Raw genomic sequence first — 546,213 nt, forward strand, 5'->3', positions numbered from 1 at the left:
ACTACCCCCGCCACAGAGCTTTGAAGGTGAGCTCTTGTCTTCTCTACGAGAATGAATGATCCAAGAGAGAACGTGGTGCTGGTTCTAGCTGTGGTCTCTTCCTAGGAGTCCCGCTTCTCCTTGTGCTCTGTGTATATCTGAAACATCTGCCAGTTATTTCCAGCTGTGGAACCATATCCACATTTCTATGTCAATCTGCAGAACAGGCACCAAAAGCAAAATCAACAGAGGCAAGGGATGATGAAATGTATAGGAGGACCCAGTCAACGTTTCTACATTAGAAATGTAGTTGAGTGGTTCCCTTCCACATTGCTTTTTAAATGGCCACACAAGATAATTACCTTGTGCCCTATCTCAATTGTCCCATGAGTCCTAAGGTCTAGTGAATGAATGGATGAAGTGACTGTACCGGGAGGCCATCAGAATCCTGTCCCCCAACCAGACTCAGCTCCCCAATCTTGGAAACTGCTATCCTTCAGAGAAAACCAGAACATAACGGAAGGAAGAATTCTGTTTTAATGAATCTTGTTGGTCGCAACAGATATTTTGGAGATAGACATATAAATGTGGACACAGTTCCACAGCTGGAAATAACTGGTAGATGTTTCAGGCATATGTGTATGGATCTTGATGGGTGCATTTAAAAGACTTAGCAGTCGAGGAAATAGCCTCCTTGACAGTCCAGTTAGCATTTACTTCATTTCTCTTATGTTGGCTGCATTTTCTAACTTCAGAGAAGCCTGTAATTGAGACAAGGTTACAAACCCTGGAGACTGAGAAAAATCTTTTTCATTTTGGTATTAGGTGGTGGGCTGCTAGACTTGTACAAATTATTTAGAGATGGCCAGTGAAAATGGGGGAGAAATAATAGTCCGTGAACATGAACTTAAATGTGCCTGTCTAACCTGCACGACAACTCGAGGTCCAGCCAACATTACTTACAACCCTCACCGGTTTTGTGTATTGTTCTGAACTTTCAGAGAGTTTCTTGGGCAGGGCTGGATGAAACTGGGCAAGAACGAAAGGACTCCTTACATCATGAAAACCAGCCAGCACTTCAACGAGGTGAGTAAGGCCGGCGGGTGTGTTTCGGGAGAGTGGGTGCTGCGGTTTTAGGCAACTCTGGGAGAGTGAGTGTAGCTCATTGGAAGTGCGTTTGTCTAAGCATACACAAAACCCTGGATTTGATCCCCAGAAACAGAAATAAATCGCCTCTGTCACACTGTTTAAACAGAGCTGAATAAATAGTCAGGACAAGCTTAAATTTCCTCACATTCTCAGAGATGGGATAATTTCCAGTTGTGAGAGGCCCAGTTTTGATGGTTCCCAGGTCTGGTGAAAATTCATTCATTCGTGTGTAAGATGTTGTTGTTATTATTATTATTATCATTATCATTATCATTATCATTATCATTATCATTATTATTAATCGTGATCACTGCAAACTCATACACAGACAAGCTGAATGAGTAGTGTACTGACCCCTGGTGGTAGCAATGAGATCGCATCTGTGTAACTTCCCAAGTTAAGGCTGACCCTTGGAAGGGCTGCTTACAGCATAAGCTCAGAGATGCAGTGGTAGCCACTACCTATCTCTAGCCTTAAGATGAGGAGTCCATTTCATACCTAGTTCTTCATCGGTTCTGTTGAAGCAGGCTTCATCTTGTGCGAGAATAAGTTACAGCTGAGGCTGTGGCGTTGGGCTCTCCGGGCAAAGGGAAGCTTCCTGTCTAGTTTCAGGGCAGTATAGTATGCATATGAACAAAGGAACTGCGTTGCTCACTCCCTGGGCACTCCTCAGACTTGCTACGCATAGGGCCCTCCAACTGAAGATTCATCCCCAGGCTCCAGACCCAGACATCTCCCACACTAGGACAGCCTTGTGCTCTAGATCAGTAGTCCTGCTGAGCCTGGTTCCAGGGCTTCTTATGCAAGTGGTGGCATCGCCGTGCCTTCATCCAGATGTGGCATCTACAAGTTGCCTGTGTCTCCTTCCTGTCCCCTGCTCACCACTGTCTTAGCAGAAGAACAAAGACACAAAGGGAGACGTGACAGAGCAGAGGACCTGACAGCAGATGAGGGAACAGGGGCCTCTGGAGACAAGGATGACAGATCAGCAGGGTCCTTAGGTGCTCCATTGAACAGCTAAACAGCTCGACAGCTGGGGCTGTATCCTGAAGGTGACAGGAAACTACAGGGAGATTTTTGTCAGGGAGTGCCATAGTTAGATCGACATTCCAGAGCAGTCACCCTGTGACACTTCATGCACATGGTGTCAAGGTGGGAGGATGGCTTGACTGGCTGGTCAGTGAGCTCCCTCCTCCAGCAGGTGCAGGTGCGGGTGTGGGTGCAGGTGTGGGTGCAGGTGTGGGTGCAGGTGCGGGTGTGGGTGCAGGTGCGGGTGCAGGTGCGGGTGTGGGTGCGGGTGCAGGTGTGGGTGTGGGTGTGGGTGCAGGTGCAGGTGCGGGGGCAGGTGTGGGTGTGGGTGCGGGTGCAGGTGTGGGTGTGGGTGCGGGTGCAGGTGTGGGTGCGGGTGCAGGTGTGGGTGCGGGTGCAGGTGCGGGGGCAGGTGTGGGTGTGGGTGCGGGTGCAGGTGTGGGTGCGGGTGCAGGTGTGGGTGCAGGTGCAGGTGCAGGTGTGGGTGTGGGTGCGGGTGTGGATGCAGGTGTGGGTGCAGGTGCGGGTGCAGGTGTGAATGCAGGTGTGGGTGCAGGTGCGGGTGCGGGTGTGGGTGCAGGTGTGGGTGCAGGTGTGGGTGCGGGTGTGAATGCAGGTGTGGGTGCAGGTGCGGATGCGGGTGTGGGTGCAGGTGCGGGTGTGGGTGTGAATGCAGGTGTGGGTGCGGGTGTGGGTGCAGGTGTGAGTGCGGGTGTGAATGCAGGTGTGGGTGCAGGTGCGGGTGTGGGTGTGAATGCAGGTGTGGGTGCAGGTGTGGGTGCAGGTGTGGGTGCGGGTGTGGGTGTGGGTACAGGTGCGGGTGCATACTGTTAGGCCCAGCTGCTTGCAAGGATGCAAACTCAGGCTCCCAATTTTGCACAGCAAGTCCATTGAGCCAACTCCCCAGCCTCCAAAGAGACCTAGCTTGGCATTTTCATTTTCAGCTTGCTATTTACTTGATCATATATTTCCCTCTGCTCTTTATTCCTCAGAGCTGGACTCCGAGCACCGTAAGGCCGGCTTTCTGTTACTATGCTGTATGAGTCAGCTTTCTGTTACTGTAATGAAATACCTAAAATGATGAGTGTACAGAGAAAAGGTTTATTGGTAGAGAAAACCTCTCAGATCAGACTGGAAGCAAAAGAGTAGATCAGGAAGAGTAGATCCTAGTTGCCACGGTCCCCTTCACTACAAGGCTCCTTGCTAGAAGCACTGATACTGACCCTTCCCATAGTACACACCTGGGACCAGACCATTGACACATGGATGGTGGGGACAGACAGCATCCAAATGCTACCAGTCAGGAACATGGATTCCTTTGTCTTCTGTTCCTAGCACCTAAGAAAATGTGTCCTGGCCCACTTCCTGGATAATTATTGGAATATCATTCTTTATTATCTTTATTATTTATATAATTATATTATATAATTATATAGTTATATAATTATATATTTATACAATTACATAATTGTATGATTATAAAATTATACATTAATTATAAATTAATAATTTGTTATAAATTAGTTATATGTTGTTGATAACAATTATTAATAAATTATTGATTAAAAAATCACCTTCTTCTAACAAACTGGATTCTATGATGTTCTCCACATTAAAGCTGAACATGTGATTAACCCTAGTAGGTATTTTGATGACTTTCTACATAACACTCCCAAGACACTGAGTATCTTCAAAGGTATTTTCAGAGAGTTGGAGTACCCATCAGATTTAGTGTGTGGATACAAGCTCGCTCTCTCTCTCTCTCTCTCTCTCTCTCTCTCTCTCTCTCTCTCTCTGTCACACACACACACACACACACACACACACACACCTGTGCTGTACCCCCTTTGATAATGATTATATTCTGCCCCTTTTCCATGTTGCAGAAGTAGAACTGCTTCAGGTGGCACTGGTTACTAGAATTATAGCCCTTAGCTTTGGAGTCTGGTATTTTGCCAGTGAAATTTCACAAGAAGAAAGTATGCTTTCTTTTTCTGCACTAAGTGATTTTCTGGTTTGAGAGCTGACCTGTTCAGAATTCAGACTAATGGAGATTTTTCTTTTTCTGTGATGACTGAGGTTTCCTGTAATATGTCACCTAGACACAGTTGGGGCCGAAAGAATATGGTTCCTCAGAGAGTGGCACTGTGGTCTGTGAAGTGTCCTCTCTCAGTACTTGGCCCACTCAACCTTATTCCCTTCTTGACAAGTTGGATTCCCTTTGCTCTTGGGAAGAGCAGGTGTGGGTGGCTTGCTGTGATCATTATCACTGTAGAGTCCAGTCTCTCTGGAAGATGGTATCTAAAGAGGGACTGAGGGCTTTGTACCATGTGATACCAGCTTTCCTTGTGTGTTCACAGGCCACACGGCCATTTATCTGAATGTATTATTTTGGCTCTTAAGACAACCTGCCTGGTCTGTTTGATTGTCTTAGATGAGTAACCTGGTGGCTTCCCAGATAATGAATTACACCGACATCAGCTCCCGTGCCAATGCAATAGAGAAGTGGGTAGCAGTGGCGGACATTTGTCGATGTCTACACAACTACAATGGTGTGCTGGAGATCACCTCGGCCTTAAACAGAAGTGCCATCTACAGGCTGAAGAAAACCTGGGCCAAGGTGTCCAAGCAGGTGAGCATCAGTGTGTGATGACACACCTTGCTGTGACAGGAGGAGAGAGGGGGAGAGAGAGACTCCATGAATAGTGCTAATTAGGAAATCATTAGTGAAATGAGCAGTGCAGTTGCCAAGGGAAGGTGCCAATGGATAATTACCCTGCTCTCACGGCTTAATTAATTCCCCTCTGGTGTGTCTCCAAAACACTCATTAAAACATTTGGGGGGACAACCTCAAACAATGTGGCTGTCAGTCACAGCTTGTTTCCTGAACTCTTCCTGTGAAGTGAACCCAGAAGTGCCCAGTGAATTCTGCCTTCCCAAAACCCCTCCAAAGCCTTCATCCCAAGAGACCTGGATACTCAACCTTTCTTCTGTCATTCTGGGAACAGCTTTAAATTTCTGGCTTGGTGACTTAGGCCTGCAGACATATGACTGCTGCCTTTCTTCAATGACATTTAGCTTACCTCTGTTATTGACTCAGACTATTTTAGTAATCAAACCATACTGATCTCCTCCCCTCGGGCCTTTTCCTTGGGTACTGGTGAGGCTTAAAGAGGGCTTCTAGTTGGATATCTGGAAGACTTGATTTGGACTTCTAGAAGACTGTCTCCACCTCTGGCCCTAGTCCATCACAGGTTGGTCATCAGGTGCAGGCTGTTGTGAATTGCTTGTTCTGTGGTATGCACAGTCATGACTGTTCCACGGGAGTTGGGCTACACTTGTCTTGTCCACTCCCATTAGGTCTACTAATGTTCTGAGCCTAGGGGATATCTCACCTCTACCACAAGCTACTGTGCCCTTGATGTCCCTGCATAACCTGTGAACTCTCCATTATTGAATCTCCACAAAGGGTCTTAGAAGAACCTCTCAGGCTCCTCCATACTGCCTTAATGCCTGTCGGGAAGAGATCCGTGCCATGCACTCTTAGCCTGACCCTGGGCAGCACTTTGCCAGAGCCCTTGGTGTATCCACTAGAATTGGAGAGTGGTGCCCCACCGTGTTTGTGTCTCAGAGCTACCCCAAATGAACATAGCTGCATTCTGCTGCTGTTTCTTCAAGGCTTTGGTACTGCTGCCCCTTGAGGGCTTCAGGCTCTCAGATGAGCTCATTCTTTCTCCTATCTTCACTTCTCTCTCTGATCCCTTCTCTCTAGGGCAGGAGTTGTTTTAAAGTTCTCTAGGTTGCCATGAAACTAGACCCGCACAGGTTCCATCTACCTTATTCCTTTGTAAGAAGGCAGTGCTGAGAATCTCAACTTAGATCCTTGGGCATCTATGGCCAACAAAGCCTGGACCGACAAATGAAAGCCATACATTTAAAAATAGTGCTCATTTTCTCTCCTTCTCCCTCTCCCTCTCCCTTTCCCTCTCCCTAACTCTAAGATTCAAAGACAGTCATAAAAATGATGTAAAGACTCTTCTCATTATATAGATCTCTTCTCTCCACAGAAGCCTAACACATGAATGTACACACTATCCCAATCAGGAAATAAATGAACAATTGTTTTGTTAAACTGGTTGAAACTGATGCATTGTGCCAAGATCTCCTTCAACCTTTAAAGAAGTTCTGGGCCCTCTCTATAACTGACTTCGGTGGCAGCCTTCATTTTGAGAGGAAACATGCAATGTAATGATAACTATGGAAAACAGACGCTCAGCTCATGTCAAAAATACTGTCGCAAGTTTTTGTAGTAATGGCTGCAATGACACCAAACTTCAGTCAGTGTGAAGTTGTCACTGGCTGTGGTCATTGGATTGTTCCCTGAAGTGGTAGTGTCTGCAAGTGTCCACAGCCAAGTACCTTTCTCCAGTCACAGTCAGTACAGCTTGGTCACAGAGGTGCCTGCCTATGAAAAATTTGGCAGCACAGTCTTCCCCACGAGTCTGAGATCCATCTGTAAGATGCCCAGAAGGCCTGTGGAACTCTGTGATTTTGAGGAGATTGTGCTTCTGAAGCTTCACTGGACCACAACCAGTTCCAGATCAGGAAAGAGGCACTTCTGAGATCTCAGAAATTTGGATGGGGATGACCATGTCTTGGATTGTTCTAGAAACTTATCTACCCCAAGACAAGGTCACACAATATTCAGTGTAGGCATGGCAAGTACTTCTCATAGTTAACTGTGGAGGATCAGGTCCCACCAAGATGCCTGTGTGCATGGCCCACCAGCAGTAAGTCCTCACCCATGTCCCCAACAACACATTGACATTCTCTCGGTCTATGGAAGAAACTCTAACAGTCATATCAGGTCTTCATAAAGTATAGAAATAAAATTCCCTAGCAAACTGATGAGCATGATCACTAAAGAAAAAATTTAGAGTGGAAGATATTGTTTGGGTTACATCCAAGCAGGCAAATACGTTTTTTTCATGGTTTGGAGATTCATATTGAAAAGAGTCACTATGGCCTAGGCAAGTAGCTCAGAGGTAGAGTATTTGTCCAGCATATGCAAGGTCCTCAGTCAGATTCCCAGCATTTCAATAGAAGAATGAGATTGGCCCTGAAATCCCTCTTTGGAAAACTCCCCTTCAAGATACTCCTTCACCATGTACTTAAGTTCCTAAGTCTTCTTTGAATTACAGTATTTCCCTTGTTTACAGTTTTCCTCATTCTGTGCCAAAAGCATGGGTAGGGACTTCTGCATGTCCCTCTCCATCTTCCTTTAAGCATTCGATGGCATCAGCACCTGCCACTGAGGAAGGGAACCGACAGGGTGTCCTGCAACGGCTTGCTCTCATCAAATTACGGTGTTTAATTGACAAACTGAGTTTTTTCTTTCCTTTCTAGACAAAAGCTCTAATGGACAAACTTCAGAAGACTGTTTCATCTGAAGGAAGATTTAAAAACCTCAGAGAGACTCTCAAAAAGTATGTCTATCTTAATCAATCTGATTCACAATCCAAGAATATGATTGCATGATTTACATGGCATTCAAATAGTGGCCGGCTCCCTTGATTGCTGGGAAGAAGAATAGGAAGCACTTCCCATCGTTGTAGTGTTTGGAGATTTTTGCTTTTCACTTGGAATTCTGTGCATATAGCAAACATCTTATGGGAGCAACATGGTGTGTATGGACACTGTATGTCTAGTGAGCATATTACAGGTGTACCATAGTATGTAAGGATATCATGCATATAGTGAGACTCTTAGGGAAATACCATGGTGTGTATGGATACTGGACATATAGTGAGCATCTTATGATACTGTGAATATAGTAAGTATATTAGAAATCTATGAAGTGTATTCCAGATAGGAAAATATGACCATAAGTTAAGTCTCTCTTAATATAAATTTGTTAATTTATTATTTCTTAATCTAAACATAATAATCTACTGGGATGTCTTTTATCTAAATATTCCAAAAGCAGTTGATTACTATTATTTATTTTTAGTCTTTTATATGTATATTACTCTATGCTTGCATGTGCGCACACACACACACACACAGCGAGGGAGATAGTAAAGTAGTGTTCCTGTGGTTTAACACGTGAGCTTGGCTTCCTCTGGGAGAGCATTAATCTTGTGCCCCACTACTGAAGATGAGCAGCAATCGTAGATCCATTACTATTACATCAGAAGCAGCGACAACGGCCTGGCAAGCACTTGCTAAATGTTTATGCACTGCAAGTTAGGTCTCCACATGTCTTTCTTTGGCTTCACAACAAATTTCAGAGGCTAGCTTTTCTGTCTCTATTACAGGTGAGAAAAGTATAGAGCAACTCAGTCCTGCTCAGTACCGAGTAGGAGTCAAACTCTGTTCCCTCTACCCCAGAAGCCATATCCTTAACCTTGGGCCTCACTGGAAAAGCCAAGTAGACACACTTTGTCCAAATAAGTGTCTCCTTCATCGCTTCAGGGTGTAGCTATTATAGATATTAAGTCCACATCTTCTAAAATATTTCCATACTAGCTAAACAGGAAATCTGTTTCACTGTGGTGAACAGTTCTGTGGGGGACGGAATGGAGGGGGATTGAGCCACTCTTTCTTGTCTTGCAGCTGTAACCCTCCAGCTGTCCCTTACCTTGGGATGTACTTGACAGACCTGGCATTCATTGAAGAAGGGACACCAAACTTTACCGAAGAAGGCCTTGTCAATTTCTCCAAAATGCGAATGGTAAGTGGCCATTTTGAAACTGGCCTGTGCCAGTGACTTCTTAGCTTAGTGAGAAGAAGCTAGGTAATAAGGAGATGTTAGCTTCTACATCTTAAGGTAGAGGAGAGGGTGGAGAAAACTTTTGTTAGTCAGTTAAAGAGATTTTTTTTGGTAGTCACTTCTGCTTGCCCATCTGGGTCCAGCCTGTTGGGAATAAAGGTCCAGAGATGGTTCTATAACACCGACCCATATACAGATGCGTGAGTCTCTTTGCTAGACATCCATGTTCTGAACACCAAGCTAGGGGCTAGATGTCCATGAGAAGGAGCACCGAGAGCTTCTCCCTGGCCCCAGCTTGAGGCCATTCTGAGGCCACCCAGCATCAGCTGACCTGGCCATTATGAGTTCAAGAATATCTCCTTGTTTGCTTTTCCCTTGGTTCCTTGAAGGTAAAGACAGAGATCTGACAAGGCTCCTCCTACCCCACAGAGGACAGGACTAGGGGATATCATCCTGGGAGAAGATACTAGGAGGCAGAGTAGTACTTCTGAATTGTTTTTTTTTTATTTTTTTTTTGCTATCATTAGATATCACACATTATTCGAGAGATACGCCAGTTCCAGCAGACCGCTTACCGCATAGACCAGCAGCCAAAGGTAACACACTGAGTGCGAGTGAGAACTTTTTTTTTTTTGGTTTTTTTTTTTTTAAATATCAAAAGCTGCCTGGGATAAGGACCTAAGGAATGGTTCACAAGTCTGACAGAGAAAAGGGACCAACTCATCCACTTTCATATTTCTTGGGATCTAAACCTCTTCTTTATGTTGCTGGTACTTCCATCCCATCTCAACCTCTCTAGATCATAAAATTCATTTTACAAATAGACAGAGTTTTATAAAATAAAATAAAATAAAATGAAATAAAATAAAATAAAATAAAATAAAATAAAATAGAATAATAAAATAGTAGCTTGCTTCAGTTTCTATCCCGTCCTGCAGGACCTAGTTATTCGGGGGTCAAGGGAGACCAAGCCTGAAAGAGAAACGGGCGGGAAAAGAGAGTGAGACCAAGCAAAAAAGGGTGTCTTGTCAAGGCCTGTTTACTGAAAGGCTGAACGCCTGGTTATGAACACACCGGGAGAGGAAGTAAGGAGAGGAAGTAAGGAGAGGCTGAGGGGAATGCTAGAGGCACAGAAAGAGGGAAGGTCACCTGGGGCGGATGCTGACTGCAGCTTGAAACACCTAGCAGTTTTTCTGGAATGCTGGTTCTGCCTAGACAACCCCAGGTGCTCAGCCAAGATAAGGATCAGTTGATTCTCACAATCAGCCTTGTGTGAAGGAGAGGGTGGTTCTGCTGTTAACCAAAAGGTCAGTGGATTCTCAAGGTGAGAGCTGTTGAAAGTCTGGTTTCCCACAGTTTGGTCTCCCACAAGCTTCTTTCTTGAAACCGGCTCCTTGGCTCCTCTTAGTGATGGACTGACTATACAGTAGAAGGTGAAATAAACCTTGTCTTCTCAGAGTTGCTTTTGGTCATGGTGTTTCCATAGCAACAGAAATCAGCCCAGAACAGGGAATTTATGTATTTGTAGAACTATACTCATATGGGTTATGAACATTATACCTCAACAAGAAGAAATGTTTTCATGGAAATACCTCACTCCTTACATCTCCATTTCCAGTGCCGTTTCGTGTCCTTATTCCTGGTATCTGTCCCATGCACACATAAACAGCAGGAAGCAAGCTAACAGGATTTCACCCTGACTGTGTTGTTGTAACATGCAACTCTGTATGCATAGTGTACCATCGGGACAGCCACTGCTAGGCTGCACGCTCAAAGCTGTAAGCCATGAGAGTTCCATGTGCCTTCGTTACAAAGAAAGCAAAACCCAGTGTTTATCACTAAGGTTTAAAATTAATACTGTAAGTATGTATAACGCATATAAATGCACAGTAACACATCTGAGATTACAAATACTCTCAATAATACTGACTGGGACCAGAGGTTAGGAAAGGACTACTTTTATAATAATAATAATATATTCATTAATTTTTGTTTTACAGAAATGTCTCAGGAAAAATGTTGAGTTGTGTCAAATGAATTAAGAAAACTTATAGTTGGTCTTCTTGGCGGAGCATCAGCTAAGGTCTCTGTCTCTGTCTCTCTCTCTTTCTTTCAGGTCATACAATACCTGCTTGACAAAACCCTTGTCATAGATGAAGATACACTCTACGAGCTGTCACTCAAAATTGAACCTCGACTCTCGGCTTGAAGCTCTGGCCTCATCCCTGAGACCATTGGGATTCTGTGGAAAGCGGGTTGCACGTGGCACAGGGGGGACCCAGAGGGACAATGCCTGCCTCCTTTCACCGCCAAAGATGGAACCGAACTGTAAATCTGTCTCCGGCAAGAGTGAAACCCAGCTCCATGGACCAAAGAGAGATAATCTGAGCTCGGGTGGGAAGGTGAGGGAAGCTGATGGCACAGTTTGCATACAGGATGTAATACAGAGATGCTGAAAACAATTGTAATGAAGTGGAATGGAGGTAGACCTCCCCTGTCCCATGTTCTGTTAGGACTCAGGCACGAGGTCCCACAGAGAAGACCTGCAATGTTTCTTTGTCACTCTGCTAGCCTGGGCACACCTCCACCAATCCTCTAGGACTTAATCGCTTCTGTTTCAGTTCCTTTATGCCAAGCATCGTGGCCAGGCTGAAGCTTCCTTTCAAGGCCCAGGACAAAAGCAGCTTCAGTACACAGCATGTGCATGGTTCTTGGTGTGTTCTCCATGCCTGGGAGGAGTGGTGTGCTCTGAAAACAGCCGCTTCCAGCCTTTGGGCAACAGAACAGGGAATGAAAGATTAAAAACCAAGTGTATTTGTGGGTAGCATTTTCTTAATTACAAGTATCCAGTATCCCACACACTCGGATGGGGGCTTCATTGTGAGATTGGTGGCCCCAAGAAGCTGCCCCCTTGGAGAACCAAGAGTGGAGGTTTCAGTAAGATTGTCAGTCACCTGACCAAACTGTGGAATGTGCTGTGAAGAGAACTGACTTTTGCTGAGGGAAAATGTAGGCCTAAGAATCATCTTTGCTGGTTTCACTTGTTTCATTTCTCCCAAAGCACTCCAGAAACATTTTCTGACGTACACAAACCTGTTAGGGCTTATTATGAGCATTGGCTGTACTTTAAGGTTAGCATTTTGTGGGGGATTTCTTTAGAGAGCCCACAGTTGCATATGCTGTTGGCAGACAGTCCTTTCTCCTATCTCAGCCATCTTTGTTTAAAATGGTTTTGTGATCATTCTGCTTAAGAATACTGTAAGTGCATGGATTACAGTCCGGAGCACACCACAGTTCTTACAGCAGAAAATCAAATGTGTGTGTGTGTGTGGGGGGGGGGGTTGCCTTGCACCCCAAGCCTGGAAAAGTGGCCTCAGTCTCCTCACAATGGTCTGTTGTTAAAGGAATGAGGCTCACCTGGATCACCTCCCTCTCCTAGTCCCAGGGAGACCACAGCTTAAGAAGAAGGCAGTGGCAAAGGGGGTGTTACTGAGCCTATCGGACCTGGCATGTTCTCCTAGAGGCTTGATACCTGCTGATGCTTAAGACTGACCTGCCTGGCTATTTCACCTCCTGCCCTGCATTTTAATTTTGTGACAGAGCTAACCACTAGCTAGTGCTTTCCACTTGCTGGCTCCGGAGCTAGCATTGGTAATGTGCCAGAGAACTAGCGAAGGGACATTTCCTGCACAAAAATGGTCATCCTTGTATATAACTGCATAGAGAAATATAAACTGAGTAAAAGATATTTATATTATATGAATTCCACTCCAAAAGTCTTTTTGCTGGTTGATATTAGCCAACAGTGTAGCACTAAGTCCCACGGGGACACCTATGGAGGCTTTCTCCGGTTTGTTTATTTATTTCCTGAGTTGCTTGTTTGTTCTCCTTGGTTTCCAATAAGAGATTGTTGCATCGTGATGCATGATGAAAACATAGGATGCTGGTTCCTAACTGTGCATACCTGTGACTTGTTTCTCCGTGTTCAGAGGCCAAACAAGATCTTACAGAGAAAGAGTAAAGGTTAGCATTCTGACGAGGACCACAGCTTACCAATTCACGGAAAATACCACTAGGAAAGGAGTACCCGAATTGACTCCACCCCCACCCTTCTTCCACTCCGCCCCATCCCTGCTCTTCAGAGGGTGGCGCTGTGTGCACTTCGCTTGGGCGTTTGGGCTCCCATTTCTCCAATGTTGTGCTACAGAGGCCAGTGCAGCCATTCTTATGGGGAGCGGGGGGGGGGGGGGGAACAGATAAAATTGATTTATAATGCTCCTTGCCTGCTGAAATGCAGTTTTCCTGCGGCGTTTGTTCCAAGAATGTTGGAAGCGCCCCCAGTGGTCATTTGTGGGTACTGCCATTGCTCTACTCGGATTTCTTCAGCTTGTTAGAGCTAGAGACTCAGATCGCCTGTGGGTGAACCAAGGCAGGAATGCACAGTTAGAAACAAAACACCTCAACTCGGTCACGTTTAAAACTCACCAGAGCAGTTTGTGGTTTTTCTTGTGATTGTTGAAAGCCCCTGTCCTTTGAATCTTTCTGTGTATTTGTGAGATACAGTGCATGCACTCCAGTTTATATCTTCAGACATCCTACGTTAGGGGACGCCCCTGCGAGACAGCTTCTAAAGATGAGGTAGTGAACACGTGTACTGCAACATTAACAGGAATCAACCTGTTTTCACGCTTTCAAATGAACACATCATCTTGCTAGTCGGTGGCATGGCTGTGAAAACCTCGGGGATGCCCAAGACAGCGCCGCTCTTGCTACAGAAACAAGTCTCTTACTGAAACTTATCATCGTGTGGTGGCCTCAGGCTTGAAGTGCAATGCTGTCAGTTTCCCTTAGCAATTTAACAGGGAAATGTAAGGAGGGGATTCTAAACTGCTGTGGAAATATCAGAGTGTCCCTAACACAAGTTTCCTTTTTGTCTGTTTGTACATCTCAAAGCACTACATATAAACATGAAACTCATGGGTGCCGGATCTTCTGGAAGAGAAATCCCCACTGTGAGTCATTTAATGTGACAACGGGCCTTCCCCTTTCTTTCGTGTTAGGTGAGACGAAACGGTGGGTCAGCAGACATTGCATCTTACCTAAAGAGTAATTCAGCAGTCATTCCTAAATCTGTCAGCTTTCACATTCAAAAAAAGAGATTTTATTTAGCTTTTCTTTTCAACTTTAATGTTATCCCCCACAAAAATGTCTTTTGTTTTAAATATGTTTTTTTAATTTAAACTACAAGTATTGTCATTCTTACTGTGATTGAAATGGCATAAGAGATAATATATTATATAGTGTTTTTAGCCAGGCTAATGTCCACAGCTGGAGGAGATTCATGAATGGAATTCATTTCCATTTCTGCGAGAAATAAGATTGTAAGTCTAGTGACTTTTTTACGTGCACCACCACTACATGATTCCTGGAGATAAGTCTAGTTGGTGGAATATGACGGGTATCCTTTCAGGGGCCACTGGTATCTTAGAGCGGGACAGAATGGAAATAGAGAGGGGCCTTCTGTTGTAGGTGCAGACATGTGAGTGACCGAGCAGGGTTTCCATTTCCGCTGACGTTCCGTTTCAGGGCCTGGCATTAAGATGACTGTCCTTGATCTGATCTGCTCAAGGCAAACACTCATAATTCCTGTGCTGTCTACCTCACCGGGCTGTCCTGAGGACCAAAGGGGTCAGAATGTAAACTTTAAAGTGCTGTATAGTTGTGAGGTAACTGATTACCATTCTCAGCTCTCTTTTGCAGAGGAATTAAATGTGCTTATTATTTATATGTATGTATGTGCTTGTATGTGCGAACACATGTGATAGTCAGTGAAACATATTGTTTGCGTCTGGCTACTTTGCACTTCCGCTGTCATTTGTAACTCTAAGGAGGATTTGTGTTGTGGCTGAGCACTTGCCAAGCGAGGCGTAGGTTATGCCAACATGCAAATTAAACTTCGCCTTTCTGCAGTGCTCGACAGTCTCATGATTTCTTCATTTATATCCTTTCCCACTGTTGACAATGTCCCCTCACGTCAATTGACTCCTTTATACATACATTCTTTTGCGTCTACAGTTCAAGTACAAAAAACACCTAGAAGAACCCATTTTGCAGACTAATTTACTAAGCGGAGGATTGGAGGGTAGGGTCTGTCAAAAAGATTTAAGAGATCAGCTTGTCCCAGTCAGTTTCTGGTTCTTAAATCTGTCCCGGTCACATTCCCAGCCGATGTCTGACTGCTGCTTCCAGACATGGAGAAGCCACCCTGCCCCAGCAGCTCACGTCGTGTAAGGATAACCTCAAGGTTCCAAACAGGCTTCAGAGACATCCGGTTACTACCGGCTCTGACACTCAGGAACTTCCTGAGCCTCTCAGGTTGCATCTTCTTTAAAATTTTATTCATGAATATATAACCATACTGTTTACTGTTGCAGGATATTTGATGATACTGTGAACCCCAAGATTGTGTTATTTACTGGGAAAACTGTTTTAGCTGTGGTGTGGCTTGGCCTTAGCACTCACCTTTAGTCTAAGAGCTTTTTCCACTTGAATATTGTCAACAGGATGAATAAAGTCAAGCACAGGTCAAGAGCATGGAATGAACACTGGATCACTAAGAAAAAGCAGAGAGCGTCAGAGGGGCTCAGGAGAACAGATAGGAAGTAGGAAGGAGGGACATTCAGATTGAAGGAGGTTTTATGAGATGGAGAGAAAGGGGCATTTGTTCTGGGATGTTGGGTGAAGAGGAAGGTCAGTTGGGTGCTTTCTCTGCCTCTCTCTGAGTTAGCAGACTCACCCATTCCCACCTGCCCCACCCCCTAATTAAGATTCATGTCCATTTCTAGAATGACTATGGTATTTACATTGGCTAAAATATATGAAAATATATAGAATAAGTTCTCTTGGTATCTAGAGCTGAGTCAGGGCTCAGCTGTTGAGCACAGGAACACACTACAGAAAGAGGTCCCTTAGCTCTCCCAGTTGTACCATAGACCACGAAGGCTGAAGGGACACAAGGACACACAGGTTGCTCACATCTTCCTGCGTGGCCACCTCACAAGCCAATGTTCTTGTCTGCATGGCCCCATCTAGGACCTTTACCCACATGCCAGATAGAGCCAGGAACAGCAAAGGAAGGAAGTCAGAGCAGAATTCCCTTAAAGCAAGTGACACCGCAGCTGTACGCACTCCTCTCTTCTTTAGCCACACACCCACACTGACAGGAGCTTGAAGGAGCTGGCTTTGATGAGAACCCTATACCTATTAGAAGGAATTCAACAGGAACTGTGTGAGATGAGTTTTCAGAAGCTTGTAATGACTGCTGTACGTCACTTGTAGCGGCTTCTTATCCCTGTTACAGCTTCATCACAAGCTTAGGCAGAAACTGAAACTTATTTTCTCAACAAGTCCTCTGACCCAACTTCTGACCCAACTCACTAAAATATAAATGTAATCTGTAAACTGTAAGCTGTGGAGGTAGGGGTATAGAGGGATCCCTAGATGTTGATTATCAGACAATTAAGGGGAAATAAGTGGAAGAATTTGTTTTTTGTAACTGCTGTTCTTTAAAAACCTATGCCACCCTCCCCAAAGCCTTGTGGTGTTCTGGATGTGGTAGCCAGGCTGTGACAGGTCACTGGAACTGACTTTGAAACAAATATGTGTGTGCACAAGAGCTATTTTGAGAAGAACTAAGCTCCTACTTCCCCACTGCCCCATCCCAGATACAGAGTTCAGTCCTTCAGGTCCCACGGTCCCACAGCTTGATGCTTGTGGTTCCGGAGAAGGCCACTGGGGCCCACGAACTGCAATCCAAGATGGTAGAGCATGCCAACTGGGTCTCAGATTCTGGAGGATCATGAGGTCATTGTGGCTAGCTCCAATCGGATTGCTCTAATGAAACAACTGAAAAGTCTCTAAAATATCTGAGTATATCACACATCAAAAGGGAGTACATTGGTAAAAACAAAACAAACAAACAAACAAAAACCTTTCTGATCGGTGCAAGCCACGTCTTAGCAGACAGCAAGGGCACAAGTTAACTAGGCTGTAACAAGCACACAGTGGTTAAATCTTAAGCACACATCAGAGAAAATTAGATGAGGGACTGTATGCACACACCAACTCAAGGCTCTTCCCAGCTCCCAGGAGCCCCACTCCTGTCCTCTCCCAACCTGCATCACATGCAAAGACTGAGCAAATTACCTTTGCTGTGGGTCAAGTTTAAGGACACTTTGGCTAAGAAGGGACACTGACCTACTTAAGGGACCACGACTCTTGTCCCCTACCCCTCTATCCAACCACTCTCTGAGCCTGGCTCTACCCTAAGAATGGTGAGAAAGGAGGAGCTGGTGATGCTGATATGGCTGAGGAAGCTGGGTACGTGTTAGCCAGGAGGAGCCCAGGCAAGCTCCTTTGAAATGGCAGGGCTGCTGTCCAAACCCGGTGGTTTGTTGCTATTCATAGGTGCTTTTCCTTGGCAGATGTCCTAGGAAGCTATTTTTGCAGGGATATGATCTGCTACGCTGTGTGGTGGTCATGTAAGCTGGTGTGAATAGAAAGTGAGAGAGTCTAGTCTCTACTTCAGATATCCTGGTCTTGAACCTGACAGTGATCATCATTGATTATCCCTGAACCCTAGACCCAGACAACAAGTTGTAAGGCGGGTCTTCCTGATTTCTTCTGCTTCTCTCTCTAACCGCTGGAAATAGATCACCTGAGACGTCCTCTCAGCCTATCCTCTCCAAGAGAAGTGTTTTCCTGGCAGGTAGTTTCCCTTGCTGACCCTTGTACCCCAAGCTAGGACTGCCCCCAACCAGGTGAAATGCAAGGAGGAACTCCCTCTTAGAGCAAGAACTGTCTGCAGACCAGGCTGGCAAGCCAAGTCAAAGGTCTGCCTATTCAGGGAGAGGCAAATGTTTCGTAGAAATGGCAGGTTCTAGAAAGGACTCCTGGCCCTGCAGCAAAGAGTCAGAGGCTGGTCTTCAAGGACACAGCTAGGGGAGCCTGTGAGGGTGGAGGCCTTATGAGGATTGGTCGAGAAAGACTCTTCAGCCCCGCCCAGCAAAGTAGCCTTTTAAAGGCTGACCTCCACAGGCTTCTGTTACACTTCTTGGCTGTGTGCACGCAGCAGGATCTGGATACGCAGACTCCTCCAGCTTCAAGGTCAGTAGGATGCTCAATGTGCTTGATTTCTCTAAAGGACAGTACTAGAACCAACCATGGTGAGCCTTAGCGTATGGGACCCCCAACCGTGTGGAAAACACTTACTGGGAAACTGTGAGCCAGATAGAAATGGGAATGAGATGTGGCAAGAGGGCTGCCTTTGCCTGGAATCACGTTTATCCCTGGGTGTGAGCATCGGCAGCTCATCCAGAGAACCCAGAACCTTAGCTCGCAGTGTCTCTGCTTCATAGAGAATAAGGAAATTCTATGAAGAAAAAAAAATCTAAATGTGGGATTTTGACCCTAAATTTGGGACAAGTTTTAGACGTTACATTTCATTCCCTAATAATTTGCAGAGACCAATCCACTCATCTGGCAGTGTTTTTTCCCCAGTTGCATCAAAAGAGATGCCTAATGACTTGGCATGAATTAGCTAGAAAATTTATGTTTGAAGCTCTCCGAAAGAGCAAAATTGGTTACTAATGGGATGGGTTCCATTGAACTGATTAGTGCTACTGCCAGAGATTCACCCAGGAAAGGGTTGGTTTACTGGAAGTGAGCTACATAAAGCTCCACCTTTAGAAGGAAAATAAAACATAAGCTTTGCAGGGCTGAGTGGCAGCCCACTCCTGACTTACGTGCTTGGCTCTTAGGGGACGGTCATTGCCAGCCTGCCCTTGTGTGTGAAGTCCATGCCTTTAAAAGCTCTGCTTTGAATGCATGAAAAGTGCCACTTGCCCACCAAACCAAAGCACTCTTTACCCTCAGTGCTGTCCTCTGAACCTTCCAAAAGCGTGCTTGGTTCCATGACTGGCACAGTGCCATCTGGGCAGTCAGTACACTCAGGACAATGTGCTGTTTATAAACTGTACACCTCCTAGGAGGCTGCCTTCCCAGTGGACATCTCTCACTTCCTGTCCTATCTGCACCCTTCTATACTCCTTTCATGAAGAACATGACATCAGAGGTAGCAGGAACCAGGAGTCATTGTCGGCTCCTGAGGTCTTGCCTGTCACTCATACTGGAAGGCACCATTTCAAAGCCCCTGTGCATAGAGCCAGTCATGTCTGTGGGCTAAGCTATGCACAGCTTTGTGGTAAAATAACGGTGTCAGAGCATGGATGAGGGACCTGGGCAGTAGCTCTAAAAAAAAAAGTAGCAGAGGCCAAGCCAGGAAGCAGGAGTCGAGGTTTGGAATGAGGTATGGTGGTAGGGTCAGAGGTAGAGTGGGGCTGAGTGTGGGGCTGATTCAATCCAACCCCAGAGGCCCCGAGTTCCCACCTCTGTCATAGAGAAGAGGAAGATCCACTAGTCTTCCTTGAGGTCACATGTAGAATCTGTGTCTGGCATTCTGGGAGTTCTTGTCCGTTGAGCCAGGTCCCACACACAGAGCCAACTCTGAAGGTGACTGTTGGAGGTCATATGAACCCCTGCGTCATCAGAGATGACATCCCCCTCTGTTACAGCTGTTCAGAGGACAGCATGGCCTTTAGTTCCCCATTCTCTTGGAAATGTTTTCTCTTGAAAGATAATTCTGAAAGGACCCCAAGCCATCTTTACAAATGGGGTTAGTAAAAGCCTGTCTCTTAGGGAAGAACCCTATGTCTTTGGCTTATGACTTCCTGCTTGCTGAGTCAGACAGAGAAGGCCAGGGGTGCCCATTAAAGTTGATCTTGCATCCTGTCACATGAGGTAATTGGCCCTGTTTGCTGTCTTACAACTAAGAAGCCATAGCCATTTCTGCTTGCCTATAAGACTGGCGTCATGAATTTGCTCAGACAATCCTCTGGTTCTGGATAGCATCAAGTATATCCTCTGTTTGGGGTGATTCTGTTGGCAGCTGGCTTGTGGCTCCCCACGACTTCCGCCTTGCATCTATCTTCTAGCCTGGTGAAGCTGAGGCAGAGAGATGGAGCAGAAACAATTCTGATTCAGCAGAAAGGCACACACCGCCCCATCTCCAGGCACCCAGAGGGAACAGAAGCTTCAGCAGTGGGGTAGTTCATGCTGTTACAGAGCCAGTGAGAAAACCAGAATCTGGGACCCAGTCCACGAACTGGGGCAGAAAAATAAGAAGTCACAGCTCCTTAGCACTCCGTCTAAGTGTTCAACGCGGCTTTCCTTCCTTGCTTTGGGGAACAAGTGTAGACCTGAGAATGTGCCCAGTGCCTTGGGCTTGGTCAGGCTGTGTTCTTATACATTGCCCCCCACATAAAATTTTCCTGGCTTCAAGTTCTAAAATTCTACACAATTTTACCCAGATGCTATAAAAAGCATGCTTTTCAAAGCAAGAGCAATAAAGATGTTCCACATTAGGGAAACAGATACTCAGCCTCTCTCTGGTAAGAGCTATAGACGATCCCTCCCCTTCCCTCCCCTCCCCCTCATATATCTGGCCCTATATGGGGGGAAAGAGGATGGGAAGAGAGAGAACGCAAGTCCTTGCACCCTCTGAGAAGCGAGGCCAGTGTGGTGCCCCTAGCTAGGCTTGGCAGGCACACCAAGTGCCTAATATCAGAGTAGAGTGTGCACAGAAATGTCTGGAATCCTAGGCACTTCTGTGGAAGCCCAAAGGGGAGAGAGCAAGCTTCAAATGCTCTGGGAGTCAGGGAGGAGTCACGGGATCCAAGGTGACAATCCTGTGCCTTGGCATGGTGGTAGTAAAAGTGCTTCTGGGCTCTTGGGGTGCGGTGAGGCACACCTAAGCCCTGAACTTACGAGAGCAGTGCTCTTCTGATTACAAGCCAAGGCTGGACTGTAGGTGAGGTGCTGGGGTCACATGAACCTGGGTCAGAACAGGTGACAAATCTGGCTTCGGGTTGTAGCACTTGGACCTAGAAAAGGCCACTTGACTTCCATTCAGCCAAACAAAGCTTGCATGGCAGGATTCTTGCAAAGTCTAAAGATGCTTGTCAAACCTCTTGCACAATTGGGCTCAAGCAGGAGCTCAATATATTTTAGTGTGAGAAAAGAAAAGAAAAGAAAAGAAAAGAAAAGAAACAGAAAAGAAAAGGAAGGAGGGAGTTTGGCTCCAAGGGCAGGGCTGAGAAGGTATTTCTTGGTAGAAAATGAAGAATCTCAGCAGTAGGTCAAAGTTCAGAGAGACAAGGAAACCACACAGTGAGAAGCTATTGCAGACACTGCCAACACAGAGGTGTGGATGAGTGAGCCCATGTGGCCCAACTCCTTTTCTGAGTGTTACCTTGGTACTCAAGGGATGATCAGCAAATCCTAGTGTGTGGTGGGTATATTCTGGGACGCCATCTTGTCTTCAGAGAGATGAAGAAAATAAGACAATTAAGTGAAACACTTAAGATGATTTTTGAAAAAGAATAGGCTTTCAAAGGAGGCATCCAAGGCTGGTTAGAAAATATCGGGGATCATTGAGGGAGCAGCCTTGGGGAGGGAGCGGAGAAGATCAACCCTAAGATTTTAGGAAAAGGTCCCCATTTCTTTAGTGCCTGCTGCAGCCTGCTCCTTCCACTTTGCCACACCCATCTCAGAAATGGAGCTGGTGAGCCTCCCTGGGCAACCTCAGGTGCCTGGGCAGCTGCTGTGCCTGGGCAGCCGAGTCAAGGCACGCACAGGGCGGGATCGCTCTTGCAGACGTGCAAATAGATGCCTGGATATTTTCACACAAGCGCTTTCATGCTTCTCACTCTCCTATGTCATGATGTAGATGTGCTTAAGTGATGCTTTCTGGGTTCCACAGGAGAAAAACAAATGACTTGGATCCTCCAAATATCTAGCTGTGGACTAACCCTTCAGTGCTTCATGAATAATCTTCAATAATATTCTTGGTGCTCACACAAAGAAAATATATAACATATATAATATTTTATATATATATATATATATGAATGGTGTATTGCTGTTATAAAACTGTAACTATATGTACTCATTCCTTCGAGATTCTCTTTTTCTTTGTTATCTAGGAATGAGCCACAGAACATGAGTCTAGGAAAGCAGAGGCAACAGCTGCAGCATCTTCCATATTCTAAACACACAGCATACTTACTGTGACCCCTCTCTCTATGGGCTGGTTGCTCCTGTCTTCTTTGTCACTACAGAGTTGCCCTGAGATCCTTCTGCCTGTGTCCTCGTCCTGGAGGCCAGGATGCTCTGTGTTGCTGGCTGGTTCTCGCTTCCTCTTCCAGGTTGGCCACAGCACTTCGCAGAGCTATCGAGATGATTCTAAACCCAGCCAATCACACACCAAGGTCCCTCAGTCAGTGGCAGAGAGGGGTTGGTCCACGTAAGGGCAGCACTCACTCCCGACCTCTGGCCTTCTTCACACACCTCATCTAGACTTGGAAGGATCCTCTCAGTACCAGAGGAAGGCCACACCTGCCATCTGCCTTATAATCTACTCAGATGCCCAGGGGCAAACTGCATCAGCTGTGTATGCCCTGGCCTGCAGAAGGCTCCATGCCCTGCTCTGGGGTGCCCTACAGCAGGGAGCAGACCCGAACATCTGTGGTCTGAGGAAGCAGGAAAGCGCCAAGGTCTGGATGGCTGTCCACGGAGTACAAGTGCCTGGCCCATTGTCACACCCAGAACCAGGGAAACCTTTGTCCTCAGGATAGAAAGGAACCACATCCCAAGGCTTTATCTTCCTGAGCAGAACCAGGGAGGGGCTAGTGACCTGTGAAAAGCAGGGGATCAGATTAAAGGATCCTTATGGAGAACTAAATGTCTCCAGGAAGTCTGGGTCAGCAACTCACATCTGTTTTAAGTGAAGGACCTGTAGTGTAGACTCTCACCTAGAACAAAGCCCATTTTCTGATGCTGCAGTTTGTGTGTGTGTGTGTGTGTGTGTGTGTGTGTGTGTGTGTGTGTGTCTCAAACACTCTCTAGAAAGCATCTAGAAGTGGCCTTTCTGAGATAGCGCAAGGGGAGAGCGTCAGGGGCTAGCCCTTGCTTACTCCCAGGGGAGAGCGAGCGTCAGGGGCTAGCCCTTGCTTTGTCCCGAGTGACTCCCACACTGTTCTGAAGACTCGCTGTGGCTCACACCCTCACTCTTCGGCTTCAGCGTTTCTATTTATCACTAATATTTGAAAAAACTAAGATATGGAAAGTGTATGCTTTAAAGGTCTTTCTGAAAACAACAAGCAGTAACTGCTACAAAACTGTGCTCCACGGCCTCTGTGCACACGCCTCACCCTTGTCTGAGCGCTCTGTCTCTACAGATGGTGGCCCAGGAGGGCTGCCAGGCAGGAAGTTTGAACCGATGGAGTCAGTGGATAACTACCGTTCTTCCCAGGGGAGTCCCAAGGCCTTTCAAATGAGGGATGCTTATCCGCTCATCACCGGACCTCCCAAGAGCACATTCCCTCTGGAATACCTCACAGATCTCTTGCATTCGATCGGCTCACTGTGACCCCCCACACATCCACACCCCACACCCCACACCCCATACCCCACCCCCACACTCCCACACCCCCCACACTCCCACACCCCACACTCCCACAGTTCCACACCCCACACCCCACACCTCACACCCTACACCTCCACTCCCCACACCCCACATACCCCATACACCACACCCACACACTCCACACCCCACACTCCCACAACCCACAGCCCCACATGTCCACACCTCACACCCCCATACCCCACACCCCACACCCCACACCCCTGGCTCCCTTGCCAAATCTGCTCTCCAGCTAGAATCCCAGAATCCCAACTGTAGGGCGTGGCTCCATGTGGAGTGAAACACTCAAGTCAGAAAGCAGTCTACGTCCAAGATTCATTCACAACCTTCTCTCACTGGTCACAAAAGCCTTGGACACCTCAGAGATTCTTCCATTTCTCCCCAGGAAGCCTTCCCTCTGGTTCTGGTTTAGAGTTTCTTAACTGGATTTCTCTAGAACCCGTTTCTCTAGAACCCATGGCCTGGTTTATCTGTCTACAGATTTTTTTTTCTTTTCTCACAAATTTTACCATAGAAGTTCCAATTGACCACCCAAGCTTTAAAGGCCAAGATTTGTGGCAAGGGCTCATTCAATCCTCACAACTCCTACGAGGTAGAGAAGTCTAGATTTTTGGCCCTGTTTTAAGTATCTGGAAACTGGGCAATGTTTCTCACACCATCTATTAATCATTTTTAATCTATAGCAGATCCACTCATTTGTAAGATATAATTAAAGATAACTACTAGAAAAAGAAAATAAACACATATGAAATGTCAGCTGAAATTAAAAGCACTCTATCAGAGTGTTCTCAGCACTGTACAGGGTTTCTGTATTTCCATCGTAAATAACATACATAATGCATAGTGACAGTCCATAGATAGTCCAGTTCAGTGTCAACTCTCTGTAAATCCACTAGCATGCCTCCTCTACCCCCCATGCTACCGTTTTTCCTGCCGTGTGCAGAATCAGTCCTGAGTCTCGCTGTTCTTTCCTCCAGTTATGTCTGCAGTCTCCACCCTGCCTCCCACCCCTTCTGCTTGCTGCGTCTCCTGGACCCGCCTTTGTGCATTCTATTCCCTTTGTTTCCGAAGCCTTTCCCTTCTTCAGCAGGCAAAGTGACAAAGATTCTCAGCTCTTCCAGAAAGCCTTTCCTGTTCCATCAGCCGTTTTGGAGGCTTCTCACCTATTTATTTTTACTGTGTCCTTTGGATTATAACTTTCTGCTTAACAGTGGTCTGTCTTACCCAGAACTATAACAGAACTCTTGACATGACCTCAATATCTGACCCCAGGATTTATTCTGTAATATTTGTTGACTACATGGGTAGATCTCAATGAAATAACATGAAGGAGGGATGGAGGGGTGAGTAGATGAATGGATGGATGGATGGATGGATGGATGGATGGATGGATGGATGGGCAAACTGACAGGTGAACAGATGGACAAACAGATGGAAGGATGAATAAATGGACTGATGGGTGGATGGATGAGTGGATGGATAGAGGATGGATGAATGGATGCAACATATGGCTTAATTCTTGGGCCCCAGTGGAATCTTTGGGTACAAATTATTTATTGGGTAGTTTTTTATTGGCCATGTTCAGACTCAGTCCTTATCTCCCCAGTTTCTGGGCTCCCAAATTAAAGTGTTATTACAAATCATGAGTAAGGTGGAAACTTAAGGGTTCTTTGAAAAGTCAGTTCTGTGGAATGGTGTTTTGCTAGGGCAAACACATGAAGGAGTGTGTGTGAAGGAGGAGTTCCAGATGGAGTGACAGAGACAGAGCTTGGCTTGCTGACACAGCTAACTGTGCAACGCTTGTGTGTCTCAAGTCTTCACAAATCTTCACCTCCCTTAGAGAGGCACAGCTAAGAACTTCGCCTGGCATTCCTGTTGGTACCTTCTGCCTGACTCAAGCTGAAGCTGAGGCCTGGCTGTCTCTGTTAGGTCATGTCATCACTGCTGCTAACCTGACTCTACCCAACTAGAATGCGGGTGTGTCCATGAGGAGTTTGAGAGTGGATGGAGCTGCCACTGCCCGTTAACCCGTGAACTGAACTGCTGATTTCCAGATAACACAGATGGGGGTTTGCTCTAAAGAACCTTTCTAAACAGGTCCACTTCCCCCATATCCTTTCATTTCAATCATCTCTAGTGGGTGATAGGCTACAAGGGAGGTTAAAACTAAACCATGACTAAAAATAAAGTTTGAAATAATTAAATTTGCACAGGGGTTTTCCTTGGGGCCTTTGATGATAGTCTCCACAAATTCTAGACATAGCAGTCCCCATTCAATCAAACACTTCAGGTTCCAGGCAAATGTTCTTCTGTAGGCTCCTTGCAGAGCCAAATTTGCACTCAATGACTATAGTCCCTGGATGCTGCGACTCCTCTCTAAGATTCTTGACCTAGACACGAAACAAAGGATAGCTTCAACCTTTTGTTTGTTTCTATAGCATTAAACGGTAGTTTGCTGCTGCTGACAGCGATGGCCACCCCTCTACCTAGAAGAGGCATAGAAAGCAGTAAATTGAGCTGAAGCATCATGGTCTTCTGCTTCCTCTCATGACTGTGAGGGTTTCTACTCACAGCTTCTACTATATTTTATGCAGTGTATGGCATGATGTTTGTCTCTTGGAATACAAGGCAAGGAGTACTACGATGGTTAAGATTTGACAAAGTCTCTCACACAGCCCACTACCAGGCCAGGTCACATCAGAGCTCCCTGACACTTGCACCCCTTATCACATGACTCCAGGGAGAGGACACTTGCTTGGAGCATGAATGGCGAGGCAGAGTGCTGACAGTGTGGTCTCTGGTGCTTTGTCTTTCTCGCTTCCATTCTCTGACCTGAGAAATAGGTAGTAAGGGTGGGTATCTGATGGGGTTATAGAGACTATGAAATGGGATGGTACCCATCAAACCTTAGGACCATGTGCTTAGCATGTAGTATGGGAGATATGAGTGTTTGTTACTCCAATTTAAGAACTATGTAGAAACTGCCATGTCATAGATTATTAAATTTTCAAATGAGTACGTTTTTTAAAAAGTCATGTTCCCTGTCCTCACTGGCCTCCTTCCCTCTCCTTTTGTCTCCACAAACTGTATCACCATCAGTAAAATATGTCATTGACATTTTCTCTGCTTGACCTTGAACCCCCACAGTCTATTTCAGTCTGTGGCCAATACTTTCCTTTGGAGAGAGCATCAGGGGACATCCTCTGGCTCTGCTTCCCCTCAAGACTTCCCAGAGCCATGATGAGGTGCTGGTGGGCCTTTGGTCCCATTTTTATCCTCCCTTGTTACTCTGCTATGAAAACCAGGCTTGGGAAAAACCATTCAGTATTCCCAAGGGACCAGTGAGGACAGAAAGCAATTAGGCATCCAGCAGCTCTAGTCCTGGGGAAGCTGAGGGAGTCATCTTCATCCAAATACACTGTAATGTGAAGAAGAAGAAGAAGAAGAAGAAGAAGAAGAAGAAGAGAAGAAGAAGAAGAAGAAGAAGAAGAAGAAGGAGAGAAGAAGGAGAAGGAGGTGGAGGAGGAGGAGGAGGAGGAGGAGGAGGAGAGGAGGAGGAGGAGGAGGAGGAGAGGAGGAGGAGGAGAGGAGGAGGAGGAGGAGGGAGGAGGGAGGAGGAGGAGGAGGAGGAGGAGGAGAGGAGGAGGAGGAGGAGGAGGAGGAAAAAGAAGACAAGAAGGAGGAGAGGAGAAGGAGGAGAGGAGAAGGAGAAGGAGAAGGAGAAGAAGGAGGAGGAGGTGGAGGAGGAGGAGAAGGAGAAGGAAAAGAAGAAGAAGAAGAAGAAGAAGAAGGAGGAGGAGGAGGGAGGAGGAGGAGGAGGAGGAGGAGGAGGAGGAGGAGGAGGAGGAGGAGAAAAAGGAAGAGCAATGGGAAAAGAGAAACATCTTATGCTCTGTGTTATCCTGGAAAGCTCATTTTCTATGGAGTAGTCTCCTGTAGAATCACCACAGAAATTGCTGAGAATGTCTTTGGGTACCTAGGAAAACTGACAACCTATTGTGGCTGATAACTAAGAATCTAGACTAGCCATTCTAGTTGGTGAGCAGCTCCTAGACAAGGGAACCTTAGTGTGGAGACACCAAAAACCAAGTCTTGTTTGTTGTTATGGATAGGATTTCTGAATCTGTGGGAAGATGCAAATTAGTTTGGAAGCAGGGCCTGGTCATTCATGGTAACAGATTTAAAAATGAGAAATGCTCACAAAAAATAATAAAGAAAGAAGGAGAGAGGTGGGGGAAGCAAAGGGAAGGGAAGGGAAGGGAAGGGAGGGGAGGGGAGGCGAGCGAGGCGAGGCGAGGCGAGGCGAGGCGAGGAGAGGAGAGGAGAGGAGAGGAGAGGAGAGGAGAGGAGAGGAGAGGAGTGGAGAGGAGAGGAGAGGAGAGGAGAGGAGAGGAGAGAAGAGAAGAGAAGAGAAGAGAAGAGAAGAGAAGAGAAGAGAAGAGAAAAAAATTTCTCAAAGCAAAGGAGGTTGGCCAGATACAGCAGCACCCTTGGTGATGGATGTGGCAAAGGTCCTTTCTTCCTTACCACCGTGAGTGACACCCAAGCAGGAGTTGTTTGGGAGTCAGAAAGCCATACTAGTCAGCTATTAAAAACGATGAATTGATGAAACTCTTAGGCAAATGGATGGACCTAGAAAATATCGTCCTGACTGAGGTAACCCAATCACAAGAGAACACACGTGGTATGCACTCACTGATAAATTTAACCCAAAAGCTCTAAATACCCAAAATACAATTCACAGACCACATGAATCTCAAGAAGAAGGAAGACCAAAGTGTGGGTGCTTTGGTCCTTCTTAGAAAGGGGAGCAAAATACTCATGGGAGCAAAGATGGAGACAAAGTGCAGAGTAGAGACTGAAGGAAAGGCCATCCAGAGACTGCCCCACCTGGGGAGCTGAAGGGGTTTGCAACCTCATAGGAAGAACAAATATCAACCAACCAGACCTACAAGAGCTCCCAGGGACTAAGCCACCAACCGAGGAGTACACGTGGCTCTAGCTGCATGTGTAGCTGAGGATGGCCTTGTCAGGCGTCAGTGAGAGGAAAGGTCCTTGGTCCTTTGAAGGTTCACTAGATGTCCCCGTATAGGAGAATTGAGGGCAGGGAGGTGGGAGTGCATGGGTGGGTGGAGGAACACCCTCATAGAAGCAGGGGGAAGGGGGACAGGATAGGGGGTTTCCAGGAGGGGGGAACTGGATAAGGGGATAACACGTGAAATGTAAATAAATTTAAATAAACAAATGAAATTGGGCAGACTGCTGAATATAAGCACAGCCATGGGTCTCTAACTCACAAGATTACCTGATGTCTGCATCCCTAGATAGTTTCTCATTGTGCAAACATCAATGTTTGTCCATACAATACTTCCAAAAGACTAGATGCTAGAATCATGGCTCTCAGCCTGTGGGGTAATGGCCCTTTGGGGGTCAAAAGACATTTTCAGAGGTGACACCTAAGGCCATCAGAAATCACAGATATTTACATTACTATCCTTAACAGTAGCAGAATTGCAGTTATGAGGTAGCAATGAACGTGATTTTATGTTTGGGAGACACCACAACCTGAGGAGCTGTATTAAAGGGTCACAGTGTTAGGAAGGTTGAGAACCACTGGGATAGAAGTTGGTGACTGCATGGCTTCTTGATGTGATCAAAAGACCAGGACACATGGGATTAAGAGAATCTGCCACCTGATAGCATTGCAGGTTACTTTACATTCAAAATATTGATAAAATATGTCATAGCAAACAAAAGTAACATAACCACCTATTACCAAGGATTCCATCCTGTCGATCAGTGTGGATGCCATGCTTTATATCTGTGGGAGACCAAGTCTGTTTATAAAAGCATCACCAAAAATATGTGTATGATGTGTCACATGACGTTATGGCCTTGCGAGGAATTCCACAACTCTAGACCATTGGAGCAGTTTGGCTATGACCTTAGAGGTCTGCCATCATCCCCTGTCAACCAGTGCTGACCACAGCATCGTTATGTGGAGCATGACTGGAATTCTGTAAAGTAAGGAAGGGATGCTTACTGATCAGCTCTCCATGCTCAGGAATGGTTGCCAATAGATGGAACTTCTTGGGCTTGAAGAATAGACTCATCACCAGGACCACACAATGAGCAGAGATTCCCTAACGTTAGGGGAGACTCGTGAGAGCTGAGTTCACCAGCAAGATGAAAAAGACTGAAACCCAAACCAGCTTATGAGTGCTGTGGGGACTAAGAGAGCAAAACAAAAAGGCAAACAAACAAACAAACATTGGGATAGAAGGAAACATCATTTACGTGGGCTGAGATGCCATGTTGTCACCCGTGGGACAGGGAATAGAGACACGAAAGTCCGAATTGGAAGACCAGCGAGAAGCCCCCAGTGACAGTGCTTTGCTAAAACAGCTAGGTCTAATTTCCTGCAGGCCCAAGATTAAAAACCAACGTTAAGAAATAATATAAAAATGTTAAGATCACGAATGCTCTAGAGCCAATCTGAATGTCAGGCTGACAACTGTGTCCTTAGCAACAGTTTCCATGGCAGGCCCTGAGTGATGTGTGCATGAAGTGGATGTGAGTTTATGTGATTGTGAAAGCCATCGTGTTGCTGATATTTAGCTCTTTCTGTCAACCTTTTGTTTTGTTTCATGAATGGATCTGCGACCCTCAGGGAGAAGCAAGAACCTCTCTCAGTACCGATGTGGATCTCAGCATCTTCTCCTGCACAGAACGGGCTGCCAGGCTGTTTTACTAACAGAAATCAAAAACAAAGGGAGATGAAGTTACCCAGATGTAACATGCCGAGGGATTACATCATAAGCAATTGTCACATAAAGCGTACATCACCTGCTCTTCCCACCAAGCCCTGTGTTCCCTGGTGTGGGTTTCCATGACCTTGAGAGAAATCAACGCATCAGTCTTCCTGCATGCCTGCCCTGGCTGGAGCAGGTACAGAGGTTCTGATGGTTCTAAATGCTTCATTTAGAAAAGAGGGGTGCAATGCCACTTACCCCTCTTTCCCAGCCAGGTCTGTGCAGCATCAAGGCCTTGAACCCTTTGTTCTCTTTGCCTGAACGACTTTATTGAAAGTAGGCATCGTGCAAGATCCTTGAAGAATATCTTGTTTGTTTCCTCTCCAGCATCAGTCCACACATAAAAGTATTTCATTTGCTGTGCTTCTTAAGCATCGTTCCTAGAAAACTTGCAGTCCCTGAAGAACACAGCATTTATTCACTGTCTTGCCGCTGCTATCTACCAAGATCCCTGACACTGAGGGGTCCCTCAGTCAGGAGTTAGTCCCTGAATGAATCGCATGCTTTCTGCTGGGCTTGGAAACCAGAGCTAGGCCTTCAGGGGTCTCAAGACGTTCTGGAAGAAACCCAAGGGTAAAAAAATTGTCACACCTGTAGATATGAACACATTTCCTGTTAGCTTAGGGACAGCGTGCTCTACCTTTCTCTCGAACCCCTGTGGCTTAGAAGGCATTTGATTAGATTTTTCCCCTCTTTGGTGAATTTACAATAAATCTCAGAGTGACGACACTTGTCTCTCTGCTTAGAAAGCAGAATTGAGAATGTGAAAATACAGTGCTAGCATCGCCTGCTGTACATAGGGGCCAGGATGCCTTAACACATCTCCACACCCTGGAAGTTCATAAAACATCCTGGCAGCACTGGAGCCCTGCAGAGGGCAGAGGAGTATACGTGATAAGGTCGGTGTCTGGCCATGTCGGGTCTCTAGAACAACCACGAGAAATTATATATTTGTCACAACAATATTAGACATCTATGCCATCATTAAAAGGCAGAGAACTGCATATAGACATTAATGTAGAAGATAAGGTGTCTGATAAACTGATTTCTTAGGCCAATGTAGAAAAACAACTTCAAAAATGTTTAAAGTCTTTGATGCTTAGTAGAACTTTCCTTGGCAGCTGGAAGCTCATCAGTTCCCAAAATGCAATCGTGGAAGAAAGATGATGATGTCAGAAGCATAGATACACATAGAATTATGTGTATTGCCATCACCCCCAACATGACATTTAACCTCCTCTGGTTATGGCTTTCAGCCATAGTGGGATACACCAACAACTCCTTGAAGCAACCAGCCCACCTAACCTGGGGCATTTTGAGGCAAACACCCAGGAACACGCCCAAGGCTAAAAGAAGTCAGGCTTTCCTTATTTGGACATCTTGAATACCACAAAATGGGAAAGTACTGAGAAATGTCTTCCACTGTTGTCCACTCTGAGACAAATACCAAGAGACTGACTCTTGACTGGGGATACTGGAAGGCTGAGTGTCTCCCATGACTTCTGAGCAGCATATGTCCACCAGGAGTCTTCTGTGCATATTTAATACTGGCCTTCCTGGTTCGCTGAGAAACATGTAAGAGCAGGTTAAGATCTATACACATTGTCTTCTGTACCTGCGTTTCAGCCTGACCTTCTCTGGCAGGCTCTTTCTTGAGTATTTTTTAGCAGTTCCTTTGTTACTGATTTGTTCTTTATCTGCATTTTTTTCATGCTCATTTGAAATAAGTTCATTGCCTCTTTGTCAAATTATTTCCCTGCGTGCATTATTGCAAAATTAGCTGATATTTGTAATGTCCTTGTAAGTGAACTGTCTTCTTTCTGCTTCTGATATCTTTGTGTCTGGTTGGAAGCATTAGCTTAGGGATCAGATCCTTTGGTGTTTGACTGTATTATACTACGCTTCATTTACTTTGTCCATTCTGGATGATGCCTAGCTATTTCCGTTGAGATATCACTTCTGTTTCCTCTCTTGTCTCTTCCCATGACTTTACTCTAGTTGGAATCTAACTCTCCCATTGTAATTATCAATCATATTTCCTAGCCTATGTCTCAGATTTTCCATTTTTTCTGCTTCTCTATGCTACATTCTGTGTTATTTCCTGAGACTTGCCTTCCAGTTCATTTATTCTTTCTTTAGCTGTGTCATATCCAACAGTTTAATTTTATAATTTTATTCTCTTTCAATTTTTTTTTCTTTCTTATCCTTTGGCTTGTTTGTTTAGACAGGATGTCACCACATTGTCCTGGCCAGCCTAAAATTTACTATTCAGAGTAGGTTGGCCTCAAACACAAGGCAATTCTCCTGCCTCCTACTCCTAAGTTCTAAAGTGATACCTATGGACCAACATGCTTGGATAGCTTGGCCGTTCCTGATAGCCTCTTGTCGCTTGGTCATGAGTATGATTCTCATAATAAACTGTTAATAATGTAATAATTTATAAATAACTCTCTTATTTAAACATCTATCTAGAGTCAGTCTATGCTCTTGTCTGGCAATCCTACAATCTTCAGTCATAGAAGGCCTAAGTCTGTTGTTAATTTTTCCTCTTTTGTTTTTCCTCTTTTGTCTTCTTATTTATATCATTTTGTAGTCATTTATATCATGATTGGTAGTCTTTGGTTGGGTGTTTGTTGTTTAATCTTAATCTGCAAGAATCCAAAACCTAGGCTAACTATGATATTTTTAATGGAGATTTTGAGTCTGCTTCTGCTAGGAGCCAAGGGATGGATTTTTGTTAACTTTGAACAACTTGGTCCCCTTTCTGGAGTCTTAAACTCGATCAGAAGTTCTGGACATCTCCTCCAACCCCACACATACACATACTGCTGGCAACTCAACCTTTCAAATCAGAAGGACATTTGCTCTTAAGATAATCCAGATGTGTTTGCATGTTACTTTCAGCCCTGACACAAGTGTGTGTGGGTGTGTAAAGTGGAACAATGGTCCTCAAAGAATACCTCTTAGAACTCCAGAAATCCATCCTATTCAGAGTCTGGTGGTATAGTTGTAAAGTCCAAAACACACTCAGTTTGTCTAATATTTAGAAATATATTACTTTTGTTGACTTTTCGCTATAATTACTGGAGAAAATGGAATGAGCATTCACAAAATCTGAAGTAGATAAATAACACAAGCACATTGCTTTCTCACCTGGAGCACTCCGTGCTGGGTTCAGAACTGTCTTGTGATGCTATCTAATATGGCTTCTTTCCTTATAGACACTCAACCAAGAAGAAGGATGGCCAGTGCCTTCTCTAAGCTGCTAACTGGCCGAAATGCATCTCTGCTGTTTACGACACTGGGAACCAGTGCCCTGACCACTGGCTACCTGCTGAATAGGCAGAAGGTATCTGCTGATGCCCGGGAACAGCACAAACTCTTTCCCCCAAGGTGAGTCCTCCTGGCCTTAAAATGACACCGAATGTCAACCAGACACGTGATCTCTTCTGTTGCGAAAGGTCAGTGAGAATCCTTCTTTATCTGTTTGTTTCATTTAATCTCGTTTGTATGGTGTTTCACCTGAGAACATGTCTATGTACCATGTGTGTGCTGTGCCCACAGAGGCCAGAAGATTGTCCAGTCACCTGGAACTGAAGTCACAGACTTCAGACTGCCGTGTGAGTGCTGGGAATTGAACTTGGGTCCTTTGGAAGAGTAAACAGTGCTCTAAACTGCTGAGCTATCTCTCCAGTCTCTGAGAATCCTTTTTGCCTTTCTAAATGGCTAAGTTAAACTTAAAAATCTTGTTTTGAAACTCATTAGGCCTAGTTACCTATGACAAACACAAAGAAAGAAATTGACATTCCCGCTGGAAGCTTACCCTCCAGTTAAAAGGAATAACAGTGAAAGTGTGCACTCATTGAGCACTTGTATTATGACACTATCTGGTAACATGTATGTTAGGTCCTTTCACATGGGTCATGACTCATTTTAGCATCATTTAGTAATAAAACCAGGACTTAGAATTACTAAGTCCAAATTCACGTACTTAGTGTGGTGGCATGCAAACCCATGGCCCTGGGGATGAGACCCATGCTTTACCCACTGCATTACTGTGTTCAGGAAATGTGATCACAGCGTTGATTTTAAGTGTGAGCATTAAAGGACAGTGTACACAGCATGTGGGAAAGTGGCATGCAGAAGATAAGATCTGCAGCCCCAGAACCTCACTGTGTCCAAGTCACCAGTGCATCGAGTAGTTTGAACAGTGTGACGATGTCCTAGAAGTCCACGTAGATAGGGGTAGAAGAGAGTAAACAACCAAGATGTCCCTTCATTTCTGAGGAACTCAGAGTAAAATCTCTGAGGGAGACCACCTGTGTTTGAGTCTATGGTACTCCTCAGTTCATATTCTTCGAGCAGTGCATGGCCAGGGGAAGACAGCATGCATCGTGACAGCCTTCTGTGTGCTATTCCGATATTTATCAAATGTTTGTGTTCCTAGCTAGGCACTGTTCTGAAAACAGGCCAGGTCTCTGTTACCATAGCGTTCTCTCTGTAGCAGAGGACTAAGGGGTGAGCAACATTGTAAGTAGTCCACACTCCCCTCCTCCACCACAGACCCAAGAGACTCAACTATGGCTGTCATTGAATTTCATCAACACTACTGGGTAGAAGAGAAGCCTGCATATGTTTTCAATTCATTTTCCGTCTTCTTTTCCTTTTATCCCTTTATAGTTTCTGTAGCAAGCATCATGGGTTTGCTACAGAAACACACACACAACCTAACCTAAATAAACCCAGAAACAAACACATCAGTGTATTTCTGATGAATATACACCATTTGATTTTATTTTTCTGTACCAACACAGCCTTTTGACAAGCTTTGAGAGCTCTGTCATGCAGGACAATGGCACGGTAGCAGTGTGACGATGTCCTAGACCAACTATGTCCTGTGTTGTCGCTGGCACAGGTTTTTCTTAAGCCTGGCTTGCTCAAGCCAAAATTTGTAGATGTTTCTAATTTTCTCTATGTTCACTGGACCAAGAGAGCCTGGTTGAAGGTTTCAGCCTCTCTCCTCCCACAGTGCAGACTACCCTGACCTGCGAAAACATAACAACTGCATGGCCGAGTGCCTCACCCCAACCATCTATGCCAAACTCCGAAACAAGATGACACCCAGTGGTTATACCCTGGACCAGTGCATCCAAACTGGAGTGGACAACCCCGGCCACCCCTTCATTAAGACTGTGGGCATGGTGGCTGGAGACGAGGAGTCGTATGAGGTAAGACTGCCGCTGCTGGCTCCCGGGTTGGAAGCTACCTTGCATGTGGGTAAGTGTACATCATGGGTTCTTTATATTTCTTTGCAGTCAGCTTTTGCTTTCTCAGAAAGGGTTTCAATAAAAGGAACTCAACTCCCTTAGAACCAGCAGGAATCCTTTCTGAAATTATGAGATGTATAGCTTCCTAGGGACAATGCTTTCTTTGCTACCGTGCCATTGAACTGCATGACAGAGCTCTCAAAGCTTGCCAAAAGGCTGTTTTGGTACAGAAAAATAAAATCGAATGGTGTATATTCATCAGAAATACACTGAAGTGTTTGTTTCTGGGTTTATTTAGGTTGGGTTGTGTGTGTGTGGCTTGGAGACTTATCTTTCTATTACTGTGGCACAAGCTCCTGGGTTTACCAAGTTTCTTGGGTCCTTGATGCCAAGGAACAGTGTCTGGTAGTAGAACTCAGTTCCATCCCCATCCCAACAGAGCAGCCTCTTCATTGTAACAGAATCCTTTAGCCTGATTCACTCACCCTCTCTCTTTTCACTCTTCTGCCATAGAATTAAAGGCAGTTTCTCAGAAAAGCAGCTATCAAAGGACAAGAAGGAGCCATCCCAAATAAACAAAATGGCAATGTGTTAGCTTGTAACAGAGACTTAGACTAAAGCTGCCTCTTTGGTCCCAATGCCCTTCTTCCTACTTCCCTTAACATCTAAGACTATACAGTAGTCTGATATTATATATAACTTCTCTTGGCTTTACTTGAGCTAAAGACTAGTCATGCCTATGAGGTTCATTTTGGTTTGGGACTGGACATGTTCTCACTGGGTAGGTAAGAGACCCTTGCTTTGTATAGCTAGGCTTCCCCATAGACTTCATGTTTTGCTTTGAGTCTTACAATCTGACTTTCTCTTCTGATCACAAAATGTACTTAGCCCCTGAGCTGGTGGCTTCTTTTAGCTCACAATGAAGAAAGCCTTTGAGTTCTTAACCACCAGAGTTTCTCATCCAGTGGGCTTGGCAGAATCCTTAGGGAAGAGATTAAACCCAGAATCTGGCAGCCCAGCTCTGTCTCTGAATATCTGTTTGTTTGTTTGTTTGTTTGTTTGTTTGTTTGTTTGTTTGTTTGTTTTCTGGTGTACATTTGTTCTTTTCATTCTCGTCTAGTCTTCTAGCCTACTCATCTATGTGTGCTGTGCATGGTGGCATGGAGAAATGCACAGGAATCCCTCAAACCTGGCTCTCAGGCCCTCAGGAAAAAGGAGACAGGTGAAAGCAAACGTCCCTTGCTAACAGGCAAGCCAGTTACAGGATTTTCTTCCTTACAGGTGTTTGCTGACCTTTTTGATCCTGTCATTAAACTAAGGCACAATGGCTATGACCCTAGGGTGATGAAGCATCCTACCGACCTGGATGCGTCCAAGGTAGGCTCCAAGATCCATTTCCTTTCCCCATGATACAAGACTGCCTGAATCTACAGGCAGAAGAGGGAACCTAAGAGCTGCTCCCTTGGTGAGATGTACCTGGAAAGTCTAAGATGGCCAACTTCATCATATCCCCTAGAAGGATGGGGGAGCTTAAACTTTCTTACAGAATTGTACCCCAACCCAAACCATCTACTCCAGACCCCATCTTACTTAATTAAGGTTAAGCCCCAGAGCTGGAGTTCCATCAGTCCGTTAGCCATGCTCCCTGTGATGCAGCGTTGGAAGGTTCCCAGGCAGGCTGCAGGTCAGGGAACTGTGCTCTGTGGCTACCATGGTGACCCTCTACTCTGCTCCACCCGGCAGATCACTCACGGGCAGTTTGATGAGCGCTATGTCTTGTCCTCTCGGGTACGCACTGGCCGCAGCATCCGTGGGCTGAGCCTGCCTCCAGCCTGCTCCCGGGCTGAGAGAAGGGAGGTGGAGAATGTGGCCATTACTGCCCTGGAGGGCCTCAAGGGGGATCTGGCTGGCCGCTACTACAAGCTTTCTGAGATGACGGAGCAGGATCAGCAGCGTCTTATCGATGTGAGTAGGTGATAAATCACCCTGGGGTTAGCTGGAAAGAGGCTGGGCCCCCAGCTCTGACTAGGCCTCTACCCACTTAGAGTTAGTCCTTCAGGGCTGAAACTTGCCTGGGGGTTGTCAAGGGGGCACCCCCATTTCATCCCATCCTGGCTGGTCAAGTCACTCTAGGACTAGGCACATCTTTTCCCACTGAGGCCAGACAAGGCAGTCGAGATAGGGGAGCAGGATCCACAGGCAGGCAACAGAGTCAGGGGCAGCACCCCTTCCAGTTGTTAAGGAACCCGCATGAAGACCAAGCTGCACATCTGTTGCACACATGCGGGAGCACCTAGATCCAGTCCATGAAATATTGTCAAGTCATGGCTAAAGTCTGAAGAGGAAACTCCAGTAAGAGTGCTGGGCTTGGCACAGGAGGGCGGAGGTGACTAGGGGATCTGCCTCCTGATAGCTATGAATAAGTGAAATCAACCAGGTATGGTAATAAATCTCACTCATGCTTAAAGGATGAGCCCAGTACTTCACCCTAAGAAAATTCTAGAGGCTGAGAGGATCTAGACAGGAAATTAAGGTCCTTTCCGTGACTGGTTCAGAGCCAGCCAGAGCTACCTGCAGGCTCTCCTCCTTGCTACCTTGGAGCGCCTGTGGGCTTCTCACTGGCTCTAGGGTAGACAAAAACGCAGCCCCTTCGGGTTTTGTGAATCAAGGTCTCGGTGTGTAGCCTGTGCTGGCCTCGCACTCACAGGGCTGTGCTTGGCTCAGCCTCTCAAGTGCTGGACTCAGGGACCTTTTATTTCCTAATTATTACACATTTTAAAGGAGCCATTACTCCCAAAAGTAATGTTGACATAAACTCCGAGGAAAGAAGAAAAGAGATTTCGTTACCTCAGAAGATAGAAATCACTTGGAGCATTCCTTTTCCACGCCACACAGTGCAGCTGGCGGTTGGCACCCCTCAATCTCCCGACACGCTCTGCCGGCCACTGCAGAGCAAGCCTGCACCCGCCTGAAGCAGCCACCGTGGCTCCTTGTTTATGGGGAGCTCCCTCCCCGACAGTGGCTTTCTCCAGTCTCCAGTCTCCAGAGGCTCTCTTGTTAGAGATTCTATCGAGATGGACCCCTGGCTTCTACTTGGCGTCTTGTCTCAGTGTGAGCTCTGGGCACTGGTGGTTTTGTTCTTCAAAGCTCCCAAGGTGTTCCAGCACACAATGAATCTGACACACAGCTGAGAGGCCTCTTCATCGTAAGCTGACACTTGATCACATGGCCCATACCCTGTCTCCCGGGCTCACCTCTCTGCTTTGTCCCTTTTGGCCCACAGGACCACTTTCTGTTTGATAAGCCAGTGTCCCCTTTACTAACATGTGCTGGGATGGCCCGTGACTGGCCTGATGCCAGGGGAATCTGGTATGGTTTTTACATTTTCCCTGTGTGTCAAGGATCTCAAATCATCTGCTTCTTCTAACCTGAGGTTGCTGTGAACTGCAGTTGACAGCATGCCGGGCTTGAGGGCTTCAGTGAAATGGGGAAGCCAAGTATAATTGGAAACTGTGTGTGTGAGCATGTGTGAGCATGCGTATCTGTGTGTGTGTGAGCATGTGTGTGAGCATGTGTGTGCATGTGTATCTGTGTGTGTGAGCAAGTATGTGCATGTGTATGTGTGTGTATCTGTGTGTGTGAGCATGTGTGTGCATGTGTATGTGTATCTGTGTGTGTGTGTGAGCATGTGTGCACATGTGTATGTGTGTGTATCTGTGTGTGTGAGCGTGTGTGTATGTGTGTGTATCTGTGTGTGAGCGTGTGTGTGTGTGTATGTGTGTGTATGTGTGTGTGAGCATGTGTGTGCATGTGTATGTGTATCTGTGTGTGTGAGCATGTGTGTGTATGTGTGTGTATCTGTGTGTGAGTGTGTGTGTATGTGTGTGTTTCTGTGTGTGTGAGCATGTGTGAGCATGTGTATCTGTGTGTGTGAGCATGTGTGTGTATGTGTGTGTATCTGTGTGTGAGCATGTGTGTGCATGTGTATGTGTATCTGTGTGTGAGCATGTGTGTACATGTGTATGTGTGTGTATCTATGTGTGTGAGCATGTGTGTATGTGTGTGTATCTGTGTGTGAGCGTGTGTGTGTGTATGTGTGTGTTTCTGTGTGTGTGAGCATGTGTGTATGTGTGTGTATCTGTGTGTGAGCATGTGTGTGCATGTGTATGTGTATCTGTGTGTGTGAGCATGTGTGTGCATGTGTATGTGTGTGTATCTGTGTATGTGAGCGTGTGTGTGTATGTGTGTGTATCTGTATGTGTGAGCATGTGTGAGCATGTCTGTGTTTATGAGTGTTCATGTGTGTGAGTATGTGTATGTGTGTGTTTGTATGTGTGTGAGTATATGTGTGTGTAAGTGCATGTAAGTGTGTGTGTGAATGTGTGTGCATGTGTGTGTCTGTGTCTGTTTGTGTGTGCATATGTATGTGTATCTATGAGTGTGTGTGAGTGTGTCTGTGTGTATAAGTGTTCATGTGTGACCATGTGTATGTGTGTTTGCATGTGGAGAGAATGTGTGTGAGTATATGAATTTGTATGTGGGTATATGTGAGCATGTCTGTGAATGTGTGTGAACATATGTGTGGTGTGTGTCAATGTGTGTGTATGGTGTATGTGAGTGTGTGTGCATGTGTATATGTGTGTGTTGTGAGATTCTTTTTAAAGATGTATAAGAATGTGAGCTGGCTTGCATGAATTACGCATGGGGGCAGACTATTCAAAAAAAGATACTTCAGATTAGTTAGAGAATCTGTTTGTGAACTTAAGACAATTAAACACAAAATGAAAACTCAATATTGATAATTAAGACAAACAATAAAGGAGGAATGGTTGCCGGTGTATCCAAATCCTTTCTAACAGTCCTCGGCTTGCCTTGGCTCCTGTAGTAAGTTATCCCAACTCTGCCTAAGAGGATCTGAGGAGGAAGATTCTCAAGAGGACACAGCCAGAGTTTATGTAGCAAGCAGCCGTGAGCTCCTGGGTGCGGGCAGAGTTCCTCCAGCCTTGCCTCTCATGCTTTTCAAGAACCACAAGCTTTTGGCTGAGTTTCTTGGGCGTCAAAACACCCCTGCCCCGCCCTGGCATCAGGGCGAGGTGCTGTCGTAGTTGACCTGCTGTCCTCTTGTCTGAGGAACAGAGGGAAGGATTGTATTCGTGTGGGGGTAAAAACACTCTCAGCATCGTTAAAGGCGGGCTTAGTCTTATTCTGCATTCTGCAAGGTAGCAGTGTCCGCTCTCCAGACACTGCTCAGGCACAGTTCCGAGAGAAGGGCTTCCAGGGAATGGGGAGGGTGGAGGAAGCACTCAGGTGGTGCGACCTTCCACGTGTTCAGATAAATGCAGTTAAGTCGGCTCCGTTTCTGACTTCGTTAGGCATAATTATGACAAGACGTTTCTCATCTGGATAAACGAGGAAGACCACACCAGGGTGATCTCAATGGAAAAGGGAGGCAATATGAAACGCGTGTTTGAGCGATTCTGTCGTGGACTAAAGGAAGTAAGGTCCCACCAGGGGTTTCTAGATAGTCATCAAGTTTCCATATCTGTGCATGTATCTTAGATTTTTTATTATTTTATTTTACACGTATGAGTGTTTTGCCCGCAGTAATGTCTGTGTAGCACATGCATGCAGTACCCTTGAAGGCCAGAAGAGGGTGTCTTCGGATCTCCTGGAACTGTAGCAACAGATGGTTGTGAGCGACTACATGAGTGTTGGGATCCGAAAGAGATACTCTGGAAGAGCTGCCAACGCTCTTTGGGAAGGGCCATCTCTTTAGCTTTGGCATTTCCCATTTTTAAAAAGATACCTTGCTAACTTCCAAAGTAGGACTACTTCTTTCTCCTAAGAACCAAATCTTCAGAGTAGTGCTTCTAAAGCTTTTTCTCTTTTGGGGGTGGGGGTGAGGTAGTCTGTGGTTCACTGGCTATTTTCTCATTCTATTCTAAATATGATATAAAGATAGAAGGAGTGGGTGGGGTAAACGAAATGGGATGGATAGAATGAGGGGAGGGGTCTGGGCTGGGACACGGGCCTGGATGGTATACAACAGAACAGACTCCCATAGGCTTCTCTGCAGAGAATTCCAGTGCTCTCCTACAGCCTTTGCATAAGTAACAGTATCAACGGACATTTGTTGAGAACTTTAACTCGTCTAGGGACTATGTTAAACGCTTTATATGGCCAGCTGATTTAATGTATACTCTAATAGAAGTATATCTAATAGAAGTATATTGACCGAGCACAAGTCCCATAGATCCACCCCAGTGTCATTCATGTGCTGTACTGGTCTCTCTCTCTGGTGTTTGGGGGTGACCTGAAGGAGCAGATATTTGAGAAGTCTGTCGTGTGCTAATTGTTACTCCGTCTGTAGGTGGAACGATTAATCCAGGAGCGAGGCTGGGAGTTCATGTGGAATGAGCGTCTAGGATACATTTTGACTTGCCCCTCGAACCTCGGAACTGGATTGCGAGCCGGTGTCCACGTTAGGATCCCGAAGCTCAGCAAGGTAATGGCGTGCGGCCGGGAGCTTTCTGAGTCTCTTCAGGATCAGCTCCGATGGGACCTCTTTTCAGGAGAAAACATCAGTGTTCACTTCTTAACTCTGACCTTTGGCACCTGCAACAGAACAGTGATGGAAGGGGCGGAGTCTGGCTTGAAGTCATTTGCATTAATTAACATAAAAGGTCCCAGGCCAGGCCAGGGGGGTGGTGCTTCAAAAATAAGGCTTTTGAGTCTCCATCACTTAACAGATCAGGATAGGTGTGGGGCTGCCCTGCTCTGCCCCCTCCCCGAGTTCCTGTCACCTTGTTTTTACATCTGAGCATGCTTGAGGAGAGAATGGCCTGGAGGGAGGACTTAGGCAGCACATGTTGTTAGGCCACATTTGTGTGATTTGCTTTTGTTTTGGTTTTTTTGTTTGTTTTGGGTTTTTTTTTTTTTTTTCATTTCTTAACTTGTATTTTGTGCAGTTTGGGGAGAGCGTGTGGTACACAGTGGATGCCACTGGACAACTTGCAGGTTCTAAGGATTCGTGAACCTTAGGCCATGCTGCTGGGCAGCAAGTTCCCTTACTCACCGACGCTGCCACTAGGGGGCGTTGCTTGGAGGCCTGCTTAGGGCATTTTTTTCGGATCCAGTCACAATCTGTCCATGTTCTAGCCCTGAGAAAAGAAGAGAGCGTGTAGGCGTGTCCACAAGACTTAAGGTGTAAGAAGGGGATTGGGACACTTCACTTCTCCTCATCCCGGAGGCAAGGGCTTAGTTAGCAAATAGCTCCATCTTCAGCTCCTGGGCTGGGGAGAAGGATCATCATGATCATGTCATGGACAGCTTGTCATGTCTGCCACAGCGCACCAAGTAAGTCAGGGAGGCTTAAAGAATTCTAGAAAATTGGACAGCCTATCAAGAAGAAGGAATGCAGTTCTTGTTATTCAAAATTCCAGTGTTTTTTTTTAAGATTTATTTATGTATTATATGTAAGTGCACCGTAGCTGTCTTCAGACACCAGAAGAAGGCATCAGATCTCTTTACAGATAATTGTGAGCCACCATGTGGGTGCTGGGATTTGAACTCATGACCTTTGGAAGAGCAGTCGGTGCTCTTAAAGAACATGATTTGAAGTGATTTAGCTTCGAGGTTTTAATTATAACAATGAAATCGGTGAACGGGTGAAGAGCAAACAAACAGAAACTGGCATCCGTAGCAAACGAATGTGTGCATTTCTGTGAAGATAATCAACTCTCCTGGCTTCCATCTGACGGACTTGGGCAAGTTAATCCCCTCAGAGCTGTTTGCTCCTCTGAAGTTTAGGAGTTACTGCAGCTTCAGTTGCCCCTATGACTTAACCGCCAAATTCATATACCAATGGCATGTGTAACCTCGGGGGTAAGTAGGATTGCTGAGGTCTTCGCCTTGACCTCCATGATAGCATTACTGGTGTACAAGGAGAAAGATGCGAGCCAGCATGCTCTGTCTTGCCGTGTGTGACCCCTGCCACATCAAGATGCAACAAGATCATCCTCGCCAGATGCCAAACCGGTGCCAGCGCCACGTTCTTGGACTTTCCACCCTAACTGTGAGCCCGAAGTGCTTCTGTTACTTATAAGTGAGCCGGAGTCAGGGTCTTTTTTTTTTTTTTTCCTTTCAAGACAAGCAACAGATATGTAGCTTTAACTGGCCTGAAACTCCATATGTAGACCAGGCTGGCCTCAGTATCACAGAGATCTATTTGCCTCTGCCTCTGGAACGCTGAGATTAAGGGCATGCCCCACCACCCTCTGGATAAAATACTTTTTTTTTTACAACGTCAGAAAGTGGACTTTGATGGGGTGAAAGTAAGATCCACATCATTACATGTTGGGAGGCGTTAAACCCAGTGCCCAAGCACACTGTAATGTGCTATCAACTGTTACTGTTCCTTTTAGCATCTTTGCTTAATGACTTCAACAGTCTCCCTTCTCGTAGTGTAAGACCCCCAAAAACTGAGGGTGTCCCAGCACCCCACGCCTCAGAAGGCGACACCCAAATCACTCGCGAGAAACGATCTCGATGCAATAAAATGAGGATTTCTTTATTCTAGAATTCTGGGTTCCATAGCCGTACACCGCGCAGGGCTAGAGGACTGTGGACCCCAAGTGCCGAATTGCGACAGCTTTTATAAGTTTACAACAAAGCCCACGAATCACAAACCAATCATTTCTTAGCATGGAGAGAGCCCACGAAATGTGAGCCAATCGCAGCAGCTTTTATAAGTTTAGGACAAAGCCTGCGAATCACAAACCAATCATTTCTTAGCATGGAGAGCCCGCAAAATGCAAGCCAATCGATTTGTACCACTCCATGGTTTTTAGGCCAATCAGTTTGAGCCCACGCTCAGTGGACCAATTAGTTTCCTATTTTCTTGGATGTCTATAGCTGCGTGAACTCCTGCATAGGGGTAATGGCGTAAGTTTACCGAAGCAAGATAAGCTTAGTCCATTTCCAGTTACCTTATGGGGCTAGGATCACCTATTCAAGGCCTTTCTGCTAGCTCTAAACAAAGGGCGGGCTCTGGAATGTGACCTTTTACCTAGTTTCTAACAAAGCAAGGATAGCATTTTAAACTTCTGACTTCTTGGGGTCATTAGAGTTAGGCTGTATTATTTTCTATCCTTTCACTAGGATCCACGCTTTTCTAAGATCTTGGAGAACCTGAGGCTCCAGAAGCGTGGCACAGGTGGTGTGGACACTGCTGCAGTGGCCGATGTGTACGATATTTCCAACATTGATCGGATCGGCAGATCAGAGGTAAAGTCTCTCTCACCCCCCCCCCCCCCATATCGAGGTCACCTGACAGAGAGAGGGCGTGGAAAAGCAGCCTTGGCAAACACAATGTTCACATACTCCATTTTCCCCACTGAGTCCAACTTAGCTATTCATTCTTGTGTTTCTCTTGCATGGAAAATAATGCAAGAAAGACACACAGTCCCTTCTGAGCCCTTGTAGGGAGGTCAAGGAATCACAGCAGGACTGTCTTTACAGACCAGCCCCCCTCCCCCTGGGAGCTGTCTCCAGCAACAGGAGCTCCCTCTGCTAAAGGACAACAGTGTTTTATCCCCATGGACTCAAGTGTGCTGTCCCTCTGAGAGCGGAAACCTGTGAAAACCTCTCTTGACTCTGAATTTCCCTTGCCAAAGACCACATGCTATCATCTTCCTCTTGACGTCTTATATTCTTAACAGTTTCTAAGCCTTTTAGTGTAGCCTCAAAGGCCAAGGGACTTTCTGTGATACAAAGGAACAATAGGTTCATTGATACGTGGGCGCCACAAGTGAGATGAATCCCAAGAACACATAGGAACATGCAGCTGAGTACTAAGTACACATTGATAGTCAGCACAGGGAGTTACTTCAACCCAGGACGCAGCCTCTGGTCACAAGACTAAGTATGAAGTGTCATTGTATAAATTTGTTCTCTTAACTTGCAGAGTAACTGTCAAACAGAATTTAGTGTTTTATTGTCAATTTCTAGGGGATATTTATAAAAGCTAGTAAGATTTCAAAAATATTTTAAAAACTATTTATTTACTCTGGCAGTCCTCATTACCATTTTGTATTATAACAAATTCTACAACTCATGGAGACCTTAACACAACAATATAAATAACCTGACTGGGGATAGAGAGATACCTTTTCAAAAAAAAATTGTGTCAGTTTTTTAATAAGATTTTATTTATTTATTTTATGCATTTTGTGGTTTTCCTGGAAAAAAATATATATATATATGATCAACAAATACTCTTACCTGGTGAAACACTCTCCAGCACTGATAAGGTATATCTTAATGGAAGGCACTTACTTAGCAGGTAGGAGACCCTATATCTGATACCAGTGTTTAGAAATAAACAAACAAGAATTCAAAACAAAACAAGAAAAATACTTTGATATCCAAAAAATTAAAGGCATTCCATCATATGTGTAACATTTTCTGATTGGTATTTCAGACTACTTTATGTATAACTTGAATCATGACTATAGACAGAATATAATCCTATGAAAGGAATCAGGATATTATAAATATGAACATAGTGGAGCATATATCCTTATTACATGCTGGGGAATCCTCTGGGTATATGCCCAGGAGTGATATAGCAGGATCTTTCAGAAGTGACGTGCCCAGTTTTCTGAGGAACCGCCAGACTGATTTCCAGAGTGGTTGTACCAATTTGCAACCCCACCAGCAGTGAAGGAGTGTTCCTCTTTCTCCACATCCTCGCCAACACCTGCTGTCTCCTGAGTTTTTAATCTTAGCCATTCTGACTGGTGTAAGGTGAAATCTCAGGGTTGTTTTGATTTGCATTTCCCTGATGACTAGTGAAGTTGAGCATTTTTTAAGATGTTTCTCCACCATCCAAAGTTCTTCAGATGAGAATTCTTTGTTTAACTCTGTACCCCATTTTTAATAGGGTTATTTGGTTTTCTTAGGTCTAACTTCTTGAGTTCTTTGTATATATTGGATATTAGCCCTCTATCTGATGTAGGGTTGGTGAAGATATTTTCCCAATTTGTTGGATGCCGATTTGTCCTTTTGATGGTGTCCTTTGCTTTACAGAAACTTTGTAATTTTATGAGGTCCCATTAGTCAATTCTTGATATTAGAGCATAAGCTATTGGTGTTCTATTCAGGAACTTTTCCCCTGTGCCCAAGTCCTCAAGGGTCTTCCCCAGTTTCTTTTCTATTAGCTTCAGGAGAGCTACGTATCACCAAGGTCCTTCCTGAAAGGTTAAAACTAAAATGTAGCCCCACCTAAGTGAGTAAGGGCCCCACCTCACCACACCCTGTCTAACACCAGACTGATCTATTAGAGAAGGGACCTGGGCTCAACTAGCTGTAACTGGCCTTCCAGCCCACCCTTCCCTCAAGGCCCTAGTTTCCTTCAGTATGAAAGTGATTGAAAGGGAACTTAGCTCCCATCCAGCCTAAGGCCTGTTCCACCCACTATGTAAATAAGGGTATCTGTATCCTGTGCACTTACAGCGCTCCAAGAATTGAAAAGCTGGTCAGAACCTGTATCTAAAGAACTACGTGTTTAGTCTTATATACAACAGGCTGACAAAGGAAAGGTACGTGGAGTAATGATACTCTTGCAGTAGACCCAAATGCAGTTCCCAGTACCTACACTGTGGTACAACCTTCTGTAAGTCCCGTTCCAGAGAATATGACGTCCTTTGGCCTCTATGGGCACTCGAATAAATGCAGTACACATAAACTTTTATGCAGGACAACATATATACACATAATAAATAAAACAATAATAAATAAATCTCTAAAATCTGTGGTCTTTCTCCCTCTCTCTTACACACACACACACACACACACACACACACACTGTTTTTTAAGGAAAGGAAAATTACAGATGATGAAAACTAATGATTTTTAAGTATAAAATAGTTCTCACAGCAACCCCACCCTAAGGAAAGCTTGAGAGAAAAACCGATGCTATCCCTCCACTTCCACACCTGACCCCAGCCTCGGGATACATCCCCTCACATGAATGCTCCTGTTGTAGTAAAGTTCTGCTGAGTGGGACAGTTCACGCACACACCAACACTGTTCTGTCCAGCAGGGCTCTGCAGACAGCTTCCACTCCATCTAATCTTCCTCTTTTTCCTTTCTCCACCATGTCTCCTCCTCCTGGCCATCTCTCTTTCTCTCTCTCTCTCTCTCTCTCTCTCTCTCTCTCTCTCTCTCTCTCTCTCTCTCTCTCAAGGTCGAGCTTGTCCAGATTGTTATAGACGGAGTCAACTACCTGGTGGATTGTGAAAAGAAGCTGGAGAGAGGCCAAGACATCAAGGTGCCCCCTCCTCTGCCTCAGTTTGGCAGGAAGTAAATTTATCCCTCCAAGTTTATGGGTAATGTGTCTGCTGGTATGACAGACACAGGAAGTCTCTGCTCTGAGAGTTTTTGTAGACTTGAAAACATGTAAAATTGTATCTACTGCTATCTTTACAATAAAACTCTCCTTAATATCCTTGGGTTGTGTCTCTGATTTTTAATAATATTAAGAAGGCCCTATGCCAGTTATAGACAGCAAGATGCAAAAGTCACAGGGATACATCTGGATCAACCTTCAACTATCCAGATGTTAACTTTGATGAGTTCAACTATCCAGATGTTAACTAAGAGCCTTCTTGTACAAATGCCTTGTGAACATCACTGAAAGTGAACAGCAGATATAACAATTAATTTTCCAGATGTTCAGGCAAGGGGAGAGTTCTTCTTTTGAAAAGGGGAACTTCATAAAAGACGGAGGCTTTGCATCAGTTTGTACATGCTGCTGCAAGTAGACCCTGCCAGTGTAAGACCCCCCAAAACCGAGGGTGCCCCAGCACCCCACACCTCGGAAGGCGACACCCAAATCACTCGCAAGAAATGGTCTCAATGCAATAGCATGAGGATTTCTTTATTCCAGAATTCTGTGTTCCACAGCCATACACCGCGCAGGGGTAGAGGACTGAGGATCCTGTGCAACTGAAGTCAGGGGTATTTAAAGGGCAAAAATCACAAGACAAGGGTTGGAGGACACAATTCCCAAGGCAAGGGGTGGAGGACAAAACATGCACGGAATGGGGAAGTACAGAATGAGGAAGTAAGGAAGGTTAGAGATTATCTGGAGCAAACATCCTTGGGGCATTGTATAGTTAAACTTTGGAACTAGAACTGGGTGGGCTATCTTTCTCAAACTGAAAGCAGAAAACAAGTTACTCTGTGATGGGCTAGTTGCTTAGAGGTCTAAAAACATTGAGAAGGGGGTCTCAGTATAAACTCAAGCAAGCAGAAGCACAGTAAAGCTTTGTGATTACAAAAAGTACTGACAGGCTAACTAGGAGGGCACCACACAGCACAGCCTATGTCTGACACAAGCATTTAGCTGTACCCAGTGGTGCTGAGTTGGAGCAAGGGATCTGTCAGTCATAGACCATTCTGAACTGATTGCTCCAGAGTCTGCAGACTGGATTCCCAGACCAGACTTCTTGCTTAGAAATGGTGGGCGAGGATTCTATTGTCAGATGTGGCCTGACCTTTGTCTATTTATACACTAAAACTCTCAAAACAATTCAAAGTCTGACCTCTAAGATTCTGAAAATGATGTTAGTATGTTTAGGATGATTTGAAAGTCACACAACATATAACTCAAATCAATCCATAAGGCTTACTGGGTTGACTGTGACTGACAACCAGTCTGATCCTGTTTCCTCAGCTTCTGCATCCTTCTCTTGCTGCAATGCCTGCAACCTGAAGGGGGTTGGATAAGGTGGGAGCTGTCAATCACAAAACACGTTATGAGACATTACTCCACAAGAGACAAATGTTGGCTTGAAACACAAGACCAGGATCAAGTTTCAGTTTATATTAAGTCACAACTGTAGGCAAGACAATTAAAATACCTGCACTGTCATATGCTCTGTCTCTACTCACGCTCCTTGAGGACAAGTGCAGAAAGAGACAGTGGTCCTGGTGTTGGTAGGCACGACTCTGACTTTGGAGTGAGAAATTGTGATGTGGTGGAAATTCCGAAGGGCAAACCACACTGATGAAATTTGAGACATCATGCTCAGTGCCCTGGACAAGATGTGGCAAGCAGCTGGTTTGAACTGACAACTGGTTTGAATAATAATAATAATTATTATTATTATTATTATCATCATCATCATCATCATCATCATCATCATCTCCGAATACTCCCTTGTCATCATTAGGGTAATTCAGCAACAATGGTGGTCTTCTGAAAGGTTTTATGAGATAAATTATAAAGGAAGGTGTACTGGCTGGTTTTGTGTGTCAACTTGACACAGGCTGAAGTTATCACAGAGAAAGGAGTTTCAGTTGGGGAAGTGCCTCCACGAGATCCAGCTGTGGGGCATTTTCTCAATTAGTGTTCAAGGGGGAGGGCCCCTTGTGGGTGGTACCATCCCAGGGCTGGTGCTCTTGGGTTCTATAAGAGAGCAGGCTGAGCAAGCCAGGGGAAGCAAGCCAGTAAGAAACATCTCTCCATGGCCTCTGCATCAGCTCCTGCTTCCAACCCTGCTTGAGTTCCAGTCCTGACTTCCTTTAATGATGAACTGCAATGCAGAACTGTAAGCTGAATAAACCCTTTCCTCCCCAACTTGCTTCTTGGTCATGATGTTTGTGCAGGAATAGAAACCCTGACTAAGACAAATTGGGGAACCATTGTACTGGCTGGTTTTGTGTGTCAACTTGGCACAGGCTGGAGTTATCACAGAGAAAGGAGTTTCAGTTGGGGAAGTGACAGAAGGCAAAATCATATAGCTAAAGCTATATACGCACAAAGGATTAAAGAGATTAGATACATGTTACAGACCTTGGGCCTGTCACGGGATAACCAGGATTCTTTGGTCCAGGAAGACACAGATCCGGCGAAAATTACAAACTGACATTACTATTGAGGTGGTTTGAAATCTGAATGTATTTTTGGGTATCTCCCAAAGTCTAGTCAAGTTAACATCTCAAATTAAGCATCATATACATCTGTAAAAGGCTAGCTAGGCTTTCTCGGGCAATACAGGGTGTTTAACCAAAGTTCAAGACCCATGCGGCTAAACTACTTCTTGGTCTCAATGTCATGCTGGCCCAGGAGCTGAAGAAGGACAATTCTCGTGCCTAGCCTCCTGGTGAAAATAGTGACATTGTAGAGCTTGGGAAGCTGTCTGGCTCGAGCTGTCTTTGAAGAGTACTTCTGCCTGGTCTGTCGGTTGCATTCTTCTCTGTGCCATGCCTGGGGCTATCGTGGGCCCTTTGGGGCCCCTGGTGATTAGTTCCTTGTAGTCCCTAGCCTCAGCCTGGGGCTGCCCTATGCCCTGGGTGATTAGCTGGATCCGCTCCAGCCTCTAGCCCTTGCTTGCTGAATTAACTAACTCATTCCTCCTCTGAGTCTCTCTCTAAGTAGAGAGAATCTATTGCCTCTCTGAGTAAAAAGTATCCTCTCTCTCTCTCTCTCTCTCTCTCTCTCTCTCTCTCTCTCTCTCTCTCTCTCTCTCTCGCACACACACACACACACACACACACACACACACACAATTCAGTCTTCCTGAGTATTAAGTATAAACTGTATCATGAATCACACCGGGATAAGCTAAGAAAGGTTGTTTTTCTCAAGGGCTCCCAGCGTGAGGCCTGTAACACAAAAGGCCAGTTCCTCATAAACTTCCCTTGCTATTCAGGTGGGCCTGAGATTTTGTCTGCAAGCAAAATCAAGAGTTAGAGGCAGAACTAGATTAACTTGTGGGGGAAGGTAGTAGCTATGGGACTAGGTGTCAACTCAAATGTAAATTCTTTCTACCTTGCTCAATACTCATCTGTATGGCAGGGACCTCATAAGATTTTTCAGATGTAAATATCCTTAGTCTGGCCTATTGTTTGGAATCCACCTGCCCTGAAAGGAAATGGCTGAAAAGCAGAAAAGAACCTGTGACTAGAGTTTCTGGAATGCCTTTTCTACCGTAATAACATAAGTGGTTGGAGCAAAGCAAAGCAGAATTTTTTGCTATAAGACGGATTCTTACATATCTACATTTGCTTGGTTATACTGTGTCCCATCTTAAGGAAAGAGGAGAGTTTAGGAAATTGTCAAGTGAGAGTTTCACCTTCTAAATAAACAGAGAGGTCCGCTATTCCCAGGAAACATTTTTCTTTTGCCTGTCTGTAAAATATCATGTTTACAGACTTGACTGGGCCACCGAAGCAGATACACACACCAATGTTTCCTTTCTCAAAAAAAAAAAAAAGCTGAAAAGCAAACAGCACAGGAAGCTTGCGCTTGCTGAGGGAGGAAGGGAGGAGGGAGGAGGGAGGAAGGGAGCATGCGCTTGCAGAAGGAGGATGGGAACGTGCACTTGGGAAGGGAGGAAGGGAGGAGGGAGGAAGGGAGGAGGGAGGAAGGGAGCATGCGCTTGCTGAGGGAGGAAGGGAGTGTGCACTTGGGGAAGGAGGAAGGGAGGAAGGGAGGAGGGAGGAAGGAAGGAGGGAGGAAGGGAGCGTGCACTTGGGGAGGGAGGAAGGGAGGAGGGAGGAAGTGAGGAGGGAGGAAGGGAAGAGGGAAGAAGGGAGGAGGGAGGAAGGGAGGAGGGAGGAAGAGAGGAGGGAGGAAGGGAGCGTGTGCTTGCAGAAGGAGGAAGGGAGCGTGCATTTGGGGAGGGAGGAAGGGAGCATGCCTTTCATCTGTCATCCCTGCAGGCAGCACCAGCAAGAGCAGCACTGGCCACAACGCTCTCCTCTTGTATTGCTCCAGGTTGGATAGGACTCGTTTCCCTCTGGGTCACGCTGACATTTGCATTAAATGCTCATTTGCTTTCCGACCTTTGGAATTAATCTTGAAGTCCCCTGGATCGCACACCCTCTGGTACACGGCTGCTTGGCGGTGCGTAATGAGCAGCGAGTTCATGTACAGCTTTACTCCTGGAACAAAACTTCCATTACTGAGGAGTCACTAAAGCCAGGTGTACCATGCATCCCTGAACATTTGCTCTATAACCTCACTTTCTTTAAAACTTTTCCAACTTTTCTGATATATATTTCTGGCATCTTTAGACAATGTATTGATTACACAATCACACAAATACTTCATACGAGAATATCCACTCCCATTTAGAGATAGGATTCTGTTTACAAAATTTTGATAAGTTATACCTTTGGCACAAGGAAAAACTTGGCAGTGTCTGTTGTGGTGGATGCTATGAGAAATGCTGTGTGGAAAAGATGAGGTTTAAAGACTTGTTTTTTTTTGTGTTTGTTTAATTTGTTTTTATTTTTGGTTTTTGGTTTTTGAAGACAGAATTTCTCTGTACAGCCCTGACTGTCCTGGAACTCACACTGTAAACCAGGCTGGCCTTGAACTCAGAAATCCACCTGCCTCTTCCACCCAAGTGCTGGGATTAAAGGCATATGCCACCACTGCCTGGCTGGTTTAAGGATTTGTAATAATTCAATTCCTAACCAGAAGCCATGTCTTCCAGCTATGTACCATTACACAGCTGTTTTTTTATTTCCTTTAATTTTTCAAGACAAGGTTTCTCTGTGTAGCCCTGGCTGTCCTGGAACTCACTCTGTAGACCAGGCTGGCATCAAACTCAGAACACAACTGGTTTTTAATCACACCAAGATCCTATGATGTCAGTATCCACATAAAGGTTCAAAACCACCAGGCTTGAGACAGGTTTCCTCTGAGTAGCCCTGGCTGTCCTGGAACTCTGTAGACCAGGTAGGCCTCAAACTCAGAGATCTGCCTACCTCTGCTTCCAGAGTTCTGGGATCAAGGCATGTGCCACCACTCCCTGGCTTCCTGAGGATGTTTTAAAGTATGAAGTCCCCAGTGTCTGACCAGGAAGCAGCTAGCAGGCTTTCATGAAAAAGCACCCCTGTGCCCTTCTGTGGCGAAGGACATGCGATCCCTTCTGAGCTGCAGCACCCCGCCCTAAGCAGGCTGCTCTTCACACAGGTCAAATACCATAAAGCCGATTTCCTTGAGCTGATTTTATAACCAGCCACTTTGCTGAAGTTGTTTATCAGCTGTAGGAGTTCTCTGGTGGAGTTTTTTGGGTCACTTAAGTATACTATCATATCATCTGCAAATAGTGATAATTTGACTTCTTCCTTTCCAATTTGTATCCCTTTGACCTCCTTATGTTGTCTAATTGCTCTAGCTAGAACTTCAAGTACTATATTGAAAAGATATGGAGAGAGGGGACAGCCTTGTCTAGTCCCTGATTTTAGTGGGGTTGCTTCAAGTTTCTCTCCATTTAGTTTGATGTTGGTGACCGGTTTGCTATATATTGCTTTAACTATGTTTAGGTATAGGCCTTGAATTCCTGTTCTTTCTAAGACTTTTAGCATGAAGGAATGCTGAATTTTTGTCAAATGCTTTTTCAGCATCTAATGAAATGATCATGTGGTTTTGTTCTTTGAGTTTATGTAGTGGATTGCATTGATGGATTTCCTTATATTGAACCATCCCCGCATCCCTGAGATGAAGCCTACTTGATCATGGTGGATGATTGTTTTGATGTGTTCTTGGAGTCAGTTGGCAAGAATTTTATTTAGTATTTTTGCATCGATATTCATAAGGGAAATTGGCCTGATGTTCTCTTTCTTTGTTGGATCTTTGTGTGGTTTTGATATCAGTGTAATTGTGGCTTCATAGAAGGAGTTGGGTAGTGTTCCTTCTGTTTCTATTTGGTGGAATAGTTTGAAGAGTATTGGTGTTAGGTCTTCTTTGAAGGTCTGATAGAATTCTACACTAAAACCATCTGTTCCTGTGCTTTCTTTGGTTAGAAGAATTTCTATGACCCTTTTATTTCTTTAGGGGTTTGGGGACTGTTTAGATGATTTGTTTGATCCTGACTTAATTTTGGTGTTTGATATCTGTCTAGGAAATTATCCATTTCCTCCAGATTCTCCAGCTGTGTTGAGTATAGGCTTTCGTAGTAGGATCTGATGATTTTTTTGAATTTCCTCAGTTTCTGTTGTTATATCTCCCTTTTCATTTCTAATTTTGTTAATCTGGATACTGTCTTTGTGCCCTTTGGTTAGTCTGGCTAAGGGTTTATCTATCTTGTTGAGCAGGCTGAGAAAGAAGTTAGGGAAATGACACCCTTCACAATAGCCACAAACAATATAAAGTATCTTGGTGTGACTCTAACCAAATAAGTGAAAGATCTATACGACAAGAACTTCAGGTCTCTGTAGAAGAAAATAGAAGAAGACCTCAGAAAATGGAAAAATCTTCCATGCTCTTGGATTGACAGGATTAATATAGTTAAAATGGCCATCTTGCCAAAAGCAATCTACAGATTCAACGCAATCCCCATCAAAATCCCAACTCGGTTCTTCACAGATTTAGCAAAAGCAATTCTCAAATTCATGTGGAATAACAAAAAACCCAGGATAGCTAAAACTATTCTCAACAACAAAAGAAATTCTGGGGGAATCAATATCCCAGATCTCAAGCAATACTACAGAGCAATAGTGTTAAAAACTGCATGGTATTGGTACAGTGACCGACAAGTGGACCAATGGAATATAATTGAAGACCCAGAAATGAATCCACACACCTATGGCCACTTGATCTTTGACAAAGGAGCTGAAAACATTCAGTGGAAAATAAGATAGCCTTTTCAACAAATGGTGCTGCTTCAACTGGAGGTCAGCATGCGAATTGATCCATTCTTATCTCCTTGTACTAAGCTTAACTCCAAGTGGATCAAGGACCTCCACATAAAACTAGACACACTGAAACTAATAGAAAAGAAACTGGGGAAAACCCTTGAGGACATGGGCACAGGGGAAAAGTTCCTGAACAGAACAGCAATAGCTTATACTCTAAGATCAAGAATTGACAAATGGGACCTCATAAAATTACAAAGTTTCTGTAAGGCAAAGGCCACTGTCAAAAGACAAAATGGCAACCAACAAATTGGGAAAAGATCCTACCTTCCTACCTTCACCAACCCTACATCAGATAGAGGGCTAATATCCAATATATACAAAGAACTAAAGAAGTTAGACCCCAGGGAACCAAATAACCCTATTAAAAAATAGGGTACAGATCTAAACAAAGAAATTTCACCTGAAGAAATTCGGATGGCAGAGAAGCACCTTAAGAAATACTCAACATCCTTAGTCATTAGGGAAATGCAATCTCCCTCAAAACAACCCTGAGATTTCACCTCACACCAGTCAGAATGGCTAAGGTTAATAACTCAGGAGACAGCAGGTGTTGGCAAGGATGTGGAGAAAGAGGAACACTCCTCCACTTCTGGTGGGATTACAAGTTGGTACAACCACTATGGAAATCAGTCTGGCGGTTCCTCAGAAAACTGAGCATGACACTTCCAGAGGACCCTGCTATACCTCTCCTGGGCATATACCCAGAGGATTTCCCGGCATGCAATAAGGACACAAGCTCCATTATGTTCATAGCAGCCTTATTTATAATAGCCAGAAGCTGGAAAGAACCCAGATGTCCCTCAATGGAGGAATGGATACAGAAAATGAGGTATATTTACACAATGGAATACTACTCAGCAATTAAAAACAGTGAATTCATGAAATTTTTAGGCAAATGGTTTGATCTGGAAAATATCATCCTAAGTGAGGTAACCCAATCACAAAAGAATACACATGGAATGAAATCACTGATAAGTGGATATTAATTAGCCCAGAAGCTCTGAATACCAAATGCACAATTAGCATAACAAATGACTCCCATGAAGAAGTAAGGAGAGGACCCTGATCCTGGAAAGGCTTGATCCAGGACAGAGAAAAAGGAGGGAGGTGATTGGAGAATGGGTGGAGAGAAGAAGGCTTATGGGACATATGGGGAGGGGGGAACTGGGAAAGGGGAAATCATTTGGAATGTAAACAAAAACTATGGAAAATAAAAAAAAAAGAAAGGAAAAAAAATACCACAAAGCCTAAGTGTGTTTTGAAGGCAGCCACAAGAACTTAATTTGAGAGAGATAGCCAAAAGCTAAATGGAGCCTCTTTGAGTGTGAGAATGAGAGTTTATTCCATCCCGTATGATGAGGAGAAGGCAGCTGAGCCGCCATGAATCAGTGCTTCCCCAAATGCTGCCAAGGGCCCATGCTCGTACATATTAACAACGAAGAAGGTTGCGCTTCTGGTCGCTATAATGGCAGCAGTTGGCACAGGTCTCTGATTGGCACTGATCTCTTGGATCTGCAGGTAAGATTTTTGATACATGCCCAAAGACAATTTTTTTTAACTTAACCTTGTCTTTCTTTGTGAGGCCGAGAGAATTCCTGCCTTGTAGAATCTTTACTATGATAAATGCAGTAAAGCAGTAACTACAATTTCTGCTTTTTAAAATTTACAACCTATGGGAAGAAACATTTTACAATAGGACCCTCTATACACACACATGAATTTGTAAGTAAAGATTTTGTTGATAAGACTTACCCTAATATTTGAAATGTGCTCTGATGATTTTTCTAGACAATATAGTTTCATTCTTTTCTAATTGTGAAAATGTCTGAAAGGCCGCAGTGCCCAGTACTGAAGAATATACTTAGTATGCACACAAGACTCTGTGTTCAATACCCGGTGCCTCCCTCCAATAAAAATTCCAAATGTAATCTGCTATTGATTTGGAATGTATTAAAGAGATGGAAGTCTCGCCTGGAAAGCATAGACCTAATTACTTGGCCCAATAAACATTGCATTCAGTTTTTCTTTCTTCTCTTTAACTCTTTGAGGATTTCCTCCCACTGCTTTTTGTTCTCCATGCTTTGTGACAAAAACGCTATGGTTGGGCACAACATTACTCCTTTATGCGTGTGATATGTTATTTTCCCCCCCAGAGCTTACAAGAATTTTTAGCAATGGACCTCTAATGTGACTCCCTAGGCAGGGAGAACAGATGGGCCCAAGGAGATTAAGTCTGAGAGCAGAGTGCAGTGGAGAAAGGTGTCTCAACCTCTGCTTTAAAATTCCTCTCAGATCATGGGTCTGACTCTCTAGCTGTTCTTATGCATGGGAGGCCCTGAGGTGCTGGCAGAGAGCATCCCTGGGAGTCGGAGACCATGGATGTACAAGGCAGTGAAGCGCTGAGATGGTGGAGGTCAGGCCCGCTCAAAAGGGAAAGATTCTGGTGAGTATTTCGGGCTATCAATCATGCCCCAGCAAAGCCATGACCTAGAAGGAAGACTCATGAGTTGCAAACACCTAAACAGCCCTGTCAACCACGCTACACAAACTTTAGCGAGGAAATTTAACCTCAGAGTGAATACCCAAAGTGAGTAGACATTAGGAAATAATCAAACCCATGGCCAAAATCAATAAAATGGAAAAAACTCCAGAGAATGAATGAAACAAAGAGCTGGTTATTTGAGAAAATGAATATAACAGACAAACTCTACCTAAATTAACTAAAAGAGGAGAGAAAAGAACCAAATTAATAAGATTAGAGACAAAATGGGGGCATAACAACAGACACTGAGGAAACCCAGAAAGTCATAAAGACATACTTTAAAAACTTGTACTCCATCAGATTAAAAATCCTGAAATAAATGGATAAATTTCTGAATATATACTATTTATCAAATTCAAATCTAGATCAGATGAACAATTTAAACAAATCTATAATCCATAGTAAATTAGAAGCAGTTATTAAAAGTCTCTCAATCAAAACTAAAAACTCGGGATTAGATGGATTCAGTACAGAAGTCTACTGACTTTCAAAAAAGAATGGATTTCAATATTCCTCAAATTATTATGTAAAAATAATTTGAAGTCTTTAAGAAAATGTAACAGCCCTTTATGATAAGAGTCATAGAAAGATTAGGGATACAAGGTCATACCTCAACAGAACAAGGGGTATTTACACTAAGGCCACAGCAAGCATCAACCTAAATGGATAGACACTCAAAGTAGTTCCACTAAAATCAGGAACAAGTCAATGCTGTCCACTCTCTCCATACCTATTCAGTATAGTACTAAAAGCTTTAGCCAAAGCAATAAGACAACTGGAGGAGATCAAGGGCATACAAACAGGAAAAGAAAAAGTCAAAGTATCTTTATTTGAAAATTTATGACAGTTTACATAAGTGACCCTAAAAATTTTGCCAGGAAACTCCTACAACTGAAAATACTTTCTGCAAAGTAGTTGGATACAAAATTATCTCATAAAAATCAGTAGTCTTCTTGTATACAAATGACAGACAGACTAAGAAAGAAATCAAGGAGACAATGTCTCTCATAATAACCTCAAAAAAAAGTCAAGCATAAAATCTTGGAGTAACTCTACCCAAGCAAATGAAAACGCTTGTGTAATAAAAATTTTAAGACATTAAAGCAATAGATTGAAGAAGATATCAAAATATAGAAACATCTCCCACGCTCATGGATCAGTAGAATTAATACAATGAAAATGGCCAACCTACAAAAAGTAATCTATAGAGTCAATGCAATCTTCATCAAAAGTCCAATGCATTTCTTCACAGAAATTGAAAGGGCAACTTTCAGCTTGATATGAAAACACAAAAGGATCAGGATAGCTAAAAATATGCAAAATGAAAGAACTGCTGGAAGTATTATAATCCCTGATCTTAACTGTGCTATAGAACAATAGCAATAAAAACAATATTACATTGGCACAAAAATGGGCATGTTGACCAATGGAGCTGAATGAAGTCCCAGACATAAATTCTCATATCTATACATATTTGATTTTTTTAAATAAAGAAGTCAGGAATGTACACTGGAAAAGACCGCATCTGCAACAAATGGTGCAGGCCAAACTGGATGGCAGCATGTAGAAGAATCTAAATAGATTCATGCATATCACTCTGCACGAAACTCAATTTAAATGGAATAAGGATCTCTCACCATATGGCCAGATTCACTGAATCTAATAGAGGAGAAAATGAAGAATAACATTAAATGCGGGACTGGTGAGATGGCTCAGTGGTTAAGAGCACCGACTGCTCTTCTGAAGGTCCGAGTTCAAATCCCAGCAACCACATGGTGGCTCACAACTATCTGTAATGAGGTCTGACGCCCTCTTCTGGAGTGTCTGAAGATAGCTACAGTGTGCTTACATATAATAAATAAATAAATCTTTAAAAAAAACATTAAATGCATTGGCAAAGAAAAAGACTTTCTAAACAGGACACATGCAGGCACTTAGAACAACAATTAACAAATTGGACCTCATGAAACTGAATGACTTTTGTATGGTAGAGGATGCTCTCATTCAGATAAAGTGAAAGGCTACAGAATAGAAAAGATTTTTACCAACTACACATCTGATGGAGGTGTAATATCTAAACTATATAAAGAACTAATAAAATATACCTGGTCCCCAAGAGAACAATAACCATATTAAAATGGGGTGCAGATCTAAGTAGAGTTCTCCAATGATGAATCACAAATGTCTGAGAAGCACATAGGGACATGCCCAACATCCTTGGTCATCAGGAGAATAAAAACCTAAACTACTTTGAGTTCCATCTCACACCGGTCACAATGGCTACGATACATCAAACAAATGACAGCTCATCCTAGTGAGGATGAAGAGTTAGGGGAACACTCATCCACTGCTGGTGGAAATGTAAACATGGACAGCTCACATGGAAATCAGTGTGGCAGTCTCTCAGGAAGCTAGAAATAGATCTGCCTTAAGATCCAGCTGCACCACTTTTGGGCAAAGACCCAAAATATCCATCAAGCTACGAAGTTACTTGCTCAACCATGGCCATCGATGCTCTATTTACAATAGCCAGAAACTGGAAACAGACTAGATGTCCATCAGTGGATGAATGGATAAAATATGATATACTTGCACAATGGAACATTACTCAGCTGTTTAAAAACAAAACAAACAAACAAACAAACAAAAACCCAAAATCATGAAATTCACAAGCAAATGGATGGAGCTAGAAAAAAATCATGAAGTATTCTAGAACCCCAAAATACAAACATTGTATTTGTTCCCTTACATGTGTATGTTAGCTTCAGAATGGCTGTCCTAACTATATAGAAGTTCATTAAGATGCCGTGGTGCCCTGAAAGAAAATGGTCTTCATAGATCCGTAGGAAATGGCACAATTAGGAGGTATGCCCTTTTTATGCCCTTAGGAGGTAGGTGTGGCTTTGCAGGTGTCACTAGGTGTCAGACATAACCCTGTGACCATCAGTCACATAGGGCAATGCCTGCCCCAATCCCCTGGTACTCCACCCTCCCAGTTACCTGGCTACAGCCAGGTATGCCCCACCCCACAGTCACCTGGTAACAGCCAGGCAGCTTGGCCAGCTATAAAAGGGGTTGCTTGGCCCCTCCGCCTGCTCTTGCCCTCTTCTCTTCCCTTCTCTTCCTCTCTTTTTCTTGCCCTCTTGGGCCTTTCTTTCCCCATTCCCTTCCCCGCTCTCTCCACATGTTCCTGGCCAGTTTCTACGTCTCTGCCTTTTCTCTTTCCCTCTACCTTTCTGCAATAAAGCTTTAAAATCATGGGCTGTCTCCTTTCATCTAAAGTCACTGCTGGAGCAATGGAGCAGCCACCAGACTGGACCAAGGACTCACCTCCTGGCCAGCTCTCCTGCATAGGTACCCAGACCCACAACTAGAGTAAGATCTCAGAAACTCAAACCTAGGCTCAGGGGCTGACAGTCACTTCCTGCAGCATACAGAACCAGATGTAGAACTCCCAGCTCTCTTTCAGCACCATGTCTGCCTGCACACTGCTGTGCTTCCTGCCATGATGATGAACCTCTGAACTGTAATCCAGTCCCAAATAGATGTTTTCCTTTATTAAGAGTTGTCGTGGTCATGGTGTCTCTTCTCATTAATGGACACACTAAGGTAGATGCACACACTTAGGTCTGGTAATTTTGGTGTGTGATGGTTTATGTTTGCAAGTTCTACTTAATAAAATCTTGTTTAGTACTTTAAAAGTTAAGAACTTTCTAATAGGATTTAAGTTGCATAGAAAATAAGACAATTGACAAATGGGACTTCACAAAGTTAAAAGGCTTCATCTAAGGAAAGTACCAATTGAGTGAAGATGTAGCCTACAGCATGGAAGAATATCCTTGCGAGATGTACATCTGACAGAAGATTAATACCTAGATTATATAAGAATGAGTAAAACCACTAAGCCTTATGAAAATCAACATCATAATAATTATAACATAGGCCCTGGATCTGAGCATAGAGTTACCAGAAGAAATGCAATAGCTAATAAACAATTGTGAACTGTTCAACATGTGCAGCTGCTCGTTTCCTTTCTATTGCTTTCTGTGAAAAAAAAAAAAATTCACCCCGGGGCTCAAGTGCAAGGTGCACCAGGAAGGAGAACAAGTGAGAAAGACGCACCTGCTAGCTGAAATGCTCCACTCCCAGGCGCTTTAACATGCCCAGGATCATAGGATCACAGGAACTTGGTCACACCAGGATCCCAGGCTCCCAGAGGCAGCTTAACTCCCAGGAGCTCAGACACACCCAGCATCTCAGGATCACAGCATCAAATCACAGCATCCCAGAATCACAGGATCACAGCTTGACTCTGGAATTCTGACACAACCAAGATCACAGGAAGGACAGGTTCCAGTTAGATATAGTGAAGGCAGGTAGCACTATAGATAACCAGATGGCGGAAGGAAAATGTAAGAATATAAGCAACAGAAACCAAGGTTACTTGGCATCATCAGAACCAAATCCTTGCACCATAGCAAGTCCTGAATATACCATCACACCGGAAAAGCAAGAATCCGATTTAAGATCACTTCTCATGATGATGATAGAGGACTTTAAGAAGGAAATAAATAACTCCCTTAAAGAAATACAGGAGAGTGTAAATAAAGAATATACCTTTAAAAAAAAGAAAAAAAAAGATATACAGGAGAACACAGGTAAACAGGTAGAAGCTCTTAAAGAGGAAACACAAAAATCCCTTAAAGAATTACAGGAAAACACAAACAAGTGAAGGGAATGAACAAGACCATCCAGGATTTAAAAATGGAACTGAAAACAATAAAGAAATCATGAATTGAGACAACCCTGGAGCTAGAAAGCATAGGAAAGAGATCAGGAGTCATAGATGCAAGCATCATCAACAGAATACAACAGATAGAAGAGAGACTCTCAGGTGCAGAAGATGCCATAGAAAACATTGATACAACAGTCAAAGAAAATGCAAAAAGCAAAAAGCTCCTAACCCAAAACATCCAGGAAATCCAGGACATATGAAAAGACCAAACCTAAAGATAATAGGCAAAGAACAAAGATTCCCAACTTAAAGGGCCAGTAAATATCTTCAACAAAATTATAGAAGAAAACTTCCTTAACCTAAAGAAAGAGATGCCCATGAACATACAAGAAGCCTACAGAACTCCGAATAGGCTGGACCAGAAAATAAATTCCCCCTGTTACATAATAATCAAAACCCCAAATGCACTAAACAAAGAAAGAATATTAAAAGCAGTAAGGGAAAAGGGCCAAGTAACATATAAAGGCAGACCTATCAGAATTACACCAGACTTCTCACCAGTGACTATGAAAGCTAGAAGATCCTGGACAGATGTCATACAGACCCTAAGAGAACACAAATGCCAGCCCAGATTACTATACCCAGCAAAACTCTCAATTACCATAGATGGAGAAAACAAGATATTCCACAACAAAACCAAATTTACACAACATCTTTCTACAAATCCAGCTCTACAAAGGATAATAGATAGAAAACACCAACACAAGGAGGGAAACTAAACCCTAGAAAAAAACATGAAAGTAATCTTTCAACAAACCCACAGAAACATAATTCTACCTCTAACAAAAATAACAGGAAGTAACAATCACTTTTCCTTAATATCTCTTAATATGAAAATTAATATTACCAACATATCCTAATCAATTGAAATTCAAAAATATGAGGAATTAGAAATTTGTTGACTGTCACCCAGTGGTCTCTCTAATTTGGTAATTGGAGGAATATGTCCAATATTGTACAATCCATCTACATTTTCTGCTTGTTTGTACGTGACAGTCTCTTGCTGTGTATCACATAATGGTCTTGAAATCATACTTCTTTTATCTCAGACTCTCTATTAGTAGGATTGTTTATTTGATGTTTTTACACTATACTATGGTTTTCAAAACAGCTTACATATTTCAAAATTATTTATACAGCCCAAAGAAACTTAGACAATTAATTTGAAAGGTGACTTGTAAGAGAACAAAGAATGAGACTGAATGTTCTGCTTGACATTTATAATTATTACATCAATTTTGAAAAAGATGACCTTATAAATTATTCTTTTTCTGAGATGAATGCTTTTCAAAAGCATCACAGCCAATGAACCATAATCTTACCCACACCTCATGTCTGTCTGTGCTACCCTCCAAACAGAACTATTGTTCATTGAAACAGCTGATGAATGACTTCATGGATTCTTCATGTAGTCATGGATTCATGACTACATTCTTAAATGAATGTAACCTGTTTCCTGTGGGCTGAGAATGATGACAATCACAAGTCAAAAACTTTGACCATAGCAGGAAATCTGTATCCAAATAATTGTATAGCAGAACTGTCAACTCTTAGCTTAGCTACTATGGAGGTAAAATCATTTGGACATTGAAGTACAGCTTTATTACAATGAACTCCAATGTCTAAAAATTATTCTTATTTTGGGTTTGTGCCACAGTAAGAGCCAGGATTTTAAGTTCTACTAGAAACAAAACAAAAACAAACAAAAATACTTTATTTTTTATGTTCATTTAATAACATGTTTATCATCTTTTATGATTGGTATAAAATATACAATGTGTTGAATATAATAAAAATAAAAATAAAAGAAAAACAGACAGGTTTATCAATGGAATCGGATGGAAGACCCAGACATAAATTCACTCACCTGTGGACACTTGATTTTTTTTTTTTATAAAGAAGCCAGAAATATACAATGGAAAAAAAGAAACAAGTATCTCTGAAAAAAGCATCCTCAACAAATGGTGCTGGTCTAACTGGATACTGGCATGTAAAAGACTGCAAATAGATCCATATCTATATCCCTGCACAAAAGTCCAACTGGATCAAAGACCAATTGGATCAGCATAAAACCAGGCAAACTGAACCTGATATCAGAAGAGTGGGGAATAGTCTTGAATGCAGTGGCCCAGGAGACAACTTCCTGAACAGAACACTGACAGCACAGGCACTAAGATCGACAACTTAATAAAATAGGACCTCACGAAACTGAAAAGCTTCTGTAATGCAAAGGACACTGTCAATAGGACTGAAGGACAGCCTACAGAATGGGAAAAGATCCTCACCATATCTGACAGAAAGCTAATATCCAAAATATATAAAGAACTCAACACATATAAAGACTCAACAAAAAAGTCCAATTGGAAAATGAGGTACAGATCTAAAACAAGAATTCTCAACAGAGGAATCTCAAATGGCCAGGAAACACTTAAAAAAATGTTCAATATCCTTAGTCATCAGGGAAATGAAAATCAAAATAACTTTGAGATTCCATTTTACACCCATCAGATAACTAAGACAAGGCACAAGTGGAGCTCATGCTGGCAAGGATGTGGAGCCTCAAAAGAGAAACACTGCTAGTGGGAGTACAGACATGAATAGTTACACTGAATACAGGACACAAAGAAGTCAAGCTGAACTAAGCTGTAAGCTTTCTCTCTGTTGTTTGTCATTCATAGTGACAGTTCTCTGAAAGTTGCTGGGGGAGAAAAATCCATCAGTGGTCTTTGTTAAATGTAGACCCTCCGTGCTATGATGCCAATCTGCCAGGCACATGTTCGCTGGTCCAATAGTGAGCAGAATGTTTGGTGGTTAGCCAATTCCTTCTCAGTATGGTTGAAGGTCCAGTCCACCAAAATAAATCCATGTCTGATACTGTAAACCTGGCCAAAGCCCATATCTGAGGAGGTCACAGGCTATGGGGCTGTGGACTATGAAAGGCAACCTGGTCCTTGGTCAAACACAGGCTTAAAACCCCAGTGACCCTGCAAGGATGGTAGGCATTTTGCCATGCTCCTGGGCCCCTGGCTCCTGTTATGTAGCTACAACCCTCACAGACCCCCCCCATAGAGAGGTCTGTGGCAATCAGTCAAATGGGGGCAGCACCCCAAGCCCTCCCACATGCAGATAAGGGAACCCCAAGCTCTCAAACCAAGTCAATGGGAAGAACCTGTTGTCAGATCCTAACCCACCCCAAAACTGTATATAAGAATCCTATCCAGAAGGGAATAAAAAGTGTGGAAACTACTCAGTCTGAGATAAAGCCTTCTGTCATAAAAGCTGTAACACTGCTGCTTGGGAAGAGGTCCACTCTCCCGGAACGCCATCAGAAGCTCCCCCACACTCCTTGCTAGCTAGTTGGCCTCTCATTGGCTAGCCCAGCCCTTCTCAGTGCAGGGCGATGGGTGCAGCATCTTGGAGCAACTGAGGTGGCAAGGCAGAGATGGAGATGGAGGCAGCTGCAGCAGCAATTCCTCCTCCCTGCTCAAACTCTCTCCCCTTCGCCTGATCCCTCGCACCCAGTCAGGCCAGAGATCTCAGTGGAAAGATTCCAGTACACAGGCCCACATCTGGTGCCCAATGTGGGGCCCAAACAGTGACACAAGTGCACTGAACTGATTCTGCGGGAAGGTGAGCCCAACTCTGGAGACAAGCGACCTGTCCTTTCCTGCTGTGCTTTCAGTCAGCACCATCATGTGTATTTGAACAAGCTGAAGGGGCGACTGAAGCCTCCTGGCCAGAGACATTCTCTGATGTTGGATGAAGGTCCCTCTGGCCTCTGTCTCAATCCCGACAGCCAGAAATGGGCATTGGCAAAGGCTCTCTGTCTAACTTCTCCTTAAAACAAAGATGGAAACCTGGTAATGCAGCTGCCAGTTCTTAAATTTGAGGGAAGGCTTAGTGTTTTGGATCCCTATGGAATCCCCCAAAGCCAATACGCCAAGGGAACGTGCCCACTGGACAAAATGTTTCTCCTCTTCTGTCATGGGCAACTCACCATCACATAAAAAATTGCCCCAGGCCAGGAAAATATGTGCCCTATTAAAATCCCACAGAATAAAAATAGCCAAAAAAACAAGCCTCTTGGTTTGGGGAGGAAGTCCTTCAGATAGTGCCATGCATGGCCAATGATAATATTTATTACCCAGACTCATGGATCCAAGTAGCTTCTCTCATCAAAAAACAGAGATACCTGAGAAGGAAAAACACCCTCCCATGATTTTTTGCCAATCTTTGCTGCAATTTGGCAATGCATAGGACATCTAAAATCGGGCAGGCTGACAGCAACACAGCTCCTGAGTCCCCTCAGTCAGATGAACCCAAAGATCAAGGTCCTATAAACCACCCCATTTCAGATCTCACAGCCCTTACCCAACTAATAAGGGAAATAAAATCCATCCACCCATCCCTGCCTCCTTATGCCTTGGAGGAAACACTAAATAAAGCTTCTGATCCTCCTGCCCCTCCCTCTCCCACTCAAGGGCAAGGCGCCATTAAAAAACAAAGGAGCTTCCACCTGCCTCTCCCCTTACTCCACCCTGTCTTTGCCTGAACCCGGACTCCTGGCGGGGCCAAAGATCTCCGTGGAAAGCCTCCAGTACACAGGCCCACAACAGGCCCGAGGGGAGACTGTTGTAGTGATGTCCAGGACAGCTTAATCCTTGAACCCTGACTATCAGAAGCTAGGACATGAAGAAAGGGACGCACATACAGAAACGCTGTGGTCAGGCAAAGTGTGTGTGCGCTGATGGAGTGGAGCCTACTACCTCCCCAATCTGGAACCTTGCTGTGTTTATTACACAGAGCAGAGGGAGGAGGGGTTAGCCACTCTCAGAGGTCTCTATAGGTGAGAGTAGTCTCTGGCTATACACCGGAGTAGGAAGCTACAGTTGTTAGTTTTGTACACACTGCTCGTTGTCAGTCAACTCTTGTACTTGGACCAGAGAGTGAAGGCTTTTCCATGACAAGGACCAAGGCCTGAGAGCCTTGAGGAGTGAGCAAGCCATGGGACACAAGCCAGTAAGCAGTGATCCCCTATGGTGGTGCGTCTCAACCTTCCTAATGCCGAGACCCATGAGTGCACTTCCTCATGTTCTGGGGACCCTCAACAGCATAATTATTTTTGTTGCTACTTCATGATGGCTATTTTGCTTCTGTTATAAAATGTAATGTAAACAACTTTTTGGACATGAGAATTTTGCTAAAAGGATCAGGACCCACAGGTTGAGAAACCATGCTCTGTGCCCTCTGTTCCTGTTCAGCCTCTAGGTTTCTGCCTTCAGTTCTGCCCTAGCTTCCTTCGGTGATGGACTTAGAAACTGTAAGAGTAAACAAACTCTTTTCTCCCTTAGCTGCTTTTGATTACAGTGTTCTATCACAACATAGAAGCCTTAAGATAGCATTATGAATTGCCAAAAAAAAAAATTAAAGGGAGTTTAAATCTATGGTATTCTAAGGGCAAGATTTAAAAAGAGAGCTTTAAAATTAGTTTTATGAAACATAAATGAACCAAACTGATCTTATCAGTTTTTATTAGCTATGACAGACTCCTCACTCTGCCAAAATGCCTTTGCATTTGGGAAGTCAATATATGCCTCTCATCTGATGATTTGGGGGAAAGAAATGTTGAATCTTGGCATCACACACACACACACACACACACACACACATTCTTATTTGCACAAAACTCATCATAAAAGCAGTTTACGAAAATGGTCAAAGATGAGGAGCAGAGGCTCTTACAATACGGGCTGCTGCTGTCATAGACATGAGGGAGCAGAGGTAAAGCAACTCCACGGCCATGGCCTGAATTACCAGAACTCATCAGTGCTGACGAGGCACTAACTGCATTCAGGTGCACTTCAATCAGAGCTAGATTACACCATTTAGATTAACGAGGTGCAAGAAGACTTTAATGAATAAAGGGGGGTTGTTATTGAGGGGTTGAAATGCATTTTGTTCATCAGGCAACAAAGTAATTAGCAGTGCAATCACGCCTCTCGTTGGTAGACAGATGGAAAGTTTTCGTTCTTTAAGATGTTGGTGAAGCCACACACATTCAAACTGTCCTGGAGCATCTCTGCAATGTTCCCTGTCGGATTCATTTAGAGAAAGCTGACACCAACTTATATCTGCATTTTGCTAACCTTTTTATCTAAGAAACAAATAGAAACCGTATTTAGCTGTTCTCTCTATGATGCATATTGTCTCTACATTGCTGTGATGGTTTTCCTCTTGCAGTGCCCATCATGTTTCTAAGTGATATTTTTCATCATTAGTAGCCAAATATGTTTGCCAAAATTTTGAGGTAGAGACCCAAAGCACCCTCAGAAAATTCAGCAGTATTTTAGCTTGGGAAGGAAATGCTGTGTTTATCAGTTACTGGTATGTACTTTCACATTTTCCTGGAAAATAATAAAATTAATTAGGGGACAACCTCACAAAGGTGCATGGCCAGACTCCTGGGTTTACCTATTTTATATGTTTGATGCCGTATTGAAGATTTAATGTTAGTTAAGTCTTCCATCTCAATTTTCTTAAGTATTTCTGTCCATGTTAGTAGTATAATGAGTCTTACAATTCATAATTTAGGAAGTTCTAGAACATAAGTCACTCACTAAATAGCAGGTATTATAAGTATTAAAAATGTCCTAGCTGGGCAGTGGTAGCACATGCCTTGAAAGTAGAGGCAGGAAGATCAAGGCCAGCCTGGTCTACAAAATCTGCTTCAGAACAGGCAAGGCTACACAGAGAAACCCTGTCTCAAACAAACCAAGAAAAATGTCCTAATGTGTAACAGCATGTTCTACATTCACAGTGATGGATATTGTGATTAGAAAGAAAGGCATATTTGAATAAAACTTGATCATAAATTTAAGAACAGATTTTAAGTAGTAAATAAAATAAACATGTAAAAATGTGCTTCATGGCAATCATGACGTAAACAACAGACTCAACCAGCTGGGCAGTCCTGTGCACACACCAGCTGGGCAGTCGTGTGCACACTTGAACAGGCCTTCCCATTTACCCTCCCATTTCCTCTTCCCAGGCACATCAGCATCTGTGTCAGCCTTTGCCACTGGATCACGGGTTCCTCTGGGGATCACATGCACCTCTCCATCGCATCCCAGAATGAATCAAACACATCTTGGTACATTTTCCTGGCCTGTAAACATTTTGTAAAATATCCATGAGACTTCTTTTCCCATGTTCATTTATTTGTTATGCCAGAGTTTTTGGAAGGCTATGTCTATTCTACTCTACAATCCTCTTAAGTTATGTCAACCTACATCATAAATATCCCAAGGTTTAGATTAGGTGGGTTATTTATTAGTTCCCAAAACTGTACTAAACATTCTGGCTGTTTTGTGTTCACTTGGACTCCTTATAAGTATTAGCATAATCCCCCTCCCTCTCTCTTCCTCTCTTGCGCTCTCCCTCCCTCCCCCCCCCCTCTCTGTGTGTGTGTGTGTGTGTGTGTGCTCTCGTGTGTGTGCCCATGAGACAGGGTGGGAAGGGTATTTGCTGGGGAGGATAGTAACATTGGAGACTTACCTTTAAAATGGGATCTGTCTTGATACCTCCCTAATTCCTCCTCTAGCTGCTACAACATACTGTATTTAGGTTTTCTCAAGACCTTCCAAGAATAATCAGTGTATTAAAATCTATACAATCACTGTAATTCTTTCATTAGTTGTTATGTGGCATTTATAATCTTATTTGTGGTTTGTGAGTCTGCATAACTTACTTTTACAAGCTGCTGGCTGCTTAAAGTCAAGGACTCTGTCACTTCATCCCATCACCTAACAAGGTACTGGAAAACAGAAGATGTGTTTTCTCATGCCTTTTCTTGATGGAATCCTATCATTCTCTGGGAATGGATAGTTTGCACCCGTATCATCTCCTCAGACACAGGAGGAGGGTAAGTACTCACTTTAGATAATGCAAGAAGGCTTGCCAATCTCACCACTTCCTTGAAATGTGGTGTAAGCACTCCTTTGAAGCACTTGACATGCTAAGTTCTGTGAATTGTGATTAGGGACTTGAGTTTGAGAGACATCCTGAGAGACTGAGAGCAAGCTCAGTTAGACGGCCTCATCATTTATGCAATTAGCACTTCAATCCTAGTCTTTGTCATTCAAAGCAAAGGCTAGGAAGAAAGGCTTAAACTTTTTCTGGGAACAATACAAGTGCATATCATTCTTATTTATTGTTTAGCAACTGCAAACAACTCCCACTAGCGGCCTTGTCCTTCCAGACACTTCAGGTACCTTTTCCCCTACTTCAGAAATTGTGAAGTGATGCTTAAGAGTTTTGTTATTGTGGAAGGAAGCCAACAGTGTAGGAGAAAATAAAGACCATGTGGTGCATATCAGGTAATAAAATTCTGTTTCTAGCATTGTGTTCCAGAGTAGTCACTTCTCTGGGATGTATTAATTGGGAAGCAAGGAGATGAGCTTTTAAAAGTATATATGCCTATGTATGTGTTTTATTGCAAATTCCTGGGTTCTGTGTCCAAACCCCATGGTTAAAAACTTTTAAAAATGGTTCTAAATTTAACATATACTCATTGAACAGCATTTATAAAATGGTGTATGAAGAAACACAGAATTGGGTTAAACACAAGTCTCACTGCAAGGACTCTAAAACAGCCTTACAAGCATTGGCAGAATGTCTGAGGCAGAGCTGCCACAGCAGCTCCAGTCCCCATCCCACTTTTGCCTCAAACAATGGAGCTGATAGTTCATTTCCACCTTCTGCTTCTCTGTTCTCCTGTACATTTTAATGAAGTTCAATTAATATCCAGAGGGTGATGACCACCAAAGCAGGCATACTTTTTTTCATACAAAACCTTCTTCTCAGTTTTTCTTGTCTACTGTAAAAATCTAGCATGACAGCCTATCGGGTTACAATACTGCCATGCTTTGAATCTGAAACAACCCCGGTGGCTAGCAGTGCTATTTTGGAAGGTCATGTAATATTTGAGAGGTGGAACCCACTTCTGACGTTTATACCCAGCCCAGAGTTCTTCCCATTCTCCTGTCTCCCTCTGCTCTGACATGAACAACTGTTCCTGCCATGTACTCCTGATACTGTGAACTGAACTACTCTACAATGCTTTCCCTGGCATGATGGTCTGGAACAACAACAACAAAAAAATCCAAATTAATCTTTCCTCCTTTCAGTGACTAATACTAACATGCTTAAATTCTGATAAAAGTGAGAACTCTTCAACTTGACCAAGTCTGGCCCCAGGTTTCCTCTGTGTCACTACCCTGTCTGCGTTCAACATGAGTCTTGAGCAAAGCTGGCTGCCTCGAGAAAGCCGATGCAGCCAGTCAGGGCCTTGGAAACTCTTGGTCTTGTGGTACTTCCTGCTCCCTTTCAGCAGGCTGACCTGGCGCCTGTCACTCAGAAAGGATTTGGGCAGGAATGGATATTTAATGGATATTTAGTGGGGCAGGATCTACTTCCACATAGGATGGCAAAAGCAAAGTGGTCCACTCGCCTTCAGCTGAGTACAGCCACGAAACATGACACAGAGATCAGCTAGTGCACACATGCAAAAACTGTACCAGCCAAACCAGGGAAGCAGAATTCTAAGGACCGCTGAACCACCAGTCAACAATCACTATTGTCTGCTGTGCCCTGGCTGCGGTCACAGCTACCTGGGTTTAGCAGTAGGCACCTGGGTGGAGAGAGAACTGCAGAAACCTCCTCATCCACAGAGAATGGGACAGCCTAACATCAGGAGCCTCCCACTATTCCTCCCCACCTCCTTTCTGCTCACACTCACTCTTCATCTCCATCTCCGAGTGTCTCTGTCTCTCTAACTGGAGTATGTAAGGTGTAAAGAACTGGTTTGGAGGACTTTTTGGTGTGACAGCTGTATGTGAGCCATTCCTGCTCCTGTAAATAATCTTAATAAGCCCACTTGCGGGCTGGTACTCTGTACAGCTGCCTGCTCCCTTTATATCTGAGGTGAACAGTGTTCCTCACACATCTCCCGGGTAGCCATGTATACACTGGTTGTCCTCACCAGTCGTTCCTTACTTAATGCTTTGAGACAGGTTCTGTTGCTAAACTTGGAGCTCACAGCTGAGAAAGACTACTTGTCAGGCAAACTCCAGAAACCTACCTGTCTCTTGGGGTGACTCTTACCAAACATGCGAAAGATCTGTATGACAAGAACTTCAAGACTCTGAAGAAGGAAATGGAAGAAGACCTCAAAAAATGGGAAAACCTCCCATGCTCATGGATCGGTAGAATCAATATAGTTAAAATGGCCATTTTGCCTAAAGCACTATACAGATTCAATGCAATACCCATCAAAATCCCAACTCAATTCTTCACAGAGTTAGAAAGAGCAATTATCAAATTCATCTGGAACAACAAAAAACCCAGGATAGCTAAAACTATTCTCAGCAACAAAAGAAAATCTGGGGGAATCAGTATCCCTGACCTCAAGCAATACTACAGAGCAATAGTGTTAAAAACTGCATGGTATTGGTACAGTGACAGGCAGGAGGATCAATGGAACAGGATTGAAGATCTAGAAATGAACCCACACACCTATGGCCACTTGATCCTCGACAAAGAGGCTGAAAACATCCAATGGAAAAAAGATAGCCTTTTCAACAAATGGTGCTGGTTCAACTGGAGGTCAGCATGCAGAAGAATGCGAATTGATCCATCCTTGTCTCCTTGTACTAAGCTCAAATCCAAATGGATCAAGGACCTCCACATAAAGCCAGACACTCTGAAGCTAATAGAAAAGAAACTGGGGAAGACCCTTGAGGACATCGGTACAGGGAGAAAGTTTCTGAACAGAACACCAATAGCGTATGCTCTAAGAGCAAGAATTGACAAATGGGACCTCATAAGGTTACAGAGTTTCTGTAAGGCAAAGGACACCATCAAGAGGACAGATCGGCAACCAACAAATTGGGAAAAGATCTTCACCAATCCTACATCAGATAGAGGGCTAATATCCAATATATATAAAGCCACACAGACTTATTATATCAGTGAGTCGCTACGAAGATTCTAGACGTCAGCCTTGGACTTTCCCATCATTGCCTGCGTCACCCCCTTATAAGGTTTCAGGCTTCTTGGAGTAACTATTTGGTTGGACAACTACTGGGTTGTCTGGTTCCCCATCATGTGAAGTTTAAACCAATATATATATTTCTTTTGGTTCTATCCCTCTAGAGATCTGTATAATAAAGGTGACATCTATTGTCAGTCCCAACCCCTCTGGCAATGTTTTCCATTCTTCTAGTTCTCTGTGTATCAAACCATTTTAGATTTTATCATGGGCATGGTGGATGTTATTTTGTACATACTTCAAATCTGTTTTAGTTCTCAACGAACAAGCAAACAAGCAATTAATGTGCAATTGTATTGTCAATTTCATCTCATGGTTTGTGGGTAGCCATTCTAGTCTTGTTTCATTTTAAAGCTTCCAAGTTTGTCTTGTGCACGGTGTTTCAGGGCCAGTCTTTCACATACACAAACAGAGGACTTGTTTTCCTAGTTCCCCGTCTCTATATCTCCCCAGGTATGGCTGTTGGATTCTGCTTTCCTTGTCTTACAGACTGAGAGGTGGTGCCTCGGACTCTATTAAAGTGTATTCATATCATGCTATGCAGCCGACTCCCGATGCAAACACCCTTTCTGCAAACGTACTGAAGGGGGCATTCCATCATGTGCTTCTGTCTATAGATTCCGGCCCCCTTCACAACTACCTGCTTATTTTTCTGAACTCGTGGTAGCTTTTTCAGTGTCTGGGATTTATAGTTTCATCAGGATGAGAAAGGGTTTATAAAGTTCCTATCATCACATAAACTCTTTTGTTTGACACATAAGCACACACTTTCCATGCTAAAATTACATTAATATAATGAAAATAATATGCATCAGTGTTGTCTTAAACTGGGTAAAGTTTACAAAGGTATGTTAGAAGTATTTATGTACTTACAAACCTTTTATGTTACATACTTGCCATGCTACTTCTTATTATGTATCCTTTTAAAGACACTGTGGTGGCTACTCTTTGTTGTCAACTCCACTACATCTGGGATTAACTAAAACCTAAGTGACTGGGTACACTTGTGGGGAACATTTCTTAACTAAAGAGATCTTTTGAGGTGGGAGAATCCATCTTTAATCTGGGACGCACCTTCCTGCTGGCAGGCTATGTAAAGGACACAAAAGAGCTTACTTGAATTGCCTGTTTGCTCTTGCTGGCATCCTGCTGGTAGCTATTGCACTGGAGCCTGCTTCTTCAGGATTCCGGAGTATACTGAAGACCAGCCAAGACATACAGCCTGCGTTCTGAAATCTAATGGATTTCTGGATCTCCCATTGGTAGACAACTATTGTCGACCAGCTGTACTGTAGCCTGTATGCTAGTCTAATAAATCGTGTGTGTGTGTGTGTGTGTGTGTGTGTGTGTGTGTGTAAGTTCAAGGCCACTGTGGGCAGTATGGGCTGCATAGTGAATTCCATATATACAAAGTAATTCTAGAACACTCCTTTATCATATACATTATATATTCACTTTATCAGTTCTGTTCCTCTATTGAACACCAATGAATGCAGATGCTTTACAATATAAAACTGAAGCATGCCCCTTAATAATGAAACCCGTGGCTCCTCATTTACCATGTTTCTAACTTACACTTTCTCATGAAATGATATATTTGTAATATGTCAATAAGAGAAACAGAATAAAAATATAATCTCTTGAATTATAAGTAATACACCCCCTAAGTCTTACACTGGCATGGATAACTCAATAAAGCATATTTAAAGTGAGTTCAAGCCGGGCAGTGGTGGCCCACGCCTTTAATTCCAGCACTTGGGAGGCAGAGGCAGGCAGATTCCTGAGTTCGAGGCCAGCCTGGTCTACAGAGTGAGTTCCAGGACAGCTGGAGCTACACAGAGAGACCCTGTCTCGAAAAACAAAACAAACAAACAAACAAAAAAGAGTAAGTTCAAGTAGACACTGCCCTGCAGTCTTTCTGAAGAGTAGAGTGCACAACTACAGACTGAGACCTTGGTTCAGAGTTTCATTTTGTTTCTTACTGCCTGTGTGACCTTGACTTTAGCTCTCTGGGCTTATTTCCTTGTCAATCAATGAAGAAAGGAATAGCTATCTCCCAGGATACTGGGTAGAGACACTCAGTAAATAGTAGCTACTAGTAGGAACAGTAACGCTTCCTCATGCATCCAAAGGACTTAGTCTTCCAGTGCTTACTCACACAGAAGTGTTTCCTCACTTCCAGAAATCAGATCAAGGAAATTTAGCGTTAAAAGAACACATTTTTGTTGAATGCGCCATCTAGTGGTATACATTGTGTTCAAGGCTAGGCGTCCACAGAAAATAAAATCTCACACTGAATTTAGTGGGTTGGAGTCAACTGGTTGAGTTCACTAAGTTATAATGTAAGGGGCATTATCACACATTTTTCTTTGTCTTGTTTTTAGAGACAGGGTTTCTCTGTATAATTCTGCCTGTCCTTGTAGACCAGGCCTGCCTCTGCTTCGGGAGTGCTGGGATTAAAGGTGTGCACCACCACACTCAGCCTCATTATCCATCCTTTAAGCAGTTCATTTCCAACAGCTAGAGGATTGTTCTTTTGTATTTTAAAACTTTCTGAAATATTTGTGGCATTTACTATACCAAATCACAATATTTTTCTGACATTGATTTTCCTTTGAAGGAAAATGGGCCCATTTTAGCTCTTTATCCAGCTAACAGGGTAAGGAATGGGAATCAATTATGTGAGAGGCAATCAGGATACAGTAAAACTTACTATACAATCCACTGTTAAAAGCCTCAAAAAGCATGGCCTGGAAGAGGCTTAGATGATAAAATCTTGGAAGCCTTGTAACAGAACATAATTAAAGAAACCGGAGTACTATGCAAGCAGAACAGCATATGTAAATCCTGTTGCTAAACAAGTACAGCGGCCATTTAAGAAAATGGGAGAAGGCCCCTTCGTAGAGAGCTCAAATAGGACAGAAATCGTAACACACGCTCCTCCAGAGTTTGAATATCACCTTAAGAGTGAGAAAAGATGGAAGGGTTTTAAGCTGGAAGGCACTAATTTGATTTGGCGCTCTGATTTACATTTTCAAAAGTTCACTTGTGTAAAATCATCTGGGCAAAATTGCCCGGGTGAGCTGCAGAAATCTGAGGCCAACACAGTGAAAGTGAGACAAGGGACGGGACAGTAGAGACAAAAGGCGAGAAGAGCAGAGGGCCAGAGGAAGTGGGTCAAATATTTAAGAGGAAAAGTGGATACAGTCTGGTTAGTGCGCTGACACCTTTGTGGAGCCTCGGATCTCTCCCACAGTCAATGTCGCTACAATTTGGATTTTTAAAGTCCAGTTCAAAGGACAGTGTAAGAAGTCCTTACTCTTACACAGTGTAAGAGTCCTTTCGTCTATCTCACCCTCTAGACTGCACATTCTGGGACAGCACAGACTGAGCGCTCATCATCTTTGTGTCCCTGGAGTCCAGGGCAGCGCCCTGCAAACGCTACGCGACCCACAAACTTGCACAAATCACCTTTCGGAGTGTAAGATCCACAAACACCTCTCGCTACTCCGGCTTGGATTGCCGGAAGTGACGCGTGAGAAAAGGTGCACTTCCGGTCTCTATGGTTCCCGACTCCATCCGGGGCCGGGCTTCTCTGGTTCGCTGTCTCAGCTGCTCTGGAGGATTCAGACGGGGTAAGGAGCTACGCGGGGTTAAAGTGTGCACGTCTCTGTGCTACCTTGGCCGGCTGGAGCCGGACTCCTGCGGGAGATCGCTAGGACAGCCTGGGATCTGATCGGATCGCCCGGCTCCGTGGTAGGGAGCGGGCCTCGCAGGCCTACCTGGAAGCCCGCGGGACGCGCTGCTGGGGCGGGCATGGAGAAGCGATGCCGCGCGTGCGGAAGCACCGGGGCTGTCCAGCTGTCCCGTGTCACCGTCCTGACACCCCCATCCCGGGTGTGCGGGAGGAGGATCCGCCCTCTTGGTGACCGGGGACCTGTGCACTGTAAAGTGACATACAGCGTCACTCACCGGCCCTGAAGGCATGCTGCAGACTGCTGGCACCAAGGCTTTAAGTTACCTGGCACACAGGATGCTGCCCTGAAAGTGGCAACTCGGTTGTTAGAATAATCCTTTGACTGTCTGGTGTATTCATTCATTGAAGAAAAAGAAACTGTTCTCGGAATTGCTACGTAGCATGCAAAGTAAAATACGCAGTTTTATGTTGGAGCCAAATAATTCGTCTTAAAATACGCTCCTTTAAAACTAGGGTCACATCTATACTCTAAATGAAAACCTCTATTTGTGCAGATTTATTAAAGGTACACAAACAAGATTTCTTAGTATGAAGTTTATTTTACAGTTTGAATCACTAAAATGGGATAATTAAAAATGATTTAAAATCATTGGACAATGGCAGTCACCCTCATTAAATAAGAAAAGACTACCATGTGAGTGCAGACACTTCATAGACTGCCTTTATATATCTACAGGGGGAAGACAGACAGGACTTGTATGTTTACTAATATGCTGTGCATGTTGTTGCATTGAAATGTCAGACTAAGCAAACGGTTCCAGTGACAGCAGACTGGGGCTTAAAGGTATGAAAAGAAATGGCCAGGAAAGCCATAGGGCTTGAGAGGACCATTTACAGTATTTATATATGTTTTCTAATTTAAAAATCATTTGTTGGCAAAATTTTTTCTAGTTTAACTAAGCATATGTCATTGTCTTCAACTGAAATGGAGCCTCTCTGCTCAGTGCCGAAATTACTTTAGAGAAATGTCTACACAGCATACCGCGTGTCTGTGCCCCTACCTAAATGAAGAGTTTTAATGATTTAAAGTTTAAAACATGAGTATATTTGATAGTAATGACCTCTCTGTATAGCTTCAAGTTTTAATTAATTAGTTACTACTTGCTCTTATCTTACAGATTAGTAAAGTACCTCTGATCCAGCCATGACCAGGTGGGCTAGAGTGTCTACTTCAAACAGTAAGAGACCCTTGTCAGCAACATCATGGGAGGACATGAAGAAGGGCTCTGTGGAGAGAGCAGACCAAAACCTTCCAAATCGGAAGCACTGTCCAAGCGGCGGGCTGTCCCTTAGAAACGATGCACCTCAGGCAAAACACAAGAAGAACAAAAAGAAAAAAGACTACTTGAATGAAGATGTGAATGGATTCATGGAGTATCTGAAACAGAGCTCGCAGGTGCTTCACAATGGACAGCTGATAGCAGCCGACAGCCAGGAAGTAAGGGAAGAAATTGCAGAGGCCTTAAAGAAGGACCGTCGCCGGGAAGGAAGGCGGCTCAAGAGACAGGCGGCAAAGAAGAATGCAATGGTGCGCTACTGGCTGTATGTTATTTACTTCTTTGCGTAACTAGAAAGTGTTACTCATTGTTTCACACAGCACAGTGTTTTAACAGAGCCCAATTGCTGCAGTCCTAGTGACGCTTGTAAAGGATTGTGCTTTCTTAGTGCCCCCACACATACACACACACACACAGTATACTGGTCAGTTGTCATAACAACACTATACACATAATAGTATTCCCATATTACAGGCAGAAAACACAGTAGAAGCATGTCCAGGTTAAGTAACTTGATGAAAGCCACTTGGTCCATGCTAGAGGTACCAGTCAAACTGAATTCAAAACCTATGTTTGCCCTGCCACTGTCTTATGGGAATACCTTTTCAAATAGCTGTCAAAAAAAAAAAAAAAAAAAACCCTCTAGATATGGTTCCAATTATTTGGATGTTCTTTGGTTATTATGTAAAAAACATTTGTTCACAAGAAAGAGGCCAGGTCCCTGTAATTCTCTCTACATGAAAGCTAAGGAATCTTCAAGAAATGTGTTTCACAGTGATAGGATTTAGAAGCTAAGGCAGGAAACTTCCCAGGGTGGGAGAGGCCAGGCATTCACATTGGGTAATACAAATTTTTATTTTATGTTTGAGTGTTTGGCAGACATATCCAGTTTGTGTATCTGGTACCCAGGAGACCTAAAGAGAGCTTTAGTTCCCCTGGGATTTACGTTACAGACAGTTGTGAGCTCCCACTCCCTTTTGTGAGTGCTGGGAATTGAACCTGGGTCTTCTGGAATATCACCCAGTGCTCTTAATACCCAGACTGTTTATCCAGACCTAATTCCATGTTTTTATTGTGTATGGGTAGTTGTAATTTTTTGTAAATAGTTTTTGTAATTAGTAAATACTAATTAGTGTGTGAACAATTATTTAGTTGATGTTTAAAAGTTTAAAGTCTTTTCAATGTAAGAAAGTAGTTGCTTTTATTTATTTTTTTTAATGAAACACAAAAATATTAGTGATGATGCTTTTCTTAGCATCTGATATGTCTCGTTGTACTTCTGCTCATGGTTTAAATACCATTCTGTGCTTTTGACCAGTTTTCCACCTAAATGTGAAGTGGATTGTTAGAGTCATTAGGGTTGGGTTTTTTTGGTTGGAATGTTTTTTTGTTTGTTTTAAAATGGAGTCACGTTATATAGCTCTGACTGACCTGGAACTAACTATGTAGACCAGGGTAGCCTCAGACTTAAGGTGACCTCTTGCCCATGCCTCCCAGGTACTGGAGTTGCAGGCATGTGCCACCACACAGATCCAGAGTTCTCAGAAGAGACTTATTTTTGGAAGTCATGTAGTCTGGGTGACGCTCTGAATAACCAGATGTTCCTGTAGCCAATGAAGTCTCCAAGGCTCACTGTCATGAGCAAGCTTCTGCATCTTGTGCTGTGTTACTGGCACGTCCTGGAGTCAAGCATAAGACGGATTCCCTCTTCCCAGAGTTTACTTTGTTGATCTTTTAGCGTCTTAATATTTCCCCCATTTATAACTTCTCTCTTTATAACATGACAACCAGCAGTTACATAGTCTCCAGATTTCCTTTCAGCTTACCACTTTATTAGAGAGAGCAAGCAGTTCAGTGAGATGCGTTGCTCTTCTTCCTGTGAACTCTTACTGGATCAGGAGTCTTCAGGCCTCAGCCTTTGTCCTCACCAAATAGGCTGTGACTTCACTTCTCCTTCATCTAGTCCCACAGTCCCGCTGGACAAGGCGTGGGCCATCACTCCCAGGTACTCAGAAACTCCAGGAAACTCCCACTGTGTTTTGCTGGGCCTGAGGCAGAACCAGACAGTACTAAGTATGCTGGATTATCATGGCCTTACTGGTCTGAAGCAGTTGGCCTGCATAAACCCATTCATGTTATGTCAGAGTCCCCATTTTGAGGAGATTTTCTGTAAAAGTGTTTGTCCAGTGATGACTCGACCTTTTCTGTTCGATAGGGTTCTTCTTTCGTGCTGTTGTCTAACTGTCCTGTCTATGTGAGCACACAGCTAGTCTAGTGATTTCTTGACCTTCCTGTTGTTGCTATGACTGTACACTTGCTAGGCAGGTCAGTGGAGTGCTCCTCAGTGCTGCCCTGGACACCGTGGGTCTCAGATGCTTCTCACCCATACTTTAATGATGCTTTGGTGCCTCCCAGCGCTGGTCAACCTTGGCTCCTGGGCCGGCTCCACTCAGCTGCTGTAACACAGTGGCCTGCACTGCTTGACCTCCCCAGATAGCGCATGTCTTGTCATCTGACTCACAGTGGAGACACTGAACCCAGCTTCATCCAGCTATGAGATTTAGAAATACAAGTACTGATTAGCTGTCGTCTGACTTCTAGGAAGACCCCTCCCCAAACACACCTTTTGTTTTCTGGTGCAGGTGTCCTTAGTAAAAGATGTATGATACATACTTACTCAATCCATTTGAACTATTACCTCCTACAAAGCCATTTTGTGACTGATATTAATAGATCTCCTATGATAGAAATGGCACTTGACTTTTTGGGAATGTGGAAAGTGCTTTCTTCTACAGATACAAACTGATGCTTTAAAAAAAAAAACTTTAAAATGCAAAATAAAGACTTTTGATAAAATTTAGTAAAGGCAGGAGCATAGTCTAGCCATGTTGGAAACTCATATTTTGTTTTCCAGGTGTGTTTCCACTGTCGACAACCCGGCCACGGCATTGCTGACTGTCCGGCTGTACTGGAGAGCCAGGACATGGGCACCGGCATTTGTTACCGCTGTGGGTCCACAGAACACGAGATGACCAAGTGCAGAGCCAACGTAGACCCAGCGCTCGGTATGTTCTCTCTTAGCTTCTTGTTTGGTGCTGAGGGAAGGTGAGCTTTGGTCAAGAGATGTCTTTTCTGTTTACAGTGTTTTAAAGTAATGTGAATTATACAACTTGTTATATACACAGTAAAATAATGAGAAGGTTGAATCTTACAGGTGAATTTCCTTTTGCAAAGTGTTTTGTCTGCGGAGAAATGGGACACTTGTCCAGATCCTGCCCCGATAATACCAAAGGAGTCTATGCTGACGGTAAGTGCCGTTACCCTCACGTCTCAGACATATGCCCCATTGCTCAAAAGATCTGACATATTTTATATGTTTTTTTAATAAATTGTTGAAAAGATGAAACTTTGAACGCCTTTACCCAGTCCTATTCTGTGCTTGGCTATTCATGCACCATGTTTGATTTATTAATAAATCAGGAAAAGCTATGGCATTATTCTTAGACTCCTTGCTATGGCACTATTGGTGAGAAAATATCATCTGTGGGTGTTTAAGCTCAAAAGAGGCAGAGAATTTCAATCTCAAATTAGGAAAAGATTTGAAAATCCATGCAGTATGCTGATGTCATCGCTGGCCCGCCGTTGTGCTAGAGACGATGGTATGTGTTGTCCTGTTTTGTTGTGATATCTGTGTTGGGAATTTCTTCTTCCTCATGAGCTGGGCCTTCATGTAACTTTCTTGTGTCTGGCTCACCTAGTGTCTTAAGAGCCTGTAAGAAACACTGCTGTGTCTGGAGACCTGCGAAGGAGAGACCGAAGGAGAGACCTGGCGCCGCTGGCTCCTAGGCATCTCTGTGGCCCATCTTGAGGTCCTTTCCCCCAAGGGTCCAGTGAAGACAAGTAGCTCATGGAGTCAGTCTCAACACCTCTCTCCAGCTGCAGTCTTTGCCAAATTAGTGAAGTGGCCTTGCCTCAGATTGTCACCTGTAAGATGGAGATAAGGAAATTTGGACTTATGGATTCTAAGATCCACTTTTCACAGCTTTATATCTGAAATCAGAATGTTTCATGGTGGGTCCCACGTGATTGGCATCTTTGTTGCCTAGTGACGTAATGACAACACTTTACGATCGGTGGCATCTTACTTAGATCTTGCTCAGTTACATCCTGTGGGGACATTTTCTGATGAGGCACTTCACACAAGCATGGTTATGAGAGGCCTGATTATTATGCGACACACCCTTGCTAGAACAGCCACACGTTGTGGCTCACCGTCCTGGAATGTGGCTTCAATTAGACAGACCGGGGTTTTCCCAGGTTAGCAGGATAGGCAGACAGAAGGCACTGACACAGATTTGCCTGAGTGAGTGACAGCTTGTCTGACCTATCATGTTGACTAACTTTTTGGGGGCCACTGGATAGAAACTGTGGGTGCAAACATGTACCCGCATCCAAGTTTTGTCCCCAGGTGAAAGCCCCACCCCTTGGCTCTCTCCATGGGTCCCCTCCAGACTTCTGCGCCTTCTGCCATGTTCCTCTCCTCCACTTCTGTCTGTGAAGTCAGGGTTCAAGAAGCAGAGGCTGGTACCAATGAATGTTCTGAAATTCAGGAATGGCAAATGACTTACTAAAAGGAGTAGTGACACCCACCCTGCTTCCTGACTTCAGCTACCTTACAGTTAGCAGGGATGTGGGATCAATTGAGACATGAAATGGCCTGTCAATGTTGCAAGCCCTGTCAGGATGATATGGTACTCAGTGACTCTGTTCTTTTACTAGGTGGCGGCTGTAAACTCTGTGGCTCCGTGGAACATTTTAAGAAAGATTGCCCTGAAAATCAGAACTCAGGTGAGCTCCTAGGCCTCCACTCGTAAGGGGTGTTCTCCCTGCTCTCGCTGAGTTCCATCAGTGACAGCTCAGAGGCACTGGTGAGTGCACACAGCTGCTTCTGCACTGTGACAGGGCCCTCGCCACCTCTCGTGGGCAGTCAGCGCAGTCCTGAGTCCCTGAACGCAAGGTCTGTTCTCAGGGAAAGGGAGCTCGTAAGCTCTGTTCTGAAAGGCATCTCACAAGCCTTCCTGTTTGCTCAGAAATGAAATTAATTATATGAGGACTTATTTTCTTACTTAGCAAAACTATATTGATTCCTAAGATAAAACTCAAATGCAAAATTAATTTTCAGAATTCATAAGCCTGAGTGTCCTCTGGTACTTTGCTTTGCATGTTCCCAAATGGTTGTAAAACGCTGTTAAACTTATTAAAAACGTGTTATCAACACAGCATCTGCTGGTACTTTTTTCTAGTGAAATATTAGCCTTGATCATTAAGACCTTTGTAAGTGTTCACTGCGGCATGCAGCAGACTTCTGAGGAGGGAGGGATCATTATTCCCTTAGCTTGCCACTATTAGATATCAGAGAGAGAGAGAATCGTGTGTTAAAGCAAGAGAGGCTTGGGGAAGGGATGGGTCCCAGGCACGAGGACCTACGTTTGGCCCCCAGAATTGACTAAAGCACTGGGTGTGGTGGTGCATGCTTGTAGTCTGAGCGCCAGTGAGGAAGAGGAAGGTGGATTACTGGGCCTTGCTATGCAGTCAGCCTCACAGCTGAGCTCCAGGCCAGGGAGAGACGCTATCTCAAAATCAAGATAGGTGGTGTTTGTAGAATGAATGACACCTGGTTATATTCTGACCTCCCTGTGCACACACATGTGCATGTGCGCCCCTACACATGAGCTCACATACATACACACACCAAAAACAGAAGTAAGGAGAGGCAGCAGGACACCCCGGAGTGCCTCTTAGAGGAAAAACACGTTCCTTTTCCTTTTCTGTCGTCCGAGCTCACAGCTGAGTCCTCCGAGTTTTGACTCTCTGGCCCAGATGCTTAAATGTGAAAACCAGGAGTTCTTGTTTATAACCCTGTCTAGAAGATCATCTTTCTATGGGGTAGGCAGTGAGACTGAACTGATGAAGTGGGATTTGACTTCTCCCTCCCGGGAGGATTGCCACTTCCCAAATGGCAGAACTGACAAGCAGATGCTGCATAATTTTGCAGGTGGAATCTCGCGCATTTAAAACGGAAGCCTCCTAACGCTTGCTGTTCATGGGCTCTGGGAATCGCTAAGTCCTCGGTGATGAACTCACCCGGGGAAGGAGTGAGGGAGCTCTCTCATCAGGCTGTGCATTGCAAAGTAGCTGCTGCATTTCCCTAATTGGGATGAGAAATTGCCTGTGGTACTCGGAAATCAAGGGTTCTAATCAATTACAGAATTGCTCACTTTTCCTGCAGTGATGCGGTCGTCTCTCCTTGTGATTATTCATGTCAAACCTAGTTCCTTCGCTAAACCGATACCACTCTAAGTGGAAGCATTTGATTACTGTTGTTTTTATGTCTTGATTTTTTTTTTTTAAATCCCTCTACAGATCGGATCATCACAGTTGGTCGCTGGGCAAAGGGAATGAGCGCAGACCATGAAGACGTGCTGGATGTGCCCAAACCGCAGAAACCTAAAACCAAAGTGCCCAAAGTTGTTAATTTTTGATAAGAATTGGTACAGTTGTTAATTACCATCTCAAGGTCACTTTCCAAAGTAAGCCTTTAGAGATTAAAGCTGGGTGCTTGTGGAGGCGAGCCTGTGTCACAGACACCTCTCTGTCTGACCTCCACGGGGCAGGCTGCCTACAGTCTACCATGGAGTACAGGGTGGTTAATTATAGTGTGTGTGTGTGTGTGTGTCTGTGTGTGTGTGTGTCTGTGTGTGTGTGTGTGTCTGTGTGTGTGGTCTGTCTGTCTGTCTCTCTATGCCTGTGTGTCTGTCTGTATTTGAAACAAATTCTACATAGCCCAGGTATGTAGAACTATACAACCCTGCTTCGGCATCCAGAGTGCTGAGATCACAGGCAATGCGCCTAAGAGCATATTTTAGCAGATGGAACTTAGAAATAACTAAATGCCTCTATACCTGATTGTAGCAGTCATCACTATAAATGTAAATTATGAATCAAAATTAGCCCCTAAACAAAGCACATGCCTTTCAGCTTGTGAATAAATATTTTGTTATATGCTCTTAGTTCAGAGTATCAATTTATTGTAATAGAAATGTATTTATATGTTGCCACAACATCTGTAATTTTAATACTGAATAAAATTATATCAGCTGTTTGCCTTTGGTCTTTGTTGAACTGGTCATTGTTACTCTCACTCTAGAGCCCGTTTACAAACAATATTGTTTCCAAAACTAATAAAATAAGAGCCTTAATAGAGAGAAACAGGGATCTGTTTAGTTTTGATACAAAGAATTGGAAATTATTGATATTAAAATTAAAGAGTACTCCAGCATCACAGCTCTTTTTCGCCTTCGTTTTTTCAAGAGAGAAACTCTAGCCAGAAAGTCAGCGTGCATTTCTCAGAGAGAGTGACAGCCTGGCAGACTGTGTTCTCCCCCTCGCGCAGTGTTTGCCTGTGTAGACGAGTCAGGGTGTGATGGAAGGAAGCATCACCATAATAGAGTTAGAACACTAATCAGAGGCCCATTAGCTTCTTTGTCTGCTTTGATGAATACATGCATATTTAACATAGATTGCACAAGCCCTGCCACTGTCACTGTGTAGCAACATAACGGGATGACTGGTGGTTTCTGAGTTCCATCTCAAATTCTACCTGATTGAATCCGTTTGTAACCAAAGGAAGCAGCTGTGATTAGTTCCTGATGCCTCAGAAGCTAAATATTTACCAAATAAGAAAAGAAACACGGCCTCTGTTTCCATGTCTGCACGGCTTAACAGTTCTAGCCTTAATAGGAGCTGCTCTTGTATTTTCGGTGAGGGAAAAACATGATGACAAAGCATTGCTCAGCGTCCCGGAGCTTAGGGAACAAGTGCCACTTAATGTGGAGTGCTGGCCACACCGATGGCTGGGGACACCGTGGTGGATGTGGTCACTCATGCACACCTGCATCCTTGAGGGAGCTATGGGAAGCGACTACTCCCTGACCCGTCCTCACTGCAGCAATGATGGCGGCCTGTTTGCCTTCCCAAAGCAGTAAAAATAAATGACAGATGTTGAGGGCAGCGTTGGAAAAGTGCACAGGTTCAATGAAGCCCCATTTGTCGATTCTTGGTCTTAGAGCACAAGCCATTGGTGTTCCGATCAGGAAATTTTCCCCTGTGCCCTATAAGTTTCAGTGTATCTGGTTTTATGTGGAGGTCCTTGATCCACTTGGACTTGAGCTTTGTACAAGGAGATACAGAGGGATTGATTTGCATTTTTCTACATGCTGACCTCCAGTTGAACCAACACCATTTGTTAAAAATGCTATCTTTTTCCCACCAGATGGTTTTAGCTCCTTTGTCAAAGATCAAGTGACCATACTTGTGTGGGTTAATTTCTGGGTCTTCAATACTGTTCCATTGATCTTCCTGCCTCTCTCTGTACCAATACCATGCAGTTTTTATCATTATTGCTCTATAATACAGCTTGAGGTCAGGGATGGTGATTCCCCCAGAATGCAAAGCTTCTGTAAGGCACTGTCAACAGGACAAAACGGCAACCAACAGATTAGGAAAAGATCTTTAACAATCCTACATCTGATAGAGGGCTAATATCTAATATATGCAAAGACTTTAAAAAGTTAGACTCCAGCTGGGCATTAGTGGCACACACCTGTAATCCCAGTACTCTGGGAGGCAGATGCAGGCAGATTTCTGAGTTCGAGGTCAGCCTGGTCTACAGAGTGACTTCCAGGACAGCCAGGGCTATACAAAGAAACCCTGTCTCAAAAAAACCAAAAAAATCAAAAAAAAAAAAAAAAGTTAGACTTCAGAGAACCAAATAACACTATTTTAAAAATGGGTTACAGAGCTAAACAAAGAATTGTCAACTGAGGAAACTCAAATGGCTCTGAAGCACCTAAAGAGATGGTCAACATCCTTAGTCATCAGGAAAATGCAAATCAAAACAACCCTGAGATTTTACCTCACACATGTCAAAATGGATCAAAAACTCAGGGGACAGCAGGTGCTGGCGAGGATGTGGAGAAAGAGGAACATTCCTCCATTGCTGGTGGGGTTGCAAGCTGGAACAACCACTGTGGGAATCAATTTGGTGGTTCCTCAGGAATTTGGACATAGTATTACTGAAGGACCCAGCTATACCACTCGTGGGCATATATATACCCAGGCTCCAGCATGTAATAAGGACGCATGCTCCACTATGTTCATAGCAGCCCTATTTATAATAGCCAGAAGCTGGAAAGAACCCAGATGTCCCTCAACAGAGGAATGGATACAGAAAATCTGGTACATTTACACAATGGAATACTACTCAGCTATTAAAAACAATGAATTCATGAAATTCTTAGGCAAATGGATGGAACTAGAAAATATCATTCTGAGTGAGGTAACCAAATCACAAAAGAACACACATGGTATGCACTCACTGATGAATGGATATTAGTCCAAAAGCTCCAAATACCCAAGATACAATTCACAGACCACATGAAGCTCAAGAAGAAAGACCAAAGTGGAGGTGCTTTAGTTCTTCTGAGAAGGGGAACAAAATACTCACAGGAGCAAATCTGGAGATAAAGTATAGAGCAGAGACTAAAGGAAAGGCCCTCCAGAGACTGTCCCATCTGGGGATTCATCCCATATACAGTTACCAAACCCTGACATGATTGTGGATGCCAAGAAATGCTTGCTGAAAGGAGCCTGGCATAGCTATCTGCTGAGAGGCCCTGCCAGAGCCTTACAAATACAGAGGCAGATGCTTATGGCCAACCATTGAATTGAGCATGAGGTCCCCAATAGAGGAGTTAGAGAAAGGACCCCAGGAGTTGAAGGGGTTTGCAGCCCCATAGGAAGAAGAACAATATGAACCAACCAAACACCACCCCCTCCCTCCGCCCTCCCAACCCCTGAGCTCTCAGGGGCTAAGCCATCAACCAAGGAATACACATGGCTCCAGCTGCACATGTAGCAGAGGATGGCCTTGTCAGGCATCAATGGGAGGAGCAGTCCTTGATCCTATGAAGGCTCGATAGACGCCCCCGTGTAGAGGAATTGAGGGCAGAGAGGCAGGAGTGGGGTGGGTGGAGGAACACCCTCATAGAAGCAGGGGGAGGGAGGATGGGATGGGGGTTTCCAGGAAGGGGGGAAACTGGGAAAGGGGATAACATCTGAAATATAAATAAAGAAAATATCCAATAAAATAAAAAGAAAAGAAAAGTGCACAGATGCTGCAAGAGGTCCTGACAGGGATGGTCGGACACGGGAGCGATGCTCTTCAGATGGGGATGCTGAAGACGCTTGGCATTCACTTTGTGCACGCAGCAGGCAAGCTCTGCTTGTTCTCAGTCACCAGGACAATAGCCACGAACAAACCAGGCCACGTGCATCACCGTGAGCAGGCCTGAAGAGTGAAGGTGGCTTGGGGAGGTGTGGGAAAGGAATGTTCTATTACATTATCAGGGTGTTTGGGGCTGGGGAGATGGCTCGGTGGTCAGGAGCACTGCCTGCTCTTCCAGAGGTCCTGAGTTCAATTCCCAGCAGCCACGGGTGGCTCACAACCATGTGTAATGGGGTCTGATGGCCTCTTCTGGCATGCAGGTGTACATGTAGATAGAGCACTCATATACATAAAACAGAATCTCTAATAAAAAACATGTTGAACCCCATAAAACTTAGCTAGTATTTTCTGTCTGTCTCAGGCTTTGTCCGCCTGGTTTATCTTGCCCCTTTCTGTGCCAGGCTTCTGAGTACACCAGCTTGAACAGCCCTGGCTTCCTTGGACAGTTCCAACTGGCTGCGCCACTGGCACCTCGAACTCAAGTCGACCTGCAGTAGCCACTTACTCAGTGCCTTTCTCAGCCCGTTTTGTTCACCATGGCTATGCTCCAAGGCCCTAACCTTGACTCTCAGAGTCTCTGAACAACCCCACCAGTTTCCTAGCCACGCCCTCCCTTGTGCAGCTCTGCAGCTGGCTCAGCAGTGTCTTCAAGCAGCCTCCAGGAAACGGCCCCTTCCTGCTCCTAATGCTTTTCATTCCATTGGTCCATCTTTTCTCCATTAACTTAAATGCTACCAAGTACTTCCTTTGAACCCCTAACTCTAGCTTAGAGGCTATGGGAGAGCAGGACTTGTGTGGTTAGTCATTTCTGGATTCCCAAAGGTGTCCATCCACACAAAAGAAAACCATTCACATATGTCCAGTGGTTGAATTCAACAACTGAGTAAGGTGAAAGTAATAAACAGGCGATGCGGTTGCTAGGAGCTGCTTCACGTGGGATGATCCAGAGAAAACTTTTGGGAAGATATTTCCTGAAATCTGAATGACAAGAAAAAGAACCGCCATGAATACATGCAGAAAACCATCTCAGAAGAGGGAAGGCAGTCAGAGCCCGTGGAGAGAGAGAGAGAACAGGGTTGCCATATTTGAGAGTCAGAGAGATATGTGTATGGTTGAAACGTGAAAGGTGCCCTTCAGGGTGATTCCGACCACTCCATTGCAAACAGGATCATTGCTTCTATTCTCAGACTAGCACCTCTCCTTTTCCTTCTACAAGCCTGTAGTGTAAAGTAGGATCTGGTTACGGTTCCCTTTCCCTCTTAGCCTTGTCTAGGCTGAGTACCCTTTGATGTGCTTACTAGCTCTTTGTGTGACATCTGTGGACTAATAATGTCTGCTAAACAGATAACACAAGTACCATCCCATCCTAGGTCGTTTGTATTTTTCATGGAAGTGCCTGATCAGATTGAAGATTTGAGCATATTTTCTCTCACCTGTGAGATGCCTTTTTCCACTTTTGAGGATGTCCTTTGAAGCACAGCTTGTGTTTCTATTGATGTGGATGCTTTTCATTTTACATCTGATGAACCATGCACTGGAGGTCACGAGATCTTAATGTAGGCCTGTGTTTGGATGTTTTGTGTTTTCATGTTGCCAGCTCTCGGCAGGTCCAGGCTGAGAGGAGAGAAGCCAGTCTCTCCTGAGCTGAGTGGGATGGTGAATGCCTTGGCATGGATCTCCTGCAGTTGGAGAATAACCACCCTGAGCAGGGAGTCTGTCAACGCAGGAACTCCTTTAATTGTATTAGTTTTCTGTTTATAAAAGTCTGAGAGAGCCGGGTGGTGGTGGCGCACACCTGTAATCCCAGCACTCTGGGAGGCAGAGGCAGGTGGATTTCTGAGTTCGAGGCCAGCCTGGTCTACAGAGTGAGTTCCAGGACAGCCAGGGCTACACAGAGAAACCCTGTCTCGAAAAAACCAAATCCAAAAAAAAAAAAAAAAAAAGGAAAAAAGTCTGAGAGAGGAGGTGGAGTTTTTTGCTCCTTGAAATGATGTGGGGGAGGGGAAAGCTGACAGGTGACAGAGGGTATGAGGGCAGGCTTAAGCAGGTTATGCTAAGTCACTCCAGTACTGAAGTGACAGAGACGGGTCTCTAATTGAGCGAAGGCTCAGGCTCCCTCACTAGGCCTCAGCGTCTGGCCAAATAAGGCCCACCCTCAGAGCTTACACCTGAATGTATAATTCAGCTGAGATCATTTTCTTGAATGTAATTTGTGATAAATGTCTGTGATGGGTTGTATATGCTTGGCCCAGGGAGTGGCACTATTTGGAAGTGTGGCCTTGTTGGAGTAGGTGTGACACTGTGGGCATGGCCGTTAAGAGCCTCATCTGGAAGCCAGTATTCTGGTAGCAGCCTTCAGATGAAGATGTAGACTCCATGCCTGCCTGGATGTGGCCACGCTCCCACCCTGATGATAATGGACTGAACCTGTAAACCAGCCCCAATGAAATGTTGTCATTTTAAGAGTTGCCTTGGTCATTGTGTCTGTTCACAGCAGTAAAACCCTCACTCAGACAGAAATTGGGACCGGGACTGGGGTATTGCTATGATAGGCCTGACCATGTGTTTGGAAAAATATGGATTTGGGGACTTTGGATTTTGAAAGCCATGGACTGTTTTAATCCTAGTAGGAATATGGAAGACTTTGCTGCTGTGAGTGATTTGAATTGTGTAGACCTGGCCCAAGAGGTTTCAGAGGAGATCTTCAGTATGTGGCCTAGAGACTGGTTTTGTGGTATCTTGGTAAAGAATGTAGCTACTTTTTGCCCTAGTCTAAAGAGTCTGCCTCAGGCTAATTGCACTGACAAAGAAAGTCTCAAAGAAGCCCAGAAGAGACTTTGTTCTCTGGTTAAGTCTCATGAAGAAAATTTTGAATAAGCATAGTAAGCTTAGAAAGGAAAAATATAAAAAATATATGGTTGAAGTATTAAAGGGGCACCAGGAGCCGAATCCTAGGAGATAGCAGATTAAGGGCGTGGGGGTTTGGGGCAAGATCCCACCCAGCTAAATTTAGATCCAGGCTAGGTGGTACACACCTTTAATCCCAACAGAAAAAGCCAAGCAGATTTCTGAGTTCAAGGCCAGTCTGGGACAGAGCAAATTCTAAGTGGGAAAAAACCTTTGAATCAAGGCATGGTAGTACACACATTTAATCCCAGGAGACAGGCATGCAGATGTCTGAGTTCAAGGTCAATCTGCAGAGCAAGATCCAGGACAGCAGAGCTTAGGCAGTGAAGGAGCTGGAAACAGAAAGCCAGTGATAATGCAATAGAACCAAGGGGCTGTGTTCCAGCTCCTGCAAGCAGCAGAACTCTGCAGCTTTGACTATGGCGCTGGCTTCAGAGTGAAAAATAGAAGGGACTACCGGGACAATTGATGCTGCTTAGCTGGAGCTAAGAAATCAGCGGGTGATTAAGAGACCAACATCACTAAGGTGAAATCTTCTGGTAAGTGTTTCTGAGAACACAAAGAACCTGTGTTTCAGAGATAGCCAAAGTTGCACCTTGTGCTGCAGCTGTACTTGGTAATGTATAAGAGTCACCCAAGTGCTACTTACTGGTTTTGAAGGCATGAAGGGGTCATGAAGAGCAGCTGAGGCTTGGCACTGTGAGAGGCCATGGAAGACCACTGGTGAAGGTGCGGCCTCTGTTGTAGTTGATGGCCCAGGACTGAAGGGGTCATGCAAAGGATTTGAGGCTTGGAACCATGAAGAGAGCCTGTGAGAGGCTATTGGTGAAGCCTAGTTGCAGCGGAAGACTGTATTGTAGATGCCAGTACCATGCGATGATCACCAAGAACAGCAGCAGCAGTGGAGTGGATCAACCTGAGCTTAGAGTGAGTGCTACAGAGGGCAGAGCTGGAGAAGTGACGACAGCCCTTTGGAGGAGCCCAGAATCCAGGGCTGAAACAAAATTCCAGGCACTGAAACAAAAAACTGTGGATCCCAGACATTGAAACAAGAAGCTGAAACACTGAAGTTCCCTGGAGACCCCAAGATGTTAGAGATGCCAGAGCCTTGGGACAGCTGTGGAGGAAAGCAGCTAATGGAGTGGACCCAGCCCAGGAGAAAGATGTTTGTTGCAGTCAACAAAGATGAAAGAGGAATGGAGATCTGAAGACTGCTTTGACATCAGACATGGAGATGCAGAGTTTGGAGTTTGCCCAGCTAGTTTCCTGTCTTGCTCTGGGGACTAGAGTTACGTGATTGGCTGAATCTCAGAAGAGACTTTCAACTTTGGACTTTTAACATTGTTGAGACTGCTATAGACTATGGGCACTTTGGAAGTTAGACTAAATGTATTTTTTTTATTATGCTATGCCTTGGTATGGCCTCCATAAACTCATGTGTTCGAACAAAACTATGGGGGGGGGGTCGTGGAATGTGATAGTTTGAATATGCTTGGCCCAGGGAGTGGCATTATTTGGAGGTGTGGTTTTTTTAGAGTAGGTGTGGCACTGTAGGCATGGGCTTTAAGAGCCTCCTCTCAAGCCGGGCAGTGGTGGCGCATGCCTGTAATCCCAGCACTCTGGGAGGCAGAGGCTGGCGGATTTCTGAGTTTGAGGCCAGCCTGGTCTACAGAGTGAGTTCCAGGACAGCCAGGGCTATACAGAGAAATCCTGTCTCAAAAAAAACCAAATCCATAAAACAAAAAATCAAAACAAAACAAACAAACAAAAAAAGAGCCTCATCTCAGCTGCCTGGAAGCCAATATCCTGCAAGCAGCCTTTGGATGAAGATGTAGTTTCTTAGGTCCTCCTGTACCATGCCTACCTGGATGTGGCCATGTTTCCTCCTTGATGATAATGGACTGAACCTTGGAACTTATAAGCCAGCCAAAATTAAATGCCTTAAAGAGTTGCCTCGGTCATGGTGTCTGTTCACAGCAGTAAACCCTAATCAAGACAGTGTCTAGCCCTGTCCTTTTGCATGTGGATATCTTACACTGCTCTTGAGGATCTTTATTTATTATTTATTTCCTTACTTACTGTTTATCTCTGTGTATTGTATGCAAATGCACCTACCTGTGCATGCTCCTGTGGAGTACAAGAGATCACTGTCAGATGCCCTCCTCTCTGCTCTCCTACTGTTGCCATCATATATGTGTATGCGAGTGTGTGTGTGTTTAAGACAGGATTTTTCACTGCAGCTGGAACACGCTATTTCAGGAAGCCTGGCTGGCCACCTACCTAGATCTGCCTGATCCCCGGGGTCACAGGTTTCACTGCCATGCCTGACTTTTGTAGGGGAGGAGAGCTCTAAGCTCAGGTCCACATGCTTGAACAGTATGTTATATGCACATAATACAGCTGTATATGTATCATGGCTTCCAGTGTCTGGTTTTGTGTGATTCCTGAGTGTGTGGATAAGTGGTTTTCTGAGTATTTGTTTGTTTCTTGGGCTCTCTTCTTTTTGTTTGCTTGTTTTGTCCTATTCCAATGTTAGTTTTTATTCTATCATGTCATGTCTATATGATATATCATGTTGTATCATTTCATTTATTACAATTCTTTAGAGGTCTGTTTCCTTTATAATGAAAGCCAGAAAGGGGCTTGTTCTGGACAGAGGGAGGTCAGGAGAAACTGGGAGGAATAGAGGGAAGGGAAGCTAACCAGTATATTATGTAAGAAAGAATCTATGTTCAATAAGAGGAAAAAAGAATAAGGAGAATATTTAAAAGTATTATAGATGAAACACGTCACCTAAAAGCCCAGAGACAGCATGTGACATCGTGCTGTGGGAAGAAAAATCCTTTTCAGTTTAGACCTCTATGCTCATTGAAAATATATGTAAAGAAAAAGAACAAATGAAATGGAACACGTCACCGAAAACAAACTTCACTGTTGCCCTTTGAGTAGAAGTGAGATTTTATGAGGAACCAAATCGACGATGCAGACAGACAGATGAGAGCCCATCCTGGGAGTGGGCGTGAGAACCATGCGGTGGAAGAGGAGAGCCAAATCCTTCAGTTATCCTCTACCTCCACATGTGCACCATAGTGCACATACATGTACATGTGCATACACACACACACACAATACATACTTATGTACATACCTACATGGACTCAAAATTAATAAAAGAAACAATACTGGTACGCAAGTGCACAAATTGAATAACCTAAAGCCAAGGAATAACATAGACAACGGCATGTCTGTGCTTTACCCTAAAGGGTGTGTGTTAGCTACCATTCTCCGTGTGCTGAACCTAAGTAGATGCTGCCTCTGGAAGAAGGTTTATTGGGCTCGCCACCTGAGAAGAGATGGTCTGTCCTGCAAGGCATGGCGGTGGGGCGTGAGGCAGACTGCGCAGGAAGCAGAGAACACAGGAAGTGGGGCTGCGCTGAGGAACCTCAAGGCCCACTCCCAGCAATCGACTTCCTCCAGCTCTGCCCCATGCCAAGGCCCTCCGCTAGCTGTGCGCTAAGTGTTTAACCATGAGCCTAGAGATACATTTCCCATTCAAACCACATCAGAGTATAAACTTGGAAAGTGTTTCAATAAATGTGTGATAAAATTCTTTCATCACATTTTTTTATTATGAAGGGAAAGGATACAAATATACTTCAAATTTTAAGAGTTTAACAGTAATATGAGGAAGTTGGGGAAGGGTTATTTTAATTCACAATTTATTAAAAACTGTATGCACACAAATACTGGGATTATTGCAACGAACAAAGCATAAATCTTGGCTTTTGTAAAGCTTACATTTTAACTGAGGGTGACAGAAAAAATGGCTAAAAGTATATAAGTCAGACAGCAGGAAACAGGAATCAGAAAACCTACAAGTGGGGTGGGCATTCCTGGGGGGAGAAAAGGTACACTCTACATGTCCCTGATACACAGACCAGAGAGAAGCCTGGGTTAGTTTTCCCAATGGGTGACAGGAGATCAGTTCACTTATGAGGTAGAAGCAAGCCAATGGCTAATGAACAGCCAAGAGGTCTGAGAACGTAATTCAGGGGGGTTATTGCCCTATTTAATCTCCCAAATAAATGACACGGAGACCTCGTTAACAAGCTTTGAGTACTGTCGCTGGGCAGATAATTCATCTTTTCTACCCTCTGTGATGTGGCTGGAAAAGGGTGAGGGGTAAGCTAGTTGGAGAAGTTCAGATAGCTAATAGGAGTGAGTCATGTCTTCTGAGCTGTATCCATCGGTGTCTCTGTTTAATGCAACTGTCTGTAAGTCAGAGGTCTTGGCTGGGCAGGTTGGAAGGGCTGCACCCCTTAGCCCTCCGGTTGGGAGTCGCTGCTCTCAGCCGGCCTTAGATAAACCACTCTATCATTCATAGCTCTCTTTCTTTCCCCAAACCAGTCACCAACCCTGATATGTGTGTCTCAGGACCGTGGCAAAGGGGCCAAAGAACAAGGCCATTTGCAAAACGCCCTCCAAGCCTCTGACTGCATCATGTCTGCCAACATTCTGAGGAGGAGTTACATGGCTAAGCCTAGAGGCAGGTGATGAGAGAGCTCATTAAGTCCAGGGAGGCAGGGGTGTGTGTGTGTGTGTGTGTGTGTGTGTGTGTGTGTGAGAGAGAGAGAGAGAGAGAGAGAGAGAGAGAGAGAGAAAACAAACATTTCTGAAGAATAACCTAAAGTACTACACATCCATATAGATCCTTGGGAGACACTGACCATTCCTGTGATATGCAGAATTGCTCACCAAAAGGGACATGATGAGAGTCTGGACTGGGGACAGAGTGAAGGAAGGAAAACGAAGAGAGGCAGGAGGATGGGTGATATCCAGACAAGAGAAGACAGCACTTTGACTTGGTGTTGTACTGATAATGTTTATTTTATTTTAAAGATTTATTTATGTATTTATTTAATGTATATGAGTACACTGTAGCTGTCTTCAGACACACCAGAAGAGGGCATAGGATCCCATTATAGATGGTTGCAAGCTACCATGTAGTTGCTGGGAATTGAACTCAGGACCTGTGGAAGAGCAGTCAGTGCTCTTAACCACTGAGCCATCTCTCCAGCAGTTACATCTATTTAAAGTGTTCAGATCCTAATAATATTATTTAACAAAGAAGTGATTAGGTTTGCTAGACTTAGCTTGGACAGGCAGCAGACTTGAGTGCTCTAAGGACACTGACTTTGAGAGGACAGTGTCTTGCTAAAAGCTCAAGTATTTAACTAGCTGTTAGGGTCAGGACAAGTCAAGTCAAGATGCAGAAGTGGAGTTACTGGTGAACATTGAAAACCCAGAGACAGATGGACTGGTAGATGTTAGGGAGAGGAAAGGAGACCAAGGGAAGAGCCCTGCTGTCTGCTGCCATTACAAGGACTGAAGGAAGGGAAAGGTTGAAGAGGAGGCTTTGAGACTGGACTTTGGGAACAAGAACGTGGGAAGATGTGGGGAGACCGGGAAAGATAAGAGAAATTGTTCTGGGCTGACGTGGAGAGATTCGAACCCTGATGATCAGAAGGAAGCAGAGGCGGAAGGGGCATAGACAGGGCTGTGAGAAGACACCTGCGTGCAGGATTACACCTTCTGGGGAGGACAGTAGTTTCTAAAGTCCATGTTCTGGATCTGCAGGAGGCAGACACTCTCGAGTCAGGGTGCATTAGGAAATACACCAAGAGGGTCACACCTCACAGTTGGGAGAGTCCTACCGTGGTTGGAGTTTGTTGGAGAATAGGTTGAATGAGAGATACAGATAATTCCCAGGAAGTGAATTCAAGGATCGCCCAGAGAATCTAGGCCAGGCATGGAAAGGAGAGAACAGGGTCAGTGTTCATCCTAATTTTTTTAATGTTTATCTTATCTTATCTTATCTTTCTATCCATCCATCTATCTATCTATCTATCCATCCACATCCATCCATCCATGTATCCATCCATCCATCTATCCATCTATCCATCCATCCATCTATCCATCTATCCATCCATCTATCTATCTATCTATCTATCTATCTATCTATCTATCCATCCATCCATCCATCCATCCATCCATCCATCTATCTATCTATCTATCTATCTATCTATCTATCTATCTATCTATCTATCTACTTATTTTACATCCTGACCACATTTCTTAAAAGGCCACAAAACACAAACTGAAAGATGGCCTCCGTGCCAATGTGTGGTTGTATATGTACTTCGTCCTCACGGGTACAAAATGAGAAAGGAGTTTTCAATCTAATATTTCTCTGACTTGTGAGAAGGGAGCCGAGTTAGGACCAGGAACTGTAAAAGCCCTGAGAGTCTAAGTAAGTATATATATCAGGCACAGAGGCCCATCCTGCTAGAGGCTCTGAAAACAGGAGCAGCCACACATGTGTGTTACTCTTTGGTTCCGCAAGCCTAACAAAGATGACAAGGAAGTTGAAATGGGTGGGGCTTGCAAGATTCCGGATCAAGTATTTTCTGGGCACGTGGTAATCCATGTGGTCAGCAGCAAAGGAGCCAGCATCTTCCACCAACTTCTGCCAGAGTTAGCAGTTGACCTGACTTCATACAGTGCCTATCTTGACCTGCTACTCGGAACTAGGTTACAGATGTCTACAGCTTTCACACACCCACAAAGAGTGGGCAAGCACACTCAGACCCCAATTGAGCTGCCTGCCCCAATGGTTCCAGTTATTTTCAAATGAAAGAAATAATTTATGAGTAAACAATATTTTACTGCAATAACTTATCCCAAGCTGTAAAAACATACTCCTTTACATTTATTTCCTAAACACATCTTCAAAATTATCCCTTAAACTACTCCAATAAAAATGTATTAAGCTAGTTCTGGAAGAAATCATCTCTCCTCCCCACATTTCCTCTTTCCTCACCCTGCTCAGATTCCGTGGGCAATCCTGTACTCACGTCCTGGAAATCACCTATACCTCCATCTCACTCAGCTTCACCTACGAAGTCCCAACAGGACTCTCCTGACCCTTCACCTCTACTGTGAGTAGCCTGGAAACGTAAATTGAATAGTGTGAGGCTGTATTAAAAATGTATTCTAGTTTATTTTAATTTTATTAAAATCAGTTATTTCCCTCGGGCGGTTGATAACCAGGATACTCACGTACTGATCAATTTTCACATTTCTTCCTCTAGATCTCTTTCTATGACTGAGGTGAAAGGAAAAGTACTATAGAGGGCAGCTCAGCTGCATAAAGAGAGCCAGGCAGACTAAAGAGAAATGAGGCTGCTTTTTAATCCAAAACCTTTCAGTCTTATTAGAAGCACTGGAAAACATCTTTAACATCCTGTAAAAATACCACAACACTCAAAAGGGAAACCTACCATAATCCCCTCTCTCTTTTTAACCAGCCAGGTTGTGGGTTTCAGTAAAAAGAATCAAGAAAGGGCAGTGATATGGGACCATGAATTTGATATGTAATCATGAATGAATAAAAATGGATGTCGGGCTTGTTCAACTGCTAATATTTCTGTTAAAGCAATTATGACTAGTTAGTGACTTTATACAGTGCTTCTCCAATTAGGCAAACCAGAGCACATTGCTAATGAAATCTGCATTTAAATGACTTCCTTTTTATCTCTAAACCCCTATTTTAATGCAATATTTGAGAATTTTATATCTTATACAACAAAATATGAATATATTCACACCCTGTCTCCTCCACCCACTTCCTCCTGAACGCTCCCAACACCCTCCACTGTGGGCTTCATGTCTTTTTTAAAATTTAAATAACCCACTAAGTTCAGTTAATGCTGCCCATGTGCATGGGTGTGGGGCAGGGATCGTAAGCAACATGCCAAGGCCCTCCTCCCCCATAAACAAGAGTGAGGCTCCCCTCCCTAGGAGCTATCCCGCCAAGAGCTCTCTAGTAGGACCCTGAGAAAGGCTTCCCCATCCGAAGTACAACGTTTTCTGTCCCCATTGCCAGCAGGCTGACATCTACTGAGCCAGTCAACCACTTACTTTTGAATGTCCACATTTGCTTAAAGCCTGGGCACTGGAGGGGAGAGAAGTGTAGTCTGAGTCTCACTTGGTTCTCTGCTTTTCCTAGAATGAGCCAGAAGCATTGTCCTTGGGGGTTGTCCAGGACTGACCTTTTGGTGACTACAGGTCTCTGTCTCTGTCTGTCTCTGTCTGTTTTTCTGTTTTTCTGTCTGTCTGTCTGTCTGTCTGTCTGTCTCTCTCTGTGTGTGTGTCTTTGGTTTGTGCTCAAGTGTCTCTAGTGACCATAAAAATCAATCTTCCAAGCACCCAACTTTCCCAAATAGCAGGTCTTTCAACATTGTATATCATTTATTCATTTTATTTATGTATAATAAGTACATCCCAACTGCTTGCAGAAGCTGCAGAGCATAGAAGTGCCTAGCAGGAAAGATCTCAGTGGAATAAATGCAAACACATGGCCCACAAGGAGAGTTCACTGTAAGGTAAAGGGGTTCACTGCCAAATCTGAAGACATCTGTTCAACCCCTGGGATTCACGGGTGGAAGGAGAGAACTGGTTCCCACAAGTTGTTCTCTGATCTCCACACATGTTAGTGGCGATGCCCCTACCAATAAGATGATCACCCAGAAAACAAATAAATTACATGTCATAAAAAGGCTTTTAAGGCAGTACAAAGCCAAGGGCTATTGTAACATTGTTTTGGACACTAGGTTTAGTCTTGAAACAGACCAAAGACCATAGCGTGCTGCTGTCTTTTCCTATATCATGTTTTTACAGAGACAAGAAACGTTTCTTTAGTTTAGGATGTGCTGAATGATCTGAAGCAGCCAGGTAGGTTCTACATCTCTGCTCAGAAGCATAAAAATCCCTTAGGATGGTCAGAAAGAAGTGTTTGGTTGGAGGGTAAGTGAAATTGGTAAAATATCAGGACCTGCCTGTTCCCTAGGACTGGGACAAACTGAACAGACCATGAAGATGGGCACACCTCGTGCCTGGACCTCCCGTTCCAGTTGGTGCCAACCTTGTGCGACCAGCAGTACTTGAAAGGGGGCTGGTGGCTGAAGAACTGCTTTTACAAATTCATTTAGTTTTAAGGCATTTGTGAGGGTGACGATGAACATGTCAGTGAATGCAGGTGGGAATAGACTATGTCCGTGTCACTTAATGATCAAGTATACCAGTCACACTCCACCAACCACTCTCTGGAGATAGTCAATGGAAAATTCTAGAATTAAGTGAGTCATAAGCTTTTTCCTGCAGCATTTCGTGTAGCGTGTTGAAATTAGTCCCACCAGGAGAATGAATGATCATCCTCACATCCAACGGATCCATGGTTTCCCTGCCTGTCTGTTTGTCATTTAATGTCCCTGTCACACAACTGCAGTGCTCCTATTAAAGACAGAAGGCCAACCATAGCTGCTATTGCCTCAGTGTCTAAAAAATTCACCGCAGCTTAGCTCATCAGTACCCGGAGGCACTGCACCAACTCTATTCCCCTCTGGAAGAAGGGAGAAAGGTAAGACAGTAAGGCATTGTGAGAGGGAGCTAATATTCTCAACTTTTAGCATAAGTGCGTTGTTGTGATGGCTCGGTTTTATCAGAGGTCACTGCGAATCTCTAATTTATCAACTAAACTTCATCCAAAGTATTGGTAGAGAACAAACCCAGGACAAGTGACAACGTTCTGAGAGTTTGTACCCATCCTGGGTAAGGTGGATCCTGCAAACTGGAGTACATACTGTTTCTGTGTCTCAACGTGAGCTGGCTAAAGTTGCTCAAGTATTTCTCTTCAAAAGCTAAATTCAAAGCCTACACATATAGCATTTAGAAGCCTCATCATTTCAGAAGTCTGAAATAATAACATACAAAGTTGTAGTGTTATATAAGCCCCTTATTACTAAATCTTTTACCTTTTAGAATTAAAATATTTCCACAAGTCTTTTTAGTTCTAGAATGTTCTATGCTATGCATCTACTCTTATGATATATAAATAGTAATTTATAAAATTTGAATGTGACCTAAAGCTCACTTACAGGAAAACCTTAAGGCAGGTAAGTAAAATAAAGACTGTGACCAGCCCCAGACTGTTGGACTGGGCATGTGGGAGCAGAGGTAGTGATCTGGTGAGCGTGCAGCAGGATAGCCCTAACCTGTCTCCTGCTCTCAACTCTGATGGAGATCCCTTCCGTTTGTAAAAGTCACCCTTTGAAGAGGGCTAATCTGACATATTCTGTTTGGTCCTATGAGTTAAGACACATCATGGTGTAGAGTGATAAATGTTGCCATCTAGGAGATGAAGTACTAATGGAAAAGATGCGAAGAAGAGGAGCTCAGTTAATATTCTCTCTGGAATATCATACTTTGCAGGTGCTTGGCATGTACATGTATAGAAATAGATCCTAAATTGGCCATCTACCTGGAATATATGTAAAATGACAAGAGTAAAGTAGTCCCTATTAAAAAACTGATTGGATTCCATTATGTTTTAATGCTTCCTAATTTAAAGTTCTAAAACATGGAATACATCTTCTTAGAGAGACATGACAAAGGGTGTCTGCTGCCTGTGGAATAATATTAAACACTCACGAGCTTTCAACCCACCATTTCACATTTTATAAACTCATCATTGCAGAATATACATTGAGCGTATGTACTCCAGAGCCATCTGTAATAGTGTTGACTAATTTTGTGCCATTTTATAGATCATGTGATATCGTATCCAGGCAATTTCCAAGTCTCCGTACAGTGGGGACTTTAGAGATCTTGTAGTTTGTCTCTAAATCACCAGAATACACTTTGGTTTTTAATCTCTTCATAACTGCATTTTCTTTGGCTGGTATTAAATCATTGTATGGCCCCAACACTTTCCAAATAAAAGGGCTAAGGACACACTTAGAATTAAACTACAGATAACCGAGAGTTGACCATTTATAACACACTTTTAAGTCCATCATGAGTGGCATTCTCTATGAATTTTATACAAGAGGCTGCAGCTTCCTCAATGGATTTTGACCAGCCACCAATATTGCCAGCAAAGTAAGGGAGTATGCTGTCTGACATCTGGTTCAGGTATGCCACCTGCATCAAAGAGAAAACACAGCATGTTGAGTTTTTATTGACTCGGAGAACTTTCGAGCAAGAGACTGAAACTGTTGATGAATAAATCTGGAAGGAAGGAAGAGGGCTCTTTTAGAGAGGACACACATTATGAGACTGTGATGAATAGGAGATCTGGGGGAGATGAAGAGGTCTTCCCATAGCCATGAGAATGAATTAAGACATAAATATTTCATCAAACATACGGTGCATGAACTGCTGTCGACGGCCTGGATGAGAAACCCAGCACAGATGACCTGGCTTCTGATGTACTGTGGAGATGGTGGGGCAGACGGCAGCATAACTGACGTTAGTGCCACGGTGTAGGTGTTGCTGAAAAATAAGAGCGCACGTTCTAACCCTGTGGGAATGGTTGTCAGACAGGACAGTTCTACAGTTACTGGCATTTATTAATCTAGTTTTGTGGTCCTGAGGATGAATTTCAGGGCTTCCTCCATGCTAGGCAAGTTATCGGCACTAGCTACATCCCTAGTCCTTGGGACAATCTCATTGTCTCTGCAGGAGTGAGCTCAGAAAACCAGACTTGTCTGGATGAGTGGTCCACATCCAAAACCCTTCTCTACAGAGAAATTCAAACCTAGGGGGTGAGGTAACATCACAGGGCTGGAGTTGCTCAAGTTTTTCTGTGCCCTAATAGGTTGTGATGTCAGTTTCCTGTCATTTTTTTAATAAAAAAGAAAAGCAATATTCAAACAATAAAAGGATACAAAGGACTCAGAAATAAAAGTGTCCCTTCGGTCCACTCTAGCTCCATTCCTGTTCCCTGCCTTGCAAGCGACTGTTCTCACTTTCCTTCTGCTTTGCAGCTCTCTAGATTTTATTATTGGATACAAGCAGCAGTAGCAAACACACACATGTAGATTGTTATACAAATACAGGCACTTTGCAATTGCAGCCTACAACTTGATTTCCCATCGAATGACAAACATTTTGAGACATTTTTGTATTTCTGCTCCCAGGACTTCTTTACCCTTGTTGGAGGTCTCACACTGCTCTGTGTTGTGTATTTATCATCATTTATAAGACCAACATCAATAACTTTGTCCTATCCTTTGACATAATGGAAGATGCTATGGTCAGCACCAATGTACCCTAGTCCACACGTGTGGGGACATTATCTGGAGCACCACTCTTTGGATCCCATGCTCTGTGTAATCCACTGTACATGTGAAGGCCATATTCAAATTCTGGATCACAGTCCTGGCACACAGTAGGCCAGTTTAGATAACTAATGCAGCTGGGCCTTTGTGAATCTAAGTCAACTTCTGCTGTTGCCACTCCCCTTGCTGATTTTATTGGTAACAATGGGTAGGTCTTGCAGGTTTTTCAGATATTGACTTTAATATCTGAGCAGAAGGAAGCTGCTTTAGAATGCCCACGGGCCCTCTGCACACAGCTCACAATACATGAATGCATAGCAAAATGGTAACTAAAGATTCATACACTTAAAAATAAACAGATGCATGTGACTGAAGACTAGAACCATCCATGATGACTTTCTTGTCTTCATATCCTTTGGTTTCTAGTCTCCAACAGAGCCAGGATGTCACATGAGCCAAATATACTCACTCGTCTTTGAGGGGCTTTCTTCGTGACATAAGTACTACAAAGTCCTTGGGTTTGTCTCCGTTTACCACTGAGCAGGTGATGTAATATATCTGATCGTCCTCGCTCACCTGGTCTATGACTTCACAAGATCTGTGTGGACAGAAGAGTATTTAAACGCATGCTTTCTACCTGCCAGAGTAAGCTGTTTACTTATTGGCATGATCTCCTTCTTGACATCTGTATTCACCTTTTGTGCTGACCACCCCCCCACCACCACCACCAAATAGACACTGCTTGAAGGCTGACTTTGGAACCAACTGCTTGTTCAGGAGTAAATCTGCAATGTGATAGAAAGTTGCCAAGCTGTCCGATTCCAAGGTCACTTCCCTCAAAATTCCAGAGGAAAGTAATAATAATCTTTTCAAAAAAAATTATTTTCTTTCTAGGATCAAGTAAAACACCTTGAGGATAAGTGGGATCTAAAACCAGTCCAAGTGCTCAGGGAAAGAGAGAGTGTTTGCTGGGAAGAACAGCAACTTTGAAGCTAAACCACTCGCTTTGGAGTCTCAGACCACCATGTACTGGCCGTGTTATGTTATGTTAGACAAGTTCTATTATTGTCTCATCTCTATGATGTAGGCAGTACTATCTATGTAGTACTCTGTAGGCGGTCACTGTGAGAGTTAAGTGCAAACACTTCCTGCAGACCCTGAGTCTTAAGTAAATAGACAAGACAAGTTTGCTGAACTTCAATGAATTCACTGGCTTCCCCATTCATTCACATCTCGTTTAAATGGGATGGCAAGTGAAACAGAATTGTGAGAGTTTGAAAGAAGTTGTTGAAAAGCAAGATATCTTGTCTCTGAGATGCTGCAGTGCTCTGTATCCTGGAATGCTAGGCCTGAGTGTAGTCTGTCACGGCAGGGTATAGCATACAAGGCTCAGAGCTGCTAGTCACCCCTAGGACCTGTGGCAACACCAAAGCCTTTGGTTCTCAAGTCCTGTACATACAGTGACACAGTATTTTTATTAAAACCTATGCATATCCTTCAGTATGATCTAAATCATCTCTTTATCACATCTGTAATGTAAATGGTATGTCAATAGTTGCTATACTATTTGAAGAATGAAGTAAAAGAAATTTGCCCATGCTTGATGCTGATGCAATCCCCCAACACACACACACACACACACACACACACACACACACACACACCACTCTTTATCTAAAGTGTTTGCATATGCAGATGTAGGACCCATACATGGGTATAATCAACCACATTCCAGTAAAGTGGAATGGAAGAGAGAGTTCCAGAAATGACGAGACTGAAAGCTGTGGGAGAAAGGCAGGTGGATGGGAGGGGGCCACGACTGCTCACACGGGAACAGCAAGGATGGGAGGGGGCACGAGCGACCACACAGGGGAGCAGCAAGCATCATCTTCCTCCAGGACTCTGCTAACTCAGCAGCATCTCACTGAGACTTACAGCTTGGCGAGAAGAGAGTTCTGGGAAGACTTTGGATACGTCCTCAGGAGCAAGGAGGCCAGGGAGGGAAGCAAAAGAGAGTGTGCTACAGAGCCTGGCTGAGCTGGATCTCAGGAACATGAACAAAATCAAGTTTGAAGTCGTCAGTGATGCCCCAACAGATGTTGAGCACCTATGCTAACCCAATATAGATGAGAAACAGATGAGTGTAATAATTGGTTTTCTTTCAAGTCTCATGAAGCAGCTTAGGCAGAACAAGCTCTGAATTTCTGCAACAATGCACCATGCACTGAGCAGTGGAGGAAAAACTACAATTGAAGTTTCCCACAGTGCCAGACTTGATGAAGAAAAACATTTAAATTTGTTCTTACATGTAATGGGGATCCCACAAAGGCCGGTTTGTGAGGTCAGACAAGAGATGATAAGCCACGTGTGCTGGACTGCCAACACGCTTTTCAACCTTAACAGATATGGCATCCTGCTCTTCCAGGGTGTATATTTTTATCTAAAAGATAGGAAGAAAAATTAGAAGAGAAAAAATATAATTTTTTTACTTTAAAGACACACACACACACACACTTATGCACACACATGAATGGGCAGTCATGTGTGCTTGCCTGTACCATATAAGGCATCTATGTGGTCAACGACAATCTCACTTCAATATTAGATGCTAGTTCTGTGACATCCAAATAGTACATGGGCTAGTTAATTTGCATCATGGTTGGTTGTTGCTGTTGTTAATGAAAAATAAAGAACAAAAGCTTTTCTCTCTTGATTTCTGTGATATTTCCTGCCTCCACACACTAAAACCAGAGAACGGCCCCAGGATGCTACACAGGCCTGTGTCCCCTTTACCCTAAGACTGGATTGAAGTGCTTTCCCAGGATATTAGGTAAAGGAACCCAGGAAACAAACCAACTATCTCCAAGGCAAACTTAAATTCTCAAAAGGACCCATAAGACATACTTCTTTAGCACAAAGCATTATTTGCTTTCTGAATCTGTTAGATAAGCAGTAACCACTTGACATATATTACAACACTAATGCCATTTCTGTGATTCTGAGCTTCCTTCTCCTCCTCCTCTTCCTCCTCTTCCTCCTCTTCCTCATCCTCTTCCTTCCAATCATCAGAGCTATGTGTTCCACTAAAAGCACATTTTTATTCTGTTCATTTTCTCCATTTCTTTCAGGGTATTTTGAAGTTAGTGTTGAAAATTTCTCTCTTATAATCATTACCATGGCAACAGGCTGTGAGAAGACAAACAAACATGAGGTTAGGACTCCAACTGCAGGAATCAGGCAGATGGAAAGAAATCAAGCTGTGAAGAGCTGAGCTCTTTTGAATCATCTATCTGTATCTTAACATAATATCATCCTCGCTACTAGAATGAAGAAACGAGAAATCACAACTACAGTAGCTTAGGGAGCAAACAAGTGACTACCCGCTTGTGTAAACACATCCCTTCCAGGCCTTGCGTATCTTTAGTTACAGCCTGAAAAGAAGGACCTAGCCCAGCCTGTGAGCGCTTGCTGAACACAAAGAAGCCCAGGGAGGACTTCACCTGTCAGCCATCAGCACAGAGCCTAAAGGAGGCCTATTGGGGTGACTCCAGAGAGGAACTTGGAGGCCAGGTGTCTCCAGGCCTGGCTCTCCGGGCACAGCCAAGCCAGCGGAACTGGTCACATGGTGGCCTTGGGGCTGCCTGCTTTGGTGAATCAGGATGTGGGGAGGGATTGTGCTGTTGGGCTGAACAATTGCTTAGAGTTTTCATCGTGGCACACTCCTGCCGGCACTTCTGTGGTCGAGCCCTAACATCTTATACCTTGTAATATGACTTTATATGGCCTTTGCCAATATAATTCACCTAACTGAGGTTTATTGCCATACGGTAGGCCCACTGGAACTGATGTCTTTATAGAGAAGGGAAACTGGGCACAGACACCCACACAGGGAGAACGCCATGTGAAAATGAAGACAACAATGCATCGGCGAGCCCAGGAGCCCGCTGACTGGCACTGCTGTAGAGACAGGGTGAGAGATGAGGTACTAATCTCCTCAGAAGTGACCAGGGTACCTACAACTTGATCTCAGGGTACTGGCATTCACAAGGGAGCTGCTATAGGTTCCTGTTGTTTCAGTAACCCAGTGACCAGTTCTCTGTTGTGACTGCCTTAGGACATTAAACCAGCAATTTTCCAGCAAGCTGCTCTCTGGCTTGCAGACATATTTTATCCTTGATCCAAAAGGAGTAGCCACCTTCTGCCTTTATAGATGGAGCTCACTGATTAAGCCAGCAGCAAGGTCCATAGTGGATGAATGAATGACATCTATTCTTTCCCTGAGAAGGTAAAGGCAGCAGGAAGTCCTTCTCATTATCCTGCTGCCTGAACCAGTGTCACAGATGCAAAGGGGACAAAGAAAGGCACTGTTCCATTTTGGCTCTCTTTAAACTTGCTGAAGAAAAGCCACTGTGGTGGTTTGAAGGAGATGTTTCACATAAGACTCTGGATACTTGGTCTCCAGTTGGTGGCTGTTTGGGAGGGATTAGGAAGAATGGTCTTGTTGGAAAAGGTGTGTCACTGGAGTGGGCTTAAGGTTTCAACAGCCTATGCTGCTTCCAGGGAGTTCTTTCTGCCTCCTGCTTGAGGCAGCGATGTGAACTCTCTTGGGCCTATCACTCCCCATGTCTTTGCTCTGCCGTTGTGTACTCTAACTCTCCAGAACTTAAGTCCACTAAGATGTTTCCTTCTGGAAGCTGTCTTGACCGTGCTGTCTTATCACAGTAACCAATCCAGCCAGCTTTGCTTCATGGGAAGATTCTCCAAGAACAGCTATTCAAGATGATGGCTTCCCATTGCTCATGGGCATGGAAGTAGACTTCTTTCCTAACCAATTCCAGTGTTTGGGGTAACTGGACTGAAATGAAATGTAAGTAGCTCCAGACTCACTGATGTGAGTCTACCCAGAGCCCATTAGGAGATGGCTTTCGTCGTAACAATGCTCTGCTCCAATCCCTGGATGTCAGTTGGTATTACAACGAAAAGGAAATAAACATTTCAGACTGTTTGTTTGAAGTGATTTGTTGTTGTTGAGATTACATTGTAGACAGGGAAAGGAAACTACTTTTTATAGAGGCCTAGTCCATGGAGGCACCAGGGGATTGCTATGGTGGTAAGGGGCTGGGGCTGGCAGGGGGACTCTGGGCCTACTCTGTCCCCTCCTTCAGCTTCTTGGAGATAGATCCCCTCTGCCCTGCTTCCTATATCAGGATGTTTGCAGGGAGGGCATCCATGCCCTTCTTGTTCTTGTTATAGTTTCAGTTTATTCTGAGTCTTCAGATATTCCATACCTGGCAGGCCAGGCCCCTCACGGTAATTTCTCCCCCAAAGGACTCAACTCAAGCTTCTCGCAGCCTGGAAAGCCGTCTTCATCTTCATCATGACACTACCTCCAAGAGAAGTGCACACCTCTGAGCTCCTTTGCTGTTGCTGTGTTTCTGTCTTTCTGTACCTTAACTTGACCAAGTCAGAGCTCTCTTCTGTGGCCTAAACACTACAACATCCCACTGGTTTGTGAATGGCCTGCTGTTCTTCTGCCATTTCATGTGCATGTATACTTCTAGTTATTTCTACCCGTGTGTGTGTGTGTGTGTGTGTGTGTGTGTGTGTATGATATATATATATGTATATATATATATATATGTATGTATGTATATATAGATAGATAGATATAGATATAGATATAGATATAGATATAGATATAGATATAGATATAGATATAGATATAGATATAGATATAGATATAGATATAGATATAGATATAGATATAGATAGATAGAGAGAGAGAGATAGAGAGATAGAGATAGATAGATAGATAGATAGATAGATAGATAGATAGATAGATATACAATTATGGGTAGATGTATATACAATATATACAATTATACATGATTAAACCCTTTAGTACTGTCTGATTTTATTATAAATATCAGACTTCAAATCCAATTACATTGAAAATAAGAATTAAAAATAAGTGGCAGTAGTACTCACTAGTGATCCAGGTTCTTGGGAGGAAAATATAAGAAGACCTTGGGTTCAAGGCCAGCTACATTGTAAGAGAGCTGGGGTTGGGGTGGGTAAAACCTGTTGGGGTGCTCAGAAGCTAGCAAAAAAGCAAGAAACCGATTTCATATCAAGAAAACAATAGAAGATATTTAGGCACCTTTTCTGAGCAATAGTGAGAAACCAACACTTAATTATTAAATACATTTCTACATTGCTGAGCCCAGCAGACTTGGGAACCTATCTGAATCTGATGCCTAAAGAAGACCCCAGAGGATTCAATGGTGAGAAGAAGGAAACAACTAAAACAACTAAGAGGAAGCACTCAGAAGTAATCAAGGTCAGAACTAAAAATGACAAAAAAAAAAAAAAGAGCAGCCTTAGAATTTACTTATATTCCAAGGTGAGAGGCCTATAGGACGCATCCACACCGAAACACCGAGGCATGGCTGAAGTCGTGATGGGACAGCAGATACAAAGTTAGACTGTCCCAGGACACCTGGTTATCCTGGTTGTTTTAGGATGGTGTTTCACTGAGAGTGAACAGCAGTCCATAGTAAATGTGTCCCCAAAGCTGGCAATCCTGATCATCTTCCAAGTGTCAGGCACTACCATGGTCTGGGAAGATAGCGGTTGAGCAAAATGTCCCCTAGAGCTTAGAGTCTAGCACATGTAGACACTGGGATGCAAGAGTCTTCCAATATCCTAAATTTAAGACCCAAATTATACACACTTAGTTCAATTTGATAATATGCAAAAATTGTAGAAGTTCCTAAGAGAGATACAAAGAATCAAGACAAGGAAGGCTTTCTTCTTACAAGTCTTATTTATTGCCTTTTTGGGAAAAAGATCATTGAAAACCTAAATTTCAATGTAACATTTAAATATCAACTCATAGTAATTGTGGAAGAAACATCACAAGACAGAAAAGAACTCAAAGACGAATTAGTCTCAAAGAAGTCATGATGAAATGAGCTAGTGAAGTTCATTGAGTCAGAGGAGGATTTTGGAGAAGTATGTGTCATAGCTCACTGTGATGGTTTGTATATGCTTGGCCCAGGGTATGGTACCATTAGGAGGTATGGCCTTGTTGGAGTAGGTATGTCAGTGTAGGTGTGGCTTTAAGACCCTTATCCTAGTTACCTAGGAGTCAGTCTTCTCCTGTTTGCCTTCAGAATAAGATGGAGAACTCTCAGCTCCTCCTACACAATGCCTGCCTGGACCCTGCCATGTCCCCACCTTGACGACAATGAACTGAACCTCTGAACCTGTAATCTAGCCCTAATTAAATGCTGTCCTTATAAGATTTGCCTTGGTCATGGTGTCTGTTCACAGCAGTCAACCCTAACTAAGACACTTACCACGATCCTCAGGTTTGGGTGCATGGAGGAGTGGAGGAGGGAGTGAGAGGCAAGAAATGGGATGTGAGAACCCATGCAGGCCTGACAGGACACAGGAGTGTTGGGGGCAGGGGTAGAGCGCTATGTCATCCAGCAGGAGGGCTCATGGCTAGAAGGAAGTCCACTTTCAGAAACTGCTGTGCCTTGGGCAAAGCAGCTGCGACCCTTAGGAGCATGGGTCCCAAGCCAGCAGTGAACAGGAGCAGCACAAGGGTACTTGCCTTCTCCAAGGTGGTGGTAATCTCCCAACCGCGTTTGGATGCCAGATTTTTGAGAGCTTCCACATTGGTGTTACTTAGGGATTCCTAAAACACACACACACACAAAGGTAAAGCTATGTATTTAATCTATAGGTTTGGAATGAAGTATTTTCTGTTTCAATAATGACCAGTGTCGGAGGAGGTACATATTGAGGCAAAGTGAAAATGTTGAGCATAAGGTAAGCTATCTACTGCTAATATCTAGTTTCTGTCTCAAAGTGCACACAAGGTAACTATGCCCTCATCAAGTGTGTATGTGCCTCGGTCCTATCGTCCTATCGTGAGCCTAAACAGATGCCCTTCAGATCAACGTTTAGCAATGTGTATCATAAGTAAACCCCACATTAGATTTTATCACCTAAAATGTTTAAGTGACTAATCCTTTCTTTTTTTTTTTTTTTTTTTTTTCTTTCTCTGTGTAGTCCTGGCTGTCCTGGAACTCACTCTGTAGACCAGGCTGGCCTTGAACTCAGAAATCTGCCTGCCTCTGCCTCCCAAGTGCTGGGCTTAAAGGCATGTGCCACCACTACCCAGTGACTAATCCTTTTTTAATTTTCACTTTTCATTTTAGATATATGAATATTTTGCTTGTCTGCATGTCTAGGCACCGCATAGATACAGGGCTTGTGAAGCCCAGAAAAGAGCATTGGCTCTCTGGAAGCTGGAGATAGAAATGGATTCGAGCCTCGGTGTGAATTAAACCTGGGTCCTCCGGAAGAGCTACCAGTCCCCCTAACCACTGGGTCGTCACCCTAGCCCCAGCTCATCCTTCGTGCTCTGTGAAAGTTCAAGGTCACAAGCATGAAAGTTCAAGGTCACAAACATGCCACTCTTGCAAATCAAGGCAAGACACCACCGAGTCAAAACGTTGCATGCCAGCTCGCGGCAGAAGGTCCAGGGTTGGAATTCGGTAGCTGTCCACAGAGCTTAAACCTGACAGTAGAATTACTAGTAGCTGATGACTTGTTTGGCATGGTTTAGAAATGGAGGGTTACACAGTCCACCTTGTCATGTAGCCCATGCAGGTACAGTCTGGATCTGTTAAACAAGTAGCTTTCTGCTTTTGCGATGGTGGGGTGTTTACACGAAGCATTCCAAACCATAAAACTATTACCTTTTTGCTAATATCCCATTGTGCACTGAGTGGAACTTCTTTCTTGTGGGAAGTAACATATTTCCTGAAAAAAATTAAAATATTAAAAAACAATTTTCTTCTTATGCTTAATACATGACCCGTGATAATTTCTTGATTTGAAATCAGCCATTTAAAAACATTTTCTTTGGTGGGAGGATCAGGAAGAACCATTTCCAGGCTAGGCCAGTTTTAACTTTTAGGAAACATTAGGCCCTTTCCTTTCCCATTATGTGGGTGCAAGGACCACAGTTAGTGACTTTTTTTTTACAGGGCTTGTCAGATTGAGAAAAGCCATGAAGTCCTCATAATTCATGTCCCTTACCTGCCTAGGCGAATCCTCCTCCGTGCAATGGCTCCTTGGTAACGTCGAAAATCGTCCTTTAACAACAACAACAAAAAAATCAGTACAATTTCTAACATCAGTTTCTAACATTTTGGCACTATGACCCTTCAGCATCCTTCCCCAGAGCAAAGGGGGCTCTGTCTGTGACACTCCCTGGTGGTGTCTAAGCCCCGGGGTGACTTTATCAGGTCTTTTCATTTCCTTTTCAAAGCAGAGAGTATTTTAATTTCCGAAACTAAGATCACACAGGTTTCACTCTGGAGCTCTTAGAGGAGTTGAACATTAGCACTATGTTAGTTCCTGGAGGAGAAGACAGGTCTCCCATGAATGTGGTGCAGCATCCGGAACAGGGTGCCCACACACCAGACAGGGGGGCACAGAAAGCCATGTATCACGCAGCAGCTACATAGAGAGGTGCCTGGGCTTTCACCACCACAACCCATCACCAGAGAGATGTGGGAGAAAAGAAAAGGGAAGGGCTCACTGGATTTAGGTATAGGAAAAAGCAAGCCTCTTTCGAAAGCTGTGGAGACGGTTGGCAGTGGGGAGCTGCAGGAAACTCTGTGCCCACAGGTCTGATCACTGAAACTTCTACGGTGACAAGGTGACAACTGACCTTTGAAATGGGTTGGATTCTGGGAAAAGTGATGAGCTCCTCCTGGTCATCAACAGCATGGTAAATGAGAAAGGCGCTGTTGATGTGGCGGCCTCGGCCCTCGGCCCACTCCTGGCAGTCAAAGGCCTCAACACGCACGCCCACTTCCACGCTGCAACAGGGATGCAGGGCTGTGGGCAAGGAGGACTGGGGCGTGGCTGGCCTCCCCTTCCACCAAGCTGCGGGGCCCTGGTGCTTCTCCTCTAATGTCAGCAAATCCCTACAACTGCTAAGACCCACTGGGAGGGCACTGTAGGAGTGCCTGACTGAGCGAGTTCCCATGTTGTTTTCCCACTGGGATGTTATGTGTACACACACCCATCAACATATTTAGTTAATGGGGAAGGTGAATTATATTATGCTCAAAACATGTTTTCTTACTTCAAAACCACAGTTCTATGGTTTAAAAGAATGAAGAGCTGAAGTTTGGTAGAAAACAGAGATACTCCTCCCCCCCCTCTCTTATTTTACATCACAAAAGAAGAAAAACACTATGCGAGACCTTTTCACTATGTACTGCACATAATAAAAGTAAGTAGGATGCAGTCTGGACTCACTGTTGTAAACAGAGGCCCATGATGGATGCTGACAGGAAGAACTAAGTATGTTAGGATGGCAGATACCAGTTGGAGCCATCCTGGGCGAGCTGGATGTCCCAGCACCCCAGGTGACAAAACAACTTGTCCCAGCCTCCTGAGTGTAAAGAGAACACAGCAGAAGAGAAGACTAACGTGTGTATCCGCAGACAGAGTGAAGGTTAGCAATAATTTGAAGATGTTGCGACGTAGCTCTTACGTTCCCTCCCCACCTGAACTGAGAACATGGCTTGTGCACAACCCTGAAAGTGTGCACACTTTACCTGTTCTGAAACGTGTTGTTGACTATGGCATTGAAGACAAGGCGGTCGCCGACTGTGGACGGTCCCCGGAATTTAAACATATCCACAGACTTCAGAAAGGGATGCCCATGACACAGGCGGCTAAGGGAACAAGGAGAGGGGAGAGGCGATGACCGTCTTCCACAGTATTCTCATAGACAATTGATGTGTGGAAAGCCTTCCCTAGACAAGCAAGCAACCTGTTTTCTAAGTAAGCAACTCCTCTGACTCTGAGAGAACTCTGTGTGGAGAGGATCTGCTCATAACCTCAGATAGTTAACACAACAAATGGGGGATTTCATGAAGATGGCTCCTTGACTTTGTTCTTGGGCTCAGGGGAAGTCCCTCCCAAAGCAAATTAATGCCTTTTGTTGTCATGGAGTGTCACACTCATCCTGACACCTCCTAGGACACTGTGACTATGAATGGGGGTAAGGCGTGACCGATGACAGCCGGCAGCCAAAACTGACCACCCTTCTTCCTCAGCTTCCCTGTTCACTGAATTTATCCACAAATCAAAACCCAAATTTTTCCTTGATGAAAGAAATTGCCTGGCTTGGTGCACAAAGCGAGAAAGGCTACAGAATATGTACTTCACAGGTTTTGTGCAATTTTCAAAAGGAAATGCACTTCAAACCACATTCCTATACCCCCAGCCCCACATTGGGGCCAGTGCTGAAACCTTGCAGAAATGGTTGCCACTGTCTCCATCCATGCCATGATCTGCCCACCAAATGTGTTTCCATGATGGTTTGCGTGGGGCGGTAGGACAAGCTCAATGCTCTGGACAGAGGTGCCCATGGTGGTGGCTGTTCCTTCTTCTTCATCATAAACGGGATCTGTGAAGTGACCATAGAGACCGTGGGGTCAGCCACGGACCTTGTCTGGACTTCCCCTTCCCTGCAGCAAACACAGCTCTGACACTTTCAGAAAAATTGACCTTGTCCTTAAAACCCTACAACAAGGACGTGAGAGGGTTCTGTAGAGTGACCTACCCCTGAAAAGCATCCACTTCCGACATTCTGGGTTGAGCTAACAGACCAGGAAGGCCCTTTAAGAGACAGGTCTAGCAAACCCACCTGAATTTTGATTAAAGTAATGGTTTTATTTAAATCGGAGCCGTCTGCGGTGGAGAAGGACATGGGAGGGCACAGAGGGGAAGTCATTCTGCTGATGGCATGTCATTATTTTGTTGGTAACGATAGTTTTACGGTTGTGTGCTGATGCACAAACTCAAGCTGCAAGATTTAAACATGAACCATGTATTGTATGCCATTCAAACTTCAGTAAAGTCTCTAAGATAAAGAAGTCTGAAGTCTGAGGGGCCACTGACAGGATGCTGCTGTGGGGAGGAGAAAGATCTCTGCACCACAGGGGCCAGGGTAGCAGACCTCAGCAGGTAGTGCGTTCATGTAAACCCAGCTGATATTAACAGAAAATGAGCCATTCTGGGAGCAGCTTCTTCTAATTGATCAGAGCTTGGCTCGAGGCTCCTTTAGCTCCACTTCATAGGTGATTTTTAGATTATAACAAAATGATGATCTATTTCTTTTATGTTTCCCATCTTTCTATTGATCATTGATAATTTCTATTGATATTAAAATGTGGCTGCAGCTCCCTTGCCGCAGGTGAGCTCTCAGATCCTGCCTGTGACCTGCAAGCTTTCTGTCGCCATCCAGCCTGTGTGACCTTCAGCCTCCCCGGCCAGGCCTCCTCCTCTCTCTGCTGTGCACATTGGCTTTTATCAGTTACTGTGAAGAACACTGTCTTTGAAGTCAGGGCATTTCCACAAGCCCCTTCTTATTTTTTCTTTTTAATATTTATTTATTTTTAATTTATTTACATTTCAAGTGTTATCCCCTTACCTGGTTTCCCCCTCCTGGAAACCCCCATCCCATCCCCCTGCCCCCTGTTTCTATGTGGGTGTTCCTCTACCTACCCACCCCCTCTGGCCTCCCCGCCCTCAATTCCCCTACACTGGGGCATCTATCAAACCTTCATAGGACCAAGGACCTCTCCTCCCATTGACGCCTGACAAGGCCATCCTCTGCTACATATGCAGCTGAAGCCATGTGTGCCCCTTGGTTGGTGGCTTAGTCCTTGGGGGTTATGGGGGTGGTTGGTTGATATTGTTGTTCTTCCTATGGGGTTGCATTTGTAAGGCTCTGTCAGGGCCTCTCAGGAGACAGCTACAGGCTTCTTTCAGCAAGCTTTTCTTAGCATTCACAATAGGGTCAGAGTTTGGTGACTGTATCTGGGATGAATACCCAGGTGGGGCAGTCTTTGGATGGCCTTTCTGTCATAGGAAATATTTAAAAAGTCATGCCCAGCTACTCTCCAGCCCCTGCCGGCTACCTCTCAGGGGTGGGGCCTGGGTTCTTCTTGCTACAAGCATCGCCCATGCACCCCACGGTTAGCCTTCTCAACACCTAACTACCCAGTAGAATCAAGACTCTTAAAGCTTAATTAACTAATCAGATTTATGTATCAATAAAATCACAATTTACAAGATGACAATACAGTAATTTCAGAGCCAACTGATAAAAGCTTTATCCCAATATTTCTGGGGCTTTTTTTTTGTTTTTGTTTTTTTGTTTGTTTGCTTTGCTTTTTTTGAGACAAGGTTTCTCTGAGCAATATTTCTAACCTTGTGAAATCATAACTACTTGTGGCTGGAACGCCACGTGGGTACATGTTCTCCTCCTACCCTGAGAAGCTCCCTGTTTCTGGAACTCCTAGCTCTGCCTCCCTTTTCCTGTCCAATCACAGGCTTCCCACTGCCCTAATGTGATTGGACAGGCGAAAAACCCTGCAATACCTTTCCTTCAGTCTCTGCTCTGCACGTCTCCATATTTTCTCCCGTGAGTATTTTGTTCCCCTATCTGCTGTGCCCCAGCCCTACCTTTTCCCACTTAACAATTATTCCATCCTGGATCACATCAGTGGTCTCAGAGATGCCTTCTTTCTACAAAAACACATAACTAGACAGTGAAGCACTTGCTGCACAAACTGAGAACCTGAGTTAGATCGCCTAGAAGCTACATATCAAAGCCAGATGGCTGTGATGTGACCTTATGACCCCAGGATTAGGGAGGAGGAGAGAGGAAAGCCCCTGGTGCTTGTCATCCAGCTAGTCTAGATGAATCTGGAACTGGTGAGTTTCCGGTTCAATAAGAGACTTGTCTCACAAAAAAAACCTAAGGTGAGGAGTCATTGAGAAATTACTACTATTGACCCACTTCCATACAAGAGCACACATTTACATTCACACTTGCATACACATATGTACACACTCAAAACTATGTGCATATGAGTGCATCCATGCATGTTTGTGTATGTATGTGTGTGCAAAGATTAGCCATGCTGATTTTTATAATACCATCACTTACAAAGATTTGTTGAATGAATAAAAGAACTTAACTTTGCTGAGTCATTTCACATTGCGGTTCCTGCTCTTAGTAGACTACTTCAAGGCAATGCTATGGCCATACTGCAGCACATAAGAAATGCCTGTGGCTCATTCCTCTCCACTTGCTTAAACAGTATTATCAACATGCAAGTTCTCCAATTAAGTGGGTGTGAAATAGTATATCATGTTGGTTATAATTTGCATTTCATTGAGTACTAATGAGGTCCAACAACTTTTCATATGTACATTAAATATCCTTGCTATCTCTTAATTAAATCTCTATATCATCTGCTTTATCCCACCTCTGAAAGTTCAATTAATAAATGTTAGATTTTCAACACACACTCACAAACACACAGACACACATGCCATTTATATATCTTACTTCTTTATTTTGAGATGGAGTCTTAGCTATGTTGACTAGGATGTTCCTAAACTCCTTACATGGCTTTAGTCTGTTCTTCTGTCTTGCCTGTTTCACATCCTTAAACTTGCAGTGATTCTCCTGCTTCAGCTTGCCAAATGCTGGGGTCACAGGCATGATCCGCCATGACCAGTTACATATGTTTGTTGATAGACACTCTCCCTGTTTCTTTGTCATCTCCCTAGATCATCTCTTTGTTCTTGGATTGCACACTTGATTTGCAATCCTTTCTCATCTAATTAAGTACATAAAGTCTGATAGAGATAAACACTCAAGCACAGGCTGCATTCCAAGCCCTCTTACATTAAGTTACAGTGGCCCTGTTACATCATCTTCTTACATGAATGGTTTAATGGCCGCCTCTGAATCACCTTGTGATTCTGGTGTCACTTCTAGATCTTTGGGTCTTACTGATTTCAGTTCCTTGTGGTGTTTTTTAAAAAGCCCTATTGCCTGGAAATTATCTGAGGAAACCGCTGAGGCTGGATTAAAGTCTCTGCTCTACAGTGGATTTTTATATCCTGCAATGCTGATTGCAGCAAGGCTAGAATATGGTCCAGGTTACACTAAAGTTCCCATGATCCTCTTTTACACTAAAGTTCCATGATCCAGGCAACTCGTGGATTTTCAGCACCACGTCTGCAAGAAGAGACTGGGACTGGATTCTCAAAGGGAACAGTTCCTCCAGGCCATCAGGGCTACTGCTAAAACAGAAAGGCACCCACCAGGGCTCTCTGAAAGGGTGGGGACTTTAGAGGCGGGGACTTTAGGGGCGGGGATCCTCACTGAGGGTCCTTAGGGATTACAGCCTCCCATGATTTCCTGGTTCACCCTTAAACCTAAGGCAAGTTCCTGGGTCTTACTGCAGTTTGTGGCTTTGGGTACCTGTAGGTCCCAGAGTTAATCCAGGAGGTAGAACAGCCTCTCTCTGCTTCTTTTGTGCTCTCAAGCTGCTGTAGACTTTTTCCTTTTCCTTTCTTTTCTTTTCCTTTCCTTTCCTTTCCTTTTTCCTTTCCTTTCCTTTTTCCTTTCCTTTCCTTTCTCCTTTCCTTTCCTTTCCTTTCCTTTCCTTTCCTTTCCTTTCCTTTCCTTTCCTTTCCTTTCCTTTCCTTTCCTTTCCTTTCCTTATGAGACAGACTTGCAAACAAACTGTAGATTTCCCCCCAGATATCAAGTCTACTACATTGCTATAAACAAAACTGCTGTGCTGTACAAACTGGCTCGGAACTCCTGAGTTCAAGCGATCTTTTGACATCAGCCTTGAGAGTATCTGGGATTCAGGTGCATGTCACTGTTCCCTGCTCTCTGATTGCAAAATTGATTTTATTAGATGAGATTCTAAAAACAGGATGAGTTAGTGCTGATTGAGATATTTTCAGTTTAATATTGCTGGTTCAAATGGTATCATTTTATCCAGAAGAAAACATTCACTCTGTTTACTTAAAAATGTCTAGAAATTATATTATAAAGTGATAAAACTCTGCGTGCCTAACTATTTAACTCTTGCATTATCAGAGCATGTGCATGGCTATACGTAGCAGCTGGGAGGAAGACTTGCTCTTTAACTGTATGTCATCTCATGCTTTGTAAATTCCTTACCCTGTACATGCACTATTGATTTTTAAATGATTATAAAATAATTACAAAATAAAAAATTAATATGGGTCTTAAAAATCTGAGAAGTATCATTAAAAAAAACAGAATTAGGCAGTTTCTTCTTTTCTGAGGAGTAATGAAAGAAAAAGTCACTCACTTCCTGTGAAGACATAGATAGCACAGACAAGACAACTGGGGAATCACTCCTTGGCCAGGTTAAACACATACGGGTATCAGCTATGCCGTGTCTGCAGAAGTGCACAGAGGATCAGTATCTTTTGTGTGGAAGTGTGTCTTTTTGTAGATAAATGTCGATCAGTGGGAACAAAACAGAGCATCCCCAGATCCAGAGAACAACTCAGGTTCACAGACCTGACTAGAGTTAAGTCTAGTTAAACACGTCTTATTCTGCAGGCCAAGTGATGGAGTTCAGTGGCTGCCATTGACTGTTTTAAATATATTCTTTCATCATCTTGCTTGGTCATCTTCACCTTTGTTTTGTTTTCTCTTTTTTTAGATCAGGAACTTTGACCTGAATTCAGGTCACTTTATTCTAGTCCTTGTTTTCCTTCTGCACGTCCAGAGGGATCAACCAGGGCAAAGCTCTGAGGGTCTGACTCCATACTGACAAATTGCAATTAAAATAGCCCAAACCTCGATTCTCCCCAACTCCCAGTGACCCAGGGGTACACCAACATATTCCGATCATCTTTTTACAAAACCTAATCTTATCTTTCCACTTTTCTTATGAAAATATAGAGGCTGAAATCAACTTGGCCAATGCTCTAACAGTGTTCATTTCCTTCCTTCACATCTTAAAGGGTGAAGAGCACTGAATCAGTCTGACATTATAGATCCCATAGTTCAGTGAGAACGATCTGTCTACCATCTTTTAGAACATGTTTTCTAATTTCAAACAGTCTCTCTGAGACCTAAGGCTGGAAGTAGACAGACCACATGTTCTATCACCCCTAAAATGTCAGAGACCATTGTTCTTTGTTTAAGAAAAAAAATGTTTTTAAGGGTTGTGGTATCATTGGTGACACAGGAGCTAGTAATATTTCCAAAGTGAAGGTCAAATTGATATGACAGAGTTAGGTTAAAAGTTGCTTCATTGAGAAGAATATAGGATAATCTATGTTCAGATAGGTTAAGTTAAATCGATGAGAAACACTCAAAAAACAATCTCTAGTTCTAAACTGAAGTAAGCACTAAACAGCCATGAGACTTTTACCTAACTCAACTTCCTTCTTGTAGCTCCTCCCTCAGCCTCTTTTCTGCCCTTTCAGAGGTTCTCCACTGGGCCACAGAATCTGGACCCTGTACTTCTTCAATCACTGTCTACATTATTTTTAAAATGAATCACGTGCCTGCAACTAAGCTATGGATTTTTCAAGGGCAAAGGTCTTATATCATTTTTGCTTTCTTATGGGCAAGCACATTCCCAGCAGGTGGTAGACAGCAGGACATCTGTCCTAGATGGACAGAGCAGTCAAGCATTCTTTATCTCTTGATGCTGAGGGTGAAGGAGCCTCATCCACAGGACAGCCCATGAGCTCATCCACAATCGCACAGTCACCTTCAGCTCCTCCAGCAAGCACTGGATCACCGGGCCCGCCCCTGGCTCAGCCCAGGGACGCCTTTTCCCTAGTCAGAACTCTTTCTCTAGAGTCCTCCTAAGTCAAAAGGCTGGAAAATTATCCTTGAGACATTGATGACTGGAGAGGGGGAAGGAAATCCTTCCAAGATTCTGGGTACACACAGACTTCAGAAGTTTCCTCTGAAATTACCAAAGAATCTTGAGACTTTATTCTTACATTTTCCTTAAAAACTTGGGTGGTATAACTGCCCAGTAACAGAGGCATTTTTGAAATGACTGTGTGGCATGGAAGGCCACTGGAGGTAGAGTAACTGTGCAGACTCATTAAGAGCCATGGTAAGTGCTAGCATTTTCCTGAGGCAGAAGCAAGGGACTTTGTCATCTCATTTGCCTTCCTGGAGTTTTCATGGTGAGGTAACACGTTGCACTTCCATTGACTGCCTTTTTTGGCTTTGGTTTCTTTTTAATGGTTGTCTGGTCAGCCTTAGGGATAATCTCACAGTTCAGATATTTCACTGCTTAGAAAAATGCATTTGAAACACACCTTGGAACTGAGACCATCTTTGTAAAGAGACTCTTCTTAGCACTTTAATTTAATGATAAAGTCTCTGCTTCCAAAAGCATAACTAAGAGTGGCTATCACTCGTTATGAAGTCAGCAAATCATACCAGCGTGCAGGAATTGTGAAGAGCAGCATCAACATGAATATTCTTTTTTCCTTAAAGCCAACTTCTACTTCAACAATGACCATATCCAACATCCCAATCCACCTGGAATCACAATGAGGTTTACTGTGCTGGAAAGCAATGCCCGTTGACCCTGAGGGCCACGAAGACTAAACTAGATGCATCTTCTCCCCTACCCAGTGGGTCCCATGACCCTGCTGATGCCTCCTGGTCAGCATGAGGCCTCCAGACGTCTGACACTCTACACCGACTCTGAAGGAGGACACAGAAAAGAGAAAGGGAGGCAAAGGATGGTAATAGACCAGAATAGAATGGGAGGAAGGAAGAGGACAAAGGAGGAAGGTAGAGTGTCAGTGGAGTTGGAACCTCTGTGAGCCTCTCTAGTTCCCAGGAATGGCTCACTCCCTCTCCTGTCATGCACATGTGCTCTAGGAAAGTCCCCTTCCTGCATCACGGCCATAGGAAGCTGCAGTGTGTAGACCTACTCACCACTGAGCCTGCTGCTTTCCTTCATGATGCTGCTGAAGGTGCTCTCGTGCTGTAATCGGACTTTCCTTCTCTCCGAAGCCAGATCGTGCTCCGCTTGCTCTTCCTCCGTTTGAAGCAGGACAGGTTTTAAGTGAACCTAGAGGAAGAAAGTTTATCTTTAGTTTCGTCATTCACTGCTTCCTTAAATTACGGATGCCCGATGTGAATTTTGCAGGAGCAGATGCCATACGATATGGTTTTTGACTCAAGTAAATGGAGTGTTTATCTGTGATTCCATGAAACACTCTGGTGAAAACCTTTCTTCAAATGTTTTCAATTAAAAGGCCAAAATGGGCTTTGTTCTTTCTCATTTGAAAGCTGCACTTGTTTATTTTTCCTCATTTTATAACTTTTTTCAGTGGAATTACAGAATACAAAATTCTATAAAATATGAAATCAACAAATGAGGTGTGGATTATGTCGATGAATTTTTATTATAATTTTTCCTGTCTTTTGCAAAATTAAGACATCAAGTGAAGTGATAAAGGCATTCTAGAGAAAACTTATACCAAGAGATATTTCTAATATGGAGATTTCATCAAAACAGTGTCTAATAGGCAAACAAAGAATCAATATGTTATTGTAACACTTCAGTTGCCCTCCAGAAACTCCAGATGTAACAGAGTCCAGGCTCCAGTTCTATCAGAGATGCCCGTGTCCCGACTCTATGTGGAAAGATCTTGGCAGCTCCTGGATACCTCCAGTCTGAACTTGACCCTTTACCCAGATAAGGCTGAAAAATCTAGTGGCTCTGAATGTGCTGTTCAAAGTCCAAAGCTCCCTGCATTGCCTGCCTCCATTGTTGGCATGTCTAGCTTGACCTGACTGCCTGAGTTACCCATCTCAGTCGTCAGGAATGTGTACAAACGCAGTAACTCTACGTTGTCACAGTTTGGTTGCACAGTCAAGCTGAATATAGTAAGTGGCCTGGGAAATTTATATCTAGGCTCCCCTGAAATGAAGACCCTTGCATCTATCATGATGAGTCCTCATCCACAAAGCACATTATGTGTGCCTGAAAAGGAACTTGAGCAGGTGCTACCTGGAAGTCGAAGCCCTTTGAAGGTGGCTGGGCATTCCTTTTCCCTCTGTCTCATTTCCTTCCATACAATTCAGTCTTGTGAGTCCTTCTAACTCCTTGGCCTGTTTATCTTTTGAACCAAATCTTGTTAATCATTGCCAGGTTTATCCTGGGATGAACTCATTTTGAACAGAGATCATGCTATTTCTTGTGGTGCAGACCAAACCACAACCTTTCACATCTCTCTGCATGCTATGCTACCAAATGAGAAGGTACCAACTGGAAAATTAGCTTATCTGGGAAAGGTGTTTTGCAATTTATGTTGACTGAAGTAGTCAATTATAGTAGCACCATTATCTCTGCAGAGAAGGGACTGAGATGCCCCATCACGAGCCTATTTCTTTTGTTCCTAAATCCAAAATGAGAGATTTGAGGCTGAAGGGGGGAAAGGATGACCTTCTTCCAGGTAAAGCAGTGAATGGTGATGTATCATCCATTTGCTGTCAAGTATGGGATCTCTGTACCCAGTCCCATAGCACTGAAAAGTTTAAAGATTTTGAGATATTCACGAAGAAACTAAAGCAAGGCCTCTTTTATTGCTTAGATTTTCATGAACTTAATAGGTCCAATTTATGGCCCAGAAAGGTACCCTTTTTAGATAATTTCAGTAGCAGATGTGCATTTCTATTTGGACAGCAGTATCCTTGGGCAATGGGAACTTGATAGCGGTACATTTAATACGAGGCGTGCTGTACAGAGAGCACTCCAGGTGGCTTCTGTGGGGTCACCTGCCAGTCAGGGATGGTGATGCGCAAGTCAGGGATGCCTTGCTGTGCCATCGGCATATGTTTAGAGCAGCTTCAGAGCATGGTGAGTGACCAGCTTTGCTGGCCGCAGTGAAAGCCTGGCTTGTCCCAGCTGCGTGGGCATAGGAGGCACTCGGAGGAAGAGCTCAGACGCAAAGGACGCGTAAGCAGTAGACCTTGCCACTGGGAAGGGAGTAGGAGAAGCCGCTCTGCCTACTCTCTGACAATTCTTGAATGAAATACTCATATAATTTGAATTATTACATATTTTCAAATGTATTTATTTCCCCTAAATAGAAGAAATAAAAAGAAACCGTGGCATCCCAACTTGCGGTAGATCTGGACTCTGACTGGTTGGGAGCTGGGCAGTGTAAGAGGGTACAGTATTTCTTTGAACAGTGTTTTCAGCCTAAAGTTTATTTTTAAACTTCACTGACTCAGCAACTTTTATACTTTCATGAAGATCTACAAAAATGACTGGACCATGACTTTCAACTCCTGCCTGGATTTTTCCTGCTTTTTTTTTTTTAAAAAAAGTTCAGCTTAATTTTAAACTCCATAACCTAAAAAAGAGCTAACCAAGTAAGCAATATTTTTGAGAAGTTGACATGACTTCTGGATGATTTAAAACACTGTTTTTCCTCTTTCCTAAATTTGGTCCTTTTTTGTTTCTTTAAGGTACACCTCTCAAAGTTCACCTCACATCAGTCAGAATGGCTAAGACTAAAAACTCAGGAGACAGCAGGTGTTGGCGAGGATGTAGAGAAAGAGGTACACTCCTCCATTGCTGGTGGGATTGCAAGCTGGTACAACCACTCTGGAAATCAGTCTGGCAGTTCCTCAGAAAACTGGGCATGACACTTCCAGAGGACCCTGCTATAACACTCCCGGGCATATACCCAGAGGATTCTCTGGCATGCAATAAGGACACATGCTTCACTATGTTCATAGCGGCATTATTTATAATAGCCAGAAGATAGAAAGGACCCAGATGTCCCTCAATGGAGGAATGGATACAGAAAATGTGGTATATTTACACAATGGAATACTACTCAGCAATTAAAAGCAATGAATTCATGAAATTCTTAGGCAAATGGTTGGAACTGAAAAATATCATCCTAAGTGAGGTAACCTATTCACAAAAGAACACACATGGAATTCAGTCACTGATAAGTGGATATTAATTAGCCCAGAAACTCTGAATACCCAAGACACAATTCACATATCAAATCATTCCCAAGAAGAAGAAAGGAGAGGGCCTTGGTCCTGGAAAGGCTTGATGCAGCAATGTATGGTATTACCAGGACAAAGAAATGGGAGGGGTTGATTGGGGAATAGGTGGAGGGAAGAGGGCTTATGGGACTTATGGGGAGAGGGGAACCGGGAAAGGGGAAATCATTTGGAATGTAAACAAAGAATATAGAAAAGGTACTCCTCCCAAAAGATGCTCTTTAGTTCTATGATGTCAACACAAAATAATACCAATGAGTATCAGACCAATAAATATCAATGAGTTAAAAATCTTGAGCAAGTGAGTCTTACAGTAAGAAAAAAGTAATTCTGAAGCAGTTGTTCCTCTGTCCCTGGCTTATAAGAAGGGTGTCTGTTCACCTGGAAAATGTACCTTTTCTTTGCCAACTGGTTTAGCTACAAACGTAGAGAAAGCCACGCAGAGGAGCTTCTGGGCGCCAGTGAACTTGTCCTGGACTATGACCTTGATACTGATCTGCGGGAAGGAAAACAAACCATCAGCCAACCCGATAACGGATTCAGCAGCATCACACATGTCTCCAGGCTTGTCTTTGCTTTTAAATGACATAAGCATTTTAATTTATCTTTGTGACACTACTATCTCAGCGACAATCTGTACACTATGACAAATGAAACTCTTCTGACGCTAGGAATACACACAATTACCATGAAAAATATGTGGTATCTAGCTATTTAGAGTATGTTATATAAACTTATTACCCAGAGGAAATATTTATTAACTTTTAGGTTAATTATCTTCCAGATACACGTAGGTTATTACATACAATTACAATGAAAAATATGTGGGATCTAGCTATTTAGAGTATGTAATATAAACCTATTACCCAGAGGAAATATTTATTAACTTTTAGGTTAATTATCTTCCAGATACACATAGGTTATACTACATATACACAATGTAACATTACACCCACATGCATACACACATGTAATAGTGCACTGTGTTTTTTTAATGTGTATATGCACATCAATGTTTATATACGTCATAAATTTATCATGTTGCATTTGAAGGTCTACATTCTAATTCTTAACAAAAGTTTGTCTTGCTGCAATAAGCATTTAAAATCATATTAATGATGAATGCCTTCTCAAGAACAAGACAGCCTGCCAGAGAGAGGAACTGCCACAGTTTTTAACCTTTAGTCATTAGGTTTTATACCCCATGATAATGGGCACAGGATTGTCATGTTAGCCATAGCTTGGGTTCCTCGGTTTGTCTTCTTCTGAGGCAGTCAGCAAGTGACTGAAGCATTTTGTGAGAATGCTGAGTGGTGTCTCTCCCTTTGGATAAAGAGCCCTGAAGCTGGCTCTGCAGACTTGTACTCCACAGGAAAAAAAGTCTCAGGTTTGGTATAATAAACACTCTCCTCATATCTCATCCAGATAAGTCACACTATCTTCTAAGAATAATGGGCACGCCAGGGTATCTCAGTGCAGCACTGAGTAATGAGTGACAAAGTGCATTGCATCTCTCCATCCTCACCAGGAACACCATGTACAAAAGAAACAGTAGCCCATGTCTCACTTTAAGTCACTCAATTTAAAACAAGCATACATATGGCAAACCTACGTTAACTGGATAATAATGAACGAAATATAAACCAATTATTTCTCACTTCTGTAAATAGCCCTCACCCACATAGATTTTCATGTTATGGAAACAGACAAGGAAGAATAAAATAAGAGATCAAACAAGGAAAGCATAGCTACAACTCCGGAGCAGTAAAGTCCAGACACTATCAGCTACCAGGACAGTGGCCTGAGGTATGAGTGATGGACGAGTGCCAGACCCAGAGCTGGGCAAGTCACTGTGTTAGGAAAGAGCAGGTAAGACAGGAGTTATACTCCATGAGAAGAAGAAGAAAACTAGATAAGAATATAATATCGCCTTCTCATGCTGAAGGTAATTCCCAGATGACTATACCAGGAGGGAAACCCAATCCTGCTAAGGTGAAGAAGCAGAAATCAAACAGATTAAGGGATCTGAAACTTGTTGGGCAGAGTACCAGAAAAGAGACGTCTACGTAAAGAAAGAATTCTGGAGATATGCACTTAGTCTTCTTGGGTCTTTGGGTTGATTTCAATGTAAACATGCACAGCAGGAGTCTCACAAAGTTAGACCAGATTAACTTCCAGGAACCCGAGGTCGCATGAGGGAGTAAGAGGCAGCTAGTGTCAGCTCTCCACACCATGAGGAGTCTTCTGAATTCTCTCTAGGCAGACCTCACCAAACATCAGATATTCATAGAGCCCACAGAAGACTCCGACTTACAAGAGGTCTTTTGTTGACTAGTTCTCATTGCAAGGGGATTATCCAAACACAGAGTTTGGATAATAATATTACAAGAAGAAGTAGGAAATAGATCTATAGTTTTCTTTTTTTGTTTTTGTTTTTTGTTTTTTTTTAAATATTTATTTAATGTATGTAAGTACACTGTTGCTTTCTTCAGACACAGCAGAAGAGGGCACTGGATCTCATTACAGATGGTTGTGAGCCACCATGTGGCTGCTCAGAATTGAACTCAGTACCTCTGGAAGAGCAGTCAGTTCTCCTAACTGCTGAGCCATCTCTCCAGTCCCAGATCTATAGTTTTGAAAACACAACAAGAACGCCCTTCAGTCTTGCATGTGAACTTCATGTGTATCCTCCAGTAGCTGCTGTCACACTGAGCTTGAGTGACATGGCTGACTGGGAGAACTCAGCTCTTCAATATTCGATTGTGTGTCTGACTACAGATTGAAGGGCTTTCTGAAACTCAGGATCCTTATCAGATGTAAGCTTCACTCTAAGCATTGGCACTTCTCTGAAAGCAATGAAGACATGAGCCCCGACAGGCAGACCTAAGGAATGCGAACCACTCACCTCCATGCTTGTACTGAACGCCCTCGTCACTTTTGCTCTGATGGTAATAATTTGTCCAATTCTGTTTTCAAAAGGAAAGAAAGATCTCAGTGATCCTAGCACATCTCATTTTAGATTTAGAGATTTAGTAGACACATTTGGCATAAAGCAATTCCATCTTAATTTGTTAATAATACACATGTATCAAAATGTCAGGTTAAAGCTAATAGCAAAGGTAGACCTTCAGGACTGATGTTAGCCATTCAAGGCATGCTTATAAGGTTAACAGACTCCCTCTATTTAATCAGAAAAGAGCTCTTGCAAGGACAGTGTACAAGGTGTCCCTACTGGCAATAGATACTTTTTTGTGAGTAGCTGCTGTTCCCCATAGAAAATTCAAACAAGCACACAAGTAGACCTGTACCACTGATGTTTACTTTAAAACCTTAGTTAATAAGCAAACAGACCAGCAAACATACAGAAACAAACCAGGCCATCGGTCAGCCTTTTAGGTAGACATTGGTCCTCAGTGCTGCTCTTCAGTCCACCGACTTGACTGCTATTGTAACTCTGAAATCATTGAGGTCAAGTCTTTTGGACACTGATCCCTTCATCTTAGCAGAAGTTAAAAGCTGCCCAGTGTAAGCTCTCTTGCTGGCCTCACCCCACCTGACTCCATCTGAACCACTTTGTCACTGGTCTCTTCATACTCATATTTATGTGCTCTACCCAACACCATTGCCTTGTCTCCTTCCAGCCTGTGACCTCAGCTATTACGTCTCTCAGCCTTCAACATCTCTGCATTTCTGATTTTTATCTTTCAGGCAATGTAAGTATTTTAAGATTTCTTCCTCCTTCCAAAATCTTTTCTTTCCATTCTCAATTATCTGCATAGTTGACTTGCCTGGAAGAATCATGGGTCTTTCTAAGTTAATTGCTCACTGAGTTTTGACTAAAGGTGGCACTGAACTAAGGTAGAGTGAGTGAGTCAGGACTGTTGAGTTTGATGACTGAAGGTTTTCTCTGAGGCTCAGGTACAGATAAACACCAAGTCCAAAGGCATAGAAAAGAACAACTGAAAAGTCATTGGCAACAGAAACCTTTGTCATTAAATAAAGAGCTGTCCTCACTGTAGTCATACCAGTGACAAAATGAACACTTTATAGTACTGCGCATTCACCAGGCAGCGTGCCAAATGCTCTGAATCACAGCAATAACTCGGTGTGGTCAGCACAATGATTCCCATTTCATTCTCAACAGGAACTGGGCTTAAATGGTGCTATAGTCAACAACTGGCTGGGCCACAATTCAAATCCCACTCTTATCTGAGATTAAAGCCCTGGGAACATGGTCCTACTTGGGCTCCTAGAAGGGACAGCAATTAATTCTGCTTTAATCGCAGCAGAGAGACTTGTTTAGCTATATTAAGGGCAGTCTATGAGGTAAATCAGTTGGTTTTCCTAGAAGAGTGACCATATCTACTCAATGCCTTTGTGTACATATGGGCCCCTATATACGATCTCGTACTCTGTAACAATCCAGGCAGATAAACTAGAAGAAAGGAATCACATATGTACATAGGTATATATCTTTAAACTAGAAATTCCTGTGTTGAAAATCTGAACAAATCAGTATTGCAGTATACTTTTCTTAATGTTTAGCTGAATTTAAGCAATTTAAAAAGGGATTAAAGGTCATGCAAAAACCTTCACAGACAAGGCATAGGTAACAAATGAAATGCCTATGTATTTGCATTTTGACTAAACAGTTCTGTTTTTTGGCATCTATTCCCTAAATACAATAGCAAAAATACAAACATGCAGCACATAAATCCATATATTGAAGTATTATCTACAATAGCAAAGCAATTCAGCACTTATTGATGAAAACCATGCAAATAGGAATCTATACAATGAACGCCAAAGTACCTGTTAGAGTGATGACCAGTTGTGTGCATTGCTCTAGGGGGGTTTTATGAGCTGACTCTTGTATGAAAAAGGTGAAGAAAGTGGCATAATATATTGGATTTTATTTGTTAAAAATATGAATAAATGCTCACTTATATTTTAATGTAAAGGTAATTATCAGATATAAAGGTAATTATCAGGCTTAAGAGAGAAGAAGACACCTTGGATGTAATGAGATAGAAACTAAATTTACCAGAGTAAAATGTATTTTTGAGCATTTGAACCTACTGCTTGTAAATGTTTTAAACAAGAAACCAGATACACAGCAAAACTACAATGTAGTGTTAGATCATAGAAAGCAACTGAACTTGGTAGTTTAACTATCTGGGAGAGAGTTCTTTTGTGTAACTTCCAATGCAGTGATTGTGGCTATGTTATGCCATTTAAAGGAACCTTATGTGAGTATTTGCCTAATTATTTACAAATCATGACCAGAATTAGTTTTAGAATAATTCACATACGACAAAGGCCACAGAAGGTCTTGACACAAGTATATGTGAGCTGATTATTCTCACAGGTCAAAGGTGAGTTCTTGTGATGCAGCATACTGCTCTTTCTTATTTTATTTTCTGACTTGAATTTTTCATCCATACAAGCTGCTAAAGCAATTGTTATAGCTAAAGAAGTTCCATTTTATGCTAGGCATCCATCTTGGTACCCACCAGCCAATTAGCTCCGACTTCAGTCCTTGGCAGATAAGTTCCCAGTAACCTTGACTTCCCACCCAAAGCTGTAGAGTCTCACTTGTTAGGATATGACTGATTTTTTTCACTTCTATAACTTGCTTATGCAAAGTTATAGAATCCAAAGATTGTTTTGAGTTGCCTTAATCACTTAAGTTGGCAGAACAAAACAGTTTTTACTTGCTTGCATAGATATTGAAGTTCTTCATGTAGTTTTTTCCCTTTTAAAAGTTCTTCCCCATACTTCTCCACGGCAGTCTCAAATTTGGATCAGAGACTTGCTAGCAGATAATCGATATATCATTCTAATTATAATTAGATTGAGTTTATAGTCTTTTTTCGGGGGGGGGGTCATGAACTCCATAACATTTGGAGGCCCCAGCAAGATTCCTGGGAGACCCCAAGCTCAGTGGTATGGCTCCAAATTTGGAAACCAAAAGTAAGAATCACCAGCTAATGTGCTTCTGAAGTGCGGACTTATCAGTGAGTTGTTCTGCTCTGTTTTAGAGTCCAGATATTTGGAGAGACAAAAGGCAAAATCTTATGAGACCATAGACCTGGTCTATGGGGCAGAGGGATGCTCTACTTACTGTCCACGTCTTGGTGTCTTGGCGTATGAGTAAGTAAGTCTGAGTAGCTGTTTTTTTTTTTTCTTGGTTGTGTTTTACTGTCCTTTCTGTTGTTCTTTATTGTCTGTTGGGATTGTGTTTTTAAGATTTGCCCGCGGAGATAGGAATTGAACTGAGCATAGCTGAATTGCCCCTGAACTGCATGCTACCTTTTCAGCATTTTTGAAGGCACACTGCTCCTGGCTGTCTCTGTGCTAGCTCCTGCTTGGAGCTTTCTCCGGCTAGCTTGCTTCATCGCTGTCCTCTCGTTGGCTCACTGAAGCCTGCTGCTTAAGCCCTCCAGGTACATTGATCTTCTCTGTGCCTCCATTTGCAATTCTTTCCCCTTGCTCTGCTTCTGAAGAATGTCTTTCTTGATGTAACTGTCAGCTGGCTCCTTTCTCTAGCCATAGAGCTCTGGCTGGGAGCTAGGGTGGGTGATGCCGGCACCCTGGTGTGTAACCCTGGGAGGCACCATCAGGTCCTGTTCTACCTCCCACTGCTTCCTGTGCTGCTGGCCCCGCCTGCTCCCAGAAGTTCTTTTCTCCAAGTCTTCTTTGTAACTCTGCTTGCTCTGGTCTCTCCCACTGATCGCTGGATTCAGTTTTTCAGGGATTAGGTGTCTTTTGGGTATGATTAATATTAAAATATTGTTTTATGTGTTCTGCCTGATTAGAAGGCTGGCGCTGAGGTTAGGGTAAGGCCTCCCTCTTCCAACCCAAGCGTGGTTGTCTAAATTTCCTCCAAAATCTCTGTTCTAGGTCAGAAGGCCATCTGACTCTAGGACACAGAGAGAAAATAAAACAGATAGAAGACAAACTTTCTGTACTTTAAGAGTTGTAAACTTATTGAATACAGTTAAAAAACTGTAAAATAAAAATTTGTAAAAGGAAAAGGAAAACAACTGGATGCCAACGTTTTCTGAGTTCCTATAGATGTCTGGATTTTATAGTTTTCTGTTTAATGGCCTCTAGGTTACAGATACTTAAATTATTCTACAATTTAATGATATTATAAGATAAAGAATACTTATTAAGATTTTCAGGTTATCTGCCTTTATATGTAGACACATACACACTGCTTATAAAATCCGTCTAAAACTTCTCAATGATAACTCTAGATATGCTTGCTTAACATAATCTGGACTTGTTAGAGTTGATATTCCTTCAGCATAAGGAGATAACCAAGGTTATCGGACCTTCACCTAAGAATCCAGTTACTCCTACTAGCTGGTTGTACACAATTAGGTCCTAATTGTGTGAAGTCTCAAGGTTTTCTGGAGAGACTAGGGTATACAGCTGGAAGCTAAGAATAAGGGTGGGGTCCAGCTATGCAATGCCAAAAAGCTATTATAGAGCCCAGATATCTAACATCCACTTAGGAAAACTTTTCTTACAACAAGTGGTAAATTTATTTATTACTCTTATGTCTCCTGTTATTTCAAGTTTATATAAAGGGGTTTATATAACAGTTAGATAGTTAAATGTTAATTACAGATGTCTCACTCTTTGGTGTCTCCCTCCTGGCTTGGTTCTTGATTACAAAAATTGTTCCCTCATCCTAAGGGGGTATTAGATAGTATCCAGAGATATTAAAAACTGCTGCTAACATATAAACTTTCTTTTTCTCAGGATCTGTAAGGCTCTTGCAAGAGGATGTAAGCAGAAGAGTTCTATAAAATTCCAAGACCCCAAAAAATTAGCTTAAAACTTGTAACAAAAAGTTTATAATTAAAAATCTATACACAGGTAATTGTAATTTGCTATTGCATGCTTTTATATAACTTTAAATCAACTTTGATTATTACTTTTTAGACTCAGGAGACAACATCAGGTCCCAAGATAGTTTGGATTAGAATAAATATTTTTAAAAGGTGACTTTTGTCCTGAAATTTTAAAATAAAAAACAGCATATGTTTAATGAACAAAATATAGCTGATAAATAAAACTTATAAATTTCTAAGGTTTACTTAGATTAACAATAATTAAATTGAAGATTTTTGTTTAGCCTCTCTGTCTTTGATAACTTTGTTAAGCTTTAACTATTTGGATAAACTAGTCATACAAGAAATTTTAGTATTCTTTAATGGTATACTATAAAAAGATAAAAAATAAAATAAAATAAAATAAAATAAGGTTTTCAATCACTCTATGGACTATATTTATGGTTTTATAAAATTCCCAGTCTCTCTATGAGCTATAATTATGATTTAAAGTTTTATTTTGATATTAACAGAGCTTCGAGTCAAAAATTATAATTTTAAGGCTAAAATTCTGATCTTATTAAAGCTGCTAACTTCTTATAAACTATTAAGGATAATTATGACATATAACTTAATGTTCAGTCATCTTATAAATGATTAAATTCTTTAATGTGCTCAAAACTATGCTTGTAATCATACTAAGTACAAATGTAATTCATTTTCAGGGACAAGCTTTATTTAGCTTTCTATATATGTTTCAGGGTTAAGCCTAAATCAAGTAACTATAAACAAGCAAATTTGTATGGTTCATATATACTTAATAGATAATGGACTTCGAATTTGTGAGAGACCTGATGACTATGGCATTCAAGGTGTTTAATGGTAAAAAACTTACTATGAAAGACCCCAACTCCTTGTAGTGACCCCAAGGTCTTCAAAGGTGATGGGCACAGCAACTCTACCTGGATTGTGATAACTCTCACCACTGGGAAAAACTGCCCCAATGCCTCACCTGATGTGCCTCTAGGACCTGGCCCAAACTGTGGACAATCAGGACACTGGAGAGTTGATTGCTCCATTTTGTGTAGGCAAAGCAATGTCCGTTCCCCACGTTCTAGCTCCTCAGGAAAGCCTTTCAGGTCTTCTGAGCTACTCTCCCCAACAAAGCCATTGACACCGCAGGAGCCTGGTGGGTGACCCTCTAGGTAATGGGCACGGCTCTGTAATTTTAACTGATACATAGGCCATTTGGATCATACTTCCTGTTAAGATTTATCCTTCTCAGATCTCTGATGACAGTGTTGGCGAGGCAAGCTGTAGTTGTGTCAGTCAAGCAGCTACAGGCAGCCGGCTCTGCCCAAGGCTACAGCCACCTTGTCCGTTCATTTCATTGCTTTTTCTAGTGCTACTATGTCTCCTGCTGAGAAAGGCAGACAGGTCTGCTTTGCTAACAAGCTTCGTATTAAAGAATAAGCAGGTTTTAGGCATAACTCTTTACTGTTCTTTTTTGAAAAGAATGAGCAATCTCACATTTATTGTACCTTATTCATTTGGAGTCAATGACCTGATGAAAGTTTCCTTATAATCTAAGTTATTTACACACACCATGAGTGTTTGCACCCCAGCAGCAGAGACCAAGTAGGAGAAGGCCATAAGGACGAGATAGGAAGCCTGCCTGGCCTCACACTACAGTGCATTAGATACCGAGAGTTACTTAAGAGAACTGAGACCAAATTGTTCTTAGGACAATGACTACTTGTGGACATGAGGATTTTTTTTTTTTAACTGTTTCTTGTTTTCTAAGAAAGCACAGTCAGGTCATTGACTCCAGATGAATAAGGTGCAATAAACGTGACCTGCAAATCGACCCAGTAAATCCACTGGAAGGGAAGAGAACACCACCACCACTTACCTAGCTGTGTCCTCAAACCGAATGTCATCCATTGAGGCTGTGACACAGGAAATCCCAGCATGCTTTTCAGCTTAAAAACAAACAAACAAGCAAACAAAGTCAGGCCAAGGTAGGCTATGTTAGCAGCTCTGATTAAAAGGTTTAGCAAAAGGAAAAATAAGCACTTGGGAGCGGATTGGCTTTGGTCACTCTGCCCCTCTCATTAGGGCACCACACTGCCCACACACTCAGGATGACCCAGATTCATAAGCCGGCCTTGGCTCTGCAGGTTGTTTCTACTGTGTGATGATTACTGTACTTTCTCCTGAATCCTAATGTGGGAATCTCTAATTTGAATTTTAAAACCAATGCTCAGGAAATCTAGCAAGTATAAGTAACAATTTTGCAAATTTTTGATGACTCTGAATACTTTTATATTATTACTAAGTATTATCCTTCTTTTATTTTATAAAGATCAAAGCTATACCCACTGTCTCATATAGCTGGTAGCTGAGTATATTTAAATTACAGGTGACTGTGAACACGGAGACCCCCTCCCACATTCGAGGGACACTCCTGGGAATCTGAGGATGCACAGGAGAGGCAGGCGGGCCGTACTCATCATTTATTGTTATGAAGCTGGCACCGATTTGTCCGCATAACAACAATGTAGGTGAGAGGGCAAAGCAAGGGTGAAGAGGCCCTGGACATTTTCAGTGGTCTATATCTGTGCTTAATTTGTCCAGAATTGTTTTAATTATTGGTTTTGCTTAACATAAAAATACCAGAATGTATGCTATTTGGAACTGATTTGGATGTGAGTTTATGCCAGCTTTGTTTTTGAGAGGCATTTAAAGTCCAAACAAATTTTCATTGACTTTTTTTTTTTTTTTGAGACAAATTCTTAGACTAAGTAGCCAGGGACTCATTTTGTAGCCAAGGCTGGCCTCCAGCTCTAAATCCACTCCACCCTCACCCTCTCCCACCTCAGCCTCTCAGGCACTGGGCTTTTTAGGTGTGTATCATTTTGCTTGGTTCACTTCCTGTTAAAGAACTTTTAGCTTCATTCTTAAACTTGAAGGTTTCTCAGTTGAGACACATTATGAAGAAGTGACAAAGAATTAAACTAAATTCTTGTTCCCTGTGGAGAATGGATTATTAACTGATCATTTTTGGTATAGAAAGGCGAGAAATTAATTATTTTGGAATTCTATGTAGAAACAATGGGCACATAAGAGGCATGTCAGTTATAAGACAATTTAGCAAAAGACAAGGATTTGGAAGTATCAAACTCTAGTCATGTTCAGGGTGGATTTAGCTTGAGGCAAACATGATGTATGCTCAGGTGATTTTCTAGGCATTGAGTGGAAATCTTTCCAGTCTGCTCAGGGGTCCTTACAGATTCGTTCTCAGACCATATCCTTAAAGCCAACCTTTCTTCAGATTACTGAATGTTTTTTCAAAAACATGCTGTAAAATACTGATTTAAAAAAACAAAAGTACCTAATAAACACTCAGTTGGTGAAGGGACAGTCTATTGAGTTAAAACGTTCTTATTAATAAAGTATGATCATGTACACTAATCTGATTTGCCAATTTTAAATGACTGAAGTCATTAAAGTGTAGTAACCACTAAGATAAGAGTGTAGTGCTCTATCGCGCTTTCCAGGAGAACACTGTGCTTACAGAACACAGAGGTAGACCGCATGATGGACCATGGAGGAGTAGCAGCAGGTGGCAGGACGTTACAAAGCATGTCATTAGCCATGCACCAGGCCAGGCATGTCAGCCCCTGGTCGTGCACCAGGCCATGCAGGTCAGCCATTGGCCATGCACCAGGCTACGCATGTCAGCCACTGGCCGTGCACCAGGCCACGCATGTCAGCCACTGGCCATGCACCAGGCCACACATGTCAGCCACTGGCCATGCACCAGGCCATGCATGTCAGCCACTGGCCATGCACCAGGCCACGCATGTCAGCCACTGGCCATGCACCAGGCTACACATGTCAGTCACTGGCCATGCACCAGGCCATGCAGGTCAGCCATTGGCCGTGCACCAGGCCATGCAGGTCAGCCATTGGCCATGCACCAGGCCACGCATGTCAGGCACTGGCCGTGCACCAGGCCACGCATGTCAGGCACTGGCTGTGCATCAGGCCACGCACGACAGTCAGAGAAGGTTAGTAATATCATTGGTTCCACCCTTAAATGAGGAAATTTTATCTTAGAAAGATTCAAATGGTTGTTCTAGTAGTTTTTGACTACCAAAAAATAGGAGTTCTAGGAAAGGGTTGGGTAGAGGAGGCTAAGAATGCTCTGAACATGGTCCCAACAGCCATTCTTTGTACTCCACACTTGTAGGAACCAATAAAAAGGAAAAGACACTGCTCCGAGAGGCCAGCATTAGGTCCCTCACCCGTGGACAAGTCGATACGGCGCCCTTCATTTTACACGTGCGCCTGGCAATCGGATGAGCGCGCCTCATGTCTCCAACTGAGTCCACACCAACGAAACACATCTAGAGTTTGACACTTTCAAATCCATGTCCTTTTGCTGAACTATTTTATAACTGACAAGCCTCTTCTGGGCCTATTGCTCCCACATAGCGTTCCAAATGGCTCCTGTGTGCCTATTACATCCTTTGAGTCCCTTCTGGTGTGGGAAGTGGGCTCCACCGAAATGAATTCAAAAGGACCAGATTATCCTGGTTCTTAACATTTTGATTGACCTTCATACTTTCAAGGACAGTAGAAATACTTGGGATATTGCTGATGTCCTAGGAAGATGGAAGGGAGCACAGTAGCTGGTTATAGTCCATGTATTCATACCACGCTTATTGATAAGGTAGCACTAGTATCCATTCTTATCCTCAACTAATACTTATTGAACATCTGTGCTATGCCAGCATCCCTCCAGGGTGCTGGAAATTTGCCCACGACCCCAGTTTCCATGACGTGTAAAGGGAAAGCCAGAGATTGGTTACACAAATATACAATGACAAAATGAGTTACACGTTCTGAAGAAAACATAGAGTCTGTGACTCATGGAACAAGTGAAGGTCCTTGAGCCGAGATCTGAGCCTGAGTGAAATGATATGAGAGGGGAGAGTGTGCAGGAAGGCTGATGAGAAGGCAGAGCGGTGGTCACAGGGGGCCTGAGGGTGGCAGACAGGCAGAGCGGTGGTTACAGGGGTCCTGAGGATGGCAGACAGACAGAGCGGTGGTTACAGGGAGCCTGAGGGTGGCAGAAAGACAGAGCGGTGGTCACAGGGGGCCTGAGGGTGGCAGACAGACAGAGCGGTGGTTACAGGGGGCCTGGGGGTGGCAGACAGACAGAGCGGTGGTCACAGGGGGCCTGGGGGTGGCAGACAGACAGAGTGGTGGTCACAGGGGGCCTGGGGGCGGCAGACAGGCAGAGCGGTGGTCACAGGGGGCCTGGGGGTGGCAGACAGGCAGAGCCTGAGGGTGGCAGACAGACAGAGCGGTGGTACAGGGGGCCTGAGGGTGGCAGACAGGCAGAGCGGTGGTCACAGGGGGCCTGAGGGTGGCAGACAGACAGAGCGGTGGTACAGGGGGCCTGAGGGTGGCAGACAGGCAGAGCGGTGGTTACAGGGAGCCTGAGGGTGGCAGACAGACAGAGCAGTGGTTACAGGGGTCCTGAGGATGGCAGACAGGCAGAGCGGTGGTTACAGGGGTCCTGAGGATGGCAGACAGGCAGAGCAGTGGTTACAGGGGTCCTGAGGGTGGCAGACAGACAGAGCGGTGGTTACAGGGGTCCTGAGGGTGGCAGACAGACAGAGCGGTGGTCACAGGGGTCCTGAGGGTGGCAGACAGGCAGAGTGGTGGTCACAGGGGGCCTGGGGGTGGCAGACAGACAGAGCGGTGGTTACAGGGGGCCTGAGGGTGGCAGACAGACAGAGCGGTGGTTACAGGGGGCCTGAGGGTGGCAGACAGAGAGAGCGGTGGTACAGGAGGCCTGAGGGTGGCAGACAGACAGAGCCTGAGGGTGGCAGACAGACAGAGTAGTGGTTACAGGGGTCCTGAGGGTGGCAGACAGGCAGAGCGGTGGTTACAGGGGTCCTGAGGATGGCAGACAGGCAGAGCAGTGGTTACAGGAGGCCTGAGGATGGCAGACAGACAGAGCGGTGGTTACAGGGGGCCTGATGGGGCCTGGAAGCTCTTGCTTGTCATCTTTTCAGGACTGTTATTATCAGATATTATTTGCTGTCTTCTGACCTCTGCTGTGATCAATTAGCTGCAAACACTAATGTAGTTGGGCCAACCAGGTCTCTGCTGTTGCAGATGAGGTTGGTGGTAATTTTACTTATTGCTACACTGAGTACAGCCCTTCTGGCTTTTAAGACTTTGTTTTTAAACATATATGATTAAAATATTCCTAGGTATGATAATTTTTAAATTAATCTTGATTGGTGATCTATGGATTTTTGAATCTAATTGTATGATTTTCAGCATGTTTGGGGGGCATTTTTCCTTTGGGAGGCCTTATGCATATATAAAAACTTTCTTTTAATTTTTTTCATGACTGTATGCAACTTTGTGTACTTGTGTAGGTACTAGGGATTTAATTCTAACGCATGCTTGGTAGGCAAGTGTGCTATACAATTGCCTACCATAACCCCAATTTTGTTTGAAAGATCAGATACTTTACATTAATTTTTTTTACATTTGTTGAATTTCTCCCCAGCCATTTTTATTCAGTAGTTAAGGCTATACAATTTATTTGAAAATTTAGATGCTATATTTCTGTTATTGAGTTTCCATATAGTCCTCATAAAACACTTTCTATTTCATTTTTTGAGATTTATTGTTTCTTTCTAATCTTTAACATAATATTATCAATTTCCTTGAGTATAACTATAATAGCCACATTAAAGCCTTTGAAGTTTAATTCCAGCATCAATGTCATCTATAGATTAGTTCCCACTGATTATCTTTGAGAAACAAATTGTGTTTGCCAGCTTAATTGGATGTAAGGGTTTTCTATTAGATCTGTGCCATTGTTGGTTTGTTATTGAAACAGTGGGCTCTGATTGAAAAGTATTAGTTTTGCTTTTGTTGTTTTCTTTAAAGCCCAGGTGTTTTAGTTTACTAAATATAAACCATAAAGCCCTGTCACTTTAGAGATGGGCATGGCTCCTTCACGTTCTCTGATCTCTACATGGAAATTTGAAGTCTACCCTGTACATACAAAACTCAGAGTGTGCCAGCTATCAGCTTACGGATTAAAGCAAAGCTGTTTACTCCCTGTCTCTCTCCCTTCATATTTCAGTGGATGTGATTTCTTCAAACATTGTCCTTTGGGTGTTCAGATTGGCAAACCTGCATATTTCTAACACACACACACACCATCTCATAAAAACTAAACAAAGAAAAGAAAAGTTGGGTCACTACTGTTCTCCTCCTCTGAGTGTGACTTCCAGTGTTTCAAACCCTTTCATTCACCTCTTGGTTGCCTGAATTTACCTTTATTTGATGTTCTCTCCTGAGTTAATAGTTGTTATTGATGTGGCAAAGATTTCTGACAGGAAGTATTTGACCAGGTTAGAGGTAAAACTCTCTCAGCCTTCAGTAAAGAAACAAAGGGGATGGGGGAGGGGGCGATCTGGTCGTGACATCTGTCACCCCATTGATTGCCAGGGTTGATTCAGCTGATCTGGCTGGCTGCCTGGGTGCCTCACGGAGCCACACTGGGTGGAACAGAATGATCTTCCCCTGAACAGAGGAGGACCCATCTTCAGACAAGGGTACATGCGTAGCTGTGCTCCCTTGCTAGATCCTCCAAAGGAGCTTGCAAGTCCATTTTTTAAAGAAACAAAAAGCAAAGACAAAAAAGGTATCTGACATGATGAGGTCAGCGATTTCCAGCTGAACCTTAGCTGCACTATGGAGGTGAGACCAGAATACAGGGAAAAGATCTTGAGCATCACTCTGAAGCCCACGAGGCAGGATGGCGGGGACAGACACTAGGCAGTGGTGCTGAGTGGAGCTTCAGCATGGGGGCTGGACTGAAAAGCTAAGGTGGCGTTAGCAAATCCAAACATGAAAGGGTTATTTACTGAATGTGTAGAGCAGGAAGACATGGATAGTACGTCAAGGATGAGTCACGTGGCACTCGTTAAAAGTGAAGATTCAGAAAGATTCACCAACATCATGGAGAAGGAAGGGTGGTCTTGAGAGAGTTCAAACAAGCAGTGGGCATGGGTGTGGAGCATGCGCAGTGATGGTTTCAAGTCTGAGAGGACTGAGAGACTACCGGGTGGATCACAGCTGTGGGTGGGGCCTCATGCTAATGTGATCCGAGCTGTTCGATTCTTTTTTAAATATTGAGAAAGATGTTTTGGAACATCTTGGGGACACTTGCCATGGACTTATTTATGTTAGGAGATGCAAGAATACAGAGCACTGGCCAACAGAACTCTGGTTGAAACAATGCTAGAAACACCTGCTTTTGTGTTTCTCTTAAAATTCAACCAATCTTGCTTGAATAATGTCTCCTGATTATGTGTTGGCTCTTATTTCCACAGCGTTCAACGTGGTCATTATCTGTATTTCACAAGTGAACCTTATCATAAGGAGTCTTTAGCATTTGTAATAGTAACATTGTCAGTTATGAAATTACCAATGGCAATATAATTACTAAAGCATAGTATAATTGATTATCTATAGTCTTCCTATGATTTAAGTTCTCCAAAAGGTCAAATTAGAATCTCCTAATGCCAATTGTATTCAGTGCCTCTGAAATAGGTATCCCTTTCATCAGCAATGTCAATAATTTTTGTACTTCTTTCTTTTATTTACATATTTCTGATTTCTTGTAACATTGTTGTAACCCAATTCAATTCTTGTTAGAACCATTAAGATTGAAACCAAACCAGCAAATAAGATGAAAGAACTGTCGTTGAAAATGTAGCCAAATTTTACAGGTGACTAACAGGAGAGAGTTGACACTATATTGATGCAATAAGAAAAGTAGGGTCTGTGATGTTTTGAACTGTACTTGAGCTGCATGCAGTATGCGGAATGTGACTAGAACACATGACATGTAAAGTTCCTCCCAGATCTAAGTTTTTCATCTGAATACATTTTTGCCCAGAGCTAGAACCAGGCAGTGGAAATGGAGGCTCAGCACAAGGGTCAGGACTTCAGAGACTAGGGAACCTGGGGAAAATGGAGAAAGGACGTTGAAACTGAGGATCGAGATGGGGGACTGGGCCAAGAAGGAAGAACAGATACAAAGTTTCTTAGGAAGAAAATCTTGACACACACTAGTAAAAACCCAGAAGGCTGCCATGGCTGCTGTGAGACAGTCTGGAGAGGAGGCAGTTACCATGGAGACTATTTGTAAGGGGAATACAATGCTGTATTTATCCTTAGTGTCAAAGGCCTCTGATGGAACATCCTATAGCCAATCAGTCTAATGTCCTAAGCTAGGCTCAGAATCAACTGAGGGCCTATCTGGTCCTCAGAGAGAATGAGATTTCTACTACAAGAGCATCTGTGAAAAATGGGGAGACTTTGGTTTTTACCTCAAGGATGATGGGAAGATATAGAGAGGTCCTGAGTGGGAGTCAGTGATATGATTTATGTATGTAAAGTTCACTGTGTAGAGATAACGGATCCCAGGGAAGCCAGATAGCCCAGGGACACCAAAAGATTCTCTTCAGAAGGGCAGGTGGCAAGGCACGCTGTGTCCAAGGCTCTATCACTGGTCTAAAGATGAGAGAAGTCAGCGTGGGCATAGGACATTCACATACTGCTCAACCCAGGCTTTTAGTTAGAAAGCCATTTATATTATAACACAGTAGTTTTAAAAGCAGGGCTTTCTTTCATCTTTAATCACAAGTCAGTTAAAGTCAGATGATAAATCATAGCAATGCTGAGCCTCTGCCTTTTCTGGGGTGGCCACAGCACCCCACTACGGACTGGGAGGCTTGGACAACAGACATTTAGTTTCTCAGAGTTCTGAAGGCTGTCAGGCCCACCACCTGTCATGTCAGACTGGTGAAAACTCTCCTCCTGATTTGCAGACTGGCTCTTGCTGGTGCCTCACATCCTTCTAAGAGCTAAGATCGAGTCCCCTGGGATAAGGGTGGGTTCCTCTCATCTCTTTAACCCTGGTGATTGGCTTATACAGCACAGCCACACCAGGGAACTGTCACTTCCAAACTAGAAACTTCAGGGATGGCCTGGAGACATCATTCTATCCGTGTTAGATGATTTTGTGCCCCACCCCCACCCTCAGTGCTGGGATGGAAGTCACGCCGGCCTCATGCAAGCCAGGCAAGCCCTTCACTAGTGGATTATACCACTCGCCCTTCCTGCCGGCCTTACTCCCAGTCTTTCTCAGGAATATATCATCAAGTTTCCCCTGACTGCCTAACAGCTGATAGCAGTAAACTGAACACAGAAGGGAAGACTGCAAAGGAGCAATGTTTCACCAAGGAAGCTTTTAGATCATGAAAACCGTGAACTGTGACCAGTCGTGTAAGAAAATAATGTAGTTGTTTGTTAAGAAAATATAATAACGTGTATGTGTGCGTGTGCGAGTGTGCGTGAGTGTGTGCCTGCCTCTGAGACTAGAAAGTGAATCGGGGTTTCATGCTTGCAGTGTGAACACTTTTTCCAGCCTCAGCTCTATTTAGTCAATGAGCTCGATCTTTGAAATTTTGAATATGGTTAAGTACAGCTCTACGCAATCTATATAGCAAAGTCTTTGTGTGTGCGCTCGCGGCCGGGGGTGAGGGAGGGGTCTTCACTTTGTTTTGTGAGTTGAAAGGAGTCCAACCAAATAAATGCCCGAGAACCACTGGTCTGGGTCGCTGTCAGCAGCTATCTTAGCCATCATTCCCGTCCGCGCCTGCTCTCAGCTCTGGGAATCCTGCCCTTCGCTTTGCTTCCTTCCTTTTCCCACGCTCTCTCTGGCTTCCAGGCCAGCCTAGCTCATCCTCAGCTCCAGACACCCCAGTCCTTCAAGATCCCCGGACACTATCACCTCCCTGGCCACCAGCAGCAGCCCTCCCCGCCCGACGGTGCCCCCGCGTGGGCGGCGCACCTACCAGCCAGGCAGGCGGTGGTGTCCATCCACTTGAGCAGCTGTCCTGCGCTCAGCTCGCCGCGGGAGTCGGCGTGCGCCGGCTGGATGGCCTGGCTCATGAGCACCTCGCCGGGCGCCACCGTCGGTTCCATGGTCCCGGCTGAGAGAGCCTCAGACGCCAGCCGCAGGCCATCCCGATCCCCTGGGGCCCGCCCCGGCTCCAAAGGGCGCCGCCCGCGCCCGCTGCCAGGTACTTAGGAGGTGAGAGGTCAGGGTCCTACGAGTCACCCGAGTCACCCGGGGACTGTCGCGAGGAGGGCGAGGGAAGACGCCAGCCTCTCTCTGAGCAGAACAGGAGCGCTGCCCCAGCTCCAAAACGCACTGGGCGGAGACAGGTGTTTCTAGAATGCAGGGCAATGGTCATCATCTGAAGACCTTGGCAGAGGAGGGAGCCTTAGAAGGGATTGCATGCTCTCCGGAGAGGAGAGGGCAGAACCTTTGCTTGGGCTTCTGGGCTTTGTTGCTTTGGTTGGTTTAGCAGTTGGCCCTTTCCCCTTGCCAGACATTGCAAAACTTACTGCTCCGGCCTTTGTCAAATTCTACCTTCAGGTTCTTAGGACACTACAGCAGCTCCAAAGATCATTTTGTTAGGAAACTGATTCCACTGCCAAACAAACTGAAAAACAAACGTCCCGAGGAGCTGCAGGGTGTAGGTGCGTCAGAGGTTTTCTAGTGTCTCCCAGCGTTCACGGGAGACAAATCTAGGACAGTGTATGCGAACTGGAGGCCTACACTCAGCGCCAGCAGGTGCTGTGCTTTGTAGAGCGCCAGCCACTGGCTTTACAAAGCAGTTTTTCTGGTGGAAACCGGGGCATCAAAACCCTCCAGGGGTTCCCAAGGCTCCCGGGGCTTCCGGATCCACGGATGGAGTAACGGAGGCCTGGAGGGGTGAGGTGGCTTGCCTGGTACTGACTAAAACATCAGGACCAAGTGGCTGGAAGCCAGAGCCTCCTGCCTGTCCTGGGATCTCACTGACTCCTGGGAATATTGCTGCACGTTCAGCATTAGGCCTCTGGCCACCAATCCCAGTGTGGGAGCATCAAGAAGGGGAGCCTGGGTCTTTAAAGATTTTTTTAATTATTATTTTAAAGTGTGTGTGTGTATTTGTCTGTGTGTGGGTATACGTACCTGAGGCTGGAGGCATGGGAGCACCCTGGAGCTGGAATTATGGATAGCTATGGGCTGGAATTGTAGGCCGTTGTGAGCTGTCTGCTGTCAAACCTTTGGAAAAGCAATGCCAGCTGTTGACCAGTGATCCATCTCTCTAGCCACGATCCTGAGGATTTCACTTCCCCTGTAAATACACACGTATTTAATAAATGAAGAGAAAGAGAAGTACCGGGTTGATAGCTTTTAGGATCCTTTGTACCTGGCCAGTACAGTTTCAGAGTATATAAGCACAAATAAAAATATTAAGTTAGGTTGTTTTTTGTTGTTGTTGTTGTTGTTGTTGGTTTTTTGGGTTTTTTTTTTTTGGTTTTGTTTTTTTGTTTTTTGTTTTGGTTTTCTGAGACAGTGTTTCTCTGCGTAGCCCTGGCTGCCCTGGAACTCACTCTGTAGACCAGGCTGGCCTCGAACTCAGAAATCCACCTGCCTCTGCCTCCCAAGTGCTGGGATTAAAGGCGTGCGCCACCACTGCCCGGCTAAGTTAGATCTTATAAAAATGGTTTTTAAAAAGAAGGTCTTATGTAGCCCAGGGCTGCTCGCCTTACCTCCCCAGTATGAGATCACAGGCTTGTGCTGTGCTTGAAGTGGTGGAAGAGTGAGCCCAGGGTGGCCCTTGTGGCAGGCAAGCACCCGTACCAAACGAATCACATTCTCAGGCTCCAAAGGTGACTTTGAAGCCAATTTAAGCTGTTGTGTGCAAGATGTTCTCTTTTAATAGCCATCCACTTATTCAAGGGCAGTTGTGACTGGGCCCTTCTCATGTGTGGTAGCCCCTATTGGAAAATGCCTGAAATGTTCTTACACCTTTTAATGTATCTTCTGTAATGGCAATCCTCACCATTTAGGAGTCAGTGAATTCCTAACTGTAACTGTTCACCATGGAGTCACTCCATTTACTGATTGATAACTCTGTGGGAGGTTTCCATTGATGCTGGACTATGATCTTGTGACTTGCTTTGGGATGAAAAATGGGGAGGTAGAAAGGTACCAGGTTTCACCCATAGTGACACCTTGTACTCTTAGGGACTTAGGAGAATCTACACCCAACTTGTGACCTATGAGCATCTGACTGGATTCATGTATTCAGTCACATTACTGGTGGTCCCTGCCACCCACAAACCGTGCAAACAGAGCCACCCAGCAGACATGCAGACTTATGAATGAATGAGACATTAGTGCACACAGTCGTGTGAGCTCCTTTGTTACACAGCAATTACAGTGAATTTGACCTGTAAATGCTCGGGGAGGGGGGGGGACTTACGAAAGTATTAGAAGTAAACCATCTCTGTGTTAGTTTGACTAAAATGGTGTTTGTGAATTGTGTGGCCTCCCGTGTGTGGGTTCTTATCAGCGTTAGACCTTTCACAAATGTTCAAGCTTAGGTATAAGAAGACACTTTCCAAAAACATGATTTGAAATGAGACAGCATGTGTCTGTATGTGACTATCTAGAAGTATTTCACACACACACACACACACACACACACACACACACACATTATATTAACTATCTGATTCTTTATCTTTCACAAAAAAAAAAAAACAGACACATTATACTAACTATCATGTCTCTATCTTTGTCACCTCTTGTTTGGATGACCCCTTTGTTGTAGGCACACTAAGGTAAAATGTCATCTGCATGCGTGAACATTTTCTCTCTCAAATACCCTGGCATAAAATTTTTATTATTTTAAGAAAACCCCACATTTGTCCATTTGTGTCCAGAGGTATCTTTGGGAAATGAACAATATGGAGAGTTAAAGACCATATACACAGAACAAGAAAACTCGCCGAGTAGAGAGCTATAAACTACATAATCTCAAGACAGGAGAGACTCTTCAGAGTATTTACTTAGGAATTGTCAAAACCCCTGTCTCTGGAGGTAAGGGTGTCTTCTACAGCTCCTACTATAAGGAATGTAGAATTTGAGATAGAAAAAGGACTCTCCCAAAAGCAGGCCCTCAGTCAGGAATCGGAGAGCACAGAGTTTACTGTAGTGGAAAATGAAGGAGTCTTGGGAAGGAGTAGCTAAGTGGGGTGTGCAGACCATCAGTGCAGCATATTAAAAATGTAGAACCCCAGGCGCCCCTCAGACATTCCCAGTCAGAACGGGAGCTTTACCAACATTTCCAGGAGCTCCACAGGCACATGCAGGCTTGCTAACAGATGTGCTAGCTGCTTCTCTGTTGCTGTGATAAAACACCATGACCAAAAGCAACTTACGGAAATAAATGTATTTGGGCTTACAGTTCCAGACAATAAGGATGTGTGATGATGATGGGGTGTGGGCAGCAGACACTGCATCAGGAGCAGATAGCTGAGAGATCAGATCCTCATCTTCATGCAAGATGCAGCAGAGAGTAAGCTGGAAGAGCAGCAGGGCTATGAGTTTGTAAAGCCTGCCTCCAGTGACACACTTTCTCCAGCAAGGCTCCCAAGAGTGCCACCGACACTGGGGACCGTGTGAGCATAGATCTGAGCCTACTGAGGATTGTCTCATGTGAACCGCTACGTCAGCCCGGCTGTCCCTCCCAGATGCACAGAAGCTAAGGTATACTCATCTGTCTGTATGGTTTTTTTGATAAAGGTCTGTTCCAGAAGCTTCATCGCAGCAGGACAAGAGGATACACACGCCTAGCACTGGAGCCTGCAACGGTGAGTGCTGGGGGCCATGTAGACAGGAAGAGAGCAGAAGCAGCTGAGGCATGCACTGTGCTGGAAGAAGGGCGGCCGGGAGCCCTTCCACCATAAGACACATCCAAGCTGAGGGCTGGGTTGGTTCATGCATTTTATACCAAGATTAGCTGATTAACAATGGACTCTCTTCACATTTGGCCAACGTTAGGAAGGTGGAGAGGTGGAGGTTTAATGCTCTCATTAAAATATTCATTCATAAAGTTAGGGTTTAAGGTTTCAATACAAACACAGTCAACAAATTTGAAGAAAAGTTTCATAGGTTTGGGCTGCCAATGTCTTGACCAGAGGATGTGCTTTTCTTGGACTGTGGTTGCTACTCAGGGGGGTCACTGTGGCTTATATATGCCCTTTACTGACCTGCCCAGTACTTATATCTTTAAGCCAACCTTTCTCCTGTTTGTCTCTGCACATTCAGAGTCATCAACTTTGTGTGGAACTCAGGACTTCACTTTGTTAGAACAAAGGCCATGGGCACAGAATTCCAGCTCTTCCCTTCCCCAGATTAGGGTGGGGAAGGGAAATCAAAGCAGAAAAAGATTTAATGTGCCCAGTGTCATTGCAGGACCCAGGCAATTGCTCTGGGAAGTTTCCTGGACATCTCCATTACCATTGCCTATCATGGTATTAGAGAGCACCGATTGCTGTAACCTGGAATTGGAATCAGATTTTGCTGATTACTCTCTCATTATGTTATCTTAAAGAATTTTGCATCTATGCTGTTGAGATATTGGTATGTTATCCTTTCTCTTTAGCTTTTTTTCCATCAGCTTCCTCTTCTTCCTTGTCTTATTGCTCCTCCCCCTTCTTCTTCCTCCCCTTCCCTCCTCCCCCTTCTTCTTCCTCCCCTTCCCCCCTCCTCCTTCTCTTCCTTCCCTTTCCCCCTCCTCCCCCATCTGTTATTGGTTTTATTTTGTTTTTCTAGGTAGAGTCCATGTATATCCCTGAATGTCCTGATAATCTCTATGTCCTAGAGGCTGGAATCAAACTTGTAGCAATCCTCCTGCCTCAGTTGCCCAAGTGTTATGTTAACAGGGATATGTCACCTCAACCATTTTTTTTTCTACTCTCTTTTTAGAACTGCCTTTTTCTGCTTTGGTTTTTAGTCTAGGAAGTGTTCTCTGGATTCTTCAACTAGAAACATTGTATAACTCTGTTGTGCTTTAAAGGCCTAGAATTCTCCAGGAAAGTTCTTGGAACCACAGGGGTTTCTTTTGAGGAATTTTTAAATTATGGATTTATTTTTTAAAATACTTATTAAGCTACTCAGGTAACCTACCTCTTATGGTCGTTTGTGGTTTTAGAAAATTGTTGCTATTCCTCTCCAAAGGTGATTTGCCACAGGCAGGGTTAAGCTGGTGTTTTTCTCTTGTTGGGCAATGCCCCTACAGCTCTGCTAAGCTTCACTTGATAACTGTCCCTCCTGACTCTTTAGTTTCACCACAGGACTCCATCTCCTGCCTGCAGTGTTTCCTTGCCTTCCAAACCGGTTCTGTCCTTTGCAGACTCAGCTGGTCAGGAGCTCTGCGGAGTGGAAACAACAAGCTAGAGCTTACGAATCTCTCATATGACTGATGGGCACTAAAGCTTGGTACCTCTGCTCTAAGAGGTGTTTCATCAAAGGGATAAGGCTTACCTGGCAGCCTTTACCAAAGTGGGGTTTTGTTTTGTCTTGTTTAACAAAGGCCATTCATGATTTGTGGAGGTCTTGGCTGATGTCTGAGCTGAACCTCACCTCCTGTGCCACTTCGAACACGTCACTCAGTTGACTTGTGCCGCATTAGACTTTTGTTTTTGTAAAATAGATTATAGAGAGAATAGCTTGTGTATTGTCTGGATGTATCACATGCCACTTAAAAAAAACTTACAGCCTATAGGAGAGGTAGAATAGAAGGTAGGACATCTGGGAGGCAGAAAGAATTCTGGGATAGAGCCAGGTGTGGAAGATTTGCTTGGGATTTCTCAGGAAGATGTGATAAGATGGACACGCCTCAGCACAGGTAACCAGCCACGGTGGCAGACTATAGATTAGAATGAATGGTTACTTTAAGTTGTGATTAGTCAGAGAAGAGCATAGCTATTTGGCCAAGGTATTTGTCAATATATTTTGAGTCCAAATCTTATTTCTGGGAGCTTGAGAAGGGAGGAAGAACCAGGATAACTTCTACAATGGGTATTTTCCTAGTTCAAGGAGTATAATCAGACTATAGAAATTACCATTATAAAGTATAAAAAATCACGACCAGTGTGATTTATTGTTTATTTATTGGGTGGTCTTTCCATCCCACAAGTAATATCTCTTTAGAGAACTGAGTCTAGATAATTAACCTGAAACATATCACAAGTCCGTTAAAATATACAAACTTATTTTTACATCCCCGTTTTACAGTTAAGGAAACTGTGCTAACTTACCCAACAGCACATGATTAGGGATCAGCAGTGAGAGGCCTGGCTCTTGCCTCTGTGATACCCATAAACTGGTCTATGGAGGATAACAAGGATTAGGAGGTGCGAGGGAAGGAAAGGGCGTCTTGGTCGGCTTCACTCCCCCAACCCTGCTGCTCTCCTATTCCCGTGTGTTCATCTGTCAGCCACTCATTTTTGGTGCTATTGAATGCTTCCTTTGTCTAGGGAATTTGAGCAAGAGCTGCTGACATGACTCTTACCTTACCGGAGTCCATATTGGAAGTCAGCACTTGTGTGTGTCTTGCAAATGGGAGTTACTCTAGTCATGGCAAGTAGGATACATGTTCGGGAAACCGACTGATGGACTTGTGTAACTCCTCAGGTTACACACTACTTTTGACTGACTACCAGACTTAATATCAGTCTCCTTCAACAGTGGTGTGTGTGTGTGTGTGTGTGTGTATTTAGTCACAATTTACAGAAAAATTGAAAATACTATGCAAAAAGCTTATTTTCTCTGAACCACTTAAAAGCACACTGTCAGTGTAATGACTCATTATACCAAAGATGTTAGCTTGAAATTTTTCTTAACAGGACATGTCATTAGCCACAACACTCTGTCAAACACACTATCGAAATGAGGAAGTTAGCATTCTGTCTATTACCAGTTAATTGTCCAAGCCCTTCCATGACTCAGCAACTGTTTCACTAAGGCCCACACATCACTGTTCAGTTGTCATGTCTCTTTAGTCACCCTCAGTGACTAAAAAACAATTATGTTTTTTCTTTGCATTTTATGATTTTGAAACTATTAAAGTTCTCCAATCAGTTACTTGTGAAATAGCTCCCAATTTGGGTACCTCATGTCTCCTGTAACTCCATTGAGATTCTTTATCTTTGGTAAGGTCTTAGATTTCTGTGGCTGTGATACATACCATGATTAAAGCAGTTTGTGGAGGAGAAGGTTTATTTCATCTGACAGGTTACAGTCCGTCATGCTGGGAGGTCTGGGCAGGGTCTAAAGGCGGGAATCTGGAAGCAAGAACTGATACAGAAGCTATAGAGGGTGCTACTTACTAACTTGATCTTCATGGCTTGCTCAGCCTGCTTTCTTATAAAACCGAGGACCACCTACCCAGGGATGTAACCACCCACAATAGATTGGGCCATCCCATGTCAATCACAAATCAAGGAAATGCCCCACAAGAATGCCTTCAGGTCAATCTGGTAGGGGCATTTTCTCAATTGAGGTGGTTCCCTCTTCCCAAATGACTCTAGCTTGTGTCAAGTTGACAAAAACTAATCAACTTGACACACCAATACATTATTATTAAGCCATTAACTTTCCTTTCTTGTTCAAACTCAAGATCTTATAATATCAGTATCAAAATATAAACCACTTTATAACTTATATAACAATCGTAGTCCTTTAAAATTCAAACACTTTAAAAAGTCCAGTCTCTTTAAAACATCCAAGTCTCTTGAAAATTCCAAAGTCTCTTAAGGATGGGCTCGAGTAAAATTAAATTTAAGTTAGATGTTTTCTTACTCCAAGACAGAACCAGGGCATAGTCACAATTGAATCAAAGAAAACCAAAGTCAGCTGGATGAACATCTGGGCTTCACTCATGATGCTCTGGGCTTCAAAGGGCTTGTCTCATAGTATCTGTTGTAGTCTTTGATGGTTAGTCTATGGAATTCTCCAACCTGCTAGTGTCTCTGCTGTGCCTGGGCTGCCCTTTCTCCAGGTCTCTCCTCAGGGACTCTGACCCTGGCACATGGTGCCAACCTCACCATTGCTCCATAACCCCATTCTATACCAAGGTATCTACTGCAACAGAGGCTGTACCTTCACCAGTGACCTCTGCTGGCCTCTCCTGGTGCTGAGCCTCAGGTCCCCTCCAAGACCTCTGCATGCCTTTGAAACCAAAATCACCTGGGATGCTCTTACATATTACCAAACTTGGCTAGTACAGTGTGGCCCACTCTGGACCACAGCTTCTATGTGCTGACTCTGAGAAACACTTCCCAGAAGATTTTGCTTCAATGATGCTGGTTTCTTCTTAAACACTCCTAATTTCTCAGCTATAGTTGAGAGATATCCATTGGCTCAACAAAGCACAGATGTCCCTTTATTGGTTCTAGTCTCTTGTCACATGTTTTAATAGCTTATCACATAAATAGTCCTGGTAGAGTGGTTACTTCCCTTTGGATCTTCCTAAGCCAGGCCTCCATCAGCTGATGGCTCTGAGCATTCTGATCCCCTAAGCTCCACCCACAGCGCAACACACTGAGCTCTGAGCACTGAGTGGCTTTTCTAACCTCAAATTAAAATGCCACCACAGTCTTTCCCAAAGTGCCCGATGTGGTCTGTCACAATGATACACCTGTTATTTGTAGACCAGGTACCAACTACTATCTTAAGAGTTTCTATTGCTGTAACAAGACATGATTGCCAAAAGCAACTTGGGGAGGAAACAGTTTATTTTATCTTACATTTCCAGGCAGATGAGGAGAAAGCTAAATCAGGACTTGGAGAAAAAAAATCACCAAGATGAGTGGAAATTAAGCAAGGAAACAGATTTTGAAAACAAACAAAAACAAACAAATGTTAGAAGTGAAAAAAAATCAATGGATCAAATAAAATCATAGTGGAAAACACAGCTTTGAGAAAGCAAGAAAAAAAAATCAGAAACTGAAGACAAGGTCAAGAAAATACTGTATTCAAATATCCTTAAAGAAATATAAAGAAGTAGGCAGAAGAACACCTTCCAAAATCTCTATGATGTAATCAAGAGGCCAAATCTAAGAACCTGTGAGAATTAAAAGGAGTTGAGATCAAAACTAAAGGATCAAACTAAATAGAAAATATTCAATGGGATTATAGAAGAAAAAAAACCCCAAAATCAAAATTCAAGGAAAGAAATGGGCAGTCAAGCATAAGAGTAAACTTTGCACTCCCCAAATTCATAGCCAGAGAAGATTTCTTCATAACGCATCGTCATTAAGATGCCTGGGACCACAGTCCACACTGGCAAGCACTTCGTAATAACAGAACTCTCAACAGGAGCCCCCAAAGCATGGCACACTATTGCAAGGCCTGGAAATAAGTAACTGTCAACAGAGATCGCCATAGCCAGCAAAGCTTTGTTTTAAAAGCAACAGAAAAATGGAGACATTTTAAAACACATGACCACCAAGCCAGGGCTGCAGAAGATAAAAACAATGATCTTAGAGATCACAGAGAAAGAACAATGAGCTCCATCAGGAGGGCACAGGAACCAGAAGAGAGGAAAAGGCAAACTCGGGAAAAAATGACCATGTCTCCAACCAAAGCCCTAGTGGGAATGGGGGAGAAATCAAAAAGAACAGAGAGTGATCCGGCCAACCAGGAGTCCCCAACAAAACCACTGTGACCTTTAAACGTCTCAATAGGAGACTTCAACCCTAGATGCAAACAGGCTTAACTTTCCAACCAAAAGCTGCATGCTTTAAAATGTGACATCTATCTTTTTAATGTGCATCTCTGGCAAAGACATACAGAAATTTGAGAGTTCAAGGACAGAAATTAACCCACCATGAAAGTCAAAGCTAACAGAGTTTTTCTGGTACCTGCATAGTTGGCTTACGAGGAAAGTAATCAAAAGAAACAAAGACACTGCATAGTAATGCGAGGGCTAATTCATCAGGAAGGTGTAAAAATCGTGTGTACCAAAGCGCCCAATGCTGAGGCTCTCGGATTCATCAGATAAACACTAATGGCCATCAAGGCTCCTGAAGCAATGGTCTGCAATGGCTTCCATGCCCTGTTCTCATCACAGGCCATCCAGACTGTGTCAACAAAGACATTTCAAACTTAGCCTGCATCGTAGACAAATTTCCTGAGATACTTACAGAATATTTTATTCAGTATTCTTTCCAGCAGCCAGTGGAACTGTCTCTAAGACAGATCACCCACAACCTCCCCTCCAGGGTCAGCTCTACTGTGCTGCCCAGGTGACATACAGAGGCTGCCCTCCAGGGTGCTGTGGCTGGTGAGGGGCAGAGCCACCTCTCCTGCTCTCATGGCCCCAGGGCTGTAGGTGGTAAAGGGTGAGGGAGGAGGTGGATAGCTCTCCTTCACCCATGCTGCCACTCAGGAGATGAGTGGCAGGGCCAGTTCTTCCCCTCCGGGCTGGCTTACACACAACTCCCCCACTGTGCAGAGTCCTGCAGCTCTCTGGGCAGTGTAAACTCTCCTGCTCTCAAGCCTCCAGGACCAGCTCCCCACCCCCACCCCCCACCTCCCATCCCTCCACCCCGCCACCCCCCCCACACTCCACACCCCCACCCCCGTGCCCAGATGAGGGGCAGGTCTGCCCAGTCCTCAGACATCAATATTTTCCTGGGCAGCAGCCCAGACCAGTGATGTCCACCTGGCCTTTGGTGGTGATAGACCCACGCTCTGCCGGGCAGGTCTAGATCCCCAGGCACCAGACTGGTGGCCAACTCAGACTTTTTGCAGGGAATGATAGGCTACTAATCACTCAGCCATTCACAGGTCAGGTACTGAGACTAGACTAAACTGGACTGGACTAGACTAGACTAGACTAGACTAGACCGGACTAGACTAGAGGTGGCATCTCTCCTCTCTGCCACCTACTGGCACACATCTAACACAGCAGCTGCACCTTCAGTGCCTCTAGGGACAGGGAACTGTATTTGTATTTTTAATGTTGAAGAAATCAAAGAGATAATTAAAAAGTTACCAGACTAGAACACTGCTCCCCCTCCCCCCCTCCCCCCCCCCCCCCCGCAAAGTTACCAGAGTCAAATGAAAGTGAAAGTGTAATTTATTGGAACCTTTGGAATACAGCAGAGGCAGTGCTGAGAAGAAAGTTATTAATATTTTATAAAATCTATTAATATTTTCTTAAGAAAACACCAAAAACCAAAACAAGTTTAGAAAAAGAAGAATAAGCCAAATCTAAGAGCAGTAGATGGTAAGAAATAATAAAGACTGGGAACAAAATTAATGAAATCAAGAATGAAAGAATACAAAGAATCAATGAAACAAAAACTTAATTCTTTGGAAAACTAAACTTCAGCAAGCCCAAAAGGCCAATGGGGACTACTTTAAAAACCTGTATATCAAGAAGGTAGAAAATTCAGAAGAAATGCAATGAATGGATAAATTCTTAGAGGCACATGGCTACCAAATAAAAGGAAATAAAAGCAATTTAAATAGATATATAAGGAATGAAATTGAGGTAGTAATAATATCCCAACAAAGAATTACAGAATCAGATGGAGTCACCGTGGTATTAGACTTTTAAAGATGAGGTAACATCAATGCTTCTCAAAAGAGCCCATTAAACAGGGAAGGAAAGAAGGCATTCCATGCTTTATTATCACCACGATACTAAAACCAGATAAGGATAGAACAAATATATACAACAATTATAGCCCATCATCCTTGATGATTATTGAACATTGAATTCTTAATACAATATTGCAAAATGAATTCAGCGACATATTAAGATCATATATTAAAATCATATATCATGATCAAGTTGGATTCATTCCAAAGATGCAAAGATGGTTCAATATATGGAAACCACTAAATGCAATTTAGCACTTAAATAGAATCAGGAACAGAAATCACATGATAATTTCAATAGATGAAGAAAAAAATTTTTTTTGCAAAATTTAACATCCTGTTATTTTAAAACCCTAAAGAAGCTGGCACTAGACCGAACACATGTTAACATAAGAAAGACCAAACATGACAGTCAATATTATAGCAATGGGAATAAATTGAAAGCATTTTCTCTAAGATAAGGTATAATAGAATAGTTTCCACAGTCTCCATCACTATTCAGTATTGTGCTTGACATCTTAGCTAGAGTAATAAGGCAGAAAAAGAAAAGATACAAGCAGGAAAGGAAAATGCCAATTTATCCCTATTTGCAGATGATATGACTCCACTCAACCAGAAACATCTCCAATATGATAGAAACTTTTAGCAAAGTAAGATGTAAATTTAACATGGGAGAAAAATCTTCATCAATTAAACATCTGGTAGGAGGATTAGCATCTAGACTCTATAAAGAACTTAGAAAGATAAGTAACTCCAACCTAAATCGTCAAATTTACAAACAGGCAAATGAACTGAACAGACAGCTCTCAAAAGAAGACTTCTGAAGACCAATACATATACAAAAACCTTAATTGTTCTTAGTCATCAGTAAAGGGAACGTTACAGTTACATTGGAATTCTGTTTCATACCATTCAGGACGACCATTACAAAGGGAAAACCAAAACAAAGCAGCAAGAAATGCTAGTGAGGATTCGAGGAAGGTCCTTTTAACACTAGACCGGTAGAACATAAACTGGTCCAACCACTATAAAATCAGTGTGAGGTGTCTCAAAAATTAGAAGTAGAACCACTTTATGATTCAGCTCTGATGCCCTTGGGCATACAGCCAAAGGAATTGGAGTCAGCAAACAATAGTGATGTGCTAACACTCATATTTGCTGCATATCACTACACAGTAGCCAAGATTTAGAATCAGCTTAATTGCCCATCCAGGGAGAGGGACAGAGGAAATGCAGTATGCATATAACGGAGCTTTGTTTGTCTATAAGGAAGCACATTTGCAGAAATATGCCTGAAATTCGAGACTACCACGTGAGATAAGCCAGGCTCAGAAGGACAAGTATTATGTTTTGCTCGATAGGAAGAATCTAGACTTTCCCCAAGTCTCACCACTTTCTCCGTGTGTATGATTATAATATCAAAGTAGGCCATTCTGTTTTGTCTTATTGGCAAAGCCTAAGGATGGTTATTTAGAGCAGATTCTCATCAACTTTGCTTGGCTCTCATCTCCCTGGGATTAGACACATTCCTCCAATGTCCATTATATCCAGAGTTAGAGCAACAAGAACTCTATGTGGACACTTGAATAATTTGCCCCCTGACATTTCTGATGGATCACTGACCAGAAAGTGTGTGTTACTCTGGGGCTGTTTCAATAGTGTGTGGACTGATGAGGATTATGATGGTCTAGGTTGGCCAGCTTTAAGTCTGAATGTGTTGAAAGTGATACCAAGTTATAGCCAAGGTGTGATGATAAAAGGCTGGGGACATTGGCCTGCTTCTCTTGAGCCCTCTCTTTCTTTCTGCAAGTTGAGTTACCCAGCAGCACTCTGCTGAAGCGGTGTGTGGGAAGGCCTCTGGTCAGCAGTAGCCCATAACTGGTGTCTACTGCCTATGTTTGAGCTGATCTTCCCAGACCAGCACAGTTGAACCTGGAGAAAGGGTTCAGACAGATGACATCTGCTTGTAATGCATGGGAGAACTCCAGGGAGCATTTCTGAGCCAAACCATTTTATTTCAGATATGTTGTTAAAAAAAAAAACCCATAATTCATAAATTACTGCAGCTGCCAAGTGAGTGTTGGTAAAAGTAAGCAGCCCAGAGAGTCAGGGGACGATCTATTCTCTTCCCTGAAGGCCTGTTCTTAGAAACTGTGGATCCAGTGAGATCCAAATGAGGGCCCACACACCATATGCCTAGTTGCTTAAAATGATAAGCGAAGTGAGCAAATTGTTAAATAAAATATATTTCATCCTCCCATCTTAAAAAAATACTTAAAAAATTTCATGGTGGCAAAGTAGAAAGTTGGCAAAATATAAAATACAACTGAATGAATTAGCTTTCCTTAGTCTGCTTAGTTGATGGGGTAGTGATGTTTAGTAATAGTTCTCTGTTGTAGGATGTTGAGTATTTGGCATGTGCTGCTGTTGCGAATGCTGTCAGAATTTCCAAGAATCTTCTTGCTCAGGAATTTAAGTGGAATAAGAAAGAGAGGGGAGAGACAGGGAGGAGAGGGGAGGGGAAAGGGAGAAATGAGAGCTTTACTTTACTGGGAAGTATTCTGGCTGAACCACCAGTGTCATCTCTGCTCCTCCCCTCCACACCCCTGCCCCTGCATTAACTCTCCACCCCTCCTCTCCCCCCCTCCCTGTCTGAGACCCTCTCTGATTCATCCCCATTCCCTCCCCTCACACTTACAAACTTATTAAAACGAGACAGTTTTCTGCTGGTTGAGACAGAGCAAACAATACAAAAGCACTGACTGCGAGTGTAGGCAGGAGGGGTCCGAAGCAGAGTGGATACTCATGGTCAAGGGCAGCACCACAACAGTGCCAAATGCTGGATTCCAAGAGCTGGAATATGCCATGGCCAGTTTAATGGATGAGGTGTGCATGCCTGTAGTGTATGTACATTTAGGAGAGTCAAGATGGCGGGCCCTTGCACTGTGTAATGCTACTTGGAAAACAGTGGTGTAAATCTGACTGACTACAGAGGTCTACCTGTGTTCAGTCTCCAAACTCCAAATTATACAAGGATGCAAAGGAGAGCCCACTGCTTCCATAACTCTAACCACCCGGTTGTTTTCTGTAATTTAGACTCGATAATTTTATAATTAATTAATATTAATAATGTAATAGCAGATGTTGCTCTCAGCAGTGAGCAGAGTGTTCTCAGAGATCCCACCCACATGGCAGTGAGGGAGAACTGAAGGTGCATGCATAGACACGCCAATGAGATGTTTGATAGAGCAGGGAATGGGCTTGACAGCACTGAGGGTCACCAGCAAGCTCTCTGGGGAGCCGATGCTTAGCCTTAGAGACAACAATGTAAAACACCAGACAAGTTAGACCACTGGTTTTCCTGATGCTGGAGGGCTACAGAGAAGTTGGCTTTTGTTGTTGTTGTTTGAAACTATAGCTTTCTACTAAACCAGCATAATTTCCAACTGCCCTCTAACTCCTTATCCTTATACCCATAAATACGCTTGCAACCTTCAACAAAGGAACTTCTTTTTGCAACAGACAGAAATTATTACAGGAAACCACAGCTGATCAAGACAAAGACAACTCTCTGGGGTTATCATAAGGTGTCTAGCCCCAGTGGCTTACATCTGTAACACAACTCATGCACCCAGCACTCAGGGAATACTGCCAAAGAAGGAGAGGGTTGATCCAGGGAATGGATCTCCTCAAAATAACATAGAAGCTTTACCCATGATTCCTCAACAATATGGCTGCCCAAACAAGACCCAAACAAGGACTACATGAATAGACATGCAAAATGGAAGTAGGAAACCTGATGAGCACCACTATAGATAAAGAACTATAGGCACCTAAAGGATTCTGAGAACAGGAGAAATGATCCTACCCCAGGGAAAGCAGCCAAAATACGAAGTGGTCAGCTCTGAAACTGTGTTCACACAAGGAACACGACACACACTCTGCAGGTTATATTTATATTCTCCATATATATGTATTAATAAAAAGAGGCTAGAAAGTACAGATAAAGGGGACATGGGAGGCTTTGGAAGAGGAAAAGGAATGGGCAGGGAGTGAGTTTGTGTGTGTGTGTGTGTGTGTGTGTGTGTGTGTGTGTGTGTATCAAGCCCGGCTTGATGGAATGATATTTTAATTTAAAAACAGTCTAAAACCAACACCATCAATAAAACTTGTGGCGTTCTCAAGTGCCACGGCCCACTACAGTCTGTCCCTCAATGCCCAGAATACAGGTGTGCAGGTCAGTTAGTACCTACTGTCTGGCCTGAACCTGGAATTTCCCTCCAGAAAGAACTGAGTGACCAGGGTCTCTGTAGCAGCTAACTTTCTGCTCTTCAGCCTTAAATAAGAGCAAAGTATTAAAATCTAAGAGACTTCTGATGAGCTGGGTTTTTCCTCCCATCATCCCCACCCCCACCCTCCCACCCCACCCCAGCCCCCACTCCATGCAAAAGCACGAAGTTTATTTTCTGGTGCCTTGGGTCAACTTTCAATTAGGTGAGTTACTAAGAAGGCAACCCTGAATGGCTATTACAAGCAGTTTTTATACTTTTTAAGGGCACAGGTTACATCAGCAAGGTTATAGTTCAAACTTATTGGCTAAGCATATTGACCTTTAAATCATGACGCGCATTTGAACTCTACCTGAGAGTACATTCTGAGAATTTTTTTACTCAAGAAAGTTCCTGTGGGTGGAGAATGGAACTTGGCCTAGCCTTGGCCCCAGGAAAGAGAGGGAAGCTGTAAGGAGGGTGTGGGACTGGAAAACCCCTTAGGGTCCCTCATCCCCCACCCTTTTTTTTTTTTTTTTTTTTTTTTTTTTTTTTTTACAAGCTCCAACCCTGAAGCTATGCTCCGGGGTCTTGGGTAACTAATTGTTTGTTTGTTTTTTTCTATAACAGATTTTAATATAAAAACTTAAGTTAAACTGGGCTGGTTTATCTAGGGTGTGAACTCTGCACGTCTCATAATACCCAGTAGAAGCTACACTTCCAGTGCTCTAACACACCCACGATCTAGGGTCAGAGGTGAGGAGGACATAACATCTGTCCCAACATTTCCGGGTATAACTGGGACCACCAGGATCCAGGGACACAGAAACACCGCCTGACCAGAAGGTACTTTCCGGTCTGCGCTGGTTTACCTTGGGCACAAACTCGGCAGCCAATCCTGTAATACCCAGAGGAATCTTCACTCCTAGGCACTCTAACGCACCTAAGATCAGAGGATCACAGAATCACAGGATCCCAGGAGCTTGGTCACACCAGGATCTCAGGGCCCCTGGGGCAGCTTGACTCCCAGGAATTCTGACAAATCCAGGATCTCAGGATCACAGGATACCGGAATCATAGAACCAAAGAGAAAGCTGGATTCTGAGGAGTTCTGACACAACCAGGATCACAGGAAGGACAGGCTTCAGTCAGATATAGTGAGGGCCGGTAGCACTAGAGATAATCAGATAGTGGGAGGCAAGCATAAGAACATAAGCAACAGAAACCAAGGTAACTTGGCATCATCAAAACCCAATTCTCCCACCATAGCAAGTCCTGGCTACACCATCACACCAGAAAGGCAAAATTTGGATCTAAAATCACTTCTCATGATGATGATAGACGACTTTAAGAAGGACATAAATAACTCCCTTAAAGAAATACAGGAGAACATAGGCAAACAGCTAGAAGCTCTTAAAGAGGAAAGATAAAAATCCCTTAAAGAATTACAGGAAAACACAATCAAACAGGTGAAAGAAATGAACAGAACCATCCAAGATGTACAAATAGAAATATAAACAATAAAGAAATCACAAAGGGAGAAAACCCTGGAGTTAGAGAACCTAGGAAAGAGATCAGGAGTCATAGATGCAAGCATCACCAACAGAATACTGTAAGACCCCCAAAACCGAGGGTGCCGCAGCACCCCATGCCCCGGAAGGCGACACCCAAATCACTCGAGAGAAATGGTCTCGATGCAATAACATGAGGGTTTCTTTATTCCAGAATTCTGGGTTCCACAGCCGTACACCGCGCAGGGCTAGATGACTGTGGACCACGAGTGCCGAATTGCGACAGCTTTTATAAGTTTATGACAAAGCCCGCGAATCACAAACCAATAATTTCTTAGCATGGAGAGCCCGAGAAATGTGAGTCAATTGATTTGTACCACTCCATAGTTTTTAGGCCAATCAGTTTAAATTATTAGAGCCTGCGCTCAGTGGACCAATTAATTTCCTATTTTCTTGAATGTCTATAGCTGCAAGAACTCCTGCATAGGGTAATGGCATAAGCAGTTTACAGAAGCAAGATAAGCTTAGCCCATTTCCTTGTTACCTTGTGGGGGCCAGGATCACCTACTCAAGGTCTTTCTGCTAGGTCTAAACAAAGGGCGGGCTCTGGAATGTGACCTTTTACCTAGTTTCTAACAAAGCGAGATAGCATTTTAAAGTTCGGACTTCTTGGGGTCATTAGAGTTAGGCTGTATTATTTTCTATCCTTTCAATACAAGAGACAGAAGAGAGAATCTCAGGTGCAGAAGATATCATAGAAAACATTGACACAACAGTCAAAGAAAATGCAAAAGGCAAAAAGCTCCTAACCTAAACCATCCAGGAAATCCAGGACACAATGAGAAGACCAAGCATATAGCATAACAGGTAATAACAATGTAACTATAGAAAATAAACATAGCATTCTCAGTTGCCTTTTGCTAGAGCAGTTGTAATTAGAATGCCAAAAAATGAATCATAGTTATATGCACATATTTTGATTTTCTAAATTAGAAATATCAGTATCATTTATCTGTAAAAATTAATTAAGTCCTCTAGAATCAACACCATTATGTGGTAGAAGTAGAAATTGAGGACATCAAGAACAAATCTTTATAATTTGATGTACATAAAATTATAAAATTATTTTTAAGCCATTATCCTTTTGATGATATAAATAATAAATATGCTTGTACATCCGAATGTTTTTATATAGCCTGCATGGAATACAAACTTTATGTGCCCTGCCCCAAGGGGTCCTGTCCAGGCACCTTTATAAAGATTTAATTATAAATACGTATATTGTAGTTGTCTTCAGACACGCCAGAAGAGGGCGTTAGATCTCACCACAGGTGGTTGTGAGCCACCATGTGGTTGCTGGGATTTGAGTTCTCATGCTCTATGAATGAGGGCCTAGCCTTTAGCGGCTAAACCATCTCTCCAGGCTTACAAACATAAAATACAAGAGTTTAGCTCTTAGCACCCATGGCTGCTTTTAGCCTTTGGTTAACCTTTAAATATTTAAAGGACAGTAATTTAGAGAACATAACTTTTGACATTTGAATTATATTTGTATAAACAATTGTAAAAATTAAGAATTAGCAGTATTAAAAATGGAATAATTTTAAGCAATTGTAAACCATGAGTTTTTTATATATTTACTATTATTAAAAGATTGATTTTTAACATCTTAAAAATAGCTGCGATAGTACCCAAGTGCTGAAGCAGGGAAAACTTAAAGGAATAGATGTGTGATCTAGTTATATAAACTTTAGTCCCATAGTTGATGTATTATTTATGGGATGTATATATAGAAATATAAAAGCAAATAGTAACAAATTATTTTTGGATAACAATTATTAATTTTGTCTAAAAAGGCCTGTCATGTAATAAGCCAGTTATTAATAATAATTAATTTGATTGCTGCTTGAAGCAAGGAACAAACGTATTGTTAGGCTCTTAAAACATGTTTTTAAATATCTCCATAACATTTTAACAACATATTTATATTTAATTTAACAACAATCAATATATTTATTGAAGGATGTAAAAACTTTATTTCATGAGCAAAAAATGTGATTCTACATCAACATTATTTTTGCCAAGGAATGGCAGTGAGCATGTATCATAAACAGCTGATTATAGCAGCGTTTATCTGTAACACTATCTATTCTTTGCCAGTTGATTTATATCCGCCTTGAAAACAGAGGTTTAAGTTCTCCCGTGGCAAGCTTAAAGAGATGTCTTAGCCAATTAACTTATTTTAATAGCCTTTGAAAATTATTTATTTAAAATTTTTTTAAAAACCCCAAAGCAAAGGCCTGTTTTTCTATAAACAAAACATTTTTATAAACAAATATTTTTATAAAACAAAAGAGATTTTTATAAATAAAATATATTAAAAAATGTAAGATCTCAGCTTTTTGTATTGAAGCAGAGATAAAACACTCCTTTTCACACAGTTGGAAAACCGCGGTCCCAGGCGCAGTGCTGCAGGGAGGAAGCAGAGGGAAGAGGAGACACATCCCTCCGGCTATCCCGCGGAAAAACTGAGTTCCTCAGGCCATGCCCGGAGTCCAGAGTCATAGCAGCTGCCCCAGGCCTGCCACTGCCGCTGCCTGGGCCACCCCGCTTTGCTCCTCCCACCGACAGCACAAGCCCCCCCACTCCCACCTGGAGCAACCGTACAGGCTCCTGCTCCACCTCTAGTCGCTCAGAAAACCGGGCCATAGCACACACAACCAGGGCCGCCCACTAAGGCCAAGTCACCCTGTTCTCTGCTGCGGCCAGCAGCCGGGACCAGTGGCTTAGGGTCCGCGGAATACTGGGCTCCCTCTAGTCGGGCTGCCATCTGCGCTGCCTGGGCCACCCGTAAGAGTTTTGGGTTTATTCTAGCTGCCAATATCGGCCTGTGCCCTGCACCACATGCTCTCTGCCTCCCAAGTGCTGGGATTAAAGGCATGTGCCACCATTGCCCGCTGCTGTATGCGGCTTTGAATTAGCCTGCGGCCTGCCCGCTCAAGGCCCCAGCAGACGGAATTTTAATCAATTTTTATTTTTAACATGAAACAAGCACTCATTCACACAAAACACAGACAAACGTACATGTAGACAGACAGCCGGTGCACCGGGACAAACAACACAGTCAGATACACAGAAAGAGAAGCGTGCTTGTTGTTATGCAATTGCATCCATTTTCCTCTATAAAGCAGTTCTTGGAGGCTGCGGATATATGCCTATTTTTAAAACCCTTTTCTTTTTCGCCTGAATCAGCTCTTAAGAGCTGTGGACAAATGTCTACCAAATTCCTACTCCATATTCTACTGTCTGCCCCTACCTAAGCAGGTTAAGTGCTGGGTTAACACTTCCTCACTTAGTCCATATCCTCTAGCATCTATAATTGCTCACCATGCAGGATACCATCTTTTCCTTTTCCTGCGAAGCTTCGCCAAAACAGAGTCACCTCAGGAAGCCTTCTTGTATACAGCCCCATGTTGGGCGCCAATCTGTTGTATTCCATAGCTGCCTGCAGCTATTACGAACTGGGTTGCTGGAACAGAAGCTGAGGGATAGATAGGGAAGGGGCGAAAAGAAAAAAGGCCAGGACAATGTTTCACTGATCAAGGCCAAAACTTTAATGTCAGTCAGACCTTTTAACAGTTTGGGCAAACCCTTCCCCCAGACTCAAGGAGATATCTGAGAAATCATTGGCTCCTTTTCTTAGCGGGTTGCCTGCTGGGATTAAAGGACTTCATGTCTTACAGGTCCCAGGATGTTTCCAGGTGAGACTGCCCTGAGGCAGCCTTGATTTCCAGGTAAAAGCAGCTGTATGGTTCTCAGAACAAAGGCCAGGGATAACACAAGCGGAAGGCTGGGGGTGGCGACCAGGAATGTCGCAGACTGATTGAATGGGCTGAGAAGCCCAGCTCAATGCTGTGGAGGAAGGGACAAAAATTACACCAGACTTCTCACCAGAAACTATGAAAGCTAGAAGATTCTGAGCAGATGTCATACAGACTCTAAGAGAACATAAATGCCCAGGGTACTATAACCAGCAAAACTCTCAATTACCATAGACGGAGAAAACAAGCTATTCCATGACAAAAACAAATTTATACAATATCTTTCCACAAATCCAACCTTACAAAGGTTATTAGATGGAAAACACCAACACAAGGATGGAAACTATTCCCTAGAAAAGATAAGAAGGTAATCTTTCAACAAACCCAAAAGAAGATAGCCACACAAACATAATTCCACATTTAACAGCAAAAATAACAGGAAGTAACAATTACTTTTCCTTAATATCTCTTAATATCAATGGACTCAATTCCCCAATAAAAAGGCATAGACTAACAGATTGGATAAGTAAACAGTGACAAAGACAGACACTATTGCAGAGTAAAAAGTTGGAAAACAATTTTCCAAGCAAATGGTCCCAAGAAACAAGCTGGAGTAACCATTCTAATGTAGAATAAAATTGATTTTCAACCTAAAGTTATCAAAAAAGATAAGGAAGGACACTTCATATTGGTCAAAAGAAAAATCTACCAAGATGAACTCTCAATTTTGAACATCTATGCTCCAAATGCAAGGGTACCTACAGTCATAAAAGAAACTGAACAACACTCTACTCATTGATAACTTGGTCAAGGAAGAAACAAAGAAAGAAATTAGAGTATTTTTAAAATTTAATGAAAATGAAGACACATCATACCAAAACTTATAGGACTCTATAAAGAACTTAGAAAGATAAGTAACTCCAACCTTAGGACGCAATGAAAGCAGTGGTAAAAGGAAAACTCACACCTCTAAGTGCCTCAAAAAAAAAAAAAAAAAACCTTCAGCAAAGTGGCTGGTTATAAAGTCAACTCAAGCAAAGCAGTTGCCTTCCTATACTCAAAGGATAAATAGGCTGAGAAAGAAGTTAGGGAAATGACACCCTTCACAATAGCCACAAACAATATAAAGTATCTTGGTGTGACTCTAACCAAACAAATAAAAGATCTATATAAGAAGAACTTCAGGTCTTTGAAGAAGGAAATCAAAGAAGACCTCAGAAAATGAAAAAATCTTCCATGCTCATGGATTGGCAGGATTAACATAGTTAAAATGGCCATCTTGCCAAAAGCAATCTACAGATTCAATGCAATCCCCATCAAAATCCCAACTCAGTTCTTCATAGAGTTAGAAAAAGCAATTCTCAAATTCATCTGGAATAACAAAAACCCCAGGATAGCTAAAACTATTCTCAACAGTAGAAGAACTTTTGGAGGAATCAATATCCCAGATCTCAAGCAATACTACAGAGCAACGGTGTTAAAGACTGCATGGTATTGGCATAGTGACAGGCAAGTGGACCGATGGAATAGAATTGAAGATCTAGAAATGCATCCATACACCTATGGCCACTTGATCTTCGACAAAGGATCTGAAAACATCCAGTGGAAAAAAGATAGCCTTTTTAACAAATGGTGCTGGTCCAACTGGAAGTCAGCATGCAGAAGAATGTGAATTGATCCATTCTTATCTCCTTGTACTAAGCTCAACTTCAAGTGGATCAAGGACCTCCACATAAAACCAGACACACTGAAACTAACAGAAAAGAAACTGGGGAAGACCCTTGAGGACATAGGCACAGGGGAAAAGTTCCTGAATAGAACACCAATAGCTTATGCTCTAAGATCAAGAATTGACTAATGGAACCTCATAAAATTTCTGTAAGGCAAAGGACACTATCAAAAGGACAAAACAGCAACCAACAAATTGGGAAAAGATCTTCACCAACCCTACATCTAATAGAAGGCTAATATCCAATATATACAAAGAACTCAAGAAGTTAGACCCCAAGGAACCAAATAATCCTATTAAAAATGGGGTACAGAGCTAAACAAAGAATTTTTGCCTGAAGAAATTCAGATGGCCGAGAAGCATCTTAAGAAATGCTCAACATCATTAGTCATTAGGGAAATGCAAATCAAAAGAACCCTGAGATTTTACCTCACACCAGTCAGAATGGCTAAGGTTAAAAACTCAGGAGACAGCAGGTGTTGGCGGGGATGTGGGGAAAGAGGAACACTGCTCCACTGCTGGTGGGAGTGTAAGATGGTACAACCACTCTGGAAATCAGTCTGGCAATTCCTCAGAAAACTGGGCATGACACTTCCAGAGGACCCAGCTATAACACTCCTGGGCATATACCCAGAGGATTCCCCGGCATGCAATAAGGACACATGCTCCACTATGTTCATAGCAGCCTTATTTATAATAGCCAGAAGCTGGAAAGAACCCAGATGTCCCTCAATGGAGAAATGGATACAGAAAATGTGGTATATTTACACAATGGAGTACTATTCAGCAATTAAAAACAATGAATTCATGAAAATTTTAAGCAAATGGTTGGAACTGAAAAATATCATCCTAAGTGAGGTAACCCAATCACAAAAGAATACACATGGAATGCATTCACTGATAAATGGATATTAATTAACACAGAAGCCCTGAATACCCAAGACACAGTTAGCATATCAAATGACTCCCATGAAGAAGTAAGGAGAGGGCCCCGGTCCTGGATAGGCTTGATCCAGCATTGTAGGGGAGTACCAGGACAGAGAAAAAGGAGGGAGGTGATTGGAGAATGGGTGGAGAGAAGAGGGCCTATGGAACATATGGGAGGGGGGAACTGGGAAAGGGGAAAGCATTTGGAATGTAAACAAAGAATTTAGAAAATAAATTTAAAAAAAAAAAAAAGGAAAGAAAGAACACTGGAAAGAGCATACACTAGAACTTTAACAACACACCTGAAAGTTCTAGAAGAAAAAGAAGCAAATACATCCAAGAGGAGTAGATGGCAGGAAATCATCAAACTCAGGACTGAAATCAACCAAATAGAAACAAAAAGAACTATACAAAAAATTAACAAAACCAGGAGTTGGTTCTTTGAGAAAATCAACAAGATAGATAAACCCTTAGCCAGACTAACCAGAGGACACAGAGACAGTGTCCAAATTAATAAAATCAGAAATGAAAAAGGAAACATAACAACAGAAAATGTGGAAATTCAAAAAATCATCAGATCCTACTACAAAACCTTATACTCAACAAAATTGGAAAATCTGGATGAAATGAACAATTCTCTAGATGCAAACCAGGTGGCAAAGTTAAAACAGGGTCAGATAAACAATCCAAATAGTCCCATAACCCCTACGCAGTCATTAATAGTCTCCCAACAAAAACAAAAAAACAAAAACAACAACAACAAAAGCCCAGGACCCAATGGCTTCTGTGGAGAATTCTATCAGTCCTTCAAAGAAGACATAATACCAATACTCTTCAAACTATTCCACAAAATAGAAACAGAAGGAACACTATTCATTCTGTGAAGCCACAATTACGCTTATACCCAAACCACACAAAGACAACACAAAGAAAGAGAACTTCAGACCAATTTCCCTTACAAACATTGATGCAAAAAGTACTCAATAAAATTCTTACCAACCGAATCCAAGAACACATCAAATTAACAATTCACCATGATCAAGTAGGCGTCATCTCAGGGATGCAGGGATGGTTCAATATACAGAAATCCATGAATGTAATCCACTATATAAACAAAGTCAAAGAAAAAAAAAAACACATGATCATTTCATTAGATGCTGAAAAAGCATTTTACAAAATTCAGCATCCCTTCATGCTAAACGTTTTGAAAGATTAGGAATTAAAGGCCCATACCAAAGCACAGTAAAAGCAATATACAGCAAACCAGTAGCCAACATCAAACTAAATGGAGAGAAACTTGAAGCAATCCCACTAAAATCAGGGACTAGACAAGGCTGCCCACTCTCTCACTACTTGTTCAATATAGTACTTGAAGTTCTAGCTAGAACAATTAGACAACAAAAGGAGGTCAAAGGGATACCAATTGGAAAAATTGGAAAAGAAGAAGTCAAACTATCACTATTTGCAAAAATTCCACCAGAGAACTCCTAAAGCTGATAAACAACTTCAGTAAAGTGGCTTGATATAAAATTAATTCAAACAAATCAGTAGCCTTCCTCTACTCAAAGGATAAATGTGCTGAGAAAGGAATTAGGGAAATGACACCCTTCATAATAGTCACAAATAATATTACGTACCTTGGTGTGACTCTAACTAAGCAAGTGAAAGATTAATATAGTAAAAATGGCCAGCTTGAGGAAAGCAGTTTCAATTACAGATTCAGTTACAGATTCAATGCAATCCCCATCAAAATTCCAAATCAATTCTTCATAGAGTTAGAAAGAACAATTTGCAAATTCATTTGGAATAACGAAAAGCCCAGGATAGTAAAAACCAATCTCTACAATAAAAGATATCCTGGCGGAATCACCATCCTTGATATCAAGCAATAGTGATAAAAGTGTATGGTATTGGTACAGAGAGAGGCAGGAAGATCAATGGAATAGTATTAAAGACCCAGAAATGAATCCACACACTTATGGTCACTTGATCTTTGACAAAGGAGCTAAAACTATCCAGTGGAAAAAAGACAGCATTTTAAACAAATGGTGCTGGTTTAACTAGAGGTCAGCATGTAGAAAAATGCAAATTGACCCATTCTTATCTTCCAGTACAAAGCTAAAGTCCAAATGGATCAAGGATCTCCACATAAAACCAGATACACTGAAAATTAGAGGAGAAAGTAGGGAAGAGCTTCAAACATATGGGCACAGGGGAAAATTTCATAACAGAACACCAATGGCTTATGCTCTAAGACCCAGAATTGACAAATGGGATCTCATAAAATTGCAAAGCTTCTGTAAGTCAAAGGACACTGTCAATAGGACAAAATGGCAACCAACAGATTGGGAAAAGATCTTTACCAATCCTACATCTGATAGAGGGCTAATATCCAGTATATACAAAGAACTCAAAAAGTTAGACTCTAGAGAATCAAATAACCCTATTAAAAATGGGGTACAGAGCTAAACAAAGAATTTTCAACTGAGGAAAATTGAATGACAGAGAAGAACCTCAGGAGATGTTCAACATCCTTAGTCATCAGGGAAATGCAAATCAAAACAACCCTGAAATTTCACCTCACACCAGTTAGAATGTCTGATATGAAAAATTCACATGATAGCAGATGCTGGCAAGAATGTGGAGAAAGAGGAACACTCCTCCATTGCTGGTTGCATTGCAAGCTGGTAAAACCACTCTGGAAATCAGCTTGGTGGTCTTCAGAAAATTGGACATAGTACTACCTGAGGACCCAGCTATACCACTCGTGAGCATATACCCAGAAGAGGCTCCAGTATGTAATAAGGACACATGTTCCACTATGTTCATAGCAGCAATATTTATAATAGCCAGAAGCTGGAAAGAACCCAGATGTCTTTCAACAGAGGAATGGATACAGAAAATGTGGTATATTTACACAATGGAGTACTATTCAGTTATTAAAATTGACGAATTCATGAAATTTTTAGGCAAATGAATGGAATTAGAAAATATCATACTGAGCGAGGTATCCCAATCACAAAAGAACACACATGGTATGCACTCACTGATAAGTGGATATTAGTCCAAAAGTTCAGAATACCCAAGATATATTCACAGACCACATGAAGCTCAAGAAGGAAGAACAAAATATGTGTGCTTTGGTTCTGAGAAGGAAAAGAAAATACTCATAGGAGTAAATATGGAGATAAAGTGTAGAGCAGGGACTGAAGGAAAGGCCATCCAGAGATGTCCCACCCGGGGATTCATCCCATATACAGTCACCAAACCCCGACACTGTTGTGGATGCCAAGAAATGCTTGCTGAAAGGAGCCTGGTATAGCTGTTTCCTGAGAGGCCCCACCAGAGCCTTGCAAATAAACAGATGGATTCTTGCAGCCAACCATTGGACTGAGCGAGGGCTCCCCAATGGAGGGGCTAGAGAAAGGACTGAAGGAGGTTTGCAACCTCACAGAAAGAACAAAAATATCAACCAGCCGGACCCTCCAGAGCTCCCAGAAACTAAGCCATCAACCAAAGAGTACACATGGCTCCGGTTGCATATGTAACAGAGGATGGCCTTGTCAGGCAACGATGGGAGGACATGTCCTTGGTCCCGTGAAGACTTGATAGATGCCCCGGAGTAGGGGAATTGAGGATGGTGAGGTGGGAGTAGGGTGTATGGAGGAACACCCTTATAGAAGCAGGGGAAGGGAGAATGGGACAGGGGGTTTCTAGGAGGGGGAAACTGGGAAAGGTGATAAATTTTGAAATGTAAATAAAGAAAATATCCAATTTAAAAAATACATTATAAAAAAACAGCTTAAGTTGATTAGACATGGTTTTTAAAAGCTAAATCAACATATATTATGATTTTTGGGAAATATTTTTAAGGTCTAGTACTAAAAAATGCTGGAAAATAAAAAATGTTTTTATTTTAAAAAGTACCTAAAGTTACAGCTTCAGGGTCAGACAATGTGCCTCATAAGCAAAGGTACAGAGCAAAACTCTTCATTTTTCCATCTTAAAAGAGAAAACTTTACTTATTCATTTGAGGAAAAATATGTGTGTATAATTTAGCACTTGGTGTAGGTCATAAATATTTTATATAACTTAGAATAAATCTAAAATGATTTTTTCAATATTTTGAAGCATAGGAAAGAATAATTAGTTTTTATTTATTATTAACATTTATATCTACATTTATCATGTTATATATGTGATACATGATTTGCATTTATTATTTTGTATAATTAATACAATACTTGCAGGGTTAGTTTAGGATATGCTAGTTCCTATGTCATTTTAATTGTATAAATTTATCATATTTTTAAAAAAATTGTAAACAAAATATCCTTGTTCTAAATTATATTTGAAATGATTAGGCATGTCTTGTTGAAACAGGTAAGTTTATCCATAATCTATCAATCCATCATCTATCTATCCATCTATCTATCTATCTATCTATCTATCTATCTATCTATCTATCTATCTATCTATCCATCCATCATCTATCTCTCTGCCTTTCTGTCTGCCTTGTCTGTCTGTCTTCCTTTCTTTCTCTTTCTTTCCTTTCATCACCTATCATATCTATCTATCATCTATTTATCTATCATCATCTATCTATATACCTATCATCTATCTATTGATAATGAAAAAACAAAAAGAACATAGTCATAACCTTTTAAAGAATCTTTGAAAGTAAAAACACATATGAAATTTTTCTTAATTCCAAACACTTTGTCTCTCTCTCTATATATATATAAACATTATTTATAGTATATCATATAATTTTATATATAGTATATAAAGTATATGTACATACATATACAAAATTTTAGTTATAGCACAATTATACCACCAAATTAACAGAAAAACTATGTGATAAACTTATACATATTTAGAGTGTAGAAGATTAACTGTGCTGCAGAACAAATTGCACAGCTATATAAGAGGAACTGTCTATCACAAAGCACAGACTAATGAACACTGGAGAGAATGATGATCAGAGTCATTTTCAGAATCTCTCATGCAACCTGACAAGTACCACCTCTCCTTCCCTTCCCCTAATTCCAAATTATTAGGTTATATGAAGTCTGGTGTTTAACCAACCATGGCCTTTTTAGGCATTTGGCATTTTAATCAAGACATTCTCATTAAATTCTTTCCTGCAACCTCTTTTTTCTTCTTTTTCTAAATTTGAATTCAAAGGCATTAAAATTTCATTGCTGTAGCAGTAATATCAGTATGGCGAATTTCTTCCTCCTGTTGGGCACTGATATTTCTTACAAACAAAAGAAGAAGCAGATTATCTTCATACAAACAACATGGTTTTTAAAACTGTGTCTTATATTTTAATAATCCCATGCTTGAAAAACAAGACTACACATGAAGGTAAGAGTTTTGGAGCATAGATACTTTTAAGTTTAGTTTTACTTTACTACACATAGTAAACTAAGAACAGGATAAAGGCGACAAAAATTCGACCCATAGACTAAGCATTTTGTAAAATTTCTTGGTAAATATTGACTGGACTTAACTCATCTCGGCAGCGTATGACTTTAATCATGTCTAATTTCTTGGTAAATGTTGACTTGATTTAACTCATTTGGGCAGAGGATAACTGTAATCATGTCTATCATAACCTCTTAGATGCGTCTTTCTTTCTTTAGTAATCTCATTCTGTCTGAGAAAACTGCTAAGTTTAGATTAGTTCTATCTCTTTTTTCCCCTCTGCCCCACTCTGACTTCTTTGGAACTTTTAACGGGAACTAATTACGCATATAGAATAGTAATGTCAACAATGGCAGGAAATGTTCAGAAAACATTCCTGCCTCGACTCGACACTTATTATTGGGCCAAAGAAGATGGAGTGCTCTTCATTTTTGACATTGGGAGATATTTATAGCATCTTCCCACAACATGAACAGCATCCGACACAGCACTGCTGTGATTGTTATCAAAGGAGGTTAAGAGAAAGAAGAGATACTTTGTTGTAGTGAGTCACCTTTTGTTCATCTCTATTACAAGATGGCACTGGCCACATGCAGCTCCCTGGTAGTAAATTACTTTAGTACATGCACAGTGTGCTGTCTTCCTTATCACATTTACATGCTAATGAAGAACTCACTTAGTTCACCAATGAGGAAGCGACTGGCTATCTCCCTTGGCAGACGGGGCTGAGTAGGCTATATAAGGTCAGGCTGGGAGAGAGCCCAGGGCAGCCAAAAGAAGAAATAAGCTTAATTCAAGGTGTCCCGAATAAACCATAAGAAGGAAGAAACTCCCTGGTGTTGCATCATCTTTGCTGGTGAGGGTGGATGTGACACTTTGTCACTGCTACAACTTTGAGTTTTTGTGCTTGAGAGATTTTCAAAATCAACATTCTTCTTTTAGAGTGGAGCAAAGTGGGATTCAGTAAGAATGCAGTAACCTGTCTGGAACCAAGAACTGACATGATGATTAGGGGTGATGCTGTGGTTTATCATTCTCTGACTGACATTCCTTCTCATCAAGGGTGTGGAGGAGTTATTATTTTTATTTTACATTTTGGGTTTGTGTGCATGCATGAATTTTTATGTGTCCATGAGCATGTACATAAACATGCATTTGGAGCCAAGACATTGATGCTAGGAGTCTTCCTTGATCACCTTCTATACTTTGCAGGGAAGGCCTTTCACTTGAACCCAGAGCTGATGTGGCTAGTCTGGGGGTGTGCCTTACTCTAGCAATCTCATTTCCATTTTCCAAGTGCTGAGACATGAGGTGGCCATCCCTACCTGGGATTTATGAAGGTGCTGGGGATCCTAAGGTTCTGTCCTAATGAGACAGTTTTCCAAGAAATATCTTTGAAGCAAACCTTTAATTACTAATACTTTAAGTAATAATATTTAGAATAATTTATGGGGCTGGAGAGATGTCTCAGCTTTGTTCTTGCAGAGGACTCACATCTGGTAGCTGCCTGTAACTCCGGCTCCATCTGGACCTGGCATGAATCTGACTGCCTTGGAGATACACATGAACATGCATGCTTGTGTACATGTACACCCATACAAAATTAAATTAAATTAAAACATTAAATTAAAAAGAAAAGAGAATAATTCTACTTAAAACTTCAACTTTGAATTTTGCCCCATGACCCCTCACCCAACCTTTAGGCATGGAAATAAACTGAATAAATAAAAGTATTTGGATGGAAACCCGGAATTGACATGGCTGGACGGATGATGTTTATGGAAACAACTCAAGCCGAGTAGGTGTGCAGGCTAAAGCGGGTTCATGCGCGTATGCCTGCAGGCTTTTGGAAGACCTGTATTCACTTACTGTGAATGATATTTAGGCACTGCTGCTTGAAGAAGTGAACATGAATCATGATTTACCCAGAAGACCAATGGTTAAAGATGTACTCTCCTGCCAACTTCTATCATTTCAACACATCGATTACTGAAAATTTAGCAGATAATATTACCACATACTTATGACAATTAAATTAATATGCAAATTATTAGTAGATATGTTGTACTGTGTAGCAAAAAATATAACAATGTTAAGAAGGAACTAATATGGGCTCTATGAGGATAAATATAAAATGAGTTCATTGCTTTTATTTTTTTGTTATAAAATATTTTCTTCCCTTAACAACTCCTTAAAACCAAATAGCTTAGTAAAATATTTTTTTAAAACTTGAATTTACAGCCTATATAATTTCTAATAATATGCTGATGAAAGATAATAAGTCAGAAGTAAAAATTTCCACAGGTCTGTGGGTCTCTGTGGAAGCTCCAGGAGGCACTGGGGACTGCCTTTGTCGAGGTCAAAGAAATTTGTCAAGAAATGTGAAACACTATGAAAATACCAAACCTAAGAATAATAGGCATAGAAGAAGATTCCCAGCTACAAGGCCCAGAAAATACTTTCAACAAAATCATAGAAGAAAATATCCCCAACCTAAAGAAAGATATTCCTATATACATACAAGAAACTTACAGAACACCAAATTCTACCATCACATAATAATTAAAAAACTAAATGTACAGAACAAAGAAAGAATATTAAAAGTTTCAAGGGAGAAAAGGCCAAGTAACATATAAAGGCAGATCTATCAGAATCACACTTAACTTCGCAACAGAGACTCTAAAAGCCAGAAGGGCCTGGGCAGATGTCTTGCAGATTCTTAGAGACCACAGTTGTCAACTCAAATTGCTATGCACAGCAAAACATTCAATCACCATAGATGGAGAAAACAAGGTTTTTCATGACAAAACCAAATATAAACAATATCTATCCACAAATCTAGCCCTAAAGAAGGTATTAGAAAGAAAGCTCCAATCCAAGGAGGCTAACTACAACCAAGAAAACACAGGAAATAAATAACCCCCCACCAGCAAACCAAAGGAAGGGAAGCAAGCAAACACACACACACACACACACACACACACTCACACCTTCCACCACCAACATCAAAATAACAAGAAATAATATTTGATGGTCATTAACATCTCTCAGAATCAATGGACTCAATTCCCCAATAAAAGGACACAGGCTAACAGACTGGATGCAAAAGCAGGATTCACCATTCTACTGTGTACAGGAAACACACCTCAACAACAAAGATAGATATTACCTCAGAATAAAGGAACGGAAAAATATTTTCCAAGCAAATCCAAGCAGATCCAAGAAACAAGCTGGAGTAGGCATTCTGATATCTAATAAAATAGACTTTAAACCAAAATTAATCAAGAGAGATGGGGAAGAACACTTCACACTCATCAAAAAAATCTACCAAGATGATATCTCAATTATGAACATCTATGCTCCAAATACAAGGGCACCCATATTCATAAAAGAAACATTACTAAAGCTTAAATCACACATTACACCCCATATATTAATATCAGATGACTTCAACACTCCACTCTCATAAATGGACAAGTCATCAAGATAGAAACTAAACAGAGAAGTAATGAAACAGAGGTTATGAATCAAATGGACCTAACAGACATCTACAAAACATTTCACTGGAACACAAGAGTATACCTTCTTCTTAGCACCTCACAGAACCTTCTCCAAAACTGACAATATAATTGGTCACAAAGCAAGCATCAACATGTACAACAAAACTGAAATAACCCTCTGTATCTTATTAGACTAGCATGGAATAAAGCTGGACTTCAACCACAATAGAAACAATAGAAAGCCTACAAACCCATGGAAACTGGACAGCTCCATACTCAATGACCACTAGGTCAAGGAAAACATAAAGAAACAGACTTTATTTCTAGAATTCAATGAAAATGATTGCACAACATACTGAGAGTCATGGGACACAAGGAAAGCAGTGCTAAGAAGAAAGTTCATAGCAGTAGCGACCTTCATAAAGAAATTAGTGTGATCTCATACTAGCAACTTAACAGCACACCTGAACACTCTAGAACAAAAAGAAAACACATCCAAGAGGAGTAGGTGGAAGGAAATAATTAAATTCAGGGTTGAAATCAATAAATTAAAACAAAGAGAATACAAAGAATCAGCAAAACCAAGATCTGGTTTCTTTGTTGTTGTTTTCTGAAAATCAACAAGATTAACAAACCCTTAACCAAACTAACGAAAAGGTAGAGGGACATTATCCGAATCAACAAAATCAGTGAATTCTTAACAGAAAAATCTTGAATGGCTAAGAAGCACTTACAGAAATGTTCAACATCCTTGGTCATCCGGGAAAAATGCAAGTCAAAAGGACTCTGAGATTCTAATATCTGTCAGAATGGCTAAGATAAAAAACTCAAGTGAGAGTTCATGTTGTTGAGGATGTGGGGAAGGGAGAACACTCCTCTATTGCTGGTGGGATGGCAAACTTGTACAACCACTTTGAAAATTAACTTGGTGGTTTCTCAGAAAATTGAGGATAGTTCTACCCAGAGATCCAGCTATACCAGTCCTGAGCATATACCCAAAAAATGCCCAACTATACCACAAGGACTCTTGCTCAACTATGGTAATAGCAGCCTTATTTGCAACATCCAGAAACTGGAAACAATCTAGATGTCTCTCAACTGAAGAATGGATATAGAAAATGTAGTTCATATACACAATGGAATACTATCCAGTTACTCAAAACAAGGACATCATGAATTTTTGCAAGCAAATAGATGGGTCTAGAAAATATTATCCAGAATGAGGTAACCCAGTCCCAGACACACATGGTATGTATCTACTTTAAGACGTTAGCCATAAATTGCAGAACAACCCTTCTACCAGCTCCAAAGAAACTAAGTAATAAGGAAGGTCCAAGGGAGGATGCTTGACTCTCACTAAGAAGGGGAAATAAAATAGATATCAGAGGTGGATAGAGGGAGGGAGCTGGGTGGGGGAGGGATGAGCAGGGGATAGGGATGGTGATCAGGTGTTGGGTGGGGGACAGGAGAGGGCAAGGAGAGAGAACAGAAATTAGATGGGAGCATTTCTGAAACTAACCAGAAACCTGGGATGGGGAAGGGTCCTGGGAGTCTATGGGGATGACCCTAGATCATCCTAGCAGCTGAGGATTTAGATACTGAAGTGGCCACCTCCTGTGACTAGGCAGGTCTTCCATTGGAGGGAGGGGGACATCAACCCACTGACAAAACCTTAGACTTCAAATTTGTGCTGCTTACAAGATGCTCAGGGATAAAGGTGGAGGAGGATTGAGGGAATGACCACCCAATGTGAAACCCATCCCACGAGAGAGAACCAACCCCTGCTACTAATAATCATACTCTGATATGCTTGCAGACATGAACCTAGCATTACTATCTCTTGAGGGGTGTCACCAGGCAGCTGATGGAAATAGATGCAGAGATCGATTTCAGGGAGTCTTGTGGAATTCCCTACCTGGAATGCTGGTTGGGCCGAGTTCAGGGAGTCCTGTGGAAGAGTGTGTGTGTGTGGGGGGGAGGGGGGGACTGAGGGAGCAGGAGGGGTCAAGGACAGCACTGGACCCTTGGGGGCTCACAGAGACTGAACCACCAACCAAAGAGCACGCAGGGCTGCACCTAGGCTCCCTGCACATGTGTAGCAGATGTGCAGCTTGGTCTTCATGCAGATTCCCTAACTGGAGTTGGGGGTGCTGTCCCGACTCTGAGGCCCACCATTGGATCCCCTTTCCCTACCTGAAATGCTGGTTGGGCCTCAGTGGGAGAGGATTCCCCTAGCGCTACTGTGCCTTGTCTCAGCAGGGTGGCACCTAACAGGGGTGGGGAGGGGTGACTGGGAGAGGGGCTTGTGAGGGTGGAACTGGGAGGGGAAGGAGGGGAACTGCAATTAGGATGGAATGTGAATAAATTAATGAAGACATAAAGCTGCTAGATTTAACAAAAACCAAAACACCACCAAAAAAAAAAAAAATCAATTGCAGGCACTACAGAAAACAAGACTGAGAAAAATAGGTGGAAGGGGGGGGGGAGAGGAGAGGAGAAGAGAGGAGAGAGAACAAAATGTCCATTTCTATTGCATTAGAGTTGTTAACCAAGATAATGCATTATTGTATAACTAACTTGTTGCCTGACCAGTAAGATTTTCATATGTAATGTTCTAATAGTAAAAAGTAAATGAGTTTTGGTCTCCTTTTTGAAGTTTGTTAGCCACATTCATTTAGCCTCTCTGTAAATGTGGCTTGAGGAGGAGTCCTTGGGAGGCAGGCTGCAGAAATTTTGGCTGCAGGAAACAGAGTGTTACTCAAGTTGGACAAAATAAATGCAATTCTTTAAAGAACAGTAGTGGAGCCAGCCCTGCACCCAGTGGTGTTCTTGGTCCTCTGCGACAATATCCCTGTCTTCTGGTTCATCCTCCTGGGTTGTAGAGGGCAAAGGAAACCTCGTAGCAGCCATAACTGCTCAGTGCTAGACTCAAAGGATCAAGGGCATTCAGACATTCAAACAGAAGGCTAATTTCATAACTGTTTACATTTCAAATGACACAGTCTATGCTTTTCAATCAATTCCTCATACAAACAACTCCCAAAGTAGGTTTTCCCACATCTTTGTCTCATAATTAAATCCAAAGGAAGTTTAATATTTAACAGAATCATGGAGAATAAAAGTCTGCAGACACTAATGACCATCTTGAACTTTAGGCACATTCTGAATATGTAAGTTAATTATCATCCTTTAAACAAATGCAGGAGTGAGAATTCAATCTGCAAAGTGAAAGAGTCCAGGTGCTGAAGTCCATAAATCGCCACACACCTAGTTTTCTCTCTGCAGAGCACTGTTAGCTGGTTTTCATGTCTCCCTTCAGTGCCTACTTTCCCAAACTTGTTTCCTTCAAGGCTTTTCTTCTGGATACAGATTTGAAGTGTTTTAGCTGCTGCAGATTGTATTTGAAAAGTTTAAATGATGAAGTTGGGGGCCATAGTTGAAATCACCACGAAGATGGCAATAGTACCAATTTTCTTCTTCAGCAGAAAGGGCACTGTCCAGGAAGGCTGGGTGCAGGCAGTCTCAGGGCTGAGCGGAGAGTCTGTGGCAGTTTCTCTAGAAGCTGTTCATCTTTGTAGATGCCAGTGTCCTACTCGGGTGCAGGAGCATCTGCTTCTGCTGCTTGAGAGGGAAAGATTCCTAACTTAATCACGTGTCTGCTTAGAACTCTGCTTCCGCTGGAGAACCTTCCTCTCTCCAGTGCTATCCGTCTTCATACGGGGCAAGCAGACGATCAAGTCGGGGCCCAGTGTCAAAAACTCAGCTCATGGTAACATTGACAAGAGACAATGCTGCCAAGTAAACTACAACTTTATGTATTTTAAGAAAGTCCAATGAACATGAGAGGTTTCTGGAACATACACATTTATAATCTAATTTCAGGTTTTCTGAAGTGCCTACTGTCAGGGCAAAACAGCACCAGCATTTGCAGTTACACAAAGGGGAGAAAATGTCATTCATTTTTGCAAAGGGACAGGTCAGCATCTGTCTCACACAGACAGGCATGCAGATCTCTCTAGGATGCACAACTGCAGCAGTAAGTACATTTCTCCAGAAGGCTTAAGATAGCCTGACAAGAGATGCAATGAAGGACCAGACCACGCCCCTGCTGCTGGCTTAAGAGACTCAGTCTAGAGGCACTCCTGGGCACAGGCTCTCAGCAGCCCGGACTGCGAACACTCTACAGTTACAATGAGCTTCAGGTTGAACAAGAAATCCTGCAAGTAAACATCCTTCAACACAGTATACATTTTAATAGGGATTTGTGGAAAGACTGTTATTTAAAATATTTCTGTAAAATTTATTGAAATTTAAGCTTCAAAGACTCAGTATTGAGAACTTTGTTATAATCTGGTTTTACAGAGATAATTATCTTAGAAATCCTAATGATGGATTTAGCGATCTATCTATTGTACAAAACACTAGTTTTGATTTGGTTATTTGATTAACAAATCTTTTAATAGCTGTTACACATAATTGTGATTTCCACACTAATTTGGAGGCCTGTTTTTGAAGCACTGGATCTCATGCAGTTGCCGATGCTTTCATTTGCATTGAATGCTTTTATAGATAGAAAATGTACTATTTATTTATTTAGTATTATTTTTTCCCATAAATTTACGTCTAGCTTACCAAAAGTTAATTGAATGAAGAATTGTGTGTAGGTAAGTGCTCTAATGAAAATGAAATAAATATTTAAGACCTGACTGGCAACTGCCTGTTGTAACAGCAAATTAATTCTCAAGGCCAACATTATTCCCAATGCTTGGCATGTGTTCTGTTAACACAGTCTTGAGACCATTAAGGAAGTATGTGATCCCTATAGTCCTAAGTGAATACTGGCTAACAAAATGGTGGGAAGAACAGTGAAAAAGAAGGCATAGTGGATACATTTGATTTTTTTAGTTCATTAGTCATTCACCTGAAAAACTATGTAGGCATACATACATACATATATACATACATGCATACATATATACATCCACACATATGTATAAATCAATGATGCTCGCTTCCTTTGTGCTACTGATGCTAGTCCTATAACAACCTTTATTAAAAGCATTCTTAACAGTAACGTTTCACATCTTATTACACAGTAGGAGTTCCATCCATATTCCCAGAAAAAGTTATGGATGCAAACGTGTGTGTTTTGGGTGAAATTGTGAGGCTGCTCCTTCCCAGACTTACAGCTGTCAGCAAGCAGGAGCGCCAAACCTAAAAGGTTTTTTGGAAAGATCTGCAAACTGCATTTTTATGCATATTGTCTTCTGACTACAGAGCTTTCTACAAAGCTATAATATATTCTTATCAAACTGTACTGGAAATAAAACTCATAGAATGTAATAGCAATCCCCCTTTTGACGTAGAGGATTTTTTCATCTTAAGTGTACATTAACCTTTGGGAAGACACACTTCCTGATGCAGACACTCCAGGGCCAGGTGTTGCATGCCTGCCTCCCTCTTTCCCTTCTAAGTTTCTCTGTGTGACACCTCGTCCACGATTAGTCGTATCTGTCGGCTGTGACCCATCTGTGCCATGATTCCTGACCCTTCGCGATGCTTCTACTGCCAACAACCATCCATAGATGATCAGAAACAGGTTAAATCACAAACTCCAGACCAGTTCTTGCCTACCTGCCTGCCACTTGTTTTGAACTCAAGGGTCTGTTGGTTGCTTTCTGTCTACTCTTCAGTCTCCAGGCACCCAGATACTTTAGGGTTAAAAAAATCACCAGACAAGCTTCAAGAGGCAAGTTTGATTCACCCTGCCTGGTGACGGAGGTTTATGACAATTTCTCTAGTACGTAGGAATGTGCTGCACCACCACACTGAAATACCCCATTAGGATCAAGCCATAACAAATGATGTGGTACCAGTATGTGGCACATTACTTACAGGCAGGGTTATGTATTTCCACTGCTTTCCAAGGATAGATTCTCCTTCTCAATGTAAGGACTTTATAACCTTTTAGGTAGATGTTTACGGCGAACTGAAGAGACCATCTGCACAGTTCACCATCAAGATGAAAGAAAGTACTCTATGGATTATCTGAGCAAAGCCACCATTTTTAACACTGTGTATAATTTTACTGGAAATAAAATACTAAAACCTTATTCCTTAAGAGTTTGGCAATAATATTTGGAAGCAAGGTTATTATCTGACCACACAGAACCAGCCACTCAACCATTTCTTAAGGGCCTATAAATCCTTTGTCTCTATGATCCCTGAATTTTATTTAGGGTATAATGTCCATTTTACTTCTATGTACAGATGTCCACATTACAGTCTGACTTCTCACTCAGGAAAGATTATTCTGTCTTCATACAAACAACTTCCTTTACTTTTCCAATAAGCATTGAAGTAAAGGATAGAAATAAAAGGGTAGAAACTGTAAATCAAAAGCTGTATTTTATAAATTAAATATGAAGATGTGCCAAATTAGGGGGCATTTATGTACATCTTTATGGTGACTTTTCCATTACACAAACAGCTCAAGTACTTTTACAAAAACATTAAGTGATAAGTTCACTTGAGAATAAATGTAACAATGTGCATGTGCACACACACATAAACACACAGGTGCTAAGTTTACAAATGTGTCAGGTATCTGGTGGCCATTACTGAATTAAGAATAGTAATTACCAAGTCACCCCAGATTTCAATTATATTTATACAGAAATTGTGCATTTATAAAAACCTTATGAATAACTCTTTTCCAGGAAGACATTGTAACAATTTAACACATGTAGTAAGAAAACATTTTAGGTTCTTAAAATCACAATTAGATAAACGATTCAATAATCATATGGCTACCATGGATAAAGAATTCTATGTATATAAACATTTCTCCATCTTTACATCTGAAACAATAATTGTTAATTGTCTTAATGCAAATAAAGTAAATATTTTTGAAGTTTGATCTAAATCCACACACAAACTTCAATCAGCACTTTATGTCAACAAAATCTCTTTAAGTTTTGCAAAAAATTTAGATCTCTACTTAATTCATGTAAGATGGACAGATTATCTGAGGTGCTGTTTTCAAATAGATGGTCAATTACATTTAACCAACAATGTTACAAAGACACATAGGAACTTAGTATACAGCATACTGTGTAGTCTGTGTAAACTCCTGTAAAGGACTTAAACCTCACCCTCAGGTGATACACTGGGGTCAATTGTCACAAAAGAGAGAGTGAAATGTAGTAACTGGGAACAAATATTTATATTGGTTTTTTCAAGGAATATTAACACTTACCTTTGCCAAAGCAACAGCCCATCTTGCTTTAGAAATGAAACACTAAGTATTTTGGAAGCAGATCATATGATCCCAGTGACTGGGATAGTCAGAGTGAAGCAAACATTTATCCTACTAATACCCAGTAAATGCATACATGAAAACACCCAGACCTACATTAAATACTGTAACATTTAAATATTTTAGTGCTGTATTTCATTTTAAAATGAAATACATTTAAATGTATACAGCAAAATGTATTTGCTATAAATGTAAAATGTATACAGCAAAAATATTCACATTTAAACTCCATACAGAAATAATTCTTTTAATCAAGAAAACAAATTCTGTAAATTACCAAGGGAAACTCAACAGAGGAGATTCTGGTGAGACTCAGTCAGCTAAAGGTCTCTCTTCATAATAGGGTCTACAGAAGTAACTGAAAGTCTCAGGTGTGTTTATCATTAGGTCATTCAAAGTGAATTATGGCTCACGGGTAAAGTTAATGCTTTCTGGCGAGCTCAGTATGAAGTCCAATGCTGAGAAGGTAATTCTGGGCCTGGGAAACTACTCCTGCTTATATATTGTTCAACATATAGAATAGTGGTGCTCTTTCGCCATCCCAAATAACTTTTATCAGATATATCAACACTGGAATAAAATGTCAAAAGAACAAAACTGTTTACTATTTATCAACAGTGCTATATAAAATAACATGATCTCAGTAGAAGTGGGGTTTATGAGCAGAATTTATGCTGCCATCCCCCAACACATACATACAGATACACACACATGTAGTATGCATAATTGAGGTGGTATTAACAACAGTTCACCACGCTTACTTTTCCTGTATTTCCCAAGGTATATCTCTCAGACAGGGGTGGGAGTGGGGGTGAAATTGTTACAAAGGCTTATAATCAGAAACATTATTTTAAGCAAGCGTGGGCTTTTGCTTATCACATCAGAGAAGTTCAATACACCAAGAAGGAAAAAAATGCAAAAGAGTAATTGGCATTTGGTAAAACATGGTAACGGTCTCATCAAGCCAATCTTCCCTCCATATACCTCCATATATCCCTGGGCTTCTGGCCTCGGCTAATGTCTCAAGGAAAGGAGAACTCCAGCACACAAAACACAAAAGGAAAGTGTTAAGAGAACATTCAGACATGTATAGCTGTGATCTGTAATACTGCTTATGATGAACAGTAATAATGAAGGAATGAAAATTGAAATTGTTTTCCTCAGGAAAACTCCCACCAGTGCTATATACTGTGCAGAGGCAAAGGCTGCGGGGCTGAGAAGGAAAAGATGGTCAGCCCTTGCATCTCATTCTCCTGGGATGGAAGGCAAGCATGGAGAAACCAGGACACAAGCTAACCCAGGTTTGGAGTCCTAAGACCTGTGCACAGTCCCTGCTGAGGGCACAGGGCACAGTCCCAGAGTGATACGGGGAACCATGTGGGCACCTGAGGAGCTGCTCTCATGCCAAAGATGGACTACTTATTCCACTTATTCAAAGCCGTTTACCTGAATGGTCCTTTCAAATGCAATGGAGTTCAGATGCCTTACAGAGTCATGAAAAGAGAAATGGAACACATTTTCTCTAATTTCTGTAGGGACAGGTGTGTCTGAGCACTTTCCTTGACTGAAGGGGAAGAGAATTTTTCTCTACTTAGTTTCTGTAGGGACAGGTGTGTCTGAGCACTTTCCTTGCTTGGAGGGAGCAGAATTGATTTGTTAGTCTTTTGGCAATCGAGAAATCTTAATGTCAGATTTTTAAGCTGTAAAATTCCTGTTCACTAGAAATTGAACCCAAAGTGGAATGTTTTCAAAGGAGCGCTAATATGTCCATCAGTGTACCAAAAAGCCTTTTAACAGTGGGCATCTTCACAGTAAGAAAGTTAGGTGGTTAAGAGCCACACAGATTGACAGGAGCTCTCAAACATCAGTGTGTTGGGGAGGGCAGGGAGGAGAAACCTGCTGCCCACTCTCACACTTTATGGGTGCATGTCACGTCCAACATTGGTGAGTACTGCTGCTTTCATTATTATGGGCTGAAGTATGCAAAAAAAAAAATTTAACCTCTGGCAAGCAGCATACACGTCAAGACAACACAGATGTGCCAACAGTGGTAGAGTGCCTAAGAAAATGTTGGGTTTTCTTACCAGAAAAATAATAATAGTTAAATAATTAAGATCTAAATAAAATCAATATAGCTATAATGTTTACCCTTCAGGTAAGAAAGTTATCTGACTATAAAAATTAAGCACTCTTATATTTTCCTGTTTGTGAACATAGGTTTGTCTTAAAAATAATTTTTCAGATTTTCAAGAATTTACAAATTGGAAATAGGTATTTTTTAAACTGAGTTCCAAGAAAGAAAGGAAACAAAACCAAAACCATCTTTCTTTTTTATAAAAACAAAACAGGTTAGAAGTAGCACATGATGCTACTTATATCATTATTAAATGCCCTTTATGTCATTTATTGTCTACAACTATTCCCAAAGAAGGGCAAGTAAAGTCAGGTTCACGATTTTTGTGTGGTAGGAATCATTTGCTTCCCTTCTCAGAAGACAAATGAGAGAAGACAAGGCCAGTCGTGATGGAGAGTCGAGCGAGAAGCAGCCGGCATCAGACGACCGAGCTCACTGAAGACAGTCTAACACTGTACAATCACGTAGATGGAAGCTACCACTGCTCCTGGTGATTCGGGTGAAAGCACGAAGCCTTGTCTCCAGATTAGCTCCACTTGAGGGTAAAGACTTCCCGTGTGAACTGCCTGCGACAGGTTCCTGTAGCCGCTAGTACAAGGCTGTACAACTCTCTGGCAGAGTTGTAGGCTGACACTGTGCTATAAACTATGACTCATGTACTGTCATCTAGGTCTGCAGTGTAAAGCTAACTCATCTGTTTATCCTGTATACTCACAGCATCCCTGGAATGCCCAGCCAAAGGTTTCCATTTTCAGGAAGAATGAATCAATGTGAATTTGAGAGAAATCAATTGTTCAAGAACAGGCAAAGTGTCAACATTTTCAGTTACGTTATAGACCCAAAGGAAAGGCAGTCCTCAGTAAGACCGTAAGTAAGGACCGTAGAGTTGTCTTTCAGAGTATAAAATCAACTCTCTATTGGGATTTGGTGTTTGGATACAGGATTAAATGTAATCCCAGAGATGTGGGAAGTGTCAGGAAGCAGGGAGCTTCCCTAAGGGAGATGATTACGAACTGTTTCTTTACTCCCTTCTGAACTGTCAGACACACAATAGAGATCTAGCCAGCTGCAGCCAAAACAAGGTACACGGACAATCTGCCTCCTAGTACAAGCCCTCTGACCCCAGAACAGAGTGGGCAGGGCATGTTTACTGCCACCCAAGAGCAAGGACAACAGGACAGACAGGTAGCCATCAGTCCTGCTCCAGCAAGCGAGCTACGGGGTGGGAGGAACCAGACACACTGCAGAATCCTCTAGTCTTCATCTGCTCTCTGGGCTGAAAGCCTGAGTCATGCCAGTGTCTGTGGAAACGATTACAGGAAATCTGTATAAACATACAATACCATTTCTCACTGTATATTAATAAAAATTTACTTCTAGATCTCTGGGAGAAGCTGTAAATTCAAACAAGTGGTTTTGTTGTCACTTTTGGATTTTATTGTGTTTAAAGAGAGAATGTGTGCTAAAAGTATGATAACTCATGTCCCTTTATTGCTACAGTCGAAGTAATTTGAGCTAGCTAATGATTTCTGCATCATCTAAGACTAACAAATCAAGAAAGATCTCAGTTTAAAGCAGTTCTTGTGGAAGTGTGCCGTCTGAAGCCCTGGCTGAGCGTTTGTTGACGTGTTCTCCCGACATACAAAGCACTACTTTGCACAGAAGGTAACTGAATGCATGGTTGGACGTGATGATACAGAGACTGTCTCTACTTGAAACACTCGGGCTCACAGGCAACTTGCTTCAGACACAGTGAATGAAAGCTCTCAAATAAGCAATTTTATTCCTATCCATGATTGCAGACATTTACAAAACCATAACATCTGAGTTCACCTTAAAAAATAACTTATATAAAGCAGTGATGTACACAGCACAAAATAGTTGGGGAAGGGCAGGAACAACTTTAATAATTAAAATGTAAACGTGAAAAAAAGGATGGAATCAAAGTCCCTACTTACTTCTACTTAAGATGTCATGTGATAATATCTTACAATGTCCTGTGGGTCAATGCACGTCTGCGTATATGTGCATACAGATCTGCATGTACGATGCATCCTCTTCCCCACACACACACAGATAATCATCGCAGTTCAGTGGGGGCAGTGCCAATGTGCCGCCCCGTACAGTCGCTTGAGTCACATTTGGACCCGCTTTCCTCTCAAAATAGGGGGAGAGCAGGAACTAAAAGGTGGTGTGGTTGTCTGAGATTCCTTTGTCTAACTGTACATGACGAGTAGTTTTCTTCCGTAGCAGTTGTGTGATGGGCTGACTCACGATGGTTTTCATGAGGAGACACGGTAATGGGTCACACACTCATGGTCATGCTCGGGGAGTACTGTAAGGACAGAGAATCCAGTGGTTAAAAGTGGTATCAGCGAGGCTCTCCTGGTACAGAGGACAAGTGATGGGCATTAGTTTCTAGGAACATTTAAGTACACGGCTTTAACCTCAGGAAAATAAGGAACTGTAACAAGGCAGCTATATGGCCTTACTTAGTTTAAAATTTTAAATTATTTCCTCTACAAAGCCTGATTCTTTCCAAGAACCTAGATAGTCATCCAGTCCTCAGACTCTCCAAGCCAGATGAGGGTGTTAACGCAGCTTTAGTTCAAGGGTGATCACAGTGAAGAGTGGGAGGCCCAGCCTTTGCTATGTATAGCCAAGCGAGTGGGGGTCTTTCCTGAACTCTCCTTCAGTTTTCTCCCCTTATAAAAGCCTTTCTGACAATATCAAGGAGTTTGGGAAAGATTCCATATAAAATCCTTCAACTATATACTTGATACACAGAAAGCACTCAGTGAGCAGTTATGTAAGGAGGCATGAGAAACTGCCAGCTCTGCTGGGTCTGAGAGGACACCAGATGCTCCAGGGTGTTAGCACAGAAGCATCTCTCTCTCTCACACACACAGGTATACATGCACACACACATACACAGATACACGCATGCACACATACTCACACCCACACCCACACTCACAGACACACACACACACACACACACGCGCGCACGCACGCACACACACATACGCACGCGTACACACAGAGCCAGGACTCCAGCATCAATCTAGTACATAAAACTCAGAGTATTTATAATTGCCAGATGCTGGAAAGAACCCAGGTATCCCTCAACAGAAGAGTGGATACAAAAAATGTGGTATATCTACACAATGGAGTACTATTCAGCCATTAGAAACAATGAATTCATGAAATTCTTAGGCAAATGGATGGAGCTAGAGAACATCATACTAAGTGAGGTAACCCAGACTCAAAAGGTGAATCATGGTATGCACTCACTAATAAGTGGTTATTAACCTAGAAAACTGGAATACCCAAAACATAATCCACACATCAAATGAGATACAAGAAGAAAGCAGGAGTGGTCCCTGGTTCTGGAAAGACTCAGTGAAACAGTATTTGGCAAAACCAGAACGGGGAATTGGGAAGGGGTGGGAGGGAGGACAGGGGAAGAGAAGGGGGCTTACGGGACTTTCGGGGAGTGGGGGGGGGCTAGAAAAGGGGAAATCATTTGAAATGTAAATAAATTATATCAAATAAAAAAAAAAAAAAGAAGATAAAAAAAAAAAAAAAAAAAAAAAAAAAAAAAAAAAACTCAGAGTAACAGTATGATGAGGTTGACAAGTGACTTGGCTGAGGCTACCACTGAGCACAGCACAGCTCTAGATCATCTGAATAGAGACAACATTTCTTGCAAATGGTAACAGTCTCTGAATGAAAATAGCTTCTAAATTAAAAGTGGTAACAATCTCTCAATGAAAATGGCTTCTAAATTAAAATAAACACGGGGACCTTGCAATACTTTAATGTTTGATGGAAAACCTGCAAAAAGTCCTTCAAAAGATAATTTCTTTTAATGTTCTACTAATGATAGTGTCTCAGGATCAGAGATGTATGGCAAAGCCCAAAGGAGGGCTCCTCACTGAAGAAGCCAGTCACGCCCTGCGGCTATTTCTGTCTTTAGAAAGTTGGTAGAGGGGAAGTGGAGGGGTCCCTGCGAGCAGAGAAGCCCACAGGAGGAGGTGGGGGGGTGGCCAGGACGGGGTACTCTTCAGTCTTTAACACTGGCACACCAGGGAGAATCTATCTGTCACCGAATAGCCTCGACTTCTGTACTGATAGCAGGAAGAAGCTATGTTAAGTAGTTCAGTAAGTTTAGCAGTAAGTAGTAACTTAGCTAAGTTCAGTAGTTTAACTAACTCCTAGGTTGGTAGCAGGGAACACTGAGCAATAAGAAGGCAGAGGAGGTGGTAGAATCGTACTATAGTCTCAATGAATTAAAAAATGCATTCAACTTGGAAAAAAGAAGGGCAGGATGAGGAAAAGCAGGTCAGGATAAAACCACCGCCCCACTGTATATAAGGAATTTCCTGTGCTGAGATGTGCACGCCCAACTCCATGGCAGCGTGACACACAAGGTTTCACATCACCAGGGACTTCAGCAAGCTGCAATTTCTAAGTGGCAGCCTGGGACTAAGCATCAGTCACACCATGTAACTATATATCTAGCTAAAGTATAGAACACAGTATGTTTCAGAGACAAGAGCACACAATGAGAAAATATGACGTGTGTCTCCACAGCACAGTGGGCACAGAGGAATTGAACCTGCCTCTCCATAGTCTTGTAGCTGACGTAAGAACAGGAATCTCCTCACACAGTCCCGTAGAACCTGAGCCGATGGAACGTTCTACTCCATTCTGGCCAGCTCAACAGGTTCTGTATGCACTTGGCTTCTAAGTTCTTGAAACACAGTTACCAAAAAGTTCAGAAGTAAAAATTTCCATGTGTTTAGCATGGCTAGGTCACCAGCATTATTTCAAAATAAAGGCTTTGCAGAGTGGTGCTGTGCCAATGCCTGAAGTGGGAGGTAGGAGGGCTCCCTGCAGAGTCTCACAGGGCGGTGTGGGGGCGGGTAGATGCTTCGGGAAATTTCTGGGTAAAACTCCAGACAACCCTCCACTGAACATGGCCTGGGCAATCTGGACTTTGGGCGTTCTAGAGTCCTCTCTTCCTAAGTATCACTCCAGCCCACTCATCTATCACATGGCATTAGAGAACATTACAAGATACTCCTCACTCTAACATAGGTCACCTAATGCACATGTTCACGCGCTATGTTGTCAAGTGTTTATTACCTGCTACAAGCCCTTTACATGAGTCCGTGTTAAAATGTGGTTTATAAAATGTCTTGAGAAAACTCACAGAAAAGAAAAACATTGCTGATCTATCAGGGAGGTCACTTTGCCCATGAAAGAAACTGAGGGAAAACTACTAGGTATAGAGAAAGCGAGCTGGGTGAGGCCCCAGCTCCGACAAATCAGACTTAGAGTTTACTAGCACCTAATAAGAGCACATTTCACTGCAGAAGACATGTCACTGTCTGGCCCAGACCGACAGGATGCACTGCTGCCCGGGCATCCCTGGGAATGTGTCACAAGTCCCTGCAAGGCTAGAGTCTGCTCACTGCCAGTTCCTATTACTGAAATTGTTTCAAGAAAATTACTCTAAAGGGAATTATAAAATTCTAGGAATGCTCCCAGAATGTGAGCAGAAGGAGCATACCCATGAGTCACCCTCTCTAAGGCACTGTGGAAGTGGCTCCCATGTCCCAGAAAGGAGGCGGGAGTGCTGGACAAGCCACCATGTTGAGAGATACACTCTTCCAGGTGTATGGGTGTGGACTCATGGCAGTGTCTGTGCTGTTGTATTGATACACAATGACACACTATAAGTTTTATACCACAAGGCTGTGACGTCAGGTCTTACTGTCTCCAACTAATCAGTTAGATTGGCTCTCCTAGGAGGATAAAATGGCCTGTAGATATTGACAGCACTCTTGTTTGGCTGAAGGGGACAGAAAGTAGAACCAAAGCTATTATTTTAAATATATACCCATGTTATCTGTTTTTTAAAGTACACTTTGAGATAGTAGGTCCTAGTATGAACTTGTAGAGTCTTTTTCTTCTATCACCTATTAATGTTCTACAGAATCTGTTAAATGTAGTCATTAAATCTGCTCCAGGGACACTTTAGATCACATCACTTCCTAAGTCTTAGTTTCTATAAATATTTTGTTTTCTTAATGAGAAATAAGGAGTAGTTATGCTCTTCTGAATAACATGAAATAACTTAATGCTTATGTGGCCACTTAAACTTGGGCCTCCCTGGTTTCCCAACAGCACTGATTAGCAGCAGTGGACAAGACGGGATTGGAGGGCTGTCTGCCAGCATTTCACTGTGGAATATTGTGGTCCTCACAGCACACCTGCTAATCTGGCTATAGAGTAAGGTAAACAAACATTCTGCCAAATTAATCCAACTGCCTTCCCCTTTGAGCTGTTTCTGTATCTGCACCATCTAAAGCAAGTATTTACAGCATATGAACACTAGAGGGCAGATTTGTTTCTTGAAAGACGGAGTCTTGTTTTGTTCATTTGACCCTGCCAATCATGTTTGCAGTGCTAGCTTTGTGGATTTTGGCACGTTTGCCTTGATGTAATTAAATCAAGTAGCATGCCAGGAGACAATGGGTTACTGCCTAGTATACAGCAAGCACTGAACAGTCCTGACTTCCTTTGGTGATGAACAGCAATGTGGAAGTGTAAGCTCAATAAATGTCTTTCTCTGGCTTTTGGTTTAACCTCTAGGGTGGGCAAAAGTGGCAGCCTCAAGGGCTGACTGCTAGGCATACAAGCTTCCAATTCTGTGCTTTAAACTCCAGACCTTGGATCTGGGATTTTTGAGTTCACTAAATAGTTCCGCATTTCCCCCATTACAGTACAAATAAAGCCACCGGAGATAGCTCATTATACTTTGTCCTTATAACAAAGACACCAGCTGCAATAAGAGAACTCTCCTTACTGGACAGACCAGAGGGCCAAATAGGACTGAGCACACTTCTCTCTGGACTGTGGTGGCTATCAATAACCCCTGCCCCACACCACTGTCCTCAGTCTCTACCCATCAACCAGGAAGGGGATGCAGTGTCTTTGGCTGCTATCAGCTCATGTGAGGTCAGTGGTCTGTTCCCTTGAAGGACAGGCTTTCTGAATTTGTGTCCCCTTTTTAAGGGTCAAGAATAGTAGCTCTGATAAATATAAGAAGGGGGAGAGGAGAGGATTTCTCTTGCCCATGCCCTTAGTCACCTGGAACTAATTTCAAAAGGTTTACTTTTAATCCCTAATCAGTAATTCCTCTTATCTTAGAAATACCCAATTTATACCAATCCCAGCATTTATTTAAAAATATTTTAATTTAAAAAGTGACACAACAGTTACTTATTGTCTTAGTCAGGGTTTCTATTCCTGTACAAACATCATGACCAAGAACCAAGTTGGGAAGAAAGGGTTTATTGAGCTTACACTTCCACATTGCTGTTTATCACCAAAGGAAGTCAGGACTGGAACTCAAGCAGGTCAGGAAGCAGGAGCTGATGCAGAGGCCATTGAGGGATGTTCCTTACTGGCTTGCTTCCCCTGGCTTGCTCAGCTTGCTTTCTTATAGAACCCAGGACCACCAGCCCAGGGATGGTACCACCCACAGTGGGCCCTCCTGCCTTGATCACCAACTGGGAAAATGCCCCACAGCTGGATCTCATGGAGGCACTTCCCCAACTGAAGCTCCTGTCTCAGTGATAACTCCAGCCTGTGTCAAGTTGACACACAAACCCAGCCAGTATTCTTTATTATCATGTGATGTTTTGATGCTATACTGTAGAATGTTCAAATGGGGATAACCACACCTAGATCCTTAAATAATGCCATTTTTTCTATAGTGCAAACAATAAAGTTTTTCCTTTTGGCCTTGTGAAATATATTGTACATTATCATTGTCTCTGCAGTCCGCAGCTCCTTTCTTCTGTGTAACTGCAACCTTTGTCTCTCCACAGCCCTGCCTTTCCTAATCCGTCCCACTTTTTATAACTCACAGCGTCACAAACTGTGGCTGTGACTCTATGGCGGGGGCTGTGCACTCAAATGCAGGGGGATTTAGCAAGAGTAAAATTTTTTCTGAATATACAATAACCAAAACTAATGCAAATTCAAAAGCAAGCGTGCAATAAATGCAAGTAGCTCTGGCAGTGCTAGGCAGGTGCCCTGTGAAGCCTCCTGCAGCTCTGTGTTGCATAGCCATGTGGACTTTCCAGAGCATTGCTGCTTCAGCAGCCCAGCACAGGGCACTGACTTGTAGAGTTTGAACTGTTTGCCACATATACAAGTTTTATGCTTTTATACACACAATGCCTTAATTATGGAACACAAAAACTTAATAATTTCCTCCAGTCATTCACTAGCATGTAGGTGTCAAATTAGTATACCTTAGGACAGTAGTCACTATGTGAGACTGTCTAATTTAAAAATTTTCTGTTTGAGTTGGTGACCTTAGGTTGCTAAAAAAAAAAAAAAAAGGTTAAATGGACTTTTGCTTGATTGACAGACTTCCAACAATTTATGAGATGGTCCTAATCATATACTAGCTATCTTTTCTCACATATGTATGTGAAATACATTTTTATGTTGATGAGTATAAAATAAAAACCATTCAACTCTGAAAAAATAAGATTTTCTATGTCCTGTAGTAACAAACATTCAGCCAAAGCTTCTTTATATAAAAACATTTAGGACAGCACTTGGGAGGCAAAGGCAGACATATTTCTGTGAGTTCAAGGCCAGCCTAGTCCAAATAGAAGTTCCAGGACAGCCAGAACTCAACAAAGAACACACACATATTCTCTCTCTCTCTCTCTCTCTCTCACACACACACACACACACACACACACACACACACACACACACACACACACACACACACACTCACACACACTCTCATGCATACACATGAACATTAATTTCATTAGATCTTGAACTTAATAAATTGTAAAAAAGTACACATCAAAGAACTGTTTTAGAATGCATTTCTTTATGAGTTGTTACTAGTAAGTGCTTGATTTGCATGTCTGTTTTCCACCTCCATGCCTCAGGTTGCAAGCAGACAGTTTAAGGAGCCCATCATGACAGCATCTGAGTAGATTCTGTCTGAGGGAGCCACCTAGTGCTGGCTTTTTGTGCCTTTTATGTCACTTAACACACTGTCCTCTGGTTTGGTCAGAGTTGTTGAGTAGTTTGGTATTCTATTACATAAGGCTCTATCTTTAATCCACAGTTTATTCCACCCCTTTACTGTCCACAGAGTATTATAGACTTATAGAATGCATACATGTTAATCCAACAGACGACTTACCCCTGTGAGCATCTGTTAGTGGAATTGACATACATGCTATGCTCCTCACTTGGGGATATTCTGTTTCTTAATCTAAAACTTCGCAGACAGTACAATAAGTGAACTTACATCATGTCACCACTGGAAGTACATTCAAAATGACTGACTTGTCCTTGTCCCAGAGTTGAAACAGAGACCAAGGTTCTAACATAATGCCTCTTGTAATTTCATATGTGGCTGAAACTGTGTGCTGTCTCCTGATTTTTCCTGCTTACTCACTGATGGCTAGGCTATCTCATATAATTTTATCTACCTTCTTTGTCCTCACCAATCACATAAATTAAGCAAATTTATGAGAGCAGAAAAAAAACTTTTTTATAGCCTACATTCAGGGGGCCTCATGTTCAGTGGAGACTATAGGTTGAGACCAAGAAGAAAAAGAATCCACGGAACATCAAACTCTGGCCTCCATATTGGGCATCACTCTGCACTAAAGCTGACTGCTATTAGCCATGGTGTCAACCTACAGACTGGCAGCGCTGGTGAAGGCTGAGTAGGGCCGCATGGTAGGCAGTGTGAGTGCCTTCTGTCCCGACAGAGTCATAGGTCATATACTGGCACAGCTCACTTCGGCTCTGCAACATTCGTTCTAGACTCCAGCTCAGTGGTCCCAGTGCAGAGCAGCCCTGAAATACCTAACTAGCCCTTTTCATCCCCCTCCCCACTAGCCTGACTCCCAAAATTTCTGAGTTCACTGGGTTTTGAGGGGGCTCTAGAAAGCTTAGAAGAAATCCTTGAATGTTTCTGGAGTGAAGTAAGAATTACATGTCACTGCATTATGTAGTAACTCTCTGAAAGGGGCAGCATCTTGTCTCTGTGGCCCTCCCGTGTCTGTGGTCCTCCCCTGTCTGCTGTGTCCTCCTGTGTCTAGCATACTATCCTGGCACATATAAATGATTATAAGCTGTTTGCCAAATAAACGAACTTTATAACTTCACTTTTTGTTCTGTATACATCTATGGAGATAACCTATAACCCTATAATAGCACTTTAAAAATGCCACAGGCTTTAAGCTCAGGCTGACTGACCACCAATATGATCCTCACTTCATCAAAGCCACAACAAATGTGGATTATTGTCACAGTCTTACTATGACAAAAATCAAAAACAGTTCTAGCCAGGCAGTGGTGGCGTACGTCTTTAATCCCAGCACTTGGGAGGCAGAGGCAGGCAGATTTCTGAGTTCGAGGCCAGCCTGGTCTACAGAGTGAGTTCCAGGACAGCCAGGGCCACACAGAGAAACCCTGTCTCAAAAAAGAAAGAGAGAGGGAGGGTGGGGGAGAGAGAGAAAGAGAAAGAGAGAGAGAGAGAGAGAGAGAGAGAGAGAGAGAGAGAGAGAGAGAGAGAGCAGGCAGATCTGACTTTACAGTGACCTACACATCTTGCTAGAAGGCCGACACATTGAAGAGGTACTCTGCTTTCCATCTGATTCATGACAATGGATGTTTTCCATGAGAAAATCAGTAGTATAGTTTTGGTAACTGCACATAAATAAATCGCATTTGAAGATACTTTTGACTTTTAGAAGATCAACATACTGAACACTTTATACACATTGATGTGAAGTTCTGAACATTTATTCTGGTAGGTGAGCTACGGATTACCTGTGCATAGCAGTCTGGTCAAGGAGATACTTACACTCTCACTCTGAAAAGGATTTAAGAAATTTCCCCCCATTTCACCATCATCTCTTGGAGTGCCCGGCTGGTTACTCAGGCTCATATTATTGGGAGAATTCTGTAAACGAGGTTCAGAAAAGAAGTCATTGCCAAAGATTTTCATTTCCCTACTACACTGTAGTGTTTTAAACATCAAATGTTCAGCAGCAGCAGCAGCAGCACCACCACCATCAGCACGACACTGAGGACAAAATACAATCTAACTGGCTTCTTCTTCATACTCTAGGTCACACTATGCACCAGAACAAGTGCTAACACTTTTGCAAATCAAAGTTTGAAAACAAGTGAAATCCCAAACAATCGATAGTAACTGTTTTCTTCCTCCCAGAGTCAATGTTTATTCAATCTCTCACTCTCAGCTTATAGACTTTCAAGAGCTGTAGAGTTAAAAATAAGAAAGTTTCCCAGCAGGAGGCTGATGAGGAGAGCCTACTCATGGATAGGCATGGTGGAGTTTAACCCCCTTAGTATTTACTAATCAAACTTTGAAAGGTCATTCATTGCTTTAATAGATACTTCCCTTTAATTTTCTGTGCACATTAGAGATAATATGATTTCAATTATTTTTATGTGAGTCATAAGAAAGGAAGGTTGTTAAGAAAGAGAGAGACACCTTAGGACTGGAAAACTGTGCTCCAGAAAAGAATGAGGGGCCAGCGGACTGCAGTAGATGCATCTCACTGGTAGTGTAACAGGGCGGTTCCTGTGTAGTTTCTCCAGGGCAGAGCAGCTGCTCTTAGCACTCCACAGTTAGCGGGGCCTTTGTAAACCCTGCTTACATTTGCGTGCCTTATCACTGCAGTGTACTTTAAGCCATGCATGATAGCCATGCCAATAGGAAATTCAGAATGACATGGAAGTCATGTTTATACAGCCCTGCAATGGAGACTCAAGGAAGTACTTCAAGTTATAATTAACTGACTTTAAAAAAATTCAGGACAAAACACTTATTTTTAAATGGAAGAAAGATTTTTAGATTATTTTGCTCTGAGCCATATGGCTTATATTTTGTTTTGGAATTAAAACTTAGAACATTTTGATTTTACTACACCAAGTTCTAGCATAAACATCAAAGTTTTGTGAATAAGTTCCTAAAAGAACACGTGCTTTAAATATATGGCCAATCTGAGCAGAGGCAGGCAGATGGCAGCACACAGGCAGCTCACTGAGCCCTGCAGGAGGATCTGTGTGCCTCAGAACCAGACTCTGCAGCAGAGAGAGAGAGAGAGAGAGAGAGAGAGAGAGAGAGAGAGAGAGAGAGAGAGAGAGAGAGAGAGAGAGAGAGAATGCCATCACTGCCTCTGAAAGCTTTTCCTCTGAGAATGTTAGTTTCCCAGGAATAAAGAAAGGCAACTATACTTCGAAGTAAACCTGACAACTTTTTTACTTTAAGATTTTTACTAAATGCATGATTTTAGATTCATTAATTATTAGAGCTGTTAATTAAATAATAAACTTTGAAAACAGGAATGGTATTGCTGACTGTGGTGGTCACATGTTTGGATACCTGGTTCCCAGTTGGTGGAGTTTATAAAGAATACGGAGGTGTGGCCTTGTTAGAGGAGGCACATCACTGGGGTCACCTGAGCTCTGAGTCCACGCCAACGCCTACACCTCCTGCCACATGATCCCATGGCATGGTCTTGGACTCTGCCTTTGGAACAATGTGTCTCAAGTTAAACACTTTCTTCTGTGGTACCTTGTTGTGGTGACTGTCACAGTCGCTGAAGAGGAACTCAGACACTTGCTTTAGTGCAAACTTTCAGATCAGATCTCTGCTGTGCTTTGTTCACAGATCATGTTTTATTTTAAAAGTTTAGTGAACTTTAGGCAGATTGGTTTTATTCTAAGTAATCAGTTAATTAATTAGTATTTTAGTGAAAGTATTTGCATCTATAGCCCTGTAAATGCTAGACAAATGCTCTACCATTTAGTTACAACCCTAGACCCCCAAGGTATTGATTTGTTATCTAGAGTTAAAAATAACACATCCATTTTTACTATTTCTAGTGCAATGTTTTCATAGCAAGGGGGCTCAAACTCATGGTTTTGTTTCTGTTTTTAAGATAGAGAATATATAAATAAGCTGAAAGAAATTTTAAACAAACACTACATAAGTCAAGACAGTATCAGATCTTTAAAACCTATTGCTTCTGCCACTGGAACATGTTGGAAAAGTTTTAAATGATAAGGAAAAATATGCTGTTTTGGTTTTACTGGAAGTACTTCCTGTAGAGTACTGGGAAATGACATGAGCTCCTCAGTATGGAAGGTTACAGGGACTTGGCTGTACAGAATCACACTGCCCAGAGGACGATGCAGACAGAAGTGCAGCAAGCCTCTGAGACAATTCCAAACCAGCCAGGACAGGTGATGAGCACGGGGTGCTCACTACCTGTGGCCACATTTGTAGGCAGTGTCTCTGGGAGAATTCATTACTGAGGACAGATTACCATGCAGAAAAGGCACTGGGACACATCATCCAGGAGCGGACATGACAGAACAGGAAAGGACTGTTTTAAAAATGCTGGGGACAGGTTTTGTTGTTGTTGTTGTCTTGTTTTTTTTTTTTATTTCAGTGTATTGACATGTCTCTGTGTATTTCTAATCTAAGATTTGACTTTAAAAATAACTAGGATTTTACTGATCCCATAGTCAAGGGATTCTATTACATTTCCACTTAACTTTTCTTTAAGTTGGAAAGAAATTCACATTATATATGTAAAAAGCATCACACATAAATTTTCTCTGGCTAGAATGTTTACCTCAAAGTCTGTGGTCTCCAGTTAATTTTTAGAGACTTATCTCTCTCTCTCTCCCTCCCCCCCCTCTCCCTCCCCTCTCTCTCTCTCTCTCTCTCTCTCTCTCTCTCTCTCTCTCTCTCTCTCTCTCTCGCGCGCGCGCGCGCGCGCGCGTGCGTGTGTGTGTGTGTGTGTGTGTGTGTGTGTGTGTGTGTGTGTGTGTGTGTGTGTGATATGCATGCAGGGGTTAGATACAACCTCCAGAACTCACTTATCTCATTCTGCCTTTACTTGAGGTCTGGGGGGCTGAAATCAGGTTTCTACACTTACATTCCAAGTGTCTTTACCTGCTGAGTCATTTTTTTGGCCAGAGTCTTCAACTTTTATCTTTTCAGTATTCTTTAAATACTCTCTTGACTAGTGATTTACTGTTTCTTCTATCCTCAAAACTTGACCCAGACTTCAGAACTCTTTCCAGTTATGTGGAACTCCTGGGGTGTGATCTCATGTGTACTTATCTTCTGGGGTGTGGTCTCAAGTGTGCTTATCTTCTGGGGTGTGGTCTCATGTGTGCTTATCTTCTGGGGTGTGGTCTCATGTGTACTATCTTGGAGGTAGAGCTCTGCACGCTGCCTTGGTACAAGATGGAGAGATGATGTCTGTTTGTGAACTCTTGCTTTGAGAGCAGACTATACGGCTGGCATTTCTCCCCAGGGGAAGTCAGTATTTGTTATAAACACATTCATCCACGTGTCCACGGGAATTGTACAGCGAGCTAACCAAACTCTCCAGCTCCAATGTCAAAGTTGCAGTTTAAAATATTTTAGGCCCAAAGTCAAACTATTTTACAGCTTAGTTAATCTTATTTTATTTTTTGTGGTGCAGGGAACTTTATATTATTATATAAATATTGGTGGAATAAAAGCATCATCCTTTAGTGAATTTCTCTACTTACTGATCTAAAGCAAACTTTGAAAGGGAGTCACGTTAGTATTAGTTAATTTTAATTCTCATCAAACATGTTAAATTTATTTGACTCTCAGAGAACTACTTTAATTTCATTATGATCTATTTAGAAGATTCATTTATGTGTTCAAATAGTTTAAGGAGGAAGTACAGACTCATTTACTTTTCCATGTGATTTAATGCAATGTCCTTTTAATTTCTTTTCTGCCGTTCTGAGGAATAGAAGAATGACCACATGTCAGCACTGTCTGATGAAGGCCTGGAAGACCGAGTGGAATACAAATGCAGTGTCCGTATTCCACAGCCAGCCAGCATCTCCAGAGGATGTATTATCACACTGCAGCTCTTCAAAAGATCATCCCGACTGTCAGTGTAGCTCACTATATAGCATCAGAACATGATTAAGTTGGCTATCACATTTTCTTTCTCAAAGATTATATATCTGTATTCTAATTGCTAAGTGATCATATCTGAGCTTCCATATTCAAAATTTATATTGAAGAACAATATTAATAAAACTCATTTAGTAATGCTAGAATTCCACATGGAATTAAATGGAGATAAAAGAGAGAACACATATTACTCACCTTGGAAATACTGTCCATATCTCCTGAGCCTGGAGCAAAGAGTGAAAAGATCCCACCATTAGGTAAGCCAGCATGTATAATGGAAACTACTGGGGGAGCAAGCTACCTCTGACAGCCCAGAGCCCAGCCACTACTTCCCATCTCCTGGGTCCTAAGGGCAGGAGCAGAGGCAGCGCTACAGACCCCTTGGAGACCATTAAACTGACCATCTACAAGTCTGCCATAATTAAAACAGGTAAAGGTTTATACAACTGATATAGATCTATATCTCTTAATGAAAATGATGTTGTAAATCTGATAAAATTTAAGGCAGACATTTCTAGGATTATCTGACAATATTCTAAACCATATTCTAAACAAAATATTAAAACTTCATTAATATGAAACATAGATAGTACTCCATATACACAACAGAAACTAAACATATTTTTTAAGATATACTACATCTTAATTTTGATTCTTGAGAGACATAAGCAATGGAATTATACACTAAATAATTAATAATCCTAATCTTGTCACAATAATCAGTTTTATTTTGAACTATTTTATTCTTAACAATTTTAATCTTAGTGCACTATTAAAGTAGTGTGAACTATTTTTAATCTTAGTGTAAAATGTCGTAACATTTTAATAACAGCATTTTCTTTTCTTTCTTTTTTCTCTTTCTTCTTTCTTTCTTTGTTTTTGATTTTTTTCGGACAGGGTTTCTCTGTGTAGCCCTGGCTGTCCTGAAACTCAACTCTCTAGACCAGGCTGGCCTTGAACTCAGAGATCTGCCTGCCTCTGCCTCCCAAATGCTGGGATTAAAGGCATGCACCACCACTGACCGGCTTTAACAGCATTTTCTGAACAGCATAATTAACATGAAGGGTTAGCTTGACTTACTTGTGAGTAAAAAGGTCTGACATTGTTACACACCCAATGCACACACCCTAGACTGTTACATGTTAATAATTACAATGATGTTCACTGCAGAAAGTAACAAACTAGTTGCCAGCGATTATGAGAGTCTTCAGGATGTTTCACTCTAGTAATAATGTAACCAAAGCTTTCTAACTGACCAAACTCTCTCTTTTCACTAATTCTCCAACTTGATAGACTTGTAGCATGCTTTATAATATACTGAAAACCAAATTCTGAACAGCGCTGTCCCACTGAACATTATGGGAAGATGAATGTTTCTCTGAGATGGTCATTATGGTGGCCAGTAAAATTATGTGTGCCTGCTATACACAGGTATGTGGCAGTGTGCCTGAGGATTTGAGTATTAAATTCTAACTTTAAATTAAAAAGTTATATGTGCTTATTGGCTACCAAATATGGAACGCATATACTGACGAGAAGAGCAGCATTCTCTCTTTGAGAGATATTTCCTCTTATTCTCTGGGTGCAGACCCTTCATTCAACAAAATTTAAATGAACCCAAACTTTGAAGTCTAGGAAAAATAAATATGGGTCCTTAAAAGCACAAAAGCCTATCAGTTCTTTGCAAATAATTTCTGAAATGAGTTAATATAGACTTTCAGAGAGCCGAGAGGCATGTGGTGACCTTGAGTGTGGGAAGGAAATCCCAGATGGTAGAACTACATGAGCATATCTGGTTTAACAGCGTGAGAGGCTCGTCTAGCCTGGGCCCACTGTCAGCTCTCAGACTAGCGTGTAAGCACATGCACACCGGTTTTATACCTTCTACCCAGGAACACCGTGTGTTAAGAGACCTGATCAGTTTGTTTTACTTTTCTCTACATTTCATCATTGCAAATATTTTGTTCACATTACACTTATTGGCTCCAAATGCTAACAATGCATTGCACATGAAGCATGCTGGGAACTACTGGTATACCTGAGCTTGGCTCTACCCTGTAGGCAGGTGCAGATCATGGTCTCATAAGAGAATTATTAGTATTATCAAAGCTAGTTACTAACTTTATTTTAAAATGAGGCAAACACTAAAATACACAACAAAACTAAGGAATTATCCTAAGAGCTGCTTTCTCTGATATTATGCTCACAGTCTGGAGATAAAACCCTATGTGGGAAGAGCAGAGGTCCTCTGCTCTAGGCAGCTCTGCACATGCTGAGCGGAAGAAGAGAACTCCTTTGGCCACAAGACAGTCACACTTTTATAGGTTGCTATTGATTCATACTCCTGGTTTTCAGATGTTCTCCAGTTCTCATACCCAGTACACTATGGATTACACCTCCATTCTGAAGGCATGGAAGAGCTTTGCAGTCCATATACCCATGGAATAAAACTAACATTTTATTTTTAACTTATTCTAGCCTTCTAACATAAAAACCAAGTCTTACCTAAAGAGATGTTCATTCTATACATCTACTGTAATCATTCTGTCCATCTAATGTAAACGCTGAGCCTTACCTAAAGAGCCGTTCATGTGATGGGGCTCCATTCCTCCTAATCCACCCATAGGACCATCTGATCCAGGGCCCATTGGAAACTGCTTTAAAAATGAAGAAAGTGATTGTGACCACACAGAAAATGACTTTAATGTTATAACACTACAGAGATTGCCCTGGCTTGTCTCCAGGTTTGGAGCCTCCAGGATACACTTTCAGGCTGTGGTTTCTTTAACCATCTTCCCCATCTCTCTCATCTCTGCCCTGGATGCTAAGGCTAATCTTTTCTGTCCATGTTTTTTTTCTCTCAAGGGAAGAAATATGGAACACTATAATGAGAAGATCAGCATTCTCTGCTTGAGAGACATTTCATCTTATTCTGGTGTAGTTCTTGAGAAGCTGCAGATGCTATTGGCTTATTATAAAGAGCATTTATGTTGAACCATGATGCCAGTATCAACTCTTCCTTAGAAGGGAATATACCCTTGTTGAATAGGCACAGGGAATGGTTTCATCTTGCTGGTTAAACACAGTTACCTACTGAGAGCTGACCATCACTAACTCTCCTTAGTCATATGTGCCATGTCAGCTTAGTGCAGATAACTCTACAGCAGCTCTAGTCACACCTTTAAAGCACTGGGACTGTTTCTTTTCAAGCAGAATCTTAATTAGCGGTAAGTAATTTTGAACAGATATGCTGGGTAGAGCTTTGATGGGTTCCAGGTCAGTGCCCTTTCCTTCCCCTTGGCTCCTCTAGAATGACTCCATGACCAATCTGAGGGTAGGTGAGTGATTTGTCATAATCTCAGACTTGAAGGTAAGCACCTACTGAAGTCAGCATTTTCTTTTACTGTTCCCAAGCTGAAATCCTATTCCATCCCAAATGGACTGCAGTATTGACTACAGTGTGGTGACGGTTAAGAAGCACCAGAGCAGATTAACCAAGAAAGGAAGGGAAAAGGTAAGAGAAGGAGCTGGGAAAGAGGGAGGCAGGAAAGGAGGAAAGAAGACATGCAGGCAAGGCTGGGTAGCCGGGGGAAAGCTATTCAGACAAGGCTGAATGCCACCAGTTCTGTGCAAACATGGTAAACATGGCTGTCTGCTACTCCCGTGAGGAAGCAGACCACATGGTCATATGACTTTCCAGGAGCACGAGGTTGTGGCTTGTGACTAAGTGTCTACACAGACAGGCAGGAAAGATGGCCAGCTGAAAAAGGCACTTTCCACCAAACCTTCGAGCCTGAGTTCAATCCCCAGGATCCCCAAAGTAGATGGAGAGAAGAGGTTGTTACAAGTGGTTTCTGTTGACCTCCATATGTATCCCACAGTACACTTACCAGTACAAACACCCCCTCCACCGCCCTCTCTTTCTGTCTCTCTCATACTAACTTGGGACACACACACCACCGAAGAGTGAGAAGCTGACTGAGTGGGCGCCAACAGCCGGGATGAGCTGTGTGCTACTCTTTTCTCTGCCTTGCAACTATAAAAGGAGTTTAATATTTTAAAAGACTCTAGAGGCATGCAAGTTTTAATATCCTTAACACAAAAAGTGTATGTGCTGGCTTTTTCCAGTTTTATCTACCCTGTGTACTTAAACATAAGCATAACATTTATATTTATTTGGATCATTACTATATTGCAGTTCAAATACATTTAAAACGTATATTTACATTAGGTCTGTTAGGCCCAGGAGGTACTGCATTCATTAAAGTATACATGTTGTCTCCAGAATTAGTTGAATCTGAAACAAAACATGACTTAATTAATATCTCTACCAAAGCCATAACAAAATAATAAGCAAAGGTGACCCTGGCATACACAGAGACTGCCAGCTAGAGCCACCTGACAGCCATGAAGGATGTTTGGAATCACACTTGGCGGTCATTTCTGACCTGACTTCAATGCTCTAAAGCCATGACTTACAAACACGATGAGATGTATAACTAGTTCAGTAATTTAAGTCACTTGAATATTACTTTAAACAACAAACATTGCAATAATTTCTTTCCTGAGACATGGGTTAGTTTTTACTCCATAAATAATTGGCATCTACACATCAGTATTAAAAGTTCAAGTTTAGTTGCTTTAAAATTCCCAGAATTTTCTTAGATTTCCAGTAGAAAAGAAAATTGAATTTTTGGATAAAACTGGTAGAATATACTGACTTAAATTCAAAAGTGAGACTACAGTAAGATTAGAAAGAGAAACTATCTTGCTTGAAGTCAAAGCCAGATCCCCCTACTATGGTTTTTTTTCTTTTTTTCTTTTTTCTTTTTTCTTTTTTTTTTCCCTTTTAGAAACACTCTTGTTTTATGGCTTTGGCTGGCCTGGTCCTCACTTGGTAGTTCAGACTGGCCCTGAGTTCATAGGAATCCTCATATCTCAGTCTCCTGAGTTACAGACATGAATGGTAACACTTGAATTTCAACAAATGGTGCTGGTTCAATTGGAGGTCAGCATGCAGAAGGATGCGAATTGATCCATTATTATCTTCTTGTACTAAGCTCAACTCAAGTGGATCAAGGACCTCCACATAAAACCTGACACACTGAAACTAATAGAAAAATAACTGGGGAAAACCCTTGAGGACATGGGCACGGGGGTGGGGGGGTGGGGGAGTGGGGGGTGGGGGGGAGAAGTTCCTGAACAGAACACCAATAGCTTACGCTCTAAGATCAAGAATTGATCAATGGGGATCTCATAAAATTACAAAGTTTCTGTAAGGCAAAGGACACTGTCAACAGAAATGAATTTATCACTTTAAGATTAATTAAACATAAATTCATCCAGAAGATAGAAAGTCATCAAGAGGAGTAAGGTTGGTTTTCTAGGAAATGCCTGGTTCCTTTGGATTCACGGACAAGCTTTACAACAAAGTCTATCTTCGGGCTGAGGACCAGCATGGTTAAGGATGGGTCCACAAAAGTATGCAAACGAGGCTGGGAAGGTGGAAGGTGGTCTGGTTCCTCATCACTGGCTATGCTCAGTGCTGCCTGAAGCCAGGCTCTAGTCTGTAGAGACACGGACACTAATCCTATGCTAACTTCATAAATCACACCTTAACTTCACAAAACGAAACTGAATCGCAGGGGAGGAGATCAGTTAGTATAATTTCATCTTGGATGGATTCTGCTTCATTCTCAATGTGGGCAGTTTGAAGTTAGAGATGATGACATGTTTATGAATAGAGATAAACCAGTAAAGTCAAGGTAACATTTTATACTGCCAAATTTGGTTTTAAATAAAAAATATAAAACAGGAAATTATTTACTGGGATTATTAATATAAAGACTTTTAAAGTTCTGTATATCTTAGAGTTAAATCTAAATATTTAAGAACATTTGACTTTATAGTGAGCCATACTAAAATTATTTTCAATTATAAACATTTCTAATCTGTTTTATTACCAAGAAACACTGAAAGCCTTAATTTATTTGAAATTTAATAATTTTACTAATGTTAGGATAGGAATGAAAATTAGTTTGTTTCACTATTGAGAATAGTGAGCATCCTCTTATAGAAATCCTGGATTATATCTCCAATCATTTATAGTTTTGCAGTTATAGAATCAACTCTTAAGAACCATCTTATGGTATATGTTCTATATAATTTTATAGATCCTTGACAATTTAAGTTCCAATTATTAGTTTTCAAACGTGTTAATACTTTGTGTGAATTTTTCAAGAGGGAAAGAAGAAATGCCACTTGAAAGAATTATGTTAAGTTATTATGGCTATACTGAAGAATGTCTTATTTAGATTAGAAACCTTTCACTACTATTTAGTAAACTTGTCAACTAATAAATTCCTATAGGCATGCAGAGTAAACAATACCGCAAGCACACCCACACTCCGTAAGAACAGCTATGGGTGGGCTCAGGGGCTAACCTAAGGGCTCACTGCCTTTTAATGTTTTACTGCATAGACTCTTTTTCTGAGTTGGAGGGGATATGGATTCTTTTTAGTTTTAAGGGATTTTTAGTACATTAAATAACTGGGCAATTCAAATAAATCAATACACTGCTTGTGCTAACTGTTATTTATACAAGAGGAATTCTCTAATTGTTAACAGCACCAAAGTTGTGGGGGAGCACTCTCATACAGGCAAAGGGGAGGGGAGGGCAGATGTGGGATGTAGGGTTGGTAGAGGAGTAACCAGGAAGTGGGATATCATTTGAGATGTAAACAAATGGAATGATTAGTTAAAAGGGGGGACTAGACATCTTCCTACTTGCCCCCCCCTACTGTTTTTAATCATGCTGAGACAATGAAAATTCCCAACTTTATTCAAAACACAATTTCTATACTCTGGCTTTCCTCTGGAGTCAAATGCCCGTAGCTAGTTTGAATTACAGTACCTGCTGGACTAGGCATGATGGGTGTTCCTGGTGGTCCTCCGCCTCCTGGAGGACCCTGAATAAGTACACAAAATTTCAGTAAAAATAAAGCATTTCATTAAACAACATTAAGGAAAGACAGAGAAAGGTTATATTTGTCTTTATAATAATCCAAATTTAAAAAACAAATCAACTATATTTCCTCTATAATTTATTTTCTTGATGTACAATCATCTCAGTATTATGCAAAACATAATTTAGATTAACTATGTTGAGACTGTTTTGACAAGTTTCCAAAAACAATGAGCCCGTAACACTGGTTTATTATTCATGACTTAATCACATCACCTATAATGAGGTTAAGGAGAAACTACTTAATAGGGCCTTTACAAAGCAACAAAATATGAATAATTTCCCTTGTACTTTGTTTGTTATCATAGTCTTATATTTTGTGTCACTGGCATTTACTAAAGCTAGTAAGATATTCACACAGAGAGTATCTATGAGATACTCACTGTTTCTGTCAGCCTTAGGTCAACAGCTGGGGCATCACTTCAGTGGGAAATGAGCCATGCTCCTCCCCCTAACCAATGCTCCCAAGGCTCAGCTCCATAACCAACTGCAGAAGGCATGAGGCAGACCTGCAGTTAATTCTGACATCTAAATGCATAATTTAGGCAACAAGTTTTAGAATTTTGCAGGAGCTCTATGCACAATGATAAAATTAGTTCTCAAGAGGCTTAAATATTTACCTTATTTTGAGTGTATACATACAGCCTAGAAGCTACTTCAAATAATATATGCATTTCCCACTAAGAAAACAATAAAGTTTCTTTTAAAATAAATGTATATAATCTAATAAAACTTTATCAAACTTATTGACTTTAAGAGAATTTTATCCTATTTTTTCCCTTTCCTTCCTTCCCTTTCTCCCTCCCTCCTTTCTTTTCTGTTGTTTCATACAAATGGTATCAAAAACTGGACTGTGGCTTGGGTAGCCTAGAGGAACACTGAGCACTAAGACCACAGGCCCAGAGTGGCATGTGCTTTTCTCTGTGGTAATAAACAGTATTTCTGCAGGGCTCAAACCTTTAGCTCACTGACTGCTGTGCAGCCCGATGTCCAGCACTCTCACTGCACGTGACCTCTGGGAATTACCCTTGGAAAGGCTTCCTATTTTATCATTTCATCTTCGCTTCTCTGTTAATATTTTCTCTTAAGTTTTGTAAAACAGATTTTCCCTTATGGTATCCTTTGGATGTAACAAGAACTTAAAATGGGTGATGGCGGAGGGTCCTGGTGACTTTAAAGGAGGAGGCCCACACCTGGCCCTTTGGCTTCAGTTTACATGAATTACTGAGAAAAGTTAACATGTAATAGATGGTAACAAGGTATTCTTTTCAGTCTCTAGGAATAGAAAACAAACCTAAAAGATCCTTCCAAATTATTCCTTTATTCTGCAGTCTAATCCACTTTGTTGTTGGGATAAAGTTTTATGTTTTCTAGGCCTTTTTGTGTGGTGAATGGGTCTGGGAGGGATGTGTGCACTATTCTTGTGAAGAACTGCAAATTCACGCGTGTTGTTGTATAACTGGGGAATGGCTCTCTTCATGAGGAGAATAGTGGAGTAGCTTCCAGACACAGATGCCAAAGCAAAGCAGCATGCTGAAGGCAAGCCCAGCCAGACTGCTGTCTCCCTAATGAACACCAGCATGCACTGTGCTTGGCGTATGAAACAACTCAAGATGTTAATTTCTTGGTCAATATACAGGATTCTTCTTAACATCTTAATTTCACTACTCAAATACAATGTAATATCAATTCCTATGAGCAAACAACCCCAATATACTTACTACATAATTCCCAGGAGACGCCGAGGAGTAGGGTATCTGGAACATGAGCAGGACAGAGACAAATATTTTGATTCATGTGACCACATGAGATTGAATTAAATGAACTGACTTCTCTTTATCAAGTTTAAAATGCATCACAAAGTATAATAAAACACAAATGAGTTTATATCTGCATAAGTGCCAAAAAAAACCCCAAAGCAACTATAATATTATACTGAATTCACATGAAAATGTAGATTTCAGTCAAGAGGAATTCAAAACAATAGCTTCAAACTATATTGGCTTAGGTCAGTTGTATACACTGGGTGACACTAATGAAATATTCTATAAAAAGAAAGACATATGTATATAAACTCGTACAGTTAAATCCAGGGAATCTCAGATTAGTATCCTGTGCAGATAAAACATACTGCTACTTTCACACAGTACATGTTAATTCTTACATTCCTCACTTAGTTAATATTAATGCAATATATTCAAAGGAATTTGATGTCCAAAGACTGATAATTTATGAGGATCAGGTCCAAAAAAGAAGAGACCATTTTCCGGATGTGAAACAGTTTTAATCCCCAACACTCTGATGACACAAGTGAAGAATTAAAAATGTACCCTAAAATAAAACCCCCAAGTGTAGGCTGTCAACAGGTGAAGTTAAACATTTCCTTTTCCACAAGCCCACTAGCTCACTGGCATACAGCCCATATGCTTTATTCCAAGGAAGAATACTGATGTGCCTCCCTGGAATGAGACAGTCAAGGCCAGAATAAGATCTTCTGAGTGGTGAATGGAGCCTGAACCCTGAATGGCCCCCTAAGCTGCCACAACAGCATACTAGTATGAGATCATAAATAACGAAGTACATAAACCACAAGTTACCTTTAAAACATTTGATGATTTTTGGAACTACTTAACATTAGGCTATTTGAAAAGGCTTTCTCCTTCTGGCGTCCTTGCTTTCTGTAAGCACAGACCAAATGTGACCAGAGACTCTACTTGGTTGTCTATGCTGTTGAGCGCAACAGACAACAGGGCTACTGAAGGCCCAGTCAGTAGTCAGGGAAGGCTTACTTTCCCCGAGTATCACAGCATTGACCATGGGCTTAATTGGTAAATACATGACTGGTTTCTTACGCCTCTTCCAGTTCATGATCTACCCCAACTCTTTAATTACATTGTTTTTAAATACAAACATTTGCCCCTTTGTGGTACTAACATCCTGTCAGTTCCTAGAATGAAAGTCTTCCCCCTGTGTCTTTAGCACTGGCCAGTGTTTTCCTTCTCCGATTTGTTTAACACCTTTCTTACAAAGTTGCAAGACACAATCTAATCATCCTTTAGCTCTTGGTTATTCCCACTATATTACATTCCTGAACTGTATAAAGCATCACTATTTCTCTTCCCTTTTTGAGAGTTCAGAACCTTTGTACTGAGATTTGGACAATTCCTTTGCCTGACATATTTCTTGCTATTCATTCTCTAAAACTTACCCCATATTCATGTCAGATTATTTTTCATTATACTTCTGGTTCTTAGTCAATTATTTCTTTGTTAGTTTATAAGTAAACTACCTCTGCATTCTCCTATAGCCTGCAGCTTTTTCACCTCTCAAGTCTCTTAGATCCATTCTTCTAACGATCAGGAAACTGGTTCCTATTTCTCTGACCCCCTGCTAGCTGCCTGTTTTACAACAGAGATTTCCTAGAGGAAGGCAAGGCACAAGGATGGTAAGACCACAAGTACAACCACAATGCAACATGTGACTGTTCTGCATGGACATCTCTTCATCTTCTGCTTCAGCCTTTGCAGAAGTCCTGATGTGTAAGAGATGTGCATATAAACCTTTTCGTTCTTAGGAGGAAAAAAATTCTTGAGCTGTATTTACCCACTTCTTTGGTATAACTATTCCCATTTGTCAGATTTCAAGTTACCAAATGGTTCCAACACACAGCTCATGACATTGCTGAAAGAAAAACAAATTCTGAACTTTGGGTTTGTGTTTTACTCTGTGAGCTGGCCTTCGGGGATCATATGTATCCTGAGTAGATACCCAGTCCTCCTGCCACACATCACAAGCATCGTTTTCAGGTCAGCATGCCACAGTCTACAGATTGTACATCTATTATTCTAGAGAGAAGAAGCATACAATGCCCTTCTGTTATTCCCAGGTCAGGCCCAGCTTCTTCTTCCCACGTCCTCACTGTTCCACCACAGGTGAGATAGACCGCCTTCCCCAAACCTTCAACAACTTTTATCTCATCTAGCTGATCCATTTATTTACATCTTTGTCTAGACAAAGTCTTCCATTTTAGCTTATATATACTATTTTTACATTATATTCTTCAGTTTTCTGATTATAATTCAGCATTTGGGCTCCTATCCCTGGCACATAACTGAACCTGCACTTTTGAGAGTTGCCAGGTGGATCTAATAGTACAGTATGAAAACATACATTACACCAAAAGAGAGAAACACCATGGGAGTCTAGTGGGCATGTTCCTGAGCTGGAAATCTGGGTACACAGAAGAAGGTGTAGATGAGGAAAGGTGAGGAGAATTGAAGGAAGGAAAGGAAACAAGAGAGTGCACAGTATAGTGGATTTTTTTATGGCTGTTATACTGTAGGACTTACAGTCTGTGTAGTAAAGGATAAGGCCACATGATTGGACAAGGAATAAATGCATGTTATAGGAAATAAGACATTTTATAGTGTTTAAATGCTTCAGTAACGTGACTCTACATGGGAACTAGGCAAAGTGAATCAAGTAGACCACTGCAAAATCTCAGCCAAGACATGGCAAAGGGAGTTGTGGGTAATGCCAACCACAATAAGCAGGATTGGAGAATTGAGAGTCATTTCACATTCAATGACAGTGTCATAACTCCAGTTCCAGAGGGTCCTATGGGCACTCTTGAACTCCATGGGCTCCTATACACATGTGGTGCTCTTACATACACTCAGGCAAGCATATATATGCACATGAGGGGGCGCATACTCAATGCTCTATATGTATTTATTATATACATGTGGTACTCTTACATACATTCAGGCAAGTGTGTGCATGCACATGCAGGAGTGCGCACACAATGCTATATGTGTACTTATTATATAAATGTAAGTATTATATAAATATATGTAGAATGAATATTTTAAAACATGTTAAAATAAGACACAGATAATAAGTAAGATCACAGAGCTAGAGGGTCAGAATCATGTGACTACAAAAAGCTGATAAGAAAATTAAGGGTCAAATATGTTGCATGACTAAGCTAGAAAGGAATTCTGCACCATAATACTCATGATTGTGGTTGTATGAATAACGGCTAAAGCAGTAACTTCTGCTTTTTAAATGACTAGTGTCATTCTAGTTTCTCAAGTAGGAAAGTATTCAATGACCTTAAGGACTGGTGGTGGGGACAGCTCAGGCATTATGCCAGGAGAAAGCAGGAACCAGGTTTTAGTGCTTTTTTTTTAAAAAAAAAATTGTATTGTATTTTCCTTATGGTTAAACACTTCTTTTTCTTAAAGGATTTTACTCCTTTTTTTCCTGTCAAATCATAGACTGATTAATATAATGCCATACAAAAGATTTGGTCCTGTGACAAATCCCTGTTCTACTAATAGCCCTTCCATACCTCCCAGTTAACGGTTTTGACTTAAGGTTCCCAGGTCCCTTATTTTGACTTGACCTGGGTTGTGTGGGCCCAGGAGTAGGCACTCAACCTAGGCCAGCTCCTATTACTCTGTCAGTCTGCTTCATGAAGGAGCACATGACTCTAGTTCAGTTAATGGTTACTTTGAATTCCTTTTTGTAACCGGTAAGGGACATTCTTTTGTGTTCACTGGAAGCTATAAACACATCAATCGGGGCTGACACAGCCTCATGTTATCTAAAGGAACATGGGTAATAAAAACGAGAGCACAGTTTTGGAACTCATGGAACCTGATGCAGATTTTAATCAGGATTTTAGAAATATTAAGGACTGGGAGGGTGTTGGAGGAGTAATGAAAAAGGAGGATCGAGGTTTGAAGGGTGGTTAGATAATGATGAGCAAACGCATGTGAGAACAGAGATGACTACTGATTTGTAAAAGTTATGTGTGAATAACTATCACAAAAATAAAGAAACTGGGAATTTTCATAACAAACAAATCTCTAGCAAAAAGTCAACTAATAAAGAGAAAAGGGCAAAAAAGTTTTGAAAAATGTTTGGTGACCCACACAGTGGGAAAAAAAGTCAGACAAGCATCATCAACCGATGTAAAAAACAGCTGCTAAGGAGGAGGAGGAAAAAGATTATGGATCACAATTTCAGGTAGGTTCAACATGGATATTAGCAGAGGAAAAACTGTAACTTTAGTGTAACAGACACTGCACAAGCAACAGCTTATCCAATCAATGCAAACAGGCATGACCAGGGCTGAGACTGTTTTACATGCCTGCAATTGCACTGGCCAAATACCCACTCCTGACTGACCACAGGGCAGCTTAGTATGCACATTTCCCTTGAGTTCCTAGTACTTCTCGGAGTCGAAGATTATTTCGAGCCAGTGATCTGATGAATACATTCTCTCTACCCATGGTGCTTGGATGAACTCTGAAGGCATGGACCCTCACATCTGAGTTCATCAGAATGTGGGAATTGCTTTTCTCTGCCTCCATTATATACATTTTACTTGAATAATACACTATCAGTACAGCAGAGCTATTTCTCCATCACTTTCCCAAATGCCACCTGTGTTCCTCAGTGTCTTTACGCTACACTCTCAGGTATGCATCAAAAGGTGCTGTAGTCCTGGGAGCTTGTTCTGTCTGCAATGGACAGACGGCTGCAATCTAAGCTTAGGTAGAGTAGCGGCTCCAGTTTTCTATGCAGTTTCATCGAACATGAAGGTAACAGGGATTCCTTCCAGGTTCTAGTACTAGGAAGACTGTCAGAGATTTCAGTGTTACCCAGATACAAAACGAAATGGTATTTTTTTCTGCACATAATAGGTATTTTAATGGGACAAAAGAAATGTATCTGGGGCTGCATGTTAGATGCCATTTCAAAGTGAAATCTTGACTAAAGTGGCTAAGGCAAAGAACAAGAAGCAAATGAGAAGACGTCTCCTATGGCGGAGCAGTATCTGAGAAAGACTAGTTGAACTTGTTCACTGAAGGCCGAAGTGCAAGCAGTATCTTTCTCTTTACCCAAAATAATTAGTCAATGCCGTGACTAAAATAAGATCATACGGGTTAACATTTTCTCTGAAGGATGTCTGACTCCCTTGCCCCAGAGGAGGCGGCTTTAGCTCCCCAGCAGCAGGACACCTGGGATGCCTTTCCCTCACCTCACACACTGCTTGTCACTTATTTGAGGTTTTGAATTAATCTTAAATGTTAGCTGTGCTTCAGACTGACTTAGCATCTGGGCACCTGCCAGGGAACAGAAGTGCCTGTGCACAGCCAGCAAGGTGCAGCCCGCTCAGTCAGCACTCGGGGCTCCACAGGCGAGGCTCAGCTGCCCGGATGTCACTCCCCTAGCTCCGGCACACGTGCATGTGTTCACTCTATACTACACTATAGAGCAGGCTTGTGTCACACACAGGAATGCTTATGATTTCGAAGATGAAGAACACTCGCTCCATGATTATGAAACTAAAATCATTCTGTTTAAAACCCAATAGCCTAATTTTCCAACAGAAATTTTACAACATTTCTATAATCTCATAGAGAGAGAAAAAATTTGCATTAAACTACTGTGACGAAAACATAAGCAAAGCCCGCAGCTGTCTGACACCCAGATGTGCAGCTGTCTGACACAGATGTGCAGCTGTCTGACACCCAGAAGTGCAGCTGTCTGATACAGATGTGCAGCAGTGGCACCTTAGCTGACAGGCACCTGGCAGCAGGACTCGCAGCGCCTGCTAGGTGAGACACCAGCGTGCAGCCAGTACCCGGGGCTCTTCTCACCTGGCAGCTGGGTGATCTTCTAGCTGGTCTCCAGGACAAGCCTTATGATGAGTACAGACTGCTTTACAAACTACTGTAGTGCACTCACTATTTCTACCTTTACTTTTGAAAATCTGACTGAAATTTTGAAAAAGTGGCATAAAACATATTTGCATAATGAAATTAAAAATACATAACTTCAAAAATAAGATACACTTTTTTATAAAAGAATATAAACAAAACTTCTTTTTGAGCAACTACTTTAAATGCATAACACAGCAGGCCGTGAAGCTCTCAAAAGCACTAGGCTTTTCACTGCTAAACATTACAAAGTGCAAAATATGTATACTCACTGAATTGGCATTTGTTGGGTTTGGCCAAGGTCTACCACCACCTGGACCCCTACAAAATGATATGACAGGTTAATTCAACCTGAGCCTCAGAGGCTCCACGCAGACAGTACTGTTTGCAACGTCTTTACCACGCACCACGAGGGGCAAGCTCGGGCGCCACTCTAGTCATCTTAATGGTTCCCTTGAATGCAAAAAATATTACCCCAGAAAACAGTTTCATGTATAGTTAGTTTAATATTGTTTATTTTTATAACAAAAATGGAAGCCACCTATACTAATCTATATATGCTCCTAAATAATTTTTAGCAGTTTTAGAACAAAAGGGATCAAATACAGATAAGAATAATTCAGGACATTGGTATGAGCCACCTGTGTATCATTCAAATGAAGCCATTTGTAAAATATCTACATAAATGGCACTCTTAAATTATAAGTGAGTACTATGTACGCCTGCCTCCTTCCATGAAATAGTCTTCTATGGTAATGTGTCCTCTGGAGCTACTGTGCTAATGGCGACTTACTCCTGGGAAGCACTGGTATTAGTCTCACTGCCTGCACCACTGTCATCTATGGCTCTACTGAGTCACTGCCAGAAAGGGATGGAGGATTCAAATGAGCATGCTCTATATTATAGCTCCATAAATTTGTTATTATAATACATAATATAAGATATATGATATATAAACTTAGATTACAGCTTTATCAATGTTATTGATATAAAAACTCATAATTTCATAATTTTAGTTGAAGATAGTAGAAAGAGGGAGTCTTAAAATAAAAGGAGATAATCTATGCCAATATATTGCTTTATTTTGGAATTCAGGAGAATGTTTTATATTTATACCCTATAAACAAAATTAATGCCTAGTTAATTAAATCAAAATCATATATCTGAGCTGTAGTGTTATTGAAAATTCTCTTTAGAGTCACTAATCGCTAAGAGAGTGAATATTCCATTTTTAAAATGCCCTTTTAATGGCCTTTCCTTCAGTATCCTCTGAGGGGCTGTGTCAGCACCTGACTTCCAGCCAACCATTGGACTGAGCCTGGGGACCCCAGTGGAAGAGTTAGGGGAAGGGCTGAAGGAGCTGAAGGGGAGTCTAACTCCATAGGAAGAACAACAGTATCAATAAACTGGAGCCCTCAGAACTCCCAGGGACTAAGTCACCAATCAGAGATTAACACGCCAGTCCATGGCTCCTGCTACATATATAGCAGAGGATGGCCTTATCTGGCATCAGTGGGAGGGGAGATGCTCACAGAGGCAAAGGGGAGGGGCAATGAGGTAGGGGCTCATGGAGGGGAGAGGAGAAAGGGGGATAACATTTGAAATGTAAACAAATAAAATGATTAATTAAAAAGTACCTTGAATCTAGGTATCTTAAATCTACAGTAATAAACATAAAGTAAAAGCCCTGTCCAAGTTACCTATTATATTAGCAGTGCTTGCCTGGAATCCTTACTACCGCTTTAGTTTGAGCTTGGCATTCCCTAGGGGTGGAAACAGAGGGAAATGGTTTAAATCCCTCCTTAGGCTCTGTTCCAAATGCTCCAAGGGGAATCTCTCTTGCAGTGATCCTGATGATAGGGATAAAGGTGTGGCAGGTTTATAGTTGGTTACTGAGCACGTTTGGAAGCTGGCTTACACATAGGGTCCAGTGTCCCAATAGACATAAAATGATGGAAAGCGGGATGCACGCTAATCAAGAAAAACATGTGAGGAGGAAGGTGGAGTCACATAGTTTGGTACAAAATAAGATGTAATGAAGAAACTGGGAAATATGTCTTAAAACAGTCTAGAAAATATTCAAATCATAGAAAAGCTTAGTACTATGATGATATATAGTTAGTGATATCGTAACTTTGAATATGACCAATTAAGAACTGTATGAATGAGGCTCACAACACGGCTCAGCAGGTAAAGGGGCTTGCTGCCCAGCATCCCTCCCGGCCTGAGCTCTGTCCCCAGGACCCGCCTCTGACCTCCTCCACATACATGCTGGAGCACGTGCATCGAAGCCAATGTGTTTTTAAAAAATAGAACATATGAATAATATACATATATAAAATATTTAATTTAAAATATGTCTAATAGGGCTGGAGAGATGGCTGAGTGGTTAAGAGCACTGGCTGCTCTTCCAGAGGTCCTGAGTTCAATTCCCAGCAAAAACATGGTGGCTCCCAATCATCTGTAATGGGATCCGATGCCCTCTTCTGATGTGTCTGAAGACAGCAACAGTGTACTCATATATAGAAAATAAATAAACCTTTAAGTCAGAATTTTAATTTAATTAAATAACACAAATTCTTTCTTTAAAAAGAAAAAAAAATTTGCTAGGTGCAATGGTGCATGCCCGTCCAAGACTTCCAGCACTTGGAAGGCAGAGACAGGTGGATCTCTGTAAGTGTGGGGCCAGTCCAGTCTATAAAGTGAGTTCCAGGACAGTTAGGACAGAGAATCCTTTCTCAAAAAAAAAAAAATTAAATAACATCAGTTCAGTGTATTTATTATAAAGATCATCATTTCAATTGCCTATAATCTAGTTCCAGAATACTGCATTTCATATTAAATTTCATTTTAATATCATAGGAATTACATTATGAACTTATATAAACACACTAAAAAATTCCACAGACAGTGCTAAATCAAACACCTAGTGATTTTAAAGAACAGCTAAGTAAGCAAGTAATCTCCACTTGCTCTGAATCCAGTGGGCTATCAAGAAACTGATGGACTAAGTGTTTCACAAACATTATTTTGAATGAAAGTTAGGCAGATGAGCCTTGTTTAAAAGCAAAGAGAAAAAGGAAATATAAAAGATGTGTGTATTCTTGGAAAACATCTATTCTGATGGACCGTAGGAATCATGACTACCAAGAAGATAATTCTCTTATGAAATTCACTTATTTAAATGACCCGTGAATCCTTGCAGCCCTTGTTCTATAAATGGCAGGGCTACAAGGCTGAAGACACAATGCTTCCGAAAGGAGCAGGCCTGGTGCCTGGAAAACCTGTCCAACTGTCCAATCCACAAGCACTCTGTGACTGATACGTCCTGTCCTTTCGAGAGTACTTCTGTAATGTATTTTTAAGATACCGACATTTGATAGTTTGTAAATTTTACTTAATGTTAGGTGTTCACTTGTAAACCTGTGACTGTCCCAGGAATGCTGGAAGGCTGCTTCGCAGGTCAGTGAGCTGTGCCGTTTGTCCTCAGCTCGAGTTCCCACCACTCAAGCCTCTTTCCGGATGACCAATGTTCAGTTTATGAACATTCATTAATGAAGCTAAGTTCTTGACCGGGGATGTTGAGTTCTGCACCTGAGCTCTGCGGCGGGTGCAGCGGGAGGCAGGCCAGGACACAGCGTTTACCCCTTGGGTGCCCAGGCTGCCCTTCACACTGTCATTACGAGGAGGGGCAAGCAGGGAACGCAGGCCGTAGCTTCCAATTTTTAAGTGTCCAACAAGGTTTTCTTTCTTGTTTTTCTTTTTAAAATGGCATGAAGAAAGTCTTAGTTCCCATTTGAAAAATATTGGGGGGCTGTCACATATTTAAAGATTGTAAGTAATGATGTGGATTTTAACTCAATTTATGAGGATAATGAAGATACCTTGTATTTCTGTTTTAGTCCACCTTGATTTTCTGGGAGATGACAGCAATGCAATGATTACAACCTCTGTTTAGAATTTTGTTAATTACAAAATTTCATTCTAGACAAAAATATTTATTCTGCCTAAATATGTATTTATCATTGTCTCTGAGAGAATCCTAGTTTACTAAAAATGAAAAAAAAAAAAAAACCCGAAGACTCCAAAATAAAAGAATAGTAACAAAAATGGGAATAAGCTTATAAGACTTCATACTCTTTTAAGAGCTATAAAACTTTACATAAGGGAAACTATTTCAAACTATCAAGACTACTTAGGAAGTCCAAATAGTCCTGAAAATCCTACTAAAAGTTTCAGCCATATTTTTAGTTTTGATAGTACATGGAATTAAAGAATATTCACATGTGAATACATAAGCACATATATGGGGTGAAACTAGATAATTTTTAGTAACTATCTGAGTCTCTCAAGTCATGTGAAAATAAGATATTACTATGTACCAGCAAATCCAGGTTTATCTCAAGTTGGTTAAGCAGCTAATTATAAAGTTGAGTACTATACTGAACTGTATTAGATATGTTCTTATCAGTTGCAACAACCTGGTTGATCATAATATTCAAATTTTATTAAAATATATTGACTTTTAACTTGAGAGTCTAAATTAAGTTTCATGTATTTCTCTGGTCTGCTGGTAAGAGCTCCAGCTTTGACATAAGTACAAAATATCGCTCACTCCTGCTATAGCAACCACTAATAAAAGGGCGAGCCTTTAAGAGCTCAAGAGCCAGACTTCATGTCTACCCAATTCTATTACAAAACGGAAAGGATGTTGTAGGGAAATTTGACCTACTTTTCTCCCTGTCCTGTTAGTTTTGAGTCTGCCTGGTATCTACTTATTAACCTATTTTCAGTTTTAGTAAAAATTGCATCCTATGAAAATGGTTTCAGAAGCTTAAAAAGCCCTGCACACATCAAAAGAGCTCATTTCAGTGTGTCTCCATGCCGCTGGATGACAGCAGGGTTGCTCCATTTAATATGTAAGGACTCAAAGGGGCAGCTGGGAAGGGAAGCCAGGAGATGCTCGTACCTGCATGGAGCACAGAGCCACTTCTGAGTGTCTCCTGAGGCCACATCCCCTCAGGGGCCCTTTGCTCCTCTGGGGAATTCATAAAAATTATTAACAAGGCCTACTGTATACAGGCCTTTGAGGGAAGGTTGGAGAATGCAAAAGAAATAAAAATTCCTTACAAATTGCATTGCAACAGACACAAACTACTCTTTTTGGACTGGAAAGGATACTGCAGTAAAACAAGCATGCTCAGTTTGAGCCTCCCCCAGGTACACACACCTTTGATTTTCAAAGAGAGTTAGCCCTGTGCTGTCAATAGTTCTTTAACACAGAGGACATCAACACAGAAAATTCTTTGTGCTGAAAGTGGTTCCCACGACACAGACATAGACACATGTTTATGAGACTTACTAACTGTACTGCCAGCAACCACTAAGAACATATTAACATAAATAAAATTCTCAAAATCAACTTCTGTAGAGTTAGTACATAGTTCAGGTGTCTGTCTCTCTCCATAGTGTTTATATAGATTCTATATGAATCTATGCATAATTATCAAAAAGCAACAGGCTGGCATGTTGTGAATTATGGTACCTAAAGTACAAAACAACTGAGAGTTGCACCGGAAGAGAGAACATGATAGTAAGTCATGAAATGAAGCAAACCGACACTCATGTTCCCGTCACTTCCATACAGCAGACACTGCGCCTCAAGCTGCTAACAAACGCAGGTAAGTCAGAGCACAGGACAGTCGCTAAACAGAGTAACAGACATTTGCTTACATGTTCATTCCAGGCATTCCAGGGCCACCTAAAGCATTCAGTGGGGGTCTCATTGCACCTCCATAGTTCTGTAATGATAACCAAGGGTCAGACTACCACAAAACAAAAAAACAAAACCAAAGAGGAGGGGGAAAAGAAAGGAGAGCAGGTTAATGACTTCCCTACACAAGTCCTGACTGGATAAGGCCTGTGCAATTCAGTCTCTGAAGGGTCCACTCTTGCATTTTTGCTTCTATTTTAACACAACTACTTTGGTCAATGCCATTTGAAAATCATTGGATCATGTTGAATGATCAAGGTATGATCAAAATTATAACATTTAGCATATCTTTATTATCTAATATCTGTATATTAGTTACTTTTCAAATAAACATCTCATAAGTGCAAAATTCTGTCTTTAGATACATTATTAAATCAACAGGTTTGAGACTATTAGATAAGAACAAATTCATGAAGTCTGGAAAGAAATACAACAGGTCCATGTTGACTATAAGCTTCTGGGCAGAGTAAGGTATCTAATACAGACATGCGTTCTTTACAAACACCAAACCACCTGAGAACTAAAGCATACTGAAAATATTCGCACAACTTATGTGACCCAAAAAATCTCAGGCAGTAACTACTGTGTGCATTAAAGGAGAAGAAAGGCAGTTCAAAGGCTTTTTTATATGCACATCATATTTCATGTTAGCTCACTTTTGGTGAAAATACAGGTTAAATGCGACTTCTCTGGCTATTATGTTAATACAGTGACACTGTCAGGGACTTCATGTTTGGTTTCCTGATGCTAATCTTCTACTTTTGAGTGTTCTATTCCAGTTACATTGTTGGCGTCTTTGGTTTTTATCACAGTTTAAATATTGCTTCTCCTCAAGTCTTAGCTAGGGTATTATTTTCAATAAGTGCACATTCATAGGTAATCTTATTTGCTACAATCTGTTCAAATCCTGCTTCTTCCTTAGGATTTTGAGTCTACTTTACCATGTCTCACTAAGTTCCTAGATTATGTTCAAGTTGACAGTGCTGGTTTTGCCTGACTGCCACCCATGCACAGCACACACAGAACACACCATCAACTGCTGTGCCCCAAGTTCTTTATGTTTACTCTTGCATAGACCTTTAGCATCACCTACTATATAACAGTCCATGCTAGAAGTTTCCAGAAATTTTTTGATGGCTTTTCCTTTTTAAAAATACCCTGCTTGGTCCTCTGCCAGGGTCTGCGGACTGCAGCAGTGAATCCGGCATGTTGTCTATTTCAGTGGGAGGGAAGGCTGCCGTATTATCTTAACTGGGTTTTTCTCCCGATTTATTCTGTATACTTCCACAGGCATTTTTTTTCTAAATCACATTATTACCTATGTCACTTAAAAGTTATGATGACCCAGATTATCTGACAAATAAGCCCAAACTCCTCAATGTGTCCCTATAAGTTCTTCACAACCCAGCCCCAGCCCACGCTTTCTGCTTTCATTTCCTACATTTTCAGCTTCCCCTACTTTTATCTCTAGCCTAGTGGATGTTTCCAAGTTAAAGAAGATGCACTTTCGTAACCTTGTTAACCCACCCTACAGAGACACTTTGGATAGGCCATGAGTCAGTGAGACAGTTGGCCAACTCTAGGCTGACCAACGGCATCACTCCCGCCTGCCTGGCACTCCTCCTGCAGCCTGCCTGGCGCTCTTCCTGTTGATCACTTGCTTTCACTGGAAGGGAACACTGCCTGCTCTCAGGTGTGTAAGCAGTAGGGAAGCACCGCTAACCACTCCAGCCTTCAGTTAAAAGGGCAGCTAATTTGGTCAAGCGTAGAGATAGTAGGGACAGTAATTAGCAAAGGATTTTGGAGCCACATGTGTGTGGTAGTAAGGCACGGCCACTTCACAAGGAAGTGTGCACCTTTCTTCTTGTCTGAGTTTTAGGAAATGAACATTCCATGGATGTTCCTTGGAGCTCTGGGCACAGAAATGCATTAGCTTGCATCTCTCCTGCCTCTCCAACACTGCCTTTGGGACAAAGGCTCTTCCTCCATAGTCCAGTTGGCCTTGGCCTCGACATTGTCCTGCCTCAGCCTCTAGGGTTCAGGAATTACAGGTGTATACGACAGTAGCAACTCTTTTATATGAGCAACTGATTCTCTTAACCTATTTCCTTACCTGTGTGGTAATATTATTAATTTCCATGTACACTTTTGGTAAAATAAAATGAGATATAAATTACCAGAGAGTTCGATGAATTAAAACATGGACTTGCTACTTAAAAACTGCAGCTTTCTTTTCATGGCTGTTAATAAAATGAAATTGAACCCTCTTCCCCTCAAGCCCCAGATTTCCTCAGCTCTAAAGTAGCACTTCTCTGCTCATGCGATGATTCCTTGAATAACATAAGGGAACATACTTTGTTTTCTAGGCTGCTAGTATTAGATCATAGCCTTTCTAAATGCGGCTCTATTTCCTGCTCAATGGTATGCACCTTGAAAACAGATATCCTATTTCATTAACCTTTTTATACTCAATAGTCAAGTCAAAGGTCTGATACCTAGTAGGTCTTCAATAAATGATGAGCTAATTAAACTGAATTGTCATAGGAAACAAGAGATTATCCAATAAGACATGATTTATAGACATAAAATATTTTCATTTTGTGAATAATAGTCTGAATCACAAAGTAATCAAGAAGAAAAGAAAGAATGACAAGAGGCTTTCCAAGTGTTTCACAAAGGCAGGAAGGGATGGATGAGCTCATTTAGAGCTGGTGGTAGCTGGACTAGCCCTCTGGTCTCATCTAATGCAATGCTCCTCACAAAATGGCATTCCGACTCTGTGTGCTTGGAGACTTTAACATGTCTTTCCTTGATTGGACAGTTTAATTATTAGGAAGTTTTATCCTGTAGTAATCTGAATTCCACACTTTAGGTTGTATTTAGATGTATGGAATCTGTTCACTCTGTTTGTGAGTTATACATTCACATTTATCTACCCCAATTATCTGATTTTTAAGTGTTCCTTGTATGTAGCTTACTTAGACTTCAAATTTCTAGTGAAAATCGAAATAGCTGCGTAATTTAAGTGACTTTCCCCATTAATCCCATGGAACTTGCTGATTTTAAGGACACAGTTCAGCTGCATAACTCATAGAAACAAAGGAGAAAGTTATTTCAAATATAGTATCTGAAGATTTTTTTTCTGATGAAATAATTTTGCTTTTCTGTTGAAGCTATATTTAAAATCATTGTCTGCTGCTGTCCTTAGATGGAAACAGATTATAAATATGCCTTGACTTGGGGTGAGTGTTCCTTTCTTCAGCCACACCATACACATTAACCACACTGTCACTGTGGTCTGTGTGCACTTGCTTACCTCATGGGACTTAAAATCCATTATGCTAAGCATATTTCCTTGTTTCACTCTTAAGTTGCTCCCAGAAATTCCTCTGTCTTTCCTACACATACCTTAACGTCAAAAACCACAGAAGTGATAGCTATGGAAAATTATGGGGACTGATCAGCAGCACAAACCTTTATCCTAGCACTCTAGGGAGAGGGGAAAGCAGCTCTGTAAGTTCAAGGTTAGTCTGGTCTCCAGAATAAGTTCCAGGCCAGACAAGGTACAGAGTGAGACCCTGTCTCAAACAAAACGAATGTGTCTGTGTGTCTGTCTGTCTGTCCATTCCAGAGCCTGTTTCTATACTACAGATATAAAGAGATGGCACAGTCTCCCCTCGGGTGGCAGCTATATGGTAGAATGTCTGGTGTAGAAATTATTTTTCATTATCTTTTGGGAAATGAAGTATATATTTTTTGATGCACACATTTACCTGACAGGTTGATGTGCAGTGACTGTGTCATGAGACTTCTGTTATTCCAAATGAACTTACATCACCTTTCTTTCCTATCCTGGCATGAGCACTTGCTTTTGTTTAAATGCATGGTATTTATAATTAATGTCCTTTAATTCCTTTTTGTATGGTATAACCATTCAGGGTTATTGTTAGTACTTATCGTTTCTAGGGTAAATTTATACCAAGGTGTTTTATTTCCTCCATATTAATAGGAATAGATAAAAAGATACTGCTAATACAAATAGAAAAATTATCAGATTTTGCAAAAGAAGCATTCATACATTTTCTTTCAGTGTGCTTTTTCTTTTAGGATTTTACATGAGATCTATGTGTCCAATGCTTTTAGCCCCGAGGTCTGTCCACACTTCACTACATATGCTAAAACTCAGAAAACAAGACCATCTCCTCCGGAGGCAGCACCCAGTGTCTCACTTACGGGCTGGTATATTTACCTGTGGTCCTAAGGGCACCATTCCTCTTGGGGGAGTCATCCTCTGCATAGGTCCACCCATATTTGGATGTCCTAAAGGAAGCATGCAGTGATCAGCAACAGAACGGCTATGTGCAGTAAGCTCGAGGCTGCTCCCCTTCCTACGGTAGACCCATCCCGTATCTGAGCATGCCACCAGCTTATTTTGGCGTTTGTAACCATCACTTCCAGCTCTGGCTATCACCTACTTTTATTGGTTTCTTAGTTAAAAAGGAAAGGAGCTGATGAGCATAATCACTTAATACTGTGCTTGTGCGAAGCCACACACAAGCTTTAGACATTTTAATATTCTCTTAGGTCAGCACCTCTGTTCTGTTATTGTCCATAATTTAGGGTTAGCTGGAAATACAGACCATTTAGTCATGTTGCTGTGACAATACAGCTGATAAACTCATGGAATAGTTATATCAATGAAGTTCTTAATGAATTTCCTTACTAGTTCAGCAAATCTATTTCACTTCTACTTTAATTACCTTGTTGTCGTGTTGGGTCCATTCCACTGGGGAGTAATGGCTGACTTCCTGGGACACCTCCAAGTGCCTAGCAATGTAGAAAAACAAAAATAAAAATTGTAAGTATTTATAAAACATGTGCTTTAACATTTCCCCTTTTAAGTTTATGCAACTACACAATGCACTTGAGTCTCTCCCAAGATCTTTCAATTTCCCATTCATTTTATAAACTTCATCCTTGTATAGCATTAATATAAGATTTCTGTTGTAAAAGAAATTCTGTTTCTGGCTGAAGGTGGTGCTCAAACCTACAGGTAGATTTCTGTGAGTACAAGGCCAGCCTGGTATGCAGAGATAGTTTCAGGACAGCCTCAAGAGGCCTTGTCTTGGATGCTTGGATGGATGGATGGATGGATGGATGGATGGATGGATGGATGGATGGATGGATGGACAGATAGATAGATAGATAGATAGATAGATAGATAGAAGATAGATAGATAGAGCGAGCGAGCCAGGTATGGTGGGAGGCAAATGTAGGCAGATCTGAGTTCACGGCTAGGTCTACAGGTCTACAGAGCAAAGGCTACACAGAGACAGCAAAGGTTACACAGAGAAACTGTTTCTAGAGAGAGAGAAAGAGAGAAAGAAAGAGAGAGAAAGAGAGAGAGAGAGAAGAAGGAAGAGGAGGAAGAGGAGGAGGAGGAGGAGGAAGAGAAATTCTGTTTTATTCAATCTTATACATAAATATAAATATTTTGGAAACAAGTCTACAATGAGCCATCCTATTTCTTCCTTACAAATGCAATGCCATCTTCAAATTTTAATTTAATTTATTAAGGATACTAAAATACTTTTTTATAAAGATCCTCTAATTAAACTTAACTAGAAAATCTTTCCTAATTAAATATTCAAATATTTTAAAAAGAAATCTAACAACTATGTGCCCACATTTGGGGTGTCAATAATCACTAGCCTACATATATATGAACATGAACCCAAATAGAGAAATTAGAAACATCCTATTCATAGTGGCTCCAAAAAGGAGCTAAAAAAACCTAATTAAGGAAATGAAAGAAAACATACTAGATATGGTGGTTTGAACAGGTGCGGCCCATAGACTCCTGGGTGTGAATGCTTGGCCCATGGGTTTGGCACTAGTAGGAGGTGTGGCCTCGTTGGAGGGAGTGTGCCACTGAGGAGGCAGGCTTTGAGGTCTCCCATGCTCAAGTTACACCCAGAGTGGCCTACAGTCCCCTCTGCTGCCTGTGGGTCAGGATGCAGGACTCTAAGCTCCTTCTCCAGCACCATGCCTGCTTAGACACTGCCATGCGTCATACCATGATGATAATGGATTAAACCTCTGGAACTGTAAGCCAGTCCCAATTAAATATTTTCCTTTATAAGAGTTGTCTTGGTCATATTGTCTCTTCATAGCAATAGAAACCCTAACTAAGACAGTAGATAAATACAAAGAATTTTTAATGGTCCTGATTGGCAAATGCCATGAATTAATATCATGAAAATAACTACACTACCATAGTCATCTACAGATTAAATGCAATTCCCATCAGGATTCTGATGTCATTCTTCATAAAACCACAATAGACTATATTTCTGGTTAGTTTTATGTCAACTTGACACATTAGCGTCATTTGGGAAGAGGTTACATCAGCTGAGAAAATACCCCAACAACACTGGCCCACAGACAAGCCTGTGGGGTATTTTGATGATTGCTATGGGTGGGCTCACGTCACTTCAGACAGTTAACACCGCGCTACTGGTCCGAGATGCAGAGTGAACACTCCGTGAGGTCAGCAGTACTCTTCCATGGCTACTGCTTTGATTCATGCGTCAAGGTTTGAGTTCCTGCCCTGACTCCTCTAGAAGATGGACTATAAGCAGTAAGGTTCAATAAAATGTTTCCTCCACCACACTGTTTTAAGTCACATGGTTTTTTATCAAAATAGAAACCCTAAGTAAAACCAAACTGGCACTAGGTTTATGGCAGATCTGACTCCATATTTTGGGGCAGATTGTACTGGAATCCTATTACTTTATGCTGGAAAGGCTGCTACACGGGCTGTTTTGTGGGAACTTGGTTGATCCAGATACCAAGAGCAGTGCAGCTCAAGGAGAGACCTAGCCTGTGCTCTTTCCAAGGAAGGCATCTGGACATCCGAGTGAGATTTTAAATGAAGGATATGTGGTTCTGGTCAGCCATGGATGAGGAATTTACTGTGATTTCCAAGACACTTTGCTTTGTTGGGACAATTAATATTGGTTAGCTGGAACTGATAAACTGGCAATTATTAAGGAGAGACCAGCATCACTGAGGCAAAATCTTACGGGAAGTGTTTCTTCAGGATCAGCACACAAAGGCTGTGGACCAGAGCTGGCCAAGGCTGTGCCCTGTGCTAGTAGCAGAACTTAGGTTTTGTAAGAGCTTCCTAGATGGCACTGGTTTTAAAGTAATGAAGGTGATATGAAGCCTGGCACTGCCTGTGGCAGGACTAGAGCCTTCAGGAGATGCCTCTGGTGAAGGTGCAACCTCAGTTTCAGTAGCAGCCACATGCTTGAAGGGCTCATAGAGAGAAGTGGAGGCGTGAAATCACATGGTCAGTCAGAGTTCCTGAGAAGAGGCCATCAGATGTTCCTGGTAGGCTGGCAGCCATACTGCACTGGAGACCCCAACAATTTGGATATGTGAGTACCACTGTAGAATGGAGTCGGCCTGAAGCTAGAAGACAAGCTGTGTGAATAAAAGAACACTGGCAGAGAGAGCTTGAGGAACGGGCCCTTCCGAGGAGCCCAGGGGACCGGGACACGGAGTCCTGGAGCTTTTTACACTGTTACTCTTTGGTGGTGTTCTGGTCGGACTGTAACTGTGCCCTGGTTCTTCCCTTTTTGATTAAGAAAGCATGTAACTTATTTCAGATTTTATAGGACTCTACAATTGAAAGACCTTAGAATTTTAGAGAGACTTAGAATGTTTTATATTTGGATATTTTAGAGAAACTTTATTTTATAGAAATTTTGAACATTGAAAAAGAATTTGGATGTTTTAAAGAGATCGAATATTTAAAGGCTGTGAGACTTGTGATGTTTTATATTATAACACTAATGTTATACCATCTATTAATGTTATACTATCTTGGAGACAAATGAAAAAAATGGTTCTAGTTGAATGTCCTGTGTAAGCATGCTAACCTCACAAAAGGTAAACTGTACTGGCTAGTTTTACATCAACGTGACATCAACTATAGTCATTTTGGAAAGTAGATCCTGAACTGAGAAAATACCTCCAGCAGACTAGCCTGTAGGTGTGTGTGTGTGTGTGTGTGTGTGTGTGTGTGTGTGGTGCATTATCTTGATTTATGATTGATGTGGATGGGCCCAGCTGACTCTATGTGGTTGTGCTTCTGGATTGGTTGGCAGTCCTAGGTGCTACAAGAAAGCAGGCTGAGCAAGCTATGAGGACGGAGCAAACTATCACTTAGCACTCTTTCATGGCTTCTGCTTTAGTTCCTGCCTTAAGTTCGTACTCTGACTTCCCCAGTGATGGATGGTGACTTGAACATATAATAGGAAATAAGCCCTTTCCTCATCAGGCTGCTTTAGGTCATGCTTATGTATCATGGGAAAAGAAAACTAAGAGAACCATGAGTAGCCACAGTCAGTCTCGGTAGAGAAAGCACACGTGGATGCAGGCAGCCTTGTACAGGGATTGGGAAAGCAAACCCATGGAGCAGAATAGAGGGCCCAGAAATGAAACAGCAATGCTAGGACACCGCTTGTTTTGACAAAGGGGCCTACTATTCAGAATGTATAAAGAACTACAAAAATTAAACAATCATGTCCCTCAAAAAAACAAACAAAACCAATCCCCCCCAAATCCCTGCCTATCCACAAATAGGCTAGTGAGTTCTATCGTTCTCAAAAGGAACACAAATGGCCAGGAAATATGTTTGAAATGTTCAAAATCCCTAGTCATCAGGGGAGCAATTTAGAACTACTGTGGGAGCCCATCTCCCTCTGGTCAGAATGGCTACCATCAAGCAATCTGACAAACAGTGTGGCAAGGCTCTAACTAAAGAGGAAACTTAGCTCGCTCTGAAGGAATGCAACCCAAGGTACACACTACGGACTTCAGTGTGGAGGAGGGTCCTCAAAAAATTAAAGATAATTACTCTATGGCTCAGTGTGCTACTCCCAGGCATATCCTAGCCAGAATTCTTACATATCTATGTCTATTGTTATTCTATTCATAATAACAAGGAACCAGAACCACCCTAGAAGTCCACAGACAGACGAATGGAAAAAGAAAAAGAAATACATATACACAGTGGAGGATCACTCAGCTGTACAGAAAAGCGAAAGCATAGAATTTGAAGGAAAAATGGATAGACTTAGAAAGTATATTAACCGAGGTGACTCAAACTCCAAAAGGAAAAAATCATGCTCTGTTTCATATCTGAATCTTGAACTGTAATGTATGTGTATATAAACGTGTGTGTGTGTGTGTGTGTGTGTGTGTGTGTGTGTGTGTGAAGATTGGTCAGGCTCAACAAACATACAGGAGACTAAAAGAGTGTAAACAGGTGATAAGGACCTGAGGGTGAACAGCAGGGCATACGGACCATGACAGGGGCAAAGGGACCGGTGAGCTTCAAGGGAGGAGGATCAGGGTCACGGAAGAAGGGAGGAGATGAGAGGTGGAGAGTTTACTAAACACATCTTGTTACCAATGACTAAAAGTATCTAATAGTCTGTATGCTGATTTAAATATAAAGTCTAGAAGAATAAAAAGGGTTGCCAATAGTTTTGTCACTGAGCTGTGACCTCACTCAGAATATCTATAAACCTCAACAAGAATCTGATCAAGTGGGTTTCCTGAGGCAGATTTTTTACATACTATTATATTTTTAACTAAATATGCCACAGATCATTTTTAAAAATATATCTAAGGAAACAAAAAACAATGTTACTTCTGAAGTACACACATTACCAGGAATGTTACTATGATCACGACTGGATCTGGCCAACTTATGTTGTATCCACAGTGTAAGTGTTTCTTGGGAAGAGAATGTATGCACCCCCCCAAACATACTGAACTTTGCCCTCTGCCTTGGAGAAATGATTGGAATAAACATGTTTCTAATATAAACTAAAAGTAAGAATCATGAGGAAATAATATTTTAATGTGGTCTTGTTGAACCTCAAATAATCATTAAAAATATGAATACCGTAGTTCTCATAAAAGGGATTTTGTAATAAAAAATGGTCCAAGAAGCCATTTTCTGCCCTTAGCCATGCCCTGCCACTGAGCAGGGCCCCCGTGTGCTCTCCTCAGTAAGAGGCATGCTCTGAAGGGTGTGCAGTCTGAGATGTACAACCTGTTTCATGGTGACATTTCCCTTGCACACCCAGATCTCACTGTGCAGCCCTGGGTGACCTTGAACTCACAGTCATCCTCTCGACTCTGCCTCTCAAGAGCTGGGATTACAGCCTGTTTAGACAGCTCTCTCTCTGGTTCTTATCTGAAAAGCCATTAGTCTTTTTAGGGTTAACTTGTACTTAAGTGTCCATTTTATCTGTCTTCTTCCCATTACAGAAATGACATAATCAATATTTATAAGGGTTAATCTTATTCAAAGTATAAAATTTTATGTTTCTGTATGTATATGGTTAGTGTTTTCTCTAATCATGAGAATTAAACACCTGCTTAATGTGAGCTGCAGAAATAATGAAAATTTCAAATAGCAAAATGACTCATAACCCGACGTCTCAGAAATGAAGTCTCTGGTCCATGCTCTCTCTTTCAGACTGTGAGTATGTGTGATGGGAGAAGGTGCTCCCACGCTGACATGGCAGCCGCTGCATTACAAATTTCTGTGCTTCCTCCCTCACAGTTCTTAATATATCCGGAGCAGTACGCCAATAGATTTTACGCCAATGTCTTTTAATATATGTAAATTATTTCACTATTAGGTTAATATTTTCTTCAAGTGCCCATCTGATATTTGACAGGTACTTATCAATAAAGATTTCGAGATTATATTCTGATACAGTATGATTTGGAGTATCAAATTTGACCTTAGCATATAAAATGAACAATAGGGTCTAATACATGCATGTATTTTATGAACGGATTAAGACAATTTAAAACAATCCACAGACAATAGCTTAGTCTTGGTGTCACTCATCCATGGTTTGAGACTGTTTTGATGTCCTAATAGTTTTGGATAACTACTACGGGCTCTTCTGTTCAGGCAGTTTTCCATGAGAAATATAAAGAGCTGCTTCTCTTCAGGCGAAGGATGCCTGGGTGACTGATGGGCGCCTTCTCAGAGTTGCACCAATTCTAGCATCAAACTGTGAGCCATGCATGTTATGAGCACTTAATTTTTGTTTCCTGAGCCTTTCTTCTCACACACATTTATTCTCTTCACTTTGCTAGCTGACTTTTGTCATTTTAGAAAGTTGTCTATTTCTGTATTTTCAGCCCAGCAGTACCATAGCACAACACAGCAGAGTCTAAATACGCAGCCCTATTAATAAACAAATAGCACAAGACATTGTAGATTTAATCCAGAGCCAGAAACCATGCCAGGAAAACTAAAATATGTAATTTTATAATTAGTATATATAAATGTAGAGGCCTTGTTCATTAAAGAGCACATTTTACATATTACAAATGCCTAGCCAAAATCACCCAAAGGGAAGGCTTCACTTTTTGTTTCTACTTTGTATAATCTAGTAAAAAAGAAAATTTTTATTATACTACAGTCAACTTAAATGAAGCATAAATATAAAATGTTAATATAATTGCTCCATGGACATTACAGTTAGTCAACAAAAAATTACATCAATTCTGCTTTAATTAACAAATAGCTAAATTGAAATTTTTGCTTACACAGGTCATACTCCTAAATATATTAAACATACCCTAAAATGATATTATTTGAACTACTAATGTAATTATTTAAAAATAGTGTAAATGAAAATTATTCTATGTCTGGGTAACAGATGTTTGAATTAATTAACATAATTGAATCAAAGTGCGTATGGGGGGCAGAGGGGCCACGTGTAAAAGAATGTAATGTTTAAAATGCATCAACAGAAATGCAGTCAAATTCTAGAGGAAAACACCCTTACAGTAAAGGTCTGTTATTTTCAATTCCTGATTACTTTTAAAAAATAATCATTAGATAAGTCTTCAAACACCACACTCTATCTTAACTGAGCCTCAGGAGGCTGAGGCAGGAGGATAAAGATTTTTGAAGTCAACCTGGGCTATTTAGTAAAATTTGGTTGAAAACAAAAATTTAATCAATGTATATAAATACAGGTTGTTTCAATTAGTATTTTATTTAGTTAATTTCTATAGATTGAGACTTAACCTAGTATCCTGTGTGTGTATTTACAGTGTTTGTGCATATGTGTATGCACACTGTCATGTGTGTGAGTTGGTGTGTGTGAATGCCTATGTGAGCACATGTGTAGATGATGACTCTGTGCACAGTGTAGAGGTTATCCTTGAGTGAATGCCTATGTGAACACACGTGTAGATGATGACTCTGTGCACAGTGTAGAGGTTATCCTTGAGTGAATGCCTGTGTGAGCACATGTGTAGATGATGACTCTGTGCACAGTGTAGAGGTTATCCTTGAGTGAATGCCTATGTGAACACACGTGTAGATGATGACTCTGTGCACAGTGTAGAGGTTATCCTTGAGTGAATGCCTATGTGAACACACGTGTAGATGATGACTCTGTGCACAGTGTAGAGGTTATCCTTGAGTGAATGCGTATGTGAGCACACGTGTAGATGATGACTCTGTGCACAGTGTAGAGGTTATCCTTGAGTGAATGCCTGTGTGAGCACATGTGTAGATGATGACTCTGTGCACAGTGTAGAGGTTATCCTTGAGTGAATGCCTATGTGAGCACATGTGTAGGTGATGACTCTGTGCACAGTGTAGAGGTTATCCTTGAGTGAATGCCTGTGTGAGCACATGTGTAGATGATGACTCTGTGCACAGTGTAGAGGTTATCCTTGAGTGAATGCCTATGTGAGCACATGTGTAGATGATGACTCTGTGCACAGTGTAGAGGTTATCCTTGAGTGAATGCGTATGTGAGCACATGTGTAGATGATGACTCTGTGCACAGTGTAGAGGTTATCCTTGAGTGAATGCCTGTGTGAACACACGTGTAGATGATGACTCTGTGCACAGTGTAGAGGTTTTCCTTGAGTGAATGCCTATGTGAACACATGTGTAGATGATGACTCTGTGCACAGTGTAGAGGTTATCCTTGAGTGAATGCGTATGTGAGCACATGTGTAGATGATGACTCTGTGCACAGTGTAGAGGTTATCCTTGAGTGAATGCCTGTATGAGGACATGTGTAGATGATGACTCTGTGCACAGTGTAGAGGTTATCCTTGAGTGAATGCCTATGTGAGCACATGTGTAGATGATGACTCTGTGCACAGTGTAGAGGTTATCCTTGAGTGAATGCCTATGTGAGCACACGTGTAGGTGATGACTCTGTGCACAGTGTAGAGGTTATCCTTGAGTGAATGCCTATGTGAACACATGTGTAGATGATGACTCTGTGCACAGTGTAGAGGTTATCCTTGAGTGAATGCCTGTGTAAGGACATGTGTAGATGATGACTCTGTGCACAGTGTAGAGGTTATCCTTGAGTGAATGCCTGTGTGAGCACATGTGTAGGTGATGACTCTGTGCACAGTGTAGAGGTTATCCTTGAGTGAATGCCTGTGTGAACACATGTGTAGGTGATGACTCTGTGCACAGTGTAGAGGTTATCCTTGAGTGAATGCCTATGTGAACACACGTGTAGATGATGACTCTGTGCACAGTGTAGAGGTTATCCTTGAGTGAATGCCTATGTGAACACTCGTGTAGATGATGACTCTGTGCACAGTATAGAGGTTATCCTTGAGTGAATGCCTGTGTGAACACACGTGTAGATGATGACTCTGTGCACAGTGTAGAGGTTATCCTTGAGTGAATGCCTGTGTGAACACATGTGTAGATGATGACTCTGTGCACAGTGTAGAGGTTATCCTTGAGTGAATGCCTATGTGAACACATGTGTAGATGATGACTCTGTGCACAGTGTAGAGGTTATCCTTGAGTGAATGCCTGTGTGAGGACATGTGTAGATGATGACTCTGTGCACAGTGTAGAGGTTATCCTTGAGTGAATGCCTATGTGAGCACATGTGTAGGTGATGATTCTGTGCACAGTGTAGAGGTTATCCTTGAGTGAATGCCTGTGTGAGGACATGTGTAGATGATGACTCTGTGCACAGTGTAGAGGTTATCCTTGAGTGAATGCCTATGTGAGCACATGTGTAGGTGATGACTCTGTGCACAGTGTAGAGGTTATCCTTGAGTGAATGCCTATGTGAGCACATGTGTAGATGATGACTCTGTGCACAGTGTAGAGGTTATCCTTGAGTGAATGCCTATGTGAACACACGTGTAGATGATGACTCTGTGCACAGTGTAGAGGTTATCCTTGAGTGAATGCCTATGTGAGCACACGTGTAGATGATGACTCTGTGCACAGTGTAGAGGTTATCCTTGAGTGAATGCCTATGTGAGCACATGTGTAGATGATGACTCTGTGCACAGTGTAGAGGTTATCCTTGAGTGAATGCCTGTGTGAACACATGTGTAGGTGATGACTCTGTGCACAGTGTAGAGGTTATCCTTGAGTGAATGCCTGTGTGAGCACATGTGTAGATGATGACTCTGTGCACAGTGTAGAGGTTATCCTTGAGTGAATGCCTATGTGAGCACATGTGTAGATGATGACTCTGTGCACAGTGTAGAGGTTATCCTTGAGTGAATGCCTGTGTGAACACATGTGTAGATGATGACTCTGTGCACAGTGTAGAGGTTATCCTTGAGTGAATGCCTGTGTGAGCACATGTGTAGATGATGACTCTGTGCACAGTGTAGAGGTTATCCTTGAGTGAATGCCTATGTGAGCACATGTGTAGATGATGACTCTGTGCACAGTGTAGAGGTTATCCTTGAGTGAATGCGTATGTGAGCACATGTGTAGATGATGACTCTGTGCACAGTGTAGAGGTTATCCTTGAGTGAATGCCTGTGTGAACACACGTGTAGATGATGACTCTGTGCACAGTGTAGAGGTTATCCTTGAGTGAATGCGTATGTGAGCACATGTGTAGATGATGACTCTGTGCACAGTGTAGAGGTTATCCTTGAGTGAATGCCTGTGTGAACACACGTGTAGATGATGACTCTGTGCACAGTGTAGAGGTTATCCTTGAGTGAATGCCTGTGTGAGGACATGTGTAGATGATGACTCTGTGCACAGTGTAGAGGTTATCCTTGAGTGAATGCCTGTGTGAACACATGTGTAGATGATGACTCTGTGCACAGTGTAGAGGTTATCCTTGAGTGAATGCCTGTGTGAGCACATGTGTAGATGATGACTCTGTGCACAGTGTAGAGGTTATCCTTGAGTGAATGCCTATGTGAGCACATGTGTAGATGATGACTCTGTGCACAGTGTAGAGGTTATCCTTGAGTGAATGCGTATGTGAGCACATGTGTAGATGATGACTCTGTGCACAGTGTAGAGGTTATCCTTGAGTGAATGCCTGTGTGAACACACGTGTAGATGATGACTCTGTGCACAGTGTAGAGGTTATCCTTGAGTGAATGCCTGTGTGAGGACATGTGTAGATGATGACTCTGTGCACAGTGTAGAGGTTATCCTTGAGTGAATGCCTATGTGAGCACACGTGTAGATGATGACTCTGTGCACAGTGTAGAGGTTATCCTTGAGTGAATGCCTGTGTGAGCACATGTGTAGATGATGACTCTGTGCACAGTGTAGAGGTTATCCTTGAGTGAATGCCTGTGTGAAGACATGTGTAGATGATGACTCTGTGCACAGTGTAGAGGTTATCCTTGAGTGAATGCCTATGTGAGCACATGTGTAGGTGATGACTCTGTGCACAGTGTAGAGGTTATCCTTGAGTGAATGCCTGTGTGAACACATGTGTAGGTGATGACTCTGTGCACAGTGTAGAGGTTATCCTTGAGTGAATGCCTATGTGAACACACGTGTAGATGATGACTCTGTGCACAGTGTAGAGGTTATCCTTGAGTGAATGCCTGTGTGAACACATGTGTAGATGATGACTCTGTGCACAGTATAGAGGTTATCCTTGAGTGAATGCCTGTGTGAACACACGTGTAGATGATGACTCTGTGCACAGTGTAGAGGTTATCCTTGAGTGAATGCCTGTGTGAACACATGTGTAGATGATGACTCTGTGCACAGTGTAGAGGTTATCCTTGAGTGAATGCCTATGTGAACACATGTGTAGATGATGACTCTGTGCACAGTGTAGAGGTTATCCTTGAGTGAATGCCTATGTGAGCACATGTGTAGATGATGACTCTGTGCACAGTGTAGAGGGTTATCCTTGAGTGAATGCCTATGTGAGCACACGTGTAGGTGATGACTCTGTGCACAGTGTAGAGGTTATCCTTGAGTGAATGCCTGTGTGAGCACATGTGTAGATGATGACTCTGTGCACAGTGTAGAGGTTATCCTTGAGTGAATGCCTGTGTGAGGACATGTGTAGATGATGACTCTGTGCACAGTGTAGAGGTTATCCTTGAGTGAATGCCTGTGTGAGGACATGTGTAGATGATGACTCTGTGCACAGTGTAGAGGTTATCCTTGAGTGAATGCCTATGTGAACACACGTGTAGATGATGACTCTGTGCACAGTGTAGAGGTTATCCTTGAGTGAATGCCTGTGTGAGCACATGTGTAGATGATGACTCTGTGCACAGTGTAGAGGTTATCCTTGAGTGAATGCCTGTGTGAGGACATGTGTAGATGATGACTCTGTGCACAGTGTAGAGGTTATCCTTGAGTGAATGCCTATGTGAACACACGTGTAGATGATGACTCTGTGCACAGTGTAGATGTTATCCTTGAGTGAATGCCTGTGTGAGCACATGTGTAGATGATGACTCTGTGCACAGTGTAGAGGTTATCCTTGAGTGAATGCCTATGTGAACACATGTGTAGATGATGACTCTGTGCACAGTGTAGAGGTTATCCCTGAGTGAATGCGTATGTGAGCACATGTGTAGATGATGACTCTCTGCACAGTGTAGAGGTTATCCTTGAGTGAATGCCTATGTGAACACATGTGTAGATGATGACTCTGTGCACAGTGTAGAGGTTATCCTTGAATGAATGCCTATGTGAGCACATGTGTAGATGATGACTCTGTGCACAGTGTAGAGGTTATCCTTGAGTGAATGCCTGTGTGAGGACATGTGTAGATGATGACTCTGTGCACAGTGTAGAGGTTTTCCTTGAGTGAATGCGTATGTGAGCACACGTGTAGATGATGACTCTGTGCACAGTGTAGAGGTTATCCTTGAGTGAATGCCTATGTGAGCACATGTGTAGATGATGACTCTGTGCACAGTGTAGAGGTTATCCTTGAGTGAATGCCTATGTGAGCACATGTGTAGATGATGACTCTGTGCACAGTGTAGAGGTTATCCTTGAGTGAATGCCTATGTGAGCACATGTGTAGATGATGACTCTGTGCACAGTGTAGAGGTTATCCTTGAGTGAATGCCTATGTGAGCACATGTGTAGATGATGACTCTGTGCACAGTGTAGAGGTTATCCTTGAGTGAATGCGTATGTGAGCACACGTGTAGATGATGACTCTGTGCACAGTGTAGAGGTTATCCTTGATTGAATGCCTGTGTGAACACATGTGTAGATGATGACTCTGTGCACAGTGTAGAGGTTATCCTTGAGTGAATGCCTATGTGAGCACATGTGTAGGTGATGACTCTGTGCACAGTGTAGAGGTTATCCTTGAGTGAATGCGTATGTGAGCACATGTGTAGATGATGATTCTGTGCACAGTGTAGAGGTTATCCTTGAGTTCTTCTAATGCTGGTTTCTCTGCCCTCATGTCTTATTTCAATCTGGACACAATAATGTGATGTCAAGGATCTCCTGTCTCCAGTTTGTGTAAACAATTATTGCCATCTATTCTCTGCCTAGTCAATAAAAACTGATCACTCTGCCTCGACAACAAAAAGAGGAAGGGAAATTCCAATCTGCCATGAAGAGGAAGGAGGAATGAGTTCCTGAGAGTTCAACAGAAACATGGAAAGCCCTAAATGCAGGTATCATGGAATTCGTGGCTGGGGGTAGGCAGATTCGTTTCAGGATTAATATAAATCAACTGACTGCCCAGAAACTGAGGTGAATCTTGAAAGTACATCTTGGGCTCTCTGTTGTTGTTGGGAACTAGCTAGGATAAGGAAGTGCAGCCACCATATTAATTTACTACGTGCATTTATATTACAAACATCTACACACATCTATATTGAGGTCAGAGGTTGATGACCTGTGTCTTCATTACTTGTTCTGTACTGTATTTACCGAGGCAAGGTCTGACCACCTGGATTTAGGTAGTCTAGCCAGCCATTGTGCTTTGAAGATCCTTTTATCTCTACCCCGGTGTCGGGACTACAGGCAGTAATCCTGATGACCAGTTAAATCCATCATTTAGATGGTTTGTGGGAATTCAAACTAATGCTCATTTATATAGGACATTAAAATTGCATGGACTGAATATAATTGTAACAATTATACCATGTTCTCATCATTACTATAGAATAAAGGTATTTTAATACTATCTATTAGAATCTCAGTTTCCTAATACAGATTTTTAGGACTCTCTTAGATTTATGCAATATACAAATCTAGAAATGGAATATTTGAAATAGCATGAAGACTCCAACAGAAGGTGTAAGATTTTATTCATAAAAACAAAAGTGAAAAGGCTCAGACCCTATGTTAAATATATCTGTTGATACATACAGGCTCATCTACAGAAAAAATAAGACTTCCATATTTTGGTACTTTCTGTCCTGTTTCATGATATGTTCTCTGATCCAAGAAATTGAACACATATTCGATCTGCAGGCTACAAAAGCTCCAGCTGCTAACACGAGGACTGCTGGGCACTGAGTCATTCTGACCAAGCCAGCTCTGCTTTCTCAAGTTTCCTTCTGCTCTGGAGGTGAGCCTGGGTGCTGGCACCCAAACACAGAGAATACCAGCCAGCCAGGACACTTCAAAAGACAGCATAATTTCTTTCTTTTCTTTACTTTTCTTTTGTCTTCCTTCCTTCCTTTGTCCATCCTTCCATCCTCCTTTTCCTTCTTCCTCTTCTTCCCCCTACTCTGCCTTTGGTTATTTCAGATGAGGTCTCCTGACAGAGCTCTGGTTGCCAAGAAACCAGGCTGGCCTCTACCTCCCTCCAGGGATCTGCCTACCTCTACCTTCCAAGGGTTGGCATTAAAGGCATGTGCCACCATGCCTGGCTCATCGTGAATTCATAAGACTGTGGATAAGGGAACCAAAATTTATTGGTACAAGTACCTTAATAACTTGCAACTTTCTTTTGACATTTTTGATAGTGAAAAATATATGAATCAAAAGAAAGGAATAGAAAAGTGCATTTGAAACAATTTTACTTTGTTTGAAGATAAAACTGAACTGTGATGGAGCAAATGACATACTGTTAATCATTTCTTCTGGTACTACAGCATGCATCCCACCCACATCCTAAAACTAAACTGTAACAATGTGCTTTATTCTTTTTAGTAAATAAGAACTTACGATGTTGATAAAAAACCAAATGAGAATAAACATTTAGAAACTGAAACTCTTGAAATTAAAAATTTAAGATTTACTGTTAAATATTTAGACTTAGCTCAAGAAGCATCTAATTACATATTTGACATGCTATCATAACAAGGCACAATATATATGAATTTTATATCCCATGAAAATAAACCAAAGTATGCTATTGAAAATTTCACTGAGAATGTTCAGGATTAACTGAAATTAGCTCTACAAGTCAGCCTATCATTTTCTGGAAATATATAGTAAATATTACAAGGTTGCAACCACATACAATATGACTCCTCAAATCTATAAAGGCATGTAAATAGTCACAGATAAAGCATGAGGATATGTGTGTTTCTATGTTCCAGCAAAACTTAGCAAACAAGTCAGTGAGGACCAATTCGGGCTAAGCAGTTAGCGGGGACCACAGATGAAGGTAGATTCATACAAAAAGAAACACTTCTGATATTTGCAAGATCTTTTAAAACTTTTAAGTAGCACATAAATCTTACCTGATTAGGTATCCTCAATGGGGGCCTTGGGCCTCCAGGGTACCGAGGTGACATAAAAGGCTATTAAAGACAAACAAACCAAAAATCAGAACAACTTAAGACACAAATCTAAAAATAAACTACTTGAAAAATGTAGAATAAATACAATTCATAATCAATTCATTTTCCTGTTTCCAGCAGAACAAAGCTTCCAAGAAAATTGTCATCCTGCCGTTTATTTTGAGGAATATATGGGAATTTTCAGGAAATGTGAAAACATCGTAGAAGATAAAAACCACAGCAATTAAAAAATGTGAATTTCTAAAATGATGATCTAATTGGCAAAAACAGGAAGAAGAAATGGGTAAGTTAGTCCCCATAGCCATCAGGTTTGGTGGTCATTGCATTATACACGATAGGTTCTGAGATTGTACTTTTTAATAAACTATAAATACTATCAGTTTTCAATAAAAATTAAAAATTTCAAATTTCACCCCCTATACAATACAAGATTGTATTCTATACAAGACTGCAAAGAACTTTATTTTCTATGGGTCATCTGTAATCCAAAATACTTTGTTGTCTTTTCCCATTATGAGTTTGTTATATGATTAATTATAAACTTTAAAAGTAAAACTTTTCATATTTTGACTGTAGTATATTCTCTGAGGTATATATACATTTAAACAAAAGAAAAATGATCTTCTTTTAAAATTTAGGTTAATTTATGTTGTTGGATGAATCAAAGGCTCCTTTAAGTTGGGTTAAATCTTTAGTATGAAACTGAGTATCTATGAGTATCTTTGTAGCCAGTGCTTATAAAGGTGAGTGTCCAAAACTTGACTACTTAGACTCAAGTTGTTTAGTTCTAAAACTCTATGAAATTATTCAAAACTTCAATTCTATTACTATTATTATTAATAATTAGCAGAATAATAACTTTTGCTTATTTATATATTAATACTTTAATAAGATTTTCACACATAAAATAAGAAAGGACTTCTTTCTAATGGGCTTCATATTAATTAACATATTAAGAATAGTTTAATATATACTGAGAATCAGTTTAATAAATGTAAAGTAGATAAAAAGGTTTGCAGACCCAGCTTACAACATTTTCTAAGTGAACCCTGCATTTATGTCTTTTGTAAGTAAGGCATTTGGAGTGCAGCAATAAAATCTCACAAAATTTCTGCCATGCAGATTTGTTTCTATCATGTCCACTGCAGTCTCGGGAGCTCGGAGGACTCAGCTCACATGGAACAGGCAGTGTGCTCCACTCCTGTGTCACTGGGCTCCCAGGGGAGCATTTTATTGGGCAGACATGGCGGACTGTTGGGAGTAATAGAGTTACCTCCAGCTGCTAAAACTTAAGTACACTTTTCCTACTTTAACAAAGTTGATTACAAAACACTTAGCTTTCATGGAAGTCAGCAGAGTTAGTTCTCCTCTTCAGTGGAGAAGCTGTTCTAAGAGAACTGGCGAGTCAACTATGTATTATGGCCTGGCAGATGCCTAGTCCAACATTCAGGCTCTGCTCCTTTCTTTCTTTTTTAAATCATCCAATTTTACTTGCATAATTACAATTTTAAATTTTGGACTCAATTTAAGTACAGTTATTTAGTTTTATAATAGCTGCCTTTCTTTACAAAGAGTTGTTTCATGATATAGTCACAAATTCAAGGTGTAATACAACTTACTGAAATACAAAGAAATGTAAGTATCTTCCTAGTATTCCTACCTACAATAAAATCACATGGAAATGGAGTACAGGCCCAAAATGTGAAAAGTCTCACCAAACACCAAATGCTCACACAAGTAACTCTTACATGCCTTTGGAAACAGACTACTTAAAACTGGTATTTCCCTAATGTGAAAGGAAGCTACACTGTTGACTTCATAGATCACCTGATCCCTGAAAGACTGAATATGAACCCCAGGATCTGGATGAGGATATCTACTCTTCTACCTGGCTTACAAGAGTCACCTGAGGCTGTACGTGGGGCTAGGGATGGACAGGGCCTGTAAAATAACAATGGGAGAGACAGATTCTGGCTTAGAGAGCTCATTTCCTCATATGCCCTCCTCCAAAATAATTCACTTTGTGTTTTGGTGAAGGAAGGGAGGAAAGGACAGGAGATGGATGGAAGAAGTCACATAGCTAAGCACTTCCATAGAGCACACATGACAGAACAATCTAGCTCATTTACAGTTTTTGACATATTTTTATCTAAGTTATAAAGAATGTTTTAGTGAAAGTATTCCTTAAAAAATTAGTGCTAGCATTCTAAAGATTTAGACCAAACCTAACTCTACCATAGCTAGAGAGCCACCTAAGTGTTAACTGTCTAATGAGTTAACTTATGCAAAAACAGCATAACCAGACTGTCTGTACTGGATCAACTGGACTTCACTACTAACAATTCAAATTAAATTATGCAATGGTAAAATACTGATCTAGGCAAGAGATATCTACCGATAATATTAGCTACATACTTAATAGACATGTTGGTACTTTCTGAATTTATAATTTAGGACAAATATGTTCTTCAAAGACTCCTTAGCTCTGAAAATAAGCTTATTCTATATTTCTAAGGCAGTTTTTTTTTTGTTTCATTTTGGTTTTTTGATTTAAGTAGGACATCAAATCCCTGGGAAAAGTTATTTATAATGTATATGGAAAAAGTCTGTGTGAGTCTTGGCTGCTCGATTTTGTAGCATCACTGATTAGTAGGACAGCCTTGAGCTATAAGCTTGGGGGAGGGGAGGCTAAAGTTTTCTTAACCATAAAATGAAGAAGTTGGACCAGATTATATTTAAAATCCTTTACAAAACAAGGGATTCAGGATTCTGAAGTAAGTCCTTTTTACTTTGCCTTTAAATTCAAAGGTTAGCATAGTGTACAGCTGCGGACATCTCACGTGTGTGGGAGTGGGGAAGGGCTACAGACAAAGCGAGTTCAAAGGCTCGAGTCACTGTTATCAAGGAGCTGGAGAAAATGACCACGCCTTCTAGAGACAAGGACCGATGCCTTAGAGGTCAGCTGGGGAGAAGAGCACCCCTATTCTAAGAGTGCAGCAAATGGAATCCCTCATTTGACAAGTAATTTTCTGAGCATTCACAAGGGCACAGGTTCTAGGTCGGATCTGTCAGTGATCAATTCTCTCTCCCCGGGATTTGTCAAAACTCACAACCTTGTTATTAAACTGAGAAATAATTTTCCGGAGAATGTTCTGTGCATCAGTCCCCTAGTTTGCAAGAAATAGAATGTTCTCTTTACCAAATGTCAAGTACCAAGGAAAGCTAAAACAACATCACCACCCAAAACCTTTGATCTGTGCCTTTCCTGGAAGCCATATTGTATCATCCCTACTGAATCAAATACACATTCCTCAGTGCCTGAAAATCTAGAGGATGATTTTCAAGTTCCCAGACTGGCCACACACATGAGATGAGGTTCCTTGCAGCACATGATAGCTTGGTCTGCATTCTAACAGGAAAGCTTTTCTCGTAAGCAAAATTCTCTCTGCCTGCTCCCACTATTAACCTGTGCTTGGGGTGTTTGTGTCTCCACAGAATTCCCATGATGAAACCAAGTCCTCAGTATAAAGCTATTTGAAGATGGGGCTGTGGGGACTCTTTATGGAGGGCAAAGCTTTCCTGAATAGTTTGCTGTCTTTAACAAGAGGCACAGAGGGTTGACTGATTTCCCTCCTCCTTGTGAAGGGCAAATGACTGCTCACTGAGAAGAGAACTGAACACAAGGCTGCTTGGAGTTTGGTTGTTTAATGTTTGGAGATGGGGTCTTTATAGCTCAGATTAGCCTCAAGGTTGCTATGGAGCTGAAGATGACTGAATTTAGGGTTCCCAGGCCTCCCCTTCCTGAGTGTTGGGGTTTTAGGTGTCTGACCCTGTGCCGGGGTGGCTAGCTGTGTGCTAACAGATGGAACTTACTTCATGTATACCACAGAAACACTCTACTAAGTGAACTGTCTTAAGTCCTACACCTTGATTTTGACTATTCTTGGCTTCAAAACTCTGAGGTGCAAGTTTGTTGCTTAAATTACCCAATCTACAGTATTTTCATTATAGCAGACCACACTGACTAACCCTAAAGGAAATGGGTTACTGGAAAGTAGGAAGAACACAAATGCACACTAGGACAAATGGCATGTGACAACACCTGGCAGGAGCACATGTGCACTGCGCCAAGGGCCTTCGAGAGAGTAGACTTATGTCGTCAGAACCATAGTTTGTTTAGGAATAAATGTCATTAAATTTAAATAGATTATTTCATAGTCCACCAAAAATTATTTAGAAATTTTAAACTGCTTTTCTAAAAGGAAGATTATCATTTATTCCTTATCCTTTCTGATACATTATAATAAAATATAACCTATAAAATCTTTTTTAATATGCTTTTTTTTGGAGACACTTTAAAGTAGAAGGCTTCCCTTTTTAGAATTCATTAAGTCAACCTCTTTTTGTCAAAGTAAACCAATCAAACTTCTGAACTGCCCTTTGAGGTTTCCAAGCTCTGCTCTGCCCTTGAGTATAGGACAGTGTGCACCTCTATCATTCTCAAGGCCAGCCAGCCACAAACAGTCTGCCCTAGCATTTCCTCATGGCCCCAGGAACTGTGTGAGCATTCACCTTAATGCCTTCTTTCCCCCCAAACAGGAAAAGCTGAAAAGGCAGGGGTATCTCCAGGAAGCAAGTTAATTTACAAAAAAAGACTAATTAGCATACTGTTTTGATTCCACCAGACTATAAGAAATGCAAAATTGAAAACAAAACAAAAAAAATACCAATTTAATATGCTTTTCCTCTTTTCTCTTAGACACTCTGAGTAGTTTTTACACTATATATAGCCTGGGCGTGTGTAACTTTGTTTACGAGGTAACCGAGGTAACCAATGACATGATCAGAACACAGGTGGAATGCGGGAAATGGACATGGTTTGATTAGAAGAGTTATCATCGTAATAAAGCTGCTCATTAAAACATGGTGACATGACATTCCTCAGCAGAGAACAGCAGCAGGCAGGGCTGTCTAGGGGAGGTACAGAAGGACACCAGCGCATGTCTGGGTGAGTAAGTCACCGAGCCCTGGACAGCACTGGTGAAGGGCTCAGAACATACTGGAGAGGGAACAAAGCTTGGCTGCTTTGTATACAGTCTCACTTCTCATTTTAAAAATAAATAGTACCTGCTAATACTGTAAAGAGTGGACCATGGGGATGCAACATTTTAGTACTAATACTAAATATTCTGTCTTCTTAAAGTATATTGTCTTTGGCATAAAAGATACATAAAATGTTAACTTTTAAAATATAGTTTATATCATGAGATGCAAATGAAAAATGCTCTGGAAAAATATGAACTGTTTTCAATAGTTTTACTAATCACGGTGTGATTGTCTGTATGTCTTAATCCTGAGGAGCCATTGCTTAATCTAGTTTTAATCTTTTCTCTAGTTTGGTCAATGTAATATATTAAGCAGGTCCTGAGTCCAACATAATTCTATGTCATAGGATTAGTCTAGAATCTATAAGACATACTTTTAGAAAATGAAGAATATATCAGGATATAGTTATTTCAAGTTTTAGCAATGAATCCAAAATATATTCACTATAAGATTTAACCAAAGGACAATATTCTTTTAAAAACAAAATACTATTTTTATATCTATTTTATAAATTAGATTCTCTTTATATGATCCTTTTCTATGTAGATTTCTATTCCATATTTTACTTATAAGTAAGTTTTTAAAATTAAACTTAAACCTACTAATTCTTTTAAAATTTTATGCTACCAGTAATAAATATTACTAGAGAATATTTCTCTGAAAATCATTAGTGGGGTGTGACAGTGTATCTTAGTCATACTTTATACACAGATGTTTGCATACTTTTATAATTCCATGCAATGCTTGAATTTCTATAGGAAAGTAATGATGCATAAGCTATATATAAATAAATCTAAAAATCTCTTCCAATTTCCTCATTTATTTAGTTTCCTTTCTGTTTTTCATGAACATCTCCATCAGACACCACTGACACCCCAGTGAATAAGATACTCTTGATTAACACATTTTAATTCCAACTAGTGCTAAACTAATTTAGCTCACAAATGACATACTTGTGCTGGCATATTCTGCTGATCAGCCTAAGTATGTAGTTTATCTTCCATGCATCCTAGACATTCTATCCTCATCAACACTTAATTAAAATAACTGTAAAGTAATAACAAATCTAGTTTCTTTGATGTGTCTTTGGCAAGCTAATCCTATACAGTAGTTATAGGCGGGATGATTATGGATTTATTCTAAACATCAAAATTGGTCATTTACATTATGGGCCTTTTCAAGATGATGAGAGAACTTAAGCTTTTACTACCATACAATCATTTCATATAGGTGAGACCCATACACATCTGTTTTGTGGGTCAGGACTGTGCTGTCCTCAAATACATAACATACACATGTATGATTGAATAATATTCATTAAAATTTAGTAATTCAATTAAGTCAATTTATATCCATGAGTATACACATATACACAAACTTATTTTTGGTGGTAGTAAGGTTAACAACAGACCAACTGCCTTTACTATATATCTGATAATGAAATAAATAACTGAAATTTATAGCATGGGCTAGAGTCCGACAGTGCACATTTTTACTTAAATGCCGATGCTAGCTTTTAAGCTTTAGATAGATGTTTCAATGGAGGAGCGTGGGAGAGGAGAAGATCTTCCTGGAAAGGGGAACTAGTACAGTGTTATAAAGAGACAAGGGAGAAACTCAAATAGGAAGCTTAGGTGAGGAGGTAGGAAAGGAGGGTAAAGGAAGGAATATATGGGGACAAGCAGTACTAAAAGTCTTCTGAGAGCCGCATGGAAACCTGCAACTACAGAAGCTTCCTAAAATATATGCATAGGAAAGGAAGTTAAACAGGATCTCCATATACTGCAGAGACAATGCCATCCTATACCCTCAAGTAAAACCTCCAGTGTCAGGAATGGGCTGTACCTTGTCGAGCTGTTGGCCAAAGGGATCACTCTGACCCCAATAACTTCACCGACTTTTGTTTACTTGTGGGTGGTAAGGCCCTATTGCTGGACACGAACTTACCTATGTCATCAAACTGGTACCCAACTAGAAGCTTCACTCCCACTGGCTAGACTAGTAGTCATGGTATGAGAAGCTACTTTGTATGCTACTAGAGAAGAAAAACAGTCACCAGTTTCAACACCTGTTACGGTTTGTATATGCTTGGCCCAGGGAGTGCACTATTAGAAAGTACGTCCCTGTTGGAGTAGGTGTGGCCTTGTTGAAGTAAGTGTGTCATTGTGGTGTGGGCTTTAAGACCCTCATCTTAGCTGCCTGGAAGTCAATATTCTGCTAGCAGCCTTCATCTGAAGATGTAGAACTCTCAGCTCCTCCAGGGCCATGCCTGCCTGGATGCTGCCATGATAATGCACTGAATCTCTGAACCTGTTAGCCAGCCCCAATTAAATGTTGTCCTTATAAGACTTGCCTTGGTCATAGTGTCTGTTCACAGCCATAAAACCCTAACTAAAACAAACCACCTACAAACCTTGCAACTTACAAGAGTGACCTATCTGGAGGATGTAGTGGTTCCACAGTGCTGCAGCTGTTATGGAAGTAAGTACTTGTTGATTGGTTTTGAGAGCCACTCAATGAGATGGAACTGGTACATTATACTACTAAAGGACAAGGAACCTGAGACTGATGGGCCGTGGTCCCAGGAGAAGCCTAATCCTGTTATTCTCCTAAAAGAACACAGCAATGAAATGACTGCTAATGATGGCTTACTAATCACACGGAACAGAGCATTGCTGAAGCCTCATCAGAAAAGCTCCTTGTAGTAGATGAAAAATAACAGAGACCCACAACAGAGAACTGCAAAGAGGGAAAACCATGGAGCACTCAGTCCTAAATCAGATGTCTTCATCTAAACCTCCTCTCTCAGTTCAGAGAACTAGGTAGAAGAAGCGGCAGAAAGACAGCACTGTATGACCCAGAGATGGTGGATGACTCTAAATGGCAGCTTCAGATACATATGGCACTAATGACCACATGAACTCAGAGACGGCAACAACACACACAACACCTGCACAAATTCAAACCAGTCAAAAGTCCAGCACGTCAGAGGAGGGGAAATGGAGGCAGAGCCCCTCCATAACCAAGAACCTATTTGAAATCCATACCTGCTAGAGAAGGGAAATTGGTTCACACCAATGGAGTGACACTGCATATGGCAACAATACCCCAGGGCAGGTCCCATGCCTGGGAGTACTTGGACAACTAAACAGACTCCATATTTGTTTGTGCGCTTTTTGTTTTGTTTTTGGTGATTTTCTTCTCATTCTAGTTTCTTTATTTTGTGTGTCTATCTTGAATTTTGTTTTGTGTTGATTTATTGGTTTTGGTGGCATTTTTGTTTTGCTTTTGTTTTTAGAGTCTGGGAGCTGGAAAGGGAGGGAGGGAGCAAGGAAAAGTGAGGGAGGGGACGGAGGGAGGAAGAGGGAGGGAGGGGAGAGGGAAGAGGGATGAGGGAGGGGGAGGGGAGGGAGGGGAGAGGGAGGAGGGAAGGGGAAGGGAGGGGGAGGGGTGGAAGGAGGGGGAGGGAAGGAGAAGGGAGGGGGAGGGAAGGGGAAGGGAGGGGGAGGGAAGGGGAAGGGAGGGGGAGGGAAGGGGAAGGGAGGGGGACAGAGGGAGAGGGAGGGAGAGAGAGAGGGAGGGAGGGAACGAACAAACAGGAATGAACATGAAGTTGGGTCCATAGCAGGCTCTGGGAGACGTTTGGGAAGACTAAAGACCTTGAACAAAATATATTTCAAATTTTTTTAAAAAAAGCTAAGATATTTTTCCTTGAGTTTGCTTTTATAGTGTATTATGCTGATGGATTTTTGTACATTGAACCATCCCTTCATCCCTGGGATGAAGGCTACTTGATTTTGGTGAATGGTGGTTTTGATATGCTCTTGGATTCAGTTTGCGAGAATTTTATTGAGTATTTTTACATTGATATTCATAAGTGAAATTGGTCTGAAGGTGCCAACATGTAATAGGAACACATGCTCCACTATGTTCGTAGTAGTCTTATTTATAAGACACAGAACCTGGAAACAACCCAGATGTTCCACAACTGAAGAATGGCTATAGAAATTGTGTTTCATTTACACAATGGAAAACTAGTCAGCTATTAAAAGTGAGGACATGAATTTTGTAGGCAAATGGATGGAACTAAAAAATATCATCCTGAGTGAGGTAACTCAGACCCAAAAGGGTATTAGCCAAAAAGTACAGGAGACATAGGATACAACCTAAGGCTGTAAGAAGTGTAAAAAACAGAAATGTCTAGGTGAAGATGCTTCAGTTCTACTTAGGGGGATGGGGGGGGGTACCAGGGTTGGAAAGGGGAGAAGAGGAAAGGGGAACAAACAGGATCAAGTATGGGGGAAGGGCAAGAGAGATGCCCAGAGGGCCAGCAGAATGAATGGAAGTAAGCAGCCTCAGTGGGGTGGGAGATGGGGGACCTTCTAGAAAGTAACAAAGACCTGGGAGGTGACTCTCAGGACTCAACCTTAGCCAAAATGCCCAACAGTGGAGAGAGGGTGCACCAAGAGTCCACCTCCAGTAGATGGATAGGGCTTCAAGTGGAGGGACTGAGTTACTCACAGTCAAAACTCTGACCTAGAATTGTTCTTGTTTTAAAAAAAATGCAGGGACAAAAATGGAGAAAAGACTAAAGGTAAGGCGGTTCAATGATTGGCCCAACTTGGGATCTATGTCATGGGATGGGGGAGCAAAGTCCTGCCACTATTACTGATGCTATGATGTGCTTACAGACGGAGCCTGACATGGCTGCCCTCTGAGAGGCCCTACCAGAGGCTGAGACAGATGCAGACACTTACACCCAACCACTGGATTGAAGATGGGGACCCCTATGGTTGAATTAAGGAAAGGATTGAAGAAGCTGGAACGGAGGGTGACCCCATAGAGAGATCAGCAGATCCAACTAACCCAGACCCCAGGGAGCTCCCAGAGACTGAGCCACCAACCAAGCAGTACACACAGTCTGAGGCCCCTGACACATACATAGCAGAGGTCTGCCTGTCTGGCATCAGTGGGAAAGGTGCGCTTAACTTAGAGATACTTGAGACCCCAGGGAAGGGGGGGCGCCCTCTCAGAGGCAAGGGGAAGAATGGCATAAACAAGTGTGGAGGGGGGAGACCCTGGGGGGGCAACGACTGAAATGTAAATAAAATAATTAATAAAAAAATTTCAAAAAGGTTTTTACCGTTAAAAAAGCTAAAATTTAAGCAATACTTTTTTCTGCTCAAAATATCTTTATTTTTTATCTTTTTCTCTTAATTAGATATCTCTTTATTAGATTATCTTTATTAGATATATTCTTTATTTACATTTCAAATGATTTTCCCTTTCCTGGTCCCCCTCCCGTGAAAGTCCCCCTCCCCTGTTCCCCAATCAACCCTCTCCTACTTCCCTGTCCTGGTATTCCCTTATACTGCTGCATTAAGCCTTTCTAGGACCAGGGGCCTCTCCTCCCTTTGATGTCCAACAAGGCCATCCTCTGCTGCCTATGCATCTGGAGCCATGGATAACACCATGTATACTATCTGGTTGATGGTTTTGTTCCTGGGAGCTCTGGGAGTACTGGGTGACTGATATCATTGTTCCTCCTATGGTGCTGCAAACCCCTTCAGCTCCTTGGGTCCTTTCTCTAGCTCAATGGCTGGCTGAAAGTGTCCCCCTCTGTATTTGTCATGTACTAGCAGAGCCTCCCAGGTGACAGCTATATCAGGCTCCAGTCATGTTCATAGCAGTTGTATTTATAATAGCCAGAAGCTGCAAAGAACCCAGATGTCCCTCAATGGAGGAATGGATACAGAAAATGTGGTATATTTATACAATGGAATACTACTCAGCTATTAAAAATAATGAATTCATGAAATTCTTAGGTAAATGGGTGGAACTGGAAAATATCCTAAGTGAGGTAACCCAATCACAAAAGAACACACATGGTATGCACTCACTGATAAGTGGAGATTAGCCCAGAAGCTTGTAATACCCAAGACACAATTCACATATCAAATGATGCTCAAGAAGAAGAAAGAATAAAGTATGGATACCCTGGTCCTCCTTAGAAGGGGGAACAAAATACCTACAGAAGGAGATACAGAGACAAAGTGTGGAGCAGAGTCTGAGGGAAAGACCATCCAGAGACAACCCCACCTAGTGATCCATCCCATTTACACTACCCAGACACTATTATCGATGCCCACAAGTACTTAAGCAATACTTTTAGTTTTTCTTTAAAGAACACAAATCCATTTCTTTTTTGCATTGTTTGATTTATATTTTCATGTAAAGTTGCTATAGGTGAGGGTATGGGAGCTATGCCCTTTACCTTGTATTCAGCAATCATAATAAAAAATAACTTAAAATGTTGTATTTTGTTTTTATCTTTCTGGTATCTTGATATTCTTATGACATTTCTATTGATTCAGCAATAGTCCTTTGAAATATCCATGCAGGAAAATTAATATATTTGTTAAGAACTTGGCCATGACAGATCTCAGGAGTACAGTGCTTGCTTAGCATGCCTGAGGCTGTGGGCCCCACTACCAGAAGCACACGTGAAACAAAACTAAATTATACTAATATAAATATAAATTATATTATCTTATAAAATAAATATAACCTGTATTTATGTGTCAATTTTTAAAAGTAATAAAGATTTTAACATGTACATTAATGAATTAAACTAGTTTAACTCATATATTAGATGCTGGAAATTTGAAAAATGAAAGAGAGGGAGACTGAACTTGCCAGAGGACTTCATGGCGGCTGAGGGAAGAGGCCTGGAGCATGTGCAAGTCTGAGCAGCCTGTGTGACCCTACCTTGAAAAGGAAAGGTGGACCACCGGCACAGGGCACAACACTTCTGCCATCAGCCCTCTTGGCCCGAGTTTTTATAATCACAGTATAAAATGAAACCAAACAGCAACCACTATAAACTAAGAGTTCACCCCTCTATGTTGACTTTCAGGAGTAACAAGAAGTGGCAAGACGAGTGCCCAGGCCTCAGCCGGCCAGTCCAGCTGCTGAGTGCTTGCTGGTAAACAGCTGGCTTTCCAACTGACATTTTCCTATCCCAACCGCAAGGCAGAGGCAGACCCCAGCAGTTCCTCTTCTGCTCCCTGTCCACCCAGAAAATGCTGCAGTGCTTTTAGTTTTCTGAATTGTAGGCTTTAAAGCCTCCTTAGTTATTTAAGCTGAGAAGTTTAAATTCATTCTGCAGCTGAGAGCAGGAACTATCACCAGGACTGTATTTCGAGGTCTTCTCTCTGCAGTAGGGAAGGCCTTGCACCATTTGCAACGCTCAGGCTCTTTGTCCTTTAACATTCAAAATTACATTTCTAGGAAACTTAGGTTTTATTTTTACTGTTTGTGCTTTGATAATTAAGCAGTAGTCTCTGCCTTCCACTATACAATTTTGATGAATTTCACTCTGGGAAATACTATTCCTACTGTCTGAATTTTTAACACACACATACTGTCTTTTGTCTGTCTTGTATACAATATTAGATATTATATTTTAATGATATTTACACATAGGTATTTCCAATTAATAATTGGTATTTCTAGTACCCTGCTCAACAAAACCAAGAAATGGTACAGTAACTAATCTTCTGGCTCGTTAAGACTGAAGATAACATGCACAGCTTCTGGAGAGTGGGAAAGGGGCATCTCCAGAATGACATTTCCAAAAACTTGTTTTTGAACGGCAACAGGGAAGGAGGAAAGGCAGACCCTGGAAGGAAGGATTAGCAAGGCTGACTGACACCCAGAGGAAGACTAGAAGGGAGACAAGCCTGGGGTGTTTGGCTGTATGGGGGACCATGCAGCTGGTGCCTGATTTAGGAAGGCTCAAGAACGCAGAGCACATGACACACATGATGGCATCTCAAAACCTGGGACTTATTTGCAGGAATCAAGTAAATATTTAACTCCAAGACACTAACCCAAAGATGGTAGAAAATATTCTTGGGGCTAAGAGATGGCTCAGTGGTTAAGAGCACTGGCTGCTCTTCTAAAGGATCTTGGTTCAATTCCTAGGACCTGCATAGCAGCTCACACCTGTCTATTATTCTGATTCCAGGATTTGACATCCTCATGCAAACATATGTGTAGGCAAAACACCAATGCATGTACAAAAATTAAGAAATCAAAAAAAAATTCTTTTAAAAAAAACTTCAGTTTCTGCTCTGAAATGTTTTTTAAAAATCTCTCTCTCTCTCTCTCTCTCTCTCTCTTCCTATTTTGTTTCTTTCTTTCTTTTTCTTTCCTCTTTTAAATCCCTGTGCATCTTGTGGACAGGGTAAGGTTTTGTGGGTGGGCTGATGTCCCCCTCCTTCCACTGCAGGTCCTGCCTGGCTATAAAAGGAGGCTACTTCAGTCTCTGTCTCCCCCACTGGTATACATCTCAGCTAGGGTCACTTCCATAAACTCTCTGTAACTTCCCCCATCCCAGGTCACCAGCTGACCCCAGAGATGCTGGAGATTAAGGGAATATCCAAGCAATGACTGTGGAAATGTGAGACCCATACAACAGGAGATAGCCAACCCCTGACACTATCAATGATGCTCTGCTCTGCTTGCAGACAGGAACTTAGCATAGCTATCTCCTGAGACTTTATCCAGCAACAGATGGAAACAGATGCTGAGGCCCACAGCCAAACATCAGGAGGAGCTTGGGGAGTCTTGTGGAAGAGTTGCGGATAGAAGGGAGCTAGAGGGGTCATGGACACCACAAGAAGACCTACAGAGTCAACTACCCTGGGCCCTTGGGGGCTCACAGAGACTAAACCACCAACCAAAGAGCACGCAGGGGCTGGAACTAAGCCCCACCCACATTTGCAGCAGATGTTCAGCCTGGTTTTCATATGGGTCCCCTAATAATTGGAGTGGGGTTTGTCTCTGATTTTGTTGCCTGCCATTGGGTCTCTTCTCTGAGCTAGACTGTGTTGCTGGCCTTAATGAGAGAGATGTTTAGTCTTGCTGGAACTAGATACCCCATAGTGGGGTGGTACCCAAGGGGGGCTGCCCCTTCTCCTCAGAGAAGGGGAGGAAGGAATAGGGGGAGGGATTTGCCAGGGTAAGACTTGGAGGAAAGGAGGGAGAAATTGCAATCAGGATATAATGTGAATTTCAAAAGTAAATTTTGGAAAAAAAAACATTTCTTTTCAGTCTCAAGAGAAAAACAATAGTTTTCCTCATATTTGATTTTTTTGTTTTCAAAGCATTGGCAATATTGTTCTACTTGGCAATATTGTTCTACCCAGTGGGGAACCTTTTCTAGTCAATGACCCCCGTAAAGAAAGGGGAAATTTCCTACTGCCTGTTTCCTTTCTTCTTTTTGTCCCTCCCTCCCTTCCTCTCTCTATCCCTCCCTCCCTCCCTCTGTCCCTCCCTCATTCTTTCCTTTTAATTCTTTTTCATTACTAGCATGCCAACGCATTAGGTCAGCTTGGTATCTTGCGGTTTGGTTAAATACAGAGCCCTTGGAGCCAGGGCTGACACAGAGACATGTTGCACTGTCCCTAGATGGCAGAGCAGCTTGGCCACCGCTGGCCTGGCCTGGCGTGCAGAGGACAGCAGCCCTGGGCACTGTCTGCTCCCACAGCAGAGTTCTGATCAACCGCAATGCAAATGTGGATGCCCACTAACCCTGAAACTAAGTTACTTATGCACTCACTTTCAACACATATTTACAACTGTAATCAGACCAAAACCTCACTTTTACTACCCAACATATTATTAGTTCTAACTGTAGTTAAGGAAGCTAAAGATTTAGTGACTATAAGATAATAAATGTCTAAAGATAAAAACTGTAGCAAAATATAATATATAGCAAAAATGAATAAGTCTATATTGGCTTATATTTAAATTAAACAAATATTTACAAGTGTATCCCACATTAGCTATAGGCTCAGGTATGATGTATATTAGTACCTATTTAAAAATTATATCCTGATTTTCAATAAAAGGTATGTCCAGTTACTAGAGTGGTAAGTGAGGCTCGGTTTCCATTGTGGGAGTTTTCTGCAGTAAAGAGCAGGAAGAAGAAAAACTACAACACGCTCTCTTAGAAATAAGGAATGGCCTTCACATAATGCTCCATAAATCACTGTAAGTCACAGGAGAATCTTTATCACAACCTACAAAACTACTAACTCTTACAAAGTAGCAGACAGGATTAATCTTTTAAAAAAAAAACATAAAAGAATATTTGTTTTCCCTTTATTTTATTCAGACTATTTACTCAATTATTTTGACCATTGTACATAAATGAGAAGAACACCTAAGCCGCTCTAAGGAAATACTGTTGCCTATTTCAATAAGGCTGCAGCCATTAATGCCTCTGCCTGATTTTGAAAGAATGAATATACATATACAAAAATGTAGATATCCAATAGGTTGATACCATTTATAATTAAAATTTCCTTGTATACCATGAAACTGTTGAATTAAGCCACATGAGATTATTGATACAATGCTGTATTTTTTCTCCTAAATCCATCCCTGAGAATGCTGGACAGCCCTACTGTCTTTCCTCTGGCAGCAATGAGTGGGTTATCTTGATTTAGGAATGTGCCGCTGGAGTCATCCCCTGGCTCCACAAGAGGTGTCGCTGTGGATTTATTGTGTCCTACACTAATCATGCCTCTGACAGACTCTAGTAAATAAGTATATATCTTACTTCAGATGGCTTTATTGTACTAAATTGACACTTCCTTTCGCATGTCCAACTATTCCTACTAATTTCATTTAATGGTCTCTTACTAAGTAAGAGACATTCCATTTAAATAAAAACAAAACTTACGCTTGGATCAGAAAAGCTTCCCATAGGTTGGTGTGTTTTAACATCTTGTGCCCAGAGGTGGCATGGGGTCATGGAGGTCAGGAAGTCAGCCTAACTGACAGAGATGGGTTGCTGGGACTTTGGGGATTATATAAAACCCAACGCCATGTCCAATTGTTTCTAATTCCTAATCCTGATGCACTAAAGTGAATGAACACCATGGACTGGTCACCACAGCCGCCATGCTCCCTGAAGGGCTAGAGCAGCCCCTTCCAAACTGTGAGTCAAAATAAGCTGCCCTCCATTACGTGTCTCCTGCCAGGTATTGTCAAAATGACAGCCAAGTAACTTACAACATGGTTACAAAGTCTCAAAATCAAAGGCAACACTCTAAGGACTGCCTTCCATAATGAACATATTAAGTGACTAGAATATTAATCACAGACATTGATTTTAGGATTAAAGTTAGTTGCATTTGTTTTGAAATCCTAAGTTTGGAGCTTGTAGTAATGTTACTTGCTAATGAATTTAAGTTATACCAAGAAGAGGGAGAAAGGGAGGGAGGGAGGGAAGGAGTGGGGGTGGAGAAGGAAAGAAGGGGAGGGGAAAGGGAGAAAAGGGAGAGGGGGGCTGGTGTTTGGTTTAAGTGGAAATAAAAGAAATACATTTGCCTGTTTAGGAGGACTATTTTCAACATAATTTTTATAGTATGATTTTAGAGTGAGTGTAACTCAAAACTACTTATGCTTTAACCTAGGAGGCTAATTATAAATTATTAACTTTATTCATTTAATCCCAATACTTTAACCTCTTTATGGTCGACTCCCATTACTGCTATGCCCAAATAAGTTTTGCATTTCTCCCTGGGAATATGAAGTATTCGCACACTCTACCTAAGTGTAAATTGCAGGAGAAGGGATAGGCCTTTCAGAATCCAGCTGCTATAGGAGGCTGAGAAGAGAAAGGCTGCTAAGAGCTCCTCTGAGTGCTGGGGTTCCCTGCTATGTCTATGCTCACTTCTTAGAGAACCCCAGTCTCTTGCTAGGAAGTGCCCTGGAAGCAGTCACCAGAGGAGCCACAGCCTGCCCTCTGACGGCTGCTTGCAATTCAGCCTTTCCTAGGACGAGCCTGGCTCACTGGGTCCTCTCATCTGTGAACTCACAAACGCTTCTCTTTCCCAGAGCATCTAGATGTGGGCCATTCTCAGAGGAGAATGTCTGTGGAAGTACGAGTAGAAACTGGTGTTTTCTGTCAAGTATGATCGTCTGTGGTTTCTGATTATTATCATGCGTCTAAGTATGAAAGGTAGCTTCTTCATTAACAAACTGCAGAAACCCAATACTGACTGATTAGGAAACACTTCCGTCGACCTCATCACCATATTACTAAGAGATAACAGCTTTTTTAATGTTTGATTGAATTTTTCATTATTTTAGAAGTATTTAAAAATCTTGGATGTATATGAATTTTGAATAGATGGGGAAAGTCGCTGAGGTGAGACATTTTCCTTAGGTGGACAGAAATAACTCACATGTTTACAGATTTTCCCATCTCATATTTTTCTTTACATTGATAAAGATATTGCAATTATTCAAAGATCCAAAATAGGAACTGAAGTATCTTCCTTAGTTCCTGTAACTTTTTCTCTTTTATGCCTAATTTGGGCAATCAACTGAGGCTTTTCCAACATAATACCATTTCTTTCTTGCTCATCCTATGGTCCCAGATCCTGTCAGACTGTCTTGAGCTCTATTTCCTTAACAGTCTCCACTGCAGACGTATTCTTCTGTAACTAAATTTTGGCTAATATTGTTGAAACTCTTTCTCCTTCAAGATGCAAAGGCAAAGATGTTCCTCTTGACAGCTTGTCATGGTCTTCAGGATTAGGCTCAGACCCTGGACTACCTTCAGGCCCTCTCAGGTGGCACCACCAGCCAGTCCCCTTGTAACTAGTCAGGGTACAACTGGCTTGAGATACTAGGTGTCTGCTCCTTTCCCCTCTGGGTTCCTGTCATTATTTCTCCTTACTTGACTGTTCTTTCTCTCAGCTTCCTTTGCCTAGCTCCTCATTCGTCTTAAGATATTAATTTCGATTACAGTTTCTATGTTGACAATGCTTTTTTGACTATTCCTTTCCCAAGACTGAGTGTGATAATCTAATTTGCTATAAGTGTACATTCCACAAATTTAATATGCCTATTTTCAAATTTCCCATACTCAGATCACTTCTTTTATCAGCTCACCATACTCTGGGCTTTTTGATGTCAGAGATGTTATAAAGACATTTATCAGAGATGCCTAAACAAAGTCTGAATCAACTGTAGCCTAAACAGAATCTGAATCGATTGTACAACCAGGTCACTGCCTTTCTCAAGCATCTGCTGGATTCTATAAGCATGGTAAACAGATTCAGCTCTTACCACAGCCCTCCAGGCTCTCCTAGCAGAGCAGAGCACTTCCTTCCAGTTTCGTGTGGGAGACCCTTGCCTCCGCCCCTGCACTGTCTGTGTACCCTGCACACGCCAATGCTGCTTGCCTCATTGCTAGCATACTTGGGCTCTGGGCCCACCTTCAGATGGGCCTCTCCTCAGCGGGTTTACTGGGCAGTTCTCTAATCCTCACACAGCTCCGACTCTGGAAGACTTAACCACTCTCTCTTCTTTGCCATCACAAAACTTTTCACTTTACTTTTTCATTTTTAAAGCAGATTTGTTGTTCCTCCCCAACCAACCTTCTCTTCTCTCAGTGCTCCTTGCTGTGCTCCTAGCTGTCTCACAGACAAGGCTCTCCAGCGAACTCCCTGACCCTGACCCGCTTCTGGCAGGAGAATTAAGAGTGTAAAGCAAAAACAAAATGAACTGAAAACATGTCACAGACAGCAAGCAACTTTCAAAGGTAATTTCAATGGCAGCAGTGGAGACTGCCAAATCCTGTGAAATCATTTACCAGTGTCTGGTATGTCCATCTGCACTGGAAGAAGCAGCAATCTGAACTTCAAGCGTTGGCTACTGTAGGAATGGCAGCCTAGGTAAAGCATGCAGGCCGGACTAAAGCACAGTGCACGGAAAGCAACTGCTTTGCTCTCACTGTCGTATGTGGTCATTGTTTAATAACCAAGACTTACACTTAGGGTCTCAGGGTAGAAGGGGGCTCAGCATGGCTTTTGCATCCTTCATATTATTCAGTAATAATAAAATGCATCTAGACAAATTCCCAACATGTGCAGGGCTGTTTTGAGGTTCTAAATGAGATATTTTGACTCTATAAATCTACTTTGCAAAATTATTTACAATTTAATCTCTGCATTTTAATCAATGTAAACACTTTAATAATTGAATTACTAACCAATGATTATCAAGGATTTTGAAATCATCAATTTGACTTATAGGTGTGTACTATATTAACAAGCTAGTGTGTTAGATATTAATTACAGTAATGTCTCCTATCTCCAACTCTTAACTCCTAAATTCTTAAGTTTCTCAAAGAGTGTGATAAAATTAACCATATAGAAAAAAAAGTCTTCAGAATTTACATGCTATTGGTTTGGGTTAGAATTCTATCAGATTTAAGGTAAAGATATATAAAGTTAAAAAAATGATGTATTATAGCTCTAAAATCATTACTGTCATTGCTAAAAGGAACAGGTACTGAAATTTTAAAATGCTAAATACACAATTGAAAATCTGATCTTCAAATTTTATATAATTATATTACTAAATATTCCAGCTGAAAAGCCACAAAGGTGATTTCAAGTATTTAATACATACTATAATTTTTATTAAGTGAATAGATTATGACTTGGCTACTTTTGAAAATACAGCCAAATCTTGATTATTCTTAGTCTACAGAAATATAGACTGTTGAAAATGAGCATTTTCACATTAAGATGTCTTCTCCCAAAAAGTATTCACCACAGTGAACTTATTTGTCTAATTTTTACTTTGGTTTCTTTTCTTTATCAAATGAAATGGTTTAATATTGATCATAACAAATACAACAGAGGAAGGGAACGCAATGATGAGCAGCCCAAGCAATCAAGAGTTGGCTGTACAGTATCACATTTACCTTAGAATCAAACAGCCTCATCCTACTTCATCACCATTACATATCACCCAGCAGGACTCCCTCCGCCTTAGCGTTCCTAGTCAAGACTCTGAGTACCTGAAAGAACCCTGGTGGCACGGGGCCTACGGGCATGCCTTCTCCTGGGGGCATGTTTCCTAGCACGGGGCTGGGAGCTGCTGCAGCGCTCTGTAAAGAATAGAGAGACAGATCTACATCATTACAGAGAAGGCACAGGACCACAGGAGGCTGAGACAGAGACTGCAGGCAGGGGACGTCAGGGCCCTGAGAGTCACAGTGTGGCAGACAATGTCAGTGGCTTTAACAGGCCTGTAGATTCGGGAAAGACAAAGATCGTCATAAGATGACACATTTGAATATATATTAAGTGCTGAGAGTAATGTGACAGATGATAAAAGTTTCAACAAATGCTTAATTTAAGGTACAGACATTTGAAATGGCAAACATTAGCAATGAATGTGCAAACAGGTAAAAGTCTATGTATGATGATCAAAGGGACTGGGAGAAAGACCTTTATTTAGATTATACTTAAATATGTCATAAACAAGTAAAATGAATTTTCTGCCTATAGATAGCCATATTTTATTCATTTTAATATGTTATAATCATTACCCAAAGCATAAAGTATATGGTGGAAAGATGAAAATGCACGTAGGAGACTAAAGAAACAATTAAATTAGGTCTGAAGACACTGGTCTCATACAAGTTATTAAAACTATCAGATTGAAAAATTCAAAGTTTATTCAATTTATAAACTTTCATAAAATCCTAGCATTTCATTAAACAGGAATATGAAAACAATAAAACCTTTGGTTAGATTCTTTGTAGTCAGATAAGGGCTATAGATTTCTTTTTCACACACTGGTACACATGAAGCTATTCTATGACTAACAACTTTTTCAATTTCATTAAAACATTTAAAGTCCTAAAAATACTCAAGAATAGACCAGACAGGACACAGACTAGCACCCCTTTGTGGAAGAGCATGTGCAAGGTCCTGAAAACAAAACAAAACAAAACAAAGCAAAACCCAGAAACAGAACTAATCCAGCAGTAGGCAATCTTACTATCATGTATAAATTCAGAAGAGAAACAATTATTGTGGAGAGATATCTGCAGTCCTGTTTTATCTGAAGTGTTATTTATAATGGCCAAAATATAGAATCAACCTAAACATTCACTGATGAATGAATGAATATGGAAAATGAGGCCCATATGCACAATGGAATTTTATTTGTCCCTAAAACCCTGTGACAGCATGGATAAGCCTGGAGGACATTCTGTTAAGTTCAAATAAACCAGGGCAGAGATAAACAGCACACACGCTTACAGACGTGGAAGGTAAAGAGCTGATCTCAAAGGTGAGAACAGACTGGCCAGTGCAGGGTAAAGAGTAAGGGAAGGGGCGTGGAGGAAGCACTGAGGCACTGCCAGCCTGAGGATGGAGGCTCTGGGTTATATCTTACAGCAGTGCAACTCAAGTTAGCAATATTTCAAAGCAGTAGCAAGAGAAGATTCTGAGGGATTTTATTACAAAGGCACCAGACACACTAGTTTGATATTTAACAGCCTTGCTGTAAAAAAAAAAATCTAAGCTGGTCCCACAGTTATGCATATGCTACCCTGACTACTGTGGGTCCCACAGTTATGGACATGCAGGTCCCATAGACATGCATGCTACCCTGACTACTGTGCCCATAGATGGCATGGCATCTTAGCATGTTCTAGTGCATAGTTCCTGACTTAAAAAAAGTTTGTTCCACAGTACTTGAGGTTGTTGAGACCAATGATTTTTAAGAGTATCTTGGCTGAAATGTGATTCTGCGAAATGCTGTTTCCTTATGAATCCAAATGTAACTGCAGCCAAGGATTCAAACACAGAAGCAGAAGCTGCTTCTCGTGGCTACAGGAGCATGCTCAGAGGCAGCATGCAGTAAGACAGACTGACTGACTAGACAGACTGACTGACGAGTGCCTGCTGTGGCCCTACCAGCTCTTGTCTCCTTTCATTTTATACAGCACCACACATGATCTTTTAAAAATGAAAGCAAACTGATTTTCCATTTAACCAGACTTGAGTAATATTTAAATATAATGTAAGAGGGGACAAATTTACAATCAACCACAGCTAGGTTTAATATGTACAATTACAACCAAGTCTAGGAGGCAGGGTTTGATCTCTGTCCCTGAGTCTGTACAATTCGAACCTATTTTTTAATCAATTTTAGTTACCCAAAAAGTATACTGGTAACTTTTCTCCTATATTAGGAAAATAAAGCAGGTTCCTTTGTAGAACAGGTAGAGAATGCAGTGGTAAAAAGGTAAAGTGCATAGCTGAGTATCTGACAGATTGTTTTTTCCAGACTGCACTGTCTACGGGTATTTGTTAGTTTTTCCTTCAAAGATCTTCATAATATATGTACCCTAGGAGATACTTTTTTTTTTTTAAAGTTATTTTATAAGTTCAGGAAAACATTCCCTTTCTGGGTTTGTCACTGCAGTCAAGGACTTTAGAGTGTCCATGCAGTAGAGAACACAGCAGAAATAAAACCACTGCTCTAAGGCTCACTCCTAGCAAGTGGGGAAAGACAAGAAACAAAACAACTAAAGGAGAGTGTTTGTGATCTGATCCAAGGAGTTCCGAAGGAACAGGGCGGATCCCTTACAGTCAAGAGGACTGGGCGGGCAATCCCAAAAGCCCAGGGATGAGGCCACACCAACCCTGGGCCAGGCTTGGGGACTCCTGAGGGACGCAGGGGCAGGGAGGCAGGGAGGCAGGGAGGCAGGGAGGCAGAGAGGCAGGGAGGCAGAGAGGCAGAGAGGCAGAGAGGCAGAGAGGCAGAGAGGCAGAGAGGCAGAGAGGCAGAGAGGCAGAGAGGCAGAGAGGCAGAGAGGCAGAGAGGCAGAGGCAGAAGCAGTAGTTTCATATAGTCCTGACTGGCCTAGAATTCACTACCTACTGGAAGTTGTCCTTTATAGCTGTAATCCTCCTGCCTCCGCCTCCCAAGTGCTGGGATTACAGGGGCATGCTGCCATGCCCAGTGTTTACTGCTGTTAGACTCTCCTCCTTAAATTTCAAAACATGCAAAATTCTTGTAGTACAACATCAAGAGTGGGGATTCTGCACTTTGGATACTCATTCTTTGCACACAATGGTAAGGATGCCTGAACACCAGGAGCCTGATAACTAGATGACTTACAGAACATGGCCCAGTTAGATATTTGGTGTAGGAGAACTTTTCAATGCTCTTTTAAAGATACAAAAAGAACACAATATTAGAAGTTATGCAAGGCACAAAGCAATCGACCAGCACACTGTGACCTGACCTTTAGTTTGAGGGCCTTGATCCAAGCCACGCTGGTCGCCCACTTTTGATAGGCTTTACTAACAAGTTAGATTACATGACTCAGCTTGGAGTGCCATTTGGTCCACTGACAAATGCTACTCTGTTACTATCATAGAGGTATACTAACTGGTTCTGCAAGTACTGTCCAACAATAAACCTCCAACTGAATACCATGCTAACTTGTGTACAGTATCAATCTAAGTAAGGTAAGTATTGACTCTGTAAAGAGTCAAGCTATGTGAATTAAAGCTTCTCAAAGGAAAAAGTTCTTAATTTCTTGAACAAACTTGTTTGATGTTTACTTCTAACACATGAGACAAATTTAATCCACGATCTAGGAATGAACAGAAATTTATAACTGGGCCTAACCCAGAAGTGTGGAGGACTCTGCATAGCCACATAACAAGAGTAAATGGCTTAATTATATTAAAACTCCCACAAAGAATTCTCACTAGACTATCATGGAATATCCTTTATTATATAATTGTTTTGGGATGATTTTTATAATAGCTTATCTTAATGAAAGAAAACATACACTATGATTTACAATATTTCTTGTAGCTAACTGAATCGGGAAGACTTCCATTTAGATATAAACATGTCGTTTTAGTGTCATCTACTGGATTCAATTACTTTCAAACATTATTTTTCAGATGTGTGCATGTTAACACACATTTAATATCAGTCATTAGCTTTGCTATTTAAATACTGTAGAGAAAAGGAGGACCACATACCTCTAAGAGGTTCCAAAAGAGTAAAAATGAAGCTAAGAACATTTGCCCTATCATAAAATATGATCAGCTTTTATTAAGATTGTGTACCTCAGAAACTGCTCCTTTGATTTACTAAGAGTTCTAGGGAGACAGGTCCTAATTACATAGCAATAATCAAGATGTAAAATCTGCATTTTCTGGAACAGAAAAATATTAAGAATAATGCAAACCCGTAAAGTAATAACTGCAAAAATAAAATGGTGGTATGACTTAAAACTGAAAGGAGATTAAAATAAACAGGATTGTTGGTTTTGTTATTATGTCATCTGTTTTAAGCTTCTATGATTTCAATTATGTCTTTTCCCAAATTCATGTGTTAACAATGCGAATGAAGTAAGGGGCAGCACGTTTAAGAGGCGGTGGGGATGTAAGTCCCCGCTTTCTAAGATTCTTAAAGAATGGGTGGTGTAGTTCATTCTGTGTGCTCTTCTACCTTCCTGAACTAAGACATAGTAAGGTAGCAGTCCTACCACTAGGTGGCAGTGCTCAGCCTCAGACTATGACATAGACATGTTTTTTTTTTTCTAAATTTCTCGTCTTAGATTTACTGTCATGGCAACACAACACACACTAGCCATATACAGGCATTTTCAAGAAAATTTTAAAATGATAGTAGTAGCTACCTGGCAATATCAATTATAATTCAAAACACTTAAATAGTCTGCTTGTTGAAGATATTTTTACTATATTAAGAAATCTTTCTATGTGTATGCCTAGTCCTGTAAAACAACAACAAAAACAAACAACTTTTGCAAAATCAGGAATAAGAAAAGAAACTTTCATTTCCACTTGATAGACATTTGGTTTTCTCCTGAGAAACATAACGTGAGCAATCACACACTGATAACTGTCTTAAGTCATTACTGTATTTTAAGGTTAGCCCTGTTTGATAGTCAGAGGAACTCGTTTTAAGTAGATAGTGAATTTTATTTGCTGGGAGATATTTGGGACTTTGATGTCTATATCCTTCTGACATGTGTTTTGCTATTTTGTATTTTTCAAATGTGAGCATCACATTTAACCTTTCAAAGTCCTTTCAAAGCAAATTAATATCAAGTGGTTTTATATACTTCGATTTAACATAATGTAGTTTAAAATTAACCAGCAATAAAATTTCTTGAATATGTAGGTGTGGTGACATACACTTTTATTTTCAGCATCTAGAAGACAGAGACAGGCAGATCTTTGTGAGTTCAAGGTCAGCCTGGTCTACATATCAAGTTCTGGGCCAGGCAGTGTTACATGATGAGGCCCTATTTAAAAAAACAAAAAATAAAAACAAAAAGAACAGCAAAACCAAAACAATATTGAAACTTGAAAACAGCTTTCTAGGATATAAGAGCATTTCTGAAAGAACTATAGCCATTGTTCCTTTCATATTCCTGACTTAGATAGGTGTCAATTTGCTCATTTAAAATTTTCCAAACTTTGCATTTCATTGGCACATTTAAACTCTATCCATGTTCACTTTACTATCACATCTTTTACAAGGCTCTCCCTTTAGAGCTGAGCAGACTGCAGAGGAGACTGGCCTGCCTTCCCCTCCTGTGGAGAGCCCCATGTGGAGAAAACCTTCCAGTGACATGCTCTCTTCAGTCAATCCCAGGCTTTCACAGAGTTCTCACCCACGGAAAGTAGGGAAGGAGACAGGTCCCTTTCTAGACCTTGGTCTTAGAAGTCTGGAATTCGCCCTCCTCAGACTGGAGCTCCTACTGTACAGATAAATCACGAACTGCCCAGCTGCGGAGCACCAGCCGCCCATCTCTCCACTTCCTCATAAATGCTGCCCATCACTGGGCACTGCTTCAACAGGTTTGCCTTTTTTTTTTAACCCTGAAGTAAATTATCCTTCTCTTTATTATCTTTCCAAAAGTTGCTTTTTCTATTTTACTAATATGTTTATTTTAAAACAATACCTTTATTCTACTTGTTAAACTTTATCATCCATTTCAAACATCTCATAACTAATCTAACTTTATTCTGTTTTCTAATAATAAAGACTATAAAACAATACATTTTATGTTGAATTTACCTTTGTCTGTATCTGCAAGGTCTAATGTTGGTGTTCAGTATTTTTTTCATCATCTGAATACAATTTTATATTGCTGATTAATGGATATAACTAGAAGCCAAAATTAGGAAATAAAATGAGAACAATACCCAGCCTTGTAGATGTCAGCAATGACACTTTTAGCATAATTCACACATGGTTGGGCGTTTTAGACTTTAAATTGTAATTTCCCAACTATGGCCACGGGAGGCCATGCTGCACACATCCAGCGTCCGTGAGGACGCTGATAGTCTACTTATGATTTCCCACTAATAAAACATCAACACCTCTTTTAATTGCTGATGTTGTCTCTGAACGATGTTCCGTAATTTCCAGTTGTTATTCTTTCCTTCATATATCACCTATTGCTTGTCCGTTTCTCCTTATGCTTCGGTCAGCTCCTACCCGGGACGCTCACACAGGAATTTCATCTCTGTGAAATGGGGCACAGATCCAAGTGTAGAAAACCTATACTTCTGCTGGACAATGTAGGAATGCTTTAAGCTTCTGAGTTTGTTCTAAATGTGTGCTGTAGATGGAAGTATATTTTCAAATCTGGTAGGAACTCTGGGAGGAAATGAAAACAAACACACCTCCATCTCTAAATTACTACTTTATTTCTGAAAAATACTGTTCAAGGACATTTAGAAGGTGAGTGACTCTAAAGATCTTTGGAATTTGCTATAATTAACATGGTATAGACTATGTATTTCCTAATTATATAATTTTCATTAAAATCAATCTCCTGGTTAAAAATAAGTAAATGAAAATGAATCTCATATTAAACCCCATCTGCTTGTGTTACCCATCTGCGGCCATCGTTCTATTACTGGCTTTGCATCTTGGTCAGGTCAATTGGTTCTCTTCATTCTGCAGGGGCAGTGGCAGGGCTTAGAGGGAAGAAGATGCCACATAACGTATCTCCTCTGCAGCTGCCAGCTGGGTCTCTAACTTCCCTTTTGCTCATCTACAAAGTGAAGATCTGACTGGTAATGAACAATCCACCAATCTTGTCTAGACTCCACAGTCCTAGGACAGGAAACACAAACACATGCATGCACACACGTGCACCAGGAAGCACTGTTTGGGATTCACATCCTACTGGCATGCTGATGGTGCCTGTTCCGCCTTGTGTCCTGCTGCAGAGTGAACAGGCCTGAATTGGAGCAGTGTCTCCTTTATTTACAGCACTGGAGGAGTGTCTATTTCTTTAGTAGGTTGGTCCCATTCCTACCTGACTAATGTCTGAGTGTTCCAGAGGCCCAAACTAGTATCCTACAGTTCTTCTTCACAACAGTTCAGAGAGAAACAGTAGAGAACTAGATTCTATCAGAGCCCACACAAGGGGCAGCCAGTCCCTGGATACCAACAGTTATTCTACCTATAGTTTTGCCACGTCTGCCTGATACATACAGGTCTTCCATCAGTCACCCTAAACCACTACGACTACCACCACCACAACAACAATAGCGATCTCTTTCACAGATCTCTACATGTGCCTGCTGTAAGATATCTATGGTACATATACGTCCTAACAATGGTTTCTGCAGGATTCCTTTCATTTGCTTACTCCATTATCCTAGAGTAGTCTTGTCTTAGAATCCAAGAGGTATTTGTTCCAAAAATACTCCCAAAACCCTTCTACTGAAGACGGTCTTGTGAAAAGTCTTTGTCATAGTACAGACCACAATATGGGGCTACAGCTCTGCACCAATAGCATGGACTACATCCCTGCAACTTTTATTTCAATATTGATCTTTTTCCAAGAAGGTAACCATAATACTCATTTTAAAGATATATCACCTACACCTTAGCTTACAATGACATAAGACAGGTACCTCTGTTAGGTATGGGAGCACCTGCCCATAAGCTCAGCACTTAGGAAGATAAAGCAAAAGGATGCTGGGAATTCAAGGGCAGCCTGTGCTACACAGCAAGACCATGGGTACAAGATATTTAAAAAAAAATCAATCAATCAAATCAACAAAACCTCAAAACCATGTTTTTGTTTCTGATATATACAAATATTAAACTCACATGAAACAATTTAAAGCTAACAGTTCTCAAATCTATTTCCCTTAACAACACTGTTAGCAAGAATCTGAAAAAGCATATAACTAATAAGCTATTTCAAGTTTTACCCAGAAAAAAATCAGTAAACATGATAAAGCAAAAATTTAATGGATTTTTAAAGCAAAAATTTGGATCATTTTATTATAACTTAGAAGATTTCTATCACGGAATATTTTAAAGGTATTTTGAACATTTTATCTTTTAATAAAGTTAGTACACATAAAAAAGGAACCCAAGAATAGCTTGAACTAAAATCTTATTACTTAGTTTAAAAAAAATGTTTATTTAAAGGGGTAGAGCAGGCAGCTTACAGAAAGGCACAAGATGAAAACAAATTAGTAAATAAAACCCTTGTTCCTACTCACACCGAGCTGGAACAGTAGCGAAGCCACTGTCTACACTGTCTACAGCCTGTGCCCACCCTGCTCTCACAGCCTGTGCCCCACCCTGCTCTCACAGCCTGTGCCCACCCTGCTCTCAAACCAAGCCTGTGCCCCACCCTGCTCTCACAGCCTGTGCCCACCCTGCTCTCAAACCAAGCCTGTGCCCCACCCTGCTCTCACAGCCTGTGCCCACCCTGCTCTCAAACCAAGCCTGTGCCCCACCCTGCTCTCACAGCCTGTGCCCCACCTGCTCTCAGTGTGGAACATGAGTGCTGGTCTCTGCTTCTGCCTTTTAAACTATTTAAATGCTGCATGGAGCACAACCAAGAACCACTATAGTTTAGCGCATAAAAACACACAGATAAAGGATAACTTTGTAGGGAGCTTTTTAATCTGTGTAATACTTTTAAAAGATAGCTTTAAATTGCTTTAACAACGATCCTAAAAATAGATCATATCTATACAAAATAAAATAAACTCAACTGAAAACAGAAAATTCTTCCAATAATTGGTTCTCCCTTTTATAACACAGAAATAAAGTGGTTTTGTTGTTGTCTGTCAGTTGGTTTGATGAGGTTTAGGGGTTTCTAAGTGTAATATTGAGTTTGTTTTAAAAGGAGGCACTTGTGGGACAGGAATGGTCCTCTTTCTAACAGTGTGTCAGTGTGCTCTATGGTAATCAGGGGTCTTCCTCATGCTGGTGCTTGTGAAGCACACACTCAGACACACTCAGACACACTCAGACACACACACACACACACACCTGGTGCGCCTTATAGAAACTGACCTGCCTGCTCCTACACTAGAGGGCGCTGTCCCTGAGGCTGCTGCACTGGGTGCTATAGTCTGCTCTTATCCCTCAGACTGCCACTTAAAATGTTTAGAATCATGTTTTGAACTTGTTTCTCTAAACTGTATCACATTTTTATGATATTCTCATTCTGAGAAGTATTCACTCTTAAAACATGAATTTCCTTTTTAGAAGACGATCGAATTCCTTTAGTACAGTTCTAGGGAAACACTGAACTAAGGCTGGATGAAAGATTTTTGAAATAGAAACTTAAATATTGCTTTTTTCCATATAAAAATGGCTGAAAAGCCAGGTGTGGTGGAATATGTTAGTATTATTCCTTGGGATGCAGAGGCAGGGAGATTATTGAGCTTGGGGATAGCCTGATCTACACAGTTTTCCAGGCCACCTAGAAGTATCCACCTCAAAATCAAATGAACCCAGAATTCAAATGTAAGAATGGAAGTTTAAATCCTGAAGTGCCTTAGGTTTGTACCCATATGTCAATTCAACTTTTGACTTAATATTTCTCACTCATCCATGAACTTAAACATAACAAACTTTACATGCAGCAATGTGTGAGGCTGTACTGAGGTGACCCTGTTCTCGCCAGAGACAATTATAATCTTAAAAGAAGACAGGTGACTAGACTCAGGCGTATGCAGCAGCGTGGTAAAGTTACAGAGGGAGGGCACGCTTGACGCTGAGAGCTGAAGGAAGGGCTGGAGATGAGGGCTGGAAGGCAGGCAGGACAGCGACACCCACTGCCCATGACGGGGAGGAGCAGGCACCAGCACGCAGCAAGGCAGCAGTGAAGCAGGAGAATGCTGGCACACTGCAGGGGCATGGCTGTGACTGCTTTAAGTTACTGCCCTGGGCTTCCTTATACAAGGCATGCATACTGTGCTCTCCCCTGTCCTGAGCCACAGTCCCCACTTTACCCTGCTGCCCTTCTGCTGTGCCCTCCCTGCAGTACCCAGCATCTACTTTCAGAACACATATTTCACTGCCCACACCACCTGAAGGTCTTTCCTCTCCTTGAGGTCCCCTTTCTAGTTTCATGATCTAAACATCAGCAAACAGTAAATCAGGATTTATGGTTCCTATAACCCTTGCATTGCTGTACTGTAGCACTGACCACACTATATTTAACGTTTCTGTTCTGTAACTGAAAACTGTCCTAAGAGGACAGGCCAGCTTTCTTTCCTGTGCAGGTAGCACTTATTCTGAGCACAAACACAGGAAAAAGTTGGCTAAACTAAACCTGAGTTTATTATGTTGATATTTTGTTTTTTACTTAAATAAATGTTATGTCATTTACAGAATTAATAAGTATCCAAATTCTAAAGTAGCATATGCTATTTCACACCAGGCAAGTATATCAAGTTCCTGGAAGCAAACTGACAGAAGCCAACTTAACTCATACTTGTTTTTCTTATTTCCTAATAGTTGCAGGCATAAAGAAGGGTAACACAGAGTAAATTCTATAATCTTCATGGTAGCATTCCCTACAAATGGTGAACATGAATCGATGGTGCTATTACATATAAAGTATCCACTGACTTGCAGAATCATTACATCTTGGGAGGAATCTGAGTACTAACGATGACCATATAACTCATTTTTAAGATCAGCGTCTAATATATGGTACCCAGTCATAGCTAACCATTAAGTGAACATGGTTTTAAACACTGCTTATATATGAAGTCATAAAAAAATCATTATTTCTTTCACTATAGAATCACAAATGGTAGGTTACTCAACTAAATCAAATTAGTTGCTTTAACAAAATAAAAGGCAAAAAGAATTAGTGGGTATAAAAAGCATTTTTACTCAATAAAAGGAATAATTCATAAGCAAATTATAACCTTTAATGCATTTAAGGGAGAGAGTATCAAACAGGAAACTACAGACACTAAGAAACTCAAAATCCCAGTGCAGGACTCAGGGCCCGCTAGACACTGGACACCTAACACCAGCATTCCCGCAAGCAGAAAGCAGACACACTTTCCTGCATTCTCGCTATCTTAGCTTGGCACTTACCAAGCAAGCAGAATGGCACACAAGAAGATATGTGGTACTTGGTAAACAGAAAGAGAAATAATTATTTAGTACTTTGAAGTAATAAGCAAGAGAACCTAATGTGTATATATAGGTAAAACACAGCTAGAGGTAAAACCAACCATACAATGTTCTTTCCGACCACATAAGCAACATTGAAGTAGAATACAATGAGGAACACCTCTAAAGGGAATACACCTTTAGGTTACAGAGGTAATTATTCTAAGGTAGTGACATCATTCTTCAATAAAAATGTTATTTTCTTTACATATTTGCAAACCACTTGGGTTCTTACGCCTAAGCAGAGGCACTGTCACCTCTCTTGCACACATCAAGATCAGGCTAATACTCTCCAAATACAGAACAGGCCAAGCCCTGCTCATATTGCAGGTGACTTGGGACAGAACATCTGAGACACTGTGAGCATGCACAGTGGGAAGAAAGCTCTCAAGTAATTAATGTGCTTCACTCAAGTTTTGATTAAGCTAAATCTTGAAGAAAACAAAATATGTTTGAAAGGAATTTTTTAGCATTCTTATTAATGCAACAAGCCCCAAGGAAGCAATGTGTGTTGGCCTGGAGAGGACAGACAAGAATTCCTTGATGACAGGGGAGAGCCAGGCGTGAGATGAGATGGCCAGCAGAAAGTCTGAAGATGCACAGACACAGGGCTGAGTGAGCGGAAGAGAGGTGCATCCTCACAAGAACGCAGTTAGGCTTTAAGAGTCTCTATATGAGGATGGGGAGATTTCTCCACAGCACAGAGTCAGAAGAATGAGAAGAAAGTGGAAGTGCACACACCAACATTTAACACGTGCTGGGCTGTCAGGCTGACACGTAGAAATCATAATACAGAAATGAAAGCACTGAGCTGAGGCATAGCATCACGGGCAGGGGTTAGAGACCCTAAATGCAGCCAGGATGGCTGTGAGCAGAGTCTGCGCAGCCTTTTGAGACCCCAGCACATTGGAGATGCCAGGACTGTGGGACAAGTGATGAGGACAGCAGACGCTGTGGAGAGGAGCCTGCCTGGGGTGAGGAACTGAGCAGCATGCACTGTGCCTGGCAAGGCAATGGAGCCAGGCAGGCAGGGGTCCCAGAAGGTCAACAGTGAACGTCCTATACTGAGCTTTGTGTTTTCTTTATAAAGGTTCCCTGTTCTTCCCTCTTGAAATACATGTTCGGAAAAAAACCTCTGGATATGTGAAAGAGATTGTACTTCTAAGGTGTGTCAATTTTTTTTAAAACAGTGGCCTTTAAATGGTTAGAATGTGTTTTATATTTTGATATTGGTACTAATTATTTTTTAAGAAAATGAAAAAGGGGCAAGCAATGAATGACCAAGCCAAGGCTCACACACTACAGCACACTGTGAAGACACAGGTAAAGCAAGACTGTAAGCACATGCATCCTGAGAGGCTTGTCACCGACGCTCAGCAAGGATCTCTTCCTGAGACAATGCACACGCTGACACACTGAGCTGTACTGCTGCTCAGAGACTCAGGGAATGGACTTAGAGAAAGCAACTGCAATAGTGATTGGCACAAAATATGGGATCAATAAGTATTAGCTATTATTACTGCCATCTAATCTATTATCAGCTGTTTCAGAGACCAGTGCAACATGACAGGTAAAGTATGTCTGGAAGAACAGAGGTGGGTAAATAAGTACTGTTGACATTTTCTCCATTCTCATTACAATAGAGAGATTATTTGAGCAGCCCTGCTCTCTATCTCTATGTATCTCTACTATTTTCTTTCCCAACCTGCACATATTTTCTAGGTTTCTGATATTTATTTACAAGCACAAAAGTGTCTATGTCATTTTTCAAATGACTTTAAAACAAATGACCCTATTTTATTTCATAGAGGATAAATAACAGACAATTCAGAACAGTTTTGGGAATGAACAATGAAGTTTCTTCTACCTTGAGTATTTTTAGGAAAGTAATCATAGCTGATGGAAGACTTTGAGTCTGACAATTACCAAACAGAAATGCAAGGAAAATGGGAAAAAAAAACTAAAACAAAACAAAAAACAGAACTATTTATGCAAGAACAATTAAAGACTATTAAAAAGAGTATAAGATAAAGTATAATATAACCAAGACAGACAGATGTAATGTGTTGTAATGGTTTGAATATGCTTGGGCCAGGGAATGGCACTACTAGAAAATGTGGCCTTGTTGGAATAGGTGTAGCTTAGTTGAAGAAAGTGTTTCAGTGTGGAGGTGGGCTTGAGACCTCCTCATAACAACATGGGAGCCAGTCTTCTACTGTTTGCCTTTGGATAAAGATGTAGAACTCTCAGCTCTTCTTGAACTGTGCCTGCCTGGATGCTGCCATGCTCTGATCTTGATGATAATGGACTGAACCTAAAGGACACACTTATAGCCGAGCAGTGGTGGTGCACGCCTTTAATCACAGCACTTGGGAGGTAGAGGCAGGTGGATTTCTGAATTCGAGACCAGTCTGGTCCACAGGGTGAGTTCTAGGATAGCCAGGACTATACAGAGAAGCCCTGTCTTGAAAAAACAAAAAAATAAATAATAATAATAATGATAATAATAATAATAATAAAATTTAAAAAAGATATATTTATAAAGTATGAAGCTTACAGAACATTAAATATATTGAAGCAGAAAAGAAAGTCCCCTTCCCATATAATAATCAAAACACCAAACATAAACTAATGAAAGAATATTAAAAGCTGCAAGGGAAAAATATGAAGACAGATCTATTATAATTATATCCAATGTCTCAATGAAGACTCTAAAAGCCAGAAAGTCCGGACAGATGTATCACAGACTCTCTAAGACACCATAATGTCAGCTCAGAAAACTATATCCAGCAAAATATCAATCACCATAGATGGAGAAAATAAGGATATTCCATGATAAAGTCAAATTTAAACAATATCAATCTACAAATCCAGTTCTACCGAAGATGGTAGAGGGAACACCTAACCCGAGGAGTTTAAGTACATACATGAAAAGACAGGAAATAAATAATCTCACACCATCAAAACCAAAAGAAGGGGAATACACACACACACATACACACACACACACAACCACCAAAAGCAACAGCAGCAGCAACTACAACAAAATAAAAATCAACACTCATTGGTCATTCCCCAAGAAATAGACACAGACTAACAGGATGAATCTGAAAACAGGATCTGTCCTTCTGCTACATACAAGAAACATCTCAACATCAAGAATAGACATCACCTCAGGGTAAAAGATTAGAAAAATATATTCTAACCAAACAGACCTAAAAAAGCAAGCTGTGTAGCTATTTTAGTAACTAAAAGATTAGACTTCAAAATTAATCAAAAAAGACAGTAACAGACACTTTATATTCATCAAAGGAAAAATCTACCAAAATGACATTTCAATTATTAACATCTGTGCTCCAAACGCAAAGGCACCCCAGTTTGTTAAAACAAACACTACTACAGCTTAAAACAGAAATTGACCCTCATACACTGATAGCAGGAGACTTCAATACCCCACTCTTATCAATGGATAGGTCACCCAGACAAAAACTAAACAGAGAAGTACTGCAACTAACAGATATCATAAACCAAATAGACCTAATAGATACTTACAGAAAATTTCATACAAACACAAAAGAATACACTTTCAAGTGCCTCATGGATATTCCTCGAAAATTGACCACATACATGGTCATAAGCAAATCTCAACAAATCCAAGAAAAGTGAAATAATTTGAAGTATCCTATCAGACTATTATACATTAAAGCTGACTATCAATAGAAGCAACAGTGGGCCAAAAAGTCATGGAAACTAAACGAGTCTACTAAATTTAAAAAAAAAAAAAAAAAAACCAAGACAGAAATAAAGAAGTTAAAGACTTTCTATATGTGTATGTTTGAATATGCTTGACCCAGGGAATGGCACTATTTGGCTGTGTGGTCTTGTAGGAGTAGGTGTGGCCATGCTAGTTTAAGGTCATTAGAAACCCAAAATGACCTGGGGGGAATCTGAGTTTCCAGTTGAATGGAATGGTTGTTGAGGTTGCTAGCAGGAGCACTCCTCCCTCTGGAACCAAAACTTCTAGGCTAGCCTAACTTAAGAGTTGAAGGGACAGGAAGCAAAAACCTTTCCTAGTGGGTTACTAGGAGTGATAGTAAGTGGAACTATTCCCTTTTCTAACACACCTTGACTCCTGGACCCATGGATCCTAGCTATGGTAGAAACTGGACTCTAAAATTCAATGAAAATGAATACATAGCATACTAAGTTTATGAAGGTAGAGCCAAGAGGAAATTTCATAGCACTAAGTGTCTACAAGAACAGGGGGGGGAAAGGGAAAATATTGTACTAGTAACTAAACAGCACATCTGAAAACTCTAAAACAAAAAGAAATAGCCACACACAAAAGGACTAAACCATAAGAAATAATCAAACCAAGGGTTAAAATCAATAAAAAAGAAAAAGAACAATATAAGAAATCACTAAAACAAGAGCTGTTTCTTCAAAAGAATCAACAAAATAGATAAACTCTTATCCAAGTTAACAAAAAGACAGAGAGAATATCCAAATTAACAAAATCAGAAATTAAAATGGGGATATAACAACAGATACTGAGGAAATCCAGAGAAATAAAAAGGGCAAAAACCTGTATGCTATCTAATTGAAAAATCTAAAAGAAACAGATAATTTTCTCCATACTTACCACTTACCAATGTTAAATCAAGAGCAGACAAACAAACCTATAACCCCCAGAGAAGCAATCATTGAAAGTCTCTCAACTAAAAAAGTTCAAGGGCAGATGGTTTTAGTGAAGAATTCTACAAGAGATACTCCTCAAAGAATCCCTCAAAATAGAAACAAAAGGAATGTTGTCAAATTCATTTTGAGACCACTGTCACACTAATTTGCAAACAATATAAAGAACCAACAAGGAAAAAGAATTATAGACCAATTTCCCTTATGAACATAGATGCAAAAATACTTAATAAAATAATTGTAAACTAAATCTGAAAACACATAAAAATGATTATCCACCATGATCAAGTAGACTTCACCCCAGAGATGCAAGGATGGTTCCATAAACAAAAATCAGGAAATGTAATCCACTGTATAAAAAACTGAAAGGAAAAACCTACTTGATCATCTCATTAGATGTAGAAAAGGCTTTTGACTAAATATAATACACCTTCGTAATAAAAATCCTAGGGAGATTAGAGGGTACAAGGAACATTCCTAAACATTATAAAGATAATCTATATAGCACGACTATACCTAACATCAATTAAATGGAAGGAAACTCAAAGTATTTCCAATAAACCCAGGAACAAGACAAGACTGTCTATGCTTTCCTTATCTAACCAATATAATACTTGAACTTTTAGATAAAGCAAATAAGAAAACGAAAGGTGATAAAAAGAATACAAATTCAAAGAAAGAATTCAAAGTATAGAGTTTTTGTTGCATATGATAGTATACATAAGTGACCCAAAAAATTCCACAAGGAAACTCCTATAACTGATAAATACTTTCAGCAAAGTGGATGGATACAGATTAACTCAAAGGAAAAAAAAACAAAAAACAAACAAAACAACAAACAAAAAAATCAAAAAGAGCAGCCCTCCTATATACAAATGCCAAATGGACTAACAAAATCAGAGACAATCTCTTTACAATAGCCTCAAATAATATAAAATATAGTTAAAGCCAATAAAATATGTTGGGGTAACTCCAATTAAGCAAGTGAAAGACTGTACACTAGAAATGTCAAGTCTTTGAAGAAAGAAATTGTAGGAGATATCAGAAAATGGAAAGATCACCCATGCTCATGGATTGGTAAAAGTAACATTGCAAAAATGGCTATCTTACAGAAAGCAATGTACAGATTCAATGCAATTTCCATCAAAACCTAACAATTCTTTACAGACCTTGAAAAGACAAGTTTCAACTTCATGAGGAAAAAGATCTAATGTAGCTAAAATGATTCTGAACAATAAAAGAACTGCTAGAGGTATCACCAACCCTGATTTTAAGTTTTACTACAAAGCTATAGTAATAAAACTTGCATGGTATTGGCATAAAAAGAAACATTGATTAATAGAACTAAATTAAAGACAGATATAAATCCACAAACCTAGGGATACCAATTTTTTTATGAAGAAGCCACAAATACACACTAGAAAAAGACAGCATGTTTAACAAATTGTGCTGGTGAAATGGGACATTTCTATGTAGAACAAAGCACAGGCCCATATTTGTCAGGATGTACAAAATTCAAGTCCAAGCAGATAAAAGACCTCAACATAAAACTAGACACACTGAACCTTAGATGAGAAAATGGGAAACAGCCTCAAATGCACTGACACAGGAGACAAGTTCCTGAACAGAACACCACCAGCACCAGATCTAAGATCAAACAAATAAATGTGACCTCGCGACTCGGAAAAGCTTCTGTAAGTCAAAGGACATTGTCAACAGGACAAAAGCCTAGAGAACAGGCAAAAATCTTCACTAGTTCCACATCAGATCAAGGACTAATATCCAAAATATATAAACAACTCAAGAACTATCAAAATACAAAACAAAACAAATAGTCCAATTAAAAAGGGGGTGCAGATCTAGATAGAGAATTCTCAACAGAGGAATCTCAAATGTCTGAGAAACAATTCAAGAAATGTACATACACCCAAAGGCTGTTCCATCTTAGCATGAGGACACTTGCTCAACCATCTTCATTGTGCCTTTATTCATAATAGCCAGAAACTAGAAACAACCTATATGTCCATCAACACAAGAAGAATGAACAAAATATACTGCATTTATATGATGGATTATTACTCAGCTATTTAAAAAAATGGTATCAAGAAGTTTATAGGCAAATGGATATAAACAGAAAAAAAGAAAAGAAAAAAAGAAACAACCTGAGTAAGGTAACCCAGATCCACAAAGATAAATATGGTCTATATTCACTTGTAAGTGGATATTAGCTGTAAGTAAAATGATGACCAAGCTACGACCTGTAGACCCAGAGAACTTAGGTAAAGAGGAGGTCTGGGTGTATGCATGGATCTCCCAAGGAGAGGTAAGAGAATAGATTTTTTCTGGACTGGGAGTGGGTGGGGATGGGAGTAGGGGGGATCAGGTGGGGTAGAAGGGATGGAATTGGAGAGAGTATGGGGAGAGATGGCTGGAACTGGGGAGCATTTGGGGTGGTGTGGAAACCTAGTACAGTGGGAAGTTCCTGGAATCTGTGAGGATGATCCTAGTGAGGACCTAGTAAAGAGAAATATGGAGTCTCAATTGGTAATCTCTCCAAAATGGTCCTCTAGAGATCACCAAACAACCCAGGCTAATGCTATGGCGGGATGGCTCTCAGCAAACTGAGAGTGTGGCCCCACTGACAAGGATCATGTCCACACAGCTCACGGAACATGAACAGGTCAAGCTGGTGTCCGCACGGAGCCCTCGCCCACTATGTTCTAGTCTCTTAGGCGCCAGAAGGCCATCTGCAGGATACCAAAGATGAACACCAACTCAGCCACAAAACCTCTGACAAGCAATTCCTCCTGCCTGCAAGATGTGCTAGGGCAAAGGTGACACAGAACGTGTGGTGCCTGCAAGATATGCTGGGGCAAGGAACTTGTGGGAGTGGCCAACCAACGTCTGATTTAACTTGAGACCCACTGCAGTAGAGGAAGTCCATGCCTATTGCTGCTTTGATGGCTAGTAACTGGAGGCAGGATAGGCCAGATACCTAGGGTAGAACCAAACATAACTGGTTAAAGAGAGAGGTGGGAGCCAGGCAGTGGTGGCATATGCCTTTAGTTCCAGCACTTGGAAAGCAGAGGCAGGCAGATTTCTGAGTTCAAGGCCAGCCTGGTCTACAAAGTGAGTTCTAGGACAGCCAGGAATACACAGAGGAAGAAGGGAAGAGAAAGGAGGAAGGAGGGAGGAGAGCAGTGATGGCCGGCACTGCACTGACAGGAGGATGGAGAGCAGGGATGGCCGGCACTGCACTGACAGGAGGATGGAGAGCAGGGATGGCCGGCACTGCACTGACAGGAGGATGGAGAGCAGGGATGGCCGGCACTGCACTGACAGGAGGATGGAGAGCAGGGATGGCCGGCACTGCACTGACAGGAGGATGGAGAGCAGGGATGGCCGGCACTGCACTGACAGGAGGATGGAGAGCAGGGATGGCCGGCACTGCACTGACAGGAGGATGGAGAGCAGGGATGGCCGGCACTGCACTGACAGGAGGATGGAGAGCAGGGATGGCCGGCACTGCACTGACAGGAGGATGGAGAGCAGGGATGGCCGGCACTGCACTGACAGGAGGATGGAGAGCAGGGATGGCCGGCACTGCACTGACAGGAGGATGGAGAGCAGGGATGGCCGGCACTGCACTGACAGGAGGATGGAGAGCAGGGATGGCCGGCACTGCACTGACAGGAGGATGGAGAGCAGGGATGGCCGGCACTGCACTGACAGGAGGATGGAGAGCAGGGATGGCCGGCACTGCACTGACAGGAGGATGGAGAGCAGTGATGGCCGGCACTGCACTGACAGGAGGATGGAGAGCAGGGATGGCCGGCACTGCACTGATAGGTAGTACTTGGCTTTCTGCCATTAAGTTTCTTTATCTGTCAATCATTCTGCTATGATGATGTCAATCATACTGCCCTTTATATATGCTATGATCATATCACTGATATATTTAATATCTTCTACAAGCCTCAGTTATCTAAATTAATTGTACATTTTTAATCTTATAAAAATTCACTATGTGCCATGAATCTAAGCGGGGTTTGAGGTGTTATTTCCATAGTCCACTACCTGGCTACCACTTTTTGTTGGTTTATATAGATCTGCTTTTCAGATCCCAAACTGTAGCCATTTGCAAATAACAGTGAATACCTCAACAGCCTCTGTATCAATGGTATTTGGTAATACGTATACAAAGAAAATGAGTTAACTGCATAAATTTCAATTAATGAGTTCTTATTAAGATATTTGTTCTACTGATCATTTATTTAAGCTACATAGTATGATACTGTTGACATGTAAAATATGTACACATGTAAACAACTCACTATGTTCAAGCACCAATATACACTCACAAAACTATCGTTACTAACACTCTAATTACTGTTCATTTATAGACTGCTTGTTAGCATAGAAGTATACGTTTTTAAGTATGTTTAAAAGGTTAAATTTTCTCTGTTTCTCTCTCTCTCTCTCTCTCTCTCTCTCTCTCTCTCTCTCTCTCTCTCTCTCTCTGTGTGTGTGTGTGTGTGTGTCTACTTGAATGTCCAGGGAAATTTAAATATAGGAACCGTAAAACGGGGAAATGTGCCAACCATAGACTGACAAATAAAATGTCCAGTGGCAGAAATGGGTTATCCCTTTAGTGCTGTTGGCCAGTGAGGCCCCACAGATGCTCAACATTACAAGTTCCTGCCAAGGCTCTTGGTTAACCTCCAGAGCATGATGGTAAGACCCCGCTGCTGAAGACTCCTTAGAATCAAGTCATAAAACATGGGGAAATCAAGCTGGTACTGTGGTGGCAGATTTACCCCCTCCTAGCTGGCTTCCATACTGCTAGACCGCCTGTGGCCCTGGCAGGAGGGTAAAAGTAATTATTACTGTTAGCCAGCTGGGAACAACTGGCCAAGCAAGACACATGTCTACCTGTGTAACAGGTAACAATGTTCTGGAAACAGCCAATCATTTTCTGGCTGAATTTAAGGCTCAGCCCACAAGATGGACTGCTATACCCAGAACAGCTATCAGGATCAAATAGGCCCTGGGGAGTGGAGAGGGGGAGAATCTACTACTATTATTCTGCTAAATAATACAGTTTTAAACCAACTCTCAATGGCTTATTGTTATACTATGACATGGGTTAGAGCTTCTCTCTCAAGCCTCATTAGAAAACCTTCTCCTTGAGTAGTGTGCTCAGTACTAAAAGGGACAACTACATCACATTTCTCCTCTCAGAGCTCAGGGACCACTGTAAAAGAGGGAGTGGAAATACTGTAGGACCAGAAGCCTTGGGTAACTACAACAAAGCAGTGGGTTTAGGATACAACATAACAGTCACACATTAACACACCAAGTCACAACACTGTGCAAGCCAAGCCAGACTAAATCTCAGCATGGAGAGGGGAGAACATTGGCAGTTGAGAGCGGTTGGGAGGAGGAGTCAGTTGTCTTTCTAGGTATGACCCTCGTAGGTCCGGAGTCGACTCTCTGCGGCTGGATGGCTACACACTCAGGGACATGGGCAGAAAACTGTACTTAGTGAGGACAAAAAATGGGTGGGCAGTGATGTGAGCTAGGTCTGGGAAGAGTTAGAGGACATTAATATGATCAAAATACATAGTATGTAACTCTCAAACAACATTCAAAACATCTTATTAAGGTGTCTGAGTCTATAATTTTGCATTAAGTGGGTTTCATAATATAGATTTTCTCCTCCTAGTGACAACTCTTCTTTGGAAAGGATACTGTCTTCCTCCTTTTTGTTACATGCACCCATGTGCAGATTTATATATCAAATGAATAAAACAATCCATTATATACTTATTTCTGCTTGCTGATGAAGCAAATTTCAATGTAAATTCTGACCCTTGTTAACATTACATAAATATTAATAATTAATTTTGCTTTATGTCTAAAACTCTGCAGAATTTGGAACACAAATACACGCTTCTAAAACTATTTTCATTCATGCTACTGTCTGTTAGTAACTGTGTTAACTTTTTCTTATGTTTACACATTGACCTTCTCTATTCTAGGAACCACAGCAGCCTCCTACTCAATTAATCCACCCCAGGCCTTGAGCTTCCTTCCTTTAACTGGGTCCCTGAGACAACGTGAGGACAGGTGATCCGGTGATTTACGAAATGATTCTTATTGAGGAAAATGAAAAGCTCCATTTTATAAAATCATTATAAATTTATAGCTGTCGAATCCCACTAAAATCAGGGACTAGACAAGGCTGTCCTCTCTCTCCATATCTTTTCAATATAGTACTTGAAGTTCTAGCTAGAGCAATTAGACAACATAAGGAGGTCAAAGGGATACAAATTGAAAAGGAAGAAGTAAAATTATCACTATTTGCAGATGACATGATAGTATACTTAAGTGACCCAAAAAACTCCACCACAGAACTCCTACAGCTGACAAACAACTTCAGCAAAATGGCAGGTTTATAAAATCAACTCAAGCAAATCAGTTGCCTTCCTATATTCAAAGGATAAGCAGGCTGAGAAAGAAGTTAGGGAAATGACACCATTCACAATAGCCACAAACAACAAAGTATCTTGGTGTGACTCTAATCAAACAAGTGAAAGATCTATAGGACAAGAACTTCAGGTCTGTAAAGAAGGAAATCGAAGAAGACCTCAGAAAATGGAAAAATCTGCCATGCTTGTGGATTGGCAGGATTACTATAGTTAAAATGGCCATCTTGCCAAAAGCAATATACAGATTCAACACAATCCCCATCAAAATCCCAACTCAGTTCTTCACAGAGTTAGAAAAAGCAATTCTCAAATTCATCTGGAATAACAAAAACCCCAGGATAGCTAAAACTATTCTCAAGAGTAAAAGAACTTTTGGGGGAATTAGTATCCCAGACTTCAAGCAATACTACAGAGCAATAGTGTTAAAAACTGCATGGTATTTGGCACAGGTACAGGCAAGTGGACCAATGGATTAGAATTGAAGACCCAGAAATGAATCCACACACCTATGGTCACTTGATCTTCAACAAAGGAGCCGAAACATCCAGTGGAAAAAAGATAGCCTTTTCAACAAATGGTGCTGGTTCAATTGGAGGTCAGCATGCAGAATGCAAATTGATCCATTCTTATCTCCTTGTACTAAGCTCAACTCCAAGTGGATCAAGGACCTCCACATAAAACCAGATACACGGAAACTAATAGAAAAGAAACTGGGGAAAACCCTTGAGGACGTAGACACAGGGGAAAAGTTCCTGAACGAAACACCAATAGCCTATGCTCTAAGATCAAGAATTGAAAAATGGGACCTCATAAAATTACAAAGTTTCTGTAAGGCAAAGGACACCATCAAAAGGACAAATCGGCAACCAACAAATTGGGAAAAGATCTTTACCAACCCTACATCAGATAGAGGGCTAATATCCAATATATACAAAGAACTCAAAAAGTTAGACCCAAGAAAGCCAAATAACCCTATTAAAAATGTGGTACAGAGTTACATAAAGAATTCTCACCTGAAGAACTTCAGATGGCGGAGAAACATCTTAAAAAATGCTCAACTTCATTAGTCATTAGGGAAATGCAAATCAAAAGAACCCGAGATTTCACCATACACCAGTCAGAATGGCTAAGATTGAAAACTCAGGAGACAGCAGGTGTTGGCAAGGATGTGGAGAAAGGGGAACACTCCTCCACTGCTGGTGGGGTTGCAAATTGGTACAACTACTCTGGAAATCAGTCTGGCGGTTCCTCAGAAAACTGGGCACCTCACTTCTGAAAGATCCTGCTATACCACTCCTGGGCATATACCCAGAGGATTCCCCACCATGTAATAACGATATACGTTCCACTATGTTCATAGCAGCCCTATTTATAATAGCCAGAAGCTGGAAAGAACCCAGGTATCCCTCAACAGAAGAATGGATGCAAAAAATGTGGTATATATACACAATGGAGTACTATTCAGCCATTAGAAACAATGAATTCATGAAATTCTTAGGCAAATGGATGGAGCTGGAGAACATCATACTAAGTGAGGTAACCCAGTCTCAAAAGATCAATCACGGTATGCACTCACTAATAAGTAGATTTTAGCCTGGAAAACTGGAATACCCAAAACATAATCCACACATCAAATGAGGTACAAGAAGAACGAAGGAGTGGCCCCTGGTTCTGGAAAGACTCAGTGTAGCAGTATAAGGCAAAACCAAAACAGGGAAGTAGGAAGGGGTGGGTGGGAGAACAGGGGGAGGGAAGGGGGCTTATGTGACTTTCCTAGAGTGGGGGGCCAGAAAAGGGGAAATCATTTCAAATGTAAATAAAAAATATATCGAATAAAAAAAAAAGAAAATGTGGTATATATGCACAATGGAGTACTATTCAGCAATTAAAAACAACAAATTCATGAATTTTTTGGCAAATGGATGGAACTGGAAAATATCATGCTAAGCAAGGTAACGCAATCACAAAAGAATACACATGGAATGCAATCATTGATAAGTGGATATTAATTAGCCCTGAAGCTCTGAATACTGAAGCTACAATTAGCATATTAAATGATTCCCATAAAGAAGGAAGATGGGGGCCCTAATCCTGGAAAGGCTTGATCCAACATTGTAGGGGAGTACCAGGACAGAGAAAGGGGAGGGGGAAAGACAGGAGAATGGATGGAGAGAAGAGCACTTATGGGACATATGGGGGAGGGGGGAACTGGGAAAGGGGAAAGCTTTTTAAATGTAAACAATGAATATAGAAAATAAATTTAAAAAATCTAAAAAAAATTGTAGCTGTCGGCTTGTGGTTGCTCTCTACTTTCTGACTTTTAGTTTCATTTTACATAAATGATATAAAACCTCAAGACAATTCTTTTCTTTATTTGTGTGGAATGGAACAACTTGATTTTTAAACACAAACTATAAAATTATCAATACTTTTTAATATAAGCATGTAGATTTGATTTTGTTCCTTGTTTATATCCCATAAAATTATGGATAGGAGTTTATGAGTTTCTGAAGGTCTACAACATTGGCAGTATAATTTACTACAAACAATCTCAAGAGTTCTAGAAAAGAGAAAGCGTAATGCAGCGTGATGCTTTCCTATCTTTTAACATTTATATCTGAATCTTAAAAGAAAACTGCATAAAGATCTCTTCAGTTCCTCCAAATGTTTAACTAGCTACAAACCTACTGAGCCTGCTCTGCTGTTACTCCAGGTCTTTCCCCATGACAGGACTGGAGGGAAGCCCAGGTTGCTCTCTTTTGTTTTGTTACAGGACACAAAGGGTGGCAGAAGAGAAATGCAAATTGGATGATTTAATTTTTTTACTTGGCCTGTGACTCAAGCATTTATAGTTCTAATAATTATAAAAAGCACAAAAATAGAAAATATCTAATAAACTTTTTTCATTATCCATTTGGACAACCATCTATTAAACACAAAACGTAGAATAACTCTATCTGAAAGGGTAACATTAACTCCAGGCCAGAGCTTCTGCCAGAGGGTGCAGACTCCTGCCAGGACCACAGCAAACTGCAGCACCTCAAGACTGTAAGGCTCACCAGGCTGCAAGCCTGCCAAGCTCGCCACAGACAGCGTATTCTCCTTCTCGCCCACCGTCCGGTAGATAGTGTGTCTTCCCCACTAGGCTGTTTTGGGCTACGTGCAGTCCTGATGAAGTGTACCTGTGAGTCCTGCTCCTTCCCTCACGACTCTTGTCTTTATAATCACCTTTCACAGTCCACTTTCTTTTATAGAATATTGACATAAACCACAAAGGATGGGAGATATTCCTAAAAATGAGAAGATTCCAGAAAAGAAAATTATCTTAAAAGGAGAGGAGAGAATAAAAGAACCTTCTGAAATATTGGTGTACTTTTCCTCGTTTCCCACAGATCAGGATTTAAAGCAGAGCTGTGAGGATAGGCCAAATATCTGCTCGCTGATGAACAGAGAGTGCAGCTAACACGTGCAGTACTCAGTCCTGCAGAAGGTTGTAAGAGCTTTGTCTTTCAACTTTAAGAATGGCTCAGGAGGTGCCACTTTATTCTGTGAGAACTCTCTACACCATCTCTGCACAGCTTTTGCACAGATTCAGACTTTTACCTTTCTTATTTTCAGTATACAAACACTTCTTTTAGGCTGATTTTCAATCACCTAAGCAAGAATTGATAACTTGCCTCTCACTTCCCTACTAATCCTCCCTCAAACTGCAGGTGCAGTAGAATACTGTCTCCATTCAAAGCATCAACAGACAGAGCTACAGCAAGATACACCATAACCACAGCATTGGGAAGCTGAAGCAGGAAAACCTCAAGTTCAAGGCCAGCCTGGACTGTGTGCCAAGAACCTGTGCCCATTCCCCAAATACAGTATCAAGACAGATCACTGCTGGAATAAACTTCAAAAGCTGCAGAAATGACTGAAGGATGAAAACTTGGGATGTTTACACAAAGGAATGATATTCAGATTATTAACAAAAATAAAATTATGAAATTTGTAAGTAAATGGATTTGTAGCTAAATTGAGAGCTGGAAACAATCCTGAGTGAGGTGACACGAACTCAGAAAGACAAGTGTCACATAGTTTCTCTCATCTGTGAATATTATCTTTGCATCAGATATGTGTATCTATCAGACTTCATCAGAAAAGCTTCTACTTGTAGTAGATGGTGATTAACTCAGAGCCTTGCACCTGAGGACACGCATGACAGACACATCATTCCCAAGGCTCAGAGATCGTCAGAGGAGAGAGGGAAGGAGGACTGTAAGGGCTGAGGTAGAGGACAGGTGGCATCTTCAGGCAGCTGCATACTCACAGTGCAGACAACGAGGCATAGTTGAGGAATCCCAGCATGGAAGGCAGGCAGGCACACAATCCCCTTAGCTGTGGACCGACTAGCAACTGTTAGCTACTAAAAAAGGTCAGAGTTCTCTATGATTTCAGCCCTAGGAAGGGGACCCTGCTCTACTAGAAGACCATATATTGGAGAATATTTTGGCCAGCACAAATTGGCCTTCTAAGTTTTTTTCCCAAAGGGTACAGAGTTAGATGGATAGGGAAGGCATGGATCTGTGAAAGGTTGGGGAAGGTTGACTATGATCAAGCTGCATTACATTGAACTTAAGGCTCTCAAAGCATGAACCAAAAAGAGGAAACTGTCAAGAACATTATAGAAATGGGTGCTTTCTAGTTGTCAAATGAAAAATAAAAACAAAACAAGAAAATCATCATGTAAATTCCCATGACAAGAACACCATCATGTGTGCTCCTCATGTTCCCACACCGTAGCCAGGATAAGAGGACAGATAAGAAGCCTTTTACAACCACATAATGTCTGCATAACTAGCCTTCTGATTTCCTCCAGTGTTCTCCGTACAATCCCTCCCTGCCTTGTCTGTCTCTGCTCTTCATTCACGACTCCTTCCTTCCACAACTGGTTTTTGGCTGAGATCACAATTTCAATAAAAAATAAAAGCTGCATAGTCAGGAAGGAAGATAACAAGCTTCCTCTCCTCAAATGTCATTAGTGACTTCCTGCATACAGGAGAAACACATTAATTAAAAATGTTAAAGGAGGGGCTGGTCTAGGCAACAAAAACAGGTTTCACATTCATTCTGATCACAGCCACGTGAACTCACATTGATTATGAGCACAGCCATGTCAACTCCTGCTCATTATGATCACCACAGCCACGGGAACTCAAGTCATTATGATAAAAGCCACGTGCAGTCATTTTCATTATATCACAGACAGACACATGAACTCATGATCACAGCCACGTGAACTCACGTTCATTATGAGCACAGCCACGTGAACTCGCTCACATTCATTCTCATCACAGCCAAGTGGACAGTGAGAAACCATGTGGATATGGCACCCTGCACACCCGTGGACAGCAAGGGAAGCACTCGGCAGCGCTGCCTGTGGAGCGATTATACTATTGCATCATGACTTCCACCATCTACTTCAAAACAAGTTCATGACACCACAGACAGCACAGATTATAGAATTATTGTTTATATATTTCATTGACATGTGTTAAATTTCACATTTTGCAGCCAGAACACGCCTTATACATTCTGTTTCAAATCTCATTTTTTAATGACTTAATGCTTTTTTATATATAAAATTACATAAAACTCCTCCTAACAAACTACATTTAAACTACTGAATCATGTCTATTTTATTTGTATTCAAAGGGCAAATGACAAAGGTTTTTCTTTATTTTTCTATGACAGCTGACAGGCAAGCTAGGCTTCAATCTTAAGACTGTTCTCAATAACTGCTTTTGTATTATATAGAGAAAAGAAAACATTTATACTAATTTAAATAAAACATTAACTTAGATAAATTCGTTAAAAACTAGTTTTCCTTATTTGTGAAGGATTCTTAGCATCGTATAGCCACTGACATTGAGGCAATGCTTGTGGAGACCCACTGACCTTTACAACAAGCATCTCGCTAGGACTATAGTGCAGATGCTGACACAAGCTTGCACAGTAAACCTACTTGAAGTTTCATCTGGCTAATAACAGTTCTCCACTGAGGAGATTATTTTCTCTAATTCCCATCTCAGTTTTGCTCAAATAAAATTGGTTTGCCTTTTTGTAGGGCATGGTAATGGCTGCTTATAGAACAAAGCCCCTCACATCTACATTACAGACTCTACGTACTGCAAAATAACTGCAGTGCTCACATCAAAATCAACCATTAACATGAAACACGGCATTAGACAATTAACAACGGTTCCATAAACCAAAATGTGATATTTTATCTTTGGGAACAGGAAATATTTCCAAATGTTCTTAAATGTAATGCGGAACTGTTAACTATATGCTCTTTTGTGGGATGTGTTTCAGGAGAGCAGTCACACAGTCGACCCTGTGAATGCTAGTTAAATATAAAGAATGAAGGCCTGGAAGTGTTCTAAGAGACTAGTAGGATGCTGTGAGAACGCGCTCTAGCTCTTTGTGACCAACCAGCATTTTCTTGACCATCCTTCTTGGCCAGGGCGTAAGGTCTGCCCTGGCCACACTCCTCTCGTACTGCCTAGCGATACTCCATGGTCTTACCCTGGTTGAATAGGACTTGGTTTTATGGACAACACAGTAACACAAAAGTAGCAAAAACATAGAACAAGTAAGGAAAATCAAATATAAACTCAGCACTAAAAATTAACTACTGGTAAAATCTTCATATGATTTTAAAAATAAATATTGGATTAACATATAACCCAGTCATTTTTCATTTAGTAATACATGCTAAATATCTTCTAATTTTCTATAGGTCTTTTTCTAAGTTTACTCCCAAAGGCTTTACAACTTATTATTGTACACAGGAGTGGGTCTCTGGAATTCTTTCTGCTGTCTGTGTGTACTTTATAGTTTTCTGCACTTTTCTCTATGTCATGCATCCCATATTTCAATAATGGTATGTAAGTGAGGCTACCTTCTCAATAAATTCTTTATCCATCCTACTGGGTAAGTCTTAAGTTAGTTTGTCTGTTACAGCACATTCTAAAACCTGAGTTGCTTAAATGCAAACATTTTTCAGAGAACTGAAGGCGAGGATGTCCAAGAGGAGGACACAGTGTGAGTAGACACAGTGACCTGTGAGGCCTGTGTTCTTGACGTCTAGACGGGCATCTTCTCATCACACATGTGCACGGCCGCAGAGCACAGAGTTCCCCTTCTATTTCTTTTATCAATGAGGCAAGTAAGCATGAGGCCTCTGTGGCCATGGCCTGCCTGATCCCACTGACCAGCCACCCTGTGTTCACACTGCATCACACTAGGGTTAAGAGTTCCATTGTAAGAACATGAATTCAAACCACAACTCTCTACTAAGTTCATAATTAGTCAATGCAGATTTAGTATTCTCAAGGCCAGAGAAAAGGATGCTATTTGCATAAACATGAACATTCATATATACATGCTGTCAAAATGCAAAATGTTACATGTTTAAACCAAATCTGTAACAGAAATTCTCTAAGATCTAACTACCCTTTTTGTAATTCACACGACTGTCTAAACACTGCTGTACTTTTCGAGAGGAGCCACCTGCATTGTTGAAGAAGAGAACCTTGCTTCAACTTGTGTTTCCTTTCATGCTTTTCTCAGGTTACCTTCCTCTCTGTTTGACAAGACCATACTAGTGGTCAAAAATTATTTATTCAGTGGAGTGGTGATACTCTATTTACTGTGGAGTCAAATGAGGCATATGGACCTCTAACCAGTGATGTGATAGCTTTAAGTATGGAAAGAATGTTTAAGAAGTCTAAATGTTCATAAGAAGATGTTTATGACATGTGTAACAAACAATAAAATTAATTTTTCCATTTAATTGTGTATTTCTGAAATTCCAAATTAATTTTCCTTATCAAATATCACAAGTATGTTTCTAAAATCATTGTTTCTTTTAATATATGTTAGTACAGGAATAAATTCTTCCCTTTAGATTCCTGTAAATGTGTAAGTTTTCAGATACAGCTTAAATCAAAATCCTAAGGTAAACCTCAAAAGACTTAAAATTGTCAAACTACTCTGACAGAATTTACAGTTTCCATAACTTAGCTAAAAACATCAAAGAAGCTTTTATTTGTTAAGAAGAAAAAAAAACAACATTTAATTCTTTTGTGCTTTCAACATATACAACTTAAGTCTAATAATTATCTAACTTAAAGATTGTTTGCCTTAAAAGCTAAAATGCTAAGAAACTTTATTAACTAAAATTATACAATGTGTCACGGTGAACTGAGTACATTTCAGATTAGTTAGAAAAGAAGTTACAATGTTTTTAGATTCATTTTATTTCTGGTTTTTTAAAAAGATGTGAAAATTCAAATGTATGAATAATTGTCAGGTGTCGTAAGCCAGCAGCTCCTCCTTTCCATGAACAGACACTGTTCAGTTCTCTGGCCTGGCAGAAGTTAGAAAGGAGCTGAGCAGAGCTTATCACACTCTGCACAACAGGCTTGCAAAGAGGGTAGCACACTGCTGAGCTGGTCCTGCCAGAGCTAAAGAGACAGCCTTGGGAGACCCTCAGACTCATCCATACAGAAACCACACCCTCTAGTGGAAGTGTTCCGGCCTGACCAGGTAGGAGGCCATCATGGGGAACCATCCTCCCTCCCCCTGCTGTTCTCCCTTACTCTTCCCATCCTCTACCCAAGAGAAACAGCACAAAAAAAAAGCCTGGAAACAGCTCCTTTAGGTTTATAAAGGGATGTTTTCTGAGAGACGTGACCATGAAATTGTGTTTTACAGTTTTTTTCATTAAGCATTCCAGTAGATAACTCTTTTCTAGCATTTTTGCTATATAACATATAATACAAATGTTTAAGGTATATGATATTTGATATATGCTTAACTCGTGAAGTGATAAGCACTATCAAGTAATTAGCATATCCACCCAAGCCCACGAAGCTGCCTGTCTGGGGAGAAGAGCATGCAGGGACTAGTGATCGTGCTTCCCACACAGAACACTGTATTGTGCTCCTGTTTCAGGAAGAGTGGGATTATTAAGCACAACTACAGCTTCTACAAGAAAAAGGAGGTCCTTTCTTCTTTATCACAGTGCTCATAAGAAAAGACCAATATCATTACTATTTCATACCTTCTCAAGCTATTGAAAGGAGATATGAGAATCTTTTTAAACATCTAGTTGTTATATGTCAAAAGATATATAAAAAAACTTCATCAAAATCTTATATCATATATAAACTCAGTATATATCACAAAAAATGTAAAAACAGATCATAAAACTTCTGAAAGAAAACAGAGTAATAATCTGTTACCTCAATCTTCATAAGCTAGGCTTTATAAAAAACTAACACTGTTCTTTGAATAACACTATAAATATAACCTCAATATCATCCATAAAGAAAGACAAATAGACCAAAGGAACAGAACAAAGCCTAGAAATAAATCTGTTTATATATCATCAAATGATTTCAGCAAAAGTACAGGAATACTCCTGGGAAAGGATAGTCTCTAGGACAAACCATGATAGGAAAGCGGATGTAGGTGCAGAAGCATGAGAATGGGGCGGTGAGGTGGCTCGGCAGGGAAGGCATTTGCCACAAAAGCCTGAAGACCTGGTGTGTGTGTGTGTGTGTGTGTGTGTGTGTGTGTGTGTGTGTGTGTGTGAGAGAGAGAGAGAGAGAGAGAGAGAGAGAGAGAGAGAGAGAGAGAGAGAAATTGGAATGAAGATTTAAAACCTGTAAAACACTGGTCATCATTGATTTAGCAAAGGAGATAGAGGCAATAGAATCCAACTCAATGAACAGCACCATACTACAAAGAACACAGCAAACTTTGTACTCAGCAGAGTGACAATATAACGCACTGAACAGAACAAAGTATCTATAAATGGCCTGATATCCACCCTTTGACAACCTACCATTCAGTAACAAAAACTAAAAACCCAATTAAAATTGGTTGAGAAACTTGACTTCACAGTTCTTCACTTAATTAAGATTTACTAAGCCATAATATAGCTGAGTGTGCCTTCATATAGACTCCTTACAAAGAACAAGTGGGCTCAATGGTTAAGAGCACTAACTGTTCTTTCAGAGATCCTGAGTTCAATCCCCAGTCACCACATGGTGGCTCACAACCATCTCTAACTGTGGTCCCAAGATGCCCTCTTGTGCTGTGCAGGCATACATGCAGACAAAACATTCATAATCAAATAGATGAATCGAGGGAGGGAGGGAGGGAGGGAGGGAGGGAGGGAGGGAGGGACGAATGGACCAGCAACATTCTTGGCATTCTTAGCACTCACTATGGTTGGACTATGTTCCCCAAAAGCTTTAGAAATTTGATCCTAAACTTCTTATGTAAAAGGCATTTGACGAGAGTTATTTGGCAAGTATTCAGAATTACTAGTACTAGTGAGTACTAGTGTCCATGGTGGTATTTGTACATTTATTAGATGATTTGACCCAGCACACTTGTTTTGTCTTAGCCTGTGACAGCCTGTGCCACACCATGACACAGCAGGAAGTCCTCACCAGATGTTGTGCACATGCAGGTACCATACCTTTGGTTTCCAATCTCTAGAACTATGAGTAAAGTAAGCTTCTCTTCCTTACAGACTATTCAGTATTGTTTACTGTGTTATAGTAACCAAACCCACAGTAAGAGAGCACCTAACATAGTAATGCTTTACAGTAGACACTTTAAAAATAAGATAAAAATATACATTGTAAGTCTTAGTAAAGTGATTAAATACATGTGAATGAGTGAGCCTTAAATTTATAACACTTCATGTATTTGGAAAGTTTCTAACTACTGTATGCAATGTCTTTCTTGATCAGGTTACAAAGAAAAGCTACACTTCCAATCATACTATAAATTTAGAATAATATTTTCATTTCATGGATCAGATAGGAGAGAGAGATCACAGGAGAAAATAAACATCCTGAGGACAGCCATGGTTGTGGGGCAGTGGACCATGTGATGAAACTTGGTCAGTCTGAGTGCGTTCAGAGACCCTGGTACCCAGGCACCCACTGAGGATGGGCATGTAGCCCAGAACAGAGTTCTCCATGCTCATGAGATGTCTAGAGACCCTGCGGGTTCAGTCAATAAGTTTCCCTTCCCAGACACTCCTTCCTGAATACGGTATTTAATCTCTGGCCTACCATAAGGAGGTTATGGTATGCACCCACTTTCCACAATGAACAGTCACAGTTTAGAACCAAGGACTGTCTCTCTCATCAAGAATTGCCATGAGGAGGAGCATGGGGAAAGCCTTGTCCACAACTGTGCTGGCCAAGTCTCCTGCAGAACCCACAGTGACCTCCCTGGCCTGCACTCACTGTCCTCAGCCCATGGGCATGGGCGGGCCTCCCTGCACTGACCTACCCTGGCCTGCACTCACCATCCTCTGCCCATGGGCCCTGCCAGTCACAATGCCCTGCGACTTCAGCTGTCTGGGAACCCCCACCTGCTCCAGGGCTCCTCCTTGGGCTCCTCCTCGGAGGGAGGAAATGGGCGCCCAGGAGTCAGGGAACCCCAACTTTGGCCTCAGGCTATGTTGTCTCTCACTCAGGCTGAAGCTCCCACCAAGGTTGTGTTCTCCCCCCTCCTGAGTGCCATTGGCAGTTCCCACAGTCTAGTTCAGCATTTAATCTGTCCAGTGGTGGAGTTCCCACATCCTACAGAACAATAGAGAGAGTGCCTCCTGTTTCGCCTGCCCAAGAAGCATTCCCACACCCCAGCAGTGAGGCAGAACTTGGGACCACAATGGTAAAGAAAGTGCCTTCATCCCACAATATATGAATACAGTCACAAATATAATCCACAGGCAGAACTTGTGGGGTTTATTGAAGACACTCTCTGATACATGTAACTCTAGTTCAAACTTTGATAATAACTGTGCTAAAGAAAACTGATTTTTATGATGCTGACCTAAGTCGTATATAATATTCAGATTCTAAACTCAATTCTTGTGGGAAGAAGGTAATGTACTGTGTCCCATATTTTATTTGGGAGATACATGTTACTATTCAGAAAGAAGATTAGATGAAGTAATACAGCTACTTATTTACAAACATAACTACCATTATAAAATTATATAAATCAATCTTATAAAAGTCAATCATTATTGTGTATAATTATAAATATGTAAATATTTGAAACTTTTGCTTTATTCAAAGACATCCTCAGCTAACAGTGAGTCTGAAACCAGCTCAGGATAATGAAACCATTTTACAACTTCAGTTTTTATTCATGTGACAAAAAAGGTTTTCAGTAGAAACAACAAATCCACATTTATCGTGTGTACACGTCACAGGAGACCCACCTCAGCAGAGTCGACCCTAGCCTTGGACCTATAGTCACACATAGGAACATACCACACACAGATGACAGGAAAGCAATGGAGCCTGAGGAAGAAGAACAGGGGGGTGGGGAGGCTGGAGGGAAGGAGCATCTCAAGTCCTCCTCGGTACAAATGTCTCTGTGGCTCCTTGGATGAGAGAAGACAGGGTGGTGGCTACACTTGCTGTTACTAACTGGGGACTCCAGAATGAAAAACCAAATGCTGTAAGGTCACCAGGTATTTTTAATACTGCCCAATGCATTTTCTGAGATAAGAAAGAATGGATGCATTTTAAAACTTTCATTTTTTTGTTTTTGAATGACCACAATTCACTATTTTTCATTACATATTACTATGAGTTCTCACAGTGTACCCTATGGTAAACATATAGAACAGTTTTGAGAAAGGGATCTTTCATTAAACGAAGAGATCACTATTAGCCCAGAGCTCCCTGTGTTCCTCTGTCTTTGCATGTTAGTGCTGTGATATAAAGCACACCTCACCTGGATTTTTGTTTGTTCAATGCTTACACAGAAAGCACTTTAACGGCTGATCCACCTTCCTAGACCTTAAATGTTATTTTAAAATTTAATTATCTTTTGGGTGAATGAAATACTTTAATAAAGGTCATCAAAGATAGACAAGGTACAGGAGATGAAAATTTCAGTTAAGTAATTTTTAAAAAATTAATTTACATGAAAGAGAGAGAGAGAGAGAGAGAGAGAGAGAGAGAGAGAGAGAGAGAGAGAGAGAGAGAGAGAGAACGAACAGGGGTGGGAGAAAGAGGGAAAGAAAGAGACTCACTCACACACAGTACAAATATTAATACCATGAGAAGACCTCTAAACTTGCCTGGCATTACAAAGCAAAAAAAAAAAAAAAAAAAAAAAAAAAAAAACAAGATTAATGATTTCTCCTATCCTATTTTAGTTCTCCATACCAAATCCACGTTGTGCCACAGCACTGGCTCCGAAGCGTCCTGTAATGGGCACTTCACAGCTGAACTCAGCTGGTGCAGAGTGCACAGGCAGGAGCTACCACAGCGAGAACGGTGTGAGTGCACAGGCAGGAGCTAACAGCGTGTCAGGCTGCTTCTGCTAGCACATTGGGAAGACTCTTCTCGCAGGTAGCATAACAGCTGTTGCTGAGTGGTTCTAGTCACCAGAGAATTTCATTTAACAGTTTGATATCATTGCCTAAATTCAAAGTGACACCAAATTAAAGCTTGTTATGGCAATAATTGTCATAGGATAAAATGGTTTAGGAGAACAGGCCTCAGTCTTCAGAATTAATTAAATTATATCACTTTTGGCTGGCAAGTCTCAAGCCTTACTTAAACAGAAAACTATAGTGGCTTAAATGTGTTTAAAATATTTATTAAAATACCATCCTAAGGGTTGTACACATATCCAGGGGACCCACCACGCTCCTCTGGCCTCCAAAAGCAACAGACACACATGTGATGTACATACATGTGTATGTCAACATCAATATAACATAAAAATAAATATATTAAAAAAGTTAAAACATCATTTTGAATAGGTGACTTAATAAAACTTCATGCTTATTGATGTGCTACCCAGAGCGTGGTGGGTCCCCGGGAGCCACCACACGGGCGCAGGGAAGTGAGCCCAGGTCATATGGTGGAGCGGCAAGTGCTCTGAACCTCTGGGTGTGTCTCCAACCCTAAAATACCAAGGATGGTATTTTAATAAACATTTTAAACACATTTAAATCACTATAGTTTGTGTTTAAGTAAGGCATATCAAAGGGATACAATAACTTTTGTTTTAGTAGCTATGAATTAAACTTTCAGTTTTAATAAAAAAATATGAAAAATTCCTATAAAATGTTAGAAAGGTTAAAATATCATATGTGTATACACACACACACAGTCATGTCTCACACACAGATATATGGAAAAGAGAAAAGTCCTTACAGCTACTTCTAATATTACTCTAGGTGTTAGAAATTACAAATTAAACATAATGTCTCAATTAACTGTGGCTGACCAAGAACATGAACAGCATCCAAATCCTTGAAATTAAAGAGTTGAAGCTTAAATCATGTGATGACAGATCTTTTGTTTAAAGAAGTGCTCCTTTGGTATTTAAGACAAAGTCTCATAATATCACACAGGCTATCAATTTATTCTGGGCTATAATTCCAGAACTTGGAAAACTGAGGGGGGGGGGTGTCATGAGTTTGAGATTATACAGTAAGACTCTCACAAAGAAATTCAAGCAGTAAAAAATAAATAAATAAAAGAAACATTTTCTATTCACGGAAAGTCATTGTGGGCAATGCTTATAATTTGTCAGTCATTTCCATAGCAATGGAAGAAGTGACAGATAAGTGAGCCCCAGCTGAGTCCAGTCTGGAAAGAAGAATTGCACTCACTGGCCACGGCCCACCAGGCTACTGTGTGGGTGACTGTGTTCAGGGTTCACAGCAACCCTCCCACAGGGTATCGGCATGATGGAGCAGACGAGCTGGAAACTGAATACACTATACTACTTTACGCTCTTCACCCAAAGGAAGTAGTCTGGAAAACATTACATTGTTGTTAAAGTCACTCAAAACAGAACTGCCAGGGAAAGACATCAAGAACAGAATTAATTTTAATTAATTAATTTTGGTCAGTGCCACTCCAATGCTACCACTCCCACGCCCCATTCAATCTATGTTGGAATATCTTTCTGCACTCAACTGTGCCTGCCCAAAGCCCCGCCCATTGCCACTGAGCTGACAGTGAGAGGGTATTCTGATCTTTTTTTTTTTTTTAATTTTTCCTTGTCTTTGCTGTAATGTACAAGTCCTTAAATTCATAAGTATTAAACATATTTCTGGATGGCCGGAGCGCCAGTGTTTATGTACAGTGTATACATACTCGGAATGCATATGCAGAATCCCCGGGGTCCCGTCTTACAAGGTCACTTCGTAGCTCACTTTGCCTTTGGGTGGCACGTTTTTTTCCTGACGACTGGGACAGATTAATTTCTGCCATGACCCCATGACTCAAGCTTTGCTCAGTTTCCACATGTTAAACATGTTTTGCTAATCCCACTGTGTTCTTCCTTTCTTTTCTTTGACTATAGCAAGTCAATTAAGGGGCAGATACAAATATCAAGGTGGATTTTTAGTTCTCTAATGCATCTAGACTGGTCAGCATTTTCCTTCGAAGTCCTGGCCAAAAGAACTGTTCTCTGGGTTTACATTATACATTTTTTAATTTTTATTTTAAATACAGAGTTGGTTCTATTTATGTCTAACATTTCTCTTCTTATTAGTAAATATTCGAAGAAGAAATGGAGTGTGTCCTGATGTGGCCTGTCGGAAATCCCATGAGCATCATGCGTCTTATCACTTGGGCACTTTTCCTTCCAGAAGCCTCTAAGAACTGAAAGCAACTTAGATTTAGTGACACACTATTGCAAAGGGAAGGTCCCTATGGGAGAAATAAACAGAGTTGTCAGTTGTGACCATGATAAGCCACCTACTGCAAAGTAAATTGTTCTGCTTTGCCATGCTTTCTAGCTTTTATACCCCGAATAAACTCATCAATTATATGTCAATATTTTTGTGTGTATGCCAAGTATAGGCACACACGCATGCACCACACACACAGAGACACACACACACGTAGTGCACACACACACACATAGTGCGTGCACCACACACACACACACACACATACACACACAGACACACACACATGTAGTGCACACACACACACACATAGTGCATGCACCACATACACACACATACACACACAGTGCACACACACACAGTGCACACACATGCATATGTGGGCAGGATGTCGATACTGGGTGTCTTCCTCTATCCATGTCTACCTTTGTTTCTGAGATAGAGGTTGACTTAGATTAGCTCCTGAATTAACTCTAAAGACCCATGTATCTTTGGCTCCTACCTACCAACCTGGGATTGCAGATATGCAAAAGCCCCCATTCCCAGCATTCATTTGGGTGGTGATGATCTCAAAATATGGTCTTGGGTCCCTATTGTTATGTTGTGCCAACATTTTACCAAGTCTCTAAGTACAATGCCACACTAGACAGAATGAAGAGGACAGACTGTTCTATTACATCAGCCTTCATCTATACTATTTTGCATTCCATATAGTTCTGATGACTAACTATATATCTTCATTGTAAAGATCATAATTCATCAGCTTTCTAAAAAAGTACAGAATAACCAATTAACCCAGAAATAAATCTGAGTAACTACAGAGTGTAGTTACTGCAGGCCTGTTCTAAGTTTTATAGCAGTAGTTTAGAGCCTCTGGGACAAGTGTTAAGAAATAAATCTGTTTGGGTTGCTAATGCCAATGAATTCCTTTGTGGAACTTTCAAACCACAGGAATTATCCTATTCAGAGGCTATAATTCTCTTATAAGATGTGCTTCCCAATTAAGAACTACATCACAGGAAGGCATGTCAATAAACATTATGGCTCCATGGATAATCCAGAGGGAAGATTTAAATGGCCATTACGAAGGTAGCTTATTTACACTAGATTTACACATCTGCAAGAACACTCCAGCAGTAAAGAAACTGCCCACTGGTGTTACAAATGCAGTAAAGGTTTTGCATGAGCCACAAGATCAGTGTCCTGCTGCTGAAAAGAAATATAAAAATTATTCAAGAGGTATGAATGAAAATCTTTCTTTGCAGAACTAAAGCACTTGCTTTCCCTTGCCACAAAGGCAGGGTTATAAATATCACAAATGACTGCACTGACTTTAATGTCATTTCTAGCATCTCTAGAATACCACCCTGACAAGACAATACCACCTCCAAAGACAGACACATAGCTAGTATGCCAGGATTCCAAGACAGGGATTTATACACATAGTGTTCTCACTTCCATTGCTTCTGAATCAGCAACCAGACGCAACCTGTGACTTAGGTTCACCAAGGAAAGGAGAAGGAAAGTATCTTTCCCACTCCCCACAGGTCCACCATGTCACAAAAGACAAGGTTTACAGAGCAAAAACAGAAGAGAACACTACAGGCCAATGTCCCTGATGAACATTGACTCAGATATGCTTAATAAAACATTTGCAAGCAGAATACAGATAGACATCAGAAAGATTATATACCATGACCACAAGGAGCAAGCCAGTAAGAAGGACTTCTGCTAAGGCAACTGCATCAGCTCCTGCTCCGGGTTCCTGCCCTCTTTCAGTTCCTCTCCCGACTTCCTTCAGGGATGAACTATGATGTGCAAGTGTAAGCCACGCGAACCATTTCCTTTCTAACCTGCTTTTGGTCACAGTGCTTCACTGCAACAATAGAAACCTCAATTAATTTTCTTTTTAATGAAAACTTCCTGTCTGTGCTGACAATGCTACCTCAAGAGTCAAAGACCATCTAACAGAGCCCTCAACACGAGCAATGAGAAGCCCTCTTCTAAACACTCATCAGAGTTGTCCAACAGACTCTTAAAACATTATTGACTATTGCCACGGCTCTCCAGAGGCAGAAGGTAAGTCTCCACTGCTAAAGACATCATGCACCTCAGATACAATGTCCAGTCTCCTGTAGCTAGAACTGACTTGAATATTTTCTCACTAAGGACTAGTTTCATGGTACTATAGGCAGCATGCAAGCTTCCAAAGCAGAAAAATGACCAACAGTACAAGCTGGCCATCGTGCCTATGAACTACAACAGCCAGCATGACAGGATATCCCTAAGGGTACAGCAGAGGCACATATGCTTTGGTGGTATCCAAAAGATCTCTAATTAGACTTAAAACCCCATACAAGAGGGGAAACTTACTACTTGGTACTGTAATTCTAACCTACTACCTAGGGCTAGTAATATAGTAGAGCTTAGAAAAGAACCTACAACTACCAGTTTATGAAAATAGCATAATCTATAACTAACTATAAATATTCTCATACCTAAAGATTGGTATAATTCTCCCTCCTCATCATGGAAATATCTTTGCAGCAGAGACCATTATAGAAAGACAACAACCAAACAAAATGCAGACTTGTGGGATCCATTCTTAGGAAATGGTTCTATAAAACAACTTCCATACCTAAGGCTAAGGGACCAGAGAGGACGCAGGGGCAGAGGGAAGTTGTGGTGACAGTGTACTTTATAGTAATGTCAGAAGCTACAATCATCACGTTTTATAACTGGGCTGTCTAAGCATGAGCTGATTAAAGACAAGAGATGCAGAGACAAAGTGTGGAGCAGAAACTGAAGGAAAGGCCATCCAGAGACTGCCCCACCTGGGGATCCATCCATATACAGTCACCAAACCCAGATATTATTATGGATGCCAAAAAGTGCTTGCCAACAGGAGCCTGATATAACTGTCTCCTGAGAGGCTCTGCCAGTACCTGACAAATACAGAAGTGGATGCTCACAGTCAACCATTGGACTCAGCACAGAGTACCCAATGGAGGAGCTAAAGAGACCCAAAGAGGTGAAGGGGTTTGTAGCCCCATAGGAGGAATAACAATATGAACCAAGCAGTACCCCCAGAGCTCCCAGAGACTAAACCACCAACCAAAGAGTACACATGGAGGGACCCATGTCTCTAGCCCCATATGTAGCAGAGGATGGCCTTGTTGGACATCAATGAGAAGAGAGGCTGTTGGTCCTATGAAGGCTCAATACCCCAGTGTAGGGGAATGCCAGGGAGGGGAGAAGGGAGTGGGTAGGTGGATGGATGGGTGAGCAGGGGGAGGGAGGATGGGATAGAGGGTTTTCAGAGGAGAAACAAGGAAAGGGAATAACATTCGAAATGTAAATAAAGAAAATATATAATTAAAAAAATGAAACTGTGATCTGTTTAATCATTTTGTGTTTCGGTATGGGACAACCTTCGATTTCAGGGACATTTGTTGATGTTCTTCTAACTTCTAGCCCTATAAAAGTAATAAAGGGAAGTGTTTTGCTCATCATTCCCAGAGCAATGCAAATAACCCAGTGGAGGCTGTTATTAGTGTTATGAAAAGATTCTTCTTCCAAAACAGTCTTGTAGGAGTGTCATCATTTGATTATTTTATTAAAAAACAAAAAAGGAAAGCAAACAAACAAAAACCTAGGCCATATGCCTGATTAGTCAATACCTACGACACCTGAGTTGTCTTCTAGAACAAAGCACATTCCCTTAGAGACTCTAGAACCTAGTAGCTATGAGATGCTTTCAAATCGATAATTGAAGTGCTAATGCCACAGTACACAAACCCTGTCAAAAGACATCTTAAATGTCAAGGCAATCACCTTAGTTTTTAGTAGTCACTGAATACTTTGTGAAGTACAAGCTGCAGAAACTTCCCAGTTCTGATACAGATTAAACAAAAACCAGTGTGCAACAGTAAGTATATTCAATGTAATCCCAAGCAGGTACTCAAGTTATATGAGTAACTATAATTAATTAATGTGTATGATATTACAAATAACTAATAAACTGTTAGGTCAAGATGTTTGGCCCTACCTGCTAGGATTTTGTTGTTTTTATTGATGGGAAAAATACCAAGTAATTAATGTAATAAATAATTTAAAACTAATCTTTAAGTGAAAAATAATTAGCATACTAGGGTTATATGAAAAGAGTTGATTTCAGAATGTGTTAATATAAAAAACCCTGATCTATATACACGGAAGCTTGGACACTGTAAACGCAAGCTGAAGAAGACGCGGCATCCTGGTCACAGACATGGCATTCTGAAAGGGCACTGCAGACAGGTCATGTGCGCAGCTCTGAGCTCCAGCCTTTTTTCAATATCAAACCATGGCTGAGAGGCTGAGAGGAGCAGAAGCTTTCCCAAGCTTATGTGCAGAGACACCAATGGTAGGATTTAAAACTCATGCAGATGAATGAAGCCAGACCTAGTACAACCCAGAATTTCACAGGGTATAATCTTACAATAAGCATGAAAGTGGAAATAAACCATCATTCACAGGAAGGCAAGTATTAATGCTCCCAGATCTGCACCTGGCCACAGATAAATGCAAATCCCTTTGAAATGTCGTTTAGTGAATAAGATCTAAGATACGATTTAAAAAATTGAAGTACATGAAAAGATAGTAATAAAAATACAAATAAACCATACCTACTATGGAATCACATAATAAAATTTTCAGAAGTTGAGCTAAAATAACCCATTAGAGTTGGTGCCAGAGAGCTGGCAGTGTGGTTAAGAGCACTTGTTGCTCTTCCAGGACACTTGAGGTCAGTCCCCAGACCTCTATCACATGCATTTCCACTTCCAGGGACTTTTGCAGGTACCTGGATACATATAACACACATACATCCATTCCCTCCCTCTCTCCCGTTCTCTCCCGTTCCCTCTCTCTCCCTCCCTCTCCCTCCCTCTCCACACTCTCTCTCTCTGTGTATACACACACGTGGTGACACACACACACACATACACTCACAAACATGCCTTTTTAAAAATAAGAGTTGGTATGTTCAAAAAAATTAAGCAGCAATGTTGAGAATGTCAGCAAAAGAATAAGTACTGATGCCTAATGACACTGTAAGACATCTCCTCTAATTAAAACATTAATGAAGCTTCTTAAAATCTATAAATATATAAACTGTGTTTAAGTGAATTTACCAAACATGCAGGAGCTAATGCCCCGCTGGACATCCTATGCTTCCAGACAAAACCTCAGTCCCAGGACTGGGTGCCATCGTTTTGAGTCCTTACACAAAGGCTTCCCGCAGACTCCCAGACAGCACCGGCTGCTTCAGCCCTTTCAGTCGCCCTCCACAGTCTGACAGTTAAGACCCTGTGGTTGAAGACATCATAGACTTATGTCATAGAACATGGAGAAATCCGGCTGGTACCCAGATAGAAGCTCTGGAACAGTATTCACAGTGCTGGAAGGCACTCTGTAGGTTACCACAGGAAAAAGTCATTGTTAACCTCACCCAGCTATGAGGCCTGTAAGTATAACAGCGACCTGTCTGCAAACTACATCTGCTGGTTCAAAGCAGCACAAACGGTGTAGCAGTGGCCAGCCACGTGTTGATGGGACACAAGGCTCAGTCCATGGGACACACCTCATACCTGACACTATTAATGAGGTTAAGAACCTGAGACCCAGTAATTATGTCATCCCCCCTGCCTTCTGTGCGCTACATGAACCTTGTATAACCAATATGCCAAGCATATGTATCTCTTTTAAAATAATAGATTATGATTTTATATGATAATGTGTTTGATCATTATATGTTTGTCCTTAGACTCATTGGCAGCAGGGACACAGCACCAAGGCTCAGGCACAGGGCTGTGGAGTGAAGCCAGTGCTCTGTGCTGAGTCGAACGCCCAGCCCAAAAGGGTTTGTGTGTTACTATCATCGATTCTACATATCCACCTCTAAAGAGCAATCACTGCTAATCAAGACAAATATTTCTGAATGGCCTGTTCTGAAGCATATCACTCAACATAAGCCTGAAACTTCCGGTAAGGAACTTGGAAAATGTTAAAAAAAAAACAATGCATAGATCTATTTTGAGTTCCTTATGTCTTCTGCAATTTAACAATGAGCCAGAACAAGAAAGCATCACTTAAGAAGCAACTCCTTGTCTAATTGCTCTAGCTAGAACTTCAGGTACTATATTGAAAAGATATGGAGAGAGAGGACAGCCTTGTCTAGTCCCTGATTTTAGTGGGATTGCTTCAAGTTTCTCTCCATTTAGTTTGATGTTGGCTATCGGTTTGCTGTATATTGCTTTAACGATGTTTAGGTATGGGCCTTGAATTCCTGTTCTTTCCAATACTTTTAGCATGAAAGGATGTTGGATTTTGTCAAATGCTTTTTCTGCATCTAATGAGATGATCATATGGTTTTTTTCTTTGAGTTTGTTTATGTAGTGGATAGCATTGATGGATTTCCTTATATTGAACCATCCCTGCATCCCTGGGATGAGGCCTACTTGATCATGGTGGATGATCGTTTTGATGTGTTCTTGGATTCAGTTGGCAAGAATTTTATTAAGTATTTTTGCATCAATATTCATAAGAGAAATTGGCCCGAAGTTCTCTTTCTTTGTTGGATCTTTGTGTGGTTTTGGTATCAGAGCAATTAGACAACATAAGGAGGTCAAGGGGATACAAATTGCAAAGGAAGAAGTCAAATTATCACTATTTGCAGATGACATGATAATCTACATAAGTGACCCGAAAACCTCCACCAGAGAACTCCTACAGCTGATAAACAACTTCAGCAAAGTGGCTGGTTATAAAAGCAACTCAAGCAAATCAGTTGCCTTCCTATACTCAAAGGATAAGCGGGCTGAGAAAGAAGTTAGGGAAACGACACCCTTCAAAATAGCCACAAACAATATAAAGTATCTTGGTGTGACTCTAACCAAACAAGTGAAAGATCTATATGACAAGAACTTCAGGTCTCTGAAGAAGAAAATCGAAGAAGACCTCAGAAAATGGGAAAATCTGCCATGCTCGTGGATTGGCAGGATTAATATAGTTAAAATGGCCATCTTGCTAAAAGCGATCTACAGATTCAATGCAATCCCCATCAAAATCCCAACTCAATTCTTCACAGAGTTAGAAAAAGCAATTCTCAAATTCATCTGGATAACAAGAAACCCAGGATAGCTAAAACTATTCTCAACAACAAAAGAAATTCTGAGGGAATCAGTATCCCTGGCTTCAAGCAATACTACAGAGCAATAGTGTTAAAAACTGCATGGTATTGGCATAGTGACAGACAAGTGGACCAATGTAATAGAATTGAAGATCCAGAAATGAATCCACACACCTATGGTGACTTGATCTTCGACAAAGGAGCCAAAAACATCCAGTGGAAAAAAGATAGCCTTTTCAACAAATGGTGCTGTATCAATTGGAGGTCAGCATGCAGAAGAATGCGAATTGATCCATTCTTATCTCCATGTACTAAACTTCACTCCAAGTGGGTCAAGGACCTCCATGTAAAACTAGACACACTGAAAATAATAGAAAAGAAACTGGGGAAGACCCTTGAGGACATGGGCACAGGGGAAAAGTTCCTGAACAGATATCACCAATAGCTTATGCTTTAAGATCAAGAATTGACAAATGGGACCTCATAAAATTACAAAGTTTCTGTAAGGCAAAGGACACTGTTAAAAGGACAAAATGGCAACCATCAAATTGGGAAAGGATATTCACCAACCCCACATCTGATAGAGGGCTAATATCCAATATATACAATGAACTCAAGAAGTTAGACCCCAGGGAACCAAATAACCCTATTAAAAATGGGGTACAGATCTTAACAAAGAATTTTCACCTGATGAAATTCGGATGGCCGAGAGGCACCTTAAGAAGTGCTCAACATCATTAGTCATTAGGGAAATGCAGATCAAAATAACCCTGAGATTTCACCTTAGCTCTGTATACCTTGGGACACGCTTAGGGACCGTCTGCTCTGTATACCTCGGCACACGCTCAGGGACCATCTGCTCTGTACACCTTGGAACATGCTCAGGGACCATCTGCTCTGTACATCTCAGAACATGCTCAGGGACTGTCTGCTCTGTACATCTCAGAACATGCTCAGGGACCGTCTGCTCTGTACACCCCGGGGACACACTCAGGGACCATCTGTGCTGTACACCTCGGGACACACTCAGGGACCGTCTGCTCTGTATACGTCAGGACACTCAGGGACCGTCTGCTCTGTACACCTCAGGACACTCAAGGACCGTCTGCTCTGTACACCTCGGGACACTCAGGGACCGTCTGCTCTGTATACCTTGGAACATGCTCAGGGACCGTCTGCTCTGTACACCTCGGGACACACTCTGGGACTGTCTGCTCTGTATACCTCAGAACATGCTCAGGGACTGTCTGCTCTGTACATCTCAGAACATGCTCAGGGACCGTCTGCTCTGTACACCTTGGGACATGCTCAGGGATTGTGTGCTCACGGTTTACTCCTAGATTTGAATCCTGACCTGTGGGAAGCTTTATTACACTTGCTGCCTATCTTATCCACTCTTCCTTTTTTTCTGTTATTTAAAGACACAGAGGGCAAGACGTTGAATTGTGGCCAACACCAATATATCAGGTCACAAACCATTAGCATACTTAGAAGGGTCAGAGGAATGAACTGCATTTTCCTTTTTATTAATTGGTCTATAAGTATAAAACATAATATACATTTTGCTTCTTGTCTTTTTCTTTAAATCTGAGGTATCTAGTATTTTAAAGACCTTCACAATGAGTATAATTATATATGAAGATTAACTTTACTTTATACTTAATAATACACTGGGATAAGAGTGACATCAGAAAATGAGAAGCACAAAATCAGCATTTGGTGCTAGCATATGGTGTCATTGTGTGCCCTTGCTTCACACTAACAAAGCATCTTTCTGTCGTGCACGTGGGATTCCTAGGGAAGAACCCTAGATACAATGATTTCCTTAATTATATCTTGACATTGAGCAGATCTGTACATAAGGAAGTGTTCTCAGCCTGAAACTGCACTAAGATACAGACCAGTCATTAGATGCAATCTACTAGAGCTTGTTCTTATTACTTATTTATTTGCCTATTTGTTTTCTAATGAGAGAGAGCAAGAAAGGTTTGGGCAGTGGGGAAGAGTTGGGAACGGGGAACCATAACCAAATCTATTGCATGAAAAAACTCATTTTCAATAAAGTAGATATGCATATATAATTCACAAGGAGTTCCATAACTCACATCAACACACAAACAGCATAGTACAGAAACCCAAGTATAAAGAACTGGGGAACCAGATACAAGATGCTCTTCTTTCCTAAACTAAACGTCAATATTTAAAGTTCACACTAACACTAACATGGAAGGAAGCCCAGCATGTACCTGGCTGTACTGCTGCCCATCTCCCTGAGCTGGGGTTGACCCAGTAAGGCTCAGGGGCTTGAACAGAATATATTTATCACAATTCTCCACTGTCTGGAATATGGTGGATATGATGATTCGTTTCTTCTACCCACTACAATATCTCAGTTTGTTTTTCATAAAGTTAAATCCCACCTAAAAGTTGTAGAGTTGAATAAAATCCCTTAAGAATAATAAAAATATTTTATTAATTTCCTGAGAATTTTTTACAATGTACTTTGATCACATTTGGCTTCAAGTCCTCCTAAACACACCCCGCCTTCCTACCTTGGACTTCCTGTCCTGTTTTATTTTTATTTAGTACTCCATCAACTCCAATTTGTGTTTTTCATAAAGAGCCTATACATATTTAATGATAGCAAATTTCTACAATTCTCTTTTAATATGTTGCATCATGCTAAAATTTCATGAAATGCATGAGGATTTTAAACCTACAGAAAAAGCACGTTTCCCATATTTTTAACCCAGCCATCACTGCAATATAAAGATTTTAAGGGGAAACCAAAAGAACATTTTTTTGGTCTCACAGAGCTTTCCGTAAGCCCTATGAAATAGTATGCTTTAATAATACATTAAACATCATTTATAAAACATTAATTCCTTTAAGAAAGCTGAAGGGCTAACTGGCCACTGAACTGATTTGTGTAGCTCTTTTCTCCCAGACTGAGATATTCCATCCTGTAGGAAGCTCATTAATTAAGAGAGAAAGTGAACTCAAACCAGTTTCCAGAACTCTCTAAAAGTGACCAGATTCACCAGGCCACTCCATTCTTGTGAGTATATAAAGAGAAAATATTTCTGAGATTCATCCCCTCCAACACCCTACCCCAAGCCTAGCAGGCTAGAAGCAACAGAGGCAGGGGCATTGTGAACTGCCTGGAGGAAATAAAAGAGCAGCTGAGTTGCCTGGAAGATGCTCGGCCAACTGAGGTGCATGGTAAGCACACTCCCCAACAAGCTGGGCACTCACAGGCTGTGCTCAGCTGTGCGCCCAGTTCCCGACTCTGCGAGAGGTCTGCCATGCTCGGGTGGGCCTTGGTGATGCAATTCTTTGAGCTATTTCTGTCCTTGTAAGTAACCTCCCAAGCCTCATTGCTTTACCAAGCTGATCTTTGGTGGTGGTATCTGTACTTTTGTCTCCTGTGGGATCCCTATCTGGGATGAGCAGACATGTGCTGCCTCTATCCACAGGAAAAGGCCACCCACAACACAATGCAAGGTAAAAACAATCAGAAATTACAAGAATGTGTCTCTGAAATTTTAAAATTATATTTGCAATATCTTTGGTGCAAAAGAGATAAATTTGTAAATTATGTTAAATATGAATTTGACGGCCATCTGTTTTAATTAATTTGAAAACTGTTGTTGGCAGTGGTCTGGACAGAAACTGGCAAAAGTCTCCGTCCACCAGGTAGAGTCTCCGGGCTATTGGACAGCTTCTGTTCCCTGTTGTGAATGCTTTCCTCTGATTACATAATGTATGCAGGAGCTGGGGGTCAGTGCTTCTCTCACTGTCAGCCGTGTGACAAGGTAGAAAGCATAGCTTTCATGCCCAGAATATTCCCACACCTGCTGGATAGTAGGTGAGGACAGAAGCAGCTAAACTGAAATGTCTAAGTCTGAGCTATCCTGAATGGGATCTGCCTGCTCTAAACACAAAATCACACCTTTTGTCGGTTAACTCCATTCTTGTTTCTTAATACATGGAATTTACATTCTGCTAACAAGTTTTCTTTTTCTTCGTTTTGAAGTTTTGGGGTGTGTACTGGCTAGTTTTATAATCAACTTGATTCAAGTCATTGAAGAAGAGGGAGCCTCAATTGAGAAAAATGCCCCTATAAAATTAGACTATAGGTGAGCCTGTAGGGCATTTTTTAAATTAGTGACTACTGGTCTAGGACCCAGCTGGTTGTGGGTGACGCCGGCACTGGGCTGGTAGTTCAGGGTTCTCTAAGAAAGCAGAATGAGCGAGCCCTCGGAACAAGCCAGTAAACAGCACCCCTTCAAGGTTTCTGCATCAGCTCCTGCATCCAGGATCCTTCCCTGTTTGAGTTCCTGCCTTCTTTCAGTGAGGAACAGTGATTGGAAACCTAAGACAAATAAACTCTTCCCTAACTTGCTTTGGTCATGGAGTTTCATCCTAGCAGCAGAAACCTGTCCTAGCTCACTAGGACAAGGTGGTCCCCAGTCCCTCTCAAATATCAAGCCTTGCTTCTCTAGTGTGGACATTTGAACATTTTCATTTTTTTTCTGACAATTTGAACCTAAATGTCTTAAAGATAACAAACATCACCTGACTCGTCAAAGTCATCAGAGTAAAACCTTGCTGATTCATGACTCTATTCCTGCTGCCAGTTTTCTGCTATTCTTCCCCAGGACACTGATGTTTGACTGCTTCCTGTCTCTGACAATACCCACTAAATTCTTTTGTCTGTTTTCTTTTTCCCGTTGCCAAACCATTAGTCTCTAGGTATTATATTTATCCAGTGATCTTTCAAAAAATGTTTGTTTCAAAATACTTTCATGAAGAAATCTGTGAGGTTTTTTTTTACCTGTCATTTACATTCATGATTCATTCTCTGAATATATACTAAAGTCATGTTCAAACCTATTTCTCTTTAAATCTTTAAATCAGTCTGGCCTTTATCATATGGCTCTGGAAATGTTTCTTTGATTTTTTTTCTAATAATTAAATCCTATTTCTGTTTGCAATCTTTTCTTTGAAATCTTAACCTAAGCTTCATTTTTCTTGATAAACCTTGTTATGATTCAGCCAATAAGTTTATCTCTGCATAGGTCTTACCATCACCTCCTCAGCATAGCAATGTCTACTGAGAAAACTAAATGCTAATTATTGTCATAACTCATTACCTTTACACAGTTGTAAACATGCAGAAGAAGTGAACATTTTCCTTGTTTCTTCACAATGTTTAGTATATTTAATATCAATATTTAATAATTATGGAATTATCACTTTACCATATTATTTTGAATTGATGACAATGGAGTATAATTACTAAGGGCAGACGGTTTCTACAGTGCCAGGGATATGGATATTTCTGATAATTATCTCTGTGTAATTATGTATATAATATGCTAATGGACTGGAGACTCATTTGTCTTCAAAATAAAACATTTATTCAAGTATATTAACATAGATACACGCAATGGTCTATGCATGTAGAAATATTTTTAGTTCACTTAAGATCTTTACACTGCATTGATACGCTGGACTTTTATAGTTTTTATATCCATATTTTAATGACGAGGTTGCTCTACCTTCTGAAGCTCACTTTGTAAATCTTTCCGTCACTCTTTCATAAAGTACCTTGCATTGCATTTCATTTTCTCCTCAGTTTCTCAAATGTTAAGCGATTGTTATCAAGACCAAGCTGCAAGTGTCTGCAGTCACTGTTGGGTTGTTATCTTCTCTGTTCTGTTTCTGTAGTATCAAGCACCGAGGCAGGGTCTCACACATGACAAGCAGTATCCAACCATTGACCTAGATCCCCAGCCCACCTTTTTGATTTTGTCAACAAGAACTGCTGATGCGTGAGTTGATAATGCTAATGAGTAATTGTTAAGAATAATGGTAATGGACTAAGGGTGGAAGAATTTACCCTGGCTTACAATTTCAGGGGCTTCAAGCATTCCATGACTGCCCTGCTCTGCTACAGTGAGCGGGTTAAGACACAGAAATTCCATGGACAGAGCTTAGTGAAGTGTAAATTGAAGCAGACACATAACCACAAAACAGAGAAAGCTACAATCAATACCCAAGGGCAGATGTATAATGACTTAGAGTCGCCCTCAACAAGTTCCTACACCTGCACAAGTTTCTACTTCCTCCTGCCAATGCTTTAGAAGGATGCACTGTGGAGGGATTACTTCCCTGCTCTGGTCCATCACCTGCCTGCTAGGAATCAGACTTTCAGGAACGCTATGAGAGCAGACTTCATATCTAAACCACAACAGCAGGATTAACTATGAGGTTGCATTTTACATCTATTTCCACTTACATTCCTTGCACATTTCAAGACAATTTAAAGTTAATTTTTAAATCTAGTTACTCAGTTGTACATAAGTAGATGGTTTTTGTTTTGTTTTGTTTTGTTTTGTTTTGTTTTGTTTTGTTTTGTTGGTTTCTCTGTGTACCTCTGTCTGACCTGGAACTCACTCTGTAGATCAGACTGGCCTCGAACTCAGAAATCCGCCTGCCTCTGCCTTCCAAATGCTGGGATTACAGGTGTGCGCCGCCACCGCCCGGCTACATAAGTAGATCTTATGAAGCATACGTTTACATAAACTCAAATTTCCTTCTGTATTAAAAGAAATATGAATTAATTTTAAAATGGGCAACAAAATTGTCATGCTTCTTATAATTTTATGTAATTAGGTATCATTTTTGGTTGAATCTGAGTTACAATACATATTGTTACTAAATTAATTCACAAATAATAAGGTCTAGATGTTAGGACTTGTATATGTGGTAAGTACTAGTTTTTATAAGAAATATACTATGGGCAGGCTAGAAATTTAACTTTATCTATTACAAACAGTGTACTGTTATTTTAAACATGGTCTCACAATGTAGCCCAGACTAGCCTTGAACTCTGGAACTATCTTCTGCTTCAGACCTCCACATCCTGGGATTACAGGAGTGACCTACCACACGTGGCCTAGAGACCACAGTTTCTTACGATACACGCAAAGGACAGTGTATGTCAGGGAACTGTGCTTAGATAAAATATACTGCTTTTAAATATTATTTCAAACAAACTTAAACTCTTAGATTTTAGTTCCTGTACATTAAAAAGAAACAAAAATGTATAGGGAAATACTACCAGGACACAGTATTTCCTATTGTAAAGCGACTTATAATAAACAGAACAGACCTTTGGAGTGCATGCTAAGAAGAGTCAGGAAGAGTATGTAACAATGAGAAGAGCTACAGTAGGTCCAGGCTTGCCTAACTCTTCAGTGCTTTCTGTTAATCATTTTGTTATAATTTCCATTTACCACACAAATCCCTTTAAAATACATTCATAACAGGTGTCGTGGGATCTGCCTGCTCCTTGCCTTTCTCCTTCGCCCATTTCCTCTCTTTTCTCTCACGTGGTCTCCTTTATTCTCTCTTCTTTCCCCATCACAACTTTCTGTTCCCTTGATTTCTTTTCTCTATAGTCCCTTTCTTTATTCTCATTAAATAATATACATGAGAAGGATCTATGACAATTTAAAATTAACCATACAATGATTAAAAACAACTTTTCTGAATCTCTAGGATAAGTCAGTGTGGCTTTGTCATACTCATCCACACTGTCCAAGCACTAAGTACCCCTGGGATTCCAGCGTGGAGACAGCAAGCCATGAGAAGCATCCTTCACAGAAAGCTGTCAGTGCAGGTCTCCAGGGCCCTCTGATTCTCACTTGAAAATTACAAACGGAGTACCCCATATAATGTGGACACATATAATTCCTGACTAAAAAAATTATGAATGTAAGTGATAAATTAGAGAATTGCAAAATGCTATTTTTATATAGTTAAATTTTTTCCTAGTTTGCTTTTAGTTCAACTTAACTGGTATAAATCATACATGAATCATATTTAGAAACTGTCTGATCTGGGATAGTTAATTCATTATAAACTGAGATATAGTAATATCTGCTTGTTGGGGATGTTAATAAAAATATAGTGAGCCCTATAATGTGTCTTATACCATCTGATAACACCGTAGGCACTTCACAGTATTAGCTTGTAGTTCTGCTACGACAACTGTAACAAGCCCTTTTATTGTGTGTTGAACATTCCCTAAGCCAAAATCTGAAATTTAAAATGTCTCCAAAACTAAAACTTTCTTAATGTCAAAATGATACCTATGGTGCAAAATCCTACATATGATTTCATGTAATGAGCTGTAGTAAAAATGTGGACAGATTAAAAATACTGATGAAAATTACTTCCAGATGGACTAGGGAATTTGGCTCAGTGGATAAGAAGACTTGTGGCCCGTGTATGAGGATCTGTACCCTGTACCTTATTTAACACACACACACACACACACACACACAGAGAGAGAGAGAGAGAGAGAGAGAGAGAGAGAGAGAGAGAGAGAGAGAGAGGCACAAGCACTTCAGGGGCATTCATTCCCAGTAGTAGAGAGGCAAAAGGATGAGCACAAGTCTGCCTCAAAGCAGCCAGGTGGACAGTGACACCAAAAGACACTCGGGGTCCTACTCTGGCCTCTGCGCATGCACACATGCATGTGCACTATACACACATGCATATATACATAACATACAAAATAAAATAATAAAAAGACCTCTAGGATATGTATGTATTTGTAAGATATCATAATTAGATATACATGCTGTCCTTCAAATATTTCATTATGTGTATGAAAATAAATATATTCCAACCTCCAAAAAATACCAAATCTGAAACATTATTTAGCTTACCCCAAACAACAGTCTTGTTCTCACACAGCTCCAGGAGAACAAGAAAACTCCATGTTTTCAGGAGCATACCAGCTTACGCCATTTCCTCAAAGGCTTCTGAAAAGCCGAGCCTCAGAGTACGCAGCTTCCCTGGTGTATAAGCTCAGTCTACCTAAGCATTAGGACAGAGCTCCGGCTCTACTGCCTAGGAAAAGCCAACTTCACAAAACAAAAAGTAATTCCCCTTGCTTAGAGTTGAAATATATGTGCTGCTAGTGTTTCTCCCCTTGATAAATTTCAAAGAAATATGAAAATTAAAATAATAAAGTAGAAAATTTCTTGATTTTTATGGTATACATACTTTAAAATTTTTCACAATAAAGGCAATACATATCCATTTCAATAATTCAAAAAGTTTAATAGCCAATAACTACTCATATAATGTTCATAAAAACAATCTTTTATAATTGCTTTGCTTTACTAATATAGGATTTATTTTTAAGATTCACTTTTCATTTTTAGAAGGCATATTAATGACACAAATTAGGATACGGATTCCCTAATGGTGATTGAAAATTTGATAGTAAACACACATCAAATCAAAATTATCCCTATAGCAGTTTAATATGTATTAATTAAAATGAATAACTAGCAAACAGGAAGACCTCCAAACACTGACAATCAACCACACTGCAGGTGCTACATGTATGGATTTTCCCATAACAGTATAAAGTAGCCATCTGGACATCTCTAGGTCAGTACAATCGAGCTGCTTGCTACAATATGAGAACTACTGAGTGTAGTGGCACATGCTTGCAGTCCAAAGTACTGGCAGGAAGAGGCAAGAGAGTTGGAAGTTCAACATCATCGTTGGGATTTGTAAACCAGACTAGGCAACATGAAATTCTTAAAACAAGCAAACAAACCCAAGAAATTCTCATTTTGATACATTTCTCATTTGAAGTATAGCTGGTTACTATTGCCTAAATAGTTACCCATCTATGGTAGATATATAAGATTACTGGAGATATATACAGAAACAATTTCTAAGAGTTTCCTAACCTTCTAGCAGATATGACATTTTAGATCCTATTCACCTACCAGATTGCTTAGAAACGGAGTCGCAATCCATTGGTGTGGCAGTGGGGGGAGAATGAGTGACTGGATGTGCTTCCTGAAGGCTGAGACTCCTCCTCAACAGAGGGCTCTCCAAAGATATGCGTGATGAACCTCCTACCATATCCAAGGCCAAAGTTAGCTCCTGTAAACCAGCTGAAGCCTCTTAGCTCACCAGAAGCCTGGCCAGCAGCCTAAACCCCAAATTGAGGCTACACACATCAACAGAACTCTAGCTCTGAACTTGGACAGAAACCCCTGTTCAATATAGATCATCCGAGGTCCAGAAGACCAGTCAGTAGACCAGTAGCCAACGTCAGTGAAGACTATCTACTCAACCACAGACCACTTGAGCAAGAGAAACAGAGAAAAGAGACACCAATGAACAAAACGTCCATTCAACAAAAACAAAGCCCGAAATCAGCACCTAGACCTGCAATTACTCTAAATCCACATGCCTAGACTGGTCCAGTGTGAGAACACACTCAGCATAGCAAGGGCATATTGGTGTCACCACCAGAGCCAAGCCATCCCAGTAAAGCAAGTCCTCAATAGTCCAACACAGGCTAAGTACAAGAAAATAACCTTAAAACAAACTTGGTCCTTGAAGAGGAAATGAGTAAATCCCTTAAAGGAATTGAGAGAAAAAAAACAATAAAAATTGAAACAAACAAAACAAATAAATATGTCAAGAAAGACAAGAAAAACAAGCAAACGTGAAAGAAACATAAAACTGTTCAAAACTTGAAAACACAAACCAAGGAATTTGTGGAAATAAAAAAATGCAGGTAAGTCAAAATATCCAGTAAATATGGTACTCTCTGAACAGGCCAAACCCAAGAATAATAGGAATAAAAGAAGATTCCTAGCTCAAAGGCCCACAAAGTCATAGAAGAAATTTTCCCGAACTAGGGAAGGACATCCCTACAAAGGTACAGGAAGTGAACAGAAAGCCAAGTAGATGGGACCAGAGAAGGAAGTCCCTCACCATATAATAACCAAAACAATAGAACACGCATAGAACAAGGAAAGACTACTGAAAGCTTCAAGGGAAAAAGGCCAAGTAACATATAAACACAGATCTGTCAGAATTACACCCAACTCATCAATGGAGCCTCTAAAAGCTAGAAGAGCTTAGACAGATATGAGGCAGACTTTAAGGCATCATAGATGGATAGTGAAGACTACTATACTCAGTAAATTTTTCAATCATCATAGGTGGAGAAAAGAAGATATTCCATGATAAATTCATATTTAAATATATTTATCCACAAAACCAGCCCTGCAGAAGGTACTAGAAGAAAAACTCCAATCCAAAGATTTAACTACACCCACAGAAACACAGGCAGTAAATAATCTCACACTATCAAATCCAAAAAAGGAAAACGCACACACACACACACTCACTTCCTCACCAACTACTACAAGAAAATAACAGGAATAATCATTGGTCCTTCATATCTCTCAGTATCAATAGGTTCAGTTCCATACTAAAAAGACACAGACTAACAGAATGAATGTCAAAGTAGGACCCCACATTCTGCTGCATCCAAGAAACATACTTCAGCATCATAGATATACAATAGCTGAGAATAAAATGTTGAAAAAAATATTCTAAGCAAAACGATCTAAGAAGCAAACTGGTAGAGCTAGTCTAATACATAAAAAAATGAACTTTCAAACAAAATTAATCAAAATAGATGGGGACAGACACTTCATACTCAACAAAGGAAAAATCCACCAAGATAATGCTGTAGTTTTGAACATCTATGCCCTAAATAAAAGGGCATCCACATTCGTAAATGAAACATTACTAAAGCTTAAATTACACATCGAACCCTCACATTAATAGTAGGAGATTTCAACAGCCCACTCTCACCAATGGACAGGTCAATCAGACAAAATCAAACAGAAGAGTAATGAAGTTAATAAACATAATTAATCAAATGGATTTAATTTATAGAATATTTCATCCAAACTCAAAAGGATATACCTTCTTTTCAGGACATCATGAAACATTCTCCAAAATTGACCACATACTTGTTCACAAAGTACGTCTCTAAAGAGATATGAGAAAACTGAAATAGCCAACTGCATCTTATTAGGCCACCACAGACTAAAGCTGGATTTCAACAATGACAGCAACAATAGAAAGGCTACAAACTCATGGAAATTGAACAGCTTTATACAGAATGACTGCTGAATCAAGGCAGAAATAAATTAAAGACTTCTTAGAATTCAATGAAAATAAACTCACAACATACTGAAACTTATGGGACACAATAAAAGCGGTACTAAGAGTTCATTGCACTAGTGCCTCCATAAAGAATTAGAGAGATCCCATGCTACCTTAACAGCATACCTAAAAAAAAGAAACAAGCACACACAGAGAAGCAGATGACAGGAAATAATAAAAAAAGAATACAAAGAATTATGAAACCAAGAGTTGGTTCTTTCAGAAAATTCAAAAAAACAATCCAAACTAACTAAAAGGCAGAGAGAGAGAGAATATCCAAATTAACAAAATCAGAACTAAAAACAGCAATTAACAACAGACATTAAGGAAACCCAAATAATCACTAGGGCACGCTTCAAAACCCTTTACTCAACCAAACTGGAAAATTTAAAAGAAATGGGCAAATTTCTCTATAGATATCACTTACCAAAAATAAATCAAGATCAGATAAACAAAGTTAAATAGACCTATAACACCTTTCCCCGCAAGGAAATAGAAGCAGTTATTAAAACTCTCCAAACCAAAAAATTCTTGGGGCCAGAATGTTTTGATGGAGAATTCTAACATATTTTCAAAGAAGAGCTAATATTAATACACCTCAAATTATTCCACAAAACAGAAACAAAAGGAACATTTCCAAATTAGTTTTATGAAGCCAGTCACAAAGATACCCAAACCACACAAAGACTCAACAAAGAAAATTTCGAACCAATTTCCCTCATGAACATAGAAGCAAAAATAGTTGCAAACCAAACCCAAGAACGCATCAAAAACATCATCCACCATGAACATGTAGGCTACACCCTAGAGAAGCACAGATTTTAAGTTAAAGTAGGACAATCTGTCAGTTTAATCCAGCACACACACACTGAAAACACACACACACACACACACACACACACACATACACAAAAAGGCTATTGACAAAATCAAGGTATGTTATCTTACTGATAAAAGTCATAGAAAGATCATGGATTATAAGAGACATACCACAAACAATATAAAGTATCTTGGTGTGACTCTAACCAAACAAGTGAAAGATCTAACGACAAGAACTTCAGGTCTCTGAAGAAGGAAATCGAAGAAGACCTCAGAAAATGGAAAAATCTGCCATGCTCGTGGATTGGAAGGATTAATATAGTTAAAATGGCCATCTTGTCAAAAGCAATCTACAGATCAAATGCAATCCCCATCAAAATCACAACTCAGTTCTTCACAGAGTTAGAAAAAGCAATTCTCAAATTTATCTGGAATAACAAAAAATCCAGGATAGCTAAAATTATTCTCAACAGTAAAAGAACTTCTGGGGGAATCAGTATCCCTGACTTCAAGCAATACTACAGAGCAATAGTGTTAAAAACTGCATAGTATTGGCACAGTGACAGGCAAGTGGACCAATGGAATAGAATTGAAGACCCAGAAATGAATCCACACACCTATGGTCACTTGATCTTAGACAAAGGAGCCGAAAACATCCAGTGGAAAAAGGATAGCCTTTTCAACAGATGGTGCTGGTTCAATTGGAGGTCAGCCTGCAGAAGAATGACCCATTCTTATCTCCATGTACTAAACTTCACTCCAAGTGGATCAAGGACCTCCATGTAAAACCAGACACACTGAAACTAATAGAAAAGAAACTGGGGAAAACCCTTGAGGACATGGGCACAAGGGAAAAATTCCTGAACAGAATAATAATTTATGTTCTAAGATCAAGAATTGACAAATGGTAGCCGGGCAGTGGTGGCGCACACCTGTAATCTCAGCACTCTGGGAGGCAGAGGCAGGTGGATTTCTGAGTTCGAGGCCAGCCTGGTCTATCGAGTGAATTCCAGGACAGCCAGGGCTATACAGAGAAACCCTGTCTCGAAAAAACCAAATCAAATAAAAAAAAAAAAAGAATTGACAAATGGGACCTCATAAAATTACAAAGTTTCTGTAAGGCAAAGGACACTGTTAAAAGGACAAAACGGCAACCATCAAATTGGGAAAGGATATTCACCAACCCTACATCTGATAGAGGGCTAATATCCAATATATACAAAGAACTCAAGAAGTTAGACCCCAGGGAACCAAATAACCCTATTAAAAAATGGGGTACAGATCTAAACAAAGAATTTTCACCTGAAGAAATTCAGATGGCCGAGAAGCACCTTAAGAAATGCACAACATCATTAGCCATTAGGGAAATGCAAATCAAAACAACCCTGAGATTTCACCTTACACCAGTCAGAATGGCTAAGGTCAAAAACTCAGGAGACAGCAGGCGTTGGCAAGGATGTGGAGAAAGAGGAACACTCCTCCACTGCTGGTGGGGCTGTAAGATGGTACAGCCACTTTGGAAATCAGTCTGGCAGTTCCTCAGAAAACTGGACATGACACTTCCGGAGGACCCTGCTATACCTCTCCTGGGCATATACCCAAAGGATTCCCCGGCATGCAATAAAGACACATGCTCCATTATGTTCATAGCAGCCTTATTTATAATAGCCAGAAGCTGGAAAGAACCCAGATGTCCCTCAAAGGAGGAATGGATACAGAAAATGTGGTATATTTACACAATGGAATACTACTCAGCAATTAGAAAGAATGAATTCACAAAACTTTTAGGCAAATGGTTTGATCTGGAAAATATCATCCCAATCACAAAAGAATACACATGGAATGCAATCTCTGATAAGTGGATATTAATTAGCCCAGAAGCTCTGAATACCCAAAGCACAAATCGTATAACAAATGACTCCCATGAAGAAGTATGGAGAGGGTCCTGATCCTGGAAAGGATTGATCTAGCATTGGAGGGGAATATAAGGACAGAGAAAAAGGAGGGAGGTGATTGGAGAATGGGTGGAGAGAAGAAGGTTTATGGGACATATGGGGAGGGGATATCTGGGAAAGGGGAGATCATTTGAAATGTAAACAAAGAATATAGAAAATAAAAATATTTTTAAAAAGACACAGTAAGAAAAAAAGCAAGAGGCATACCTTAACATAATAAAAACAATTTACAGCAAGCCTATACCCATTAAACACAGGAATACGATCAGGCTGTTCACTTGCTCAATATCTCTTTAATATTGTACTTAAAGTTGTAGCCAGGGCAATATTACAACTAAAGGAGATCTAAGGGGGATCTAAATTGAACAGGAAGAAGACAAAGTATTGATATGTGAAGATATGATATTATATATAAGTAATCCCAAAGACTCTACCAGGGAACTCCGACAGCTGATAAACACCTTCAGCAAAGTGGCTAGATACAAGATTAAATATTAAAATTAAACAAAATCAGTATCCCTCTTATATATAAATGACAAAGGGGCTGAGAGAGAAATCAGGGAAGTAATACCCTTCATAACAGCCTCAAAGTTAAACATGTAGTACAGATCTAAACAGAGAATTTTCAACAGAGGAATCTCAAATACCTGAGAAACGCTTGAAATGTTCAACATCCTTAGCCATCAGGAAAATGCACATAAAAACAACCTTGACAGTCTTCTTATACTTGGCAGAATAGCTAAAACCAAAACCACAAGTGACATCTCATGCTGGCAAGGATGTGGAGCAAGGGAAACACTCCTCCATTGCTGACACAAATGCAGATGTGTCCAGACTTTGAAAATCAATATGGTAGTTGGTCAGAAAATTGGGAATCACTCTACCTTAAAACCCAGCCATACACTGCTAGGCATATACCCAAAGGATGCTCTATCCTATCACAAGGAAACTTGTTCAACTATGTTCACAGCAGTGTTATTTATAATAACTAGGAACTAAAAACAACCTAGATGTCCCTCATTTGAAGAATGGATTTATAAAAATGTGGTACATTTATACAATAGAGTACTACTACTCTGTAGTGTTTTAAAGGGGAAAAATGACATTATGAAATTTTCTGGCAAATGGATTGAATTAGAAAAAAAAAAAAAACCTCATCCTGTGTGAGGTACCCCAGACCCAGAAAGACAAACATGGTGTGTACTCACTTTTTAAGTGTATATCAGCTGTAATGTAAAAATTAATGCTATAATCCACAGACCCAGAGAGACTAACAAGGGAGACTTAAGGGGCACTTAAGGGTCTCCTTAGAAAAGGGAAATAGACTAGAGGAGTGATCAGGTGATTGGGGATGGAGGGAGAGAATACTGAGGGAATCAAGTGGAACTGAGGGACATTTGGGGGGTGAGGTAGAAACCTAGAGCAATGGAAACTCCATGAAGTCACAGAGGCTGACACTAGCAAAGACTCCTAATAATGGGAACATGGCCGTCCTCTACGACCAGGCAAGGCCTCAAGTCGGGGGACTAAAACACAATCCCAACCTGGTTTGTCATGCCTGTAGCATGTGCTGGAACTGGAGCCCAGCATTGGAGAGACAGAGAGATGTCATCCAGCAGTTGATAAGCACACATGCAGAGTCCCACAGACAAGTATTAGGTGGAGCCTGGGGAGTCCTGTGGGGGACAGTGAGGAAGGACTAGGAAGTCATCGGGATCAAGGACACCACAGGAACACAGCCTACAGAATCAACTAACAGGGACTCTAGTGGCATCACAGAGAGAGATCAGGGAGCCTGTATGGACCTGACCTAGGTCCTCTGCATGTATCTTATGACTGTGTAGCTGTATCGGTGTTCCTGTCGGACTCCGAGCAGTGCGAGCAGGACTGTCTCTGACTCCTTTGCCTGCCTTTGGGACCTTTTGCTTCCTCCTGTTGCCGTGTCCAGCTTTGGTATAATAATATGCTCGTGGTACTCGTGTATGCTTTTCTGCTGTACCTAGTTGATAGGCCTAGGTGCCCTGCTCTTTTATGAGGAAAGGAGAGGGGGGTTGTACCTGGGGTGGGGTGTGGCAGAGATATGTGCCTTTCTATGTCAAGTCTGCAACTAGCCAGCTCATTCTAGAAGCTTCCTTCTGAAATCAAGCAGGACACCTATAACCTTTCTGCAGTAATCTCTACATGTGCACTGAGTGGTCACCTCTTCCTGGGCATTACAGAGAGTAGGGAAACGCAGAGAGGACATGGCTCCCAGTGTTCTATAGTTATAAAATTTGACAATTCTCAACTGCTAAGCTCCTCTGGACAGCTTTCCTTTCCCTTGCAGACTCAGTTTAAAACTACACCTCCAAATGTTCCCACAGTACTATGTCCACTTATCGCCAAGAGCAGGATCTGCTGTGCCCACCTGTTGATTTGTCTCCCAATCAAAGGAATCATGGGCTGCGGTTGTTTCCATGGAAACAACCGCAGCCCATGATATCTTCTTAGTACCTACAACAGTACTGCAACATCAATAGATATACTTTTAATTAATGAAAAAAAAACAAAATTTAAAATATTGAGATAGCAAAACTTGAATATTAATAACGCGAGATGTATAAAGTAAATGCTAGATGAATCAGTTACAGCACTACCTCTCAGATATTCCTGTAGATAAAAATATGTACCTTAGGCACTTAAGGCCCATAACATTAACTATGTGTTCTATTTTGTTCATATTTTAGTTACAAAGGAAAATTCACATAATGATTCTAACATTGTGCTAAATAGTGCAGAATTACCAGAAAGAACTATAAGGAACAGCTGCACACATTATAAAAACAAGAAAAGATACAAGCCAGAAATAATTTGGTAATTAAAGTTTTGAAATACAAACTACCTAAAGGAAAAAAAATACTAAATTCCTTACAAGTTGTTTTCCATATTTTCTTTTACTATAGCAACAAAATAGCAAAATGAATAAATATTAGAACATCCAGGAAAGACATTTTTCTTTTAAAAATGCTGCCCTAACAAATTCCATAGTTATTTTGACTAAATATTCTGAACAACAGAGAATAAAAACAATCATGTACTTAACACGAAAATGAAGGGCACTGCACCCCATCTGAATACTTGAGAACAAGAAAATTAAGCACTCACACTGCAAACTACCACTGGGCAGAAATGAAAAAAATAAAATAAAACAAAAAAAACACCAGAAAACTAAGCTTAAAAGCATTCTTTACTAATATAATAACTCATTATTTTATTAATAGATAAATCCTTAATTTGGAAAAGCTAATCATTATGCATCTCTAGTGCAGATTGAGATATAAACTGAGTAAATAAATTAATTAATAAAAAAGGAAAAGAAAAACTAAGAGAAAAGAACAACAGATTAAAATGGCAGATATAGATATAAAATTAAAAACAAGACACAGGAGGAGGTGTACTTGCATACTTGCTCTGTATCTTGACTGGTAAGTAGATTTGCAAATATAACCTATAATAAAAGTCACATCAGCTAAACACACATATTGGAATGCTTGTAAAAGCAGGGAAATCCCAATCAAAAAGTAGACTACATCAAAGTTGGCATTCCAGTATGATTACTGTATTAGTATTTTGTAAGATGTTATCATGAGGGCAAATTTTTGAAGTGGTATATGAGATATGTTAATATTTTTTACAACTGCTATTGACTCTATCAACATATGAAAGTTGCTTAAAAATATCAATCTTCTCAGGGTCATTTTGATTTGCATTTCTCTGATCACTAATGACTTTGAACATTTCTTTAGGTGCTTCTCAGCCCTTTGAGATTCCTCTGTTGTGAATTCTCAGTTTAGTTCAATATCCAAATTTTTGATTGGGTTGTTTGGTTTTTGGTAGTTAGCCTTTTGAGTTCTTTATATACTTTGGATACCCACCTTCTATTGGATGTGGGGTTAGTGAAGACTTTTTTCCTAATCTGTAGGTTGCTGATCTGTCTTACTATGTCCTTTGCCTTACAGAAGCTTTCCAATTTCATGAGGTCCCATTTATCAATTCTTGATCTTAGAGCATGAACCATTGAAGTTCTGCTTAGGAAATTTTCCCCTGTGCCATGAGTTCAAGGCTCTTCCCCACTTTCTCTTCTATTAGATTCTGTGTGTCTGGTTTTATGTTGAGGTCCTTGATCCATCTGGACTTGAGTTTTGTGCAAAGTGACAAATATGGGTCTATTTTCATTTTTCTACATACAGACAGCCAGTTAGACCAAATCAAAATGACACTGAGATTCCACTTTACACCAATCAGAATGGCTAAGATCAAAACCTCAGGTAACAACATATATTAGCAAGGATGTGGAGAAAGAGGAACACTTCTCCATTGCTAGTGGGATTGCAAATGGGTATAACCACTGTGAGGGTTCCTCAGAAAATTGGAAATAGATCTACCTGAAGACCCAGCTATACCACTCTTGGGAATATACCCAAAAGATGCCTCACCATGGAACAGGGGCACGTGTTCCACTATGTTCTTAGCAGCCTTATGTGTGATAGCCAGAACCTGAAAACAACCCAGATGTCCCATAACAGAAGAATGGATACAGAAAATATGGTTCATTTACACAACTGAATACTACTCAGCTATTAAGAACGAGGACATCATGAGTTTTGTAGGCAAATGGATATAACTAGAAAATATCATCCTGAGTGAGGTATCTCAGACCCAAAAGGACATGTATGGAATGCACTCACTAAAAAGTGGATATTAGTCACAAAAAAAGTACAGAATACCCAAGATACAGCCCACAGAACTCAAAAAGCTCAACGAGCTGAAGGGCCCAAGTGAGGACACCTCAGACCCACTTGGGAGGGAGAAGAAAGCAATCACAAGTGGGGTGGTAGGGAGGGACCTGGGAGGGAAAGTAGATGGGGAAGGAGGGGGGCATGATCTGGTATTGGGTGAGGGAAAAGGACTGAAGCCCTGAGGGCCAGAAGAAAACTGGAAATAGGCAACATCAGGAGACAGGAGATTGAGGGGACCCTCCAGAAGGTAGCACAGACCTGTGAGGTAAGAGACGCTCAGGTCTCAAAGGGGGGGACCTTAGATGAAATTCCCGAAAATAGGAAGAGGGAACTTATAGAGCCCACCTCCAGCAGGAATACAGGGCATCAAATGAAGGAGGGGGCACAACTCTGACCCATAATTGTTCCTGTCTGAAAGAACTGCAGGGATGGAAATGGAGAGGAGCCTGAGGAAAAGAAGGTCCGTGGCAGACCTAAAGTGGGTCCAGCTCAAGGGGAGGTCCCAAGGCCTGACACTACTAAGGAGGCTATGAAGTGCTCACAAAAGGGACCTATCATGACTGCCCACTGAAAGACCCAACAAGCAGCTCAAAGAGTCAGATGCAGATATTTTTACCCAACCGATAGACAGAACCAGCTGACCCCTGTGGTTGAATTAGGGAAAGGCTGAAATAAGCTGAGGAGGAGGGCCACCTTGTAGGAGGATCAGCAGTCTCAATTAACCTGGATCCCAAGATCTCTCAAACACTGGGCCACAAAGGCAGCATACACCAGCTGATATGAAGCCCTCAATACATATACTGAAGAGGAATTCCGGGTCTGTGGACAGTCAGAGATGATGTACCCAATCTTCGAGAGACTGGAGGCCCCAGGGTGGGCAGTGGGGACATCCTCATGGAGAGTGGGGAGGGGGGGCGGACGGGCATGGGGTGGTATGGGATGTGGAACAGTCAGAGGGTAGGAGACAAAATAATATCTGGAGTATAAATAAAAAAATACATACCTAAAAGACAAAAACGAAAAAAGAAACAAATCAATAATTTTAGAATTATGAGAGTTTTGGAAATAAAATTATTTATTGTTCATTAAAAATGGTAGAATTACTTGAATGCTGCCTCCCTAAAAGCACATCCACAGAAATGGCATAATTTTACATAACTGTCAAAAAATATATATCAATCTTGTAAAATCTGCCTTTTGTTCACTAAATTTCATGACCATTCCAAAACAAAACACACTTCATCCTTCTCCATGATTGCCAATCTTTTCCTAATTAAACATCCATTGTACCCAATATGGTGATGTGTGAGTTTAATCTCAGCATTCTTGGGGCAGAGGCAGGAGGATTTCTGTGAGTTTGAGGCCAGCCTGACCTATAACAGCAAGTTCCAGGACAGCCAGGACTACACAGAGAAACCCAGACAGAAAGACAGAGAGACAGAGAGAGAGACAGAGAGGCAGAGAAAGAAAGCGCGAGCATTTGTCTAAAGTCTGGGTCAGATCTCAATAAAGCTGAGATGCAAATGAAACTCTTAACCTGTGCTTGAGGACCTTTTGATTCAATGAGAATACCTGTGGCTAAAGGAAATAGATATCAAGCCTTCAGTACACCAATAATGCCTATGCACTCAGAGACTAAATAATCCATAGAAAGTCCCATTCAGAGTCTTGGGGAGAGTAGGGTCTGCCTGGAATGTGAACGGCCAGCAATTATTCTGATCTGAAGTTGGACAGTGGGATCCATTAGCCAGGACCTATAGCCTTCAGACTGAGTATATCACAAAATGCTCCCGGACTCCAAAAGGGATGATCCCAAGCTGAGAGAGCACAGAGCCAGAGGCCAAGGCAGAAGTAGGAGACTCTTCCTGACAGCATCAGTCCCAACATTCTAGTAATTGTAAGGGAATAATTAAAATTACCTTGGAGAATTTTTGTTAGGGATCTTTTGATCCCTAACACTATGGAGAGCAAGTAGAATGAGAGCCTTCACTACTTGCATCTTTAAAAATGGTAAAAATCACGTGATTGATACAAAAAGATTGGCCATGATCAACATGACAACCATTGAGGTTTCTACTAACAATTTTTCTAAAGTGATGTGTGTGTGTGTGTGTGTGTGTGTGTGTGTGTGTGTGTGTGTGTGTGTAGGGAGGGAGGGGGGAAGGAGGGAGATTTTCAAAAAGCCTAGAAGACTAGAAAATTATAATAACTATTCATTATTGAGATTTCGTTTTATAATCTGAGTCCTGAGATTATATATATATATATATATATATATATATATATATATATATATATATATATATATATATATAAAAATCATATATATACACACACACATATATATGTATGTATGTATGTTTATGCTAGCTAACCTTTCTAAATTTTACTTATTGCTTCTACTATACTATGGTATTTATTTTACAAAATATATAATGATTATATTCAAAAAATAAATATTTTTCCTAATACAAGAGCTTAATGTTGCCATATCATTTATAGGCAGTCAGAACTTGAGAATAAACCTATTTAACATTATAAATATTTTACCACTTTGTACATAAAAGGAAAAACATGTTATTACTTTAACACTCTTAAAAAAGAGAGAGAGAGTATAAAAGAATGTGAACACATCCATCCCTCTTTAGTGGTTCAAACACTCAACAAATCGTGTTTTTTTCTGAAAGCTAGGCTCACAGTTCTCGGCCATAGTAGTGATCAATGGAGAGTCTTGACCAAGGGGCAGAACTTGAACTGACCTGAATGAAGGACTAGGGATGCTCACCTCTCTCCACTGGAGGTTGTGGGGAGAGAGGGGTGAGGAAATATGCTGGAGACAAGAAATGTACCTGTGGATATTAGGCAAATGGTATGTCAATGAGTTACATCCAACGCCTCTATTTTGTTTGGTAAAAGGAAAAGTTTACTGTGACCCACTGGAATCTGTAAAAGGTTGATGACTAGCTAATAAAACTTGATTTTGAAAAGAAAACATCCTTGAGCAGAAATCCATTTAAAGAGTATGGGGGAAATGGGACCCAAGCATGCAGGCATCTAAGAAGGTTTGCAATCACTTTTACTCTGAAAGTGACGACAAGGGCAATAGACAATCCATCTAGGTGCTCATCTTTACACAGGACAAGCTACGTGCTGCCCCAGCACCGGGGTTTTAGTATAAAAGGGCACAAAAGCTACTAAGCATCACCTGCTCTTGGACGCCAACCAAACAAACCAGAACATTCTTGAAGGACACAGAAGCCTAGCGTCCCTCTCAAGTTTCCCAGGAAATGAGCAATCTGGTGAACAACCACTCAGTGCAAGGCTGATCAGGTGCTCACTGCAATGAGGTCTGAACAAGGGACACAGCATCTACAGGACCTGGCCACACATCGGCCGCAAGCTCACCTCGATTTCAATTCCAATATTTGACCTCTCGCCCTACTGACCCAAGAACTTATAACACCCCACCCACTCCACTTTCCCTACAACTAAATAAATACATAACTACAAATGTAGAATTGTAGAAAGGTAAGCTCTATCTATATTTCAAACATAAAATCCTACTGGAATTCCAATAATCTGCTGCCCTCCTGCTGTTTTTGATAACCTAAACATTTCTCTGTGGGGAATGATATTTAAACCTCAGGCATAAAGAAAAAGTATGTAGACCCTATAGGAAAGAATTTTTAATCTATTACTATCATCATCATCATCGTGTGAGAGAGAGAGCATGTATGAGAGAGCCCACACATGCACATGCATGCATGACAGGGGCACTCATGCTGCAGAACACACGTGGGTGCTGCAGGCCAGTGGTGCAGGACTGACTCTCTCTTTCCATCTTCCTTGCATTGCAAGGATTGAACCTAGGTCACCAGGCTTGCACTGTAATCACATCTACCCACTGAGCCATCACACTAGCCCCATGGGAGGAAAATGTATAAAAGGGAAATGGAAAAGAAAGACCTAAGCTTATAGGTAATGGTATATAGGTAAGCCAACTGTGACATGGCCACATTTATAATAATAATGAAGGGAAGAGGGCACTAAGCAGAGGAAACTAATAATGTATGGGAAGTGTTCTGGTGTACTCTCTCTTGCTGTGATAAAGACCACAACTAAACACAACTTGGGGAAAGATGCGGTTTATTTGGTTTATATATCCCTCATTACTACCCATTTAAGGAACCCAGGGCAGGAACTTAAAACAGGAACCTAGAGACAAGAATTAAAGCAAAGGCCATGGAAGAATAAAGCTTACTCTACCTGCTTCCTTACGGCACCTGCCCAGGGGGCACCAAGAAGTGGGCTACCTTCAATCATTAATTAAAAGAATCAAAATAAACACTGCACAGATATGCCTACATGCCAATCTGATGGAGGCACTGTCTCAACTAAAGTTCCCTCTTCCAAGAAGACAAGTTGGCAAAAAATAAAATAAAATAAAATAAAATATACAAAAAAGATTAAAGGAAGGAAAGGAGGAAGGGAGAGAAGGAGGGAGAGCAGGAGGGAGGAAGAGAGGGAGGGAGAGAGAGTGAGTGCATGACACAGAAAAGATACAATGTTGCAATGTTCCTATGGCATAATGGGCGGCTGTTCAATCCTTCAACAATTCACTGAGTATGATTTAAATAAGAAAAACCAAGCCTGGCAGTGGTGGCACAGGCCTTTAATCCCAGCACTGGGGAGGCAGAGGCAATTGGATTTCTGAGTTCAAGGCCAGCCTGGTCTACAGAGTGAGTTCCACAACAGCCAAGGCTATACAGAGAAACCCTGTCTCAAAAAAAAAAAAAAACAAAAAACAAAAAACAAAAAAACAAAAACAAATTGAACACGATATATATTTTTAGTTTTTAAGTGTGCTTATGTTCCTAAGGAATATATTCTAAAAGCTAATGATATGCTTCGGCTATGAATCTGTTCATAATTTACATTTTGATTCTGCTATTTACTTACTGACACTTTAATATATGCTTCATAAGACAGTTATAAGGAAGAAAGAATGCTAATACACTAAGATATTATCTCTACCTATTATTCCAAGTTCCAAAACTTGAAGAAAAAAGCAAAGCTCATTTGGCTCCATTTCTTTTCCTATAAATATTTGAGTCTATCCTCACTATAATATAAGATTGCTTTCTAAAATAAATAAAAATAAAATAAAGCTAAGGCATATTAAAATCCATTCAGGCATTGATACAGTTTGAATGTAACATCTTACTTCAACAACCATTTGAATATCAAGAGACCCAAGGCATAGCATTAACATCACACAATTTATATTACCATTCCAATATACAGAGAACACTATAGTTTGTAGATTATAGGATATGTCAATCATGGCATATACTCAAATCAACTAGCATTCCTCGCTGACTGCATGCATGTCTGAGATGAGCTAGAAATCTAAGACAATGGAAACTCCCAGGAATCCATGAGGATGACCAAGACCCCTAATAAGAGAAGTGAAAACTTACCAAAAAGGGAAAATAACTTTAAAGAACTCTCCTGAATATAAAGTCAATAGTCACTACAGATATGTAAATCATAGAAATTATATAAACAAAACCCAAAGTGATACATGACCCAAACATAAAAAGATAATTAACATTTTAGTTAGGGGGTTATACTCATCATTCACCTTCTTAAGCTTTTATCATTTCATTTTTTGAAAATAGAGTCATTTCATTTGAATCATGTAGCTAAAAGCTAATAAAAATGAGGCAGTTTTTAATTACCTGACAATTTAAAAATATAAGTTTATTGTAAACTCATTAACAAATTTGTTTAGTCTAAAGAATTTAGCCATTGAAAAAAATGTAATTCAGAATGTTTCCTTGGGAACCACCATGCAAACCATCAGGAAACATCAGCCATCAGACGGGAATGATTGCTCAACAGGCTCTAAACATGGAATATTGGAGGTCGCTCTGTTCCCATCTCCCCTCTCTTCTTCCACATCTTTCAAATCCCTTGCATGCATCTGACATAAACTATATAGATCTAGTTCAGAAACTGTGCTACTCAAGAATCAGGAAATATTCATGAATGTTCTCTAAGGGAGTTACAGAAAATAAACGTGTTTCTACACACACGGCAACTGTAGCAGGGACTCCCAGGAAGCCCCTGTGAATGATGGACTGGAAGCAGCTGTGAGGGGGGAGGTGCTTGCTTTCTCTATGTTGGTAAAATCAGTTTCTGAATGAGTTCAGTGTTCCCTGTAAAGTCTCAATGTGAACAGCAGGGTGGCTCTTGCCACACTATTGAATTAGCTTCTTGTTTTAAAGATTTATTTGTGTGTGCATGTGTATGCATGTATGCATGCCATGTGTTTGTAGGTGTCAGGGGGTATCACATACCCTGAAGCAGCTGTGAGATTCTGTTGTTGTTGTTTCAAGACAGGGTTTCTCTGTGTGGCCCTGGCTGTTGTGGAACTCACTCTATAGACTAGGCTGGCCTTGAGCTCAGAAATCCGCCTGCCTCTGCCTCCCAAGTGCCGGGATTAAAGGTGTGCGCCACCACTGCCCAGTTAATTGATTTTAAAAAGAAGGTGCTAGGAACCACACCAAGGGGCTAGCCTCTGGGAGAGCAGCAATTCCTCTCAGTGAGTGAGCAATCTCTCTGGCCCCAATTAGTTTCTTAAGCTGCACATGAAGATATTAAAACTTGTATAATGATGGAGCTCTCTCTAGTGCTTTCCAATTTGAAAACTTAGTAGGCATGCTTATAACTTAATGGTAGCAGCAGTCTCTACACATCTCTTCTTGCAAAGACAGGAGAGGTGAAGGATACAACTCTGCCCAGAATCCCCATGGTTGAGATGCTGTTTTCCTTTCTCGTTGCACACACGTAAAAGAACAAAGCAACGCTGCTCTGGTAACTGTGCTTGGAGTCCTAAATACTTGCCTGTCTCTCCCTTTGCCTCTGTGTTCTCCTTGGCCCAGGAGCTGATGAAGACAACTAGTATCAATAAAGTGATCACAGCAGGCCATCCATCAGGGCACAGGCCCGCCACGTACAAAGGAACCTAACTTCTCACCTCTGCATAATTCCTGCCACTACGTTAGGGCTTATGAGTTTTCTAGACAAGTCTCTTGGTTTTAAACTGATGTTTCCCATTAGAAGAACAAAATCTGTTTTACATTTGAGACCTAGTTGCGTTTTTAAAGACCTTTCTGCAAAATGATGCTTCCTGCTACCACCAAGACATGAATCCCTCTGATTACGGTCATGTCACTAGGCATTACAAAGAGGAAGGCAGAATTCCTTCATCCCAGATTCAATCGAAATTTCTTCTCTTGTCATCTATACAAGGAGACCCCTCACAGGATCATCTTACATGCAACTTTTTCCTAAAAAAAATTTACCTCAATATAACCTAATTTCTAAAGTGAAAATTGTATTTTGTAAGACATACTTAAGCAAAGGGGAGTCTACTGCCTTTAAGAATCTTTTTAAATAAATCAGTTTTTATTTTGCTTAGAATTTTAGGTCCCTTCTTTAATATTTTCTGTAATTCAAATAAATTTTATTTGAGGAACTGAATTCTGTAGAAGAGGTAAAAGTATTCTTTATCTTTAATTCAGTGTTTTTTTAACTTCTGTGCAAGAGTATATTATTTACATGGCGCTTAGGATGATTTTTTTAATATAAGGAAATACTGTATCATTTATATACATTTGAAATTTCAAGTGTTAAGAATACAATTCAGTAGTAGAGTATTTGTCAACCATGTGTGAGGCCCTGGGGATGATCTCCAGAATTCCTCCCACCCCTCCTCCAAAAAAAAGAAAGTGAATTCAGACAGACTGTGATTACAAAACTGCATACATCTGAGTCCATGACTCTGAGATTTTTCAAGTCACATATGCCTAAGGAGTACCTTTCATGATGGGACTTATTTCCACTCTATACAGTAAGGTTTAGCAAACATCAAACATCCCTTCTACCGCCATTTTAATTATGAGCCACCCATTTTTTAAGGTATACAGGTATAGCTCTTAAGTACTACTGAAAAAAAAGTTAAATGGCCGGATATGTTTATTGAGTGCGGCAGTTAGAAAACAACCCTGACAATGACAATTTGTCCCCATGCATATGTTCTCTTACATAATCATGGAAGGCTTTCGCTTCGCTCGAGTGTTCACAGGTTTCCCGTCTCTCTGGAGCTGCACAGTAGAGATCCCAAAATACACTGAAAAGTAATTATGGAATATTAAGAAAATTATTAATATGACAGGACAAAAAAATCACAGTTCAACAAACATTAGGCACATAACTCTTTATGCAAACCCTTTCTTCTAAAGAACAGGCATTATTTCTCTGAAAGAGTTTAAGTCAGGCAGTTTCCTTAATGCCAAAACTATATTTTACCTAAACATTTTTCTAAACTGTTAAGCATTCTCCTAAAATGAAAAGGCGATTTTAAAACAATATGGCTTTGTCTGGTCCTGAGGACCAAGCCCTGATTAATAAGTTGTTGGAAACCTTTGTTTTTACAATTGGCTGTTCACATGACTGACAATTAGCTGAACTAACGCTTCAGTCAACTTTCCCATGAAAATTAGAAGTAAAAATGATGTCCTTCCATAACTAATAATAAAAATTTTCTTCCTTTTTCGAAAGGCAATCTTATCATCTATCCCACTACTCAAAGGAGATTGTTTTTTTTTAATCTCCATTTTTCCTTCTTCAATTACCAAAATAGGTTAATATTTTTGAAACTAGTCATCCTAATTCATTCTTGCAATAATTCAAAAATTATTCTTTTAAAACAAATACTGTGGCCATCTTTCCAGCTATCAAGTTATCTCCGAGCACGAGCATGGAGTAACCTCACAGCAGGCCAGTGTTCGCAGGCCGCTTGTGAGCAAAGTCCATCGCGTTATCTTATTCCACCGTTCCAAGTCTACCACGTGAAAGGTACACACTACCTCAAGTAGTCAGAACACAGCTCTCAGGGCAGGCCAGACACTCTACCATGTAAGGATACATTACGTGTTAATCTGTAATCTACATTACACCACAGTAATCTTTGACCTTTGACACCTCATTTAGTCTTTCTGGTTCTTTCTCTCCTCAACAAGAAAGAAACACAGTAGGCCCGGTAACAAAGAGCACCATCAATTCAGTAGGACTGCCTTCAAGAAGATAACCACAAACAACTGAACAGAGTCACCTTTCAGTGTCTTATATATTGTTCTTTTTCCACTAGGTAGAGAAAAAAAAACTACTTTTCTTCTTATTAAAATCCTATAGTAAGAGAGAAATACAAAGAAAATAACAAGGACAAAAGACAGTTGAATTCAATGTTTTGACAAAAATGAAAGCTGGATGTGACTTCCACAGAGCCCAGCCAGCCAAAGGAAGAGTCACAGACACCGAGGGTCCCCTAGTCTCCCACGTGGAGCTGTGCAGACACATGGAGTAAGCTAAAGAAAGAGTCATAGACACCCAGGGTCCCCTAGACTCCCACGTGGAGCTGTGCAGACACATGGGGTAAGCTAAAGAAAGAGTCACAGACACCGAGGGTCCCCTAGTCTCCCACGTGGAGCTGTGCAGACACATGGGGTAAGCTAAAGGAAGAGTCACAGACACCGAGGGTCCCCTAGACTCCCACGTGGAGCTGTGCAGACACATGGGGTAAGCTAAAGAAAGAGTCACAGACACCGAGGGTCCCCTAGACTCCCACGTGGAGCTGTGCAGACACATGGGGTAAGCTAAAGGAAGAGTCACAGACACCGAGGGTCCCCTAGACTCCCACGTGGAGCTGTGCAGACACATGGGGTATGCTATGTTTCATGCTGTCAGCATCCTAAGGAAGTAGAAAGCCCTGAGAAGCAGTGTCACAGGACAAGATACGCAGAGCCATGAGGGGAGGCTAAGAAAGTCCGGACTCCCAAAGCTTCATTTCCTACAAGTATCCTAAGATGTCTACCAAAAGTCATTGTGTACCTTTTATTTTTTGTTTATTTGCTTCTCTGTATTTAACATGAAGTTCTAACCTAGACTGTGCTCAGCCCTATGGAAGCTATGATGACCATGAGCTCCTATACCTCAGCTTGAGGCTTCCGAGTGTTGGAGATGACAGGCATGTGCCACTACACCTCCCTTGACTATTACATTTCAAAGACGAGATTACACAATTATTGTTCTCACTATGTCCTAAAAACTATTAAGAATCTTTACACACATGAATATTTATCTTATAACAGTAACAGTTTTTTTTTATTGGATATCTTATTTACATTTCAAATGTTATCCCCTCTCCTGATTTCCCCTCCAGAAACCCCTATCCCATCCTCATTTCCAGTGCTTCCATGAGGATGCTCCCCAACCCACCAACTCTCGCCTCCACACCCTGGCATTCCCCTACACTGGCTCATCGAACCTGCACAGGACCAAGAACTTCTCCCATTGACACCTGACAAGGCCATCCTCAGCTATATATGTGGCTGGGAACATGGGTCCCTCCATGTTTGGTGGTTTAGTCCGTGGTAACTCTGGGCAGTCTGGTTGTTTGATATTATTATTCTTCCTATGGAGTTACAAACCCCTCCAGCTCCTTAAGTCCCTTCTCTAACTCCTCCAGTGGAGACCTGTGCTCAATCTAATGACTGACTGCAAACATCTTCCTCTGTATTTGTCAGGCTCTGGCAGAGCCTCTCAGGAGACAGCTATATCAGGTTCCTGTCAGCAAGCATTTCTTAGCATCCACAATAGTGTCTGGGTTTGGTGTCTGCATGTGCAATGGATTTCCAGGTGGGGCAGTCTCTGGATGGCCTTTCCTTCAGTCTCTGCTCCACTCTTTGTCCGAATATTTCCTTTGACAAGAGCAATTCTGGGCTAAAAATTTGGAGATGGTTGGGTGGCCCCATCCCCCAACTACAGGCCTTGCCTAAACTCTGGTTATGGTCTCAACAGGTTCTCCCTCACCTTTGTTGGGCATTTCATCCCCACTGGGTCCTGGGAGCCTCTTTCCTTCCTGGCATCTGGCACTTGCTACTGGCTATCCCCAGTTCCCCATCCCCCATTGCTACACATTTCTGTTCAAATTCCTGGCCCTCTGTATATCATCCCCATCTCCTCGAATGCCTGATCATGCCCTGTTTGCCCCCCCCCCTCTTCCTGCCAAGTCCCTCCTACTCTCTACCTCCCAGGAGTATTTTGCTCCACCTTCTAAGGACTAAAGTGCTGACACATTGGTCTTCCTTCTTCTTGAGATTCCTATGGTCCGTGAATTGTGAATTGTATCTTGGGTATTGCACACTTTGGGGCTAATATCCACTTACCAATGAGTACACACCATGTGTGTTCTTTTGTGAATTGCTTACCTCACTCAGGATGATATTTAATAGTTCTATCAATTTGCCTAAGAATTAGATGAAGTCATTATTTTTAATAGCTCAGTAGTACTCCATTGGGTAAATAAACCATATTTTATGTATCCATTCCCCTGTTGAAGGACATCTGGGTTGTTTCCAGCTTCTGACTATTATAAATAACGATACTATGAACATAATGGAGCATTTGTCCTTGTTATATGTTGGAACATTTTTTTGGGTATATACCCAGGAGTGGTATAGCTGGGTCCTCAGGAAATACAATGTCCCATTTTCTAAGGAACCACCAGACTGATTTCCAGAGTGGTAGTACCAGATTGCAATCCCACCAGCAATGGAAGAGTGTTCCTCTTTCTCCACATCCTCACCAGCATCTGCTGTCACCTAAGTTTTTGATCTTAGCCATTCTGACTGGTGTGAGGTGGAATCTCAGGGTTGTTTTGATTTGCATTTCCCTGATGACTAAGGATGTTGAACAATTCATTAGGTGCTTCTCAGTCATTCCATATTCCTCAGTTAAGAATTCTTTGTATACGCCATTTTTAATAGGGTTATTTGGGTCTCTGGAGTCTAACTTGTTCAGTTCTTTGTATATATTGGATATTAGCACTCTATCAGATATAGGATTCCCAATCAGTTGTTTGCCATTGTCTTATTGACAGTGTACTTTGCCATACAGAAGCTTTGTAATTTTATGAGATTACATTTGTCAATTCTTGATCTTACAGTATAAGCCATTGGTGTTCTGTTCAGAAAATTTTCTCCTATGCCCATGTGTTCCAGACTCTTCCCTACTTTCTTTTCTATTAGTTTCAGTGTATCTGGTTTTATATGGGGGTCCTTGATTCACTTGGACTTGAGCTTTGTACAAGGAGGTGGGAATGGATCGATTTGAATTCTACATGCTGGCCAAAAGCTGAACCACCACCATTTGTTGAAAATGCTGTATTTTTTTTTCACTGGATGGTTTTAGCTCCTTTGTCAAAGATCTAGTGACAATAGATGAGTTGGTTCATTTCTGGGTCTTCAATTCTATTCCATTGATCTTCCTGCCTGTCTCAGTACCAATACAATGCAGTTTTTATCATTATTTCTCTATAATACAGCTTTAGGTAAGGAATGGTGATTCTCCCAGAAGTTTTTTAATTGTTGAGAATAGTTTCCCCAATCCTAGGTTTTTTGTTATTCTAAATGAATTTGCAAATTGCCTTTTTCTACCTCTATGAAGAATTGAGTTAGAATTTTGATGGGGATTGCATTGAATCTGTAGATCGCTTTCAGAAAGATGGCCATTTTTACTATATTAATCCTGCCAATCCATGAGAATGGGAGATCTTTTGATCTTCTGATATCTTCTTCAATTTCATTCCTCAGAGATTTGAAGTTCCTGTCATATAGATCTTTAACTTGTTAAGAGTCACACTAAGGAGTTTTATATTATTTGTGACTACTGTGAAGTATGTTCTTTTCCTAATTTCATTCTCAGGCTGGTTATCCTTTGAGTATAGAAAGGCTACTGATTTGTTTGAGTTAATTTATATCAAACCACTTTACTAAAGTTGTTTATCAGGTGTAGGAATTCTCTGGTGGAATTTTTGGGGTCATGTAAGCATACTATCATATCATCTGCAAACATTAATATTTTGACTTCTTCCTTCCCAATATGTATCCCTTTGACCTAATTTGTTATCTGTGATCTGGCTAGGACTTCCAGTACTTTGCCTTTTCTCTTTCCTACCTAAGGAAAGAATAGGTATGGAGAGAGAGGGCAGCCTTGTCTAGTCCCTGATTTCAGTGAGATTGCTTCAAGTTTCTTTCGATTAAGTTTGATGTTGGCTACTGGTTTGCTATCTATTGCTTTTACTATGTTTAGTTATGGGCCTTGAATTCCTGATCTTTCCAGGACTTTTACAATGGAGGAGCATTGCATTTGATAAAATGCTTTCTCAGAATCTAATGAGATAATCATGTGGGGCTTTTTTCTTTGAGTTTGTTTATATAGTGGATTATGCTGATACATTTCCATATATTGAACCATCCCTGCATCCCTGGGATGAAACCTACTTGATCATGATGGATGACCATTATGATGTGTTCTTCAATTCCGTTTGTGAGAACTTTGCATATTATTGCATCAATATTTATAAGGGAAATTGATCTGAAGTTCTCTTTCTTTGTTGGGTCATTGTGTGGTTTAGGAATCAGAGTAATTGTGGCTTCAGGGAAAGAGTTGGGTAGTGTTCCTTCTGTTTCTATTTTGTGGAAAAAACATTGGTATTAGGTCTTCTTTGAAGGTCTGATAGAACTCTGTATTAAACCCACCTGGTCCTGGACTTTTTTTTTTTTTGGTTGAAAGGCTTTTAATGATTGCTGCTATTTCTTAAGGGGTTATGGGACTTTTTAGATGATTTATCTGCTCCTGATTTAACTCTGGTATTTGGTATCTGTCTAGAAAATTGTCCATTTCATCCAGATTTTCCAGTTTTGTTGAGCATAGGCTTTTGTAGTAGAATCTGATTTTTTCCATTTCCTCAGTTTCTGTTGTTATGTCTCCCTTTTCATTTCAGATTTTGTTAATATGGATACTGTCTCTGTGACCTCTGGTTAGACTGCCTAAGGGTTTAAAACCTATCTTGTTGATGTTCTCAAAGAAAGACCCAGCTCCTGATTTTGTTGATTCTTTTTTTTCTATATTCTGTTTACATTCCAAATGCTTTCCCCTTTCCTGGTTCCCCCCTCCCCATATGTTCCATAAGCCCTCTTCTCTCCACCCATTCCCCAATCACCCCTCCCATTTCTCTGTCCTAGTACTCCCCTACAATGCTGAATCAAGCCTTTCCAGGACCAGGGCCCTCTCCTTCCTTCTTCATGGGAATCATTTGATATGCTAAATGTGTCTTGAGTATTCAGAGCTTCTGGACTAATTAATATCCACTTATCAGTGATTGCATTCCATGTGTATTCTTTTGTGATTGGGTTACCTCACTTAGGATAATATTTTCCAATTCCAACCATTTGCCTAAAAATTTCATGAATTCACCGTTTTTAATTGTTGAGTAGTATTCCATTGTGTAAATATACCACATTTTCTGTATCCATTCCTCCATTGAGGAACATCTGGGTTCTCATTTTGTTTCTACTTAGTTAATTTCAGCCCCGAGTTTGATTATTTCCTTTCTTCTACTCCTCTTGGGTATGTTTGCTTCTTTTTATTCTAGAGCTTTTCAAGTGTGCTGTCAAGCTACTAGTGTACGCTCTCTCTAGCTTCTTTTTGGAGGTACTCAAAGATATAAGTTTTCCTTTTAGCCCGGCTTTCATTGTGTCCCATAAGTTTGGGTATGTTGTGTGTTCATTTTCATTAAGTTCTTAAAGTCTTTGATTTCTTTCCTTATTTCTCCCTTGACCAAGGTATCACTGAGTAGAGCATTGTTCAGCTTCTATGTGTATGTGGGGTTTCTGTTGTTGTTTTTTTTTTGCTATTGAAGACCAGCCTTAATCCATAATGATCTGATAGGGGGGCATGGGATTATTTCAATCTTCTTGTGTCTGTTGAGGCCTGTTTTGTCACCGATTATATGGTCAGTTTTGGAGAAGGTACCATGAGGTGGTGAGAAGAAGGTATATTCTTTTGTTTTAGGATGAATTGTTCTGTAGATGTCTGTTAACCATATTTGGTTCATAACTTCTTTTAGTTTCACTGTGGTATCACTAGTTAGTTTCTGTTTCCATAATCTGTCCACTGGTGAGAGTAGGGTATTGGAGAGTCTCACTATTATTGTGTGAGTTGTGATGTGTGCTTTTAGATTTAACAAAGTTTCTTTTATGAATGTAGGTGCCCTTGTATTTGGAGCATAGATGTTCAGAATTGAGAGTTCATCTTGGTAGATTTTTTCCTTTGACCAGTATGAAGTGTCCTTCCTTATCTTTTTTGATAACTTTTGGTTGAAAGTTGATTTTATTCAATATTAGAATGGCTACTCCAGCTTTGTTTCTTAGGACCATTTACTTGAAAGATTTTTTTTTACAGCCTTTTACACTGAGGTAGTATCTGTCTATGTCACACAGATGAATTTCCTGTATGCAGGCAAAATGCTGGGTCCTGTTTACATATCCAGTTACTCTATGTCTTTTTATTAGGGAATTGTGTCCATTGATGTTAAAAGATAATAAGAAAAAGGGACTGTTGCTTCCTGTTATTTTTGTTATTAGAGGTGGAACTATGTTTGCGTGGGTATCTTCTTTTGGGTTGTTGAAAGAAGATTACTTTCTTGATTTTTCTAGGGTGCAGTTTCCCTCCTTTTGGAGTTTTCCTTCTATTATCCTTTGAAGGCCTGGATTTGTATAAAGATATTGTGTAAATTTGGTTTTCTTATGGAATACCTTGGTTTCTCCATCTATGGTACTTGAGAATTTTGCTGGGTATAGTAGCTTGGCTGGCATTTGTGTTCTCTTAAGAGTCTGGCCTCTGCCCAGGATCTTCTGACTTTTAGAGTCTCTGGTGAGAAGTCTGCTGTAATTCAGATAGGTCTGCCTTTATAAGTTACTTGGCCTTTTTCCCTTACTGCTTTCAATATTCTTTCTTTGTTTTGTGCATTTGGTGTTTTGACTATTATGTCAAGAGACAAATATCTGTTCTGGTCCAGTCTATTTGGAGTTCTGTAGGCTTCTTGTATGTTCAACGGAATCTCCTTCTTTAGGTTAGGGAAGTTAGTTTTCTTCTATAATTTTGTTGAAGATATTTACTGGCCCTTTAAGTTGGGAATTGTCGCTCTCTTCTATACCTATTATCCTTAGGTTTGGCCTTCTCATTGTGTCCTGGACTTCCTAGATGTTTTGGGTTAGGAGCTTTGTGCATTTTGCATTTTCTTTGACTGTTGTGTTAATGCTTTCTATGGTATCTTCTGCACCTGAGATTCTCTTCTATCGCTTGTATTCTGTTGATGATGCTTGCATTCATGGCTCCTGATCTCTTTCCTAGGTTGTCTATCTCTAGGGTTATTTCCCTTTCTTTATTGTTTCTATTTCTACTTTTAGATTCTGTTCAATTTTTTCACCTGTTTGGTTGTGCTTTCCTGTAATTCTTTAAGGGGTTTTTGTGTTTTCTCTTTAAGGGCTTCTACGTGTTTCCCTGTGTTCTCCTATATTTCTTTATGTCCTTCTTAAAGTCCTCTGTCATCATCAAATCAAATCTTGCTTTTCCAGTGTGCTGGGGTATCCAGGACTTGCTATAGTGGGAGAACTGGGTTCTGATAATGCCAAGTAGCCTTGGTTTCTGTTGCTTAGGTTCTTGCGCTTGCCTCTCAACATTTGGTTATCTCTGGTGTTAGTTGGTCTTGCTGCCTCAGACTCGAGCCTATCCTTCCTACGAGCTTGTGATCTTAGGTGTGTCAGCACTCCTGGGAGACTAGTTCTGTTTAGACAGGATTTGCCTGTAGAAAGCTGTGGGTTAGCTTTGGGTTGCTGACAGAAACTGGATGAACCTTGTACCCAGTTGCTCCAAGGTTCCTGTGCCTTGTGATCTCCTTTTTGGCCAGTTATTGGAGCAAAAAGTGGTGGTCTCACCTGTGAACTTAGGAGAGACTAGGGAGGGATTTGAGTATGGAGGACTGTGCCACGGGGTCAGCTCCAGGGACCAGAAGCCAATAACATTGTTTTACTTCTGTTTTGTTGCTAACAAATTTAATGGGCCATCAAAAGTTTACAAGAACAGATTTGCAGATAATAAAATATAAAAATAAGGCTATAGATGTTACTTTAGGGACATGGTCTTCTCTATAAAGGTTAAAAAAATGCATCACCTAAAAACATTTGTCTGCCACACAGATTTTTTTAAGCATAGCTAGCTTTGTTCTAAGCCATCTTGTAGCATCTCACGTAAGTATCGATTCTTTCCATGCTATACTGAGCAAATATGAGGGAGCAAGCGAGGGAGCAGTGCTCCTCCATGGTCCCAGCTACTCGCACCCTTCTGCTAGGGACTGATGGTAACCTAATGTTTACGGCCAATAAGCCTTTCCTCTCCTCACTGCTGCTTTTGGTCAGCAACAGAGAAGCAAACCAGGAGACTTGCATTCAGACTGTCTACTCCGTGGAGTCAAAGATTATCCAGCTAAGAGAGGCCAGGAAAAAAAGGGAGAAAACATATTTTAAAAAAACCCTTAAAATAGGATGTTTTATTTTAGAAAATGCATTCATTTATTTTAGAAAATATATTTCATAGTTAAGTCTAAAATAATCTAAGATATAATGACATTTAAAAAATAAAATTAAAAACCAAAAAGGGGAAAGTTCAGCACTAGACTATGCATATTGTTAAAAGGCATCACCTGCTTTATAGCTGTGTTTGTTGAGTTCTAATAAATAGAGGTGGTAAAGGTATTTCAAAACTTCATCTTTTTTATAAGGCCGATCATGTCAGTAATCTAGGCCATATAGCACTCTGACTGCAACCCTAATTTTGGTAACAAGTGACTACTTAACAATCAGAAAGCACCAAGGAAAACGGTTTCATCCCATGTCTGGCACTGACTGACTCATGACTAGTTCACAAACGTCTTGACTTTTCTAGTCTTGTAATTTAGAAAATAAGGACATCAAAGCCGAGGTTCCAGTCCTGAGGCCTCTGGCAGGAGCCCTCAGATCTCTCCGCTTCCGGATCCAGATCAGCCTGGGCGGCAACACCACATCTCCAGGTACTGCAAGAGCCAAGAGGGGCTTCCGGGCGGCCAGAGGGGAGAAGTCAGTGTGCCCTGGTGAATCCAGAAGGCCCCAGTGGGAGCCTTAAAGTGTCTGCTTCAGGATCTGAACAGCCTGGGCCACAGCACTCGGTCTCCAGGAAGTGCAGGGGACATAAATGCAAATATCAACAACAGAATACAAGAGATAGAAGAAAGAATCTCAGATGCTGAAGATACCAGAGAAACCATGGACTCAACAGTTAAAGAAAACGCAAAATGCAAAAAGCTTGTAACCCAAAATATCCAGGAAATCCAGAACACAATGAGAAGACCAAACCTAAGGATTATAGGCATAGATGAGAGTGAAGATTTACAACTTAAAGGGCCAGCAAATATCTTCAATAAAATTATGGAAGAAAACTTCCCTAACCTAAAGAGAGAGATGCCCATGAATATACAAGAAGCCTACAGAACTCCAAACAGACTGGACCAGAACAGAAATACTTCCCGTCACATAATAATCAAAACACCAAATGTACTAAACAAAGAAAGAATAACAAAGGCAGTAAGAGAAAAAGGCCAAGTAACATATAAAGGAAGACCTATCAGAATCACAGCAGACTTTTCACCTGAGACTATGAAGGCTAGAAGATCCTGGGCAGATCTCATACAGACTCTAAGAGAACACAAATGCCAGCCAAAACTACTATATCCAGCAAAACTCTCAATCACCATAGATGGAGAAACTAAGATATTCCATGACAAAACCAAGTTTACCCAATATCTATCCACAAACCCAGCCCTACAAAGGACAATAGGAGGAAAACACCAATACAAGGAGGGAAACTTCTCCCTGGAAAAAGGAAGATAGTAACCTTTCATCAAACCCAAAAGAAGTTAACCAATCAAATTTAAGAAATTAACGTCAAAAATGACAGGAAGTAACAATCACTATTCCTTAATATCTCTTAACATCAATGGACAATGCCCCAATAAAAGACTAACCGACTGGATACGTAAACAGGACCTTACATTTTGCTGCTTACAGAAAACACACCTCAGGGTCAAAGACAAACACTACCTTAGAGTAAAAGGCTGGAAGACAATTTTACAAGCAAATGGTCTCAGGAAACAAGCTGGAATAGCCATTTTAATATCAGATAAAATTGACTTTCAACCCATGACTTTCAAAGTCATGAAAAGAGACTCTGAGGGACACTTCTTGCTGGTCAAAGGAAAAATACAACAAGAAGAACTCTCAATCCTGAACATATATGCTCCAAATGCAAGGGCACCCTCTTTCGTAAAAGAAACTTTATTAAAGCTCAAAGCACACATTGCACCTAACACAATAATTGTGGGTGACTTCAACACTGCACTTTCCTCAATGGACCGATCAGGAAAACAGAAACTAAACAGGGACACAATGAAACTAATTGAAGCTTTGGACCAATTAGATTTAACAGATATATATATATAGAATATTCTATCCTAAGGCAAAAGAATATACCTTTTTCTCAGCACCTCATGGTACCTTCTCCAAAATCGACCATATAATTGGTCATAAGACAGACCTCAACAAATATAAAAAGATCAAACTAATCCCATGCCTCCTATCAGATCACTATGGAGTAAAAGTGGTCTTCAATAGCAACAGAAACAACAGAAAACCCACATACACGTGGAAACTGAACAATATGCTACTCAATGATACCTTGGTCAAGGAAGAAATAAAGAAAGAAATTAAAGACTTTTTAGAACACAATGAAAATGAAGACACAACATACCCAAATCTATGGGACACAATGAAAGCAGTGCTAAGAGGAAAACTCATAGCCCTGAGTGCCTCCAAAAAGAAAATGGAGAGAGCATACACTACCAGCTTAATGACATACCTGAAAGTCCTGGAACAAAAAGAAGCTATTTCACCCAGAAGGAGTAGAAGGCAGGAAATCATCAAACTCAGGGCCAAAAATCAATCAAGTAGAAACAAAGAGAACCATATAAAGAATCAACAAAACCAGGAGCTGGTTCTTTGAGAAAATCAACAAGATAGATAAACCCTTAGCCAGACTAACTGAAGGGCACAGAGACAGTATCCAGATTAACAAACTTAGAAATGAAAAGGGAGATATAACAACAGAAACTGAGGAAATTCAAAAAATCATTAGATCCTACTACAAAAGCCTATACTCAACACAACTAGAGAATCTGGAGGAAATGGACAGTTTCCTAGACAGATATCCGACACCAAAACTAAATCAGGATCAAAGAGATCAACTAAACAGTCCCATAACACCTGAAGAAATAAAAAGGGTCATAGAAAGTCTCCCAACCAAAAAAAAGCACGGGACCAGATGGCTTCAGTGCAGAGTTCTATCAGACCTTCATAGAAGACCTAACACCAATACTCTTCAAACTATTCCACAAAATAGAAACAGAAGGAACTCTACCCAACTCGTTCTATGAAGCCACAATTACGCTGATACCAAAACCACACAAAGATCCAACAAAGAAGGAGAACTTCAGGCCAATTTCTCTTATGAATATTGATGCAAAAATACTTAATAAAATTCTTGCCAACCGAATCCAAGAACATATCAAAACGATCATCCACCATGATCAAGTAGGCTTCATCCCAGGGATGCAGGGATGGTTCAATATAAGGAAATCCATCAATGCTATCCACTACATAAGCAAACTCAAAAAAAAAAAAAACATATGATCATCTCATTAGATGCAGAAAAAGCATTTGACAAAATCCAGCATCCTTTCATGCTAAAAGTATTGGAACGAACAGGAATTCAAGGCCCGTACCTAAACATCATTAAAGCAATATACAGCAAACCCGATAGCCAACACCAAACTAAATGGAGAGAAACTTGAAGCAATCCCACTAAAATCAGGGACTAGACAAGGCTGTCCTCTCTCTCCATATCTTTTCAATATAGTACTTGAAGTTCTAGCTCGAGCAATTAGACAACATAAGGAGGTCAAGGGGATACAAATTGGAAAGGAAGAAGTCAAATTATCACTATTTGCAGATGACATGATAGTCTACTTAAGTGACCTGAAAACCTCGACCAGAGAACTCCAACAGCTGATAAACAACTTCAGCAAGGTGGCTGGCTATAAAATCAACTCAAGCAAATCAGTTGCCTTCCTATACTCAAAGGATAAGCAGGCTGAGAAAGAAGTTAGGGAAACGACACCCTTCAAAATAGCCACAAACAATATAAAGTATCTTGGTGTGACTCTAACCAAACAAGTGAAAGACCTATATGACAAGAACTTCAGGTCTCTGAAGAAGGAAATCGAAGAAGACCTTAGAAAATGGAAAAATCTGCCATGCTCGTGGATTGGTAGGATTAATATAGTTAAAATGGCCATCTTGCCAAAAGCGATCTACAGATTCAATGCAATCCCCATCAAAATCCCAACTCAGTTCTTCACAGAGTTAGAAAAAGCAATTCTCAAATTTATCTAGAATAACAAGAAACCCAGGATAGCTAAAACTATTCTCAACAACAAAAGAAATTCTGGGGGAATCAGTATCCCTGACTTCAAGCAATACTACAGAGCAATAGTGTTAAAAACGGCATGGTATTGGCACAGTGACAGACAAGTGGACCAATGGAATAGAATTGAAGATCCAGAAATGAATCCACACACCTATGGTCACTTGATTTTCGACAAAGGAGCCAAAAACATCCAGTGGAAAAAAGATAGCCTTTTCAACAAATGGTGCTGGATCAATTGGAGGTCAGCATGCAGAAGAATGCGAATTGATCCATTCTTATCTCCATGTACTAAACTTCACTCCAAGTGGATCAAGGACCTCCATGTAAAACCAGACACACTGAAACTAATAGAAAAGAAACTGGGGAAGACCCTTGAGGACATGGGCACAGGGGAAAAGTTCCTGAACAGATCACCAATAGCTTATGCTTTAAGATCAAGAATTGACAAACGGGACCTCATAAAATTACAAAGTTTTTGTAAGGCAAAGGACACTGTTAAAAGGACAAAACGGCAACCATCAAATTGGGAAAGGATATTCACCACCCCCACATCTGATAGAGGGCTAATATCCAATATATACAAAGAACTCAAGAAGTTAGACCCCAGGGAACCAAATAACCCTATTAAAAAATGGGATACAGATCTTAACAAAGAATTTTCACCTGAAGAAATTCGGAGGGCCGAGAGGCACCTTAAGAAGTGCTCAACATCATTAGTCATTAGGGAAATGCAGATCAAAACAACCCTGAGATTTCACCTTACACCAGTCAGAATGGCTAAGGTCAAAAACTCAGGAGACAGCAGGCATTGGCAAGGATGTGGAGAAAGAGGAACACTCCTCCACTGCTGGTGGGCCTGTAAGATGGTACAACCACTGTGGAAATCAGTTTGGAGGTTCCTCAGAAAACTGGACATGAGACTTCCAGAGGACCCTGCTATACTTCTCCTGGGCATATTCCCAAAGGATTCCCCGGCATGCAATAAAGACACATGCTCCATTATGTTCATAGCAGCCTTATTTATAATAGCCAGAAGCTGGAAAGAACACAGATGCCCCTCAAAGGAGGAATGGATACAGAAAATGTGGTATATTTATACAATGGAATACTACTCAGCAATTAGAAACAATGAATTCACAAAATTTTTAGGCAAATGGTTTGATCTGGAAAATATCATCCTAAGCGAGGTAACCCAATCACAAAAGAATACACATGGAATGCAATCTCTGATAAGTGGATATTAATTAGCCCAGAAGCTCTGAATGCCCAAGGTACAAATTGCATAACAAATGACTCCCATGAAGAAGTATGGAGAGGGTCCTGATCCTGGAAAGGATTGATCTAACATGGAAAGGGAATATAAGGACAGAGAAAAAGGAGGGAGGTGATTGGAGAAGGGATGGAGAGAAGAAGGTTTATGGGACATATGGGGATGGGGGATCTGGGAAAGGGGAAATCATTTGAAATGTAAACAAAGAATATAGAAAATAAAATGTCAAAAATATTGAAGAAAAAAAAAAGGACATCAAAGCCAGACACTCTATATTAAATCCTTCATGAGTTGAAAAAAACAAATTTTTAATTACTTTTTGTCTTGAAGTATTTAAAATCTTATCTGGATTATTGTGTGCAGGGCCCCTCTACAAGCCTCAATTTCATTTACTCGAGACTCCAAAACTTGGTAGAGACACAGGGTGCCCTGCCCCCAGCACTTATATCTTTGTCACTCCAGATATAGGCTTTGCCCCACTGCAGTAGCCCTTGCTCCCAACCCAACCTCTGGACCTGCCTCGTAGTATGGAGACGACCCCTTAGCTCTTTCCCAGCCCTTCTAAGTCCTTTCTATCAGCCCAGCTCTTCTCATCCATGACACTCACTGACTGTGGAAGCACTCTGTACCAGGGAGTCTACAGTCACCACACTTTCCTAAAGCAACAGAAACCAAGTAAAGGAACATATAGGAAGCAAAGACAAGATCAGGTATCAACACATAGAAGAACTATCTCAATCATCGCTGCCTAGACACTATTGTAAAAAACAAGGCCATGTTTGCTCCCACAAGAACCTTACTACAGTATCCGTTAAAAATACAAAGTAGCTTTAGCACAAGACAGGAACTTCAAAATGGCAGTCACAAATGTATGCAAAGCAGACTGTCCAAATAAATGAAACTTTTGCCAAACTGCTGAAGGGCTAGACACTGCTGAACAGAAAGCTCATTGGGAAAAGCAAATCCAATTGGAGAAAAAGATGATGGCTCTAAAAGAAAAGGACAAACACCAAGAGAAATGTAGAAAAATGGCCCAGAAAGCCAGAGACAAGAGAGCTGGGATCAAAACCCATGGGAAAAAGAGGATGGAGAGGCCCATGAGAGAGACGAAATCCGCCATGACAGACAAAAAGAGAGGCAGCAGGATTGGAGCCTTATCAGGGCAGTGCCTGCTAAGAGGTCAGAACTACAGAAAAACGAAAATGGAAATATCATTGTGAACTCATTGCTCTTGGTGTGCCCAATCCTTGAGCTTCCAATGAAGTTCAGTGTCAACCAGTCAAAGGGTGTGGACAATGGGTGTGCAGGTGGAGACGATGAACTTTACAGTGTTAATGATCAGGCCTGGAGAGGTGGTAGAGATATGGCTCAGAGGATCTACAGGCCCAGCAAAAGTCTGGACAAGGACATGTATGGTGATGACCTGAAACCAGGATAAAGACCAACAGGTTTGTTCCTGGGAAGGTGTTTTCTGGTTCAGACCAGAGACAGAGAGGCCAAGAAGGACCAGTTCAGTTTGAGGAAGATCGTATTGGTTTGGACAAGTTTTTGGAAGAAGCCAAACAGCACCATGGCCCTAAAAGATGCTCTGGTAGCAGTCACCCCAAGGAACAGGAGCATGAAGGGAAGACACAGAGGACGGAGTAGAAGAGCCTCTTAAAACTCAATCGGACATATACAGCAGAGGACGGCCTGGTCTGGCCTCAGGGAGAGAAGATGTACCGAACTCTCGAGACATTGGAGACCCCAGGGAGTGGGGACATCCTCTTAAAGCAGGGGAAGAAGAGTGGAATGAGGAACTGTCGAAGGGGGCCCCTGGAGGGGAATAAAAACTAGACTGTAAAAAAAAAAAAAAAAAAAAAAAAAACCCTAAAGATAAAAAAAAAATATCTTGGTCATAATTTAAAAGAATGTGTGCAAGAACTTTACAGACTATATGAACAAATTCCTTAAGGACTTTGAAACAACCCACCCCAATACCTACCCCATCAATGAACTGCTGGAATGGATAAAGGGGACTGGCCTTACAGATCCAAAGCTGCAGGATCTCCATAACCCAGGGCAACAACGGGATCTCCAAGAGGAGACCCAGTGAAATTCCAAAATCAGTAGAGGAGCAGAAGCCAGAGGCCTCATTCCAGACAAAAGTCATCACAAGGGCCATCTGCAAGCAAAGAAGCAGGGCCGCAATGGTGGAGCGCGAGGCACGCTGTAACGCACTACAGCTTCCACAGCGCGATTTCTTTTCTCTGTTGAGTTAGAGGTAGCAAGGGTGGAGAACGGGTTCTATGGGAGAGGGAGATGAGTAGGATTGGGGTGCACAATGTAAAATTCACAGAGAACCAATAAAATATTTTTTAAAAAAAGAATATACCGGGTGGTGGTGGTGCATGCCTGTAATCCCAGCACTCTGGGAGGCAGAGGCAGGCGGATTTCTGAGTTCGAGGGCAGCCTGGTCTACAGAGTGAGTTCCAGGACAGCCAGGGCTATACAGAGAAACCGTCTCGAAAAAAACCAAACCAAATCCCCCAAAAAAAGAAGCTGTCAATTAAAAAAAAATACAAAATTATTACCCCTGGGGCTGAAGAGTTGGCTTTGCAGTTAAGACCTCATACTGCTTCTGCAGAGGATCCAAGTGTGCAAACAGGGATCCATACCAGGCAGATGACAACTGACCACTCTGGAAGTTCCTGAGTGCCCCAAACAGTACCTCTGGCTCCAGAGGCAGCTGCATTCACGGTACATGTCCACAGACATTGACCACACAATGAAAGAATAAACAAATAAACAAATATTTTTAAAAGTAAGTCTTAGCCCTTATTGAAATGATCTCTGATTACAAATCAAGATACTTCATTGCTGATAAAAATGGAGATTATATCATTTTATGCGGCTTATGAGGATTCAAATGATGGATATGTGCAAAAGTACTTTTAAGATGTTTAAAGCATTTTTAAAAAATTATCCTAACAAGGTTTCTTATAGCTAGCCCAATCAGGAAAGTTTCATATAAAATGAATAAAATTTTTCTTCCTTTTCCTTTCAATTCTTCATTTTTCACAAAAAAATCATTCTGTGTTTTCAAGGGGTCAGAAGAGGGTGTTGTTTTCATCTCTGAACATTTTTCTTCTTCCACACATTCTTTCCTCTTCTCCAAGACCCAAGTCTGCTTTTGCCCTATAAATCAGCTCTGGCAAGTTAATTCCATTTGCACACTGACCACACCCTTCTCTCTGTCCCAGGTACTGCTGGGACTGTCCTGCAGTTGTGTTAACTATTCAGGAAGGCATATCAGTAAGGGCCAATCAATCAGTCACTAGCACTCCTGCCTCACAGGACAGTGCAAGAGTTCTAACACCATCATCCTGCATCAGCAAACTTCAGCTCTATCATGTCATCATTAGATCCTAAAATCATTAGTCTGGCATGCTGTAAGATTTGATTTCCAGCTGCCAGGTGCAATGAACTACATCCTTATGATAATCTTATCAGTTATATAGTTTAGAATACAAATTTATAGACCTAAGATTATTTTTATGTTATAAATTAAAATACATAGGGTTGGTTTTTTTTTTTAAGTAAGCTGTCAAATGGTAAGGTTTTATGAGCCTGTATTTTCAAATTCCATGGGATTAAAAAGATATTTACATCAGAGGAAAGAATATTTATTTTTAAAATTAATGGAAGTAGGAACATTTGTTTGTAGGTACAAACAGGAAGTAAATTTCTAATGCTCTATGCTCTAGAGGAAGGTACCAAACTGAAACTGGGGAACTGCATGTTCCATCACAGTGGAGCACGGGCAAGAGTCTACAGAGAGGAGGTCAGAGGTCAGACTGAAGGCTACAAACTATCTGCTTCCCTTACCAGCACAAGCCTTCTCCTCCCCAATGCTGTGTGTGTGTGTGTGTGTGTGTGTGTGTGTGTGTGTGTGTGTGTGTGTGTGTGTGTGTCGGTCGGTCTGTCTGTCTGTCTGTCTGTCTGTCTTGTATTCCACACATCCCACTTCTCCTATTCTTTTCTTTGACTTTTCACTCTTAGGTTGTGTTTTATGTTAACTATGGAACTCTGGAAATATTACAGATGACATTATATCTATCAACCATTCCAGGTAATACTCAAACTGAAAAAAATTATAATAGTCTTGGAAATTTCATGTTATCATGTGTTAATATATTCTTCGTCACTGAATCCAAATATCTCAAAAAACAACTCAAAAGTGGAAGGACTTGTTTAGGATCCCAGTTTCAGAGGTTTCAAAGAGTGGCCACTTGGTTTTATTGCTATATTTCAAGACAAATGTCCATCACAATAAAGGGGTGATGCTTGCTTGCAAGGAAGCCAGCAAGGCCGGAGGAGAGAAGATACAGAGACACAGAACAAAAGATAAGGGTCCAGATTCAAGACGTGCCTTCAAAGGCACACCCCAACAACTGTCAGCTCTTTCTTTACCCATCTGACCACAAGCCTTGCCCCCTTTTGCCCTATGAGTAACTTTACCAAGGAACACTTAGCCTGGGACATGGTTTAGGCTAATATGTCCCAAATGGAATTACACAGCTATCTCAGAGCTCTAGACCCAGATTTCTCACTCTTTGTATAGGGCATCTCTAACTGAGTTCTCAGAACTGAACTTATACAAACTGATACCTGCTCCTTTCTCTAAAACCCATTATCCTCTGCATTTACCTTGCCATTGGCATCACTGTCTATTCCACCACTCAAATCCAAGAGTGGAAGCCTGTTTGTTCACCTCAAAATTACCAGACACATTGTTATCTGGGATCTCTAACCTAATCACTGTTGAGCTAAACAATCACAAGTACCCTATACCAATCTCTACCTCAGTTCTCAACTCAATTCATCTCCATGCTGATGCCCAGCACTAGTCGAAAAGTACAGAACTAAATGTGGAATACACTTTGTTTAAAATGCCAGGGTGATAAAACCGAAATGCTCCAGACTCTACAACTCCTTTTTTTTTTTTCTGTTTTTTGGGGTTTTGCTTTTTTGGTTTTTTTTTTTGTTTTTTTTGTTTTTTTTTTTTTTTTGTTTTTTTTTTTTTTTTTTTTTTTTTTGAGTTTCTGGAACTTCTGAGTTTAATACTGGATTCTTTTTTTTTTATTCGATATATTTTTTATTTACATTTCAAATGATTTGCCCTTTTCTAGCCCCCCACTCCCCGAAAGTCCCGCAAGCCCCCGTCTCTCCCCCTGTCCTCCCACCCACCCTTCCCACTTCCCCGTTCTGGTTTTGCCGAATACTCCTGGGCATATACCCAGAGGATTCCCCACCATGTAATAAGGATACATGCTCTACTATGTTCATAGCAGCCCTATTTATAATTGCTAGATGCTGGAAAGAACCCAGGTATCCCTCAACAGAAGAGTGGATGCAAAAAATGTGGTATATCTACACAATGGAGTACTATTCAGCCATTAGAAACAATGAATTCATGAAATTTTTAGGCAAATGGATGGAGCTGGAGAACATCATACTAAGTGAGGTAACCCTGACTCAAAAGGTGAATCATGGTATGCACTCACTAATAAGTGGATATTAACCTAGAAAACTGGAATACCCAAAACATAATCCACACATCAAATGAGTGGACCCTTGTTCTGGAAAGACTCTACAACTCCTAATCTGGACTCTGCCTTTTGTCCTAGGACTACCACCTCAACAGCAACTGGTTCAAGCTACATATCACAGTCCAGCCCCTCTTGCAACATTACAGGAACTATCATCTGCCCTAGATACTTTCCCTCAACTACCTTTCAATTCAGTTTTGATTTACATCTTCTACAATGCCTTTTCTTATGCTTCCAATGTTTGTGAGTATGGCTCCTGTATTTATACTTATGTTATAAATATATATATATATTTATATTGTATTGTAACACACATACTTCTGTTATACTTTATTTTGACTTGTTTATCTAGCCCACCAATTTTCTGGAGGGTGATACAGTTTGCACAAAGTTTACTTTGTAATTAATAAACAGCCTTAAAAAGACAATTCCAATTTCAAATCCTTTAGAAAAGCATCACCAAATCATAACATTGTATCTGCTCCACTGATTGGTCTTAGCTGAGCTTCATAAGCTGTAAGTGGTCACATACTTGGTTCCAACAGCACCAGCAGCCTCCTGGGTAGTGACAAAGGGAACAACTGCCACAGGCCTACTTTCCTCATCGAGACCACAGACTACAAGGCCCAGTTCTAAATCCTTAAGACAAGATGGGCATGCATCTACTGGATTGAATTCAGCACTCAGTAAAAAGTTTCACTCTGTACAATGGTCAGGAATGGTTATCAACCACACATTGTTTTGCAAGGGTAGAGACATAGCTTTTTGGTAATTTTCAGAAGAGCCCTTCACTGCAAAACTGTTAACCATCCATGATTCACATACACAAAGCAAATGCTGAAAAGAACATACTGATAATTTTATGGGGAAAAAACCAAGAAAATATTCTTAAATATTGCATATGCTGTATGATAAGTTCAACAAACTTAAAAGTCTAAAATATTTACATAGCAATTATTAACTAATTTTATATCTCCAAATTAAGTTACTTAAAAGTTGAAAGCTCAGGAGTCCTTTTGCATTTCTGAGTCACAGAAGGAAGGAGAAACAATGGCAGGTTTAAAAGCTATTCCTTCTGATATCAAAAGCTAAAATCTAGCACAGAAAAGGACGAAGGATGTGTGCAGAACTCTAGTACCGATCACCACGCTGCAGATTTAGGTTAACTTATTGAAGAAGTAGCAAAAATGAAGCAGGCATAAAAAATAAACATAGAGGAAAAACTAAACATCCTCACTCTTTCAATCCACGTATCCATATGAACATGGTAATGCTTACAGTACTTTATATTCATAAGCATCAGCACATCTATAAAGATGTCAATAGAAGAGAAGACTTAATGGTGCCTAGAAGGTAAGTAGGAATTTGGGGCTAAAAATACAAGCCAGGAGTAGAGCACCTCCCCAGCATGCATTAGACCACAAGTTCAATCTCCTTACTAGAAACAAAAGGACAGTCTAGATCTAAATACCTTAAATCCATCACTGATCAAATTACAGTTTTGAATTTTTAAACACTATACAGACCAGCCTTAAACCCAGAAAACAGCACAATGACACTGCACAACTGTAGTGGACATGGACGGTTGGTCCAATTACAGGAACAATGTTCAAACAAAGGCTTGCACCTGCTCCTGCTGTGTGTGAGAGACAAACAGGGGAAACCCACAACCACAACTGACCAAGTGCGGTTCCAGTGCCACAGAACTTCAAGTAAGTCATGCCTCTGAGCGAGAGGGTAAAAAGATGATTAAATAATGTACCAAAAAACTACACGCCTGGCACTAACAGAGGCCCTTTGTTTCCTTTGATGATGCTGAAAATGAGCACCTAAGACAGCAGGTGATGCTTCTGATAGAGGCGCGGACAGACAGAAGGTGATAGATGGAAGGTGTGAGGAGGAGAGAGACAGACAGAAAGAGGAGAGAAGGAGAGGGGAGGGGGAAAGGAGAGGAGAGGAGAGGAGAGAGAGAGAGAGAGAGAGAGAGAGAGAGAGAGAGAGAGAGAGAGAGATTATCCAAGGATGATCTGTTCTACCAATTGCTGCTGCAGAAAAGCTATATATATATATATATGTATATACTGTGTCACAATGACTTTATATACATTAGTATTAACTAGCAAGTTTTTGTGTGTTTCTAATCTCAATCAATCTCCCTCCCTCCCTCCTCCCTCCCTCCTTCTCCCCCATCCCTCCCTCCCTCCCTCTCTCTCTCCCTCCCTCCCTCCCTCCCTCCCTCTCTCTCTCTCTCTTTCTCTCTCTCTCTCCCTCCCTCCCTCCCTCCCTCCGTCTCCTCTTCTCCCTCTCCCTCTCCCCCCTCCAGGTCTCCCTCCCTTGCCCCCTTTTCTCAGCCCCACTGATTATATACAAATACTTAACATGATTTCCCACCTGAAACACACACAGCACAGCCACTATGCTGAGCACCTCATCAGAACCTCTCACGACACACTTGGAGGAGAACAAGAAAGGAATTTCTTAATCATCCCTGCATCTCCTCCCATATTACGGTAACAGAAACGGCCTCCTCTTTCTTACATGTTCCAGGCTGTGTGCGATACACTCTTCTTTGACCTCCACCTCTACCCCCCTCGTGGTACCAAGCTCTGCTTCAACTTCTCCTCTGTGTGAGCATCAGAAACAGCTGACACGCTCCCAGCCAATCAGCATGCAGTTAACACGCTCCCACCAATCAGCATGCAGTTAACACGCTCCCACCAATCGGCATGCAGCTAACACGCTCCCACCAATCAGCATGCAGCTAACACGCTCCCACCAATCAGCATGCAGCTAACACGCTCCCACCAATCGGCATGCTCTGCCAGGTGTCGCCCTTGCACTCATCACAGCTGAGGCTCTTGAATGGCTTACTGTAACCACCCTTTGCCACCCTCAGACTCTCAGTCTTGAAGGGCTAACCATATGTACTGTTTGCTGCGATTATTTTGAGATGTGACTCGCCTACTGTTGAATACGCCCTTCAGATCACTGTCTCCTACCCCCAATGCTCCCAAGAGAAGTGAAGTTCAAAGAAGAAACTGGGTAGCTAACACGCTAACTCCTGTTACTGACTCAGTCTCATGGTGACTCTCAGCCCTCTTCACAGAAAGCAATCTTCTAGCTAGTCATAAGTTAAGAGCCAGGAAAAAGTGCCATTCTCATTGGTCACAGCAAGAAGAAAGGAGACTGCTGTGGGGTGAATTGTATCTTCTCCACATTTAGAGCTGAAGTCCTGACTCCCTGTGTGATGGTACTTTGAGGTGGAGTCTCTGGAAAATAATTACATTTAGCTGACATCATGAGGGTAGACCCGACATGATGAGATTAATTCCCTTGTAAGAATAAACACTGATGCTCTGTGATCCTTCTCTCCCACCACCGGGCAAGCATATACTGCCTACAAGCCATCAGGGCAGCCCTCAGGAGAAGGATGATCTACCAGCACCGTGATCTCAGAATGCCTCTCCTCTACAACCCTAAGGAAGGACGCTTCGCTGTACATGCCATTCAACCTAGGGGATAGCAACGCTCCAAATGAACATACCGAGCACAGTTAAACCCCACACAGGAGCTCCAACAACATTCTCATCCAATATGAGTGTCTTTAAGGAAACGCAGGAATGTTAGTCTTAAGGTTTGGGTTTTGTTTTTAAATACTACCTTTAAGTTCACAACTGTAGAAAATGAAAAACCAAACAAGAGTAGGGATCATGAGGTACTAACTGAAATGCAGTATCATGTAAAAATTAAATAAAGAATACTTACCACCACCAAGAATGTAAGAATCCTGGCGGCTCCCCCAATGTGATGTTTTTTTCCCATCTTATCTAAAATAAATAAAAAAAAAATTAAATACTTTCCCTGTGGTACTTTGCCCCACACTATTACCAAGCAATGTCTTTCTCTTTTAAACGCTACAGTGGTTTTAAGTCCAACATTTTCATGCTATTCTTTGCTCAGATTTCCCAAGCACTCCTTTACAAAGTGTAAGAGACTGATTGGCATAAGAGAAGATGCTGCCGTTAACGTCCTTGAATTTGCTTCCCACCACTCCAGTAACAAACTGTCATGTCTTTAAGAAGCTGACAGTGGACCAGGGAAATGGCTAAGCCAGAAAAGGCATTTTCTGTGCAAATTTGGTGACCAGAGTTCAAATCTAGGGACCTACATAAAGGTAGAAGGGAACCCCACAGTTGTCCTTCTGCTTCTACATGCATGTCATGGCATATGCATTCCCCCACACATGTAAGTCCACGTGCATGTGAGTGCACGTGCATCTGAGTGCACGTGCATGTGCACACATGCACACACAAATTAATTCATTCATTCATTACCGGACACTAAGAATGTGTTTGCTACCTTAGTCATGCATTAACTGCCTCCCTGTTAAGTTCTTATCCACACAGAGTTCTAAGAGAACACTGAACGTAAGAAGGAGGGAAAGAGTTGCTAACACCATCATCAGAGCTGCTCATTCGCCTCCATCTGTTTCTAGCATAAGTACACAGGCTGCTTCTTGGCCCATGAGATGCACAAGCATGAGCAACACCCTGCCTTCAGGAGCTGCTGTCCAGGTCCATAGGCCACCTTGAACTCCTGAAATAACTGAGACAGGGAAGCTCAATGGCTCTGGCTCTGGCTCTTGCTCTGAATGACTATCTATCTATCTATCTATCTATCTATCCATCTATCTATTTATCTCTCCATCTATCTGTCTCTCGATTTATCTCTCCCACACCCTTGGTAGTCAAAAATTCAGCCAGCAAAATCTCTTATCCATAGTTTCATAACCAGAACCTATTTAGCTTGATCTCTCAGCTCTAATGATTAGTTATGAGGATGAATGATTCTATGTAAATATGTCACTACAGTGTTCTTTCTGTGCTTTTTAAAATAAGCAGCTGAGTTACTTGCCTAGATTATATTCTTTCTGTTGTTGTGTTTAGTGTACTTTGAATTAGCATGTCCGAACCCTGACTGCTATCGCCACGTCATAGCACTACATGAAAGAATACTTGAACTGCATTCCTTTTAAGCAGAATGACACAAAGACATTTTAAAGTATAGTGCTGGCCATCTTTGCTCCTGTGACTGTGTAGACAGGTGCAGACAGGTATGCAGGGATCACCCGAGTATAAAATCGCTTGGGACATGACCCGTCAAGACTCCACCAGTACCTAGGAGCTGGACAATGCCATAGCCATATCTGTGCACCTCCCTGCCAGGGGACATCTTCCCTGCATGGAGTCCCATGGTTAGAGGGAGCCCCGTGTTTAGAGGTGAGGTGCTGCGATCTTTGCTCCTGTGGTTGAGGAGACAGGTGCAGACAGGTACACAGGGAACACCTGAGTATAAGAGCTCATGGGACACGGCCCGATAGGGCCACACCTGCACCCAGCAACTGGGCAGCACCACCACAGACATCTACGCACCTAGTGTGCTAGGAGATATCTGCTCTGCATTTAGTCCCGCGATTAGAGGTGAGGCCACCATCTTCACTCCTGCACCTGAGCGGGCTGCTGCAGCCCAGAACACAGAGAACACCCGAGTGTGAGACCACTTGGAACTAGGTCTGCCAGGGCCTCACCTGCACCCATGAGCTGGGCAGCCCCACAGCAATCTTTGCCAGGGGTGAGCCAATCACCCAGGTGTCTTGAGATAGGCTTGCAGGCACAAGACAAGCACCAACAAGTGACAGCAGGACCAACTAACAGCAGAGATAACCAGATGGCAAAAGGCATGTTACCAATAGAAATCAAGGCAATATGGCACCATCTGAACCCAATTCTCCCACAATAGCAAGTCCTGGCACACCAGAAAAGCAAGATTTAGATTTAAAATCATAGCTCATGATGCTAATGGAGGGCTTCAAGAAGGACATAAATAACTCCCTTAAAGATATACAGGAGAACACAAGTAAACGCAGAGAAGCCCCTAAAGAAATACAGGAGAACACAAGTAACCACAGAGAAGCCCTTAAAGAAATACAGGAGAACATAAGTAAACACAGAGAAGCCCTTAAAGAAATACAGCAGAACACAAACACAGAGAAGCCGTTAAAGAAATAGAGGACAACACAAGTAAATACAGAGAAGCCCTTAAAGAAATACAGGAGAACACAAGTAAATACAGAGAAGCGCTTAAAGAAATACAGGAGAACACAAGTAAACACAGAGAAGCCCTTAAAGAACTAAAGGAAAACACAACAAAAGAGGTGAAGGAATTGAACAAAGCTATCCAGGATCTAAAAATGAAGGTAGAAACAATAAAGAAATCACAAAGGGAAACAACTCTAGACATAGAAGTCCTAGGAAAGAAGTCAGGAGTCATGGATCCAAGTATCAACAACAGAATACAAGAGATAGAAGAGAGAATCTCAGATGCAGAAGATACCATAGAAAGCATTGATACAACAGAAAATGAAAAATTCAAAATGCTCCTGACCCAAAATATCCAGGAAATCCAGAACAAAATGAGAAGACCAAACCTAAGGATTAAAGGTATAAGAGAGTGAAGATTTCCAACTTAAAGGGCCAGTAAATGTCTTCAAAAAAATTACAGAAGAAAACTTCCCTAACCTGAAGAAAGATATCCCCATGAGCATCTTAGTGTCAAGGACAAAGTAAAGGCTGGAAAACAGTTTTCCAAGCAAATGGTCCTAGGAAACAAGCTGGAGTAGCCATTCCAATATCCAATAAAATAGACTTTCAACCAAAAATCGCCAAAAAAGACACAGAAGGACACTTTATACTCATTAAAGGAAACATCTACCAAGAAGAACTCTCAATTCTGAACATCTATACTCCAAATACAAGGACACCTTCATTCGTAAAATAAACTTTGCTAAAGCTTAAAGCACACATCGCACTCCACACAATAATTGTGGGTGACTTCAACACCCTACTCTCCTCAATGGACAGATCAGGGAAACAAACTAAACAGAGACACAGTGAAACTATGTTTTGGAACATAGAAGAAGTTTTGGACCAAATGGATTTAATAGATATCTATAGAACATTTCATCCTAAATTAAAAGAATATACCTTCTTCTCAGCACCTCATAGTACCTTCTCCAAAATTGACCATATAATTGGTCACAAAACAGACCTCAACAGATATAAGAAGATCGAAATAACCCCATGCCTCCTATAAGATCACTATGAAGTAAGAGTGTTCTTCAATAGCAACAAAAACAACAGAAAGCCCACTTACACATGGAAGCTGAACAATGCTCTACTCAATGATAACTTGGCCAAGGAAGAAATAAAGAATGAAATCAAAACCTTTTTAGAATTTATTGAAAATGAAGGCACAACATACCCAAAGTCATGGGACACAATGAAAGCAGTGCTAAGAGGAAAACTCATAGCTCTGAGTGCCTCCAAAAAGAACCTGGAGAGAGCTTACACTAGCAGCTTAATGGCAAACCTTAAAGCCCTGGAACAAAAAGAAGCTAATACACTGAAGAGGAGTAGAAGGCAGGAAATCATGAAACTCAGGGCTGAAATCAACCAAGTAGAAGCAAAAAGAACTATACAAAGAATCAACAAAACCAAGAGCTGGTTCTTTGAGAAAATAAACAAGATAGATAAACCTTCAGGCAGACTAACCAAAGGGCACAGAGACAGTATCCAAATTAATAAAATCAGAAAAGAAAAGGGAGAAATAAGAACAGAAATTGAGGAAATTCAAAAAACAGCTGTTGGGGAGGATGTGGAGAAAGAGGAACACTCCTCTACTGCTGGTGAGATTGCAAGCTGGTGCAACCACTCTGGAAATCAGTCTGACAGTTCCTTAGAAAACTGGGCATAATACTACTGGAGGACCCCATTATATCACTCTTGGGCATATACCCAGAAGATTCCCTAGCATGTAATAAGGACACATGTTCCACTATGTTCATAGCAGCCCTATTTATAATAGCTAGAAGCTGGAAAGAACCCAGATGTCCATCAAGAAAGGAATGGATACAGAAAATGTGGTACATTTACACTATGGAATACTACTCAGCTATTAAAAACAATGAATTCATGAAATTCTTAGGCAAATGGGTAGAACAGGGAAATATCCTAAATGAGGGAACCCAATCACAAAAGAACACACATGGTACGCATTCACTGATAAGTGGATATTAGCCCAGAAGCTTGGAATTCCCAAGAAACAATTGACATATCAAATGATGCCCAAGAAAAAGGAAGGAGAGGACCCTGGTCCTGGAAAGGCTCAGGGCAGCAGTGTAGGGGAATACCAAGACGGGGAAATGGGAAGGGGGTGACTGGGGAACAGGGGGAGGGAAGAGGGCTTATTGGACTTTCAGGGAGGGAGGATCCAGGAAAGCAGAAATCATTTGAAATTTAAATAATGAATATATCTAATAAATAATAAATTGAAAAAAAGTTTAGTGCTTTTACAACCTTGCTATGTGAACCAAGAAAAACTTGAGGCTCTTGTTTGCCTCTGTTTTCTCAACGATAACATAAGCTAATAATCATTTACCTACAAAAGGTTTGAGAAGATTAAGTTGGTCAGTACACCACTTGAAACAGGGAATACAAAGAGTGTAACCGCTAGCTACTGAACTGTTGCTTTGACCCTGAAGAACATTCTCACAAAAATTACATTATAGGTTCCCGTGATCAATTAGAATGTGGTGGATGATCATTTTGATGTGTTCTTGGATTCCGTTGGCAAGAATTTTATTGAGTACTTTTATATCACTATTCATAAGGGAAATTGATCTAAAGTTTTCTTTCTTTGTTGGGTCTTTGTGTGGTTTAAGTATCAGAGTAATTGTGGCTTCATAGAAAGAATTGGGTAATGTTCCTACTGTTACTATTTTGTGAATAGTTTGAAGAGTATTGGCATTATGTCTTCTTTGTAGGTCTGATAGAAATCTGCATTGAACCCATCTGGTCTTGGGCTTTTTTTGGTTGGAGAATATTAATGACTGCTTCTATTTCTTTAGGGATCATGGGACTGTTTAGATCATTTATCTGATCCTGATTTAACTTTGGTACCTGGTATCTGTCTAGAAAATTGTCTATTTCATCTAGACTTTCCAGTTTTGTTGAGTTATAGGCTTTTGAAGTAGGATCTGATGATTTTTTTCAATTTCCTCAGTAACTTTTGTTATGTCTCTGTTTTCATTTCTGATTTTGTTGATTTGGATATTGTCTCTGTGCCCTCTGGTTAGTTTGGCTAAGGTTTTATCTATCTTGTTGGTTTTTTTCAAAGAACCAGCTCCTGGTTTGGTTGCTTCTTCGTATGGTTCTTTTTGTTTCTCCATAGTTTATTTCAGCCCTGAGTTTGATTATTTCCTGTCGTCTACTCCTCTTAGATGTATTTGCTTCTTTTGGATCTAGAGCCTTCCGATGTGCTGTCAAGCTACTTGTGTATGCTCTTTCCAGTTTTTTTTTTTTTTTTTGGAGGTACTCAGAGCTATGAGTTTTCTTCTTTCATTGTGTCCCCTGTTTGGGTATGTTTTGCCTTCATTTTCATTAAATTTTAAAAAGTCCTTAATTTCTTTTGTATTTTCTTTCTTGACCAAGTTATTGTTAAGTAGAATTTTGTTCAGTTTTCATGTGTATGTGGGCTTTCTGTTGTTTTTGTTGTTGTTGAAGACCAGCCTTATTCTGGGGTTATCTGATAGGGCTAATGGCATTATTTTAATCTTCTTATATCTGTTGAGGTTTCTTTTGTGACTGAGTTTACAGTCAATTTTGGAGAAGGTACCATGAGGTGCTGAGAAGAAGGTATATTCTTTTGTTTTAGGATAAAATGTTCTATAGGTATCTGCTATGTCCATTTGGTTCATAACTTCTGTTAGTTTCACTGTGTCTCTGTTTAATTTCTGTTTCCATGATCTGTCCATTGATGAGAGTGGAGTGTTGAAGTCTTCCAGTATTATTGTGTGAGGTGCAATGAGTGCTTTGAGCTTTAGTAAAGTTTCTTTTATGTATGTGGGTGCCCTTGTAATTGGAGTATAGATGTTCAGAATTGAGAGTTTATCTTGATAGATTTTTTTCCTTTGATGAGTATGAAGTGTTCTTCCTTATCTTTTTTGATAACTTTTGGTTGAATGTCAATTTGATTCAATATTAGAATGACTACACCATCTTGTTTCTAGGGACCATGTGCTTGGAAAATTGTTTCCCAGCCTTTTACTCTGAAGTAGTATCTGTCTTTGTGACTGAGGTGAGTTACCTGTATACAAAACAAATGTCGGTCCTGTTTATGTATCCAGTCTGTTAGTCTATGTCTTTTTATTGGAGAATTGAGTCCATTGATATTAAGAGATATTAAGGAAAAGTGATTGTTGCTTCCTGTTATTTTTGTTATTAGAGGTGGAGTTATGTTTTTGTGGCTCTCTTCTTTTTGGTTTGTTAAAAGAAGATTAGTTTGTTTTTTCTAGGGTGTAGTTTCCCTCCTTTGGTTGGTGTTTTCCCTTTATTGTTCTTTAAAGGGCTGAATTGTGGAAAGATATTGTGTAAATTTGTTTTCATCATGGAATACCTTGGTTTCTCCATCTATGGTAATTGAGTTTTGCTAGGTATAATAGCCTAGGTTGGCATTTGTGTTCTCTTAGGATCTGTACGACATCTGCCCAGGATCTTCTGGCTTTCATAGTCCCTGGGGAGAAGTCTGGTGTAATTCTGATAGGTCTGCCTTTATAATGTTACTTGACATTTTCCCCTCGTGCTTTTAATAGTCTTTGTTTCATGAATTTGGTATTTTGATTATTATATGACTGGAGTAATTTTCTGGTCCAATCTATTTGGAGTTCTATAGGCTTCTTATATGCTCATGGGCATCTCTTTCTTTAGGTTAGGGAAGTTTTCTTCTATAATTTGTTGAAGACATTTACTGGCCCTTTAAGTTGCAAATCTTCACTCTTTTCTATACCTATAGGTTTGTTCTCATTGTGTCCTGGATTTCCAGGATGTTGCAGGTTAGGAACTTTTTTATTTTCTTTGACTGTTGTATCAATGATTTCTATGGTATCTTCCACACCTGAGATTCTCTCGTCTATCTCTTGCATTCTGTTGTTGATGCTTGCATCAACTGACTTCTTTCCTAAGTTTTCTATCTCCAGATTGTTTCCCTTTATGATTTTTGTTTTGTTTTGTTTTTTCAAAACAGGATTTCTCTGTATAGCTATGGCTGTCCTGGAACTCATTCTATGGACTAGGCTGGCCTTGGACTCAGAAATTTACCTACCACTGCCTCTCAAGTGCTGGGATTAAAGGCATGAGCCAGTTTGTGATTTTTTTATTGTTTCTACTTTCATTTTTAGATCCTAGATGGGTTTTGTTCAACTCCTTTACCTGTTTCGTTGTGTTTTCCTGTAATTCTTTAAGGGAGTTATTTATGTCCTTCTTGAAGTCCTCTGTCAACATCATGAGCTGTGATTTTAAATCCAAATCTTCCTTTTCCAATGTGTTGGGGTATCCAGGACTTGCTGTTGTGTGATGATACCATGACTACTTGGTTTCTGTTGGTAACTTTCTTGTGTTTGCCTTTTGCCATCTGGTTATCTCTAGTGTTAGTTGGTCCTCCTGTTGCTGCCTGGAGCTTGTCCCTCCTGTGGACCTGCAAGTCTGTCTCAGGACCCCTGGGAGATCAGCTCTCCCCTGACATAGAGGGCTGTGGCTCAACCCAGCTCCTAGGTGCAGATGGAGCCCGGAAGGATCCTATCCTTGCTGCTCTGCCACTCCTGTGCTCCGTGCACTCCTTGGACAGTCACCGGAGAGAACATGGCGCTCTCTCTTCCAAACCCAGGAGTCAAAGCACACCCTGAATACTAGATCTCCACTGGCAGGACCTGTGCACAGAGCTCTGTGGAGCAGCCCAGCTCCTGGGTACAGCTGCAGCCTGGAAGGACCCTGTCCCAGCTGCTCTGCCACTCCTGTGCTCCCTGTGCTCCTGGCTGTACCAAGCTTAGATAGTCACCAGAGAGAAAATGGCAATCTCTCGTCCAAACCTGGGAGGCAATGCACTTGAGGAAACGTTTCTTCATGTGTTTGCTCAAGCAAAACCCCACCAAATGATTTTCTAAAGAACCCTTGTTTCCACTTCAGTGTGCATAGCCTAATAGTGAAATAGTCCTAATTTCTTAATTAGGACTGATGAGAACTAAAACCTCATTTGTCTTGCTCTCTCAAATCTTTTCCTTTACACATCTTTACTGACTGAAGTCTTGAAAGGTCATAAGATCACAGACATGCCCCAAACACTAAAATTTTGATCACTAAAATTAATCCAATCTTAAAAATAACAAGTTTCAAAATATGTTTTTCATACTTGATGCCAGTTCACCTTGGCTTTACTTAACATGCTTCTGAAATAAAACAGCCAATTCTTAACTAAAAACAAAAGTGAAATTACCTAAAGTCTCAGTGCCAGAGATACTGGAGGGAGGATTAGACTCACAGTCTAATCACAGTCTAACACAGTATGCTATGCACACTGAAGTGGAAACAAGGGTTCTTTAGAAAATCATTTGGTGGGGTTTTGCTTGAGCAAACACATGAAGAAACGTTTCCTTAAAGTGGACTCAGGTGTGAAAGGCTAACACAGACTCATTAAGGAACGTTTCACTGAAGCAGACACAGGAAGAGAGGATGTTCTGCTAAAGCAAACACATGAAAGGGCACGAGATGAAGGATTCTTGGCTAACTACACACATGTATTGGTCCTCCTTACATTGCATAGTTGAGCTGCATTTGTTGGGACACCATAGACAGAGATGCGCCAAAAAACTTCTGGTGGCGTGCTACAGTTTGTTGCCACTTCCAAGGACTCAGGCTGATTGGGTGCATGTGCTGAAGCAAGAGCCATGCTGAGGCCAGGCTCGTGGAGGACACACAGTGTGTGGAGGGTATAAATAGGACTCCACAGACTGACAGAGACAGAACTTGGCTTGCTGGTACAGTTAGCTGTGCAATGTTTGAGGATCTCCCGTCTTCACAGGTCTTCAGTTCCCTGAGAGAGGCACAACAGAGTACTTCTCCTGGTGTTCCTATTGGTTCCTGCTGCTGACTCAAGCTGAGGCTCAGGCCTGGTTGTCCCTGCTCAGTCCTGTCACTGCTGCTGCCATCTCAACTCTACAGAACTGGACTGCTGTGAGGTATTTGTGGGTGGATGGAGCTGCTGCCGCCGGCCAACCTGTGAACTGAACTGCTGATTTCCAGACAACATACTCTGGAGTTGCTCCAAAGAACTTTTATAAGCAAGTCTACTTCCTCCATATCCTTTCTTTCCCACTACCTCTACTGGCTGCTGGGTTACAAGAAAGTTTAAAGCATTTAAAAACCATCATTAAAAATAGGATTTGAAAAACTTAAAGTTACAGCATACCAGTCACCACAGCCAGTCTCCATGCACGTCCATCCAATCAGAACTATTTCAGAGATTACGTGCCAGATCTGAAAAGCTGCCTGGACATGTTGTGTGGATATGGTCTCTTATCAGAAGACACCTAGAGGTAATCTTTGTATGTTTTTAAACATTGCATCATATTCTTTAAAGATACTCAAAGTGCACCCCACACATATCACTGCTCCTGCCCTAACAACGTATTTTCCTAGAGAGTAACTAGAGGCCATCTTTTCCACTTCAAATCACAGTTCTGTGCCAGAAGATCTTTCAGTCTACCAGACACAGAAGCCTTTCTTTCACAGCTACTGAATGAACAACTCTTGAAGCTAGAAATGTTTCCACACTTACTGATACTGCTACTTTCAAACCAATAGCAGTCCACATGAGCTTATCTGAGGAGAGAATGAAATCCTCTCACACAGGGCAAAAAGGTTTGGGGAAATGAACACCAGAAACAACCTAAGAAATATCAATAGTAAGTATGATGCAAATGTTGATATCTATACTCCAAGAACAGTGTGAGGCTATTACAAAGAACAGGTTGCATCTGTATGGGAAATGGCATGCTCTACTAGTCTGGATACCATCTGTGCCAACTAAACCTGTCTTTACTGGGCTCTCCTTCTTCCTGTTCTAGTCCCAATATATACTTTCTTTTTCTTGTGGGTTTCTGATTCAGATATCATATCCATCTCTCTTCATATCATACTCCTCTCTCGTTGTGCTATAATCTCTATTCAGTTATAACTTCCATGTAAATCTTAAAACCTCCTCTTCTGCCATATTTTGGATTTGGGGACCTTGTCTATAATTCTGCCAGCTCTTTCAGACAATCCAGCATTTTAGTCATTTCTATATAAACTAAGAACAAAGACAGAACCCACATTCACCGACGTAAAGCATGGCTTGTGGTATAGCACACATTACAGGCTTGTTATCTTATATCACAATGCTCCTGAGAACCATCCCATAAACACAAAGAGGTGGCGGTGTGCTCAAGAGAGCACTTATCCTACAAGAATAATCAAACATCCCATAAAAAATGAGATTGGCTTTGAAGTCTAGGAGAGGGGGGATGTGTAAAAATACAACCCACATTCATTTGAGGAAAATTAGAAAATAAATATTAGCAATAAAGAAAAACTGTCAAAATATAGTCTCCTTACTGTTTTTATACCAGAGATTTTTAATCTGGGTCAATGAATGGGTTACAGGATTAGTTAAGACTTGGACAGTTGGGCTCCGGTGGCAAGGAGCTAAGGTTCCAGTCCTGAGGCCTCCAGCGGGAGCCCTCAGATCTCTCTGCTTCCAGATCCAGATCAGCCTGGGCGGCAATGCCACATCACCAGGTCCTACAAGAGCCAAGAGGGGCTTCTGGGAGGCCAGCTGGGAGAAGTCAATGTGCTCTGGTGAATCCAGAGGGCCCCGGCAGGAGCCTTCAGGTGTCTGCTTCGGGATCTGAACAGCCTGGGCAACAGCACCCTGTCTCCAGGCAGTGCAGGAGGTAAGCTGTGCACCAGAGGCCACCTGGGAAGAGGCAGCTTGCACTGGTGAGTTCAGCATTGACAAGACCAACTAACACCAGTGAGAACTAGATGGCAAAAGGCAAACGAAGGAACGTCGCTAACAGAAATCAAGGCAATATGGCAACATCTGAACACAATTCTCCTTTAACAGCATGTCCTGGATACCCCATCACACCAATAAAACAAGACTTGGATTTAAAATACTGGTCATGATGCTGGTACAGGAAGCAATGAAGTACATGCTAAAAGAATTTCAAGAGAAAATGGATCAAAAGTTAAAAGCCCTTGCAAGGGAAACACAAAAATCATTGAAAGAAATTCAGGAGAATACAAAAGCCAATAAGGGAGAAACGCAAAAAACACTTAAAGAAATACAGGAGAACTTTGGTCAACAGGCCGAGGTCATGAAAGAGGAAACACAAAAATCTCTTAAAGAATTACAGGAAAGCACAAACAAGCAAGTGAAGGAGCTAAGCAAAACCATCCAGGATCTAAAATCAGAAGTAGAAACAACTAAGAAAACTCAAAGGGAGGCAACTTTGGAGATAGAAAGCCTTGGAAAGAAATCAGGGGACATAGATGCAAATATCAACAACAGAATACAAGAGATAGAAGAAAGAATCTCAGATGCTGAAGATACCATAGAAACCATAGAATCAACAGTTAAAGAAAATGCAAAATGCAAAAAGCTTGTAACCCAAAACATCCAGAAAATCCAGGACACAATGAGAAGACCAAACCTAAGGATTATAGGCATAGATGAGAGTGAAGATTTACAACTTAAAGGGCCAACAAATATCTTCAATAAAATTATGGAAGAAAACTTCCCTAACCTAAAGAGAGAGATGCCCATGAATATACAAGAAGCCTACAGAACTCCAAACAGACTGGACCAGAACAGAAATACTTCCCATCACATAATAATCAAAACACCAAATGTACTAAACAAAGAAAGAATATTAAAGGAAGTAAGAGAAAAAGGCCAAGTAACATATAAAGGAAGACCTCTCAGAATCACAGCAGACTTTTCACCTGAGACTATGAAGGCTAGAAGATCCTGGGCAGATCTCATACAGACTCTAAGAGAACACAAATGCCAGCCAAAACTACTATATCCAGCAAAACTCTCAATCACCATAGATGGAGAAACTAAGATATTCCATGACAAAACCAAGTTTACCCAATATCTATCCACAAACCCAGCCCTACAAAGGATAATAGGAGGAAAACACCAATACAAGGAGGGAAACTTCACCCTGGAAAAAGCAAGATAGTAACCTTTCATCAAACCCAAAAGAAGTTAACCAATCAAATTTAAAAAATAACGTCAAAAATGACAGGAAGTAACAATCACTATTCCTTAATATCTCTTAACATCAATGGACTCAATGCCCCAATGAAAAGACATAGACTAACCGACTGGATACGTAAACAGGACCCTACATTTTGCTGCATACAGGAAACACACCTCAGGGTCAAAGACGAACACTACCTTAGAGTAAAAGGCTGGAAGACAATTTTACAAGCAAATGGTCTCAGGAAACAAGCTGGAGTAGCCATTTTAATATCAGATAAAATTGACTTTCAACCCAAAGTCATCAAAAGAGACTCTGAGGGACACTTCTTGCTGGTCAAAGGAAAAATACAACAAGAAGAACTCTCAATCCTGAACATATATGCTCCAAATACAAGGGCACCCTCATTCATAAAAGGCTATTAAAGCTCAAAGCACACATTGCACCTAACGCAATAATTGTGGGTGACTTCAACACTGCACTTTCCTCAATGGACCGATCAAAAAAAACAGAAACTAAACAAGGACACAATGAAACCAATTGAAGCTTTGGACCAATTAGATTTAACAGCTATATATATATATAAAACATTCTATCCTAAAGCAAAAGAATATACCTTTTTCTCAGCACCTCGTGGTACCTTCTCCAAAATCCACCGTATAATTGGTCACAAGACAGACCTCAACAAATATAAGAAGATCGAACTAATCCCATGCCTCCTATCAGATCACTATGGAGTAAAAGTGGTCTTCAATAGCAACAAAAACAACAGAAAACCCACATACACGTGGAAACTGAACAATATTCTACTCAATGACACCGTGGTCAAGGAAGAAATAAAGAAATTAAAGACTTTTTAGAACTTAATGAAAATGAAGGCACAACATACCCAAATCTATGGGACACAATGAAAGCAGTGCTAAGAGGAAAACTCATAGCCCTGAGTGCCTCCAAAAAGAAAATGGAGAGAGCATATACTACCAGCTTAATGACATACCTGAAAGCCCTGGAACAAAAAGAAGCAATTTCACCCAGGAGGAGTAGAAGGTAGGAAATCATCAAACTCAGGGCCAAAATCAATCAAGTAGAAACAAAGAGGACCATACAAAGAATCAACAAAACCAGGAGCTGGCTCTTTGAGAAAATCAACAAGATAGATAAACCCTTAGCCAGACTAACCAAAGGACACAGAGACAGTATCCAGATTAACAAACTTAGAAATGAAAAGGGAGATATAACAACAGAAACTGAGGAAATTCAAAAAATCATTAGATCCTACTACAAAAGCCTATACTCAACACAACTAGAGAATCTGGAGGAAATGGACAGTTTCCTAGACAGATATCCAACACCAAAACTAAATCAGGATCAAATAGATCAACTAAACAGTCCCATAACACCTGAAGAAATAAAAAGCGTCATAGAAAGTCTCCCAACCAAAAAAAGCATGGGACCAGATGGCTTCAGTGCGGAGTTCTATCAGACCTTCATAGAAGGCCTAACACCAATACTCTTCAAACTATTCCACAAAATAGAAACAGAAGGAACTCTACCCAACTCGTTCTATGAAGCCACAATTACGCTGATACCAAAACCACACAAAGATCCAACAAAGAAAGAGAACTTCAGGCCAATTTCTCTTATGAATATTGATGCAAAAATACTTAATAAAATTCTTGCCAACCGAATCCAAGAACACATCAAAATGATCATCCACCATGATCAAGTAGGCTTCATCCCAGGGATGCAGGGATGGTTCAATATAAGGAAATCCATCAATGCTATCCACTACATAAAAAAACTCAAAGAAAAAAACCATATGATCATCTCATTAGATGCAGAAAAAGCATTTGACAAAATCCAGCATCCTTTCATTCTAAAAGTATTGGAAAGAACAGGAATTCAAGGCCCATACGTAAACATCGTTAAAGCAATATACCACAAACCGATAGCCAACATCAAACTAAATGGATAGAAACTTGAAGCAATCCCACTAAAATCAGGGACTAGACAAGGCTGTCCTCTCTCTCCATATCTTTTCAATATAGTACTTGAAGTTCTAGCTAGAGCAATTAGACAACATAAGGAGGTCAAGGGGATACAAATTGGAAAGGAAAAAGTCTAATTATCACTATTTGCAGATGACATGATAGTCTACTTAAGTGACATGAAAACCTCCACCAGTGAACTCCTACTGCTGATAAACAACTTCAGCAGAGTGGCTGGTTATAAAATAAACTCAAGCAAATCAGTTGCCTTCCTATACTCAAAGGATAAGCAGGCTGAGAAAGAAGTTAGGGAAATGACACCCTTCAAAATACCCACAAACAATATAAAGTATCTTGGTGTGACTCTAACCAAACAAGTGAAAGATCTATATGACAAGAACTTCAGGTCTCTGAAGAAGGAAATCGAAGAAGACCTCAGAAAATGGAAAAATCTGCCATGCTTGTGGATTGGCAGGATTAATATAGTTAAAATGGCCATCTTGCCAAAAGCGATCTACAGATTCAATGCAATCCCCATCAAAATCCCAACACAGTTCTTCGCAGAGTTAGAAAAAGCAATTCTCAAATTCATCTGGAATAACAAGAAACCCAGAATAGCTAAAACTATTCTCAAGAGTAAAAGAACTTTTGGGGGAATTAGTATCCCAGACTTCAAGCAATACTACAGAGCAATAGTGTTAAAAACTGCATGGTATTTGCACAGTGACAGACAAGTGGACCAATGGAATAGGATTGAAGATCCAGAAATGAATCCACACACCTATGGTCACTTGATTTTCGACAAAGGAGCCAAAAACATCCAGTGGAAAAAAGATAGCCTTTTCAACAAATGGTGCTGGTTCAACTGGAGATCAGCATGCAGAAGAATGCGAATTGATCCATTCTTAACTCCATGTACTAAACTTCACTCCAAGTGGATCAAGGACCTCCACGTAAAACCAGACACACTGAAACTAATAGAAAAGAAACTGGGGAAGACCCTTGAGGACATGGGCACAGGGGAAAAGTTCCTGAACAGATCACCAATAGCTTATGCTTTAAGATCAAGAATTGACAAACGGGACCTCATAAAATTACAAAATTTCTGTAAGGCAAAGGACACTGTTAAAAGGACAAAACGGCAACCATCAAATTGGGAAAGGATATTCACCAACCCCACATCTGATAGAGGGCTAATATCCAATATATACAAAGAACTCAAGAAGTTAGGCCCCAGGGAACCAAATAACCCTATTAAAATATGGGGTACAGATCTAAACAAAGAATTTTCACCTGAAGAAATTTGGATGGCTGAGAGGCACCTTAAGAAGTGCTCAACATCATTAGTCATTAGGGAAATGCAGATGAAAACAACCCTGAGATTTCACCTTACACCAGTCAGAATGGCTAAGGTCAAAAACTCAGGAGACAGCAGGCGTTTGTGGAGAAAGAGGAACACTCCTCCACTGCTGGTAGGGCTGCAAGATGGTACAACCACTGTGGAAATCAGTTTGGAGGTTCCTCAGAAAACTGGACATGAGACTTCCAGAGGACCCTGCTATACTTCTCCTGGGCATATACCCAAAGGATTCCCCGGCATGCAATAAAGACACACGCTCCATGTTCATAGCAGCCTTATTTATAATAGCCAGAAGCTGGAAAGAACCCAGATGCCCCTCAAAGGAGGAATGGATACAGAAAATGTGGTATATTTACACAATGGAATACTACTCAGCAATTAGAAACAAAGAATTCACAAAATTTTTAGGCAAATTGTTTGATCTGGAAAATATCATCCTAAGCAAGGTAACCCAATCACAAAAGAATACACATGGAATGCAATCTCTGATAAGTGGATATTAATTAGCCCTGAAGCCCTGAATACCCAAGGCACAAATTGCATAACAAATGACTCCCATGAAGAAGTATGGAGAGGGTCCTGATCCTGGAAAGGATTGATTTAGCATTGGAAGGGAATATAAGGACAGAGAAAAAGGAGGGAGGTGATTGGAGAAGTGATGGAGAAAAGAAGGTTTATGGGACATATGGGGAAGGGGGATCCGGGAAAGGGGAAATCATTTGGAATGTAAACAAAGAATATAGAAAATAAAAATATTAAAAAAAAAAAGACTTGGACAGTTGACCAAATAAATAAATAAATAAATAAATAAATAAATAAATAAATAAATAAAATGTTATATCTCTCTAACGTGGGAGCACATTTACTGTTCATCATGTGCTTAAGGGTCTCCCAATTAAAAACAAAGAACTATCCCTATCCCCAGAACTTTACAAAAAAATATTGTCAAGTGTATAACATTTTATATACTTACATATTATTGCTTATTTAAGCATTTTTCATTTGAAAAACAGGGAACAATCTAAGTAACCATGTAGTAGGATTCACACAATATAATAGATCATGAAACATTTCACAGAATAAAATATTCTAAAGCCATAAAAATAATGAAGTTTTTTATTCGATATAATTTATTTACATTTCAAATGATTTCCCCTTTTCTAGCCCCCCACTCCCCGAGAGTCCCGTAAGCCCCCTTCTCTTGCCCTGTCCTCCCACCCACCCCTTCCCACTTCCCCGTTTTTTGCCAAATACTGCTTCACTGAGTCTTTCCAGAACCAGGGGCCACTCCTCCTTTCTTCTTGTACCTCATTTGATGTGTGGATTATGTTTTGGGTATTCCAGTTTTCTAGGTTAATATCCACTTATTAGTGAGTGCATACCATGATTCACCTTTTGAGTCTGGGTTACCTCACTTAGTATGATGTTCTCTAGCTCCATCCATTTGCCTAAGAATTTCATGAATTCATTGCTTCTAATGGCTGAATAGTACACCATTGTGTAGATATACCACATTTTTTGCATCCACTCTTCTGTTGAGGGATACCTGTGTTCTTTCCAGCATACTGAGGAAATCCAAAAAATCATCAGATCCTACTACAAGAGACTGTACTCAACACAACTGGAGAATCTGGAGGAAATGGACAATTTCCTTGACAGATACCAAATACCAAAATTAACTCAGGACCAACTAGACCATCTAAACAGTCCCATAATGCCTAAAGAAATAGAAGGAGTCATAGAAATTCTTCCAACTAAATAAAGCACAGGACCAGATGGTTTCAGTGCAGAATTCTATCAGACCTTCAAAGAAGAGTTAACACCAATACTCTTCAAACTATTCCACAAAATAGAAACAGAAGGAACACTACCCAATTCCTTCTACGAAGCCACAATTACATTGATACCAAAGCCACACAAAGATCCAACAAAGAAAGAGAACTTCAGACCAATTTCCCTTATGAACATGGATGCAAAAATACTCAATAAAATTCTTGCCAACCGAATCCAAGAACACATCAAAACGATCATCCACCATGATCAAGTAGGCTTAATAATGAAATTTTTTAATCAATAAAACCTCAGTTTCTAAATCTAGAGAAACCAAAGAATCAAAGTAGTAAACAATATAATAAAAATTTCTGTCAACAAACAAAAAAAAATCATATGCATACATTTCTTTAACTTTTCATCCTTACTTGCTTAGATACATTGGTACTCACCAGGCATGGTGGCTCACACCTATAAACCTAGCACTCATATAACTGAAACAAAAGAATTTCCAGGAGCTTGAGGCTGACCTCAGCTACATAGCAAGTACCAAGCAAGCTAGGGATATTGGCAAGATTCAGTCTCAAAAATTAAAACTAAAACAAGTCAACATGGATGGAAGGATGGGTGGATGGGTGGATGGATGGATGGATGGATGGATGGATGGATGGACGGACGGACGGACGGACGGATGGACAGATGGATGGATGTCTTCAAAGCATATTGGTACTCATAGTCTGGCTTCACCTTCCTGTATTTACCACTCTGTGCTCAGGAGAGGGATTCTGCAAATGACAATGCATAGCCTCCTTGATGCTGGCCAGCCTCCAGCTGAGCTCTGCCTTCAGGAGATGCTAGCAGGAGATCAAGAGCAGGCAGAGGCCGCTAGCTCCTAAAAGGAATCAGTTGGCAGTTCTGGATATTACAAACATCTATGTTCATATGAGAATAGGTGTACAGTGGGTGGGTGGGTGGGTGTGGAGCTCACATGTGTAAGATGTCTTAGAGGCAACAGGTCAGGATGGAGCTTTTCCTTGAAACTGCCCTCCATTTACTTTTCGATAGGGGCTCCAACTGAGCCCAGAGTTCACTAAATGACTACACATGCTGACCACCAAGTTCCAAACACAGGATACAGGTGGGATCTGCTGAACCTGGCATTTGATGTGGTTCAAAACTAGGGTATGAATTCAGGTCTGCATGCATGTTATCAACAAGCTACCACTGGTCCATCTCCACAGCCTTGCCAGCAATACTTTCTCTGAAATTCTTGTGTTGGCACCATGGCACCAGGAGCAGATAGAAGCCCCTTCAAGAACATCACTATAGTGCACCAATAGGCCCAAAACTTTTTTTGTTTTCCTAAATTCTTTTGTACTTGTTGTTGTTATTTTTTTATTATTCAATATATTTTTTTATTTACATTTCAAATGATTTCCCCTTTTCTGCTCCCCCTACTCCCCAAAAGTCCCATAAGCCCTCTTCCTCCCCCTGTTCTGCCATCCACCCCTTCCCACTTCCCTGTGGTTATGCCCTATACTGCTACACTGAGTCTTTCGAGAACCAGGCCACTCCTCCGTTCTTCTTGTACATCATTTGATGTGTGGATTATGTTTTGGGTATTCCAATTTTCTAGGCTAATATCCACTTATTAGTGAGTGCATACCATGATTAATCTTTTGAGACTGGGTTACCTCACTTAGTATGATGTTCTCCAGCTCCATCCATTTGCCTAAGAATTTCATGAATTCATTGTTTCTAATGACTAGTACTCCATTGTGTATATATACCACATTTTTTGCATCCATTCTTCTGTTGAGGGATACCTGGGTTCTTTCCAGTTTCTGGCTATTATAAATAGGGCTGCTATGAACATGGTGGAGCACGTATCCTTATTACCTGCTGTGGAATCCTCTGGGTATATGCCCAGGAGTGGTATAGCAGGATCCTCCAGAAGTGACATGCCGAGTTTTCTGAGGAACTTCCAGACTGATTTCCAGAATGGTTGTACCAATTTGCAACCCCACCAGCAATGGAGGAGTGTTCCTCTTTCTCCACATCCTCGCTAACACCTGATGTGTCCTGAAATTTTAATCTTAGCCATTCTGACTGGTGTAAGATGAAATCTCAGGGTTGTTTTGATTTGCATTTCCCTAATGACTAATGAAGTTGAGCATTTTTTAAGATACTTCTCAGCCATCCGAAGTTCTTCGGGTGAAAATTCGTTGTTTAGCTCTGTACCCCATTTTTAATAGGGTTATTTGGCTTTCTGGAGTCTAACTTCTTGAGTTCTTTGTATATACTGGATATTAGCCCTCTATCTGATGTCGGGTTGGTGAAGATCTTTTCCCAATTTGTTGGTTTTAAAGGGTCCTTTGTCTTACAGAAACTTTGTAATTTTATGAGGTCCCATTTGTCTATTCTTGATCTTAGAGCATAAGCTATTGGTGTTCTGTTCAGGAACTTTCCCCCTGTACCGATGTCCTCAAGGGTCTTCTCCAGTTATTTTTCTATTAGCTTCAGATTGTCTGGCTTTATGTGGAGGTCCTTGATCCATTTGGAGTTGAGCTTAGTACAAGGAGATAAGGATGGATCAATTCGCATTCTTCTGCATGCTGACCTCCAATTGAACCAGCACCATTTGTTGAAAAGGCTATCTTTTTTCCACTGGATGTTTTCAGCTCCTTTGTCCAGGATCAAGGTCCTCCACCATAGGTCCCCTGGCCATAGGTGTGTGGGTTCATTTCTGGATCTTCAATCCTATTCCATTGATCCACCTGCCTGTCACCGTACCAATACCATGCAGTTTTTAACACTATTATTCTGTAGTATTGCTTGAGGTCAGGGATACTAATTCCCCCAGAATTTCTTTTATTGTTGAGAATAGTTTTAGCTATCCTGAATTTTTTGTTATTCCAGATGAATTTGAGAATTGCTCTTTCTAACTCTATGAAGAACTGAGTTGAGATTTTGATGGGGATTGCAATGAATCTGTATATTGCTTTTGGCAAAATGGCCATTTTAACTATATTAATCCTGCCAATCCGTGAGCATGGGAGATTTTTCCATTTTCTGAGGTCTTCTTCCATTTCCTTCTTCAGAGTCTTGAAGTTCTTCTCATACAGATCTTTCATTTGTTTGGTCAGAGTCACACCAAGATACTTTATATTGTTTGGGGCTATTGTGAAGGGTGTCATTTCCCTAATTTCTTTCTCAGCCTGCTTATCCTTTGAGTATAGGAAGGCTACTGATTTGCTTGAGTTGATTTTATAACCTGCCACTTTGCTGAAGTTGTTTATCAGCTGTAGGAGTTCTCTGTGGAGTGTTTTTGGGTCATTTAAGTAGACTATCATATCATCTGCAAATTGTGATAGTTTGACTTCTTCCTTTCCAATTTGTATCCCTTTGACATCCTTATATTGTCTAATTGCCCGAGCTAGTACCTCAAGTACAATATTGAAAAGATAAGGAGAGAGGGGGCAGCCTTGTCTAGTCCCTGATTTTAGTGGGATTGCTTCAAGTTTCTCCCCATTTAGTTTGATGTTGGCTATTGGATTGCTATATATTGCTTTTACTATGTTTAGGTATGGGCCTTGAATTCCTGTTCTTTCCAAGACTTTAAGCATGAAAGGATGTTGAATTTTGTCAAATGCTTTTTCAGCATCCAATGAAATGACCACGTGGTTTTTTTCTTTGAGTTTGTTTATGTAGTGAATTGCATAGGTGAAAAAGTCAGTCTACAATGAGCATGCTCTATGTTTATGTGTGTTTCAAGTAAAATTCAGAGAGAAAGCAATTCTAAGAAGGGTGCAGAGCTACAAAATAGATTTAGCTCTCATTCTCTCTCTCCCCTGTCTATAGTCAAGGGACGCTAAAGCATAGTCCTAATGATGTTATTCTTTTAATTAAAATTCCATAGGTTCTTTCATCAAGAAGATAATGTGAAATGTCTCACTGCAGTATGCAATGGTCTTCCAGTGAGGGTACCTGCAAGCTACAGGAACATCTTAAAGCCAACTTCCCTGAGACACTCTGCCCAGTGAGTGATTGCTGACATCAATGATTTTCAGGTACATACATGGAAAAGAGTTCAGGAGGAGGACAGTAACACTGAGCACTGCCCAGAAGACAGAGCCTCAAGGTTTATACAACAATCGCAAGCAATTAGATACTGAAGACACAATGTAAGGGAATAAAAATGGATTGAAATACAGCTAACTAAAATTATCAAGAACTCTAGCACGTACGCAGCAAAGTAGTATCATAAACACACTCCAAGCTTCCATTTCTAAATTAAGAACACTCAAAAGAATTCATTTTCTATTATTTTTAAACAAGTATAAATGTGTAACATAATTTTTAATGTAGAGATTGTACAGATAAGGATGAAACCTCCTTTGATATGACCTGCTCCTCCCCTCCTCTCTGCTGATGCACATTCATTGTACAGCATGGTACGTGACTGCTGGGCATTGTAACAATTACTCTCAAGTATATCACATGCTTTGACCATATCTCCCACCCGAGCCCAACCTGGCCTACCTTCCTACCCACCTCCCTCCTGCTTCAATGATGTGTGTGTATACTTTTATGTAACCTACCAAAGACTAGGACCTGCAAATGAAAGAAAACTTATTTTCTAGTTTTCAGTTTGGTTTATTTTACTTAGTATGATGATCTCAAGTCCTGTTTTCCCAGAAAATAACATCATTATTCTTTATGATTGAATATTTTATCTATTTATCCCTCTATTTATGGATTCCTAAATAATTTGGCTATTACAAATGGCGTTGAAATAAACATGACTGTCCAAGTTTACCTGTGGTGTACTGACTCAAGTTCTACAGGTCTAGACCCCGGGGGGATATGGTGGGTCATGTGGTATTCTGTATTCAGTTCTGTGAGACCATCTGGGCTAAACTGCATTACTGGTGGTGCTCAATAAGGGTTCCCTTTACCACGCTGTCCCTCACTAGAGTTTGACTTTGTCTTAGCCATGCAGGGGGAGATGAATTCACAGTAGTCCTACCACACATCTGTGCTTCATCTTCATCTTCTGAGTCATCTCATTAGCTCAGCTATTGATTGCGGTGTCTGAGGAATCTTTTGGTGTTGGAGTTTTGAGTTCTTCATTTGCTCTAGATGTCAATCCTCTTTCAGGTTTATGGCTAGCAAAAATCTTTCCTGTTTGTAGGATGTCTTGTTACTTGAATGTGTACTATACAGCAGATCTTCCATTTCATGTAATCCCATTTGAAAATTCTTGGGTGCTATTTTCTGAGTTTTTAGAGATTTACAAAAAAAACCTTTACACCTATGACTTGAACTATTTTCCTGATAATTGCATGCAACAGTGGCTGAAGTCTCATATTAAAGTCTTCGGCAGACTTGCAACTGATTTTTTCAGACTAAGAGGAATTTAGTTTCATTGCACTGTGCATGGGCTTTGATTCACCAGAACCATATTTTGGAAAGGCTTCTTATTCTTCGATGAATTCTTGTTTACATGGCTTTCAAACAAGGGTGGCTGTAGCTTTCAGGGTTTGATTTTAGGTCTTCTAGTTCATAGATCTACATATCTGGTTTGGTGCCAACGCCATCTTGCTTTTGTCATCACAGATATAATAGAACTTGAAAGTGTGTGCTTTACTATCTCCAGCATTGTTCTTGTCTTCCTCAGGATTGCTCTGACAAGCTGGGGTCTTATATGCACTCCTGTGAATTTTAGCATTTCTTCCTATCTCTGTGAAGAATTTTGTGACATTTTGATAGAAACTGCAATGTTTCTAAACGTCATCCTTGGAAATATAGCCATTTTTATTCACTATACTGAAATTGACAACCCATGAACATGTGAGGTCTTCTAATCATCTGGTGTCTTCTTTGATTTCCTTACTTGGAATGTGGGGTGGTTGCCATTAAGATGGCAACCACCACACCAACTGAATGCTAGGTCAGTGTGTTAACATATGCATTTGAGACCAAAGGAATCATACAAAGCAGTGACGGCTGTGGTTTCCCTGCACAGAGTATATACCACTGATCTTGGAAATAACATAGACAATATGAATTCTAGTTCCATAACTTATTAATCTGTGTGACCCCCAAGTTAATCATGTTCCAATTAATAAAATAGCAATAATATGATGTATCTTATGAATGTCTTGTAATAATTTAAAATGATAAGTATAATATACCTTGGTATATTATTCATAATGTAAAGAAGAGAAACAGAGCTCTGGCCAGAACACTCAGATTCAGAGCTGGAAAGTGAAAAGAGGAGCACTCGCCTATCACTCAGGAGGCTGAGGCAGGACTACGGCAAGTATGATGTCAGCCTGTTTCCAACAACAAAACCAAACCGCAACAGTGAAGGACAAGAGAGAATCACCAGAGCTTGAAATACGATGATCAAAAATGTTTCAAGACAATCAACTTTTAGTCACATAAAACAAAACCAAATAAATCCACATTATCAAAACCTGTAAACAATGCTAACATAAGATATTGTTAGAAATGTGCGCAGGAAGGGGGTTTAATGTGTGTGTAGACATGTGCGGGTCTGTGTTGTGTGAGTACATGTGTAGCTATGTGCCTGTTTATGAGTGCTATGGCATTATGTGGATCTCGGAGGACAACTTATAGAGAGTCTGTTCTCTTTTTCTACAGTGTGTCCTAGGGATCAAATTCAGTCAGCAGGCATGCTGACAAGAACTTTTACCCAAATAGACATGGCACTGGCTCTCATCCTCCTTTTCTCCAGACAGGGCCTCTCTGTGGCCTGAAATGCGGTGGGCAGGCTAGGCCAGTTATCTGCCTGTCCTCATCTCCCTCGGACTGGGAGTGGAAATGCACACCACCACGATCAGATGTGGGTGTATGTATCCTCTGACCTAGTGGATGCTTTTAAAGCAAATTTGCTTTCTTGATTATTATTGCCATGCTGAGGTGACTAAGGGGATAAATGCTTAGAAGGTTTACTAGAATGTTATTAAGTTGCACGGAAAAGGCAGTTAATGGTACTGAAAATGCTTAGATAAAATCTACAAAGATCTACAAAGATGGCATTATGCAAAAGGATACCTAAGCACGTGCTATTTAACAACTTTACAAACCATCCTTCCAGTCTATTTTTCATTCATTTATATAGCAAATGTGATGCAGAAAATGCATAAAACATACCTCTGATAAAAATGTCTGAGCCGATTTCTGAGCTCCTACATGGAGCAGATATTCATAGACGTAGAGCGCTAACCTGGAAAACACAAAACACTCACTGAGAAGAGGCCATGTGAGATGTGTTCTGTACATCAAAGACACTTACACACTAACAATGTCAAAAGGTAAACCTTTGCCAATACGTTTTCAATGAGAATATATCAATATTTAGAAACAAATTTACTTATATGGTATATTCTCTTTTAGAAAAAATAATTAAATACATACTGTTCTCTCAAATCATCTCACTTATATAAACATTCTGTTATACTTAACATAATAGGTTAAACCTCAGATTTAATAATTCCTAAATCCCACTTTAAAGTAAAATTTTTATTTGATTAGTAAAATCAGTAACTTAATTGATTGGATTTTATTATTTTTGACCTTTTTGATGGACAATATTGTTAATTTGTGTTTAATACCAATTTTCACACTTGTTTAAAAGCTTCTACCTTCTACTTAATCTTTAGATTTGATTATTAGACCAAATAATATTTTAGTTTATAAGGTATTCATACTCACAGCAAATCACAGCATTATGATATACTTCAAACTTAATAAACTAATCCTTTGGGGGCTTAGAACTTAAGCTAATGCAAAATTATATATTTATTACTCAGATACAGAATATTGAATGTGTTGTAATCATTATTCTGTTCCCCTTATCTTGTGGATTCAGAATTTTTAAACTGTGCCATGTGGCTCCATTTCAGTTGAGCTGTTAAAATATGATTCACAAGCCCAATGGGTCTGCGGCAGTATTTTAATGACATCTTGGACAGATTCCCAGATATCTCACAACAGTTAGTTTCCTACGGTATATTTACCAATACTGAAGTAGGTTTACTATAAATAAGGCAGTGTAACAATAACCACAGTTCTGTACCACTACACCACCTTTGCTGCCAAGGGAATTTTGATTATTAAAGATTGATGGCATCTGTAAAAGTGATAATGCTCTTCACTCCCATGAAAACACACCAAGCATCTGTCACAGAAAAAGAAGTCCTATGCAAATCAAGCTTTCTTATTTAATTAATTCTCCATTTCAGAATCAACAGGTACTTTGCTCGGAAGCACTAGGCACCACTGAGTAGACATTCACAAATGACCCAGATAAATGTCTCAAACGGCTGTGAGTGTGCAATACAGTTGAGAAACATGGGCACCCCCCAATGTGGCGGCATGTGTAGGTCCCTGCTTAGCTCTCTGCCACATCTCACGGTGAAGAGTGGCTCCCCCTGAGCACACACAGGAAATGCAGGCAATGTCCATGCAGTTTAAACAAGTGTTCTTGCTAATGACTGAACACCCTGAACACACATATCCCACACCCCCTGCCTCTCCAGGAGCCAACCAATCACATGATTGGCTAGGATGGCAAATTTTACTTTGAAGAGAGAGGAACGGACCCTTTCTGGCTAGACTTTGTAAAGCCTCCAAACCTCCTGCCCGTGACCTGTGCCTGCCTGCTACATAAGAAGAAGTGAGTTTCCTGGAATCCCTTGTGGCTTGTAAGGCCCTGGGTCTAAAGCCCACCGGTATCCACTAGCAAGCAATGAAGACTACATTAAAGGTTGAAGGAAAAAGATGTTCTACCAAGTATGAGGAATTTGAAGGACACAGAATGAGGCAGAAACCTTGATTGGTTTCTGGAAAAGAGACACGCACAGTAAGCACAGTGTATAACTGTTTCTCCAATCCTTTATACTATCCATGTCCAAGTTAATTCTATCTGCTTTTATGATTCTTGTATTTAAAATAAAAATAGTAATAATAATAAAAATTAATAATAAAGTTTCTGAGACTCAGTTTCATCAATCTGTCAAATGAAAGAACACTTTCCTTCCATTACTGACAGATTAATTACTGCTATAATTTTGTCTGGATAATATCCAAGTCATACACGACTAGTGCTTCCTGCTTTTGAAGAGCATACACACAGGAGCAGCAAGAGCTTTCAGCATTAGATACAGATACTGTGTTCCCCAGTAACTTCCCACACTAACAGCACGGAAACACTAAAATAAGAATACCTGAAAGTTATGTGGTTACAGTGGCTGGGATGAAACGCCATGATCAAAGCAGCCTGGGGAGGAAAGGGTTTATTTGGCCTACACTTCCACACCACTGTTTATCACTGAAGGAAGTCAGGGCAGGAACTCAAACTGGCAGGGACTGGAAACAAGGGCAGATGCAGAGGCCACAGAGGAGTGCGCTTACTGGCTTGCTGCTTAGGGTTGGTTCAGCCTGCTTTCTTATAGAACAGGGATGACACCGCCCACAAAGGCTGGGCTTTCCCCATCACTCACTAATTAAGAAAATGCCTGACAGCTAACTCTAGAGGAAGCATTTCTCAGTTGAGGTTCCCTCCTTTCAGATGATTCTAGCCTGTGTCAAACTTACATAAGACTAAACAGCAGCATTCTGGAAGAAGGGTTCTGCAATGAAAGGCACTGTTGGAAGACAAGTATTTCAAGAAACAGAGCATAACATTTCTCCATCTGTCCAGGTAAGTCACAACACAACAAGCTCACCAAACAAAGAGCGACAAGAAACAATCTGGACCCAGTTTTTCATACAACAGGATGATTGTAAGAATACTGAATGTACTAATATTTGAAAGGAACAAACTTTTGAACTAACAATTTTGCTTTCTTTTTATGGTCTTTCAGAGATTCAAGTACTTTTCATATTATACAAAATGAGTATTTAATGAATTGAAATATAATTTAAATATATATAAAAATAATGGTTCTGTAGTAAAATGCCACTGTAACAAGTAGACCCAATTTCTTTTATTCTTGACACTACTTTAATGAATGAAAAATCCTATTAAGGATTAATGAGTCAGATATCTCTATCCTTCACTTGAATTCAGTGATGACAAATGATTCTGTTTCCATTTTGTTGCCTTCTTTTATTTAGTAAGAAAAAATGTTCAAATAAACAAAGTTTGATATTTAAAGAATTGTTATTTGTAATTTTTAAACTATACAAGTTATATATTTCACATTCATAACTACACAGAGGCCATATAGAATTAAAGCTGCAGAAAAAAATGCTACCCTTACTCTCCTACCATTTAACTATCATGATCAAAGTGACTGTGTTTATCTACTTCCAGTACCTAAAGAGTGGGTATCCAGCAAATATTAATGAATGAATGAATGAATGAATGAATGAATGACTCTTTTAGATCAGCCATATAGATGGCACTTAAGGAATCACTGGGGTGTGTCCTCTCAAGGCATTCATGGGCAGAAATGTAAGATTTTCTGTTAGGTACCAAATTCTAGCATAGCATCTCCTCAGAACACTTAAGATTTGATCTCTTTGCTATGGTCACAGGACATGAAGAAATCAAGTAGTACTGCCCACAAAAATTTCCACACTGTTAGTTACTTTTCATAGTAGGAAATAAAGCAAGATTAGGAAATATCAAAGGAAGGCAGACTCAGTTTGTGAAGGACATTTTATATAAGTCGTGAGTAGTTATATTCTATGGTCTACATTAAAAAAGAAAAAAACTCACTTCCCATGCTTAGACCTTAAATCCCAATATCAATGACCATAAAAGTACTAAAGTATTGATTCTGTTTGAAAATAGTAAACCAACTGTGGAGAACTTCCATTTTCTCTTCAAAAGGGATCCTCAAATACCACCTCACATGTGTACTTGTGCCTTCCTTAAGCACTCCCTGCCCCCTTAAATGACTAATTAGGATCGATTCTTCTAAATTCACAGAACTTGATTTACTTTTGTTTGTGACTTCCTTGTTCATTCCTGATTGATGCCTTCCAGACTCCAGCAGTAAGTCAGCCAAAGGATACCAACTGTTGACCATCACACGCCCACTTCCCTCTACCAAGGGTTCTGAGTCACCCCAAGGAATGCTCTGCCTAGCATGTTCCCTATAGCCACAGAGAGGGACCCACCCTGTCCTCTCACCGCCTGACTCTGCCTCAAAGCAGCAAAGAGTGGTCATCCATACACAAAGCGCTGAGTCACAGATCAGGGGAGGAAGCTTAAGATAGTAATACTTAATTTATATATTTGGGTTTAATTGTTTTTAAAAAGAATAAATTCTCTTATGTCTTTCAAATACATGCGAGGAGAGAGAAGACACTTCCCTTCCTCAGCCACTACTTAATCCCAGCTTAACCAATGACACAAATCAGTGTCCAAATGTAACTCCTGGGTGATAAAACGCCAATAGTTTATCAGATCACAGCCAGCTAAGGAGGCATTTGACAGCCACCAAAGGCTACTCATGGGACTGTGGCAGTTGTTAGCAGTGAAACTAGATCAGCCTGGTCAAATGTTTAATAGCGCTTGCCACCTGGTGTTAAGGAGGTGTGAAAAGTTAGAAATCTAACATCGTCTTTTAAACTTCCTCACCATTAACAGTTAGGCTAAAAAACAGACTTGGAGTGTCAAAAGCTGGGAAACCACACAATAATGCTAAAACCAAGTTTTTCTTACTAAAAATGTCTGCTTCGCCATATTCTCCACATCAGGTGGCACAGGACACAAATGAACGTCATTAGATAGACAGTTAAGTTAGATGCACACAAAAAAGTTGCTTTGCTGCTGTCTCAAGCTGGGAATTGAGGCAAACAACACCTGGTTAGGTGTGCCCAGAAACACTTGCCTCCTGAGATAGGCAAGTTAAAAATTGCACATTTAAAAACAACTCTGGAAAACTGAACAGAGCAAAGATAAAGCAATAAGAATTAACTAAGAACTAATCAACAACTGTAGAAATACAGTTCTCATAGAATTTAAATAAAACTTCCATCCTGAGCCACCAAGATTACTCAGACAGTAAAGGCACTTGATGACCTGCGTTCCATCCGTGCAACCCACCTGGATGAACAAGTTGTCCTCCTCTAACCCTGGCCAGATGTGGGCTGTGAAGCACACTGCATGGATGCTCATGGAGTCATTATTTAAATAGACACTGACCCTTCTATCCAATCATTAGCTAAGCTCAATGTGCTAATGACGCTAGAGGCTACACTTGAAAACAGCACCTACTCTGGTTAAAGGGAAACTAATCCTCAGGCTCCCACCTGCTGTGCAATCCCAAAATACAAATGACATCACGGTCTGCTTGTTATGCTATGCTCAAAAAATGGATTGCCATGCACATCCAGAGCCCTAATGATGACAAGTTACTGCTCAGGAAACCTTAGAACGTTCCTGTAGTTGACTTCGGTTCAGTATTTTAGCACCAGTGCTTGCCTTGCTGTACCAAGCAACCTCGCTGCAGGCTAGGTTCTGAGCATCTCACCACACCAGGTGGGCTGGGCCAACAAACACTTCCTCAAACCACTCAGCCCAGATTCCAGCCAGACTTTCCTATTGTGAGTCAAAGTGTTTTACAAAGTGTATACAAAGTCTTCTACCTTTTTAGAAACCTATTTTGAATTATAAAAACCAAGGCTCTTCCCATTTCCTGGCATCATCCCTCACCGTGTATCAAGCTGGTTAATCTTTGGATTTCATGTGTTGGAATGTTTGGTTTTAAGAACTGGTATTTCAGTTACTTCCTTTAATTTCATTTAAAAATTGTTAAATAAAATTTGACTTAGCATTATTAAACAATTTCAAACAATTCCTGGAATGGCCCTACTGTGGTTCTAGCATGTGTTTGTACTATATATGTGAAGTAATGTTCTCAGCATTAATGGTCATAAAATCAAAGTACCAATGACCACTGACAGATGCTAAAGACAGTTTATGCCATGCAATATGAAATGTCTGATCAAGATTTAATTCACTGCAAAAATAAATAATAACATTTACCTTCTTACAATATAAATTTGCTTTCATTATTCTTTTTATTTACTATGATTGTATATGAGTATGGCACATGTGTGTGTCCACATACATGTGCAGGTGTGTACACCTGTATACCTGTGTAGGACAAATGTTGACACCATATCCCTTTTCACCTTTTTGGAGAGTCTAATGAATCTGGAGTCACTGGCTTGCCTAGACTGAGTAGCGAGCCCCTGGGATGCTCCTGTCTGACCTCATAAGGGGATGCAAACGTTTTTTGAGAATTTCACATATTTACATCATTCCCTCCTTCCCTCCAATCCCTATGTCCCTCCCACTCCTTTTGAAATTTATAGTTTCCTAATCTTTAGTTATAATTGATACCTGTATGTATATGTCTTAGTCACTGTTCTGTTGCTGAGGAGAGACACTATGACCAAAGCAGCTCTTATCCAAGATAGCATTTAACTGTGAGCTTCCTAACAGTTTCAGGTTTAGTCCATTATGGCGGGGAGCATGTTGACACACATGGTACTAGAGCGGTTGCTGTGAGCTATATCCTGAGCAACAGATGGGAAGGGGGGTGGGGGGGGGGTGGAAGATAGCCCTGGCTTGGGCTTTAGACACTCCTCCAATAAGGCCACACCTCCTAATCTTTCTAATCCTTTCCAAGAGTTCCACTCCCTGGTGATTAAGCATTCAAATATATAGGGGCCAAGTCATTTAAATTACCACAACGTGTGTGTGTGTGTGTGTGTGTGTGTGTGTGTACACGCGCGAGCACATATATATGCATGCATATTAAATTTGTAAATACAACCTGCTGAGATCATTTAGTGTTGTTCAAATATTTTTAGCGACTGATCTTCCTAATTGGCTGACCTATCAAGGACTCATCCCTTTCGAACACTGATTCTCCCACTCTTAGCAACCAATTGCCTATACCTCTTCCTCTAGAGCGGTGGTTCTCAACCTGTGCATCACAACCCCATTTATTGGAATCACATATCAAATATCTAGCATGTCAGATACTTATATTATCATTAATAACAGTAGTAAAATTAGTTGTGAGGTAGCAACAAAATAACTTTATAGCTGGAGTCACTATATCATAAGAAACTGTATTAAAGGGTCCCAGCTTAGGAAGGTTGAGAACCACCATTCTAGATGTTAAGGCTCACGAGATATGCCCCACCCACATCGGCATGTGTGCTTAAGATCAGCCCCAGTTGGTAGTGCTGCTTTGTTAGTGTTAGGAGGTTAGTGTTAGACCTTGCTGGAAGAAGTCTGTTAGTGGAGTTCCAAAGCTGCATGAGCCTGCTGATCCTAGTATACACACTCGTGCTGTCAGTCTCTCTCTGTGTCTATCTCTCTGTATCTCCCTCTCTCTCTCTCTCCTCCCTGTTTGTGCTATGAGGATTGAGCTAAGGATTCTTAGGTATTTCTCCAGCTGGCACTGCTTAGTTCACCTGCTGCCTCCACTTCCTCATCATGAACTCTGACCCGGAACCATAATCCCAAACGCACCTCTTCTATATGCTCCTGTGGTCATGCTGTTCATCACAGCAATAGAAAGTAAGACAACTGCTCTCTTCTTTCTGTCAAAGTGATCCTAGCTTTAAAACAGAAAGGATCAAATGACTTGTAAGTAAAAGACTTGGCCAAATTACTGAAATTGTATACATTATTGCTGCTATAGGGGGAAAAAATCCAAGTACTAATATCTGAGAATATCAAATAAAAAGTCTATATCATACTGTAATATTGAGTATTGTTATTCAGTGGCATTCTGAGGTTAACGTCAACTTTGAAATGAGGTCAATTGGAAGGAAAGGAAGTCATTTAAAGAATTCAAGCAAAGGCAAAACATCCTAGAATAACTATTTTATTAAGACCTTGTGGCTTTATAGAGCCAATGAGACCTATATGGTTTTCTCACCAAAAAGGACAGCACTGGTTGGTAATTAACTACCCTCTCCAGCCTGAGAAAACAAATACTACATGTTGCTAGAACAGTGCGCATTGAGATTTAACAGGGAGTCCCCTGGCAGCTGCTCTCAAACCGCATCTAGACTAACGCCACCATGGCACCAGCTAAGACAGACATATAACAGGACTTTACCAAAAAGATGGAGGTAGTGTTTTTATCCTGAGTTTTATGTGTCAGTTTTACAACATAATGACATCATGCACACAATTTTTAAGTTAAGGTATAATAACTAACCAAGTACTCTTAAGTAGTATAAAAATCTATTTAACCCAGCCTGATTTTCTTAACACAAAGATAGGCTTTTCTTTTTTAAATGGAATAGACTATATATATTGATAAGGCCCCATTCACTTTTGAAGTTAACCATGGTAGGTTTATGTCCTAGTGTATACAAACACTGATCCCATATTTCAGAATATCCCATTTTGACTACTTTTAATCAATTTAATCATTATTTAAATGTCTTTTCTTCAACTTCACTGTAGAACAAAATTTCATTACATTAAATTACACTAAATATTTTTTTAAATTATTGGTTCACATTTGAAATCAGTGTCTTTATTGAAGTTCTCATCATTTTGTATTGTATTTATTATTCAAGGTAACGATATCACCATTTATAAAGCGAATTCAAAGATAGGAAAATAATAATTATTTTTCCAAATTACTTCCAAAGTCAAAAATTATCTCTGTAATGCTGATAATTCAGAGCCCGGGAACATGGGTCACTGTCAAATGTTTGCCTCACATGCAAAAGCCTTGGATTCAATTCTCAGCACCATCAAGAGAAAAATGATAATGATAATAATAATGATTATGATGATGATGATGATGATGAAATTTTTAAAATATCTTTGTACATTAGGATAGTGTGCCTCTACCTCTAGATTTTATCAAAGATTTTATAACAGCTTAACGAGCAGCAAAAAGAGAAAACTAGCACGCATGTCCAAGTCTGTGAGGAGCACTGAGCTGTGATGTTAACACATAACGCATAACCAATGGACGCACAGAGAATAAACACTTTCAACTGTAACACACTGACAACACCAAATGCTGGGAGGTTGGAGGGCGGCAGAAACTTCCTTCACTGTTAATGGAAACAGAAAATTGTACAGCAACTTTGGAAGACAGCTTGGCTACTTCATAAAATGATATAATTATACTGTTAATAACTACATATTGTGACTGTTAAAGGAAATAATTAAAGGAACCAAAAACAATTTCTCAACAAACAACCTGGCACTTGTGCCCCTTGGTATATTTCAATAAAATAAAATTTTGTGTCCACACCAAAACCTCTTGTTCACAGTTGCTTTACTGGTAACTACCTAAGCATGGCGTACAGTAGGTGAACAGAGGGGGACTGTAGCACCCCAGTGGGCAGAATGTCACTCACTGAAGAGGATGTTTAAGTCCACACTGCTAAGTCCCACCACCCATCTACCTACAACACATTTAGCAAAGTCTTTAGTTATACCTGTGTCAACATCACCATCACTTAAGGATGTATATTAGTATATACTGTTAAGCAAGGCTAGGGCTAAAGTCACTTTCTATTCTCTGTAAAGGATTTCCAGAAGGGTTTTCTCATAGCAAATCCTAGAAATGTCAGTCCTCCACTTCCTAGTGTACAGTGTTTGGCTAGACAGGTCCTAGAACTTGGATGGCATCCTACTAAGTGGACATGGCGTTAAGCAAACGGCTAAAGGCTTACCATTACACACACTGGTCAGTGCATCTCTCAGTCCTCAGCAGAGAAGCTATTTGCAGTGGCTGGTGACTAACCGAGCCCCATAACTAGTCAAGTGCAAAGAGTAAGACACTTGCAGAATGCTCAGCTCCAGATGGAACATCTATAGCATACCTACTCCTGCCAAGCTTAGGGGATAATGACATCAGAGGGGACAGAAAGTTGTACCTGCCAAGTGACAAGTGATTGTAAGGAAAGTGTCTTTGGACAGAGCAGGGCTGCACATATGACCTCATAGAGGTTGGGACAGTATGCAAGAGATCTGTGCAAGCCATAACCAGGCTAAATCCACCCTGGAGAGGAGTTATTGGTGTCTGGTAACTGCTGAGAGAGAAAAAGTCTTCTTTAGTAGTGTTGTCCCTGCTAAGCTCACCATTCTCAGGCCAAATTGTCAAGAATTCAGGGTGCAGTTGGCAAACCATTAGCCATGCAACAATGACAGCCTGCTGAGTCACACACATACACACACACACACACACACACACACACACACACATACACACACACATGCACTATGTGAAAAACAAAGAAACAGACATAGTCATGTGTGTTTATAATTCCTCTGCTGGAAGAAATTTAAAAATTCATGAGCATCTCAAATTGGGTTTAAAAAAATAAATTAGACACAAAGTTCGATGGGTAGGGATAAATGAGTGGGTCTCAGAGGAGTTGGGAAAGGGATGGATGTAATTAAAACACTATTTGAAATTAAAAGCTAATTAAAATTTGAAACTTGTAGGCAGAGTTCAAAACTTTAATACCACAGAAGGAAGTGAGCAGGTGTTCAAAGAAACACCCAACCTTCAGACATAAACCAATTTCCTCTCTGAATTTAGAAGATATGGATATATGGAATCATATTTGAAACTATCATTTTTTTAAAGCTACAAATAAAATCATAAGAATCACAGGGGTATCCCCATCATGAGAAAAGCCATTTCCTACTCTAAATTCAGTATATTTAGACATCAATGGCATTTGCTTTGAGAAACTTTATTAGTCAACTGTTTTGTGTTCATATGTGTAGTAGGAGGGACTGTGTATTGTGGTGCATGTATTTATGCATGAATGGGGGTACAGTTCTTCAGGATACAGTATCACTTGTTTTTTGTTTTTTGGTTTTGGTTTTTTGAGACAGGGTCACTCTCCACCTGATGTGCCAAACAGATGAGGATGACGGTCAGCAAGTTCCAGGATGTCTCTGTCCCCACCTCCCAGCATGGGGATTACCAACACACAGGACCACACCCACAGGTTTGTTTTTCATGTAGTTGGTACTGGGGCCAGATGTCAAACTCAGGGCCTCAATCTTGCTCATAAGCAGTTTCCCAACTGCACACTGAGTCCTTGACAACTCTAAAGTATCTAAAACATGAATTTAGAACACACTATTAGAAAAATTATGGCAATGGAGCTTTAAAAATTAACAGCATACACCTATTTTAATTAGATAGAAGTAGAAACAAAAACATTTCAAATATCCTAAGAAACTATAAGTACACACTACACTAAGCACTATCAACAGTTAATGAGCTCCTAGTACTTGTATACCTTGGGCAAAACAAAAAAGAAAAAGACAGGAGTGTCGCCCTCGGTGATTTACAGACTTGTTAATGGGAAGACATACGACTAAAGAAAACAAATAGTGGAATGTAGCATGTACTGGGTATGCAGGCAGTGTAAGCAAACTCAAGGTTTCAGTACAGAGTGGGCTGTAATGAGAATCCTTAACACGGTACTACAACTGAGCCAGGAGGCTGCACGGACTGAGGCAGTATGGGAGGAACAGGAAGCAAACGGGACTTCTTAAAGAATAATAACGTGAGTGAATTATCAACAGTTTGTGGCAATGGTTGCCCACTTAAAACCCTCTATGTGTCATAATATAATTATTGAGATTTACTTCTACATATCAAGGAAAACTACTCCATTCTTATACAATGGTAAATAATAAAATATATGGTGTTTTATAGTTCATAAAACACTTTCACATAAGAAAGTAAATCATTAACTAGTAGTGGCTTATAATAATTTAAGAATTATTTCAAATAATTTTCTTTTACTTTGATTCAACTTATACTAGATGAAGTTATATTCTATAAATTTTTAAGAGAAAAGATATTTATTTAGATGGAAGTTCCTTTAATGTTTAGATTGAAAAGAAAGAAAATTATTTAATAGGTAAAAACATAAAATTAAAAAAAAATCAGTATTAGAAAATACAAAATTTCAAATTTATGTGAAATTATTTCTGATTGGTGATTTTGTGTGTAACTTTTTTTAATGTATCTCTACATAGGCATCAATTGATAAAGGAAACAAATGAAGAGAGAAAATGGAATTAACTAATAGATTAATTTCTAAATATCTAAGTCCTAGTCAATTATACTAAGAAACATTTTATAGTTTTGATTGCATACGTCAATGAAAGAAAATAAAAACTAAACTATCTTCACTTCCAAAATTTAGATGACACTAATCAGAATAGCCCTTTGACTTTAGAAACTTAGAACAAAATTATCAAATTTGAAAACAAAGCTAAGGAAATAACTAACATATTTAGCATTCTAAAAGAATAGTATACTCTGAAACATATTAGTAAACCCAATAAAATTAACAAAGGTAATGTAAAATTTTGTGCAAAAACAACCAACCAACAACCCTGCTGGGGGCGTGGTGCTGGAGAGGCAGGGTAGTGGGCAGAAACAGTCTCTGCCACATCAGAAGCCTGGCAAAGGCATTGAACTCCAGCTGAGGATATCTCATGTGGCAAGCAGGGTGAGGTTGCAGTGGGGTGCAGAAGATGGGTATTGCTATACTTCAAGTTCAACGTGACTAATAAAGCCCAGACTGCACTGCTGAACGAGGAAACTTACCTTAATAGGTATCGACAGTCTGTAAGAACTACAAAGGAAACACATCGAAAGACAAGCATGAGCGGCAGCTCCAAGGGTCAGCCCAGAGACTCACACACTTCAGCTGTCAGGTGGGAAAGGCCTGGCCTGACCCTACAGACCTCTGCTTCAGAGGGGCAATGATGGGACAAAACTTAACTCAGTGTGTTGAAAACACTTTTGTATCAATTAAAGTTACTTAAGGATGTTATAAGGGATGGTGCGATGGGTCGGTGGTAGAAGAAGGCATGTGCCTGCCACACAAGCCTGCTGACCTAAATTCAATCCCAAGAATCCACATAAAGTTTGAAAGAGAGAACTAATTCCACAGTTATCAGACCTCCACATACATGTGATGGCACATGCACAGCCACCCTCATACACGCCATACACAAAAATAGACAATAATAATAAATTGAAAATTTTAAGTAATTCAACATGAGTTTTGTTTTTGTCTTTGTTTTGTTTTGTTTTGGTTTTGGTTTTTTGTTTGATTGATTGGATATTTTCTCTATTTACATTTCAAATGTTTTCCCCTTTCTAGCTCCCCCCTTCTGAAACCCCCATCCCATCCCTCTCCCCCTGCCTCTATGAGGGTGCTCCCCCACCCTTCCACCCACTCCCATCCTCCTGCCCTGGCATTCCCCTACCCTGGGGCATTGAACACCCTCAGGCCCAAGGGCTGCCACTGATGTCCAACAAGGCCGTCCTCTGCCACATATGTGGCCAGTGCCATGGGTCGCTCCATGTGTATTCTTTGGTTGGTGGTCCAGTCCCCGAGAGCTCAGGGAAGGGGGCGTCGTCTGTCCAGTTGACACTGTTGCTCCCTCCATGGGGCTGCAAACTGCCTCAGCTTCTTCAGTCCCTTCTACAACTCCTGCATCAGGGACCCTGTGCTCAGTACACATGAGTTTTTTAAAAATGGAACGTTATTATCTGGAATATGTATGTTCTGGGGTTAAAGACTGAGATTCTACCTGTGTTCACTGAGGGAGGAAAAAGGGATGTTGAAGTTGGGTGTACTTTATAGGTCTTACATCAGAAGCCGAGACAATCCCTCCTGAGTACAAAATCAGACATCTACTTCTTTACAATATGGTCAGAGGGAACAAATACGTTCCCTCAAAACCAGCAAGCAGCTGAGACTAGGAGCCAGAGTCTGGAGGCTCAGTCCCCTGCGTCTGGGAAGATGCTGCACACTGCCATGGTTCCACACCTGTCAATCATACCATCCACAAGGACTACTCTGTAACCAGGTACAGAACTGAGGTGCAAACTCAACCTATGGGCTGAGCCTAAGGCACTTCTAACACAGACATCTCCAATCCTCCTACCCTGCATCCCTCAAGCAAGATAAACTGTGTGTACAAAGCATGTATATGCAACTCCCTCCTGTTCACTGAGGACTAGTGTCCCAAGGTTTCCATGCTAAAATAAAGTAAGATAAAAGTTGCTATAGAAAATAGCTTGTCCTAACCATCAAGGGAGAGCCAACTGACTCCTTGTCAGCTAGTTCAGCAAGGAGATACAAGGCAAGGGGACAATGTACATCATGACAAAGAGTTTTATCTAAAGTAGAGCGCACGCACGCGTATCCTTTCTAAACTCCCTGGCTGTCAGCTTTCCAGCACAGATAATCTCTATATCTTATATTAATTGAATCCTTTTAACCTAATCAACATTATAATTTTAAAGTGTACTTTTATTCCAAACAGTTGAAAGGGATAAATTATACTAATATTGACAATTACAAAGTCATTGAAATAGAAAATGTGTTATAAGTTCATGGTACTAATCAGATCACTATGCCATTTCAGTGTTTTCTTGGTATATCAAAATATAATTTAAGTATTCAATTAAAATAATTTAACAAAAGTCTCTTTTCCTTAACTGTTTGTCCTAAACATCTGTAAATTCTAACAGCACAATTGTTTGCAGATCAAATCACAGACATATGCCCAGTCTATTTTTTATTAAGCAGCCTTTTTAACATCCACACTAATACCCCTAGGAGAAATACAATGGAAATTCTAAAACACCAGAATAAACACATATGCTGTGAGCCCTGGTAAATAAATAATTCTCCCTCAACCATGCACAATCTCTCTCTCTCTCTCTCTCTCTCTCTCTCTCTCTCTCTCTCTCTCTCTCTCTCTCATTCTCTCTTTCTCTGACACACATACAATTTTAACCCCTTCTGCAGTGGAGACTGTAATACACTTGCAAGCCACTCTTCTCAGGAGTAAGAAATCAAATTTATAGTGAAGACTGAACCTGTGTTACAGGAATCATGTGAATACATAACTCTAGCAAAGTTTAGCATTTATTTTTTGGATTTGGTTTGGTTTGGGGGAATGTTTGGTTGGTTTTGTTTTAGTTTGTTTAGATTCAGGGGGCTAAAGTGATTATTATCTTGCAAAATTAGCATGTTTGTTGACACCTGATAGTATTAATGAGAAAAAGAAAAACAAAGAAGAGGAAAAAATACAAAAGGAAAGGAATTAAACAGAACAGAATGGAACAGAACAGAAGAGAAAAAGAAACTTCCCCATTAGTTCTCACAACTCAATGGGTAAAATGTAAAGATGGGATATATCAAAATTTATTCAGGATCAGTCAGTAATTAATATAAAGGGAAAAACATAATCTTGTATTGTCTCTCCAGTTCACTTTAGTCTCAGTAAAATAATGCCATTTTTAAGTCTACTATATCTTATGATCCACTTTAAGTACTCTTTCCTTTCTGTAAGTCTGACAAGAAACCTATTCATAAAGCTAAGCCTTCTTAAAGCATAAAAAGTTGCCAATGGAGTATCTTGTTTCCAGTCCCATAGGGAAGAAGCTCAAAAGTCATCCTATCCTAACAAAAAGCAAAAACCAAGCAAACTAAAAAGGTAAAGTTACTCCTAGATGTAGAAAATAAATGAGGTCATTACCCAACAACACTGAAAGCGTTCTCTGCACGAGCAGAAAACCTCAACTTCCCAAGAGTTTCCTAAGCAGATGCCCAAAGGGAGGGAGATGAGAAGGGAAGGGAGTGGAGTGGAGAAAGAAACAGAGGAGAGGAGAGGGCAGAGGAAGGACATCCAAGAGCTAAAGATAACTAGCAGATCCAAAGTAAAGAGCTGGGAAGCTCACACAGTGCAGATACTAAATAAATAGTGCATACTAAGGATTTCTGTAAAAGCCTTGGGGAAAATATAATCCTAGAAGCTTACTTAAAAATACATAGGAGAGATGTGTACGGAGATAATATTTAATTGAATTACACAACAGCAGGTGATAATGTTCCCCTCAAGAGCTGTGTCTAAAACAAATCCAACCATTGAGTTGTCAGTCAGGAGGGTACAAGAGACCCCCCCCCCCAAAATAAAATAGGCTGCTGCCCTTGTCCTTGCTTTCCTCCCAGAGCCTGATGGTAAGACCTTATTGCTGAAGTCACCACACACTTCAGACACAGGACCCGGAAGAACTGAACTACAATTGACTTCCTGAGACCTAGCTGTCACAGTATGGAAATGTGGTATGAAAGCTACCAAGAGAGAAAACACAAGGGGCAGTCCTATCCAACTGTAAAGATTGAACCACAGCAGTAACCAGCTGTCATGATGTCCCCAACAGTAGAATAAGAGCACTTATATCTTCAAGTAACCCTGAGCCAACTAATTAGCTTATAAGCCACTTTATAATGTATTAACCACTAAACAGGAGGGAACTCATGTCTGCTACTGCAAACCAACCAACTCCCCATGGCTGGGGAGGTCACATAGGACAGCCTACTATTGCCATTCTTCCAAACTAATAAAACTTCTAGCTGTATTTCAAATGCCTATATGCACAAATAAGTGTAACTTTTCACCAAGGCGTTTTCTTTCCAGCAGATGGAGACTGCTAAAGAGATCCATAACTGGCCAAATAGAGAGAGAAGTGACTACGGACAGCACAACCCCAACTGGTACATCGAGAACAAAACCACTACACCTAAGGCTCTGGGAACATGGCGGAAGGGTGGATAGGAAGATGAAAAAACAAAAGGAATCACGACACCTGCCATGAGATTGTCCTTGGAGACATGACAAGGATGCTGCATCCACAAAGTCCCAACAATATGGTTTCCTAAACCAGACTTGTGTAATGACAACACTAGTTGCCATGACAATACAGGTCGGGAAATTTCACAAGGCCCCACTCTTATATGAAGAGCTATAGGTAATAAACGGCTGCTGAGACTGGGAGGAAAAGTCTTCTCTATGTATGAGCCTACTGATGGGCCATCTGTCTCAAGAGGTCAGCCTCAAATAGAGAGATATACACATATACATATAGATACACACACACACACACACACACACACACACACACACATATATATATATATATATATATATATAAGCAGTAATAAACCAATTCAGTACAGTGGGGGGGGGATTTACAGAAGAGATCATAAAGTTGAGAAGTGAAGGAAGAGGTGGGAGGGGAGAAATGATGAACGTATATATATATATATATATATATCACCCATGTATGAAATTCTCAAAAAAATAAAAAGCAAAGATTATTTAGAACTTTTTAAATGTTCAATGACATCAATAGGACAAAAAAGAAAAGGGTTACATTGGTTTTTTTGTTGTTGTTTTTCTTTGGTTGGTTTTTGGTTTTTTTTGTTTTTTTCCCCCAAGAGAAGGTTTCTCTGTGTAGCCCTGGCTGTCCTGGAACTCAGAAATCTGCCTGCCTCTGCCTCCCTAGTGTTGAGATTAAAGGCACGAGCCACCACTGACTGGCTTGATACATTGTTTTCTAATAGCAGAACTTGGAGCAAGTTATCAGGGCTTAGAAGAGTCTTACACAGAAACAATGCAGTCAGTACCCACAGACATAACCAATCTTAACAAGCAAGTGACAAAACTGGAGATAAGAACTCAGAGTGCTTCAAGCAGACTCAGATGAATATGATCCTTCATTCAGAGACTAACCCATCAGCAGAGACCAGCCCATCACTCTTTCTGGAATAGGAAGTTCTGGCAAACAAAATCAAGGCACACATAGATGGATTAAGCATCATTCTCCACCTAGATGTAACTAACGACTATGTGCTATTTCTTCTAACAGAAGCAGACTACACTTCTGCAGCTTACATGGGGTCTTGTCAATATACAACACTTACTGCATTGTCAAATAATTATCACTAAGTTTAAAAGAACAGAATGCACTATATGCTCCAAATGACAAAAAAAGAAATCAGAAACTAGTGAAAGATAGCTAGAAATAATCAACACAGTTGAAGATTAAATAGCATACTTTCAAATCTTCCAAATATCATATGATCAAATACAAATTCCTAGAATAATTGTAAAATACTCTAAACAAAACTGAAAATACATCTCACATAAATACATGGGACACTAAAAAAGAAGAATACTTACAAAACTGCAGAATTCAATGCATACATTAGAAAGTATCAGCAGCTAAACTCACATAATAGGAAAGTGGGGAAATGGCAAGTTAAATCCAAAGTGATCAGAAAAGAAATACTAGAAATTAAATCTAAAATCAATTAAATTGGAAAAAAAAGCACCAAAATCTAATTGCTTCAAAAAGTAAATCAAAATTCTTAAAGCTCTAGCGTGGCTAGCTCAAGTTTGGGGGATGGGGGACAGAAAACATAAACTTCTAGTACCATAATGAATATGGCAAGTCTTATGAACACTAATCTGATAATTTAAATTCTATAAACAACTCTATACCAGGAAATTCTTAAATGCATTTCTATAAAATAGGCAATGAGTCACTTGTAAGACAGAATATATCTAACACAGAAGAGTTAAAAATACTAATATGTTTGTATCTGTTATAGAGATTGAATCAATAATTTAAAACTCTTGCAAGTAGAAAGCAATTGGCTAAGATGTATTTACTGGTAAATTCTATGTGTAACAAAGACACACCAATTTAACAAAGATATTATACAAATTCTCTGTAATCTCTTTCATAATATAAAAACCAATAAATAACTACTAACTTATAACAAGCAGCATTAAACAAATATTGAAAATCATAGAGTCATTGTAAAAATAATTGCAGACTAACACTTTTCCAATTATAGATGTAAAACTCAACAAAATATCAGAAAATCAAATCCATCAATGCATGGACAAAATTATATAGCACAACTGAAATTTATTCTAGGTAGTCAAGGCTCAACCTTTAAAACTGAAATAGCAAACTGTCAATATCAGTAGATTGAAGAAAATAAAAGATTATGACATGTACAAAGCACTTGACAAGACTCAAGTACCTATCATCATAAAAACTCTTGACAATCTGAGACTAGAAGACTCTTCAACCTACAAAAAAATCTAAAGTAACTTATAACTAATAAGTTTTTAAAAAATAATCATTTTAGGGTATATACATGGTGTGTACACATGTATGTGCAAATAAGTATCCCATGTACACACAGAGAGGTCAAAAAAGAATGTTTTTCTTGCTCTCCCATGATCCACAGTACAACTCTGAGACACAATCTCTCACTGAACTTGGAATTATGCGGGGTCCTGGAAGCCTCAGCAACCCCTATATCTGTGCACCAACACACGGAATAGTGAGGTTATAGGCACATGAATCAACTACAGCAGCTTTTTACACAGATCTGGGGCTTTGAACTCAAATCATCGTGCAGTTGGACTTCAGTTTAGCTGAACAAGAATGGTTCCCCGTGTGTGCATTTGAATCATTGGTTCACTGTTGGTAAAATGTTTGGGAAGGACTAGGAGGTGTGGTCTCAGTGGGGGAGGAGTGCACTGAATATGGGCTTTCAGGTTTCAAAAGCCCAAACCATTCCTAGTTGGCCCACCCACTACCCTCATACTCTCTTTCTGCCTTCTGCTTGTGGATTCGATCTAAAGTCTTTGCTACTGCTCTAGTGCTCACCTTCCTGATGTCACACTCTGAGCATGATGCTCACGGATTCTACCTGTCTGAAACTGTATACCCCCATATTAAATGCTTTCTTTTCTAAATTATCTTTGTAATGGAATATATTTATAGCAGTAGAAAATTAACTAAGACATTCACATTGTACAAAAAGTATCCTTACTCACTGAACTGCCTCTCAATCCCCTACTATCATTCTGAATGGTAAGAAACCAAAGCAAGATGAAATCTTAGGGTTGTTTTGATTTGCATTTCCCTAATGACTAATGAAGTTGAGCATTTTTTAAGATGCTTCTCCGCCATCCGAAGTTCTTCAGGTGAGAATTCTTTGTTTAACTCTGTACCCCATTTTTTAATAGGGTTGTTCGGTTTTCTGGAGTCTAACTTCTTGAGTTCTTTATATATATTGGATATTAGCCCTCTATCTGATGTAGAATTGGTGAAGATCTTTTCCCAATTTGTTGGTTGCCAATCTGTCCTCTTGATGGTGTCCTTTGCTTTACAGAAACTCTGTAACCTTATGAGGTCCCATTTGTCAATTCTTGCTCTTAGAGCATGCGCTATTGGTGTTCTGTTCATAAACTTTCTCCCTGTACCAATGTCCTCAAGGGTCTTCCCCAGTTTCTTTTCTATTAGCTTCAGAGTGTCTGGCTTTATGTGGAGGTCCTTGATCCATTTGGATTTGAGCTTAGTACAAGGAGACAAGGATGGATCAATTCACATTCTTCTGCATGCTGACCTCCAGTTGAACCAGCACCATTTGTTGAAAAGGCTATCTTTTTTCCATTGGATGTTTTCAGCCTCTTTGTCGAGGATCAAGTGGCCATAGGTGTGTGGGTTCATTTCTGGATCTTCAATCTTGTTCCATTGATCCTCCTGCCTGTCACTGTACCAATACCATGCAGTTTTTAACACTATTGCTCTGTAGTATTGCTTGAGGTCAGGGATACTGATTCCCCCAGATTTTCTTTTGTTGCTGAGAATAGTTTTAGCTATCCTGGGTTTTTTGTTGTTCCAGATGAATTTGATAATTGCTCTTTCTAACTCTGTGAAGAATTGAGTTGGGATTTTGATGGGTATTGCATTGAATCTGTATATTGCTTTTGGCAAAATGGCCATTTTAACTATATTGATTCTACCGATCCATGAGCATGGGAGGTTTTCCCATTTTTTGAGGTCTTCTTCCATTTCCTTCTTCAGAGTCTTGAAGTTCTTGTCATACAGATCTTTCACATGTTTGGTAAGAGTCACCCCAAGATACTTTATACTGTTTGTGGCTATTGTGAAGGGTGTCATTTCCCTAATTTCTTTCTCAGCCTGCTTATCCTTTGAGTATAGGAAGGCCACTGATTTGCTTGAGTTGATTTTATAACCTGCCACTTTGCTGAAGTTGTTTATCAGCTGTAGGAGCTCTCTAGTGGAGTTTTTTGGGTCACTTAGGTAGACTATCATGTCGTCTGCAAATAATGATAGTTTGACTTCTTCCTTTCCAATTTGTATCCCTTTGACCTCCTTATGTTGTCGAATTGCCCGAGCTAGTACCTCAAGTACAATATTGAAAAGATAAGGAGAAAGGGGGCAGCCTTGTCTGGTCCCTGATTTCAGTGGGATTGCTTCAAGTTTCTCTCCATTTTAATATTATACTAGATATCCTAGCTAGTGTACTATACCAAGAAAATGAATTTGCACTAGGGAGCCAAGTGGCTCCACAGCCTTCAGTGCATGGCAAGTCAGGAGAGAGTGATGTCCCAGCAGTGCTTTCACTTCTGAGCACAGAGGTAAGATCTCCACCTTGTCTCTGGAGGGAAACAGCTATGAGCACACAGGGCATAAGATCAGTGGAGCTGCTGGAACAGGAGTCTTCTGGTCACCATTTGCACCAGGAAACTAGTCGGTTCCAAGGACTTCTGTGCACAGACCCTGCCAGAAGAGAGTTGATCTCCCAGGTGTATGGACTTCTGTGCACAGACCCTGCCAGAAGAGAGTTGATCTCCCAGGTGTATGGACACAGGCTTACAGGTCTACAAGAGGGACAAGCTCAAGCCAGAGACAGCAAGACCAACTAACACCAGAGATATCCAGATGGGGAAAGGCAAGCGCAAGAACCTTACCAACAGAAACCAAGGCTACTTGTCAACATCAAAACCCAGTTCTCCCACTACAGCAAGTCCTGGATACCCCAACACACCAGAGCGAGAGTTGGACTTAAAATAGTATCTCATGATGCTGATAGAAGGCTTCAAGAAGGACATAAATAACTCCCTTAAAGAAATACAGGAGAATATGGGTCAACAGGTAAAAGCCCTTAAAGAGGAAACACAAAAAGCCTTTAAAGAAATACAGGAGAACATGGTCAACAGGTAGAAGCCCTTAGAGAAGAAACACAAAAGTCCCTTAAAGAATTATAGAAAAATACAAACAAACAAGTGAAGGAACTGAAGAAAACCATCCAGGATCTAAAAATGGAAGTAGAAACAATGAAGAAATCACAAAGGGAGACAACTATGGAGATAGAAAACCTTGGAAAGAAATCAGGAGTCATAGATGTCAAACATCAACAACAGAATACAAGAGATATAAGAAAGAATCTCAGGTGCTGAATTGACTCTACAGTCAAAGAAAATTCAAAATGCAAAAAGCTTGTAACCCAAAACATCCAGGAAATCCAGCACACAATGAAAAGACCAAACCTAAGGATTATAGGTATAGAAAAGAGTGAAGATTTACAACTTAAAGGGGCAGTAAATATCTTCAACAAAACTGTAGAAGAAAACTTCCCTAACCTAAAGAAAGAGATGCCCATAAACATACAAGAAGCCTTCAGAACTCCAAACAGACTGGACCAGAACAGAAAGTCCTCCTGGCACATAATCAAAACACCAAATGCACTAAACAAAGAAAGAATATTAAAAGCACTAGGGGAAAAATGTCAAGTAACATATAAAGGCAGACCTATCAGAATTATACCAGATTTCTCACTACAGACAATGAAAGCTAGAAGATCCTGGGCAGACCTCATACAGACCCTATGAGAACACAAATGCCAGCCCAGACTACAATACCCAGCAAAACTCTCAATCACCATACATGGAGAAACCAAGATATTCCATGACAAAACCAAATTTACACAATATCTTTCCACAAATCCAGCCCTACAAGGGATAATAGATGGAAAATGCCAACACAAGGAGAAAAACTACACCCTAGAAAAAGCAGGAAAGTAATTGTCTTCCAACAAACCCAAAAGAAAGTAACCACATAAACATAAAAATAACACCAAAAATAACAGGAAGCAACAATCACTACTCCTTAATATCTCTTAACATCAATAGACTCAATTCTCCAATTAAAAAAAAGGCATAGACTAACAGAAGTTTTTCATGGATATCTTTAATTTTATAAAAAAATGTTTATAATTCCTCTTCCAATTAATTTAGTAATCTTCTTATGTCTACCATTTTATCTATATAATTTTCCATGATAAGCTTCAATTTTAACATATTTTTCTATATATTTCTTTAATTTTATCAGAAATATTTCCCATGTAAATCTTCAATTTTATCAGAAAATGTTTATAATTCCACTTTCAATCAACTTAGAAATATTTTTATGCCTAGCATTTTATCTGTATAGTTTTCCATGATAATCTTCAATTTTAACATGTTTTTCTATATTTTTCTACAGTTTTATCAGAAATATTTTCCACGTAAATCTTCAATTCTATCATAAAATGTTTCTACTTCCTTTTCAATTAATTTAGCAATGTTCTTTATGTCTACTGTTTTACTCTTTAATTTTCCATGAAAATTGTCTTTTTTTTTTTTGGTTTTTTCGAGACAGGGTTTCTCTCTGTGTAGTCCTGGCTGTCCTGGAACTCACTCTGTAGACCAGGCTGGCCTCGAACTCAGAAATCTGCCTGCCTCTGCCTCCCAGAGTGCTGGGGAAAATTGTCAATTTTAATGTGTTTATATTTTTTCAATTTTGTCAGAAATATTTTCCATGTAAATCAATTTTGTCATAAAATGTTACTACTTCCTTTTTCAATAAAAAAGTAAATAAAAGAAAAAAGAAAAAGAAAACAAGAAAATGAATTTAAACTAAGTAAACTAGAAACAAATCAAATTATCTTTGCCATAAGATGACATGGCTGTCTATAAAGTCATAACAAATAAACCAGAGAAAAACCTGATACAACTAATAAGTAAGTAGTGCTTATTAGTACTAGGAGAATATAAAGTAATCAAAGAGCAAATGATTTCCTATAGACTAGCAATAAACAAGAAAAGTTTTAAATTAACAATAAAAGCCATTTACACTAGCATTCAAAAGCTGAAATACTTCAGATAACATTCCAACAAAATAATCCAGGATTTATATGAGAAAAAGTATAAAATCCAGATTTTATACTGGATTCAATTCAGTGAGAAAGAACTCTGGGAAGCCCTGTGTCTCTGGTTATAATCTCTGGCTTCAGAACAAAGGCAACACAACAAGGCAAAGACAACCTTTTTACAAACAGTAGTTGAGCAAAGACAAAGTGCATGCAAAACAGATGACTCTAAACACAAGTTTAAACACTCCAAAGTTGATCCTACACATAAATCTATAGTATAAAACAGCAAAACTGCTTTAGTGTGACATAGGAGAGAACAAGTAATCCATAGTATGGAGACAGATCTTAGATGAAATACATGAAAAGAACAAAAAAGAAAAAGCGATTAGCCAGACCATATTAAAATTACAAACTTCTGTTGTTTTCACTCAGTTTAAAACTTAAAATATTTCTTTCAAAGAAATAATAGGGGTAAAATAGTTGTCACTAGAGGCTAAGAAGGAGAGGGGAAGAGGAGTTTGTCATTGGATAATGTGTTCTATAACATAATGTGTTAAAGAGAACGGATGTTTGAAACAGGAAATGTGAACGTTAACTACATGAATCTATTTATCAGTCTGTATCACATTATCACACTATATCCAATAAACTTCCAGGGTATTTACTATGTATCTTCAGAAAGAGAGCACAGGTTTAACAAGTAACATTTGCAGGAGCACAGTTGAACTGTAGTTGGTTATTTTGTTTCTGAGTTGAGACACAGTGATGTTATACTTTACTGAGTATTTAGTTATTTTTAAAACCCCAATAGGTGACGTTCTAGGTACCTAAGCATAAAAAAACCTTGTCCAGCATGACAGGCTGCCAGCATTCTTAACCACTATACATTCTCCTCAGCACATATTGTACAAATCAAGTTTATTCTAAGTAAAACTCATCTTAAAACTATTGCAATTGTTTTTAAAATAATGCACAATGAATAATCCAAAACTACATTAGTTAGTCTCCTTTGGATCCTTTCATAATAATGATCTTCAAAGTATGTGGAGAAAGTCTTGACATTTTTCTCAAAATTTTAGAAAGTAAGAAAACTTTAGAGCGTAACAAGGCCAAATATCAACAAAAGTAGTAATTAACTTAATCCATTTGAGTTGATTTAATTGAATGCAAAAAGCCTCACTATTTAATTCGTCTAGTCAGTTCATCAAAATAAAGAGCTACATTTATCTGCCACCTTCTTATTAAATGTCACCAAAAGGAACATCACCAATTGAAATATATGTGTCTTATAGACAGAAACAGAAATTAATCTCAAGAACAGTCAATACAAATTAAGGTCTATTGAATATTTTAATGTAAATGAAATTCATACTATAGCATTACTACATATGACACAGTATTTACTACATACATTGCACTTTCACATGTATGTGGCTGCTTACTTTGTAAATACAAAGCAGCTTTAAGAGGGATTCACTTAAGCATATACACCGACTTGCTAAAGCTGAAGAGGCATATATTTAATTTTTTTACTTAAAATTTCTTATTCTGGAGTTATATTTTCACAAATATTGTAACAGTTTTTTAGGTGACCATACTTTTAAATGTTTACTTTTTAAATTGGATATAATATTTGAACACTTAGATATTACTAATGTTGCTTTTTATAAAATTGGTTATATTTATTTACATTTCAAATATTACCCCATTTCCCTTCTGCAAACTCCCTATCCCATCTCCCCTTTCCCTGCTTCTATGAGGGTGCTCCCCTCCTGCCTCACCTCCCTAGCATTCCTCTATACTGGGGCATCAAGCCTTCACAGGACCAAGGGCCTCCCCTCCCATTGATGCCAGATAAGGCCCCTTCAGCTCCTTCAGTCCTTCCCCTAACTCCTCCATTGGGGTCCCTGTGCTCAGTCTGATGGCTGGCTGTGAGCCTCCACATCTGTATTGGTCAGGATCTGACATAGCCTCTCAGGAGACAGCTGTATCAGGCTCCTGTCAGCAAGCACTTCTTGGCATCAGCAGTTGTATCTGGGTCTGGTGTCTGCATGTGGGATGGATCCCCAGGTGGGGCAGTCTCTGGATGGCCTTTCCCTCAGTCTCTACTCCACTCTTTGTCCCTGTATTTCCTTTAGACAGGAGCAATTCTGGGTTAAAATTATGAAGATGGGCAGGTGGCCCCATCTCTTAACCAGGGGGCCATGCCTAACCTCTAGATATGGTCTCTACAGGTTCTCCCTCACCTGTGTGGGATATTTCAGCTAATGTCATCCCCGTGGGGTCCTGGGAGGCTCTTGCTTTCCTGGCATCTGGGACTTTCTGGTTGCTATGCCCAACTCCCCATCCCCCATTGCTACTCACCTCTGTTCAGTTTCCTGACCTCTGCACATCTCTATCTCCTCCATACCTGATTCTGCCCCCCTTTGTCGAGACCAAACTCTGGGAAACCAGACCCTCAACAGCTCTCACCTTGAGATTCCACTGACCTTTAGGTTTACTGCTGAACCATCCCCTTCTTCACACAAAGCTGATCAACTGGTTCTCATCCTGGCCGAACACCTGGGGTTGTCTAGGTGGAACCAGCATTCCAGAAACGCTGCTGGATGCCACAGCCAGCATCCGTCCCTGATGACCTTTCCTCCTTCTGAGCTTTTAGCATTCCCCTCAGCCCCTCCCTACTTCCTCTTACAGGGAGTGTTCAAAGCCAGGCGTTTTGCTTTTCATTAAAGAGACTTTGACAAGACCCCCCTTTTGCTTGGCCTCACTCTCCCCCCCCCCCGCCCGTTTCTCTCTTTCAGGCTTGGGTTCCCCTCGGCTCCCCAAATAACTAGGTCTCGCAGGTCGGGACACCCCTTTTTTCCCTCCCCTTCTTCTCTACCTCCCAAGTCCCTCCCACCCTCTACTTCCCTAGATTATTTTGTACCCCCTTCTAAATAGGACTGAAGCATTCACACTTTGGTCTTCCTTCCTCTTGAGCTTTATGTGGTCCGTGAGTTGTATCATGGGTATTCCACGCTCCTTGCCTAATACCCACCTATCAGTGAGTGCATACCATGTATGGTCTTTGTTGACTGAGTTACCTCATTCAGGATGATATTTTCTAGATCCGCCATTTGCTTGCAAATTTCACGGTCATTGTTTTTAATAGCTGAGTAATACTGTGTAAATATACCACAATTTCTGTATCCATTCTTCTGTTGAGGGATATCTGGGTTGTTTCCAGCTTCTGGCTATTATAAATAAGGCTGCTATGAACATATGTGTCCTTACATGTTGGAACATCTTCTGGGTATGTGACCAGGAGTGGTATATCTGGGTCCTCAGGAAGTACTATGTCCAATTTTCTGAGAAACTACCAAACTGATTTCCAGAGTGGTTGTACCAGCAGTGGAGGAGTGTTCCTCTTTCTCCACATCCTCGCCAGCATCTGCTGTCACCTGAATTTTTGATCTTAGTCATTCTGACTGGTATGAAGTGGAATCTCAGGGTTGTTTTGATTTCCATTTCCCTGATGACTGAGGACGTCTAATGTTGCTTTTATGTAGTTGTTTTCAATCCATGAGAAACCATGGATTCATTTTAGTTTCTGCATTGTCGTTTTGTTGCTGCTGTTGTTGAGACAGGGCTTCTCTACTTAGTCCCAGCTGTCCTGGAACTCACTATATAGACCAGGCCAGTCTTGAACTCACAGAGATCTGCCTGCTGGGATTAGAGGTATGTATAACCAAGCTTGGCTCATGTTTCTTTTTAGATTAAGATTACTACTTCTTTGATTAGATAAGGCTCAAAGAGCATTTTTGCTTTTGTTGCTACTTAATTGTGTTTTTCTCCTTGTTAAGAGATTTTATTTTTAAAAAAGATTTTTATACCATCTTAAATTTATAGTAACAAATTATCTTTGAAAATATTCTAAATATTATATACATCAAACAAAATTTTGACTGACCATGTTTGCTATGGTCATTTAAGTATCTCCCACAGCGTGCTGCCTGTATGAGGATGCCGGGTGCAAGCAGACCCAGAGTGCTGCCGCTAGGAGGATGCCCAGTGCAGGCAGACCCAACTTGCTAATGGCCATGTAAGGGCAGCATCTAGGACATGCATGGCCTAGGCCAGGCTGCCTGCAGAGATTACAATCTGTTCGGTCGCAGTCACTGTTAAACGCTCTGCATGGATGCTCTGAACTGCAACCCAACCTACTTTATCCCATTCCTTTAGTGCACTACAGGTTGTTAGCACTAAATTCCAATACCACCTCATCGCCTCAGAGCTCTGCTCCTTCCTTGCTAGGTGTTAAGGACTCTCTATCTGCAAAATGATCTGTCTTCTCTTCTCTACCCTTCCCCCCCAGTCCCAGGGGCCCATCTCTCCTTCCTGTTATGACTATAACAAACACTTGTTTCCTTCTTGTCATTGCTATGGATACCAAACATGATAGAAGAAAATCCCTCTCAAAGACAAGGGGAAAGAAATGCAAAGGCATCTTCTGTACAGGGGGAAATAGCAGTCTAAAGAGGGGTGGGGGAGGGTTCTTGTTATTAGTTTCTTTTAAGGTCATAAGTTGCTTTTAAAGCTAAGCTTGGTTTCTCAAAAGTGTAGATCTAAAGCTGCAGCTGATGTTCTCGTATCAGTAATTGTCTGGATCAGCTGTATTAATGGGTACCGTCTGGATACTTCCTCTGATACCAGACATACCACCTTTTGAAAGAAAGCTCATTAAACTGGGGGGAGGGGGGAAGGAGGGACAAGTAGAGTAACTGGCTCCTATTTCCAGACACTAAGAAATACAAAGCCCAAGGGGACAAAACTCAACTGTTGGTCCTTCCATCCTGCTGACCACCACACGATTCATCCTTTATTTAACATTTTTAGGCACGAGACAAAGGAAAAATAAAGCAGGTAGAGTGGACCATGGAGAGGCCCAACATAATCAGAGGTTCCCATTTATGATGAATTTGTCTGTATTAACCATGGGCAATATAAGGTATTCCTCTTAGCAGAAAGAAAGAGCTGTCTTCATCTTTCATGGTTCAGGAGATAACTACAGAATCATTTTAATATTATTTCATGTGTGACTAAAACCTACCTAAAACACATTAAGTCTGAAGCTAGATGAAGATCAAAAGTTTGATATCAGTCTGGGCTACACATAGAAGCCTCGCAAGGCTGCAGAGTTAATACTCTGTTTTTAAAAGGAAAAAAAAATAGCTATCATCAGTTGAAATCTGATATCCAGTTATCACTGTAAGATACAGTGATAAATGCCTATAATAGAACCAATAAGAAAATAAGGGGGAGGAGATCAGGGAATTTGCTTTGCATATAAAGGAGCACATGCGGAATATATAAAACTCTTCCAGACCAAGTTGTCGAGGTAGTGTGCTGATGTAATACTGCATTGTTTATATATTTAGCCCCTAAATATAGGTACTGCATTAAGATAATAAAACCTATGGGCCTGGCGAGATAGCTGACTAGTAAAGTGCTTGCCTTGAAGCATGGATCCAATCTCCAGAACCAACATTTTTTTTAAAAGACAGATGCCTGTAATTCCAGTGCTGGGAGGCACATGGGAGGTCCCTGGAGCTCAAAGGCCAGGCTAATAGACCCGACAAGATCTAGGCAATGAGCGGCTCTGTGTCAAAAAAGAGAACAAAGGAAGAGAAGAGAAGGGAGGGGAGGGGAGGGGAGGGGAGGGGAGAGGAGAGGAGAGGAGAGGAGAGGAGAGGAGAAGGTAGGTAGATGGTGCTTTAGGAATGGCACCCAAGTTTGTCTTTTGGCTTCTACACATTCAGGCACATGCATACACATGCACCACACTCATATACACATATTCTCTCTCTCTCTCTCTCTCTCTCTCTCTCTCTCTCTCTCTCTCTCTCTCTCTCACACACACACACACACACACACACACACACACACACCAACATACTAAGTAAATACCAACAGTACAAATGCAACCCCAATGATTAACCCTTACAGTAAAACTATTTTTCTAAGATTTCATCATATAAAATATCAATGTCTACTACTATAGAAGCTTCATATATAGTATTCATATACTATATATATAATACATATAGTATATATTATATATATGAAGTATTAGATATGTATACACATACACAAACAGGGAAGACAATGCTCAAACTAGATTATCTTTCACTACCAAATTAAAACTCTGGTGCCAGGAATGGGCTCCACCTAAACAAGTTGTTGACCAAAAAGGGTCCCCATGGAAAATCTCAAACATTTCAGGCTATTGCCAAGGCTGCTGATTGCTTTTCACAAACTGACCAGTAAGGCTTTATTGCTGAAGACAACATTAACATGCTTCACTGAACACAGAGAAGTTGAGCTGATGCCTATTTGGGGCCTTTACACCTCCTGAATAAGGTTCATGGTTCTGGAAGATACTGAGATCTGCAATGGCGGCCTGCCTGCATGACATGCTGGTGCAATAATGGCACAGATGTTAGGGGAGTGACCAAACCATTGTGTGCTTGGATGTAAGGCCCATCCCACAAAACAGAACCATGCCTAACACTGCGCTGGTGACCAAGAACCTGAGACTTGGTAAGTTACGTGTCTAGAGGAAAACAAAATACTATTGTTCTGCTACGGGAACATAGCAATAGCAATAAAATGACTTCTAACTACATTCTGCTACCCCCATAGATCGGAGCCTCACTCAGCCATCATCAGAAGCTTCCCCCTGCAGCAGATGGGAACTAACACTGAGATCCTCAACTGGACAGAAGTGCAGAGAAAGAGAAACTTTGGAACAGTCAGCCCTAAAAGGTATCTTCATCACCCCTCCTCCCCCATGAATCAGGGAGCATTCCAGAAGAGGAGGTATAAAGATTGTACCAGAGGTAATGGATCACCAAGGAAACTGTGTCTTCCAGATCTAACAGGATTAACACACGTATGAACTCACACAAAGTGTGGAAGCAGGCATTGCATCAGCACAGGATCAAGTCAGACAGGGTCCCAGATCTCAATCTGTATAGGAACACTCAAGGGTTGACCCTAAGCTCAGCAGTAGATGGCCAACACAAAAGGAACTAACTCATTGGTGTTTTTACAGACTTTTGCCTCGTATCACTTTGTTTTGGTTTGGTTTCATTTTCATTTTTTTTGTTTTAATGGTCTTTTGCTTATATAGTTTCCAATTTTATGACTTTAGAGGTTGTGCGTGTGTGTGTGTGCACGCATGCATGTGCACTTATGTGTTTCTTTTTTTCTAGTTTGCTTTGTTTGCATGTTGATTTCTAAAGAGAGAGAAAGAAAGGGTGTGGATATGGATGGCTGGGAAGGTCTAGGGAGAACTGGAGAAGGAAACTATGATCAGGATATAGTGTATAAAATTTTAATTTTGGGGCTGGAAACAAGGCTCAGTGGTTAAGACCACTGACTGCTCTTCCAGAGATCCTAAGTTCAATTTCCAGCAACATATGATGGCTCGCAAACATCTGTAATGGGATCTAGTGCCCTCTTCTGGTGTGTCTAAAGACAGAGACAGTGTACTCACATATGTAAAACAAATAAAATTTTGTAAAAAATTTTAATTTTCAATAAAAAATTCAAAAACAGTTTTTACAAAATTAGTCTTTACATTATTATTCCAACTAAATTTTGTAGTATTTCATTTTTAATATACTATCTTCTCAAATATTAAAGATACTAGAAAATATAAGTAGTCATTAAAATTAATCAGTCACTAATAGAGTATGAATGAACAAAGAAAATAATCATAATGTATTAATAAAGCACCAACAGAAATCAGATTATAGTTAAAAAGGTAAGACTTATGGCATGACATGCTTAATCTTCCGTGTTGAATGGAAGTGACAAAACTTCTAGCCTAATACAGTCTGCAATATTCAATAAGCATCTAATAAGTAGCTTTAAATATGGATATTTCACCTATTTCTAAATTTCTTAATTTACACTAGTTTTAAAAACAATGGTCCAACTCATCTACAAAAAGTACAAGACAACCAAAACTGCCCTGTTTAACAACGCTTTCATCAAGAACGCTGTGGCGACTGTGAACAGGGACTTTGGTTCTTTCAGTTACTCTGATAAAACAGTAACCAGCGGACTTGGGGACAGGTATTTAGCCGACTGAAGGACTTCAGGGCAGGCACTTAGGAGCAGAGTGGAGCTTTAGAATGCTGCTCTCCACAATGCTCAGCTTCCTGCCTTCCACAGCCAGGACACCACCCAGGGCTGGGACCACCACCCAGGGCCGGGACCACCACCCAGGGCCTGGCCCTCCCTTATCAATCCTTAATCCGGAGAATGCCCCACAGAGATAGCTGCAAAGCAAGCAGAGGGGGACAATTCCTCCCTCTGTTGAGGAGCAGTTGAGGTTCCCTCTTTCATGGTGATTCTAGTTTGTGCCAGATCGACCAAAGCAAGCCAGCACAAACAGCATGAGGCATCCACTCAAACCATGCATGCAGTTGCTAAAATCCACAGCAGTTGGTGAAAAGAGGGGGCTAATTCTTCAAACCGAGTCCCACAACCTTTATACCTTTCTCTGCCAGGAACAGTGCAAGTGAAAGACAGAAACATGGCATGCCACAAAAACTTCCAGCACTGGGCACAGCACCGCCCTCACTGAGCTTGGTGTAGAGGTTTGGTGCTAAATTCTGTACCAGACAGTCAAAGCTGTCAAAAGTCAAAAGTTTACCGGCTTTTTTGTTGTGCAAATCTTGTTCCTTAAATTTAAACTACTGCTTAAATAAAAATGGCTACAGCCAATTACTGGAAGGATTAGAGGTAGGTAGGTGGTTTTGAGTGGCCTTGTTGAGAACAGAGAAGGGGAAGGAAGAGGAAGAAGAAGAGGAGAAGCGGGAGGAGGAAGAGGAGGACCAGAACAGGAGGAGGACAGTGAGTAGAGAGGAAGCCACCGTGGGATGGGGGTAAACACACGGCCATGCGGGCTGACCAAGTGCCAGAGCAGCGCACGAGGAACATGGCAAGTTAGAACTGCGGCTACTGATGGGAAGTAGACACCTATAGCTTAGGGGTCGACATCTGCCCAGCTCTAAAGCTGTTAAGGCTTATTATAAATGTAAAGCTTTCATGTCTTTTATCTGGGAACTAATGATCAAGGGCAGGGTAAAAACCCACAATTAATATTAATTTTTACACCAACACCTCAGAGCTATGGACACCAGTGCCCATTGGTTTAGCCAGCTAAACTAATACATCACCTAGCCTCACTGTGACTGCATAAGGTATTAACTTGAGAACTGAGGTCAAAACAGGAAGACCAATGCTTATGTCCAAATAAACAATTACTGAGTATAATGGAAGATGGAGTGATAAGTATTACAAAAATCAAGTATCTTTGAGTAGCCATTCTTCAATCCTCACATAAAAATAAAAAGTAAAATAATTTTTTCTAAAAATCTAAAAATTTTCCAGGACCCCCTAGATCAGCTGATGCAACCTACTACTTTTATCCTGGAGAGGGACTTACTCCAGCACCACACCCTCCATCAGCTAGCAATCTTTACCTGTAACAGACAGCTCACAGGACTGAAAGACTGCAGGAGGCGCATAAAAAACAGGTTAATTCTTCAGCCTAAGTATGGATCCTCCTTCCTCATTGACTGGGTTACTCAGACAGACAGACAGATACACACACACACACACACACACACACACACACACACAAAACAGGAAGCTAAAATTATTATTTTTTTTTTATTATCACCACATCCTTATCATTTATTTTTCTTAAGTTTCTTTTTTTTTTTATTTGATATAATTTATTTACATTTCAAATGATTTCCCCTTTTCTAGCCCCCCCCCCACTCCCCGAAAGTCCCGTAAGCCCCCTTCTCTTCCCCTGTCCTCCCTCCCACCCCTTCCCAGTTCCCCGTTCTGGTTTTGCCAAATACTGTTTCACTGAGTCTTTCCAGAACCAGGGACCACTCCTGCTTTCTTCTTGTATCTCATTTGATGTGTGGATTATGTTTTGGGTATTCCAGTTTTCTAGGTTAATAACCACTTATTAGTGAGTGCATACCATGATTCACCTTTTGAGTCTGGGTTACCTCACTTAGTATGATGTTCTCTAGCGGAAGCTAAAATTATTAATCCAATAGCTAACATAATGTGTGAGCTGTGAAGGTAGAGCACATAGAAGAGGGAAACAGGGCCAGGAAGACGTAAAGATGAGCGATGAACAGGCCTGTCTTTGTCACTCTGTCTTTATCTACACAGACAGACAGAGAACTGACTGGGGCTGGAAGGAGGGCCAGCAGTTAAGAACACTGAGCACTCTTGCAACTCTTGTTGGATAGAGAAAGAAAGCTAGGATATTGCAGGTAAATGGTCCAAACCAAGAACAGGCTTCCTGAGTGAGAAACCTAGATCCAGAAGGAGACAAAAACTATTTTCTATCATATGCAGCTGTGTTTCACAGGTTAAGTAACTAGTAAAGGACCAACGGGAAGAAGGAAACCTTTCCAGGAGGGGGAACTAGGAGATTATAAATGGGGGGGGGCGGGGTGAGATGGAGGGAAGGAAGAGGAAGGAGGGTGGGGACAGATAATACCAAGGCCTTCGGAAAGCCCTTCAGGGCAGACCTGGAAGGCTGCAGTGTGCACTTCATAATGTTCCGAGCATGCGGAAGGGAGGGAGGGAGGGGAGGAAGCAGGAGGAGAGAGAAGCAGGAGACAGAATGAAGGAATGGGAAGGGCAGTGAGAGGATCTAGATGGGTTGGGGGAGGGGTGAATATAATCAAATTAATTATATGAAATTCTCAAAGAATAATAAAAGCATTATTTAAAATATTTTTAAAAGATCAAACTGCTCAAAGGTTTTTAAATTTATTTTTTAAAAAATTAATTACAGATGATTCCATAAAACCAACAAATTTATCCATATACGTATAGATTTATATTTCATGAAAACTATGTCTTATCTGTGAAATTAAAGTAACTATAGCTACCCTTTGGAGTTGGGAGAATTATAGATCATAATATCTGGCACATTATGGTTAAATGAGTGATTATATTATGGTAATATATTGGTAATATGGTAATTATGGTAAATATTCTGGACATATTAATAAATAGATAAGCAAACCACATTATAAAAGTGGTTCAATCAGAACTGAAGCGGTCCAACTACAATCCCTAGAACTGTGAAAGCTTCAGACTCTAACAGAGGCCAGAGAGGACAGTGAAGGAACTGTGGAAACCCAGTGGGCCTGACGAATCCCGATCCAGGCTGGTCTTCCACTGCTCTTCACAAGACACAGGCAGTGTATTCCACGTATAATGAAAGAACAGAAACCCACTCCTACACCGAAGGCCTCATGAGGCCTGGGAAGCCCAAGTGCAGAGTTCCAGTTCCAGGCCATGCGGTTTCCCCACCCACCATCAACCCACCCACCCAGTTTATGAAGCTAGACAGAAAAAAGTGAACAAATACATTTGGGGAAACTATTTCCCAGGAAAAAAATTAAGGAAGAGGGTTCTACATAAAAACCAGTAACATAAAAGCTCAATCTAATTTTAAAGTCTTCGTAGTTTGTATCTCAAATTAAGTTAAACCTTTGGACTTGGCTAGTTCCTAAGGCCTTTTACCTTAATATCAAACAAGTCCATCAGCTGGGCATGGTGGCCTATGCCTATGATCCTAACACTAAAGATGCTGTGGTAGGAGTGACATGAGTTCAAGGCCAGCCTGGGTTGCACAACCAGCCTGAAGTTATTCTCCTCCATCAACCTAGCTGGCCTCAGAAATATTTTAGGAATACAATTTACTTAGCAATTAATGAAAACTTTGGAAAAAACACATTGTTCACAGAAGATTAAATTTTGAATTCACCTATCATTAATTGGGATAATTACAAAGTTATATGAAACTAATAATGCATACAAAAATATCAATACCATTCATTTTAATAATAAAAAGGTTTTCACTATTTAGAAGAGAACAAAGCCACTGGCACATTCCCCATCTAGTTAATCCCATTATGCATGAGCTTACAGCACGGCGGTGAGAAGCCCCACACACCAATGGACGCTCTCACAATGGACGCTCTCACAGGGGACAGGCATCGAACCAGCGAGGTATGTGAAAAGCCCAGCACAGGCCACTCCGCAGGGAGACAGGCTGCTCCACAGGGAGACAGGCTGCCACTGGTTTGAAATTCAGCTTGTCAGTTTACCCTTTCATCAACATATCTGAAAAGGAGTTCTCTTCCAGTATCCCATCCCAAAACCCAGTGTCTCTATGTCACAAAACTCTAATACCAACTCAACCTGGGTCATAACAGCTTTCTGTTGTTTTAGTATATGGGAATAAAAACCCGAATTTATTTCTGCAAATTTCCACTATGTCCCCTTAAACAGGTACATAATATCTTCATAGCCTTTAGCCAGCTAAGATCTGTGACCTATTCCAGGTTACCATTAAAGTCTTACACTGAACGACTGGACAGTTAAGGAACTTTGGATTCTCTATGTGGCTGAACCTTAATGCACCTGAACTCCAATAATGGATAAGAGCAGAAACGGCCCACGCTTCTCACTATTTAGTACAAAAAAAAAAAGCTGGTCGTTTTAATGAAGGAGTTTTTTTTCTTTTCTTTCTGTTCATTCCTCTTTTGTACGTATCTTATTCAATATTCTTCATCTGAACCACTTTGTTAAAGTGGTTCAATATTTAATTAAGGATTAAATGGTAAGGCAGTTTGCCTATTACATTACAAAACTTTCAGTGTTGACATATCTTCTCATCAATTAAATAACAGTAGAAATTTAAAAATTAGATTTAAAGTGAGCTTTTGGAACGCATGGGTTATTTTGAAGATACTAAGTGGTTAAAAACCAAAACATTACACACACACACACACACACACACACATAGACACATACACAAATACGGCACCATGATAGAACATGGATTTAACACCAGCAACCAAGAAAACCATCAAGGCAATAATCTTAATGGCCATCAAACAGACCGAAATTTAGCAATTGTATAGTCACTCTAGAAGACCAGCTATCACTGTATCAGGGAAGGCCCAAGGGGAAATACTATAGTCCCTTTCCAGAGAGAAAAGCTAAAACTAACTGTTTTAAATGCAACTGTTTAAGTTCAATTTCTCTTTCAGTTGCTGGTTAAGCTTTTAAGTCATTGAGATTGTTTTCCTATTAGCAGGCAACACTAGATTTGTCTTCCTTATGATTTGTCTTAAAAGAGAAAAGCCAAACAGAAGCCAAGTTCTTGCTATTTGATTTTAAATGTTTTCTTTGTAATTCAAGATGCAGAATTTGATGCCGAGTAACTTGTTTCCTCATGACATTTCCTTGTATAATAAATACACCAAACAGAACTGAACAGTTTAATGTCTAAAGTGAATAAATGCTGAGTTTCCAAACTAAGCTTTCCAGCTGTTTTAGTTCCTTGGGCATGCAAACAAAGAAGCAGAGGCTAGAGAAACTAGGCAGAAACAGAAAGGCACAAGCCAGGCAGAGCTAAGCAGAGACACAGGGAAAACAGAAGAATACAGTTCAGGACAGCACTGGTACCAGTGGTGCCCACACACTGAAATAGCTCACCTGGCATTTAGTTCAAGCATATTCATTGCTCCTGTATAGTCTGTTATGAGAGCAGCTTCAGACACCTGTTTCCTGCTGTAGCAACATCAGCTCTACCACTTGATCAAGTAAAAAGCCGCTATATAGAGATATATATTTGTACATATAAAAGCAGGTATATATACACAGAGAGAGAGTATTATACAGCATTTCTTATGTACATTTGAAAATACTAGAATATGTGTAAATTTGTTTCTTTTCTCAAAATCTTTAATGAGCTAATACATTAAGGATTTTTTATATAAACATGCCACATTTCCAAATGTATTTGGCTATAGAGAGGTATAGGTGTGTGCATGTATGTGACTGTGTATTTTGTAGCACATATCTTGGAAAACTCTTTTAAATTATTCAAAATAGATTAAGTATATACATATCACCTATAGGTATATATGCACAACATAAAAAATATGAATTAATTAGTTCCTATTTACCTACCAATTCTACTAGTCAGCCATTACATTTGTGTGTGTGTGTGTGTGTGTGTGTGTGTGTGTGTGTATGTATGAGAGGGAGAAGGGAGGAACAGGAGAGAGATAATAAACAAGGCATATATATATATATATATATATATATATATATATATATATATACACACACACATATATATACATATATATATACATACATACACACAGTCTTATGTTTGGTCTCACTGGAAAAATCTGGCAAAAATATTTAACACTTTTTAATCCACCAATTTATATTAATCTAGTAACATACATGGGCTTTTAAAAGTCACCTAATGAGTTAATAATCTTTTAAAAATTATAAAATGATTAGAGAGCAAAAAGCATAGCTGAGCTCTCTTAAGGAATTATAATTCACAAGGAAAAGAAATACTATGTAGTTCATAAAAGTACTTTACTATTGAAAGCAGTGGCTGTATAATTTATATAGAAACGTGTGTGTGTGTGTGTGTGTGTGTGTGTAGCTAAATAAAGATATTTTATTCTCAAAAAAGTTTCTAAAATAACTGACATAAAATTACTCATCTTTCCAAGTTGAAAGACTTAAATAATAAATATATACTTTCAAGTTTAAAAAGCAAACCTAATTAGACAACAGTTAATTTGCAAAACAATTACATTAAACCTCTGCCCCATATACATTTGTGTAAGTTTATTTTAAAGGTGCCCTAGTTCATTCCTGACTTTTCTATTGCAAACTCAAAAAGAAATCTTAGATTGCTTGACTATAAACATAGGAGTCAGATAAAGCTTAAACAGTAGTAAACAGGTCACAAACTGACATTCTTGATGAATGCATGCTACAATTTAGGAAAAACCTTATTTGTTACAAACAATACTGACTGAACTGGGATTTCTGCTAAACCTGTCCCTCACCTATGCACAACTAGCAAACTTCCCAGAATTCTTTCAATCCTAAACTGAGTAACTTTCTAAGCAATTTCCTCAATCTTCCCAATGCTGTGATTCTTCAATACAGTTCTTCAAGTTACAGTGGCTCCCAACCATAAACTCATTTTGTTGCTACTTTATAACTGTACTTTTACTGATATAAGTCATAATGTAAATATCTGATATGCAGGATATATAATATGAGACCCCCACAAAGGAGTCACACCCCACAGGTTGAAAACTGCAGCTATAGATAATTATTTTCATAACACTCCTAGAATGTAGCTACATGTGATACTACTTTATAACTAGTCACATATATAGCAGGTCTCCAACTTTCTAAGCACCTCCAAGATGAAGAACTTTGCACCTTTACTGATCCTTAACTCTCTAGCAATGGGTGTTACCCCACAGGATGCTTACCTTCTATTGCTGAACTGTCACCCACACCCTACCAATTTGGCCAACGTATCTTAACAAAGCCTGGAAAGTGAGGTTATTTGCTTGAGGTTAGTCACTTAGCTGGGGCCTGGATTAAGACTCCTGGTATATGACTGCAATCTCACGTTATCTTGTGTTAAAGGGAAAATATTATGCCAAAATTTAAGCATTCAATTTTGAGCTTAAATAAGTACATGAAGCCAAACATATACATAGCCAAGACTTCTACACACTCTCAAAATTAAAATAATCTTCAAGGTCAGTTGCTGTCCTGCCTGGCATCATGTATAGCATGTGGCTGCACTGCCACTGGACCAGCGCTGGCTTTACCATGGAAACCACCTCTTCCTTCCTGGCAGCAGGGGAGCAGGGAGCAGTACTCTTTCCTGGCGTTTTATCTATGTTCTATCCTTGCACCCTCTCTCCGGGTCTCACTGCTTGTTTAAACTTAACAAAACATCTGCTCTGTAGTCTATGAGAGAGGCTTTCCTTTAGAGGCTCTACTGTCCTCTGATGAAAGGAAGATTTTTGATGCTTAGGAGAACTGCTAGAGTATGAGGTGACACACACACTAATTTAAAGAAAAGTGCTAAGTTCACAGTTAATTTTTTATGTTCTAACTTAAAAACATTTCAGGAACACAAAGACATAAATCTGAATATTTCCACAAATAATCATTAGGTAACTCTTTGACCCTAATGCCTAGAACATAAGTTATGTTAAAACTGACACCTGTCTTAGCTAGGGTTACTATTGCTGTGATGAAACAGCATGACCAAAGCACCTTGGGGAGGAAAGGGTTTATTTCACTCATAGTTCACCATCAAAATCAGTCAGGACAGGGACTAAAGAAAGCAGGAACCTGAAGGCAGGAGACGAAGCAAGGGCCATGGAGGAGTGCTGCGCACTACCTTGCTTCTGTGTCTCTCAGCCAGCCTTCTTACAGAGCACAGGGTCAGCCCAAGCATGGCCCCACAAACAATGGGCTGGGCTATCCCCATCAATCACTAATTCAGAAAATGACCTACAGGCTTGCCTACAGACCAATCTTATAGAACTATTTTCACAGTTAACGCTCCCTTCTTCAGATAGCTCTAGCTTTGTCAAGTTGACAGAAAACTAGCGCGTATTTTAAAAGGAGAAAACACTGGACACGGACATTTAAAAAGGGAAGAGAATGAAAGTTGTGAGGAGCAGGTGGTCATGCACCAGGCAGGGAGAGGCTTGGAAAAAACTTCCCTCACAACCCTCAAAGAAACCACTTTTCATGCTTCTAGCTTTTGGGACTCTGAGTCAATATAGTATGCCAGTGTGGTGGTTTGAATTGGTATGGCCCCAATAGACTCATGTGTTTGAATGCTTGGCCAGTGAGGAGTGGCACCATTGGATGTGTAGCCTTGTTCAAGTGGGTGTGGCTTTGTTGGAGTAGGTGTGGCCTTGTTGGAAAAAAATGTGTCAGTGGGGAGGGCAGGCTTTGGGGGTCTCTTACGCTCAAGCTCTCCCAGTGCAGCACACAGTCTCCTTCTGCTACCTGCAGATCAAGATGTAGAACTCTCAGCTCCTTCTCCAGCCCCATGTCTGCCTGGATGCTGCCATGCTCCCACCATGAAGATAATGGACTGAACCTCAGAAACTGTAAGCCAGCCCCAATTAAATATTGTCCTTTATAAGAGCTGCCTTAGTCAGGGGCTGAAGAGATGGCTCAGCAGTTAAGAGCACTGACTGTTCTGCCAAAGGTCCTGAGTTCAAATCCCAGTAACCACAAGGTGGCTATACACAACCATCCATAACAAGATCTGATGCCCTCTTCGGGAGTGTCTGAAGACAGCTACAGTGTACTTACATATAATAAATAAATAAATCTTAAAAAAAAAAAAAAAGAGTTGCCTTGGTCATGATGTCTCTTCACAATAATAAAACCCTAACACATCCATTATTTAAACTAGCCCTTTTGTGGGACTTTGTTACAGCCATTATAAAACTAACACAATAATTCAATTACAACTGGAAAAGGGGCTGTGAGGTGCATATGAAATAGCTCTTAACTAAAATTTCAAGTCATGATTTGAGGTTTAATCTGCCCAGCTTTGGAACAAATTTCCTTCTGGGATATCTTTTCTTTGCCTCGCTATAAAGGTTAAAGTATGAGAGGCTCTGGGGAAGCAGGAGACATCAAGCAGTCATGTGGGTGCTGGGAATTGAACCCAGGTCCTCTGAAAGAGCAACATGTGCTCTTCACCTAACTACTGAACCATCTCTCCAAACATAAGTTTGAGTGCTTTGCCTGCAATGTTTACATGAGCACTGTGTATGTGTCTCATTCCCAGAGAAGTCATAAGAGAAAACTGGATGCCCTGGAATTGGAGTTATGAATGACCGTGAGCTACCATGTGGCTCCTGGGAACCAACTGGGATCCTTGTTGCAAGACAACAAATGCTCTTTTTTTAAATTGAATATATTCTTCATTTATATTTCAAATGCTAAAACCTTTCCCGGTTCCCCCCACCCCTGAACACTCCCCCAACCCCTCCTCCTACCCCCTGCCTCCAAGTATAAGACCCTACAACAAATGCTCTTAAGTACTAAGACACCTTTCCAGTCCCAACTAGTTTTTTAGTTTGGTGGTAGAGGTGGTGGTTCTTGGTTTTTTTGTTTTTTACCTTATATCCTTGTACTGAGAAAGAGAATTACAGATAAAGCTTCATAGTTTTTTTTCTTACCACAAAGCAAAATCAAGAACGGAATGCTTCCATCCTTTCTGAAAGTTCTTTCTCAGATGTATGCTCTCTTGTGCTGTTTGTATGAGACAATATATCTCATTCAGAGAAAGCTGTCTGATGGCTAAAAAGTTTCTAATTCCTTAGAACCTGAGAATCAGTAATGCAGGCATGGCATTGTATCTAGATACAGAATGTTGGGTTGGTATTTTACTGTTCATTATATAACGAGAGAGGGAACAAGCCAAAAGTCAATTTAAAAAACTATAGAAAAAACACATTGATTGCATTATATAGTATGTGTACACACAACTATACAGGTGTGTGCATGGACCAGGTGGGGTGGGGACTGACCCACTGATTCCAAATTAAAGACACTGTCAATAGTGAAAAGGTATGAAATTGTGACATGATTCCAGGACACTTTATCATCTTTGTTTACTTATTTTATAAAACACTTGAGAGCTATATTTGCAAAGGCTAAAACACAAAGCAGATAATCTCTTATAACTGAGTTGACATTGTTGGAATCTAGGAGTTTCAAAGACAGAATAAGTAATGACCATTTTCTGCAGTTAAAATTTTAATGAGAAAAAATAAAAACAAATAGATTAAAGCAGGAAGCAATATATAACTGGCTCAGGACAGGCAAATCTCTCCATTTCTCACATTTCTGTTCCCTATTTTATCTCTTCTCTCTTTCTACTTTGTCTTCTACAATGTAGTTAAGCAATTGCTGTTTAGATATATAGTTCTCTCCAGTTATCAACCAAGAAATACAAGTCTTAGTAATTTAGGAATAATAACATAATCAATTCATAGTATATAAACAACCCTTAGCCTAAGAGAAAACAGAAAGACAAAAGTGTTACCAAAAAGAAAAGAAACCTAGAGAGCTGCACAGCCACAGCTACTGTGATGTCAGAGTACAGGGTTCCAGATCATGATGCAGGGGAAGGGGGCGGGGCAGGGACTGAGACTTCTAAATAATCCACATTCCCTAAAACACTTCATTGCCCATATTTTCAATTTTAAAGCATATCCACTAAGGGATTAGACAGTTTCTTCAGAAACGAGTAAGTCATTTTTTAAAATCCATTGAAAGGAAATTTATAAAGGCCATCAATCAAAGCCAGATGTGTAACACTTAGAGAATTATTCTTTCACAACCAATTTAGGAGTCACTTTGTCTGGGATGTAGTCCCTTCAATTCAATATTTTAATTTAAAAAATTAAAAATTCATCAACAGAAGGAAAATAAGCAGGCATAGATTCTTACTAATACTTTGGGTTTATGCTTTTAATTTTGCACTGACGATTCTAATTCCAAGTAGAAAAGGTTCTTACAGTGTCTTCAAATTCAGAAAACTCACTTTTCATTAAATTAAAAGAGAAAAAGCTCAACTGGGTGGGCTCTATTAAAAGAATTTGAACTGAGAACACTGTTGATGCAACCCCACTGATCCAATGGCCATGAAGGGAAAGGCTATGTACTGGAACAGTAACTACCACCAATTACAATAGGACAAACGAAACAAGTACAGCAGTCTGGGGAAGTCGGCCTTCTCTACAAAGGAGATGCTTGCTAGCACCCAATACTACCTGGAACATGCCTGTGAATTTAGGTCCATTTTAGCTTCCAGATGAAGGCAACCAGGCAAGTTCAAGACCAGAACTAACACCTCCATCATTCCTCCAAGAGCGGACAGACCTGTGTTTTAAATGACACGATAGAGACCTGAACAGTTACACTCCTCCAATCCCACTCTTCCACAGAACTACTCTGTCAGCACTTGCACACCATCTTCAGAGGCTACTGTTAGATGAGAGCTGACAGTGGCTACAACTAGAAGGCTCGGATCATAAGACACTGCAGCCTTGGTTGGAGAGCATGGACTTGGACACAGCACCCTGACACACGGCATGGCAGGCCAGATGAATCTCAGCTCAGGGCATCCTCGGCAGCACTCTCCCAAGACTGAGTTGGAGCATACAAGAAAACTGCATTCACATTCAAAGAAATAAAACACTTTAAAACAAGTATACAAAATGCTTTAAAATCTGATTTCTAGATTTACTAAAATAACCACATAATTACTTTAATGGCTCAATACTTTTTTAATTTATTGACCAAGGCAAGAAAATGTATATATTCAAGATATATACACTATACATGTATGCTGAGTATAACTATTTTTAATCTGTTCAAATTTAATAACAATAAGGTGACAAATCGGATCCTTTTCAGACATAAAGTAAATAAATAAAGTAGTTAAAAGGGTACAGTGAACTGAGGTGCATGCTACACAGCTGGCCCAGGATGCACTACTGTGCTGCCTGCCTCCTCACATCCCGCTTCCTGCTGAGCTGAGCTAGCGGCAGTGGAGCTGCATGGTATCCCTGTAGCCTGGTTTCCTCTTTTGTAAAGGGGAATAGGAAGTCCCTCCTACACGCTGGCCTGGCGTGCTAAAGTGCTAATGTGTGTGACTCCAGTGTCTGGAGTTTCTGCACAGCTGTAAGCTAACTATGCCATTTGTGTGATACCTGTGGAGATCACTGCAGACTAGCGCTGTGATCTCCAGCCCTCCTCTTTTGCTTCCTGGGTCTCCAGATGTTTTTCAGATGATTATCTATTATCTTTAAATACCAACACCTAATCTATGATACCAAAAGTGAAGGTCAAAATAAGTAGTAAGCTAAGGCAGAGTGTATGAGTAGGTAAGATATTCATGAGACCAAACAAGAGCTGTCGGTTAGCAATATGGCTTTATGGCTGATAAGTCAAGACTGGGAAAGGTCATGTTTGTCATTTTTTCAAAAAATAGAGGTAACAGCTTTCTGGCTAAAGAGGGTAGGTTGATATCACAATTACAGGTGCACTATGCTCCAAGATGACAGTAATAGATTTCCTGGTTATATACGTAAGACTGAGTTTACAAGATGAAACTTCACAATAATAAAAGGTCATAAACAGCTTTTCAGGGACAAAAAAATCTGAATTCTAAGAAATTATGAAGGAAAATGAGATTAGATTTATGTAACAGAATTTGCAAACCATAAAGGAAAGAATACCAGGTAACTTCGGAAGCAGCAGAGAAGAGTATGAGCAGAAGGTTTAGCAGTTAAATTAAATTAAATTAAAAACTGTTGGACTCTCAGGTCCTTTCCCTGCCTAGTACTTATTCTAGCAAGGTAGCACCTCTGCATCATCCCAGCAGAGACAGCAGACTTCGTTTCTAGAGGAGATAAGCAGCAGTGTACTGAAACCAAAACAGAAATAAGTTTTCCTAATACATTAATTTTTCAAAGATAACTCATCAGTGATAGAAATCCAAATAGACCATTAGGACGATGGGAAGAATGAGGAATAAAGACCAAGACCAAACTATGCAAAAGGTCAGGCAAGAAATGTAAGGATCTTCTTCTTTATACTGTGTGGAAGCATCAGCTGCCAATTCAAAGCTGATGGCCTATGAGCAAACGCAGGAAATAAGAAGTGGGACATGCAGCAGATAGGTAGGAACAGTCTCTGTGGTAAGAGTCGGGCAGGAAGAATAGCCCAGACGCTGAGGAAGTGGGACTTCGACACTAGAGGAGGTAACTAAGCAGCCATGTGGCAGACATGGGATAAATGCATTGCATAAGTTAGGAGCCAGTCAGGAAGCCAGCCCAAGCTTCTGGCCTGAGCAAATGTTCATGCATAAATAGCCTCCAAGTCATGATCCAGGAGCCAGGATCCAGGAGTGTGGGTGGAAAAGCCCTTGCTTACAGAAACTAGCATTCTTAGAATGGTGAGGAGAGTATAAGGAATCACCTCATCAAGAAAATAAAATTAGAAAACACTCAGAATCAACTAACCTAGGAGCACGGGGGCTCTGAAAGACCGAACCACCAGAGAGCAAGCGTGGGCCAGGCCTCTGCACACAGGTCGGGCTTCATGTGCAGCAGCGCTGCCTATGCCCTGTTGCTGGCCTTTGGATCTCTTTCCCCTAACTGGACTGCCTTGCCTAGTCTTACTGCAACTTGATATGACAAGGAGGGATTATATCCATGGAAGATATGGAAGACCTGCCCTTCTCTGAGGAGAAAGGAAGGACAGGAGGATTGGGGGAGGGGACTGAAAGGAGAGGGGGAGGGGCTGCCATAGGAATATAAAATAAATCAGTTAACAAAAAAGAGACAAAATTAATAGGGCAACTACATTTATTAACAAATAACATTGACAATACAGAAAAGCTAAGCTACTTTCTAACAGGTACATTTCAGTAGCAAAACTGTACAAGAAAATTTTGTCAGAGAATACATGGCAGGCTATGAATAGCAGTCAGTTATAATAATGTAAACATTAAATACTGCTCAAACCAAAGTTAGTAGAGCTGTACTCAGTGAGAAATGTATGCAGCTATGAATAGGACAAGAAAAGGAACAAAAGTCTTATATTTGCTGTGGAAAATCAATAGCATCTAAAAAAATTCATGTAGCAGCAATACATAAGGCCTTGTTTACGGAAACATGCCACAAATAGCAAGGTAATCAGCTAAATGAATTCTCTTAGATAAAGTTGTGATCACAGACACAAAAGTTTTCCACTGCCACTCAAGAAACTTTTTCAGGCTGGCCTCAAACTCAGAAATTCGCCTGCCTCTGCCTCCCAAGTGCTGGGATTAAAGGCATGCGCCACCACCGCCCAGCAAAACAATGCACTTGTAAAACATGAGTAAGATGCATATAAAACCAATAAAATTAAAATAAATTTCCTAGTTATTAATGTTTATATAATGTGAAAAATATACAAAGAAATTTTTATTCAGATAAACTACTGATGTATTACTATGCTGTCTCTAAATATTTTTGTTGCATATGCACACACAATTTTCTCTTAAGTGCAACTTAAGCATTTACACTGAACATGCAAATTTTTATAGCACTTACTTTAAAAATTAGTATTTTATCACTAACAAGAAGATAATATTCTGCCAGTCAGGGCTACACAGAGTGGGTGGGGGGGGGGGAAGAGAGAGAGAGAGAGAGAGAGAGAGAGAGAGAGACTCCAGCAACAATATATGATACCATGATGATAGCATGATAGAGGGCGGTCATCGAGGTCTATGTCCGCATCACTCCTACCCCCTGGCTAGTGTCCCGCTTGCTCCTCCCTCCGAGTCCACATCGGTCCACTTGGAAGCATTCCCTGCCATAGAGTCCCGATGACTGTTGAGAAGCACAAACTAATGCCATGATACTTACTCTGCTTAAAAACTGAAAGCCTTTAGTGGCCTTTGCTATTTCCAGAATGCATTTTAAAGTGTCCCCTGCTGGTGAGGCCCGGCACAGTCGGACCCTCCCCACACTCAGCTTCACGGCAAGCACTTGCACCCTGGCTCTCTTCTTGCCTCAAAGCCACGACACATACTCTTTCCTCTGACTGGGAGACTTCCTCCTTCCCTCTTCTGACTACTTGGCTAACTCCTAGCCTGAATAAGACCTTCTAGGGGCGTATTGTGTTCTACATATACAGTGGCCTCTAAAGGAAATGAGAGTTCTGGATCTAAGTCAGACATCACTTTAATAAAACAATTCGCAATTTTTTGTGTCTGTGACCTAGAAGAATGGAAAGTATAAAAATGTCTATTTTGATCTGATATTTGTCCCTCGGTACTGGCACAATACCTTGTGCTGAGAAAATAATAAGTATCCATATCTGTATATTAGCATTCAGAATTCTAAACTCTAACTTCATGACTGTATGTATGCCTACATATATGTGTGTGTGCACACGCACACATGTGTGTATACATGTAAAATCAACTATCTGGTCAGAAGACAAAGTACTAGCTGTTCTTCTATAGAACCCAGGTTTGATTCCTGCAACCACATGGTGGCTCACAACCCTTCTGCAGGAAATCCAACATCCTCATCCGACCTCCACAGACATTAGGCATGTGCCACACATACACATGCAAACAAACACTCATATACCAAAATAATTTTTCAAACCTGAAATCAGGTACCATCTCTGCCTAGATGTCCTGTAAGCACAGAAAATTAAACATATGCAGGACTGTACCTGTTAGACATTATTTCCTATAGAAGGTTCGGCCCCCCACCTCCCACTCAGTTTTCTGGTAGCACCTCATCAGTTCTGGGCCTCCGGTTTAAATGGTTTCCATCTCTAGTGAGTTCTATAGCAATTACCACATCACAACCAGCTGTCTCTTTCTCTAACATTAATCTGAACTGTCTTCAAACCTCAGTGCTACTAAGGTAATTTCTAACTAAAACCAATATGATCCTGATATTCCCATTCAGACCTTTCTTTCAGTGATGTTTCCTCACAATAAAATATCGCTGCTGCAATGCTAATGTCCTACATCACAATTTACCTATTTGTCTCTCCACTTGCTCCTCAGCGCACAGAAGTCTGTAGCAAGTATGCTTTAATCCTGTTAGCAGAAATCAGTAAGGCAAATGCTGGCTACCACTAACTGTGACTGCTGCTTACTGCATCTTTCCATGTATCTGGTTGTGCTGGCCACTGCTGTGGTTTCTTAATGTTCCCACTAGGTAGGACTGTTCAGTCGTTTCCTCCCTTGGCAGCTTGCACAGTAATTTCTGGTACCATGGAATCTAGAGGCTTTTGAGTCAGAGCCAGAGGAAGGAGGCTTTTGAGTCAGAGCCAGTTCCAATCAGGAGTCTTGTATCCCAAGTTTATACCATCTTCAGTAATAGGGACTCCAACCCCATGAGGCAACCAAAGGCAATACTGATACTCTATATTGTTTGTGGAGTCACTTACACTACGCTGCCCAACCATTCAAAAGAAAGAAGGTTTCTCATGCTTGCTACTAGCATTTTTGTTAGTCTATGAATCTTGTAGGGAACACTATCAGCCAAAGTGGCTTAACTTCCTCCAGATAGATAGACAGACAGACAGATAGATAGATAGATACATACATACATACATACATACATACACACACACAGACAGACTGACTGACTGACTGACTGACAAATAGATATATACACACTGTGCATAGTTGTAGGTAAGTATTAACATGTTTCCTTGAGGTTTTAACAAACAACTTTGGTGTTATTTGTCTTTTATCCCTCCTTTGTTCCTCTGTCGGAACCCTTCTGTTTTTCTGTTTCCCCATTCATATCACTTGCATACTGCTATTTCCCTTGCATGCCCTCCCCCGACCTACACATACATACATTCATATATGCATACATACATACACATACATAGACAGACACAGATACAAACACACATACATACACAGACACATACATACAGATACACATACATATGTACATACACACATACACACACATACATAGCCACATATATACCTAGACGCAGACACACACACATACAAAGACACATGCATACAGACACACATACATACATATGTACATACACACATATACACAGACACACATACATACACATACAGACACACACGCACACACACACACACATACATACATACATACATACATACATATGTTGTTCCCTTACTATTTCCCTGTTTCCTGTGGTGGCTGCACACCATGTACTCCTCACATCTGAGGATTCTGAGCTAGGAACCAGAAGCAACAGATAAGATGTTCCATCTGTCTTTCTGGGTCTGGCTTGCCTCCCTAACACCATCCATTCACCTACAACTTCCAGGCTTTGCCTTGCAGCTAATAGCACTCAGCTGTGTCTATGCACCAACGTTAAAGCACTGTCACTCAGCTGCTAAAGGCCATCTAGGTTGTTCCTGTTCCCTGGCAATTGCAAGTAGAGCAGCAATGACTGTCTGGTCCCTTGGACACAGGCCACAGTGTGGTATAACGAGGTCATGTGGTAGATTTGTTGGTAGTTTTTAAGGATTCTCTATACTGATTTCCAGAGCTGCCCTACCAGTTTGCATTCCTGCCAATGGTAAGTGAGGGTTCCTCTTTCTCCTCACTGTCAGTTGTTTCATTGATCTTAGCCATTCTGACTGAGGTGAGATGAAATTATGCCTGGGTACTGGACAGCTTCCCAGGGCAAATGGGGTCATGAACATTACAAAATAATCCACTAACACCACTTTGCTAGATCAGCATTAACTCCTTACTACATTCTAAATCTTATCCTCATACTTGCAGATAAGAAGATTCATCACCCCCCCCCACCCCCGAGATATCAAAGAAGTTTCTCTTTACAGAAAGCCACAACTAGACACAATACAGAAGTAAATGGATCGTGGGGAGCCCAGTCCCAATGGATACAGACAGCCACATCACAGCTCCCGGATCTACGTTCAGGAGCACTGCTGAAGAGGGGCGGAGAGACTGTAGGAGCCAAACTACAGAACTCTGCGGGGAAACAATCTCTCCTAGAAATGACCACACAACAGGGCGAGCAATGCATCATGGGGGGATGTCCAGTCCCGGGCTAAACAAACAACTGCGAGAGGAGGCGAGGTAGAGAGAAGCCCCTTGTTGGCTGTCAGTGCAGAGTGCTCAGCCTGAAACACAGACACAAACTACAAAATGGAATCAGCAGGGTGAGTGATATATTTGTGCATATATGTATATATGCACATATGTGCATGTATTATGTATGTAACACTAATAACATAAGAAAAGAGGTTATCAGCTTGAGAGTGGGGTGTGGGCATTGGACAGAGTACCTGGAAGAGACTGGAGGGAGGAAAGGAAAGGAGAGTAATATAATTCTATTTCAATTAAAAACATTTCAAAGATAGTAAACAAGAGCTGCACGGGTGCTTAACACAAGGTGTACAGTTAGCACATTGCAAATGTGACCCTTGCTATAAAATGTAATATGTATTTCTAATGTCTCTGTTGACTTTAGCCTTCTTATACTATTTTCATCCTTTTGTCCCAAGAAAACATGCTTCATGATTCTATTTATCCTTTCAAGTTTTTGCCTTTATTCTCCATATCCCCTAAGATTTTCCCGTTAGCTCACCAACCATAAAATATCAAACATTCACTTCAACTATTTGCAAAGTGTTCATAAAGGCTCCAGAACCAGTCAAGGAAGCCTGTGTAGTCGTGGCCTCTCCAAGAGCAAGCACGGAATCCAGAGGTGAAGCATGCTAGCCTCCTGACCTGGCCCAGCCATCTTCTAACCTCGCGCTGCACTCTACCGCACCTTCACCATCACCACTTACAAGGGCCTGTCTGATAAACAGCACAGCCTTCGTACTCTCCAGAAAATACCAAGTAACTGAGAAACGACTCCTTTACAGGGTAAGAGAAGGGCACGAGAAGTTCACAGCAACATATTTTTAGCAGGAAAGTATGTTTTAGGAGCTAACACAAGGAGAGGGGTTGGAGAAAATATATCCGGTTTTTACTTGGTCTATACAGTAAATCATATACCATACTAGCCAGGGCTATATGCACTGTACATCATATACCATGGCCATAATCACCAGGGCTATATACACTATACAGCATATTCCATGGCTATATTCACCAGGGCTATATACACTATACATCATATACCAGGACTATATTCACCAGGGCTATATACACTGTAAATCATATACCAGGACTATATTCACCAGGGCTATATACACTGTCCATCATATACCATGGCTATATCCACCAGGGCTATATACACTGTCCATCATATACCAGGACTATATACACTGCACATCATATACCAGGGTTATATACACTGTCCATCGTATACCATGGCCATATTCACTAGGGCTATATACACTGCATATCATATAGCAGGGCTATATTCACCAGGGCTATATACACTTCACATCATATACCTTGGAGACAGAATTGAGAACTTAATGAAATCAGGCAATCCAAAGTGATGACAGAAAGAAAAGAGAAGGACGCACTAGCTCTGCAGGTGAGCAAAGCAGGCTAGCTCGTGCAGACGACCCAGCCACCATGGTCTCCAGGAAAGGAGGGTGGGAGGAACAGAGGGAGAGAGAATCAGGGACAAAAGCAAGTGGATCAGGAAATCAGTGAGCGGTGCCGCTTCAGCCTCGCTGAGCAAGCTCAGAACTGAAACTGTTCTCTTTTATTTACATTTAACACAAGTACGATTAGAATGTAAGTTTCTTACTTCAGACATTCGCAGAAATGTCAAGTTGTCAATATTCAATGGGATTACATTCCTCGAGGGACCAAAGAAAGAAAGGCACTGGTCAAGGTCATCCCTACTGTTTAGCTACAAATAATCCACAGTAAATCAATCTGCGCTTCCTATACTAAGAAAAGCAGTTTAGACAACAGAGATCCTAATGTAAACTTCTAAAGCTGTTTCTATTCTAGATATTGTTGTAAACCTCCTGCAACAAATGCCTGGATTTCTTAAAATGTAATTGATACTTAAGAACATAAAATATATAGGTTTTGTCCAATTTTTCCTTTATTTACATTTTTTATTAAAACACATACATACTGTTAGCAGAAAGATCTTTCTTCAGCAAACATTTATTAGACTTATTGTGTTTATTCTTCGGTGTTGTTCCTGAAGCACCCTAGCTCATACAGTGGGACAGATAAGGCCCCAGAGCTTCACAACAGTACAATAACCAACTGCCACAGCAGACTCCGGGGCTGTCTCCGGGCTGTGAGCAGCAGCAGGAGTGACCTGGCTCTGGGCCTTCTGCAGTGCCACTGCTGTTCACCTGTGCTCTGGTGAGCACCTTCTCCAGGAGTCAGCCCCCATTGCTCTCCCCACCTCTACTACATACCCCACTTCACCTCTACTACACACCCCACTTTCTTCAGGAGCTAAGCCAAACAAAAAGGAGAGGACAGGTACTATCGTAATCCAGCCAAATTTATCATTTCTCCAGAGTCCTGCGTGCACTTATCCTGTCCACAAGCCCCTGTACACTGAGAAGTCTGGTGACACAAGTGCCCACGGTCTTCCTATTTTGACTTTGTGCTTGAGTAGCGAGTCTCTAGGGAATGACTAATACTGTGTTTTGAATACACAGAAATGTACTTCCACTGAGCATGGTAAAAAGACAAGATACAAACAACGGCCTTAAAAAGAAGGGTTTAGCTGAGTGTGGAGATACATATCCCCACACGTACAAGGCTGAGGTAGGACTAAGAGTTCAAGGCCAGCCTTGGCTAGAAAGAAGGTTCCAGGTCAATCGGCTCTATGCAACTATATGCTATCACATGAAAATAAAGTAAGAAGAGTGGAAAGAAGAGTAGGGAGAGGTTCGCCTGCCTATTCCACGGAAGCGGAAAGGCATGCCACTCTACCCAAGGCTGCTTAGAAAATACCAGGTCAGTTAGGAGGTAGAACAGAAGGGAGGTGTGTGTGGCCCACACCCTTTTGATATCTATGCAGAAACAGTACATCAGGATGAGGTAAGTAGGTTAGAGTTAGCTAGAGCAAACAATTTCAACCCGCTCAGGATTTAAGTCCTGGCGGCTGTTACCTGGAACCAGGCCCCAGAACGTTACCAGGGTAGGGAGATAGCAGCTCAGTCGGAGAGCTCAGTACAAGATGGCAGGCTTATATAGGAAAGGTGCCACAGGGAACCATTTGCTACTGCTAGGAATTAGCTGACCCGAAGGAGCAGTATGTCCCAGGCCAGAAAGACTCCAAAGTGTCACAGCTTTCATGAATTACAGAAAATTAAAATATAATTACACACCCAGATTACACCTCTGTGACTAGAGCTCAACACCTTTACTACACAAGAGCTTCAGCAACAGCCACCAAATAAAGAACAGCTGCCTTCTGCCCTGAGAGCAATCATGGTTCCTCTGAGCCACCACTGCCGTACACTGGTGGGAAATCCATCAGAACAGCCATTACACATCGGATTCCCTTGATTCTGTCATTTACACCCTAACTTGAAATCACAGCTCATCAAAACAGTAATGATTTGCTACAACTAAAGATATCACAATACTAGATCAAAATCATTTGAATATAAAAACTAAGGTACAAGAAGGTCACATGTGCTAAGCTTTGCAAGTGACAACAGTAGCCATTGTTTGGATATCTGCATTAAAAATACAAGAGGAACATTAAAAAACTTGCCTGCAGCTTCCCAAGACGTCACTGGTGTCTACCGTCCAACAGAGGCTGACTAGGCAGGCCCCTTCTCCTCTTTCTTCTCACACTCTAAGCTTCTAAATCAAAAGTTTGTTCTTCTTTAACACGCCATCAGTTATGCACTTTTAGAATTCACAATCTGGCTTTCATTCATTGCAGTAGCAGTTTAGGCAGAGGAAAGCCCTAAACCTTATATTAATTTTTTAATAGTAACATTCATTTAACTGTGTATTCCATGTAAAAATAAAATCAGATCTGGTTAAAGTAAATATACAAATATAGCTCATCAACAAGAGATTTTATATTCTTTTCATAATCACATGCCTGTTTGCTGGCTAATATAATCATTATTTTAAACTACTATCCTAATATCAAAATACTAGGGTAGTAGTTTAAAACAAACTAAAGAGAAATGCTTACCAGCTATTCAAACAGGCTCAGTATATTTACCAACTATCTATCTTACACCTGATTCAGGAAAAACACTATCACTGTAAAATAGGAGAACACCTAATATGCATCACTCCTAATGAAGTCTGAATTGATCTCATAACAACATTAAGCCTGACACTTGATGATAGAGCCTCTGAACATGGTGTTCCAATTCCTGTGCTTAATAATCAATCATCAATTTAATCTTTCTAGACCATTTTGATCTAGAACCTAAACTATTCCCACCTATCTTATTTAACTTCATTAGACCATTTCCAGCTCAGATTTCTATTAATGTTAGGAGCAAAAATATGAAGTTAATTTCTCCTACTCCATTTTGCTTCTGCCTATAGTCCCAAGAAAGCACACGGAGTATCTGTATGCTTTTTCAGTGTGTGCGTATGCATGCTGCACGTGTACATAAGCCATAAGGAGGCTCAGCCATGAAGAACACGTGCTCTTCATTCAACACATCTGAGTTCTGTCCCAGCATCCACATCATGCAACTCACAGACTTCTGTAGCTCCAGAGTATAGACCACTCCTCTGGCTTCCCAGGACAGCTGCACACATATGTGCACACTACCAAACACATATACACATAAACAAATAGAATATATATTTTAAAAGATATAAGGAGAAGCCCGACTCTGAAACTGAAGGGATGAGTTGTAGTTCCTTTTTTCTAATAGAGAAGTATCACCAAAGTGCAGATATATCTTTGACAATTTCATTTAACCCTCCAATACCTATTTCCTGCCTCTTTCAATACACTCTCAGAGAGACTAGCAGAATGCCTCGGTGGTTAACAGCATTTGCTGCTCTTTCTTAAGGCCCATGTTTAGTTTTCGGCAGCCACACTCACAACTGCTTGTAACTCTCTCTCTGGAGAATCTCATGCGCGCACACACACACACACATAAATAAATAAAAACCAGTGTTTACAAGTCCCCCTGATTATGCAGGGATCCTTGGTAAACTGAGGATCCATGTGGGGGGGGGTGCTCTACATCAGCAGCAGCAGCACAAACTGAGCATGCGCCAGGAGAAGCAGAACACATCAGGAGAAACTGACAACCCATGCTAAGGCAAATTCTCATGGGATTGTAAACCTACATATAAAAGATGAAACCGTAGGGCTGGAGAGATGGCTCAGCGGTTAGAGCACTGACTGCTCTTCCAGAGGTCCTGAGTCCAAATCCCAGCAACCACATGGTGGCTCACAACCATCTGTAATGAGATCTGACGCCCTCTTCTGGTGTGTCTGAAGGCAGCGACAGTGTACTCATACATAAAATAAATAAATAAATTTTAAAAGAAATAAAAATGAGGGGCTGGAGAGATGGCTCAGTGGGTAAGAGCACCGACTGCTCTTCCAAAGGTTATGAGTTCAAATCCCAGCACCCACATGGTGGCTCACAACCATCCTTAAAGAGATCTGATGCCCTCTTCTGGTGTGTCTGAAGACAGTTACAGTGTACTTACATATAATAAATAAATCTTTAAAAAAAAAAAAAAGAAATAAAAATGAAACTATAAAGCAAATGAATCAAAATGCAGGGGGATTTGTGGTATCAGATTACAAAGTTTTCTACAGTCCACAAAAGCCATGAAGTGCTGATTTATATGTTGCAATGTGGTGACTTAACCAGGTGAATATTATCTTACCGAAGGAGGGTACCAGAGATGAAACTAACACATTATATTACAACATCTAATATCAATAAGGATAGGTGTTTCTAATATTCATGGATATCCTCTGGGGGGGGGACAGCAAAGCAGGTGACAGCCAAGGAAACACGCAGTCTGTGAGCATTTACTGAGCAGCTACTGCTTTCTGTGCTAGGGGTGCAGCTGGAACGAAACACGCAGCAGGTAAGAGGCCTGTTTTCAGGAACCTGAGCAAATGAAGCCAAAGAATAAATACTCATCACTACAGTATTGTGTTAAAGCTAACGTGCGCCACAGAAAGAGCCGGAGCACACCTCTGAGGAACGCCCAGCTCTTCCTGGGTCAGGACATGAAGCAGAGGGGGGGTCTGAGCACAGCGAGCTGTTGGAACAGAGGAGTGTTCTGCACACAAACCTAGCAAGGGAAGCAGTAACAGAGCCGATGAGGGTGGGAAGAGAGCCGCGCTCACTCATCATCAGAGATGAGAACTGTAAGGACAGACGACAAGAGTGAGGTCAGCACCAAGCAGGCAAGCCAGACACACCTCTGACAAAGAGGAGTCCAAATCCTTGGCCCACAAGATGAAGGAAGAGAGCTGCCTCCCATGAGCTGTCCTCTAACCTTCTCACACATGCTGTGACATGTGAAAACACACAAACATATGTGCACGCACACAAAAATAAATGAATCAATCAATGTAATGAAAATGTTTTCTTAAATACCAAGGGTCAATGAAACAGAAGACAAGAGAGATGCTGCCGTAGAGAACAGAGTCCTACAGTTTGAGTATTCCTAGCCCCAAAGTGAGATGTGCCGGCGAGAGACGGCTCCACAGGTAAAGGTGTGATTTCTAGCAACCATAGGGCCAACAACAACTATAGATAACTCCAGTCCCAACTGATCCAACACCCTCTTCTGGCTTCCTCTGATATTACACACATGTGGTATACAGACATACAGACAAAACACCCATCATAAAAATAAAATGAGAAAAAAATTAATCTGAAGTGCCCCAAACTGTGAGGTATACCAACATATTTCCATTGACAGAAAATGCCACATGAGATTTATATGACTTAATGTCAAAAGGTTGCTACACAAAAATATCACCTTTTAGGTTATATGCTTAATATGAAAAATAATTAAACTTCATATTTATAAATGAGTCTCACTCCCAAGGTATCTCAAATGTATAGTTTCAGGCAACTGAGGTGGCCACCCCAGAGAACCAGATAAGAAATCAACAGGTACAAGTTATGAAATATACACGCTTTGGACATTAAAAATTCTCAGGCCTGCTTCAAAATACTCAAGTTTATAAATGTAGGACTGTGAAGGAGAGAATGCCAAGGGCAGGAGCGAGTAATAACAGTTATAGCAGAAACCCAGCTGACTGTAAGCACAGAGTTAAAGAACTGATCAGGAGAGTTCTTTAGAGTATTCTCTCCACGGGTGTAAATGCTTTAAGTTTCCTATATCAGCTATTTTAAGATGGTGTGAGGAAAAAAATAACACAAGATCGTTAACAAGACACTATTTATATAAACATGTACACCACCACACCTTTTTTCTATCTTTTGTTTTGTTTTGAGATGAGGTCTCACTATGTAGCCCTGGCTGTCTTAGAATTTTCTATACAGAGCAGGCTGGCCTCGAACTTAACAGAGATCACCTGCCTCTCTGCCTCCCAAAAGCTAGGACTAAAGGCACATGTGTGCCATACCATACATTTTTTAAATACACAGGCATCTCTCAAACACCTCTGTGAATGTCAACAGAGGCAGCAAATGAGAATGGAAACAAAGTGAGAACACTTTAAACAAATTAAATAAGGCTAGACCTTATAGTACTAAAGCTGTTGTTTAAATTAATGAATTTTTGGGACTCAATGAAAACCCTGAACAAAATGTTCATGGTCACAACTAAATCTTACTTGGAAGAAGGCCATGTCCCACCCCACACCTTCCATCCACTAAATTACAAGACCTAAGCTGGCCAAAAAGCACACCAAAGGTCAAACTGCAGAGAATGGAATAATAGTCCAAGCTCATAGATGCTCAATCCAGTACGTGGACTACCAATCCAGCACGTGGACTACCAATCCGGCACATGAACTACCAATGCAGCACGTGGACTACCAAAGCAGTACGTGGACTACCAATCCGGCACATGAACTACCAATCCGGCACATGGACTACCAATGCAGCACGTGGACTACCAATGCAGCACGTGGTCTACCAATCAGGCACATGGACTACCAATCCGGCACGTGGACTACCAATCCGGGACATGAAGTATCAATCCAGCACGTGGACTACCAAAGCAGCACGTGGACTACCAATCTGGCACGTGGACTACCAGTGCAGCACATGGACTACCAATGCAGCACGTGGACTACCAATGCAGCACGTGGACTACCAATCCATACATGGAAGAAATAGGAATCAAGTCCAGACCTGCCCCTCTGAATGTACCAATATTCCACTGTTGTAATGTAGACCTGAACACTCCTGCTGGAATTCCTAAAATAGCATTTAGTACCCCAGTGCCACTGCTCTTGGTGACCAGAGAAGCAGTTAATGCTGCTTTACATACTGCCCATCACCTCCATGAGCTTTTCCTAGAGAACGCCCTACTGTTCTTCAATAGAGAAGCTCTCTTCCGCTCACACTAGGCTTCCTTCCTTCTTTCGGATGAAAACAATATTTTTAAACACCTAATAATTAGTTTCTCCAAAAGAACTATCCTCTGCCTGTCTTTCTCTATTTTTACTTGCACCCTACATTTCCCACCAGTTCCAGTACTCAGAACGCTTCCACAGCATTAACTGGATGAACTCAAGTCCCACAGCGATTCCAAGCAGTTCCCTGATGACTTCAGCAAGCACACAGCCTTTTCCTTCTTTAATTTCTTTTTCACTTTCTCTGTGCACCATTCAATTAGCACCTTATTATACTAACACCTCGTTTAACCAGCATCATTGGGAAAGCAAAGTGTTCATCAGAAGTGAATTTTCCAGACAACATAAGCATTAATTTAGGAGGCAAAAAAGTGACGTGAAAACAGTTCTCTCTGCAGTTACAGACAGATCCCAGTTCAAACCAAGCAGGTTCCTCTGAGCTAAGTTTCAACAAATGTCAACAAGCATCCTTAAGTTTGTCACTTCATCTTACAAAGAGGGGATACAGTACCACCTTCCCAAAGTTGCTGGCTTACAGAAATCACATAATAAAGTATCTAGCAAGCACCCTTTAAATCACAGATGAAAGTACTCCCCCTACTATTATGCGCTAAAATATAAATTTTATGAAAATATTAATTATATACCTTCACACTTTTTTCAATACTGAATACAAATTGAGAATGTCCTAATAATTCCCTCATTATTCAAAATGGACTCATCCAATAAATATTAATCAACAGCCATAAAATTAGCATCAAAATGATGGAGTTATCAGCTAACATTATTGTGGGTTTTTTCAACTAACTCAAACATATTAACAGATTACTAAAAATATCATGTTTTTGTCTTTTATCCTTTTTAGATGACCAGAGATATAAAGAAAAGTCACTATATATTCTTGGGATGGAAGTATTGCCTTCAAAAAAGTAATCATGTCTATCAGTAATTTTAAAGTCTACAAAAGGTACTAAGTCAAATGAACTCTGGCAATATCCAGTGGGAAATGATCTTTTATGCAAGTAACAGTAGATTTCCCGTCTAGTTACTAAGTTGTGGGTTAAAATGTCTTGTCTACTTCAAGCATTCCAGTGACCATTTTGTAGTAAGAACCATAAAAAATAGGTCACTTATACAAATAGATTTTAATTGGCATATTTTTTGATCACTAAGTTTCAATAAATCTATAGAAGAGATAACCAAGTGAGAAGATACTTTATCCTCTCTCTCAAGAACATAAACTACTTGTTTCCAGATTTCTTTGGGAGAGATAATACCTAGCAGTTGAGAGAGAGAGGTTTTTGCTTTGTGTTGACTTGTTTTTAGTTGTATGCACATATCTTTGATAAGATAAAATCGTGAATAGATAACTGAGAAGATCTGTCATCATCTCGATTATGACGGCAGTGAGTAAAAGCTGGGTATCTGAACAAGGCCTTAACACATGGTGGTCTTTGATTTGACACTTCATATCCAGCCAAAATTGCATTTTATGCATCAGCCACGGGAACTGGGAAGTCCAAGCATCTGAAACACTCCGTTCAAAGTGGAAAGACATCTCCAAACCATACAATATTTGTATTTCATAAACTAAAAATTGCAAAACTCATGTCATGTTACCATCTTGTCTACGTTTTAGCTCTTTTTGGTGCATCTAAATATGAAAGCTAAAGCTTACCTTCTTAAAAATAAAGAAAGAGGTAAAGTCCATGATCCATAAAATATATAAATGCTTCTAATATAAAGACATTAAAAGTGAGTGTTCTTCATGAATCCAGCAGCTGTCTTTACAGTGTAGAGTCACACAAACAAGGAAGGGCAGTACCAGAAACTCTGTATTTCCTCATATTATATAAACAATATGTTCATTATTTTAAATAAAACTGTTTTGCATTTACACATTCAGCTTCCTATTAAACTCTGAAGATTAAATGGAACCCCACAAATTTAATTTAGTCAAAGAAGATCTAAATTACTATCTACCCCAGAAAGGAGCCAATTTGTTTGTTTTCCTCCTCTGATGCTTTTTATAAGCATGTCCCTTTTTACGTTATATTCAGGGACTTGGAGGAGGAAAGGATTTAATTGTAATTTTAAAACATGAAAAAAATATAAAAAATGAAAAATGAAGTGTCAAATTTTTCTCAAGTTCTGAATAAATAATTTTCTTATCATCAAAAGTAGCTCTGAGAAAACAATTTAAAGTTGTAAAACTCTCCTACCTGCATAATTTCAAGAGATTTAAATTTAAAATATTTTAAAACACTTGTAAGTATTATAACCTTCCTTCCTTGAACAAGGTAAGTATTCCAGAATCTGTCAATAACGATGTCTGCGGTATAAGCTCATTTCAATGTCAATCAGAAAATAAAATCCTATCAGTCATAAGCAGCAAAAAATAAAGACTCCAGCAATCTCGGGACTCTACTGAGTGGAAGAAATGAAGCGCTCACAGTGGTAAACATGCACAAGGAAAAGGCAGTGCTCCTGCCATTCAAACAGCTATGACTGGGCTGGGCGCTCTGTTAGGCAGCTGTGAGAAGCCTCCCCAGACATAAACGGCTGGGAATAAAACACAATTAGCTGGAAGCACCCACAGACCCAGTGGGAGTGGCAACTTCCAGCTGAATGAAGGCCCAAATACTAAGTAGTGCTTATTAAAACCTAGTGCACTTTTAGAAAGATATGAAACTATTCTCTACTCGGTCAAAGAAAAGAGAATCCAACATTTATTAAAGCATTATCAGCATCATAGTTACCTGTGGGGAAAAAACCCAAGTCAAAAATGGCAAGTTGTACTAATAGAGGCAGAAGGACGGCATTTCCTGGCTAGACTCAGCCCGCTGCTTTGTTAAGCTGGGATACACAGGGGAGTGTAGATGACAGAGAAACGAACTAACCTATCTCTTTGCCTTTTATATCTTAAGTACACGGATAAAAAAGACCCAGTGTTTAATATGTTGCACTGCTTCCATAATCACAATAGCCAAGAACAATTTAGAATAGACAATGTAACAATAACAAATATTTAATGTATTTGTGATTTTGAACTGTTTATATTTTACATTGGTCTTTTTTTAATCATTTTATTTGTTTATGTTTAAATGTTATCCCCCTTTTTGATCAAATATTTGTCTTAAAGGGCTGGAAAAGCTAGAATATATTCTTTTTTTTAATTAGATATTTTCTTTATTTACGATTCAAATGTTATCCCCTTTCATCATTTCCCCTCTGAAAACCCCCTGCCCCATCCCCCTCCCCTGCTTGCCAGCCCACCCTCTCTGCCTCCCTGTCCTGGCTCTCTTCACCTTGGTTTCAGTCTGCAGTTTGACACAAGTAGCTCCGTCTTCTGAAATGACAATGGGCCACTGTAATACAGAAATAACTCATACATTTCAAAGCTGCTGACATTATCAAAAAGACAATCAAAATATTGAGAATATGCACAACACAGGAAAACCTAGGAAATTACTTTGAAAGCCTCATGAGATTGAGCAGAAATATTTTTCTTAGACAGTGACACACGAGAAACTATGTGAAGACTGCACTGCTGCCTCTCCTGACTGATTTAACAAGAGTAAAGTCTCTGAGTTATGTTTTAGAGACACACACACACACTATCTTATTCAAGAAAACATTTAAATTGATCTGTATGTTTTCATAGTTGATTTTAAGTGAATATAAGCATTCACTTTGAATTCATTTAAGTAAATATAAGCATTTAACTTCATTTAAGTTACTAAAGAAAACTACATGTGTGCTTTGCTTAGAATAGTAGTGATTATAAGTAAGCTCTGTCTCCTGCTGGACAGTACACATTATATCAAATACATTGATACAAGTAAATATTGTATTTTTACAACAGAAAAAGACCAAATATTCACAGCTACATTCCAAACCTCTCATTAGTCATCAGATGACTGTTTCTAATTTATACCTTACAATTTTTAGTCCAAATATACTTTCAAACGCTAAAATAATTCTTAGTAAGAAATTGACATTTACCAGTTACTCTCAACATACTTTATAAATATCACTACTGACAAGAAAATCGAAGCTTTATCATATCAGAAAGCACATGATAAACTAGCCAAGCCCCCCATCAGCTCTCCGCTTGCACTCGGAGAAACGCGCACTTTTGCAAACGGCAAGTGCATTTACCACCTGCTACACCACCACGAGAAGAAACGAGGCTGCTTTTATTTAACACCTCAGATTACAAGTTTCCTGCTCTCAGGATGGGAAAAAGTAAACTATTACTTTTCTGCCTATTAAGAACTTCAGAGGGGGCCCCAATAGCTTTGGGAGGAATTCTAAATTAATCCCTGGCCTTCCAGGGGGCTGTGGCTTCTCTCTGAAACCTCTCCTACCCTCCCCCTGAGCCCCGCCTCTCCCTCCAACACACACCACAGCACTGCTGGACTCTCTGTTTCTTGACAGGCTGTCTCTCCTTCTGGCTGTCTCCAAGCACAGCCTGTTCCCTATGCCAAGCGCTCTGTTCACTTCTCTGGCAAGGTTTGTCTTCTCACTGCTGGATCTGCTGCCTTGTACAGTACCTGGCAAACAGCGAGACCCTGGATAGGTATTTAATGAGTGAATGGATGACAGAATTTAAACTTGTTTTAACTTTCGCTTTTGAGCCTGTCAAGAAACAGAAAGTCCAGCAGTGCTGTGGTGTGTTTATTGGGACCCTGGAAAATGAGCAATGTACACAGATGTTATCATCTGCCATCTTTGTCCCTCATACTTGCTCCATTGTGTTCCTGGCCTGTGAAAATCTTTTCTATTAACTTTTCTGACCTTCTTCCCCTTCCCCTCATTCAAACTCACCTTTATTTTACTTGATTTTTTTCCCTTTTTGGTGGGAGGGGAGATGAGGGGACATCGAGACAAGGCCTCCTGTAGCCCAGGCTGACCTGGATGGGGGTGGGGATGGGGGGGACATCGAGACAAGGCCTCCTGTAGCCCAGGCTGACCAGGAACCATATAGTCAAGGCAGTTCTTGAAATCTTGATTCTCCTCCTGCATGCTGTAAGGTATATGTGCACCATGAAACCAGTCTTAAAATACACTTTGGTTAAAAGATATGTTTAGGAAAAGTTGGTATAAGATTCAGGAAAACTACCTCCTGGGCTAGGGGGTGTGGCTTAGTGGTAGAGCACTTGCTACCGTGTAAGGTCCTAGGTGCTCTCCTAGGACTACAGACAATTATGAAGGAAAAGCGGGCTCACGCTTCTGGGCTCACTTCTTTGTCACAGTCCTCTCTTGTCACCGGATCCCATCCAGAACTCAAGCACACGCGCTCACTCGTCACTCACTTCCTCACAAGGCCTTGCTGCATGTACAGAAGTGTTTCTATCAATTAAAAATAAGTAAATCATAAAATAAAAGGTGGATTTTATACAAGTGCCTTTGGGTTGTTTTGCTTTATCTTCATTAAAGAATTCTTCAAAACCCCCAGGCATGAGTGGATGTAGAAAAGCCTGAGAGGTCATATGCCACTTCTTCCTCTCTTCTGTGCTGGGTGATGGGAAGAGGCAATGCACACATCCACTCACCTCAGACAGGAAGCCTGCGTAACAGACCAGGGTACAGAAAACACCCCAAGGCCAACTTGCTGAACTATGTTTTACTGGGGTTTACAGTCTGCAGGAACTCAGCAGGCTGGAGAGGATCCTTGCCAAGTGACTGACCTAACCTCCTGCTGTGTCTCAGACTTCTCCTCAGCTCAGTTTTACTGCTTCCTCTGGCAGGGAGGAGCCTAGTAACTCTGGTCTGTTTCAGGGACATCCTGAAGCTAGTTTGAGCTATTTACCTTCCTGCCTACGGAGCTTCCAGCAGGATAAAGTGGTTTAATCTTGGGGAAAATTGTTACTCAATTATTTTCCTTACCTGTATTTTTAAGTTATTTTTCCCATAATGCATTTGGTTTAAACACTGATGGCCTACTGACTGGTAGGCCCAGCAAGCAGTTATTAATTTAGTGTTATTAACTATGCCACAATCATTTCCCAATTACCACTTGGAGATGACCCCTTTATTCTACTCTAAGATTCAGAAAGCTTCTAAAACTCAAATGACAAAAAAGCTAACAATGTAACCTATCCTAAAACTCATTTTTAAAACGTATACACAGTCACCGTCAATGCCTATCTACTAAAAAAAAATCTACTTACTGGCTTCTTTTCCATACCCTACAGTAACCCATTATTGTCATAATTTAATAAAACTTAAAGTACAAGAAAGACCGCAGTAATTAACAAAACCTCTTCACAATGTGACAGAACCAGCAAACACTTCCCATCTAGAAGATGTGTCAAGTGAAAGCACCTTCTGTCTCCCTGCAGTTTCCTTCTGCTTGTACTTTCTCAAGGAGAGGCTCTCCACACCTGCCACCTCCTCTTCTTTGCCTTATCCCCAAAATACTAACCCTGCCCAGGCGAGGTTCCGCATGCCTATTTTAATCTCAGCACTCAGGAGACAGGGCGGAGACAATGGCAGGTAGCTCTCCATGTTCCTGGCCAGCCAGGGCTACATAGCGAGATTCTGTTGGTCGGTTGGAACCGACCAACGCAGCCACCACCAAGCCCAAGCGCACCCTCCACTTACTCCACTGCAGCTTTCCTCTCAGGTCGCAGGAGGAATCGTAATGTTAAAATCCAGCCCTCGCTAACATCTTATTCTCTTCTAGGTCTGTCAAAGTTAAACCCCCTCTGGAAACTCCCCCTTCTTGACACCCTGCCTTATGAGGTCCCTCATTTCTGCTGCTGATCTTTCTCAGTCTAAATCTCAGTCTTTCACTCTCTCTACCTGCCTTTCACACAGTCCCCAAGGCTTATCTTCCTTCAGCTTCCTCACGGTCTCTCTCTCTCTCTCTTTCTCTCTCTCTCTCACACACACACACACACACACTCCCCCCCCCCCCCCATGTCTTCAAATGATACATCACAGAAGAAAACCTAGAAAAGGGCTCACAACTAATCCACACTGGTAGAGGTCAGGGAAGGCAGGAACATACAGGATGCTTCTGGGTCTTCGTCACTTGGTGCTTAGTCATACGTTTATGTTCACTTGGTAAAAGTTCATCAAGCTAAGCACTAAAGGATAAATGCACATCCCCTTTGAATCTCATACCTCCATGACAGTATTAAGTGAATAAGCTAAACCCGGGCATGGACTGCAGCTGACGAGTGTGGTTTACAAGACTACTAAGCTTACTGAGACTTGGTTCCCTTCATCAGCACCGAGAGAGCAACTCTCTGAAGGCCTGGAACAGAGCTTGAAATGCAAGTCCTGCAGGCTTCTAAATAGTGCATCTCTGCCCCACCCCTTCTCCATCCCTGTATCTCCAGCCTAGATTTACCCTCTGAACTCAAAGTCCTACTTAATTTCTCCCCAAGCAGCTCCATCTGTAGACATGAATGGCATCTCAATCTGAGCATCTTCCTTCTTACACTTTCCCATCCTTCTTTCTTCCTGTTCTTCCTCCAGATCTGTGACTGAAACATAATAGCCATCTTAAAAATCCTACTTCTTTTATATTGAAGCCGCTGAATCCAGTGTACTCTATACCCTGAAACTGATACTGTATTAGTTCAAAAACAAACAAGATAACCACATAAAATTGTATTTTCACAGCAGCTCAATTACAAAAGCTTCCTAAGACAGCTGTCCCCTTACCCAGTTATCCATATTACTTACAAAATTATTATTTCAAAATGTATCTCATGATGTAACTTTTCTGCTTAAAATTCCTTCTCTCATAGATCAAGCTGTCATTCAAGGTTACAACCAAAATAGTCTAACTTGCAACACTTATTGTCTATAGTACCAACTTTACAGTAATTAACAAAACAGTTGGCCCTTCTGTATTTACAGTTCAACGTCACAGTGAGAATACTCAGAAAATACTACATCTGTATGGGCTTCTTTTGTCATTATTCCAGAAACAATATAGCAACTGCCTAAATTTTATTCACATTGCACTAGAATCTAATCTAAAGAAGACTGTATGTACCTCAGGGATGTGGGGACACTGTATACAGACAGTACACCCTATCCCTATTGTGTAAAGAACTTGACATCCATGCATAGGATCCACAGGGACCCTGGAACACATAACTAAGACTGCACACCATTTTAATGTCTTCATGTTTGTGTGCACACTTTTTCTAGAATGCTCTTTAACTGATCCTCCCCCAGCTAACTATCCTTACCCTCTAGAATATTCGTAGCTTTTCCCAGAAGCCTCCTAGAACCTTCTGCTTACACATTACAGCTCTTGCTACCAGGGTGGTAAGTACTGATAGCAAGCCCTGGGAGGGATGAGGTCACTGTGGGCAGAGATGGCTAAACTAACAGAGCCGACTTAGAAGTCTCAACTGAGGCTCACCCAGAGCACATTTTATGTTGTTGTTGATGTTGTTGTTTGGCTTTTCAAGACAGGGTTTCTCTCTATATCCCTGGCTGTCCTGAACTCACACTGTAGACCAGATAGTAGAAAGCAAGATTAATACAATCCCCATCGTACAAACACATAAAAATATATACTCAAACATTTTAAAGCTAATTTTAAATGCTATTTTTGGTAAAACTGACTTTTGAGGCTCTATTTCCTTAAGAACTGAATGGTTTGTTTCCAGAGTTAAAAACATAATAGAGACTGAATATCATGCTAGCTGATTCCCACATCTCTTCAGATCACTTCAAGTTTCCATCATTCCACAGACCTGGGAAGCTTATCTCCAAATTCCTTGCCCTCTGGCTCCAGAGATGAGCAGTGGCTGCAGAAGGAGGCTCCTCCCTGCTAGGCCTCTAGCTCTGCTTAGCAGAAGGGTTGCTAGTGGTAGTGGTCCTTTTCAAACCACAGCTCCGGAGGCTGGCCCTTGTCCAGCAACTGCAGCTCGCGCACAGATCTGGTAACTGGTCTGAATGAGCCTTCAGACCAAGGAGCGGTGGAACTCTCCTTGCAATCACTCAGTGTGCCCCTCCCTGAGTTTAAGTTTGCGTACACCTTCCTTAAACACTTTTCAGCATCCCTTTGAAGATGTCATCCTGCTGGGGAGCTAACTCTAAGGACTGTCCTGTCTGCTGGTAACATTGTTTCAGCACTTGCTATGTCATCGGCTCTCTTATCCGTGTAGGTAATGGTTCGGGGGAAACTTGCTTTATCCTCACCTGTCCACTCACATAACTCACCCAGTACAGCTCAAATGCAAAATGAGTCAGCAAGGCCATCCCAAAATGAGATGTACGCTGTACACTGTGCGCTGTATGTGGTGTGTGTATTCATCTGTGCTGGGTATTTTACGGCAGACAGCTTATACAAGTTTTTCCATAATAATTTTAAATGAAAGAATAATAAAATATCAGTCACTAAATTTAATTCAGGGCTTAAAATGCTTATTGAAACACTGTAAAGCTTCCTATTAATAGGCCTTGCTTTTAATGCTATGATACAGTGTAATCATCTCATATTTTAATCTAGTTATAACCAGCAATAGTATATAATGGAAAAAGAAAACAACAAAGAAACTGTTTTTGTTTTTGTCTCATAGTTATTTCCAGAGAAATGACTGGTAACAGACTCAATAAAGTTATAGTACTTCTGGACCACGTGGAACTTTCCAGGAGCCCTTGTTCAAAAACAAACAAACAAAATCAATCGGCCACGTGCCCACTGGGAGAGAGAACAGAGAAAGGAAACTCACAGTGACAGACTCTTCTCTAGTGTGTATACTTTCCTAGTTATTTCTGACTCCAAAGGTTACCAAGTAAAGTACCTTGTAACAGTTGAAGCCTGCGCTGCTGCTATCTTCCTCTTTTATAAGCATTTATACCCAGTGTGTTAAGCCTCAGTTACTAGCTAAAGGATATGGAGCTGTCTGTGGCCAGTAAGGCTCCATCCACCCTTTTAGCAAGTGTAAATTGCTTCTAATCTTTCTTTAACCTCTTCTGTTAGGGCCCATTCCAACTAAACATGGTGGATGTGTTACCAACAAAGCAGCTAAATCATTCTCCCACTTCCTACTCCACCCCCACTCTACTCACAATCTGGGGTCAAAGAAATACAAAGAGTAAAAATGGTTGAAAAGAACAACAGAGTTTGGATTCAGGCTACACAATTCACTGACTGTCCTTGGATAGCACATAATGCTCCCTGAGATTCGTTTTCCCCAGTTTAAAATCAAAAATGTATTTACTTTATGAGTTACTGTGAGGATTAAGCAAGAAAGAATCCAGATTCAAATACTGTTTGATTCCATTTACTGAGGGTCCTAGAACAGCCAATTCAAAAAGACAGAAAACCATGTGTGTTTGCCAGGCACTGGGAGGACAGCAGAGTGGGACGCTGGTGTCTCAGATTAGAGAGTCCCCCAACTTGGGGCAGATGAAAAGCCCTGGAGATAAGGTGCTGGTTGCACAACAATGTAAAGGTGATTGATAGCACTCCTGCTGCACACCAAAAACTAGTTAAAATGGTAGATTTTGTTAGACATATTTGACCATAGTAAAAGATCATTTATATTGAAAGACCTTCCCTTTTTTTTGAACAGTATGTGTTATATTTTGATCAGGAAATGTTGAACATTTGGTCAGCAACTAGTAGTACTGTTCCAAGTGATTCTGGACACTTTAGGAGGTGGAACCAACTAGAGAAAGGCACCTTCAAGTGTGTCTTACAAGTTAAACCTAGTCTCCAGGCCCTCCTTGTCCTCTAGTTCCTGTCCTAAGATAAAGAACCACCCGCACCACACACTCCTGCCACCTGAGTCTATGCCTAACTGCAAAGGGCTGGAAAACCTTGGCTTGAATCCAAACACTAAACAGCCAATCTTCATTCTACTTAAAAACCTAATACAGTCCACAGTGGGGAGAGAAGAACTTTGCTCTCCCTACCTCTACTTTAACTCTCCAGACAACAGACTAGCTAATGAACTGGTAAGAGTTCACTGATGAAAACTGTCTATGCTTTCATGAATTAGAAATCCAAACTAAGCAGACATCGTATGCACACACGTACAGCTCCTGAATTTGTGACACTGAGGCAGGAGAGACACTAGTTCAAATCTAGCCTGAGCCATGTGGCAATGCCCTATCTCAGAAAACAAAAACATACAAGAAGGTTGAAACTACCCGGAATGCCACATCCACTGATCCATTTATGTAATAAGAACAGCATAAAAACTTCAAATAAAAGTTGGATTTGTGGGTTTCCATAGATACTACCCAAATATCTCAGGCTATTTACCAAGGCTATTCGTTACTCTTTACAGTCTGACAGTACAACCCTGGTGCTCAAAACACCAGTTACTTGTATCATAGAGAACAAAGAAATTGAGCTAGTGCCCAACTAGAAGCTTCACCTACTGACTAGTATCCATGGTACTAGAGACTTGCAAGCCAGTACCACCCAGTTACACACTCTGCAGTCTATGACACCGATCTGCCTTCAAGACAGACTGATGAACCATGACACAAGTGTAACAGAAGTAACCCACCAACTCCTGACTGGATGTAAAACCCAACCCACATGTAATACTGCTTAAGTAGCCAAAAACTGAGACTGTGTAGGTCATAGGATTATTCTCCTAAAGGAACAGCAGGAAATAATAAGAAGTAATTCCTAATGGCACACTGCTACACTCACAGATCAGTCAACCCTCATCAGAGAAACTTACTTCTTAAAGTAGGTGGGAATTAACACAGAGACCCACAATTGGACAATGTGTAGAAAGTGAGAGACTTTGGAGCAGTTGGCTCCCAATGTCTCCTCTCCTCAAGACTCAGAGAACTATGCAGAAGAGGAGGCAGAAAAAAATATAAGAGCAAAGATGGGGACATTGAAGAAATAGCATCTTCCAGAAACAGGACTGATACACATTAACTCAGAGACTGACAGCATGCACAAGGCCTGCACAAGTTCAACTGAGACAGAACCCCACACACTAAAGGAGAAGTAGACACAAAGCCCCACCCCAAACAGGACGTTATTTGGAATTGATACCCATTGGCAAAGGGAAAACTTAGTTGTCTCCAATAGTGTGCCACTGGGTATATTTCAACCACAGTCCACAGCAGGCCCCGCGCCCACGACAGAACAGACTCTGCACTGAGCGTGTGAGTGCTTTCTGTTCTGTATTTTCTGTCTTAGTGGTTTTTGTCTGTGTGGAGCTTCAGAGTTTTGGTTGTTTTGGTTTCTGAGAGAGAAAACATTAAGTTGGATAGGTAGAGAGGTAGGGAGGATCTGGAGGAGTTAAGGGATGAAAAGAATATGATCAAAATATAGTGTACATAAAATTATTTTTAAAATATTAAATCAGATAGTTTATTTTATTCATGATATGGCACTTTTGGCATTTTGTAATTGTATAAATTGTGCTTAACCTATTTTAACGTTACTTTTCTTTTAATCAAAGTCCTGATAAACTTATAACTAACATCTGATCTGTAATTCTCTATTGAGTCAAACCAACAGTTAAACCTTTATTCATCTCCCATTCAAAGAGGCAGCTAATTTTTAGTGAAAGGAAAACCAATCTTGAAGTCAAACATTCAGAATACATATATTTCATTTTGAACCAAAAACAGTCAATGAGGATCGCTACAAAATCATCCAAACTTATCCGGAAGTTTAGAAGAAGTGACTATAACAATTGTACCACCTAATGTTAGCCCAAAAGCCCCCCCCCCCCCCCGTTCATTAATTTATGTCTTTTTGTATATGTGATGATGCTATGTGCACATGTTCATGGGTGTGTATGTGAGTGTGCATTCATGCACAACTGTGGGGCTAACTCAGTGGCATTCCTCAGGAGGTGCCATCTACCTTTGTGAGATAGGGTTATCAGTGGCCTACAGCTCACTGAGTAGACTAGGCTGGCTGGCCAGAGAGCCCAAAGATCTGTCTCTGTCTCCCAGCACTGGGATTACAAGCATGCTACCATAGCCAGCTTTTTTCCATGAGTACTGGGGACTTAACTCAGGTCTTCATGTCTTCATGGCAAGAAATTTATACACTGATCTATTTCCCCAACCCCAACTTTAGCTCTTCCTGTCTAAAAGCAACATCATTATAAAAGTATTAGTGTTTTCCTTTGGAATAACTCTACCCTTAGGTCTTGGGAGGTTAGAGACACGCACCCCTACAGCTAGGAAGACTGTATATCAATTCAATTCACAGACCAGCTAAGTACACTTTTTACCTCTACCTGCATACCTTGCATGTCCTTAGACAATTATGCAGAGACATTTCCTCAGCGATAGTTCTGATCTACCTGAAATCTTCCTGCCCTAAGTGTTCTGATTTGTATGAATTTCTAGGATTTGTATGAATGTCTAAATCTCTTCTCCAAGAAGTCTCCTCCGTGGCTACCTAATCTAATACAGGTTTCCTGTCTCTATCACAGTCCCATATTTTATTACTTTTATTGCCAATATAACCATTCAAAAATTTGCCTAGTGCATTTGCTTACTTACTTATGAGTACAACCAACTTTACCGTCCCAGGAGAGCAAGCCTCACTGTATCCTCTCTATGGCCTCATGACTCTTCCTAGCTGTGCTGAGGTAATCAGGGAGACTGGGGAATGGTTCCAGCTCAGGGAGTGAGCCACGGGAAGAGACTCGTCTTTATCAGTGATCAGTTCAGAGAAATGTTTACACTTTCTCATAAGGCATTTGAGATCTCCCAACTCACTGCCTTTCCTTTTCAGAAGTGATGCCAATACCTGTCACAGACCTCTACATTCCTGACGAGCACTTGAGGGTTGGTAGAAAGCTGACCCTGCACTGTCCTGTTCTGATTTACTTCATCACCTCTGAATTACTCTTCAGATGCTGCAGGATAAGGATTGATTTTTAAACCAGATTAATTAAGCCATCTTCTATGTCTTGTTTTGATACTTAAAGATAAAAACACTGGAAACTCTTCAGTGTCTTTCGTTTCATGCAGAGGTAGCACCTACAGTCTGTGGGGTTTTCAGCAGGTCAAATGATATAAAGGCCAAATGTAAGCAAAATACTCAAATCAGAATGTTGCTGGTTTTGTTACTATTAAGCTTTCTATGACAAAACTGCATGTGATCTGTATTTGTAATTTCTCAAAAAGCATTCGTTTTAATAACTTACACCACAGTAACTCACTTACATTTTGGTCATCCATAAAGTAGCTTTTGGTTTTCTTTATCTCAAATTTGAAGATGATAAACCGGAGAAGTGGCAAGAATCAGGTCCTTTACAAAAGGCAGCTTGCCTTCTTTTCAAAGAGAGGTCATCTTGTTTGGACACCAGCTCTCAACTCTTCTAACGTAAACAACTTTCCCCATTCTACTCTTGCCTTCCTTCAACTAGTATTTTAATGTGACTTGATTTTACAATGAATTAAAATTAATACTATTCAATAGCTACTGTTGTGATCACAAAAAAGAAAAAGAGGCAAGAGAATATGTTCTGAGGCGGTGTGGGGAAAGGGAGTGCCTCAGTGGGCCCATGCAGAGGCATCCCTTCCCCATGAGGGACCAGACACACACCAGCATGGTATAGAACAGAGTTTATTCAGGGCATGGGGAGGGGAGTTAAGAAGGTAGTGGAGGCAGAGAAAGGCAGAGAGAAGGAGAGAGTAGAGAAGCAGAGGCCGGCCATGACCACATGGAGGGGGGGAGGGAGGAGAGCCCAAGAGGGAGCAAGAGAAGTGAGAGAGGTAAGGAGTAAGAGGGGAGGGAGGGGTGAGAGAGAGGAGGGGCTGAGCAGCCCTCTTTACAGCAGGCCAGGCCTACCTGACTGTTGCCAGATAACTGTGGGGTGGAGCTTAGACAGAATCCTAACAGCTACAACTACAAAGACATCTAAAATTAGGAAAACAAATGACGTGCTGTGGTTTCTACACTTTAAATAACACCCAACTTTTCTATGCCATGCCTATGAAGTAAAGTTAATGCAGAATATTAAACTAAGATCCTGACAGATCATTGGTTCACACTCGCTGTACCTCAACTGTGATATAAAATCTCAGGATGGCTCATCATTGGCTGGTAGGAGTTCTGAAGGAAATACAATCATCAGAGTTCTTAAAGCAAAATATGAGAATTATTATTATCAGAAAATTGTGTCAGCTGATGTTTCTCTTTTAAAAGGTTTCTCTTTGAGAATGGACCAGAGAGATTAAATATAGATGATAGAGAAACAGGTTTCATACAGGATGATACAGAAACAGATACTGCATTAGACCTGCTTAGGTCAGTTCAGATAAATTTCTGCTCTTGTGACTATCTGAAACAATGACTATCTCCACTATTGGGAATTCTTTAGCTACTCATCCATCAGTGCCTCCAATGAATCTAAAACCTTCATGAAACAACTCCCCTTGTTTTGTGGCCCTGACCCTGCTTTGCAGTACTGTCACACCATGTGTACCACCAACAGCTTGGGAAGGCAAGAACGGCTTCTGCTAAGAGACCGTGGTGGGCCGCCATCTTTCCCTTGTACCACCTTTAAAAGGTGTGTATAAGTGGTTTCAGTGTAGTACTCAAGTAACTCCCTATCATCCCATTAACTTGTGTCTTATACAAATAGCTCTATCTATATAAAATACAAACAAAATCCGATAAGCACTCTTAAAATGTGAATATTCTCAATTAATTTTTATTCAAAACTATTTTCCAAAATTAAAAAATACATCATCCCATTATCCCAAAGTTATTTAAGTCGATTTTTTTAAAAAAAAATATGTTCTTAATAAATGTAAACTTTTAGCCTAAGTTTACTAAGGATTAGCAGTTAGTACGCAATGTCAGTAGCACAGTGGTAGATAACAATCCCTGTATGCCGAACACCATTACTATGTATGTTTTACTGCATCTGCCTCAAAATACTTCCAAAGCTTAAAGCTGTAAGTAGGGCCCTAATCATGTGCTCCAACACTGATATAGTTATGATCTCCATGCTTCTTAGGAGAGTATAAATTCAAATTTTACTTGGAACTGGAAACTACAGGTCAGCCTCTACCTGGGCACCCAGCCCCTGCTCCAGAACTTGGTCTAATTTTAAACAAAACAATTCTGTCCTTTGGTAGCAACTGGAGATGTACGTCACATTTGGTATAGCTATATAGTCAAATTGAATGATCTTTCTCTTCACCCTGAATTGTTTTTATAAGCAAAGTGGCTTTGGGAGTATGAAAATAGACCTTCTATATTTTTGATACTTTATAGTATTTATAATACTATTTTTAAGAATTACAATAAATTTCTACATAAAATACTAAGACTTGTCAGACTTGGTGGCCCATGCCCTTAATTACAGCACTTGGGAAGCAGAGGCAGGTGGATCTCTGTGAGTTTGAGGCCAGCCTGGTCTACCTAGGAAGTTCCAAGCCAGCCAGGGCTACATGGTGAGATATTGTAATTCACTCACTATTCCCAATTTCTTTCTTTAGATTCATTCCTTTAAAAAATTAATAAAAATAAATAAATAAATAAAACAAAAAGCAAGGGGTTTTATTTTATTCTTTTCCTAAAATAAAAAGACATCAATCAAAAGAAACAAATCTTACTGCTAAAATGACATTTCAGATCCAAATTGCTTTGTATGGTGGAGGAAACCTGAAGCTGGGGGAGAGCGGGTGTCTCGTGCCCCTAAGGCGACCTCCACTGGCCTCAGAAGTCCTGTGTGTGGGAGGGCACCGGGGAAGAGCGCAGGCCTTGTCTGCACTGAGCCAGAATCTGACTCCCAGAACTGCCCTCCTCAAGAGTAAACTAGTAAGTCTTAAACTGTATCAACTGTTCATCAAACAAGTTTCTAAAGACATCTGTATTACTCACCTGCCTATTTCTTTCAGGAAAAAAGAAAGACATAATTTTTGCTTGGTAGGGATGCTTTAATGATGAGAGACCAGGTGACGGGCAGCAGATCCTGATCACTGAAAACTCAGACTCAGGAGCATTTAATTATTCCTCAGATGGCAGTACAATGTACTTGGAAGGAGCACATAGTAAATTTCATTTTGGAATTTTCATCCTCAAGAACCAACATCTAACATCAAAATTACTTTTTCAGTGCCCATGTCATAGCTTAATTCTATGTTCAGTAACTTCTTGATAAAAGTCACTGTTTGCTGTGTGTCTCACGGGCCATCCTCAATACCTAGCAAATTCTTCTTCAGTGTCCTAACAGAATGTTAGCAAATGAGAAGGTGTAGCTCAGTGTACACAGCCTGCCCAGCACCACATAAAAATGGGTGTGGTAATACACGCCCATAATTCTAGTACTGTCAGTTAGAGGCAGGAGGGTGAAAGTTGAAGGTCATCCTTGCTTCATAGGGAGTTTCAAGCTTGTCTGGGCTACATGAGACCCAACCTCAACCAATCAATCAATGTATCAATATTTATTGGCTTATCAGTATTTCTTTGGTAGTGTGGTTTAAACATATTTCACACAGAAACTGCTCACAACTATTATACATAAATTAAAATTGTCAGTAATCAAACAAAATGGAAAGTCTCAAAAGGCAAGGATTCTTCCTTATTTCAAGAGTCTAACTTCTAGCTCTAAACTCTCTGTGCCTGCTTCCACACCACATACTTGCAACCTGCCAATACTGAAAGCTATTAAGCCCAGGGATGCAGCAATGGTCAAGATTACATAGCTGACAAAATCCTGATGCTGTTCTGATTATGTAATACTGTTCCCTAAATTAGTGACACCCTATCCTAGACAGAGACGGTAAGCTGGTTTACTGAAAATGTATCTTTCAGTTTCGATGACAAGTGCTAAGGTTGGAGAAACCTCAGTTTAAAGCACAGCTCTCCTACTCTCTAGCATCTTGTCCCTGGGTAGCTACTTAAATCAGACAGGGACTCTGTTGTGTTATGTACAGAAGGAAAGAGAGCCACCTATCAGAATTCTTGGGAGAAGAAGACAGTGCTGGCATACATTGTGGCAAACACAACAGTTCCTTCTATGGATTCTTGTTCAGGATTCTTTTTTTTTTTTAAATAAAACCATGCTAAAGAATATAGAACTCAGGGCTGGAGAGATGGCTCAGTGGTTAAGAGCACTGACTGCTCTTCCCGAAGGTCCTGAGTTCAAATCCCAGCAACCACATGGTGGCTCACAACCATCTGTAATGAGATATGATGCCTTCTTCTGGTGTGTCTGAAGACAGATACAGTGTACTTACATATAATAATAAATAAATCTTTAAAAAAAAAAAAGAATATAGAACTCAACCTTGAATGTCCTTACAGTGAGAATTTTTCACACTGGAGTCCTTTGAGTCTGACATATCCATCACCAAGAAATTGGGACTTCCAATATTAGAAAACAGGGTTTTTAATGTTAAAAAAAAAAAAGCTTAATAGAAGAAATGTAAAGTATTGTCCCCTACTCAAAAGAAACACTGACTACACAATTATTTAATTACCGTCTTGGTCAGTGCTATAAAGGGAGTACTAAAGCCAGTGGCAATAATCTATCAGGATCAGAATTAAAATTTCTTTGCGAACAGCCCACCTTCCTCCAGGGTTATTCAATCACTCTCTCTAATTAAACCTTTTGCAAACCTCTGAGTAGGCTTAACCTGTTTGGTTTTTTTTGTTTTGTTTTGTTTTGTTTTTTTTGTAAAACAACAAAACACACTATTAGCCTGACCCTAACCAATTTTTATGTTCAGAATTACAAAACAAAATTTTAGAAATTGCACAAGTCACAGATTAATTTCAAATATGATATATAGTGACTTTTTTTCAATACAGGGTTTCTCTGTATAGCCCTGGCTGTCCTGGAACTCACTCTGTAGACCAGGCTGGCCTTGAACTCAGAAATCCGCCTGCCTCTGCCTCCCCAGTGCTGGGATTACAGGCGCGCACCGCCACTGCCCGGCATATAGAGACTTCTTACTGCAAGACACAGCAAAGTGAATGCAGGTGAGCGGCTGCCGGCTTTCCATTATGAGGCTGTGTGAGAAAATACACCCCAGATTATACAGCTAATGTTTACTTCACCTTTGCCACTATTCACAACTCACTCTGCAAAACTGTTTTATAAAAATGTATTCATACTTACTACTAAAAAGTATAAACTACTTGTGATTTTTAAGACTAGAACGGTCTTAAGTTGCTTACCAGAGAATTATTTATCCCTTGGCTAACTCTTAAAATCTGCCTCCTTCAAAATTAAAAACAAAAGTGTGTCACCATGCCTTTAATGGCAACTTTAAGTTTCCTATCTTCTGCAATCAGTACACCAATATCAGTAATCAAGAACAATAGTGATCAGATCAACTCTCCCATGACATTGATTCTATAAAAATAGGGTGTTCTTCAATGTTTGTCTTAGATCTGTTAGGAATCAATGCGGAGACATGAACTGAGCACATCCACTGTCGATTCAAGTGGCTTCGTCACCTGTCCAGTCCGCAAGGCAAAGCGAGTTAAGAACTCTACTGCCAATTGTAGTAAATGGAAGAAATACATTTAAATCAAACAGCACCATCTAGCAGAGCCCTCGTTACTTTGCTCCTAAGAGTGGATGTTACTTGATGTTCAGTTTGGCACATGAGAGTAAAAGTGGGAATTACTTGTTTTTGTGACAAAATCAGAATTAGAACTGGAAAGGACCACAACATACCAAATCTAACATCTTCTCTGTGCTGAAAATTAATTTTATTTTTGTTTTTTTAAAGTCATGAGACTATAGAATCCACTGGGCTGGATATCAGTTATTCATGGGAGTCCAGCTAAAATCCAAATACCACATTCTGTCAACCCCCAAGATTCTGTTTTCAATGCATCACAATTCCTTTCACTCCTCAACATGTGAAATCCAGGTATCTTATAAACATTAAAGCATCCTCCTCCAGATGTTTTTATCAGATAGATTACTGACAAATGATTAAGAAGCACACAGTAATTTTTAGAATTCCAAGTCCAGTAACTACAGTTTCTTAACCAAGCAATAAACACTGTATGGTTTTTTTTTTATATTCCTTGTCACAGCAAGATCTTTAAAATATCAGGGGTGAAGGGACCAACGGCATCTCTCCACTAATTTTGTTGATGTCGGTGTGTTTTGTTTTCCCACACCAAGGCCTGCCACCTCTAAATCCCATGAGAATTGTGTGTGTGTGTGTGTGTGTGTGTGTGTGTGTGTGTTGCTGCCAACACAAAGATTAGAACACGTTCCCCTCCCCGGGGCACAACAAACTTTCAAGGGGGGAACTCCGCAGCCTACACATTTTATTTACCAAGCTGTTTTTGTATGCAAGAGACCCGGAGTACCTCTGAGGACCTGCTCTCCCCCAGCCTGAGCCCCCTGAGCAAGACAGTACGTTCAAAGGCAAGGATAACCCTGACCCTCAGAGCAGACCCAGGCACAGGGAAATCAGTCTGAACATCTGCACATAGGGAAAGGGGGGAGAGTTCTTCCTTGGTGTCACAGTCGCTATTGCACTCATTTTAGTAACAACCAAATCGCCGTTACAAGTACACAAGGATAGCAGCCAACTAGCCTGCTTCTGCAGCGTGCCGCGACCGTGGCAGCCCGACCCTCCAACGACCTCCGGGTTCCCACCGAAGTTACCACCTGTATCCCCCCCCCCCCCCGCCCCCACGACCCAGCGGAGCGGCTTGTGCCCAGCATCTCTGCCACGGCCCCCGCGCCGACCCGCGCCGGGTCCACGCCGCGGGCAGCCCTCCTCGCGGCGCCGCCACGGCCCATGGGACCTGCCCTCCGCGCCCGCGGCCACCACCCCAGGGGACACGCCAAGTCTCAAAAAGTTCTGGGGCCGCCGCCGAGCCGGTGTGCAGCGAGCAAGAGGCAGGAGCGCTAAGCTCAGGCGGCCGACCCGGCGCGGGCCAGCACACACTCCCCCTCCGGGAACTCGGCGCTCCCACTCCCAAACTTCCCCCGCCGCCCCGGGCCCGCCCGCCCGCCAGCTCGGCCTGCGCCGGGAGAACCCGCGGACCCGCGTCTCTGCGCCCGCCCGGCCCACGCCCGCACTTGCCCTCCGCGCCCCGCGGGGCCCCGCTTCCGCCCGCCCGCCCGCCCGGCCCGCCGCCCTCTCCCCTCTCCACGCTCGCCCGCCCCCGCCGCGGCCCCGCCGGACCCCAGCCTCCCCGCAGCCCGCGTTCCCCAGGCCCGCCGCGCGCCGCGGCCCGGCCGTCCTGGACCACAGCTCCAAAGTTACTTTGCGAGGAGGTGAAGCCGCGGGTGGTTCCCCTCAACCACCCAAACAAGTTTCCATCCCCGCCGCCGCCGTCCCCCGCCACGCGTGTCCCTCTCGCCGCCCGCCGCCCGGGGGCTACTCGCCCGGGGGGCTCCCCCGTGGAGGCGGCCGTTCACCCCCCACCCCGGCCGAGCGCCCCCGCCCCGCGCCTCCCCCTGCAACCCACCCCCGGCTCCCCACGGCGGGGCGGCCGTGTGGCTGCGGTTCCCGGAGAGTGCGAGTGCGTGCGCGAGTGTGCGCGCGTGCGAAGGCGGAGGTGGCTGCGGCGCGGAGACACTCACTTCTCCCGGGCCTGGCTGTCGGACGGGACGGCGCTGCTGTTACTCTTGCCTTTGCCGTACATGCTTGTGCCGAGAGCAGCTCCCACTGTCACGCACCTGTCAACCCATCACAGCCTCCCCGGGAACAGCCCCGTCCCCATGGCGACCCACGCAGCCACCCCCACCATTGGCCGCCCCACGCCAGAGCTCCGCCCTCCTCGCCCTGGCAACGCGCGAGACTGACAGGCCTCCCCTCCCTCCGGCCTGCCCGAGCGCGCGGCGGCAGCTCGGCCTAAGCGGCAGTCTCCTCCCTCCTTCCCTCCCTCGCCGGCTCCCTCCCTCCCTCCCTCCTTCCCTCTCCGCCGCGCTCCCCCTCCCGCTCTCCTTCCCCCCTCCCCCTCCGAACCCGGGCGCTAGGGGGGAATTAGAAACTGCTCTAGAAGGATTTTAAACAACTGGCTGTTCCCTCCGCCGCCGCCCCGCCCCCCGCGCCGCCCGCGCCCGGCTCCTCACTGGAGAGAAGGCGCGGGGAGGAGGGGAAAGTGCGGCCTGGAGTGCCTGGCAGCGACTGCGGAACGGGAGTCGCGGCGGCCCCAGACTTCGGGGCGCCCTGCGAGTCCACGGACCCGCGGCCCCGGCCCCGGGGTCCCGCCAACCTCCTCTCCCGCTCCTCCCAGGCCAGGCACCCCGCGTCAGCACCCGCGGTTGATCTCAGCCCTCCTGTCTCGGGTGTCGCCCCAATCCCGTTCCCGGAGGGCCAGCAGGCCGGGGACGCCCGCTCTGAACCTTCGACCTTCTGGCTCAAGGACTGGGCGAACCTCCGTCTTTGCCCCGGGAGGCACTGTGCCTCCCATTCGGGGTTCCCAGGGAGGTGCTGTCTCCATCTCTGAGGTCGAGCCCTGCATCCCAAAGGAGCACCCTCCCTAGTGTCAGCCTCCTGTCTAAGAGGGGAGCACACCCCCAAAGAGGTCAAGACACCGACTCCTGGGACCCTAATGGCCCAAGGCCTTGGCCCCTTCCTCTCCCGGACTCTGCACTGATCTACAGCAGACCCGGAGCCCAGGCATTCTCCACTCGGCCTGTTTTAGTAGTTTGGATGGGCAATGTCATTTCAGTTTGACCCTTGGACTGGAAAGATTCAGAGAAGGCCCTGAAAGACATCTCTGTATTTGCCCAGCAGAATAGGCCTCAGAGCTCGAGGTGTGCAGAGCTGTGCCCAAGCTGGAAACTCCCCGAGAATATTTTTGGATCCAAATCCCTAATCTCATTTCAGTGAATGCGCAAAAGTTTCTCAAGACACACGCAACCTGGTTTCTGATAGACTCCATCCTTTATTTTGTTAAAGATCCTTGGCTGTAAAATCAGACAGAGTAGAAATCGGGTTGAGAGAAGAGATGATCTTCGAATGGGAGGTGACAGGATAAGAGAGGTGCCGTTGGGGTAGGACACTGAGACCTCAGAACAGGATGAACAGAGGAGGAGGAACCGTTATGCTAAAGAAAAGAAATAGCATTCAAATGAGGAAGCAAACCTTTCTATTGCGCCCAGCTATAAGCATTTAGCAGTAGGATCATAAACATGCATATGGAGATGCAGAGATGGAAAGGAAAGAAATGGAGTTTGTGAGTTCTGATAGCAAGTGACAGAAATAAAACAGCAGAAGGTTAAGGAAGGGCAGTGAGTGAGAGAATCAAAACGGGCTGGCAACAGAACATCAATCAAAGATGGGGAAATGAAGAGGACGGACTTCCACTGTGGTTGAGGGAAACGAAGGGGGAAAGTAAACTAAAACAGGGAAAAAGAATAGAAGAAACAGTTCAATGGAGGAGGCATGAACACGACAGAAATAACAGGGCAGACATGGATGTTAAAAATATACATTTTTATAGAATAGGCAATAATTAAGCCAATAAAAGAAGAGAGTATAAAGAAAGTATACAAGGTGACATTGGCTTAACTAGATTAATTCCAAAGAGAAATAATTTGCTATCTCAAACTATAATTTTCCTTTTATGTTTTAAATGACCCACAGTGGTAGCTGAGCTACAGATTGCATGTTCTCCCCTCTCCCTTCTGGTTCTAATAACCTGCAGGGATTTGGTGCTTGGAACATTATATTCATGGACTGTGGAGACCTGGAAGAAATGGGTCTGGCCAAGCCAGCAATCCTCTCTTCCAAAACAAAACAAAACAAAACAAAAAAACAAAAACTTGCTAAAATGCTCAAATATGTATCATGTTGTTACCATTCACAAACGTTACCTCCAAGGCTAGCCTTGTGAGCTGCTATCCCTTTATCTTCTGTTAACTTTAACCCAGAAAATGTTTACCATCTTAAGGCTCTGGGCCACTCGTGGAACACTGCGTGTGTGACAGTGCTCAGAATACTGTCAAGCAAGAGACCTCTGGCAACTGCTGAACTACTTCCAGGTCCACAACGGAGTCAGAAATGTTTTGGTTTTTTTTTTTCTACCAAAGGTTAACCTCCTCACAAGGACCAATATTTCCTGACCTTCTCTCTTCTGCTTCATACCAGTTAGACAATCGAGTCAGAGTGTATGTAAATCAAGCACCCACTGATGGAATGAGATACAGTCACCACCTGCTGTGAGAGATAAAAGATGGAAACCAGCTAGGCCAGGTGTACTGCTACTTAGTAGGACGTGGGGGGTGGGGGAGCACCAGATACCCTTTGGAGAGAGGGGGGAGGAGGAGGAGAAAGAAGAAGGAGGATGAAGAGAAGGAGGAGGAAGAGGAGGAGGAGAAAGAAGAAGGAGGAGGAAGAGGAGGAGGAGGAAGAAGAAGGAGGAGGAGGAGGAACGGGAGGGAGGGAAGGAGAGAGGGAGGGAGGGAGGGAGGGAAAGAGGGAGATTGCCTGGCCAAGTAACTTTCACTTTGCAAGTGTTTCTTTGTGTGACAAGATGCTCACCCTTTTCCTACACCTGGAAAAGGGAATAATTCCCATTGAAACCAAAAATGGACTTTGTGCTGTCAAAACAAAACACTGAGCCATTATTCTTAAACTGATGCTGAGATTCTCCTGCCTGTGTTTGTTTGCCTACAGAATGACCAATCAACATTGAGTGGGACCCAAGCACTTACGAGTTCTAGCTTCCAAGTGGTTCTGACCTGTAACCAGGGCTGCTTGCTGTAGATGGCCACTCCGATCTTAAAGCAAGTCTGTTGTGGATGACCCTCCTCCCGTCAGTTATCTTTCTTATGCACTTGACTGTCTACCTCTAGGCCAACAGTCATTAACAGGATGGCAGTGTATGGTCATAGGTGTTGTGTTCTGATAACACAGGACCACAAAGAGTCGCAGCTTGCCCTGATGTGTCCTAAAGAGAAAAGAAAACGAAGAAGGAAAAGTGGAGAAACTATTTGCTTTCTATTACTGTAATGTATTCATGTGATTGTTTTTTTCACCAAATTTGTTACATTAGAAAGTCCTGTGGGTAATGGCATATTTTCTGATATTTAAACTAAATAACAGATCTTCTCAATAAAGATATAGGATTCAGAACAATTTGGTCTTTATTCTGGAAAGAATAAAATGTTAAAAGGTCTTAGTTCAGAACTTGCCAAATTAATGCCTGAGTCACCGCTGCAGGGGTGAGAGCATCCACAAAATGAAGTGACTTTTATATGAACGTGTGCCTATCCATGGTGACCTTGACGCTAAGTAACCAAATCAGTTATCATTCGAACTCTCAGCAGCTACCTGAGCCTCCTGTACTGCTTCTCTCTTCATGTTTACACATGTAAATAAAATGCTTCTTCGGCCTTGTTCAGATTATTTTGAGTACAAAGAGTGTTCTTTGCACCCGTACCTCTTGGGACCAATATTGTAATTAATGAGCTTGGAAACACATATTCAGAGCCAAATTTGAGATCCCAGACACAGGGTTGAAGATCAGGTGTCTTGTTCTCACTTTTAAGAAGAGAAGGAAGAGATTGAAAATTGTAATGACATTGTAATGTAAAGAATCATGATACATTTTGAAAGATTTCTTTTTAACCCCATAAGTGGTTGATTAATTGCAGGAAACTTGAATTTGAATAGGGAATACTGCCTGGCTTAGTCACCAACAATGGGGCCTTTACACTTGCAGATAATTTTTATTCTTTCTCATTTCAGACATAGAACATCAGTGGTGATCATTTGGTCTCTGCCCGCATTCTATTTTGTTTGAGCACATTGGCACAATTTTCTATTCTGGAAGCTGAATCTTATTCTAGGAAGCCTTCATCATTTTAAAACAGGCACCCCTGTTTCTACTTTACATTGACTCTAGAAAGCTCTCATGCCAGTGTGCTCCCTAAGACAGTAAGGTTAATTGTGCCTCCGGTTCTCAACCCACAGAACCCCAGGAAGGATTTCCTTGTGTCATAGAGAAAGAACAAAGAGATTACCTCTTTACCTTTAAATGCAACTGATAGCGAATTTATGTACATTGTGTAAAACACTTAGCATGTTAACTTAAAAAATTAACATTGAAAATAGAAAAGCAAAAGCATTGTAACAATGAAGCTGAAATTGGGGGCAGGCTATTTTTCCAAAGGACAAAACTGTTCTTTTTTTTTTCCTCTTTAGAAACCAGTGTATAAAAATAACTCAGTTGTGCTCCCATCTTTTTCTATCACAAACATTTAATGTGTTCATTAGTACTCACTATTTAGTAAACTAGATTTTAATAACCTGTTTTCTAAACTGAGTAAACCGAGTCCTGACAAAAAGTTGTTAGAGTGATCTAGTAAACTAAACAAACAAAACTAACTCCAATAAGAGAACCCATGTTCCTGGCTGAGTGTTCCCAGACCACAAAGCCACACCTCTTTCTCTTCGAAGTGACTATTCCACAGAGGAATGTGAGGACCAGACGCTGAGATTTTTTGGGGGGGGGGGTTGGGGGGAGGGTCACTCAAACTACCTTATGAAAGTTCACTCCGGGGCAATAGACCAGCAGGCTGGGATTCACTAAATATTCAGATGCCATAGACCACAGTGCCATGGGGTGCCAGGGGTGTGGAGTGTGGAGGGGGTTTGCAGAAGAGAATCTGCAACTTCAATACTGTGCAAATTCAGTTCTGCAGACCAGAATGAGATGAACAGGGCCTCCAATTAGTATTTCACACACTGATGGTGGTTTAACATTTGTTAATCTGAGGCAATGACTGTTTACTTAACCTATTGCTCTGGATTTTTAAAATTCCAATTTAACATAGTCATAAACACTGACCGGTGGGCTTGGAGGGAGAGTTCAGATCTAACAGCTCCAACAATTCCACTCTAAAAACTTAGTCTTTCTCTTTTTAAAAATATTTGTAGATACCATAGGTGCTGGATACTGCTGGAGCTGCAGTTACAGGCAGCTCTGACCCTGACATGGGTGCTAGCAACTGAATTTGGATTCTTTCCAAGAATGATACCTGTTCCTAACCACTGAGCCATCTCTGAAGCCCTTGCGTGGTCTTTCCTTAATATCAGCAAGCATCTGAAATCTAGTAACTTGGAATAAAATTATCTTGATATAAAACTTTACAGATAGCCTGAAGTTGAAGGGAAAAAATTTTTAATTAAAATCTGTACTACCATGTATGGCAATTTCATACACTTTAGCACATTCTGCAAAACAATTTCCAAGTGTTACAGTGTTCACTAGCTGGAGTTTGTCATTAAACGTTGGGAGTATATAATAGTAAGTGTGCCAAAGAGTGTCCTTGATTCGATGATGTAATGGCATTGTTTTTAGTGTATTCCTAAGTCTTCACAATAATCTTTTACCTAGTAGGGTTATGCCAAGAGTATGTCTTTACAGACTCACAGCTCTCAAAAGCCCCAGTATCAGGAGGTCGGCTGTGCCACTCTCCAGACAGTGTGCTCCCTTCTGTTGGAAATGGAAATACGTGGGTTGTGGCAAATTATTTTCACCCTAGTAGGTAGTAGATCTTACCTCTTAGTTATAGCTGAAGAACAAGACGCTATACCAATCAAATGGTTTACCATTGCCTACCATGAGCAATCTTATTTTAGCTAGTTATGCTTGCCAGAGATCTAGAGAGCACTTAAATACTATACCTAGGGGTTCTCAAACAAGTGTGTGAAGAGCTGCGGACTTAGCTCAGTAGGTAGAATGTTGGCTTGACATGCAGTCCCGACTTCGATTCCCAGCACTGCACAAAACAGCTATGGTGGCACATGTCTATAGTCCTGGAACTCGGGAATTGGAGGCGGGAAAGCCAGTAGCTCAAGGCAGTCTTCAGCTACATATCCAGGCCAGGTATATGCTCCATTTTCCTTCCACCTCCGCTTCAGTCTGCTCCCTCCTTCCTCTCCTCCTTCACCAGTGGAAGCACACGGCCTGGAGAAGCCGCAAGTTCTAAGGGGCCTCATAGCTGGGGAATAGAGTAGTGTAGTGGGAGATCTGCCCAAACTAGGCGCACGGCTTGTGTTCATATTACTTGAATTGTGTTTTCCTTATCTGGCTTGGAGATTTATCGCAGGTGGGACAGGGGTGCTCCTTGCCATTTGGAACTGAAGCATAGACGTTAGCAGGGCAAACACCTGAGAGCTACTTCCAGGTTCTTAAGAGTCACACTGGTTATGGTTAGAGGACCTAGGTTAAGAAAGTAAGATGGTTAAGAAAGGATACATTTCCATCAAGGATTTCCCCAATTTCTATGTTGTTCTTCTCTAAAACCTTAGAAATTCTTGGTTCTTTGAGGAGAAACTTACCGTTGTGAATACTGTTTTAGAGTTCATGCTGTTTGTCCTTTCTAGGTGAAGGGTAGTTTTTGACAAGGACTCTAGCTTCTGGGATAATCTTTGATCTTGATCCTGAAGTGCGGAGAAGTTAGAGAATACTGTTGTGCTCTGTTTCTCATGGTTTGTCAGTCTGGTCCTGTTTCCAGAAGCAAGATAAACAACATTGTGGTGAGGAAAGTACCTGATCTAGGAAGGCGTGTGGTCTTCTCTTCGGAGAAGGAAGAGCCCAGGTCAGAGCTTTTCTCCCTACCACTCTTCTGGAAGCATCAAGTCCAGACCTCAACCCCCTCTTACTGCTTCCTTCTGTTTCCCCTTGTGTTCAGAATGGTTTGGCCAAAGACTTATATCCTTTTAGGAGATGCCAGCTCTGTTGTATAGTTAGGCTTTTCTTCAAGGAAGTGTTCGTCACTTCTAGCACAAGGAAATATATGGTACAGTGTTACCTCAGAAAACTTGGTAAATTTTAGAGAGCTTGCTTTGCCACAGGATGTGAGAAGAACGGGACTTTAATCTCAGCTCAGCTTCCAATCAGGACATAGTCCGAGACCACACTAAGCACAGCCTCTACCCCTCTGCCCTTTCCTTCCCCTATCTGTTTCCTTCAGTTATTTCTCCTCTTTTTTCTTTTTTCCTTCTAACTCTTGGAAAATGGATAAAATGTAAAAGAAATAAGGAGCTTTAGTGGGACTATGCTACACTGGAAACCTCTATTTTTTGTAAGCCAAAGCAGTTAGATTTCTAAAAGCACCCTATGGTTCAAAAATGTAAGAAATTCCATTCTTGTATCCCATACTGCAGATTCATATGTTAATGCAAACATTTTCAGTATGCCAGTATATCTATCTACTGAATAGTTCACTTAATTCTCCTAGCAACTTTCAGGTAGGTTTTTGTTTGTTTGTTCGTTCATGTTTTGTTTTATTTGAGACACTCTCTCACATAGCTTAGACTGAACCCATACTCAATATGTAGCCAAGGATGACCTTGAACTTCTGATCCAGAAGTAGATGCCAATACCAAAGGGCTAAGATGGCAGGGGTACACAGCACTCTTGCCAAGTTTATGTATTACTAAGTTCAAACAGCAGAGCTTCGTGCATGCTAGGAAGGTACTCTGCCAAGTAAACTGCATCCCCCTGGATGTAGTTATTATTTTTGTGATAGTCTTTCATACACTTGTGAAGTCTACCCATATTGCCTTATCATGATCTGTCAGGAATCTGTCACACAGACCATGACAATCACCCTTGTCTGTAACATTTAGTCCACTGTGTATCCACAGCTTCTGGACGGGCAAGCGTCTCTGAATTCAGGTTAGGTGAAGAGCAGAATGCATAAGCTGTTGCTTCAGTGTTGTAGGTTGGTGTGTACTGGGCTCTTGAAGTTAAGTCCTCTGGTCGGGCAAGGATTCTGAGTCACTCTGCTTCCTTAGAGCCTCTCCTTCACAGGCTTCTCATTGCTTCTCATTTTTACTTCTTTGAAGGATACACTATGGCTTGCTATAAGATACTGAGCGGAGAAATGATTGACAGCTGTCTTTCTTTTTCCCTGTTTAAAAGAGATGCATTTCTTCCTTTACTAAATGAACCAGTTGACTCTCCTCTCCACTCTATCTTGTTTGTTCCTTGTTCAGTTGATCAGATATACATCTGTGTGCCTGTACAGCCCATGGTACAGAAAACCTGAATATGGCGGTCTTCAGTTCACACCCCACTTAGGAGAAGAAAAAGCTGGGTATCTCTCTGTCCATTTATTCATCAAATAATTGTCAATACACACCCTTCCTCGGGGGACTGGTAAATACAAAATCAAAGACCAGCAGGCTGCAATCTTCCCTGTAGGACTTGCGTTGTTTAGCTGTCTGCTTCTGTCTGGTTTTCTTTTCCTCTTGGCCTTTGGTTACTTTTCCTCCTTCTCTTGTTTTTATGGCTTCACTTCCTCCTTCTATTGTTATAGCTGTCTTTTTTCCTCTCATCACATTTCCTGTTGCCTCTCCAGCTCAGTGGGGCCCCATCCAACTCACACACTGTCTGGCCTCAGACTCATTTTGGTCTCAAAGGAGAACAATCTTGGGCCAAATAATCCCAGTCCCCAGGGAACCCACAGAAAGATTCTAGAGACTAAGTACCCCAAAGTTTTCCTCTTATTGATTTTGTCCTAGAATGAATCCAAGGATGCGTAATTAGGGAGAGAAAAAATATTCATCCAAGTATCCTGCTGGACCCAGACCATTCTGAACTCTGACAACACCGACGACATCCATCAAATCAAACAATGAAATCAACTTTGGTTACTTAGCATAATAAACTTGTAATACTCTATTAGCGAAGGGATCAATGTCTCCTGTCTTGGAAATAAACATCAGAGCTTGGCCTCAACATTTAGGTAACAGCAGAGTCCATTATTTTGTGGCAACATTCGATTAGATTGACATCAAGACAGATTTATTAAAATAATAAATAGTACATGATTTTCAGCCTTTCATTTCCAAACCTCACCACTGCCCTTGCCAAGGTGATCTGAAACCTGTCATCTATCTTTTACTTATTATCGATGACCTTTGTTATTGCGTTTTTGTTATCTGGCAGCTTGTATGCCAAGCAATTTTTAAAATTAATTTATAAGATGGAAATTTTAAGTTATTTTCCAAGAACAACATGAGTAATAAGGAAAAGGAGTACCAGAGAGTTAAGGGTTGGGGTGTTTACCTGGCTCCTCTGTGAGCATGGATTACTTCAGATGTGCTTCTCAGAGTCCGGTTGTGGCTGACTGCAGTGTTTGCTTCCTGCTTTCCTTTCCTGGTTCCAGCCCCAGGGCCTTTGCCCTAACTGTTTCCTTTGCCTGGAATGTGTTCCCCTCTGCTTCTTCTCATTATTCAAGACTTCTGGAATGTTAATTCCACAGATATATTCTCTGAGAGTCCCTAAAAGATGCTTAATCACACATCCTCAGTCATCCCGTGATCTGTTTTCATCTCTTTATAGTCAGGCACACATGATCTAGGACAGCATCTAGTATACAAGGGCACTCAATTGATAAGTATGCGTAAGCTGAATGAATGATTCTAAACATCCTAGCTCTTTTACATGTTTCCAACAATCATCCCGGCCCTTTACCTACTCTTACAGACCAGCGCTTTTTACATTCTTAGGAAGAAGAAAAAATGGACGGAAAATATCAGCACCTGCTTAGATGTTAAAGCTTCTGACTCGAATTCATTGTTCCAGTATTCAAACGGATTTAGCAGATTTCGGGGGACCAGGACATATGAGAGGAAACTATTCCTCCTCTTTTCTGTCACAGATTTACCTTGCTTGGAGTTCCAAGGGACTCGGTGCTGCTGACAATAAGGAAACAAACGGCACACGTCAGCAGATATTTTTAGTAATACGTTTTCATCATGACTCTCTCCTCCATAGAGAGGACACTGCTAATAGGCCAGTGTCCTCTTCCCTCAGAGTTTATTCAGGCCAACCTCCCGGTGCCTGTAGCCCCTGGCAGATTGCAGTTATGGGTGCGTTTCTACCTCCTCTCCTAGTACATGAACTTGCAAATACCTATGCATTCCCAGATATTACAGTGTCCCAAAAGCCGGGCGCACCATGGAGAAGACAAGTCCCGGTTTCCAAGCACCGCAATTCCTACTTCAATTTGTCCTTTGCTTTGGGGGAGGCTCTTTGCTAATGCTTTTGGAATTTAATTATAGCTCCATTTGCTGAACCACATCAACATGGATTTGGATACCCTTGCTCCATCAGTTTTCAGCTGTATGCTCTTATGCAAGTCTCTAAACCTCTCTGTGCCTCAGTTTCACCAACTGCAAACCAAGATGATCCTACTAAATATGTATTAAGGTTGTTCTGAGGCCATCTTGCAATTGCTTATACTGGGTTTGGCCCGGAGCTTGGTACATTCTGACTGTTTGATAAATAGCTGTAACTATTTCTTCCTCTGTAGAGCTGGTCATAACCTATAGGGTCTGTAACCACACATGGCCAGATTGATCCACTTGTCCAGACTGCCCTGCTCTGAGCTTCAGCTCCTTTGGAAACATTCCATTCTCATCTCGTGCAACCTGTAATGGGGGGGGGAGGAGAGAGGAGAAAGAGAGAGAGGAGAGAGAGAGAGAGAGAGAGAGAGAGAGAGAGAGAGAGAGAGAGAGAGAGAGAGAGGAGAAAGAGGAGAGAAGAGAGAGAGAGGAGAGAGAGAAGAGAGAGGAGAGAGAGAAGAGAGAGGAGAGAGAGAGGAGAGAGGAGAGAAGAGAGGAGAGAGAGGAGAGAAGAGAGAGGAAAGAGAGAGGAGAGAGAGAGGAGAGAGAGGGGGGAGAGAGAGAGGAGAGAGAGAGGAGAGAAGAGAGGAGAGAGAGGAGAGAAGAGAGGAGAGAGAGGAGAGAAGAGAGAGAGAGGAAAGAGAGAAGAGAGAGAGGGGAGAGAGAGAGAGAGAGAGAGAGAGAGAGAGAGAGAGAGAGAGAAAGAAAGAGAGAGAGGAGTCATTGCATTTTACTTAACTGAGTTTTCATGAACTCTCAGCCAACTGAAACAGAAGAGCAGGGACTGATATTCGCCAGCAGTGCCCAAGATGTCGATTCTGCCTCTACTCACTGGCTCTTTTTCAAAATGCAGCCAATGGTGAATGCAACACCAAATTCAACAGCTTTTTTTCCTGGTAGCAGTTGTTCACTGTAATGACATCGTTTTGAATTTCACCGGCTCCTGGATGATAGTGAGAATCGTGATGTCATCTAGTCACATCTGCAAAGAGGGAGTTGCCAAAATGTCTGGTCTGGATTCCAACGAAGAAATTCTTTCTTATCTTTGGCTAGACATACTTCCCTCTCTGAATCAGCTACAGCAGTCGGGGGAACATCAGTCTGGGAAACCTACCAGTGCTCCTGCTCATAATAAGCGGACCTACACTTCAAGACAGTAGTCAAGTAATCCTCTCCTCCCAAAAGAACAATCAAAATATTCATTTGCATAGCTAATATTACAACAGCATAGGCAGCCAGGCAAAGTTGCTCTCCTGTGAATAGCACTAACTTATAGTTCGTGGCATAACTGACCACTCCACAGTGGAACAAAACCAGATCTCCAGACTCCTGGTCAATGAACATTTCAGCTTTTGTTATTGTTGTTGTTGTTGTTGTTGTTGTTGTTGTTGTTGTTGTTACTGCTAATTGGAACACTCAACAAATATGCATTTAATACTTGTTGTGTGCAACATTGAGCTATATGGTATTTTGTTAAGCAGTAGAAAGGATACAGAAGTCTGTAAGAAATAGTCACTGCTGTAAAGAAACATAGAGAAAGGTACAAATCTGTACTGAGTACCCATCATGACTGGGCACTAAAATAAATGTGGACAGTATACACAATAAGTTTTCTGTCTTTGTGGAACTGAGTCTAAAAAGAACTACATCTTACATTCAGTATAATTATGTAAGTACTGTGATGACATTAGTGACACTGCGTACTCTAGGGCGTGAAGGAATGCCTTTTTTTTTTCTTAGAACCTATTCAGTGCTTGAATAGAGCCTTAAAGGAAAAATAATGCTGATCTGATATTAAATAAGTGGGGGAAACGTTTCAAGCAAAGGAGAAGTGACTGCAGAAGCAGGAGAGACAATGCATGTTCAAAATTGCACCAGAAGTGGGGTGATCAAGAGCTAGTCCTGGAGATAAAACCAGAGAGGAAGGAAAAACAGCTTTGGGAAAAATTAACCACAAGGACCATGGGAACACCAACTTTTCAATCCCTGAAGAGTTTTGAAGGTAGCAACAGTAGATTTTTAAGCAGGAATGTCCTGACTAGGTTTAAAGTTTTAAAAATTAGTTTGAAAACTACGTGAATGAGCCATAGAAGGAAGACACAGGAAAACATAGACATAGAAGGGAAAGTAGTCAGAGATCTGTTTGCACACTGGTGAGGGAGCAACCTGGAAGGGGAGTGAGAAATGAGAAAATGAAGGATCCTACTCTAGCGAAAGGGGTTATAAAGGGCAAAGATTAGGCAACCACCTCTTTCCTTTAATTATACTTAAATATTTTTATTCATTGTTTATTGCTGAGTGTGTGTGTGTGTGTGTGTGTGTGTGTGTATTGTGTGCACATGCACTCGTGTGCATCTGTGTGCTTTACTACATAGCACACACATAAAAGTCTCAAGATGAGTTTTCAGGACTGGGCTCTTGTCCATCCTGTGGGTGTCTGGGGCAGAGTTCCCAGGCTGTCCAACTTGGCGGCAAGCACCTTAAGCCACAGAGTCATCCCATTTGCTCTTATTCCACAGCCTCATTCTCAAAGATTAATCACCAGTAGATTTTTTTCACAAGCGATGAGTTTAGTTTTGTTGAGTATATGCATTATTTAGCTGTTAATTATTTTATGTGAAAGAACCAAGTGTAGTTTACAGAATTCATCCTATTAACAACCCAAAACAAGGAAATCAACATTCTACTCTTTAATCTTTTAATGTGCAAGGAGCTTTCTGCAACTTTTCCCTGAAACAAACACCAAAGAAATGAAAACAAATCAAAAATTGACACAGGGACCAAACAAGAAAGAATCGTATTTGGAAAAAAAAAATCCAAGACAAGACAGGGAGTCTTCCAAAGTTCTGACTTAACTCTTTCAAATCTTGATTGTAAAAGTTTCCAGCTCCTTTGCTACCTACCTCTGATTTGAGTTAGCTTCTCTGAATGCATTGTGTCGAGTTTAGGGTACAAGATGTTCCTGGGGGATCTTCCTTGGAACAGGAAGGTCACGGAAGCAGAACTGGACAGAGAAGGAAAGTGCAGTATAAACCGGACAGAGACTAAGCCAATCTGCCAGGTGTCTCTGTAGTACCTAGCATCCACTGAGGACCCTGATCTTGCCACAACTGCCTGCTTACCCAGACTCACTTATTAGATGTAAGATCTGCAGAGCCAAGTGTGATCTGTGCAGACATAATGCTTAGCAGCTGAAGCAGCCCCTGGGAAGGTGTTACTCCCTAGCACCTTAGAGGCTCCTTAAAAGGGGGTCTCTGTCTCCCACATCCACACACCCCTGCTTCCATGGATCTCAAAGATAGAACCAGGCTATATTCCTGGCCTTGGGAGAACTAAATCTAGATTGTTCTAGCCAGATGGCTTTATCTCCTATACTTAGAAGTGCTATTTTAGAACTGTAGAAACATAAAAATCATGTTGAGAAATGAATTCAAAATCAAGTTTAAAATAATTTACTACTAATAAGATTCTAGTGGACATTAAAAGAGGAAAACAAAGAAGTTAATGTTGATATGAGGATATTGTTCTCTTACATTTCTATATAATAGAAAAGGCAGAATTGACACTAAATGTAAAGCAGTCCTGCAGCTAGAAGGAACATTATAATGGGATTTAGAAAATTTCTAAAGTATAGGGAAAAAAAATCCTAAAACTTTAAAAATTTTTTCAAATCACTAGTAACTGAACTATAGTACAGAACAACATGTTATCTTGTCAAAATTACTATGCAACATGATGAAATGGGAAATAACTTTTAAAACTACTAGGACAAAGAAAGAGTGTCCCACTCCAGTTTAGAATTTCAGTCTACTGCCGCATCCTAGCAGAGCTAGGCAAAGGCACCGAAGACCTTGACATGTGATTCCTGTAACTGGTGCTATGTACTGACCTCATGGATTCCTCAACCCTCCAACTGTCCCTGTTGTTCAAACTCATTGATTTAGACTCCATAAATTTGTAATGCAATGATAATAGATGTAGTGTGCCCTTCAGCCGAGAAAACACTTGATAGCGATTCCTCTGAAAACAGCAGTCTGTCCTACAAAGGAAGAGCTCACTAATCTACAACCATATCTTCAAATTTAAGGTCCAGAAGCTATTTCAACAGTGTCAAGGGTGGACACAATTCATTACCATAGGTTAATAATGACTTCCATATTTTTTCTATTAACATATTTTTAAGTGATTGATATATTTCAAGTTGGGGCAGAAAATAATAAAACAGGGTTCACTCTTAAGAACTTACTAGTTACTGGTGTGTGTATGTGTGTGTGTGTGTGTGTGCAATCTGGTGTGTGCAGGTCAGAGGTTAACACTGGGTGTCTTCGTCTATGGCTCTCCATTTTCAGAGACAAAGTCTCTCCCTAAATCTGGATCTTACAAATTTGCCTAGACTAGCATGTCGGTGAACTTAGGGGTCTATTTAAACCTCCCCAGTGCACCCAACAAAGCCAGTGCCTGGCTTCTTGGCACTGGGGATCCAAACTCAAGTCCTTGGGACTGAGTGGCCAGTACTTTATTGACTGAGCTATCTTCCTGGCACATTATTTACCAGTCTGAATGGTTGGCTTCTTTGCCTCTTCCTCTCCCTCCCCTTCCCCCTTCCCCTCCCCCCCCCTTTCATACTGGAAGGTTTACCCAGAAGAAAGAGTGGAGAAAAAGAGGGCTCGTTTAATATCTATACTAAATACAAATCTGTATGTATCCCCAAATACCTTGAGGGTGCTTGTGCTAGGTATTTTTTCCACAGACATTTTGGTCTTTGAGTTCACCAGTCACAAGCTATCTTACTTGACTATGGAAAATAATGTATTTAACACATCTCAAGAACTTAAAAAAAAATCCTAACAAATCAAGTTAAATGCTATGATTTTCAGAGTGCGAGTGCTCAAGGAACAACTGTGGTAAATGCCTGTGATGTTTTTAGTTGTAACGAAAGTCTTAATGTTGGGCTGTACATATCACAGTTACAAGAGGAAGACAGCCGCCTTGGCCCTCTTCCTCCTGCACCAAGACTGCTGCTCACACTGGGCCCCATGCTGGACACGGGAACCCTCACCTCTATTGTCCCTTGCAGTCTGAAACCCTCAATGCCACCTTGGCTAGAAAAATGGGTGCAGCGAGACACCACTTCCTCTCATTGTCTTCTACCAAAACATTTTGTCCCGAAAGCAAGGTAGCTTGGGTGACTGTAGGTCACTCACTGGCGACCTGGATAGAAGATGGGGGGGCGGGGGCAGGGAACACACAGGGCGTGCTTCTGAGAGGCCTGATTCATCCTGTGGGGAATTCCTCACACATAAAGTTTTCAAAAGGTGGTAAGCAGAAAAGAAAAAAGAAAGAAAAGGAAAGGAAAAAAGAAAGAGAAAGAGAAAAAGGAGAGAGAAAAAGAAACAGGAAAAAGGAAAAGGAAAAGAAGAAGAAAAAGAAAATGAAAAAGAAAATGAAAAAGGAAAAGGAAAAGAAAAAGAAAAAGAAAAAGAAAAAGAAAAAGAAAAAGAAAAAAAGAAAAAGAAAAGAGCCCAGGGGCTTATAACTGTAAAAGCGGAAAAACACCTAACTGCTTTGCTCCGGATTGTTCGCAAAGTGACTGCTGGTGGGCATTACATTTCCTGAACCAGGAATTAGGGGACATTCTGGTGTCCGCGCAGGAGGTAGAGAGCAGTCATTGGTGTGCCTCTTGCTGACATCTTTCCTTGTGTCCTGATTGTTCCAGATGGCAGGAAGTCACTGCTCAGGCCTCTGGCTGGGCCGTTCTCCAAAAGCTGACCCTCAACTCCAGCCCAAAGGCAGGCTGCTAGCTCAGCCCCGAGTGACGCTCCACTACACAGGCTCACACGGCTCTCATGGCCTTCTCCAGAGCAATCTGAAAACGTAACCAAGACGGGATGGGGAAAGCCCAGGGTTTCAGGCCTTTTGCTAGGTATATGCTAATGATTAGGTGGAAGGAACATTATAATTGAGTTATGAAACAGCTAAACAAAAATAGAATACCTGCCAGAGAGTTTCTTCACATGGCGGTTTTTACTCGAGAATAAACAATGTGTTCTTTGTAGAGCTTAAAAAAAAAAGAGGGTGGGGCCTGCTAATTTCATTTTGGAAACTTGGGTTTGTAGCTTGTTGTAACTAGACTCGTGCTTGTATTCGTTGACATCTTGATTTATAAAAACCTGAACTAGTTCAGTTTCAATAATTCTTTTTATTCAAGCAACACTAGAGAAAGAGAAAGAGATTGGCATGCCCCTCTAAAGCGGCATATGCAAAAGCTTTCCCATTCTCTTTGTTAACTCTCGGTCAGATTTCATGAAAAAGCAATCGGAATTCCTGTTGCTGCCTTTCTCCCGCGCACCTAGGGAGGGAGGGGAGGCTTCTGCTCCTAATGAGCACGACCAAGCTTCCTTCCACACAATTTTATCTTTGGAAGATGAAATGGCCTGTTTCCCTCAACACTTCTCAATCTTCTTTCTCTGTTGTTGACTCTTTCTCCTCAAGTACAGCAAAGAATGCCTAATTAATTCACTGCTGAGAAATTCATCCTGGTGTCTAGACTTGGTAGGTGGGACCCGAAGACGATAAATAAAGCATAGCAGGTCCTGTGTCCTTTTAAAAATCATGGCGGGGAGGAAAAAAAAAAAAAACTCCACGAGGAATCGACATTCGGGAAGTGACAAATAGAGAGTTCATCGTATATTCGGGTTTGTGAATTTGCTCCTGGAAGATACTCAGAAGTCCTTTGTGTTTAAAAATAAAAATAACAAAGAAAAGTAGCCATGTATAAATAACACTGTTTGGAAAGTCTCAGGTAAAGCCAGGCTTATTCATAAAAGGTTATTGCTCTCTTCATATCAAATAATAAAGGTAGAAAAAGATACCCAAAGTATATTTACATAACAAAAAGCAACCAGAAAGAAAACCTCTCTAAGTCCCTTATCAATTTGTGCCATTGCAGAGAACCTGCCCATCCCTAGGCCACGCCCACAGGGAGTGGTTCAGGGGCAGCTCCCGCCTATCCCATTCCGCCTGCCGAGTCCCCTGCTCACCACTGCATAACTGCAGCCATAAGATAACCAGTGGAGGTCCTTTTTTAATGCTCTATAGATGCAGAGCACTCATCTTTGTTACAAGTCCCATTTTTAAAGCAAATAGAGTGAGGAATTAAATTTAATTGCTAGGTTTAACATATCAGAGTCTTCTGGATAAATGATATGCTAATTGATGACCTAGAGTCCCCCTTCTCTAAATTAGTTCCCAAATCAAGAGATTGACTAGAGTTTAAAAATACCCCCAAAAAAGATGGTTTAATGGATTAATTCTGTAGTTGCAGGGGCCAAGAAAGAGACCTACTTCCTGTTGCCCAGCGACCCAGTCACGTGTGAGAGAGAGAATGAAGAAGTGTGCTAATTCCCTGTTCTCACTCTTCTTGTCTTTGTTCTGTCTTCACTGCAGTGGCTTGAATACGAATGGCCCCTATGGGCTCATGGATTTGAATACTTAGTCCCTTGGGAGCAGGGGCACTGTTTGAAAGGATTAGGAGGTGTGGCCTTGTTGGAGGAAGTGTGTCACTGGGAGTGAACTTTGAAGAAGAGGTGTTGGCAGCTTGTAGCTTCAGAGGGTGAGTCCCTGACCGGGGAGGATGGCAGCAGGCACACAGGCAAGGTGCTGGAGCAGTAGCTGAGAGTTCACAAGGGACAGAAAGGGACAGAAAAAAACAAACAGGAAATGGCATGGGCTTTTAGAAACCTCAAACCTCAGACCCATTTGTACACCTCCTCCTGCAAGGTCACACCTCCTGATACCTTACAAAACAGTTCCATCAGCTAGGGACCAAATATTTAAAAAACATGAGTCCGTGAGGCATGAGATGGGCCAGTGGGACTAGAACTAGATCCCTAGGCCCAGCACCGTGAAAGGAAAGAACCAACTCCCTCTGATGTTCTTACACATGCATGCGCATATGCACACACGCATGCACACACATGCACACACGTGTACACACACATGCACACACACACACCATAGAACACACATAAATAACTTGAAAAGTAAAAACAATTAAATAAAATGAAAAAATATTTTTAAAACCTAAATTAACTAAGAAATAACATGATACTTTCATATGTTCTTAAGAACAACAACAACAAAAAGTCTGTCTGGTCCTGAAGTTTGTTCTTTTAATTGTTTAATTGTTTCCTCTTAAAATTTCTGGGATACATTTTGAAGAGGAATTATTTGTTTTTACTTAACACCATCATTGACCATTTCTGTCCATGAAGAAACAGAAGACATACATGATTGAACATTGTGCAGGAATTCCCAGCTAATAGTCACAAAGCTGAGATTAGATAGAGACTAGCTTTTTTTTTCCTCTTAAAAAACAAATTTATTTTTAACTTACACATAAGTATATAAAATATAAGAATTATGTATAGTAACTGAGCCCCAGCGGCACACGCTTATAACCCCTGCCCTCAGGAGCTGAGGCAGGAAGGTTCTGGGGTCAAGGCTAGCCTGGGCTGTGCAATAAGGCCTATCCCAAAATAAGCAGACAAAAACATGAGACATTAAGAGACTAATGTATGCTACTTATGCATTGCATAATTTGTAAATTGCATTAAACATGTGTATCCTCAAATATTCATCATATTTTACATAAAAAAGTAAAATCTTCTAACATTTTTTTTTACAATGGGATTCTTGCTATATAACCCAGAACAGCCTCCAACTATAATCCTTCCTCAGCCTCCCAAGAACTGGATATGGTGTGGGTCACCACATCTGTCTTCTGATTTATATACATATATAATATAATATAATATAATATAATATAATATAATATATAATATATAATATATAATATATAATATATAATATATAATATATAATATAATATAATATACCATGTATCTCTGTTATCCGTGCTCACCCTACTTACAGGACCATGGGAGAGCTTTCTCCTCTCTAACTGTAACAGCACACACTGATCGGTCCCAGCTTTTACAAGCATTCCCTTGATCATGTATCTTTCCATTTTTACATGCTTACAGTCCTTAGTTGGATTGGTCCTCTTCCCAGTTCTCCATCCCACAGTGCTTCAGAATTGCAGCCCTCAGTGGTGCTGCCACCCACCCCCACATACTCCCCCACCCCCCCCCACACACAGCTCCCTAACCCCCCGCCCCAACACCCCCCCCCCCCGTCAGAATGGATGTATCTATGTGAATCCCTGTGTCAATTCATAAGAACTGACACCTAATCCACAACTTGTAAATATGTGCAGGGGACAAATATACCCTCAAGAAACTTTCAACAGAAAAAGTTTCAGGGTCAAATACATGGATGAAATACAGCATATCACTCTTGAAGATTCCCGATGAGCATTTGCATATTAAAGCCTTTAAGACATTCCACAGAAAAGGAAAATGCTTAAAGTTTTCCATCAAGAATCTGTGAATCTTCTTTGACATTTACAATCTTTCATTGAATAAAAGATCTTAACATCCCCAACTATAGCTCCCCAGACCACATTTTCCAGACCTGCCACAGGCTGAATAAACGCCTATCAGGGGGCTAAAAGGAACAGGAAGATGGCTAGTGAGGTGTCTGGGAAGACACAATGGCAGGCCAAGGCAGCTAGATGCTGAGAGTGGTCAGAGAGAAGCAGCCTGAGGTCTACCCTGCCTGCCTCAGGCTCCTTTCTTCTTAGACCTCAGGCTGGGTACTCACACCTAGACAGGGACAGGAAGCAGAGATGTGAGGACACAGAGACAAGGAGGGATGGGTCTAAATTCCAGTGACTGCTGCATACGCGATAGAATAGAGAGCTATGCCAAGCAATTAGAGCCAAGAGGACATCTGGTGAGAGTGACTGGGTTCCAGTTGTCATCCCCAGGGAAAAATGGAAGTCAGTGACTGTCTTTGTAACCTGTGACCTCCGAAAGTTTGACAGTCCCCTAATTTGACATCAATATGATGACACTCATGAAACGAAAAGGGTGCGGTTGATAATTATGGGACAACAACAGCTGTAGACAGGGAACTGCCAAGGGTACATCAAAATTTGTGTTCACTTCATTGAAGAATGAATGATACCCTAAAAATGAAAACATTATTTGGGGACGGTTCCTAATCTTTGTGAACTATGAATCATGGAATTTGGAAAATGTACCAGATAGATAGGTAAGTATTGATAGTGTATACTCTAATTTATTCCACTTTGAATAAGTTGTGTAGACAAATACTTTATGTCCGTATTCAATAATAAGATACTAGTCATCTGTGATATAAAAAGGTGTAATTTGGTTCTCTATGGATATAAAGGCAAGCAATGTACATTATGCCCCAAATGAGCTTCTAATCAATACAATGAATTAAGAAATGTATTCAAATGACCAAGCTGTAAGCAAGTTATCACACGTGGTTGTAAGAGAGCTAAGAACAACATTCTGAGGAGCTCTGAGGGACCGTTTGGGAGGGCCTCAGATTTAAATGATAAGGTTGGAGGACCAGACTAATTGTTGGCAAGCTGGTTGTCAGGAGTCACACAGTCCAAGGAGCTAGGCAGCTTCCCAAGCCCTGGGGAAAGGCACAAAGGCACGCGCTGGAGATGTGAGCTCCGAAGAGGCAGGAATAGCAGCGGTACCTACCCTTGTCACATGACTGAATCCAGAAAACCAAGGGACTTAAATACTTTGGGGCTAAGTATTAGCATTAAGATTCTTATCAAGTCTAAATTAGAGCTATTAGCTTTCTGTGGGTCTTTTTAGCCACAGACTTAGTGCCTGAAACAACACAAATATGTCATCCTGCAGTTCGGGAGTTGCGAGCCTAGCATTGATAGCAGCGGTTAAGGTCTCAGCAACAGGACTACTTTCTTCAGAGGCCGGAGGGAGAATGTTCTTTATCTTCTCCAGATGGGGGTGGGGAGGTGAGGGGTGGGGAGGTGGGGGTGGGGAGGTAGGGGGTGGGGGGCTGAGGGGTGGGGGAGTAGAGGGATGGGGGGGGGTAGGACAGAGGAGGGGGCTTCTCAAGGCCTCCTACATTCCTGAGCTCATGATCTCCATAGTCCAGCTTCAAAGCAGCAATGTTAAGTGGGTGCCATTCTCACAACCCAGTCGTTCAGGTTTCTTTTTGGTTCCCTCTTTATATTTAAGTGCCCGTGTAAGAATATTCACAGGGATAACCAAGGAAACTCTCCCTATGGTTGATTAGTAATCTTAATTCTTCTTTGTAAATCACACAGTCACAGGTTCCTGTGATTAGAACATGGTGTCTTGGGGGAGCATGATTCTGCCTAGTAGTTCAACCTACCAATCAGTATCTTCTTTGACTCTCTAGTATCCCTATGTTCGAGCATGGGTAAATTGCTTTGTCCGTTATTCTTCAAGGACCCTTAGTACCCAGTGTTGTGTATAAAAAGGACTTCAAGTAAAGGCTAGTGGGTCCTGACTGATGATCACTGTATAGCTTAGACTCAAATGCTACAGACACCTTTGTTTCTAACATTAGTCTAGGGGAGTTTTGCTTTAGCCCTTTTCTCCTTCAGTCTCCCTGCTTGCCCCATTTCCTGGAATCTTTTTTTCCATTTTCTTTCCCTGAGCCCAAGGCCCCAGGCTGGTCAACATCCTTCCTTTCTTTATGCTTACTTGAAATGGAAATTTCCTGATACATTATTATTTAATGTAATTTGGTTTGTTTTGTCTTTAACCTTTTCTCTCTAGGAAATATCTTGTGTCTCAAAAGATCCATTAGCATCTTGAGATAAATTCAGAATCCACTTGAATTCTTTTTAATAGTTAATCTTCTCCCTACATGCTGCTAGAGAAGACTTTAATATCAGTTTATTTATATTTTTGAGATGATGACTATGTAGTCCAGGCTGGCCTCAAATGGGGCATCCTCCTGTTTCAGCATTAAGTGTTAGAATTAAATCCCAGATTTAGAGCATGTTTTCCCTTTCCGCTGCAGGGATAGATAACTTCTCTCTAGCACAGGCCTAACTCGAGTGGTTTATCCTTGGGATGGCAACCTGCCTGAACATAGAATTCTAGAGAAATCCATAACTCCAGTTCAGTTTCAAATAATCTGGTGTATTTGGGTGAGTCACCTCCTTTTTGAGTCTTTTATGAATAAAATAGAAAATGCAAATTAAATGTGTTCTGAGTTCTAAAATTCTAGGTTTCTAGATTTTAGACTTTATAATATCTTGATACAGAATGTGGCTTTTGGATATGCCAGCTCTGAGGGGTGTGGGCGTGTCCAGCAAGAACCACTCTTAAAGAGAATAAGGAATTAAAGACATGCTGAGTGTGCCTTGGGATCTCTGAGTATACTGTAACAGAGTTGCTATGTGTAGCTGAGACACTTTACTAGACAAACATAGTTGCAAGTATCCAATACTATAAGAAACTTTAGGGCTACAGAAACGACAATTGTAAAGTCTGGAGGTCTCCCTCTTTCCCCCTCCTCCTTCCCTCTCCTTTCGCCTTTGAAATAGGTCTCACTTTGTAGCCCAAGCTCCTTATTGTTTAAAGAGGTTGTTGGGATGGGAGCCAAGCTGTGAAATTTTGAATGAAAAAAAAATGACAAGAATTGATGTTTTAAGAAAAATTAATCTAACAGTTATGTACAAGAAGGGCTGAAGCAGTGGGAAAGAGGCAGGCAAACCAATTAAAACACTTGTAAAAATTCAGGCATAATAAAAATGTAACAGGATGCTGGATAGGACTTTTCCTGCTGTCTGCAGGCTTCCGCTGCAGCCCCAGGGCTGAGGACAATGGGCGACAACAACCACACTACACATTCTAAGGTTTGTTGCTGAATACATTCATGCACAACCTGTTAGCTAGAGGCTTTTATTTTTGTTTATTTGTTTTGTTTTTCTCCCCTCATTTTCTAGAAAAAAAATTAGAGTATCACTAAAAGGAAGCTATGATGAGGGAAGGCATTAGTGGTCTGTCCTTTCCACCTTCAAATGCTCCTGGACTCTAGGGACAAGAAGCCAGCTCTGACATGGGCATTGGCAAGGGCAGAAAGAACATCAGTGGATGCCTTCAGAATACGGAAAAAGGAAAGCAGATACATTTCCCTCTGAATGTGTTTGGGCTCAATGATCAAACTTGAATCAGAAAGAATATGCTTTCTTGGGAGATTATGTTGTTTGATATTTAAAGATATGACTTCACTTTGTTTGATAGTTAGGGCTGGTCTAGTCCTCACTGTACAGTCAGACCGGCCTTGAACTTATGAGCTGTTGTTTTTGCCTTCTTTAGTGCTAGGATTATAGGCAGGGAGCTTCTGCATCCTGCTATGGTTGGCATCCTTCCCAACGATGTACAAAGGTCTTCGAACCCACAGCTCTGCTCTCTGAAAGAGAGGCTGGCAGTTGGAGAGTTGTCAGGATGGAGCTCATTAGAGGGACAGAGAAACTACCCTGAGAGAGGCCAGGAGACAGCAGCTGGTTTCTTCTGTAGCTGCATCTACTTCCTGGCCAACCACATCCCATGCCCTCTGGACTGGCTGCCCCCAAAAAGCCAGAAGCAGCTGACAAAGAAGGTAGGACATCGTGGATTAAGGAGCAGGGTCTATACGGCTCCTTTCTTAGTCCTGTAGACTCTCTGGCTATTCCCACCAAGGGAAAAGGGAAAAGCATTACCCTGGGGGTAAATCAAAGTCTTAATTTAAATTAATCTAGACTTTGAAATTTCTGGACATAAGGCTCTTGCTTAATATCCAAATGTAGCAAGAAGATAAACACAGGAACAAAGCCAAATCAAAAAAAAATATTTTTGAGGGTAGTGGAATTTCAAAATGAATGAAAGTGTTTCCTGTTTGTAGCTCATAAAATCCAGCTTCGATAATGAATTGATATGAGGGCAATAAGAAACAACTATAATAACAGCAATAATAATAATCATTTGTTGAGTACTTCTACTTATGCTGGGTTCTGTAGGGTGTTGAAGATGCATTGTTTTATTTAATCCCTACAAGAACTCCGTAAGGAGGGCACTATTAGATGACTCTGTGCACACGCAGGGCGGAAAGGCCGCAGACCGTAAGGTAGAGAGTATTAAATTGACTCTCATTTAATAGATTTGAAACTGAAACTCAGCGAGGTTTAAGTAACTTGTTCCAGCCTACTCGTAATAAGTAGCTAATTTCAGACCCAGTATAACCTATTTGAGGCTGAAATAGAAGGGAGTTACAACAGGGGAAGGAGTGAGAAATAAGCAAATGAATTTCTGTTTCATTGTGACCCAAGTGTGTGTGAAATGACACGCGAAGGGGACTACAGATGCATGGATGCTGGCTGTACCTCCGTTATGGAATCCACAAGTACCGTTTGCTGCTATGTGTCACACTAATTGATATGTATCTTGAATAATTGAATTTTGGCAATTTTGTTTTGTTGCCTTTTTAATAAAATTACTTTATTTATTTTCATTCCAAAATTTGCCCCCTTCCCAGTAATGAGATGTTCCCTTCTTATTTTGAACTTAGTCCTATGGAATATATAATCATATATAATATATAAAAAATACAATTTATCATTCATGTTATATGACTGTTTTACTATAGGATATTAGAGCAAAATAACAGTCTGTGTATATTATTTTAATGAAGATGTAGGGACTTAACATAGGCTGAATTTCGAGCAAAACTTTGTCATAACTTTAACCCAGAGGGCTCCTGAGAGAAGGGGTAGCAGTGTGTTCATCACTGTGCTCTGACACACATGTTCACCAGGTGGACCTCTAGAGAGATTCCTGTCTCCATGTTGAGATATCTGCTGGGTTCCGGGCACTAAGTTCAGGATGTTTGTGACCAAGCAAACCACTTACTGTACCTGTTCATGGTCAGCACTCCCTTCCTTCCACACAAACAGAGTTCTGACAACTGTTGTACAGCTTTGCCTCTCGGCTCTCTGGGAAGATTCAGACCTTTCCAGATTCCTAGACACCTGTGGCACAAACTGAGATGAGCGGCCAACAGATCCGGCTAACAAGAAGGGGGAACTGATGAGGAAGGAGCCGAGGGAGGAAGGACAGGCCAGCGTGTGGCCAGTCAGGCTTCTGGAGAGCACATTGTCAGCTCAGACTTCCTTAGTGTGTCCCAAACGCGGGGGAGGATGACGATTCCCTTGGAACAGGTTCTGGTTTCTGAGATTTCTGCAAGAAAGGCTCTGTCACGATAGAGTGAGAAATGTCCCCGAAGGCTTGTGTGTTTGAATACTTGCTCTCCCGCTGGTGACATTGTTTTGGGACAATGTGGACCCTTTGGACTGTGGCCTCCATGGAGGAGCTGATCCCTGCGGAGCAACCTTGGAGGTTACAGACCAGACCTTCCAACCTGGTCTCTCTCTCTGCTTCCTTGCCAGCACAAGTGAGCTACCCTGCAAGCATTCCTTTCCCAATGTGGGGGACTCTCCTTCACCTCAGGCCATGAGCCTTAAGCTAAGAATTTTCCATCTTTCAAGTTATTTTTTTTTTAAATCAGGTATCTGCTCACAGGGCCATGTAAGTATTAGATTAAAACACCCTGGATGTATAAGCATTATTGTTTTAAATTTCCAGGTTGAGAGAGAGAATTAAAGCAGATAAGTAATGTTTTCAGGGCTTTCCAGCCCCAGATCCAGCTCAGGCGAGCCAGAAGCGTGCTCCCTTGCCACAGCGCCACACTGCGTCTCCACAACCATCTGTTAAAGTGGGCTGAATCAAACACTTCCCTTGTGAGGAACCTCTGTTTATTCTGGTATCATACACAAATGGGAAAGGCTTACTTCTGATATTTGATTCAGAAGAGAAACGGCTTAGCTACCAGGCCCGCCTGCTGGACTAAGCCTGCCTACCTACTAGCTTGAGGCTCCATTTGGAAGTCCTATCACTCTGCACCCACAAAAAGGCGGTGCTTGACACGTGAGGCTCAGCTAGAGCCTTTGCTGAAATTGTTCTAAGGCCATTTTTTTTTTGTCATGAATCACTGTTTGCCACCAGGTTGCTGCCTGCTACCCAGCCGCGAGGAGGGAAAAAGCTTCTGCAAACCACTAGCCAAGTTACCGTAGACCTTTTTAATAGTCAGGCAACAAGCAAAAAATACATGTACTCGTTTTGGTCAATTATCATTTTAAATGGCTTGAAGTAATGTTTTCCTGCTCTTGATCGCCATAGAAACCATTATAAAGCTTCTTACAAATACTTCAGAAGCGGGACCACCTGTTCAATGGCTACAATGGACTTCCAAGGAAATAGATGGTACTGGACTGACAAATTATGATCCATTAGAAGAAACATCTTCTACATTACAGCTAGATTACAGCTAGATTACAGCTCCCATGGATGAGATGAGACTGTGAACAGGTAAAGAAACTGTGAGACAGCAGTGGTTTAAGGTGGTTTGGGAATAGTGTGTGCAGATACCACTTCTGAAAGCCAGAAGAACGTCTTATTTGAGGGGCTATTCCTTGGAGGTGTTAGCTGCAGAGTGATGTCATTTGTATTTAGAGAGTGCATGTCCAGTACCCTGATGGACCAGACAGGAATCATATAAAAAGAACTTGAAAAAAAAAGAGCCAGTTTGCTATGCCAAAACCCAGAGTGTTCTTCTTCAAGGTGAATCATATTCATTCCAAAATGTCAAGTAGATTTAGTCATTTTAATCATTTTTTATTAGATTAAAACCTGATACATTTATAAAAAGCTACGGAAAGTAGAACACAGACTTCACCACTAACAAATCGTGTGCCATTGGGCACACTGCTAGGTCTCTCATAGTCTCCAAGTTGAGGGTGGTATTTTCATTTATGAGAGGACTAAATAAAATAATCCATGCAAAGCACTTATCACAGTCCTTAGCACTTAGTACCTAACACAGTCCTTAGCACTTAGTACTTAACATAGTCCATAGCACTAAGTACTTAACACAGTCCTTAGCACTAAGTAAGGACTAGATGATGAAAAGTTACTAGTCATCAAAAGCAGTGATAAGCGTAACACTTGACAATAGTTACTGAAGTCACCAACACATATCGCTAATTTTTCTGTTGTCTCATTTCCCTGAACCTGTAGACAATATCTGATCTTAAATAATTGAAGAGTGTATGTGAGCAAGCATAGATCCGAGAGGCAGAGTCGATGCCGTTTCTGCATAGCGCTGACCTTTCTGGTCTTGGTGAATTCTGGAAGTTTCAAAGCGCCATAGGCATCCATGCAGTATTTCCTCCCGATGCTTGAAAAGAAAGCCTGCTTTCAGAAGACCTTGGGCCTGATTTCCAGTGGGATAAGGGCTAAGGAATTTGGCTTCATTTCCAAGTATCTTTACGCTTTTCCCAATTGCACAGAACCTCCAAGCTTCCCCAGATTAGCTCGTCTCAACGGCATCGAATCTTTCAAAGAGAATGTAATAATTCCACAGAGAACTTAGCATCTCTGACAGCCTACCTCCCACTGCCCTAGCGCTTTATAAATTATGCTGCCTCTGAATGTGAGCCGGGCAGGGCCATTTTCCTGGCCCCTCGTGATTCATGGTTTTTCTTAACTATGTCGGTGCCTTGTCAGAAGCTGTTGCCTTTGAGCAGTGTGGTGGGATCTGTTTCTTGCAGGGCAGCTTGCAAAACACACAGTGGTTCTTAAAATACTGATATCTCTATCTTTTTTCTTCTTTTTACTACATCAAGGTAACTAATAGCTATTAACTTTAGGAATCCCATCCAAATTCAGAAAACATTACCATTTAATTAACAATCTGTTCTCTGCATTGCACTGTGACCTGAGAAACCCCTCTAATGACAATGTGCTGTTATCATTAAAATTAACTAACAAGCCAAAAAGAAAAAGAAAGAAAGAAAGAAAGAAAGAAAGAAAGAAAGAAAGAAAGAAAGAAAGAAAGAAAGAAAGAAAGAAAAGTGGTGTTATTCAGGTCAGCTATGGAATGGACATAATTACAAGAAAGTGAAACTAAAAACAAGTATCAGACCAAAGGATCAACATGGCCCAGAAGGCCTTTGTGCCACCACCCCTGTTTTGGACTGCAATTCCCCATTGGTCCTTAGCTCCCCCAGAATTCTGGTCTCAAACCATGCAGCACAGGACCCTGGAGCCAGCCTAGGTGACTTAGAAATGGAGGCTCAAAGCAACGAAGGCTGAAAACTATGTGTCTATATTTTCCCAACTATAAATCAGACCTTCTTTTTCTTTTCCTTTCTTTCTTTCTCTCTTTCTTTCTTTCTTTCTTTCTTTCTTTCTTTCTTTCTTTCTTTCTTTCTTTCTTTCTTTTTTATTTATTCACTTTATATCTGGATCTCCACCCCTCCCCCTGCTTCCTGGTCCCCTCTCCCATAATCTCTCCTCCCCGTCCCTCCCCTTCTCCCTCAACTCATCCCCTACCCCCCACCCCCCAGTCTCTGCAGGGCTAGGTGCATCCTTTCCCACTGAGGCCAGACAAGGCAGCTCAGTAAGTGGAACAGATTCCACAGACAGGCAACAGCTTTAGGGACAGCCTCTGATACAGTTGTTCAGGACCCACATCGAGCTGCACATTGGCTGCATATGTGAGGGAGGGGTCTCGCTCCAGACCACCATGTTCGCTCATTGTACATCAGACATTCTCAGGAATCATTTCTCTCTCTTCCTAGAACCTGACTCACTGAAAAGTCATACAGAATTTTTGAGTTAGGGACCTTCAGTTCAGGGAGGTTGGGTGAAAGTTGTTAATGGCTTCCCAACATTCTTGGCTGTGTGTCCAGAAAGGATTCTGTCATGGATAACACGTTTTGGGCTTAAGGAATACAGAAAAAGGAGAGAGAGAGAGAGAGAGAGAGAGAGAGAGAGAGAGAGAGAGAGAGAGAGAGAGAGAGAGCAAAGAATGGGGGAAAACTTGTTTGGGATGTGACTAGAGGGAGAACTGTGTTTTCAAACAGGATTTTGAAAAGATGGGTCTAGAAAAGCTGTAAATCGAAGCCAGGGTGCAAAGGGAGAGGCAATGAAAACAGAAATATAATGATGTACTGACAGCATTTCTGCTTTGATGATGACCACAAGGTCTCAACACCTCCTACTAGTCACTGCTCTTCTTGGCCCTGTCCATGTTCAGATGATTTACACATCAGGGAAATATTTGAAAGAAGATGGGCCTCTGAAGAGGAGATTCTGCCTTTCATAATGGTCCGGACAAATAAGTTTAGTTGTTTCTAACCTGAGTATGTCCAAAGAAAATATCTTTCAACAGCAGATAAGGTTTAACGAAGATGTGGGGTTGTTGTTGTTGTTGTTGTTGTTGTTACTGCTGCTGCTGCTGTTGTAGGGTGTGTATCCTTCTGCTTAGTACCCAGTGGAACTTCTGCCTATTAGAAGTCAGAAGCAGCTCCATTGGCCGGTCCAAATTACCTCACTTGTCACATATCTCTTGAGGTGAATGAAAGCTGACCCTGTCCCTCAAACAGGCAAAGGCAGAGAGCTGACCCTGGTGTCTAGAGCGTGAGAGGGCTGGAGGGCTGATGAACTCAGCTACCACCAGAACCAGATCCTAGGCTTTGAGTTGACCCACTCCAATATCTACCCCATCCATGAGCTTCGGAAGCACTGTGAGGGGCCAGTCCTGCTGATCCAAAGCTGCAGGAGCTCTGTGGCACAGGGGGACAGTAGGATGTCCTAGGAGTCTCAGTGAGGATCCAGTACAGAGTATAGCAGAAGCCAGAGGCCTTTAGCCAGACCAATGACTCATTGCAATGAACATTTGTAGATAGAGTTGTTTGGGCAAAAGGGTATCTGGAACCCCATGACACAGCACACAGCCTCCACTGTGAAATGGTTTGTCTTTCTGTTCTTTCCTTCATTTTGTTTTAATTTCTTTTGTGGGGGATCTTGCAAGGGCAGAAGATGGATATGGATGTGAGTAGGACTGGGGACCGTGATGTGAAAGTCACAAAGAACTAATACAAATATAAAAAGAGAAAAGAGAAGAAAATGTGACTAAGGCTCAGACGACCCCTTTGTGAGAAATGCTACCCTGTGCACTGAGTAGAGTGTCACTGGAGTTGGACAGACCTTGATTTTTGTTCAACTTGTGTCTGGTAGAACCCAGGACAGGTTAATGTTTCTCTATGTCCTGTTCTTAATGTGTAAAAATGAACAATAGGAGAAAACATGAAAAAAGTTTAAACAGATCAAAAGATTAAAGGGTCTTCATTTTAAAAATGTAGATCTGACATGTTCTTCTAAGTCATCTGCTTAGGTGAAGTCTCATTTTTGCTGTCTTTGAGGCCTTTATAATTCCATGTAATTTATAGAAGACTGATAATACTGTAAATCTTTCTTTTCCTTTCTCTTTTTCAGAGAGTGTCTCCTTATACAGGCTGAACTTGAACTCAAGACACCCCTGAATCAACCTATCGGGTGTTGATGTGATAAACATATTTGATATCACCAAGCGTAGCTCTCTTTGGACCCAAGGCCTCAAGAGTTCTAGGCAAGGACTCTACCACTGAGCCATGTCCCTAGCTCATAATGCAGGTCTTGATAGTAAAATTCCAAGTTAGTGCTGTTGGAATGCAATTGCTTATTCACTTCTGGATAGCACCATGCTTTTGCTGATCTTAAAGTTCATTTCGGTATCCTTTGTGCAACATGTCTGATGTGATGCCACCTTCGGCTCTGTTGAAACATCAAAATAGTTAGCTAATGAAGTCATTTTTTCACATGTTACAAGAGGTAACTGCTCTACATGATCTGCTTCTCTTTAAGATGAAAACATGAGATGATTTCATCCAAGGACAGAGCAGATCTTCAGTACCGACTACTCCAGGCAAACCACTTTCCCCAGTTCCTCACTTGTACAGTCATGATTGCATTAATCAAGCAAATGAGAGAAGACAGTGCAATGGTGCTGTCCACAAGACGTTCAGACCCTTTGGAGCCCTCACTCTCGCTGTTGGAATGTCCCAGGATGGAACCTCCATCTGGGCCTGGAGTAGCACTTACCCAAGTAAGAGACGCAGCCAGAAAAGGCTCTCTGACATCCCACAGGGGCATGACAATATCATGTGTGAAACTAAAACGCTCTTCATAGGTTAACTGATAGGATTTGTATTTTCTATGACCAGTTTTACAGTTGACTGTCCCAGATTCAGCCTTCTTACAGGAATGAAGTATTCCAGCTAGAGCCAACGGTTTCCAGAGTGAAAATGGACTGGGAGTTGAAAGGCATTGTGCTTACATCTAGGGGAAGTTGTCTTTTCCTCTTTCTAATTCTCTGCTTATAATTTGCATGTGATACTGCGAGCTCTGGTTTCTCCCTGCCTTTCCCTTTCTTTGTCTGTAATGTGGGCTGACCATAAAGCTCTGTTCCTGTGAGTTTCAATATTCTGTACTGTCATGATGCTGTCTCTATGAATGCTTTCTTTGTAATCAGTATTAATATGTTCGGCAGGAGACACAGCATAGGAAAAAATAGAAGCTTTTGTTTTTTTCTTTTTTAGATTTTTTTTCTTTGCTCCCAGGTTATGACTCCGTCTGCTATTTTTTCATCTATTTTTTTCACGTGTATGTGTAGTGTGGTAGATGTTCGTATGTTTATACATGTTCATATATGTGTGAGTGCGTGTGGATATTCACAAGGTTGATATTGAGTGTTTTTCTGTAGCTCTTCATCTTGTAGATTGAGGCAGAGTGGCTCATTGAACTCAGACTTGCCTTTTAGGCTAGTCTGGATACCTAGCTTTCTGAGGTGGGAGCGGGGCAGGGGGGTTAGGGTGGTATGAAACCTCTGCTTCTGCCTCTGGAATACTGGGAGGGTACAGATGGCTGCCACGCCCATCTAGGATTCTGAGGACCCTAACTCTGAATTCTAACTCTGTCCCTCAGAAGTCGCACAACAGGAGCTTTACCGTTTGAATCATCTTCCTAGCTCCCTCAGTGCCTCTTTACTGGGTTCTGTCTTCCTTCTCTGGGATGGTAAGAGTGTCACCATTTGGGAGCTAGAATCCAGCCTCTACTCCTCTACTCAGGAAGAGCCCGAGCATGTCCCCTTCTGCTTTCCCTCCTGCACGTGAGTCTACAAACATGTTAATAAAACTGCTTCCTGGTTGCCACGGAGAAGGGACCTTTCTTACTGGGTGGCCCATGGTTTCCATACCCAAGGACTCCTCCTTTATTCTTACCCTTTCTCTGGTGATTCCGTGCCCACCGTGCGAGTCACGTTCATGGCTGCATGCTGCTTCTCTAACTGTTTTGGGTCAGATCAGCAGCTGCAGAAGAAGTCTATCTCTCTGTGGCGGAGAGGCATTTCCCTGACAGCATCCATAGTGGGCAGCCTGCTTTGCCCTCAGCTCTTCAGAGGAGAAACTTGGGCTGCCAGGGAGGCGTGGTGTTGTCTGGTCAAGGTGAGTTTGGGGCAGTGAACTAATTCATTCCTCTTGGCTCAGCCATTAATTTGGCTTAAATAAGAGCTGTCTGCAAATTTTTATTTAAAATCCACTGCCTGCCTGAGACCTTGTGATGGCAAGATTCAAAGACAATTTTTATTGCTAAGTTATTAGTCCTTTGAAAGAAGGAAAATTTGATGTTTAATATTTAAACAGTTGGTATTTCCCCAAATTCCTTCATATCTGAATGTTAACTGTGTAACCATTTAAGGTCCATTTCCAGAGACTTTTCCAGGCATCTGAAGCACTGCAGGAATTTATTTATAATTTCCTCAGTGAAAAATTGCCACCTATTCTTGCTAGTAACCACTGCCAACAGGTATGTTCACTATGAATGAACTAAGGAAATGCTTTATATTTGATGCATTTTAATTTGCCCACTAGAGCAGACCATTTTCTTAAGGACAGGAACATAGCCTTTTCATCTTTCAAACACTACTACCTCTTTAAGCATTGGGAAATTTAGTACAAATAATTATATTATCTCTAGTTAAAAAAAAGATAACTTGTGTTTTCTCTCTCTCTCTCTCTCTCTCTCTCTCTCTCTCTCTCTCCTTCCTCCCTTCCTTCCTTCTTTTCTTCCTTTTTTCCCTCTGACTTTTAGTTGAAGTTTAAGAAATCATTGAAAAAGTGCTATAAATGCTCTATACATTTCATTTGCTTATTCCTTTGAAATACAGTCTCTCTATGTAATCTTGCCTGGCCTGGAAACTGCTGAGTAGATCAGGCTAACTCGCACGTGTGAAGATCTTCCTGACTCCCTTGTGTGCTGAGATTATGGGTATGCACCTTGCTTTCTCCATGCACTGTAAAGATGGTTCTTCCATCCACAGCTCCTTTCAGGAATGTAAAAACTGGAACTATGGTCATTCTACAGCCCCAAAGAATCTACGCTTTCCTGGTGTGCATCATTCCTGGAAGTTCATACAATATCAGAAGAGGAATACGCATTGCAAACTTGTAGTAGAGTACGGCGCCAATCTTAGGTAAAACAAGAAAAGTAGTTCTGTGAAGAGAAGCCAATACCCACTGTGGCTCCAAATTAGAAAATGCATTTGTGAGTGCTAAGTGTGAATTAAACTGTAGTTTGAAAGCAAAACAAGGCAGCTCTCTTTCAAATGTTTTGTGCACTTCCACGGGAGAAGATGGAACCCAATATAGCAGAAAGCCTAGGCTTTGTCTCTAGTTTATTTTGCCAAAGGACATCAAAAAACTCACCTGGTTGGTCATTGTCTTAAGAACAAAATGAGGGCAAAGGATTCTAGATCAAAGAAGGGTATGTGACAACAAGGCCATATCTACATATGTTTCATTTAAGGGTAGAGAAGCCTTTGAAGTACCTGCCTTCCTCCAAGAGCTGCCTCAGCTGCAGCCTATATAGAGAGGTAGGAATGTTTGTGCCACCCTCTGCAGGGACATTCCTCAGAAGACACTTGACCAGAGACATCCAAAAGCATTGAGAACTCAGATTTTTCTCTTGAAATTAAAGAGGCTCAAAAGCATTTTCAGATGGCATTCTGGTGGTTATGAGAATCTGAGAACTGGGGGCTAATCTCAACTATGACCCTACTGCAGAAGCCAACAGAGAAGGTGGACACAAATCAGAAAGAGCTAAGCAGACCTCCGTGGTTGAAGGAGGAGGGAATTCCTCAGTTAACGAGCCAGCTCTAAGTCCAGGGCTTGGGCTATACATTTATTTATTTTTCCCTAGGATGGCTAGAAGAAGGCCCATTTTAACTTCACAATACACTTCTTTTGGGTGGCTTGCTTTTCCAGGCAACCAGGGGAGTTTTGGCTAAAACAGTAATCCTACTATTGAAAAGGTCATCACCAGCAATGCGGTAGATTTTCTTGTATCAAAAGTAGCAATTTGGGCAGGAGAGATGGCTCAATAGTTAAGAGCACTGACTGCTCTACCAAAGGTCCTGAGTTCAACTCCCAACAACCACATGGTGGCTCATAACCATCCGTAATGAGATCTGATGCCCTCTTCTGGTGTGTCTGAAGACAGCAACAATGTACTCGTATACATAAAATAAATAAATAAATAAATAAATAAATAAATAAATAAATATTTAGAAAAAAGAGCAGCAATTTCTACCTGTCCTTTTCAACCACCAAGATGGAACTTTCTTCAAAATATAAAATGCAAGTTAGGGTATGGAAGATATTTTTTTTTTTTTAAAAAGAGAGCCATTTTGTTCCTAACAAGGTACGCAACTATATTTCAAATTATATTAGATATTTTTATCTGAAGAAATTCTCTCCCTCCGGTCCTTCTTATATAAAGTTTCAGAATCCAAAAAAAGCAACACAGTGCAGTGGAGAAAACACATGTTTTAGAGCTAGACCCAGTTTGAAATTCTGGTTTTTGATATACGAACTCTCAGGAAGTCTCCGTCCTCATCATTATGTAGGGAGAGTTGCGTTTCTTTTTGCAGTTCGTTGTAAGGATATGGGAGTTCATTCCAGCAAGAACGGCAAGCACTCAGCAAGCGTGAGCATCATCCTTCTTCTCTCTCATATATAAATATTATAATTTAGAAGCCAGTGCAGAATATCCCTTCAATATGTGGAATTTGAAAGAAAACAGAAAAAAAAAATAGAAAAGTGTCTTTAACTTCTTGATTTAGTCAGTTAGGAATTCTCCATTACTGTCCCAAAGAGGAGCATATATGAGGTTTAACGGGAGACTTTAGACAGAAAGGATGGCGTCTAGCACATTTGTGCTCTGATAAGGAAGTATCGTAGACAGGTGGCTTATAAACAGCAGGAATTTAGTCCTTGGAGTTCTAAAGCTGAAGGTTCTGGCAGACTGGGGGTCTGGTAAGAGTCCCCTTTCTCATGGATGGAGTTTTCTCACTGTGTTCCCTGAAGGTGAAGGGGCAAACAAGCTCTCTAGGGCTATCTTTGCCTGCCCCCCATCTCTCAGTCTCCCTCTCCATCTTTTTGTTTCTTGTCTCTGTCTCGCTATCTGTCTCTATCTGTTTCTGTCTCTCTTTCTCTCTGCCTCTCTCTGTCTCTGTCTCTGTCTCTCTTTCTCTCTCTTTCTGTCAATGCACAACTTTCACTCAGAGACGCTCCATTCTAAAGATGACAATCATCTTTCAAAGGCTCCACCTCCTAATATCTTGCTGGACAGGATTTCAACATGTGAGTTTCAGAGGGACTCGAACATTCGGACCACAGTAGACTAGAACTGGAGAGAGCACATCAGCCTCTTTTCATTCGTGCTGGCATATTTTGCCCAACAGATTGATTTCTCAGTGATTGACATCTGATGCTGATATACATCTAAGACCATACGATCTAAGTGTTCTTGCGTTTGCATGCACTAGCAGTGCATGCAGTCACCGAGGTGATCCTTTTTTCCAAATAGTTTCAAGACCAACTTGCTATGTGTCTCTCTTCATTTATATGAAGAAATCGAGAGTGTTTCTCAAACTGAGCATACTACACTGTGTCAATGTCCAGTAAAGTGTGTTAACTTCCCTATATTACACTTTGGCTTAAACATTCTTTCTATGAGACATAGTCTTACATTTAGTGTGTGTGTGTGTGTGTGTTAAAGTCACAAAACTAACTTGAGAGTGTTGGTTCTCTCCTTCTAATGTGGCTTCTGGGGACTGAACTCAGGTCATCAGGCTTGCCAGCAAGTGCCTTTACCAGGTGAGGCATTTTGCTGATCCAAAAGGAGTATGCTTCTTTCTTTCTTTCTTTCTTTCTTTCTTTCTTTCTTTCTTTCTTTCTTTCTTTCTTTCTTTCTTTCTTTCTTTCTTCCTTCCTTCCTTCCTTCCTTCCTTCCTTCCTTTCTTTCTTCTTCTTTTTTTTTTTTTAACAAACAAGCCCTGTAAGAAATATACAAGCATGAGTCCAACCATATTGTTGCAAATATTTGCTTTCCTATCAATCTATATAATGCCATGGCCAACTGTGTGCATTCACTGAAGGGGTCCCCTGGAAGCCAGACTTCAGTGGCTACGTCAAATTTCTGCCAGAGGATTTTTATTGTGTTTTCTCAATCAGAGGGCAAGTGGGAAAGAGAAACGTATTAGGGGACGTCACACTACTAACTGTACATGTACATAATCATTCTTCAAGAGACATGAGACAAAACATGATGAGTATGGACCAGAATCTGCATCTTCTATTCCTGTTCTGGTTCCAACCCAAATAACCTCAAAGCAGACATAAGGCATAAAGAAATATTTACACTGAAAGGAGAGCATTGCTCAAAATAAGTCAAAATATCAACTATCTCCCAGCACATTATGTCCATGTCTGTGGTTATTAAAATCCATAACTCCATAGTGAATAAGAGCTGTGTTCTTTTACTTATGTTAAGACTCTGACCCTGTGCACACTGCTTGCAAATTCAACATTATAAAATAGGTTATCAACAATGATCAACCAAGTTTGGGCAGGTTATTTTAGCTGAAGAATTTGATAGCATCCATTATTAAAAACCATAATCCACAATTCCATTGCTTTATACTGTTCTCTGATTATTTAAGGTCAATTTGGAAAAGTTTCCAGACAACTAGCCCATACTTAATCCCCTTTCCAATCTTGCTATTTGATTAGTGTTTAAATAGGTGTATGATATAAGCATTGCAACTCTCAAAAAAAAAGAGCCTCCCTCCTCCCCAAACCCCACTAATTTAGGTTAAAAACAAAGTAATGGCAGCAAAAGTGTCTTTAAGTTTTTGCAATAATCCTTCCAGTACTTTCACATCCCTAAAGGCTCCAGATGTGACCAGCCACTACAAAATGAGGAGCTGTTTATCAGCAGGCTGCAGCGGGGACTGGCACCTGTAATTGTACTCATATTTTGCATCAGCATTATTAAAACACCAAGAAATGACCAAGTTCACTTGGTTTTGTGTTATCACATGGGCGACCCTCAGGGTGATGTGCTCTGTAACCTGGCTGTCATCCTGAAGGTGACAATTATGGCAAGCAGCTTCCTTTGCTGTCTGTGCAGCGGCTGCTGCTAGGGCCTCCTGTAGGGAGGAGTTTCTGCTGGGATCTGGGGCTGGAGAAGAACACTGTTGAAATGTTGTACGTGATGCCTTCAAATAACTGACCCTTCATCATTTATCAAGTGCAAACAACCCCAGTTCTTTCTTTCCTTCTAGTCTGTTTTTTCCCTTTCTTTATTTCTCCTCCTTCTGTTGTTGTTAATACTTCTCTGAAGCTGAAATTAGGACACCTCTGTCTGGAGTGAAGATTTGTTCAGAAGTGGATTTGAATCCTGTGATGACAGTCACTCACAGCATGAGGCCCCGGACCCCAGGCTACCCTTTCCTCCTCTTGCTAACCTGGAGCTGCTCTGTCCTGCCCAAGGCCTTCCTTTGGCTTCAGCTTGCCTTGGCCTTTCCAGGTGTGTAAAAACACAAAAACGTACACTTTGCTCACTGGTACTTTAACCATGTAGATGACTGAGACTCCACCTTTGCTAGACTGACATTTCCAATTCCAGGTAGTCACTAATTGTGAGTTGGTACTGATGTAACAGCAACTTGATTTTTAATAGAGTCCCTGACCTTTACTCCCATAGACAGTACTCACTGAGGTGCCTGGAAACTGGTCAGTGCAAACACACTTCTGGGAGGCTTGACATGCAGGTTAGAAGAAGCCAAGTTGGAGACAAGGGTTCAAGTGGCTCGTCTGGGATTGCAGTGGACCGCCGTCTTGGACCACCGCCATGCTAGAATTGCAGCAGTTAACGGTCAGCTCAATATTCTTGATCATGTCATCTCACCTTGGGAGCCAAAAGCACAAAATTCTCATTTCTGGCTTGACTTGTGCTCTGACTAGTTTGTCTCTGCACCTTATTGGTGGCAATGAAATATTTCTCGATGCATTAAAGTGACCTTCGTATGAAGGGGTTGAGGTCCAGTCATCCAGGAAGTTGTAGCTGCTGCTTAGCTGTGCATAAGCATCCCTTCAAGGCACTCAGCAAAAATCATGGACTCTGTCTTTATCTCTCTGAGTTAGCTTCCAAATTATCTTTAATGTCAACAGGGCCCATACTGTTTAGATCTATTCAAATAATGTACTGTAACACAAATCTTATGCCTGCAGTGGACCTGCACTTCAGTGGTTGGAGTCTCATATTAAATATGTAAAGGCATAAAATGTCTCGATGTCTAGGAGACAAAAAGAGACAGGGAGTCACATCCCTACTCTAATGTAAGACCTCCTGTGTGACCAGACAGATGACAGAGGCTACAGTGTCCCAGCAACAGCCATGTCAGAGCCCATGAATACTTCATAATTCATTACGTCCATTATTAAGCATACTTTTCATTAATAGAGTTTTGAGGGTTTGACCCTTAGTGATCTGCATGCTGGTTCATTTTAGAAGACAATTTCTAAGTCAAGTCATCAAATGTCCCAGAAGATAAGCTGCTAATGGAAGACAATATTCTCCAGTAACAATAGCAGTTTTAAAGGAGTAAGGTGAGACTCCTAGCAAGGGCATCAGAAGGTGCTGGTGATTTGGGTGCAACTGATAGGCCTCCCCTTCTGTCTGTAGCCCTAAGTATAGGGGAGTCCCTAGAGGCAGAGAGAAATCTGGTGAGAAGCAAGACCGCCCCCTGCATCAGCCCAAAGCCCTTGGAGAAGGAAGTCCTGGGACTAACTACCTGTCTCTAATTAATCTCCTCTGCTGTATTCCCTCAGCACTCACATACTCATAATTATATTTATGACTGTAACTGTGTTATATTACAGTTCAGATCCCCTTACAATAAATACCACCATGATGAAAACCTCAACTAAAAAAAAAAAATCCCAACTTTAGCCAATAAAATGTATTTCAGGCAGATTTGATACAGTGGAGGCCTAGCAAGATATAATGATTTCAACGCTCCTTCAATTCTTTTGCAAGGGAATTTGAGCCTGTAACTATATTCATTGTCACACAAGGGTGCAGGGACCTTTCCCCAGACCATGAGACACTCAACTAAATGGTCCCTGGCAGTTTCAGATGCATAGTAAACACCAGAGCAACTGAGTGATTTGTGATAGAATTTAATGAGAAACTTAGGGTAAAGGCTCTTGCCTACAGTAACAGCATTGCTAACACTGCTGAGTAGCTATTAGCAAGGCTTTCGTGCTTTCCAGGTAGCCCTTATCAGCACTTGAATGGCGGAAGGAAAACCGTACCCTGATGTGAAATAATCTAGACTTTTTTTCTTCTCCAGTGTTTCTTCCAAAAGCCCACTCCCTTAAGATCATCCAACAATAGAAAGGCTGTTTCTGCCAGTGCAATTCTGTCTATACCAGCGTTGACTGGCTGGTGATCTCCTGGCTCTGGCCTAGCATGTTTTCACATATCCAGTTATTTATTACACAGATATAAATCCTGCATCGCAAGTGGAAAATGATTCTACACGGACAATGGTCTGTGATGTTTTCTTTATACATAAAATATGCTGTACACTTGTCTCCTATTTTAGGGATATTTATTTATTTATTTATTTATTTATTGGATACAGAAGAAAGCCTTCCTTTGGGGAGCTAGACCTGAGGCAGCTGAAGGGGCTGTGGAGATAGTCTACCCTGGCTTGTTCTATTGCGCAGCGCTCACCAGTTCAGAAGCAACAGCAGCTGTAGAATCGGGTCTGATGAGAAGTGGAATATTAACTATTTGTGTAATCGGGTTCAGTGTAGTAGAAATCCATATATTTAAAAAGAGCATCACAATGGCATGACAGAAATGTAAAACATTTTAATTTGAAGATACGAGTATGGTGAAGAAATGCTATTTAGCATGGGTTCCATCTTCTGTCTCCCCTAACTCCTGCCAAAAAGCCTAGTTCTTGCCAAACATGAGATCTTTGAAATGAGAGCAATATGAATACTGATGTTTCTACTGATTCTTGGTGAGAATACTAATAGGCGACGGGGGCTGAGAAGTTTGATGACGACACCCTGGAAGGAGACTTTTCTAAGTATGTGCTACATACTCTCACCAATGAGATGGGAAGGAAGTGTGACCATGTGTCAGAGGAGTCTGCATTTCACCATCACTTCCATTCGTGAACGTGCTAGAGAAAACATCCAGGTAAAAAGGAGTCTGACTCATATTAACAGTCCTACTTTAACGTGCAAACTACGTAGCCTGAAAAGCACCATCCCAAACAAAATTCAGGATTTTTTGCACCAGCAACTTATATACACTTAAGTTGATAGTAAGTACAAAGCGTTGTTCTGTCCTTGTGTGCATACATTTGGAAAAGATTCACTGGATCCAGAAAGATAGATAATTGGTAGAGATTGCTCATTATTAAATGATTGGATTAGAAAAAAGGAATTATTTGGTCTAGTGACTATTTCACAACTTTAGGAATATATTAATAATTGCCAATGAATTGTATGCTTTAAACCTGGGAGGAACAATGATCCTCATTTCATAATAAGAGCACTAAAGACTCAGAGCATCAAAAACTAGAGAGATTTATTTTTGACTCCATAGAAGATGGGGGTTATCCCAGGCAAAAGGCAAAAGTGGCTAGTGTGCCAATTTGGCATAAAAAAGTGGATTTTATATTCTTAATCCAATTGCTCAGCCCCTTTAGTTCTCACTGGCTGAGTTCTTTAGGGAGATATAAACTTCCTAGAGTTTAGTATTGCCTCCCTCCCAACTCCCGTCCGATTGGACAGGACAAAAGCCTTATCTAATGATTCTCTAGTCTGCTGTGTGGGCTCAGTTGTGTAGCAACTGCCTGTAACTCGGAGGCCTGGGATGAACTGGGAGTACCCAAGCAAGTAAGGGCCAGACGCCAGCCAAGGAGAACAGAGGCCTAGTGCTTCCTGCTTCTCCATAATTCTCCAGTGAGCCATACACGGACTTCATGCTGAAAAGGCCTGGAATGATTTATTTCTTACAGAACAAAGAATCTGTGGCATCCACTATAGCTCACAAAATGTGTCGGAGGGATTACTGGGCCCTTTACACCTAGGTTCTACGTGATGCCTGGCTAGGAATAGTCTCTTGTTCAGGGGATTGCCAGAGAAGGAAGCTTGGGTGATCCTGAGAAACCTCAAGTTCTAAAAATCAATCAATTGAAGAACCAATTAACAAGGGGACAAACCTGTTGAGTTCAAGTGTGTGCAGCATTCAGACCTTTGGCCCTGGGCCTGAAAGCCAGGCTGTTTCCTGGGCTCTAAAGGCAAATATAATCTTTGAGCCTGTGGCACAAGTTCAAGGCAGCAGCCAGGCTTCTGGGCAGGAGAGAAGCGATTAGGGACTCCAGGAGTCTAGCAAAGGCCAAGTGGACACCTGACTCTGAGGGACACCCTTTTCGAGAAGGCACTTCCTTCCCCTCGAACCCTTCCCCAAGTCATTACTACCAGAACCACTTGTCGATCTTACAATCCAACTGTGTTCAGAGAGGCCAAGCGAACAGTGTTGAGTAACGATAAGGAGACATTTGTGTACAAACTGCCGGGTCATGCCTGAGAACTCCACTGCAGTACTTTTAACCTGTGGTGGCTTTTATTTTGATGTGATAGTATCAGAGGCAGCAGATTTTGTGATAATTGGCACTGCTCTTCACCTAGGGAAGGCTTGGCAGGAACCCACGGATGTTGACTAGTTTAAACCTCTACTAACTACCACTGCGGGGTAGATAAGATATCCCCATTTTGGAGACAAGGGCAGGAAAGCTCAGGGTGTGTGTGTGTGTGTGTGTGTGTGTGTATGAATTTACCTAAGTATTTACACCTCATAAATGCTAATAAAGGTCAGATCAGAAATGCAAAGCTAAGCTGCTAGTTACTGTGCTATTCTTTTTCCACTGCAGAGAAAAAAAATCTGGTGCTGGGAGGAACACTCAGACTTCCCTCAGTACCAACAACCAACAGTTTGACACGGTGAGATTTTAGGATTATCAAATATGAACTATCGCTTCTATTCTAGTCTCCTTGTATTGTTTATAGTTTAGCTGACTTGCAGAGTTAACAGCCAAGGCCTAGTCTAAGGGAGGGATGAAAACCCTCCATCATTAGAAAACATCCATTCTTGCAACGAGAAATAAAACACCTCTCTAACACAGTCTTGGGTTCAAATTCCAGCCCTGATGCTTGGTAGTAAGCTCGTCAGACAAGTCAGGGAGCCTCCTTGCTGCCTTGCTAGTGGTGGGGATGATGACTAATCGTGGCCAGGCACTGGTGGTCAGGACGGGTCTACTTAAAGGTAAATGGCAAGGTGTAAGCAAAACTGCACTTGGTGCACAGTAATCACATGTCATCACATAACATGCGTTTACTCTCTCTCTCCTCTCTCCCCTCTCTCCTCTCTCTCCCCTCTCCTTCCCCCTCTCTCCCCTCTCTCCTTCTCTCTCTCCCTATCTGTTTCTCTTTGTGTCTCTCTTTCTCTGTGTGTGTCTGTATGTGTCTCTGTTTGTGTCCATGTTTCTGTGTGTGTGTGTGCCTATGTGTATGTGTCTGAGGGGCTCAGGGGTGAGATATGTAGATGTGTTTTCTTATTTGATTGGTTGCTTGGGTTTTTTTTTTTTTTTGGCAGTTTTTGTGATTTTATTAAAACACAAAACATGCACACAAGCCGTCTATTCATTTTCTTCACTGCGTAGCCTGGCCTTGGGATTGGTGACTCTGATGGCCAGCTGTGCTGCTCTTTCTACGATGGCTTTTCGGTTCTTAGAGAACACATTGTGAGCCATCTCAGCACAGTAAGATTTGTCACACATCAGCAGCACTTCCAGCTCCTTGACATCGTGGACCAGAAACTTCCGGAAGCCGCTGGGCAGCACGTGCTTGGGTTTCTTGTTGCTCCCGTAACCAATGTTGGGCATCAGGATCTGGCCCTTGCACCTTCTCCGCACCCTGTTGTCAATGCCTCTGGGTTTCCGCCAGTTTTGCTTAATTTTCTGACTGGTGCCTGATGAACTTCTTGGTCCTCTTTTTGACGATCTTGGGCTTCACCAGAGGCCGGAGGGCAGCCATGATGCTGCAAAATGGATGGCAGCCACCTCGTAGGCAGCGCCGAGGAAGAAGGGTTGCTTGGTTTTTGAGGCCAAGTTTTTACCATATAGTCCAAGATCTAAGCTGCCTTAGATCTTGCACAGTAGTCCAGGCTAGACTTGAATTAGAGATTCTGATGCCACAACCCTCTGGTATTGGAATTTCAGGAATGAACCTCTGTACTTGGGCTTATTAGTTTCAATAGTTGAATACACAACCAAAACTTGACACCCATTTTTATCAAAATTGTTTTTTGTATATATCAATCTCTTTTCTGATACTTAATTTTAAAAATCATACGTTTGCTATGTTGAATCTACTGTTTATTAAAAAAGAATCAAATTGGCAATTATAGAAATTTCAGTCTTTAAAATTTGTATAGAATTTTGGAATAGTGTAGATTATACTGGAAATCAGTCCAAAATTAGTTTGGGGCTCTTAATATTATTATTGTAGTTGATTATTTTCCTTGAAGCTAAATATTTTATAGTAATTTATTCAAAGAAGTTATCATCTAGTCTATTCCTTCAGATTCATATGCCCGACAAGAAAGAAAGCCATCAAGAACGTAAGGTAAATACTGGATGGGACTGTGGCTTTAGAAGGGGCTTGACTAATACTGTATGTACTGTCTTCAAAGTTTTCAAGAATGAAAGGAAGTGCTTCGGGATAAAACCAACACTTTCAGGAGGTGGGGCATTAGTACTGCGGAGGTTCCCCTCTTACCACCCAGACCCCAGGCTGTTCAAGCCTTCCCAGGACCTCTGGAGCATAGGGAAGCCTGGCTACTTGGGGCTATAGGGTTTGTACACAAACCAAACAGCAATTTTCATCCGGATGTTTTGTGTGGTTTGGGCTTGTATTGCATCCGGTGAAATTCCTTCTAAAGAGTCAAAACCTAAACAAACACTCTGTGCCTGGCCTCCCACCCTCCTCCACCCACGTCACACATCAGTGTCTCTGTTTATTTCTTTCCCCAGCCTTGTCACCTTCTTCTGTGCCCTCATAGGCCAGTAAAATGGGGTAGCCTGGGACAAGCTGTGCTCCCTTTCCTACCCCAGGGTTTAATCTCAAAGTTTCCTCCCAGCAATGCTGCCACTGCCCTTTAAGGTCCCAGAATGTCCATTCAGTTGATGCTGTAATGAACCTTTCTCTGAACCGCTTTCCTAGCTCTGCCTGTCTGCAGGCAGGTGGGTAGACTCCTCAAAGTGTGCTCCCAACAGTCAGCACATACCTTAGCATCACACTGAGGCTTCAGGCTGAAGGCTTGCTTCCCAGCGTAAGCTCACCAAGGATAGGTCAGGCTCATTTTGTAGCCTGTTTCTAGCCCACCACCTGACATTTAAAAAGACTCTGCAATTATCTGAGAAATAGATGAATCTGAATCTATACTTGAATTCAACAGAAACACTATTACCTCTCAAATAATAAGGAGGGTACACATATGGAAAAGATTCTAGGTTCTTGCAGATGGTGTGAGAATCCTTGTGTAGGAAGAGGCTTGCCTTGCTATAAACAGACTCTGGTAAGTTAAACTTCTTGCTGGTATCTGGCTTAGTGCAGAATACTCTGCCTAACAAAGGAAGAGGAGCAGGCAGGTACAAGCCCAAGTTTCCTGGGAGATAGGATCAAAGGAAAGATTCTACCTAAAGGCCCATGAATAAAGGGACTTAGGGAAAACATGGCAGTCCCTTTTGTTAAGATTCTTAGGTGGTATGTTATAGAATCCTCTTCCTCTATCCATCCTATCATATCTGATTTGACAATTAATGCTTTGTATAAAAAGCTTCGTAATTTGCAAACCACTAAGAGGATGGAGAACCTCAGCATGTGTTCAGCACACATTTTCTGAAGTACATATCTTCCTGTGCCTCTCTATGGATTTCCAAACAAATTCAGCTCCCAACAGCCTACAATGTAACAGATGCCAGAAACAGAAAATCTTTAGGTCATGATGTAGATCCGCCTTCTTTGGAGACAGACTTCAGCAAAGATCAGCCTTCTTCCTTGCTTATAGCTCCAGGAGAGAAAATCATCCCAGACCACCCAGCCAAGGACGTGCAAACTTACGGGGTCTGTGACTCTAATCCTAGCCTCCTTCTGTTAGCTTTACCATTTCATGCAATCAAGTAAGAAATCCGTAACTGTTTAATCAGATCGTATCAGTGGAAAGTAGGTATGAGCAAAATTGGAGGTTGTCTTATTCTCAACTGTCTCTCTCCCTCTCTGACAGAACTAAAACCTACAGGTGGATATGCAAGTCTAGGGAAAAGTTTAATGAAATGGATATTCAGAAATCACCTCTAAGAGGTGGAGAAAGGGTTTGGATCTTGAAGGCTAAGCATTACACTAGAAATGGGGGAGGGGAGGAAGTGAGATCTATAACAAGAATAAAAAGTCTTGCTTGAGACAGGGAGGGGGAGGTCCTGTTGAATAGAGGGCTGGTGAGAGTAGGAGACATTCCTCAATCTCCTTCCCTAAAACTTGAGAAAATGTTATACTTTTGGCTAATGCTTTTTGCTTGAGTACATTACATTACACCTCACTCCATTCAGTGCTATGAGCAACTCAAACATGATGGCAAACAAACCTTGGGAAACTTGGTGGAAGCATACATAATGGTATTTGTTCAATAATTCCCATTTTCCTCTCAGATGGTAGAAAATTGTCCCATTTTCACACTTGTCAATGTGTCCTTTAAACATTATGCCGAGGAGTTCTGATCATGTGGACTCAGACTGGGTGCGAGAGCACTTTTCTTCTTTTCCCATGCTCTGCCCATCATAGCTCAGTGACAGCCAGTAGAGCTTTGAGGTTGGTGCCTGTAGTGGCTATTCCTGGTTGTCAACTTGACTATATCTGGATTGAACTCTGACCTGGATCTTGGCTTGGAGATCTTGAGGTACAGTGGCTATGAATCCCAGAAGATTAAGACAGGGAGATCTCTAACTTCAAGGTCATCTGGGACAAAGCAACTTCCAGATCCAGGTGGCACAGACATTTAATCTGAGCCACACCTTCTGCTGGAGACCTAAGGACATTGGAAGGAGGAAGATTCACTCTCCCTTCTTTGCCTGCTTGCCTTGTGGGACTGAGCAACTGCTAGATCCTTGGACTTCCATTCACAACTGCTGCAGACCATTCTTAGGAGTTGGACTACAGACTGTAAGTCATCAACAAATTCCCTTACTATATAAAGACTACCCATAAGTTCTGTGACTCTAGAAAACCTTGACTAATACAGTATCTTTTTGGGTGTAAGAGAGATGCACTGCAGGGATGTCCTCTTCCTGTGAGTATAATGAAGCTAAATACAGCCTATAGCATTTCCATATTCTCAAGAAATAAGATAGTAATGATGTTCACATCTATGACCATGGTACAGTGTTAAACATTAGAATGAGTTCATCTCAGGCTTACACCACTCTCTAGACACTAACATACAGTGGACTCTTACTTAACTATGTACCGTCCCGACCACTGACTGATATATGGAGATTATTAACAAGCAGATATTTGACAATTGTATATTCGTATAACATATGATATTGATCTGAATTGATCCACATTCCATTTGGATTTAGAAACATCCTGGAGGATTTATTCAGGTAACAGGTAGAGGGTGTGTCTTACCAAGGTCTTCCAGATTGATGGGTTTTGGCTCTCTCTCACAAATATTACCTTGAAAAATGAATGCTCCCAGGATTGTAGTCCCACTTTGCAGAGTCTAGGAGAACATGAAGAACCTCACAAAGGATTGGAAGCTCTCTTTGAATTGCTTGGTGTGCTTCCTTTAGGTTGGGAGAGAGACAAGCAGACTCCCCTACCATTTGTCTAAGGGCATTTTTGAGTCAAAAGAAATTATACTAAAATTGGGTGATTCTAGACATTTCTGGATTCTGGAGGTCAGAGCCAAACATATTTGAATTCTAAACATCCTGGTATCGTCATGTGAGCAAGGACTGGGAATTCTGGCCAATCTTCCATGACTGGTTATGTTATTGAGATCACTTAGAAGGGAGCAAACAAAGAATTTATGTACAGCTTCAGAGTACATCTAGTCATATCACAAACATACTGTTCAAGTAGAAAAGAGATATAGCAGGGTTACTAGACTCACAAATGAAAAAATAGCATTAATACACAGCTCCACATCAGAGCCAGGTAGCCATTTGTTCATAAGAAAACTAAACTGTACATGGCTTTGTAATTTGTTACCACTTTGGGCAAGTGGCATTTAAGATAATTTTCATTCATAAGGGAAGGGAATGGCATCACGCATTCAGAATAAAAATAAAATGTGACTCACTAAAATAGTAGTTTAATGAAAGGTTATTTGTTTGTATTTTAAAAGCACATTGTAACATTACCTAGAATAAATATTGCTATTAACCTTCAACTGTGAAGTGATTTTCAATAATGAGATGAGGCATAATATCAAAGAAAATTTTCTAGCACAAATAAGAATAATTAGAGAGACCAAATGAAAGCTAAGACTGCTTCTTTGAAACTGGCCGAAGGACGATGCAAATTAGGAATTTACCCAAAATAGTGCAGGAACCCATTTTATTAAAAGTAAAACAAAATAAGGGAGCAGCCACTCAAAGTTGCACACCAGTGATTTAATTGGAAAGGTCTTTTTTTAATAAGCAGAATTAATTCTAATTAATGGAAAATTCAAATCATGTTTATAAACACTAGCTGAATGCTTTCATTCCGCAGCATCTTACTTGCCCAGCACCTATTCTATAAGACATTTTATAAAAGACAAAGGTTCATTAATTTTCCTAATTCCCCATTTTATAGATGAAGAAACTAGAGCACAAAGCATTTAGAACACTAGCAATGGTAAAGTTCTAGGGAAGGAGAAGAAATTATTTTTCTAGTTTCTTCTTGTGTCATTCCTCCAAGGAAACCACTAACAGTAAACCCCATAGGCACCAAATACCAATCAAGCGACCCAGATGAGATATGGAACCAGAAGACTATACTTAAACATCGCTAAGACTTCAAAGTCCTTCTCTCTGGCTGAGGGAGAGCTTAATACGACCCAACCATTTGCACACCGCTGCCCTCTCTCCCTCAGCACTTTGTAGACATTCCACTTTCTATTTTGTTTTCATTCTCCAAGGCAGATTCTCATGTAGTACAGACCAACTTTGGACTGCTCCTTTTGAGCCCCACCCCCATTCCAAGTGTTGGTATTCCAGGCCTTGCTGTCCTACCCAGCTACATTTTAGTGTCTTTTTAACAGGTAAAGTTCATGCCATTGTTGGCAATGCCAGACACAACGTGACCTGCCCAATGGGAGTTTCTTTATGGATTCCTGTCTGAGAGTAAGAGGACTGGGTTTGCTGCACCTGGGTTGAAATCACACTTAGAAACAGCCGACCCAGCAGAGAAAAACCAAGAAGCTCTGAGAGGCTAGCAAGAATGTCTGAACAGCTAGCTAGAAATATACTCACTGCAGTTCTCTATGAGTAATCCAGAAGTCACTATTGTTAGTGATTATCTCTCTCTCTCTCTCTCTCTCTCTCTCTCTCTCTCTCTCTCTCACACACACACACACACACACACACAAGAGAGAGAGAGAGAGAGAGAGAGAGACAGACAGACAGACAGACAGACAGACAGACACAGTCACAGAGACACAGAGACAGACACAGAGAGACAGAGATTTTTCTAGGAAGGAAGATTGTTTCTGCGAAGTCTTTGACAAAGGAAATAACTCTTTTGTTCAAGAACAGACATAGGCTACTAGAGTTCACAGATAGGAAATAGCAGGCTGAGACTGGGTTGCCAAGGGTTGCTGAATCCCAAGTAGACAATTTCATCCAGTAGACCCCTTTCCCTGATTTAGTTATATGGATGAAAGGAGCACAGGAGGTACAGGACTGAACGAGACTGGAAATAGGAAAGAAATGTCAGGCTCTGTGTTGTTGTCCATCTCGTGGGGCTGCCAGAGCCGAGACACTCAGAGAACAGTCTGTGTTGGAGGGAAAGCCTTCCGATCTGCTCAAGTGGCACTGAAGGTCAGGTTCCGGGACAAGAAACATCTCTTAGAAGAAAGGCCAACTAAGTCTCATGGAAAGCAGAATTTTGCTTTCATTTAAAACTGCAAGGGGTGAATAGTAGAACTAAGATGCAGAATGCAGAAGGGACTCAGCCCTCTGGAGACTGGACTCCATGGAGGCCAGGCAGTCCGTCAGCGCAGAAGGAATCATTTACCTCCCGCCCTCCTTGAGCTCTGCGCATGTAGCCCACACAAAGGCACCCCTACATAGGCCGTCCTCGTGCCTGCACAACCATGGTGGGATAAATCCCAGGTCCACCATGGTCTTGAGCAAGTAGCTTGATGAGTCACAGAATAACTCCTCTACATCGCCATGGTTTTCCTCATGTGGTGATTACTAACAGCCAGGAATTTGATTTATAGGATCCACAAACACATTTAAAAAGTAATAGAACAGAATAGAAAATAGGGTAGTGGCCTCGTGTGGTCCGGGTCCAGGAGTGCTCTCCAGAGTCATTCCAGCCATATGGTAATGTCTATATGTGAACATGTGCATGTGTGTAGGCTGTATGGCCATATATCTTATTGTGAACAATAATCTCACAAATTTGAAAAATACTGAAAATTTAGGTCCTTCCTTCCAGTTGTACTCAAAATGGAAAAAAGACTAAAATTTTACATTCCACATTGCTCAGCACCTTTTAGATCCAAATTGTCTATTTTGGGAACTTTTATGTCTGCCTCTTTCCTCCCCTATTGCTTCCTCCTCCTTCCTTTAGTGATGCCTCTCGTCCTGTCCTTGGCTGGTCTCAGTGTGTGTCATAATGCTGTTACAGCTTCAAGGAGACAAACCAATACTCAGCTCTGGCTTACCAAGAGGAGGGAAGGCATCAGGAAAGGCTTCCTGAAATAACATCCCACTCTACAAAGACCATCTATCCGAGGCCTAGCCTTTCTTATCTGTCACACGAGGCAGAGATCAGACAACTTAATATTTACATGCCCGAGACACTCTAGTTACCGAATGAGCGCGCAGCCTTCCCCCTCGGCCTGTCTACTACTCAGAAAGAATTTCTCCAAGCCAGCCTTTGCTCTCAGGGAACTCAGCCGGGAGATGGATGTGTATGGAACACAGAGACAGCGGAATGAAAACAAATCAATGCCTCGATGGAGTGGAAGGGTATTTATATCATACTCAGTCAAGTGCACGCTATGGCCTATGGCCAAAGGTCTAAGTTACCTCAACTGATGAATCCCCCAGGAAACAAGTTCCAACATATTCACAATGAATTTAGAGAGAAAGAAAAAAAAAAGTACTGTGGCTAATTACAACTCCATGGGCATTTGTGTGTGGGGCTAACTAACCCTGTGCAAATGTAAGAGCAGCAATGTCTGCACCTCGGGCCCCACCTGCCTACCCTCTCCCTATCCCAAGCATTTAATAAGCTTCATTTTCCTTTTGCTCCCACAACATACTAATGGCTTATAGATTAATTGTATATATTGCACTACTATATATCATATATAAATGTAATGTCATATATATATACACATACATGTGCACACATACATACACATATATATGTATTTTGTAAGTAAAATATCTTCCACACAGAAATTTTCAGTATACACAAGAAAGCTGAGGGAAGTTAATTTGGTCTCCTCAGTGTGGAGCAGTGGGTGAGAGCCGGGTAAAAAGGAAGCAGGCCCCCGGGCTGGTTCTCCCTCAGGAAGTGACCCCTGAGTCGAAGACTGCTGGCAACCCAACAAGTACCAAAAACCTTTAACTGCCTGTTTTCTTCCTTTTGTCACTGTGTCCTCAGCCCCCCCCCCCAACTTGTCCCTCACTGCCTTGCTGTTGCAGACTTCTCCAGAAAAGCAGATTCCACAGAGTGGGTGCATGTCAGGGTTGGGGGTGTGTGCGTTAAGGAACTGACTCACAGAGTTTTTGGGGGCTAGCAAGTTCAAAATCAGGAGGTGAACTAGCAAGTTGGAGACCCAGAGAGAACTCCTTCTTGAGCTGGGGAGGTCTGATTGAATAGAGGCCTAACCATGTATCCAGTCATCTGCTTCACCATTATAAATGCGCATCTCATTAAAAAAAAACACCTACCCAGGAACAACCTGTGTGGTGTTGGAACAAACAGCTGGATGCTACGGCCCAGTCAAGTTGACCCATAAAATTAGCCATGGTGACTGAGAACGTCTTATGCAGGCACGCACAATTTACCACCTTAACCAAGCTTTCGATTTGGATGTTCTTGTATAATTCCCACATTCAAAATGTTGTATTCTAGCAGGCTGTAAATGATTTCAGATTTTAAAGCTCTTTGTGATTGTGGTTCCTTCTTTGTTGACCATACAGTTGTACGCCAATATTTTGGTTTTAGACCCTTAAAAATATCTGCATGTAAAAGAGCTTTTATCTTTGTGGACTCTATCTCTAGACGACATGCTCTAGAGAAATGAGGATTGAGGCATTGTTTTCAAAATATTTGGGCAGTTCTGTCAACACAATAATGCTAATAAATGTTGGTGTAAATACCATGTATATGGAAAATAATTGTTTTCTAAAATAACTGGTAAAGTGGTGAGAATGTATGTTTTCGCAAATCTTTTTAGTGACTGCAGAGTTCAATCTCTTCCTGCACTGAATGTGTCTTGATTTTTATTATTATTATTATTATTATTGTTGTTGTTGTTGTTGTTGTACATGAAGAGCTGGGGATGTGGCTCAATGGTGAGTGTTTGCCTAGCTACACAAAGGTCCTGGGATTAGGCCACAGCACTGCAGAGAAGGAGAAAGCACCTCAGAATGACTAGCATAACACATACAGTGTTGACAAAGGGAAGCTTCTTGGGGCCACACGTGTGCTATTTTCACACGAATGCCTCTTTCTGAGCTGAGGATCTTCTCTACTCTATCAGCAGTCACCTGTGTAACCTTTGCAAGTCACTAAACAACTGCAGTGCTAGCGTTACTTGTCTGAGCTTTGGTGACAAGTGGTTCTTTGGTGGTAAACAGTCATGTGTTCCTCAATGGTCAAAGTATGCTCTGGGAAATACATTGATTAAAATGTTGTCATTGAGAAACATTACAGAGGAAACGTACATAACTGACTGCTGCAGTTTTATAAGTCAGTGCCATGTTTTGGACCACGTGTTCCATCACAGATCAGAACACTGAGTGTATGACTGTGTTTGACCAGGCAGTAAGTCATTAAGGTTCACATAGATGTAGCTTCTATTGCATAGTAGGACCCAGAGCCTTGAACTAATACTCACTATATACCTATCTACACTCCGATTCTTTCTTTCCCACGATTGGCATGAGATATAAATACAGGTACTCACTTTGCACCTAACCCTTCTCCCTAATTTGCAGCACTTACTGCATCCTTGGAAACATACTTAGCAAAGCACTGCACCCTCAGTTTCTGCTTCCATCTCCCATGGTACCCTCCTTTAGGATGAAGATGCTAGTGAAGGAAAGAGCTGTGCCTGGGACACAGGGAAAGAGAAAGACCAACCAGAAGGGGAGGAACCAACATTGAATCTGAAGATTGTTGTGTGTGGGGGGAGTGGTAGAGGGAATAATATAGAATCTGTGGACAGTGGAAGAGGTGGAGATGACCACATGAGGGAGATTAGTGGTCAGTGGAACAGGTGGGGATGACCACATGAGGGAGATTAGTGGTTGGGGTTAGGGTTGACTTTCTGGCCTGGGAAAGCCCTGATGTGTAGCATTGAGCAATTTCCGTGTTAGGAATACTTGCACCATGACTGTATTTATTACCAACATATGAATGTACAGAGAAGACAGGCACACCACCGGCTTTCGGGAACCAGTGTCAGTGTGTGCTTGCCCTTTCAAAGAGCAAGGGGGAAAAGTGACACTTAGAGCGACTGAAGAACTTGCCCAAGGACACAAGCTTTCTAAAACACAGCACCAGAATTGCTTGTGGGATTGACTGAGATGGGCAAAGCAAGCACTTAGTGAATGCTGGCTTTATTTTTATCACTGTTGTTGTTGCCCTCCCCATACCTAAGATGCCTTTCGACTCTAACACTGTACAAGAAGATGCTCCTCTCTGGATGGCTTTGTTTGGAAGTCTGCATAGTTAAGTTTCAGGATATATTATCGGCTTCTCAAGTCATTATTTGATCTCGGTATTCTAAGGTTGGGGAGATTATGTCCTTCTGGCCGTATGTCTTGACTCACCTAATTATTCCTGCAGGACTTTCTTAATGAAGCAGGCTTTTAGAAAATATCATTTGAAGAAACATATGATGTATTTGACTAGCAGTTCAACCTCTAGGAATCCATCCCACACAGTATGCTGTTTAATTAAGTAATGCCAGTGACAGGGAAGAGCTGGAAACACCCCCAAATGTGTTAGTTGAGAAATGGCTACATAAAGGACCATGTAGCCACGCAATTGGACAGCTATCATGTTGCTATTTGAAGAACAGGGTATGCTTCTGTGTGTGTTGACAGGGGTGGCTTCAAGATACCCTAACGAACAGGTGAATGTCCCCTATATTTAGTATAAACTCAGTCACATAAAAATTAAAATACATCTGCATATACCTGAAACAAAGAAGTACAGACATGTGTATATCAAACAGGGATTGCTGGTTTATTTGGGGGAAATAAACCATGCAACATTTCTGTATTAATTTATCCATACTAAGCCTGTAATTATGCATTTCCCGTATAATTTAAAATAAATCATTTTCAAAAACAGCTCTATTGATACACATGCTTAATGGTGTACATGATTCAAAATTTTCAATAGCAGGCCTTAGATGGGGTTGCCGAGAAGTCAGCGGGGCACGGGTGGGGTGGGAAGGGAGGAATGTATTGACATAGTGTCTCCTCTATCAGGATCCTTTGCAGTGCTCTTTTCAAAAAACTAAATTTTTTTCTCTAGTGGCTAAACTTAAAGTATTGAACACAAAGCATCCTGTGTCCTCTGGCTAATTGGAAAGGCCAGAAGCTTTTTGAATAGACTATATTAAAATGAACCTTGAATGCTATACAGAAGCCAAGGCCCAGGCCTTAGTCTGTCAATACTTTTGAACCACTTAGCTCAATTGGGTAAACCTAGGGTCAGCACAAAGCAGTCTTCAAATTTTATTTTATTTTATTTTTTATTTTTTTCAGACTTCAAAATTTTAACCTCTTATTTTTCAGAGGTGGGGAGAGAGAGAGATTAAGAGAGAGGGGGGAGCAAGGAGAAAAAGAATGAGTATGAATGTGGTGTGTGTATGTGTGTGTGTGTATGTGTGTGTGTGTGTGTGTGTGTGTGTTTGGGAGTGCAGGAGCTTTTGATGGCTTGGAATGAGTAAGAAAGAAGAGACAGACATCACTTCAAGATATTTCCATCATAAATTCTTTTCTGGGTAAAGCCTTAGATACCTTGGCATGAAACAATTTGGTTGCACAACAGTCTTCATTTGTCATGACTAGAACTCAGAGGGTAGAAAAATTACTTATGGAGGAAGGAAATGTCTTGTTATTGTGTGGGATGCCACATGTGGGTTGAGGAAAGGTGGTGTGGAACAAAGACAGGCTTGGGTTTGAATTCAAGATTTGTCACTACATTTTGCTTTCTGGGGATAATTTCTTAACTTCTCCCACAACAATTTTTCTCAACCATAAAACCAGGATTGTATAAATTGCAGGATCTGGGGAAGATGCATATGTAACCTACTTGGCATAGAGGCTGGTACATAGTGACTGTGTAATCCACAGCTGCTATGATTTGGAGAAGAAGATGTAATTAAAACGGTTTGAAAGGAATTCTCTGAATTGAGATGCATGTATGTCAATGCATAAATAACCTTACATTAAACACCTATAGATTGGAATTATTCATGTCAGAAGACAGCCAGCCACTTCCCTGAAATTAGGGGTCCCAATAATGGGTACACCAGGACTTGGGAGAGTCAGGGAGGAGTATGGCGAGAAGCACTATCCTGTGATGACACATACCTGTTCTCAAATGTTTTCCCATGGGCAAGAGGCCATTCCATAGGGGAGGTGGCAGAGCACCATGCCCAATGTCTGCTTAGCCAACATCTCCAGCAGGCAGTCTAAGCCAGTCAGGCTTCGGTGCATCTTCCCAGAGCAGGAACCTGGCATCTTGATGCCTACTGCACCTCTCCCCAAATTAGGGAAGAAGCTACTGATAACCAATTAGCAGGAAAGCCTGCCCTCTGAGGAAGCTCTCAATGCAAATAGCAGGTGTTGACCAGAGAAGAGCAAAGCAGAGGAGAAGCAGGGTCAACAGGCAGCAGGAAGAAAGATGTTTCTGTCACTGGTCCTCGCCAACACAGCAATTCTGTGATTGTTATGATAGCCAAGGAAAAGCCCTTAGAGGGGGAAATGAACCTGGAGGGGTTTGAAGAAGAAGGAGAATAAGACTTGAGCAATGGGGGTTGGGAGGGGGGAGATTACTCAGGAAGGGCTTTGAAGTGACAGGCACAGCAAGGAGGGAAACCAAAAATTTGCAATGGTTGATCCAGGACCTGACATGGGTCAAGGTATAGCGATGATGGTGATGATGGAGATTATGAAGACTGTAAAAATTAGAAAATTAAGTTATTTCTCCAGCTCACAAATTTTGTGTTCACCCTTTCATTTGACTCTTCCTGAATGCCCTGAAGGTAATTAGAAGTGGTAAACAAGCCATCAACATTCACAAACTGAACTCACTGCCAAAGCTATCAATCAGTACGAGGACCTAGCGTGTCAAATAGTTTTCCTCAATTATTTTAGATTTATCAAAACTTTACACATTTTCTCAAATGTGGAGCAAATCAAAGATTTGCTATTAAAAATTTAACTATATTGTTTCTCTAGCACTGTGAATTACCCATTGCAAAAAGGATATGATAGTGCTAGGTAAAATCTAGCCTGTTCAACAATGGTCATCCAATTTAAGTAAACTTTCTCAAAATCCTAAATAATTTTCCCCTTTATTAAACATTATTATGAAATCTTTCAAAATTCCAAATTAAAATACTTTCTCAAAAAAGTAAAGATCAAAGATTAAAATAAAAATATTGTGGACAAACCCAAGCAAAGGCATCATGGAACTGGGAAATATTACATTTAACTTCACATTAATTCTCAGAAGGAATTTAACACAACTTCTCCCATTCTACCTCAAAAATTAATGTCCGTATATTGTCCTTGAGATATGGATTTGGAATGAAAAGGAGAAAACTGTTGAAAGAGTGAAAATTTGATGTGAATTAATCAACTATGAGTTCAGACACTAGGGACTGAAGATTAAACTTTTGCGCTTAGAAACCCAAGGACAGAACTTTCCCTTACGAAATGATGTATGTCTCGTTTACAACATTTAAGTGTGGACGTAATCCTTATGGAGCCTCAGTAGGAAGCTGTAAAGGGATTGTTTAAACAGTTTATAGGACAGCCAAGGACAGGTCAAAGCTAGAACAACATGGCCTTGCTCTCAATGCTAATTATATTCTAGACACAAAGGCAACTTCATCCCTATCCCTGTCCATATTAAACCCTGTGGCAGATGAGACTTTTCAGTCTTAAGGTCAGAGAAGTTGCTTTGGATCATGGAGTTTCAGCATTTGGAAAGAATTACCAAAGACCTGGTTCTTGATGGGTCACTCCAGAACTAAAGGAAACATAACCAAGGTTCACCATCTACCCAATGGTCACAACCTGTTTAAGGCATTGGCCGTTGTTTAAAGGTCTAAGCCTATGAGGAGAGATACACATGTGAGGCTTGCATTTAGGTTCCTCTGTCATGGACATTTTGAGACTTTATCATTAAGTATGTAATTGGGCTAACCTGTGGGTCGGCCTGAATGTTTCAAGGTAGTCAATAACACCTACTTTGTAAAGAGTCATCCATTCTTGTTATCTCTAGTATTGGAGCCTTCATGTGAGCAAAAACAGCTATAGAATCTACCAGCTATAATTCAGGCTAGGAGCAATTCCCACAGAGTGGAGCAACTTTTTATGTCATACATAAAAAAAAAGTTGACAGGCTTAACCTAAAAATGACTACATGTATGACCACATATCTCATCCAGCCTAAAGGTATAACGGACTACACAAACTAGGTTTGTGTAAGCATACTATGCATTCACACAGTAACAAAAGAGCCTAACATTGACACATCTTTCAAAACCTGTCTTGTCCTTAAGTGATTCATGATTCTACAGAACTGACTCTACCTAATGCTAAGCGGACAAAAGTCTGAGTTAGTTTGCAATTACCTTGAGCCATGAATTCACTTCAAATTATATGAATTGCGTACTGCTTTTTTTTAATGAGTTTGAATGTTTGTCTTCACATCTACATGTGATGGCATACATACATGATGGCCAGTGAGGTCAGAAGAGGGTGTCAGAGGGTGTCCCTTGGCATTGGAGTTACAAACAACTGTGAGCCACTGTGTAGGTTCTGGAAAACAAACCTAGGGTCTCTGCAAGAGCAGCAACTGCTCTTAACTGCTGAACCATCTCCCCAGCCGTGGAGCTGTTCACAGATACTATCTGAGGGAACCAGTATCATCATGAGCCTTGGCTTTTTTCTAGGAAAATTTCCTATATGTGAAGTTGCCAAGCAGAAAGGACACTGACAGTCCTGACACACAGCATCTGTTTTCCAGAAGATCACCACTACTGAGTGTCCACCTTTGTCACTGTAATTTGAGAAAGAGAATGTCCCAACACTGTTTGGAAGATGCAAGGCAACTTGAAGGCAACTGTCTTTCCCTATGTTGATGAGCTGTGCATATCTTCTCTTCAGTTTATTGTCTATGGATACCTCTATTGAAGGAACATTTTTTTCTTGTTGAATTTACAAGACTCCTTTACATAGTGAGGATATTTTCATATATCTTTAAAATACCACAAATACAGTGCACAGACATACACAGACAGACAGGACGGCCCTGTAACCAGTTGCTTTAGATCTTTTATTGTTGTTGATCACACATTTATTCTTGGTTTCATAGAAAATCTCATCTTTTCTGCTGATACAGTCTAAAAATGTTTTCCCTGGCAGTTTCTGATCTAACCCACTCTACTGCCAGCCCCATTCTCATGCCTTCCTGCCGAATCAACTAGATTTACACCTTTTCTTTTTTAAAGACATGAATAAGAGCATTGCAAATGGTCTCTGTGTATTCAGGAGGCTGCAACACTCTGGGCCTTTGTCCCTTGTCAAGGATGGCTTTGACCATGAGACTTGTGTGATAGCTGAAAATCTAGTGTCTCTCAAAATATCTAGCACTCTACTCTTTTAGCGTGTGTGTGTGTGTGTGTGTGTGTGTGTGTGTGTGTTTATACCTATTCATCACATACTTGTCTTCATGACCAAGGAATGCCAAACTCTCCCCCTGTTTGAGGTATACTTTAATATGCAGCTAATTTTAATTTACGTATCTAATAATAGCATGGAATAGTTGACATTTCAGTAGCTTACACGTTAAATTGGAAAATGTCTGGTTCTGGGTTTTGCGCAGGGAGGCTGATTTCAGTGATATGGCACAACCTTAAAGGCAGGTGGAATGCCATCTGGTGGTTTATGGGACCTCAGCCACCTTCATTCTTCTGGAGTTCCAGAAGTCACTCTATACACATTGAACAGATTTCTATCACCTTCTAGTCCTCGGGAGCATCTTTCTGGAGGGCTCTCTGCCTGCTCTGTGTTTCTAGAAAGCTCAGTTGGGGGTTTCTTAAACATGGCCTTCTCCCAGGCTCAAGTGCAGAGGGAAGAAAGTAGAAACAGCGATCGTGGAAAATGGCGGCGTCAAGCAGGTGTTGAGCAAATGCTGGGCCGCACCCTCCCACACCAGGACACCACTCGTAGAGAGAAACCTCAGCATGAAACCGTTAGGAAGAGAGGTTTGGTTGTTATCAGAATCATGCCTGAAGGACCTGAGTTCCAGATCTGGGATATCCAATGAAGAAATAGTTTTGAAGAGCTAAGTCCCCATGGACAATGGTGGGAACCCAGCCAGAAACCTAGCACCTGAAACCTCCCAAGACTGGTGTTAAGAACAACTCAAGGATGAGACCAAGGCAGAGACACTTGAAACTGAGAAAGGACTGGGCTGAGAACCTAACTCTCCTTGCCAGGATCCAGCCAAGCATGTCTGTGGCAAGGACCTAGGGCTACAGGTAAGTCATTGCCAGAAGTAATCAGAGAGGCATAGAAGCTGGGGACTCTGTCTTAGAGGAGAAGAATGGGCTAGAGGCTGAGATGGAGGAATCAAGATGTTTCCTAGGAGAATGATGAAGCGTGTGCCGCCAGCCACTAGGGCTCAGACTCCATCCTGCCGCATGCTGCCCATATGAATTAAGTTGAGCTGCTCAGCTTTCGTCTTCACAGTTTCCATGTTGATAAGTGAGAATAATGACAATGTTACATAACAGGGTTTTTAGTGAGAGATGAGTGAGAATATACAAAGTACTTTGGCTACAACATTTCTTTAAAAACATGCTAGTTATTAGTACTAATTTTAGTAACATCAGAACTGGCATAATTAATCAATACTTTGGGGTTGTCGTAATGCAAAATTGCCAGCATGGTTGATTTCTTCTTGGTTCTTTCTGAGTAAGAACCAGATTGGCTCTAGACGTGAATGAGCCTGCACTTACAGATGGGGAAAGGGTTAGAAGAGGCAAGGGCCCAGGCAGATTCCTGCAAATGCAACCGGAAAACCAGCATTTTCTTCTTAGGCAACTGACAGGCATTGTGCCTGTCCAGAACCAATGGCTTCCCTGAGGCCTGTGCTAGAAATGTAACGAGACAGAAGATCCTGGAATAGTCTCTGCTGTCCTGAGGACAAGGATACAAACCGACTTCCCTTCATTTCCATCTGCAGGACATGCGTAGCTTACAAGGCAGAGTACATCTCTGGCTTCACCCAGAGCCTCTCCCTGGGTCCCCAGGTGAACCTGACCTGAAGTTAAAGTTGCACCAGCCATGCTGCCATTATAAGCCCTAGATGGAGCACAGGGTTAAAGCCCAACTGGAAGAAGGCCATTAAAGGAGTAATGATGTTGCCTGTCACCCATCCGTGAGGCTAGTTGTGTACGACGCACTTTGCAGCGTCTTGTGGCTCAGTTCCCATTTGCAGACGAGGGCACTAACTCAGGAGGGTTGAGGCTGAGCCCCCAGAAACTGGCAGAGTGGGGATTCCAGCCCCACACAATCAGCAGCACTTCTTGAGCATCGGAGAGAGGAAACAAAGAATGCTTTGGGGCACATTCTTAAAGGAGATGCTGCCTTTTCGACAGTAGAGAATTATGTGCTGTTGGCTCCCTTCTTTTGGTGAGTTGACAGAGACTTGAAACATTTGCTTCCCCCCCTGGGCAGCATCTGTTTTGATTCTCCAAGGACATCGATTCACTCCAGAGACCCTGTCTGGGAGAGGCCAAAGTTCCTCATAGCTGCGGGAATCACAAAAACCTTTCAACAAGATCCCTCTGGTCCAGGTCCTAAAAAAGTGTGTAATAAATTCACCATCAAAACAATCTCACGTGTTCCCTCTGAGACCATTATGCTACAAACAAAGGTAATGTGATATTCCAATAAATATTTCTCCTGTGAAATCATTAGGGTTTTTTTTCCCTCCCTCATACACTAAACTGTATTCTTCAAATTTAATATAATTTCATAGTTTCCCCAAATCATTTGTGGGTATACATGCAACATTCAAGAGCTCTACATCCTGCCATTTGAATAAGAATAATTATTAAAGTTTAGGCAGAGTCTAAAATTCAGAAGCGTTTGACTGTTTTTTTTTATTAAAAAGTGCCGTAATGAAATATTTTAAAACGTTATAGCAATTATCTTTTCATTGTGCAAACCTGCATTGTCAACTATGCCACATTAAAATGTTAAATCATTATTTTAATATCAAATTACAGAAAGACAGAGAGAGGGTGCTTGGATTCGTTTTCCGGGCAGCGCGTTTTCTCTGCCACGTTCTAGTACATGTGGTCGGTTGCTGCCTTACACAGGAAACACCACAGAAACTGGAGGCCCCAGACTTGAACTAACAAGGGGGTCTAGGGAATGTCTCTTCCTCGTTTATAAAAACTGGAGGTAATTAGCCATTTGGGGGTGGGGTGTCCACAGACCTATGCCTGCAGGATATCAGTGGGAAGTGAGCAACCGGGAAAGGCTGGGTTCGTGGAAATAAACCGATTCACGGAAGCCATTCTATCAGCTGGGCACATTGGGCTCTGGTGTTGCAAACTCTGCTGTCCTGGCCCCGGCAGATCTGCTGGGTGCTCCCTGGCAGAGGTAACTGTAGGACGCTGGGGCAGCTCAAGTTGCCCTGGGACAAGTGTTAATGAGGAAGAAGCGTGAAGATGAGAGACTCTACAATCAGCCTCTTGCCTCTAAATGAAACCCATACAGTTCCTACAATGTTATCTATGAAAACCGAGCTGCGTGTCTTGATCACAGTACGTATAATCATTACACAGAGGACTGTGACCTATCCCATCAGGCAATTAAAAAAAAACAAAAAGTACAGTTTTAATAGATTTCATGAGGAGCTAATTGTATGTATCTCCGGTTGCTTGTGGGTAACTATCAGATGAGGTGCACACTGGGTCAATAACTCACTTTTAAGCTCTTGAAATCACATGATCTTATTCTCTGTGAAGTTTTTGAAAATGAGCTCATTATCATCAAAACCGAAAGCCATCTGAATAGTACTAACAGGTTATATTATAAACAAATTGTACTATTCACAGGGAAGTTCAGTCAGAAACTAATGTTATGGATGTGTGACTAATCTGCCACTGGTGTTCTATACTTTAATAAAACAAAGCAGCCTTAACAGAGTCACAAACTAAGAATCGTTAGCTACAAGCATTTTGCTTTGTGTTAAGACGAACTTGCAGGGAACAAATACCTCCTTGGAATGGGAGTGCTTGCACACTGTCGGTAGGAAGCCAAGCACTGCAGCAGCTGTGGAAGACAACATGGGGGCCGTCTGAGTACTTATCCGTGAGACTGGGAATAACATTTCAGAGGTCATCAGGACTGGGATAGCTAAGCAGTGGGAGTGGGTGGGGAGGGGTTCTAAATACTAATTCAGTCAGCAAATGAATGGATAAAGAAAATGCGTACTTGTGTGTCCACAGGCGTGCATGCACGGTGACAGAACACTACTCTTCGGTTGACTCACTTGTTTCTGTTCTGAGGCTCACCTCAGCTTCTTGCCCATGGTACAAGCAGTCTAGCAATGAACTCTCCAGCCAGTTATTGTTACATGCATTTATTTGTTTATTTACCTATTTATTTCTTTTTACTTATTGTTTTGGTGCAGTGGCTCACTGAATTGCACTGTCAGGCCTTGACCTTGCAGTGCTCCCGTGCCAGCCTTCAGAGCAGCCGGGATGTTGGACCTTTGCTCCCAGGCCTGGTCTATGCAGCCTTTTTTTTTTTTTTTTAAATAAGGAAGTTCTGCCATACATGACAACACTAATAAACCTGGGAACATTATGATGAAACAAGGAGGACACAGAAATTCATGCACCTCCTGAGTCTGGCCACGTGAAGTACTTCATAGGCCCATAAAATCAAAGATCAGATGCTAATTGCCTAGGGCTTGAGGAGGAGAAAGGCTGTCCTAAAGGTCAACTAGGTTACTCAAATATGTTCTAGACCTGTGCTGTTAACCACAGTTAACAAATATTCTATGGTATGCTTAAAATACTCAGATTTAGTCCTACCACAGTAAGGTCAGAATAATATACTGTATGAAAAAAATTCAATTAAAAAATATAAATAGAAAACCTTCTACTTGCTTACTGCCTTCGTTTGGTCCTGTCTGTTTGGTTCCTGGACAGCCTACGTTTGATGTCAGCCCCAAGCCCAAGAACACACTGAGATGTCCACGACTTGGCTGCAGGAAGTTTATCGAGGTGCGCTTTGGAAAAAGCTCTGATTAGTTTGTGGGGAGCATAGCATTTGGTAACAGGAGGTGCTAAGCTCTGCTGCCTCAGCCAGTCAGTCCTACTGGGTGTTTGAAAGTGCACAGCCTCTCAAAGCAGTCCCCAAAATGATGTCAGGGGGCCGGGTTGGACATGTATCCTTGGAGAACCAGCGGTTGGATGTGGGTTACCTCTGAGGAAAGAGCTTTAACTCTGGGCAAGAGAGTTCATTTTGGCCAAGAGCTGCTTGAGAGGGGGGCAACACAGCCGTGAGCTGGAGCACCCTAACATCTGCAGGTACTGAAGAGCACCTGAAGGTGGTGTGTGGACGGTGGGATGGCGGCTGGGCCACAGCAGTCCGCTCAGCTCCTCGAGTCCCCATTACAAGTTAAACGCCTTCTCGGTTTCCTTTGTTAGCAGCCCCCATTTTTCCTCACCCAAGGTAGTAGAATGGAAATCTTAAGAGTTCTAAAAATTGCCTTGGGCGATTTTTAACAGTCTGTCACATTTAATTTCCAGCATATTTATCCTTTTAAACAATTTTAAATAATTCACTACAAAGTGAAATCTGGCATAAGTCCTATCTGTCTTTTACTCCCTGAATTACTGAAGAAGCCAAGACAACAGATTTCTAGGCAGTTTTTAGGGCCTGGGCTGAGGACTGGGGATACAACCAAGAAAGGGGAAGCTGCTATTTTTTAATTCCTATTATAAAGAAGAAAGCTTGAATCAGAGGTCTTGCAAATAAGTACTGAATTGTTCTTTGGAATGGCCTATTTGGTTTATAAAAAATGCAAATTGGTGACTTGAAAAAGAATGCTGTTATTTTATGTAAAAATTTAACATAAGCTAAATGTTTCAGAGGTTAAGATGAAAAAAAGAAAAAAAGAAAAAAGAAAAACACCACCACCACCACCACCAAAACTCCTCCTAGCCAGTGCTTAGAGACACAGGCCACATCTACTGTTGACCAATGTGCCAGAGACCTAGCTGCCACCCGAGCACTGTCCTCAATGCACTCGCAAAGAAACATGAGAGATATTAAATTATAGTGTAATTAAATTAAATTAGCACTTTGCAATAGCACCAATGAGGCTGAGGTGGCACTTCTGTTGGGAATCTTTGCTTGCAAATCCTTCTGCTCTGGGATGAGGACTCCTTCCTGGCAGGGGCAGTTTCAGTTTAAAGGTGAAACTTGAGATCAGATGATCAGTCAAGGGGCTTTGCCTCCAGAAGAGTCTAAGAATACAAATTAAAACTAACTTGTTTTCAGATGTAATAACAATAATAATAATGGTGACGAAGGTAATAGTAATACTAATAGATAATAGTAGATAATGCTGTAGAGATGACACAGCAGGTTAAGGTACTTGCCACTAAGTCTGACAGACTGAGTTCACTCCTTCTGGAACCCACATGGTAGAAGGAGAGAACTGAGCAACACAAACCGCCCCCTGACCTCCACAAAAATGCCACGACTATTGCACAACCACACACACACAGACACACACACATACTCAATGAATGGGATAAAAATGTGTGATCTGTGGCTTTTGAAGAACTTTACAGTACTGAAACATACATACTACATTTATTGGATGACTTCATGTTATAAAGCTTTTGAAAACTAAAAATACTTGGTTTTGATAAGAGGCTCATTTTAATATTAAGAGTTTTTAGATGTGTAGAGAAAATAACTATCTGTGAAGAGTGGGTCAGAAGCAGCCGGGAGGGTTTGGAGGCCATGTTTACTGGGCACTAGGTGTTTGTTCACATCTAGTGTATGCAGAGCTTCGTGTACCGGATACTTCCATGACATACTCTGTGTGGAAAAAACATGATCTCAGATTTCTAACTGCAGAAACGAAAACAAGGCAAGAAAGCACTTAGGGTGCAATTTTCCTCTCTGCCCTCCTGAGCTTTCTTAATTCCCATTGGGTATGCATGGAGGACAAGTTTCCTTCAAGAATCACTGCTAAGGTCTCTGGGGCCACAGGAAGGGGGTGCTGCTTACACAAAGAAGTGTCCGTGGATTAGCTACTGCTTTCCTTGTTAGTGTCTCACAAACTGTCTCATGAAAGAAAAGGGGGGCCGAGTGGCTTATTTTGGGTTTGTTTGATGACACGGTCCATTGTTAAGGAAACCCCGGCAGTGCAGTGGGATTCAGACGATCAGACTGTGATCACAGTTAGGAACAGAGCTGTGGGCTGCTGCTCCACTGGCTCTGTCTCCATACCCTTCTTATTCAATCCCGGAGTCCAGTCCATGGGACAGTGCCGCCCAAACTCAAGGGGGAGCCTCCCTCTGAAGTGAGCCCTCCCTGGGAATACCCCTCAAGGGTGCTCAGGGCCGCGTCTCCTAGGTGATTCTACATCAAGGTGACAATGGAAATTAGCCACCCCACTCACCAAATACTCGCATTTCAGTGTGTGTGTGTGTGTGTGTGTGTGTGTTTAGGCCTACATATGAAAGTACACATTCTCATTAAATTAGGCAGCCCCATCCCAGACAAACAGAATCAATACCAGATACAGGGAAATGGGTGGCAGATCAAAAGACAAAGATCAGGTAAATTTGGATAAGAAGGTTTATGAAGAATTGCTTCCCACAAATATGGCGGCTGAGAAGTTTCGTCCTCGGCTGCCTGCAAGCTGGAGACTCAGATCTGTAAGTGTGAATCCAGCTCAGTTCTAGTCCAGAAGGACCCACGCTGAGGCCACACAGTGGGCAGAAAGCCAGCAGTGGGTGGGAATTCCTCTTTCTTCTACCTTTGAACCCATCAGGCCTCAACAGGTCAGCTGGTGTCCGTTCATGCCAAGGACAACCTAGTCTTCCGAGCCCACTGCTGATGCCGGGTGAAACACTCTCAAAGACAGGGCCAGAGATTATGCTTTTAATGGAGGAGACCTATGGCACCATCTACCTGGCTGCTACACTGTTGCAGTAGAGTTATGAGTTTATCCAATGAGAGAGACCTCTCCCCTTTTGCCCTTGCAGTTCTACCCATGTTTGTTTGAGTGGTCCAGGTAACAATGGAAGGAGAGCAACCTGCAAGAGGCCAGCTGAAGGCAGGGAGTGATGCCTGGCCAGCGGTCTTTATTTAAATGTGCTTCAGAGAAGCAATTAAGCAGAGGCTGCTGAAAAAGTGTGAGAGAGTGGTTAAAGGAGCTAAACTGTCTCAGACATGCGCTCTGTCTCTCTGTCTCTGTCTCTCTGTCTCTCTGTCTCTCTGTCTCTCTGTCTCTGTCTCTCTGTCTGTCTCTCTCTCTCCCCTCTCTCCCCCATTTCTTCTTTTCCTCCTTCCTGCCCTTTCTTAGCCTCACATGACCATTTTTTAAAATTTTTTTAAAATTTATTGATATATTTATTTACATTTCAAATGATTTCCCCTTTTCTGGACCCCCACTCCCCGAAAGTCCCATCAGTCCCCTTCCCTCCCCCTGTTTTCCCACCCAACCCTTCCCACTTCCCAGTTCTGATTTTGCTCTATACTGCTTCACTGAGTCTTTCCAGAACAAGGGGCCACTCCTCCGTTTTTCTTGTACCTCATTTGATGTGTGGATTATGTTTTGGGTATTCCAGGTTTCTAGGTTAATAACCACTTATTAGTGAGTGCATACCATGATTCACCTTTTGAGTCTGGGTTACCTCACTTAGTATGATGTTCTCTAGCTCCATCCATTTGCCTAAGAATTTCATGAATTCATTGTTTCTAATGGCTGAATAGTACTCCATTGTGTAGATATACCACATTTTTTGCATCCACTCTTCTGTTGAGGGATATCTGGGTTCTTTCCAGCATCTGGCAATTATAAATAGGGCTGCTATGAACATAGTAGAGCATGTATCCTTATTACATGGTGGGGAATCCTCTGGGTATATGCCCAGGAGTGGTATAGCAGGATCTTCTGGAAGTGAGGTGCCCAGCTTTCGGAGGAACCGCCAGACTGATTTCCAGAGTGGTTGTACCAATTTGCAACCCCACCAGCAGTGGAGGAGTGTTCCTCTTTCTCCACACCCTCTCCAACACCTGCTGTCTCCTGAATTTTTAATCTTAGCCATTCTGACTGGTGTAAGATGAAATCTTAGGGTTGTTTTGATTTGCATTTCCCTAATGACTAATGAAGTTGAGCATTTTTTAAGATGCTTCTCTGTCATCCGAAGTTCTTCAGGTGAGAATTCTTTGTTTAACTCTGTACCCCATTTTTTAATAGGGTTGTTCGGTTTTCTGGAGTCTAACTTCTTGGGTTCTTTATATATATTGGATATTAGCTCTCTATCTGATGTAGGATTGGTGAAGATCTTTTCCCAATTTGTTGGTTGCCGATCTGTCCTCTTGATGGTGTCCTTTGCCTTACAGAAACTCTGTAACCTTATGAGGTTCCATTTGTCAATTCTTGCTCTTAGAGCATACGCTATTGGTGTTCTGTTCAGAAACTTTCTCCCTGTACCGATGTCCTCAAGGGTCTTCCCCAGTTTCTTTTCTAACACATGACCATTTTGATAGGCTTCATCCCTACCTTCTGACTTTGGCATGTTTGGGATAAGGGCGAATGATTTACACTTCTTTCAGCTCCGCGGGTGTCACTCACACGGCTGGCCTAGGGATCACAGAGTAAGAGTTCTCTTTACAAAGGCAAGAGAGCCTTCCAATTCGCTCTGTGAAGTCTCTGAGCTGCTGGGGCCAGTGCTGACAATGGCGGCCAGATGGAAGTGACTAAACGGACTAAGGCGAAGAATTCTAGTTCTAATGTCCTGGGATCACCCAAGGGCCTGAGAGGAAGCAAGCACGGTGGAAGAGAGCCGCACCTCCTAGGACCCTGGGACACGGGGCGCCCAGAGCCCCATTTGCTGATTTACTTCTTTGTAAATAGCAGAGTTGTACAACTTCACCTCCTGACATTCATGCAGCTTTTATTTTCTTGTCTGCTTGAAATATTATTGCTTCACTTTAGGGAAACACCTTCCCAACTCCAGATAAGGTTAGGATCTTAGAATGTGCTCCTGGGCCTCAGGAGTAAAGGAAGTGACCTTTTTCCCTTGACAAATACATGACCAAAGCCTAGCCAATCAGAGCTCTACTTTGGGAAATTCTAACTTTCATTTGTTGGGGTGGGGGTGGGGGTGTCTCCCGTGTTTCTGGCTAACGTCCTATGGTCAGAACGTTTCAGAGCTGCTAAAGGCAGAAGGTGCGGGGGGGGGGGGGGGGGCAGCAAGTGATACAGTGCCTGTGAAGCACTTCCGGAAACTGCAGAAGAAGTCCTCAACCCTCAGCTGAGGAGGGGGCGGGAGGCTGGACTGGAGCAGTGAGCGGAATAAGGCCCTGCTACCTGCGAGTCGGACTTGGAACTATTCCTGTTATGCGAGGCTCTCTTCAGTTCCAAGACCTCTGTCAGTCTCTTTGTCTTCCATCTCCTCTCTCACCACCGTGCACAAACACACCCATCCTCCTTTCCCCCCCCTCAGGTTTGTAGTTGGATTTCTGTCACTAGCAAAGGAAGGACTCCTAAGCACTAACCCCATTGTGGTCGCTACACCAAGGGTAGTGGAGGGGCCGGAGAGAGAAGCCATGGAAAGTCGTGTTTATTGAATGACCCCGTATGCACTGTCAGGATCTCAGTGCTGCGCCAGGTCAGGGTCACACTAAGGTCACTCTAAGATAAAGTACAGAGATGCATATGATGAAAGCTGCTAACCAAAGCCAGACAAAATAAGCCCTAAGTTGGCCTTGCCACAAGATCCTCAGGGCTCCTTCCCATGGGCTCAGAACCCCGCATCCACTCACGTCTGCCTAACCAAAGCTTTCCAAATGCTCGTGTCCAAACCTGTCCAGAATTCTAAGTTCCGTTTCTGTTTCTGACTACTGTGGGCTCCTAGCCAACCTCTTTGGATGAGGCACTAAGCTCAGTTCTATTGGGGATTCACCCCAAAAAGCAACAGCAAAAACCCGGAGGTAGGGATAGCAACGCTCCATTGTATATTGTGGATGTGTGTCCCCAAACAACAGGAACCACATCGTTGAATAAACTATCGAACAACAGAATGAAACCGTTTCTACCCGAAGAAGTAAAATACACCAGAATGCACTGGGTAGGAGAAGATACAGGGACTTGAGCTGTTCTGGACCACAGCCAGTTCTAGGAAAAGAGGTATCACCTAGTTGGGTGGTTTTTATCTCAGAAGCAATGCTTGCCACAACCATCTAAGGCAGGAGCTTCCCTGTGGCCTGCCCAAGCTCTCTGGAAGGGTGCCCACCTGTTCCAGGTTTTCCAGTATCAGGAGTCCACATGGATCTAAAGCAAGTCTTAGCAAGTGACCTTGGGCAAATCTCTGGTTCTGAAGTTTCTGCTTCTCCATTCGAAGATGAAATTGTCTGCCTTCACAGGGCTGCTACATGGAGCAAGAGATACAGTGCCTGTGAAGCACTTCCGGAAACTGCAGAAGACGTCCTCAGCCCTCAGCTGGTGCTAGGTGTCATTAGCGAGGACTGCCACCACTATTCCTCCCTTCTTTGATCAAGGCGAGTCCACGGACACTTCTGTAAAGGTCACTAACCTTCCCGTCTGTCTGTTGATATAAGTCTAACAAGTATCCCCTCCCACAAATGAAATAAAAATCTACATTAATTTCAGTTCTAAAGTGATGTGTTCAGCATAGACTTTGTACAATAGAAAGGACAGAGAGAGAGAAGGGGGGTTGGAAGAAATCTTACTTGTAAACACTATATTCCCCCTGAAAATGCAATACCTCATTACAAAAGAGATACTTAATGTTAAATGTTAAACAATAAAGTCACCAAGCAAAAGATCACTAAAAGCCTTTTAATTCTCTGATAGAGATAACTAGGTATATTTGCTTTGTATAAAAACATTTTTTTTTTGGTCCAACATGCTCCTAGTATTATCAAAAGTTTACTTTTAAAAAGATAGAGAAAGGTTGGGAGGCTATGGTTTAAATATATTCTACAATTTTCAAATTTAATTTTACACACTGCCATGCTGTTCCATTACATATGCAGGAAAGGGAAGAGGAATGTTTTTCAGACTTGAAAAAAATTAATCCACACTTCTTGGCATCAACAGATAATGTTATATTTAAAATATACATATATAATGTGAGACCCATTATCTAATAAAAGTCACAAAATCTAGCTTGTTCATTTTGTGACTTATAATAATTGGAAGTTGATCAAAGAAGACTACTTCCATTTTTATGACATTGTTACTATTTTTATGGGCAAAATTTAAAATGTATGATAAAAATCCAATATACAATAATTGAAACATACAGTCCAACTTCACAGAGCTTTGATAAATCTGTTCACTCCTGGCCATTTTCAGTGTTGCTATAGTGAACAGTGTTGACAAGTGGCTGGAAAAAGTTTATAAATGGGATTCAGATCACAGATAAAACTGAACATAAAATATCTCATAGCATTTCTGCATGTTGGGAGGCCTGGTTTGTGCCATAGATGGCCATCTCCCAATAAGACATAAAACACTTCTTTCTGGAGCCCAGCACACATTGCTGAATGCACAGGTCATTTGAACAGAATAATAATTCAATTCTCTTAATAATGATCTCACAAGGAGCCAACACAGACACAGGGTGATGCTGTTAGGAGAACAGAATTGTAGCAGAGTTTGAAAAATTAAATTCTTAAAAAGCCACCATGCTCTCTTGTCAAAATAGCACCTAAATGTATGCAGTGTTTAGAGATGAGGCAAGCCTGCTGAGCTTATTTTAGTCCCTTGAATTATACTGCTGTGTGTCTGCGCCATGCTTCTTCAGTCTTCGCGCTGGAAGCCTTCCGGGGAGGGTCAGTGATGGCCACTGAGCCCTCTATTGGCTTATTGGCTGAGCTCATTGATGAAGAAATCTTGAGTTCGTCACTTTCTCTTCTCTAATTGCTGAAGTGGCCATCATTGAAGATGACAGAGCGTTTCTGAAGGACACATGGGAATCATTAACCAGCCCAATAAAATGATCTATTTATGTAAGTAACAGTTATTATAACCTCACCCCCATGGCCATATTTCTCTAGAATTTTTTTTTTTAACTTCTAAGGCTACTTTTATTCAAGCTTGTAAGACTTAAAATCCTGGAGTCCCTATGTTAGCAGTGATGAATGGGGAGAAAAAAGCAAACCTAAAGGACCTCTAGCATCTATCTGCATGATTCTCACTTCTGACACATCTGGAATGCAGCACCCTCCTCCCCCTTCTCTCCCTCCCTCCCTCCTTCTCTCTCTACCCTTTGTCTTTCTTCCATTTCTCCCCTCCCCCATTTTTCTTTCCTTCTTTCCCTCCCTCTCATTCTCCCATCTTTTGTTTTTTGATGGTTTGGTTATATAGCCCAGGCTGTCCTCAAATTCAGAGCCTTCCTGTCTCAGCATATCAAGTCCTGAGATTATATGAACCCACACTGCTATGTCCCACACTGCTATGTCCCACGCTGCTATGTCCTGGTCAGTATAATCATCTCTCTATATTTAGGACTAAGTCTAATGCTACTGAAATGATGCACTGTATTGTCACAGATTTAGCTGTCTCTAGCTATCAAGTTGCCTTTTGTTAGCTTCATTTGCTAATGAATCGAGGTCTTTAAATATGCCGAGTGTTAGATTGAAAGGTCTTTAGTTTTTAGGATCTTATTCTAAACTTGGACAGAGGAGTCTTCTAAAACAAATGGACGTGCAAAAAGCAAATAAAGTGAAATGACAAGAACAAAATGGAAAAACAAACAAAACCCAGGAATAATATTGATAGAAGACTATTCAAATGATTAACTTAATATCATACAACTTGTGTAAAGTCTGGCAATGACTGTTTTATAATTGAATCGTTTAATTAAAAGTTTCCCATCCACCTGCCCTTGTAGGCTTAACCAATTGAAATCTTTCCTATAAAATAGTACTTTTGTGCTTGGGAAGCCCATTGCCCTGTAGGACCAGCCTCTGCCCTTGCCATGTTAGCTTCTGTGATGGTGCTAACCTTGGCTAGAAAAGCAGAAAAAAACACTCATTTAATCCGTCCATCCGTGAAACAATGACCAGGGCAGGGTGTTTGGGGGTACAGGGTGCTGGAAGAAAGAGGGAGAACACCGCTTCCCACCTCTCTGAGAAGCCACACCAGACATATTTCTGCTTTAACGTTCCTTCCCTCATCTCACTGAAACCTCTCCCAGAAAGCATAGCCCTGCCTCCAAAAAGACATCGTCTACCGGAGGGAGCACGTAAGGGAAATGGCTGAACATACACGGCCCTAGACAGTGCAGAGATCGTTTGGACAGAGGGCACCTTAGAGGAAGTGGAGCCAGGAGAGGCTCTTAAGAGGATCTCTAGACTTGGCTACAGCCTCCTTCCCCTGCCCACCACCTAGAGAGAGGGTTGCTTGCTCTCCCATCTGCCCAGATGCGCCAGAAGCCCTGTGTCTGGGTCCACGTGGAAGCTTTCCGAGGGCGGGCGGAGCTCTCAGAGACTGAGCCCTTAGCAGAAGAATCCTGCGCCTTCTGATCAAAAGCTAAGAGCCAGGAGCTAAGAAACCACACTCTTCACTAGGCTCCAAGCGGAAGGAAACAAAGCAGGAGAGATACAGCATCTAAACTGCACTCACTGTGCCCAGGGGGTCAGCCTCACAGCAGTTCTACAAAGAGCTAAGAGCCCCATTTTACAGATGAGGCATAGGAACACTAAGTAACTTTCCAAAAGCCAGGTAGCTACTTACCTGTCAGAGCTGGGACCTGAGCCCAGACCCAGCTGGACTCCAGCACGTAGGTGGTTCTAGAGTCACATTAGAATCACGTGGAGAGCTATTAAACAATACTGATACCTGGGCTCAGTCCTAGGAATCCGACTGTAATTGATTGTCAGTGGGGTTCACTACATCAAGGCTTTCTAAGTTTCTCCAGGGGATGCTGACGTGTAGCCAGGCTCACCAACCATGTTACTCTGTCTCTCACTACAGCGCATTCATGATCTCCACACCTTCTCTTGCCTTCACTCGGACTATCCCACCCTGGCCTTGAACTTTGTCCCAGCCTCAGTTTTCTTCCTCCATAAAAATAGCCCTCGTGGTGGGTTTCAAATAGGTCCACAACTTCTGGGACATGGTAAAAGTGCAGCTGAAACCTGTTGACATCTGAGGGTAGAATTGTGAATTCATTTACAATGGGACATAGCTAAGTGTGTTATACATGGGTGTATCGATGAGTGGTTTTGGGGTATATAGATGTGTTTGTTTTTTTTAAGCCCTCTAAGAGAAAAGCCAAATAGTATAGAGCCAAGGATAGAAAGAAGAACAGGACTAAGAGAAGGGGAAGAAGCTGAAAGCATTTTGCACCTACTCTGTTGTCTACTTCGCTGCTTGGCTATGTGGGGTATGCCTCACTAAGACTGTGTCTATGCGTCACGTGGGGAAGTAAACTCATTCGTGCTACAGGAAATTAAGGAAGGTTTTTGTTGTTTTGTTTTTAAGATATATAAACATACTGGGCAGGGTTTGTTAGAAGCTCACTACTAGGAATATAGTCCTGTGGTTTATTATGTATACAGTAGTGTTTGCAGCCCATCCTGGGGACCTTAACAGCATGCAGACACTGAATTATAGACACCACAGTGTTGAAGAATTAAAGAGCAGTGTGCCTTGGAGCCTGCCCCCCAACACGTGTTTGAGTCTTGGCTCTAATATCCACTACTTTGGCAAGATGCGCTATGGTTCTGAGCCTGTTCTCTCATCCGTACAGAACAGCATTCAAGAATTAAAGAAGCTAAATGGGAGTCTTCCTGGAGTGAAAATGACAGAGAGGTGGCATCCATAAACGGTAGCTATTGTCCTGTAGGAAAAATCTCTCCCTGGTTCAAAATGCATACATTCTGGGATCATTACGTACAAATAAAAGCAGGCTCCATGGATAATATAATTCTGTCAATTAAGCTTTCCAAAGAGTACAAAATACTCATGACACAGCACAGACTTCTGTGGGTGCTAGGGAAGAAGCCCACTGCAATGTTCATGCTAAACGTGCACTGACCACTGAGCATTAACCCCAGTTTGAAGCAAACTTTCAAGATGTGAACTGTATGAATTTTGCAATAGTTCCAATGGCCAAATATCTGTTTCCTATTTAAAGTGAGAGGACTTGATGGTACAGACTTTAATCCCAGGACTCGGGAGGCAGAGGCAGGCACATCTCTGTGAGTTAGAGGCCAGCTTGATACCCAGAGTGAATTCCAGGCCAGTCAGGGTTACACGGTGAGACCCTGTCTCACAATTGGAAAATAAATGAAAAGAGTGATCGTAGTATAGGTGAATCATTTCCCTTTCTACAGAAAAGAAGCAGGACCATGGATGTGAACACACAATCACAGCTGAATTCTATTGGATGTTATCACCACAAGAGTTTTCTGTTTTATCCTGATTATACGTGTTAGAGGTCACACAGGGCCCCCAGAGACTTCAGTGTGCCAAGAAAGGTGCTTTGTCCCATGTAACATTTTTCAAAAGTGGTAGAACTGATTCCACATTAAAAATGTTTATCTTTATAAACATACAAGTTGTATTTTGCTCTTAAAAAGCTGACATATATATGATATACAGGTATATCATATATATATATGTCATACCTGTACCTATTTATATCTATCATATACATATGAAATGATATCTAATGTTCTCATCACCAAAAACTGATAAGCATTTAAAGCAATGAATGATTTGCTCCTTTATACAATGTGTACATGTGTAGAAACATCACATTGTGTACAATTATTTTGTGACAAGCAAGTAAGAGAATAAGACAAGAAAATAAATCTGGCTTATGTAACTTTTTGTGGTCCCGCTGGGTAGGACTGAGATTCCCCCTGGTGTCAGGGCTAAGAAGCCATAAGCCCCATCTGACTGCTCGCCACTCATTAGTGATATCTCCTTGCCCTTTAGGCACTGAATTCGTACCTATAAAACTTGGGGTGTTTTCTCCGACGCCATAGGGGTTACATAATTATATCTGCCTGTGTATGCCCGCATTGTAGAGGTTCCCCAAACAGAGGCTGCCTTTCTCTGTTTACATTTTAATGGACCAAAGAAAAGGAAGGGGGGCTCTCGGAAGTGTTTCGGCAAAGAAACAAAAGCTGCCATTTATAACCTACCTGCTTTCTGCAGCAAGCTTATGCTCAACAGGGAACCATCGTTTCTCCAACACCCTAAGATGCTCGCTGTCCCAGCAATCTCTCCGTACCATCTTTCCCATCGGGCTGAGCAGTCTGAAGTGCTTTCCTTTCACACATGGCTGGGTCCTGGAAGAAAAAACTGAACCATGACCCTTGCCTTCGATGTATACAGAGAGATGCTTATCAACTTTAGTGATATTGACTTCATTTTTAATATCATGAAGTCAGTTGTGAATCAATATCTGTCCAATTCTTGTCTAATAAATGTCCTTATCTGAAAGTTATTAAAAACAAACAAAAATAGGTCTTATTTCCTTAACTCAGCTGGAAGATCTCTCCATGACAAAATTATTTCCCCTAATTAAAAAAGAGCAAAATTTGAATTTGTTATAAAAAGAATCTTTCATTTGCCAATGCTTTTAGTTTAAGTCATTTCTCCCCGGGTCACTGTTGACTAGGACAAATTACAGGACTGGAAATGTTGCTCAGCAGTACAGAACTTACCTAACAAATGCAAGTCTTATTCCCAGCACACTGGGAGGGCTTGGGAGGAAACCTCTACACATACAAGTAAATCCAAAGCTACCTACCCAGCAAGCGCAGGGTGGACCATCGCCCCACAGAGAGAACCCTTGCCTCCTTGTCTGTAGCACACACCATCATGCCGCAGTCAGTCCATCAAGTCATCCTCACTCCTGAGACACTTAGCAGCATACTTTACCCCTAAACACTTCAGCATCAGAGTTCACTATTCACTTATGCGTTCGCTGAAAGCATATTGGGAAGAGGGTCTAAAAGTCCAACACACTCCTGCTATTAGTATGCATCCTGGGTGTGACACTGCAAGGTCACAAGAGCAAATAAAATGAGAAAGTATTATAATAAATAAATAAATAAATAAATAAATAAATAAATAAAGAAAGAAAGAAAGAAAGAAAGAAAGAAAGAAACACTGGGGTAGTAACGCGTATTCATTCACTCTGCTGTGTAATAGCCCCACCATTCAACTACAGCGTGCTTCCTTTCCTCTCAGTAAATCTCAGCTCTGCCCAGCCTAGAGCCACTCCCATGCTACAGTTTGTCTTTCTGAAACCGACTATTCTAGGTACTTCATATATGTAGAGGCACACAGTGTTTTTCCCTCTGGAAGTGGCCCATTTCTCTTAGTGTAAGTTATTTTAAGACTTGTCTGTTCTGAGCCAGGATTGTCTTCCTTCCTTCCTTCCTTCCTTCCTTCCTTCCTTCCTTCCTTCCTTCCTTCCTTCCTTCCTTCCTTTCTCCCTCCCTTCCTTCCTTCCTTCCTGTCTTTCTTTTTTAAAAGATGTATTTATTTATTTTATGTATATGAGTACACTGTTACTGTACAGGTGGCTGTGAGCCACCATGTGGTTGCCGGGAATTGAACTCAGGACCTCTGGAAGAGCAGTCAGTGCTGAGCCATCTTTCCAGCGCAGGATTAACTGTTTTAATGATGGAATCCTATTTCATTGGATGTATAGACCGCAATTTTGTTTATCTATTCGTTCATCAGATTCTTGGTTGCATCCACTTTTGTGTGTGTTTGTCTCCCTAAAAATAACATTTTATTTTTAGGGAGAATATAAGTTCCTTCTCGTTTGGCTGTTATAAACACCATCCTGTGGACATGGGTGCACAGGCACTGGCACTGTTAAAGTGTCCCTCTCCAGCACAGTTGGGCTCACGCCCTGGCGTAGAAGGGCTGTATCACGTACTAAGCCTACATTTATTTATTTATTTATTTATTTATTTATTTATTTATTTATATTTTAGATCTGTGGCTTTTTTAAATATAAAACAGAAAAATGCATATTACTAAAGAGTGCTATTTGATGGTTTGTGACAAATATAAACTAGATTTTTTTTCCCTGTTTTTCTTTTTCAGGTTCTTGATATCTATTACGCTGGGCGGTAGTGTCGCACGCCTATAATCCCAGAACTCTGGGAGGCAGTAGCAGGCAGATTTCTGAGTTTGAGGCCAGCCTGGCCTACAGAGTGAGTTCCAGGACAGCCAGGGCTACACAGAGAAACCCTGTCTCGAAAAATCCAAATCCAAAAAACCAAAAAAAAAAAAAAAAAAGAAAAAAAGAAAAGAAAAAACAGAAAAAAAAGAAAAGAAAAGAAAAGAAAAGAAAAAGAAAAAAAGAAAAGAAATCTGTATAGTCAGGAAACCAATGATTTCTGTGGCCAGAATTCCTATGGGAAAACATGTAGGCTTAGATGACATCAAGGCACTCAGAGTTAGAATCCAGTCCTACCAGCAGATATTATAGGGTCTTCAATGGCTCTTACAATCCCTGCTGGGAGTATGCAAAGCTCATCTCCCTCTTCCACTACTGACTCTGAACACTTTACCTTGTGCAAGTAACTGCTCCACACCTCCTTTAAATAGGGATGTAAGCAGAAGAATGGGAACTCAATTTTCTACTTACTTCTAGGAAGAAATCATCTCTCCCCACATCCAACATGCAGACTCTGCAGAGGCTGAAGACTGTCAACAAGCAGTGGACAAAGTTTACTTTATAGGTCAAGGGTTTATCATTGATATGAAACACACATAGACACAGTCACGGATAAATGCACACAAAACAAATAAATAAAGAAAACAGTGCACATAGCTATATGTTTTCTGCTAGCAGATTCACCCCAAACTAGTAACAGTCTCACAGGGAGGGGTGTGGAGAAAAAAAAGTCTCCCATTCTGCAGATAGCATTAAATAGTAGCTGGATCTGGTGGCACAAACCTTTAATCTCAGTACTTGGGAGGCAGAGGAGGTCTACAGAGCAAGTTCCAGGGCAGTCAGGACTCAATGGACAAACTGTGTATTAAAAAAAATAATAAACCCATTTCTATTTCTATTACATGTTTAATGTGGTGTGTTCCTGATTTAAGGATTTATATCTAGTCATTTCTCTTATAGATACAATTTTAGAGCTATACCAAGGTATATGTGTGACTGTTCACGGCCACATGTAGGGATACAGTTAATCACTGGAAACAATTCAAATAGCAACCCGAAGGTAATTGTTAAAAATCAGTCCTGAGAGACTACATTTCACTAGTCTAACTCACTTCACCGTCTTAGACACAAATGAGGTTACATCTTTAAAAAAGATTTCTTTCCAGTGGCATTGGGTCCAAATATCTTTGTGCCAGATTAGAACCAGAGGCCGTTCAGTAGCTAGCTGTCTCTTCCAGCAGGCTTGTCCACCCCACGAGTTGTTTAACCACCCTGAGGCTTTCCCCCCACAAAGTGGACAATCCTGCTTCCAAATGCCTCCTGGAGAGGGAGATGAGAATCTGATTAGTCGGCTAGGAGTCCTGTTTGCAGCGTCTGTTGCTCCTGCTTGCCATGATACGACTGTGGAAAGCTGCAAATTTAATAAGCAGGGACTAGCATCTCAAAATAAGGTTGGGGACAAAAGGGTTGACTGGTTTTTGCAGAAAATGAAAGTAAAGATTATCTTGCTTATCTTTAGACGTCTTTAAAGAATGTATACCACAAAATTGAACATACACTCTGCCTAAACAGTACTATAGTCTTTTAGAATAAACAAAGAATAAATCAACTGTTGATATAGCAGAGGAGCAATTTTTCTAACAAAGGTATTTTGCAACAGAATCTGACACCCTCCGCTTTGTACCTTCATAGCAGAAGAGTGGGGGTCACTTGCAAGAAGATGTAGGTTTGTCCATTTTCCTAAGAGCCTCTCCTGGTCCTTTGAGATTCAAGCTGGTCTCCCTTTGAAGCGTGTACTCGGCCAGCACCATGTTGCTTCCTCATTGTGAGGGCCCAGCACTGCCAGACGCTCATTTGCTTATGAAATGCTTGTCCAGAATCACTTCCAATGGCTTCGTACCATCCTGCATCTTCTGCAAGATTAGCAACTTTGCACTGCAACTGAAATGCATTCTATTTACATTGTATTGTGGGGAGTTTATAACATCTGCAATCAGCAAAATTGGCTGGTGGCGTGGAGATAGACGCCGGAGTGAAATCCGGGGCCCATTTAAGTGGAGACTGATTTAGTAAGTGGTCAGTTCGTTACTGGATATGTTCCTGTTAGGACTAATTTCTGCTTCCCTACAAAACTTAACAACTACTGGGATTCAGGTAATGATAATGGATAGTTGGATAACAAGGAACTTCTACACTGTGCATCAGTAACAAGGAATGCAGTGTATATGAACATGAAAATCCATCCACAATGTATTGTTATGGAAAAAAAGCCAACTCCAAATGAATAGTATAACCATGTTTTTATGGACAGTAGTAAAACATTAAAAGGTAGCAAATAAGCGAGCCTGAAAGACTTTGCCAAGGAGCAGTAGTCACTCTGAAGGGTGTGTCAGTGAAGAGAGCCCATCAGAGTAGCCTCGTTTTGTTTTTTTTTTTTAGTGAGCTTTTAAATTTTAAAATTTGATAAACGCCAGTTAAGAGTATTTTTTTTCAATAGTTCATCGGCGGGAGTACTAAATAAAGAGAAAGGAGGAAGAAACAAAACGGTAAATGCTGAGAAGTAGGCTGTGAGCAGGTCGGGTCGGTGTTCCAACAAGGGTCCCAGGCACACAACCTGTTTCCTTCTAAAGCCCGCAAGCTCCTTTTCAAAACTGTCAAGTCACAGGCATTTGCTGAGACACTGTCATTCCAGGCTACTATGTATGCTGCAGAGTACTGCTCAGAGGAACTCAGGGACTGTAAGACTCAGGGTCTGTGGGAGTCATGTGTGGAGGGGAAGCTCGCTGGGAGCAAGTGCAGAGTCAAGGTGTGTCCAAAGCCCAGAAATCTCATCCTGAGACTGG

At 41.4% G+C, this 546,213-nt stretch overlaps 5 protein-coding genes, 1 long non-coding RNA gene and 2 pseudogenes across 13 annotated transcripts in view; 3 read left to right on the top strand and 5 right to left on the bottom strand.

The window, feature by feature from the left end:
• Positions 1 to 12,250, top strand: part of Rasgrf2 (Ras protein specific guanine nucleotide releasing factor 2) — a 232,880-nt gene extending 220,630 nt beyond the window's left edge. The window contains exons 23-28 of the mRNA XM_052159975.1: positions 981 to 1,065; positions 4,592 to 4,789; positions 7,564 to 7,643; positions 8,773 to 8,890; positions 9,457 to 9,525; positions 11,046 to 12,250. Of these exons, the coding sequence (XP_052015935.1) occupies positions 981 to 1,065; positions 4,592 to 4,789; positions 7,564 to 7,643; positions 8,773 to 8,890; positions 9,457 to 9,525; positions 11,046 to 11,138 (643 nt within the window). The 3' untranslated portion in view covers positions 11,139 to 12,250. The remainder of the gene's footprint in view (positions 1 to 980; positions 1,066 to 4,591; positions 4,790 to 7,563; positions 7,644 to 8,772; positions 8,891 to 9,456; positions 9,526 to 11,045) is intronic.
• Positions 12,251 to 33,581: 21,331 nt separating this feature from the next.
• Positions 33,582 to 47,975, top strand: Ckmt2 (creatine kinase, mitochondrial 2). Its single transcript, XM_052159837.1, has 9 exons — positions 33,582 to 33,733; positions 35,370 to 35,568; positions 36,889 to 36,984; positions 37,351 to 37,572; positions 38,891 to 38,976; positions 40,980 to 41,103; positions 41,978 to 42,112; positions 44,767 to 44,892; positions 47,855 to 47,975. Exons 1-9 carry the CDS (start codon positions 33,582 to 33,584, stop codon positions 47,972 to 47,974), a joined length of 1,260 nt encoding a protein of 419 aa, XP_052015797.1. The 3' UTR covers position 47,975.
• Positions 47,976 to 77,305: 29,330 nt separating this feature from the next.
• Zcchc9 (zinc finger CCHC-type containing 9) lies at positions 77,306 to 85,966 on the top strand. 3 transcript variants are annotated; one of them, XM_052159897.1, is made up of 6 exons: positions 77,306 to 77,405; positions 78,646 to 79,055; positions 81,719 to 81,869; positions 82,019 to 82,111; positions 83,584 to 83,652; positions 85,228 to 85,966. In XM_052159897.1, exons 2-6 carry the CDS (start codon positions 78,672 to 78,674, stop codon positions 85,344 to 85,346), a joined length of 816 nt encoding a protein of 271 aa, XP_052015857.1. In that variant the 5' UTR covers positions 77,306 to 77,405; positions 78,646 to 78,671; the 3' UTR covers positions 85,347 to 85,966. The 3 variants fall into 3 exon arrangements, with proteins under 3 accessions (XP_052015857.1, XP_052015858.1, XP_052015859.1); XM_052159898.1 differs by lacking the exon at positions 77,306 to 77,405 and adding an exon at positions 77,418 to 77,526; XM_052159899.1 differs by lacking the exon at positions 77,306 to 77,405 and adding an exon at positions 78,204 to 78,311.
• A 16,980-nt stretch (positions 85,967 to 102,946) lies between these two features.
• On the bottom strand, positions 102,947 to 145,149 carry Acot12 (acyl-CoA thioesterase 12). The gene is made up of 15 exons (XM_052160008.1): positions 145,020 to 145,149; positions 135,962 to 136,031; positions 129,111 to 129,171; positions 126,600 to 126,701; positions 123,110 to 123,245; positions 115,588 to 115,744; positions 114,888 to 115,007; positions 113,990 to 114,140; positions 113,353 to 113,408; positions 113,010 to 113,073; positions 111,857 to 111,940; positions 106,542 to 106,675; positions 104,705 to 104,833; positions 103,321 to 103,447; positions 102,947 to 103,096 (listed from the first exon to the last, which is right to left on the bottom strand). Exons 1-15 carry the CDS (start codon positions 145,147 to 145,149, stop codon positions 102,947 to 102,949), a joined length of 1,671 nt encoding a protein of 556 aa, XP_052015968.1.
• Positions 145,150 to 155,829: 10,680 nt separating this feature from the next.
• Positions 155,830 to 156,015, bottom strand: LOC127667155 (uncharacterized; annotated as a pseudogene).
• A 33,065-nt stretch (positions 156,016 to 189,080) lies between these two features.
• On the bottom strand, positions 189,081 to 465,485 carry Ssbp2 (single stranded DNA binding protein 2). Of its 6 annotated transcripts, none has more exons than XM_052160010.1 (17): positions 465,335 to 465,484; positions 385,101 to 385,173; positions 360,368 to 360,429; positions 336,311 to 336,395; positions 262,999 to 263,088; positions 242,940 to 242,999; positions 227,687 to 227,753; positions 227,176 to 227,246; positions 222,887 to 222,954; positions 217,426 to 217,474; positions 211,142 to 211,177; positions 209,310 to 209,364; positions 206,623 to 206,693; positions 204,972 to 205,050; positions 202,592 to 202,620; positions 198,257 to 198,355; positions 189,081 to 189,658 (listed from the first exon to the last, which is right to left on the bottom strand). In XM_052160010.1, the coding sequence occupies exons 1-17, from the start codon at positions 465,394 to 465,396 to the stop codon at positions 189,629 to 189,631; spliced, it is 1,086 nt and encodes a 361-aa protein (XP_052015970.1). In that variant the 5' UTR covers positions 465,397 to 465,484; the 3' UTR covers positions 189,081 to 189,628. The 6 variants fall into 6 exon arrangements, with proteins under 6 accessions (XP_052015970.1, XP_052015969.1, XP_052015971.1 ...); XM_052160009.1 differs by having other exon boundaries at positions 204,972 to 205,053; XM_052160011.1 differs by lacking the exon at positions 262,999 to 263,088 and having other exon boundaries at positions 204,972 to 205,053; positions 465,335 to 465,485.
• Positions 465,486 to 468,824: 3,339 nt separating this feature from the next.
• On the bottom strand, positions 468,825 to 476,820 carry LOC127667002 (uncharacterized). Its single transcript, XR_007973764.1, has 5 exons — positions 476,587 to 476,820; positions 475,263 to 475,415; positions 474,787 to 474,962; positions 472,050 to 472,215; positions 468,825 to 471,930 (listed from the first exon to the last, which is right to left on the bottom strand). It is a non-coding gene; the product is annotated as an uncharacterized LOC127667002 (long non-coding RNA).
• A 31,966-nt stretch (positions 476,821 to 508,786) lies between these two features.
• On the bottom strand, positions 508,787 to 509,281 carry LOC127666738 (60S ribosomal protein L32-like; annotated as a pseudogene).
• Positions 509,282 to 546,213: the final 36,932 nt, after the last annotated feature.

The sequence above is a fragment of the Apodemus sylvaticus genome, chromosome 16 (genome assembly GCF_947179515.1).
Source record: "Apodemus sylvaticus chromosome 16, mApoSyl1.1, whole genome shotgun sequence".
Classification (NCBI taxonomy): domain Eukaryota; kingdom Metazoa; phylum Chordata; class Mammalia; order Rodentia; family Muridae; genus Apodemus; species Apodemus sylvaticus.

Bases quoted from the DNA above. Each gene is read 5' to 3' on its own strand.
- Ckmt2 (XM_052159837.1), top strand. From the start codon at position 33,582: ATGGCCAGTGCCTTCTCTAAGCTGCTAACTGGCCGAAATGCATCTCTG. The intron at 38,977-40,979 runs GTATGGTTTTTA...TGACTTCGTTAG, and splicing joins CCTGATGCCAGGGGAATCTG to GCATAATTATGACAAGACGT. The intron at 42,113-44,766 runs GTAATGGCGTGC...TCCTTTCACTAG, and splicing joins GGATCCCGAAGCTCAGCAAG to GATCCACGCTTTTCTAAGAT.
- Zcchc9 (XM_052159897.1), top strand. From the start codon at position 78,672: ATGACCAGGTGGGCTAGAGTGTCTACTTCAAACAGTAAGAGACCCTTG. The intron at 79,056-81,718 runs GTGCGCTACTGG...TTTGTTTTCCAG, and splicing joins CGGCAAAGAAGAATGCAATG to GTGTGTTTCCACTGTCGACA. The intron at 83,653-85,227 runs GTGAGCTCCTAG...ATCCCTCTACAG, and splicing joins CCCTGAAAATCAGAACTCAG to ATCGGATCATCACAGTTGGT.
- Acot12 (XM_052160008.1), bottom strand. From the start codon at position 145,149: ATGGAACCGACGGTGGCGCCCGGCGAGGTGCTCATGAGCCAGGCCATC. The intron at 114,141-114,887 runs GTAAAGTGTGCA...TCCCTGTTGCAG, and splicing joins AACAACACGTTTCAGAACAG to CGTGGAAGTGGGCGTGCGTG. The intron at 113,074-113,352 runs GTAAGGGACATG...AATTTTTTTCAG, and splicing joins AGGAGGATTCGCCTAGGCAG to GAAATATGTTACTTCCCACA.
- Ssbp2 (XM_052160009.1), bottom strand. From the start codon at position 465,396: ATGTACGGCAAAGGCAAGAGTAACAGCAGCGCCGTCCCGTCCGACAGC. The intron at 336,396-360,367 runs GTAAGTATTCTT...ATTACTTTTCAG, and splicing joins TTCTTACATTCTTGGTGGTG to TGTATTTTGGGATCTCTACT. The intron at 227,754-242,939 runs GTAAGATTTATG...CTACATTGCTAG, and splicing joins CATTGAGGATACCTAATCAG to GCACTTGGAGGTGTCCCAGG.